The 573,164-nt window shown below is 42.2% G+C and overlaps 14 protein-coding genes, 8 long non-coding RNA genes, 1 other non-coding gene and 11 pseudogenes across 70 annotated transcripts in view, besides 32 other annotated features; 22 read left to right on the forward strand and 12 right to left on the reverse strand.

Moving 5' to 3' along the window:
* Window positions 56,293-56,493: a silencer, noted in NCBI's record as "peak6806 fragment used in MPRA reporter construct". NCBI's record gives its function as "represses an SCP1 promoter by STARR-seq MPRAs in K562 erythroleukemia cells {active_cell/tissue: K562}" and the evidence as "EXISTENCE:reporter gene assay evidence [ECO:0000049][PMID:32103011]".
* On the forward strand, window positions 62,268-69,930 carry PIP (prolactin induced protein). Its single transcript, NM_002652.3, has 4 exons — window positions 62,268-62,402; window positions 65,385-65,490; window positions 69,266-69,380; window positions 69,709-69,930. Exons 1-4 carry the CDS (start codon window positions 62,308-62,310, stop codon window positions 69,831-69,833), a joined length of 441 nt encoding a protein of 146 aa, NP_002643.1. The 5' UTR covers window positions 62,268-62,307; the 3' UTR covers window positions 69,834-69,930.
* A 43,679-nt stretch (window positions 69,931-113,609) lies between these two features.
* On the forward strand, window positions 113,610-114,626 carry TAS2R39 (taste 2 receptor member 39). Its single transcript, NM_176881.2, has one exon. It carries the CDS (start codon window positions 113,610-113,612, stop codon window positions 114,624-114,626), a length of 1,017 nt encoding a protein of 338 aa, NP_795362.2.
* Window positions 129,341-129,500: an enhancer, noted in NCBI's record as "active region_26790". NCBI's record gives its function as "activates an Ori minimal core promoter by ATAC-STARR-seq in GM12878 lymphoblastoid cells {active_cell/tissue: GM12878}" and the evidence as "EXISTENCE:reporter gene assay evidence [ECO:0000049][PMID:35858748]".
* LOC124901764 (uncharacterized) lies at window positions 132,247-136,905 on the reverse strand. Its single transcript, XR_007060567.1, has 2 exons — window positions 133,367-136,905; window positions 132,247-132,618 (listed from the first exon to the last, which is right to left on the reverse strand). It is a non-coding gene; the product is annotated as an uncharacterized LOC124901764 (long non-coding RNA).
* A 15,322-nt stretch (window positions 136,906-152,227) lies between these two features.
* TAS2R40 (taste 2 receptor member 40) lies at window positions 152,228-153,270 on the forward strand. The gene has a single exon (NM_176882.2). The coding sequence runs from the start codon at window positions 152,270-152,272 to the stop codon at window positions 153,239-153,241; it is 972 nt and encodes a 323-aa protein (NP_795363.1). The 5' UTR covers window positions 152,228-152,269; the 3' UTR covers window positions 153,242-153,270.
* A 14,495-nt stretch (window positions 153,271-167,765) lies between these two features.
* On the forward strand, window positions 167,766-193,398 carry LOC105375546 (uncharacterized). Of its 3 annotated transcripts, none has more exons than XR_007060569.1 (3): window positions 167,766-167,848; window positions 174,308-174,467; window positions 193,339-193,398. It is a non-coding gene; the product is annotated as an uncharacterized LOC105375546 (long non-coding RNA). The 3 variants fall into 3 exon arrangements; XR_928072.4 differs by lacking the exon at window positions 167,766-167,848 and adding an exon at window positions 173,446-173,494 and having other exon boundaries at window positions 174,287-174,467; XR_007060568.1 differs by lacking the exon at window positions 167,766-167,848 and adding an exon at window positions 173,446-173,494.
* Window positions 177,092-177,268: a silencer, noted in NCBI's record as "fragment chr7:142943994-142944170 (GRCh37/hg19 assembly coordinates)". NCBI's record gives its function as "represses an EF-1alpha promoter that drives an FKBP-Casp9 reporter gene in an ReSE screen in phorbol 12-myristate 13-acetate-treated (for megakaryocytic differentiation) K562 erythroleukemia cells {active_cell/tissue: K562(+PMA)}" and the evidence as "EXISTENCE:reporter gene assay evidence [ECO:0000049][PMID:32094911]".
* Window positions 185,490-216,525, reverse strand: TMEM139-AS1 (TMEM139 antisense RNA 1). The gene is made up of 3 exons (NR_133932.1): window positions 216,168-216,525; window positions 215,909-216,029; window positions 185,490-185,612 (listed from the first exon to the last, which is right to left on the reverse strand). It is a non-coding gene; the product is annotated as a TMEM139 antisense RNA 1 (long non-coding RNA).
* Window positions 193,450-193,519: a silencer, noted in NCBI's record as "silent region_18719". NCBI's record gives its function as "represses an Ori minimal core promoter by ATAC-STARR-seq in GM12878 lymphoblastoid cells {active_cell/tissue: GM12878}" and the evidence as "EXISTENCE:reporter gene assay evidence [ECO:0000049][PMID:35858748]".
* Window positions 193,547-193,841: an enhancer, noted in NCBI's record as "tiled region #7901; HepG2 Activating DNase unmatched - State 1:Tss, and K562 Activating DNase unmatched - State 1:Tss". NCBI's record gives its function as "activates a minimal TATA promoter and a strong SV40 promoter by Sharpr-MPRA in HepG2 and K562 cells {active_cell/tissue: HepG2 | K562}" and the evidence as "EXISTENCE:reporter gene assay evidence [ECO:0000049][PMID:27701403]".
* Window positions 193,547-193,879: a biological region, named in NCBI's record as "Sharpr-MPRA regulatory region 7901".
* Window positions 193,632-199,306, forward strand: GSTK1 (glutathione S-transferase kappa 1). 4 transcript variants are annotated; one of them, NM_015917.3, is made up of 8 exons: window positions 193,632-193,776; window positions 194,277-194,358; window positions 194,739-194,867; window positions 195,183-195,283; window positions 195,452-195,487; window positions 197,808-197,924; window positions 198,282-198,375; window positions 198,979-199,306. In NM_015917.3, exons 1-8 carry the CDS (start codon window positions 193,705-193,707, stop codon window positions 199,026-199,028), a joined length of 681 nt encoding a protein of 226 aa, NP_057001.1. In that variant the 5' UTR covers window positions 193,632-193,704; the 3' UTR covers window positions 199,029-199,306. The 4 variants fall into 4 exon arrangements, with proteins under 4 accessions (NP_057001.1, NP_001137151.1, NP_001137152.1 ...); NM_001143679.2 differs by having other exon boundaries at window positions 195,183-195,487; NM_001143680.2 differs by lacking the exon at window positions 195,452-195,487.
* Window positions 193,660-193,879: an enhancer, noted in NCBI's record as "active region_26791". NCBI's record gives its function as "activates an Ori minimal core promoter by ATAC-STARR-seq in GM12878 lymphoblastoid cells {active_cell/tissue: GM12878}" and the evidence as "EXISTENCE:reporter gene assay evidence [ECO:0000049][PMID:35858748]".
* Window positions 215,090-218,240, forward strand: TMEM139 (transmembrane protein 139). Of its 12 annotated transcripts, NM_001242774.3 has the most exons (5): window positions 215,149-215,189; window positions 215,539-215,636; window positions 215,745-215,831; window positions 216,132-216,393; window positions 216,615-218,239. In NM_001242774.3, exons 4-5 carry the CDS (start codon window positions 216,149-216,151, stop codon window positions 217,018-217,020), a joined length of 651 nt encoding a protein of 216 aa, NP_001229703.1. In that variant the 5' UTR covers window positions 215,149-215,189; window positions 215,539-215,636; window positions 215,745-215,831; window positions 216,132-216,148; the 3' UTR covers window positions 217,021-218,239. The 12 variants fall into 12 exon arrangements, 6 of the variants coding, with proteins under 6 accessions (NP_001269806.1, NP_001229702.1, NP_699176.1 ...); NM_001282877.1 differs by lacking the exon at window positions 215,745-215,831 and having other exon boundaries at window positions 215,090-215,165; window positions 215,536-215,636; window positions 216,615-218,240; NM_001242773.2 differs by lacking the exon at window positions 215,745-215,831 and having other exon boundaries at window positions 215,090-215,165; window positions 216,615-218,240.
* Window positions 215,175-216,374: an enhancer, noted in NCBI's record as "MED14-independent group 3 enhancer chr7:142982077-142983276 (GRCh37/hg19 assembly coordinates)". NCBI's record gives its function as "activates an origin of replication core promoter dependent on BRD2, BRD4, P300/CBP and CDK7 cofactors, and independent of MED14, by STARR-seq in HCT116 cells {active_cell/tissue: HCT116}" and the evidence as "EXISTENCE:reporter gene assay evidence [ECO:0000049][PMID:35650434]".
* Window positions 218,169-218,918: a silencer, noted in NCBI's record as "silent region_18720". NCBI's record gives its function as "represses an Ori minimal core promoter by ATAC-STARR-seq in GM12878 lymphoblastoid cells {active_cell/tissue: GM12878}" and the evidence as "EXISTENCE:reporter gene assay evidence [ECO:0000049][PMID:35858748]".
* On the forward strand, window positions 218,542-237,887 carry CASP2 (caspase 2). 3 transcript variants are annotated; one of them, NM_001224.5, is made up of 12 exons: window positions 219,779-219,847; window positions 221,731-221,881; window positions 222,491-222,658; window positions 222,808-222,889; window positions 224,421-224,515; window positions 224,788-224,964; window positions 230,114-230,242; window positions 230,395-230,485; window positions 230,571-230,631; window positions 233,975-234,124; window positions 234,865-234,974; window positions 235,131-237,887. In NM_001224.5, the coding sequence occupies exons 2-10, from the start codon at window positions 221,750-221,752 to the stop codon at window positions 233,976-233,978; spliced, it is 939 nt and encodes a 312-aa protein (NP_001215.1). In that variant the 5' UTR covers window positions 219,779-219,847; window positions 221,731-221,749; the 3' UTR covers window positions 233,979-234,124; window positions 234,865-234,974; window positions 235,131-237,887. The 3 variants fall into 3 exon arrangements, with proteins under 3 accessions (NP_116764.2, NP_116765.2, NP_001215.1); NM_032982.4 differs by lacking the exons at window positions 219,779-219,847; window positions 230,571-230,631 and adding an exon at window positions 218,542-218,720; NM_032983.4 differs by lacking the exons at window positions 219,779-219,847; window positions 222,808-222,889; window positions 230,571-230,631 and adding an exon at window positions 218,542-218,720 and having other exon boundaries at window positions 222,491-222,572; window positions 224,471-224,515.
* On the forward strand, window positions 220,812-221,095 carry RN7SL535P (RNA, 7SL, cytoplasmic 535, pseudogene; annotated as a pseudogene).
* On the forward strand, window positions 228,708-229,003 carry RN7SL481P (RNA, 7SL, cytoplasmic 481, pseudogene; annotated as a pseudogene).
* On the reverse strand, window positions 242,721-243,303 carry HINT1P1 (histidine triad nucleotide binding protein 1 pseudogene 1; annotated as a pseudogene).
* CLCN1 (chloride voltage-gated channel 1) lies at window positions 246,302-282,274 on the forward strand. 2 transcript variants are annotated; one of them, NM_000083.3, is made up of 23 exons: window positions 246,302-246,583; window positions 249,946-250,066; window positions 250,855-250,986; window positions 251,556-251,684; window positions 251,906-252,039; window positions 253,500-253,577; window positions 254,605-254,683; window positions 260,963-261,088; window positions 261,423-261,507; window positions 261,742-261,843; window positions 262,610-262,694; window positions 262,915-263,064; window positions 269,444-269,513; window positions 269,702-269,812; window positions 272,120-272,333; window positions 272,563-272,696; window positions 275,712-275,953; window positions 276,331-276,442; window positions 276,770-276,849; window positions 277,102-277,140; window positions 280,563-280,667; window positions 280,759-280,845; window positions 281,785-282,274. In NM_000083.3, exons 1-23 carry the CDS (start codon window positions 246,404-246,406, stop codon window positions 282,154-282,156), a joined length of 2,967 nt encoding a protein of 988 aa, NP_000074.3. In that variant the 5' UTR covers window positions 246,302-246,403; the 3' UTR covers window positions 282,157-282,274. The 2 variants fall into 2 exon arrangements, 1 of the variants encoding a protein (NP_000074.3); NR_046453.2 differs by lacking the exon at window positions 262,915-263,064 and having other exon boundaries at window positions 254,602-254,683.
* Window positions 258,264-258,333: a silencer, noted in NCBI's record as "silent region_18721". NCBI's record gives its function as "represses an Ori minimal core promoter by ATAC-STARR-seq in GM12878 lymphoblastoid cells {active_cell/tissue: GM12878}" and the evidence as "EXISTENCE:reporter gene assay evidence [ECO:0000049][PMID:35858748]".
* Window positions 275,607-275,901: a silencer, noted in NCBI's record as "tiled region #4117; K562 Repressive DNase matched - State 4:PromP". NCBI's record gives its function as "represses a minimal TATA promoter and a strong SV40 promoter by Sharpr-MPRA in K562 cells {active_cell/tissue: K562}" and the evidence as "EXISTENCE:reporter gene assay evidence [ECO:0000049][PMID:27701403]".
* Window positions 275,708-275,787: a silencer, noted in NCBI's record as "silent region_18722". NCBI's record gives its function as "represses an Ori minimal core promoter by ATAC-STARR-seq in GM12878 lymphoblastoid cells {active_cell/tissue: GM12878}" and the evidence as "EXISTENCE:reporter gene assay evidence [ECO:0000049][PMID:35858748]".
* Window positions 283,591-312,495, reverse strand: FAM131B (family with sequence similarity 131 member B). Of its 11 annotated transcripts, NM_001371252.1 has the most exons (8): window positions 292,767-292,904; window positions 290,231-290,340; window positions 289,923-289,958; window positions 289,741-289,820; window positions 289,517-289,610; window positions 289,018-289,215; window positions 287,471-287,614; window positions 283,591-287,213 (listed from the first exon to the last, which is right to left on the reverse strand). In NM_001371252.1, exons 5-8 carry the CDS (start codon window positions 289,602-289,604, stop codon window positions 286,741-286,743), a joined length of 903 nt encoding a protein of 300 aa, NP_001358181.1. In that variant the 5' UTR covers window positions 289,605-289,610; window positions 289,741-289,820; window positions 289,923-289,958; window positions 290,231-290,340; window positions 292,767-292,904; the 3' UTR covers window positions 283,591-286,740. The 11 variants fall into 11 exon arrangements, with proteins under 11 accessions (NP_001358181.1, NP_001358179.1, XP_047277031.1 ...); NM_001371250.1 differs by lacking the exons at window positions 289,741-289,820; window positions 292,767-292,904 and adding an exon at window positions 312,110-312,495; XM_047421075.1 differs by lacking the exons at window positions 289,741-289,820; window positions 292,767-292,904 and adding an exon at window positions 293,222-293,240.
* On the forward strand, window positions 291,897-294,456 carry FAM131B-AS1 (FAM131B antisense RNA 1). The gene is made up of 3 exons (NR_183342.1): window positions 291,897-292,248; window positions 293,381-293,448; window positions 294,092-294,456. It is a non-coding gene; the product is annotated as an FAM131B antisense RNA 1 (long non-coding RNA).
* On the reverse strand, window positions 309,346-311,216 carry FAM131B-AS2 (FAM131B antisense RNA 2). The gene is made up of 2 exons (NR_161353.1): window positions 310,457-311,216; window positions 309,346-310,300 (listed from the first exon to the last, which is right to left on the reverse strand). It is a non-coding gene; the product is annotated as an FAM131B antisense RNA 2 (long non-coding RNA).
* Window positions 310,096-310,175: an enhancer, noted in NCBI's record as "active region_26792". NCBI's record gives its function as "activates an Ori minimal core promoter by ATAC-STARR-seq in GM12878 lymphoblastoid cells {active_cell/tissue: GM12878}" and the evidence as "EXISTENCE:reporter gene assay evidence [ECO:0000049][PMID:35858748]".
* Window positions 310,332-311,232: an enhancer, noted in NCBI's record as "NANOG-H3K27ac-H3K4me1 hESC enhancer chr7:143077234-143078134 (GRCh37/hg19 assembly coordinates)". NCBI's record gives its function as "activates a minimal SCP1, AML or CMV promoter by ChIP-STARR-seq in primed H9 embryonic stem cells {active_cell/tissue: H9 hESC(primed)}" and the evidence as "EXISTENCE:reporter gene assay evidence [ECO:0000049][PMID:30033119]".
* Window positions 310,332-311,975: a biological region, named in NCBI's record as "NANOG-H3K27ac-H3K4me1 hESC enhancer GRCh37_chr7:143077234-143078134".
* Window positions 310,356-310,445: an enhancer, noted in NCBI's record as "active region_26793". NCBI's record gives its function as "activates an Ori minimal core promoter by ATAC-STARR-seq in GM12878 lymphoblastoid cells {active_cell/tissue: GM12878}" and the evidence as "EXISTENCE:reporter gene assay evidence [ECO:0000049][PMID:35858748]".
* Window positions 310,946-311,975: a silencer, noted in NCBI's record as "silent region_18723". NCBI's record gives its function as "represses an Ori minimal core promoter by ATAC-STARR-seq in GM12878 lymphoblastoid cells {active_cell/tissue: GM12878}" and the evidence as "EXISTENCE:reporter gene assay evidence [ECO:0000049][PMID:35858748]".
* ZYX (zyxin) lies at window positions 311,536-321,302 on the forward strand. Of its 5 annotated transcripts, none has more exons than NM_003461.5 (10): window positions 311,536-311,600; window positions 311,748-311,970; window positions 312,439-312,638; window positions 312,784-312,876; window positions 312,992-313,513; window positions 318,410-318,530; window positions 318,680-318,849; window positions 318,958-319,136; window positions 320,048-320,168; window positions 320,769-321,302. In NM_003461.5, exons 2-10 carry the CDS (start codon window positions 311,763-311,765, stop codon window positions 320,871-320,873), a joined length of 1,719 nt encoding a protein of 572 aa, NP_003452.1. In that variant the 5' UTR covers window positions 311,536-311,600; window positions 311,748-311,762; the 3' UTR covers window positions 320,874-321,302. The 5 variants fall into 5 exon arrangements, with proteins under 5 accessions (NP_003452.1, NP_001010972.1, NP_001349712.1 ...); NM_001010972.2 differs by having other exon boundaries at window positions 311,751-311,970; NM_001362783.2 differs by lacking the exon at window positions 312,784-312,876.
* Window positions 312,006-312,055: a silencer, noted in NCBI's record as "silent region_18724". NCBI's record gives its function as "represses an Ori minimal core promoter by ATAC-STARR-seq in GM12878 lymphoblastoid cells {active_cell/tissue: GM12878}" and the evidence as "EXISTENCE:reporter gene assay evidence [ECO:0000049][PMID:35858748]".
* Window positions 312,877-312,991, forward strand: MIR6892 (microRNA 6892). The gene has a single exon (NR_106952.1). It is a non-coding gene; the product is annotated as a microRNA 6892 (primary transcript).
* Window positions 321,303-321,319: 17 nt separating the features above from the next.
* Window positions 321,320-339,047, reverse strand: EPHA1 (EPH receptor A1). The gene is made up of 18 exons (NM_005232.5): window positions 338,915-339,047; window positions 337,802-337,869; window positions 331,515-331,796; window positions 329,842-330,244; window positions 329,449-329,604; window positions 328,792-329,136; window positions 328,512-328,639; window positions 328,111-328,261; window positions 327,752-327,848; window positions 327,495-327,553; window positions 326,576-326,701; window positions 325,510-325,695; window positions 325,312-325,373; window positions 324,999-325,205; window positions 324,385-324,534; window positions 323,862-324,055; window positions 321,811-321,966; window positions 321,320-321,726 (listed from the first exon to the last, which is right to left on the reverse strand). Exons 1-18 carry the CDS (start codon window positions 338,994-338,996, stop codon window positions 321,648-321,650), a joined length of 2,931 nt encoding a protein of 976 aa, NP_005223.4. The 5' UTR covers window positions 338,997-339,047; the 3' UTR covers window positions 321,320-321,647.
* Window positions 321,757-322,357: an enhancer, noted in NCBI's record as "H3K4me1 hESC enhancer chr7:143088659-143089259 (GRCh37/hg19 assembly coordinates)". NCBI's record gives its function as "activates a minimal SCP1, AML or CMV promoter by ChIP-STARR-seq in naive H9 embryonic stem cells {active_cell/tissue: H9 hESC(naive)}" and the evidence as "EXISTENCE:reporter gene assay evidence [ECO:0000049][PMID:30033119]".
* Window positions 323,667-323,961: an enhancer, noted in NCBI's record as "tiled region #10434; HepG2 Activating DNase matched - State 5:Enh". NCBI's record gives its function as "activates a minimal TATA promoter and a strong SV40 promoter by Sharpr-MPRA in HepG2 cells {active_cell/tissue: HepG2}" and the evidence as "EXISTENCE:reporter gene assay evidence [ECO:0000049][PMID:27701403]".
* Window positions 325,699-326,409: an enhancer, noted in NCBI's record as "H3K4me1 hESC enhancer chr7:143092601-143093311 (GRCh37/hg19 assembly coordinates)". NCBI's record gives its function as "activates a minimal SCP1, AML or CMV promoter by ChIP-STARR-seq in primed H9 embryonic stem cells {active_cell/tissue: H9 hESC(primed)}" and the evidence as "EXISTENCE:reporter gene assay evidence [ECO:0000049][PMID:30033119]".
* Window positions 325,699-326,641: a biological region, named in NCBI's record as "Sharpr-MPRA regulatory region 2529".
* Window positions 326,347-326,641: a silencer, noted in NCBI's record as "tiled region #2529; HepG2 Repressive DNase matched - State 5:Enh, and K562 Repressive non-DNase unmatched - State 20:ReprD". NCBI's record gives its function as "represses a minimal TATA promoter and a strong SV40 promoter by Sharpr-MPRA in HepG2 and K562 cells {active_cell/tissue: HepG2 | K562}" and the evidence as "EXISTENCE:reporter gene assay evidence [ECO:0000049][PMID:27701403]".
* Window positions 335,020-335,534: an enhancer, noted in NCBI's record as "H3K4me1 hESC enhancer chr7:143101922-143102436 (GRCh37/hg19 assembly coordinates)". NCBI's record gives its function as "activates a minimal SCP1, AML or CMV promoter by ChIP-STARR-seq in primed H9 embryonic stem cells {active_cell/tissue: H9 hESC(primed)}" and the evidence as "EXISTENCE:reporter gene assay evidence [ECO:0000049][PMID:30033119]".
* On the forward strand, window positions 338,004-453,640 carry EPHA1-AS1 (EPHA1 antisense RNA 1). The gene is made up of 5 exons (NR_033897.1): window positions 338,004-338,077; window positions 345,259-345,390; window positions 434,965-435,021; window positions 448,473-448,708; window positions 449,122-453,640. It is a non-coding gene; the product is annotated as an EPHA1 antisense RNA 1 (long non-coding RNA).
* Window positions 339,119-339,731: an enhancer, noted in NCBI's record as "H3K27ac-H3K4me1 hESC enhancer chr7:143106021-143106633 (GRCh37/hg19 assembly coordinates)". NCBI's record gives its function as "activates a minimal SCP1, AML or CMV promoter by ChIP-STARR-seq in primed H9 embryonic stem cells {active_cell/tissue: H9 hESC(primed)}" and the evidence as "EXISTENCE:reporter gene assay evidence [ECO:0000049][PMID:30033119]".
* Window positions 356,767-357,061: an enhancer, noted in NCBI's record as "tiled region #12322; K562 Activating DNase matched - State 5:Enh". NCBI's record gives its function as "activates a minimal TATA promoter and a strong SV40 promoter by Sharpr-MPRA in K562 cells {active_cell/tissue: K562}" and the evidence as "EXISTENCE:reporter gene assay evidence [ECO:0000049][PMID:27701403]".
* On the forward strand, window positions 367,226-368,164 carry TAS2R62P (taste 2 receptor member 62, pseudogene; annotated as a pseudogene).
* On the forward strand, window positions 373,644-374,600 carry TAS2R60 (taste 2 receptor member 60). The gene has a single exon (NM_177437.1). It carries the CDS (start codon window positions 373,644-373,646, stop codon window positions 374,598-374,600), a length of 957 nt encoding a protein of 318 aa, NP_803186.1.
* Window positions 402,284-403,483: an enhancer, noted in NCBI's record as "P300/CBP strongly-dependent group 1 enhancer chr7:143169186-143170385 (GRCh37/hg19 assembly coordinates)". NCBI's record gives its function as "activates an origin of replication core promoter dependent on BRD2, BRD4, P300/CBP, MED14 and CDK7 cofactors, with strong dependence on P300/CBP, by STARR-seq in HCT116 cells {active_cell/tissue: HCT116}" and the evidence as "EXISTENCE:reporter gene assay evidence [ECO:0000049][PMID:35650434]".
* On the forward strand, window positions 408,064-408,987 carry TAS2R41 (taste 2 receptor member 41). The gene has a single exon (NM_176883.2). It carries the CDS (start codon window positions 408,064-408,066, stop codon window positions 408,985-408,987), a length of 924 nt encoding a protein of 307 aa, NP_795364.2.
* OR2R1P (olfactory receptor family 2 subfamily R member 1, pseudogene) lies at window positions 418,653-419,600 on the reverse strand (annotated as a pseudogene).
* Window positions 422,167-422,461: a silencer, noted in NCBI's record as "tiled region #6558; HepG2 Repressive non-DNase unmatched - State 24:Quies". NCBI's record gives its function as "represses a minimal TATA promoter and a strong SV40 promoter by Sharpr-MPRA in HepG2 cells {active_cell/tissue: HepG2}" and the evidence as "EXISTENCE:reporter gene assay evidence [ECO:0000049][PMID:27701403]".
* Window positions 423,168-426,963, forward strand: LOC105375547 (uncharacterized). The gene is made up of 2 exons (XR_928075.3): window positions 423,168-425,587; window positions 426,157-426,963. It is a non-coding gene; the product is annotated as an uncharacterized LOC105375547 (long non-coding RNA).
* Window positions 434,645-435,105: a silencer, noted in NCBI's record as "fragment chr7:143201547-143202007 (GRCh37/hg19 assembly coordinates)". NCBI's record gives its function as "represses an EF-1alpha promoter that drives an FKBP-Casp9 reporter gene in an ReSE screen in K562 erythroleukemia cells {active_cell/tissue: K562}" and the evidence as "EXISTENCE:reporter gene assay evidence [ECO:0000049][PMID:32094911]".
* On the reverse strand, window positions 441,058-442,202 carry OR10AC1 (olfactory receptor family 10 subfamily AC member 1 (gene/pseudogene); annotated as a pseudogene). The gene has a single exon (NR_145518.1). The product of NR_145518.1 is annotated as an olfactory receptor family 10 subfamily AC member 1 (gene/pseudogene), transcript variant 1, non-coding (transcript).
* Window positions 451,867-452,161: a silencer, noted in NCBI's record as "tiled region #13206; HepG2 Repressive non-DNase unmatched - State 24:Quies, and K562 Repressive DNase matched - State 9:DNaseU". NCBI's record gives its function as "represses a minimal TATA promoter and a strong SV40 promoter by Sharpr-MPRA in HepG2 and K562 cells {active_cell/tissue: HepG2 | K562}" and the evidence as "EXISTENCE:reporter gene assay evidence [ECO:0000049][PMID:27701403]".
* Window positions 462,885-463,401, reverse strand: RPL26P22 (ribosomal protein L26 pseudogene 22; annotated as a pseudogene).
* On the reverse strand, window positions 475,232-476,524 carry PAICSP5 (phosphoribosylaminoimidazole carboxylase, phosphoribosylaminoimidazole succinocarboxamide synthetase pseudogene 5; annotated as a pseudogene).
* On the forward strand, window positions 501,992-504,578 carry CTAGE15 (CTAGE family member 15). Its single transcript, NM_001008747.2, has one exon. The coding sequence runs from the start codon at window positions 502,009-502,011 to the stop codon at window positions 504,340-504,342; it is 2,334 nt and encodes a 777-aa protein (NP_001008747.1). The 5' UTR covers window positions 501,992-502,008; the 3' UTR covers window positions 504,343-504,578.
* On the forward strand, window positions 504,937-505,039 carry RNU6-162P (RNA, U6 small nuclear 162, pseudogene; annotated as a pseudogene).
* Window positions 518,961-551,105, reverse strand: LOC101928466 (uncharacterized). Of its 5 annotated transcripts, none has more exons than XR_007060573.1 (4): window positions 547,360-548,900; window positions 544,599-544,758; window positions 543,353-543,493; window positions 518,961-519,371 (listed from the first exon to the last, which is right to left on the reverse strand). It is a non-coding gene; the product is annotated as an uncharacterized LOC101928466 (long non-coding RNA). The 5 variants fall into 5 exon arrangements; XR_928088.3 differs by lacking the exon at window positions 518,961-519,371 and having other exon boundaries at window positions 540,719-543,493; window positions 547,360-547,722; window positions 548,816-548,844; XR_242200.5 differs by lacking the exons at window positions 518,961-519,371; window positions 547,360-548,900 and adding an exon at window positions 550,743-551,105 and having other exon boundaries at window positions 540,719-543,493.
* TCAF1P1 (TRPM8 channel associated factor 1 pseudogene 1) lies at window positions 528,229-539,370 on the forward strand (annotated as a pseudogene).
* Window positions 533,137-533,636: an enhancer, noted in NCBI's record as "H3K4me1 hESC enhancer chr7:143300039-143300538 (GRCh37/hg19 assembly coordinates)". NCBI's record gives its function as "activates a minimal SCP1, AML or CMV promoter by ChIP-STARR-seq in naive H9 embryonic stem cells {active_cell/tissue: H9 hESC(naive)}" and the evidence as "EXISTENCE:reporter gene assay evidence [ECO:0000049][PMID:30033119]".
* Window positions 551,070-551,229: a silencer, noted in NCBI's record as "silent region_18725". NCBI's record gives its function as "represses an Ori minimal core promoter by ATAC-STARR-seq in GM12878 lymphoblastoid cells {active_cell/tissue: GM12878}" and the evidence as "EXISTENCE:reporter gene assay evidence [ECO:0000049][PMID:35858748]".
* TCAF2 (TRPM8 channel associated factor 2) overlaps window positions 551,165-573,164 on the forward strand; it is a 109,437-nt gene continuing 87,437 nt past the window's right edge. For 7 of the 10 annotated variants that reach the window (NM_001363538.2, NM_001438662.2, NM_001438665.1 and 4 more), the window contains exon 1: window positions 551,165-551,211. Coding sequence is in view for 1 of the 10 variants with exons in the window: in NM_001365427.2 (NP_001352356.1) it covers window positions 553,967-554,589 (623 nt within the window). In the remaining 9 variants the exon portion in view is untranslated. Of the gene's footprint in view, window positions 551,212-551,581; window positions 551,695-553,952; window positions 554,590-573,164 lie in introns of those variants that run through there. The other 3 variants (NM_001438663.2, NM_001365427.2, NM_173678.3) reach the window with 3 other exon arrangements.
* TCAF2C (TRPM8 channel associated factor 2C) overlaps window positions 572,445-573,164 on the reverse strand; it is a 5,394-nt pseudogene continuing 4,674 nt past the window's right edge.

Below are 573,164 nucleotides of genomic sequence, written 5' to 3' on the forward strand. Positions count from 1 at the left end.
GTGCCAGGTCACATCCTGCCACCCAGGTCCAAATGCAGGACCTGGAGCTCAGACCCTGTGGACAACAGGGCCAGTGCAACGGGTTGAATGGGGCAAAGAGGTTCCTCTCAGACTCCCTGCAGGCACAGTCCCAAATCTGGGTCCTCTGGGGCAGCCCACAGGAAAGAGCAACAACGCGACCCCAGAATGGAGATGCTCCACTCTGCCTGGTGTGCTCTCTTTACCTCTTTCCTCCCGCTATTCAGGAACTCCCAGTGGGAGACCTGGAACTGAAAGGGATTCAGAAAGATCGAAGTTTCCCACCCTCTTCAGTGCTGATGGTGTGCCCCAGCAGGGTCTGGAATAGGAACATGATGGTTGTTCCCAGTGAGCAGTTGCTTCTACTAGGGACTTGGCCACATCCCAGGACCATCCTCAGTTTGGGGAATGTGAGCTCCTGGGAGCAGGCAGCAACTGTGAGTCCACAGGGGCCTCCTAGGAACTGTGACTGCTCTGTCTCACACTCTCCTGTCTCCTGTGGGCACAAAGCTCAGTGCAGCCCTGGCAGCCCTGGGATTTGCAAGCTGGAGTGAGGAGAAGAGGGAGAAGAAACAGGGAGTTGGGCACCGACTGTTTTAGACGCAGGCAATTCAGGAACAAAGAAAATGAGCAAAGAATTGTTACCTCTGGCCACCCAGGAGGGAAAAAAAAATAGGTCCACTGTCTTGTTGTTTTCTCATAAATGAAAAATAAGAGGAATACCAAAGTAGAAAAACACATCTATTTTTAGAAAAACGAAATGGCCAGGGCCTCAGCATTAAGATACTGGGTGAACCAAAATGAGAAATCAGGGATCTGTTTACAATTATAAAATGGAAAATATACATATATATACACACACACACACACACACACATATATGTATATATATGCACATACATAAAGGGAATATGTGTGTGTATAAATGACAAAAATATTTGTTGTCAATTTGTAATTCTGTATATCAGCTATGAAAAATTTTTAATATGACATTGGGACACTTCAATAAACATAGAATTTTGTATCTCTCTCTCTCTCTCTTTTTTTTTTTTTTTTGAGACGGAGTCTCGCTCTGTCGCCCAGGCTGGAGCACAGTGGTGCGATCTCGGCTCACTGCAAGCTCTGCCTCCCGGGTTCATGCCATTCTCTTGCCTCAGCCTCCCGAGTAGCTGGGACTATAGGCGCCCACCACCACGCCTGGCTAATTTTTTGTATTTTTTAGTAGAGACGGGGTTTCACCGTGTTGGCCAGGATGGTCTCCATCTCCTGAACTCGTGATCTGCCCACCTCTGCCTCCCAAAGTGCTGGGATTACAGGTGTGAGCCACCGTGCCTGGCCCGGAATCTTGTATCTCTTTGTCACCAAGACCAGCTTCCCTGACTTCTCCACCCACCCAAGGATGTGCATCACCTCTAGTGCCAAGGACTCAAGAAATGACATAGTCCTTTTCCTTTGTCCCTTGCTGTACTTCATGGCAATAACAGCTATATCACGTGTTCCTGCAGACATTGTCTCATTTGATCTTCTCAACAACCCTGTGAAGCAGCCGTTATGGGTGTCTTCATTCCACCACTGACGGTACAAAGGAAGCCTTGCTCCAGGGCATGCACCTAGTAAGTGGTGTCTGGGTTTGAACTCCAAGGAGCAGAGTACAGGTGATCTTCAGCTTGGGCACTTTAGACTTTTACACATGACCTTGCATACCCCCTACACTGACATTTTCTCATTCGCCTTTCACATTTTCATATATTTGCTGATCAAGGAGCATTTCAAATATCACATATAGCATCTCCTGCCCTAATGGTTCAAGTTTGTCTGTTCAATTGTCTAACAATTTTAACTGAAAACACTAACAAGTGAAAATGAAAACTTGTCTTGTTGAACTTCTATTTGCATAATGCATTTTCATGGGGATGTTGTCAAAACAATAACAAACAAACAAGCAAACAAACACAGTACATCTGTCTCAAAGATTGAGCCCAGGCTAGAGTTTCATGATCGTGCACCTAAGCTTCAGAAGAAGGGGTCTGAGGCAGAATTGAAAGGAAATACAACAGTCGTGCTTCTGTGAGATATGTCTTTTTTTCTAGACTTCTCATCCTTTCCCCAAATATATGGGAAATATGTTTGCCCCGCTGGAGCTTCAAATCTCTGCTCGGGTTCACATTAAATTTGGTGGTGGGCACAACCATCACCACCTTAATGTTTAAATGGCCAAATATAGCAACAATGGAGAGGGGCTTTGAACCCCCAAATCATTTTAAGTAGTTTTGTAACATATTTTATATGTATCTAGAAGCTGTGAGTGACCCATCTGAGACAAAAAAAAAAAAAAGTGGAGATAGAGACTGAGGTAAGATGGAGGAAGCAGGGTCGTGGGGATTGTTTAAAGAAAGTGAGTTTAGGCAGGGCACACTGGCTCACGCCTATAATCCCAACACTTAGGGAGGCCAAGGTGGGTGGATCACAAGGTCAGGAGTTCGAGACCAGTCTGGCCAATATGATGAAACCCTGTCTGTACTAAAAATACCAAAAAATAAATAAATAATTAATTAAAATTAGCCTGGTGTGGTGGCAGGAACCTGTAGTTCCAGCTACTCAGGAGGCTGAGGCAGGAGAATTGCTTGAACTCGGAGGGTGGAGTTGCAGTGAACTGGCGATGCTGGCTCTTTTTTGGTTCCATATGAACTTTAAAGTAGTTTTTTCCAATTCTGTGAAGAAAGTCATTGGTAGCTGATGGGGATGGCATTGAATCTATAAATTACCTTGGGCAGTATGGCCAAGAAAAAAACAAACAACCCCATCAAAAAATGAGTGAAGGATATGAACAGACACTTCTCAAAAGAAGACATTTATGCAGCCAAAAGACACATGAGAAAATGCTCATCATCACTGGCCATCAGAAAAATGCAAATCAAAACCACAATGAGATACCATCTCACACCAGTTAGAATGGCGATCATTAAAAAGTCAGGAAACAACAGGTGCTGGATAGGATGTGGAGAAATAGGAACACTTTTACACTGTTGGTGGAACTGTAAACTAGTTCAACCATTGTGGAAGTCAGTGTGGCGATTCCTCAGGGATCTAGAACTAGAAATACCATTTGACCCAGCAATCCCATTACTGGGTATACACCCAAAGGATTATAAATCATGCTGCTATAAAGACACATGCACATGTATGTTTATTGCAGCACTATTCACAATAGCAAAGACTTGGAACAAATCCAAATGTCCAACAATGATAGACTGGATTAAGAAAATGTGGCACATATACACCATGGAATACTATGCAGCCATAAAAAATGATGAGTTCGTGTCCTTTGTAGGGACATGGATGAAGCTGGAAACCATCATTCTCAGAAAACTATCGCAAGGACAAAAAACCAAACACTGCATGTTCTCACTCATAGGTGGGAATTGAACAATGAGAACACATGGACACAGGAAGGGGAACATCACACACCGGGGACTGTTGTGGGGTGGGGGGAGTGGGGAGGGATAGCATTAGGAGACATACCTAATGTTAAATGACAAGTTACTGGGTGCAGCACACCAACATGGCACATGTATACATATGTAACTAACCTGCACGTTGTGCACATGTACCCTAAAACTTAAAGTATAATTAAAAAAAAAGAAATTGACAAAGAAGTAAACAGCCAATAAACAAGAAAAAATACAAACAGTTAGTAATCAATGAAATGCAAATGAAAACAGCAATGATATACTATTATTTATCTATTATATTAGTTTCTGTAAAAGGTATTTGTCAAAGTTCTGGAAAACAAGCAATTTTGTGATCTTCGTTGGAGCCCTATTATACAGTCATTCACTACATTTCAGTCAACAATAGACTGACTGTGATCCTATGAGATTACAATGGAGCTGAAAAATTCCTATTACCTAGTGATGTCACAGTGCAATGAATTACTCTCATGCTTGTGGTGATGCTGGTGTAAGCAAACCTACTGCACTGCCAGTTGTATAAAAATATAGCACAGACAAGTATGTACAGTACGCAATACTTGATAATGATAATAAACGACTGTTATTGGTTTAAAAAAAAACAGAAGAGGAGAATTTTGTGATAAGGGTTTTTAGTAAATATGTTAAATAAGAAATTACTGGGGAAAATTACTCACCACTTTCAGATCCAATTCTGGAAAGGTTGTATTATGTTCATTAACCCTTTTCTGGGTGTATGAGAAAACAGAAAGTTCAAAAACTCAGGTCCATTTGATCTTTAAGAATGTATTCAATTAAGAAATATCTATTCAGCAATTGCTATGGACTGGGAACTATACTAGGTACTAGTAAAAAAAAATATAAATGACATATAACCTCTGTCCTCAAGGAGCTCAAAATCTAGTAAAGAAGACAAGTAAACAGAAAATTACATTTAATGTGTAAAGAAATAAAGAAAGATATGGAGCAAAATCCTGTGAAAGTAAAGAATGTGCAAAGAGTGGGTTGTCCTTTGTTCTGGGGAAGCCAGGTGGGAGTGACATGCATACTGTTCTTTTAAAAGGAGTAGGTGTTTGAGTGACAGAGAGGAGAATAAAGTGCATTTGAGGCAGGCTTAATGATATGAGAGAAAACAGCATCTTCAAGGAGCTTTGACTTCCTCACTTATGGTTCTAAATCAGAGTTTCCATTAGAGTTCTGATTGAAATGTAATCTGGGAAAAGACTTCAGAAAGGTCAGGAATCAAGGTGTCTTGGGACTGGCCGTCTTCCTCTCTGTGCTCCCCTACTCCCACCCCCATCACTCTTTTGTTTCTCCGGCTACTCTTTTGTCCTCTTCCCTCTTTTGACCAATCTCCTCTGAGTCCCTATTACGTGATACATCTGCATAGCCATAGACTCATCACGACTACCTTGTCCCAACTCATTCTAAACTTTCAGGTCAAATATCCACCAATGCCTTTGAGTTTCCCTTCAAATTCCTGAGGGAGAAATCTAATTGGTCCACCTTATAGTTTTCAGACATGTCCACGGAACATCATAAAGTTTCACATGGTAACCCTAACATATCATATCAACAAAGGAGACATAATGACCATTGAAAAAGTCACTATTTCACTTTTAATATCTAGGTATCTAGTTGAGTATTCTAGATTCATATTTTCAGAATGAGATGATCCACAATTTCAGTGTTTTGCAACCCTGGATGCACATTACAACCACTCCTGGGAGTTTTTGAACACCCAGACAACATGCCCAGAAATTCTGATATAATTAATTGGTCTGGGGTGAGACTTCCCAGGTGACTGTAATGTGCAGACACATCAAGAACCATGAAGACTATCTCTTAGTGTGTAACCTAAGAAGCGATGATCAGCTTCCCTGACACCAGTGACTAATGAAGTCCTTCCAGCTTTGGTCAACAGCATTCGCCATATAGCCAGAGAGTCTCTGACATCATACTCAGCTGATCCCCCTATACCTTAGGTATATTTTGCCGGAAACAAATGGGAGCTTTTTTGAAGGAAAAATGTGTATTCCCTCCCTTCAGAAATGCAGGCATTCCAGTTTATAAAATAGGGGATGAACAAATGGAGAAGGTGGGATGCTGAATGATGGGCTAACTTCTCACTGGAATCTCTGAATTCTATTAACTGGTGGTGACAGTAGCTACATGGCTTATGGAGTGATTCTGGTGTAGCTGACCTTGACAGATAGTATTCTCCTTCCCAGTGACCCCTACTGGGATTTCTATCTCTTTGGTTCAGAGCCAGTTCATTCAATGCTCAGTGAGGGGCATCTTTTCACTTTATTTTGTTTTAGCTCCTAATGTGGTCAGAAGACTAGAGGGGCAGGTAGTCACCTCTTCATCTAGATCATCTGCCTGGCTGGAAAATTACTAGGAATGGGGGGTTATGTTTCACAGTGTGCCCCCTTCAAGAGTGAGGGTAGCCCAGTCCTGCCCAGGCTATTCCAGGACTAGCAATCACAAGGTTAACTTTCTGTCCCAAAGATCCATGTCCCTGAATCATCCAAAAACAACACTGTGAAACTAGCCCAATGTCATCAGTTATTTATCCCAAGATTTATTGGCATGGACCTGCAGCCGGATATTTATCCTCGGCTAGGACTTCTAAGGACAAGGTATGAGAATAAAGCAAAGCAGCAGACAAGCAGCTCTCAGAAGGCTCACATTCTGAGTACCCATATCTCAGAACTCCCAGATCCATGTGCAGAAAGACACTATCTTATATTAGAAACACCAATACACAGACATATACTCATGTATATCAGACTGTGGTCACCATTACCCAGCTTACATGTGAGTTCACACACACTTGTATACACACATAATTCCCCATCCCCTTCCCAATAGCTCATTATCAATACTAACACGTATTTGTGTCAGAGCGGAAATAAATTCCCACTGCCTGAATCTGTGTTCACTTTCATGATGAACAACTAGACCTTTCTACTTCTCCTCTTCTTTCATTACCTTAGACATCACTCTAGAGATGACACACCAGGGATAAGGCACTTTTGCCCATGGAGAAGGAACTGTGCTTCTTTTGGAGGATGAGCTGGCCCTATGGCTTTTCTGTCTGCCTAGTGGGAAGCGGGTGCTCCCCATCTGAAGTAGAAGAGCCCAGAGGTGAATCTGCACAGTGAAGGCAGGAAGCAGGGCACAGACATTTTGACAATGAAGAAGCTTTTTCTCAAATTCTCATCCCTGCTACTATAGAAACATTAGCTAGCCTGGAGGGCTGAGAATGGTTAGCCATTCCTTCTCACTCTTCTCTTTCATATTGCTCTACCTTCCAGAGGTCATCTCATCTCAGAGGTTGTGCCTCTGCCTCCAAGAACTGGTGGTCACCACAGTGATGGCATGCACACTCTCCTGTTCTCTCACCCCTCTCTAAGGCCATGTATCATCAGTCATATGCCAATGCCTGGAGGCTACAGCTGGACCATTTCCAGGTTAATTCCAATGTGAGGTTCTGTAGGACTTGAAAAATAACTTGAAATAACCTTCTGTTTTCCCCAGAGCCTACATAAGTTGTATAGTTTGGGTCAGGCCATGTCTCCTATTTTCTGTCTTCTACAACTGGTTACCTATAGTTTGTCCAGAGGTCTCAGCTAGAGGGAGAGAGAAAACATCCCATGCTCATAAATTGGGATAATTAATATCATTAAAATAACCATATTGCCCAAAGCAATTTAAGGACCTAATGTAATCCTTATCAAAATACCAACATCATTTTTCACAGAATTAGAAAAAAATCTTAAAATTCATGGAAAAAAATGAGCCCAAATCACCAAAGCAATCCTAAACATGAAGAACAAAGCTGGAGGTATGACATTTCCTGACCTCAAATTATATGACAAGGGAGTAAAAAATGTTGGGTAGGAGGAAGGACTAAATTGCAGCTCCCACTTGGATGGACAAAACAGCATGTGGAGACTCATACTGTGGACTTTTGCTCCAAGAACTACTGTAGGAATATATCAGGAAGGCCAAGAGAATACACAGACCCTTTGAAGGGAACAAATTGATCCTGCAGGACCCAGGAGACAGCCCAGATTCTGTGAGTGTCCAAACTGTGAAAGTGGGAAAGGGGGATTGTCCACCCCAAACACATAACCTCACTGGGGAACCTGAAGGTCCCAATCATGGGAGAAGGATTAGACCTTACCTGGATCTGAGACAATTTACAGAACTGAGTGAAATACAGGGATGGATGAAACAGCAGGAAAAGCCCTGTGGGCTCTCTGGGTCCCCAGGGAAGTCATTTCTGACTTGTTTCAAGTGGTCCTTGGGGAGGGCTGCCAGAGGAACTGGGAAAAGACCACAGGGAGAAAGAAACCTCCAGGTGAACTTTTTAACAATTCCAACTGAATGCAAAGTTTCCTGGCCAGACCTCGAGGAAGGGTGTGAATCTGGTATGCAGACTTAACAGGCAGGGAGGCATGAAAGCCCTACTTGCTTTCTCAGCCAGGAGGCTGGTAGCTTAGGGCAAGTTCTCAGCCCTACTCGCCCACTGACTGGAAACAAATTTGGCACTGTTGAGGGGGCATGGTGGGAGTGAGACTGGCCTTTTGGGTTGCATGAGAGCTGGGTGAGGCCTGTAACTGCCGCCTTTCCCCCACTTCCTGATAACCTGCATGACACAGCAGAGGCAGCCATAATCCTCCTGGAAACAACTCCATTGACCTGGGAAGCACATCCCATCCCCCACAGCAGCCAGAGCAAGCCCTGCCCAAGGTGAGTCTGAGCTCAGAAACGCCTAATGCTGCTCCCACCTGATGGTCCTTCCCTACCCATCTTATTGGCTGAAGACAAAGTTTATATTCTCTTGGGAGTTCTAGGGCCCTGCCCACCACCTGATCCTCCTCTATACTACCACAGCTGATGCTCTCTTGAAAGCATCACCTCCTGGCAGGAGGCACAAAACTAGTGCATTAAATAACTACAACTAAGGATCCTTACAGATCCTGTCCATTTCACTCTCCTGCCACCTCCATTGGAGCAGGTGCTGGTATCCATGGCTGAGAGACCTAAAGATGGTTCACACCAGAGAATTCTGTGCAGACACTCCCCACACCACCACCACCCAGTATTAGCCTGGAGACTGTCAGCCCTGCTGGGTGGCTAGATCTAGAAGAGAAATAACAATCACTGCAGTTTGGCTCTCCAGAAACCATATCCCTAGGAAAAGGGAGAGAGTACTACATCAAGAGATCACCCCGTTGAACAAAATAATCTGAACAGCAGCCTTGACCCCCAGATCTTCCCTCTGACATAGCCTACTCAAATGAGAAGAAACCAGAAAGACAATTCTGGTAATATGACAAAACAAGATTCTTTAACATGCCCAAAAAAAATCACACTAGCTCACCAGCAATGGATTCAACCCAAGAAGAAATCCCTGAATTGCCAGAAAAAGAATTTAGAAGGTCAATTATTAAGTTAATCAAGGAGGCACCAGAGAAAGGTGAAGTCCAACTTTAGGAAATTAAAAAAAATGATACTAGACATGAGGGAGAAATCTTCAGTGAAACAGATTGCATAAATTAAAAACAATCACAACTTCAGGAAATAAAGGACACACTTAGAGAAATGCAAAATGTACTGGAAAGTCTCAGCAATAGAATCAAACAAGCATAAGAAAGAACCTCAGAGCTCAGAGACAAGGTTTTTGAAATAACTCAATCCAACAAAGACAAAGAAAAAAGAATTTTAAAAAATACACAAAACCTCTAAGAAGTCTGGGATTATGTTAAATGACAAAATGACCAAACCTAAGGATAATTGGCATTCCTGAGGAATAAGAGAAGTCTAAAAGTTTGGAAAACATATTTGGGGGAATAATAAAGGAAAACTTCCCCAGCCTTGCAAGAGATCTAGACATCTAAATACAAGAAGCTCAAAGAACACCTGGAAAATTTATCACAAAAAGATCATCACCTAGGCACATAGTCATCAGGTTATATAAAGTCAAGACAAAGGAAATAATCTTAAAAGCTATGAGGCAAAAGCATCAGGTAACCTATAAAGGAAAACCTATCAAATTAACAGCAGATTTCTCAGAAGAAACCCTACAAGTTAAAAGGGATTAGGGCTCTATCTTCAGCCTCCTTAAACAAAACAATCATCAGTCAAGAATTTTGTATCCAGTGAAACTAAGCTTCATTAATGAAGGAAAGATACAGTCTTTTTGAGACAAACAAAAAGACTGAGAGAATTTGCCCCTACCATGCCAGCACCACAAGAACAGCTAAAGGAGCTCTAAATCTTGAAACAACTCCTGGAAACAAATCAAAACGGAACCCGTTTAAAGTATGAATCTCACATGACCTATAAAAAATAAGCAATTAAAAAAAAGGTATTCAGGAAACAAATAGCAAAATGAATGGAATAGTACCTCACATCTCAATACTAACATTGAATGTAAATGGCCTAAATGTTCCACTTAAAATATACAGAATTGCAAAATGGATAAGAATTCAACAACCATCTGCTGCCTTCAAGAGACTCACCTAACACGTAAGGTCTCACATAAACTTAAGGTAAAAGGATGGAAAAAGACATTTCATGCAAATAGACACCAAAAGTGAGCAGGAGTAGCTATTCTTATATCAGACAAAACAAATTTTAAAGCAACAGCAGTTAAAAAAGATAAGGAGGGACATTACACAATGATAAAAGGCCTTGTCCAACCAGAAAATATCACAATCCTAAATATGTATGTGCCTAACACTGGAGCTCCCATATTTATAAAACAATTACTACTAGACCTAAGAAATTAGAGAAAGCAACACAGTAATAGTGAGGAACTTCAATACTCCACTGACAGCACTAGACAAGCATCAAGACAGAGAGTAAACAAAAAAAAACAGTGGATTTAAACCATACCCTGGAACAAATGGACTTAACAGATATTTACAGAACATTCTACCCAACAACCACAGATTGTACATTCTACTCATCAGTGCATGGAACTTTCTCCAAGATACACCCTATGATAGGCCACAAAACAAGTCTCAATAAATTTAAGAAAACTGAAATTATATCAAGTCCTTTCTCAGACTACAGTGGAAAGAAATTGGAAATTAACTCCAAAAGGAACCTTCAAAACCATGCAAATACATGGAAATTAAATAACCTGCTCCTGGCTGGCCACAGTGGCTCATGCCTATAATCCCAGCACTTTGGGAGGCCTAGGTGGATGGATCACCTGAGGTCTGGAGTTCAAGACCAGTCTGGCCAACATGCCAAAACCCCATCTCTACTAAAAATACAAAAATCAGCCAGGCATGGTGGCACATGCCTGTAATCCCAGCTATTTGGGAGGCTGAGGCAGGAGAATTGCTTGAACCTGGGAGGCAGAGGTTGCAGTGAGCCGAGATCACACCACTGCACTCCAGCATGGGTGACAGAATGAGACTCAGCCTCCAAAATAAATATGTAAATAAATGAATAAATAAATAACCTGCTCCTGAATGACCATTGGATCAATAATCAAATCAAGATGGAAATTAAAACATTCTTTGAACTGAATGATAATAGTGACACAACCTATCAAAACCTCTGAGATACAGCAAAAGTAGTGCTAAGAGGAAAGTTCATAGCCTTAAATGCCTACATCAAAAATTCTGAAGGAGCACAAATAGACAATCTAAGGTCACACCTCAAGGAACTAGAGAAACAATGACAAACCAAACCCAAACCCAGCAGATGAAATGAAATAACAAAGATCAGAGCAGAACTAAATGAAATGGAAACAAACAAACAAACAAACAAAAGATAAATGAAACAAAAAGCTGGTTCTTTGAAAAGATAAATAAAATTAATAGATCATTAGCAAGATTAACCAAAAAAAGAAGAGAGAAAATCCAAATAATCTCATTAAGACATGAAATTACAAGTAGCACCACAGAAATACAAAAAAAAATAATTAAGGCTAATATGAACACATTTACACACATAAACTAGAAAACCTAGAGGAGATGGACAAATTCCTGGAAAGATACAACCCTCCTACCTTGAATCAGGAAGAATTGGAAACCCTGAAAAGACCAATAACAAGCAATGAGATTGAAATGGTAATAAAAAAAATTACCAACAAAAAAATGTCAAGGACCAGACAAATTCACAGCTGAATTCTATCACACATTCAAAGAAGAATTGGTACCAATCCTATTGACACTATTCCACAAGACAGAGAAAGAGGGAATTCCCCCTAAATCATTTGATGAAGCCAGTATCATCCTAATACCAGAACCAGGAAAGGACACAACAAATAAAGAGAACTACAGACCAATTTCCCTGATGAAGATAGATGCTAAAATCCTTAACAAAATACTAGCTAACTGAATCCAATAGCATATCAAAAAGATAATTCACCATGATCAAGTGGGTTTTATACCAGGAATGCAGGGAAGGTTTAACATATGCAAGTCAATAAATGTGATACACCACATAAACAGAATTAAAAACAAAAAATCATGTGATCATCTCAATAGATGCAGAAAAAGCATTTGACAAAATCTAGCATCTCGTTGTAATTAAAACCCTTAGCAAAATTGGCATACAAGTGACATACTGCAATATAATAAAAGCTATCTATGACAAACCCATAGCCAACATAATAATACTGAACGGGGAAAAGTTGAAAGCATTCTCTCTGAGAACTGGAACAAGAAAAGGATGCCCACTCTCACCACTTCTATTCAACATGGTACTAGAAGTCCTAGCCAGAGCAATCAGACAGGGGAAAGAAATAAAGAGCATCCAAATCAGTAAAGAGGAAGTCAAACTGTCACTGTTTGCTGATTATATGATTGTATACCTAGAAAACCCTAAACACTCTTCCAAAAAGCTCCTAGAATTCAGCAAGGTTTCAGGATACAAAATTAATGTACACAAATCAGTAGCTCTGCTATACACCAGCAGTGACCAAACTGAGAATCAAATCAAGAACTCAACCCCTTTTACAATACCTGAAAAAAAATAAAGTAAAATACTTAGGAATATACCTAACCAAGGAGGTGAAAGAACTCTACAATGAAAACTTCAAAACACTGCTGAAAGAAATCAGAGATGACACAAACAAAAGGAAACACATCCCATGCTCATGGATGGATAGAATCAGTATTGGGAAAATGACCATACTGCCAAAAGCGATCTACAAATTCATGCAATCCCCATCATAATACCACCGTCATTCTTCACAGAACTAGAAAAAACATTTTTAAAATTCATATGGAAACAAAAAAGAGCCCACATAGCCAAAGCAAGACTAAGCAAAACGAACAAATCTGGAGGCACCACATTACCTAACTTCAAACTATAAGGCCATAGTGACTGAAACAGCATGGTACTGGTACAAAAATGGGCATATAGACCAGTGGAACAGAATAGAGAACCCAGAAATAAACCCAAATACTTACAGCCAACTGATCTTTGACAAAGCAAACAAAAACATAAAGTGAGAAAGGACACCTTACTCAAAAAATGGTGCTGGGATAATTGGCTAGCCACATGTAGGAGAATGAAACTGGATCCTCTTCTCTCACCTTATACAAAAATCAACTCAAGGTGGATCAAGGACTTAAATCTAAGACTGAAACTATAAAAATTCTAGAAGATAACATTAGAAAAACCCTTGTAGACATTGGCTTAGGCAAGGGTTTCATGACCAAGAACCCAAAAGCAAATGCAACATAAACAGAGATAAATAGGTAGGACTTAATTAAACTAAAGAGTTTCATGTTTATAGCAGCACAATTCGCACAATTCGCAATTGCAAAAGTATGGAACCGGTCCAAATGCCTATCAATCAATGAGTGGATAAAGAAATTGTGGTGTATATATATATATATATATATATATATATATATATATATATGTGTGTGTGTGTGTGTATATATAATTGTGGTATATATATATAATATGTATATAATTGTGGTATATATATATATATATATATATATATATATATATATAAATACTATTCAGCCATAAAAGGAATGAATTAATGGCATTGCAGCAACCTGGATGGAAGTGAAGACTATTATTCTAAGTGAAGTAATTTAGGAATGGAAAACCAAACATCATATGTTCTCCTAAGTGGGAGCTAAGCTGAGGATGCAAAGGCTTAAGAATGATACAGTGAATAAAATTTTTATGATAATGATGATATAGTCGCTGACTACTCTTTTAATTAAAATAGTAATAATCTGGAGAGAGATGAAGAGGACAAGTGGAGCCCAAGAGAGTCAGATCCACAGCTATTATAACATAAAGTGAATAGAAAACATCTATAATTGATAAATCAATTAACAGAAGTATAAGCTCTTCATTAAGAGGTGTGGAAATAATTATGAGGGAAGACAAAAGTGGTGTTCTCTGTGAAATAGGAACTATATATGTGAGACAGAGAAGGATGTGGGCTACTGTTTTTTAGTACAGGCCTTTCAGTACTGTTTGCTCACGGCAACCTCCACTTCCCAGGTTCAAGAGATTCTCCTGCCTCAGCCTCCTGAGTAGCTGGGATTACAGGCGCATGCCACCTAGCCCAGCTAATTTTTGTATTTTTAGTAGAGATGGGGTTTCACCATGTTGGTCAGATTGGTCTCAAATTCCTGACCTCAGGTGATCCGCCTGCCTCGGACTCCCAAAGTGCTGGGATTAGAGGTGTAAGCCACTGCACCCGGCCTATCAAGGGCATTTTAATAAGCATCAGTAACTGAGCTACCCATATTGAACTTGGGCAACTTATCCAATCTTTAGTTTCTAAGCACAGAGCCCGAGGTCAAGGAAAGGCAAGTACAGTAATTATATTTGACTCCTACAAACAATAGAGCTTAAAACAATAGTCCACAGTCAAATAACCACATCCAAAGACTGCCTGTTACTCACTTAGTATATTGGTCTGAGAAACCTGGTTTTACCTCATTTCAAACAGGAAACTGTTACAGAGCTCAGATGGAATGTCCAGCAGCACATCATGGTATTGATTGTTGCACTGTAAGTGATCTGGGCTTGAGCCCAAATTAACTTCTTACAATATGGCTCCAATTTACCCTCCCAACATTTATCTCCCAACATTTTCATTCAGAAATCCTTTGTTCTAGCTACCCTATCTTTTCACTATATTCTATTTGCACTCTCATTTCTCTGTTTTCACAATGCTTGATCACATCTTTAGCCATTTTCCCACCTAGATCTTTTCTGTTCTCTCCATTTTTCTGACTGCTGCCCATCTTTCAATACTGAACAAATCAGCTTCTTAGTGCATATCTGTGATATGCAAAACACTGTTAGGTGCTTCAAGAGTTAGTCTTCTAAGAGCTTTATGTTTTATTAGAACATGACACAAGTAGGCAAATAACTATAATGCAAGATAAAGTGAAAAAGATTCTATAAGAAAGGTTTACTCAAAATACTGAGGGTTCAAAATGTGTATTATAACATTAATTAGGAAGAATTAGAAAATAGTGCATGTAGAGAGAATTATATGAAATGCACCTCAAGGAAAGCATTTGCCTTTGACAGCTGGAAACACGCACTGTAGAAAGGCATTATTTGGGGTTGAAAGTATGAACAAAGCTCTATCAGCAGAGCATCTTTAAGCCTCAATGAAAAGCCCACTGTGGCTAGGAGGTATAGTACATAAATAGGAAAGCAATAGGAGATGAGTCTGTAATTTCAAGTTGTCATGGTAGAAGGCCCTGAATCCCAGGTTGAGGAATTTTTACTCACTTCAATAGGCAGGAGAAGAACATAAAGATTTTTTTTGAGGGAAGTGGTCCAATCAGAGTAACACTTTAGAAAGATTAATTTAACAGAAGTTTTTAAGATTATTTGAACTGAATGAAAGAAAAGGTACAAACTGCAGTTAGGAAGCTATTCTAGTAGTGTCAGTGACAAGTTTTGCAGGTGGCCAAGAAGGAAGTGAAAGAAAACTGAATAGGGAAGGAAGGAAGACTGCAAGGGACTTGGTGCTGATTGATCCGTGTCTCCATCTCTCTTGCACTATGCAAAGAAAAGGACTCTAGTTTGCATACCTAGTAGACTGGGGAAATGCTGGTAGCAAAAGAGAAGAGATTGAGTAGAATATGTTTTGAATACACTGAGTTAAAGTGTTAAAGAATGGTGCTAAGAGTAAAGTTCATAGCCCTAAATGCCTACACCAAAAAGACTGAAAGAGCACAAATTGATATTCTAAGGTCACACCTTGGCCAGGCATGGTGGCTCATGCCTGTAATCCCAGCACTTTGGGATGCCGAGGTGGGAGGATCATGAGGTCAGGGGATTGAGACCATCCTGGCTAATATGGTGAAACCCCATCTCTACTAAAAATACAAAAAATTAGCCAGGCATGGTGGCACACGCCTGTAGTCCCAGCTACTCGGGAGGCTAAGGCAGGAGAATTGCTTGAGCCCAGGAGGCAGAGGTTGCAGTGAGCCAAGATTGATTGCACTCCAGCCTGGGCAACAGAGCGAGACTCAATCTCAAAAAAAAAAAAAAAAAAAAAAAAGATAAGGTCACATCTCAAGGAACTAGAGAAAGAAGAAAAAACCAAACCCAAACCCTGCAGAAGAAAGGAAATAACCAAGAACAGAGAAGAAGTAAATGAAATTGAAACAAAAATACAATACAAAAAGTAAATGAAACAAAAAGCTGGTTCTTTGAAAAGATAAATAAAATTGATAGACCATTAGCAAGATTAACCAAGAAAAGAAGAAAGAAAATCCAAATAACCTCATTCAGAAACAAAACAGGAGATACTACAACAGACACCATTGAAATACAAAAGACCAACCAAGGCTACTATGAACACCTTTATGCACATAAACTAGTAAACCTTGAAGAAATTGATACATTCCTGGAAAAATACAACCCTCTGAGCTTAAATAAGGAAGAATTAGATATGCTGAACAGACCAATAACAAGCAGTGAGATTGAAATGCTAATTTTAAAATTACCAACAAAAAGTCTAGGACCAGATGGATTCACAGCAGAATTCTACCAAACATTCAAAGAAGAATTGTTACCAATCTTTTTGAAGCTATTTCACAAGACAGAGAACGAAGAAACCATCCCTAATTCATTCTATGAAGTTAGCATCACCCTAATACCAAAACTCATGAAAGGACATAAGCAAAAAAGAAAACTACAGACTGATATCCTTGATGAACATAGATGCTAAAATCCTTAACAAAATACTAGCTAACTGAATCTAACAGCATATCAAAAAGATAATCCACCATGATCAAGTGGGTTTCATACCTGGGATGCAGGGACAGTTTAACATATGCAAGTCAATAAATGTGGTACACCACATAAACATAATTAAAAACAAAAATCACATGATCATCTCAATAGATGAAAAAAAAAGCATTTGATGAAATCCAGCATCACTTTATGATTAAAACTCTCAGCAAAATCAGCATACAAGGGACATACTTCAATGTAATAAAAGCCACCTATGACAAACCCACAGGCAACATAATACTGAATAGGGAGAAGTTGAAAGCATTCCCTCTGAGAACTGAGACAAGACAAGGATGCCCATTCTCACCACTCCTTTTCAAGATAGTACTGGAAGTCCTAGCCAGAGCAATTAGACAAGAGAAAAAAAGAAAGGGCATCCAAATCGGTAAAGAGGAAGTCAAACTGTCACTGTTTGCTGACAATATAATCGTTTACCCTGAAAACCTTAAAGACTCTTCCAGAAAGCTCCTAGAACTGATAAAAAGAATTGAGCGAAGTTTCCAGATACAAGACTAATGTGCACAAATCAGTAGCTCTTCTATACAAAAACAGTGACAAAGCAGAGAATCAAATCAAGAACTCAACCCCTTTTACAGTAGCTGCAAAAAATAAAATAGTTAGGAATATACATAACCAAGGAGTTGAAAGAACTCTACAAGGAAAACTACTAAACACTGCTGAAAGAAATCACAGACAACACAAACAAATGGAAACACATCTCATGCTCATGCATCGGTAGAATCAATATTGTGAAAATGACCATACTGCCAAAAGCAATCTACAAATTCAATGCAATCCCCATCAAAATACCACCACCATTCTTTACAGAATTAGAAAAAACAATTCTAAAATTCATATAGAACCAAAAAAGAGCCCACATAGCCAAGACAAGACTAAGCATAAAGAACAAATCTGGAGGCATCACACTACCTGATTTCAAACTATACTATAAGGCCATAGTCACCAAAACAGTGTGGTACTGGTATAAAAATAGGCAAATAGGGCAATGGAACAGAATAGACAACCCAGAAATAAACCCAAATACTTACGCCCAACTGATCTTTGACAAAACAAACAAAAATATAACATAGAGAAAGGACACCCTTTTCAACAAATGGTGCTGGGATAATTGGCTAGCCATTTGTAGGAGAATGAAAATGGATCTTCCTCTCTCACCTTATACAAAAATCAACTCAAGATGGATCAAGGACTTAAATCTAAGAGCTGAAACTATAAAAATTCTAGAAGATAACATTGGAGAGAACCCTTCTAGACGTTGGCTTAGGCAAAGATTTCATGACCAAGAACCCAAAAGCAAACACAATAAAAATAAAGATAAATAATTGGGACTTAATTAAACTAAAGAGCTTTTGCACTGCAAAAGGAACAGTCAGCAGAATAAACAGACAACCCACAGAATGGAAGAAAATATTCACAATCTATACATCTGATAAATGACTAATATCCAGAATCTACAACAAACTCAAACAAATCAGTAAGAAAAAACCGAACAGTCCCATCCAAATGTGGGCTAAAGACATCAATAGACTGGTCTCAAAAGAAGATATACAAATGGCCAGCAAACATATGGAAAAATGCTCAACAACATTAATGATCAGGGAAATGCAAATGAAAACCACAATGTAATATGACCTCACTCCCACAAGAATGGCCATAATCAAAAAATCAAAAACAGGGGGGAGAGAAGCCAAGACGGCCGAATAGGAACAGCTCTGGTCTACAGCTCCCAGCATGAGCGACGCAGAAGACAGGTGATTTCTGCATTTCCAACTGAGGTACTGGGTTCATCTCACTGGGGAGTGCCAGACAGTAGGTGCAGGACAGTGGGTGCAGTGCACCGTGCACGAGCTGAAGCAGGGTGAGGCAGGCATTGCCTCACCTGGGAAGCGCAAGGGGTCAGGGAATTCCCTTTCCTAGTCAAAGAAAGGGGTGATAGAACGGCATCTGGAAAATCGGGTCACTCCCACCCTAATACTGTGCTTTTCCAATGGGCTTAAAAAACGACACACCAGGAGATTATATCCCGCACATGGCTTGGAGGGTCCTATGCCGACGGAGTCTTGCTCATTGCTAACACAGCAGTCCGAGATCAAACTGCAAGGTGGCAGCGAGGCTGGGGGAGGGGTGCCCGCCATTGCCGAGTTAGTTATTTGATAAGGTAAACAAAGCTGCCAGGAAGTTTGAACTGGGTGGAGCCCACCACAGCTCAAGGAGGCCTGCCTGCCTCTGTAGGCTCCACCTCTGGGGGCAGGGCACAGACAAACAAAAAGACAGCAGTAACCTCTGCAGACTTAAATGTCCCTCTCTGACAGCTTTGAAGAGAGTAGTGGTTCTCCCAGCACTCAGCTGGAGATCTGAGATCTGGCAGACTGCCTCCTCAAGTGGGTCCCTGACCCCCGAGTAGCCTTTCTGGGAGGCACCCCCCAGTAGTGGCAGACTGACACCTCACACGTCTGGGTACTCCTCTGAGACAAAACCTCCAGAGGAACGATCAGACAGCAGCGTTTGCGGTTCACCAACATCCGCTCTTCTGCAGCCATCACGGCTGAAACCCAGGCAAACAGGGTCTGGAGTGGACCTCTAGCAAAATCCAACACATCTGCAGCTGAGGGTCCTGTCTGTTAGAAGGAAAACTAACAAACAGAAAGGACATCCACACCAAAAACCCATCTGTACATCATCATCATCAAAGACCAAAGGTAGATAAAACCACAAAGATGGGAAAAAACAGAGCAGAAAAACTGGAAACTCTAAAAATCAGAGAGCCTCTCCTCCTCCAAAGGAACGCAGCTCCTCACCAGCAATGGAACAAAACTGGACGGAGAATGACTTTGATGAGTCGAGAGAAGAAGGCTTCAGAAGATCAAACTACTCCGAGCTACAGGAGGAAATTCAAACCAATGGCAAAGAAGTTAAAAGCTTTGAAAAAAAATTAGACTAATGGATCACTAGAATAACCAACGCAGAGAAGTCCTTAAAGGACCTGATGGAGCTGAAAACAAAGGCACGAGAGCTACGTGATGAATGCAGAAGCCTCAGTAGCCGATGCGATCAACTGGAAGAAAGGGTATCAGTGAGGGAAGATCAAATGAATGAAATGAAGCGAGAAGAGAAGTTTAGAGAAAAAAGAATAAAAAGAAACGAACAAAGCCTTCAAGAAATATGGGACTATGTGAAAAGACCAAATCTATGTCTGATTGGTGTACCTGAAAGTGACGGGGAGAATGGAACTAAGTTGGAAAACACTCTGCAGGATATTATCCAGGAGAACTTCCCCAATCTAGGAAGGTAGGCCAACTTTCAAATTCAGGAAATACAGAGAACACCACAAAGATACTCCTCAAGAAGAGCAACTCCAAGACACATAATTGTCAGATTCACCAAAGTTGAAATGACGGAAAAAATGTTAAGGGCAGCCAGAGAGAAAGGTCGGGTTACCCACAAAGGGAAGCCCATCAGATTAACAGCTGATCTCTCGGCAGAAACTCTACAAGACAGAAGAGAGTGGGGACCAATATTCAACATTCTTAAAGAAAAGAACTTTCAACCCAGAATTTCATATCCAGCCAAACTGAGCTTTATAAGTGAAGGAGAAGTAAAATCCTTTACAGACAAGCAAATGCTGATTTTGTTACCACCAGGCCTGCCCTAAAAGAACTCCTGAAGGAAGCACTAAACATGCAAAGGAAAAACTGGTACCAGCCACTGCAAAAGCATGCCAAACTGTAAAGACCATCAAGGCTAGGAAGAAACTGCATCAACTAACAGGCAAAATAACCAGCTAACATCATAATGACAGGATCAAATTCACACATAACAATATTAACTTTAAATGTAAATGGGCTAAATGCTCCAATGAAAAGACACAGACTGGCAAATTGGATAAAGACTCAAGACCCATCAGTGTGCTGTATTCAGGAAACCCATCTCACGTGCAGAGACACACATAGGCTCAAAATAAAGAGATGGAGGAAGATCTACCAGCAAATGGAAAACAAAAAAGGGCAGGGGTTGCAATCCTAGTCTCTGATAAAACAGACTTTAAACCAACAAAGATCAAAAGAGACAAAGAAGGCCATTACATAATGGTAAAGGGATCAATTCAACAAGAGCTAACTATCCTAAATATGTATGCACCCAATACAGGAGCACCCAGATTCATAAAGCAAGTCCTTAGTGACCTACAAAGAGACTTAGACTCCCACACAATAATAATGGCAGACTGTAACACCCCACTGTCAACATTAGACAGATCAATCAGACAGAAAGTTAACAAGGATATCCAGGAACTGAACTCAGCTCTGCACCAAGCAAACCTAATAGACATCTACAGAACTCTCCACCCCAAATCAACAGAATATACTTTCTTTTCAGCACCACACCACACCTACTCCAAAATTGACCACATACTTGGAAGTAAAGCACTCCTCAGCAAATGTAAAAGAACAGAAATTATAACAAACTGTCTCTCAGACCACAGTGCAATCTAACTAGAACTCAGGATTAAGAAACTCACTCAAAACCGCTCAACTACATGGAAACTGAACAACCTGCTCCTGAATGACTACTGGGGACATAATGAAATGAAGGCAGAAATAAAGATGGTCTTCAAAACCAACAAGAACAAAGACACAAATACCAGAATCTCTGGGACACATTCAAAGCAGCGTGTAGAGGGAAATTTATAGGACTAAATGCCCACAAGAGAAAGCAGGAAAGATCTAAAATTGACACCCTAACATCACAATTAAAAGAACTAGAGAAGCAAGAGTAAACACATTCAAAAGCTAGCAGAAGGCAAGAAATAACTAAGATCAGAGCAGAACTGAAGGAGATAGAGACACAAAAAACCCTTCAAAAAATTAGTGAATCCAGGAGCTGGTTTTTAGAAAAGATTAACAAAATTGATAGACCACTAGCAAGACTAATAAAGAAGAAAAGAGAGAAGAATCAAATAGACACAATAAAAAATAATAAAGGGGATATCACCACCAATCCCACAGAAATACAAACTACCATCAGAGAATACTATAAACACCTCTACGCAAATAAACTAGAAAATCTAGAAGAAATGGATAAATTCCTTGACACATACATCCTCCCAAGACTAAACCAGGAAGAAGTTGAATCTCTGAATAGACCAATAAAAGGCTCTGAAATTGAGGCAATAATCAATAGCTTACCAACCAAAAAAAGTCCAGGACCAGATGGATTCACAGCCGAATTCTACCAGAGGTACAAAGAGGAGCTGGTACCAATCCTTATGAAACTATTCCAATCAATAGAAAAAGAGGGAATCCTCCCTCACTCATTTTATGAGGCCAGCATCATCCTAATACCAAAGCCTGGCAGAGACACAACCAAAACAGAGAATTTTAGACCAATATCCTTGATGAACATCAATGCAAAAATCCTCAATAAAATACTGGCAAACCAAATCCAGCAGCACATCAAAAAGTTTATCCACCATGATCAAGTGGGCTTCATCCCTGGGATGCAAGGCTGGTTCAACATATGCAAACCAATAAATGTAATCCAGCATATAAACAGAACCAAAGAGAAAAACCACATGATTATCTCAATAGATGCAGAAAAGGCCTTTGACAAAATTCAACAACCCTTCATGCTAAAAACTCTCAATAAATTAGGTATTGATGGGATGGATCTCAAAATAATAAGAGCTATTTATGACAAACCCACAGCCAATATCATACTGAATGGGCAAACACTGGAAGCATTCCCTTTGAAAACGGGCACAAGACAGGGATGCCCTCTCTCACCACTCCTATTCAACATAGTGTTGGAAGTTCTGGCCAGGGCAATCAGGCAGGAGAAGGAAATAAAGGGTATTCAATTAGGAAAAGAGGAAGTCAAATTGTCCCTGTTTGAAGATGACATGATTGTATATCTAGAAAACCCCATCGTCTCAGCCCAAAATCTCCTCAAGCTGATAAGCAACTTCAGCAAAGTCTCAGGATACAAAATGAATGTACAAAAATCACAAGCATTCTTATACACCAATAACAGACAAACAGAGAGCCAAATCATGAGTGAACGAGTGAACTCCCATTCACAATTGCTTCAAAGAGAATGAAATACCTAGGAATCCAACTTACAAGGGATGTGAAGGACCTCTTCAAGGAGAACTACAAACCACTGCTCAATGAAATAAAAGAGGATACAAACAAATGGAAGAACATTCCATGCTCATGGATAGGAAGAATCAATATCGTGAAAATGGCCATACTGCCCAAGGTAATTTATAGATTCAATGCCATCCCCATCAGCTACCAATGACTCTCTTCACAGAACTGGAAAAAACTACTTTAAAGTTCATATGGAACCAAAAAAGAGCCCGCATCGCCAAGTCAATCCTAAGCCAAAAGAACAAAGCTGGAGGCATCACACTACCTGACTTCAAACTATTCTACAAGGCTACAGTAACCAAAACAGCATGGTACTGGTACCAAAACAGAGATATAGACCAATGGAACAGAACAGAGCCCTCAGAAATAATGCCGCACATCTACAACTATCTGATCTTTGACAAACCTGAGAAAAACAAGAAATGGGGAAAGGATTCCCTACTTAATAAATGGTGCTGGGAAAATTGGCTAGCCATATGGAGAAAGCTTAAACTGGATTCCTTCCTTACACCTTATACAAAAATTAATTCAAGATGGATTAAAGACTTACATGTTAGACCTAAAATCATAAAAGCCCTAGAAGAAAACCTAGGCAATACCATTCAGGACATAGGCATGGGCAAGGACTTCATGTCTAAAACACCAAAAGCAATGGCAACAAAAGCCAAAAATGACAAATGGGATCTAATTAAACTAAAGAGCTTCTGCACAGCAAAAGAAACTACCATCAGAGTGAACAGGCAACCTACAGAATGGGAGGACATTTTTGAAACCTACTCATCTGACAAAGGACTAATATCCAGAATCTACAATGAACTCAAACAAATTTACAAGAAAAAAACAAACAACCCCATTAAAAAGTGGTTGAAGGATATGAATAGATACTTCTCAAAAGAGGACATTTATGCAGCAAAAAACACATGAAAAAATGCTCATCATCACTGGCCATCAGAGAAATGCAAATCAAAACCACAATGAGATACCATCTCACACCAGTTAGAATGGCGATCATTAAAAGGTCAGGAAACACAGGTGCTGGAGAGGATGTCAAGAAATAGGAACACCTTTACACTGTTGGTGGGACTGTACACTAGTTCAACCATTGTGGAAGTCAGTGTGGCGATTCCTCAGGGATCTAGAACTAGAAATACCATTTGACCCAGCCATCCCATTACTGGGTATACAACCAAAGGATTATAAATCATGCTGCTATAAAGACACATGCACATGTATGTTTATAGCGGCACTATTCACAATAGCAAAGACTTGGAACCAACCTAAATGTCCAACAATGATAGACTGGATTAAGAAAATATGGCACATATACACCATGGAATACTATGCAGCCATAAAAAATGATGAGTTCGTGTCCTTTGTAGGGACATGGATGAAACTGGAAACCATCATTCTCAGAAAACTATCGCAAGGACAAAACACCAAACACCGCATGTTCTCACTCATAGGTGGGAATTGAACAATGAGAACACATGGACACAGGAAGGGGAACATCACACACCGAGACCTGTTGTGGGGTGGGGGGAGGGGGGAGGGATAGCATTAGGAGATATACCTAATGCTAAATGATGAGTTAATGGGTGCAGCACACCAACATGGTACATGTATACATATGTAACAAACCTGCACGTTGTGCACATGTACCCTAAAACTTAAAAGTATAATAATAATAAAATAAAATAAAAAAGAACATTACAACATGCTCTGCAGGGGTAAATGCTTTATCATGTATTACTACATTTTAATCACATCTTTGTAAAGCCAGAAGCATTTTGAAAGTCACATTACAGACATTGTTTAAACATAGTTTGTATTTACCAAAGCATAGGACGTTGTATCATCTCATATTAATTAGTTAGTTGGCTCAAAATTAGTGGTAATGACTTAGTAATTCAATAATTTCTCTTAGCTTTAAAACCTTCTTTATTTCAGAACTATTTCACCTCTTGGTTTTTGTTTTTGCTGTGCATCACTGCCTGCCAGCTGCTAATCTCTTATCTCCCAGTGGATTACGTGTCCAGTGAAGGGACTGAATGAGATACTAGTGGCAAATTATATTGATGATTCATATTTTGAATAAATAGATTAAGCTTGTATAAACAAACAAACAAAAAAATCAAAAACAGGAGATGCTGGCATGGATGTGGTGATCAGGAAACACTTCTACACTGCTGGTGGGGATGTAAACTACTACAGCCACCAAGGAAAACAGTGTGGAGATTCTTTAAAGAACTAAAAGTAGATCCACCATTTGATCCAGCAATCTCACTACTGGGTATCTACTCAGAGGAAAAGAAGTCATTATACAAAAAAGATACTTGCACACACATGTCTATAGCAGCACAATTTACAGTTGCAAAATCATGAGACCAACCCAAATGCCTATCAATCAACAAGTGGATAAAGAAACCGTGATATAAACATATGATGGAATACTACTGAGCCATAAAAAGGAATGAATTAACAGCATTTGCACTGACCTGAATGAGATTGGAGACTATTATTCTAAGTGAAGTAACTCAGGAATGGAAAACCAAATGTCGTATGTTTTCACTGATATGTGGCAGCTAAGCTATGAGGACACAAAGGCATAAGAATTATACAATGGACTTTGGGGACTTATGGGGAAGAGTGGGAGGGAAGTGAGGGATAAAAGACAACATATATGGTGCAGTTGTATACTGTGTAGGTGATGAGTGCACCAAAATCTCACAAATCACCACTAAAGAACTTATTCATATAACCAAATACCATGTGTACCCCAATAACTTATGGAAAAATAAATAAATAAATAAAGTGTTAAAGAAATATCACAATGGAACAAGGCCCCTAGAAATTAACCTGAGTGCTGAAGCACTTTGTGAGCTAGAATCCGAGACAAAATAGTAATTGCAATGGTCTATTACCTTGATTTGTCCAGAGCTGAGGAGTCTCCCAGGATAGAAGACTTTCAGTGCCAAAACTCAGAAAGTTCTGGGCAAACCAGGATAAGGTAGTCATCCTCAAGACGGTGGAATGCAGAAAGTGGGCAGAAATGCCAAGGTGTGATATCAATTATTTATCTAAATTATCTCAAAATGTGTCCAGGGCTGGGAGGCAGACATTTACATGAAAAGCGTGGGTGAGATTTCTGTGTGTACAATCCAGACAGATGAAGTTCTTGGTTCACATGGGGCTTTCTATCAACGACCATTCACCAATGGAATTGGAGCCCTGAAAATTTACCCAGGGAATGTGTCTGGGGTCACTCCCTAGAGATACTACAAGACTGAATACAGGGTTGGAGTGCAAGGGCAGGGTACTTGGATCAGGGTAGTGCCAAACTGGCAAATGGAGATTCAGTGACAACTATTTCACAGTATTTAAGAGGTTGAAATGGCAAGCAAGTGAAGATAGGTGGATTAAATTGATCCCTGACACAAGCACATTATTTTGCCTATAAAACCAGGAAGAACAATCTGTCTCCTGTCCTGAGGGCACATTCATGACATTTGCCATTGTGCAGCTACTGTTGACTTTTCCTGCAGAAGAAAAATCTGTCTAAAAGGACATCTTGAAAGGCTAAGAGGGCGTGTTGGGACCTTCTGCCAGCTGGCCTGAAGAGGCTCACAAACCACCTCTTCCTCCTGGTTCCTTTGGAAATTCCACTGGGCAATGCAGACTGGTTCATCTTCTTGTACTTAACTGAGCTGCCAGGTTGGAAATAGTCCTAAACTTTTCGCACAGAGCTGTAATCTTAAACTGTAATTTTATTTTATTTTATTTTTAAAATTTTTAAAATTTTAAATTTTTTTTTAAATTATTATACTTTTAAGTTATAGGGTACATGTGCACTAGGTGCAAGTTTGTTACATATGTATACATGTGCCATGTTGGTGTGCTGCACCCATTAACTTGTCATTTACATTAGGTATATCTCCTAATGCTATCCCTCCCCGCTCCCCCCACCCCACGACAGGCCCCGGTGTGTGATGTTCCCCTTCCTGTGTCCAAGTGTTCTCATTGTTCAACTCCCACTGATGAGTGAGAACATGTGGTGGTTGGTTTTTTGTCCTTGCGATAGTTTTCTGAAAATGATGGTTTCCAGCTTCATCCATGTCCCTACAAAGAAATAGGAACACTTTTACACTGTTGGTGGGACTGTAAACTACTTCAACCATTGTGGAAGACAATGTGGCAATTCCTCAAGGATCTACAATTAAACTGTAATTTTAAATTGAGAGATGCAACATGGTGTAATGAGAAGTAGATGGCTTTTGTAACTACAGAAACCTAGTTTAACCTGGCCACTTACTTCCTGTATAACCTTAGGTACATTAATTAGTTTCTATGATCCTTAGTTCTCTCTCCATAACATTGGTTTAATAATATGTATCTCAGGGATTTTGTGATACATAGACATAACCATATGAACATGGAAAGCACAGTGTACATGAGGTATAGGAAGCCCCCCTTCCCCCCACCCCCCACAAAGTGGTCTAATTCTCTATCTGTGTGTGTGACTGTGTGTGCAAAACTGTACATGTGATTGTGTGTGTGTGCAGAGCTGTTCAGATAACCCCCTGCCCTACAGCCTTACCCAAGAACAGAAACTCTGTCTCATCCTTCCTCAACAGCTGTGTTGTAAACTGGGTGCATAGCTTTAATTTCACAGTCCACTAGGCTCTACTTCTCCATCTCCCCCATCGAACTCCATGCTCAAGATCACACTTGTGGCTTCTATCTCATTGTAAAAAAAGGAGGTGGAGCATATTTCTTTGCAATTCATGGAGGAACATAAAGCTATCTCTGCCTCTTGGATGGCCTGTCCCAAATGTCTTTCTCTATAGGGTTTGCTATTAACTTCCCTCTCAGAACTGCTTTGCTGCATCCCATAAGTTTTGGTATATTGTATTTCCATTTTTGTTTGTAAGATTATTAATCTCCCTCTTAATTTCTTCTGTGACCTCTTGATTATTTCAAGGCATTTTATTTAATTTCCACACTTTGTAGAATTTTCCAAGATCTCTCCTGTTATTGATTTCTAGTTTTATGCCATTGTAATTGGAGAAGATACTTGATATGATTTCAATTTTCTTAAATCTGTTAAGACTTGTTTTTTGTTTGTTGGTTTGTTTTTGGCCTAACATATGATCTATCTTAGAGAATGTCCCATGTCCACTTGAGACAACTGTGAATTCTGTTACACTTGGATACAATGTTCTGTTTGTCTGGTTTATTTGGTCAAATGTGTAATTCAAGTCCAATGTTTCCCTATTGATTTTCTGTTTAAATGATTTGTCTGTTCTTGAAAGTGGGGCATTGTGTTTCCCTAATATTATGGTATTAGTGTACATTTCTCCCTTTAGATTACTTAATAGTTTCATAATACATTACATGCTCCAATTTGGGGTTTATATGTATTTACAGTTGTTATGTCCTCTTTATGAATTTATCCCTTTATTATTATATATGACCTTCTTTGTCTCCTTTTTAAGGTTTTTGACTTAAGGACTATTTTCTTGATATGAGCATAGCTCTCCCTGGTCTTTTTTGGTTTCCGTTTGTGTAAAATATCTTCTTCCATCCCTTGAATTTTACTCTCTTTGTGTCCTTACTAATAAAGAGAGTCATTTATAAGTAGTCTATACTAAGATCTTTTTCTGTTTGTTTTAAGCCATTCAGCCACATTTATGTCTTTTAATTTGAGAATTTAATCTATTTACATTTAATATAGTAATTGATAGGTAAGAACTTTCTACTCCCATTTTGTAATTTGTTTTCTGGGTATTTTGTGGATATTTTGCCTTTTTCTCACTTGCTGTCTTTCACTATGGTTTGATGGTTTTCTGTAGTGATATGCTTTGAATTCTTTCTTTTTATATTTTGTGTAACTACTATAGAGTTTTGCTTTGTGGCTACCTTGAGGCTTATGTAAAACATTGTATACTTAATAACAAGCTATTTTAAGCTAATAACAACTTAACTTTAATCACATACAAAAACTCTACATTTACAGCCCCTCCCACCTTTTATGACATTGATGACAAAATTAACATCTTTTTGTAATTTTTATCCCCTAACAATTTATTGTACCTGCAGTTGTTTTTAATAATTTTGTTTTTTAACCATAATACTACAGATAAAATTTCTGAATTCACCACATTTATAGTATTAGAGTATTCTGAGTATCACTATATATTAATGTATCATCAAGTTTTGTACTTTTATACATCTTATGTCATTCCTTAGCAGCCTTTAGTTTCAGCTTAAAGAACTCCCTTTAGCAATTCCTGTAAGACAGGCCTAGTGGTAATAAAATCCCTTAGCTTTTATTTGTCAGGAAAAGTTTTTATTTCTCCCTCATGTCTGAAAGAAAGCTTTGCTAGGTAAAGTATTTTTGGTTGGCAGTCCTTTTTTTTTTGCTTTTACCATTTTGAATACATCATCCTACTCTCTCCTGGACTGTAAAACTTTTGCTGAGAAATTTTCTGACAGCAGTATAGGGACTCCTATACTAAGCCTAGTACTCAATAGTTATTTTTTCTAATCCTCTCCCTTCTCCCACCCTTCGCCCTTAAGTAGGCCTCAGTGTCTGTTGTTCCCCTCTTTGTGTCATGAGTTTCATTATTTAGCTCCCACTTATAAATGAGAATATGCCAGCATGGTGACTCACACCTGTAATCCCAACACTTTGGAAGGCTGAGGTGGGTGGATCACCTGAGGTCAGGAGTTCGAGACCAGCCTGGCCAACATGGTGAAACACCATCTCTACTAAAAATACAAAAATTAGCTGGGCATGGTGGTAGCTCCCAGCTACTCGGGAGGCTGAGGCAGGAGAATCACTTGAAACTGGGAGGCAGAGGTTGCAGTGAACCAAGATCATGCCATTGCACTCCAGCCTGGGCAACAAGAGCAAAACTCTGTCAAAAAAAAAAAAAAGGCTGAGAATATGGGATGTTTGGTTTTCTGTTCCTGTGTTGGTCTGCTAAGGACAATGGACTTCAACTTCATCTGTGTTCTCATAAGACATGATCTTGTTCTTTTTTATGGCTGCATAGTACTCCATGGTGTATAAGTACCACATTTTCTTTATCCAATCTGTCATTGATGGGCATTTAGCTTGATTCTATGTCTTTGCTATAGTGAACAGTGCCACAGTGAACATTCACCTGCATATGTGTTTATGGTAAAATGATTTCTATTCGTTTGGGTATATACCCAAAGGAATGAGATTGCTGGGTTGAATGGTAGTTCTGTTTTTAGCTCTTTGAGGAGTCACCACACTGCTTTCCACAATGGTGGAACTAATTTACACTCATATCAACAGTATACAAGCATTCCTTTTCACCACAGCATCACTAGCATCTGTTATTTTTTGACCTTTTAATAATAGCCATTCTGACTGGTGTGAGATGATTTGCATTCTCTAATGATCAGTGATACTGAGCTTTTCTTCATATGCTACTTGGTCACATGTCTATCTTCTTTTGAAAAGTATAATACTTTTTTGAAAAGTCAAATATTTTTCAGTGCAATCAATTTATTGAGAGAAAATTTGAGCATAATGAGAATTTCATATTTTCTTACAGGCAGTTTCAGCAGCAAGAAGCACAAAGTGAAATAGAAACTGTACCAAGTTAAACCAATTCACATAAGAATACACAAAACACACTCATATACCTCAAACATCTAAAAGCTATCTCGGTACACTGAGTGTATTGATCTCAAGGGTTTGTTTATTGTCTTGTTACATTTGAAAACTACTGTATATAAGCAAACACTCTTTCAATATCCCAAACATGTTTAAGTGTCCTGGTTCAAAACACCAGCAGGGAAAATGGAAAAAAAGGGCATACTATTTGTATGTGAAGACTTTAAACAGAAATTACCCAATCCTGTAGAAATGGCTCCCTTCAGTGTTATTAATGGCTAATTCAGTGGTTTCAAACATCACTACAATCTCCAAAGCCTTCGGCCATCAGATGACACCATAAGTTCAAATGAGAAAGCCACAAAAGAATTTTCAGCAGTGATATTAAAATTAATTGAAGAAGATAGCTACACATTGGTTCAAAAATGGCAATTTTGAAAAAACAGACACGCATTAAAAATCTCAAAGTACCTACAACCCAAAGGCAAGAAAAAAATGCCCAAGTATTTAAGAATTGCAAAAGATCAAGAGTCAACAAATCCAGCCAAAGACAATGAATCCTGCCCATCCACACCTGGTGTTATAGCCTTCTGTCTGATGTCTGATAACTCTCCTTCTACTACTTCACAGTATCCCACATGCTGCTACCTCCTGACACCTATTTCCACAAGGAAATTTCATGTATTCTTCAATATAAACTCTCATAATTATTGTAGTATTTATGTATGTTTTAACTATCAAATATGTGTAATAGTGTACTATTCCTTTTGTTTACCTCTTTATTTATCACTGACAATGTACTTGAGTGTTATACCATTAATCCCATTTTTCTCATAACTCAGTTTTTATTGTACAATTTTGCATATTGCAGTGATTTTTAGGAACATATATGGCACATTATAGGAGAACTGACTGTACAGACCCAAATTAAATTAGCGGATATTTGTACCAAAAGACATGTACAAAAAAATCTTAACAGGTTTATTCAAAATAGCAAAAACTATAATGCTAAAATAAAGAATGGTACATTTAGATAATATAGTACTAAACATCAGTGAAAAATATTTAGTTACTGCTAAGTGCAACAGCCTAGGTAAATCCCATAAAAATAATGTTCACAGAAAGAAGCTAGAAACCAGGAAGTAGGTATATTATGATTCTATTTATATGAAGTTCAATAAAAGAAAATAATAGTCTTTGATGAGAGAAATTAGAATCACCGCTTAACCTTATGGGGTATTGACACAAAGAGGTCATCTTAGTCTATTCTTCCTGCTCTTAGAAAATACCAGATACTTGGTAATTTATAAACAATAGAAATTTATTTCTCACAGCTCTGGAGCCTGGGAAGCCCAAGGCCAAGGCAGTAGCATATTCCGTGGCTGGTGAAGGCTTACTCTCTGCTTCCAAGATGGTATCTTGTTGCTGTGTTCTCACATGGCAGAAGAGTGAAAGGGTAAAAGGAGTGAATGCTACATGCTCACATGACAGAGAGAAAAGGAAAAATGTTAGGCAGTTTTCTGAAGCCTCTTTTATAAGGGCATTAATACTATTTATGAGGATTTCAACCTTATGATGTAATCACCTCCCAAAGGCCCTACCTCTTAATACTATCACTTTAGTGATTAAATTTCAAAATATGAATTTGGGAGACATATTAAGACCATAACAGAGCACAAGGAGAGCTTCTAGTGTACAATAAATTATCTATATTTTAATTTGCTTGGTAGTTTCAGAGGGTTACTCCTTTGTAAAAATGTATCAAGGTCAACTTAAAATCTGGGTATTTTATGTATGTTATACCTCAATAAAAATATTTACCAACAAATTATTTAAAAATATGTAGGGAGAATTAAAATACATAGCAGCAATAACATACAAAGTTGGAGACAAGGATAAAATAAAATTATCTAAGGCTTTGTATTGTTCAGAAAGAGTTGATATAATTAATATTAGACTTTCATGTTACATCTGTATGTAGGATAAAATTTCTAGGATAACCACAAAAAATATTTATAGATTGTATAACATCAAAGCTAATGTAGAAAAGAAACTGAATAATAAAAAAGTGTTATAAATTCTAAAGAAGGCAAAAAATAAAAGGAAAAAAATATGGAAGAGGGAGAAAAATATGTATACTATATAGTTTGATAGTAATTAAAACCCAAATATTGTATATCAAGTTTTATGTTAAATGTAAATATATGAAATGTTTAGATTAAAAGACTAATATGTTCAGATTGTAGAAAAATTCCAAAATCCACTTATATGCAGCTTATAAAAGTCACATCCATTAAGAGTATTAAAAGGTAGAAAATGAAAGCATGCAAGAGAATTCAGCAGGCAATAACTAACGAAATACAGCTGGTGTCACTACATTAATATTAGACAGAACAGACTTTATGGCCAAAAATATTCTATGTTTTCATTGCCAAAAGGTGAGTACAACAGGCAAATATAACAATCATGAATTTATATGCACCTAATAACACAGGCTCAAAATGCATAAACTTTTACAAAATAAGGAGAAATAGGAGAAATTACAACTCTTCCATTGTAAAAAATTTTAATATACCACTCTCTGTATATTATTTTACAAATTCAGTATGCATATACACTACCTAATGAAAACAATTTTAAACCTTAATCCAATAGGTATATATAAAACATGGTACTCAAAAATACACATTCTTTTCAAGCATACACATAAATAACTTCACAGAAACTGAAAAAAAATGTTTAAATATATCTCAAATGATGGAAATTATGCAGTATGTATTGGTTTCCTATTGTTGCTGTAACAATTTGCCATAAATGTAGTGTCCATAAACAACACAAATTTATTATCTTACAGTTCTGGTGATCAGAAGTCCTAAATCAAGGAGTTGGCAGGGCTGTGTTCCTTCTGGAGGCTCTAGGAGAGAATGGATTCCAATGCCTTTCCAGAGTCTAGAGGCCACCTGCATTCCTTGGCTTACAGCTCCTTTGCATCATTCTGAACTCTGCATCTGTCATCACATCTTCTCTCCCCTTGACACTCCTGCCTGCCTCTTTCCTTTATAGGAAGTTTTAGTATTGCATTAGGCCCACCCAGATAACCCTGGATAGTCTTCTTAACTTAATGACATCTGGAGAGCCCTTTTTGCCATGTAAGGTTACATACAGTCTCCAGAGATTAGGACATAGACAATTTTTTTTCAAGATATTTTCTATGTTATCTTCATTAGATTTTTAATTACTTAGGAAAATTATGCTTAAAGGGGGTTAAAGTTTTTACATTCATATAACCTTCTGTATTGACTTCAAAGTTTTTTTTATCACTTTGGTTAAATAAGGAACTATTATTTTACAATAATCTATGATTCTGTTTTAATCAAATGTTTTGAACCTTTTAGCATCTTCAAAAAACATTCTCAAAATCAAATAATCATTGCTAATTCTTCATGTTTTATTTTCCAGAGTCAAGAAAACCTTTTTCTTTAAAACTATTTATAGTTTACAAGCTTGAGTAAAACAATAAAGTTTATCTATGTCTCTACCTGATCCAGAATTTGAAAACTATTCAAAATTCCCCTAGGACTAGGGACAATTGCAGAAGAGGTGAGTGCCTGAGATTGTAAGAGCGAGTTTTCAGACAGAAAATTCTTTCAGACCTTCCAAACCAAAGATGGATACACAGGTGTCTAAATAGCTGATGGCTCAACACATAGAATTTATAGATAAGTCAATTTTTTAACACTGCTTTTTGGCTTTGGGTTTTTGGCTCTTATGTTACTTAGAGGGTTTCAAGGATTAATGAGTGCCTACCCACCTCTATTCCCATATAGCCTAAAATGTTTAGTTGTTTATAAGTCTTTTGGCTCAAATTTCCTTGGCCATAGGGTTCCTGCCAAGGGACATGAGGGACCCTGGACAAGTTGCCACGCCACCACAGCAACTGTATGGGACAAAATAAAATATTGGCCATCAATGCTGCTTCTGGTATATCTTGACCAAAAACGGGGAATGTAAACTAAAAAATAAAATCTTAAGCCACCCATCGTCTGAATGGACCCCACCCCCATTGGCCAAGGGAACCCCACAAAAATTTAAAAACTTAGTTCCCCTCCATGATGGGACAGGAAGGCAGACATGTCCCATTATACCCCCTCTCTTTTATGGTGTAGACACAACAACTGACCAGCATTGATATTAAAATAGAGATCATAAGACCGACAGAACAGACTCTGTGTGGCAATAAGATACCAAATTATAAAAGACCTATCTTAGGTCTTAAGATACCTAAGACCATGCCAGGTAAGAGTTAATTCACACACCCCTATGCTTAAAGGATAAATTATGTTCTAACTGCCACAAGGTTTTCTTTTTTCTAGCAGCTATTTTAAGCTGAAAAAGAAAAATAAGGAATCATAAAACAATTTTCAGCTCCACCAGATGCTGAAAAACTGAACTCCTGTTCCACCAGTCACAGCTGTAACTTTTACTGGATAAGATACTGATTTCAGTAACTTTCTTCTGATAAAAATACTACTAATCACAGACTAGTTCTGGCCAGTTTACAGAAATTGTGCAATTGTGTACCTTTTTGTCCTAAAAAGACCTTTGACATACAGGACCTAATTGTAATATATTTAAATGTTGTCTCCACCCCAAAGTAAACATGGGTCATATGTTACATGTTTGTTCAGTACAAATTTGTCAAGGCCACTTTCATAAATATTCATAGTGTCAGGCCTCTGAGCCCAAGCTAAGCCATCATATCCCCTGTGACCTGCATGTATACAGCCAGATGGCCTGAAGCAACTGAAGGTCCACAAAAGAAGGGAAAATAGCCTTAACTGATGACATTCCACCATTGTGATTTGTTCCTGCCCCACCCTAACTGATAAGATATAGTTTCCCCCCCGCCCTTAAGAAGGTACTTTGTAACATTCTCCCCCACCCTTAAGAATATACTTTGTACGCCTATCCCAAACCTATAAGAACTAATGATAATCCCACCACCCTTTGCTGACTCCTTTTTTGGACTCAGCCTGCCTGCACCCAGGTGAAATAAACAGCCTTGCTGCTCACACAAAGCCTGTTGGTGGTCTCTTCACACAGACGTGCGTGACATTTGGTGCCGAAACACGGCACAGGAGGACTCCTTCAGGAGGCCAGCCCCTGTCCTCGCCCTCACTCCATGAGGAGATCCACCTATGACCTCGGGTCCTCAGACCAAGCAGCCCAAGGAACATCTCACCAATTTCAAATCGTGTAAGCGGTCTTTTCACTCTTCTTCAGCTTCTCTCACTACTCTTCAATCTTCCTCTCTCGCTACCCTTCAATCTCCCTGTCCTCCCAATTCCAGTTCTTTTTCCTCTTTAGTAGAGACAAGGAGACACATATTATCTGTGGACCCAAAACTCCGGTGCCGGTCACAGACTTGGGAAGACAGTCTTCCCTTGGTGTTTAATCACTTTGGGGACACCTGCCTGATTATTTACCCACACTCCATTGGTGTTTGATCACTGTGGGGACACCTGCCTTGGTCATTCACCCACATTCCCTTGGTGGCAAGTCAATTGTGGGGACATCTGCTTTGGCTGCTCACCCATATTGCAGCCCAGGGCTGCTCACCACCCCCTTCTCCATCTCTCTACCTTTCTCTTTAAACTTACCTCCTTCACTATGGGCAAACTTCTGCCCTCCATTCCCCCTTCTTCTCCCTTAGCCTGTGTTCTCAAGAACTTAAAGCCTCTTCAACTCACACCTGACCTAAAACCTAAATGCCTTATTTTCTTCTGCAATACCACTTGACCCCAATAAGAACTCAATAATGGTTCTAAATAGCCAGAAAATGGCACTTTTGATTTCTCCATTTTACAATATCTAGATAATTTTTGTTGAAAAATGGGCAAATGGTCTGAGGTGCCTGGCGTACAGGCAGCCAGGCATTCTTTTACACATTGGTCCCTCCCTAGTCTCTGTTCCCAATGCGACTCGTCCCAAATCTTTCTTCTTTCTCTCCTGTCTGTTCCTTCAGTCTCCACCCCAAGCTCTGAGTCCTGTGAATCCTCCTTTTCTACAGACCCATCTGACCTTTCCCCTCCTCCCCAGGCTGCTCCTTGCCAGGCCAAGCCAGGTCCCAACTCTTTTTCAGCCTCCGCTCCCTCACCCTATAACCCTTCTATTACCTCCCCTCCTCACACCCAGTCTGGCTTACAGCTTCATTCCATGACTAGCCCTCCCCGACCTGCCCAACAATTTCCTCTTAGAGAGTGGCTGAAGCTGAAGGCATAGCCAAGGTTAATGCTCCTTTTTCTTTATCCGACCTCTCCCAAATCAGTTAGCATTTAGGCTCTTTTTCATCAAATATGAAAACCCAGCCCAGTCCATGGCCCATTTGGCAACAAGCCTTAGACACTTTACCACCCTAGACACAGAGGGGCCTGAAGTCTGTCTTATTCTCAATATGCATTTTACTACCCAACCCACTCCCGACATTAGAAAAAGCTCCAAAAATTAGATTCTGGCCCTCAACCCCACAACAGCACTTAATTGATCTCACCTTCAAGGGGTACAATAATAGAGAAGAGTTGCAATTACTTGCCTCCACTGTGAGAGAAACCCAGCCACATCTCCAGCACACAAGAACTTCAAAATGCCTAAACCGCAGGGGCAAGGCATTCCTCCAGGACCACCTCCCCCAGGATCTTGCTTCAAGTGCCGGAAATCTGGCCACTGGGCCAAGGAATGCCTGCAGCCCAGGACTCCTCCTAAGCTGTGTCCCATCTGTGCAGGACCCCACTGGAAATCAGACTGTCCAACTCACCCAGCAGCCATTCCCAGAGCCCCTAGAACTCTGGCCCAAGGATCTCTGATTGACTCCTTCCCAGATCTCGGCTTAGTGGCTGAAGACTGATGCTGCCCAATCACCTTGGAAGCCTACAGGACCATCACAGATGCTTTGGGTAACTCTTACAGTGGAGGGTAAGTCTGTCCCCTTCTTAATCAATATGGAGGCTACCCACTCCACATTACCTTCTTTTCAAGGGCATGTTTCCCTTGCCTCCATAACTGTTGTGAGTATTGACAAGAGGCTTTAAACCTTTTAAAACTCCCCAACTCTGGTGCCAACTTGGACAATGTTCTTTTATACAATCCTTTTTAGTTATCCCTACCTGCCCAGCTCCCTTATTAGGTCGAAACATTTTAACTAAATTATCTGCTTCCCTGACTATTCCTAGGCTACAGCCACACCTCATTGCCACCTTTTTCCTCAGTTCAAAGCCTCCTTCACATCCTCCCCTTGTATCTCCCCACCTTAATCCACAAGTATAGGACACCTCTACTCCCTCCTTCGTGACTGATCATGCACACCTTACCATCCCATTAAAACGTAATCACCCTTACCCTGCTCAATGCCAATATCCCATCCCACAGCACACTTTAAAAAGATTAAAGCCTGTTATCACTCTCCTGCTACAGCATGGGCTTCTAAAGCCTATAAACTCTCCTTACAATTCCCCCATTTTACCTATCCAAAAACCAGACAAGTCTTACAGGTTAGTTCAGGATCTGCGCCTTATCAACCAAACTGTCTTGCCTATCCACCCTGTGGTGCCAAATACATATACTCTCCTATCCTCAATACCTCCCTCTACAACCCATTATTCTGTTCTAGATAAACCTAGCTGACCCCATAAATCCTAAATCCTTTCCCCACTCCCCTTTCCATTCCTTAAAAAACAGCCCTAAAAGCTGCTCCCACACTAGCTCTCCTTAATTCATCCCAACCCTTTTCATTACACACAGCCAAAGTACAGGGCTGCGCAGTCAGAATTCTTACACAAGAGCTGGGACTGTGCCCTGTAGCCTTTCTGTCCAAACAACTTGACTTTACTGTTTTAGCCTAGCCCTCATGTCTGCGTGAAGTGGCTGCCGCTGCTTTAATACTTTTAAAGCCCCTCAAAATCACAAGCTATACTCCACTTACTCTCTACAGTTCCCATAACTTTCAAAATCTATTTTCCTCCTCACACTTGACACATATACTTTCTGCCCCCCAGCTCCTTCAGCTATACTCACTCTTGTTGAGTCTCCTACAATTACCATTGTTCCTGGCCCAGAGTTCAATCTGGCCTCCCACATTATCCCAGATGCCACACCTGATCCCCATGACTGTATCTCTCTGATCCACCTGACATTCACTCCATTTCCCCATATTTCCTTCTTTCCTGTTCCTCACACTGATCACACTTGGTTTATTGATGGCAATTCCACCAGGCCTAATCGCCACTCACCAGCAAAGGCAGGGTGTGCTATAGTGTCTTCCACATCTATCACTGAGGTTACTGCTCTGCCCCTCTCCACTACCTCTCAGCAAGTTGAACTCATTGCCTTAACTCAGGCCTTCACTCTTGCAAAGGGACTACGCATCAATGTTTATACTGACTCTAAATATGCCTTCCATATCCTGCACCACCATGCTGTTATATGGGCAGAAGGAAATTTCCTCACTACACAAGTGTCCTCCATCATTAATGCCTCCTTAATAAAAACTCTTCTTAAAGCTGCTTTACTTCCAAGGAAGCTGGAGTCATTCACTGCAAGGGCCATCAAAAAGGCATCAGATCCCATCACTCAGGGCAATGCTTATGCTGATAAGGTAGCTAAAGAAGCAGCTAGTGTTCCAACTTCTGTCCCTCATAGCCAGTTTTTCTCCATCTCATTGGTCATGCCTATTTACTCTCTTACTGAAGTTTCCACCTATCAATCCCTCTCCACTCAAGGCAGATGGTTCTTAGACCAAAAAAAAATCTCCTTCCAGCCTCACAGGCCCATTCTATTCTGTCGTCATTTCATAACCTCTTCCATGTAGGTTACAAGCTGTTAGCCCACCTCTTAAAACCTCTCGTTTCCTTTCCATCATGAAAATTTATCCCCAACCCGCCACTCTTGACTGCCTCTTGGAGTGCACAGACAATCTTTGCTGACAGGACACACTCCAATACTTTCACCCTGATGAAGTCCTATTCTTTACTTTTATACTCACTCTTATTCTCGTTCCTGTTCTTATGCCACCCTCTACCTCTCCCCAGCTATCTCCACCACACTATCAATCTCACTCACTCTCTCCTACCCGTTTCTAATCCTTCTTTAACAAACAATTGCTGGCTTTGCATTTCTCTTTCCTCAAAACTCGCCAAGGCCCTGACTTACTCACTGCTAAAAAAAAAGGGGGACTCTGTATATTTTTAAATGAAGAGTGTTGTTTTTACCTAAATCAGTCTGGCCTGGTAAACAGTATCAAAAAACTCAAGGATAGAGCCCAAAAACTTGCCAACCAAGCAAATAATTAACACTGAACCCCTCTGGACACTCTCTAATTGGATGTCCTGGGTACTCCCAATTCTTAATCCTTTAATACCTACTTTTCTCCTTCTTTTATTCGTGCCTTGTGTCTTCTGTTTAGTTTCTCAATTCATACAAAACTGCATCCAGGCCATCACCAATAATTCTATAGGACAAACGCTCCTTCTAACAACCCCACAATATCACCCCTTACCCCAAAGCCTTTCTTCAGTTTAATCTCTCCTACTGTAGGTTCCCATGCCACCCCTAATCCCGCTGGAAGCAGCCCTGAGAAACATCACCCATTATCTCTCCATACTACCCCCCAAAATTTTCACCACCCCAACACTTCACCACTATTTTGTTTTGTTTTGTTTTTTATTAATATAAGACAGGAATGTCAGGCCTCTGATCCCAAGCTAAGCCGTCATATCCCCTGTGACCTGCACGTATACATCCAGATGGCCTGAAGCAACTGAAGATCCACAAAAGAAGGGAAAATAGCCTTAACTGATGACATTCCACCACTGTGATTTGTTCCTGCCCCACCCTAACTGATAAGATATAGTCTCCCCAACCCTTAAAAAGGTACTTCGTAATATTCTCCCCCACCCTTAAGAATGTACTTTGTACGCCTATCCCAAACCTATAGAACTAATGATAATCCCACCACCCTTTGCTGACTCCTTTTTTGGACTCAGGCCACCTGCACCCAGGTGAAATAAACAGCCTTGTTGCTCACACAAAGCCTGTTGGTGGTCTCTTCACACACATGACACATAGCTTCTTCTGTAACCTCTTAAATATATATGTTTAGCCAACCTGTCATCAAATCCCCAGGAACTCCATGTACAATTGACAGAGAGGAACAAACTAGTTGATTTTTTTTATTAATATGGGGGGTTGTATATTCTGTAGTCAACATCTGCTTATCCGTTGATTCAAAAAAGACTGCAATGTTTACAGGGGTGCCAGGAAAAACCAATGACATGGATAATTTAGAGTACTATTATTTTGTCTACCACACAGAGTATGTCCTCCAAAATCAATGCAAATAATCTAAAATAAATGATAAAAATTTTATGTTTGGAGAATAAAGCATACTCCTAAATAAACATAGATCATTGTAGTCCCACTTGTTTATTTTTGCTTTTGTTGTCTGAGCTTTTATTGTGGTATCTAAAAAATCATTACCAAGGCCAGTATCAAAGAGCTTTTACCCTAAGTTTTCTTCTACTAACTTTGGAATGCCATTGGCTGAGAGGGGGTGTCCATTCAGATGGTTGGGCCATGCTTAGAATTTTATTTTTGGTTTACAATTCCTTCTGAGACTCAAAGAAAGAATCAATTTTCTTGCCATTTCCAGCTAGAACCTATTCTGATTCCTTGACTTTTGGCCCCTTTCTCTATCTCCGAAGCCAGCAACATTGCATTCTCTCTGACTCTTCTGTTTTCAAATCTTTCCAGTTAATCAAAATAGAGAAAGACTCCGGTTTTAAAGATTCATGTGATATGATTGGGCCCACTTGTAAAATCCAAGATAATCTTCTCATCTCAAGATTTCCAACACTAGACACATCTGCAAAGTACCTTTTGCCAGGTAAGGTAACAGATTCACAGGCTCTGGAGGACTTGGACTTCTTTGGAGGAGCCACTATTCAGCCTACCACAGCTAGTAAAAAAAATAAAAATTCTTTAGTCTTACAAAGAATATCTTCAACCATATACACCAAGTACTAAGTTTAATATCGAATTATCAACAGCTTTCCCTTTACAGCCAGGAATACCATAGGATTTTCACTATCATTTTGTGTATTAAACATTGTCCTGGAGGGTGTAAATGATAAGATTGAAACTGCCTTTGCAAAAATTACAACAATTAGAAGATTATGGCAGTGAAGGGGATGTAATCTGGCCAAATTCCTTCTTGCCTTTGGTCTTCAAGTTGACCTTAATTATTCCTGAGCTTAGGCTAAGCTAACTTCGGAAGACATTTAGTTTATAGCTTAAATGATAATAGCCCTTCCCTAAAACTCAACCACTGTTGTAAAGCTAATGAGAGACCACCAGGCTAGGAGGATGGAGAGGCCTGAATTTTGCTAGGTGTAGACATAAATGATTGCCAGCCATTATTCCAGAAGTCACAAGATATGCAACTTCCCCAGTTACTTCTGCAGATAACATCACTATTGTAGAACCTAAGATTGGCCTTTTGAGATATATTTTCAGGTTTTTCGCATGTCCGATACCAATGGCTTCAGCTGGACCTCCCAAGCTCCTGTGGTCCCACCCAGAGGCGACTTAGCTTGTAGAAGGACCATCTTCCACACCCCTGTGATTGCAACCCCAATGAATCAACAACAAGCACTCACTGCCTAGCCACCCCACCCGTTCCCTCAAATTACCTTGGAAAAATCCTAGCCCCCAAATTCTCTGGTAGGCTGATTTGAGCAATAATAAAACTTGGTCTTCCCTTTCACTGGCTCTACATGTATAAAACTTTCTCTATTGCAATTCCTCTGCCTCGATAAACCAGCTATATGTGGACACCAGGCAAGAAGAGTCCATTGTATGGTTACACAGTAAATTAAGAAAAAATACAAAGTATAAGGGTAAGAATTTTTAAAAACTGTTATATTTGCAAGTAATATATTTGTGCATAGAGAAGATTCAAGAGCACTGTAAAGGAAAATTTAAAAATCTCAATGCATGCCTATATCAAAGTATCTCATGTACCCCATAAATATATATACTTATGATGTACCCACAAAAATTGAAAATAAAAAAAATCTCAGGAACCCCAAACTCCTTACATCAAAAGGAAAATTAAGCCTGGTGACTGAGTGGCACAACACAAACACATCATCCTTTTCCCAAATGAATAGCTTTTACTTCATAATCTTGTGTCAAAGCATTATCCATTAGCCACAACCCCTGCAGAAAGGCAAAAAGCCTCAGGTATCCCTGATGACTGTCTTCACAAATTGTTCTTTGCTGGCCTTAAGCTTTCAGGAGGTATATCCTGCCATAAAAAAAAGGGCATGTCAATTATAACTTTAGGTCTGCAATATAAGTCTAGCTCCTATAACTAAAGTCTGTTAAAATTCAGACTGATAATGTCAATTACAAGATAATCTTCCCAAGTACAGAACAAAGACAAGCTGAGATTGATCAATCCTCCACCTACCCTGAGAAATCTGCATAACTGATTTTCCTTTACTCCCTCTTTTTTTGGTAAAACATTCACCTTATCTTATGTAAAATGTAGATTTACAAGGCACTAACTAAAGTCTCACAAGGATGTAACCATTCACCTCACACCACCTACATGCCTTCCCCATTTCAAGGAAATGTATAAATGCTAAACCTCCTGAAAACCTCTTTGGAGAACACAAGAATTGGCAATCTGGCACTGGTGGTTTCATTTCTTGGTGTAAATTACATAGCACGCTTATAAAACTACAGCTGCTTTTTGTTGTTTGTAATTTGGACTTCAGAAAAACATTGTGGGCCAGGTATGGTGGTCCACATCTGTAATCCCAGCATTTTGGGAAGCCAAGGCAGGCAGATCCCTCGAGGCCAGGAGTTCAAGACCAGTAAAACTTCATCTCTACTAAAAATACAAAAAATAGCCCATTGATGCTAGGAAGAAACTGCATCAACAAACGAGCAAAATAACCAGCTAACATCATAATGAAAAGATCAAATTCACACATAACAATATTAACCTTAAATGTAAATGGGCTAAATGCCCCAATTAAGAGACACAGACTGGCAAACTGGATAAAGAGTCCAGACCCGTTAGTGGGCTGTATACGGGCGACCCATCTCATGTCCAAATGCACATATAGGCTCAAAATAAAGGGATGGAGGAAGATCTACCAAGCAAATGGAAAGCAAAAAAAAGCAGGGGTTACAATCCTAGTCTCTGATAAAACAGACTTTAAACCAACAAAGATCAAAAGAGACAAAGAAGGGAATTACAAAATGGTAAAAGGATCAATTCAACAAGAAGAGCTAACTATCCTAAATATATATGCACCCAATACAGGAGCACCCAGATTCATAAAGCAAGTCCTTAGAGACCTACAAAGACTTAGACTCCCACACAATAATAATGGGAGACTGTAACACCCCACTGTCAATATTAGACAGATCAACAAGACAGAAAGTTAACAAGGATATCCCGGACTTGAACTCAGCTCTGCACCAAGTGGACCTAATAGACATCTACAGAACTCTCCACCCCAAATCAACAGAAGATACATTCTTCTCAGAACCACATCACACTTATTCGAAAATTGACCACATAGTTGGAAGTAAAGCACTCCTCAGCAAATGTAAAAGAGCAGAAATCACAACAAATTGTCTCTCAGACCACAGTGCAATCAAATTAGAACTCAGGATTAAGAAACTCACTCAAAACCGCACAACTGCATGAAAACTGAACAACCTGCTCCTAAATGACTATTGGGTAAATAACAAAATGAAGGCAGAAACAAAGATGTTCTTTGAAACCAATGAGAACAAAGACACAAAGTATCAGAATCTCTGGGACACATTTACAGCAGTGTGTAGAGGGAAATTTATAGCACTGAATGCCACAAAAGAAAGCAGGAAAGATCTAAAATTGACACCCTAACATCACAGTTAAAAGAACTAGAGAAGCAAGAGCAAACAAATTCAAAAGCTAGCAGAAGACAAGAAATAACCAAGATCAGAGCAGAACTGAAGGAGATAGAGACTAAAAAATCCTTCAAAAAATCAATAAATCCAGGAGCTGGTTTTTTGAAAAGATCAACAAAATAGATAGACCACTAGCAAGACTAATAAAGAACAAAAGAGAGAAGAATCAAAATAGATGTAATAAAAAATGATAAAGGGGATATCACCACGGATCCCACAGAAATACAAACTACCATTAGAGAATACTATAAACACCTCTACACAAATAAACTAGAAAATCTAGAAGAAATGGATACATTCCTGGACACATACACCATCCCAAGACTAAACCAGAAAGAAATTGAATCTCTGAATAGACCAATAACAGGCTCTGAAATTGAGGCAATAATTAATAGCCTGCCAAACAAAAAAAGTCCAGGACCAGATGGATTTACAGCAGAATTTTACCTGAGGTACAAAGAGGAGCTGGTACCATTCCTTCTGAAACTATTCCAATCAATAGAAAAAGAGGGAATCCTCCCTAACTCATTTTATGAGGCCAGCATCATCCTGATACCAAAGCCTGGCAAAAACACAACAAAGAAAGAGAATTTTAGACAAATATCCGTGATGAACATCGATGTGAAAATCCTCAATAAAATACTGGCAAACCGAATCCAGCAGCACATCAGAAAGCTTATCGACACGGTCAAGTCAGCTTCATTCCTGGAATGCAAGGCTGGTTCAACATACACAAATCAATAAATGTAATCCATCACAGAAACAGAACCATTGACAAAAAGCACATGATTATCTCAATAGAGGCAGAAAAGGCCTTCAACAAAATACAACAACCCTTCATGCTAAAAACTCTCAATACACTAAGTATTGATGGACTGCATCTCAAAATAATAAGAGGTATTTGTGACAAATCCACAGCCAATATCATACTAAATGGGCAAAAACTGGAAGCATTCCCTTTGAAAACTGGCACAAGACAGAGATGCCCTCTCTCACGACTCCTATTCAACATAGTGTTGGAAGTTCTGGCCAGGGCAGTCAGGCAAGAGAAAGAAATAAAGGTATTTAATTAGGAAAAGAGGAAGTCAAATTGTCCCTGTTTGCAAATGACATGATTCTATATTTAGAAAACCCCATTGTCTCAGCCCAAAATCTCCTTAAGCTGATAAGCAACTTCAGCAAAGTCTCAGGATACAAAATCAATGTGCAAAAATCTCAAGTGTTCCTATACACCAATGATTGACAAACAGAGAGCCAATTCATGAGTGAACTCCCATTCACAATTGCTTCAAAGAGAATAAAATACCTAGGAATCCAACTTACAAGGGATGTGAAGGACCTCTTCAAGGAGAACTACAAACCACTGCTCAATGAAATAAAAAGGACACAAACAAATGGAAGAACATTCCATGCTCATGCAAAGGAAGAATCAATATCATCAAAATGGCCATACTGCCCAAGGTAATTTATAGATTCAATGCCATCCCCATCAAGCTACCAATGACTTTCTTCACAGAACTGGAAAAAAACTACTTTAAAGTTCATATGGAACCAAAAAAGAGCCCACATTGCCAAGACAATCCTAAGCAAAAAGAACAAAGCTGGAGGCATCATGCTACCTGACTTCAAAGTATACTACAAGGCTACAGTAACCAAAACAGCATGGTACTGGTACCAAAACAGAGATATAGACCAATGGAACAGAACAGAGGCCTCAGAAATAACACCACACATCATCTATAACCATCTGATCTTTGCCAAACCTGACAAAAACAAGCAATGAGGAAAGGATTCCCTATTTAATAAATGGTGCTCGGAAAACAGGCTAGTCATATGTAGAAAGCTGAAACTGGATCCCTTCCTTACACCTTATGCAAAAATTAATTCAAGATGGATTAAAGACTTAAATGTTAGACCTAAAACCATAAAAACCCTAGAAGAAAACCTAGGCAATACCATTCAGGACATAGGCACAGGCAAGGACTGCATGACTAAAACACCAAAACCAATGGCAACAAAAGCCAAAATAGGCAGATGGAATCTAAACTAAAGAGCTTCTGCACAGCAAAAGAAACTACCATCAGAGTGAATAGGAAACCCACAGAATGTGAGAAAATTTTTGCAGTCTACCCATCTGACAAAGGGCTAATATCCAGAATCTACAAAGAACTTAAACAAATTTACAAGAAAAAAACAACCACATCAAAAAGTGGGCAAAGGATACGAACAGACACTTCTCAAAAGAAGACATTTATGCAGCCAACAGACACATGAAAAAATGCTCATCATCACTGGTCACCAGAGAAATGCAAATCAAAACCACAATGGGATACCATCTCATGCCAGTTAGAACGGTGATCATTAAAAAGTCAGGAAACAACAGATGCTGGAGAGGATATGGAGAAATACGAAAGCTTTTACACTGTTGGTGGGAGTGTAAACTAGTTCAACCATTCTGGAAGACAGTGTGGCGATTCCTCAGGGATTTAGAGCTAGAAATACCATTTGACCCAGTGATCCCCTTACTGGGTATATACCCAAAGGATTGTAAATCATGCTACTATAAAGACACATGCACACGTAAGTTTATTGAGGCACTATTCACAATAGCAAAGACTTGGAACCAACCCAAATGTCCATCAATGATAGACTGGATTAAGAAAATGTGGCACATATACACTATGGAATACTATGCAGCCATAAAAAGGATGACTTCATGTCCTTTGCAGGGACATGGATGAAGCTGGAAACAATCATTCTGAGCAAACTATCACAAGGACAGAAAACCAAACACCGCATGTTCTCACTCTTAGGTGGGAATTGAACAATGAGAACACTTGGTCACAGGGTGGGGAACATCACACACCGGGGCCTGTCATGGGGTGGGTGGGGGAGGGATAGCACTGGGAGAAATACCTGATGTAAATGATGAGTTGATGGGTGCAGCAGGCCAGCATGGCACATGTATACCTATGTAACGAGTCTGCATGTTGTGCACATGTACCCTAGAACTTAAAGCATATTAAAAAAAATTTAAAAAGTAGCAGGCAACATGGTGTTGGCCAGGTAGAGAACCCACCTGCATAATAAAAGATTAGGGTTGGTGGGGGCAGCTTCTTCACATGCTATGCAAACAGCACACCTAGTCCTAGCCAGTTCTTTCTGTGCTATGCAAATGGCACACCTGGCCTGACCAATCTTTCACGCCCTATGTAAATCAGATACCGCCTCCTCAAGCTCATCTAAAAAATTTCCTACACTTCACTGCAGACTGGAAAACTTGCTCCGGACCCCCTCTCTCTTCAGGAGAGAGCTTTTCTCTTTCTTTTGCCTGTTAAGCCTCTGTTCTTAACCTCACTGCTTGTGTATCCACATCCTTGATTTCCTTGGTGTGAGGCAACAAATCTCAGGTATTACCCCAGATGAACGATGCTGCTTCACTGGGACTCAAATCATTTCATCCAAAGCTCATAGGTTAGGAGTTTTTCAAAGGCAGTTTGGGGGAAGGGGTCGGGGTGGCTAGGTTTGCTGCTAATTGGTTGGGCTGGAGATGAAATCATAGGCGTTAAAGCTGTACTCCTGCAGGCTGGATAGCTTGTAGGTGGGGCCACAGCAGTGGGATTGGTGGGTCCAGGTGGAGCCATGGGTGTTAGACATGCAAAAAAACCTGAAAGGATGTCTCAAAGGGTCAGTCTACAAAAGTGGTGTCATCTGCAGGAATAATTGGAGAAGTTGCCTATCTTATAACCTCAAGAATAGTGGCAAACAATCATTCATGTCTGAGTCTTAGCCAGACTCAGCCTCCTCTCCTTCCCCAAGCCTCATGGCCTCCCATTAGCTTTACAAAGCCTGTTAAGTTTTAGGCCTGCTATCATTTAAACTATAGTCTAAATGTCTTCCAAAAGTATTAGATTGGTTCAAAGCTAACTGCAGTTTTGCCATTAAAAGTAATGGCAAAAACTGCAATTACTTTTGCACCAAACTATAGCTTAGGGCGAGGCACAGTGGTTCATGCCTGTAATCCTAGCACTTTGGGAGGCTGAGGTGGGTGGATCACTTGAGGCCGGGAGTTTGAGATCAGCCTGGCCAACATGGGAAAACACCTAATCTACTAAAAATAAAAAAATTAGCCAGGCATTGTGGCGCACTCCTGTAATCCCAGCTACTTGGGTGACTGAGGCACGAAAACAACTTGAACCCTGGAGACAGAGGTTGCAATGAGCTGAGATAGTGCCACTGCACTCCAACCTGTGTGATGGAGCAAGACATTGTCTCAAAAAAAAAAAAAAGAAAAAGAAAAAGTTAGCTTAGCCCTATCGCCCAGGAATAAAGGAAACAGCAAGATGGGGCAGTGGGGTAGTTAGCTCAACTTACTGTTATATTACTCATTGATACAATTTTTGCAAAGGTGGTTTTAGTATGACTCTACACCTTTTGGGTCACCCATTTGTAATCCATTCTACTGAAGGAAGCCAAAATATTACCCTCTAAAACACTTAGGATTGTTGAGCTAAACACAGCTAAAAGGCAGGGAGATTCTCTGCCCTTCTTTTGTTTGCCTAAAGCGAGGACATAAATCCTCCCTTACTGGAGACAGCTGCTTATTAGCCCACTAATGGGCCAGGGGAATCTGTGAGCAGACTTTACCTCTATAAATTTGCCTTCCTATATTTGCCCACCTTTTGGCACTACCCCTATGGGCAGATTTTGTCTTCCTGCTTCATTAAATATCTCTTTAAATTTTTCATCTGAACTCTCTGTGTAGCCAGTCAACTGAGAAGCTGAGACCCTAGAGAATATGGCCAGAGTGATATGGGTTGTACACCCATTTGTAGCTAGCAAAACTTTTCTCTCTTTGAACTTTCTTTGGCATGAATCTGGAATCTTGTGAGAACTGTCCTGCATCTCTTTGGAGAAGGCTCGTTGATCAATGTATTGATTACATCATAACATTGGTTAAAGCTTATTGGTTTTGGTGAGTCACTTGCAAAGATACCTTTGGTTTAAAAGAGGGGGGAAATGGTACAAAAGCAGGAATATTGACTGTTCTGGCTGAAATATGATAAGAGACTTGAAGTTTTTTTTTTAAGATCTCTATAGTCAAAAGTCGATTTAATTAAAAGCTGATATTTAAGATACATATGCATATATACTTTTTAATTGGGCCTCTGTTCTCTATAAAAACTTGTCAGTTGACTAAATTTCTTTCTTCTTAACCCTTTTGTCAAGAAAAACAGTAAAATATTTGAAGAGATTTATTCTGAGCCCAATAAGAATGACCAATGACCCATGACACAGCTCTCAGGAGATCCTGAGAACATGTGCCCAAAGTGGTTGAACTACAACTTGGTTTTATATATTTTAGGGAGACATAAGACGTCAATCAATTAATGTAAGATGTATATTGGTTTAATCCAGAAAAATGGGACAATAGGAAGTGGGGGCCCCAGATCATAGGCAGATTCTAAGATTTTCTGATTGGCAATTGGTTGAAAGAGTTATTGTCTAAAGACCTGAAATCAATACAAAGAAATTTCTGTGTTAAGATAAGGGATTTTAGAGACCAAGGTTTTATCACACTGATGAAGCCTCCAGGTAGCGGGCCTCAGAGAGAATAGATTGTAAACGTTTCCTATCAGACTTAAAGATTCTATTAGTATTTTTTTTGACAGAGTCTCACTCTGTTGTCCAGGCTAGAGTGCAGTGGCGCAATCTCAGCTCACTGGAACCTCCACCTCCTGAGTTCAAGTGATTCTCCTGCCTCAGCTTCCTAAGTAGCTGGGACTACAGGCATGGGCCACCATACCCAGCTAATTTTTGTATTTTTAGTAGAGACAGGGTTTCACCATGTTGGCCATGCTCCTGACTTCATGTGATCCACCTGCCTCTGCCTTCCAAAGTGCTGGGATTACAGGAGCGAGCCACCACATCCAGCCTGCTCTATTAGTCTTAAGGTCTTTGTGTTGATGTTAACACTGGTCAGCTGCGAGGCATGTCCAGTGGCACCCCACTTCCCATCATGGCCTGAACTAATTTTTCAGATTAACTTTGGAATGTCCTTGGCAGAGGGGAGGGCCCATCAGTCAGTTAGGGGGCTTAGAATTTTATTTCTTTTTTATACCTTACTAACTGTATGCACTCCCTTAGTTTGCTTCTGTTTTGTTGACATGATTTGTGCCAAGAATGATGTAAAACTTCACTGGCCTTTTGAAAGCTTAAACTCTTTCTCTGTACTATGAAACATAAATTTCCTACCTTGTTTTGTAAATCAGTAAGGGCTTCAGCCTGTGAGACAGATAAACTTTAACTCGTTCCATTTACAAAGCCACAGTTTGATTCCAACTGTCTTTTTAAACTACTGAGTTTTGCCTGACTCATGGGTAAAATATTAAAATCTGTGAACCCTAAATAACTGAGACAGGTCTCAGTCAAATTAGAAAGTTTGTTTTGCCAAAGCTAAGAAAGCACCCATGACACAGCCTCAGGACATCCTGACAACATGTGCCCAAGGTGGTCAGGGTACAGCTTGCTTTATTTTAGGGAGATATGAGGCATCAATCAAATGTGTAAAATGTACATTGGTTCGTTCCAGTAAGGCAGGACAACTCAAAGTGGGGGTTTCCATGTTAGAAGTAGATAAAAGACAAAAGGCTGCATTATTTTAAGTACTTGATCAGTCTTCCACTGAATACACAATTTAATCTGTCTCAGTGAATCTGCATTTTTACATAAACAATAGGTCAGAGGAAGTAATTAGATATGCATCTGTCTCAGGCAAGCCTCAGAGGGACAATTTTGAGTTCTGTCTGTTCTTTGTCCACAAAGAATTTCCTTGTGGGAAAATTGTGAGGGAGGTATGTGGCTTCTTATCTCTGTAGCTATCTTATTTAGGGATAATAAAATGGGAGGCAGGTTTGCCCTAAGCAGTCCCCGGCTTGCCTTTTCCCTTTGGCTTAGTGATTTTGTGGTGCCAAGATTTATTTTCCTTTCACAAATCAAAACTATAAAATCTTTGTCTGTATTTTTATACTTGTGTAAATGTTTGTGTTTGTATATAGTATACAAGTGACAAAACTGACTTTTAAAAAGGCCCAAATGAACCTTTAAGTTTCTTGCCTTTAGGATACTTGCCTAACATATAGTAATATAAAAATAGTTAATAGAAAATTTAACTTGAGATGATGGCCAAATGTGTCCTATGTCTTATAAACTTTTCCAAACATAATTGTTAAGAGTGAATAAATTAAATAGATGTAAATGGGATGAGTTCATAAATGAACTATTAATACCTATTAAGTTTTATAATATGCTTACTTAAAAAGGTTGTGATGGTTAATTCTGAGTGTCAACTTGATAGGACTGAAAAATGCAAATTATTGATCCTGGGTGTGTCTTTGAGGGTGTTGCCAAAGGAGACTAACATTTGAGTCAGTGGGCTGGGAAAGGCAGACCCACCCTTAATCTGGGTGAGCACCATCAAAATCAGCTGCTAGAATATAAAGCAGACAGGAAAACGTAAAATGACAAGACTGGGACCAGGTGCAGTGGTTCACGCCTGTAACCCCAGCACTTTGGGAGGTCAAGGCAGGTGGAACACCTGAGGTCAGGAGTTCGAGACCAGCCTAGCCAACATGGTGAAACCTTGTCTCTACTAAAAATACCAAAATTAGCCAGATGTGGTGGCAGGCACCTGTAATCCCAGCTACTCAGGAGGCTGAGGCAGGAGAATCACTTGAACCCGGGAGGTGGAGATTGCTGTGAGCCGAGATCGCACCACTGCACTCCAGCCTGGGTGACAAGAGTGAGACTCCACCTCAAAAAAAAAGAAAACAAAACAAAACACTGCACTGGCCTAGCCTCCCAGCCTACATGTTTCTCCCAAGCTGGACCCTTCCTGCCCTCAAACATCAGACTCCATATTCTTCAGTTTTGGGACTCAGGCTGGCTTTCCTTGCTCCTCAGCTTCCAGACGGCCTATTGTGGGACCTTGTGATCCTGTGAGTTAATACTTAATAAACTCATGTATCCTATTAGTTCTGTCCCTCTAGAGAACCCTGACTAATACAAACATTTTTAAAGGTTTTTAAAATCTTTTTGTTAACTATACCCTCAAAATTTGCTATGCTAAATTAAAGGATGGATATTCATTGAATATCTAAATTATCTCTAAATAAGATACAATTCTAAGACATTAATGACTATGAGTTGAAGCTTAAATACTTTTGACTTCTTATTTCAGAGAAACAAAAGATATTTATATTTCTTAGTAAAAATGTCCTGTTTTACATTTTTATCGGGGGAACCAGCCCCCAATATTTCAACATAGGTCCTTTCTATTTTCCCTAACTGTCGGCCAGTCTGAGAAATAAAGAGAAAGAGTACAAAGGAGGAATTTTACAGCTGGGCCTCTGGGGGTGACCTCACATATCGGTAGGTCCATGATGTCCCCTGAGCCACAAAACCAGCAGGTTTTTATTAAGGACTTTAAAAGGGGAGGGGGTGTATGAACAGGGAGTAGGTCACAAAGATCACATGCTTTAAAGGGCAATAAAGATCACAAGGCAAAGGTCAAAGCAAAGATCACAAGGCAAAGGGCAAAATTAGAATTACTGGGCCGGGTGTGGTGGCACACGCCTGTAATCCTACCACTTTGGGAGGCCAAGGCAGGTGTATCACGAGGTCAGGAGATCAAGACCATCCTGGTTAACACAGTGAAACCCCGTCTCTACTAAAAATACAAAAAAAATTAGCCAGGCATGGTGGTGGGCGCCTGTAGTCCCAGCTACTCGGGAGGCTGAGGCAGGAGAATGGCGTGAACCCGGGAGGCGGAGCTTGCAGTGAGCCAAGATCACACCACTGCACTCCAGCCTGGGTGACAGAGCGAGACCATGTCTCAAAAAAAAAAAAAAAAAAAGAATTACTGAGGAGGGTCTACGTTCGGCTGTGCACGTATTGTCTTGATAAACATCTTAAACAACAAAAAACAGGGATCAAGAGCAGAGAAACAGTCTGACCTCAAATTTACCAGGGCAGGATCTTTTCCCCACCCTAATAAGCCTGAGGGTACTGCAGGAGACCAGGGCGTATTTCAGCCCTTATCCCAACCACATAAGACAGACACTCCCAGAGCAGCCGTTTATAGACCTCCCCCAGGAATGCATTCCTTCCCCATTGTATTAATTATTAATATTCCTTGCTGGGAAAAGAATTCAGCGATATCTCTCCTACTCGCACGTCCATTTATAGGCTCTCTGCAAGAAGAAAAATATGGCTCTATTCTGCCCGACCCTGCAGGCAGTCAGATCTTTGGTTGTCTTCCCTTGTTCCCTAAAATCACTGTTATCTGTTCGTTTTCAAGGTGCACTGATTTCATATTGTTCAAACACACATGTTTTACAATCAATTTGTACAACAGCGGTCCTGAGGTGACATACATTCTCAGCTTATGAAGATAACAGGATTAAGAGATTAAAGTAAAGACAGGCATAAGAAATTTTAAGAGTATTAATTTTGGGAACTGATAAATGTCCATGAAATCTTCACAGTTTATGTTCCTCTGCCGTGGCTCCAGCCAGTCCCTCTGTTTGGAGTCCCTGACTTCCCACAACATTTTTTTTTTTTTGAGATGGAGTCTAGCTCTGTCGCCCAGGCTGGAGTACAGTGGTGCAATCTCGACTCACTGCAAGCTCTGCCTCCTGGGTTCATGCCATTCTCCTGCCTCAGCATCCCGAGTAGCTGGGACTACAGGTGTCCGCCACAATGCCCGGCTAATTTTTTGTATTTTTAGTAGAGACGGGGTTTCACCATGTTAGCCAGGAGGGTCTTGATTTCCTGAACTCATGATCATCCTGCCTCAGCCTCCCAAAGTGCTGGGATTACAGGCACGAGCCACCGCGCCTGGCCCTGTTCTACATTTTTAAAGAATGTTCCATTAGAAAGCCTATGTTTCTAAATATTATAAAAATTCATATTCATAAACCGTTGGTATGTGACTGACACTTAAAAATTGCTTACTTCTTAGGTTTTCACTATGAATTAAGGTTACTAGGAGTTAAAATTCTAATTAATACATGGTAACTAGAATTAGGGATAAGAAGGATAACAATTCTATACACAGAATGTACAAAAAACACATAAGATTTTTTTTTGGTGAGGATGGTTATAAGATGGATATGAGGATATGTTTTTTGTTAAAGGAAAAGCGATTTTGCCTAGGTTAGAGGTTATTTAAAAGTTGTACTAAATTGAAGAAATAAAAGAAGAACAATGAGATAAAGTGAATGGATATAGGAATTCAGGAAAAGAAAGAGAATGGAAAAAATTATAAGAGGTTTAAAATGTTTATGAAAGTCATCTTCTGTGGTCAAAAGTGATTGAGATTACAGGCATAAGCCATCGTGCCTGGCCCAAGTGCTCTTGAATACAGGTTTCTGATAACTTTGGAGATCATACCATTGGACTAGGTAAAAAATACTTCCAGAACTCTCATAAAAACAACTGATGTATTTATGAAGATTGCTAGGCCAATATCGAGCAGAAAAAGAATTAATTCCATGGAACTGAACTAAGGAAGGACTGAAATAATTTTTACTTCTTTTTGCTTAAAACATTGTAAAATCTTTTTGTTTTGTTTTCCAAAGTCCTAAAAACTTTTTTTTCTTTTGAGCTCTTCATGGCTTATAGCAATAGGTAAAGTAAACTTTCGTGAGCAAATTGAGACATTTACCTTTCTCTCTACCTGATTTCTCCAGAATTTAGAAGCTATTCAAGAACATTATTATTTCATGGCAATATTGTTATTTTCATGAGTTCAATAAGAATCTGTTTTTCTTTGTAGCAGGACACAATTGGAGACACTGCCTATTCAAGGCTTTCACTGGAATGGCATATTTTCAGATACAACAAGGAGAATTTCTGAAACTAACTTTGGGAGAAACTTAGTTTATAGTTTAAAACACAGACAGCCCTTTCCCAAAGCAGACCTTCTTGCTGGGGGACAAGATTGCCTTTGTAGGACTAACATTAGCCACAAGATAAGAAATTATCTTGTGAGACTGATTTGAGTAATAATAAAACTCCAGTCTCCCATACAGCCTGCTCTGCATGAATTACTCTTTCTCTATTGCAAGTCCTGTCTTGATGAATTGGCACTTTGTCTAGGCAGCAGGCAAGGTGAACCCCTTGGGTGTTTACAAGGACAGCTTCAACCCATATGATTTCACCTCCAACCCAACCAATCATCAGCAAGCATCCATTACCTGGCCACTGCCACCCTTTCCCTAAACTGGCTTTGAAAAAATCCTCTTAACTATGAGCTTGGAGGAGATTGATTTGAGTACTACTTCCATGTCCCACGTGGTGTGGCCAGTCTCAGGTCTATTAAACTTTCTTTACTGCAATGCCATGGTCTTTCTTTGTGCAGCAGGCAGAAAGAACCTCTCAGGCAGTTACAATTGAAAAACAAGCAAAGGCTTGAATAGGCACCTCACAAAAGAGAATATATAATATCCAGATGACATATAAAAAGGCTAAATACCACTAATAATCACAAACATTCAAAGTAAATCACAACAAGCTCCACTACATATCCACCAGAAAAGCCAAGATTAAAAGTATTGACAATATTAAATATTGGGAAACTGTTGTGCAGTGTATAAAATGGCACCACAACTTTGGAAAACATTTTGATATTTTTGTGAAAATGAATAAAATTTAAAATCTGTTAGAACACTGCAAACTCCTTAAACTTTGAGAGAGCTGCTACTGTGATCTGAGTCATGTAGCATGTTTTGCAATTCTGCTTCTTAGATTACAGCTTAACCGTCTTCCTCATTGTTCTGGTTCTGTAAATGACTAAGAAAGACCAGAGAACAGACTTCCTCCTTCCAATCACTGATATTTATTCTAGATTAACTGCTTCCTCTATTGTTCTGTACCTAACTCAGACCAGATTGCATCCTCAAAACAGACCCCCTGAGGGTTACATCTTCAGTGTGGAATGTTAGAGATATCTTTCCAGAAAGAAAAAAAACACCTCAACTAATCAGATCATTGTAACTATGCATTAAGCCTTCCATAGAAAGGTGTTGAAATTCTGCTAAACTTCCCTGAACTTTATCTGTATAAATGATCTGAAACTTTTATACTTTGGAACACTGACTTCCATTCTTTGGAATCTGTGCTTGCTGGTGGGTACATCCTCAAGCACTGTGCTTGAATAAACTCTCTTTCAACTACACTCTGATGTTTTTGATTATTTTAGGATGACATTCTCTATAAAAAACACAGATACACATACCACATATGTAAAGGAACACAGCAACTTACCAAATCTGTTTCCCTTTCCTCCTAAGCATACAGGTATGCTAAATTTCCCAATCTCTCCTGCAGTTTGATTTGGCTACAGGACTAAGCTGTGGCAACGGGGACAAAGAATGAATGACATTCTATGATTTGGAAGCCACTTCCAAATCTTGCCCATTAAAAAAAAAATAAAACACTCCATAATTCTCCATTCTCTCTTTCACCTCTTAAAAGCTGAATACTAATACCTGAAGAAAACAAAACTATTTCACCCAAAAATATACTCCTTTGACATACTTTGAGATGGCTGTTAGAGGATCTGCAAACAGAAGCAGTGCTGCAAAGCTGTCTTTTGTGGGGAGATTTGTGTCTCTAGAGAATCTGCATTGATGCAACAGGCTTTTCCTGAGGTCCTCCCTTGCAGATCTAGGAAAGATTAACTGAGAGTCTGATACCTTTAAAGGTCTGAAAGAAACATTTACCTATTCTCTCTGAGGGCTACTATCTGTGAGATTTCACCTGCATAGTGAGGACTAAGCTCTGTTTTTGTGTGTGTGTATTTGTTTGTTTTAATCTTGGCCAAATTCCTATCTAAGGGGTCTGGAGACCATAAATGCTCATCAGATGGGTTTTATTTTAACCCTGTATATGGTGACTTACTTTCCAATCTGACTCTGGCATAACAAGGAAGAAAATCAAAATGTTTTACCCCCAAATACATTTCCTTGCCATGCCTTGAAATTGCCCTGCAAAGTCTCTTGTGGGAAAAATCCACATTCTATAGAGAATCCCCTTACTCCTTTCTTTTCCTTCCTTCCTTTCCAGATCCAGGAGATAATCACCTATGAGCCAGGCACCCTTTTAAGTCCGATAAGAAACATTTTACCACCTGCTATCTCTGAAGTCTGCTATCTGAGAGCTTCTTCTGCACAGTAAAACTTGATCTCCACAATCCTTTATCTTAACCTGAACATTTTCTTTCTATTGACCCCAGGTCTTCAGATAAACTCAACTAATTGTCAAACAGAAAATGTTTAAATTTACCTATAGCCTAGACCCCTCCCCCCGCCCCTGCCCTTTGAGTTGTCCCACCTTTCTGAACCAAACCAATGTCTTTCTTAAATGTATTTGATGGATGTCTCATGCCTCACTTAAAATATATAAACCAAGCTGTACCCCCACCTCCTTGGGCACATGTTCTCAGGACCTCCTGAGGGCTGTGTCACAGGCCATGATCACTCATATATGGCTTAGAATAAATCTCCTAAAATATTTTACAGAGTTTAACTCTTTTGGTCGACAATAGCAAGACCACCTTTGCTAGCCAGGCTTCCTCTTTTCCCCTCCCATAACCTGTAGCACCACTGTAACCTGATTTACTACCATAACCTGGTTTTGGCCATGCTCCAAGACCTCATTCTTTTGTAACCTCAAGATGGTACATGAGCTTCTGTACTCCCACTGAGGAGTTGGAGGTCATCATTCTCTCCCATGCACGTTAATAAACTTGTATGCCATTTCTCCTATTAATCTACTTTTTGTCAGTTTATTTCTCAGTGAAACTTCAGAAGGCAGAAAAAAAGTTTTCCCTTGGCCCCTACATCACCAGGGTGACCTTAGAAATGACACTAAAGGCCAGGCATTGTGGCTCACGCCTGTAATCCCAGCCCTTTGGGAGGCCAAGGGGGGGTGGATCACCTGAGGTCAGGAGTTTGAGACCAGCCTGGACAACATGGTGAAACCCCGTCTCTACTAAAAATAAAAATAATTAGCTGGGTGTGGTGGCAGGCACCTGTAATCCCAGTTACTCAGGAGGCTGAGACAGGAGAATCACTTGAACTTAAGAGGTGGAGGTTGCGGTGAGCCGAGATTGCGCCACTGCACTCCAGCCTGAGTGACAAGAGTGCAACTCCACCAAAAAAAAAAAAAAAAAAAAAGGAAGAAAGAAAGAAATGACACTAAAGATGACAGAGTTTCTAAGAAAAGAGTCACACTCCAGCTTCTCTCACCTCTGAGAGATTTTGCTTGGATATAACCTCCTCTAAGAAACAACTCATTACATCTTACATCTTCAGTATGCATTAGATGCCCTTCTACAAGTCTTGTGCCAATTATGCTTTTATTAAGTAAGAGGAAATATAGAGTAGTCACTCTAAGTGCCAACTCCGGATTCACTTCTATCTGGGTTCCAATGGTTTGGCTTAGTCATATGGCCAAGCCAAACTTCAATACCTTTGTTATTTGTTGGCTCTGTGACTTGAACAACTTATTAAAACCTCTGTGAGTTTCCTTTTCTCAACTTTAAACTGTTGCTACATCAATAAATAGACTAGACAAGTGTTTAAGGACATAAACTCTGGTATCAGACTACTTGATTTTGAACCCCTAACTCTGCCAGTTACTAACTTTGCAACTTGTTCTCGCCAGTAGGCAGTGCAGTGGTTAAAGGGTCATGTTCCAGGGCCAGACTGCCAGCGTGGAAATTCTGGCCCCACCCAAAGGTGTATTCGCCATTAAGTTAATGGCATGAAGCCTCAGGGCTTCCTACTTATGGGTGCCTCCTCCAAGATCCTGTACCTGTAGTTTACATTTGTAAGTTTGGATTCTATTTCAAAAAGAGGTTCTCAGATACTGTAAATCAAAACTCAGATTCCACAAAACCTGCTTGCAAAGTTGACTCTGCCATATACTGGCTATATGGTCTGGGTTAGATATTTATCTCCTGGGTCTCTGTTTCTCCTCTTGTAAAATGGAATAAAAATGGCAACCACCTTCACAGGGTTGTAATAAAGATTGAGCTAATATATGTTAAAATGTTTAGAGCAGTGTAATGCACACAGCATATGCTTCATGTGTGTTGGTGTCTATAACTCCCTCTCTGTCCACTCCTTATCTTCTTCTCATGAGCCCTGTCAGGACTAAGATTATCTTTCTCTTTGTAAACTTAGCCTGTGGCAAGCCTCACCTATATTCTAACTCTTTCCCTATGGGACTATACACATTCTCTTCTGTAAGCTTCCTGAGTTGTTTACAATCTGATTTTATCAACCTTTATCTGATTTCTTAAACCTAGACTTGTTCATTCTTTATGGCATAATAATTATGGTTTCTTTTTCTCCCTAATCTTCTTCCTCAAGGGACCTCAAGCTTTTCTCTTAAGACTTTCAACTGATCCAATGAGTCTGACCCATATTATGGAGGTAATCTGTTTTACTCAAATTTTACTGATTTAAATGTTAATCACATTTAAAACAAACAAACAAACAACAACTTCACAGCAACTTCTAAACTGTTGTTTTTCCAAAAAGTGGGCACCATGCCTAGCTAAGCTAACAAATAAAAGTAACCATCACAGCAGTCATGGCCTGAATAAGACTTGTCCTAGGCCAGGCACAGTGGCTCACACCTGTAATCCCAGCAATTTGGGAGGCCGAGGCAGGTGGATCACTTGAGGTCAGGAATGTAAGATCAGCTTGGCCAACATGGTGAAACCCCATCTCTACCAAAAATACAAAAATTAGCCGGGTATGGTGGCACCTGCCTATAATCCCCACTACTCGGGTGGCTGAGGCATGAGAATTTCCTGAACCCGGGAGGTGGAGGCTGCAGTGAGCTGAGATCATGCCACTGCACTCCAGCCTGGATGAGTGAGATTCTGTCTCAAAAAAAAAAGATTGTCCTGTACATTGTAGGTATTGCAGTTTCCTGCTAGCTCACAGAAGAACAGCCTCATTACCTTCAATAGATGCTCTTAACCCATCGTCATCTGCCTTCCTCTGGACACTGCCTTTTGGGAGTGCTGGAGTTGCATCCTCAAGGACAGGGCTATGCCTTCAAAGAGCCAAGCAAAGAACTTTTCCTGCATTTTCCCACACAGACACTTCCTAGATTCTTCTGCCTTATGCCTGCCTTGGTCAGTGTAGCTAGGATGTGCTTCAAATGGAAATTATGCAAGTGAGAAGGACCAGGTGTAAAGACAATTTAATTGTGGGAAAAGGCTTACAAAGGAAGGTCATTGTGACCCTCACAAGCAGTGTTCTTGAGTGGATAGGACATAAACAGGGAAGAAAGCATGTGATCATGAGAACAGCTGAAGTTCTGAGTGAGCAATGACATGAATGGTGTCCAATTCAAAGAAAAGAGAAGGTAGATCCAGGAGCTGAATAAACAGACAGAGCAATTTTGAGAGATACATCCAGAAAGCAGAAGCACACACTTACACTTTAGCTCTGAATCCTGGCTAAAGCAACATACAGAGGCGGTAACTCCTAGAACTCTGATTTTCACTCTGTTGCCAGAGAGGCTCTTCCTGGGCAGCTGTGTGCCATGCAAATGATAGAAACAAATCCCATAGTATTGTAAGTCATAGGTTAAGGAGCAGATTTAATTTCATAAGGAGAAATAACACAATGCCAGTGTCAGCAAGAGCAAGTCTCCCCATCATCCCAAGGAGAGGAATTCTACAACCTGGGTATCTACTGGACATAATGTGGGCTCCATTCTCACAGAAGGAATCCTTTCCACTGTGGTTCTTCCTGTGTGGCTTACGCATGAGACAAGTGTAAGAAAGTGGCCATGTCAATAAGAAAATAAGCCAGCTCTTTGGTGCCAAGAAGTCTGATTTGGGGGTGCCAGCTATTTATAGGAATTGTCTAGAATTAAAATATCACCCTGCCTTGGGGATTGTGGGGCAGCTGGGGATCTTGGACATCTGCAGTATATTGCAACCACACCTGAAATTAAGAAGGACTCAATGACAATAAACATCTTTACATCACCCAGTGTCTTGAACTCACTTCCCCATCATGTAGAGCAGCTCAGGTCTTCTCTAGCTCTTCCACCTCATGATGGGTAGTGACTGCTAGGGAAGTCCTGATCATCCTAGCCCTCCAAGAAATGTTTTGAATAGCATTGCATCTTGAACTCACTATAATTTGATCAAGCAAAGATGTTCTATGTCTCTGGTCTGAAACCTGCCACCACAGCTGTGTTCTCTGCTTTCAGAGACCAGGGGAGCAGTGACTGAAGCTAAGACTACACATAGCACTTCAGACAGGCAAATTAGGAGGGAAAAGAAAACTGAATCTGTAAACTCGGGAAAAACTGGTGTATCTTTTGAGGTCCCAGCCATTTTGAGAAACTCTGATGCTGAAAAAATAAGGAAGAACAATCTGACTCCTCTCTCAAACGCTGACATTCTAGCTGAGTGTTGATTTTTTCTTAGAAAAACAAACTTTGGGTCAACAAGGAAAGATCACGAGTGGGGAGGGTGAATGGGTGATTCACCTCATGGATCTCCCTGGCAGCTCTTGCACTTCCTTGATCAATCTGTATATAAGAAATGTGCTGGGCACCTGGGACACCACTTCTCTGGGACACATTGCCTTCTGTTTTCTCCAGCATGCGCTTGCTCCAGCTCCTGTTCAGGGCCAGCCCTGCCACCCTGCTCCTGGTTCTCTGCCTGCAGTTGGGGGCCAACAAAGCTCAGGACAACACGTGAGCCATGCCCTTCTCCTCCCCACAAAAAAAATTGCAGGGAGGGCTCCTCTCCCAGTCTGGAAATTACATATCTCTTTCTGAGAATTTCTTTCAACTTCCCAGAACTCTAGTCCCAGGAGCTCCCATGGATCTCCTGCCAGGTTCCACTTCTTGTCCTCTTAGGAAGCCCCACCAACTCCTCTCACATTTTTGCTGGGTGTTTCTGCATTGCCAGTGGAAATAAAGCTCCAAATGTACCTACAGGCTGTAATTAGTAGTTAGTCTTCATCTAACATGCTGATCCACATCTTGTTCATAATTTATACCTTTGTTCAGATTTCTGCTCAGTAAACTTTACCTTCTCACACCTTGCCTCCTAGAAGAGAAGCATAACAGGTCTGTGAATTCCAATGGCAGCTTAGGGCAGCTTTGGCAGGACTGGCTAAAGGACCAGAGGCCCTGGCCACTGCCCTGTGGTCTGAGATTGAGCTAGACTGGCAGCTTAGACATTCTTCCTAACCTGAAGTCTGAAGATGAATATGATGACCTCTTGCTCTCACGTATACTGGGACCTGAGAGCACAGGTTCAGAAGTCAACTTATTGAGAACACATGTGTGAAGGAAGCAGAAAAATTGGAGCAAGTAAAATAAAGTAGAAAATGGAGCCAAGGGTCTGGGAGAAAGCAGCGATACCCAATCTAGGGAGTTTTCTCTATAGCAGTAGGGTTTATAATGCTGGGTTTCTGGGTTGTGATCTTGGAGGTACTCTCTATGGCATGGTCAGATATCCTGTCCTGGAGGAAACTGTTCAGGGTTTTGACAAGCTAATGTAATGGAGGCAAGTGTCCCAAGAAACCCTGCATGGGGACAGGTTCAGATCCCACCCCATTCCCGCCAGATGACAGTCCACTTAGCCCTGAAGGGCAGCAAGGTATTCAAATAAGCTATGCTAATTAGGTTATCAACCATCCATCCTGATTTGCCCAGAACTTTCCTGGTTGTAGCACTGCAACTCTGCCCTCCCCCGCCACCTCCACAACCCATTCTGGAAAAGACCTCAGTCCTGGGTAAACTGAGATGGTTAGTCACTCGAACTAAGCTGGTCATCCTATCAATCTGAAACTCATATACAAATGGGAGAGATTTTGAAGTTGCTTAGGTATTTATACCCTTTTCCTGTGCACTGGGCACTACAGCAGTTGGCACCAAAAAATAGAATCTCTCTAAGATGCTTTGCCCCAAGAAAATGGGGCTGTGAGACACTGTGGGCTAAGAATCTCAATTCCCTTCTGTCCCACACAATAACAAAGGTCCGTAGCCGGGAGTTTCTAGGGACGAGAAAATAACTCTCCTGGCCCCGAACCCAGTCCTCATTGACTGAAGAAGAACATTTGACCATTTTATTTGTCTCCATTTCCTTTCCTTTTCAGATTGCAGTGTATGGTCTAAATGTAGAGTAGTATCTAAAGTTCCCAAACATGGCCATATGTCCAAATTTCCTAAGGAGCTAAATAAATACAAATTCCTAAACCCTACCTGGGGACCACAGAAGGAGGATCTTCAAAGATGCTCCTACAAATACCTCCAGTGCATTGAGATGTTTGCTGGGTTTTTAAAATTTTTTATTATTTTATTTTATTTTTCCATAAGTTACTGGGGTACAAGTGGTATTTGGTTACATGAGTAAGTTCTTTAGTGGTGATGAGATTTTGGTGCACCCATCACCCGAGCAGTATACACTGCACCATATTTGTAGTCTTTTAGCCCTCACCCCTCTCCCACTCTTCCCCGCAAGTCCCCAAAGTCCATTGTATCATTCTTATGCTTTTGAGTCCTCAAAGCTTAGCTCCCACATATCAGTGAGAACATACGATGTTTGGTTTTCCATTACTGAGTTACTTCACTTAGAATAATAGTCTCCAATCTCATACAGGTCACTGCAAATGCTGTTAATTCATTCCTTATTATGGCTGAGTAGTAGTATTCCATCATATATATATATATATATATATATATATATATATATATATATATATATATACCACAGTTTCTTTATCCACTCGTTGATTGATGGGCATTTGGGTTGGTTCCACAGTTTTATAATTGTGAATTGTGCTGCTATAAACATGTGTGTGCAAGTATCTTTTTTGAATAATGACTTCTTTTCCTCTGGGTAGATACCCAGTAGTGGGATTGCTGGATCAAATGGTGGTTCTATTTTTAGTTCTTTAAGGAATCTCCACACTGTTTTACATAGTGGTTGTAGCAGTTTACATTCCCGTCAGCAGTATAGAAGTGTCCCCTGATCACTGCATCCACGCCAACATCTACTGTTTTATGATTTTTTGATTACGGCCATTCTTGCAGGAGTAAGGTGGTATCGCATTGTGGTTTTGATTTGCATTTCCCTGATCAAGAGGTTTGCTGGTTTAATGTGATTCTGTTGCTAGAAAATTTTCTCCTAATAATGACTTGAGCCCTCCTACTCAGTAGACAACCACCAGAGCCTGTAGGATGTTATCAGGAAGTGGCATGTGGTATTGTACATTTTTTCTTTTTAAAAACTTGTTTTTGGTCAATGGAAGGGAAGAAGATGCTCGTTCATTGATGGGCATTTGGGTTGGTTCCATGATTTTGCAATTGTGAATTGTGCTACTATAAACATGCATGTGCAAGTATCTTTTCTAAATAATGACTTCTTTTCCTCTGGGTAGATACCCAGTAGTGGGATTGCTGGATCAAATGGTAGTTCTACTTTTAGTTCTTTAAGGAATCTTAAAGTGTCCTAGTTGTTTTATTAAACAAAATTAAATCTGTGTGAAGTTACCAATCCAATCAACACATGAAAATTCCAGGGGATTCCAATGCTGAACAATTGATCCAAGCCCCATAATTTCCCTCCCTTGCCCATCCTGTGCCCCTTGCCCTGTTCATGGCTCCCCCCTCACTCAAAGATTGGTCTCTGATCCTGGTGTTCTGATTCTCTCTTCCCACAATCAGTCGGAAGATCATAATAAAGAATTTTGACATTCCCAAGTCAGTACGTCCAAATGACGAAGTCACTGCAGTGCTTGCAGTTCAAACAGAATTGAAAGAATGCATGGTGGTAAGTAGAGGACTGGGGGCGTGACTTCAAAAGATAATTCAACTCCTTGATTATAAACATAATTTAATCTCTCACTTTAATAATGTACAGTGTACTTAATGAAACATTCTCACTTATGTTATGCTACTTGAGACTCAGAACAACTGTGGGAGCTTGGGACAGATGACTTCTCATTTTCCAGATGAAGAAGTTCGAATCCAGAGAAGTCTAGGATAAATAAGAAGGAAAGGAAGAAGGAATAGGAAGTGAGAAAGAGGGAAAAAGAAAAAAGTGTAAGAGCTAGTAGAGAAGCAGTTAGAGTCCTTCCAAGGTCCTGAGCATGTTTAGTTTAGGATGGAGGGAGGGGAGTTCTCAGAAGAGAAAGCAGCAACTCCACACCATAGGTTGAGGTGGGTGGGCAGAAGAGGACATGCAGGATATGACTCCTCCTCTCCAGTAAGCACTGAGCGACTCTACTGTCCTCTTGCCTTCTTCTGCTCCTTTGCTCTGGGTCACCAGAAGTGGACTCTTGTTCCAGCCTCCCCACCCTGACAAGGAGCTCGTAATCATCTCCTCCTTTTCCCCACGTTCAGAAGTCCAATCTCTGAACAAGGTCAGAGGTTTTCAAATGGTAATGTGTCTAAAACTCACTCGGGGATCTTGTTAAAATTCAGAGTTTCATTCAGCAGGTCTGGGGAGAGATTAGAACTTCTGGATTTTAACAGACGCCCAAGGTACACCAAGGCTGTGCCCAAAGGATCACATTTTTGAGCAGCTTGGGATTAGAGCATTATCCCTCCTGTCTAGCTGCCAAGGGCCAGAAGTCAAATAGACTTATGCAGTTATTAATCCACAGTGACTCTTCCCTGGGACACTGGTTGTGTGTCCTTTTCCTAGTCATTGATCTCAGATGTCACAAGCATGCAAACTGCCCCCACTACCTTTGTTCTAGGGCCAAGACCCATGCATCTCCCATCTCCCCTACTCCCTCCCCAGACCCTTCATGAAGGACACCTTCTATCAGGCAGCACAAGTATTTCCTTACAACATAAGTTTCCTAATTCAAATGAGACTTAAGGACAATGATTACATGTAAAACAACATTGAGAACATGAAGATTGCTATTCAGTCAACTGCATTCTAGAAATATCCCCACACCTGTAAAGAAAAATTCCTGGTCAATGAGCAAAGAATATCACAGCTGCTTTGTCAAATTTTTCTATTTTCAGTCCAAGAATCTGAGACATGTACACTAATTTGGGGTAGGAGCAAGGCTGAATCATAATTTTTCAACTCTGTATTTTGTTTATCACAAACACAGGTGAGAATGAGAATAAGAACATGTACATAATGTGTACATAAAATTTTTGTGAAAATGGTGGTTTCTGGTGGTAATAGTTAATGGTAGTGGTAGGTATAATAAGATATGTTTGAATCAATAAAATTACATGTGACATAATTTTGTGCTTTTGTGATTAATAAAAGTATGCTTTTAAGAATCATGCTAGTACTCTAAAATAAAGCAATCTTTTCAAAACCCACCTAAGCACAACTAAAAGAATAAGAAATCTTTAGACTAACTGACTTTGCAAACTAGAAATAATTTACAGGAAAGGAAATTTTGTTAATTCTAGTCAACAAATTTTTATTTGTGGCTTCATTTTTCAAAGTATAACTATTTTTAAATTTTTATTAAAATATATTTATATAACTATAAAATTCTTACCATCTAATCCTCATTTTTTATCATTTATAATGTTTTCTGTAACTGAATTTTTGAAAAAGTGAGGTTTAGACTCATATTTATTTATTTTAGAATTAGAATAGAATATACCTACAATCGTATATTTGAATATAAAGATTGCATAATCCTTTAAAGCTGAAGGAAACTTGTGGCAAAAACAATGCTTAAACATTTTTGTGCTACAGGCCATTTCGTTGGTTTCATGAAGTTTATGAAACATTTATCAGAAAATTGCTTCTAAATGTATAAAGTGCATTGGATTACAGAGAGAAACTACCACATTGAGTAACAGTGACTAACTTGTAAAAAATAAATTTGTGATGCAGTAAGGTATGTGTTTCTTTATGCACACATTAGCTGGGAAAGCAATACATTTAAAATATAGAAGAGTTGAATTTTATTCTATGAACACATTATCTGTGTGATGGATGTTGTTACTTAGCTTGAAGAAGTACATTAAACTGCACTGGTCTTTGGCAACACGTCCCACGTGCCATGCTAGGCATGCAACGGATTCTGATCTTTTATTGTACAAGTGGTGTAAATTCTGATTCATGACGATATGTTGTTGCTAATGTAACAGAAAGGTAAACAAGGCCGGGCACAGTGGCTTGTGCCTGTAATCCCAGCACTTTGGGAGGCCAAAGTGGGCAGATCACCTGAGGTCAGGAGTTCGAGACCAGCTTGGCCAACATGGTGAAACCCTGTCTCTACTAAAAATACAAAAATTAGCCAGGGCTGGTAGCACGCACCTGTAATCCCAGCTACTCAGGAGGCTGAGGCAGAAGAATCACTTGAACCTGGGAGGCGGAGGTTGCAGTGAGCCACGTTCGCACCATTGCACTCCAGCCTGGGCAACAGAGTGAGACTCTGTCTCTTAGAAAAAAAAAAAAAAGGGAAACAAGGCACAGGTAGTCTTCTCCAAAGAAACGCCAGGATTCTCCAAGGCATTCTGAGTAAAACTCCAAGGGTGAGAACACCTGAATTTACTGTTTAGGTCTGAACGGCTACTTGATGCTGAGTTGCCAGGTAGCTGAGCAAGCTGCAGGAGGTGGGCAGAATGGCACTGGGCCTCAGTCGTGACCATGAGCCAGTCTGATAACTGCCATACATTCAAGGTAGTACATTCAGGCTGTATTTCGGACCTCTGGATCCGTGCAATGATATGTACATATCTACTTTTCTCCTTGTGATAAAATCACACATACTGCTAATGGCACTGTGGTTCCTTGATGACATTCATAACAGAAGGAATGCTGAATTTCAATTAGAGGTTAGTAATAAAGATGCATATTTTTCCCCTGCCTGAGTCCACAGACTCACTGAATGCTATCCACAGATCCCTCTGGGTCTATGGACCCCAGGATAAAACTGCTGTGTTAAACGTTAACTGGACAAAATCCTCTGACTCCACTGAAATTTATATATACAATAATCTGGGATCTTGAATTGCAAAGCACTCAAGTTAAAAAGAAATTTACATTCAAGATGTTATTTGCTTATCTAACAGCCAGGTTTGGTAGTTAATTGTTTCCACCTCATACCTGAGGAAAGTGAGAGTGAGAGGCCTCTCATCACCAAAGGTCACCAAGTCAGAGAGGAGCACAGATGGGGCTTGGTCACAGCTCTGACAACAAGGCCTGACATTGGCTCCTACACGCAAGTGGCCAGGCTGCTGTCTCACCAGGTCTCAGAGTAAACGTGATTGCAGGTCGATTCCTGAAACCTCTGGCTGGTGACTAAGGCAAGCCTGCTCCTCAGCTGGACAGCTGCCCTGGATGAGCTCTCCTTGCCCTGTGGATTCACTTGCATCCCTATCTCCTCCTGAGCTTCTCCACACTGCTAAGGCAGGAGTTTGAGGGCATTGGAAGGGAAAACCTTCTGACCTAGACTTTGGCTCCTGAAATGATACTACAACAGTAGACTCCCCCTTGCCCTAGGCCCACCTCCACCCCCACTCTTCTCCTCCGGCTTTTCCCTCTCCTATTTTTCCCTCCCTTACCCATTCCCCAAAATAACAATGAATTCCCCCTCCCACCTTCTCCTCACCAGGTTAAAACTTACCTCATTAGCAGCATCCCTCTACAAGGTGCATTTAACTATAAGTATACTGCCTGCCTATGTGACGACAATCCAAAAACCTTCTACTGGGACTTTTACACCAACAGTAAGTACAGAAGTTGTCCAAGGAGGGAACTACCCACCAGCCACCAGGGAGGAGAAACTATAAACAGAAACATGGCTGCGAACCGAGCAGGACCAGGACCTCAGGGCAGAAGGACAGAAGGGAGGGAGGGAAGAGCATGGGGAGAGCAGATGGGGAAAGCACCCAGGTTCTAAGACAGAGGCATTGAGTGCAAAAAGTTGATACAGGAGACAAATTTGCAAAGGATTTGGGGAAACTGAACCCCAGGGGGCAGATGCCTGATATGAGTAGAAAAGACAGGACATGGCCGGGGTGTCTGAGAGATGATCTCCGTCCCTGTCTTTTTCAGGAACTGTGCAAATTGCAGCCGTCGTTGATGTTATTCGGGAATTAGGCATCTGCCCTGATGATGCTGCTGTAATCCCCATCAAAAACAACCGGTTTTATACTATTGAAATCCTAAAGGTAGAATAATGGAAGCCCTGTCTGTTTGCCACACCCAGGTGATTTCCTCTAAAGAAACTTGGCTGGAATTTCTGCTGTGGTCTATAAAATAAACTTCTTAACATGCTTCTCCATGTTCTGTTGTATCTCCAAAATCTGCTCCTGAAGAACCCCAGATTACCTGAAATTTCTAGAACATTTGTCTTTCAAAGAACCTTTACTGAGGAGATTGTACGGGTTCTCACTGCCCATTGGTATGAAGAGGGAGAGAAGAAGAAACTGGGAAGAGGAGCTATGCTCACAGAGAGGAAAAGCAGTGGCCCTAAAGTTCACGGCACAGGAGTGGCAGAGCCAGGGCAGGCACCAAGCCTCCCTGTTGCTTGACCTCTCTCCATCCCACTGCCCTCCAGCAACAGCTCAGATCCCAGAAGACAGGAGTCCTGTTGCATGCAGCAGAGTCAGGGATGGAGTCCATGGCCCCCTAAATGAGCAGTAGCATTCTATGCTATTCTGTTGCTTGTTTTCAATGGATTGTGACACTCAGGGATATCAGGGTCCTGTGCAGCTCTGCCTGAGGAGCTCAGGCATAATAGAGGAGTAAAGGGGCAGAGGGAGCCCTGAGGGGCTTCATCCCAGAGGGCCAGCCCATAGAAGTGGAATATGAGCAAGGATCAGGTGCACGAAGTGGGCAGAGGGCATTCTAGTAGATAGGACGCAGGCACCAAGAGCCCAAAGCATGAAATAGTGGCTTGCTCAGGGCAGGTAAACACTTTCATATTGGGCAGGATTAAGTATACATGGAAGAGTTAGAAGCAGATCTGGCAAGAGGACAGGAGCAAAATCAGGAGAGGCCGAGTGAATCTGGGCAAGAAAGTGGGACCATATCCCCTAGGCCAGTGATCCTAAATGAGAATCAAAATCCAGGGCGGAAAATACAGTCATTGGAAAAGATCATTTTTTATATTAATTAGGATTGTAACATTGTGAAACAGGAGAGTTACCTGACCTCCCTCGCAGAACATGCAACAGGGGTGTCACTCATCTGTTCAGCTGCTCAAACCCCTTAGAGGAGGAGGAGCACGCAGACGGACAGGTGCAGGAGGGCAAGTGGGAGTGTGTTAAAATGCGCTCTTTTAGCCTTGCTGTCTACGGACAGTTTAAGTGTTAACCAGCTCAGTGGACCCTCTGCCTTTTTGCAAAGGCAGAGGGCTACTGTGACAGCTTTCTGCATCCCAAGTTCTTGTCCAGCATCCCGGAAGAATTGGGTCACACATGAACTGGAAGGATGGTGAATGCAGGGTTTTATTGGGTGGTGGAGGTGGCTCTCAGTGGGATGGATGGGGAGCCGGCCAGGGAATGGAGTAGGAAGATGATCTTCCCCTGGAGTTTGGCTGTCCAGTGGCTGATTCTCCGTCCATCCCCAGCCGAACTCCTCCTTACATTCAGACACTCCTTCCCTTCTCTCCTTCTCTGCTGCGCTATTCTGCCATTTGTCTCCTCATCTGCTCATCTCCTTCTGGAGCCTGGGGTTCAGGGTTTATATGGATACCAGATGGGGGCATGGCGGGCCAAAAGGCAATTTTTTAGGCGCAAAAACAGGAATGCCTGTTCTCATTTAGGGCCGCAGGTTTCCAGGTTTGAGGGTGGGGCCTTTGCCAGGGAACAGCCCTCTTCTACCCAGTATTTCTCTGTCTCCTGTCCATATCAATTGATTATATGCTTAACAGGTACCAAAAATGTGAATAATTTTATTTACATGCTTTATCACATGCCCTATTTAAAACAATAACAGACATTAAATATTTATTCACTCAATAAATATTTATCAAGTACCTACATGTGCCATTACCTGCTTTCAGCACTTGGTTTTACATAAGTAAATCAGGAATTTTTTATCCTGTTCTTAAAATGCTTATATTGTTCCCAGGCAATAGAAAATAAACATGTACATGTTATTCTTACCTTTATTTATGGGAAAACTGAGATAAGAGAAGGTAATTAATTTGCACATAGCCAGCAAGTGACAGAGCCAAGATTCGAACCACACAGGTAGCCTGGAGAGACATGCTCCTAACTTCTTTTTATTTTTGTTTTTTTTTTTTTTTTTGAGACGGAGTCTTGCACTGTCACCCAGACTGGAGTGCAGTGGCGCGATCTCGGCTCACTGCAAGCTCCGCCTCCCAGGTTCACGCCATTCTCCTGCCTCAGCCTCCCGAGTAGCTGGGACTACAGGCGCCTGCCACTACACCTGGCTAATTTTTTGTATTTTTAGTAGAGACGGGGTTTCACCGTGTTAGCCAGGTTGGTCTCGATCTCCTGACCTCGTGATCCATCCACCTCGGCCTCCCAAAGAGCTGGGATTACAGGCGTGAGCCACCACACCCAGCCCATGCTCCTAACTTCTATACTACTTGCACATACTTCCCAACAGTCTCCTTTAGGCCCCTGCAAAGTGTCTACCAAAAAGCATTTCAAAATTGCAAATTTTATTTCCTCTATGAATTATGTGAACACCTATATCCACCTAGATTTTGTTTTGTTTTGTTTTGTTTTTTGAGACAGTGTCTCACTCTTTGACCCAGGCTGCAGTGCAGTGGTGTGATAACTGCTCACTGCAGCCACAACCTCCTGGGCTCAAGTGATCCTCACACCTCAGCCTCCAGAGTAGCTGAGACTACAGGCAAGCACCACCTCACCTGGCTAATTTTTTTAAAAACTTTTTGTAGAGATTGGGCAGGGGGAGCCTCACTATGTTGCCTAGGGTGGTCTCAAACTCCTGTCCTCAAGTGATCCTCCTGCTTCTACCTCCCAAAGTGCTGGGATTACAAGCGTGAGCCACCCATGCCCAGCCTAGAATTTTTGATTACCTAGAGTAGACTGTTCAGTAGAAATATTCATTGAAGGCCGGGCCCGGTGGCTCACGCCTGTAATCCCAGCACTTTGGGAGGCCGAGGCGGGCGGATCACGAGGTCAGGAGATCGAGACCATCCTAGCTAACACGGTGAAACCCCGTCTCTACTAGAAATACAAAAAATTAGCCGGGCGTGGTGGCGGGCGCCTGTAGTCCCAGCTACTCGGGAGGCTGAGGCAGGAGAATGGCGTGAACCCGGGAGGCGGAGCTTGCAGTGAGCCGAGATCGCGCCACTGCACTCCAGCCTGGGCGACAGAGCAAGACTCCGTCTCAAAAAAAAAAAAAAAAAAAAGAAATATTCATTGAAATATATTTTAAGCTACATGTGTAATTTTGATAGCCACATTTAAATAAAAAGAAAAGGGAAACAGGTGAAATTAAGTTAATAACATATTTTATTTAGCTGAATATATCCTAAATTCATTTATAAGATCTAATTAATATTTTTTAAATTGTTAATGAAATAGTTTACATTCGTTTATTCTTAGTAAGTCTTTGAAATCTGTTGGGTGCTTTATACTTACAAAACACCTAAGTCAGGCTAGCCTCATTTCTGAAACTCAATGGCTACATGTAGCCAGTGGCTACCATATTAGATGGGGAACTTATGGGATGGGTCAATAGGTTCAGTGAGGGGAGAGAACTTAGAGGACACGTCAATAGGTGCAGCAAAGCACCATGGCACACGCATACCTATGTAGCAAACCTGCACGTTCTGCACATGCATTCTGGGTTTTTTTTTTTAGAAGAAATAAAGAAAAATAAAAATTAAAGAAAAAACTAGTAAAAAAATAACAAATTCAGCCAGGTATAGTGGCACACACTTGAAGTTCTAGCTACTCAGGAGGTTGTGGAAAAACAACAACAACAACTTTGGGCACTTTGACTCTTCCTTGTTCCAAATAAGAGACTATGCCTGCCATGATTGCCTGGTCGATATGTTTTCATCCTTTTAGAATAACATGTAAAGCCTTCAAATGCTCCGCAAATATAACAGTTGCCCAATAAATGCTTTGTTTAATTATGTGAATTAATTAAGGCTGAGAAATACATCATAATGAGTTAAATTTTATAAGGTTGATAGTCCTGCTACAGAATTGGTAACAGCTAGTTTCACCCTGTATTATCATTTGCTTCCTATAGCTCTCAGCCAGACATTTTCCATTTCAGGGGAAAGTTTACTGAGTGCGTGTGACAGGGAATATTTATGAAAGAAATCAAGTTTTTCCAAAGTAACTCCTATAATAAAATGTGTTTACATTTGTTGGGAGCAACATTAAATAGCATCTGTATGTGGAGAGGCCTGGAAAGAAGAAGACTGAGGAGTTTCGGATAAACAAAAAACAATGTCAGTGCCGGGCACGGTGGCTCACACCTGTAGTCCCAGCTACTTGGGAGGCTGAGGCAGGAGAATCGCTTGAACCCAGGAGGCGGAGGTTGCAGGGAGCCAAGCTCATGCCACTGCACTCCAGCCTGGGCTACAGAGTGATCCTCTGTCAAAAAAAAAACAAAAACAAACAAACAAAAAAAACCCACCAAAATACAGGAAAAAGGAAAACAAATAAAAAACCTCAAATATAAAACAGTTACTAGGAGAGAGAAAACCTTAATTTTTATTCATCCAAGACATAAAAGTGATAGAGATGAAGCAAAGAATATTGAATGAATCAATGACTACTGTAGAATCATAAGGAGAGATAACTAGTGATGACTTGCATTTCTGGGTGAATGGTCAATGACTCGAGAAATAGATATATGGGAAACTTCTGGAAGGATTTGTAAGAAATTAATTACTGTGATCATCTGATAGAATTAAGACATAGATGGCTTCTATTTTTCAAGTAGTAGTCCTCTATACATTATTTCATTATTTTATTTTATAAAAAATAAAGTTAACCCAAAAATTAATGAGAAATGCTAAAACTGAAAAACACAATAACTGCAATTAAGAACCCAATAAACGGTTTTTAATAGCAACTCAGACAAAGCCAAGGAGTGAACTACACAGTTAATTACAAAGAAAAGAAAGATGAATAACACAGAAAATAGAGTTAGAGACATACGGGATAATTGGAAGGGAGATAAAAGACTTGCAATAAGCTTCTCAAAAGGAGAGGCGACAATGATTGGAAAAGAAGTAATATTGGAAGATATAATGACTTAGAATTTTCCTAAACTGACAAAAGACATCAAACCACAAATATAGAAAGAACTTGAACTTGAACCAGGATAAATGCAAAGAAAATTACGTTTAACACATCATATCACGTGCACCATTTTATTTTCAAATGGTAGCAATACGAGTGATAGCTGACCTGAAAAACAGAAACAATGTGAGCCAGGAAAAAATACGATGATATCCTCAAAGGGCTGAAAAAAAACCCTGCTGATCTGGAGTTTATGTCAGTGAAAATACAGATAAAAATGTCTTTAAATATTAAGAACCTTCAAGAAAATTCTGTACTTAAATTATTTACTTTAACTCATACAATATGTGAACTCAGTAGTTTTCACATTTTTTTCTTCATTCCTTGCATAATTTATAAGAATGTAATTTATGAGTATTTAAGACTCTTAAATCTTACAGATGTTGTGAACATATTAAAACAGGCCAAATAATTAATAATCTTATTTGAAACAATTAAAATTGATCACTTCCATATTAGTAAGCTTTATTTAAAGAATATTGAAATATTGCTTTGAATCAGTTATTTCTGTCTTGGAACAAATTTCTAAAACCAACTTGAGAGGACACAGCCAAAAGTCTAACTGAAAGAAAAAAAAAATCACCTGAGCAAATGAGAAGATACTTGACTTCGCTCTTAATCAGAACTGTGAAAATCTAAACTATACTGAAATGTTTTTCACCTAATTGAAAAAAGACACATAAAAATAATAATGCTTTCTGTTGCTGAGACTGTGGGAAAATAGGTCTTTCAAACATTTCTCATAGGTGTGAAAAACTAGTATAACACTGCAAAGACCAATCTGGTAAAACCCATCAAATTTGCAAGTATATTTCTCCTTAGTCCAGCAATTCTAATTCTGGGAATTTATCCTACAGATAAACCTACGAGCATGCAAAATTATGTATGAAAAATGTTATTCATTACAGCTTATTTGCAATTGTAAACGTTTAGAAAGAGTCAGTGTCTACCAATAAAAAAAACTGCTTAAATTAATTCTGGTTCATATACACAACCGAATAAATACACATGGCTTTAAAAAGATTGAAGGCACTCTGATGTACTAAATTGAAATTTCTTCAATCACAGTGTCAAATGAAACTAGTGAGTCATAGAACATTATATGATAAATTTTGTGATGGAAATTAAAGAACATAATAGTATTTATTGTATAACTGTACACTGATGTAAAGAAATACTAGGTCAGGCGTGGTGGCTCACGCCTGTAATCCCAGCACTTTGGGAGGCTGGGGCGAGTGGATCACCAGGTCCAGAGTTTGAGACCAGCCTGGCCAAGATGGTGAAACCCCGTCTCTACTAAAAAAACAAATATTAGCCAGGCATGGTGGCAGGCACAGCAGTGCACTCTAGCCCAGGTGACAGAGCATGACTTTGTCTCAAAAATAATAATAATAATATTTTTGAATAAGTAATAAATGAATGGAAGGAAGGGAGGGAGGAAAGGAGAAGAGAAATTAGTTTAATGAGTTTGAAAAACATAGGGATAAATAGCAGAGTAATCCAAGTAAGAGAAGACCTGCTGCATAGCACCTGGTATTTGGGAGCTGGCCCTCTCAATGCATGGTGAATCTTGTAGAAAATTCAAAATGAATGGATGGAAGCAGCCCTCCCTGGTCTTGCTGTCACCTTAAGGCATCTCAAGGACCTTGTTAGTTTCAGCACTCTAGTTCTCTGGAAAGACTCTACAGGGGTAAGAGCACAGCTGTCCCAACTCATCCACCCTTGGACTTCACCTCGCCATCTGATATGGTTCTCCCACTTGGATGTTAGGTGGGCAATTCCATGGGTTCTCTAGTCGTCTTAGCTTTCTAAGACGTTCTTAAGACCACATGTTCTCCTGCAGATGACTAGAGATGATCACAGGGTCCTTCAAAGATGGATTCTGACAACTGCCCCAACATCTGAATTTCCAGCAAGAGGAAGCAGGCTGAGCAGTAACCAAAGCTAGAAAAATGGAGACCTGGGACAACAGGACCTTTCCTAAGAAGCTTCAGGATTGCAGCTCCCACACATATAATTTAAACCCAAGCCCCCTTAGAGGGGCCAATACACAGAAAGGTCTTGCTTACTGACAGTATCTTAAGAAATAGATACCAAAAATATCTGGTCTACCCTCTTCTCATCTGATTTTTTCCTATTTCTGAGGCTTGAATTCTCATGAAACATACTCTATACTCTATAGAGGGCTATCATTTCTTACAGAAGACTCATTGTACCTGAAGATGCAAACCAGGAGGGCTGAGTAGGAACATTAGTGTCAAGTCATTCACTCAACTAGAGTAAAATTTAGAGTTGAAGTAACTGGCATTGGTAGAAAGATAAGACACCATGTCATCTAGAGGACAAAAAGATAAGAATATACATTTCATAGATCCTACAGACCCAGAGCAAGTATTGGGAAATAGAAGTGAAAAAGATGCTGTTTAGAAAAGTTAAGGCAGAATCCATCCTGCTGTTCCAGGAACATTCTAATCTGATATTGGCAAACAAGGGAAAACAACTGAACTAATTCTTTCCTCATTCCATTCCAATGTAAAATTCCAGCTGAATGTTGACATTTCTCCAAGAAAAAAATTCATGGTGGTAATTAGGGAAGTTTCAAGGTCTGATGATTTTGGTTGAGTGGCCTGCCCAAATGTCACAATGTTCTCTTGCTGTAGTTATGAAGAATAATTTGGGTGCCTGGGTGCACAGTTCTCTGGGCATCAAATTTCTCCAGCATGCATGCTCTTCAGATTCTGTTCAAGCCCTGTCTTGTTGCCCTGCTCCTGGTTCTCTGCCTGAGGCTGGGGACCAGCATAGCTCAGGAAGAATTGTAAGCCACCACTTTCTCCTTGTTGCAGAAAATCTTCCAACGGGGACACATCTCCCAACCCAGAAATCAATATGGTGCCCCTAGGGATTATTTTACCACTCCAAAGGGGACACATTCTGGGTATTCTCACTAAAGATGTCTCTTAGTCTCACTCTTTTCCTATTCAGATCCTATTGTGGGGGTTACTGCATTCATGTCTTATTACTACTTGTATTTTAATTCATTTTTCTATCCTAAGTTTATCATTGGCATCATTTTCTCCTAAATGAAAAGCATGGGCAGAGATGTGGGCTTAATCAATACCTGTGGGATGAGCTTTGGATAAGATGCCTGAGCTGCAAGAGAGGGGCCATGGCCCTGGTCTTTACTGGGGTTACAAGGTTGTGCTGACCACTAACTCATACAATTGGTCTCATTGGAAACAGTGCTCTCTATCTCATTAAGATCTGTGTCATACACTGGGGCTGGGACCTACAAGACCTGAGCAGGTTTCTCTAAGTAAGGAAAAAGTAGAAACATGCTCCTGGACTCCACCTTTTCCTGGATTTGTTCCTAAATGCAACATGTCCTTGCATAAATGCGACACAGCTGGTCTCCAGGTCTATACTGATTTGCCAAAACGGAGGAAAAGAAATGACAGATTCCAGTTCCTTAAGTGGAAAGGAGAACATTGAAACGGGACTCTGTCCCTTGGCAAGAGCAAAGTACTAAGATCCAGAATGAAGCCAGCAGGTCCTTAGGAGACATGGACGTGTAGCAGACAGAATGTGGAGAAAGGAGTATCTAGCAGATGGAAATGGAGCCATGGAGATTTTGGTGAAGAAGGGGTTCTTGCCAAGCCTGGATGTTTCTCTAAGGAGAAGAGAAGCAAAGAGGATGTGGGGGTGGATATATGGAGTAACACAAAATGTGTGTGTGCTGGGTTTTGGTTGACTAAACTTCTACTTAGTTTCCCCTCTACTTAGTGAGTTGGACAAAGTTGAACTATGTTGATCATTATGTTAAACTTTAATTCATTGGTGTGATATGTTTATCAGACTCATAGAATTTCTTATCCTTCTACTAGTTATACCAGTATAAGAAAATGAACTTTCATGGATTTGGGGATGATTCCATAAGAAAAATCAAAAGGAGAATCTCAGGCTAAAGTAGACCATGCAACCAAATCACTTCCTGCTTCAAACAACATGGTGGAGATTCAACTGAGTATCCATGATGAAGGAAAAGCAGTCCCTCAGTCTGGCTCCCTGCCCTCATCAGTCCACCAGGAATATGACCTCTTTTCCTCTGGCCTCCATTTCCCCTTCCTATCAGATAGGGGCATCTTGGCTGGACACACAGAGCCCACAGGCACAAGTCATGCACAGAGGATCCTTATGAGTGACAGCATTGACTTATGTGCTTCCTCACTCCCTGCACCCCTCTGTTCACTCTGTCCTCCTGCTTCCATTCTCCCTCCTGGGACACCCCTGTCCTACACTTTCCCTGACTTTGGGTTTCTCCTTCTTTTGGCATATACAGACAGAACATAATTTTTCTGAGCATGACAATCCCTGAATCTGTAAAGCCAGAGGAAATATTTTTGCTAACACTCATGGTTACAAATAACAATAGGTATAAATATGTGGAGGTAACTGAAGAATTGGAGGGAAGGTTGGTGGGAAAGAGAAGAGAAATATCACAATAAAGAACATTGGTCGTCATTACTGATTGTATGTGAAACAGTTTAACATCTTGCCAAATGCTTCACCTACACATGATTTTGTGTACATTAGCCTTGAACCTCAGAACAACTCTGTTAGGAATGTACATGTTATCAATTCCATTTTGAAGTTGAAGAAATTGTGTTATGAAAAAGATGAATGAGTGGAGGCTTTTAACCATAGGGTCAGGACTCTAATTCATGAGGGGAGGGTAGCAGTGGGGAGATTAGGAAGAGGAAAAAAAAGAAATGAGAGGAAAGCAATCCAAATGCAGATGAAAAGAAAGATGGACAGAGAAACACAAATCAAAACCACAATGAGATACCATCTTACACCAGTAAGAATGGCTACTACTAAAAAGTCAAAAAATAACAGAAGCTAGTGAAGCTGCAGAGAAAAGGGAATGTTTACACACTTTTCATGGGAATGTAAATTGGTTCAGCCACTTTGAAAAGCAGTTTGAAGATTTCTCAAAGAACTTAAAATTGAGCCACCATTCAACCCAGCAATCCCATTACTGGGTACATACCGAAAGGAAAATAGACCATTACACCAAATGGCCACTTGATATGTTCACCACCATGCTATTCACAATATTAAAGACATGGAATCAACTAAGCGCCCATTGATGGTGGATTGGATAAAGAAAATGTGGCACATAGACACCATGGAATACTATGCAGCCATAAAAAATAAAATCATTTTCTTTGCTGCAGTGTGGATGGAACTGGAGACCATAATTCTAAGCAAATTAATGAAAGAACAGAAAACCAAATATTGCCTGTTCTCACTTATAAGTAGTAGCTAAACATTGAGCACCCATGGACATAAACAAGAAAACAGACAATGCAGACTGCTAGAGGGAGGGAGGGCAAAAGGGAGGAATGGGTCAAAAAACTACCTATTGGGTACTATGCTCACTACCTGGATGCAAAATACCCATGTAACAAATCTGCTCATATACCCCTGTATCTAAAATGAAAGCTAAAAAAAAAAAAAAAAAAAAAAAAAAAAAAAAAAAGATGGATTAGACTGAGTGACAATGCTCAGAGACTTCTATTGGAACCATGTTCCCACCCACCCCTACTCGCCCCAACCAGCCCATGCAGCGATGAGGATGAACCTAGGAGACCCAGCTCAACAGGCTGTGGCAGATGTAACAGAAGCTTCAGGGATGTGGTCATTGTGATCTCTCTCAAAATTGAGAGACTTACCATCACACAAGAACTGGCTATATATATACATACACATACACACACACACACACACACACACATACACATATATATATATATACTTTATGTTCTGGGGTACATATGCAGAATGTGCAGTTTTGTTACATAGTTACACACATGCCATGGTGGTTTGCTGCACCCATCAACCTGTCACCTACATTAGGTATTTCTCCTCATGCTATCTGTCCCTTAGCCCCCCTCCCCCTGACAGGGCCTGGTGTGTGATGTTCCCCTCCCTGTGTCCATGTGTTCTCATTGTTGAACTCCCACTTATGAGTGAGAACATGCGGTGTTTGGTTTTCTGTTCTTCTGTTAGTTTGCTGAGAATGATGGTTTCCAGCTTCATCGATGTTCCTGCAAAGGACATGAACTCATCCTTTTTTATGGCTGCATAGTATTCCATGGTGTATGTGTGCCACATTTTCTTTAACCAGTCTATCATTGATTTGCGTTGGCTCCAAGTCTATTGTGAATATCATTCATTTGCATTGGCTCCAAGTCTATTGTGAATAGACATACGTGTACATGTGTCTTTATAGTAGAACGATTTATACTTCTTTGGGCATATACCGAGTAATGGGATTGCTGGGCCAAATGGTATTTCTAGTTTTAGATCCTTGAGGAATTACCACACTGCCTTCCACAATGGTTGAACTAATTTACACTCCCACCAACACTGTACAACCATTCCTATTTTTCCACATCCCCTCCAGCATCTGTTGTTTCCTGACCTTTTAATGATCACCATTCTAACTGGTGAGAGATGGTATCTCATTGCGGTTTTGATTTGCATTTCCTTAATGACCAGTGATGATGAGCTTTTTTTCATGTTTGTTGGCTGCATAATTGTCTTCTTTTGAGAAGTGTCTGTTCATCTCCTTTGCCCACTTTTTTATGGGGTTTCTTGTTTTTTTCTTGTAAAGTTGTTTAAGTTCTTTGTAGATTCTGGATATCAGTCCTTTGTCAGACGGATAGATGGCAAAACTTTTCTCCCATTCTGTAGGTTGCCTAAGAACTGGCTTTTTTGAAGTCATGTCCTCCATTTCCTTTCCCTGCTCTCTTCACTGAGCATTCAGAACCCCTAAACCCTTCTGCTTTGCCATCTTTGATACCAGTCCCCAGTTCCTTCAAGGTTTCTTTAGGCTTTTTGGAAAGCAGATGCAAACAGATGGGAAAATTGCAGAGTTACTAAGAACCCTAAGAGAAATACAAATAGTACTTAACACTTATGACATTTATCGAAATATGGTGACAGTAGAAATGCCTCTGAGAAGCCCCTTCTCCAGAGGTCTTCTTTGGTACTGTCTCAGGAAGACATCGGATATTTTTTCTTCCCTAGTCTGGCCTCAGCAGATTTCTTCTTCCGTCTTCAGAAACTCAGTCAGTGTTTAACTAAAAGTTTTATAATTTGATTGGCAGAAGAAAAATAAGTGCTAAATACTACTCAGTCAAATGCTTTCAGAATCCAAGTGTGTTTATTTGCACAATAAACATGGTACTTTACATTCTGAAAGCTCTAACATTCGCAAAGCACTCATGAGCTCATACGAAGGAGACAGGTGAGTATCCATGCTTCCATCTCGCAAATGTCATGTTACAAAGCAGGAAAGCAGGACAGGTGAGATGATAAACTCTGTTTTTGTTTGTTTGGTGGGTTGTTTTTGTTTCTGTTTATTCACCACACCAGAGTAGACAAACTAATGTCTCCAATCTCCATATAACTTCCTCTTGGTTCAGTGAGCAGTTAATTAAAATAATTTCCTACTAACTCCAATTTGGAGAACCTCAGCTCTAGGCTGGATGAAAGGCAACTGATGCCTAAATGCAGTCCAACACTGGTGCCCTTTTACTCCTTCAAGTACTGAAATAAAGAGTCCATTTCACTAATAAGCTGATGAGTTAAATGCTAGCTGGACCCAGACAGGTGTGTTTACCCCTGCTTCTTGAAACAGAAACAAATGTGACATGTGACTTCCCTAAACCAAACGTTTAAATTTGAGTTGTTTGCCATGCCAAAGAAAACATTGTTGGCTGGGTGTGGTGGCTCACACCTATAATCCCAGCACTTTGGAAGGCCGAGGCAGGAGGATTGCTTGAGCCCAGGAATTCAAGACCAGCCTGGGCAACATGACAAAACTCTATCTCTACAAAAGAAAATTTAAAAATGGCTGGGTGTAATGGCGTGCGCCTATAGTCCCAACTACAGTGGGGGCCGAGGTGGGAGGATTGCTTGAGCCCTGGAGGTCAAGGCTGCAGTAAGGAGTAATCATGCCACTGTACTCTAGCCTAGGTGACAGAGGGAGACCCAGGCTCAAAAAAAAAAAAAAAGGAAAAGATTGTTTTTAACAATGCAGTTAGGCCAGGCGTGGTATCTTATGCCTGTAATCCCAGCACTTTGGGAGGCCAAGGCAGGAGGACCCGCCTGGCCAACTTGGAGAAACCCTATCTTTACTAAAAAAAAAATACAAAAATTAACTGGACGTGGTGGTGGGCACCTGTAATCCCAGCTACTTGGGAGGCTGAGGCAGGAGAATCGCTTGAACCAGGAAGTGGAGCTTGCAGTGAGCCGAGATCGTGACATTGCACTCCAGCCTGGGCAACAAGAGTGAAACCCATCTCAAAAAAAAGGAAAAACAAACAAACAAACAAAATAAAAAAACAACAATGCAGATAAAGTTGAGCGTGGTATATAATGACAATTTTTTTTAAGTTGCCTATGATCAAGTGTAGCAGTGAATGTATAAAGAGTATAACAGCTGGAGAATAGTCCCTGAGTGTCCCCTTCACCTGGGCCTAATGCTTAACCCAGGGCTGCCTCAGCCAGATCTACACTCTCTCTAACCCTTCTCCCCATTCCTCTCCTCAGATTAAAACCAGTATTGAGGCCAATCCAAGCATTAGCTGCTCTTACAGTCGTTTTATTTACACTGTGTGTGTGGTAGACAAAAGTTCTACTGGGAACTAACAACTCCGTCCAGTAAGTGAGGACACTTCCTGCCTGAACATAAGTATCCAGATTAGGGGGAGTGCTAGGAGAGGTCACAGTAAAAAGGGAAAAGCAGGAGGTGGCAGAAAGCAAAGGAGCAGAGTATTGCAATAAGAGCGAGACACAAGACAGGCAGGCAGTGTGGGCAGGGGCTCAACGTGAGAGCAGGGAGATTGGGCAACAACTGCTGTGCCTTGTGTATAAGACTAAGCAGTGGGAGCTGAGTTCCAGAGGCAGTGAAAGGGGGGATAAGGTGTGCGGTGGGTGGAGCTTAAGTGAGAAGACCAGAAGTGAAGTGGTGTGGAGCCCAGTGGTCTATCACTCTTCTGATTCCTCTCCCCGGAAGATATAAACAATAGAAGAGATGCTGAAGTTATGTCAGATGAAGATATGGGCCATCCTAATGAGGAACTGGACAAGACAACCGGTTACTACACATTCGTGGAGAGCACTGTCATCCTAACCCTGCACTGGAAAGTCGGCTCTGACTTCCCACCCCTAGAAGGTCTCCTTTTTAGGAGAACCATCCCTGAGTTTGAGGGTATCTGGGTGGATGGTAACATAAACTTCCTGCAACTTCTCAGCATCCCCTCTATGTCTTTTCCCCAAAAACTTACTTCCGTAACTGCCCAGATATCCCAAGAATTCTTAAAGCACTGGTCTTACAAGAAACTTTCACAGATATGATATAAGACACATGTATTCCATAGTGAACAGGAGAGAGAGAAGGCAGCAATTATTCTTACCATTTGACATAGAAGGGAAAATGGCCAGAGAAAGTATAATCAACTGTCTCCAGGGGTACACAGAAAATTAAGGGTGGAAGTGAGAAAGATTCCAAGTTTCCCTATCCTGTTAGTCCAACTATATCCAGCTGCCCCTTCCAGTGACCTGAAAGGTCAACTACTCAGAAGTCCTAAAATGATTATACCTGCTTCTTTTTAACTGGTGGCAAAAAAAATAGACTCACTGAACTTCAGTTGTACTGGGTTCCTAATCATGACACACTCCTCCCTGTGTTCACGTCCTTGTCTTTCCTCATAGTAAAGCAAAACTCAGAAAGGTAGATAATGCCAAGTGTCAGCAGAGAATGAGGAGATAGGGGAACCATTAAGCACTGCTACTGGGAACATATAAATAGGTGTAGCCATTTGGAGAACAATCTGGCATTTCTTAGTCAAATTAATTATATACAGACCCTTTGACCCAGCACCTCCACAATTGAAAATGATGGTAAGAGAGACCATTTCCATCCATGGATTTCTAGGCCAGTACAGTTTAGCTATCAAGAACACAGAAACATTTAATAACCATTATTTCAAAATATGTGTCACATCTTGAAAGACATCACCATAACCCTAAAGGGTGTGACCCCCAAGTGGTCTCCTCAGCCGCTTATTTATGAGATTTTTCCAGCATGCTATAAGGCCAGTGGTTTCCTGGTGATAGAGTTATAAAAAAAGAAAAACAGTAGATTCCTTGATTATGTGTCCATTATGGCAACTGTATCATTTAAGAAAAAGGTTCTCTTGGTCCATAAAGATGTTACATGGGATCCCATGTCTAGAAACCAGATATTCTGTGGGCCTTCAGATAGCAGAGCTGTCCAAAATACTGTAGGCAGGAAAGATACATCTATAGCTAGAATATATATCATTCTCAGTAAAGATAAACTGCTGCCCCTTCTAAGGTCAAAGAGATTCAATATAATCATTGTTTTGTAAAATGGTTGGTTCATCTCCTTGAGACATAGTACCCTATTGAAGTCCCAGCCTTAATCTCTGTTGCTGAAGGGTCGGCAGCAGTAATACCTAAATCACTTTTGGTGAGAGGGAATCCTTACTATTGGGTATATGCATAATATCAATCACTGCCTCATTAGCCATTAAACAAGCATTGGAGAAGCTAAGGACATCCATTGAACCAGTCCTCCTGTGTTCCTAATTGTTTGCTCTCTCCTCTGTGTCAGATACTTTCTTATGAGCACCAACATGAGACACAAAGATCCACTTTGTGTTCACATCCAGAGGTTCATTCAGATGGCCTTCTTAACTGGTGGCAAAAAAATAGACTTAAAAAAAATAGAATTTCAGGCAGACATCCCTGTGCAAAATATTAATATTCTTGTTCCTACCAGATTCCTGACCGGGCAGAGCCAAGAGATCTCCCACCGCTCAAGCATCCAGGTATCCTGTTTATGACCAGTTGTGCTGCTTGTAGCACTGCCTACCAAGAGTATTTTCACCAAGCCATGCTCCTCTAGGACACTCCTGAGTAAAATTTTAGTGTGGTAATAGTCCACCATTGGCTCATAACAACAAATTGAGCCTATCTGTGAATCACATTTTTGTTTTGCCCCTCTAAAACCTGGTCATAGGAACACCCCATGAGGCTGTAAGTACAGTCTAAAGGAGCAGTGTTAGTTCTGCAGATGTAGTTCATATGGAGTTTGAACCACTGTCTTCTGTTACTGAGGGCCTCTGGATCAGGTTGAGTCCAACCTCAACTGCACCATTTCCATTGTGTGATGGATTTGTGCTGTACCCACTAAATTTATAATTTGTGGGTCTGCCAGTACAGGTCATGATGAGCAGTTCTGGCCCCATAGCCACTTGATGTTTCATGGTCAGCTATTGGGTCTCTACAGAATCCATGGCCATGCCATGTGCTCCTTTTCTAAAAAATAGTTCTCTCACTTTTACACTGCTGGTGGGAATGTAAACTAGTACAACCACTGTAGAAAACAGTGTGGAGATTCCTTAAGGAACTAAAAGTAGATCTACCATTTGATCCAGCAATCCCACTACCAGGTATCTACCCAGAGGAAAAGAAGTCATTATACGAAAAAGATACTTGCACACGCATGTTTACAGCAGCACAATTCATAATTGCAAAATCATGGAACCAACCCAAATGCCCATCAGTCAACTAGTGGATAAAGAAAATGTGGTATATATACATATATATATGTGTGTGTGTGTGTGTGTATATATATGTATATATATGTGTGTATATATGTATATATATGTGTGTGTGTGTATATATATACACCATGGAATACTACTCAGCCATAACAAGGAATGAAATAACAGCATTTTCAGCAACCTGGATGGAATTGGAGACCATTATTCTAAGTGAAGTAACTCAGGAATGGAAAACCAAACAATATGTGTTCTCACTCATAAGCAGGAGCTAAGCTATGAGGACGCAAAGGCGTAAGAATGATACAATGGACTTTGGGGACTCGAGAGAAAGTGTGGGAAATGGGGTGAGGGATAAAAGACTATGCATTGGGTACGGGTACACTGCTCGGGTGATGGAAGCATTAAAATCTCAGAAATCACCAATAAATAACTTATTAACATCACCAAACACCACCTGTTCCCCAAAAACCTGTTGAATAAAAATGTAATCACAATTCTATGATCACATCTTTAATAATCATTCCTAAGGCTGTCAAATATCCAGTCAATGTTCAGATTTCTCAGATTGTTTTGTAGGGGTGTGTGTGTGTGTGTGTTTGTGTGTGTGTGTGTGTGTGTGTGTTTGACATATGATTCAAATAAAGTTGATGGTCTTCTAGATCTTTAAAGAGCCATAAATAAATAAATAAATAATAAAGTTCTCTGCTATAGAGGGCATGGCTTTGTTTCAGAAGCCTACTGGTCTACCCAGCATCTCTCTCCCTGGGACTTACTAGAGACGATGCTCAGCATAATTAACCTACCATGACCTCTGTAATTCCATAGGACCTGCCAGGTGATATGGCCAAAATAAAGGACAGCTTAAATCAAAGTTTAAACTTGCTGCAGAGCATATTTATTTATTATTTATTTTTGCTCTAGATACCACTCTAAACTGGTATCTGTGAGTCAGCCTATAAAGCAACTGAATATATCGTTGTCAAGTGAAGTAAATGCTGCCTCCAAAATTTAAGCTTCTGGGGTCATGAATTTTGGGCACAGTTTTGCACCTCTTTTTTAATGATAGGTTGTTCAAGGTACAACACTGAGCCTTAAAATCTTCACTGATGTGGTAGGCCCTTAAATATTTTCACTGTGCGTGTGTCTTGCTAGGATATCTAGAGTACTTGCCACTTTCTGCTCATCGGATCCAACTAACACAATATCATCAATGTATGAACCAGTATTCTATCCTGTGGATGTCAGGAGGATCAAGGGAGCCATATTATAATAAAGTTAATATAGTCTCAAGGTAGAACTGTGAATGTATGTGACTGTCCATCTAGGTGAGTGTAAACTACTCTTATTTTTTTTCTGATGGGAATTGAAAAAAACAGCATTCCTCAGATTAATAGCTGCATGCCAAACACCAGAGACTGTGTTGACTGTTTTTGTAAAGATATCACATCGGACACAGCAGCTGTCAGTGGAGCTTTTTTAATAGTTTACAGTAGCCCCCCATGGTCTGTTTTCATCTATTTAATTTTGTGTGAGACAGACTGCTGAAATAATGGAGCTATAAAGCAGACCACCGCATGTGCATCCTTTAATTGTTTAAGAGTAGCACTTATCTCTATCATTCCAGTAGGAGGAATTGTGACTTACTCTCTTGGCTGCAGGATGCAATTTCACAGGGTTCCATTTGGCCTTTTGAATCATAATAGTGATTGCTCCATAAGTCAGGGAATAGATATGAAAGTTCTGCATCTGTAGATTATATTCTTCTCAGTTATGCATTCAGGTGTCAGAGAAATGACCACAGGATGAGAAAAAAAAATGTACTCGCTGTGAAATGGACTTAGACTGCTACCCTATTTATTTATCAACTGGCTTCCATTAACTCTACCCTACCATTGAGGCCATAATGGAATTTTGGTGTCAGTCTCAGCTGAGAGCCATATCTAATATCACGAAAAAAGATTTGGGCATTTCTCATTCCCAGATACTGTTATTCTAGTAAATGGCCATAAGTCTCTTTGGAGAAAGATCAAAGGGATCTTTTCATACACTAGAAACATGCTGTGTTATTGCATGGTCCTTCTTCAAGGGGACCTAGTCTCCCCTTTAATAAATAGGTCATGTGGCAGGGCACGGTGGCTCACGCCTGTAATCCCAGCACTTTGGGAGGCTGAAGTGGGTGCATCACCTAAGGTCAGGAGTTCGAGACCAGGCTGGCCAACATGGTGAAACCCCATCTCTACTAAAAAGACAAAAGTTAGACGGGTGTGGTGGCACATGTCTGTAATCCCAGCTACTTGGAAGGCTGAGGCAGGAGAATCGCTTGAACCCGGGAGGTGGGGGTTACAGTGAGCCAAGATCATGCCACTGTACTCTAGTCTGGGCAACAGAGTGAGACTCTGTCAAATAAATAAATAAATAAATAAATAAATAAATAAATAAATAAAATAGGTCATGCTTCTGAAAACTAACTCTGGTCTGCAAAGTAGGTGAAAAATTGTGACTTTCCTTTATATTTACCAGTATTAGCTTTCTGCTTATTCAATATTGAACTTTTTGTATATTTAAGTCATACAATTCAATATTACCTCTCCATTTATATTTCTCCTAAGAACATCATGGTCTATTAGCCATTACCAAATATCCCTGTGGGCCAAAACCTCCAGGTTGTAATTTTTGCTTGTTTTTGCTGCTTTGTAGTTTTTGTCTATTTTGCGATTGCAGCCTATTTTTGCTCTTTCGGAATTGTGGTCACGGTAACTATGTCCCCTTTTGCCTCCAACACTGTAGTGGCAATAGTAGGCCTCTACTGGCCCAGTATCCTATAATCCCCCTTTGCTGCATAGGAACCCTACTTCATAGAGGCATTGCCTACCCAACTCCAACCTAGAGAGGACAGTTACCACCAAAACTGTCAGCAATTCCAGGGGCTCTCTCACCAGTACATTCCTTACTTAACTACTGAAGTGTACATATTCTGAGATTTCTCAGGTAATAAAGCCACCTGATTGGTTTTCTGGCCTTATATAGTACAGCCATTCTGACTTGCACATCTAATTATCTTGAATCTTTCCTTAGTACTATGCCAGAATAGTTTGAGCCTCTCCACATAATTTTCCTTAGCACACAATATTCCCAAACTTCATAAAGCCAATCCAGAGGAAGGAGCTCCAGGCATCCTTTGTCAAGAACTTAAATCCTGGGCAAAGGGAGAGTGCCTCTGTGGTAGGCAGCTTCTAAGATTCCCAATGATCCCTGCCTCCTGGTGTTCATGCCACTCTGTAATCTCCTTCTTGAGATTAGGCTGAAACTATTAATACGACTTGCTTCCAACTGATAGAATTCAGCAAAGATGATGAAATGTGCTTATGTATAAGATTACATAAGGTGGCGACTTTCACCTTCTAATAGACTCTCTCCCTTGCTAGGTTGGATGAAGCAAACTACCATTCTGGAAAGACCCAGATGGCAAGAAATTGAAGGTGGCCTCTAACCAACAGCTAGCAAGGAACTGAGGCCCTCAGTCCAAAACCCACAGGGAACTGAATGCTGCCAACAACCATGTGGGCTTGGAAACATGCCCTTCCATCATTAAGCCTTCAGAAAGAACGTATCCCTGGCAAACACCTGGATTGTAGCCTGTGAAAAATGCTGAAGCAGAGGACCCAGTTAATCTGTGCCCAAAATTCTTGACCCCAGAAACTGAAAGATAATAAATGTGTGTGCATGTTTTTTAAGGCACTGCATTTGTGGTAATTCATTATGCACCAATAGATAACTAATACAGCCTCTGTGTCAATAAATTCTAATTCATCTTTTTTTAATGTATTTTTTAATTATACTTTAAGTTCTAGGGTACATGTGCACAACGTGCAGGCTTGTTACATATGTATACATGTGCCATGTTGGTGTGCTGCACCCATTAACTGGTCATTTAGCATTAGGTATATCTCCTAATGCTATCCCTCCCCCTTCTCCCCACCCCACAACAGGCCCCAGTGTGTGATGTTCCCCTTCCTGTGTCCAAGTGTTCTCATTGTTTAATTCCCACCTATAAGTGAGAACATGTGGTGTTTGATTTTTTGTCCTTGCGATAGTTTGCTGAGAATGATGGTTTCCAGCTTCATCCATGTCCCTACAAAGGACATGAACTCATCATTTTTTATAGCTGCATAGTATTCCATGGTGTATATGTGCCACATTTTCTTAATCCAGTCTATGATTGTTGGACACTTGGGTTGGTTCCAAGTCTTTGCTATTGTGAGTAGTGCCACAATAAACATACGTATGCACATGTCTTTATAGCAGAATGATTTATATTCCTTTGGGTATATACCCAGTAATGGGATGGCTGGGTCAAATGGTATTTCTAGTTCTAGATCCCTGAGGAATCGCCACACTGTCTTCCACAATGGTTGAACTAGTTTACAGTCCCACCAACAGTGTAAAAATGTTCCTATATCTCCACATCCTCTCCAGCACCTGTTGTTTCTGGACTTTTTAATGATCACCATTCTAACTCGTGTGAGATGGTATCTCATTGTGGTTTTGATTTGCATTTCTCTGATGGTCAGTGATGATGAGCATTTTTTCATGTGTCTGTTGGCTGCATAAATGTCTTCTTTTGAGAAATGTCTGTTCATATCCTTTGCCCACTTTTTGATGGGGTTGTTTGTTTTTTTCTTGTAAATTTGTTTGAGTTCTTTGTAGATTCTGGATATTAGCCCTTTGTCAGATGAGTAGATTGCAAAAATTTCCTCCCATTCTGTAGGTTGCCTGTTCACTCTGATGGTAGTTTCTTTTGCTGTGCAGAAGCTCTTCAGTTTAATTAGATCCCATTTGTCAGTTTTGGCTTTTGTTTCCATTGCTTTTGGTGTTTTAGGCATGAAGTCCTTGCCCATGCCTATGTCCTGAATGGTATTGCCTAGGTTTTCTTCTAGGGATTTTATGGTTTTAGGTCTAACATTTAAGTCTTTAATCCATCTTGAATTAATTTTTGTATAAGGTGTAAGGAAGGGATCCAGTTTCAGCTTTCTCCATATGGCTAGCCAGTTTTCCCAGCACCATTTGTTAAATAGGGAATCCTTTCCCCATTTCTTGTTTTTGTCAAGTTTGTCAAAGATCAGATAGTTGTAGATGTGTGGTATTATCTCTGAGGGCTCTGTTCTGTTCCATTGGTCTGTATCTCTGTTTTGATACCAGTACCATGCTGTTTTGGTTACTGTAGCCTTGTAGTATAGTTTGAAGTCAGGTAGTGTGATGCCTCCAGCTTTGTTCTTTTGGCTTAGGATTGACTTGGCGATGCGGGCTCTTTTTTGGTTCCATATGAACTTTAAAGTAGTTTTTTCCAATTCTGTGAAGAAAGTCATTGGTAGCTTGATGGGGATGGCATTGAATCTATAAATTACCTTGGGCAGTATGGCCATTTTCACGATATTGATTCTTCCTATCCATGAGCATGGAATGTTCTTCCATTTGTTTGTGTCCTCTTTTATTTCAGTGAGCAGTGGTTTGTAGTTCTCCTTGAAGAGGTCCTTCACATCCCTTGTAAGTTGGATTCCTGGGTATTTTATTCTCTTTGAAGCAACTGTGAATGGCAGTTCACTCATGATTTTGTTCTCTCTTTTTCTGTTATTGGTGTATAAGAATGCTTGTGATTTTTGTACATTCATTTTGTATCCTGAGACTTTTGCTGAAGTTGCTTATCAGCTTAAGGAGATTTTGGGCTGAGACGATGGGGTTTTCTAGATATACAATCATGTCATCTGCAAACAGGGACAATTTGACTTCCTCTCTTCCTAAATGAATACCATTTATTTCTTTCTCCTGACTGATTGCCCTGGCCAGAACTTCCAACAGTATGTTGAATAGGAGTGGCGAGAGAGGGCATCCCTGTCTTGTGCCAGTTTTCAAAGGGAATGCTTCCAGTTTTTGCCCATTCAGTATGATATTGGCTGTGGGTTTGTCATAAATAGCTCTTATTATTTTGAGATATGTCCCATCAATACCTAATTTGTTGAGAGTTTTTAGCATGAAGGGCTATTGAATTTTGTCAAAGGCCTTTTCCGCATATATTGAGATAATCATGTGGTTTTTGTCTTGGGTTCTGTTTATATGCTGGATTATGTTTATTGATTTGCATATGTTGAACCAGCCTTGCATCCCAGGGATGAAGCCCACTTGATCATGGTGGATAAGCTTTTTGACGTGCTGCTGGATTCGGTTTGCCAGTATTTTATTGAGGATTTTTGCATCGATGTTCATCAGGGAGATTGGTCTAAAATTCTTTTTTTGTTTGTCTCTGCCAGGCTTTGGTATCAGGATGATGCTGGCCTCATAAAATGAGTTAGGGAGGATTCCCTCGTTTTCTATTGATTGGAATAGTTTCAAAAGGAATGGTACCAGCTCCTCCTTGTACCTCTGGTAGAATTCGGCTGTAAATCCATCTGGTCCTGGACTATTTTTGGTTGGTAAGCTCTTAATTACTGCCTCAATTTCAGAGCCTGTTATTGATCTATTCATAGATTCAACTTCTTCCTGGTTTAGTCTTGGGAGGGTGTATGTGTCCAGGAATTTATCCATTTCTTCTAGATTTTCTAGTTTATTTGTGTAGAGGTGTTTATAGTATTCTCTGATGGTAGTTTGTATTTCTGTGGGATCAGTGGTTATATCCCATTTATCATTTTTTATTGTGTCTACTTGATTCTTCTCTCTTTTCTTCTTTATTAGTCCTGCTAGCGGTCTATCAATTTTGTTGATCTTCTCAAAAAACCAGCTCCTGGATTCATTGATTTTTTGAAGGGTTTTTTGTGTCTCTATCTCCTTCAGTTCTGCTCTGATCTTAGTTATTTCTTGCCTTCTGCTAGCTTTTGAATGTGTTTGCTCTTGCTTCTCTAGTTCTTTTAATTGTGATGTTAGGGTGTCAATTTTAGATCTTTCCTGCTTTCTCTTGTGGGTATTTAGTGCTATAAATTTCCCTCTACACACTGCTTTAAATGTGTCCCAGAGATTCTGGTATGTTGTGTCTTTGTTCTCGTTGGTTTCAAAGAACATCTTTATTTCTGCCATCATTTCGTTATGTACCCAGTAGTCATTCAGGAGCAGGTTGTTCAGTTTCCATGTAGTTGAGCGGTTTTGAGTGAGTTTCTTAATCCTGAGTTCTAGTTTGATTGCACTGTGGTCTGAGAGACAGTTTGTTATAATTTCTGTTCTTTTACATTTGCTGAGGAGTGCTTTACTTCCAACTATGTGGTCAATTTTGGAATAGGTGCAGTGTGGTGCTGAGAAGAATGTATATTCTGTTGATTTGGGGTGGAGAGTTCTGTAGATGTCTACTAGGTCCGCTTGGTGCAGAGGTGAATTCAATTCCTGGATATCCTTGTTAACTTTCTGTCTCGTTGATCTGTCTAATGTTGACAGTGGGGTTTTAAAGTCTCCCATTATTATTGTGTGGGAGTCTAAGTCTCTTTGTAGGTCTCTAAGGACTTGCTTTATGAATCTGGGTGCTCCTGTATTGGGTGCATATATATTTAGAATAGTTAGCTCTTCTTCTTGAACTGATCCCTTTACCATTATGTAATGGCCTTCTTTGTCTCTTTTGATCTTTGTTGGTTTAAAGTCTGTTTTGTCAGAGACTAGGATTGCAACCCTGCCTTTTTTTGTTTTCCATTTGCTTGGTAGATTTTCCTCCATCCCTTTATTTTGAGCCCATGTGTGTCTCTGCACATGAGACGGGTTTCCTGAATACAGCACACTGATGGGTCTTGAGTCTTTATCCAATTTGCCAGTCTGTGTCTTTTAATTGGGGCATTTAGCCCATTTACATTTAAGGTTAATATTGTTATGTGTGAATTTGATCCTGTCATTATGATGTTAGCTGGTTATTTTGCCTGTTAGTTGATGCAGTTTCTTCCTAGCCTTGATGGTCTTTACAATTTGGCATGTTTTTGCAGTGGCTGGTACCAGTTGTTCCTTTCCATGTTTAGTGCTTCCTTCAGGAGCTCTTTTAGGGCAGGCCTGGTGGTGACAGAATCTCTCAGCATTTGCTTGTCTGTAAAGGATTTTATTTCTACTTCACTTATGAAGCTTAGTTTGGCTGGATATGAAATTCTGGGTTGAAAATTCTTTTCTTTAAGAACGTTGAATACTGGCCCCCGCTGTCTTCTGGCTTGTAGAGTTTCTGCCAAGAGATCAGCTGTTAGTCTGATGGGCTTCCCTTTGTGGGTAACCTGACCTTTCTCTCTGGCTGCTCTTAACATTCTTCCTTCATTTCAACTTTGATGAATCTGACAATTATGTGTCTCGGAGTTGCTCTTCTCAGGGAGTATCTTTGTAGTGTTCTCTGTATTTCCTGAATTTGAATGTTGGCCTGCCTTGCTAGGAAGTTCTCCTGGATAATATCCTGCACAGTGTTTTCCAACTTGGTTCCATTCTCCCCATCACTTTCAGGTACACCAATCAGACATAGATTTGGTCTTTTCACATAGTCCCATATTTCTTGGAGGCTTTGTTCATTTCTTTTTATTCTTTTTTTCTCTAAACTTCTCTTCTTGCTTCATTTCCTTAATTTGATCTTCAATCAGTGATACCTTTTTTCCAGTTGATCGAATCAGGACTGAAGGTTGTGCATTTGTCAGGTAGTTCTCGTGCCATGGTTTTCAGCTCCATCAGGTCCTTTAAGGACTTCTCTGCATTGGTTATTCTAGTTAGCCATTCATCTAATCTTTTTTCAAAGTTTTTAACTCCTTTGCAATGGTTTTGAACTTCTTCCTTTAGCTCAGAGAAGTTTGATCATCTGATGCCTTCTTCTCTCCACTCGTCAAAGTCATTCTCCATCCAGCTTTGTTCCATTGCTAGTGATGAGCTGTGTTCCTTTGGAGGAGGAGAGGTGCTCTGATTTTTAGAATTTTCAATTTTTCTGTTCTGTGTCTTCCCCATCTTTGTGGTTTTATCTACCTTTGGTCTTTGATGATGGTGACGTACAGATGGGGTTTTGGTGTGGATGTCCTTTCTGTTTGTTAGTTTTCCTTCTAACAGTCAGGACCCTCAGCTGCAGGTCTGTTGGAGTTTGCTGGAGGTCCACTCCAGACCCTGTTTGCCTGGGTATCAGCAGGGGAGGCTGCAGAACAGTGAATATTGCTGAACAGCAAATGTTGCTGTCTGATCGTTCCTCTGGAGTTTTCGTCTCAGAGGAGTACTTGGCCATGTGAGGTGTCGGTCTGCCCCTACTGGGGGGTGCCTCCCAGAAAGGCTACTCAGGGGTCAGGGACCCACTTGAGGAGGCAGTCTGTCCGTTCTCAGATCTCAAACTCCATGCTGGGAGAACCACTACTCTCTTCAAAGCTGTCAGACAGGGACATTTAAGTATGCAGAGGTTTCTGCTGCCTTTTGTTCGGTTGTGCCCTGCACCCAGAGGTGGAGTCTATAGAGGCAGGCAGGCCTCCTTGAGCTGCGGTGGGCTCCACCCAGTTCGAGCTTCCCAGCTGCTTTGTTTACCTACTCAAGACTCAGCAATGGCGGGCACCCCTCCCCCAGCCTTGCTGCCACCTTGCAGCTCAATCTCAGACTGCTGTGCTAGCAATGAGCGAGGTTCTGTGGGCGTGGGACCCTCCAAGCCAGGTGCGGGATATAATCTCCTGGTGTGCCATTTGCTAAGACCATAGGAAAAGTGTAGTATTAGGGTGAGAGTGACCCGATTTTCCAGGTGCCATCTGTCACAGCTTTGCTAGGCTATGAAAGGGAATTCCCTGACCCCTTGCACTTCCCAGGTGAGGCAATGCCTCGCCCTGCTTCACCTCACACTCAGTGTGCTGCACCCACTGTCCTGCACCCACTGTCTGAAAAGCCCCAGTGAGATGAACTCGGTACCTCAGTTGGAAATGCAGAAATCACCTGTCTTCTGCGTTGCTCATGCTGGGAGCTGTAGACTGGAGCTGTTCCTATTCAGTCATCTTGGAACCGCCCCCCTCTAATTAATCTTTTATTGTGTTTTCTATGATTCAAAATAGTCAAAATCCATTCCCAGGCATCTTCACCTCATTCCTGTTAATAAAATTTAGCCAGCACTTTGGTGAGTCATCTTTTCCTTTCCATTACAGGGATAGTCCTTCCTTTCTTTGGTCACACTGATACTTGGCCCTAGCGATTGTCTAAAATCAATGGGTTGAAAGACATGGGCAAATTTCAAGAACAAGGTAAAACATTATCTCAGATGAGGTCTATGCATGTTCTCCATGCAAAGAAAGTTTGCTCTTTTCTAGCAAACTTTAAAGATTCAGGGAACCTGGAGATTCAACGTTCTTATGTGCGTCTATCCAAATCTCCTAATCCCAATCCCTAGAATACATTTAGTTCTCACAAAGGTCCTAACTTTATCACAGGAATCTTTGCTAAGGCTGTGAATTCAATCCTTTTTAAATATGCCACCATTACTATGAAATCTTAGGCCTTAGTATCACTGATTTTCTGTAGGTGTACTGAAAATTGCAAGAGGTGAGAATTTTTTAAACTGCCTTGAAGACCTTCTGACTTTGAAACTATATTTTGAGTTGATCATTGACATATCTGACTCTGTCATTTCTTCTGGGTTTCTTTTTTTCTTTCTTTCATTTTTTTTTTTTTTTTTGAGACAGAGTCTCACTCTGTTGCCAGGCTGGAGTGCAGTGGCATGATCTTGGCTCACCGTAACCTCCGCCTCCCAGGTTTAAGCGATTCTCCTGCCTCAGCCTCCTGAGTAGCTGGGACTACAGGCATGTGCCACCACACCCCGCTGATTTTTGTATTTTTAGTAGAGATGGGGTTTTGCCATGTTGGCCAGGATGGTCTCAATCTCTTGATCTTGTGATCCGCCTGCCTCAGCCTCCCAAACTGCTGGGATTGCAGGTGTGAGCCACCGCACCTGGCCTTCTTCTGGGTTTCTATAACCAATCACAGCAGTCATCCAGTGCCCCAACCCTTATAATTATTCTTACTTATAATTATCCATGTTTTAATAAAACACTACAGATACCTCATTCCAACCTATCCAAAGTTAAGGTTTTTTTAGTTCAATATATCCCTGCTTGTCTATTTTTGTTTTTGTTGCTGTGCTTTTCTTGTCTTATCTAAGAAATTGTTGTTAATGCCTATATCAAGAAGTTTCTTCTCTGTGTTTTCTTCTAGGAGTTCTATAGTTTCATGTCTTATGTTTAAATCTTTAATGTATTTTAACCTACTTTGAGTTGATTTTTGTGTATGGTGTAAAATAATATTTCAGTTTTATTCTTTTGCCTATGAACATTCAATTTTCTCAACACAATGTGTTGAAGAGACTATCCTTTATCCATTATGTATTCTTGGTGCCCATGTCACAGATCAGTTGACCATACCTGAGTAGGTTTATGTCTGGGTTCTCTATCCTGTTACATTGGTCTATGTGTATATCTTTATGCCAATATCATGTAGTTTTAATTACTGAAGCTTTGTAATATATTTTGAAATCACGAAGTATGATACCTTCAGCTTTGTTCTTTCTCAAGATCACTTTGGCTGTTTGGGATCTTTTGTGTTTCCATATAAATTTTTAGATCATTTTCTCTATTTTTATTAAAAATGCCATTGGGGTTGAATGGGGATAGCTTGAATCCATATATTGCTTTGGATAGTATGGATATTTTAACAACACTAAGTCTTCCAATCCATGAACACAGGATGTTTTTCCATTTATTTGTGTCTTCTTTAGTTTTATTCATCAATGTTTTGGTGTGTGTGTATGTCCTTTACCTTCTTGGTTTGGTTTATTTCTATTTTATTGTCTTTGATGCTTTTGTAAACGGAATTGTTTTCTTAATTTCCTTTTCAGGTGGTTCATTGTTAGTATATAGAAACTCAACAAATTTTCATAGGTGAATTTTGTATCCTGTAACTTTAATGAATTTGTTTATTCATTCTAAGTTTTTTGGAAGTGTCTTTGGGATTTTCTACACACAGTATCATGTCATCTATGAGCAAAGATACTTTTACTTCTTCTTTTCTGATTTCATTTGAATGCCTTGTGATTTGATTTACATGCTTTGTATTTCTTTTTCTTGCCTAATTGACCTTGTTAGAACTTCCAGTACTGTATTAATCCATTTTCACATTGCTATAAAGACCTATCTGAGACTGGGTAATTTATGAAGAAAATAGGTTTAATTGACTCACTGTTCTGCAGACTTTACAGGAAGCATGACTTGGGGGATCTCAGGAAACTTACAATCATGGCAGAAGGTGAAGGGGAAGCAAGGACCTTCTTCACATGGTGGCAGGAGAGAGCTAGGAGAGAGCTACACACTTTTAAGCCATCAGATCTCGTGAGAACTCACTCACTATCAGGAGAACAGCAAGGGGGAAATCCCTACCCATGGTCCATTCACCTCGCACCAGGTCCCTCCTCTAATTCAACATTAGATTCAGGTGGGGACACAAATCCAAACCATATCAAGCACTATGTTGAATGGAAGTGATGAGAGGGGGCATCTTTATCTTGTTCCCGATCTTAGAGGAAAAGCTTTCTGTTTTTCACTGCTGCGTATAATACTAGCTGCAGGTTTGTCATACATGACCTTTATTATGTTGAGAAAAAATCCTCCTATACCCAGTTTGTTGAGAGTTTTTATCAAACTATAAATTTCTCGATAGCAAAGGAAATAGTCAACAGAACTGAAAGGCGACCTGTGGGATAGGAGAAAATAGTTGCAAATCATATGTCTGATAAGGGTTTAATATCCGAAAAATATAAGAAACCCCTACAACTCAATAGCAATAAGTAAGTAAATAAATAAATAAAAATTACAAAATGGGCCAGGTGCGGTGGCTCACTCCTGTAATCCCAGCACTTTGGGAGGCCGAGGAGGGTGGATCATGAGGTCAAGAGATTGAGACCATCCTGGCCAATATGGTGAAACCCTGTCTCTACTGAAGAAAAAAAAAAAGCAAAAAATTAGCTGGGAGTGGTGGCGGGCGCCTGTAGTACCACCTACTCAGGAGGCTGAGGCAGAAGAATCACTTGAACCCGGGAGGCAGAGGTTGCAGTGAGCCGAGATTGCGCCACTTCACTCCAGCCTGGCAACAGAGCAAGACTCCATCTAAAAATAAATAAATAAATAAATAAAAAATAGAGAAAAGAGTTGAATTGCTATTTCTCCAGAGAAGACATACAAATGCCTAACAGGCATATGAAAAGGTGTTTAACATAACTAATCATCAGGGAAATGCAAATCAAAACCACAATGAAATGTCATTTCACACCTGTTATAGTGGTTATGATTTTAAAAAAGGAAGATAAGTGCTGGGGAGGAGGAGGTGATATTGGAATGCTGTACACTGTTGTTGAGAAGGTAAAATGGTAAAGCTGCTATGAAAAACAGCACGATGCTTCCTTAAAATAAAAATAGAACCACTATATGATCCAGCAATCTCATTTCTGCATATGTATCCAAAAAAGTGAAATCAAAATCTTGAAGAGATACCAGCACTGCACTTCCATGTTCACTGCAGCATTATTCACAATAATTAGTTAGGATATAGAAACAACCAATGGACAAATGGGTAAAGAAATTATAATAAAACTCTCAACAATTTCTTTATATGTCATAAAGAAATTTATATATATATATATGGAATATTATGGAATGTTCATATATATTCGTATATATGTAATATCATAATGGGATATTATTCAGCCTTGAAAAAAAAAAAGGAAATACTGGCCAGGCATGTTGTTCATGCCTGTAATCCCAGCATTTTGGAAAGCCAAGACAGGCGGATCAACTGAGGTTGGGAATTCAAGTCCAGGCTGGCCAATATGGTGAGACCTTGTCTCTACTAAAAATACAAAAAATTAGCCAGGCGTGGTAGTGCACACCTGTAATCCCAGCTACTCGGGAGGCTGAAGCAGGAGAATTACTTGAGCTGGGAGGCGGAGGTTGCAGTGAGCCACGATTGCACCACTGCACTCCAGCCTGGGCGACAAAGTGAGACTCCATCTCCAGAAAAAAGGAAAAAAAAAAAAAACCCACGAGTGAACCTGTAACCAGGAGAATATTTTGCTAAATGAAATAAGCCAGGCATAGAAGTACAAATACTGCAAGATTCCACTTACAGGAGGTAACTAAAATAGTCAATCTCACAGAAACAAAGAGTAGAAGTATGGTCTTGCACTCCAAGAGATTCCCCAAGGTTGGAGTTGCAGGTGTGTACAGTAAGAAGCCTTGGAGCAATCATTAGTGCCTTGTCCATCCCTCGAACCCTAACCTACCATCCCTGTGCCCTCTGAGCAATTTCAACCTGCCATATCTGCCTCTCTGTGCTAGTGGACTCCTACCAGAGATAGGAAAGGTCATTTTGCCCACACACTGCAGACTAAAGGGGTAGGTGGGGATAAGGCCACTAAAAACCCTGAGGAGCAAGCCTCAACCAGTGACGGGAAAATTGGCATGGAGAACCCATGCTTTTCTGCCTGAGAGGTGTGGGAACTCTGAGTCACATGTTTCACAGCACTTGCCAGAGATTCCTCTCAGGATGAAGCCTCAGTGTTCCACTGTGGTAACTGGCCTAATAATGTACCTTTATTTTTTAAAAAATTATATTGCCCTGAGCATTAAAAAAATTAAAAACTAAAAAATATTTCTATTCAAATCTTGGTCTTAAAGTCTGTCCCTGGAGGAACACAAGCTAAAATAAGTTTCACCATGTTCAAGAATGATAGTTACTAAGGAAAGACAGTGGAGCCCCAACAGCAACTCCTACAGGAAGGAAAGAAAGAAAAAAGAAAACTATTGCATCAAATCAGATATCAGTGGCAATAAATGGTTACACGACATTTGATATGTTTCTTTTGGTTGTAGGCATTTCAGCTAAGTATACATTTTTATGGTCCTTAGCAAGAAAATCAAAATTCTGTAAAACTCATTAAAATTTTAGTCTTGTGTTAGGGTCAGAAATGTAGTGAGAGGTGGGCCGGGCGCGGTGGCTCACACCCGTAATCCCAGCACTTTGGGAAGCCGAGGTGGGCTGCTCAAGAGGTCAGGAGATCGAGACCATCCTGGCTAACATTGTGAAACCCCGTCTCTGCTAAAAATACAAAAAAATTAGCCAGGTGTGGTGGCGGGCACCTGTAGTCCAAGCTACTCAGGAGGCTGAGGCAGGAGAATGGTGTGAACCCAGGAGGTGGAGCTTGCAGTGAGCCGTGATCATGCCACCGCACCCCAGCCTGGGCGACAGAGCGAGACTCCGTCTCAAAAAAAAAAAAGAAATGTAGTGAGAGGTAAGAGGAAAAGACATCATTTTGAAGGAAAACTACATATAACCAGGAGTCAAATATTTACCAAAAATGTACACACCTGTCTGAAAGAGCTGTAACTCATAGAAACAAAGTATCTGCAATAACAACAATATCAGCTCCAGGCAAGAATCTTGGCTCTTCACTGGGAAACCACAGCACCAGGAAGAAGGGACTGAAACACAGTGAAACTGCCAGACAGGGAGGGTGACTATGGAGAAAGGAGAGACTCCCTGGTTCAAGATGAAACACCAGACCCAAACTGTAAGACACAACATAGAAACCTAATGTCAGGCTAATGTTTAACTAATGGTATAATCTTAAAAGGGCAGAAATTTTTTTAAAGGGGCAGAAATAAAAGAAAAAGAAGTAAACAGGAAAAGTAAGCAATTAGAAATTTTGCAAAGGAAAAATATATTCACTGAAGTTTTTAAAGACACAAATAAAAGGAATAAACTGTGAAATGAACCCAATAATGAAAATAGTTGTAAATTAGAATATGATGTTAAAGAATTTTGCTAGAGCTACAGAAATTTCCCACAAGCATATTAGTCTATGCCTTTTGCTCCAGCGCCCTCTCTAGATTTAGCATTTGTCCCCTATTTTTAATTTTTAGTCTTCTATGTTAAAATATGACAGGATGAACTTGGCACTTTCATTTTGTACTCCAATTTCTACGAAGGTCTTCTCTAGTAATATATTAGCTACTCCCCTAAAAACCCTATAGTTTCTGTAAATAGAAGGACGCTAATACCTCTTTTTCAAAGGTGCTATCCAGGGAACTTGCTGCAAAAATAAAGTGCACTCCTAAGCAAGTGGCTCAGGACAGCCCTCTCTCTCTCCAGCCATAGATGGTAATGCGAAAGTAAACAATGTTGCTGCCAGGGCCGGCCCCACTCACCAGCTGTGCCAAGGCTCTTGCTGTAACCTGAGAATTTTATGAAACCTTCAGATCACTAGTTGATGAGAACAGTGGAAAAAGGTGAGAAATTATAGCTTAACTGTACAGGAAAAGTGAGTAGGAAATAGAGGCTGAGCAGTCCTGTCATAGAACATATAAAGAGAGGTCTGAATGTTCCTGCGATGATAATTTGTCATTTTTTGTAAGGCGTAAATCTACAACTACTTATTTTATTATTTGACATTTTTTTTTCAACCAAGCTTTTGGCATAGTGAGCTCAAGAAAACAAAATGTATGATAATGAAAATTAATTACTGAATTTTCATTTTTCAAGGAAGTTGATGATGAACATGTAACTTGCACAATATGTTTGTTGCCATTTACCATCTACCGTAATGGCTATAATAACATCACTGACTACTTGAAAGCCCTAGACCAAATTTGCTGTGGGAGCCTCAGCATTGACTTGAAATATTAGTTGCTACTTTAAAAAGAGTATGCCTAAAATGACATCAATGTATATCTGCAGAAGATGCATTTGATTTATATCTTTCAGTAGAGTGTGACCTTTCATTTTGGTCCAATACTGCTATCTAAACTAAGTAAGAAATAAAGAGGGAAGAATCAAATAAATAAAACTGGAAATGAAAGATGAAACATTACAACTGATGCTACAGAAATGAAAAGGACATTTAGGAGATTCTTATGAACATTAAACACCAACAAATTAGATAAATGAGGAGAAATAAATTCCTAGAGACATGCAACCTATCAAGAATGAATCATAAAAAACAGAAAATCTGAACAGACCAATAATAAGTAAGGAGATTGAATTAGTAATCAGAAACCTCCCAACCTGGCCAGGCGTGGTGGCTCATACCTGTAATCCCAGCACTTTGGGAGGCCAAGATGTGAGAATGGCTCAAGGTCAGGAGTTCCAAACCAGCCTAGACAACATGGTGAGATCCTGTCTCTAAAAAATCAAAGTTAAAAGATTAGCTCACTGTAACCTTGAACTCCTGGGCTCAAGGGATCCTCCTGCCTCAGCTTCCCAAGTAGCAGAAACTACAGATGTGTGCCACAACTCCAAACAAAGAAATCTCCAAACAAAAAAAATTCCAGGACCAGATGGCTTCACTAGTAAATTCTGCCAAACACTTAAAGAATTAATGCCAATCTTTTACAAACTCTTCCAAAACAATGGAAAAAGGAAAACTTCCAAATTATTTTATGAGCCCAGCATCACCTTTATATCAAAGCCAGACAAAGACACTACAAGGAAAGAAAATGACAGGCCAATATCCCTGTGAAAATAAATTTAAAATTCTGAACAAAATATTATAAACAGAATTAAACAGCACATTAGAATAACCAAGTCAGGTTTATCCCTGAGATGCAAGGATGATTTTGCATATGCAAATCAGTAAATATGATATACCACTTAACAGGATAAAGGACAAAAATCACATGAGCCTCGCAATAGATGCAGTAAAAAACATTCGACAAATTTCAACACCTTTTCATGAAAAAAGGCTCAACAAACTAGATATAGAAGGAATGTCCCACAACATAATAAAGTCCATATATGGCAAGCCCAAAGCTAACATCATCCTCAAGATGAAAAACTAAAAGCTTTCTCTCTAAGATCAGGAACAAGACAAAGATGAACGCTTTCACCACTTCTATTAAGCATAGTATTGAAAGTCCTAGCCAGAGCAATTAGGCAAGAAATAAAAGACTTCTAAATGGGAAAGAAAGAAGTATAATTCCCAAGTATACATTTTCAATTCCAAAGTTTTTCTGTGCGTGTACAAAAAAGGAATTGGAAGCTATTAATATGTTGAATCCATCTATAGAAGAAAAAATTCCCAATTACATGACATCAGTTTTATATCAATTTTACCAGAGTCTTTCAAATAGAAAAATCAGTTAATTCAAATAATGGTTAGATTGTGTTCATCCAATTCATGAAATGAGAGTAAAGCTTTTAAAAGTTATTTCTGACTGGGAGGTGGCTCACGCCTGTAATCCCAGCACTTTGGGAGGCCAAGGTTGGTGGATCACCTGAGGTCAAGAGTTCAAGACCAGCCTCACCAACATGGTGAAATCCCACCTTTACTAAAAATACAAAAATTAGCTGGGCATGGTGGTGCATGCCTGTAATCCCAGCTACTCAGGAGGCTGAGGCAGGAGAATTGCTTGAACCTGGGAGGCGGAGGTTGCATTGAGCAAAGATTGTGCCACTGCACTCCAGCCTGGGTGACAGAGTGAGACTCTGTCTCAAAAAAAAAAAAAGTTATTTCTGTTGAAGATGAAATATCTGACCTTTTAATATGTGCTATTGAAACTCATTTAGAAAGGTAAAATTTTATTTGTTTTGCAGTTAATAACATAAACAAAAATTTTAGTGGAGCACAGCGTCACAGTAAAAGCTTAGGGTCTTACTAAATTAAAACATCTGTGAAATATGAAGACAACTGAAATTTTCTGTGGTACAAACATAATTAAAAATATTCAAGCAATCAGAGATACTTTATCAATCAAAACAGAAGCTACGATTGATAAACTTTGCAAAATTTTTTATGTGGGCAGAATAACTGACCTACTAAACTTGTATGATGAATCTCATCTTGAACACTAAAAATACTTCAGCATAGTTCTCTCTTTTTGTTCCCTCTCATCAATCATTCTTTACATACGTTTGAGTCTTTGAAGAAGTACTTTGTATATGAACCAAAATTTCTTACAATTATATTGAATGTTTTGGTAAACAATTTCTCTAAATTTTGATTGCTTTTGTGGAAAATTAGAGGGAAATATATAATCAAAGTATTAAACAAATGGAGCAAAAAAATGCTTCAGCTTCTAAAGCTTTGAGAAATCACAGTGATTGAAACACAACTTACAAATAGGAAGGCACTGAGTATCGACATTTATCCCTGCAAAAGTAAGAAAGAAACTAAACAAATTAAGCCATGCATGCTTAATGATGGAGAAGATATAATTTCAAAATTTAAAAATTATGCTAGAATATCTCATTTTCTAGAAAGGAATATTTTGGTGTAGTTATTATTTTTTGATTAGATAAATAGATATCCTGTATTATAATAAAGTAAAACTGAAGACTAGAATTTTGCATGATTTAGATTTAGTAAAACCTTTAAAAGAATCATAAATAGAGAAAATTTACTTGATTATTTTTGTCATAAAATATTTTAAAGAAAGGTTTTCCAAATGGAAGCTAAAATATTTACATAATTCAGTTTAAAAAAGTTACAGTTGAGAATAGACTCCATGTAGCAGAACTTACTTAGCACACATTAGTTATCTCAACTTATAAAGAACTATTTTCTCAATCGTCAGAGAAGAGTCCATTAAAGTGTCAATAATTTCAAATGTGTTAACCATAAAATGCAACTTAAAAGAATACTGTAGGCAATTTCATAAAAATAAGAGCAATCAAAACAGGTATTTTTAAAAAATATACATTATTCAGAAAAAATATCAATGACATGGTATCAGAAATAAATATAACTAAAAAGCTCATTAAAGTACATTAATAAAGGCCAGGCATAGTGGCTTATTCCTGTAATCCCAGCACTTTGGGAGGCCAAGGCAGGAAGATCGCTCGAGCCCAGGAGTTTGAGACCAGCCTGGGTAACATAGTGAGACCTCATTCCTACAAAAAATACAAAAATTAGCCCGGCATGATGGTGCATGCCTGTAGTGCCAGCTACTGGGCTGAGGTGGGAGGGCCGCTTGAGCCCAAGAGGTGGTGGTTGTAGTGAGCCGAGATCACACCACTGCACTCCAGCTTGGGCACAGAGCAAAACCCTGTCTAAAAAATAAAATTAAATTTAAATTTAAATTTAAAAATACATTAATATATAACAAAAAATTATCTGCTTATATTATTTTTAATGTTCAGTTAATACAAAGAAGTACTTTTTATTTTGCTTTAGAGAGCAGGATATGTGGTTTTTAGAACGATTTCATAGAATACTTTTAGAATAGATCTATTTTATCAGACTACCAACAAATAATAAAAGTAATTTTAGCCAATAAATTTGTATTGTAAGTAATTATATACTTTTAATTATTGTTGTACCCTTTCCACACATGGTAAATTACATAGTTGTCTTCAGAATATAAAATACAGAAACAAAAATATTAAAAACTTGCAAAAACAGTTAAGAAAAACTGAGTCTAATTGTAATTCCAGGTAAAGAGAATGGAAGAAAAGTCTGAGAAGCAGTTTGTAAAGATACAATTGCTGGGCCAGACACTGTGGCTCGTGCCTGTAATCCCAACACTTTGGGAGGCCAAGGCGGGTGGATGGCCTGAGGTCCGGAGTTTGAGACCAGCCTGGCCAACATGGTGAAACCCCATCTCTACTAAAAAAATACAAAAATTAGCCAGGCATGGTGGCACGCACCTGTAATCCCAGCCACTCAGGAGGCTGAGGCAGGAGAATCATTTGAACCCGGAAGGCAGAGGTTGCAGTGAGTCAAGATCCTGCCACTGCACTCCAGCCTGGGTGATAGAGCAAGACTCTGTCTCAAAAAAAAAAAAAAAAAAAAGATATAGTTGTTGAAAGTTTTTCAATTAAAAAAATATATAAAAATATATAAAATGTTACATCTAGAGCCCCTTCTGAATACCAAGCAAGACATATTAAGTAATAGTAATAATAAAGTCCAAACTGCATTCATGGTAGAAAAACTGCAGAAAATTAAAGAAAAACAATCTTAAAATTAACCAAAGTTACTGCTGAAAAGAATTTGCTCAAACATTTTTCCAGAGACTCCACTCACAGCAAAACAACTCTGAAAAGCATGAATAAAGTTGGAGGATTCACACTGTCCGATTCCAAGTCTTGTTATACAGTTACAATAATTAAACAATGTGTTTTTTACAAAAGAGTAGATAGAAGATAGATAGATAGATAGATAGATAGATAGATAGATAGATAGATGATAGATAGATAGATAGATAGATAGATAGATAGATAGATGACAGATAGATAAAATAGAAGAGACAGGGAAGAAATAGACCCACACAAATATAGTCCACTGATTTTTGATAAGAGTTGCAAGTAATTTCAATGGAGAAAGGATGCTTTTGACAACAAATGGTGTGGAACAATTGGATATTCATATACCAAAAACTAAAAACACCCAATCTGGACACACTCCTCATACCTTACACAAAAATTAATTCTAAGTATGTTATAAGTAAAATGTTTATTTAGAAACAGAACACTTATTCCTCGGTACTATAAGGAAAAATTAGTATTCAGATAAAACTTTTTCTCAGCAAGGCAATTTTACTTTCTGCAGAAGAGGTGCTCCTTGCAGATGAAACAATGGCAAGAGCACACCTGAACAAAGGAGGGAAGCAATTATTATCCCTTATGCAGCTTGTCCCTGCTACTGTGTCCTGTCTCCATTAGCTGGAGCCAGACCTCACAATCTAAACTGAACCCAACTGGCTAATAATTTAAAACTTTCCTAAATAGGTAAAGGCAATAGAGAACAAAGGAAAAGAGGAAGTTGCTTATGAAAAGACTTAGAAAACTAATAACATTCCCAAATAAAAAAGGGGCATAAGTTGCAAGCTGGGACATGCCTGTGAGCACGTCTAGCACAGACATCTTGGTTAAAGTACAAGGACATAGAATGTACTACATGCCTGTAAGCATGTCTAACAGCTACAGAGAATAGGGCTTAACAAAGAGGTATTAGCACAAAGTAAGGAGGGCTGAAGGAAGTTAGTCTTTAAAAGAAACTATTAACACTTATGATTTATTCTTTAACAAGAAGGGAAACTTTGAAGAGGAAACTTTTTACTTTCTACAAAGTACATCATCAGCATAAATATGAAAGCTAAAATTATAAAACTTCTCAAAGAAAACACAAGAGAAAATATGTATAGCTTTGGGTCTGGCGCAGTTTTATGACCAAACACCAAAAGTGTAATCCACAAAAGAAAAATTGATCAATTGAATTTTACCAAAATTTAAAACTTGTATTCTGTAAAAACCATTAAGAGATTGAAAGGATAAGTCATGCACTGGGGGAAAATATTTGCAAAGCACATAGCTGATAAGGGACTTATAATTAGACTATATAAGGAATATAACAACTCATTTTTTAATAGGCAAAATTCTGAATAAACAAAGACATATTGATGGTCAGTAAGTGTATTAGTCAGGGTTCTCTAGAGGGACAGAACTGACGGAATATATATATAAAGGGGAGTTTATTAAGTATTAGCTTACACCATCACAAGGTCCCACAATAGGCCATCTGCAGGCTGACAAGCAAGGACAGCCAGTCCGAATTCCAAAACTGAAGAACTTGGAGTCCGATGTTTGAGGGCAGGAAGCATCCAGCACAGGAGAAAGTTGGAGGCTAGGCCAGTCTCTGCTTTTCACATTTTTCTGCCTGCTTTATATTTGCTGGCAGCTGATTAGATGGTGCCCACCAGATTAAGGGTGGGTCTGCCTTACCCAGCCCACTGACTCAAATATTAATCTCCTTTGGCAACACCCTCACAGACACACCCAGAATCAGTATTTCGTATCCTTCAATCCAAGCAAATTGACACTCAGTACTAACCATCACGATAAGAATATGAACAGATCCTCAACATCACTCGTTATTAGGGAAATGCAACTTAAAATCACAAAGAAATAGTGCCACATATTTTTAAATGACTAAAATTTTTTAAAAACACTTGACAATACCAAGTGCTGGCAAAGATATGAAGCAACTGGAAAACTCTCATACATTGCTGGTAATAGTATAACTACTCTAGAAAATAGTTTGGCAGTTTCTTACAAAGTTAAATACCTAGATATTGGTGTGTAAATGCCATTCTCCAATAAAAGAATTAAGACTCTTTGAATAAATGATTTATTTCAGTGTTGGGGTGGGAAAAATATGAGTTTGGAACATCCCATGATGCCACAAAGTTAGGAAGTTCTTAAGAAAAAAAAAATGGAGCCATATTTAAAAGACATAAGAACCAATCTGAAAGAGTTCCCAATTGCCAAAGCTTGAGCAGGTTGAGCAAAAAATAACAATAGTATTGAAGTGTGACCGAAATGCAAAATATAAAATAAAAATCCATGAGTGCATAAGAATACAAATAAATGTTTGATTAAGTAACTAAATGGGAGAGGAGGAATAATTTTTTCTTAGAGAAGAATTCTAATTAATAAAGGTGAAAGGAAAGAGGAAAACAAAAAATTATAACACCACAGTAATGTTAATTGCTGCAGGCAGCATGCCGTCATGAATACTCAAATCAGTGGACAAGAGTTTTAGGAAAAACAAGATATTTGCATAGCTTCAAAATATCTCCTACAGAATATTTCTGTGTTGGTTTTTAAAATAATGTCCACAAATTCTTTAAGAGTTCTCCTCTGGGAGGTAAAGTCTAATTCATCTCCCTTGAGTGCGGGCCAGACTTAGTGACTTACTTCTAATTGATAGAGCACAAAAGGAAAAAAAAGAGTAACTTTATGGCCGAGAGACCAGTCAGATACCACCTTAACTAAGTGATCAAGTTAACATCGCCAGTAAAAGTCATTGACATCATGGGTCCCTGCAGTCAGAGGGGCACATCATCTCTGTGGTACTCTTCCCAAAAATCCATTAACCCAGGCTAATAATGAGAAAACTAAGACAAACCCAAATCAAAGAATACACTGCAAAATACCTGACCAGGACTCTTCAAAACTGTCAAGGTCATAAAAGAAAAGGAAAGACCAAGAATTTGTTTTGAATTGGAAGAGATGAAGGAAACAATGATGAATTACAATGTGGTATTCTGGACTGGGTCTCGAAACAGAAAAAGAGGACGTTAGTGGAAAAACTGGAAAAGTCCAAATGAAGCCAAAAATTGAGCTGATAGTATTGTAACAACGCCAATTTCCTTCGTTAGATCATTGTAGCATGATTATGTAAGATGTAAGCATTAGTGGAAGCTGGGTGAAGGGTGTATGAGAATTGTCTGTACTATCTTTATAACTCATCTCTATGTCAAAAGTTATTTCACAATAATAAGTTAAAAATATAACCAAATAAACTGGACTTTTAAAACCTATTCCCTATGTCCTTAATGGGTCAGAGTTTTCTTCATGAGCGTTCCTTAATTATTAGGTTGATGTAAAAGCAATTGTGGTTTTTGCCTTTTTTTAAAAGTAATGGCAAAAACCACAATTACTTTTGCACCAACCTAATATTAGAAATACCCACTCAAATACATCCAAGATGTATTTAGGAAACTGAAGGTGCCATTTAGGAACTGGTCCAACAGTGTTACTTTAAGAAGATCAAGAAAATGTGGCACATATACACCATGGAATACTATGCAGCCATAAAAAAGGATGAGTTCATGTCCTTTGTAGGGACATGGATGAAGTTGGAAACCATCATTCTCAGCAAACTATCGCAAGAACAAAAAACCAAACACCGCATTTTCTCACTCATAGGCGGGAATTCAACAATGAGAAGACTTAGACACAGGAAGGGGAACATCACACACCGGGGCCTGTTGTGGGGTGTGGGGAGGGGGCAGGGAAAGCATTAGGAGATACACCTAATGTAAATGACGAGTTAATGGGTCCAGCAAACCACATGGCACATGTATACATATGTAACAAACCTGCACGTTGTGCACATGTACCCTAGAACTTAAAGTATAATAAATAAAAAAAAGAAAAAGAAAAGATCATCTTTTCACCCAGAAAGGTTATTTCATCCCCCCTCAGATCGCCCCTGGAAATTTCCATGAACAAAACTCTTTCCATTGCAGGAAGCACCTCTTTCATAAGCTGTGGCAAGCAGAGCATCTTCTGAAATGCCTTTGGTGATGTCTGTGGTCCCAGCTCCTGCCCACAGCCTCTGCAGCACCCTACACTGTGAAGCCAGACCCTGTCTGAGCTCTTTCTCATCTGGCTGCTCTGTCTCTGCTTCCCCTTCCTTTGTTCCCCTCTGTCACCCACCAGTGTTTCTTACACAGATGTTCTCTACAGTCTGCTGTGTTCTCACTGAACCTCACTGTTTATGCTCTGACACTTGATTTAGGCATAGGACCTGCAGATTTTCAAATTTGAGGAGACGTGGAACTGCCATTCCTCCTCATGTCTCTCATAAAGAGCTTCTCTGAGCTGAAGGTCTTCACTAAGGCCATATATCAACCCAGCAAGTATCTATGTACTGCCTCCTGGGTGTCTGGCATGGGCTAGGGGCTCAGAGTGGGATACATGGATAAACAAATCAAATGAGGAAAGACGCAACAGCCTCTGAAGGGACCATGTCCTGTTTCTCCTCCCACTCTTGGAAGCCTGGATCAGCAGAAGTAGGGGAAAGCCAGTGGCAAGAAAAATCCTCTTTAAAACCAAACTGGAGGTCCTGAGATACTCCAGGCCTACTTGTGCAAATGGGTAGAAACAAGCAGAGAGGAGCAGTTGTCTATTACGCTGTATTCAAGGGAAATATTTGTTCAGGAATAGTGATTTTCAAATGAGATGGTAAAATTCGTAACAACTCATCTAAAATCATTAATCAAGCCAGAAAACGTTTATGAGTTCTTGCCTTGTTTTTAAAAGGCTTTAAGTAAAAACCAAATGTTATAAAGATTTTCTGAGACTTCTCACCCACCAACTTTCTCTTTATTAGAATTATTACTTCATCATTATTTTAAAGTTACATACATTCATAAAAATTAATTTACCCTGAAATGAAAAGTCCATTTTATCATTATGTGTCCTATGCTTGCGTTTTAAAATCAGAAAAAAATTCCTTAAGATAAAAGTGATTCTTTTTTCCTTTCTTTTTGTTTTAATATTCCAAAATTGGATGAATTGGGACATTGCTTTTATTCTCAGGTTCGCTAGCTTACCTTGCTAGGAACTAGGGAGTTTTACCTTCAACTCTTATTTTCCTAGTTTTGCTTAAAATGAAAGGTGAATATGTGTGTGTGTGTGTGTGTGTGTATGATCTTTTATGTATAATTAAATTTATTACCTCTCAAGTAATCTACTTTGAAAAGAGAGTCCTATCTCTTAAAAATCAGTGTCTTCTTGCTTTATTGATTTTTCTTTAGAGGGTGGGGACATAAAAGGCTACCAGGAAAAAAATGTCATAGTGGAATCAACCCTGCATTTAGTCTTGGGCACACAAAAGAATCCACAGGTCTAGGTAGCATAACATGGTGGATAAGAGGAGGAACTCTGCGACCAGGTGACTTGGGTTTGAATCCCAGTTCTATCACGCTCTAGTTGTGTGATGTTGGCCAAGTTATTTAACCTCTGTATGCCTTAGTTTCTTCATCTGCAAAATGGAGGTAATAGAAGCACATGCTCATAAGGTTGTTGTGAGGTTTAAATGTAGTAATTATAAATAAATCATTTGAAAATTTCTTAGCACAAAATGAGAAGTGCGTGTGTGTGTGTGTATGTGTGTAGCAGTTTTTATTTTCAATCATTTTCTGCAGTCACAAGTGAAAGTAAGTTAAATGATGACTCAGTTAACCAATGTTCAAATTAACTGATGCTACCAAAGAACACGGACCTCAGTACCATGTTAGCTGCTTTTAAAGAGTCTACTCAAGCGCTTCCCTGGGCCTCATTATTGAACCACTACCAACATGTTCAAAAATAGAGAGAGGATTAGAAACCAAATCCTTCCAACATTTGCATCTCTAGATGTAGAGCTAAGAATTCTGAAATAAACAAATGCAGTGAATTTGGAAATGATACATCAATTGCTTCCTCCTATGACATCAATACTGGGAGTTATCAAGAGTCTGCCCATCAAATGCTAGGGAGATGTTTTCCTCCAGACACCAAAGAGAAGCAACAGCTCAGAATGACTAAACTCTGCGATCCTGCAGAAAGTGAATTGTCGCCATTTCTCATCACCTTAATTTTAGCAGTTTTACTTGCTGAATACCTCATTGGTATCATTGCAAATGGTTTCATCATGGCTATACATGCAGCTGAATGGGTTCAAAATAAGGCAGTTTCCACAAGTGGCAGGATCCTGGTTTTCCTGAGTGTATCCAGAATAGCTCTCCAAAGCCTCATGATGTTAGAAATTACCATCAGCTCAACCTCCCTAAGTTTTTATTCTGAAGACGCTGTATATTATGCATTCAAAATAAGTTTTATATTCTTAAATTTTTGTAGCCTGTGGTTTGCTGCCTGGCTCAGTTTCTTCTACTTTGTGAAGATTGCCAATTTCTCCTACCCCCTTTTCCTCAAACTGAGGTGGAGAATTACTGGATTGATACCCTGGCTTCTGTGGCTGTCCGTGTTTATTTCCTTCAGTCACAGCATGTTCTGCATCAACATCTGCACTGTGTATTGTAACAATTCTTTCCCTATCCACTCCTCCAACTCCACTAAGAAAACATACTTGTCTGAGATCAATGTGGTCGGTCTGGCTTTTTTCTTTAACCTGGGGATTGTGACTCCTCTGATCATGTTCATCCTGACAGCCACCCTGCTGATCCTCTCTCTCAAGAGACACACCCTACACATGGGAAGCAATGCCACAGGGTCCAACGACCCCAGCATGGAGGCTCACATGGGGGCCATCAAAGCTATCAGCTACTTTCTCATTCTCTACATTTTCAATGCAGTTGCTCTGTTTATCTACCTGTCCAACATGTTTGACATCAACAGTCTGTGGAATAATTTGTGCCAGATCATCATGGCTGCCTACCCTGCCAGCCACTCAATTCTACTGATTCAAGATAACCCTGGGCTGAGAAGAGCCTGGAAGCGGCTTCAGCTTCGACTTCATCTTTACCCAAAAGAGTGGACTCTGTGACCAGCACCCAAGAAGACCACAGGACCTGGCCTTACCAGCTCTGCCATTCCCTCACCTAGACCTCTCTTTTCTCTCTTCTTTTCTTCTCCAACCCTCATCTGACCCTTTTCGCCTGATGTGGCTTTTTATATAGGAAATTGATCATTTCTTTTTTGCTTCATGGGTACAATCTTAGTGGTACTGTCATATTCTTTACCTGAGCCCTCTACCTCCCCTTGCTCTGTTTAAAGCAGTGATTCTAAGCACTGGCTACCCATTAGAATCTCTAGGTTGATTTTTGAAAATACCAATGTTCAAACCCAATCTCAGATCTATTAAGTCAGAATTTCTAGTGTTAGAACTCACACAATTTTCTAAGATCTCCAGGTGATTCTGCTGTGCAGCAGGGTTGTATAGCCACCAAAATAGAAGAATGTTCTGAAACTAGTTCCTGACAACTCTCTTTCTCCCTCCACATGCCTTTTAAACACATTTAGATAACTTGGGAAGTTTTCTGAGCAGAAGTTTGAAATGCATTTTGTCTCCATCTTTCAAAGATATAACCAAAATAATGTGGAACTATTTATCAAAATTAATAATGCATAAAACACCTTTCATCCTAAAAATTACTAAGAATTTTTTCTAAGCATGGTTTTGTATAAATAAGCAAAAATATGTGCAAGAGGCTCTTCACAGCTGCACTGTTCATGAATGACGGGAATTGAATGTCTGAAATGAATATTATGTTAACCTTTTTTAAATGAGATAGATGCATGCTTCCTGAGATGAAAAGATTTCCAATACACAGTGCAAAAAGCAAGGAGATATTTTATGATTCCATCTGTATTTCTTTTTTTCATAATACTTATATATTTGTATGTATATATATGTACATGCAAAGTTTCTGGACAAATATACCAAAAATAATTCACAGAGGGCTTCTGAGTGGTGTCACTGGGTATCTGGGGAATAAATGAAATATTTACCGTTTATTTTATGCCTTTATGCATTGTTTGAATTACTTAGAACATGTATTCACTAATTTTAAAATTTTAAAAGATTTATATTGATTTTTATTAGAAAGAGAATTGGTAAGTAAAAAAGATTTGAGAGAAAGGATAGTGCACATTATTTTGTTGATTGGCTCTCTCACTATTGGGTTTTATTAAAAATGCAAACAAATCACAAATTAAACATCACAGGCTTTCAATCCATTGACACCTCTATATTCTCTGTCCCTCTATCAGGCCTGTCCTCTCTTCCTTTCATATTCAATTTGGATTACTGGTCAATCATTATACTCACCCTTCAAAAATAGCTTCAATATTTACAGATGAAATGAGCTGTATCTGTGATTTGCTTTGAATTAATCCAACATAGGACAAAGGAGTAGAGAACGGGGTGGTTTGGGTTATTCTTATGCTAATGTTTTTTTAAACAAGGCTTCAGGCATGTGGAGTTCTTTCTACTATTCTATTTCAGAATATGTTTGAGAATTTCCCTAATATAGCTTTTATATAAATAAATCATACAATATTCTAAATTCCTGACCCTTCTAAATGTGAAATAATCCCACATTTAAATGACTATTTAACATTCTGTGTTTGCTTCTAAGCAGCTGAGTGTTACTTGAGAGTATTTCAGAACTGGATGAGTTCATGTTCCTACAAATTCATGCTATTCAGCCTCAAACGAGTAACTTCATTGAGCATTTCCATCCCATATTTCCCTAGAGAAGTCACTCATTAAAGTCCCCACAATGACTATCTCACATCTTTTTCTCAGTCTCCAAACCTTCAGCCTCTCTTCTCCCTGACCCATTTCAGCCCTTAAAGTCTTTGTCAGGCAACATTTGAAGGACAATCCTCTTTTTCCCATTAGTGAATCTACTAATCCACCAATTTCTGCCTATATCCCCAATATTCAATAGAAAGGGTGCCAGTCAATGAAAAAAAATCATTAGACATGTTTTAACTATGTTCTACTCCCTCTATATTTTTTCCTCCTCCAAGTTTCATTTTTCTATGTGTTTCAGTTTGTTTTCTCTCGTGATCGAGTCTTTCCTTAAACATCCGATGATCCTTGAATGTCAGCGCTAAAAAGTCGACTGCCAAATTTTAAAAATTCATTTTAAAATATCTTTTAGAATATAAAAACTATGTTGAAACATCTATGTGAGTGGTCGCTCAAAAGTAGAACATGCAAACTTGGATTCTTAATTTTCCCCTTGAAACACATTTCCTTTTCAGTTTTCTCCAACTCATTAAATAGTGCCACATTATTTCCACTGGTGAAGTCAGAATGCTAGGAACCACCATGGATGTGTCTTCTGTCTTACTCACTTCATGCAACTCATCAGTAAGTCCCATGTTTCTGTCCTGTGACGTGTATAAGTAGAGGATCATTCAGTTATTAGTTGAACAAGTATTGGCTGAACACCAACTATATGGCATATTCTATTCCAGTTGCTATGTATACAATGAACAGGGCTCTTGTCATCATGGATCTTCTAGTCTAGTGGGAAAGCATTGGTAATAAAACCTAGAATGAATAGCACATCATGGTGGTGGTGTTAGATCAGCCCAGTCAGGAAAGGCCTAAATGAGTAAATAAGATATAAAGAGGTAATTGTTAAAAATATAAATCTAGGCCAGGCGCCGTGGCTCACGCCTGTAATCCCAGCACTTTGGGAGGCTGAGGCGGGTGGATCACGAGGTCAGGGGTTCGAGACCAGCCTGGCCAACATGGTGAAACCCTGTCTCTACTAAAAATACAAAAATTAGCCAGGCGTGGTGGTGGGTGCCTGTAATCCCAGCTACTCAGGAGGCTGAGGCAGGAGAATCGCTTGAAACCAGAAGGCAGAGGTTGCAGTGAGCGAAGATCACACCACTACACTCCAGCCTAGGCAAAAGAGCAAAACTCCATCTCAGAAAAAAAAAAAAAAAAATATATATATATATATATATATATATATATATATATATATATATATATATATAAATCTAGATAGAGGAATAAGTTCTAGAGTAGCACTGTAGGGTGACTTATAGTTAACAATAATTTACTGTGTATTTTCAAATTGCTAGAAGAGAGGATTTTGAATGTTTCCAACACAAAGAAATGTTTGAAGTGATAGATATGCAGATTACTCAGATTTGATCATCCCACATGGTATACATGTACCCAAATATCACTGGGTCCTATTAATATGTACAATTACTACATGTTAACTAAAAATAAAACAAAATTATAAAAATAAAAAATTATAAATATAAACCAAACATTTAGGATAATTACGAAATAAATCTAAGGAAATCAGAACATATTAAATATTGATTTGATAAATAAAATATAAAAAAGTTAAAACGGATACAAAACTGGTTCATTGAAAAGAGGCAGTAAAATTGGCATCATTAGCTTACATAATCAAGAAAGAAAAAAGGCATAAATACACAAAATAAGACATGAAAGAAAAATAACTACAAATCAGAGAAATTGCAGTACTTTTAAGAAACTATTTTGTTTAACTCTATGCTAGAGTTTGAAAACGTAGATAAGATAGATGTTCCTAGAAAAATATAATTTACTAAAATTGACTTCAAGAAAATCTAAGCAGAATAATCATCACAGTTGAGCTAGAGAAAGTTGTGAAGAGCCACTCCTCAAATAATGCTGGCACCAGATGTTCACAAGGGAATTCTATCAACTTTTTAAAAGCAAATAATATGAAGTCTATGTAAATTGTTTCACAGCACAAAAGTTAAAGGAAGCTTCCAAATTTGTTTTGTGAAATAAATATAATTTAGATATCAAAACCTAACAAAAATTGTCTCCCAGAAAACTACAAATAAACCTCACCTCACTTATCAGTGTTTATACAAAAATACTAAATAAGATTTAGTATTAAATTTAAATCTAGAATACAGGTTTATTTCATAAAAGTAAAGATGGTTTAATATTAGAAAACATATCAATATAATTAACCATATTAATAATACTAAAGAGACAAATCATATAATAATGTTAAGTGCTGAAAAATAAAATTCAAGAACCATTCCTAATTATTAAAAAATCTTACAATAAAAATAGATGATTTCCTAACATGATAAAATATATCTATCTCTTAATAGCTAGCAAGCATCATTCTTTTTTTTTTTTTTAGACGGAGTCTCACTCTGTTGTCCAGGCTGGAGTGCAGTGCGATGGCACAGTCTTGGCTCACTGCAAACCTCTGTCTCCCAGGTTCAAGCAATTCTCCTGCCTCAGCCTCCCAAGTGGCTGGGATTACAGACATGAACCACCGTGCCTGGCTAATTTAACAGCTAGCATCATTCTTAATGAGAAAACATTATTATTTCCATTAAATTCAGGTAAAAAGACAAAGATGTTTACCCTCACCCTATTAACTGATGTTAACCCTAGATAAGTATCCAGTACAACTAGAAGAAGTGAAATTAATTTAAAGGATTTTAAAAAATTGGAAGTTTCCTGGTGGAGTATCTTATCTGCAGATGGTTATATAAATAAAAAACCCAAGAGAAGCAACTAAAATATTATTCTAAATAACAAAAGCATGAAATATGGAAGGAAAAAAATAAACAGCAACAAAAAATAAGATACTAGAGCAATAAAGTTAACAAAAAATGAGCACGACTGAAACAGGAAATTTTCCCTGACCCCTTCATAGGCCTCACAAAGGGAGTTGCTCGTTTATTCAGCCTGCAGCTCTCAAATCCTTTGTAGGAGGGGAGGCATGCAGGTGAGTGGGTGCAGGGACCAGGAGGAGTTCTGGATGCCGGCAGGAGCAGAACTCCTTGCGGCCCCACAGCAGCATCCAGCGGGGTACCCATGACCCCTGGAGCCCCAGAGGGCATGTGTTACTGTGCTCTTATAGCTTTGCTATCCATGTACGGCTTTAGTGTTTAACAGCTCAGTGTGATAGCCCTCTGTATCTCAAGCTCTTGTTGGGCATCCAGGAAGAATCAGGTCGCAGGAACAAACTGAACATGGTAAATGCAGGGGATTTTATTGCTGATAAAAGTGGTTCTCAGTGGGATGAAGGGCTTGGAAGTGGATAGAGCAGGAAGGGGGTCTTCCTCTGGAGTTAGGCCATCTCTTCTCCAAGGTCCAGCTATCAAGCCGACCCTCTGAAGTCAAGCTGCTTCTTGCCAATGTTAAGCTGCTTTTTCTCTTCTCTCCTCTGATGCTCTGCTGCTAGTGGAGCCTGGGGTTTTTATGGGCACAGGATGTGGGGGGCGGGGGTGGAGCAGGCCAGGGTAATTTGGAAGAGGCAACATTTAAGCGGGAAAACAGAAATGCATGTTCTCACTTTGGGCTGTGAGTCCAGGCTTGAGGGTGGGGCTTCAAGAAGGACCCGCCCTTTTCTACCTAATATTTCGCTGCCTCCTGTCCATATCACAATCTATATGAAGACTACTTTTAAATGCTTCAGATATACACACAGAAGACTTGAACAGGAGAAAGGCTACCATGCTATTGAGTGGAAAATGTCAATGTCATCAGATACAACATTTCCCTAAATGAATCTACATTTACTGTAATTTGACACAAATGCCAAAAATTTTTTAGACAGATAATAAACATAATCTGGAAAAAATGAAGCAAGAATGGCCAGAAACATTCTGAAAATGAAAAAGTAATGAGGGAGGACTAACCCCATGAAATAACACACATGTTATGAAGCTGAAAAACACAAAATAGTGTGACAGTGGAAATCAATACTCAATAAAACAGAGTAGACATCCAGAAAAATGAGAATTTAGTATATGGTAAAAGTGGTATTAGTAAAGGAATAATGGATTATTCAATAAATTATGTTAGAACAACTAGCTAGCAAAGTGGAAAAAAATTTTGGATGTCTCTCTCACATCTTATACTAGGCCAAATAAATCAAATAATTCATGTTTTTATTTAAAAAAGGAACTATTAAATATTAGAAGAAATTTTGGAGATTTCAAAGTTAATTTTAGAGTTGAGAAGACCCTTCTAACCATGATAAGTGAAAAAACAAGCATAAAATGATTTATTTAATCTGGTTACATAAAGTAAAAAGATACTACATGGCAAAAACTACCTAAGCAAAGTCAAAGACAAACAAGAAACTGGGAAATAATATTTGCCACTCACATTCCAGATAAAGATTAATTTTCTGAATATATTAAGAGCTCATACAAATCAATAAGAACAATTACTGAAGTTAAAAATTGGCAAAGGATATGAACTGATAGTTAGAGAAAATGAAATAAAGGTGGCTTTTAAGAAATTAAAAGCTTATAAAATGTGAAAAGGTATTTAAAAATTAAAATTAAAAATCATCCATTATCCTTCAACCCAGAGACAACTTTTAAAGCGTGTGTGTCTGTGTGTGTGTGTGTGTGTGTGTGTGTGTGTGTGTAGTTTAACAAAACTGGGTTCATACTAAAGTTTTTGTAATCTTTTGTTTTCATATAACATTTAGATGATTTTTCCAATTCATTAAGTTGCTTTCAGAAGTTTGTTTAAAAAATTTAAAGGATGCTCAGCCTGATTTACTACAAGAGAAATAGAAATAAGAACTACTCTGAGATGTACTTTTTCACCTATCAGATTAACAAAGATCAAAAAGTTTGAAAACACACTGTGCTGATGATCATAGGGACCAGGTGAGCTCATAAATGATGGAAGTGTTAATTGCTACTGCCTCAAGTACAGTTTAGTAATAGCTATGAAAATCATGGTGGTACATACATTCACTCAAGAATTTTACATGAGCGAAACAAGAATACATATACTTGAACACATAAAAGATAACATATGTACACAGGTTACATGTTACAGCATTGTTTATAATAGAAAAAATAGGAAAATCATAGGATATCATCAATACAAATTGATATCAATACAAAGGTTCAGTGTAAGAAGCTATAGAAAGAAAATATTAAAAGAGGCACAAGAAAGAGAAAGATAGAAAGAGAAAGGAACCAAATGTATTTATGTGTTTGGAATGGCTTCCAAATGTATTATTAGGCGCAAAAAAAAAGCAATGCATTTAATATACTATCATTTGCATTCAATACTGTTGTTAAAAATAATTAAATACATGTGTGCTTGCATATACACTAATTTTCTCTGGAAGAATACAATAAGAAATTAATAATATTGTTTTCTTAAAATAGAGTTAGAAAATGGGAATTTTTTTTTCTGAGACAGTCTTGCTCTGTTGCCCAGGCTGGAGTGCAGTGGCATGATCTCAGCTCACTGTAACCTCCTCCACCTCCTGGGTTCAAGCAATTCTCCTGCCTCAGCCTCCCAAGTAGCTGGGACTACAGGCACCTGCTACCACGCCTGGCTAATTTTTGTATTTTCAGTAGAGATGGTGTTTCACCATGTTGGCCAGGCTGGTCTCAAACTCCTGACCTCGTGATCTGCCCGCCTTGGCCTCCCAAAGTGCTGGGATTACAGGCGTGAACCACCGCGCCTGGCCCGGAAATATTTATTTATGTTTTCTTCCACAGATGTAAATTATGGACTGGGAGACAAGAAGCAGGAAGAAGACTTTTTACTGTATACATTTTGTATCTTCTGAATTTTCAATGATATTACCATATAATCTATTCAAGAAATGAATACATAGAAAATCTGAGCTGTTTTGTCATAAAGACATACCCAAGACTGGGTAACTTGTAAAGGAAAGAGGTTTAATTGACTCACAGTTCCATATGGCTGTGAGGCCTCACAATCATGGTGGAAGAGCAAGGGACATCTTACATGGCGACAGGCAAGAGAGAGCCTGTGCAGGGGATCTCACCTTTATAAAACCATCAGATCTCGTGAGACTTATTCACTATCACGAGAACAGCACGGGAAAGACCTATCTCCATGATTCAATTACCTCCCACTGGGTCCCTCCCATGACACAAGGGAATTGTGGGAGCTACAATTCAAGATGAGATTTGGGTGGCGATACAGCCAAACCATATCAGTGCTACTAAATCTTGAGAATTTAGTCACACCTATTATAATGCTAACAACACCCACTGCCATCCTGTGTGTTTCTAGAACTTTGTTTTGTTTCAGCCACAAACATTTTTTTCGTATCTGGTCAAGAATTGTATACACTATGCAATGGTGAGTCTCAGGCAGCCAGGAGTACTCTCAATGTGTGCTAACTTGAATTAAGGGAGGACATATTTCTGCGGCCCAATAAATTTAAGAAATGCTCTCTTGAGCCCCAGTAAACAGGTTTCTATATAATAAACAAAATGTTGCTAATTCACCATCAGCATTGGAATGATAAACCCTAGCAAGCTGACCCTTTCATTTCTATTATACGTGTGATAACATAAAATCTCCCATATCACCAGCCATTTAGCAGAAAGAATTTCTCCTACTTGGCACTAGACCAAGAGTAACAACCTACAGTTGGGTTGAAAAGGCCAGATAGAGGTACCTGTAAAAAAAAAGACTAAAGACAAACTGAAAACAAAATGCTGAGGAAACAGTAATTAAGAAAGTGCTCTGAGAAGAAAATTAGGTTGAATCTTAGAGAAAATTGAATTAACAACAAAAGTAGCAGCAACAACAACCAAATAACCACAGAGCAGAAAGTGTCTACAAGCAAGGAATGGTAACAGTAGTTAAATTCAAGTTAAAGTTCTAAGTCTCTGCCATCTACTCTGTTTATTCTTGAGCAAAAAACTAACCTATGCAAATCTTAATTCTCTCATCTATAAAATGAGGAGGATAATAATGCTGATCTCACAGGAGGGTCCTGAACAATAATTAAAATAATATATATATAGCAAATGGCTGATACAAGCTGGCCGTACCTGTTATTGAAAGCAGCTGTATCGGGGTAACAACTAATGTTGAATCACCAGTCTCCAGAACTTGACCTATGATAAATTTTCCAAACAAAACTTATTTTACCCTCTATTCCCCTCTGCAAAGTACTAGGTGGAACTCTTCTGAAATAGAGGCACTATTTCTTTTTTCTCTTCAGGAAATTGCAGTGATTCTTCTTAAGGGTCTCATTTTCTGAACTTTAATGTCCATGGACTTCTAAGAGGAGATAAATAAAAGCAAAAGAGCAAAAGGCAAGAACAATCCTGAAACTCTCAAGTCAAGAAACAGATGCTACAGATCGTTTTAATCAATTCTGGGTAGGTTCTGGGCATCAGGCTTCTGACTTGGAGTGGAAAGGGCCCCAGAAGGTAGACCTTCCTAAAAGGAAAAAGGTGAATGGAACTGCCCCCATTTCTAAACTAATCTCTAAGACAGTCTGTAAACATGGACACCTGTTGGGGGTCCTCACTGGACCAGTGACTTATCTGTGTTAGCCATTGTTCCTCAGATCCACCATCCTTAAAAGCTAACAACAAGTAATAAGACATTTTGTTGACACCCTTTCACAGCCTTCCAGGAAGAAACATGTCTGTTCCAGGTGTGTTAGACAAACAACATTATTATCTTTCATTTGATCCCTAGTGAGGATTTTGTTGTTGTTTAAAAAAATAAAGTATTTGGTATTCAAATAATGGCATGCTTCCTTGTACATTAACAAAATGGATTTTGAATAATATACTGGATGCAGAGGAAACAGGTAAGTGTACTTTGTAAATGCTTTTTCCTGTCTCATCATTCTCAGGGGCTGAAAACATTAAGTCAACAACTGTCAAAACATTGCCACAGACAGCTGGAAGTAGAGCATTAAAGCCATCGAAAACCACCTGGGAGAAAATATTTATGGGAAATGATGAGATTTCTTAGCAAGCAGCTCCCAATCATTTTAGTAACAGGTAATTTGGTGAAAACATGTCACATGTCACAATTGTTTGCTACTACTTTCTCGTAATGTTGAGAGGTTTTATTTTCTTGTGAAATAGCCTGATGAGTAGAAAGTTAAAATTGTCATAACTCAAATTCTCATGTAAGGCCTTTTTAAAAAATGGATTGGGAAGACTTACAAAAACATAATAATATTACTCATTTTTAAATCTTCTCCCTAAAAAAATACAGAAGCAAAATTGGTTGTTTCAAAATGATGAAACTTTCAAAATTATTATTATCAAAGTAATACTGGTTTCTGGGGGAAAAAATTAAACGCTAAAAAAGGTGTTTTGTGAAAAGCAGCAGTCTCCTGTCTCACCCCAATTAACATTTCCAAAAGCAACATTTCTATCAATTTCTGGCATTAGTTTTTGTGGTGGTTACTCTCACAATTCCAAATACATACACATATACATGTATGTGTATTTTTTGTCCATTTGTAAATAATATTCATTGACATATCACTATAAAAAGTGGGAATTTCTTTTTCTGGCTGGGTGCTGTGGCTCACACCTGTAATCTCAACATTTTGGGAGGCCGAGGCGGGAGGATTCTTTGAGGCCAGGAGTTTGATACTAGCCTGGGCAACATAGCGAGATCCCACCTCTATATTTTCTTTTTAAGTGAGAATCTGAATGTCACTTACATTACTCTCAAACTATTGACCCTGTCCTCTTCTAAAATTTTGAGTTGTATTACTATTTTCAGCTCTTGTTTTCATTGCCTTTAAATTGTTAAGTGATAATTTTAAGTTTTCATTTCTATTCAAGTATTTATACTCAATGCCCATAAAATGCACTTTATAAAAAGAGTATATTAGCTCTCTACCCTTCCTTCAAACACCTTCCCTTTTCCACCTTATAACTTCTGAAAGCAATATGTTCCTTCTGAATTGTCATATGCTTTTCTATAACTATAGTTCAGTCTTCTATGCTTTATTTATAAGTTGATTTAAATATGGAAAACCAATAAATAGCATTTCTAATATTGTGGCTAAATATTGTTCAACTCAAATAGAAAACTGTTTCCCATTAAGGTCAATGACACAATCCATAGACCCAAATCAAAGGAGAATATTTCCACAATAAAAGTCAAATGTGTTTTATAGTTTTCTGTGTACAAGTCCTTCAACTTCTTTTATAAGTTTATTCCTAAGTATTTCATTATTTTTGATGTGATAATTTTTGACAGTTTTTTAAAATTTCATTATCAGATAGGTCATTTTTGGTGCAAATAAACAGTACTGATTTTGTATATTGGCTTTGTATCTTGCAACTGTACTGAATTTGCTTGTTCGTTCTAACAGATTTTTGTAGTCTTTAGACTTTTCTACATATAGGATTATATCATCTGCACACAGAGATAGTTTTATTTCTTCCTTTCCAAATTGGATGCCCTTTATTTCTTTCTCTTGCCTAATTGCTCTAGGAAAGACTTCTAATACTATGTTGAATAGCAGAGGCAAGAGTGGGCAACCTTGCCTTGATCTTGACAGGAATAGCTGTCAGCTTTGAGCTATGAGCTTATCATGTGATATATGGCCTTTATTATGTTGGGGCAAATTCTTTTTATACATAATTTGTTGAAAGTTTTCATCATGAAAGAGTGTTGAATTTTGTCAAATGTTTTTCTGCATTGGCTATGATGATGATATAACTTTTATTCTACATTCTGTTAATGTAATGTATACATTTATTGATTTGCATAGGTTGAGCTATCCTCGCATCCCAACAATAAATCCCAGTTGATCATGGTGTTTTCAATGTGCTACTGACTTCATTTTGCAGTATTTTGTTCTGGATTTTTGCATGTATGTTCATCAGGGATATTGGCCTGTAGTTTTCTTTTCTTATGGTGTCTTTGGTTTTAATATCAGGATAATGCTGACCTCATAAAATTAGTTTAGTACTGTTTCTTCTTCTATTTTTTAGAAGAGTTTTTAAAGGATTTTGTTTATCTTATCATTTTTATCTTTTCAAAAAACAAACTCTTAATTTCATTAAGTTGTTTTAAAATATTTTCTATTTTATTTATTCCATCTCTAATCTTATTATTTCTTTCCTTTTATTAACTCTAGTAAAAACTTAGTTTAGGGCTTAGTTTGTTCTTCTTTTTCTAGTTCCCTGAAGGGTAAATTTAGGTTTTTAATCTGAGATTTTTTTTTTAATGTAGATGTTTATCACTGTAAACTTCTCTCCTGCTGCTTTTACTGCATCCCATAAGTTTTAGTATGCTGTCTTTCCATTTTATTTGTCTCAAAGTAGTTTTTTTAATTTTCCTTTCGATTTATTCTTTGAAACATTGATGAAAGAAATTGAAAAAGTCACAAATAAATGAAAAGACATTTCTTCATGTTCATGGACTGGAATAATTAATGTTGTCAAAATGTCCACAATATCCAAAGTGATCTACAGATTCAATGTAATCCCATCAAAATTGCAATGGCATTTTTATAGAAATAGAAAAAAATCTAAAATTTACGTGGAACCATAAGATGCCCCTAGTAGCCAAAGCAGTCTTGAGCAAGAAGGAAAAAAACAGAAGGAATCACACTTTCTGATTTCAAAATATATTAAAAAGCTATAGAAATCAAAACAATATGGCAGTGGCATAAAAACATACATATCAACCAGTGGAACAGAATGAAGTTCCCAGAAATGAATCCACGCATTTACAGTAAACTTATTTTTGACAAGAAGGGCAAGAATATACAATCAGGAAAGGATAGTATCTTCTTCAGTAAATGGTGTCAGAAAACTAGATACCCACATACAGTAAATAAAATTTGACCTTTATCATACACCATACCAAAAAAATCAACTTAAAATAGGTTAAAGATCTAAATGTAAGACCTGAAACAATAAAATTCAAAAAAAAAAAAAAGAAAGGCAAACCTTCTTGACGTTAGCCTTGACAATGATTTTTTGGATATGACACCAAAAGAATAGGCAACAAAAGAAAAATAGACAAATGACATTATATCAAATTAAAAACTGCACAAAAAAGAAAACAATCAGCAAAAGGGACAAGGCAACCTATTGAATAGAAGAAAATATTTGCAAAAGATATAGTTGATAAAAGACTAATATCCAAAACATAAGGAAGTCCTACAACTCAATAGCAAAATAGTAGCCTGATTCAAAAATGGGCAAAAGATTTGAATATACATTTCTTAAAACATCCAAATGGCCAAAAGGCATATGAAAAGGCGCTCAACATCACTAATCATCAGGAAAATGTAAATAACAATGATATATCACGTTAGAATGGCTGTTATCAAAAAAGAAAAAGTAGCAAATGTTGGTAGGATGTGGAGAAAATGAAACTCTTGTAGACTGTTGGTGGGAATGTAAATTTCTACAGTCACTATATGGAAAAAAAGTATAGTTGGTGGAAATGTAAATTGGTACAGACACTATGGAATAAGATCCCAAAAAATTAAAAATAGAACTACCGTATGATCCAGCAATCCTACTTCTTGATATATATCCAAAAGAAATGAAATCACTATCTCTATGAAGTATCTGCACTCTCATGTTCATTGCAGCATTATCCATAACAGCCAATACTGAAAACAACCTAAGTGTCAATTGACGGATAAATGGATAAAGAAAATGCAGTATTTATCCGTGTGTGTATATATAATATATATATGTATGTATGTATATATGCATACCACACACATACACTCACACTCAGTGGAATATTATTCAGCCTTATAATGAAGGAAATCCTATGACAGGCAACAAAATGGATGAAACTTGAGGATATTATGCTAAGTGATGTAAGCCAGACACAGAAGAACAAATACTACATGATCCCACTTATATTAGAAATCTAAAACAGTCAAACCCATGGAAGCAGAGAGTAGAGTAGTGGTTACTAAGGACTGAAGGAAGGAAGAATTGAGAAAATTTGCGTCAAAAAGTACAAAGTCTCAGTTATACAAGATGAGTAAGTCTTAGAGATCTGCTGTGTAGCACAGTGCATATAGTTAACAATCCTGTATTGTATACTACTTTCAAACTTGTTAAAAGGGAAAGTCTTATGTTAAATATCCTTATCACAAAAAAGGAGGGAAAAAACTTTTAGAGGTGACAGTTATGTTTATGGCATTGTTTATGGTGATGGTTTACATAGGTATATACTTGTCTTCAAACTCATCAATATATATACATTAAATATATACACCTTTTAGTATGTCAGTCACACCTCCAATTTTTAAAATCGAATGCATTTTATTTTCTTATTATCCATCATTGACTCAGTAGCATTCAAGAGGTTGGGTTTGTAATAATTCTACTCAGTTGCTTTATTTTACGTTGTTTGGATCCCTCCTCCAAAAAATATACACATATGTTTTACTGTCTCCTCATAGTAACTCAGCTTTGTAATCACACTACTACCAAGTAGATGTAATCCACTTTTTTTGCTCCAGGAGCACCGTTTTCAAAGCCCTTTATCCTCTTATTTCAGTCTCAACAATTGTGCCCTAATCCTGATTCACATTTGGAAATTCCTTCGCTGAATGTCTGAATTATATCCATTAACTATTTTCTAGATCTCATATCTTACCCTTCATTTATTTTCTCACTTTCTTACTGGAACACATCCTTAAGTAATTCCCTCAGAAAAGTGACCTGAGAACGTAAACTCTCTCAGTCCTTGAAAGTTTATAATATTTTTATTTTGCCCTCATTCTTGATTGGTAGTTTTGTTGAGTATATAATTTAGGTCTAAAATAATCTCCCTTAAGAACTTAAAATACATTTCATTATCTTCTAAGATTCCTTGTGTATTAGTCCATTCTCATGCTGCTATGAAGAAATACCTGAGACTGAGTAATTTATAAAGAAAAGAAGTTTAGTTAACTCACAGTTCCACATGGCTGGGGAGACCTCTGGAAACTTATAATCACGGTGGAAAGCACCCCTTCATAGGTCAGCAGGAGAGAGAATGAGTGCAAGCAGGGAAAATGCTAGACGCTTACAAAATCATCAGAGCTCATGAGACTCACTCACTGTCACGGGAACAGCATGAGGGAAACTACCCCCATGATCTAATCATTTCCCACCAGGTCCCTCCCATGACACATGGGGATTATGTGAACTACAATTCAAGATGAGATTTCGGTGGGGACACAGAGCCAAACCATATCACCTTGTTACAAATTGTTAATCTGAAAGCAATGTGTCTTTTTCATTTGTACATTTTCACATTCTTTTTCTCTAGAAGTTTTTAGGGTCTTCTCTTTATTTTTGGTGATTCACTAGTATTGTACAACTTCATATAACAGAAATCTAGCTACAGTGACCATATAATGACTAATATTTTTAATGTAACATGAAGTCTAGAGGCTGGACAAAATGCTCCACGCAGTCATGAAGGACCTAGGATCCCTCCTGTCCTACCACTCTTTTCTTGTCGCTTACTCTCTCGTTCATTGTCACAGATGGCTTCTCCACAATGAGGCATCACATTTTTTTTTCCACACAGGCTCACCCTCTGCCACCCAAGTTGGAGTGCAGTGGCATGATCTTGGCTCACTGCAGCCTCCACCTCCTGGCTCAAGCAATTCTCCTGCCTCAGCCTCCCAAGTAGCTGGGACTACAGGGATATGCCACCACGCCCGGCTAATTTTTGTATTTTTAGTAGAGACAGGGTTTTGCCATGTTGCCCAGGTTGGTCTTAAACTCCTGGGCTCAAGAGATCTGCCCACCTCGGCCTCTCAAATGCTGGGATTACAGACATAAGCCACTGCACCCAGCCAAGGCATCGCATCTACATTTAGAAGTGATGGTTATGTTTATGGCATTGTTTATGGTGATGGTTTACATAGGTATATGCTTGTCTTCAAACTCATCAAGATATATACATTAAATATATACACCTTTTAGTATGTCAGTCATACCTCCAATTTTTAAAATCGAATGCATTTTATGCAGACAGGCAGAGCTGGGTCACATGGACACCCCTGCAAGGAACTCTGTGTGATAAATGATTTTTCATTGTGCACACTTCCACACTAAACAAAATTGATGTTTTTTTCAGGAGAAAGGGGAGAATGAACATGTCTTAGTAAATTTGTAGTGAATGTTCCACTTGATGAAAATTATGTAAGACCAACTCTGGGCTTACCAATTAAAATAACATGTTTTTTGTCGGCACTGAAATTTTTTCTTCTATTTAAAAAAAAAAATAATGTTTTTCCCTCCATTGTCTCTAACTTCACTACCTAAAACTTCTTTCAGTCAGATCTTAGACCTCCTGGGTTAAACAACTGTGTCTCTCATCTTTTCCTTTATCTTTTTCATGATTGAGTTTTGCTCTGAATTCTGAGAGATTACCTTGACTTCATCTTGTTTTTACTATAATCATATATTGCCTGGATGTAATTTTAAATCATACTTTAAATATCTGAAAGCCTGTTGTGTCTTTTTTACTTTGTTTTTAATTGGCATTTAACAATTATTCATATTTATGAGGTATAATGTGATATTTTAATACATGTATAAATTGTGTAATCATCAAATCAGGATATTTAATATATCTATCTCCTCATATAATTATCATTTCTTTACAGTGAGAACATTCAAAATTTTCCTATTTTGATGTTTGTTTTGTTTGTTTGTCTGTTTGTTGGTTTGTCTATTGCACAGGCTGTAGTGCAATGGTGAAATCTTGGCTCACTGCAACCTCTGCCTCCCGGGTTCAAGTAATTCTCTTGCCTCAGCCTCCCAGGTAGCTGGGATTACAGGCATGCATCACCACGCCTGGCTAACTTTTGTATTTTTTTAGTAGAGATGGGGTTTCACCACGTTGGTCAGACTGGTCTTGAACTGACCTCAGGTGATCCACCCTCCTTGGCCTCCCAAAGTGCTGGGATTACAGGCTTGAGCCACTGTGCCCCACCTTTCTAACTATTTTGAAATACACAACATTGTTAACTAACATAGTCACCCTACTGTGCAATAGAACACCAGAACTAATTCCTCCTATCTAACTGTAACTTTGTAGTCATTGACAAATCTCTCCCCATTTGCCCCCTAATCTCACTATCTTCCCCAGCCTCTGATAACCACTATCCTACTCTCTACTTCTATGAGATCAACTTTTTAAGATTCCACATATTGGTAAGATCATGCAGTATTTGTCTTTTTGTGCCTGGATTATTTCACTTAAAATAATGTTCTCTAGGTTTACCCATGTTGCCACAAATGATAGTACTACAATTTTTTTTTTTTTTGAGATAGAGTCTCACACTGTTGCCCAGGCTGGAGTGCAGTGGCACAATCTCGGCTCACTGTAACCTCTACCTCCTGGGTTCAAGCAATTCTCCTACCTCAGCCTCCCAAGTAGCTGGGATCACAGGCATGCACCACTACGCCGGGCTAATTTTTGTATTTTTAGTAGAGACAGGGTTTCACCATGTTGGCCAGGCTGGTCTCGAACTCCTGACCTCAGGCAATCTGCCCGCCTTGGCCGCCCAAAGTGCTGGGATTACAGGTGTGAGCCACTGTGCAGGCCGTATTCCAGTTATTTTTTATGTCTAAATAGTATTCCACTGTGTATATATAAAACACATTTTCTTTCTCTATTCACCCATTGGTGAACACATAGGTTGATCCCATATCTTGACTCTTGTAAACAGTGCTGCAATAAACATTGAGAGTTCAGATACCTCTCAGTGATTTCCTTTGGACATATACTCAGTAGTGGGGTTGCTGGATCATATGGCTAGTTCTATTTTTAACTGTTGAGGAATTTCCATACTGTTTTCCATAATGACTTACTAATTTACATTTTCACCTTCTCATTTCTTAATTGTTTATTTTTAATAGCATCCTTCTCTTATTTTATGGAGGCAATATCTTCTGTGCCTCCTCTAAGGACACAAGCTTAAATTTTTTGTCTTCTTTGATCTTTATTTCTTCAGGGGTAATTCACTCTTGGTGTTTAGCTTGGTCTTTCTCTTTCAGGCTGTGGATTTTGTTCCTATTTCTGATCATCCTTGATTAGTAATTCATGAAGGAAAAGGAAAGGCTGTTTTGGGTAAGCAGGTATCATTCTCCAGTAGAACGGTCTCCTGAATGGAAAGGCTGATTGGAAGCTCTCTTTTGTAACTGGGCCACCTTGACAGGCTGGCTCCTCTTTTAGGTATGTGGGTGTGGAATCTGACATTAGCCTGGAAATTCAAAATGCCATAATAAAAAAAGGGTTTAATCTATGTGCAAATATCTGCACTTGAAGCCCTAGTTCTTCCTTGGAAATGTATTCAATTTTTCTAGAAAAGAATTCTCAATATGAAGGTTTTCGATGGTTCTGTATGCAGTGGCAAGGAAGGCACTGGAAAGCATCAATGATGCAGCTATATGGCAGACAGAATTTTAATGATGCCTCTGGTTTTTGCACAATGTCTCGCTCCTGCTATCCAAAGCTAGGAATCCGATAGCCAAGGCCCTCCAGGCTTCTAGCAGCCTGATCAGCCACCACATTCCCAGAGGCCCATGACATGCATATTCTGAGCATCCTTTACTCCACTTCATCTACAATATGCTTTTTCTGATTGTCCACAACCAAGAAATAGGATGAAATCTCCAGTCTGCTCTTGGCCATCCTCATTCCCTTCTCTTTAGTGTTATGATATTTTTTTCTCTATGGAGTCTCAGAAGAAAGGGAAGTAGTGAACACATTATTTAAAAAATCAAATCAAAACCTTATACATACTTTTTTTTTATCATACAAGAACCTCTGGGTCTATTTCAGAAGCTTAATATTTGGTGCCCAAAATATTTTATCCTGGACAATCTTATATTGCACAAATCTTAATTCAGAGTCATAAAAGTCCCCCAAACTGGCTTTTTAAGCTGGTGCATAAACCCCATTGATGATAGTCTTATCCTATTTTTGTTTATGCTCATGTGCTTTCTCACCTGTTAAGAAACTTGCTAATTCTATTATGCGACTCTCTGGCAAAGCTTATCAAAGCTTCAAATTAATTAAGCAGTGGCAGCTCCCAATTTCCTTTTCTTACTGGCAAAAATTTGTTTCACAGAAAATGTTTAGAAAGCTTAAGTTGGTAACAGCTGATTGTTGACCTGGAAATAAGAGGTCTTCATCAATATGTTAAGCGGTCAGGATACTTAAAGAAAAACATCTATGGAGACTTCTTAGCATGCACTCTAGGCAAATACTTGCTGTCCTTCACCATTATTTCAGGATTTTTTTTTCCTAAAAGCATAAGAACAAACACATAAATGATAAAAGCAGAATTTAGGCCAACTCTAGCTTGCCTGCCAAGTAGGTAAGATGCGGTGGCAGAATACTGGCTACACTTGTGCCTGTATCACCATGGAGACCCTACTCTGACCATCAAATAATGGGATTCTAATGAGGAATGCTGCTGAACAACAAGCATGGCTGAGCACAAAGACAGAGCTGCTGGCATTGGAACATGGGAGTGAGCAAGAAAGGGGCAGCCCAAGGGAGAAGAAAAGGTGACACTGAACGTAGGTGTCGTGATGAGAAGAAAATAGGTTGCAGGTGGTGACTGCCTGGAGACCAGCCCAAATCACCTTCCACCTTTACGTGGAATCCAGGCTCAAAGCAGGAGGGACAAACTTGAGTGGGATAAATGTGACATGAAATGAGTCAGTTTGCCCAGAATATGTTTTTACCTATGAGGTGGATTGCATGGGATGGGGGAGGGGGGCTTGTAGGCAGGAGGGGCTGGGTCATGGAAATTAAATGAATTACTTTCCTAATGTGCATTGTTGTTTTTTTTTTTTTTTACACAATTGGTTCACAAAATAAAAAATTAATCCTTACTTTATGTATGAGCTCATCTGGGATTTTGAAATAGCCTCCTGATGCACATCTGTACTTAGACCAATTCTAAATCCTGGACTAGAATTTTGAGTAAAATCATCTCCAGGCAAGAGCCAGGACCAGTGAGAGCTGAGAGGCTCAAGAAGTGATGAGAATAGATTAGATGAACCCTCACTGCTGATATCAGAATTAGAAATGAATTATAACAAGGCTGAGTTTCAAAGAGAAATGCCCAGGATGGGGTCAGGATGCACCTTTCTCTCTCTCCATACAAGCTCTCCCTGAGGGGTCTCCTCTATTCTAAGTGCTCAGGTCCCCTCACAAGCCAATGGCTTCCAAACTTGTGTTTATCTCATCTCTTGCTCTTGATCTCCAGGCCTCTCTACCCACCAACAATCCCTTCTCCTATATATATATTTTTGGGCCCAAATTTTTGCTAAGTGAATTGTTCTGGCTCTAACTATCCTCTCCTTTGCAAATGAGAGGTCTTTCATTCTAAGAATTATCATGGGCCGGCATTTGTAGCTGACATTGAAAATAAACCTCCCCCCTCCCCAGAACTGCCTATAAGATGTGATTTTCTGAAAACCTGCAGGCCTTGGGAATGCAAATCAGAGAAAGATCCAATTGTCACCAACACTTACCAGGGAACACTGCCATTTGCATCTGCACTCCAGATCCCCGGTGGCTGCAAATATATCAGTGGCTCATTCAAACCAGAGCCCAGGCACAGATTGAAAGCTTGAGTGGAGGTGGATTTGGAAAGAGGAATGAAAAGGACACAGCTCTGGAAACTGGGGGGAATGAGCCCGTGTCACTGCCAAGATGGAAGGGTAGGCAGTGCATTCCCACATGTCTGACCCTAAGATTTCAAATTTCATTAGTAGCATCTCCTTTAGCTCAACCTAACTACAAGGAGAACGAGAAATACAAGGAAGTCCCTGCCATGTTTGGGGAGCATTTTTATCTCTGCCCCAGCATCTCCCATTTTCTGCTGAACTAAAAACCTTTCTCTTTCTCAAGATATGTGGAAAAGGAAAAGGAGAAATAAGGAATATCTCTTACTTTAGTCCTTCATTTTTCTAGCTTCCCAACTCTCCAACTCAGACTCTCGCTCTGACCCCCAAGTCAAATATGGCAGGTAGCACTGCCTTCTTTAGGGGTCTTCCAGATTATGCTACCACCACCACCACCACCACCACTCCACTTTTCAGAAACATGTGGGTTTCCACTTGTCAAAAATAAAACAACCCTCTTGATCATTATAGACTTGGGGTCTTGGCTAGAGAACAAATGAAAACAGAATTAAGAACAAAGAGGCGGGGCATGGTGGCTCAAGCCTGTAATCCCAGCACTTTTGGAGGCTGAAGCAGGTGGATCACGAGGTCAGGAGTTCGAGACCAGCCTGGCCAACATGGTGAAACCCCATCTCTACTGAAAATACAAAAATTAGCCAGGCGTGGTAATACTACTACTAATAATAATACTAATAATAACAAAGAAAAGCAAATAGTTAAGTATTTAAACATTTTGAATTCCATAAATATTGATCAAGGCCCAGTATATACCTAGACTCTTTACATTTAATATTCACTATACCCATCCAAGTTCCGGGCACCTTATAATGCACACATTTGCAAGCCACAGCCCAGCACAAAGGGCACTCCCTAAATGAGAGCAACCACAATCCCTCCTGAGAATCGCACGATGTAGAGATCCACCCTCTCTCCCTTTGAAAAAATACGACCATGGAACATAAGGCTGATCGCATCAAATATAGGAACAGAGGAGGGAGGACTCGCTGCTGGAGGGAGATAAAGCAAGTAGTCCCAATGCAGACAGTAAATGAAGGTGGCACAGGGTTCTCTGGCGTTTGTTGTATTGATGCGCCCAGCGAAAGGAAATTTGGCAGCTCTTTAGAGGTAATCTGCCTTACAAGGGACCGTGAGCTGACTGGCAAGCAACAGAGTTGCTATGCCATCATCATGGTCACATTTGTTACCCTCACTTGCGGAGGAAGAACAGTCACATTCCTCCCCACCGCAAACGTCCAAAGAGATCTGGCACCAAAGAAGACTTCCTGCTTTCCTGCCACAGCCCAAAGCCTCAGAGTCCCCCACAGATTTCACTTCCTCCATAACCTCAGATGCCATTGCTTGTAGTAAATCCATGTGATAGTGCACAGAAGCACACACACATACAGGGAGGTCTTCATTTCTTTCCTCCCTCTTTCCTTCCCTCATTCCTTCTCTTCCTTACCTCCTTCCTTTCTTTCCACTTTTCTCTCTTCCAACTTCCTTCCCTCAACCAATTTATTTATTGGTAGCCTAACACATGGACAGGCATATCTCTTTAATTTAGAAGATAAGACTTTACTACATGCAATTTAAAAGTAAAATGCACCTGTCCCCAAATAAACAGGGACAAATACATGGAGAGAGACAGAATTCAGCTTCAGTTGCATACTTCTGCCCACCACCTGAGCAAAACATACAGCTACACAGGTTCTTTCCTTTGTCAGATAATTCTAGCAACTTTTTGGCATGAAGATAGCATGCACCCACAGAGCTAAGTATATAAATGCTGTCTTACTTCCAATATCTGCAGTGAACCTGGAGTAGAGCTTTCACAATTCAATCCTATTTAGGACCTAGAGACAGGTTAATTCTGTTTAACTCTTATCACTCTTCCCTCCCTCCCACCCACCATGTCAGTCTCTTATGTGGCTCTTCTCTCTGGACCTGAAGCTCTGTTGAGGATTGAGCCCAGTTCTCCAGCTTTGCATTTCCCTCAGGCCCTATACTAATGTGGGAGGCACAAAATACCTATGTCTTATTGCATTATCTTCATGACCTGCTGCACTTTATCCTGAATATTCCATTCCATTCAAACAGATATTCCAACATCTTGTTCCCTTCATGTAACACACAACCATTTTTGGTGCTCCATAATCTTCTATCTCCCCAATGCCGTCCCCCCCGCAAAGAAAGAAAAAACAAAAACAAGCAAAAGACCCAAATCACTGTATCTCTTTTTATGGAAAAATTACAACCAGAATATATTTGCCACTTTTTAATTGATGACCTAAACAGGTAAACTCTGTAAAATATTTGCAGAGATTTATTCCGAGCCAAGTATGAGTGACCGTGGCCCATGACACAGCCCTCAGGAGATCCTGAGAACATATGCCCAAAGTGGACAGGCTACAACTTTGTTTTATACAGTTAGGGAGGCAAAAGACATCAATCACTAAAACTTAAAGTGTAATAAAAAAAAAAAAAGAAAAAAAAAAGACATCAATCAATATAAGATGTATATTGGCTCAGTCCAGAAAGGTGGGACAACTGGAAGGGGGTGCTTTCAGGTCATAGGCAAATTCAAAAATTTTCTGATGGACAATAGGTTGAGTTATTATCTACAGGCCTGGAATCAATAGAAAGAAATGTCTAGGTTACAATATGGGGTTGTGGAGACCAAGGTTTTATCATGCAGGTAAGCCTCCAGGTAGCAGGCTTCAGAGAGAATAGATTGTAAATGTTTCCTATCAGATGGAGAGTCTATTAGTCTTAAGGTCTGTGTTGATGTTAATACTGGTCAGTTGGGCCTGAATTCCAAAAGGAAGGAGGATGTAATGAGGCATGTCCGACTCCCCCTTTCTATCATGGCCTGAATGCGTTTTTCAGGTTAACTTCACAATGCTCTTGGCCAAGAGAAGGGGTCCATTCAGATGTTGGGGGGCCTGGAATTTTATTTTTGGTTTACAGAATTCTTAAAATGGTCTTCAAAATTATATATAAATAGGGCCGGGCACGGTGGCTCATGCCTGAAATCCCAGCACTTGGGGAGGCTGAGAAAGGCAGATCACTTGAGCTTAGGAGTTTGAGACTAGCCTGGACAACATGGCAAAACCTTGTCTCTACAAAAATTAGCCGGGCATGGTGGTGCCTGTGGTCCCAGCTACTCGGGAGGCTGAGGTGGGAGGATCACTTGAGCCCAGGAGGCGGAGGTTGCAGCGAGCTGTGATCACGCCACTGCACTCCAGCCTGGGTGAGAGAGCTAGAACCTGTCTCAAAAAAAAAAAGTATATATATATATATATATATATATATATACACACATATATATTTAAAAAACCAAAATTATATATAAATATATTTTTTAACCATATCACATGTAATAAAAAGCCATAAGTAATTCTGGTTTTAGATTAACAATTTCCACTCAAAGTTTTAGTGTTTGAGTAACCTGTCCTACTATGTTCCTGGATCCCAGAAAAGTGAAGGACTCAGGATGAAGGCTCACCCAGCGACGAGGGGAGAAACTTGGGTTTAGACGTTTGATTGGTGTCCTCAAGAAACCCAGGAAAGTTCCCTGGTTACAGCTTTAGCGTTTAAGCAAGCCATCCATTTACAAATTGGAAGCATTTTTAAGTTTGATTGCAGAGAGGCAAGCTGTACCTCTCTCCCTTTGGTGGCCGCATGCCCCAGCATTTTCTGCCAGCACAGATTTAAAATATTATCTATGTATTCTTCTCTCACAAGAAGGCTGGTGGCTCTCAGTCCAGGTCTTTCCACTTTTCTCTCACACTTCTCTCTTATCTCCTTCCTCTGCTGCCTTCCCCAAACATCTAGGTAACAGAAAAACATCCGGTGGTCCTAGGAAAAGAAAAAAAAACCGTGGGCTTCCCAAGGCACCACCTCTCAGTCTCCTGGTACCGACTGGCACAACTCCCAGCAATCTCACCCTCTCTAGGAAGACCTTCACAGTCCATGAGGTGGCTTCATAGAATTTTGAAATCCCCTCCCCTAAAATCATCTGGTTCCAGGTTTATTCAAAGAACCAGATTCTACAAAGCACCACGAAGGATAACTTTTTCTCTTTCCATCACTGCCTTTGGTTTTACTGTTTAACAGCTTTCTTCTGCGTTTAAGAGCAACCTTTCAGGTCTAGACATGTCAGAAATCAAAACAACATTATTTTTAGGTAAAAGATTAAAAAAAGGTTCAGTCCTATTACAATCAAAACTGTTATCTCCCATCTCATTTTAAGGTGCTCTCCCTCTCTCCAGCAAGGCCTGGGCCACAGAGCTTTACCCCAGTTCCAGCAATGAGAATGGATCCGATAAAATCTCTTTTCCTCACCTTCCTTTCCCTGCTTGCTCAACTGCTGCCAGTTTCTGGAGGCAGGAAGGGAGGGAAGAGGAAAAAGTTTAGGTAATTACTTAACTAGTTCCGGTGCAATGTGGCTACTCAATGCCCTCTGGTTGACATATGCCCAAATACTAATGAAGCGGGAAAAATTCCCTTATTCCCTTTGCAGATTATGCCACAGGGGTGTGGCTCGATTCTTTGGTGCCCCGCTGCTCAAACCCCTAGCCGGAACATGCAGATAAGCAGGTCTTGGGGAGCTTTTTTGGGCTCCAACCCCACAGCAGCATCTAGGGCTGAGTGTTTACAGTTCCCAAAGAAGCCCCAGTGGGCGTGTGCTACAGTTTACTCTTTGAGCTTTGCCGTCTGCAGGCAGCTGGTGTCAAGCGGCTCAATTAGATCCCTTGACTTATTGCAAGGACAGAGGGCTGTCTGTATCCTGAGTTCTTGTCCCAGGGTACTGGGAAAATCGAATCACGTGGGCTTGGAGGATGGGTGCAAGGTTTTATTGAGTGGTGGAGGTTGTTCTCAGTGAGGTGGATGAGGAACCAGAAGGGGATGGAGTGGGAAGGTAGTCTTCCTTGGAGTCGGGCTGCCCAGCGGACAGACTCTCCTCCGACTGCCCCCAACCGAATGCCACGTCGTCCTGCCCTAGATGGCGTGCCGGTGTCTGCTGGTGTCTGTCAGTGTGCTCTTGTGCCCCTCTGCTCCTCTCAACGTCCAGCCACTTGTGTCTGTGTCCGCTTAAGGTCTTGGGCTTACACGGGTACAGGATGGGGGGCGTGGTGGGCCAAAAGGCAACTTTTGGGGCGCAAAAACAGAAATGCTTGTTCTCATTTGCGTCCGTGGGCACAAGCCCGAGGGTGGAGCCCTTGTCAGGGACCCTGCCCTTCTCTACTCAGCACTTCCCTGCCCCCACTCCCCTGTCACTGATGGGCAGAATAATGCTCCCCAAAATGTCCATCTTCTAATCTGTGGCACGTGTGAATGTTACCTTACGTGGCCAAAGGGACTTAGCAGGTGTGATTAAGTTCAGAACCTTGCAATGGAGAGAGGATCCTGGATTATCCATATGGGCCCTATTTATTTATTTTATTGAGACAGAGTGTCACTCTGTCACCCAGGCTAGAGTGCACTGCCTTGATCTTGGCTTATTGCAACCTATGCCTCTGGAGCTCAGGTGATCCTCCCACCTCAAGTAGTTGGGACCATGGGGACCAGCCACCACGTGTGGCTAATTTTTTTTTTTTTTTTTATAGACAGGGTTTCACCACATTGCCCAGGCGGGTCTCGAACTCCTGGCCTCAAGTGATCCACCCACCTTGACCTCCCAAAGTGCTGAGATTACAGGCATGGGTCACCACACCTGGCCAGATAGGCCCAGTTTAATCCAAAGGGTCCTTAGGCAGGAGGGTGAGAGTCAGAGAAGTGAGTGACAATGGAATCAGAGATCAAAGTGATGCCATTGCTGGCTGGGAACTGTCAGCCAAGGAATGAGGGCCGTCTGGAAAAGCTGGAAAGGGCAAGGAAAGGGATTATCTGGAGCACTTCCAGAAGGAACACAGCCCTGCCAGCACTTTGACGGTAGCACAGTGGAATCTTTGCTGGACCTCTGACCTCCCTCCAGAACTGTAAGGCAATATACCCGTGTTGTTTCATGCTGCTAAATGTGTGGTACCTTATGACAGCAACCCCAGGAAACGAATACACTGACTTCCTTATGGGACACATTGTAGGTTTTCCAGACCTCCGTAGCAGGATTCTTGACAATGCATCTTTTTCTAAAGCAGTGTTTCTCAACCAAGGACAATGTTTGCCCCCACGGCATCATTGGTTAATGTCTTGAGATATCTAAGATCATCATGACTGAGAATATGCCACCAGTATCCAGTGAGTAGAGCCCAGAGATGCTGCTAAACATGTTACAATGCACAGAAAGCCTCCACAACAACAACAAAAAACTATCTGGTCTAAAATGTTAATACTGTCAAGGTTGGAATACCCTGATCGCAAGCAAGCAACTCTTTGACTTCCAATTAAAGTGCTTTCCTGGCCGAGCACGATGGCTCATGCCTGTAATCCCAACATTTTGGGAGGCTGAGGTGGGTGGATCACCTGAGGTCAGGAGTTCCAGACCAGCCTGGCCAACATGGTGAAGCCCCATCTCTACTAAAATTACAAAAATTAGCTGGGCGTGGTGGCATGTGCCTATAGTCCTAGCTACTCAGGAGGCTGAGGCAGGAGGATCGCTTGAACCCAGGAGGCAGAGGTTGCAGTGAGCTGAGGTAGTGCCACTGCACTCTAGTCTGGGCGACAGAGCGAGATTCCATCTCAAAAAAAAAAAAAAAAGATAAAGATATGTACGGAATTATTGGGACTTAGACAGCTGCTTATTAACTAATTCTGCCAGGAAGCACTGTAGGCCAACATTGTCATCAAAGAATGATGACTTTTATTTCCTGAGAGTGACTTTTACAAAAATTTGTAGAACTGGAGTAGGGAAGGATACAATCTAATGTTTATGTATCAAAGAAAGGCTATTTACAAACAAAAGAAGAGAAAACTGGGAGCAGAGCAAAGTTTATGTGCTTTCTCCAGTCATTATTTCAACAAATACTCCACTCAGATGTTACCTTCTTACTGAAACCTTCTCTTAAAATAATCCCATCACTACCCTATGCCCACTTTCTCTCTATTCCCTCTCCCTACTTTCTCATTAACTTTTTGAGGAACTGTTTTCCAAAGTGACTGAACCATTTTGTGTTCCCACCAGTGGTGTATGAGGGTTCCAGTTTCTCCATAGCCTTGTCAACACTTGTCATCATCTTCCTTATTTTTGCCATCCTAGTGGGTAAGAAATGGTATCTCCTTGTGTTTTTGATTTGTGTTTCCCTAATGACTAATGATGCTGAGCATTTTTTTCATGTGCTTATTGGCCATTTGAATATCTTCTTTGAAAAGATATCTATTCAAATCCTTTGCCCATTTTTTTTTTTTGAGACAGGGTCTCACTGTCACCCGGGTTGGAGTGCAGTAGTGCAATCACGGCTCACTGCAGCCTTGACTTCCCAGACTCAAGTGTGACTCTCCCACCTCAGCCTCTTGAGTAGCTGGGACTACAGGCATGTGCCACTGCACCCGGCTATTTTTCTTTTTTTTTCATTTCTAGTAGAGATGGGGTTTTGTTATGTTGGCTGGTCTCGCACTCTTGGGCTCAAGCAATCTTCCCGCCTCAGCCTCCCACAATACTAGGAATTACAGGCGTCAGCCACCATGCCTGGCCCTTTGCCCATTCTGCGGGGGAGGGGAACATTATGGTAGAAGTTTATTCAGAGGCAGAAGAAGGGAACAGTCACTTTTTTAAATTATAAATTCAGAGGGGTCCATATGCAGGTTTGGTACATAGGTATATTGCATAATGTTAGGGTTTAGGCTTCTAGTGAACTCATCACCCAAATAGTGAACACACAATAGATAGTTTTTCAACCCTTGCCTCCCTTCCCCCTCCCTGCTTTTGGAGTCTCAGTGTCCATTGCTTCCATTATTTTTCAAATAGAAGAGCATAACAAAGTTATTTTATCACAGCTCATGTGACACAGCCGTCTTCAGAATGAAGACTCAGAGATCCAGGGGAAACTGCCCATGTTTATAAACATTAACATGGTTCAGCAAAGTATGGAAACATGATTGGACAAAAAGAGTAAGATCAAATGCTCATAGACTGAAAGGAAGAACCCAGCCAGGCCTGTCAGTTCAGATTCTTCTTGGCATCTCTTAGCAGCATTCCCTTTGCCCATTTTTTTAATTGAGTTTTCTTTTACTGTTTGCTTGTAAGAGTTCTTTATATATTCTGAATACTAGGCCCTTATCAGATATATGATTTTGCAAATATTTTCTCCCAGAATGTGGGTTGTCTTTCAGTTTCTTGATAGGGCCCTTTGAAGCACAAAACTTTTGAATTTTTATGAAGCCCAATTTATTATATTTACTTTTCTTTCATTGCTTGTACTTTAGGTCTCATATCTGAGAAACCATGGCCTAATCCAAGGTCACAAAGATTTACACTTATGTTCTCTTATATTTACATCTTTGATCCATTTTGAGTTACTTTTTGTATATGGTGTAAGATGGAGGTCTAACTTCATTCTTTTGCATGTGGATATTCAGTTGTTTCACTACCATTTTTTAAGAGTTTTCCTTCCTCCAGATAGTTTTGGCACCCTTGTGAAAATCAATACCTTATTGTCTTTATGACACTTATCACCATCTGAAATTATATTATTTATTTGTTTATTGTCTACCCTTCCCAAACTCCCTTACTCCCTGTATTAGTCTGTTTTCATGTTGCTGATAAAGACATACCCAAGACTGGGAAGAAAAAGAGGTTTAATGGACTTAAAGTTCCACATGGCTGGGGAGGCCTCACAATCATGGAGGAAGGCAAGGCGGAGCAAGTCACGTCTTACATGGATGGTGGCAGGCAAAGAGAGAGCGCTCATGCAGGGGAACTCCTCTTTATAAAATGATCAGATCTTGTGAGACTTATTCACTAACAGGAGAACAGCACAGGGAAGACCTCCCCCCATGATTCGATTATCTCCCACCAGGTCCCTTCCACAACTCATGGGAATTCAAGATGAGATTTGGGTGAGGACACAGCCAAACCATATATCTCCCCTTCCTCCTACCCCCTGCAAACACACATACAAATTCAAATGTACATCTTCTTAAGACAGGAACCTGTCTTATCTACTATTTATCCCCAGGGACATCGTGGGCACTTAATAAATATTTGTTGAATGAATAAAAAGGGCTCCAGTTTTGTTGAAAATTAATGGCCACTGTATGTGTCTATACCCAAGCGCAGGTAATTACTTCATTTAGGGCAAAAAGATTGTTGAACATTGCCTAAATGAGATTTTATAGCCATTTCCTGGGTTGGATGAGAAGAACCTAATTAGGCAAGAAATTACCTCATTGGCAGAAAAAAAAATCCAGCAGAGAATTTTAATGAAAATCCAAATGCAAGTGTGAAGGGACTTTCTGAGACCCTCTGCTTGATAGTCCAATAATACCTCAGTAGGTGTATGGCTTTGGTCAATTCCCCTCACTTCTGAAGGACTTCGTTTACTCACCCCTATATGGGGAGCTCCTGTGCTAAGCCATCTTGCAGGTCACTGGCAGCAGTAGCATTATATCATTCTAATGTTTTGGATTGTTTTTGTTTTTGTTTTTGAGACAGGGTTTCCCTCTGTTGCCCAGGCTGGAGTGCAGTGGCGTGATCACAGCTCACTGTAGCCTCAACCTCCCACCTCAAGCAATCCTCCCACCTCAGTCTCACAAGTAGCTGGGACTATAGATATTCACCATCATATCTGGCTAATGTTTTTTTTTAACAGATGAGGTCTCACTATGATGCCCAGCTGGTCTCAAACTCCTGGCCTCAAGGAATCCTCCTGTCTTGGCCTCCTCTCCTGCCTTGAAATTACTCTGGGGTTCCAAGAGTAAGCCACTTCGCCCAGCATGTTTTGGATTCTTTAGAAATAGCATCTGTAATCAATTAAAGTTAGTCTACTTAAGGACTATAGTTTTCATTTGCAATTTATCTTGCAAAAATATACTGACCAATCTGTTAATTAAAAGTATATGTGGTTGGGGAGAGTGGCACATGCCTATAATCTCAGCTCCTCAGGAAACTGAGGCCAGAGGATCACTTGAGGCCAAGAGTTCGATGCTGTAGTGATGCACCGTGAATGCATCTGTGAATAGCCACTGCACTCCAGCTTGGGCCACATAGCAAGACCCTTTCACTAAAATATATTTTTTTTTAAAGAGGCTTGATTAAGAGACAATATAAATTTTCTCTTGAAAACTGTCTGAAATAACTGATCATAAGTACAAAGAATCAGAGACCTCCTTAGAAGAGAGGAGGTAAAACTCTCAGTCAATTGTCTCAAATAGGTTTTGAAAGGTTTCCCCAGAAGTTTCCTATTTAGAAAGAGCATGCCTGCCCACTAGTGGGCGAATTAAGGAATTGCTCCCTTTTCCGAGAGGCATTCATAAGGCTCCATCTTGTGGTGAAAACTGTTAATAAGCTTTACTGCTAACACATAATCCATTCCTAAGTAAGACCTAGGCCTGGAAGAGCTCATTCAAAACTCCAGGGTCTGCAGAAGCCAGAGACGTCAAGGTGTACGGGCGAACATGGCAGCCGTATGACAAAACAAACCAACTGTCAGGAAAATAATCACTGTGTTTATTTTTCTAAACTAAGACTGCAACCATACCAGATAATGTGTATGTGTATGAATATATATGTGATATTGAAGATTGTATCTTAAATTCAGAATTGAAAAAAAGATAAAATATAAATATTTCATTTCTAGTATTTTATTTTACAATTTGCTCACTTTTTCTTCAGTACCAATATGTCCTTGTTAAACCTGTGTTAAGTTGTATAATGAAAACAGAATTCAGCCTTGACTGGGACCCATTAACTAGAAGTGATAATTAGTCCTAATTAGTTTAATACTGGGAGAGAGCTGTTCAAAAACGTAGATATTTTAAAATATGAGTCTTTGCACAACTGTGAAGATATTTGTAGAAGCCTGGCATTCCAGTGTCACTGTACAAAATGTCCAATCCTATATCACACCATGAGTCATTTTTCACACTATAAGTAGGAATTGACAAGGTGCATTGAACAATGGGAGGTTATCTTCACAAAGTCTGAAATCAATAAGCCATTTTGAGGAATCAGTTTTCAGTGTATCACAATTTTTATCACAGGTTTCAGGCCATCAGTTGTATTTCTAGAAACTAATTCCAACCACAGAAAAGAGGACTTAGTAACGATGCCAGATATGCCTTCCTAAAACATTTTTTTTTCTTTTTTTAACACCCTTGGCAGCAGACTCTATTCTACATTTTATAACTGCTTTGTGGATGCCTTTGCGGGGAAATATTCAAAGTGTTTGTCTACCCCAAAGGTCAATTATATGATAACAATCTTCGCTGCTTAACATAAGCAAAGCTTTTTTCCCTCCAATGATGTGAATAAGTTCATTTCTCTTAACTGTTCAACAATGCTGCTTTGCTTTCAGCCATGACTAAGCCACCCACCCTCTGTGTCATGAGCAGACTGCCATGCTACGTGTCCAATTCATCACACAGTGCATCCAACACTCTGTGCCTGAAGCCCTACAAGGAGATCCAGCTCACAGTATGAACGCTGTGTTCGGGACATCTTCAATTTTTAGCTTCTCGCAGAAAGCAATTCCTGCTAAATAATGCAAGCAAGTAGATGTAAAGCCTGTGTCTTTATATAACTTGCCACCTAGAGTTTAAGTTTTATTGCAAGTCTGATATAAACACTGCTCATCCCAGGAATATCATCCTATAGGCACACAAGTCTTCTGCATTAAATTGTTTGAAAGTTTCCTCTATACACACAAAAAAATTATTTTCTTAATCATTTCCTAAGGTTGTGTCTGTCATGAGCACACTGTCCAAAATATTTTTCAGTCATATAAAAATTCTTAACCCCCATGGTGGTTAATAGAGCTCATTACTACATCTAAATATTACTAAATATGTATCTTCACCAACTGCAATAGCAAATGCCACCATTTAAAAATTTTTTCACATGATTTTTCTTTTCATTTCTTAGTCACATTTCCATTGCATTGAGCAACAGTATTTCTAGTTACATTTACATTTGCACGTGCTTGTATCTTTTCAGGACACACAATTTCCGCTACATTCAGTAGATTCTCTTTTACAACTTGCTATCTGTGAAGAATTTGATGTCCCAGGCAGATTTTTTATTTATGACTTCTTATTTCTTAAACAACCAAGACAAACCTTGTTGACATTACAATTCTCTCTTCAGCTCCTTAGGTTTTGATCACATGTCTCTTCCATGGCCCTCTTCTTTCTTCTTCCAGTGGTTTGTTTCATAATGGCACCTACACTGTTTTCTTAAATTACATCTTTTGCCAAATATGCACACAGGAGGGTTCTATGAGGAACACAGGAGGAACATATGACCCCCTCAGTCTATCTTCCTTTTCCTACTTTTAATAAAGATATGACTACAAGAAATATGCTACTTTTCTAATACTATTGGGTAGATGTGACTTCACACCACCAAAAACCCAGTTCTGCAAAATGTTATAATTATTTTCCTAATTCAATCTCTGAATTTGGTCTCCTACCACCTGATAAACGATATGTCCTCTTAGTCTTCTTCAGGAAGTCATTCGGTCACTTCTACAAAGATATTGAGGGCCACTTTTCCTGTTGCCCCAAGTAACCCTGGAGCTCATACTAAAAACCATAAGGGTAAGTCCCCCCAAAGGGCAGTGATTCTCAACCCTGTCCTGCTTCATATAAGAATCACAGTGGGGAGTTTTGAAAATGCCAATGCTTAGCTGTTCTCCAGAACAATTATTCATAATCTTCGAGGGTGGGACATATGTATAGGTGCTTTGCAAAAGCCCTTCCAGTCATAAGGGTAATTCTAGAATGTGGACAGGGTTGAGAAAAACAGATCTAAAGAAAGCAGCCAACAATTGAGGCCAAATATCTACCTGCAAAGCTTAATAAGAGGCAGCAGTACCTGCAAATGGCCAGGATCCCAGCAGCAGCCCTCCACCTGAGTCTGCACATATAGAAAGATTAGGGAGGAAGAAGGGGGGCCTATGGGAGTTATGGGCAGCAGAGTGAAGAGTTGCTGCAGAGCCTCCTCAAGACTCACATGAGATCCTCACAAGACAGCCAACATATGGATATCTGGCACCCGGAAGTCATGGAGGGCCAGATGGTGTTGGCCAGGGGAGCAGCAGCAGCACAAAAGAGTGCATTTACAACAGCAGCCAGGGAAATAAAGAGACTCTTCTGCCTGTCCTCTCTCTCATACACTAGCCAAAAACTGAAGAGGGAGAGACGGGTGTCTCAGGGTCCACCTTGTCTCCTCCCAGTCCTAGCAGATGGGGTGTCAGCTGAAACTGTGCTTGGGGAAAGGCAGAAGATAATACTTAAACCAAATATGAAATTAAACTGGACTGAGTATTAATAACCAAAAGAAGACGAACATTTGGAACCTGCCCAAGACATTACAATTGGATGGGAAGCACAGAATGGGGCACTGAAACTGGAGGGGGAGAAACATGTTGTGTTTATCCCTTCTCCTTTCTCCTTCTTGTCTTCCATGAAGGACACCTATGCTCCTTGGGAGTCACTCAAAGATTTGGCATGAAGGTGGGATGTAGAGTCTATACTGTGGTCATTCCTGTCCTTACGTTGATGTCAATTCACGTGTCCACACTTTGATCTCATGCTTGTAAAGTCTCCTTGATATGGCCACTAGACCCCATGGAATCCGATAACTCCCTTAGCAGATTTCCAAACTCCTTCTGTGAACACAAGGAAGGTTGAACAGCTCTCCCAAGTGTGGACAGGCTGCAGGGGACTCAGGGGCCCTCTTGCAGCCTGTCTGCCTTTGACACCCCCATGCAGCCATGAGCAGTGGGCCAAGATGTGGGACCCCTTCAAAAGAGATCCTTACCTTCTCTAGCTCTTTCCTGCCTCCTCTTCTTTCATTCCTCTCCAACTGGGAAAGCATTTTCTAGTCTACATGGTAGTGATGGAGAGAGATGTGAAAGAAAAATGTTTCCCTGGAAACATTGGAAGAATAGGTGTATTCTTCCAATCTGTTCTATCCTATGCCTGGACCAAAGCTTTTAAACTTCGTAGCCAAGAATTTGAAACTTTTGTTCCTTGAAGACCCCCATGAGAACTTCTCTAAAGCAGGCCGGGTGCAGTAGCTCACGCCTGTAATCCCAGCACTACGGGAGGGCAAGACAGGTGGATCACATGAGGCCAGGAGTTCAAGGCCAGCCTGACCAACACGGTGAAACCCCGTCTCTACTAAAAATACAAAAATAAGCCAGGCATGGTGGCACACACCTGTAATCCCAGCTACTTGGGAGGCTGAGACATGAGAATCGCTTGAACCTGGGAGGGGGAAGTTTCAGTGAGCTGAGATCGTGCCACTGCACTGCAGCCTGGGTGACAGAGCAAGACCCTGTCTCCAAAAATAAAAATAAAAAAAGAACTTCTCTAAAGTAGAGATGATGCCTCCATTCTAGCTCTCCAAATGATAAAATATGGAATAAAAATGAATTGGCCCCACATAGCTATAAATGTGGCACTGTGAGTGCCTTGGAGTTGTCAGCCCAGACTGCCAGCTTGCATTGAGCCTCAGCAATAGTCCCACACCCCAATGGCTGATCCCCTCCCTGCTCCTCTTGCCTGAGCCTCTGGGGCTGCAGGCAGACCCTGCCCAAGATCTCCTTCTGTTCCCACCTCTTAAAATCAGAGAAAAACATGAATGAAGACCAATAGAAAACAGTACCAGAACAATGGAAGTCAACGATTGTGTGCCAGAAATTTGGGGAGATATCATTTATTACAAACTTGCATATGTTGGGACAAAATAAACCAAAAAGTGAGTTTGATGCTTTGGAATACGTGAAAGCTGCTGACAAATACTACTGTCCTCAATTAAGAGAACTAACCAAAGTTAATGAGTCTCTTACAGGAGATGCAGAACCTGCCAACAAATCTCGTTTCCAGTTCTGACTATTATGAATAAAGCTGCTGTGAGCATTTTTGTACAAATCTCCGTGTTGACATAAGTTTTAATTTCCCTAAATAATGCTTTCTTAATTTTGAAATATATTGCTTTGCCTGGTGCTTATTTCTATACAAATAATAAATCTCTACTTCCTTATTTAATTAATTTATTTATTTTTGAGACACGGTCTGGCTCTGTCACCCAGGCTGGAGTGCAGTAGCTCCATCTCAGCTCACTGAGACCTCCGCCTCCCAGGCTCAAGGATCCTCCCACCTCAGCCTCTCGAGTAGTTGAGACCACAGGTGCATGCCACCATGCCCAGATAATTTTTTGTATTTTTGGTAGAGAAGGGGTTTCACTATGTTGCCCAGCCTGACCTCAAACCCCTGAGCTCAAGCAATCCTCCTCCTCAGCCTCCCAAAGTGCTAGGATTGCGGGCATGAGCCACTGCGCCCAGCCAACTTCCTTATTTTAAATAAAATTAATTTGGGGTGGGGAAACCCATTTTTATCATTCATCAATTTATATTATTAAAAAATATAATGGACCAAGGCCCAAAATATAATGGACCAAGGTGTGAAGGATGGTAGCTCACACCTATAGTCCCAGTATTTTCGGAGGCTGAGATGGGAGGATTGCTTGAGCCCAAGAATTCAAGATCAGCCTAGCCAACATGGCGAAACTCTGTCTCTACAAAAAATACAAAACTTAGCCAGGTGTGTTGGCATGCATCTGTAGTCCCAGCTACTCAGGTGGCTGAAGTGTGGGGATCACCTGAGCTATGGAGGTCAAGGCTGCAGTGAGCCATGATTACACCACTGCACTCCAGCCTGGGTGATAGAGTGAGACCCAGTCTCAAAAAGAAAAATAATCAAATAAAAATAACAGGGTAAGCACACTGGAAAATGATAACTGGCACTCAGCTTCTGTGTCAAGAAGACACTAGGAATTAGTATTGTCAACAAACTGAAAAGTATATACCTTGTTTAAAATGGGCAGCCATTACTCAGCTTCAGCCAGTTCACTATGAAGACCCAATACTGCCAAATCTTCTAATTTTTCAAGAGAAGATAGATTTTTTGTGCATGCATATAAGTAATCTCCTAAGTTTAAATGTTTGCCAATAGAACCCCTCAAAAAGAAAAGTTACACACTGGTGGATTAATGCTGTACAGCATTAACCAATGCAAGGTAAAATGACTACAGGCCAAATCTGACCCAAGGCTCATTGGTTTCCAGCTAAGATTTTGGATCTCAATCCTGACTATGAGCAACAAGACCTTTCGGCTTTTTTAAAAGATAGCATGCCTGAGCCCTAGTCCAGTTCTGATTTCCTAGATTTGGACGAGTCCTGGGCATCTACATATTCTTGTAAAGTGCCAGAGTTCATTCTGGTTCACAGCCAGGGTTAAAAAGTAGGAAATTAAATTTCAAGTCATAGTACCTTATCACATTTCCAAACTTCAACACCATGTCCAGAACACTGAATTCTCCCCAGGCTCATTCTACCTGATTCTGAGCTCAAATAGTCATGTGGGATCTCAGTAAGCTGAAATTGATGACACATACACAAACAATAAAAACTGGGACTATGGAGACTTCCTTCTCTCCAACTCGAATAGCATCCAATTTTGGCTTTTCTATATACTATTCGAGGACATTATAATAGCAGGCCTTTTTGGAAGAAACTCAATTCTAAGTAAAAGATGTTCATATATGAGCTTATGGGAATTTCTTATTCACAAACATGGTAACTATCAAAATAAAACTCTCTCCCAAAATAAGAGAGACAAGAAAAGAAGTGGGGAAAACAGATTTTAAAAGCTGTATGAGCTTTTACAAATAATTTAGCAGGTAACAGAGATCTTGTGAGACAAGTAAAAAGGCCTTGTATTCATTGCTTATCAGGTAAATGTGGACTTAAAGTAAATAAGGTAAGAAGGTGTTGAGCTAGAAACATGTCTCAAATTATTTCCAGTGAGCTTCTGAAAGCCCAAGACAAATGTATCTTTATGAAAAATTGAGACAGACCCAGTAACCAGATCCTCTCATTATTTGCATGTGAAGCCTCTAACTTGTAGTCATGTGATAAACAAATGGAGAAAAATTGGAAATAACCATTAATGAGGGCGGCAGAAATTATAACATTGAGCAAGGGTCAGAAGATTGCAGAGCAGTTACCCATTCTTGGCGCAGAAACCTGAAAGTCAGGATCAAAGAGAATGGCAACGGTGAACACAGATGCCACAGATAAAGACATATCCAAGTTCAAGGTCACCTTCACTTTGGTGGTCTCCGGAATAGAGTGCATCACTGGCATCCTTGGGAGTGGCTTCATCACGGCCATCTATGGGGCTGAGTGGGCCAGGGGCAAAACACTCCCCACTGGTGACCGCATTATGTTGATGCTGAGCTTTTCCAGGCTCTTGCTACAGATTTGGATGATGCTGGAGAACATTTTCAGTCTGCTATTCCGAATTGTTTATAACCAAAACTCAGTGTATATCCTCTTCAAAGTCATCACTGTCTTTCTGAACCATTCCAATCTCTGGTTTGCTGCCTGGCTCAAAGTCTTCTATTGTCTTAGAATTGCAAACTTCAATCATCCTTTGTTCTTCCTGATGAAGAGGAAAATCATAGTGCTGATGCCTTGGCTTCTCAGGCTGTCAGTGTTGGTTTCCTTAAGCTTCAGCTTTCCTCTCTCGAGAGATGTCTTCAATGTGTATGTGAATAGCTCCATTCCTATCCCCTCCTCCAACTCCACGGAGAAGAAGTACTTCTCTGAGACCAATATGGTCAACCTGGTATTTTTCTATAACATGGGGATCTTCGTTCCTCTGATCATGTTCATCCTGGCAGCCACCCTGCTGATCCTCTCTCTCAAGAGACACACCCTACACATGGGAAGCAATGCCACAGGGTCCAGGGACCCCAGCATGAAGGCTCACATAGGGGCCATCAAAGCCACCAGCTACTTTCTCATCCTCTACATTTTCAATGCAATTGCTCTATTTCTTTCCACGTCCAACATCTTTGACACTTACAGTTCCTGGAATATTTTGTGCAAGATCATCATGGCTGCCTACCCTGCCGGCCACTCAGTACAACTGATCTTGGGCAACCCTGGGCTGAGAAGAGCCTGGAAGCGGTTTCAGCACCAAGTTCCTCTTTACCTAAAAGGGCAGACTCTGTGACTGGAACTCACGGAGTTCTGCGGGACCTGGTCCAACCACTTCTGCCTTTGCCTCAGGTAGAACTCTCTCCTCACCCGTCTCTTCTCTCCCAAACCTGCTCTGACACTTCTCAGATAACGTGATCCTTTTATAAATATGAAGCTGAATTTTTAACTTGAGATTCTAAACAGAAGTAACTAAGAAACCTGAAGATGGACTTTGAAAGCTCCTTGAACTATGTTCATTCATATCCTGCCCTGAGATCTCTCCACTTTCTTCTCCTCCTGAGCCTTAAGGAGAGGGTGGCCAGACATATCGGTTTGCCAGGGACAATCTCTGTTTATTGTCTGTTGTCAATTGAGCATCCTTTAATTCTCAAGAATATCATGGTCTGGATGAAGAATTACATGATCATCCTACTTAAGACACCCAACTAACACACAGTTAGGGCTGGTGAAGCAGAGCACAGCACTCAGTCCACGGGGTAGAAGGGAAACCAGAGTGGCTACAGAAAAAGAAGATTCAGGAAAGAAAGGCTGCTGGAAATTATCAAGTGCTGCAGAGTTCCGAGGAAAGTAAAGGGTGAAGAAAAAGGCTCTGGATTTGACTAAAAGGATGCCATGTGTGCCATTAGTGGAGTGATAGGGTGACATCCTGATCCCAGGAGTTCCAGAAGATAATGCCAAAAGGGAGGGGATGGGTAAAAACCAATAGTCTAGAGAGGATGTTTGCAGATAAAGATGAGTTATAGAACGGCAGATGGATATGTGAAGGGTCAGTTCAATGCTTTATTTCTCCAAATGGGAGGGGACAAAGTGAGCAGAGAGGAAAGAAAGAATGCAGGGAAAAGAGTGAAGTGGGCAGGAAGCAGAAAGAGAAAAGGAAGAGGCCAGAGTAAGTAAGCGTCTGTTTTGCTCAGCTCCTGACTCTGTGGCAATGCTAGCGGCACCTGTGCCTCTGGTTTTACCAGTTCTGGGTTACCTTGAAGTAAATAGTGGGGCAAGAGCGGGTTACTTGGGGCAGGCTGCTGGAGAAGAGGAAAAACATTATTCTCCATTGTCATTGTTCAGGATGGTTCCAGCAGCATTGTCTCAAAGAGCTGTTCACAAAACATTGGACACCCTCTCCCCAGATATCTTAGAGCTTGAACGTTAGGAATCTGAAGTTGTCTTTTATTAGGTAAGTTTTAAATCATGATTATTGAGGAAAATGAAAAAAGAATGCTGTGGATCATACCAAGCTTAGGTAGCCCCCAAATGAAAATATGAGGTCAGTAGCAAAGTCTAGTTCTGAGCTCCAGCGCTCTCAAGCACACATTTCAGAGAGAGTTCCTTACATCCATAAACTGCAAAAACCACACACACACACGGCATACACACAGACACATGGCATACACACACACACACACACACACACACACACAGATTCCTTTATAGCTCAGACAGCTTGGGACTTATTTACCTGAAAAGTAAAATATTAATAAAACACACATTTTTGATAGTTTTCTTAAGCTATAGTTATTTATATGACTATTTCAGGCGGTATTTGTTATAGTAAGACAAATTAGATATTGAAGTTTTATTCCAGTCCCTAGAATAGAGAAATATACATTTTCTTCCAAGTTATATATATTGATAAAAGGGTCATGTACCCACTAAGGGTTCTCTGATGCATTACAGAGTTAGAGAGAAAATTGATTTAAAGTTGCCATTATATTAACATGAACCATGTCAAGACCACAAAGTGGATAACTCCATACTTACTATGAAGAAATATCATCTCATTGCTAGCAAGAGCCTAAGGCAGCACATAGCTAACAAAAGCTCCAAGGATGATAACATCCTTATCGATGCACATGTTGGCCTGCCTTCAACGAGATAAAATTCTCTCCAATTCTCTTTCTTCTGTATGTAAAACCCAAGTAAGCACTCAGAAAGACCCAGAATACCTAGTCTTCAAGTTGTCTGGCTTTAGACAGCAATCAGAAGTCCTAAATGAAGACAATAATCGACTCTGCTGGACAAAAGTCTGTAACCAAATGCAAAGCCCGGCTTGCTGTGGTCTCAATATTATTACAGGTTTTCACCTTGCAAACTCTACATCATCTCCCTCGCCCCACAGCCCTGCGGGATGTTGAAAGTGATAGAGTGAAGGATTCCTTTACCCACAAAGTCACTCTGAATATTCATCTAGCATGTGGAGCAGGTAAGGGGACTTTGGTTAGCAATGGATTCCAGTCTGGCAGGCCCAGCCCAGAGGCAGGGTATCTGGCTTCTTTCCTCATACCTGGTCGAGTCCTTGCAAATAAAGGCTAGACTGGCAGCCATGGCCAGTCTAAGGGCTATGACTTTATGGGCACCAGATTGTCCCACAATCCAGTATCATCTTCCCCTTCCAACTACTTCGGTGTCTGCTAAAATTCCACTGTGGTTCTGGCTTTTCTTTGCTTTTATTCTACAGGAAATCTGTTATTCTCTCAGGCATTCTTTACTTGGGGCAGCAGGGAAGAAACATCTATGTAATAAAAAGAAAAGAAACTATAAGTCCAACCAGTCTAAAATGTCTTGTGCTGGGGGAGGGGAGCAGAAACCAAGGGCTAACTAATTATGTCTTGTTGGAGACAGGGCAACTTGTGCATTAGGAAAGATCATGGAAGGAAAGAAAAAAAAGACACCGAGAGAGGAAGCCTTCCCATCTGTCTTACGTTTTCTCCCTCTCCTCTGGAGACAAGGAATATATATATAGTTTTCTTTTTTTTTTTTTTTTGAGACGGAGTCTCGCTCTGTCGCCCAGGCTGGAGTGCAGTGGTGCCATCTTGGCTCACTGCAACCTCCGACTCCCTGGTTTAAGCGATTCTCCTGCCTCAGCCTCCTGAGTAGCTGGGATTACAGGCATGTGCCACCACACCCAGCTAATTTTTTTATTTTTAGTAGAGATGGGGTTTCACCATGTTGGCCAAGATGGTCTTGATCTCCTGACCTTGTGATCTGCCCGCCTCAGCCTCCCAAAGTGCTGGGATTACAGGCATAAGCCACCGCACCCAGCCAAGAAAAATCTTTAGAAGAGAGGTAAGAGGAGGAAATTTCTTATGTACTCAGAAAGATTTGTTTGGGGGAGAAAGAGGAGGACAGAACGGCTAAAAAGCCAGTCTGTAATGTTTGAAGGCTGGGGGAACTCTCTGTACCCTTTTCTAAATGGGGGAAGCGTTGCCTAAAATAGGAGAGGCAAAACTTTCAGGGAAATGCTCAAATCAAGTGTATGCTGGGAAGAGGTAACATGTTACACTGCTACAAGTTTCTGTTGACAGGAGGAAGATGGAAGCATTTTGGAGCCTGTGACATGGCCCAGGAAGGGCAGGCCTGGGCGGAAAATGGGAGCAGACAGCAGAAAATGGGTGGTGTGAAGGGCTGGGGCAGTGGGAACCTAAAGGGGAAGATGTGGAGGTGTTGAGTGCTGAGTTAATCTTGGCCACTCTCAGTTGGGAGAAGCTCTTAACTGACAATTCTGCCTAGGCCTGTGGGGATTACCCTGTAAGCAGCAAAACAAAGTTTTCCAAGAGCTTTGAAGAGGAGCATTTCTGGGTTGGACTCTTCCCTCCCAGTGTGGTATTGCAAAGGTGCTCTGTGTCTGTGGCGCTAGCCCATCAAACAACGTCAGTAGGAAGAATACAGATTTGTAAAAAATTTTCCTGGTTTGTCTCTCATTTGGTTTTTCTTATTTTTTTTAGCAAAGTGTCTTATGAATGTTCTACCCTCTTTCAGTTGCATCAAGAAGAAAATAAGAGAAAAGTGGTTTTGAAGATAGCCCAAGAAAGAAAAGTACCAGCCACCCCCTAGGTTTAGTATGGCAGCAGTAGCAGGAGGGGATCCAAGGCAGGGTGGAGCATTAACAGAAAAACCTGCATCCCCTCAACTTCCACACCCCCGCCCGTGCAGTTCCCAGAGTCGTGAGACTGGGTTTGGGTCCTGGCTCTGCCACTTACTGGTGTGCAAATGGGCATGTTATTGCATCTCTCTGAACCTCAGTGTCCACATCTGTAAAATGGGAACAATAATGGGAAATACCAGCCTCCTAGGGTTATCTCATCCTAAGAGAAGAATGGGGTAAAGTGTTTAGCACACAGCATCTGACCCAGAGTAAGCCATCAATAGATGTTAGCTGTTAGTATTCCAAAGGGAAGTGGAGTGACACTGAGAGGCATCTAGAATGAGGATATTTAAAGCAGGCCAGATATGAAAAGGACAGACCAGACTGGGCCAGATGCACACAGAAGGCTTAGCCTTTATAGTCCCACAGGCTTGGTGGCAGAACATGGCCATGGATCCAGTAGTTCAGTCATCCAAGTGGCAGGTGAAAAGTGTAGGGTGGCCTTAAGAATTGGATTCCTGTTCACTTCCTGACAATGTCAGAAATGAAAGACATCTAGTATTCCACAGTTTAGCTGCCCGACAGTTATCTGAGTGTAGATTTGAACCTAACAGGCACTAGGTTAGGGGTCAGCAAACTTTTTCTGTAAAGGACCAGAGAGTAAATATTTTAGGATTTGTGGGCCACATGCAGTCCCTTCCAGAAGAATTCAACTCTTCTGTTGCAGCACAAAAGCCACCATGGTGATTCAAAAAATAAATAAATGGACATGGGTGTGCTCCAGCAAAATTTTGTTTATGGACACTGACATTTGAATATCATATAATTTTCACGTGTCATGAAATATTATTCTTCTTTTAATGTTTTCAACCATTAAAAATGCATTTTTAATAAATGCCTCTTGCATTTTTAAATGGTTAAAAAATTAATATTTCATGATGTGACATTTTGTTGGAGCACAGCCATGTCCATTCTTTCCCAGCTGTGCACTCTTGGAGGGTGAAATTTTTGCTTAGTTGATCTCGTGGGCCATACAAAACAAAAAGAATCAGTGGGTCAGATTTGCCCCCAGGCTGCAGTTGCAGACCCTTCACTCAGGCATGTTCTCCTACCCCTGAAGGCACAGCATTCCCCAGGACCCAGTCACACTTCATTGCAAAACCAGGGATACTTATTGTGGCAACTTTTGCCATGTTATTTTTTCTTTCTTTTTTTTTTTTTATTATACCTTAAGTTCTGGAATACATGTGCAGAATGTGCAGGTTTGTTACATGGGTATACATGTGCCATGGTGGTTTGCTGCACCCATCAACACATCGTCTACATTAGGTATTTCTCCTTATGCTATCCCTCCACCAGCCCCCCACCCCGCAACAGGCCCCAGTGTGTGATGTTCTCCTCCCTGTGTCCATGTGTTCTCACTGTTCAACTTCCACTTATGAGTGAGAACATGCGGTGTTTGGTTTTCCGTTCCTGTGTTAGTTTGCTGAGAATGATGGTTTCCAGCTTCATCCATGTCCCTGCAAAGGACATGAACTCATCCTTTTTTATGAATTTTTGCCATGTTTTGAACGTGGCAACTTCCCCAATATTTTTGCCACTTTCAATTTCTCCAGCTTTTCTCTGTCCCTGTGCAATCTTTAAAATAGAGTCCACTAGCTCTTTGTAAAAAAATAAAATAAAAAAATAAACAGAAAGCTAATGTTCTAGTCCCCTGTCTCCCACCTGCTAAGGATAGACACGGAGCCCAAATTTTGTTTCTCCTTAAGGCTTTGAAAGCTATTGCCCTGAAGCTACTCACTTGATAACAATGAGTTTGAAATAGTCATGCCTCTACAAACCATCTCTGTTGAGGTTGAACACTAGGCTTTCTGAGTGCTTTCTCCTTGTGAATTTGATCCAGCAGGGCAATGTTTGTATTTTTGTGTTCTTTTAGATGACTAAGCAACAGGCTGGTTTATTGAATAATGATGGGAAATGTGGTGTATAGAAAGAATCTACATTCGGTGTCAAAGATCTAGACTTCAGTCTCCATTCTGTGTGATCTTGGGAAAGTCACTAAACCTTTCTGAGCCTCAGTCTCCCCATCTGGAAAGCAGAAATAATCATAACATCCGCTACACATGGTTGCTATGAGACTCAAATAAAATATGTCTATAATAAATTGTAAACCACGATATGAAGATAAGTGCATTCATTCATTCAACAAAAATGTATTTCTTAATGCATTTTTAGTAAATAAAGATCAACTCAACAAAAATTTTACCCTCCAAGAGTACACAGGCTAGAAAAGAATACTGGATTAAATTATAATGTGAAAAATTCCTGAGTAGTCATCTATGTACTGTGGAGTCAGGAATGTACCCTAAACCTCAAATGTGCACAATTAAAACGCCTATCCTCTAAAAACAATTTTTTAATCCTGATCTTCTTTCCCTAGTTCCTTCACCGTGGGGAGCAGATAACTCAGGACAAAATCCTTTTCTCTCGGTCTTACTGAGCCATTTAGGAGAAATCAGGGCTGAGAGAAAAAGAAATTTTCCACTGAGCTTCCTCAGAGATTCCCATCAGAGCCTGAGGATGGAAAACAGAGAAGGGTCCCATTACATCTAGCCCTCCCGAGGGAAAGCTGCTGTTTGCATTTCCTGCCTACAGCTCTCGGGACTGCAAATAAATCAGTGGTTTATTCAAACCAGTAGCTGGAGAGTAGATTATGGCTGGCGGCCCTGAGTGCAGCTGAGACCATGAGTGATGGAAATGCTTGGCAGGGAGGGAGTGGCAATGTGACCTGCGGAAAACACCAAGACCCCATAGGCCCGTTCTTCCCTCATCTCACTGCTCAGTGGAATAGCACCTGACACTCACACTCTACTCATAAGAGTTAACTAAGATTTGTTAAGATTTATGTGAGATTTATCTTAACATAATAAAAATTAAATATCTCCAAATACTACAAGAAATGGTCTTAACCTCTTTGTTATCTAATCAAATTGTTAAGTGATTCAAACACCTTTGCCTAATATTTTATCTTTCATGAGTTATTTCACTAAGTTTTGTGTCTATATTCTAATTTACGTTTTTGGCACTGATGGCATTAATTGTACCCAATGGCAGAATTTTTTTTTGAAGGCTAAATAACTAAAAAACATGCCTAGTAAGTCCTGATCTGAATAAGTTAATAATATTTTAAAAAGTCAAACCTGTGGCCTGAGTCTCCATTGCCTCTGATCCCCTTAAGGGTGGGGCACTGTTGGCCACTCTCTCTGTTTTAAAGATCTTCACCCTTGACTTCCATATCTATTCAGCTGCCTGAGTTTTCTTCTATTTCCTTATCCACCAAGTACCCTTCAAACATACAACTACTCACAATTTGTACCCTTTATCTATTGCCACCACTAAGGTGACCAACCACTCAGATTTTATAAACTGAAAGTTCCACAACCCAGAAAACCTCTCTGTCCTGGATAACCTGGGACAGTTGGTCACCCTAAGCTCCACCCAAATGACTGAGGCTAAATTCAGGTAACAAGTATTACCTTTCAACTCAGCTATGATATTCACACCAATTCCATAACTTTGTGAACAAGAAACCTATACACATTCACTTGAACCGCACATACACACACACACACTCTTATACTCTTTCACACACACCTCATGCACACACTCACATATACTCCCATTCACACACACCACATACATTCTCACACACCACATACATTCACACACACACCCCACACACTCACATTCACACACACCAACACACACATTCACACACACCAACACACTCACATTCACACACACACCAACACACACATTCACACACATCACACACTCACATTCACACACACCAACACACACATTCACACACACCACACTCACATTCACACACAACACACACATTCACACCCACCAACACACACATTCATTCACACACACCAACACACACTCACATTCACACACACCAACACACACATTCACATACACACACCAACACACACTCACATTCACACACACACCAACACACATTCACATACACACACCAACACACTCACATTCACACACACCATACACACGCACCAACACACATTCACACACACCACCACACACATTCACACACACACCAACATACACTCACATTCACACACACCAACACACACATTCATACACACCACACTCACATTCACACACACCACCCCACACTCACATTCACACAAACACCACCACACACCATCTCACACGCACACCACCACACACATTCACACACACCACACATTGACAAACACAACACATATTCACACACACACCACCACACACATTCACATTCACACACACACACCAACACACACTCACATTCACACACACCACACACATTCACACACCACACATTCACACACCACACATTCACACACACCAACACACTCACACACACACCACACACATTCACACACACACACACACCACCACACACATTCACACACACACCCCACCTGCTTAAAATCCTCCAAAGGCTTCTCATTATGCAAAAACCTTCTGACTGGCCTGCAAAGCCCTTCACACTGCATCTCAGGACTACCTTTTCTGGCAGCTCTTGATGCTTCATTCTATTCACTTCACTACGTACAATCACTGAAAGGGCCTGATGGTTAGGTTCTACTTACAATTTTAATTTTGGAAAATTTAAAACATATACAAAAGCAGGTAATGGTACATCCCCTATGTAACCACTACTCAACCATTAACATAGTGCCAGTACACACTGTTGAAGGCTTTTGATGAGGTTTATTATATAATTCAAATATTTCTAGTACCTTTAGCCTAAAAGATTTTGTGGGTTCTTTTCATTCCAGTTAAATTTTTAGTACCTATTAAAATTAATTGGGTTTCAAGATTCATCTTTGAAATCCACACTATCTGAAATATACCAAAATATACATCATTCTTCTGGTATGTGTTTCCTCTAATTCAACTTTTTTCCCTTCTATTTTTAATTGACATGTAATAATAGAACATATCTAAGAGTGGTATTTCTATACATGTATACAATGTGTAATTATCAAATTAGGGTAATTAGCATATCCATCAACTCAAAAGTGTATCATTTCTTTATGTTGGAAACATTAAAAGGCTCTCTTCTAGCTTTCGAAAATATGCAGTTACTGTTAACTATATTCACCCAATGCTATAAAGCACTAGAACTTATTCCTATCTAGCTGTGATTCATCTGTTAGCCAACCTCTCCTAATCCTCTCCCCTAACCCTTCCTAGCCTCTAATAAACACAATTCTACTCTACTTTTATTAACTCAACATTTTTAGCTCCTACATATGAGTGAAAATATGCAGTATTTCTTTTCATTCCTGACTTATTTCACTTAACATAATGATCTCCAAGCTCATTCGTATTGCTCCAAATGACAGGATTTCATTCTTTTTTGTGGATTCATAGTATTCCATTGTGTATATATACCAAATTTTGTTTATCCACTTACCTGTCGATGAACATTTAGGTTGATTCCATATCTTGACTATTGTGAATAGTGCCGCAATAAACAATGAGGATGCAGATATGTCTTCAATATATTACTTTTCCTTGGATAAATACTCAGTAGTGGGATTGCTGCATCATATAATAGCTTTATTTTTGGCTTTTTGAGAAACCTCCATACTGTTTTCCATAATGGCTGTACTAATTCAAATTCCCACAGTGTATTAGAGCTCCTGCTTCTCCATGTTCTCACAAGCATTTATTACTTTTTGTCTTTTTGAAAATAGCTTGTTCTAATTGGGATGAGATGATATCTCATTGTGGTTTTAATTGGCACTACCCTGATGATTAGTGATGTTGAGCATTTCTTCATATACTTGCTGGTCATTTGTATGTCTTTTCTGAGAACTGTCTATTCAGATTCTTTGCCCACTTTTTGATGAGATTGTTAAGGTCTTTTGCTATTGAGTTGTTTGGGTTCCTTGTAGACTCTGGATATTAGTACACTACCAAATGTATAGCTTGCAGATATCTTCTCTCATTCTATAGGTTGTCTGCTCTCTTGATTGCTTCCTTTATCATGTAGAAGCTTTTTAGTTTAGTATGGTCCTATTTGTCTATTTTTGGTTTTGTTGTCTGTATTTTAGAGCCGCAGGCATAAAATTTTTGCCTAGACCAATGTCCTGGAGTGTTTCCCCTATGTTTTTCTCTAGTAGTTTTATAATTCCAGGTCTTACATTTAAGTCTTTAATCCATTTGGAGTTGATTTTTGTATATGGAGAGAGATAGGGGTCTAATTTCATTCCTTTTCATATGAATGTCCAGTTTTCCCAGCATCATTTATCAAACAGGGTGTTATTTCCCCAGTGTTTGTGCTTGACACCTTTGCCAAAAATCAGTTGACTCTAAATATTTAACACATGGATTTGTTTCTGGGTTCTTTATTCTGTTCCATTGGTCTCTGTGTTCGTTTTTATACCAATACCATGCTGATTTGATTATTATAACTTTGTAGAATAATTTAAAGTCAGATAGTGTGATGCTTTCAGTTATGTTCTTTTTGCTCAGGATTGCTTTGGTTATTCAGGGTCTTTTGTGGTTCCATACAAATTTTAGCATTCCTTTTTCTATTTCTGTGAGGATTGTCATTGGTATTTTAGTAGGGATTAAAATGAACCTGTAGATCACTTTGGGTAGGATGGTCATTTTAACAATATTAATTCTTCTAATCCATGAGCATGGAATATCTTTCTATTGGTTTGTGGCCCTTTTCAATTTCTTTCATTAGTGTTTTGTGGTTCTTATTGTATAGATATTTCACCTCCTTGGAAAAATTTATTCCTATGTACTTTTTTTGTAGTTATTGTAAATGAGAATGTTTTCCACATTTCTTTTTTAATGAGCTGGTGATTGGCGTATAGAAACACTACTGATTTTTATATGTTGATTTTGTGTCCTGAAACTTTACTGAATTTGTTTATCAGTATTTCTTCTAACAGTTTTTTTGGTGAAGTCTTTAGGGTTTTCTGTGTATAAGATCATGTCATCTTTAAAAAAAGAAAAAAAAAGGGAGGGGACAATTTTACATCCTCTTTTCCAGTTTGGACACCTTCCATATTTCTTTCTCTTGCCCAATTCTAGTACTATGTTGAAGAAGAGTGGTGAGAGTGGGCATCCTTCTCTTGTTCTGGTTCTTTGAGGAAAAGTTTTCAGCATTTCCTCATTCAGTAGGATGTTAGCTTTGGGTTTGTCATATATGGCCTTTATTGTGTTGAGGTATGTTCCTTCTATATATAATTCAGGTATGTTCCTTCAATTCCTAAGCTCTCAAGTCCCTATGTTGAGAGTTTTCATTATGAATGGAGGTTTAATTTTATCAAATGCTTTTTCTGCATCTGTTGAGATGATCATATTGCATTTGTCTCTCATTCTTTTGATGTGATGTATCACATTTATTAACTTGCCTCTGTTGACACATTCTTGCATCCCTGGGAAAGCCCACTTCATCATGGTATACTATCTTTTTGATGTGCTGTTGGATTCAGTTCCCTAATATTTTGTTGAGAACTTTTGCATCTATGTTCATCAAGGATATTGCCTGTTGTTTTCTCCTTTTTTGTTGTGCCTTTGTCCGGCTTTGGTATCGGGATAATGCTGGCCTATTAGAATGAGTTAGGAAAAATTCCCTCTTCTTCAATTTTTCAAAATAGATTGAGAAAAGTTGATGTCAGTTCTTCTTTAAAATTTTAGGAAAATTCACCAGTAAAGCCATTCTGCCCTGGGCTTTTCTTTGTTGGGGGACTTTTTATTACACAATATGTGACTGTATTAGTCCATTTTCATACTGCTATGAAGAAATACCCAAGACTCGATAATTTATAAAGAAAAAGAGGTTTGAGCCGGGCATGGTGGCTCACGCCTGTAATTCCAGCACTTTGGGAGGCTGAGGCAGGAGGATCACCTGAGGTCAGGAGTTCAAGACCAGCCTGGCCAACGTGGTGAAATCCCATCTCTTCTAAAAATACAAAAATTAGCCAGGGGTGGTGGCGGGTGCCTGTAATCCCAGCTACTCAAGAGGCTGAGGCAGGAGAATCGCTTGAACCCAGGAGGCAGAGGTTGCAGGGAGCTCAGGTCACACCCAGCCTGAGTGACAAAGCAAGACTCCATCTCAAAAAAAAAGAGGTTTGATTAAGTCTTCTTACATATTATCAAACAATACATGACTGCATTAGTCCATTTTCATATTGCTATGAAGAAATACCTGAGACTGGGTAATTTATAAAGAAAAAGAGGTTTGATTAAATCTCATTACTCATTATTAGTCTGTCCAGGTGTTCTATTTCTTCCTGGTTCAATCTTTGTAGGTTATATGTGTCCTGGAATTTATCTATTTTCTTATTTCCTCTAGGTTTCTCAGTCTGTTGATGTATTGTTGTTTATAATAATTTCTAATGATCTTTTTTCATTTCTGTGGTATCAGTTGTAATGTCTCCTTTTTTGTTTCTGATTTTATTTCTTCCCTCTTTTTTCTTAGTCCAGCTAGTGATTCGTTGACTTTATCTTTTCAAAAAGACAAGCTTCATTTTGTTAATCTTTTGTATTTTTGTCTCTATTTTATTTAGTTTTATTCTGACCTGTATTATTTCTTTCCTTCTACTAATTTTAAGTTTGGGTCATTCTTGCTTCTCTACTTCCATGAGATACATTTTGAGGTTGTTTATTCAAACTCTTTCTACTTTTTTGATGTTGGCATTTACTGCTATAAAGTTCTCTCTTAGTAATATTTTTGCTGTATCCCATAGGTTTTGGTATGTTTTGTTTCTATTCTCATTGTTTCAAAAAAAATTTACTTCCTTCTTATTGCTTCATAGATCCACGTTTGTTTGAGTGGACATTGCTTACTTTCCATGTATTTATACAGTTTCTGAAGTTCCTCTTGTTGTTTTAGAGTTTTGTTTCATTGTAGCCTTAGAAGATACTCAATACTATTTTGATTTGTTAAAATTTCTTGAGATTTGTTTTGTGGCATAACATACAGTATATCCCAGAGAATGTTTCATGTGCTGATGAAAATTATTTTCTGCTGCTGTTGGATGAAACATTCTGTCAATGTCTATTAGGTCTATTTGGTCTACAGAACAGTTTAAGTCCAATGTTTCTTGTTGATTTTGTCTAGAGAATCTGTCCAAAGCTGAAAGTGGTCTGCTGAAGTTCTTACCTATTATTGTATTGATACCTATCTCTCTTTCTTTAGCTCTAACAACATTTGCTTTATATATCTGGGTGCTCCAGTGTGCAGTGCATATATATTTACAATTGTATGTCCTCTTGCTGAATTGGTTCCTTTATCATTTTATAATGACTTTCTTTGTCTCTTTTATGTTTTTGACTTTGGTGATTTTCTGTACTGATAATGTCTGATTCCTTTCTTTCTCTCATTCATGTATCTGATCTACCAGTGAGTTTTATACTTTTGTGTATTTTCAAGATGGTAGTTATTGTCCTTTCACTCCCAGATGTAGGACTCCTTTAAGGCAAGTCTAGTGGTGATAAATTCTCTTGGTTTTTGCTTGTCAGAGAAAGACTTTACTTCTCCTTCATTAGTGAAGGATAGCTTTGCTGGGCATAGTATTTCTGGGTAGCCATTTGGTTTTTTGTTTTGTTTTGTTTTCTTTCAGCACTTTGAATATGTCATCCCATTCTCTCCTGGCCTGTAAAGCTTCTGCTGAAAAAATCTGCTGTTAGTCTGATGGCGATTCCCTTATATGTGACTTGACACTTTTCTCTTGCTGTTTTTAGAATTCTCTCTTTGTCTCTGCCTTTTGACAGTTTAACCAAAATGTGCCTTGGAGAGGACCTTTTTGGGTTGAATCTATTTGGGAATGTTTGACCTTCCTTTATCTGGATGTCTGTATCTCTCACATGACTTAGGAAGTTTTCAACTATTCTTTTATTAAATACATTTTCTGTGCCTTTTCCCATGTCTTCTGAAACTCTCAAAATGCAAATATTTGTTCACTTAATGGTGTCCCATATGTCACGTAGGTTTTCTTCATTCCTTTTATTCTTTTTTTGTACTTTATATCTTTTTGTCTGACCGGGCTATTTCAAAATATTTGTCTTCAAGTTCAGAAATTCTTCTGCTTGATCTAGTCTATTGCTGAAGCTCTCAACAGTACTTTTATTTTATTCATTGAATTCTTCAGTTTTGAAATTTCTATTTGGCTTTTTTATTATAGCTATTCCTTTTCAAATTTCTCATTCAGGTCATTAATTGTTTCCTTATTTCTTTGTATTCCCTATTTGTGTTCTCTTGTATCTTGCTGAGTTTCCTAAAGATCATTATTTTGAATTCGTTTTTGGACATTTCATAGATTTCCTTTTCTGTGGGGTCTGTTATTGGAGAATTATTGTGTTCCTTTGGAGGCATCATGTTTCTTTGCTTTTTCATGTTTCTTGTGTCCTTATGTTGATATCTGTGCATCTGGCACAACAGTCACTTCTTCTAATTTAATTAAATAGCTTTAATAAGGAAATATTTTTTCCTGTGGATTTATCTGTAGTCTCAGTTGGGTAGATTGCTTTGGCTTTATTTCTGAGTGAGTGCAATAGTGCAGTTTCCATATGATTTATTTGGCTGTAGTCAACATCACTGGTGTCTACCAGTTCCTCATTTACTTAGACTGTAGTTGTTTGTGGAGGCTGTGGAAAAATTTTGCTGGAAATGAGGACATTGGGCAGGCCAGTCTTTGGTTCCCTGGTAGGCACATGCAGGTATGTGGCAGCCCCACTACTTGAAGGGGCAGGTTTTCTGGCAGTGGTAGTGGTGGGCACTGGGTGGGTTGATCCTCAGGCTCTTGGGCACCATGCATAGGCACTAGTGGTAGCAGCAGTGGGTCCAGGCATTCTGATTTTGGGGCCCCTGAGTGGTGCATGTGGGTACACAGCACCTCTACTGCTGGAGGGGTTGGGGACCACCAGTGACAGTGGCAGCCCCAGGTAGGTAGGCCTCAGTTTCTAGAGAGCATATGCTTTGGCTCCCTGTGTTTTGAGACGGCCTTCCTGGTGTGCTAGACTGCTTGATATGCCTGTTCCTAAGAGTGTAAGGTGCTGCATGGGCTGGGGTGGCAGGGATGCAGTTGCACTGCTGGGTCCAGGTGGTGTTGTGACATTGCAGCCTTCTGAGTGTATGTTGGGGGATATTGGTGGAGCCCAAGGGCTATGGAGACGCAAGACCTATTGGGTCCCAGGCCAGGATGCAGTCTGACGGTAACTCTGCTTCCAAGATGGTGCTGTACTGTGGTAGTTTGGGTCTCATGCATAAAACCCAGTGTAAATGCCCTCTCTGGATGCAGTCTACTGGTAACTCTGCTTCCAAAATGGTGCTCTGCTGTGGCAGTTTCAGTCTCATGGGTAAAACCCAGTGTAAATGCCCTCTCTGGAACAATGTAGATAGATGGACCCCAGGAAGCTCCCTACACTAGGCCTGGCTCTCCTGTAGTCAAAACTGCAAGTGTCTGTGATGAGAATATAAACTACTATGCATCTCTTGCTTAGCTTTTCCTCAAAATGGTGAGTCCTTCTTGGCTCTAAGCCAATCGCAGCCAGCTGCTTCACTTGCCTCTCTATGCTGCCATGTTGAGTTTCTATGCTTGAGAGAGTCTTTGTCACTTCCTTGCTGAATTTCAGTGTTCTCACTTAGATGCTCTATTCAACATGTGATTATCATCTATTTATTGTTTTGGTCCTTCTTTGTGGAAGAGGCAAGTGCCAGGACTTCTGAGCAACCATTTGATGACATCTCTTTGCATTGGCTTTATTACCAAGAAGAAAGAAACTAATGTTATTTTAAATATATATATGTTTTCCTGAAATGTACATTCCAGGAATGTTCTGACTCAGAGGACAACAGCAGCTGCTGGGTGTTTGCTGATTCCTGTGCTTATCTACTCTGATTTGCTTTGATGATGTCTTAATCATGTATCATTTGGATGCAAGAAATAAAAATCAACTCAAAGAAGCAAAAGTAAAAGAGAGAATTATTAAAATGATTTAAGGGCTCTCATGGAACCCCATTCAGGCATTTGCAAGAAATATGACTGAGCATCATGAAAACTAAAAAACCATGAGGGAGTCTCCCTCTCTCTTCTCCTCTTTCATTTCTCTTCTCTCCTTCCTTCTCTCTTCTTTCCATCAATTTTCTCACTAAATAGCTCTGACCTCTGCATCTCTCTGTACATCTGTTCTGGACTCCTCTCTTCAAACCGCCTTCCACTGGAGGGACGCTCATTAGTCTATGGCCCCTTATAATTCCAGTTTGCCATAGCCCCAACACTGAACAATCTTGCAGCTCCAGTATACAATACTACGTTTCCTGTGTCTTTAAATTCTCAGAGTATAATATAGCACTGCTTGAGTTAGGGATTCATCCATAAATTATATCCAGGAGACCACATTATAATTTGTTGCACCTATTCCTTCAGGAGGGGCTATAGAGGCATGTCCAAAAAAAAAGTGGGGTGGGGGTGAAGAGGACCACAAGCTGGAATTCCTAACATGTCTTTTTTACCACAGATTATGTGAAGAAAAAAACCTCAGATGTGTTCTTCTTACACATCGTAACATAATGTAGGTTGTTAGTGACCATACTTACATATTGTAATATCTCTTCAAGCTGTTGTTTAATGAATGTAGTCCACAAGAATAAAGGTCTCCTCCCAACTGAGAGAGAGAGAGAGAATATGTGTGTGTGTGTGTGTGTGTGTGTGTGTGTGTATCACTCCAAGCATTTAGATAAGGGGAAGAAGTGAAGTTGTAGCAATTTTGTGTCATTTCCCCTAAATTTCATGGCCATTCTCAGTGTCTGATTTGATCCCCTGCAAATTGGCATAGATGTATTTGTTCTCTGAATTTTAGAGATCAAATACAGAATAAATAAAACAGGACCTACTTAAAATTTCTTGAAATAGGCAATGCAATTTTGCCCATCTCAAGAAATTTTAAGTAGGTCCTGTTTTATTTAGCTTCAGTTCCTCTAAAAAAATAGTTCTGCTTGTTTTTTCTGACTCATCTGTTTCTTTGCCATTTTTAATATGCACTTTGCAACTGAGCCTCTGTAACCATTTTGTTTTCTTTCCTCATAAAGCAGTTGAGCAACTGCATACTCTTTGGTAAGTCTCTCTTCATTTTGGGAAGTTCTACATTAGTCATAAAATACCTATTTCTGATCTAGTACAAAATATCAGAAGAAAAGTCTTAAGGTCTCTTTATTTTATTTTTTACAAAAACCAGGTTTTCAGTACTTTCCAAATCTCTTTTCCAGCTTTCCAAAAAAAAAAAAAAAAAAAAGCTTATGAGTATGTCTCTTATTTCTTAGTCCTTCTCACCCTGCAAACCAGCTCTCTCTAGGAGGTGGAGCGGGGAGAAAAACAAAGCCCAGATGTGTAGAATTTTCTGGTTTTCATAGTGTAAATACTCCCACCATGACAGAATTGAAACTACCAGTGTGATGTCACTGAATGTGGCTTTGGAAAGAATGCACACCATCCACTCTCTCTAGCTGGTAGGAGACAATCCTAGCATACCGCCCTCTTTTTCTTGCAGTCATAATAGCAAATAGTTTGAGTATATTGATTCTCGAGTCACACAGTCCAGATTTCAAAACAGTATTAGCTCTATGACTTTGGCAAACTGCTTAACTCCTCTAAGTTTCAATTTCATCATCTTTAAAATGGGGGGGTAATAATAAGCTATGTTTCACGGTGTTACTGTTGTAATGTGTAAAATTCTTAGAATAGTGGGTAGCCTATAGTAAGTACCCTAAGGGTGTCCTATTACTCAGGACTAGAGCTCCAGTGGTGCTATGTAGACTTAGAGCCACTAGATGGCGGGCTCCTCATTTCTGCAGCACAAACCTTTTCCGCTGCGCTATTTGCAACTTAACATTCAACAAACTGCTAATTCGATTATATGAATTCACTGACAGCATTTTTTCTACTGCCATCTCCTAGTTTAAGCTACATATTTGACCTTGAAATTCCACTGGGAATCCAGCTACTGGCCCTCACGTGCAGCCACTTCTAAAGCTCTATGCAGGAGTTATTCTCAATCAGGACTTGCTAATCTTAGTGAGTTATTGTAAGAATTAAAACCAAAGCCACAGTTGTCCCTGTTACAGAAGGGAGTCAATTCCCTGGCCTTTCTCTCCACCTCTGTCTTTTCTCACTCAAAAGAAGACAAGATGGCCTCAAATCTGACTTCCATCATTACATAATTTATTCTCCTTCCCAGTCACTAAAGAGATCATAAATTCAACAATAGTTCAGTTCTATAAATATTTATTGAGCATGTGAGATACTATGCTACGAAGTAAAGATATAAAGGTAAATAAAAGTCATAAAGAAGCAAGGAATTTATCTACCAACAAATCTACTAGATCTTTCCAGAAATAATATATTAATTTTTTGATGAACCAAGCAAGTTACTGTAAAACTTAGAGGAATAAGGGTTCTTGAATAACGAATATCTCTATGAGATCTAAAGACATACTAAGTTATAGGTAGACTAATACAACAAAAAAATGAGCACAAAAACAGACTTATTTGTCCAGGGGAACTTGAGATATGATAAAAGTGAACCACAAATAAGTGGGTAAAGGATAGATTATTTATTAGATGGTATTAGATATGAGGCTTACTATTTGGAGAAAAGTAAAGCCGAATACCTTCCTTTTACTTCCTACACAGGTAAACCCAAGTGGATAAGAAATCTAAATGCAGAAGGTTAAGGTATAAATCTAATGGAAGAAAACATAGAATAACTTTGTGAGCAAAGGGTAAAGAATGGCTAATTAAACAAGGTCCTAAAAGCTCAAATCATAAGGCAAAAATTGATTGGACTTCCATTCAACGAAAGGCACAGGTGAGAGACAGATTGACAACATCTAAAATCTACAAGAAACCCCTAGCTGGACTATGCAAGGATAATTGGTGCACATACAAACACACAAACATGAATGGGCAGAGGAAACCCAAATAGTCAGCACATAGAAGAGGTGCTCATGCTTACTTGTAACCAGAAATATGTAAATTAAAAGCAACAACAGGGTACCATTTTGCAGGCATTAGAATAGCCACAAATTACCAAGTGTTGGAGAGGATGTGAAGAAAGGAAAACCCTGGTGCTACTGGCAGGAGTGTCAAATTGTACGTTTGAACGTGGAGAGCAATCCTTCAACACTTGGTGAAATAAAATATTCACATATCCTTTGACTCAGAGAACCACTCTTGAGTACACTCCCAAGAGAAATTCTAGCACAGGTTCATGAAAGGCTATAAATAAAGATGTTTCTTGCATCATTTTTGTGGAGGTAGCAAGTTGAAGGTGCCCTCATTAAGGAGAATGGACCAGTAAAGTGTGATGGGTGGCCAGGATAGAATATTATGCCGCAGTCAGAAGCAGTGAACTCGATGTGCCAACAGCGACATAGAGGGCGTGTCTAGAGTGAAAACTATGAGAAGCAGAGCTGTGTGGCCCAATGCCATTTATGTTTATGAAAAACATCTCACACACAAAATGACACTATACGTTGTAGGAAGTGATATTCACGTCCAAGGACCTCATCAACCGGAACAGCGCATGTGTCTGAAAGAGCCGTATGGTTTATGGAGCCTGACCAGTTGGGTTCAAATCCTGGCTCTCCCACACACTTACTCTGTCCGTTTGAGCAAGTCTCTTAACTTCTCTGTAACGTTTCTTTGTCTGAAAAAAATGGGAAATAGAAATAGTAAGACTCTATGGGGGTTACTGTGAGGAATAACTGAGTTAATATAAAGTGCTTAAACAATGCCTGGCAGTAAATGTTCACTGTTATTCCTATTATTATTGTCAATAATAATGTGAATGGGGAATCAAGAGTGAAGAGAAAAATTAGATTTTTTTAAAAAAAATGAAGGTGGGGGCCGGGCCTGGTGGCTCATGCCTGTAATCCCAGCACTTTGGGAGGCTCAGGCGGGCGGATCACCTGAGGTCAGGAGTTCGAGACCAGCCTGGCCAACATGGTGAAACCCTGTCTCTACTAAAAATACAAAAATTAGCTGGACATGGTGGCAGATGCCTGTAATCCCAGCTACTCAGGAGAGTAGAAGGCAGGAGAATTGCTTAAACCCGGGAGACAGAGGTTGCAGTGAGCTGCGATCACGCCATTGTACTCCAGCCTGGACGACAGAGTGAGACTCCATCCAAAAGCAAAAAAAAAAAAAAAAAACGAAGGAGGGACTTCGTGTACAATAGTGAGCTATAAATTAAAGTTGATGATTAACTCAAGTCTCTCCGAATCCGAGGTTAAAAACACACACATGCGTTTTCCTCCCTGCAGAAACAGAGCATGGTGGAGGATACTGATGACTTCAACGTAATATGGTAAGGTCCATGATAAGAGAAAACACAGATGGCATGAGAATATAAAAGTGGAACACTTAGCCTGGAAGCTCACAAAGGAATTAGGGAGAATAGGAGTCTTGGCAGGCAGTATGGTTTAGGGCTTAAGATTTGGAAGCTGGGTTAAGATCGCAGTTCTGCCTTTTACTAGTTTACATGATTTTTGGCAAGTTACATTCCCAGAATAATAGCACCTAGATAGAAAATATCCAGGCCCTAAGAATGTATTACCAGAACTCAAAGACCCCAGAGGAATCTTGCTGTCGCCTTAAGTATGCTTGAGTCTTTGCTCTAGGTAGTTCCTATCTCTTCAAGAACAATCCTTCCTGCATATCATCAATCATGTGTATGTTAACCTAAAAGCCCCACAGTGCCTCTCCTTACTAGTTTGCTCCGAACATGTTAGACAGTGGGCTGCCTCATTCTTTTGTAATCCTTGGCAAAGTGAAGATGCAGAGAGTGTTGTGATCACATCAAATCTTGAGAGCAGTAGTAGGTGATTGCTGTGGTGACCTTTAACATCAGAAAGAAGCAATTGCCAGCCAGAGGTGAAGGGTCCTCTGAGCAATTGGCTCGGGAGCTCCTGACAGGCAGCCCATGCATTGTCACTGACACGTGCTTTGTAGCCTACCAGCTGCTGTATTAAAAAGAAATCCACCAGCCACACAGACTAAGTCAGTAGCTAGAATGTTATTTTGAAGGTAGTTATTGGTCCAGGAAAGAGGACTTTGTCACTGGAGAGTTTAAAAATCTCATTTTCAAAACACTCCCTAGGTTTGTTCATGTTTCTCACAGAAAGGACGTGAAAATGAAAATACTTGAGTGGCCTGAGATTTGCCTAGGGAATCATCTTAGAAGCAAAGAAGGAAAAGAACATCACGGAAATTCCCGCAGGCATAATTCCATGGACAGAACTAGACAACGTATTCTCTAGCAGTTTTGAAACCAAGATCAGGTAAGGGAAAGAAGGCAAGCTTTATTTATTTATTATCTTTTTTTGAAACTGATGACAGTTTAAACAAAGGAAGTAGCCATCAAAGTTTAGTGTTAAGGTCACAGAGGTTCGTGGTGAATGGCATAAGTTCAATTCCTACTGCCACCATTCACAGGCTTTATGACACTGTAGAAGTTTCACCTTCAATAAAAGGGAAATGATGATGATAGTATCTACCTAAATAGCCACTTTGAAGAACAGTTTGTCCATTTCTTAAAAAGTTAAACATAGACTTACCATTAGACCTAGTAATTCCACTCCTAGGTATCTATCCAAAAGAACACACATGTCTATGCCAAGACTTGAATGCAAATATTTACAGCAGCACTATTCATAATGGACAACAACCTGAAACAATCCAAATGACCATCAACAATGTGTTACATCCATACAATGGAATACTATTCAGCAATAAAATGTTTAAAACTATAAATACATGCTACAGCATAGATGAACTTCAAGAACATTATGCTAAGTAGAAAAAAGTCAGATGCAAAAAAAAAAACTACGTATTGCATGATTCCATTTATATGAAATTTCCAGAAAGGACAAATCTATAAAGACAAAAAGAAGATCCGTGGTTTCTTAGGGGGTGGGAGTGGGATTGAGTGCAGGTTCTCAACCAGGATTGACTACAAAGTAGCAAGCACCAAAGAAAAAAAGAAAAGACTTTGAGATGATGAAAACATTCTAAGGCTGAATTGTAGTGATGGTTGCACAACTGTATAAATATACTAAAAACTATTGAATGGTACACTTACAATGGGTGATCTTTATGGCAAATATATCAAGTTGCTAAAAAATGGTACTTACCTTGTAGGGTTGTTAAAAGGATTAAATTAGTTAATATTTATAAAGTACTTAGAAGAGTGACTGATGTAGTAAGCTACATGTGTGTTTGCCAAACAATAAAAATAAATGTGGCTGTGTGATTCATCGCAAGAGTAAATTACTAACAGTTCCTGTATGTTTTTCTACACCAACAGGAAGCAATTCTGAGTACTTAGGCAATGAAATTACTTCTTTTCTATAAAATACGTTTTTAAGATCACACTAAGCTTGAGGTTATTCCAGGAGAGATTGTAAATCTTGTCACATGACTTTGCCTTGCCTCTACCTGCCGTAGCTCCAGCCTCATCTCTCACCATTGCCCTCCTTCAAATCCTTCAGCTAAAGAGAATTTCTCTCAGTTCCTCAAGACTCCAGACAATGGGCTTTTCCATAATGTTGCTGGCTCTGTATGGAATATCTATCTGCTCTTCCTCTCTGCTATTGGCTGAATGTGTGTGTCCCCACAAAACTCATAGGTTAGAATCCTAACCCCCAAGGTGATGGTATTAGGAAGTGGGGGCTTTGGAAAATGATTAGGTCATGAGGGTGGAGCCCTCATAAATCGGGTGGGTGGCCTTATGAAAGGGACCCAGAGAGTTCCCTGTCCTTTCTACCACATGAGGACACAGGGAGGAGATGGCCATTTGTGAGCCAGAAAGTGAGCCCTCATCAGACACCATATCTGCCAGCTCCTTGATCTTGGACTTCCCAGCCTCCAGACCTACCAGAAATAAATGTCTGCTGTTTATAAGCTATGCAGTCTATTGTATTCTATAATTGCAACCCTGACTACAGTGCTATCCACGGTCTACTTACTTCCTACCTACAGTTCAAGTCTTCATTTAGGGTTACTTCCTCTGAGAAGCATTCCCTGATTCTTTCTCAACATCCTTAACACTCCTTCCCTCAACACACACACACACACGCACACACAAAACACACTTTGTATTGAATTTGCCAATTGATGTTTTGCCTTTTGACTCCCACATCAGATGGAGTGCTTATAACCCCAAGCACTCAGAACAGTGCATGAGGCAGAGGAGACACTCAATAGACACCAGTGCAGGTTTGCAACCAGGGTGATTTTGATGCCACCAGGAAACACTTGGCAATTTTGTCACCTTAAAAGTTCCCTCATGCCAATGTTCAGTCAATCCCCACTCTCACTGCCAGCCTTAGGAGAAACCACTGATTTGCTTCCTGTCTATTCTGAAAATGTTATGCAAATGAAATTGTATAACACATAGTACTTTGCATCCATCTTCTTTCATTTAGCATAATATTTGGTGGTCACACCTGGGCACCTAGTGGCATCCAGTGGGTAGAGGCCAGAAATGTTACAAAAACATTTTTACAATAAACACAACAGCCCCCACAACCAATAATTATCCATTCCAATGTGTCAATATGCTGAGGTTAAGAAATCCTGCACTAGTGAAATGAATAAACGTGTGAATTAATGAACAAATGAATCCTCTTTTCTGACATGAATTTAAGGATTGTTCTCACTATCCTTTCAAATTCTTTTAAAAAAAGAAGAGTCTCTGAAAATATTTCCATATCCCTTCCCTTCCCACATTTCAACTTTGTTTCTCTAACAACTGTGTTTTCAAAGAACGGCTCAGAATGGGAGAAATACCAGGATTATTGCACTGGGGACACCGATGTTCTGCACAGGCTCCCTTAGACATAAACCCAAGCAGGTGAGGTGCTGCCAGCAGCCTTCAGCTGTCAGCCCTGAGCTGAAGAGTCACCTCAGCCAAGGTCAGGGCCCCTTCCCAGGGCAGCGCATAACCTGAGACTAGCTCATAAGGGGATGTAAAGTCCCAGCCAACTCACCGGAACTCAGTACAATCTCAGAATTCCTTGTAGAACTGACAGGGTCCTTTGCTGAGACAGCATCACAGCACCACAGCCAACCTTTCCCTCTGCCTGACTCTCTCATTTTCTTCCCTTCTCTTCCCATCCCATCACTTCCTCTCCACAGGTGTTGATCATAAAATCAATCCCTGATAAAGCTCCTCCACTGTAATCTTCAGGAGGCTGCCTCCCAAATGTGACAATGTGAAACAATGACTCTGGCTTCTCAAGTTTATATTGGAGCACAAAAACTTTTAATGTACAAAAATATATATTTATAAGATAATCTATCATGACAGACACCAGATCAGTGGGGATGGAGGGCAGGGAGAAATGGAGGAAGGGATTGCAAAGGGTCGTAAGAAAATTTGGAAGGAGGGTGACATAAATGTTCATTATCTTGATTGTGATGGCAAGTTAACAGGGATATACACATGTCAAAACTTACCAAGGCATATACTTTAAATATGTGCAGTTTATTATGTGTCAGTTAAACTTCAATAAAGCTGAAGAAAGAAAGAAGGAAGGAAAGAAGGAAGGAAAGAAAGAAAAAGAAAGAAAGAAAGAAAAAGAAAGAAAGAAAGAAAGAAAGAAAAAGAAAGAGAGAGAAAAGAAGAAGGAGGAAGGAGGGAGGGAGAGGGAGGGAGGAAGAGGGAGGGAGGAAGGAAGGAAGGAAGGAAGGAAAAGACATTAGAGTCTGAGAAATTAGGAGAAATTACACGATATGTAATGCAGCTATTTTTATTTTTTCATTTTCTTTTGTTTTTGTCCATCTGAATACATATTTTATAAGGATATAATTACAGTATATATTAGTTGTTCTCAGCTTCAATATTGTCACACTGATATGTCCCGATGAATCATGAGATGTTCTACCTAAACTTATTAATCATATTTAAAGTACCCCAGTTTGCTAAGGTTTATCTCTTTTAATATAGCATAGCACACCCAAGATTAGAATTATAATAATGTCAATTTCACTCTCTTACATTTGGTATGTTTTCCTAAGTGAGAAAGCTAGCACACAGAGTTTCATATAACCATTGATAAATCCTTAGGAAAATGTCAAGTGCTGAGAACCAGTAATATAAATACTCAGTACTCAGTGGTATCTTGGCAAATATTGTATCTTAACACTCTGTCACAGATGTTGCCATATGGCCTTCATAATTGACATTTTCCTTAAATCCAGGTAAAATATACAAATGGTAAAAGAAAATCACATAAATAATAACAGCCTCCTTCTAATTCCCTCCCACTTCTGCCAGTATAATTTCCTAAGGGCAACTTTCTTCCTTTCTTCATTGCTTTTTTTCCCTCCTTCCTCCCTTCATCTTTCCCTACACCCATTCCTCCCTCCTTCTTTCCTTCGTATCTGTGCTTCTTTCTGGGTAGATAATTTACTTACATGGGTCAAAAATTTAATGAGTTTTAAATGTCATATACAACAAAAACTCTCCCTCATACCCTGGTACTCACTTACCTATGTTTCCTCCTCAAAAGCAACAATTTTGTCAGTTCTTTGTCACTCCATTAAGCAATATCAGGAAGTATATACATGCATGTGTATTTCACACATTTACAGAATATTTCCAACTTTTAAGATAATAATATGCATCATTTTACATCTTGCTTTTTTCACTTATTAATATATGGAATATCATTAAATAGTAATAGAAAAGAGCTTCCAAATTCTTTTTAAAGATGCAAGATATTCTAAATATTGATGTATTGAATTACTCCCATAACAATGAACATTAGGTGCTTTCCAATCTGTTGCTATTACAAAAAGTGTTGTAATTTATAACTTCATAGGAAGGGAAGTTCATGCCCCCACATATTTGCAGAGCAGAGCATTTGGCTGCACCCAACTCTTGTGGTCAAGCAATGACCCTTCCCTGCTTCACAGCCCAACCTGAGGTTCTTCCAGGCCTGGGGAGGGAGGAAAGCTTGAAACTGTGCATATCTGTAGAGCATAGCCTCTGGCTTTGCCCATCCCAAGTGGGCAAGCAGTGACCTCAGAGACTCATCCAGCCCTAAGGCTAAGGCCCAGCCTGTAGCCCTGTCCAGCCAGATTCCAAACAGCATACCACTAACCTATGAAAAAGAGCCTGCAAATCTGCTCAATCAGACATGATTGCAGAGCCTAGCCACAAGTTCTACCTAAACACAAAGCCCAGCCAGTGCTCTTACTAGAGTACAGAGTACAGCCAGCAGCTCCAGCTGACCTTTGAGCTTAGGCAGCAGCTCAGCCCAACTAAAGAACCCAAGAGCAAGGTCTGCCTGCATAGGGTCACTACCAGCTGACCCGTTCAGAAACACAGGCCAGGCTAAATAGCGAAGCTCCATCCCCAGTGCAGAACACCAGCAAAAACCAGACAAGGTAGGTGATTCCTCAAATGTGCAGACACTGACACAAAGACACAGAATTACAAAAAAACAGAGAAATATGACACCACCAAAGAAATTAATAATGCTCCAATAATGGACCCTAAAAAAATGAAGAACTATAAAATTTCAAATAGCAGTACCACTCATTTAGGAAACAGACCCTAGATGACTGATAAAAACTTCAGAAAAAAATCCTCTTCAAGAAGCTCAGGGAACTACAAGAAAACATGAATAGAAAATTAAATAAAATTTAAAATACAATGCACAAACAAAACAAAAAGTTTGGCAAAGAAATAAAAACAATAAAAATAGAAATTTTAGAGAAAAAGAATATAATAAATGAGCTGAAAAATTCAATAAAACTCTTCAATGGCAGACTCAATCAAGCAGAAGAAGGAATCAGTGAGGTTGAAGATGGTACATTTGAAATTACTCAGGGAAGAAAGAAAAGAGAATAAAATGAAGACAGAAAGCCTATGGGAATTATAGGATATCATCAAGATAACTAAATTTACATAATAAAAGTGGCACTGGGAGGATCGCTTGAGGCAAGGAGTTCAAAACCAGCCTGGGCAACACAGCAAGATCTCCATCTCTACAAAAATAAAATTAGCCAGGCATGGTGGCACACATCTGTAGTCCCAGCTATTCCAGAAGCTGAGCTTGAGCCAAGGTGTTCGAGGTTATGGTGAGCTACGATCATGTCACTGCACTCCAGCCTGGATAACAGAGAGAGATCTTGCCTCAAATAAATAAATAAGTAAAAATAGAAGTGGCAGAAAGTGGAGAAAGAGAGAAAGTGCCAGAAAGCACTTTTTAAAAAATGGTTGAAAACTTCCCAAATCTAGGGAAAGATGTCAATACCCAGGTACAGGGAGCTCAGAGGTCTCCAACAAAATTCAACTCAAAGAGGTGTTCAACAAGACATATCATAATCAAACTGTCAAAATTAAAGACAGAAAGAACTCTGAAAGCAGAAAGAGATAAGGAAATATCACATCTTAAGGAATCTCAATGTGACTAGCAGTGGATGTCTCAGCAAAAACCCTGCAGATAAGGACAGAGTGGGATAATATACTCAAAGTGCTGAAGGAAAACAGTGCCAAACAAGAATATATCCAGAAGAAGTCCCTCTGAAATAAGGAAGAATAAAAACTTCACCAGACAAACAAAATTTAAGGGTGTTCATCATTACTAGTCCTGCCTAGTAATCATGCAGGAATTGCTAAAAAAGAGTTCTTTAAGCTGAAATAAAAGGTATTTAATTAATAACAAAGCATATGAAAATATAAAACTCAATGGGCATATTCAGGATAATCTACTACTCTAATGGTGGTGTATAAAGCAATTTTATCTCTACTATGAGGGTTAAAAGATAAAAGTATTAAAAACAACTATAGCTGCAATAAATCGTTAAGGGATACAAATTACAGAAAGACGTAAAATTTTATATCAATATTATAAGAGGTGGTTGGGGTAAAAGTGTAGAATTTTTGTATGTGAATAGAGTTAAGTTGTTATCTGTTTAAAATAGCCTATTATAAGTATAAGATGTTTCATGTAAGCCTCATGGTAACTACAAAGCAAAAACAAAAACCTATAGTAGTTGCACAAAACATAAAAAGAAATAATTTGAAGCATATCACTACAGGAAACCACCAAACCACAAAAAAAAATAGCAAGGCATGAAAAAAGAAAAATGACAAAAGAAAACAAGTTACAACATAGCAGTAGGAAGTCCACACCTATTAAATAATTACCTTAAATAAAAATGAATTAAATTATCCAATCAAAAGAAAGTAACTGAGTGGATTTAAAAAAAAATGTAGCCTACAAGAGGCTCACATTATTAGTAAAAACACACAAAGACTGAAAGCAAAGGGATGAAAAAAGATATTCCATGCAAATGGAAGCCAAAAGAGAGCAGTAGTAGCTATACTGATAGCAGACCTAATAGACTAAGTCAAAAACTGTAAAAAAAAAAAAAAAAAAAAAAAGACAAAGAAGGTCATTATACAATAATAGGGGGTTCAATTCATGAAGAGGACAAAACAAGTGTAAATACATATGCTCCCAACATTAGAACATCTAAATATAAAAAGCAACTATTAAATGATCTGAATGCAGGCTGGGTGTGGTGGCTCACGTCTATAATTCCAACACTTTGGGAGGCTGAGGCAGGAGGATTCCTTGAGCCCAGGAGTTTGAAACTAGCCTGGACAACATAGTGAGACCTCATCTCTACAAAACATAAACAAAATTAGCCAGGCATGGCAGTGCACATCTGTAGGCCCAGCTACTCAGGAGGTGGGAAGATCATTTGAGCCCAGAAGGTCGAGGCTGCAGTGAGCCAAGATCACACCATTGCACTCCAGCCTGGGTGACAAAACAAGACGCTATCTCAAATAAATAAATAAATAATCTGAAGGGAAAGATAGACTGCAATATAATAATAGTAGGAAACTTCAACACTCCATTTTGAACAATGGACAGATCATCTAGACAGAAAATCAGTAAGATAACATTGGCTTTGAATTACAAGTTAGGCTAAATGGAACTAATGCACATATACAAAACATTTCATCCAACAGCAACAAAATATACATTCTTCTCAAGTGCACACAGAACATTATCTAAGATGGCTCTAAATGTTAGGCCACTGATATGGTTTGGGTCTGTGTCCCTGCCCAAATCTCATGTCAAATTGTAATAATCCCCAGTGTCGGAGGTGGGGTCTGGTGGGAGGTGATTGGATCACGGTGGTGGATTTCCCCCTGGAGCTGTTCTTGTGGTAGTGAGTTATCATGAGATCTGGTTGTTTAGAAGTGTTTAGTACCTCCCCCTTCTCTCTTCCTCCTGCTCTAGCCACATAAGATGTGCCTGCTTCCCCTTCACCTTCTGCCATGATTTTAAGTTTCCTGCCATGCTTCCTATACAGCCTGTGGAACTGGGAGCCAATTAAACCTCTTTTCTTTATAAATTACCCAGTCTTAGGTATTTCTTTATAGCAGTGTGAGAACTGACTTATATAGCCACAAAATGAGGCTTAACAAATTCAAGAGGATTAAAATCATAACAAGTATATTTTATGATTACAGTAGTATGATACTAGAAATCAGTAACAGGAGAAATCTTCAAAAATTCACACATATATGAAAACTAAAGAGCACACTCTGAACAATCATTAGATCAAAGAAGAAATCAAAAGGAAATTGAAAAATATTCTGAGACAAATAAAATTGAAGCACAACATATCAAAACTCATGGGATGTGGCAAAAGCAGTTCTAAGAGGAAACTTTATAGCAATAAACACCTATATCAAAAAGGAAGAAAGAGCTCAAATGAGCGATCTAATATTATACCTAACAAACTAGAAAAGGAACAAACTAAGCCCAAAGTAAGCAGAAAAAAGGAAATAACAAACAGCAGAGTGGAAATAAATAAAATAGTAATTAGAAAAACAATAGATAAAATCAACAAAATTGGCCAGGCATGGTGGCTCACACCTGTAACCCCAGCACTTTGGGAGGCCGAGGCAGGAAGATTGCCTGAGTGCAGGAGTCTGAGACCAACCTGGGCAACATGGCAAAACTCCAACTCTACCAAAAAAAAAAAAAAAAAAATACAAAAATTAGCCAGGCATGGCCATAAGTGCCTACAGCCCTAACAACTTGGGAGGCTGAGGCGGGAGGATCACTTGGGCCCAGGAGGTCGAGACTGCAGTTATCTAAGATTGTACCATTGCACTCCAGCCTGAGTGACAGAGCAAGACCCTGTCTCTAAAAAATAAAATAAGTTAAGATAAAATAAAATAAACAAAACAGTTGGGTCTTTTTGAAAATATAAACAAAAGTGAAAAAAACCTTAGCCAGACTAGGGAAAAAAGAGACTACTCAAATAAAATCAGAAATGAAAGAGGAAACATAACAAATAGTACAGAATACAAAGGATCATAAGAAACTACTAAGAACAATTATATTCTAACAAATAGGATAACAGAAAAAAATGGATTAATTCTAGACATATGCAACCTACTAAGACTGAATCATGAATAAATAGAAAATCTCAGTATACTAAGAACGAGTAAGATGTTTGAGTTGGTAATAGAAAGTCTTTCATCAAAAAAAGCCCAGGACCAGATGGCTTCACAGCTGAATTCTAGCAAACATATAAAAAACTAATACTGTATTAGTCCATTCATGTTGCTATTAAGGAATACCTAAGACTGGGTAATTTATGAAGAAAAGTGGTTTATTTGGCTCACAGTTCTACAGTCTGTACAGAAAGCACAATGTCAGCATCTGTTTCTGGTAGGGTCTCAGGAAGCTTACAATCATGGTAGAAGGCAAAGGGGAGTCAGCACGTCACATGGCGAGAGAGGGAGCAAGCAAGATGCCAGGTCCTTTTAAACAATCTGCTCTTGTGTGGACTCACACAGCAAGAATTCACTCATCACCAAGGAGATAGCACTAAGCCACCCTATTCATGAGACATCTGCCTTCATGAACCAACATCTCCCACTGGGCACCACCTCCAACACCAGGGATCACATTTTAAGGTGAGATTTTGGAGGAGACAAACATCCAAACCATATCAAATAACAATTCTTTTTAAACTCTTCCAAAAAAAATTGAAGTAAAGGGAACACTTCCATACCCATTTTACAAGCCAGCATTACCCTCATACTAAAGCCAGACAAGGACAGTACAAGAAAAGAAAATTGTAGGCCAATATCCCTGATAAACATAGGTGTAAAAACCCTCAACAAAAAACTATAAACTTAATTCAACAGCACACTAAAAAGATCATTTACCGTAAGCAAGTGTGATTTATCCCAGGGATGCAAGGATGGTTCAACATATGCAAATCAGTAAACATAATACACCACATTAACAAAATGAAGGACAAAAACCATATGATCATCTCAATAGAAGTAGAAATCATTTGACAAAATTCAATATTCTTCACGATAAAAACTCTCAACAGGTATGGAAGGAATATACCACAACACAATAAAGGCCATATATGACAAGCTCACAGCTAACATCATACTCAAGGTGAAAAGTTGAAAGCTTTTCCTCTGACATCAGGAATAAGACCATAATGCCCACTCTCACCACTTTTTTTCAACATAGTACTGGAAGTCCTAGCCAGAGCAATTAGCCAAGAGACAGAAATAAAGGGGATCCTAACATGAAAGGGAGAAGTAAAATTGTCTCTGTGGATGATATAATCTTATATATAGAAAACTCTATAGAGATTCCACCAAAAAAATTGTTAGAACTGATAAGCAATATCAATAAAGTTGCAGGATACAAAATTAATATACGAAAATCACTAGCATTCTTGTACACCAACAGTGAACCATCTGAAAAAGAAATTAAGAAAACAATCCCATTTATAGTAGCAACAACAAAAACAAACAAAAAAAACTTAGGTGTAAATTTTTAAAAATTGGTTAAATGAGGTAAAACATCTGTGTACTGAAAACTGTAAAACACTAATAAAAGAAATTGAAAATGACACAAATAAATGGAAAGTTGTCCCATGAAAGAATTAATGTCGTTAAAATGTCCATACTACCTAAAGCGATTTACAAATTCAATGCAATCTCTATCAAAATTCCAGTGTCATTTTTCACAGAAATAGAAAAAAAAATCCCTAAATTTGTATGGAACCATTAAAACATACCCAGATAGTAAAACAATCTTGAGCAAAAAGAACAAAACTGGAGGTATCACACTTCTTGACATCAAAATATACTAGAAAGCTATAGTAATCAAAAGAGCATAATATAAAAACAGACACATGGACCAACACAGCAAGATTCAGAGCTCAGAAATAAACACACACATTTATAGACAATTGCTTTTTAAAAAAATTTAAGAACAGGGTCTTACTACATTGCCTAGGCTGGCCTCGAACTCCTGGGCTCAAGAGATCCTCTCGCCTTGCCTCCCATGTAGCTGAGACTACAGTCATGAGCCACCATGTGTGGCTAACTTCCTTTTTGCTTAAGGTGCCTAGAACAAACAAGGGAGAAAAGATAAGCTCTTCAAAAGATGGTGTTGGAACACTGGATATTCACAAGCAGAAAAATAAAATTGGATTATTATCTTACACCATATACAAAAATCAATACAAAATATATTAAAGACTTAAATATAGGGCCTGAAACTGTAAAACTACTAGAAGAAAACATAGAGAAAAAACCTCCACAACATCAGTCTGGGCAATGATTTTTTGGATATGACCCCAAAAGCACAGGCAACACAAGCAAAAATAGATAAATGGGATTGCATCAAACTAAATAGCTTTCGAACAGCAAAGAAAACAATTAACAGAGAGAAGAGACAACTCACAGCGTGGGAGGAAATACTTGCAAACCACACATCTGATAAGGGGTTAATATTCAGGCTATATAAGGAACTCACACAACTCAAAAGCAGGAAAACAAATAACATGATTTAAAACTGGGCAAAGAACCTGAGTAGATATTTCTCAAAAGAAGACACACAAATGGCCAACAGATATGTATAAAATAAATATGGTCGGGTGTGGTGGCTCACACCTGTAATCCCAGCACTTTGGGAGGCCGAGGCGGGCGGATCACGGGATCAAGAGATAGAGGCCATCCTGGCCAGGATGGTGAAACCCCATCTCTACTAAAAATATGAAAATTAGCTGGGCATGGTGGCATGTGCCTGCAGTCCCAGCTACTCAGGAGGCTGAGGCAGGAGAATTGCTTGAATCCAGGAGGCGGAGGTTGCAGTGAGCTGAGATCGCACCACTGCACTCCAGCCTGGCGAAAGAGCAAGACTCTGTCTCAAAGAAATAAAAATAACAATAAAAATAAATAAATAAATGCTCAACATCATTGATTATTAGAGAAATGCAAATTAAAACCACAATGAGACAGTACCTCACATTGTTAGAATAGCTATTATCAAAAAGATGAAAAACAAGTGTTGGCGCGGATGTGGAGAAGAGGGGACCCTTGTACACTATTGGTGGGAATGTCAATTAGTACAGCTGTTATAGAAAACAGCATGGAGGTGTTTTGAGAGCCCCAGCCAAACTGGGGTTCCAATACCAGAGTGGCTAGCAACACTGCCCCTAACAGGAAATAAAGGGGAACTGGATAGGGATGTTTACCATGTCCTTTCACAGGATACTTTTTTTAACCAGGGGGTGGACTAATGCCTAGTTTTCAGCCTGGATTCAGGGGATCCGTCACACAGAACACTCTTTTATACTGACAGACACTCTTGTGACCCTTGTCTGACCCATGCCCAGTTTATGCCTGCCTGGCTATCACTCTGGTGCTGGGTGCCTGACCTTGTGTTCTCCTCAGCATCTCAGGGAAAACCCAGCTTGGGGCATCTCCTAGTCCTTCAGAGGGGAGGCACAAATTCAATGCACCACCAAAATAGGAGACAAGTTCAGCAATTTTTGCTTACAGATATTGGGCAAGGAGATGTAATGAATGAAGAGGGCAATCCTCCATCCCTGGGTCATGACAGGCAGGAAGGAAGAGTTAGGCAGAGAGAGAGAAGCCCATGGCAACTAGCTGTATATATGAGGACTAGGATTGGGGGTACTTTAAATTCTCTGGAAAATACCTGAATGGCCCATTTAAAAGGAAGCAGTGGGAAAGGAGAGAGCCCAGTCTTCTAGGCCGGAGAGATGTCTCTGAATTCTTATCTCTGGCCACCGGCTTGAGCCATTTGGATGTGACGTAGAACTAGAAACCCTGTCAAGGGTGACTGAGTTCTGCTTCTGTTGTGAGAAAGTTAAACTTGTATTCAAAATCGATGCCAAGGCAACATAAAATAGAACTCACTGCAGGAGGGGAAATGAGAAGATACTGTAGAAAGAGTACAAGGTTTCTATTAGAAAAAAAAAAGGGATATGTTTTTGATATCTATTGCTCAGCATGGTGACTATAGTTAATAATAATGTATATTTCAAAATTGCTCAGAGTAATTTTCAAATGTCTCATCACAAAAAATAATAAGTGAGGTGGTGGATATGTTAATTAGCTTGACTTATACATTTATACCTACATCAAAACATCACCTTGTACCCCATAAATTTACATAATTATAATTTGTCAATTAAAAATAATAATTCATAACTTCACAGTATATCATGTCGCAGGTGGCAACCATGTTTATATCTAAATTCTTAAAACTGCTGGATCAAAGGGTACATCTGTAAAACAGAAGACATCATTAAACTGCCCTCTGCAGACGCTGTACCAATTTACACTCCCACCGGTTAAATAAAAGAATGGTTTTCCATGACTCCGTACCAACACTGAGTCATCAAACTTTATGAGTTTTGTCAACTCGATAGACAAAAGCATATCACAGGGTAGTTTTAACTGACAATTATCATAAGTATACAAAGTGTCTTCAAATGTTTAGTATTTGCAAGCCATCTATATGTCCATTTTCATGTATGTTCTCTTCATCTTCCCATTTTTTCCACTGGGCTTCTGTTTTTTTTAATGTATTGATTTTTAGCTCTTTCTACAGTAGAATAATTAAAATTAGCTTTTTGACTATGAAATAAGCACAGATATTTTTCCCAGTTATGTTTTTGACTCATTGGATTTTGCCAAGCAGATTTTTAAAAATTTGATATAATTAAATGCATCGATCTTTTAAGGTTTCTGCATTGGTATTACAGTTAGCAAGGCTATTTCTATTCTCAGCTGTTTTAAAAGTTTCTCCATAAGTTCTTGAGGCACTTTATTGGCTTCCTCTTTATAACATTTAGATATTTGATCCATTTAGAGGTGTTCCATGTGTAAGTTGTGAGGTATGGATCTAAATACATTTTTGGGCCAGGCGCAGTGGCTCACACCTGTAATCCCAGCATTTTGGGGGTCCAAGGCAGGCGGAGCAAGAGGTCAGGAGTTCGAGACCAACCTGACTACCATGGTGAAACCCTGTCTTTACTAAAAAATACAAAAATTAGCTGGGCATGGTGGCACACGCCTGTAATCCCAGCTACTCAGGAGGCTAAGGCAGGAGCATCGCTTGAACCCAGGAGGTGGAGGTTGCAGTGAGCCGAGATCGTGCCACTGCACTCCAGACTGGGTGACAGAGCGAGACTCCTCACAAAAAAACAAAAACAAACAAACAAACAAAAACAAAAAAAAAAACCTCTCAGTTGTCCCAATATCATTTATTGAATAGTCAATTTTTTATTTATTTGAAAAGGCAACTTAAAGCATTTCCAGTATCAATTATTTAATTCCAAATGACATGATTAAAGCGCTATTTACTGAGCTTTCAAATGTAGATAATACCATTGGCTCATCTACGAAAGATGAGAATTTGGATCGCATACACCACCTCTCCTCTGCCTCCTCCAATGTTTGATAATTATATCATGTTTTGTTCCTCTACTTAGTGCTTTTCCCACTTCAAATAACTTACTTATACCACTATTTCTTGTTTCAATAGCTCTAATCAGTATCTAGAGTAAAATTAAGTAAGCAGGAGGCTATTGACCTGAGACAGTCTCCATGCTTTGAATTCCTATGAAACAAAATGCAACCTAACTTAGTATGTAAACAAACTGAAACTTAACTTAGGAGTTTCATTTTTATAACAGATAACCAGGTCTTTGCCAATCACAAGCAGCCAAGCTTCAGCTAAGTGCAAGCAGCCAACGGACTGGCTCATGTCTAAATCAAGCAAAACACTTAGCTGCAACAAATCAAACTATTTATGTACTTTACCTTCCTGTTCTGCTTATAAATACTCATTGCTTACAGTTGCAGAGCTCTCGGAACCTCTTCTGGTTCTGAGTACTGCCTGATTCAAGAATCATTCTTTACTCAAATAAACTCCATTAAATTTAAATTGTCTGAGGTTTTTCTTTTAACACTAAATACCCCTCTCAGCAATAGGAAGATGATAGCCCATAGAAGTGAATATATTTTTCTTTTTGTTGTCTCTACTCCATTTTATCCACAACAGGGCCCAACCTAAAAATAATAATAATAACAACAGTAATAGTATGTGGAGATAGACTGTAAGGACTCAGATCAATGTTTTATTATTCTGTGATTCTTAAAGTAAATATACATGAGTCCATACTGATATAAATAACTGACTGAATAAATAAATAAATAGAAAGAAGGGACAACTCTCCTGTCAAAAGAATTCCAATTAATAAATGAAAAAAACTAAGGAAATAGAGAATCACCATTAGAACACCACAGTAACAACTGCTGCAGGCAAGATCCACTGATGAATAATAAAACTGATGGGTGACAGTTTAGGGAGCAACTGGATATTTGCATAGCCTCAAAGTATCTCCCCCAAATATTTATTAGTTACCATGGTAGTGTTAACGTATATCCACAACTTCTTTAATATTCTTCCCTCCAGTGGATGGACTTAATCTACTCAACCCTCACTCCCAGGATGGGCTGCACTTACTGACTCCCTTCCAAAAACTAGGGTTTGGATAGGGAAAAATGGTGACTTTACAGTGCAGAAATTTTCCAGTTGCTCCGCCTTAACCAGGTGACCAAGGTAAACACCACCAGTGATGAGTCATGTTGATATCCCTGTACCTCATGACATGATTCAAGAAGGGCACCTTACCTCTGTGGTAATCTTCCCAAAAGTCCACAACCTTAGTCTTACTCTGAGGAAATATCAGACAAACCCAAATGAAGGGACATGCCACAAAATAGCTGATCAATACTCTTCACAAGTGTCAAAGTCATGAAACACTAGAAAAGGCCAAGAAACTCTCATAGATATGGGAAGAATAAAGAGACATGACAACAAAATTCTGTATGTATGCTGGACTGGATCCTGGAACAGAAAAAGAACACTAATGAAAAAACTGGTGAAATCTGAGCAAAACCTGCAGTTCAGTTAATAGTAACGTACCAGGCTGGGCACAGTGGCTCATGCCAGCACTTTGGGAGGCTGAGGCAGGGGGATCACGAGATCAGGAGTTGGAAACCAGCCTGTCCAATATGGTGAAACCCCGTCTCTACTAAAAAATACAAAAAATTAGCTGAGCGTGGTGGCACACGCCTGTAGTCCCAGCTACTTGGGAGACTGAGGCAGAAGAATCGCTTGAACCTGGGAGCCGGAGGTCGCAGTGAGCCAAGATTGCGCCACTGCACTCCGGCCTGGGTAACAGAGTGAGACTCCAGCTCAAAAAAAAAAAAAAAAGTAATGTACCAATGTTAATGTATTGGTTTTTATCATTATCATACTTATGTAAGATTTTCACATTAGGTAAAGCTGGATGAGGGGTATTCAGAAACCTTGTACTATCTTTACAAGTCTTCTATAAATCTAAAACATTTCCAAATATAAAAAGCTTTTTAAAATAAGTGATTGATCTACCTTTGAAATGAAACCTTAAATTACCACGCTGAATTAGCTCTTGGACACTTTAAAATTATGATTACTGGAGAAAAACAAAAATGTAGCTGGGCATGGTGGCTCATGCCTGTAATCCCAGCAGTTTGGGAGGCCGAGGTGGGAGGATCACTTGAGCCCAGGAATTCAAGACCAGACTGGGAAGCATGGTGAAACCCCACCTCGACAAAAAACAAAAATTAGCTGGGTGTGGTGACATACACCTGTAGTCCCTGCTACTCAGGAGGCCAAGGTGGGAGAATTGCTTGAGCTTGGGGGGCAGAGGTTGCAGTGAGCCAAAATTGAACCACTGCACTTCAGTCTGAGCGAGAGTGAGATCATGTCTCAAAAAAAACAAGGTGGGCTGTGGTGGCTCACATTTGTAATCCCAGCACTTTGGAAGGCCAAAATGGGTGGATCACCTGAGGTCAGGAGTTCAAGACCAGGCTGGCCAACATAGTGAAAGCCCATCTCTACCAAAAACACACAAAAAATTAGCTGGGCGTGGTGGTGGGCACCTGTAATCCCAGCTACTTGGGAGGCTGAGGCAGAGAGAATTGCTTGAACCCAGGAGGCAGAGGTTGCAGTGAGCTGCAATTGTGCTACTGCACTCCAGCCTGGGCAACAGAACAAGACTCCATCTCAAAAAAAAAAAAAGTTTAGTTTCAGTGGTTGTTGAACAATTAGTTTACTCTGCAAGTAGGTAATGATAACATCATTTTTCATTCCATTTTGCATGCTCTTCTCCATGTAGGGGTTTACCTCGTATCTCTGTATTCTGATAGCCTGGAGTTGTTTTCCTTATTGATACAAATGAAAAGTGGAATCTTTATATGTTTTCCAATTTATTAAATTAGTAATGTTAAAAATAATTTTAACAAAGTTAAATGGAATTATTTTAAAATTCTGTTTCTTTGCAGTAAATGTAATCCCAATATAAGACAATATGACTCACATATTTGTGAAAACGAATAGGGCCAATCGTTTCCATTATCACCAAAATTATCTATAGTGAGGCCTCTCCATCTTCTACCAGTCCCTCTTTTTTTTCACTCACTCAAAATATATGTATCGATGGTCAAATGTGTCCCAGACATTGTGCAAATCTCTGACAAAGGTAACACAAGAAAATGTGTACTCTGAGAACTTCTTATTCTGCCCCAGTTTAGGAGATTCATGCAACTGCCAAGCAACAATAATAAGAGCTAGCAGTTATTGGAGTACCTCATTCCTCACAACTCGTCATAAGGCAGGTGTTATCATTAGATATTCCCCATGTGTATGCAGGATGAGGAAATAGGTTCAGAGAGGTCAAGTGGCTCACCCAAGGGGCACAGCTAAGTGAAAGGCACTGCAGGCATCTCAAACTACCCCCTTCCCACAAGACTCCACTGCAGAGCAGGACAGTCACCCTGACACCAGCCCAATGGGTTCATCTTGCCCATTACCCAGATGGGGCTAATTTATCAAGACAAGGGAATTGCAATAGAGAAAGAGTTTAATACACATAGAGCCAGCTAAACAGGAGACCAGAGTTTTATTATTACTCAAATTAGCCTCCCAAAATTCGGAGGCAGAGGCTAGGGGACTTTGTGGGTTTTTTTGTTTTTGTTTTTGTTTTTCTTTTGAGAGGGAGTCTTGCTATGTCACCCAGGCTGGAGTGCAGTGGCATGATCTCGGCTCACTGCAACCTCTGCCTCCCGGATTCAAGCAATTCTCCTGACTCAGCCCCCCGAGTAACTGGGATTACAGGCACATGCCACCATGCCCGGCTAATTTTTGCATTTTTAGTAGAGACAGGGTTTCACCATGTGGGCCAGAGTGGTCTTGAACTCCTGACCTCAAGTGATCCACCCACCTCAGCCTCCCAAAGTGCTGGGATTACAGGCGTGAGCCACCATGCCCGCCGGCTAGAGTTTTTTAATGATAGTTTGATGGGCAAGGGGCTAGAGAATGGGTGCTGCTAATTGGTTGGGGATGCAATCACAGGGGTGTGGAAAACCGTCCTCAGTGCACCGAGTTGCATTTGGATGCGGGCCACAGAGGAGTCACTGGTCCAGGTGGAGTCATCCTGTCATTAGAAATGGAAAAGTCTGAGAAGGTATCTTCAAAGGCCAGTCTTAGGTTCTACAAAAGTGGTTATTTACAGGAATAATTGGGGAAGTTGCAGAGCTTGTGACCTCTGGAACAATGTCTGGTAATTGTTAATGCCTACATCTTAGCAGAATTCAGGCCCCTCTCATAATCCTAAACTTGTGGACTTTTATTAGTTTTATAAAACTGGTTTAGTTTGGGGAAGGGCTATTATCATTTAAACTATAAACTAAATTTCTCCCTATATTAGCTCGTCCCATGCTCAGGAATGACCAAGGGCAGTTTGGAGGTTAAAGGCACGATGGAGTTGGTGAGTTCAGATCTGTTTCACCTTCGTAATTTTCTCACTGTTAAAATTTTTGCAAAGGCGATTGCAGCGCCCCTTGTCCACACCTGCGCGCTCCCCAAGGGGTCCCTACCCACCCCGCCCCTGGCTGGGGGCCGTAGGCTGGCCCTGCCCCGCTGCGCCGGAGGTGGACCTCTACCAGGGCAGTTTCTCTCTGAGGCTGCGCGCTAAGGCGGTGGGCGGTCCCAGGCAGGCCCAGAAGCTGGGCAGCCTCTGCCGGGTTCCGGGAAAAGGAGCTCCTGCTGCCACTGCTCTTCCGGAGCCTGCAGCATGGGGCCCCTGCCGCGCACCGTGGAGCTCTTCTATGACGTGCTGTCCCCCTACTCCTGGCTGGGCTTCGAGGTGACGCTGGGAGGGGTCGCCTCGGCAGTGTCTGGGGAGTGAGGGCGGAGGGAAGAGTGAGCGCAGGGCTCCGGGACAGAGGTCTCGTGTAACTCCTGGCGCCGCCCAAGGGGTTAAGGCAAGCAGGGAGAGCTCCGGGGCTGAAGGTCACTTTGTGCTTTTAAACGGAATAGAGTCGCTGGCTCCAACCCGAGCCTTTATATCCCGACTGCAGTTTCCCACGGTGGTGGAAAGAGGGGCGGCTCCAAACATTCAGGGAGAAATGCAGAACACGGCCACCTCTTAGCCCAACGATGGCAGTTTTGGGGAAAACTGGCCACAGGAGCGAAGATCCTGGAATAGATTTCTAGTAGTGAGGAGAGTTTTGCCAATTTCAAACCAAACAATGTAGGGTGTCCGCATAACCCCTGCTCTGCACTTAGCGCCTCCCTTCCCTTTCCCTCGGCTCTTTCACTTTTCCATCTTGCACACTGGCAATCGTTCTTGACCTCTGCCCGCAGATCCTGTGCCGGTATCAGAATATCTGGAACATCAACCTGCAGTTGCGGCCCAGCCTCATAACAGGGATCATGAAAGACAGTGGTAGGAAGGGAGGGTCGGGGCAGGGGTGATCTCAGTGGCCCAAGAGAGCCGACCCCAGCGGGTCCTTATATTGGCACTGGCAGCCAGAAAGCTGCCCTCTGCCCCGTCTCTACTAAAAATACAAAATTAGCCGGGCGTGGTAGTGCATGCCTGTATACCACAGCTACTCGGGAGGCTGAGGCGGGAGAATCGCTTGAACCCAGGAGGCGGAGGTTGCGGTGAGCTGAGATCGCACCATTGCACTCCAGCCTGGGCAACAAGAGCGAAACAACAAGAGAAAAAAAAGGAAGCTGCCCTCTGCCCAAAACCCACGTCGAGGTCCCCAAACCTGGGACCCTTAGGTCTTTTCTCACTTAGCGTGCCCAACCTTCTCCTGGCAGGAAACAAGCCTCCAGGTCTGCTTCCCCGCAAAGGACTATACATGGCAAATGACTTAAAGCTCCTGAGACACCATCTCCAGATTCCCATCCACTTCCCCAAGGATTTCTTGTCTGTGATGCTTGAAAAAGGTGAAGAGAGTGGGATGTAGACAGGGTATCCAGTGAAAAACACAGAAGTCGGAGATTGAGGGATTGATAGGATGGAGGGGCTGCGGGAGACTAAAGCAAGTGAAGCCTGCCTTGGGAAACCTCAGGATCAGCCTTGAGCGAGCTGAAGGTTGCCGGGCATGAAAGGGAAGAAGAGCAGGCAAATAGGTCATGGGAACCTTGGGTGAGAGGCTGAGGGCGGAGGAGCTCTGGGGGATGTCAGAAGCAAGGAAGAGCTAGTCCTCCACCAGGAAAGCAGCAAGAGGAGCCCTGCCTCTGGGTGCCTCTGCCCCACAGGAAGTTTGTCTGCCATGCGTTTCCTCACCGCCGTGAACTTGGAGCATCCAGAGATGCTGGAGAAAGCGTCCCGGGAGCTGTGGATGCGCGTCTGGTCAAGGGTGAGTGTGGGGCTCTGGGAATCCTCTGGGAGGACCTTGGATGACTTTCTGACCTTCCCCAGGCACGTTTTCAGGGTCATGATCCTGCCCCCGCCCGGGGGATCTACTGTCCTCCCAGTCACACCCCTCTCCCCGCACCGCCTTCCTGCTGTCTTCTCTTCTTCCCAGAATGAAGACATCACCGAGCCGCAGAGCATCCTGGCGGTGAGTGTCCTGGCTCCACCCCAACTGCACTCATAGAGAATCTGAGAACAGTTGGCGTTTGGGGGTAAAGAAGACAATAGGTCTCTTATTGCATGGAAAAGGTTATAATTACTGGGGAAGAAAGGATGTCTGTGATTCAGGGCACAAACTACTGAAAAGTTGGAACTAAGGATCCTCAAAAGGATATCTCAAGGTTGAAAGGGGAAGTGCAAAAGGGACAATATATGGGAAGAATTTATTTGCTGAAAGATGTCAGTGAGAGAAAGATGCTCAGTGTTGGAACCCCTGGATGGGGAGGGATATAGTATTCACAAGTCTCCACAAACTCCAACACAAACCTCACCAACACATCCAGAGTGGAAGGCAGGAGACTTGTTCCAAGAGGCTTTAAAAAGACGAAAAGAGATAACTAATGCCAGGGTTATATAGGAGCCTGAGTGAGAACAAATGGAAATAGCTCAAAACATTGACCAGTGAGCCATGGATGGGGGTATAAAAGTAAGTTTGTCTTCAGGATTAAATTAGGAAATTCAAAACAGTATTATTCCTCTGGTTTACAAAAAAAAATAGTTGAGACCTATTCAAATTTAATATATAAAGTGGCAAATCACACAAAAGTTAAACGTATAAGGAATGGCAAATATATCTTCTACAGTCTATACTCCTGCAAAGTACATGTGTAATTTTTAGCTTGCTTTTTTACTTCATATTTAATCATTTTCCATGCTTTTTTTTTTTTTTTTTTTTTTTTTGAGACACGGTCTGGCTCTGTCGCCCAGGCTGGAGTGCAGTGGTGTGACCTCGACCCACTGTACCCTTTGCCTCCTGGACTCAAGCAATCTTCCCACCTCAGTCTCCTGAGTAGCTGGGACTACAGGCACACACTACCATGTCTGGCTAACTTTTTTATTTTTTGTAGAGAAGGGGTTTCACTGTGTTGCCCAGGCTGGTCTCAAACTCCTGTGCTCAAGAGATCTGTCTGCCTCCACCTCCCAAAGTGCTGTGTTTACAGGAATGAGCCACTGTGCCCAGCCTCCATGGAATTCTTAACTCTGAAAGTATAGTTCTTTGTTTCTATAGAGGTTCCACTGAGTGGACTTATTTTTGTTTTGCTTAACCATTTTTCTGTGGTTAAACATTTTGTGTAGGACATAATTCTCTAATTTAACCAAGTCAAAGATAGTGTCTCATTAGGACAGGCTACATGAATTCCTGGGTCCCACTTCTGATCTAGGAAGTCAAGTTGCAGTGGTTGTCAATCTTGGCTGTGAATTAAAATCACCTGGAGCACCTTGGCGCTAACCCTTTCCCCTGGAATTGTGATGTAATTGTTCTTGTTCTTTTTTTTCTTTCTTTCTTTTTTTTTTTTTTTTTTTTTTTTTTGAGACAGTGTCTTGCTTTGTCACCCAGGCTGGGGTGCAGTGGCATGATCATGGCTCACTGCAGACTCAACCTCTTGGGCTCAAGTGATCTCGCATCTCAGCCTTACGAGTAGCTGGGACTTCAAGCATGTGCCACCATGCCTAATTTTTTAAAAATTTTTTGTAGAGATGGGGGTTTCACTTTGCTGCCCAGGCTGGTCTCGAACTCCTGGGCTGAAGCAATCTCCTGCCTCAGTCTCCCAAAGTGCTAGAATTACAGGCATGAGCCACAGTGCTTGGATCTAGTTCTAAGGGATGACCTCACGTGGAGATTTTTTAAAGCTCCTCAGGAGTTTCAGATGGGCAGCCAAAGTTAAGAACCATCTATCCCAAACTATACCAACAAACCACAAACTGAAGCCTTTATCTTTGTCTTGAAGCCAGGTAGGTGGCTGCAGCCATGTGCCTTGTTACAAAGTTCTCAGGAAGTTCCACTGGAATTACAGCCTAGCTCTTGATTCAAAAAAAGCATGAGATACTTAGGAACTGTGAGAGGTAGGAAGGAAAGAGCCCTGGACTTGAATTCTAGAGACCTGGATTCTAGTGTTGGCTCTGCTACCAACATGCTCTGTAACTCTGAGCAAGTAATGTATCACCTCTGGATTCAGGCTCTTCATTTGTGAAATAAAGAGGTCTATCTAGCTGCTCTCTAAGATGTCCGCTGGTGTTAATTTCTGTGATTGACTCTGTGCCATCTACCTTTTCTCCTTTTCCACCCATCTCAAGATTTGGGATAAAGGAAATAGTTCCTCTTGGCAAGGACAGATCTCCACTTGTGGGTGGGTAAGGGCATTGCCAGCAAAACTTGGGGGCAGAAAATAAAAAGACCAGAGTTTTCCTCTGAGATCCCCATCCAATATCATGCAGACACAGTTGTATTCCCTACTATATTCCCTTAGGCTGCAGAGAAGGCTGGTATGTCTGCAGAACAAGCCCAGGGACTTCTGGAAAAGATCGCAACGCCAAAGGTGAAGAACCAGCTCAAGGAGACCACTGAGGCAGCCTGCAGATACGGAGTGAGCAGCTCTTTATGTGTGTTCCCAGCACCCATCCTGAAGATGGAGACTTGAGAATCTCTAAGTTTGAGTCCTTATGCTCCTGTACAAAAGCCCCCTTTCCAAGTGTTCTCCTCAGTGCTCTTAAACAACCCTCATCTTCTTCCTTCTTTTCCTTGGGCTCAGGGAAAGGAAGGGAAGGAGATGCACAGTGAGAGAAAAGAGAGCATCTTAGAAACAGGAAGGCACCTGGGGCCACAGAGCCTCTTAGACCTCTTTGCTTCTGTGAACTCAGAAAAGTACTGACTCAAAGGTTTCAACCCCTGCCTAATACCTGCTCCTTTGCCTTCCTCCTTGCATTGTAACTGCTTTCTCCAGGCCTTTGGGCTGCCCATCACCGTGGCCCATGTGGATGGCCAAACCCACATGTTATTTGGCTCTGACCGGATGGAGCTGCTGGCGCACCTGCTGGGTAAGTAAGTTAAAGAATCAACCCTGAGCCAGGTGCAGTGGCTCACGCCTGTAATCCCAGCACTTTGGTAGGCTGAGGCGAGCAGAGCACGAGTTCAGGAGATTAAGACCATCCTGGCCAACATGGTGAAACCCCGTCTCTACTAAAAATATAAAAATTAGCTGGGACTACAGCTGCCTCAGTGGGAGGCTGAGGCAGGAGAATCACTTGAACCTGGGAGGCGGAGGTTGCAGTGAGCCGAGATCGCGCCACTGCACTCCAGCCTGGGTGACAAAGCAAGACTCCGTCTCAAAAAATAAAAAGATTCAACCCTGAGCTGCCTTTGACCCCAGCTCCACACCCACTATATCAGTTGACCAGAAGGAGGGGCTCAGAGCAAAAAAATATTCTTGGCACTTCCAGTAACAAAGCGTTATGCAGTCAGTGCTGTTCAAGGTTGAGTGGGCAGGGGCTGTCTTCAACCCCATAAAAGAAAAGGAAGCCTTCTATACCTTGAAGCCAAGCAAAAGTCTTTCTAGAAAACCCCTGGGACCTTGTGGGACCAACTCCTGCTGCCAGAACACCTGAGAACAGTGTGCAGAGTCTGTTGTTTTCTTCATCCAGGAGAGAAGTGGATGGGCCCTATACCTCCAGCCGTGAATGCCAGACTTTAAGATTGCCCGGAGGAAGCAAACTCTTCGTATAAAAAAAGCAGGCCATCTGCTTAACCCTTGGCTCCACCATAAGGCACTGGGACTCGGATTTCTCTATCTGATAGAGGTATTTTCTGTGGCCCTGGGAGCTGTCTGTCTTTCCCCTACCCCCAAGGATGCCAGGAAGACGTCCACCATTAGCCATGTGGCAACCTTTACTTCTATGCCTCACAAGTGCCTTTCAGAGAGCCCCAATTCTGCTTTCCCACAAAATAAACCTAATGCCATCAGGCAAAACATTTCTGTGTCTGTATCTGCCCTGGTATATTCTCATTCCTGGGGTCACATCCTGCCTACTCTAGGGGTAGGTGAAGGAGAGCTGTTTCAGTATTTCCAGCCAGACCAGCCATGCAGCCCACCTTGAGCAGCTTGTGCGGTGGAAGAAGTGAGAATAGTCCCCCGTTCTCTCACACAGAAACTCCCCTGGTCTCTCTATCAGCAACAGAAAACCAAGCCAGATGGACTTTGCAACTAATCAAGTTTGGGATTTACTGTCTTCTGACCAACCACAGTGACTGAGATGGGGCTGGGACCAGAAGCCCAGTGGGAGTGAACAGCCGAGGGAACCAGAGTCTGGCTGAGCTTGTGGCCAGATATTTAAACTGGGTCCAGCCACACCTGCAAAACCAGGGCAAGGCAGTACCGGGAAACTGGCTGGAGTTGCTGCGGTTTGGGGAAGTTGCACACCCTTTCATAGATACCTCCCTTAACCCTCAGTGCAGATTCTGAGAAAACTCCAAGGCTTCTCTGCCTAACCTAGTATAACCCCTGTTCCCTACTACATACATATAACTTTTCCATTCCCCCAGTAATTGACCCAAAGTCCCTGCCTCTAGCTGTGCCCATTGTGCAATGATCAGAATCCCTTGTTTCAATAGTATTTTGACTTCTTTAAGAATACTCTGTATTTGGAAGCTGAAACCTCACTTGGATCCATTGTTGGGAACCAAGTACGGAGCCTTACATAGCCCGGAGGAGTTTCAGGAGCAATGCCACTTTCCCTTCCATCCCTCCCTCTGGGTCTGGCTCTTCCCATAGTCCATTTTCCCCTTTTATCTCCCATTAATTTCTGTCTTCCTCTCTCACCTTTTCCATGTCTCTAGCATCCTCCAGGATTTAAAATCATCTTTACCCAACTTATCTGTGAAGTAATGGCAAAAGAACATCTCCAAATTAAGTACTCCTTTTCTTCAAAGGAGTTTCATGGGATGTACAGCTAGTATAAAATAAAAATATGGGAAGATGTCCAATCTTAAAAACCATAAGGGCAAATTAAGACAAAACTAAGCTGCCCAGAGCAGGGTGAGTGGAACCAGTTTTATGAATAAAGATGCTTGTCTCAGCACTATATGTGGATATCAAAAATTGTGAACAACTTGAACACCTATCAGGAGGAGAATACTTTAATCAATTATGGCACATTCAGGAGATAATGTTTTACAGTCATCAAAAATTGTATATGAGGGCCAGCACGGTGGCTCACACCTGTAATCCCAGCACTTTGGGAGGCCAAGGCAGGCGGATCACCTGAGGTCAGGAGTTCGAGACCAGACTGGCTAACATGGTAAAACCCTGTTTCTACTAAAAATACAAAAAAGTAACCGGGTGTGGTGGCACGTGCCTGTAATCCCAGCTACTCGGGAGGCTGAGGCAGGAGAATCGCTTGAACCCGGGAGGCAGAGGTTGTGGTGAGCTGAGATTGCACTATTGCACTCCAGCTTGGGCAACAAGAGCGAAACTCTGTCTCAAAAAAAAATTGTATTTCTGAAGAATTGTTAAGAACATTGGAAATTCTTGAGATATAATATTGATTGGAAAAAGATGAAACTATATGGTATGATCTCAATATGTCCTGATGAATAAAAACATAATACAGAGGACATTATTCTGAGATAAAATACATCAAAATCTTTCCATTTTATTTGTATACTTTTACAATTTTTGATTTTTTAAAATGTATTCTGATACACAAAATAATAAAAATGAAAAATAAAAAATTTGGCCGGGCGCAGTGGCTCATGCCTGTAATCCCAGCACTTTGGGAGACTGAGGCAGGTGGATCACTTGAGGTCAGCAGTTTGAGACCAGCCTGACCATCATGGTGAAACCCCATCTCTACTAAAAATACAAAAATTAAGCTGTGTGTGATGGTGCACACCTGCAATCCCAGGTACTCAGGAGGCTTATGCGGGAGAATCGCTTGAACCTGGGAGGCGGAGGTTGCAGTGAGCCGAGATCGGGTCACTGCACTCCAGCCTGGGCGACAGAGTGAGATTCCATCTCAAAAAAAAAAAATTGTAGATTCACATTGCAGTACAACTGTGCATCTTGCCCATTGATTTCTAAATGTATTAACTACTTAAATTAATCCTGAATCTTTTCCCAGGCTTAAGTGGGATAATGTTTTATTGTAGATGCATATTTCCTGGCTCTACCCAGTCTTTCTTTGAAGACTTTATCATCCTATTTTCTGAATCCAGTGGCTGACTTTAATCTTCTCTGGAGGAACTAGATAATTTCTAGACTAATGCTTACACTCATGATCCAGATTGTAATTTCTGAACTCCTTCTTCCAAATAGAATCAAAACAAGAAAGGGGAAAGCCTCTCAAAGCAACTGTGCGTTAATAATGAAACACTCTTTTTTTCTAATCCAAGGAGGGTTTCATACTTTTTCTTAGTTTCTTGCCCTCTTCCCTTCTGATCAATAATTGTAATAGGAAATTTGCAATTGTGCCAATACTCAGATTCAATACTGAACTACTTTCTTGCATTGTAATTCAAATTCCAAGGTTAACAACTAGCTGTATGTTTCCAAAACAATCTTATTGTATATGTATTTTCTTAGGTGAAGTTTCCAGAAATGATTTTTTTTTTTTGCAGAGCCAAACACACATGGTAATTTAAAAAAATAATGCACGTATGTGGTAAAAACAGTAAAAGCAAGGTATCAAGTAAAAAGTGAAGAGTCCTCCCTTTCTCATTCCCATTCCTACTCTCTAATTTTTTATATATCCATTTTGTAAGCTATAATACAGAGATTCCATATACTCTTCACATACTTTCCCCAGTGGTAACCTCTTGCATAACTATAGGACAATAACACACTATAGGACAAAAATCAAGAAATTGACATTGATACAATCCATCAACCTTATTCAGAGTTCACCAGTTTAACACATGCTTATTGTGTGTCTGTATTTAGTTCTATATAATTTTATCACATGTATGCTGATGACCACCACCACAGCCAAGATACAAAACATTTTCAGTGTAAAGATTTCTCATGCTACCCTTTTATAGCCACAGCTACCTCCCTCCCTCCCTGTACTTCCCTAACCCTTGGCAGTCACTAATCTGATCTTTATGTCTTGTCATTTCAAAAATGCTACATAAATGGAATCAGATTTGATTGTTTTCATTCAGCACAATCCCTTTGAGATCTATCCAAGGTTTTGACATGTATCGAGAGTTTATTCCTTTTTATTGCTGAATAGTATTAATATTCTATAGTATGGATGTAACATAGTGTGTTTAAACATTCGCCTGTTGAAGGACACTTGGGTTGTTTCCAGTTTCAGGTTCTTACAAATAAAGCTACTCTGTGTGTTCATGTACAGGTTTTTATTTTCATTTCTCTGGGTAAATGCTTAGGAACACAACCACTGGGTCCCATGGTAAGTCCATGCTTAGTTTTAGAAGAAACTGTCAAGGCTGGGTGCATGATGGCTCCCATCTGTAATCCCAGCACTTTGGGAGAACAAGGCAGAAGGATGACTTGAGCCCAGGAATTCAAGACCAGCCAGGGCAACATGGCGAAACCCCATCTCCAAAAAAAGAAAAAAGAAAAAGCCAGACATGGTGATGTGTGCCTGCAGTCCCAGCTAATTGGGAGGCTACAGTGGGAGGATCCCTTGAGCCTGTGAGGCGGAGGTTGAAGTCAGCTATGATCACGCCACTGCACTCCAGCTTGGGCAACAGAGCCAGACCCTGTCTCAAAAAAACAAAAACAAACAAAAAAAAGGAAAGAAGAAGGAAGGAAGGGAAAGGAAAGAGAGAGGGAGGGAAGGAAGGAAGGGAGGGAGGGAGGGAGGAAGGGAAAAGAAAAGAAAAAAAGAGAAGAAAAGAAACTGCCATACTGTTTTCCAGAGTAGCTGGTTTCACTTTTCCACCAGCAACGCATGAGTGATCCAGTTTGTCCACAGCCTCACCAGCATTTAGTGTTACTACTGTTTCTTACTTTAATCATTCTGATAGGTGGGTAGTGATAGCTCACTGTGATTTTTAATTTGCATCTCCCCAATGACTAATGAACATCTTTTCATGTGCTACTTGCCATCTGTACATGGTCGTCAGTAAAATGTCTGTTCATGTCTTTTGCCTACTTTCTAACTAGACTCCTTTGAAAATTTCTCATATTGTTTTTAACAATAGATTTTAAAAGAATTTACAGAGTAAGAATACATTTTTGAGACAATGGGGAAAATGATACGGAGTGAAAGGTGATATTAAAGAATTAATGTTAATTTCATTATGTGATAATAGCTGAGTGGCTGTGCACAAAAAAAAAAAAAACTTTTCATTGGTTGTAATTCATTTTGAAATATTTAGGATAGGGCCAGGCACGCTAGCTCACACCTGTAATCCCAGCACTCTGGGAGGCCGACGTAGACAGATCACGAGGTCAAGAGATTGAGACCATCCTGGCCAACATGGTGAAACCTCATTTCTACTAAAAATACAAAAGTTAGCTGGGCATGGTGGCACGCACCTGTAGTCCCAGCTACTTGGGAGGCTGAGGCAGGAGAATCGCTTGAACCCGGGAGGCGGAGGTTGCAGTGAGCCAAGATCGCAGCATTGCATGCACTCCAGCCTGGCAACAGAGCAAGACTCCGTCTCAAAAAAAAAAAAAAAAAAAAAAATTAGGATAGAAATCACATGATGCTTTTTAAAATGTGGCAGGTCAGAAGGAATAGATGAAACAAGAGTGACAAGATGTTAATTATCGTTAAAGCCGAGTGATGGATACATGGGGAGTTATTTATACTATATTATGTGTATTGAGATATTTCCATAATAAAAATGTTTTTAACAAAGAATGTAAACCCACGGATTGGGAGAAAATATTTTTAAACCATACATCTGATAAGAGGTTAATATCCAAAATATAAAAGAAACTCAATAGCAAGAAAACAAATCACCCAACTGAAAAATGATTACAGGACGTGAACAGACATTTCTCAAATGAAGACATACAAGTGGCCAACAGGTTTATGAGAAATGTTCAACAACTAATCATCAGGGAAATGCAAATCAAAATTACAATGAGATAGCACCTCACATCTTGTTATAATGACTATTATTAAAAAGCTGAACGATAACTGTTAGTGACGACGTGGAGAAAAGGGTTGGCAGGAATAGGAATTAGTACAGCCATTGTGGGCAATAGTATGGAGGTTCCTCTAAAAGCTAAAAAGGGATCTACCATATGATCCAGCAATCCCACTTCTGAGTATATATCCAAAAGAAATGAAATCAGCGTATCAAAGAGATATCTTGCTCTTATTCACGATAGCCAAAATATGAAGTCAACCTAAGTGTCCATCAACAAATGAATGGTTAGGCTGGGCATGGTGGCTCAGGCCTGTAACCCCAACACTTTGGGAAGCCTAGGTGGGTGGATTGCTTGAGCCCAGGAGTTCGAGACCAACCTGGGCAACATGTCAAAACCCCATCTCTATTTTATTTTAATTAAATTTTAAATAAATAACCCAAAATGAATGGTTAAAAAATGTGATATGTATAATACACAGTCATGCATTGCTTAATGATGGGGATATGTTCTGAGAGATGCATTATTAGTTAATTTTGTAATTGTGTGAACATCATGGAGTATACAGAACATACACAAACCTAGAAGGTATAGCCTACCACACAAATAGGCTATGTGGTATTGCCTATTGCTCCTGGGCTATAAACCTGTACAGCCTGTTACTGCACTGAGTACTGCAGGCAATTGTAACACAAATCACTAGGCAATGCGAATTTTTCAGCTCCATTATAATCTTAAGGGACCACCATCCTATATGTAGTCTGGTGGAAATATTGTTATGTGGCGCATGACTGTATACACAGAAACACACACACACACACACACACACACACACACACACAATGGAATATTATTTAGTCTTTAAAAAGGAAGAAATTCTGTCATTTGCTACTACATAGAGGAATCTGAAATAAAATAAGCCAGGCATGGAAAGACAAATACCGCATGATCTCACTTACATGTGAAATCTAAAAAAGTTGAACTTAACAGAAGTAGAGAGTAGAACAGTGATTACCAGAGGCTGGGGGTGCGGGGTGGGCAATGGGGAGATGTTGACCAAAGAGTACAAAGTTTCTATTAGGAGGAATCAATTCTTAATATATATTGTACAGTATGGTGACCATGATTAATAATCATGTATCGTATATTTCAAAATTGCTACAAGAATAGATGTTAAATGTTCTCACTATATAAAAATGACCAGTAAATGAGGAGATATGTTAATTAGCTTGATGTAATATTCCACAATGTGTGTATATATATATATAAAACATCACACCATATCCTATACACATATACAATTATTGTCAATTTAAAATAAAATTTTAAATTTAAAAAAGTATTACATCAATGCTGTAAAACAAGAGAGACAGAGAATGTATTGAGATAATAATTCTGTGATATTCCATGTTTCATCCTATCCCCACAGTTCTAAGGACACAAAGCTGGTTTCATGGTCTTGAAACCTATGCATTCACACAGGGCCTCAAAATGGTTTAATGTTCTGCTGTCATTGTCTTGAAATTCTTAATAATTTCTGAATACACAGCCCTGCATATTGGTTTTTCATAAATTATGTGGCTATAGCTGACCCTGTAAGCATACAATATATGCTGATTAAATGCCTCTAAAATAAAGGAGCAACTCAGAGATATTGTGGGTTTGGTTCCAGACCATTACAATAAGGTGAATATCGCTATAAAGTGAGTCACACAACTTTTTGGTGCATATAAAAGTTATATTTACACAATACTAATGTTTATTAAGTGTGCAACAGTATGTCTAAAAAAAGTACATTTCTTAGTTTAAAAATATTTAGTTGCTAAAAAATGCTGATGATCATCTGAGCCTTCAGTGAATCATAATCTCTTTGCTAGTGGAGGGTCTTGCCTCAGTGTGGATGGCTGCTGACTGATCAGTGTGGTGGATGCTGAAGGATGAAATAGCTGTGGCAATTTGTTCACAGGGTCTCACTCTGTCACCCAGGTGGGAGTGCAGTGGCCTGAACACAGCTCACTGTGGCCTCGACCTCTTGGGCTCAAGCAATTTTCCCACTTCAGCCTCCCAAGTAGCTGGGACTACAGGTGCTTACCACCATGCCCAGCTGATTTTTGTATTTCTTGTAGAGACAGAGCTTTACGATGTTGCCCATGCTGGTCTCCAACTCTTGGGCTCAAGTGATCCTCCCACCTTGGCCTCCGAAAGTGCTGGGACTACAGGCATGAGCCACCATGCCTGGCACAAATGTCTTAATGGCATCTAGAAAAGTGAATCCTTTTGGGAAGGTTTTCAATTTACTGTGCCCAGATCCATCAGAGGAATCACCATCTATGGCAGCTATAGCTTTACAATATACTTTAGGCCAGGTGCAGTGGCTCACGCATGTAATCCCAGCAGTTTGGGAGGTTGAGGCAGGTAGATCACTTGAGGTCAGGAGTTTGAGACCAGCCTGGCCATCATGATGAAACCCCGTCTCTACTAAAACTACAAAAATTAGCCAGGTGTTGTGGCACGTGCCTGTAATCCCAGCTACTTAGGAGGCTGAGGCAGAAGAATCACTTGAACCCAGGAGGCAGAGGTTGCATGAGCCGAGATCGCACCACTGCACTCCAGCCTGGGCGATAGAGTGAGACTCTGTCTCAAAATATATATATATATATATTTATATTATATATATATATATATATATATATATAGATCATACATATTATAGATACATAAATATATATATACTTTAAAAAATATAGGCCAGTTGCAGCGGCTCACACCTGTAATCCTAGCACTTTGGGAGGTTAAGGCAGGCAGATAGATGAAGTCAGGAGTTTGAGACCAGCCTGGCCAACGCGGCAAAAGCTCATCTCTACTAAAAATACAAAAATTAGAAAATTAGCTGGGTGTGGTGGCAAGCACCTGTAATCCCAGCTACTTGGGAGGCCGAGGCATGAGAATCGCTTGAACCCAGGAGGTGGAGGTTGCAGTGGGCCAAGGTTGCACCACTGCACTCCAGCCTGGGAGACACAGTGAGACTCCATCTCAAAAAATATATATAATAGATGGGAAAAAAATATTCTTGCCTATAGGATTGACTGGGAAGATATATGAGGGAACTTTCTGGGTGATAGTAATGTTTTGTATCCTGATAGGAGTTTGAATTACACAAATGTATGTATATACCAAAACTCACGGAATGACCTACCTAAAAATCTGTGTTTTTCACTGTAGGCAAATTTTACTTCAAGGGAAAAAAATTAACTATAAGCAAATATTGAACTCATTACTTCTAAAATAAGTTGCAAAATAAAATCAGAAGAGTATTGACGTCTGCAACTTACTTTAAAATGAATCAAAAAATAAGATGCATTGATGGATGGATAAAGGGATGAGTAGATAGAAAACTAGTATAATGTTAATGCTAAAATCTAGGTGGTGAGTACACAGGTGTTCACTGTAAAATTCTTATATATATGTGTATATATGTGCGTATAGTTATATGTATATACATATATACACATATATATACACACATATATACATATATATATATATATTTTTTTTTTTTTTTGAGACAGGGTCTTACTCTGTCACTCAGGCTGGTGTGCAGTGGCCCAGTCTTGGCTCACTGCAACCTCTGCTACCTGAGCTCAAGCGATTCTCCAGCCTTGGCCTCCCATGTAGCTGGGACTATAGGCGTGAGCCACCAACACCTGGCTAATTTTTGTATTTTTTCTAGAGACGGGGTTCCACCATGTTGCCCAGGCTGGTCTCGAACTCCTGAGCTCAAAGCGATCTGCCCACCTTAGTCTCCCAAAGTGCTGGGATTACAGGCATGAGCCACCATGCCTGGCCCCTTTTCTGTATGCTTTTAGTAATTCATAACAAAACGGTCTACACATATTGATCTACATATGTTGATAAGGCACAATCTCCAACATATATTGTTAGGTGGAAAAAGCAAAATATAAAGCATTATCTATGGTATGCTCCCAAATGTATAAAGAAAGAGAGCCTGTATATATTATGTTTGCATATTTATGGTCTCTCTCTGGGGAGGGGGTACCCAGAAATAGTTGGGAAAGAGATTGCCTCATGGGAACGGGACTGAGAGACTGAGGTTTGGGGATATAAAAAAGACTTACTCTTTATTATAATTTTTTCCCTGTTGAATTTTATACTAAAAGTGTAGATCATTTTTTAATTAACTAAAATAACTATATTTTAGTAATCCATATATTTAATTTTTATGTTTGTTTGTTTGTTTTTTGACGAAGTCTCGCTCTGTTGCCCAGGCTGGAGTACAGTGGCACGATCTCAGCTCAATGCAACCTCTGCCTCCCGGGTTCAAGTGATTCTCCTGCCTCAGCCTCCCAAGTAGCTGGGACTACAGGTGCGTGCCACCATGCCCAGCTAATTTTTGTATTTTTAGTAGAGACAGGGTTTCACTATGTTGGCCAGGCTGGTCTCGAACTCCTGACCTCATGATCCACCTGCCTTGGCCTCCCAAAATGCTGGGATTACAGGCGTGAGCCACCATGCCCGGCACATACATTAATACTTTTTCAGATACTGTCTTCTTCTTCTTTTTTTTAAAGACAGGATCTTGCCTTGTCACCCAGGCTGGGGTGTAGTGGCACAGTCGTAGTTTTCTGCAACCTCGAACTCTTGGGCTCAGACAATCCTCCCCCATCAGCCTCCCAAAGAGCTAGGATTACAGGCAGGCAACACTGCACCTGGCTAATTTTTTAATGTTTTTTTGTGTGTAGAGACAGGGTCTCACTATGTTGCCCAGGCTGTCAGATACTGTCTTTAATTGTTATTTAATTATTTCATATGCATCTCTTATCTCTCTACCCATATCAGAAAATCCTGGAGACCACAGTCAAATATGTTACCTCTCCTGGATAGATGCCCTTAGAAGTTAGCACAGGGCTATGTACAATGTAGTTACAAACAAATGCTCCATGGTGAAATCAGGTCCCAGTGACAGGATGGTACCCCTCGCTGGTCCCACACACAGTTGTGCACATTACAGTCAGACCCAGACTCACTTTGGCTGTAGTTCCCCAAGCTGGAGGAGCAGTGTGGGAAAGGGGTGATATACGTGGGTTTATTTTCACCAATTTACAGATTAGTAACCGAAGCTCAGAAAGGTTAAGTAACTTGCCCAAGGTCACACTGCTAGTAAGTGGTAGAAATGAGATTTGAAAACCAGGGTTGGCCAAAACACATGTGCTTAAACTGCACGGCCTCCTGTTTGCTAGTATTTACAGGCATATCCATGTGGGACTCTGCTGTCACTATCTGTAGACATTTCTAACAAACACAATGCTCTTTTTGTTGTTGTTGCTTAGCAACAACTACACTCAATTTCTCAAATTCCAGAAGGTTTTTGTGGCTTAATGCCGAGTATCTGAGCTAGACTGACTGCCTCAACCCCATTGTTCACTCAGTTCTTGTTTAGCGAGCTTTGTACAATATTAAAACTAGTTGATGGGGTAAGTGCATGTATTTATCCTTACATACTGGAGGATTTATTATTTTTTGAAAGCATTTCCATCTAGAAAATATCAATGTTGCTCACCTATGTCATGATAAACCATTTATCCACCTTCCTTACACATTTTGGAGAAGCTGTGACTAAGGCAATTTCTGAAGGGGAAAACACACCCAGCTGAATTAAAAGGTCAAGGTTCTGAGTTTCCTTCTAACTAAAGAAATCGTGTACTTTCTCTGAGCTTGTTTCCTCTGTAAAATGAAAGTGATAATCAGGCAGCCCAAATGATTGTTAATAAGGATCAAATGAGATCGTGTATGTGGGTCCAATCAATTGATTCTACACAAAGGTATGTATCTATTGTCACTGATATCTTTTTAGAAGTCACCAGCAGTGTGTTGTATGCTTATTCAGTTTAAACTGATCTATTTTTTAGTTGTCTTAATCAGATGATAAAAGGTAAGCCTTCCAATACAGAGCTTGCAATCTTCATTTCCTTATCCTGCCTTATATGTCAATAACCTTAATTTACCTTCTGATCATCTCCTTGGCTGCCCGTGCTGTCTGAAAATCAGCCTTTTCTTAAAATGGCAAATAGTGGGGAAAAGTAGCATCTAACCACTCCTCCAGAGAAGGGCAGAATAATGATTCAGAATGCCTCTAGTGTTTTGTTAAATTATCATTTGAGAGCAGCCCAAGAGAGCATTTAGAGTGGGATGGTGTAGTGCTTAAGAGCCAGGATTCTGGGTTCAGACCATGGGTTCAAATCCTGACCCCACCCTTAATTAGCTACCCACATACCTCAAGTTTCTTACCTCATCTATAAAATGGACATAATCACAGTAACTACCTCTTAGTATAGCATACGTATTTTAAATCACTTAATTTGTGTAAAGTATTTAACACAGTGAGGAGTATGCACAAAACATTCTACACATGTTGATACTATAAAGCACTCCCAGATTCAGAAACACAAAAATCACAGAAATACAAAGCCACAGAGACAAGCACACAGTGGGAGGCAATAAGCTTGACTTCTCCCTTGTTCTCCTTGCCCTTCCACTTCCCTTCACCGTCAACCACCCAAATGAGCTGGGAAGAGTGGGCAAGGAGAAGTCATTCCATCTCCAGTAGGGTTTGTCAAAGGCAGGCAAGTAGAAAGTGGATGACAATTGAATTAAGTGATGCATTCCTGTTTTGCTAAGGATATTAAGTTGACGAAGAAATAAAGGAAAGCAAAACCTTTGGGAAGCAATTTGGCCATATGCATTCGGGACAATAAAAACTTTCCTATTGCTTGTCTCTTGATAATGACATTTCTTAAAATTCATCCTGAGGAAATAATCCAAAACAAAAGGAAAACTATACATAAGATGTTTATTGCATTAGTTTTTAAACAGTTTTCTTAAGGTGTGAAAGGAAAATAAATCTTGGGATCCCAAACTTACTAAGCCAGAGGGAAAAGTCAAGCTGGGAACTGGGTCATGCAAACCTGCCTCCCATTTTGGTTTCTTTGGTTTTTTGTTGTGTTTTGTTTTTGTTTTTGTTTTTGTGTTTTGAGACCAAGTCTCACTCTGTCACCCAGGCTGGAGTGCAGTGGCACAATCTCGGCTCACTGCAACCTCTGTCTCCCGGGTTCAAGCAATTCTCCTGCCTCAGCCTCCCGAGTAGCTGGGATTACAGGCACGCGCCACTACACCGGCTAATTTTTATAATTTTAGTAGAGATGGGGTTTCATCACATTAGCCAGGCTGGTCTCAAACTCCTGACCTCGTGATCCTGATCTGCCCACCTCGGCCTCCCAAAGTGCTGGGATTACAGGCATGAGCCACTGCACCCAGCCCCATTTTGGTTTCCGAATAAGATGGCTACAAAGATGAAAAGCTACACACCTCCCTCACACTTTGCCTACAAGGAAATTCTTTATGGTAACCAAGATCTTTACCCTAAAGCATTTCAGCTAAGGTTCACCATGGCAATGTAAATTGATAGCTTATCTTCACAGGTGGGGGAACACAGGACAGAAATGAAAGTCATCCCTCTGCCCACTGAGACAAATGCATATCTGATTGTTTCCTCTGCCCTATTATCTACATTATCTTATGTAAAAATGCAGATTCACTGAGCCAGACAAAGGCATTAAATATTGAAGCCACCAAAATCATCTTTAAAAAAAGGCATAGACTTGTCTCCCGGGTGCCCTTCCTTAACTTTGGCAAATCTCCTAAAATAATTGAGACTTGCCTCAGTCATTTTCCTTGATTGACAAAGGTATAATTCATCCTTTTAAAGTGTACAATGCAGTGGGGTTTTTTAAAGAATTATTCAGAGTTGTGCAAGCATCACCATTATATAATTTTAGAAATTTTCACCACCCCAATATGAAACTCATTTGCAGTTACTCTCCATTTCTTCCTCTGCCTCCCCACCCCTAGCAAATTCTAATCTACTTTCTGTCTCTTGTATTATTATTATTATTATTATTATTATTATTATATTAATTTTTGAGACAGGGTCTGGAATGCAGACAGGCTGGAATGCAATGGCATGATCACGGCTCACTGAAGCCTCGACCTCCATGACTCAAGCAATCCACCCACCTCAGCCTCCTGTGTACCTGGAACTATAGGCGTGTGCCGCCACCTCCAGCTAATTTTTGTATTTTTTTGTGGCATGATCACAGCTCACTGCAGCCTCAACCTCCAGGGCTCAAGCGGTCCTCCCACTTCAGCCTCCTGAGTAGCTGGAACTATAGGCGTGCGCCACCATACCCAGCTAATTTTTGTATTTTTTTTTTTTTGGAGAGACATGGTTTCGTCATGTTGCCCAGGCTGGTCTCAAACTCCTGTGCTCAAGCAATCCGCCCACCTCAGCCTCCCAAAGTGTTGGGATTACAGGCATGAGCCACTGCGCCCAGCCTGCATTATTATTATTATTATTTTTTAATTATTTTATTTTTTGAGACAGAGTTTCACTCTTGTTGCCCAGGCTGGAGTGCAATGGCGCAACCTCGGTTCACCACAACCTTCGCCTCCCGGGTCCCAGTTCAAGCAATTCTCCTGCCTCAGCCGCCCGAGTAGCTGGGATTACAGGCACACACCTCCATGCCCAGCTCCTTTTTGTATTTTTAGTAGAGATGGGGTTTCATCATGTTGGCCAGGCTGGTCTCGAACTCCTGACCTCGCGATAGTCCGCCTCGGCCTCCCAAAGTACTGGGATTACAGGCGTGAGCCACCGCGCCCGGCAACCTGCATTATTTTAATGGCCAAAAATATTGAGTGAAATAGGCTCAGTGTTATTGAGCAACGTATCATGAGGGTATATTAATCAAATTATGGCATATCGATTCAATGAAATATTACATGGCTGTTTGAAATTACTACAATAAGGTCTTTATCAGGGTGAAATATATACAATATAAAGTATAAAACTTTTTAAAGATACAAAGTGGTTAGTATATTCTGGTTTGCATGTGGACAGTCTGGAAGAAATATATAAACGTTTTAAATGGCCGTGTTAGGATAATGAGAAGATAGACAATTTTTTTTTCTTTAGCTTTTAAATATTGTCATGTTTTTTCTTTTAACAAATGCAATTTTTAAAAATTGATTTTACATTACTGGAATTGAGAATGTATGAACGGGCACAGCCAGCCACCAGTCTAGCCTCTCCAGTTGGGATCCAGTTCTTGTCTATCGTACTCTCCTTCCGGCAACCAAGAGACTTAAGCTACAAAGGTCCGCCTCTCCCAGACTCTCCCCTTACACCTCAGGCCCATACCTTTTGGCCCCGTGCCTCTTAGCCTACACCTTCCCATTCCCACAACTCACTCCTTAACAAACCCCCTTTCCTATCACACACACCAATGACCCTTGGCCAATTTCCTTCTATTCATATGTTAACTGTAGACTGCAGTCCTGATTCCAGCTGTACTTTCCCCTTATGAGCAGAACAGTGAGGAAATTGGCTGAAACAGAACAACAATCAGCCCCCCTCACTCCTGTGCCTACTTTGCATAGAGACACACCTCATTTAGACTCCCACAGCCTTCCTGTTAATGTCTCCTTCCTCTCTCTGCTATCGATCTGGGGCTCTGGGACAGAGAATCTTCAATATCCCACCAGTGCCCACACTTATTACCACTACAGACACAGTTATTCTCATTCCCATACTCTCTCTCTCTCTCTCTCACACACACACACACACACACACCCTCTCCTATGCTTCCCCACCCCAGCTGTCCCTGGGGAGCCTGGATTGGATTTGTGCCCACGGTCTGCAGCTTCCCTCGGTCTGTCTGCTGGTCACCCTCTGAAGGAACGGGGCCCAGTTTTGTTCACCCTCTGGCTCAAGGACCAAGTATGCTTCTACTCACTCTCTACCTCCAAGCACCTACCCTACTCCGACTTAACTGCCTGACCCACAACTAAAAAGAACAGCTCTTTGATCTTCACAGGTGTGGTGAGGCCTGGTGAGAGGGGAGCCTTCTAGTTAGTGACCTACCACGTTTCAGGAACCATGTTAGTTTCCAGGATTCAGAGATGATTAAAACTAATCACGCACCTTGAGAAACTCACAGTGGAAGGAAAATCAGTAAGCAGAAAAATGCTACATAACCAGGTAAATGCTGGGACAAATTTAGGAAGGAACGATGTGGATACACTGGAGCAGGCTCCAAAGCAGCATCACCTCGGAGGAGGATCTTGAAGACTCAAGAGTTAACTGGGTCAAGAAATATACACACTAACACTTCTGACAGGTCTGCAGAATACAGGGAGTCCATAAAAATAGCACTTGGGTAATGGAAGCAGGACACACCATTCCATGCCCACAGCATTACTTTCTGTGTGCAGTGCACTGTGTGATGATCTACAGAGATTAAATAAGCCGAGGTCTCCGCTTCCAGTCACTTGGGAGAGACGCACAAGGTAAATTACCCAAATAGAAGGCAAACTGCCCAGGGCTGTAATTAACATACAATATGCGCCGAGAGGGAAAGGTTAATGCTAACTCCGGTCCTAAGTACAAAGATCATTGGGAGTCAGGGGTGCACTCTCATTAGGGTACAGCATGGGTGGGTGGAGAGAGTAAAAACCAGAACAAATCAAGGTTCAGCAGTTGGAAGTCAGCCTTAGGGAGAAAAGGGGCGGAGACTGACTGGGCCAGAACAGGGATTGGGACAGAAAAAGAGGGTGGGGCCAGTGGGCTCCACCTACCCGCTCCGGCCCTTCCCACCACCCCCCACCCCATCTACTTTCTACAGTCTGTGGAGACAGGTGAGCGACGAACTTCTGAGACAGGTGTGGGTGCGAGGGTCGGGAGGGTCATGGGATTGGGACCGAGGTGTGAGGAGGGAATCTGCAATTCCTTGCTACACAGAGCGCTGGCAACTTCTGACAGGCTGTTTCTGGGGTATGGGCTGCCTCGGGTTGTTGCTGTTACAAGGAAAGAAAAGAGTTCCCCTGCCCACCGCCTCCCAGCCACTGGGCTACCTCCTGGCAGGAAATTTGCAAACTGAGTTTAACAAGTTAGGATCAGCAGAGGGTAGAGGAGGGCCCTGGCAGATGTGGGGTCTAGAAGAGGACAGGAGTTATCAGGGCCTCCGGCCATTGTGCTGGGCCTTTGCCTGTACAATTGTTTCTCAAGCAGTTGTGTCCCTGTGGCTTTGGTGCGCCTGTGTGCACTTTCTCCCTCCACCTGGAGCATGGGCTAACACCGGAGGAAAGGAAAAGACAGAGTCAGACAGGGTAAGTGGGGCTCCCTCCCCTCTTCTCTCTAACGGGGCTGGATTGAGGGCCTCTGGCTGGGGAGGTGGGGGTGGAGATCCAGTAGGAGCAATAACAGAGGAAGGGCAGGGCCTGCCCCATCACCTGAATTCCAGAGATGCCAGTGTGCACTGAAGCCCCAGGCAGGGCGTGCCCAGGACCGGATCCTGGATGGTGGTAAGGGACAAAGCTGGAAGGGAGACTACAGGGAAGGAGAAAGGAAAGAAGGCAGAGCCATGACACAGTCAACTTACAGAATGGCTGGGAGTCAAAGCTCCTGGGCTGGTTTCCTGGCTATTCCACACACTCCAAGACATAGAGAGAATTTCGGAACTGGAGGGGACTCTACAGATGATTTATTTGAGATTGAAGAACCTAGAAACCAAACAAAGAAATATCATATGGTTACTTTGGTATCTGACACAGCCATGACACCAATTGCTAGTGTAGACACAATAGCTGTGTGTCTTTTTGCAGGAGCCTGGGGAGGGGCCATGGTGCCAATGCACTTACTGGGGAGACTGGAGAAGCCGCTTCTCCTCCTGTGCTGCGCCTCCTTCCTACTGGGGCTGGCTTTGCTGGGCATAAAGACGGACATCACCCCCGTTGCTTATTTCTTTCTCACATTGGGTGGCTTCTTCTTGTTTGCCTATCTCCTGGTCCGGTTTCTGGAATGGGGGCTTCGGTCCCAGCTCCAATCAATGCAGACTGAGAGCCCAGGGCCCTCAGGCAATGCACGGTGAGTTAAGGGTGGGCATCGTAAGAGGAATACACCTTGGGCCCATCCTCCCTCTCTCCCTGTAGTCTCTGAGGCAGAGAGTCTCTGGTTTCCTGTCATTGGCATCAGCGGGAGGAGGGGTCAGAGGCCAACAGAGGATCTTTTGCCCACAGCAGACAAAAAAAAGGGAAAAAGGGCTTCTTTCATGGAAGCCACCAATGGCCTTATTTCTCTTCCCTCAGGGACAATGAAGCCTTTGAAGTGCCAGTCTATGAAGAGGCCGTGGTGGGACTAGAATCCCAGTGCCGCCCCCAAGAGTTGGACCAACCACCCCCCTACAGCACTGTTGTGATACCCCCAGCACCTGAGGAGGAACAACCTAGCCATCCAGAGGGGTCCAGGAGAGCCAAACTGGAACAGAGGCGAATGGCCTCAGAGGGGTCCATGGCCCAGGAAGGAAGCCCTGGAAGAGCTCCAATCAACCTTCGGCTTCGGGGACCACGGGCTGTGTCCACTGCTCCTGATCTGCAGAGCTTGGCGGCAGTCCCCACATTAGAGCCTCTGACTCCACCCCCTGCCTATGATGTCTGCTTTGGTCACCCTGATGATGATAGTGTTTTTTATGAGGACAACTGGGCACCCCCTTAAATGACTCTCCCAAGATTTCTCTTCTCTCCACACCAGACCTCGTTCATTTGACTAACATTTTCCAGCGCCTACTATGTGTCAGAAACAAGTGTTTCTGCCTGGACATCATAAATGGGGACTTGGACCCTGAGGAGAGTCAGGCCACGGTAAGCCCTTCCCAGCTGAGATATGGGTGGCATAATTTGAGTCTTCTGGCAACATTTGGTGACCTACCCCATATCCAATATTTCCAGCGTTAGATTGAGGATGAGGTAGGGAGGTGATCCAGAGAAGGCGGAGAAGGAAGAAGTAACCTCTGAGTGGCGGCTATTGCTTCTGTTCCAGGTGCTGTTCGAGCTGTTAGAACCCTTAGGCTTGACAGCTTTGTGAGTTATTATTGAAAAATGAGGATTCCAAGAGTCAGAGGAGTTTGATAATGTGCACGAGGGCACACTGCTAGTAAATAACATTAAAATAACTGGAATGAACTCCTGATCCCAAAGCCTATTGTGTTTTCAACACAAGGTAATAGGAAGCCAAGCAACTTGCATGTCTCCCAATCCCTGTCTAGGGACAGCTGCTGGTGCAGGATGGAAGACTTCCTATAAACAGAATGGGCGACCAATTGTGTCTACAGAGGGGGTGGGCTGAGCATGGGCACGCATGTCCCCAGCCTCCTGGACGAGCAAAGTCAGTCAAAGCGCTGGTGATCCCTGCTCCGCGTGCGTAGCAGTGTCTGTGCCTCTCCTGCCCAGGGGCTAGAGAGCAGTCTCCAGTGCAGGGTCCCCATCCTATCTGAAAACAGTGGAGTCAGTGACCCCAGGTGGAGGGACTTCCAGTTTTAACAATGGGTTGGTATGAAGGCCAGAAGGAGTGAAACATGTGAACTTTCTGGCGAGGAGACTCCCTCTTGAATCATCCATATGTAGCCCCGGGGTCACTTGCGAAGAGTCTCTAACAGCTTCTGCCTCACTCCTAAGCTCTGACCGCTAGGCTTTCACCCCAGCCGCCGGTCCTGATTCCTGAGATCCCAATATTGAGCACCAGGTTTCCTGGAATTGTGTGCTGCGGCTGTGATGTAGGTTTCGGTCGCTGGAAGCTGCTAAACCATAGCTGACGCCCCCTCCTAAGCCAGCCTTCCTTCCCCGCGCGGGCATCTGTCCAGGGCCTTGTCGCGCTCTCAGTCTCCTTCGCAGCCTGGCCCCAACCGTTCAACTTCAATAAAGCAAAACTCCAGCCACGCCCGTCTCCGTGAAGTTATCGCCATAGGCCGGCCAGGGGGCGCGAGAGGCACCGGGGTGATTTCCGCGGGAATCGATAACCAATCGGATTCCCAGGCCGAACGGAGCACACCCGCCCGCCCTCGCTCTTTCCCCGCCCTTTGCCCCGCCCCGCTCCTTCCCCTCCTTTTGTCTGTCCGCCGAGCACCCCACTTCACCCCATTGGACCGCGCGGCCGCCGCTAGAGCTCTGCGCCTGCGCACGCACCGGGCCGGGGACTGGGTGGCCTGGTGTGTGGGCGCGGCAGGGCGCAGGCGCAGGCGCAGTGTGCGTCCGCGTCTGAGGGGAGGGATGTGGGGGAAGCGACGGCCCCCGGTTTGTTTGGGCTGTGGGCGGTGCGCAGCGGAGAGCCCGGGAAAAGCGGGAAATGGCGGCGCCGAGCGCGGGGTCTTGGTCCACCTTCCAGCACAAGGAGCTGATGGCCGCTGACAGGGGACGCAGGTAAGTAGGGAACGGTCTTAGGGCTCCTTAGGGGAGCCCAGGGAAGGGGAGCGTGGCCCCCAGGCGTGCGGCCCTGCAGCCCCCTCCCCTCGGAGCCCCGGAAAGCAGCCGTGTCCGCGCTTCCTGCCAAGGGTGGGACGCCCGCCCGAGCCGCTCCGAGCCTGACTCCGCGCAAGGGCCCGCGGGCGGACCTCTTGGCCTTGTCTCTCGTGGGAAAAGACTGCCCCAGCCTCCCTTTGTTCAACCCACGAGGGTTCTAAAGGGGAGGTCTTTGCAGTCCTGCCCGCTCTTGGGTTCTCTTGAAGATTCTTCATCCTTTCCTCTGGCTCCCTTATGAGGGAAACTATAAAAAGACCATACTCTGTCTCCTTAAAAATCGACGAGACCTTCTGCAGACCTCGGTGCTCTGCCTGATGTGCATTTGATTTGTATCGATTGTATCATGATCTGCATGGCTTTGCATAGAATGACCAGATTTTCAAAGAAGTCAATACAGGGTTTGGAAATTGAGTACTTTTGGCAGAACAAGGGGGTTCCTGTGGCTCCGAGTGTCCATGCCTCTGCCCCGGTCATTCCATTTCATGGCAGTCATCACCCAGGAGAACATTGTAATGCCTCCTGCTCGAGACTGAAGATTAAGGTCTTCGCAAAGGGAACCTGCAGAAGGACACAGAATTAAGACGTAGGAACTCCGTGGTGCCCTTCGCCCCTCCTCCCCTTCCAGTTGTGTCCTGAAATTCTAAATGATTGGAAACTTTTATAATGTTCACGTTTAAGACTCTCATACTACAGAGTAGAGGAAGGAGCGGGTGTGCAGAGGGGGTGATGCTTCAGATTAAAACTAAAGAGTTGATTGAAAATTCAAGTCTGGAACTCGAGAGAGTTAAGAACTATAAGTCAGTAAGTTGCAAGTATGGGTGAGATTGTCTAGGGAAAGGCTCTTTGAAGGGGCGTCCCTAATGGAATATCAATATTAAGGGCAGGCCAAAGGCCCTCTAAAGAAAACAGGAACTGGGTAGGCAGAGAGAAGACTCCCAAAGAATGCTGTCATGGAAACCAGAGGAAGAGAACGATTTAAGGAGCGAATACTACTGGTAAACTAATGGAAGAAATCTGCTGCACCACTGGTTAGTATCCCAGCTGCAGTGTTATATGTGATCGTTATTACTGCTTTGACGTATTCGAAAGTGATTCATTCTTAAATAGGTTTTTTTATTTGTATAGCTCTTTTTCTTGTAGCCAGTTTTTCCTGAAAGTCTTGGGTAATGGAAATATTACAGTAAAAAGAAGAAAAAATGGAGTTTCAGACTCATTTTTCCAAACCTCAGATTCATTGGCTGCTTCCAACCCACTTCATCTGTTTTAGGATCCCACCTGCTATCTTAGTTCTCCCAGTTCTTCCAGGACCCAGCTCTTCCCTCTTCTAACTATAAATCTCTCACCCAATAGCATCTGCAAGCCAAGTGCATCCATTCCATAGATGTGTGGTATTTCACTGACTCTAAGATACACATTTTTTCCCTCCCTTTTTTTTTTTTTTTTTTTTTTTGGACGGAGTCTTTGCTGTGTCACCCAGGCTGGAGTGCAGTGGAATGATCTCAGCTCACTGCAACCTCCATCTCCAAGGTTCAAGCGATTCTCCTGTCTCAGCCTCCCGAGTAGCTAGGACTACAGGCATGCAGCACCACACTCGGCTAATTTTTTGTATTTTTAGTAGAGACAGGGTTTCACCATGTTGGCCAGGCTGGTCTTGAACTCCTGACCTCAGGTGATCTGCCCACCTTAGCCTCCCAAAGTGCAGGGATTACAGGCATGAGCCACCGTGCCCGGCCTCCCCTCATGTTTTAACACCTTAGAAATCAGAATGCATTTTAGAGTAGGTTTTTAAGTTATAAATGGAAGTTATTGTATTTTCACTGCTATCAGGTGCCACCCTTCCTGCTGTTACATATGTGGAAAATGTGACGGGGCAGGCTAGAGAACTCTGGATTTATGTAAACTAGGCATGTAGATGACATATTGGCAATAGGATTATTTTAGTTTATAAGCAGAAGCTGATCTCTTTGCAAGCCTGTAGCAAAATTAGCTGGAGGTGACAGCACATGCCTGTAGTCCCAACTACTTGGGAGGCTGAGGCAGGTGGATCGCTTGAGTCCAGGAGTTCTGGGCTATAGTGTGCTATGCCAGTCACGTGTCCACATTAAGTTCAGCATCAGTGTGGTGATGTCCTGGGAGTCAGGGTCCACCAGGTTGCCTAAGGAAGGGTGAACCCGCCCAGGTCAAAAATGGAGCAAGTCAAAACTCCTGTGCTGCTCTGTAATGGGATCATACCTGTGAATAGCCACTGCACTCCAGCCTGGGTGGCACAGTGAGACTCTTTTAAAGTAAATAGATAAATACCTATCCACTGTGACTTTCTGTCATACTTTCTGCTTATCCACATCTTAACAGGATTCGCCATTTTGTCACTGGAACTTAAAAGTTTTAAAAAACATGTAATTATATGTTTATATCACTAGTGAAAGAGAGTTAGTGTCTGCCTCATTTATTTTCTGTTAAAGCCATTGGCTTGAGTTTTTACCATAGTGTTTTAACCCTCATCTAAGATCATTATAAACTTACATCACTTTCACCAGCTTAGATAATGTGAGATGTTTTCTGAAATAATTCTCTTTATTAAAATTGGTCTATCAGAGAAGTATTCCTTCTCATAAATATGTGTACTTGGGGGTATTGTTTTGCTTAAGACAGATATTTCCCTCCTCTAGTCAGACCATTCATCTCAGATGATCTCAGCTGAACATAAACCATAAGGAATTAGACATTATTTTCTTATGATCAATGTGTTCCTGCTTAGTACATCTTTGCTTTAACCAGATTTAAGAAATATGCATAATCTTGGTTATTGTAAGTCTTATTCTTTTTGTTCTTCCTATTCATGCCTCTTCCACTCCACTCTTCTGTGTCAAATTGTGACTTGACAGCCTTTCCTTCTACCGTTTATCTGTAGGATATTGGGAGTGTGTGGCATGCATCCTCATCATCAGGAAACTCTAAAAAAGAACCGAGTGGTGCTAGCCAAACAGCTGTTGTTGAGCGAATTGTTAGAACATCTTCTGGAGAAGGACATCATCACCTTGGAAATGAGGGAGCTCATCCAGGTATCTGGAGGCAAAAGAGAGAAGATAAATTGATCATGGGGTGGGAATAGAGCATGACAAAATATGGAAAGGGTGTCGTATCTTTCTTCCTTTTTTTTTTTTTTTTTTTTGAGACAGAGTCTCTGTCTCCCAGGCTGGAGTACAATGGCGCGATCTTGGCTCACTGCAGCCTCTGCCTCCCAGGTTCAAGTGATTCTCCTGCCTCAGCCTCCCAAGTAGCTGGGACTACAGGCAGGTGCCACCATGCCTGGCTAATTTTTTGGATTTTTAGTAGAGACAGGGTTTCACTGTGTTAGCCAGGAGGGTGTCGATCTCCTGACCTCATGATCCACCTGCCTCGGCCTCCCAAAGTGCTGGGATTACAGGTGTGAGCCACCACACCCAGCTGGATGTTGTACCTTTCTAAAGAAATGGAAATGCCCTTCTACCGTAGAGCATTTGAGAGAAATGATATATAACTCAAGAATAACAGAAAGGACTTCACCCATACATACACTTTTCCTGTAAAAAGAATTCTTGGATGAGGACACTACTAGGAAGCTCATGTGGAGAAATAGAATTATAGCTAGAGAAGTAAATATGATTTCATGTTTTATTCTTGTGTCTTAGGCCAAAGTGGGCAGTTTCAGCCAGAATGTGGAACTCCTCAACTTGCTGCCTAAGAGGGGTCCCCAAGCTTTTGATGCCTTCTGTGAAGCACTGAGGGAGACCAAGCAAGGCCACCTGGAGGATATGTTGCTCACCACCCTTTCTGGGCTTCAGCATGTACTCCCACCGGTATGAAGCTTTAGTAATATGGGGTGTTGGGAAGGGTTAGTTTGACTGGAAAGGAATTTGTAAGTCAGAGTGAGGGAGACTAGATTTTGTTGTATTTGGACCGGACCACTTCCCTAAGGTCTGTCATCATGAGTTTTGATTTCTTACAGTTGAGCTGTGACTACGACTTGAGTCTCCCTTTTCCGGTGTGTGAGTCCTGTCCCCTTTACAAGAAGCTCCGCCTGTCGACAGGTGAGAATTGATGGACTAAAAGGGGTCCCAGGCCAGGTGCCACGGCTTACGCCTATAATCCCAGCACTTTGCGGGGCCAAGGCGGGTGGATCACCTGAGGTCAGGAGTTCGAGACCAGCCTGGCCAACATGGTGAAACCCCGTCTCTACTAAAAATATAAAAACTAGCTGGGCATGGTGGTGGGTGCCTGTAATCCCAGCTACTCGGGAAGCTGGGGCAGGAGAATTGCTAGAACCCAGGAGACGGAGGTTGCAGTGAGCCAACACGGTGCCACCGCACTCCAGCCTTGCCAACAGAGTGAGACTCAGTCTCAAAAAATAAAATAAAATAAAATAAAAAGGAGGGGGGTGTCCCAGATTGACTTCCCCTTTCTTGTCTGGTATCTGGCTTTGTCCTAACATGAGCCCTTTTTTTTGTTTTTTTTTTTTTTTGTTGTGTTTTTTTTCAGAAATAGGGTCTTGTTCTGTCACCCAGGCTGGAATGCAGTGACACCACCATAGCTCACTGCAGCGTTGAACTCCTGGGTTGAAGGGCTCCTCCTGCCTCAGCCTCCCAAGTACCTGGGATTACAGGTGCATGCCACCACACCTAGCTCATTTTTAAATTTTTTGTAGAGAAGGAGTCTCACTTTGTTACCCAGGCTGGTGTCAAACTTCTGGCCTCAAATGATCCTTCCGCCTTGGCCTCCCAAAGTGCTGGGATTATAGGCGTAAGCCACCATGCCCAGCTGAGACATAGTTTATATTGGGAACAGTTGTCAGTAAATTTGTTAAGGGCTAGTAGGACAGTTTATGCAGGAGTTTGTGGTTTTTTGTTTTTTTTTTTTCTTGTGATGGAGTCTTGCTCTGTCGTCCAGGCTGTAGTGCAATGGTGCAGTCTCGGCTCACTGCAAACTCTGCCTCCTGGGTTCAAGTGATTCTCCTGCCTCAGCCTCCTGAGTAGCTAGGATTACAGGTGCGTGCCACCATACCCAGCTAATTTTTTGTGTTTTTAGTAAGAGATGGGGTTTCACCATCTCCTGACCTCGTGATCTGCCTGCCTCGGCCTCCCAAAGTGTTGGGATTACAGGCATGAGTCACTGCGCCCGGCCCAGGCAAGGTGTTATTAATAGTTGGTCCATTTCCCTTCCACCCCAGATAACAGTTTTTGTGATAATTGGGCCTTTGAGTAGCATGTATGGGCAGGAAGTTCATGCTCAATTGGCCTCTAAAAAGCTGAATAAGAAAAGACTACATTTGGGGCCACCAGCCTGCTGATGGAGCATCCTAGTGATTGGAACGAGGCTTTTATCAGCTAGCCCATTCGGTCATTCAGCCAGTTGAGCATATGCTTCATGCAGGCTATGTGCAGAGAATCCTTTAGTGAGCTAAAACTAAGAGTCTCTGCCCTCATGAAGCTTACAGGTTTGGGTAGTGAGTGAGACCAATATTTATCACAACCCAGTTGCAAGAGATGTCTGAAGTTACAATGACATATTAAGATTGATGGTTAAGTTATATACTAGTTTTTTGGTTTTCTGTCTATACCACAGATACTGTGGAACACTCCCTAGACAATAAAGATGGTCCTGTCTGCCTTCAGGTGAAGCCTTGCACTCCTGAATTTTATCAAACACACTTCCAGCTGGTGAGTTTTTGCATAATGACAAGAGGAAGAGAGTTGGGAAATTAGACACCCTTCCTGGGAACCTGAACTTAGTTTGCATGTACATTTCCTTTCTGCCTTATTAGTCAGAAAGTTGTTACTGGTTAAATGCCTTCTGTGAGCATTTGTCTATTTTTACCTGCTGGAGGTTAAGAAGAAAAATACGATGTCTTTGTTTTCTTGAAATGTCTAATCTAGCCGAGGAATCATCTGTTATCAAGACGCTCATGGTCTAACTGGCCTCTCCTCCACAGGCATATAGGTTGCAGTCTCGGCCTCGTGGCCTAGCACTGGTGTTGAGCAATGTGCACTTCACTGGAGAGAAAGAACTGGAATTTCGCTCTGGAGGGGATGTGGACCACAGTACTCTAGTCACCCTCTTCAAGCTTTTGGGCTATGACGTCCATGTTCTATGTGACCAGACTGCACAGGTACCTGAGGTGGGAAAAATTGACATGTAAATTAGAGGACTGAACAACACTTTGGGACCAGAGACATCGTTTGTTCCTGTGCCTGCTGGGATATGTCTTAAAAGTTGGTTTATTCTACTTACATTTTTACTCACTCTGTTCTGCCTCTCACCTTGCATTCTAGTAAGAAAGAATTAGGGCCGGCCAGCCATTTTAGTGTTGACATCTCAGGTTGTGGTTTCATAAAGTAATAATAGTCCACAGTTGGTGTCTCACTTTTTTTTTTTTTTTTAAAGACAGAGTTTAGCTCTGTCACCCAGGCTGGAGTGCAATGGCACGATCTCGGCTCACTGCAACCTCTGCCTACCAGGTTCAAGCGATTCTCCTGCCTCAGCTTCCTGAGTAGCTGGAACTGCAGGCGCATGCAACCATACCTGGCTTATTGTTGTATTTTTAGTAGAGACGGGGTTTTGCCATGTTGGCCAGGCTGGTCTCAAACTCCTGACCTCAGGTGATCCGTCCCCCTCGGCCTCCCAAAGTGCTGGGATTATAGGCATGAGCTACGGCACCTGGCTGGGAAAGTATTCTTAACATTTGTGTAATCACAAGTCATAGGGTAGATTGTTTGTGGACCAGATTTCTAGAAATTGTAAACATTTTCATTATGGGCTGTTCGTCATTAACCTCAGTTACTGTACTGCACAACTGACTTTGTGACCTTTAGGGTTTCTATTTTGCAATCAATAATGGCCTATTTGTAGATTCATATTCACTCTTTATTTTGATTCCAGAATAGTAGAACTTTCTTCAACTTGCTTTGAGGTTGTCAGTGGTGAAATTAAAATTGCTAGGAGATTCACTTTGATCTGTTGGGATAGAGGATCTTTGTTTTCCATTCAGCATTGTCTGTAGTCTTCATTTCTCTTTCTTAGCTGCCCTCCTTCTGTGAGAGTAATTATGTATTTACTATATTTTTGGCAAGGCCAGTTTCATCCACAGGTACCTGGGTGTTGTCCTTTACATGCTATTTTTGCCAGCTTCCCCCTTGTAGCATATGCAATGTAGTTAAATCCACCCTTGCTTCAAAGCCATGGCAGCAACAGCTGCTTCAGTCATCAAGTATTCAGGTAGTTTATATGCTTTCCTGAGAAGTCTGCTGGGCATAAAGGGGCAAAGGGCAGGGTACCAGCCATAATTCCTACAGAAGGTCACTTAACAAAATGTGCAGTGTGTGTGTTTTCTTAGAGGTTTTGGTCTAGCCATGTCTTTTACTAGAAATCTATTATGTCATGGTTTTTCAAGTTGTATGCAGCTGATAAAGGATCTTACATGTCTAATAGTTAAAGATAAAATACTGAGTCACTAAGTCAACTATATATACTGCTGTTTTCTCAGAGACTGTCAGATTTGGTGAGTTTATGAGCTCACTTCATAAATAGCATTTCCATTTATGGTAAGCCTGATGCATATTCAGTGACCTATTGGATTCTAATTCTTTGGTTGAATTGCTCTGTAACTGGAATTGCAGTAGAGTTGAACTTCAAGCACCTTATAATGGGGGACTATGTGAGCTGCCACAGATTTTAAAGATCAGATGAGGGAGTTTTGACATCAGCATAAAAGGAAGTGTGTCCTCTTATATTCCTAACGACCAAACAAGATTAGAGAAAAAATCTTCTGTCATAGCTAAGAAGAAGAAGCGCCTAGGTAGATATGATCAGAAGGATAAGTGGAGGAGGCAGAACTTAAGCTGGCCTTGAAGGATAGAAGTTACTGAAGCAGAGAGGAGTGGTGAAGCCACCCTAGGCAGGGAGAACAGTATGTGGACAAGAAATGTGTGTGTTATAAACCAGGTAGTTGCAATGGGTGTCATAATTTGGTACACTGGGCATCTGCACAGAATGCTCTCTTCCTGGTGGGATCTCCCTAGAGAGTCAACTCGTTTATCATATAGCTATTTGGCAAGCAAAGAAACAGAACCAAAAAAAAAAAAAAGATCCTTTTTTCTTTCCCTATCAAATCTTTCTTACTTAAGAGAGGAATTCCATTTAAAAACAGGAAATAGTATAATTAGTCTTAGAGACTCCTCTTCCCCTGATAGTGCTGCAGTGAACATGGGTATTCTCACTGCCCAGATGTTTTCACTTTTCTCTTTGTTATTAAGTTTTTATTGCATCTACTTCATGAGGTTACTAGTTCTAGAATTATGATTTACCCTATGTTAGGAAACGTACTCTTCAAAGTGGAAATTTCCTTTTACCATGTGGTATTGTTTTTTTAGCTTGCATTTGGGTCACAAACTGCTTTGAAAATGTAAGGACAAGCTATGGGTTATCCCTGGAAAATGCAGCTGCCCATATAATTTAGCATATAATTTCAGAGGGTTCACAAGTTACTCTCTTCACATGTCCCCCAACCCCTAGCCAAAAATACACTTAGGAGTTAAGAACCCTGCTATTTATAGAAGTACTGTAATTTTATCAAAAACAAATCTGCAGATCCTATTTTAAGCTATGCTACTTGTAGAAAAATTCCTCCAAATGTCTAATCCCCATTTATTGAATGGTTTAGTCTTACTAAGTTTGGTTACAAAGTGCGTGTATTCTTTTTTTGGACATTGTTTTCTATTTACTGACCTAATCTCACTAAATTCAAAATGCTCGTGATTCGGTGCCCAGGTATATAATTTTTGTTTTCTTTTTTTTTATTTTGAGATGGAGTTTCACTTTTGTTGCCCAGGCTAGAGTGCAATGGCGCGATCTGGGCTCATTGCAACCTCTGCCTCCCAGGTTCAAGCAATTCTCCTGTCTCAGCCTCCTGAGTAGCTGGGATTACAGGCGCATGCCACCACGCCCGGCTAATTTTTGTATTTTTAGTAGAGACAGGGTTTCATCACATTGGTCAGGCTGGTCTCAAACTCCTGACCTCAGGTGATCCACCCGCCTCGGCCTCCCGAAGTGCTGGGATTACAGGCGTGAGCCACCGCGCCCGGCCTTTGTTTTCTTCTTTGAGCAAAATTAACTTCTTTAACTATTAAATGTTAAATTCTATTAGCATCAGCTCCAGAGGAACATTCACAGTTATGTATTCTCTTGAAATTATATATTCTTGAAAGAATTTTTTGATTATCTGTCATTACCTTAAGATTTCTATTATTATGGTTTGCTTCTACTTAGAAAATACAGATACTTTTCAACAACACCAGTCTCTTTATTTCTAGTTATATTGCAGACTTTCAAATATTTTATGTAATTGCATCTCAATTATCTACAAACAGAAGTATTCCGAACAGATCAATTAGTAGCTCTCAAACTTTAACATATCACAGTGTCCTGGAGGGCTTGTTAAAACACATTTTGCTGGAGCCCAAGATTTCACGTTTCTTCCAAGTTCCTGGGTGATGCTGCTGTTGCTGCTTTAGGGGCCACTCTGAGAACTACTGCAATATGTTATATTATAGAAGTGTGCTTTTTATTTTGGCAGTGTGTGTGATTAAATATATGTGTGTTTTAACTCTTCCACCCAGATAACTTACTTATTTTCATTACATTTTATTCAAGTTTATAATAAAATGAACTTGTTTTCTTTCTGCCCATCTCAGAAGACCCAGACATCGTGAATTATAGAGGGAGGCATAGGTTTAAACATGTGTGCCCAATTATTATGCTCTTTAGGTACACAGTATAACCTTCTGATGGATGGACCAAATGCTTAAGGTAGTGCTCTTCATGTATCGCAACTTAGTGCAAGATAAACAAGATTCTCCAGGCATGGTGGCACATGCCTATGGTCCCAGCTACTCTAGAGGCTGAGGCAAGAAGATTCCTTGAGCCCAGGAGTTCTAGGCTGTAGTGTGCTATGCTGATCAGGTGTCCAAACTAAGTTCATCATCAATATGGTAACCTCCTGGGAGTGGCGGACCACCAGGTTGCCTAAGGAGGGGTGTACCAGCCCAGGTCAGAAATGGAGCAGGTGAAAACTCCTGTGCTGATCAGTAGTGATCTTACACCTGTAAATAGTCACTGCACTCAAGCCTGGGCAATATAGCAAGATCCTGTCTAAAAAAAAAAAAGATAAACAGGAAAACAGTTCTTAAGTTGGACTACAACATTGACCAGTAATAGATTTCTTTGAGAAAAATACTCTTTATTCGACATGCACATTGTAATGGCACATTTTTTGCAATGTGTCCCAGACACAGTGATCGGTTTTTGGTTTTTTTTTTGAGACAGGGTCTCTCTCTGTCACCCAGGCTACAGTGCAGTGGTGCAGTCACAGCTCACTGCAGCCTCAACTTCCTAGGCTCCAGTGATCCCTCCACCGTAGCCTTTAGAGTAGCTGGGACTATAAGCATGCACCACCATGCCTGGCTAATTTTTTTTTTTAAAGATGGAGTCTTGCTAGGTTGTCCAGGCCAAGTCCTTTGTCATAATATCTCATTTTTATCTTCACAAACTTAGAGAAAATATCCTCATAATTTTTTTTTATAAAGTGAAAAGTGAGGTCTCAAGGGTCTGAGTAAGCTGTTCCAACTCATGAAGCCAAGGTTCAAACCTAGATTAATCTGAACCCAGGACCTGTGTATGTAATTACTGCCCTGTACAGAATCCTCCTTCATAGCGTGCTCTTTCTGAAACAAAGCATTTTATACAGTCATCATCATTATCTCTTGGACACTTAGAATCTTAGAAGACAACATACAAGTATTGCTATTCTCTACTATCATGATGCTGTCACAGAACAGTTTATTTTCGTGTAGCTGAATGTGCATGTTACTTATTCATAGCTACACTTTGAGTCACCCTTGTGCCATTTATATACAAGGGCAGTTGCTCTAATGAAGGATCTGGTTATGAACAGGGAATTAATCAGAGTTGACCAGCTCATGATTAGCTTCTTTAGTAACTTGCTTTAATCCAGGAGCTGTTTGCCTATCTCAGTGAGTCTGAATCTGTATTCAGAATATTGTGTCTGAACTCATATGCATTTTTCTGGTGAGTCCATAGCTTTCTTTAGTCTCTCAAAAGGTCTCTTCTTTTATCATTGACCACAGGAATATACATAAAGCGTTTTATCTTCTAATAGCTTAGGGTTTCAAAAAGAAACCAAACTTTGATGCTTATGTTGGTGCTGACCTTAGTGCACAACACTAAACATTCCTTTCTTTTAGGAAATGCAAGAGAAACTGCAGAATTTTGCACAGTTACCTGCACACCGAGTCACGGACTCCTGCATCGTGGCACTCCTCTCGCATGGTGTGGAGGGCGCCATCTATGGTGTGGATGGGAAACTGCTCCAGGTGCGGATACCCTGGTGGAAGCCAACTGTTGAAACCAGGCTGCTTTACCTCCTGCCTGCTGTCTGTCAAGTGATGGCTACTGTTGCATGTGTAGGACTTAGGAGGCCCCGCTGAATGCTTAACCTCTCTTCTTCCTTCTTTCTTTCTGGCAGCTCCAAGAGGTTTTTCAGCTCTTTGACAACGCCAACTGCCCAAGCCTACAGAACAAACCAAAAATGTTCTTCATCCAGGCCTGCCGTGGAGGTGAGTGCCCTAGCAGACCAGCACCTGGGTGGTGGCTCCTGGGCAGCCTCCCACCAGCTCTCACTTTCCTGTTTGCTCCTCTCAGGTGCTATTGGATCCCTTGGGCACCTCCTTCTGTTCACTGCTGCCACCGCCTCTCTTGCTCTGTAAGTGTCTCCCAATGCATGGGGTGTGCTGGGACTTGGGCAGCCCATGGCTCTCAGGCTGGTCAGCTCTCCGTGCACCACCATATCCTGTTTTCAGGTCTCTTATCCCGTGTCTTTGCCTTCCTTTCTGAGAACTCTTACTCTTTTCTGTGCTTCATTAACTCTGGTGCCCTTTTTTTGGTTACTCATTCCAGTTACGGATTTTTGATCTGTCTTTTTCCTGTCCTTCTTATTTTATCTCCTTTCTTTCACTCTTTGTTCTTTTCACTTGTTCCATATACTTCCCTGTTTACCTACACTTCCATGCTTGCCTCCTTTCTTCTTTCTTCTTACCATTCTTGGGTCATGCAGGATAGCAGAACAGAATCCGTGTTGGCCTTTGACTCTTCCTTTTCCGTGAGCTGCTGCTGCCCCTCTTTCTCTCATGCAGTCTGTTTTACTCCTTTAAGAGCCAGGACTGCAGGACGAGGATTAAAAGACACATAGGTGTGCTTCTCATCCTGGAGGAAAATAATAGTAATTAAGAGCCCTAACTTTGGAGTCAAATTCTGACTTCACCATTTACTAGTAACGTGAAGTTAAAGAAGTTAAATGGCATCCCTCCATCTCAGTTTCCTCAATATAAAATGAAAATAGTCCTTGTACCTACTTCATAAGGTGCTTGTGATGGTTAAATGAGATTATGCATTTAAGGGCTTACATAGCTCAGTACCTGGCTCACAGCACATCCACAAAATATGCCAGCTGTAACTCTTAAAACACGATCAGTGCCGTAAAGGGCTTATAGTTTGCTTTAAAGGTCACTTTGTCCAAACATTCAAATAATTACTTTTTTAATCTCTCATGTGGCCAAATGTAAATAGCTAATATTATTGTCATCCTGATCTAGTATTACCGCAGAATATAGTCTGCTGAGGCCCTGCAACATGACTCAGACTACGGCAGTTACTACCGCAAAAGCAGAAGGAAATGTGGCCTCTCTAAGGAGCAGACCAGTTACTCAGGAAAATAAAGTAAATATACATGAAGTAGCTTAAGACTAGTTCACAGGCCTCATGTAAGCAAAGGTGAAATTAGCAAGGTACAAACTGTACTTAGGAAGGAGTATGCAGTAAGAGTAGATCATTTTAAGTGAGGGTAGTTTAAAGAGATTTTTTAGATAAGATAAGGCTTAATTTGTACCTGGAGTAATTTGATTTACATAGTTATAGAGTAGTATCTAGAGTCTGTCGTAGGAAAGAAACAATACAATATGATAAGTACACTGAGAGGCAGAGGGCATGTTGTGTCTCCCCTCCTCCCAAACAGATGCTCGGATCTGATTTTAAAATAGCATCTGTGTGAGTATGTGAGATGTGGCTGGTCACAATGAAGTGGGTTCACCTCCTTACAAACCTTTAGTCATAACTGAGGTTTTGGACATCAGCAGGTAAAAGTAAGGAACAGTTGGGAGCTTAAGTAAGAAATAATGTGATGAATTGTTTTTCCAGCAAGGTTGCCATGGAGGGGGCTGCACTAAGGAAAGAGGTTATGGGTCAGCAACTTTACTTTTCATTCCCTGCTCTATCCCCAGGCCCAGGGCACTGCCTGATGCATGGTAGCACTTATAAATGTTCAATGAATGGATGAAAATTAATCTGCCTGAAAAACTGTAGGTATTATGTAAAAAACAAATATGAGGATATTGTGACAAAAGAACCAGTGACATTTATTGATTGATGGATCTGTGATATAAAGGTGAGAGAGGAATTCTCCTTTCTCTTTAGCTTGGCCTGTTTCCTTTAGGCGTCTTTACTAACAAAACGACGTTAAATTGTGATTTTCTCATCCTATATCCAGGGATTTAATACACTATTGGATCTGGATAAGGAGTAATTGCTCTTTTCTGGAGTAATCTGGATCTTTTGCTCTGTCTCTCTAACTTTTCTGAAATTAAATCCTTCAAGGAATGACCAGTAGCCAATTGTTCCATTGAAAATTTGAGTTCACCTGTCTTCCTGCTGTATTTGGTTAATATAATTAATGTCTAGAAAAAGCTCCACCCCCCTGCCCCAGTCAGCTTCTAAACTGGAGTGTAAGCTCCATGACGGCAGGAATTTTCTCTTCACTCTATCCCTAGGCCTTAAAGTAAGACAGTGCCCAACACATGGCAGTTGCTTGACACATTTTTATTAAACCTGTGCTTTGGTCCTTTTCCCCCAATTCTTGAAGCTTCCCTTCTTTCCTAGGCTCCCTCGACATTGCATGGATCAGGAAGTACTGTAAAAGAGCATACTCTTACTTTTGATGTGTTGACCTGAGAGTCCTCCCCATCTGTCTTGCCTACTGACAGCACCCCTGCCCACACCCAAAATAAAACAACATCATCAAAAATAAGAGTCTGTCTTGGGATACATAAGGCTTGTATCAAGAGCAAGGATCTGCTCAGGGTATGTTGAGAAATTACTGCTAAAATTGAATAAGGATGATCTTTTTAAATTTTCTGGGAGAAAACAGTCAAGTTCTCCCCACTTTAAGTTTTTCCTCTTAAAATTTTCATAAGGCCAGGTGCAGTGACTCATGCCTATAATCCCAACACTTTGGGAGGCCGAGGCAGAAGGATCACTTGAAGCCAGGAGTTCAAGACAAGCCTGGTCAACGTAGCAAGACCCCATCTCTATTAAAAAAAGAAAAAAAAAGATTTAAAAAGTTATTTTAAAAAATAAATTAAAAATTTTTTTTCTTAAATCTTGGATGCTTGCTATAATTTATCTTATGAAATTAATAAACATAGTGCTTCGAAGATATCAAAACCACCTTGGAAACAACTGATCATACTTAGTTTTATTATTTTTTGATACATAGTTCGAGGTTGTGATTTTTATATAGCATACATATGGTAACCGTATTTGTTATTTATTACCTTGTTTTTTCTTGTTTATGTAATTAAATATATCAATATTTTATTATGTATTGCAATAAAAAGCACTGTGACTCCCAGGCATATTGTTAATTGAACAAGTGAGTTGTGGACTTAGATGATTTTCAGTTCCATTTACAAGGAGTATTTGATTTGGCATTTTCCCTGTCTTACACAGAATGGGAACTGCTCCAACCGCATAGATGTGCATGTGCTTGAGCGTGGTGCCCGGTGTGTATGAGGCATCCCCTGAGTAACAGATGCATGCTGAGAGAGTAATAATTTTTTTTTTTTTTTTTTAGTTTATCAGCCATAGGTTGGAGGCAACAGCTGGAAATGGCTCTTCCCCTTCAAGGTTGTAGGGAACGTGGGCTTGCCTGTGACAGGCCCAAGAGAGATAGGAAGAAGTAACATCATTGTCCATTCTGTCTGCCTTTGTTACAGATGAGACTGATCGTGGGGTTGACCAACAAGATGGAAAGAACCACGCAGGATCCCCTGGGTGCGAGGAGAGTGATGCCGGTAAAGAAAAGTTGCCGAAGATGAGACTGCCCACGCGCTCAGACATGATATGCGGCTATGCCTGCCTCAAAGGTACTTTGAGTTCCAAAAGAGTTGAGTCATACCTCATTTTGTTGCACTTTGCTTTATTGTGCTTTGCAGGTACAGGTTGAGTATCCCTTATCTGAAGTGTTGGAACCAGAAGTGTTTCAGATTTTGGATTTTTTTGTTTTTTTGGATTTTGGAATATTTGCGTTATACTTACTAGTTGAGTATCCCGTATCCAAATATTCTAAATTTAAAACACTCCCATGAGCACCTTCTTTGAGCATCATATTGGCACTTGGAAAGTTTCAGATTTTGAAGCATTTCAGATTTTTTGGATTTGGGATGCTCAGCTGCTTTTTACAAATTGAAGGTTTGTGGCAATCCTTTGAGCATCTGTCAGCACCATTTTTCTATTGGCATGCCTCTGTTAGCATTTTTCAGCAATAAAGTATGTTTTAATTACAGCATATGCATGTTTTAGACATAATGTTGTTGCACACTTAATAGACTGTAGGATAGTAACCATAACTTCCGTATACACTGGGAGACCTGAAAATTTGTATGACTTGCTTTATTGCCATATTCACTTTCTTAAGCTGGTCTGGAAACAGACCTACGGTATCTCCAAAGTATGCCAATAATCCAAAAGAGTACCCTCCTAGACTTAGATTCTTCATGCTGGGTTCTCTGACTAGGGAGGGTGCAGGTGTCATGGCCGAGTCTAGTTTGGGAAGTGCAGCTGTGTGATGGCATTCACACTGTGATTAATGCCCTTTTGGTTGCAGGGACTGCCGCCATGCGGAACACCAAACGAGGTTCCTGGTACATCGAGGCTCTTGCTCAAGTGTTTTCTGAGCGGGCTTGTGATATGCACGTGGCCGACATGCTGGTTAAGGTGAGCCAGCGGGCTCCGTGACCCCTGTGTGTCTCCACAGTGCTCTACTTTCCTCCTCTCTTGAATGCTCTTTCATAGTCCGTCTCCCCTTCCCGTTTGCTGCTCTCCTGAAGCCCGAGATTCTCAGACTTGGGCCTATTGGTTCTGCCCCTCCAGGTGAACGCACTTATCAAGGATCGGGAAGGTTATGCTCCTGGCACAGAATTCCACCGGTGCAAGGAGATGTCTGAATACTGCAGCACTCTGTGCCGCCACCTCTACCTGTTCCCAGGACACCCTCCCACATGATGTCACCTCCCCATCATCCACGCCAAGTGGAAGCCACTGGACCACAGGAGGTGTGATAGAGCCTTTGATCTTCAGGATGCACGGTTTCTGTTCTGCCCCCTCAGGGATGTGGGAATCTCCCAGACTTGTTTCCTGTGCCCATCATCTCTGCCTTTGAGTGTGGGACTCCAGGCCAGCTCCTTTTCTGTGAAGCCCTTTGCCTGTAGAGCCAGCCTTGGTTGGACCTATTGCCAGGAATGTTTCAGCTGCAGTTGAAGAGCCTGACAAGTGAAGTTGTAAACACAGTGTGGTTATGGGGAGAGGGCATATAAATTCCCCATATTTGTGTTCAGTTCCAGCTTTTGTAGATGGCACTTTAGTGATTGCTTTTATTACATTAGTTAAGATGTCTGAGAGACCATCTCCTATCTTTTATTTCATTCATATCCTCCGCCCTTTTTGTCCTAGAGTGAGAGTTTGGAAGGTGTCCAAATTTAATGTAGACATTATCTTTTGGCTCTGAAGAAGCAAACATGACTAGAGACGCACCTTGCTGCAGTGTCCAGAAGCGGCCTGTGCGTTCCCTTCAGTACTGCAGCGCCACCCAGTGGAAGGACACTCTTGGCTCGTTTGGGCTCAAGGCACCGCAGCCTGTCAGCCAACATTGCCTTGCATTTGTACCTTATTGATCTTTGCCCATGGAAGTCTCAAAGATCTTTCGTTGGTTGTTTCTCTGAGCTTTGTTACTGAAATGAGCCTCGTGGGGAGCATCAGAGAAGGCCAGGAAGAATGGTGTGTTTCCCTAGACTCTGTAACCACCTCTCTGTCTTTTTCCTTCCTGAGAAACGTCCATCTCTCTCCCTTACTATTCCCACTTTCATTCAATCAACCTGCACTTCATATCTAGATTTCTAGAAAAGCTTCCTAGCTTATCTCCCTGCTTCATATCTCTCCCTTCTTTACCTTCATTTCATCCTGTTGGCTGCTGCCACCAAATCTGTCTAGAATCCTGCTTTACAGGATCATGTAAATGCTCAAAGATGTAATGTAGTTCTTTGTTCCTGCTTTCTCTTTCAGTATTAAACTCTCCTTTGATATTATGTGGCTTTTATTTCAGTGCCATACATGTTATTGTTTTCAACCTAGAAACCTTTATCCCTGCTTATCTGAAACTTCCCAACTTCCCTGTTCTTTAAGACTTTTTTTTTTTTTTTTTTTTTTTTTGAGACAGAGTCTCGCTCTGTCGCCCAGGCTGGAGGGCAGTGGCACGATCTCAGCTCACTGCAAGCTCCAACTCCCGGGTTCACGCCATTCTCCTGCCTCAGCCTTCCAAGTAGCTGGGACTACAGGTGCCCGCCACCGTGCCCGGCTAATTTTTTTGTATTTTTAGTAGAGACAGGGTTTCACCATGTTAGCCGGGATGGTCTTGATCTCCTGACCTCATGATCCACCCACCTCAGCCTCCCAAAGTGTTGGGATTACAGGCGTGAGCCACTGCGCCCGGGCAAGACCTTTTTTTAAAAAAAAAAAAAAAAAAACTTCCATTCTTTCTTCCTCCAGTCTGTTCTCACATAACAGAGTAGTTTTGGTTTTTAATTTTTTTTGGTTGTTTGCTGTTTTTTGTTTTTTAAGGTGAGTTCTCACTATGTTTCTCAGACTGGTCTCGAACTCCTGGCCTCAAGCCATCTTCCCGCCTCAGCCTCTCAAATAGCTGGGCTTACAGGCATGAGCCACCACACCTGGCCAGGATTTGGTTGTTTAAATATAAATCTGATCACCCCCCTGCTTAGAACCCTTCTGCTTTCTATTACCCCTCATTTAAAATGTAAACTCTTCACCTTGGTTTATGAGAACTGGTTCTTGCCTTCCCCTTGAACCTCATTAAATGGTGATTTCTTGCTAAGCTCCAGCCCGAGTGGTCTCCTCTCAGCTTCTAATTTTGTGCTCTTTCCTGCCCTTTTCCTGGGCCTTCTCAGCTCTCCACCCCCACCACTCTTGACTCAGGTGGTGTCCTTCTTCCTCAAGTCTTGACAATTCCCGGGCCCTTCAGTCCCTGAGCAGTCTACTTCTGTGTCTGTCACCACATCTTGTCTTTTCCCCTCATTGCATTTATTGCAGTTTATATATATGCTACTTTTACTTGTTCATTTCTGTCTCCCCTACCAGGCTGTAAATGAGGGCAGAAACCTTGTTTGTTTTATTCACCATCATGTACCAAGTGCTTGGCACATAGTGGGCCTTCATTAAATGTTTGTTGAATAAAAGAGGGAAGAAGGCAAGCCAACCTTAGCTACAATCCTACCTTTTGATAAAATGTTCCTTTTGACAATATACACGGATTATTATTTGTACTTTGTTTTTCCATGTGTTTTGCTTTTATCCACTGGCATTTTTAGCTCCTTGAAGACATATCATGTGTGAGATAACTTCCTTCACATCTCCCATGGTCCCTAGCAAAATGCTAGGCCTGTAGTAGTCAAGGTGCTCAATAAATATTTGTTTGGGTGGTTTGTGAGCCTTGCTGCCAAGTCCTGCCTTTGGGTCGACATAGTATGGAAGTATTTGAGAGAGAGAACCTTTCCACTCCCACTGCCAGGATTTTGTATTGCCATCGGGTGCCAAATAAATGCTCATATTTATTACTGATGTGTGCTCAATATCTGTTTCTGTAGATACTCAGTCCTCTGAAGCCCACAGATTTCGTTTCCTTAGCCCCTTACACTGCAGCATTCCTTACCACCTCACAAGGCATACCCAGACCTGAAAACCCTTCTTATTTTGCTGCTGTGATCCTGTAAATATATGCAGGTGTGGGCCCATCTCAGTTTGCGTAGTCCTGGGATTTCTCACAGATGAAATGGAAGTTATTAGCAAACAGTGCTGGTTCTTGATTATTTAGACTATGAGATGTAGGCTGCCATAACAGATTGGGCTGGAATAGAAGGATGGGAGAGTGAAGATAGTAAAATTCCATTTCTTACCTGGTTGCATTTAAGGTCTTCTAGAGTGGGCATAGATTGTAAGAGAATTCTAGTGCAGCATAGAAGAGATCAAAGCAATGAATTTGTGTAAGTTGGGATATTTTGGGGGTGCATTGTATCTAAAGGATATGCCTGAGAGGTAAGTGCAGGTGCAGATGGGCCATGGAATTTGGCAAGAGATGGAATGTTCTGTAGGAACTTTGTACAGAAGTTTTGGTAGGAAACAAAACTTTTTTTTTTAAATACGGGATTTCACCATGTTGGCCAGGCTGGTCTCTAACTCCTGGCCTCAAGTGATCAGCCCGCTTCGGCCTCCCAAAGTGCTAGGATTATAGGTATGAGCCACCTATAACAAACCAGAAACAAAACTTTTTTGTTTGGTAGGAAACAGCTGTGGGAGCTGGAAATATTGTTGAGTCATACAGAGAAGGGTATGGCAGTCTAGGAAGAGCAGAAGGGGATTGAGGTGAGCTGAAGCACCTCGGCAGATAGAGCAGAATTTGGTACAGAACACTGGAGACAAAAGGGCATGAAAAATGGACTGAAACTGGTTGGTTGTACTGCAAGAAAAACAACCATGGGATAGCCTCAAGGGAAGGATACAAAATCTAGGACAGGCGAAGAAATTATGGAAATAGTGGAAGTAAGATAAATACCCATTTTCAGGATAGGAAGCATTTTCAGTGGTGTGATATGTTTGAGAATTACAGAGCAGTATCTCTGAACTGGATTCCATGTCCTCCCCGCCCCCCAACCCCCTTGCCCTTGAATAAGGGTATGAGGTTGAATTTCACAGCTCTGCTCCCTTCTGCTTACCTCTGCCAGAGGATTCTCTTCTAAAATTATTCCCCTCCCAGAGCTGGGGGCTGCCCTCTGCTGCCCTCCTCCATCCTGTTTCCTCTAATAGGGAAAAGGAAAACAGGAAGAAGGAAAAACTGTAATATCAGACCAAAGCTGATTTTTTTTTAATTTTTAAAATTTTATTCTATAAAATAGAGATGAGGTCTCACTATGTTGTTCACACTGGTTTCAAACATCTGGGTTCAAGTGATCCTCCTACCTCGGCCTCCCAGAGTACTGGGATCACAGACATGAGCCACCACACCCAACCAAAGCTGTGATATTAAGAATGGTGCCAGACTGGCCGGGCGCAGTGGCTCATGCCTGTAATCCCAGCACTTTGGGAAGCTGAGGCAGGTGGATCACCTGGGCTCAAGAGTTTGGGACCAGCCTGGGCAAAATGGCAAAACCCCGTCTCTAAAAAATAAAGAATGAGGCCAGGCACAGTAACACATACGTATAGTACCAGCTACTCAAGAGGCTAAGGAGAGAGGATTGCTTGAGCCCAGGAGTTGAAAACCAGCCTAGGCAACATAGTGAGACCCCCATCTTTAAAAAAAAAAAAAAAAAAACACACACACAACACAAGAGGAAAGACGTCTAATCTGAGAAGGAGGAAGACATTAATAATAGCTACAACTGTTTGAGTCCTTGGTATGTTGTAGGCATTGAGAGGAGCTTTCCATTTCATCTTCCCCATGCTTCTGTGAAGGAGTCATTTTCCCTTTTGTTTTTGAAACAATTTTGCTGTTGTTGCCCAGGCTGGAGTACAATGGCGTGATCTCAGCTCACTGCAACGTCTGCCTCCCAGGTTCAAGCGATTCTCCTGTCTCAGCCTCCCGAGTAGCTGTGATTACAGGCACACGCCACCACACCCAGCTAATTTTTGTATTTTTAGTAGAGATGGGATTTCACCATGTTGCCCAGGCTGGTCTTGAACTCCTGAGCTCAGGTGATTCACCCACCTCAGCCTCCCAAAGTGCTGGGATTATAGGCGTGAGTGAGCCACCGCGCCTGGCCACAAATGTAGCTTTAACGGTATGGACTCTAGAATTCAGTAGATCTGATTTTGAATGCCGGCTCTGCCTTTGAAGATATTGGAGACCTTGATCAAGGTAGCTAACACAGCCCCAATTTCCCTTATTTGAAAATGAGGAAAATTGTGTCTACCTTCCAATGTCCCTATGAGGATTAAATGTGATGATGCATGTAAATCACATGGTGTTAATGCATAAAAAATGCTTGATAAATGTTAACTCACAGAATGAGCTTCAGTTTAATATGAGTGAACAGTTCTTACTATGAATCAAACACTATAGCACATTTTTGTTTTGTTTTGAGATGGGGTCTCACTCTGTCGTGAGGCTGGAGTGCAGTGGTGTGATCTCGGCTCACTGCAATCTCCGTCTCCCGGGTTCAAGTGATTCTCCTACCTCAGCCTCCCGAGTAGCTGGGATTACAGGCGCACGCCACCACGCCCAGCTAATTTTTGTATTTTAAGCACAGACGGGATTTCACCATGTTGGCCAGGATGGTCTCAATCTCTTGACCTCGTTATCCACCCACCTTGGCCTCCCAAAGTGCTGAGATTACAGGTGTGAGCCACCGCACCCAGCCTATAGCATGTTTTTTTGCATGTGTTATTTTATCTTCTTAACCCTCTAGTTACTTCCTTTCTGAGGAAACTGAGGTCAGGATGTGAAACCAAAGCTGTCAGTTTGAGCGTATGCTAACAGCCTTGCTTCTGTGACTTATTCTGGCATGAAGGATTTTTTTCTTCCTTTTTTTGGGCTGTAAGATTCCTCCCATTGGGCTGTGGGAATGAAACTGAGACCCAAACCTTATTCCATCTTAAGTCCTAATTAGGTAGGAGTTTGGGGGAAAATGTATCATGTTTGAAAAGCCAGAAGGGGGAGAAGGAGACCTGTCGAATACTACAGGGAAAGCCTGACGTGCAGGGGATGGGAAAGGACTAAGGATGCTTAAAGAATAAGGAGGCTGGCTGGGCGTGGTGGCTCACGCCTGTAATCCCAGCACTTTGGGAGTCCGAGGCGGGCGGATCATGAGGTCAGGAGATCTAGACCATCCTGACTAACACGGTGAAACCCCATCTCTACTAAAACATACAAAAAATTAGCTGGGCGTGGTGGCGGGCGCCTGTAGTCCCAGCTACTCCGGAGGCTGAGGCAGGAGAATGGCGTGAACCCGGGAGGCGGAGCTTGCAGTGAGCCGAGATCGCGCCACTGCACTCCAGCCTGGGCGACAGAGCGAGACTCCGTCTCAAAAAAAAAAAATAAAAAAGAATAAGGAGGCAAGCCACAATAAAGAGGAGAGGAGACATGACCGCCAGTGGCATACAATACAAAGTGTCTTCAGAGGAAGTTGTAGCTTAGCTGAAATTTCAGAAAGTAGGTGGCCACGGGTTCCATGGCTGCCTGGATATGCAGAGGGAAAGTGATGACTGAAAACACCTTTAAAGAACATAAGGGTTTTACTGCCCACTATGCTGGGGAGGCCAGACTGGAAGACGTGAGAGTCTGAAAACAAGGGTGTAACCCAGAAAGAAAATTCTTTCACCTATACCCAACACAAAACTTCTCCTCCATGTATCTTGCATGGCAACTTTTTACGATTTTCCTTCAAATAGCAATTCTATAAGCCTATGGGCTTTTAAACTTTTTGTATAATGGACCCTAGGATGATCTATTTAAAACCCCAAAAGAGGCCGGGTGCAGTGGCTTACACCTGTAATCCCAACACTTTGGGAGGCCAAAGCGGGCAGATTACCTGAGGTCAGGAGTTCAAGACCAGCCTGGCCAACATGGTGAGAAACCCATCTCTACAAAAATACAAAAATTAGCCGGGCATGACCGTAAGTGCCTGTAATCCCAGCTACTCGGGAGGCTGAGGTGACAGAATCGCTCAAACCCGGGAGACGGAGGTTGCAGTGAGCAGAGATCGCGCCATTGCACTCCAGCCTGGGTGACAGTGAGACACCATCTCAAAAAATAAATAAATAAAATAAATAAAACCCGAAAGAATATATATCATTTATGCATGCTTATGAATTTGCTTCCACATTCAGGAGCCTTACAGGAATCCCTAGAAGCCCATCTTTGTGCCTCCAAATAAGAACCTAAGCTACTAAGCCCAGCGGGATGATGGAGTGAGGAGTGGGCATGGTTTACATTTTCTTTTCTTGTTCTCTTGCAGGGATTTAAACCCATGGGATTTAAACTATTCCTAATTTCAAACACAGGATATTTACTCTCAAACCCTTGCCCACCAGCACTGGCAGTCTGTACATGTCTTTGACCCTCCTAATTTCAGAATCTGGTTTTAAGAATCGCAGTTGGTGCTTTCCTTCTAGACCACACGCTTCCACTCAGCTTGGCTGGATGTGAGCACTTCCCTACTCCACTGGTCTCTGCCTTCAAATCTCAGAGTCCATGACTAGGCTGCTCTGTTTTAGGGCCCTGTCTTTCTCAGAAATAGTAAGAAAGTCATAATTGTATCTCATATCTTGCTGCTTATATTTATCAAGTTTCTACAGCAACTGATCACTTTCAGGAAAGCTATACTCCTCAAATGGGAGAATCTTGTTTCTGAAGTCCTCCAAGGAATGCAGTGTTACCTTGGCACTCTATTTTTTTGTGTGTGCAACAATGTCTTTTATTATGTATGCGGTTTTAAAATTATTTCTTGAATCTCTCCATACACAGGCAAAAAATAAGTGTGCTACTTAACATACTGGAACTTGCCTAACTTAATCATTGCCCAGAGAAGGGAAAATTATCACCAAAATGTGCTTAACCAGGAGGCCAATGCATCTGCCAACCTCCAAGAACATGGAGATGAACTTGACAGACAGACTGTCCACCATCTGAACCTTTATTCACCACCATTTGATAACCCTTATTCAGGCCCAAATCAGCAGCACATTTCTTGCCAACAATCATTAAGTGTCCAAGAAGACTTTCGTCATTATCTTCTGCTGCAGAAATCTGGGATATATGTTTTTTCGATATCAACAGAAAACGTGTTGGTGCTTGAGGGGAAGTGTCATGGAAAGCAAGGCACTGGTCATCCTCAAAAATGATTTTGGCTGGGATTTCCTTGCAGATGATCTTCCCGAAGACAGTGTTGCCACCAGGCCGAGCGACCTGAGCCTTGGCGATCTCACCTGCCATCTCTGCCTGTCTCCCACACAGCAGGCAGGGTAGAGGCTCAGAAGGAGGGAGGAACCCACAGATTCTATTTTCTTTGTTAAGAAAGTAATCCTTTCTGCTCATACCAATCCCATAGATGTCTATCCTTATTTTCTGCCTGCAGAAAAGGTGGGTATCATCACAGAATGTTTAGTCTCTCAATTCATCACACATTTGTAATTTTTTGGAGAGATTATAGGCCTTGAGGTTTGTAGGATTGTTGTTAGAGCAGGTGTTTTGTTTTTTTTTTTTTTTAGCTACATTGGTGTATAATTGACAACTAGAAATTATACATATTTAATTACTACTTGAGACCGTGATTACAGCAGTTACTACTGTTACCACTTGAAACCATCATTATGACCGAACAAAGGGACGAATGTAGAAATGAAAACTTAAGACAAAAGAAACTGTTTTAAGGAAAGGCAACATGAAGAAGAAGAGAGCTCCCTGCTTCTAGTGAGCAAAGGCAGCTCCCCTGCCGAGCTTCTCAGCCCTTCATATTTACTGGGTAACAAGAACAAGAAGGAGGTAACGATTGGTCAGCTGCTGAATTGATCACAGGTTCATATTGTTACTGACAAGCTTCAATTGTACCTAATCATAAGAAACATTTGTGCGGCCTCCAACAATGTACAACTTGATGTGTTGATATATGTGTACATTGTGAATGATCATCACAATCAAGCCGGTTAACATATCCATCACCTCACATAGTTGCTTTGGGGGTGCAGGGAGGTGAGAACATTCAAGATCTACCCTCTTAGCAAATTTCAAGTATGTGGTATTACTACCTATAGTTACCATGCACATTAGATCTCCAGGACTTTCTCATCTTGTATAAGTGAACCTTGTATCCTTTGACCAAATTTCCCCATTCTCCCACCCCCTACTCCAGCCCAGCCCCTGGCAACTACCCTCTACTTTCTGCTTCTATGAGTTTGACTATTTTAGATTCCACATACAAGTGCAATCATGCAGTATTTTTCTTTCTGTGTCTGCAATGTTTGACTTAGCGTAATGTCCTCCAAGTTCATCCATGTTGTCACAAGTGGCAGGATTTTCTTCTTTGTCAGGGTTGAATAGTATTCCATTATATATATTTATATACACATGACATTATTCATCTGTTAGTGGACACTTAGGTTGTTTCCATTTCTAGGCTATTGTGAATAATGCTGTAATGAACATGGGAGTGCAGATACCTCTTTGAGATACTGATTTCCTTTCCCTTGGATGTATGGGAGTTGCTGAGTCATATGGCAGTTCTGTTTTTACCTTTTGAGGAACTTTTATACTGTTTTTCATAATGACTATACCAGTTTACATTCCCACCAACAGTGCACAAGGGTTCCCTTTTCTCTGCATTCTCACTAACATTTATCTCATCTTTTTATTTAATTTTTTTTTGAGACATAATCTCACTCTGTAGACCAGGATGGATTGCAGTGGTGCCTTCCCAGCTCACTGCAGCCTCCACCTCCCGGGCTTCAGTGATCCTCCTGTCTCAGCCTCCCAAGTAGCTGGGACTACAGGCGTGCACCACCACACATGGCTGATTTTTATAATTTTTATAGAGACAGGGTCTCCCCATGTTGCCAGGTTGGTCTCGAACTGCTGGGCTTAAGCATTCCACCCGCCTTGGTCACCCACATTGCTGGGATTATAAGCATGAACCATAATATCCATAGCCATAATAATGGCTATCTCTTGCTTTTTTGATAATAGCCATCCTAACAGGTATGAGGCGATATTGCATTATGATTTTGGTTTCCTGATGATTAATGATGTTGAGGCCCTAGAAAAAGTACTTTTAATGATATTGGCTTCCCTCCTGCTTTGGGTGGTTCCATTTAGCCTAGGTCAAAATCACATTGTAGACCAGATGTTTGGTGTCCCTACCCTGCAGTCCCTGAACTTGGACTGTCCTGGGACAGACCCCACTTGGTAATGCATCCTAAACTTTACTTTGGCTCAGTTCATATCTTTTCTCCTACAGTGAAGAGTTCATAGGGAAGACATGTCATAGGAAAATTGGTTTTATAACGTGATGCCAGGAAGAAAAGTTTGTCCTTGGCCAAAAAAGTATTTATTGACCTGAAAAGGGAAGAATAGCAGAGAGCACTTCCCCATCATCTTTCATGTTTGTCGGGCTTGTCATGAGAAGCCCTCACCCCTTTCCCACCTCTCCCTTCCCTGTGCCTCTTTCTACTTTCGATTCTCCCCTGTTATCTCCCTTGTTATCTATCTGATGGAGCCAGTGTGGGCACTCCACAGTCCAAATGGAAGCTCAGTCCCTCCGGGTTGGCAGTGTGGCTGACACCTAACAGTCTGGGAAGTGGGAGAAATTCTAGAACCCAAGGCTATTACCGACCCTCGACTTCCCACTTCCCATAAGTGTTCCACACCCAGTGAGTGATAAGGATGGGATCAGGGGATGCCCCCAAGCTGTTATTAGCAGCCTCTGGCAGACAGAAGGGCAAAGAGCTAGAGAAGAACGCTGGACATGGGATGGGCTGGCAGAGCTGGCCAGACAGAACCCTGGGTGGACACAGAGTTGGGAACAAGCTGGCCAGGAGATGTGGCAGAGAGGCACCAGTTACTTTCCCAGGTGAGTTAATGTGCCAGTGTTTCCAGAACTTCGAGTCGCTTCATCTTTATCCAGCACCCACCCCTCACCTTCCGCATCCTGAAGAAGAGAGATGGGCAACTGGAGGGCTTCCATGCAGATCCGGCTCTACACATAGGTTTGAGAGCATACTCAGCAGTTTCTCATCCTGGTCCAGGCGATATTTATAGAGGGACCAGTGACATGGAGCTGGAAGCCTACTACTGGTGACTAAGAAGGGGGACAATGCCACTGGCTCAGCAGAGGGAATTCCCTGTGGGGCTGTCCCTCAGGTTCTCATCCCAACCCCCACCCCCACACTGCACTCACACCTGCTTCGACCCCAAGCAGATCAGATGTGGCAGTGGGGGGTCATGTGACGGAGAGGGGTCTATAAATAGCTGGAGGTGGGCATGCTGCCCCAGACGCCTTGGGGACAGCAAGAGCAGAGGCTTAAGGAGCTACACTGGGGGAAGGACAGGGGCAAGCAGGCCAAGGCCTGGCCGGGGCTCGGGGGGAGGGAATATGGAGCAATCCCGGTCACAGCAGCGTGGGGGTGAACAAAGCTGGTGGGGTAGTGACCCCCAGTACCAGTATATGCCCTTTGAACACTGCACCAGCTACGGACTGCCCTCTGAGAATGGGGGCCTCCAGCACAGGCTCCGGAAGGATGCAGGCCCCCGCCACAACGTCCACCCCACACAGGTAAAGTGCTCTAAGGGGAGAGGGGAGCCATGGATGAGGGGAGACAGTGGTGCCAGAGACTGGTGAAAATGAGGAATTGGGTGAAAAGAGGGAGCAGTGTTACATTTTTTTAACTTAAAAAACAAGTACGTGGTGATGTGTTCAAAATATGAAAATCTTTGAAAGTCTGGGCTCACTTAAGTATGCACTTAGAGAGATATGCATGCACTTTCATACAACCTTTACCAACAGAGTACCCAAATCATATGGGGAAACAGCAGAGCCTCACATGCATGAATAGCTCGTGCTTACATAACCTACGTGGAGTGGATTGCGTAGGAGCCCACACTGCAGTGTGCTGGGAGCTGTCTCCCACACCCTCACCCACAGGTAGACACTGCCAGATTTCTGCCTCTGGGACCCTCTGCAGAATACACACAAACATGAATCTTTCTGCAGAAGGCAGAAGAAAGGAATTGGGCAAGTGTAGAAAACAGACTGAATTGCTTATCAGTGATCAAAGATCTACCAACGTCAAAATGAGCAGAGATGTACAAGCTTTTAGGTCGCAAGATGATCAAGTAAGAACCTATTAAGTGTTAGGCACCTGGAAAAGGGCAGAGATGTGATCCCAGCAACAGAAGCATGCAGGCTAATTAGGAGTGTCTATGGATGAGCAGCCTCCCGCTGTGGGATTGGTGGGATATGAACACCTAGGAAAGGGGGAATGGGGATGGGCACAACTAAAGGAAAGGTTGTGAAATTGTCATGGAAAAAGATAGGTCATGGTTAATAAGTAAGTGTGCCTCTCCCTCCAAAGAATGCAGAGAATAACAGAGGATAGAATTTGTCTAGAGGGCAGTTGGCCAGAACTTTTTTTTTTTTTTTTTTTTTTGAGATGGAGTCTCGCTCTGTCTCCCAGGCTGGAGTGCAGTGGTGCTATCTTGGCTCACTGCGACCTCCGCCTCCCGGGTTCAAGCAATTCTCTTTCCTCAGCCTCCTGAGTAGCTGGGATTACAAGCACCTGCCACCATACCTGGCAAATTTTTGTACTTTCAGTAGAGACGGGGTTTTGCCATGTTGGCCAGGCTGTCTCGAACTCCTGACCTCAGGTAATTCACCCGCCTTGGCCTCCCAAAGTGCTGGAATTACAGGTGTTAACCACTGTGCCCAGTCTGGTCAGAACTTAAAAGGCTTTTTTTTCTTTCTTTTTTTTTTTTTTAACAGGGAGCCTTCAGTTCCTTTAGGTTTAAGGCTGGGAAGCTGAGGCATGAGCTATGCAGGGGATCTCAGCACTGGGGGTCAAAAGGATCTGCTCTCAGTCCCTGACCAACCCCCAGGAGTATTTGCAAAGGCAGCGCTAGGGACCCAGTAGGGAAGAGGGACATACAGGTCAGTGTAGGCTGGAATCGAGCATTGGGAAGGTTTCTTGGAGACAGCGGGGTCTGACTAGGCCTTTGAACACTGTGTGGGATCAGCAGGAGGGAAGACCCCTCCCCCTGGCCCTGTGTTCTCACTCGTGTACATGGTTGTATCTGGGTGGGATGGCAACTTGAGTAACAGTGCCATTATGGCACTTCCTGATGACAGTTCTCGTGTTGGGAAGCTATGGTTAGTTTGGGGAGTAGAATTGGCCTGTTTTCTACAGGTCTCAAAAGTAAACAAGAGTTTGGATTAGTTTTTCTTTGTTTAATTTTTATTATGGAAGACTTACACAAAAATGGAATGGTATAGTGAAGCCCCAAGTACCCACCAGTTGTCAATATTTTGTCACTATTGTTCCATCTATTCTTCCCTTCCCCACCCTCACCACTCTACACACCATGGAATACTTTTTTTTTGTTTTTTGTTTTTTGTTTTTTGTTTTTGAGATGGAGTTTCGCTCTTGTTGCCCAGGCTGGAATGCAATGGCGCGATCTCAGCTCACCGCAATCTCCGCCTCCCTGGTTCAAGCAATTCTCCTGCCTCCGCCTCCCAGGTAGCTGAGATTACAGGCATGCGCCACCATGCCTGGCTAATTTTTGTATTTTTAGTAGAGACGAGGTTTCTCCATGTTGGTCAGGCTGGTCTTGATCTCCTGACCTCAGGTAACCTGCCCATCTCAGGCTCCTAAAGTGCTGGGGTTACAGGGGTGAGCCACTGAGCCTTGCTTCCACCTTGGAATACTTTTTAACAAATCCCAGACATTGTATCACTTGTAGACTTGAGTTTTGACTTCTCCCTTGCCCTCCCCTCACCCTGCCCTGCATGGGACCAGCCAGAACAGATCTGGCCCTTTAAGTGTTTTCCCAGCCCAGGTATGATGATATGAAGCAACCCCCTTCCTTGTCTCCACTGGCCTGGGGCCTTGAGGAGCTGAGACAGCCTCAGCTGTCTGACTTCCACTGGGAAGTATGTTCTCTCTCTGGGTCCCACGCAGGGTTTGGAAGGAAACACTGCCTCCCTCGGTCACTGACCCAGAAGACAAACAGCCATGAGCAGGGCAATTCATGTGCGTGCTTGTTCAGGACTGCGGTGTAAAATGCTGCTCATATTGTGAAATCAGATCTCTTCTACTCAGGCTCTCCCAGAATCCAGCAACATGGCCTGGCCTGACCCTGGCCCCAGAGGACAGTTAGTGTAGTGGGAGTGGGGCAGGCTAAAAGTGGTTGGAGCTCTTGTATACCCCACACAGACACACGTGCTCTGCCTCAGGATGGAAGCGGAGGGCCACCAGACCTGGGGGAGCTGCTCTGTCCTCTTCACATGTGGGGCAGGTAGGGGTCTAATTATCTAGCTGTGGGAAGAAGTAGATGGACCTGCCTTTTCGGGCTAGTTCTTGTGTGTGCATACAAGCACTGGGAGATGAAGTGGATGGTCTTGAAGCTTGATAGAGGACCTGAGGTGCCTCAGGTAAGGCTAGACACACCAAGGCAAAGTGCAACCAAGACTGCCCTGCTAGTTAGCCCAGTCTGTCCTCACCCTGTTCATGTTAGGAGAAAAGTCAATGCAAGTGGTCTGGGGAAATTGTGGGACATACAGAAAGCGCAGTGACACAAAACACCTGATTGATATGGCCACCTGGGTTCAGCACAGTTCTGTACCTCTGCTTCAAAGCAAAAACTGGCCTCCTTGATAAAGGCTACCCTGGATCAAGGTGAGTACAGGTTGGAGAATGGGTGTAGAGAAGGTAGGATGAATGAACAAGGGAAAGGGTGGGAAGTGTGGGAATGGAGGGTGGAGAGTAGAGGGCAGGGATGACCACAAAGTCACCCTGCATGCAGTCAACACCCAGAATTCAAAAAGCTGTTGTTCTTTTCTTCTGTGAGTCTGTCTGCTGGCCTCTGTCTATTATTTTTTTAGTCTTCCACAAGGCAGACACTGATCATTCTCTCTCTGTCCAGATTTATGGCCATCACAAAGAACAATTCTCAGACAGGGAGCAGGACATAGGGATGCCCAAGAAGACAGGCTCCAGTTCTACCGTGGACAGCAAGGATGAGGATCACTATTCTAAATGTCAAGGTGATGGGGACTGAGGAATAAAGAAATCTGGAGTAGAAACAGGTACAGGGATTAGGAGAATAACTTGGGCATCCCATTGCACGTACGTACTCCCTGCCCTGCTACAAAAACTCTCCTCTAATTGTTTTTAAGAGACAGGGTCTCACTCTGTCATTCAGACTGAAGTGCAGTGGAGTGATCATAGCTCACTGCAGCCTAGAACTCCTGGGCTCAAGTGATCCTCCTGCCTCAGCCTCTCCAGTAGCTGAGACTATAGGCACATGCCACCATGCCCAGCTAATTTTAAAACTTTTTTTGTAAGGATGCTGAGGCTGGTCTTGAACTCCTGGCATCAAGCAATCCTCCCGCCTTAGCCTCCCAAATTCCTGGGATTAGAGGCGTGAGCCACCATGCTTGGCCCCTCTAAGTATTAAGGAAAAGGCACCTCTCTTCACCTCCTTCGCACTTTGCCTATTCCCTGTTATTCCTCCCACAACTCCAAGAAATGAGTTTTAGGAAGGAATTCAAGTATTCATGGGGAACTGGGCTTTGGTGCCTTTTGCAGGGGCCGGAGCAGCAATCAGCAGAGGGGTAATGAGAAACTCAGTGCATAAGACATACGGACCCTGGGGGCCCAAGGCTTCCCCTCCCATCTTGGGTATAGCACCCAAAGTAAAGTAGTGACTCGTTAGCTGCTTTTCTCTCTCTCTCTCTCTCTCTCTCTCTCTCTCTGTCTCTACATATATATATTTTTGTTTGTTTGTTTGTTTGTTGTTTGTTTGTTTGTTTTTTCCCTCATCTCTTCCTAGATTGTATCCACCGCCTGGGACAGGTGGTGAGAAGAAAATTAGGGGAAGACGGGATCTTTCTGGTGCTTCTGGGACTGCTGATGGCTCTGGTCAGCTGGAGCATGGACTACGTCAGTGCCAAAAGCCTTCAGGGTAGGTTTAACCTGGACCTTTGCCCACAGCCGTTTCTGGAGTTTCTACCTAGGGTAAGCAGGGTGTGTTATCGGAAGCGAATGTTAAGCAGGGTGTGTTATGGGAAGCGAATATTGCGCAGAGAGGGATCAGGTGGGACTCCAGGCCCAGAAAAGACCAGACCCAGGCCTGCTCCACTTCTCACGCCCCTCCACTCACTGCCACCCAAGCAGTGGATGCCCCTCTAATAGGGTGGCCAACTTGCCCCAGTTCCCCAGGGACTTTCCCAGTTTCAGCACTGAACATCCCGAATCCCAGGAAGCCCCTTGGTTCTGGGCACACCGGGTGGTTGGTCACACCCAGGCCTCCAGACCCTGTACTCCAGTGGGATTCGTGACACAGCCACCAACTGGAACAGGCCATGTCGCCTCCATAACTCAGGCTTCCCATGTGTCAAATGAGAGCAGCACCATCTCAGAAGGGGCACACAGAAGGAGCACGGCCTGAGAACATGCCGGGTACACGTCCTGGTGCCGTGGACACGGCTGCTCAGCCATGTTCTGCCTAACCCCAGGCATGTGTCTCCGCAGCCTACAAGTGGTCCTACGCGCAGATGCAGCCCAGCCTTCCTCTGCAGTTCCTGGTCTGGGTCACCTTCCCACTAGTCCTCATCCTCTTCAGCGCCCTCTTCTGCCACCTCATCTCTCCCCAGGCTGTTGGTGAGAACTTGCCACCAGACTCGGCCTGAGCTGGGTGGCCTGAGAGGGGCCCTGTCTGTCTCCCCCATCATCCAGCCCCACCCACAGCCCTGTGCTGCCTTGCCCCATCCTCCCCACCACTGCCTCTTCAGCCCTCTCCAATTCCCATTCCCATATTCTGGACATTCATCTCCCTTTTCACCTTCACCTTGACCCTGCACATAATCTTTCAACGCTTTTAGGCTCTGGAATCCCCGAAATGAAGACAATACTTCGTGGGGTTGTCCTGAAGGAATACCTCACAATGAAAGCCTTTGTGGCCAAGGTTGTCGCCCTGACTGCGGGCCTGGGCAGTGGCATCCCCGTGGGGAAAGAGGTAGGCCTGGCATGACTGAAGCCAGAGCTGGGAGGGGCCCTCAGGAGCCAGGGTGGCACCAACTCTAGAGGGAGCTCTGGGAGTGGAAGTGGATCAGGGGACAGGACCAAGGCCAGGGCCAGGGGACACTAGGAAGGGGAAATGCTTTGGAAGTTCCTCCAACTGAGGTCCAATGACAAAAACCACACAGCTTGGGGAGCTTGGAGCAGGCTCTTAGCCTGGACACCCCTGACATTTGGGGCTGGAAAACTCTGTGCTGTGGGGAGGCTGTTCTGTGCAGTGGAGGGGACTTAGCAGCATTGCTGGCCTCTGACCCTTCCTAGATGCCCAGCTGCATCGCCCAGTTGTGACACCAGCATGTCCTCAGACATTGCCATATGGACCCTGGAGGACAAAATCTCCCCTGGTTGAGAACACTGTCTTAGAGATCATCCAGACCAATTCTCTTGCTTGAATCTGAGAAAACTAGGACTGAGAAAGAGGCTGTGCTATTTTCAAGGTTGCTCGGTGGGTTGCAGCCTCCTTCCGTTCTCTGCTGGTGTTCATCTTTGCCCCCTACTGCCATATTCCACCCAGCAGCCAGAGGCATCTTTTAAAAATGGGATCAGTCTCATCTGACCCCTGGTCAAAAACTTCTTAAGGCTTTCCATGCCTCTTAAAACAAAATTGAAAGTTTTGTTGTTGTTGTTGTTGAGACAGTGTCTAGCTCGCTTGCCCAAGCTGGAGTGCAGTGGTGCGATCTTGGCTCACTGCAACCTCCACCTCCCAGGTTCAAGCGATTCTCCCACCTCAGCTTCCCGAGTAGCTGGGACTGCAGGCACACGCCACCACATCTGGTAATTTTTGTATTTTTAGTGGAGATAGGGTTTCACCATATTGGTCAGGCTGGTCTCAAACTCCTGACCTCGGGTGATCACCTGCCTTGGCCTTGCAAAGTGCTGGGATTACAGGCGTGCGCCACCGCGCCCGGCCTTATCAGAACTTCTTGCGTGGCCTTCGAGACCGTGGACTCTGGTTCCTCCTCTCTGCAGGCCTGTGCCCCTGCTTTCCTGTGTTTGGCTCACAAGTTTCCTTTCTGTCCCTCAGTCACTCTGCCCTGGGCCCCTCAGGGCGCCTGTGTGCTGTTTTCTCAGCCTGGAACATTCTTCCTCCTGACATCTGCGCGGCTCCCTCCCTCCCATCATTCAAAGCTCTACTTTAGGCAGGCTCCTCAGGCCCTTTCCTCTAAACACGTGCCCTCCCACCCTCCTCCACCCTGGCTCTCTGGAGAGGAGAAACACACTGGTTTCTCCTCTTCTTCCTCTCTGGGATGAGGCCTCGTGAGGGCAGGACCTCTGTGTAACTCCCGTATTTCCAGCCCCTGGCACAGTGCCTGGAGTAAGGAATATTATTAGTCCAGTGAGTGCTGCAGAGCCTCCATCTGGCCTCTGACCCCCGCCCCCTCGCTCCCCCTCTCCCAGGGCCCCTTCGTCCACATTGCCAGCATCTGTGCTGCTGTCCTCAGCAAATTCATGTCTGTGTTCTGCGGGGTATATGAGGTAAGGTTGAGACAGTGAAATGAGCTGGGGCCAGGTGGTAGAAGGAGTCCGGCTGTGTGTCCAGGGTGTTGGGAGGGCTGCCTCTGCTCTGGGCTGGCTGTGGTGCTGAAGCAGCATCGCACTAATCCACGCTCCCTTCCTCGTCTCCCTGTCTGCCTACCCTGGCCACGTGATGCCTCTGTTTAGCCTGTGCCTGTCCTCCAAATGTCCACCCCTCTTTCACCTGTGGCCCCACATGGAGGTCTGGTCTGTCGTCTGCTCCCATGCTCTCCCTGCTAGTCCATACCACCCCCTCTGTGTTAGTTTCCCTCCACGTTTCCCTCGTGTGCTCCCCCATCCCTTTGTAGCTCCCAATCCCTCACCCTACCTCTTACATACGTCCCGCCTGCCCCACCCCTCCACCCCCTTGTCCCGCGTGCTTCTCTGTTGCAGACCGTGCCTGGGCAGCTTGACCTCCTGGTGTCGGCCTGTGCAGTGGGCGTGGGATGCTGCTTTGCAGCCCCTGTCGGAGGCAAGTTGCACTTCCTCCCTATCCCGGTTGCCTAAGCAAGACTTAGAAGGGGGTTTTGGGTGGCTGCCACAAGCTTTGGAGTGGGCATCCAGGGAATGACTGTGGATCACAGCCCCTGCGGTCCAGATACCTATATTTTTTCAGCAAAGGGCTGTGTATTATTTTGAGACTGCTTGCTGTTTGGTGCAGGATTTATTAGTACTGCTTTCTGGAGTTCTTGCTGTCTCTTTTCTGCTTATCATTTATTGATTTACGTGCCTGGCATATATTTGCCTAACTTTTATTTCATTTTCTACCTTCTATTTCATTTTGACACTGTGCTATGAGGTTAATTCCTTTTTGCCAAACTCACTGAGTTTCTCTTGGCCTGGGAATCACAGGGGACATGGGACCACAAGGACTCCTTTTGACTTAGGCCTCTCATTCTGCCTTATTCCCCATCCCTGCTTGTTCTGTCCTCTGCCTGCCCACCTCCCTCTCTTCCACCTGTTTCTCTGTCTGTCTCTCCCCTAGTAGCAGCCATACTACTACTCTGATATCCTGACGGTGGGCTGTGCTGTGGGAGTCGGCTGTTGTTTTGGGACACCACTTGGAGGCAAGTGATTGACCCCCTCCCCCATCAATCGGCTTGCCTGGCCTGGCTCCCAAAACAGTTTTAATCAGTATCCACAAGTGCTGGTATTACCAGGTTACTTACGAGAATAGCTGACTTTTAGTAAGCCTTTGCTATGTGCCAGGCAATGTTTAAAGCACTTACTTTTATTCCTGGCCAAAGCCATATGAGACAGATATTACAGAGGAGGAAGAGGAGAGAACTGAGTTACAGAGAGGGACAGTGACTTGAGCAAGTTCATTCTGTTAGTAAGGTACAAGCCAGGAATTAAAACCAAGGCAGTCTCCGTGGCTCCCCTACTTATTTTCAAACCTGTTTGTATTGTTGGATGTTTTTGCCCTACACCGATGACATCTCTAACAGGGGACTCTATGAACTTCCTCCTTCAAGGGAAAAATCCACATTTTGTTGTGCTTTATTAATTGCATGGGAATTCAGGTAGACCTTATTTAGATTAATGGTAAGCTTTTAGTGTGGAATAGTTAGGAGAGTTTCAAAGGATAAATGTCCCTTGATAGCAATTTAAAGTTAAGTTTAGCTCTTTCTCCAAGTATAAGGCAAATAGCGATCTCTCAGATTATTTTCCTTATCATGGATGATTAACAAATGGATGTAGTCGGAGAAAGCAGTCGTATCTGTTTATTGACTCATCAAAATCAATTATAGCTAGATTAGCAGGGCAGGATTATATAGATCATTCACTGGATTCATTGATGATAAAAAGGACACCAAGTTGATATGTGAAGAAACAAAATTGCAGGAAGGGCATATGCTTCTTAAATGACCCACTGTTAGAGGTTTCTTTTCAGTTATGGAAATGTTAAGCAATCTTTTCATAGAATCTTCCAGGGAACTAAAATGACTTGGTGCAGGAATGATAAGTGGAGAAGAGTTTAAAGTTAATGCAAATGCATGATCTAACTTATGCAAACACTGTGGCAAAGCACACAGACTAAGGAACCCAAGTTAGCAAGCACATCAGCTAGCATCCTGTTTACATTTCTGTCCTCAGCTCTACTCATTAAAATCACTAATCCTTGTCAGTGGAGGATAGTGTATTTGGATTTTTGCACATGTTAAACGTTCACACTTACATTTATACCCACTTTTGCCTTTATTTACTCGTTAGCCTTTCAAATCCAGGAGGTTTAAATAATATTTTTAGACTGGGAGACTTCTGTTGTTTTGTTTTAATCAGCCAGATTCTCTTAACATGAAGAGAATTTGCATTTTCCTCGTAAAATTGGAATTTCTGAGAAGAATCAGAAAAGTTCTTCTTGGTCCTGTGTCAAGTATGGGAGAGGTAAAGATCACAGAGAAGTTACAGGCAACAGTTCTGAAACCACTGTGGTAGAAAAAGGAAGAAAAAATTCACAGATAAAACATTGCTGTTGACACAAGAAATTGTTAAGTACTTAAAAATTAAGGTGCCATGTTTACGCTGTTTGTATTATGTGGTAAATGACAAAGGTATTTGCAGGTGGCATTACTTGTTTTTTTTGTTTGTTTGTTTGTTTGTTTGTTTAGATGGAGTCTTGCTCTGTCACCCAGGCTGGAGTGCAGTGGCACCATCTTGGCTCACTGCAACCTCTGTCTCCTGGGTTCAAGCAATTCTCATGCCTCAGTCTCCCAAGTAGCTGGGATTACAGGCCTGCGCCATCACGCCTGGCTAATTTTTTGTATTTTTAGTAGAGACAGGGTTTAACCATGTTGGCCAGGCTGCTCTCAACCTCCTGACCTCAAGTGATCCGCCCACCTTGGCCTATTACTTGATTTTTAAAAAAGAATACCGAATAATTCTGAAAGGAAAATTAGTATCAAAATGAGGTATTCATTATGGAGTCAGCTCTTAATTTCTTACACTAATGAAATAAATGGAATTCAGCATTCTACTGAAATGACAAGCATCTTGCTCCCATTCTGTACCAGGCCCTGTGTTGGATCTTGCACACTCAGGGTGCTCCTAGTTGAGAGGCTGGACAGGCAGGCAAACCTATTGTCATAGCTCACTCGAAAAAGTGGCCCAATGGCAGCTGGGGTAAAGTGCAGTGGGGACCTTATGCTAACCTGCCTACAAGAGCCCATGAAGCTTCACAAAAGAGGTGGTGTTTGACATGAGGCTTGAATAATAAGTAGGACTGGCAAGGAGGATGGTGGGCAAGGTATTCTGGACAGAGGAAACAGCATTGCAAAGTCAAGATGGGGGCAGTAGCTGAGTATTACCAGGGGATACAGAGGAAGGAATAATAGCAAATGAGGCTGGACAAGTAAAGGGGGGCTGAATTATGAAGACTCTCATGGCTATGTATAAGAATATGGAATTTATTCTCTAGACTAGGATTTGCACGAATGTGTTTCATGGTTTACTAGATCTAATGTGTAAAAATGGTTCTATAAACCAGTTGGAAAATGCTTGGTTAAAGAGAGTTTTTTTTAAACTAAAAAAGTTATCAGTGGCCAGGCACAGTGGCTCATGCCCATAATCCCAGCACTTTGGGAGGCCAAGGCAGGCGGATCATGAGGTCAGGAGTTCAAGAACAGCCTGGCCAATATGGTGAAACCCCATCTCTATTAAGAATACAAAAATTAGCTGGGTGTGGTGGCAGGCACTTGTAGTCCCAGCTACTTGGGAGGCTAAGGTGGAAGAATCACTTGAACCTGGGAGGTGGAGGTTGTAGCAAGCTGAGATCGCGCGTCACTGCACTCCAGTCCGGGCAACAGAGTGAGACTCCATCTTAAAAAAAAAAAAAAAGAAAAGTTACCAGAACATTTGATATGCTGACACACATTGGGAATATCCAAAATGTGTCTCTAATGCAGCATTTCCCACAGAACCCTGTCTCGTGGGCATGGGATTTGTAGTATCTCACAGACCTGACTTCGGGAAATACTGTCGGGGTGAATTAAAGTCATGAAATACTTGTGCACAAGGAAGTGATATGGCCAGCTTTGAGTGTCCACCCAATCCCTTTGTCAGATGTGTGCAGGACAAAATTGGTCTGGGGATTAACAGGATTAATCCAAGATTAACAAGAAGACGATTGTCATAGTCCTGATGCTAGGTAGTAAGAGACTGCACTGGACAGAGGCAGAAGAGAAAGAGAAGAATGGTAGAAAGTAAAATTGATATAACCTGGTGATTAATTTTATTTTTTTCTTTTTGAGAGAGGGCCTTGCTCTGTGGCCCAGGCTGGAGTGCAGTGGCGCAATTTTGGCTCACTGCAACCTCTGTCTCCTGGGTTCAAGCAATTCTCCCACCTCAGCCTCCCAGCAGCTGGGACTACATGCGCACGCCACTATGCCTGGCTAATTTTTGTATTTTTTAGTAGAAGTGAGGTTTTTCCATGTTGGCCAGGCTGGTCTCAAACTCCCGGCCTCAAGTGATCTACCCACCTCGGCCTCCCAAAGTGCTGGGGTTACAGGCATGGGCCACCTGCCTAGCATCCCGGTGATTAATTTTGTGTGGGGTAAAAGAGAGGAGGGATCTAGGCTAACACCCAGATTTCCTACAAGGGCAATTGGGTCGATAGTGGTGTTAGTAACCAAGACTGGGTATATGGGAAGTGAAACAGATCTGGTGGGGGGAGCTAGCTGATACATTTCACTTTGAGTGTATTGAATTTGATGTTCCTGTGACATATCTAGGTGAGACCATTTTTGCAGCGGGGTTGACGAGTCTGAAGCTCAGGAACATGGCTTTGCTAATCAGCAGCATATAGGTGTAGTTGTGGCATGAGCATACATGAAATTGAGAGAGAAAGTGTGTCTATGAGTAGGAGGAGCAGGAGACCAAGGACAAAGGCTGGGGTTGGGCAGAGGGACAGGAGCAGCAGAGAAGGTAGAGAGGGAATCCAGGGTGGGAGAAGAGAGCAATGTTCCAGAACCTGAGCAGAGAGCTTCCGAAAGCTGTTTTTGTTTTTAATGCTTTGTTTCCTCTTAGCTGCACATTTTATGTCTGGCTCAGGCTAATATTAAAATTAGCTCTCATTCCGGAGCATACAGTGACAGACTGCTAGGGAAAGTGTCCCAGAACCACGTCGTAGGAAAGAAAACCTAGCCCAGGATTTCAAAAAATTGTTGTAAAATATTCATCAGTTGGATAGTTTACACCCAGGCAAATCAAAGCTGACTGCTTTTGTTACTGGTATAGAAAAGGAGAGAGACTCACTCTACCTGGTTCCTGCTGTGTCAAATCCTCCTTTTAGGCCCCAGAGGCAGCTGCTTACCTGATGTGATGTGAAGAGCAGGGCAGAAGGGGTGATTGGCCAAGCAAGCTCTGTCTGCCCCACATTGCCCATTGCCTTTCTCTGTTTCCTGAAATTCTGTTCTCTTCTGTTCTCTTCTTTCCTCATCCTGTCCTTTCCTCTCCTCCCCTGCTCATCCAGAGAATAGACATTCAGCCCTGATTATTCACCAGGCACTGTACTAGGTGCTGGTTTTCAAGGAATTTTCTTTCTTTCTTTTTTTTTTTTTTCAAGATGGAGTCTTGCTCTGTCACCCAGGCTGGAGTATAGAGGTGCGATCTCGGCTCACTGCAACCTGCGTCTCCCGGGTTCAAGCAATTCTCCTGCCTTAGCCTCCCAAGTAGCTGGGATTACAGGCGCCTGCCACAGCGCCTGACTAATTTTTGTATTTTTAGTAGAGTTAGGGTTTCACCATGTTGGCCAGGCTGGCCTCGAACTCCTGACTTCATGATCCCCCTGCCTCGGCCTCCCAAAGTGCTGGGATTACAAGCGTGAGCCACCACGCCTGGCCTCCCAGGAATTTTCAATCCTAGGGGATCTCTGAAATGTAAAGAAATATCTGGATCTGAAAGTGGTAGTGCTATAATAACCCAAAATTCTGAGAGCGCAGGCTGAAGGACGGATGGTTTCGACCTGAAGAGGAGGATTGGGGATGGCTTCCCAGGGAAGGGGACTTGGGACTGACCACTGGAAATCCTCTGCCAAACTGTAGCAGCTGCTGCATTTGGGAGTAACCATTAGGCCACCCTCCCCCTGGTGCAAATGACCTGATGTAACTAGTCGACTGTCACCTGTAGAAGAGAAGGTGGTGGTCCTGGGGGATTCAAGAGATGTGGCCTTTGAATATAGCACAGGGAGAAGAAAATTACTAGGATGCGAGGTGCTGCCTGAAGAGGGCGTTCACCCTGTTCACATGGAGAGAAAGGGGACAAACCTGCCTAGTTCAAGGTTTCCTGAGGCCAGGCCTCATCTCCATTCATCCAATTATGTGCGTGGTTGCATTTCCCTGGTTCCTTTTCCTCGTTTTTGATAAAGATGAGGCTTAGCCAGGTTTTAGGTAATTTTGTCATCAATTTTTACTTTGCATCAGATTAAAGTCCACCCCCCCTTATTCTTAATATGTTGAAATATTTTTTTCTTTGCCTCTCTTGAGTGTTGCTTTTTACGCCCTCACTCGCATTCCTTACTTTGTCCCTACCAACCCTTGCTCTTTTTCTGTAGATCTACCCCCTCAATTTCTGCTCCAGCACCTACGCTCAGAAACAGTACTACTTAGAACTACTACTTAGCTTTCCTTTTGCCTCACCCACCTTTCTTAAGCATGATTGTTTTTCTCTTCTTCTAGCCTCTTGGTTTTTCCCCTTGCGTTGGTCCTTTTAAGTCGGGTTTTTAGTATTAGTTTATTATTATTATTATTTGTATGACTCCTCTACCTTCTTTTCTTGAACTATCGAGGATGGTCAGCTCCTGCAAAGCCCCCTCCTATTTTTGTTCTGTCTTCCTTATAAGGTTGCCCCAGGGTACATGGTATATGTAGAACGGTAGGAAAGTCCAGAGGAGGGTGTTAAGGAGAGTCCCTGTAAATCCTGAGCTCTGCTTGGCAACTCTACTGAGGAACTGCTCTGGAACTTTCTCTCTCTTAACTTCTCTGCAGATTTTTTTCAACTACCTTTTAGTCCCTGTGGGTATCTGACAGTTGTGAACCCCATTCAACCCTACATTCTAAGGGATGCAGAGGGCACGGACACTTGGTCCTCATGTTTTGGAGGTTGAAGGCCCATTCGTTTTCAATCTTCTCTGTGTTGGACCCATCCCTTGTCTGAAATAAAAATAAAAAACTCCTAGCCTGAGCAGTTGTGTGGTTTTGAGCATGGGAATCCAAGAGATCATTACTTTCCACTACTGCTTCCACCCAGATTCATGTTTCAGCAAAAGCTCCTTAGGTCCAAGCAGTGGGGAGTGTGGGGGAGCACTTTCACTGCTGGCTGCCCCCAACCACACTTCTGTGCCCCTGCAGGAGTGCTATTTAGCATCGAGGTCACCTCCACCTACTTTGCTGTTCGGAACTACTGGAGAGGATTCTTTGCAGCCACGTTCAGCGCCTTTGTGTTTCGAGTGCTGGCAGTGTGGAACAAGGATGCTGGTAACCAAGGAGGCCTTGGGTGGAGGCCATGTGAAATAGAAAAGCTGGGAATGGGGTGCAGAGGAAAACTCTGTGGGGCAGTTCAGAAAAGGAATAATGGGCGGCATCATTTGTGGGGTGGGACCAAGGCCCAAGGGTGTATGACAAAGATATAGGTCATGGAGTGGGAGAGTATATCCATGGAGGAGTGTGCGTAGAAAAAAGGAAAATACATTCAAGAGGAGAAACTGGGATTGGAGGAAGGAAGGAATTAATCCTGAAAACTGCCCACCTCTGTTTCCCTGTTGGGTTTCTACGAAGCTCCCATCGTAATACTGGCCTTTCCATCCTACAGTCACCATCACTGCTCTGTTCAGAACCAATTTCCGAATGGATTTCCCCTTTGACCTGAAGGAACTACCAGCTTTTGCTGCCATCGGGTCAGTGGGGTTACCTGCTCTGTGTGTGGTGAGCAGGGTGTGGAGTGAGGCTGTAGATTGGAAGGGACCCAAGCTAGAAAGAAGGTGCGGTTGGCACAGATAGAGTACATTGCTGGGGGGATGTGGGCAGATAGGAAAGGCAGAAGCCTGGTATTTGTTTCCCTGCAGTAGTTATGTCCAAGAGATGAGGATTTCATGTCTGTAAGATTCCAACTCTATAAATTACACCCTCAGGATTTGCTGTGGGCTCCTGGGAGCTGTATTTGTGTATCTGCATCGCCAAGTCATGCTCGGTGTCCGAAAGCACAAGGCCCTCAGCCAGTTTCTTGCTAAGCAGTGAGTCACTGCCCTTCTTTTGCCCTACCCATTTACTTTCTGGTTTCTCCAAGAGTTCCTCCCTTTTTGTCTTTGGGGAAGGCATTAAATGCCTCTGGGTGGCTTGCATTAAAATATAAGGAAGCTCTGATATTGTGGTTAGGGGGTGAATTGTGTGGTCTCCCATTTAAAGATTATTTTTGTTTTTGTTTTTTGAGACAGAGTCTCACTCCATCACCCAGGCTGGAGTGCAGTGGTGCGATCTCAGCTCACTGTAACCTCTGCCTCCTGGGTTCAAGCGATTCTCATGCCTCAGCCTCCTGAGTAGTTGGGATTACAGACATGCACCAACACGACCAGCTAATTTTTGTATTTTTAGTAGAGATGGAGTTTCACCATGTTGCCCAGGCTGGTCTCGAACTTGTGACCTCAGGGGATCTACCCTCCTTGGCCTCCCAAAGTGCTGGGATTACAGGCATGCACCACCGTGCCTGGCTAATTTTTGTATTTTTAGTAGAGATGGGGTTTCACCATGTTGGCCAGGCTGGTCTTGAACTTGTGACCTAAGGTGATCTGCCCACCTTGGCCTCCCAAAGTGCCCCATGGGATTAGAGGCATGAGCCACCGCACTCGGCCTCAAATATTGGTTTTTTGTGTGAAGAGAATCTTTTTCATTTAAAGAAATGAGACTACGGTGGACTAAAGGAAACTTCAGCTTGCCATCGTTCAGTATGGTATTTACTGTGAGTTGGCTGAATTGTGGCGGTTAACTCTGTTTCTTTTTCAGCCGCCTGCTGTATCCTGGAATTGTTACCTTTGTCATTGCCTCATTCACCTTCCCACCAGGAATGGGTCAATTCATGGCTGGAGAGGTCAGCTGTTGGTGGGGCCACATGGTAAAGAGGAAACAGCACAGATATACCTCAGGCTTCAGAGCATAAGTAGTTTTGTCCAAGGATAGACTTTCTAGATTCTCCCTGAGAAAAGGGCAAAAGAGACCCTTGAATAATGAGGCTGGGGAATAAGTTCTCTAAAAAAGGAAGCACAGGAGTTCCCTGGAGAACCCACCCTTTCTGCTTCTTCCTCTCCCAGTTGATGCCCCGCGAAGCCATCAGTACTTTGTTTGACAACAATACATGGGTGAAACACGCGGGTGATCCTGAGAGCCTGGGCCAGTCAGCTGTGTGGATTCACCCCCGGGTCAACGTTGTCATCATCATCTTTCTCTTCTTCGTCATGAAGGTACTGCTCCTGACACTAGCAACACCCTAAACCTCCATCTGTTTTCAATCTATGAACCCAGGGTTTGCATAGGGTAGGAAGGGGTAGAACTTCATTTGGTCTTCATCCAACCTAAAAATAAGTCATTTGAAAACCATAGAGTTGGCCAGGCATGGTGGCTCACACCTGTAATCCCACCACTTTGGCAGGCTGAGGCAGGTGGATCACTTGATGCCAGGAGTTGGAGACCAACATAGCCAACATAGCGAAACCCCATCTCTACCAAAAATTCAAAAAACTTAGCCAGGCATGGTGGCGCATGCCTGTAATCCCAGCTACTGGGGAGGCTGACGCAGGAGAATCACTTGAACCTGGGAAGTGGAGGTTGTAGTGAGCCAAGATCGTGCCATTGCACTCCAGCCTGGGTGACAGAGTGTGATTCTGTCTCAAAAAAAAAAAAAAAAATTATAGAGTTGTAAGTTGCTATAGAAGTAAACTAGTATCTGAGTTAATTGCTGTATTCACGTCAACTTAGTGTTGTCTGGCATAGTTATCTAACCCTTCTAATTGTTCTTCTTGTTAAATTACTAAGCTGTCACAGTAGCCAAGTAAAAAAGTACAAGATAGAGTTAAGCATTATAAATAACTGTAAAAGCCTTGGATTAATTAACCAAATTCCCCCACTTAGTAGATAATTAAGTATTTCATTCTCCATGTATCTGATGATCCATTTTTTAGGTGATTTGAGCATCTTTTTTCCCCCGGTTTTGTAGATAATCTCTTTTTTAGATCTTCAAAAGGGATAAAATATTTAAATTAATTGTATTAGTGACTACACATAATTTTTATACATGTTATTATTCTCTATTTAGGTGATGAAGCTGTGAGGATTTTGCCATTCCCAAACCATATTCTTCTAGCTTCAACTAGGCAATAAAAGATGATCTCTTTCACATCACTTCTTTTTCATATCTGCCCATCAAGGATTATGTATTTATAGACTTCTCAATTACTGCCTTGTAATAAGATATTTTTATTTCTACCCCTGGTTGTGACATCTATTACAATTGCTGATTGCTGGCCAGGTGCAGTGGCTGATGCCTATATTCCCAGCACTTTGGGAAGCCGAGAGAGGTGGGTCATCTGAGGTCAGGAGTTGGAGACTAGCCTGACCAACATGGTGAAACCCTGTCTCTACTAAAAACACAAAATTAACCAGGTGTGGTGGCACATGCCTGTAATCCCAGTTACTTGGGAGGCTGAGGCAGGAGAATTGCTTGAACCTAGGAGGCGGAGGTTGCAGTGAGCCAAGATTGTGCCATTGCACTCCAGCCTGGGCGACAAGGGCAACACTCCTCAAGAAAAAAAAAAAAATTATTGATTGCCCTTTTTTTTCTTTTGTGATGATTATCTTTTTTACTAATAGTATGTCTTGCCTAAATAACACAACACTTTCCTCTGTATATTAGAGTTCTCATTTATAAGTCTGTTCATACTGAACTTTCAAGCTTTTGAATACCTTGCTATTAACTTATTTATGATACCTTTTATAAATCTATGTTTTCCCAGGATATGAGTCACCAAGTTATATTTATATTGCAATAGCTACAGTGGGTTCATGAGTTCATTTGTTCAATAAATGTTATTAAGCATTTACTATGTGCCAAGTACATAATATTTCATCATTAACCTTTAGCTATATCTTATGCTTGCAACAGAAAAAAAATTTTTAAATATTTTAAAACGTTCTATTTTTTGCTGTTTATTTAATTTAATTTTTTAGTGATGTTAAGACTAGAGACAGCAGATACGTGAAACACCAGATTTCAACTCTGTAACATATTCCCAGGGTGTCTAGAAACTGTATTTGCAAATGATCTTCCCCATTCCACTTTAGGTGGTTTAGTTGAATCTACAGCATTCATATTTTGCACATTCACTTTATTAATTTAATCCCTTTAAAATGTCTTTCTTCAAAAGATTTTACATTTTTATCATGAAAGAAGTTTTCAGTGTCTTGTTAGGGATTTGATTTTTAGACTTTCATTATAGAGTTCATCTTCTCTAATTTATAAATCCCAACCTCCTATAATTAGTTGTTGAGTACACAAACCCATCTACAGTAACCAAGTACAAATTTTGGTGGATCTCAGAATTGGACGGTAGTCCAATGATGATAACTGTATTTTTCTGAGATTCCTCTAGACTGAGCTATACGGCAACATTGGCATCGTATGTACCTTTAAAATATCAAGATTTTGAAAAGTCCTGTAGAAACGAAATACTGTATATTTTTCAACATTTCTGCCAAACCTCATCCCAGCTCTCCAGATTCCCAAGTATATGTCTGGATTCCACTTCGCAAATTCAAGCTTATTTTGAGAAACCTACTTAGATGATATAGAGGACTCACCTGTATGCCACAATTATTAATTTCTCACTAGATTATATCCTTGATAATGTTACATCATACTGTATCAGGAAAAGAAACATATACTTCCTGGGCTATATTTCAAGCCTAACAGTTTGCAGCAGGCCTATAATATCCTATAATATTTACGAACATAAAACCATTCACTGCTACAAATCTATGATATTCCCTGGTTATCACCACTTCCCAGCATTTTCACTGTCTAATCATTGGACACAATAACCATACTCTTATTTTTTAGCTAGGTAGGATACATAGCTAAACTAAAATATAAACATGACTGAAACAATTTTTCCAGTGCCTAATTTGAAATGTAGTCTATGTGGTCTTCTAGCAGCATCTGTACAGGCAGGTAAGATTCTCAATTCAGCTGTTTTGTTTTTTTTTTTTTTTTGATTCGGAATCTCACTCTGTAGCCCAGGCTGGAGTGCAGTGGCACAATCTCGGCTCACTGCAAGCTCCGGCTCCCAGGTTCACGCCATTCTCCTGCCTCAGCCTTACCTGTAGCTGGGACTACAGGTGCCCGCCACCACGCCCAGCTAATTTTTTTGTATTTTTAGTAGAGACGGTGTTTCACCTTGTTAGCCAGGATGGTCTCGATCTCCTTGCCTCATGATCTGCCCGCCTCAGCCTCCCAAAGTGCTGGGATTACAGGCGTGAGCCACCGCACCTGGCCAATTCAGCTGTTTTATAATATTAATGAAGAGAACTTCCATCTTCCTTAATCTCATGACGTGGAAAGTGTCATTACATTATACATCAAGAGAAGAGCTTTTACAATGAGTATGAATACCATTCCAAATTCTCAGTTTGCTTTTAATAAGTCTAACATTGTTACCTAGTATCACTAAGTTCTCTGCACAGCCTGAGGCTCTGTTGAATTTTTTTTCACTCCTTTCACTTCATTCTCCCGAAGTGAATTCTTCATTTTACTCCTTCTAATGAAGGGTCTAAATATGGTGGAAACCCATAATGGGTTTCCAGTTTTCCAGTTCCCTGAAATTGAGTGTTTAAAATCGTGGTAGTTCTGTAGGTCTAGATCTGAAGAAAAAAAAAAAAAAGCTGGGTGTAATCCCAGCACTTTGGGAGGCCAAAGCAGGCGGATCACCTGAGGTCAAGAGTTTGAGACCAGCCTGGCCAACATGGCAAAACCCTGTCTCAACTAAAAATACAAAAATTACCTGGGCGTGGTGGCAGGCGCCTGTAATCCCAGCTCCTCGGGAGGCTGAGGCAGGAGAATTGCTTGAACGCGGGAGCCAGAGGTGGCAGTGAGCTGACACACCATTGCACTCCAGCCTGGGTGACAGAACAAGACTCTGTCAAAAAAAAAAAAAAAAAAAAAGAAGAAGAAGAAAAAAAAAGGAAGGAAGGAAGGGAAAGAAAGAAAGAAAGAGAAAGAAGAAAGTCTTGGGAGTTATTTGTGTTTCACATTACTTCTGGATCTTTTCTTTCACGTGCCAATAGCTAAAAAAGTTTGTTAATCTCATGTGTCAACCTTTGTGCTATAGGAGTTGATAACTTCAATGTCTTCTGATTGTAATACTGTTCTTACACATATCTTGGAGGATAATCTAAAATACATCTTCTGAAATCAGACCTATTGGTTACCTGTTATATGAATTGCTAGAGCTTTCAGATTAACCTGAGCCTACAAAATCTCTTATGGCTTTTATGTACTTATTTCAAAGAGATGGTACAGGATAGTTCAGTCCAACTGTTAAATGTCAGAATCACTTAAGAAGCTTAAATTACAAGTGCCTATAGCCCTATCTGCAGACAATCTGATGTGGTAGCTTCCAGTGGGGTCTGGTCATCTGCATTTTAAAGCAAGTTCCCCTGGATGAGCATTACTCTTTAGTGTTTTAGCAAATATTAGCTCTGAGAAGCTTTTCCTCCTTTGCATGAATACTATTTGTTCAGCCCATCTTCGTTCTTTCCTTCCTTCCTTTCTACCTACTCACCTAGCTACACCCTTCCTACATTTACTGAGCACTGTGCCAGTGCAGAGAGAAGGCAGAAAGGACAAGATGCACTCTCTGTCCTCAGGGGATTCTCAGTCTCTATTCTCTTCATTTTGCCCATTCATTTTTATAGTTCTCAACTGTTTTTGAATAGTCATATTCTGACATGAAGGAGTGTGTGTTTTGCCTCATCTCAGATCTTCTGGGATGAGACTTTCTTAGAGTCTTTGTCACTGTCTCCTGAGGTCAGCCCTGGATGAGGGGAGTTCTTTCTTTCTACGGTTCTGAAAATTAAGAAATATATTTCTCGTTAGCTTACAGTGCAATTGCGCACAGCTCTAAAATTGTGAATACTTTCATCTTGGCAGTTTGTCCTGAGCTTTAGCTGCTACCTTCTTACACCTAATAAGTTTGAGATCCATTTCTGAAATTGGTTTACTTATTTTGGAAGGGATATATAAACCTGTTGCTTTGCTTACATATGACATCTCATACTTCTATTTCTTTTACAGATATTTAAAAAGTTCCACAACTAGCCTTTTTTCCATTCTATTTCTCAATTCTTTTTTTTTTTTTTTTTTTTTTTTTTTTTTTTTTTTTGCGACAGAGTCTCGCTCTGTCGCCCAGGCTGGAGGGCAGTGGCATGATCTCAGCTCACTGCAAGCTCCAACTCCCGGGTTCACGCCATTCTCCTGCCTCAGCCTCCCAAGTAGCTGGGACTACAGGTGCCCACCACCATGCCTGGCTAATTTATTTTTTATTTTTTATTTTTTTATTTTTTAGTGGAGACAGGGTTTCACCATGTTAGCCAGAATGGTCTTGATCTCCTGACCTCGTGATCTGCCCACCTCTGCCTTCCAAAGTGCTGGGATTACAGGCGTGAGCCTCTGCACCCGGACAATTCTTTTGTACTCTTTGCCTCAAAATGCACATATTGCTTTTTGTAAAATGGTCTCAATTTCTATTGGAGTTCTAGCTTACAAAATTGGCCTTAGAGATTTTTTTTCTATCACATTGGCTGACTTATCAGGCTTTCTCAATTTACCCTTCCAGTAGCTAGCCAGGACAGATCTAAATTTTGATCCTTGTTTAAGGTGATCTGATCATTAAAGCAAGTGGCTCAGGCAGGTAAGTCTTCTCTCCAGGTTCTACTGTGAGTTTCACCATATAGATGGTTCTATGACCCCATTGAAGCTCAATTAATCACACAATAAGTCACTCAGACTTTAAATGTCTGACACTTAGAACTGGAGCTCCTTGGCCGGGCGCATCGGCTCACACCTGTAATCCCGGCACTTTGGGAGGTAGAGGCAGGCAGATTGCCTGAGGTCAGGAGTTCAAGACCAGCCGGGGCAACATGGCAAAACCCCGTCTCTACTAAAAATACAAAAAATTAGCTGGGCATGGTGGCGTGCGCCTATAGTCCCAGCTACTCAGGAGGCTGAGACAGGAAAATAGCTTGGACTTCAGAGGCGGAGGTTGCAGTGAGCCAAGATCATGGTACTGCACTCCAGCTTGGGTGCTGGGTGGCAGAGAGAGACCCTGTCTCAAAAAAAAAAAAAAAGAAAAAAAAAAAACCGGAGCGCCTTTTCAGAAATATAACCTGAGTAGGAAAAGTCTTCAAGAGTTTCAGGCTACTTTGCTGAGGCAAACTTTCTGGACTAAATGGGTACAATGGGCTGGGGCTCTTTTGGGGCAGAGAAAGATAAGTACTCCGGGGCTCCATTCCTTGTTCTAGATTGCTGAAAGGCAAATACAGGCACTCAAAGTAGAAGGGATTTGGTCTAGCCATCTAGAGGAACCTTCTGATAGTATTGTCTTTGGTGATCTCTTAGCCTGAGAGCTCTATGGCTTTTGTTTCTGGAAGAAGGGTGACAGACAAAGTGACTTTCAGAAGGATCAGCTATCCCAGGATTTCTGCAGAAAGGAGGATAGTGGGAAGGGAATTGTGTGTGCATGTCTATTGGGCAGAGTTGAAAGGGTATTCCAACGCTTCTTTCTACTCCAGTTCTGGATGTCCATCGTGGCCACCACTATGCCCATACCCTGCGGAGGCTTCATGCCTGTGTTTGTGCTAGGTAAGTTCTGATGGGAAGCCTGGGGTCTGACTGAGAGTTGCAATCTAGGATACAGGAAACATAAGGAAAGGCCCGGGATGCTGGGAGTTTATATTTGTTCTTAATGCCCAAGGAGAGATTGGTTCTGAAAACTGAGAGCAAGGAACTTGGATCTCGTAACACCTTCCTTCCTTTTATCTTCCCTCTAGGAGCTGCATTTGGAAGGCTGGTAGGAGAAATCATGGCCATGCTCTTTCCTGATGGTATTTTGTTTGATGACATCATCTACAAGATCCTACCTGGGGGCTATGCAGTAATTGGTGAGAAACATTCCCACTTCCCTGTAATCAAACATTGAGTACTTCAGATCCCCACACTTAAACTCTCCCATTGGATCTTCATTCTAGGCTACACAATACGGTTTTAATTTAGTGCTACTTAACTCAACTTTTACTCAGATAACATACCCATGGCTCTGACTCTCATTATTTCTTACTGAACTTCCGTGAGCCTTAGTTTCCTCATGTAGAAAAGGATCATAGGGATCAAATGAGATCATAAGATTCTAGGATTGTGTCTGGATGTTTGATAAGGGTTCTGTCTTTCCTTCCCAAGAATCATGGAACCAACAATGCAGGTGATTGGCTCAGGTTGCAGGTGATTGACTCAACCTGAGACGTGTTGATATTGATGGGTAGTTAAGAGCACAGGACTAAGAGCTAAGAAACATGGCTCTAGACTTCTCCTGCCACTTGTTACCAGTCACCATGAAGCAAGATAGCTGCTTCTGAGCCCTAGTTTCTTTATTCTAAAATGACTTCTGAGATAGAGCTATGCCTAACACCAATAGAATCCTGGGATTATTATGCTTCCTCCCTTCCTCAGCAAAATCCCATAGCATCTAAGGCCATGCCTTCCCTACATAGAGAAGTGCTGACCAGCTTTCTAGCTCACTTGGTACGCTGCTCCCCTGACATAGTTTCTTTCTAAAAGCCTCTTTCATCAATGAGGGTCATAGACTCTTGTTCTCCATCTTCATGACTCCCTGGTACACATGCCTCCCTTGTGAACATTTCCTTGTATGCACGTCCTGTGATTGTTTATGTTCTGAAGTATGTTATATGCAATATCCAATAGTGTCATTCCTCCCTATATTTCCCTTCTGTGATGCTTTCTTGGTTGCTCTCTCCCTTTCTTTCTCCCTTCCTTCCTTCTTTTCTCTCTTCTCCTTCTCCTTCTCTTCTCTTCTTTTATTTCCAGAGTCTTGCTCTGTTGCCCAGGAGTGCAGTGGCGCAATCTGGGTTCACTGCAACCTCTGCCTCCTGGGCTCAAGTGATTCTCCTGCCTCAGCCTCCCAAGTAGCTGGGATTACAGGCACATGCCATCATGTCTGGCTAATTTTTGTAATTTTAGTAGAGATGGGGTTTCACCATATTGGCCAGGCTGGTCTCAAACTCCTGGCCTCAAGTCATCCACCTGTCTCGGCCTCCCAGAGTGCTAGGATTACAGGCATAAGCCACCATGCCCGGCTGACTTTTTCTTGTTACATTTTCATATGTGCCTTCCTCTACATTTTCCCCATAGGATACCTCTTCCATATTTAAATAAGAAATATAATTAAAGCACAAAGGACTATTTTGGTTAGTGGAGAAACAACCAAAAATTAACAAGATAGATTCTATCTTCAGGGAGCTTATAGAATTATAAAGTTTCAGATCTACAAGCGCCTTAGAAATCATCTAAATGACCCCTTTCGCTTTATAATTGAGAGCATGGGATTCCAGAGGAATTAAGCTCTACTCATTCCATTGAGAAATAGTAAGAGCAGGATCTGACACAGGTCTCATTGCTGCATGTCCACAGTATGATTCTCGGGTTTTCATTCTATTTACTCACTAATTGTTGGCATTAATACCTAAAGCCCAAGGTAAAAAAAAAAAATGTTATAACTGAGTTGTAAAATGCTCAGTGAAGAGGCCTGATACAGTGGCTCATGCCTGTGATCTCAGCACTTTGGGAGGCCGAGGCAGGCAGATCACTTGAGGCCAGGAATTCGAGACCAGCCTGGCCAACATGACAAAACCCTGTTTCTACTAAAAATACAAAAATTAGACATGTGTGTTGGTGCATGCCTGTAGTCCTGGCTACTCGGAAGACTGAGGCAGGAGAATCACTTGAACCTGGGAGGTGGAGGTTCCCATGAACCGAGATTGTACCACTGCACTCCAGCCTAGGTGACAGAGTGAGACTCTGCCTCAAATAATAATAATTAATAATAATAATAATAATAATAATTTTAAAAAATAATAAAATAAAATGCTCAGTGAATAATCATCCAAACTTTTAAAAGCAAGGAATGGATAGGACATCACTATCTTCATATTATAAATGAAAATTTTGGCACACACAAAGATTTTGTAACTTGGTGAAGTTTATAGAATGAGATCAAAATGATGATTTTTCTAAGAGTTCAGTATTCTATTCCCTACTCTTGACAAGTCATTATGAGTATTGGCACTGACCAGGGTCATGTCTCTCATTCCGTGTTATTCCCATCCCATCCCCATATGTCCTTCATGCTAAGAACGGTAGCCCTAACCTACAGGCGTATTCCTGTGTCATTCTAGGAGCAGCAGCGCTGACTGGTGCCGTTTCCCACACAGTCTCCACAGCTGTGATTTGCTTCGAATTAACGGGTCAGATTGCTCACATCCTGCCCATGATGGTGGCTGTTATCTTGGCCAACATGGTGGCCCAGAGCCTGCAGCCCTCTCTCTATGACAGCATCATCCAGGTCAAGAAGCTACCCTACTTGCCTGACCTTGGCTGGAACCAGCTCAGGTCAGGGGCACTAGACGGAATTAGTTCAGATCTGATGGGGAGAGTGGGAGGTTCTGAGGCTGAGACTGAGCTTAGAGTTAAAGTTTGGAAACACTGTTTTAAATTATTATTATATTCTCATGCACCTAGTAGATATTGTGAGTGACTGAAAGTATGGCAAATCTTATGGGAGGAATGGAAGGGATAGGTATACGGTGGGGCTAACCCACCATGCTTTCTCCCTCCATAGCAAATATACCATCTTTGTTGAGGACATCATGGTACGTGATGTGAAGTTTGTTTCAGCTTCTTACACATATGGGGAGTTGCGAACCCTGCTCCAGACCACCACAGTCAAGACTTTACCACTGGTTGACTCAAAAGGTCAGTGGGGAGGAAGAAGTCGACTCCAGAGCTAGTGACCTGAATAAGGGTCACATAGAGGTAGAGGAGGCCCCATGGTGGGGGCTTTGTCTTTAGGGGCCATCCAATGTGCTATGTACAAGGAAGGAAAAATTAAGCCATAACACAAGCACACAAAGACAGTTAAAAATGCAATTAAAAGGTCCTGGCATGGTGGCTCATGCCTGTAATCCCAGCACTTTGGGAGGCCGAGGTGGGCAGATCACCTGAGGTCAGGAGTTCGAGACCAGCCTGACCAACATGGAGAAACCCTGTCTCTACTAAAAATACAAAATTAGCTAGGTGTGGTGGTGCATGCCTGTAATTAGAACCCGGGAGACGGAGGTTGCGATGAGCCGAGAACGTGTCATTGCACTGCAGCCTGGGCAACAAGAATGAAACTCTGTTAAAAAAAAAAAAATTTCCCACTAAATACAGTCAATTCTCATAATTCATGGTAGTTATGTTCAATTAAGTATGAAGTTCAAATACTATACTGAATAATTGCTCCTAGGAAAAATACAGGGCTGTGTTCCTGTGAGTCTCTGGTCACATTTCCATCAACCAATCAATATATGACCTTGTTGTATGTGTGTTTCTGGTAAAGACACCTTATTTCACAGATATTGTGGATTAATTAATATTGAACTTGTGCCAACAGCACTATAACCCTTGCCTGAATTAAGCTTACTTAACACACATATTTTCTCAATAAGGCTCATCACAGCCTTCTTGCACTAGGAACAGTAAACAGCACTTTGACATTATATTTGGTGGTCATTTTTAGCAGCAAAATCACCAACACAAAGCACAAAAATGCAAAAAGGATGGCACTAAATAGACTACAAAATGAACACCTGTTTACAATGTGAAAGCTGAAACAAGAAGGTACAGCACTGCTTTGTTCAACTTCAGCTGGGAACAGGGACATGGGACAACTAAAAATCTTTGTTGCTCTTTGCATGTTTGTGAATTACAGTGAAAGCACCTCTAGTATTGGTTTTGTGTTACAAATATATTTTAGTGACTAGCTGAATTCACAAATAGGGAATCCATGAATAATGACAATTAATGTAAATCCCATAGCTTCTTACGTTGTTCCATTTTGATGCTTACATAAGTCATGCTTGTTCTTTAATGCCCAACTTATGGAAGAGTTGGAACTGTTTTCTTTCTTCCTTCCTTTCTTTCTCTTTCTTTCTTTCCTTCTTTTTCTTTCTTTCTCTTTCTCTCTCTCTCCCTCCCTCTTTCCCTCTCTCTCTCTTTCTCTCTCCCTCCCTCTTTCCCTCTCTCTTTCTCTCTCTCTCTTTTCTTTTCTTTTCTCTTCTTTCTTTTCGACAGAGCCTCACTCTGTTGCCCAGGCAGGAGTGCAATGGCGCCATCTTGGCTCACTGCAACCTCTGTCTCCTGGGTTCTAAGTGATTCTCCTGCCTTAGGCTCCTGAGTAGCTGGGATTACAGGAATGCACCACCATGCCCAGCTAATTTTGTATTTTTAGTAGAGACGGGGTTTCACCATGTTGGCCAGGCTGGTCTCGAACTCCTGACCTCAGGCGATCCACCAGCCTTGGCCTCCCAAAGTGCTGGGATTACAGGCATGAGCCACTGTGCCCGGCTGGAACTGTTTCACATGGAGGAGTGAATGGTTGTTAGTAAACGATAATTTCACATTTCTCTGCCTTCACCATCATTTGACACTTCATCCTGCTTTGTATGATTTCTTATTGTGGTTTATATATCTATATCTTGTCTTCCTAACTAGGTGGGCATTCCTTGAGAATAGAGGCTATGAATTCTATATACCCAGAGTGCCTTGTTATAGGTATCTACTAGATATTAAATGAATAATTTCCTAGTGTTTGAATTAGTGTAATAAAGAAAAATCATGTAGGGCCATTTGGAGTCATTAAGATTGTTAGTTCTGATTTCCAATAATCAGAATATCCAAATTTCTCAAATTAAATTAATTCAAATATTTTCCCAAATCTCATATACATTCCACGTTCTACAGCAGAGGCTCTTTATTAGAGGAGGGGTACAGCCAACAAATGAGGGGCAAGGTTTTCATAATAATGACTGAGACCTAACAGTAAAATTCATCTCCAGAGCACTGCTGCAATGTCTTGGCCTTAAAACTTAATAAAAATGTTAACTATAGTAGCAAAATTTCTATAATCATATAAAAGACCTTCTCAGGAAAAGTAGGCATTTTGATTTATCCTAGCAGGGTTTTTTTTTTTTTTTTTTAATGAAATCTCGCTCTTGTCGCCCAGGTTGGAGTGCAGTGGTGCGATCTCAGCTCACTGCAACCTCTGCCTCCCGGGTTCAAGCGATTCTCCTGCCTCAGCCTCCCAAGTAGCTGGGATTACAGGCGCCTGCCACCACGCCCAGCTAATTTTTTTATTTTTGGTAGAGACGGGGTTTCACCATGTTGGCCAAGGCTGGTCTCGAACTCCTGACCTCAGGCGACCCGCCTGCCTCGGCCTTCCAAAGTAGTGGGATTACAGGCGTGAGCCACCGCCTGGCCCAGGTTTTTTAAATGATGAAATGTCAGATACAAAAGAAAGAGTTCCCTTGTTTCCCTTTTTCCAGGGAGAGATATAATGTTTGTATTGCTTATAGACTTCTTTCAAAGCGTGTTCACGTCTCAGCTTATTTGAATGGCTTCTCATGTTTCTTTTTATTTGGACAGCATTGATTAGCCTCCTTAATTATCAGCTCACCTATCTGAAGTCTATATAAGGCCTCATCAAAATAAGTACAAATTAGCCCAATTAGTGCTCTACCAATTGGCCCCGTACCTGCTAAATGGATGAAATAAAAGGGATTGAGTGAGGTTAATCTTGGAGGATTCTTAAAATGAGTTTCCAGGAAGCTGAGAAAGATGTGGGGACGCCGGGCAGGGTGGCGCCTCTCCTGTTCCTTCTCAGGAGTGCGGAGCGCGGTGGTGCGAGAGGGCTTGGAGGGGGCGCTCAGGCAGGGCGTGGGTTTCCCTCAGATTCAATGATCCTGCTGGGCTCGGTGGAGCGGTCGGAACTGCAGGCCCTCCTGCAGCGCCACCTGTGTCCTGAGCGCAGGCTGCGCGCAGCCCAAGAGATGGCGCGGAAGTTGTCGGAGCTGCCTTACGACGGGAAGGCGCGGCTGGCTGGGGAGGGGCTCCCCGGCGCGCCTCCAGGCCGGCCCGAGTCCTTCGCCTTTGTGGATGAGGATGAGGACGAAGACCTCTCTGGCAAGAGCGAGGTGACCGCGCCGGGAAGGGCTAGGGAGTGGGATAGATCAGGAGCAAAGGGAAAAGCGTCGTCTGGGCTGGGCTGGGCTGGGCTGGGACAGGCGTAGTTTCCCTGAAAGTAGTGGGAAGAGGGAGGGGAGAGTCTGGTAACTGAGAAAGCCAGAAATTCTGGATCAGGTACCATAGAGACCAGTGCCTCTGGGTCCAGGGACTAAAGAAGATAAGGTTGCAGATGATGGTATCCTCGACAATTCAAAGGGATATAGGAATTTCTGAACTGGGGGGAAGAATAGAGTTCGCTTTCCCAGAACATCCACCAACTGGTAAAGGCAGTGAAGGCCCAGGCAGTCTCTGCTCCCAGGCTGAGACTTCTTACTCTTCCTTACAGCTTCCTCCTTCCCTTGCTCTCCACCCCTCTACTACTGCCCCTCTGTCCCCAGAAGAGCCCAATGGGCCTCTGCCTGGCCACAAACAGCAGCCGGAAGCACCAGAGCCTGCAGGTGACGCTCTTCCCTCATGCACCCCAACTCACCCCTTGTGGGTTCTCTCTGGTCACTAGGACCTGACCTTGACCTGCATGCAATTCCTATGCGGGGTGGGGTGGGGGGTGAGGCTGGGGGATTGAGGGAGGACAGGGTTCTTATTCATCAATTCTCCTTGTTACTGTCCCAGGGAGTGGGAGCAGAGGGTGATTTAGGAGGGTAGAAGAGAGGGTGAGGTACCTGGGAAGTGCAGCTCTTTGGAGGCAAATGTTAGGCACTGGGTGGGGCCCCTGGCCGTTTCCTGTTGCTTTGTGTCCATTTCCATCCACTCACCTGTCCTCTCAGGTCAAAGACCCTCCATCTTCCAGTCCCTGCTTCACTGCTTGCTGGGCAGAGCTCGCCCCACAAAGAAGAAAACAACCCAGGTGAGAGGAGATGTGTTTGGGGATACAGGGGAAAGGGAGCCTGCCCTTGAAGAGTGAGAAACCCACGGTTCTTAAATCAGGAAGGCAGAGACCCCACCAAGGAGGAGGAGTTTAATCATATGGAAGGGATGATGAATGAAAAGGAGGCATCGGTGGTCCTGGCCAGGGAGGGATGGCTATTGTTTCATTGGGAGCCATAGCTACCATGGGAAGAAAAGGGAAAGAACTTGGACCTATGTCTTTCTTCTCTAGGATTCCACAGATTTAGTGGATAACATGTCACCTGAAGAGGTGAGTAAGGGAAATGGAAACCTGGGGTGGATTGTTCTATCAAATGAAGATATTGCTAATTTGTTTCTACCTTCTTTATTGTGTTGTCATGAAATAGAATGTGGTCTGGATGGGAAGTGTTTTGAGAGGATGGAAATAAGGATGATTATGGAGAGAGTAATGAGTGTGTGATGGGACATGGAGGTGTTCTCAGAAGGACACGTCATTTCAGAAGAGAAAAACTTTGAGCCTCCATGAGTAAATGGGGCCATGGTGCTAAGATGAGCCCCAGATCTTTTAGAGATTATGGGCTTTCTGGATCAGGCAAAGCTTTAATGGAGGTAAAATGGCACCAGGAGGCTGGCACTAAAACAGCAACATAGAAGAAGAACATCAAAACTAAAATGGGAGGCCGGGCATGGTGGCTCATGCCTGTAATTCCAGCACTTTGGGAGGCCAAGGCAGGCAGATCACCTGAGGTCAGGAGTTTGAGACCAGCCTGGCCAACGTGGTGAAACTCCATTTCTACTAAAAATACAAAAATAAGCCGGGCATGGTGGCACGCACCTGTAATCCCAGATATTTGGGAGGCTGAGGCACGAAAATCACTTGAACCCGGGAGGTGGGGGTTGCAGTGAGCAGAGACTGCACCACTGCACTCCAGCCTGGGTGACAGATCCAGACTTTGCCTCAAAAAAAAAAAAAAAAAAAAAAACTAAAATGGAGAAATCTGCTCCTGGTGGAGATTACTGTGCTGGATTGATCAGGGCCCTGAGACAGTGAACAACTGGAAAATGCTAGGCATTGCTACTGGGAAGAACTGAAAAAGGAAGAAAATAATGACCACGGTGCCTCCTGGGGACAAACAAATGCCTATTTTCCTAAACGAGGTGGTTATCAAATCTTCAAGAGAGAAAAATCAAGCATTCTGAATGTGCTTGGTTGTCAGGAGGGAACAGAATGTGGACTAGTGATTGGAAGCAGGCGGTATCAGAACATACCGAGGGGTTGTGGAGGAACATCAACAGAAAAATCCATTGGCAACTATTCCATATGGTAAAAGAATGCAGAGTTTGCTGCAAACGCCGAAAACGTAAAGCTTGTAAAGTATGAAGCTGACAAAAAAAACACGGCAGATATTATTTTTAAATGAACATCTTATTGGATATCCAGAATAAATATGTGCTGACAATGAAAAGCATTACAGGATTGGAGGAGGATGTTGTGAGTGACAAGACAGAAGAGAAACCTTCCCCACCCCCTCAAAACACACACACTTCTGATAAATGACTTGTGAAAAAGTCAAATCGATGATCACAGAGGGAAAGGAAGAACTATTCCTTCTGCCCACAAGCAGGAATCAGAAAGGCCATAATTGCAGTTAAGGAGTACTTTGTTAGGTTGCTAAAACCAATAACAATAAGTTTTGCTTTTTTTCTTTTTTTTAATTTAATGCACCAAAGAGAGAAAACCAGCTAGTTGATCAGTGTGGCTATTGAATGACCACTGGAAATAAAGTGAAGCCAGGGATTAAAAATAAGATAGACTATCATTTCTAGCTTATGTCTTTCCCAGGGAAGACTTTAAGGAGCTACCAACTCCCATGTGACCCACTGAGACATTTTAGAGGGATAAGATCTAACAGGAGTTGAAATTCAGGATGTTTTGAACACAATTTTCAGACCAGATGATACCCTTGACAATATCAAGATGTTGATATTGACCAAAAAAACAGTATGGGGGCAGTATGGGAATATTGAAAGATTCAATTATATGTTGCCAGAAGTCCCTACTAGGATTTGTTTAATTCTGCATACTCTGGAGTACACACAGAGCTCTGTTTCTAACCGGTACCGAGCTTATTCAAGTAGTGGAACACACCAGCCTCAACAGCAACGTCCTGCATCCCTTGCGCAAAAGCTGGAGATGTACCTGGAATACAAACAGCAGTCAAGGTTAGAAGCCCAGCTCCACCAATTACTGACTGTGTAATCCTGGGCAAATGACTTCAACATGCTGTGCCTCTGTTTCCTCATCTATAAAGTGAAGATAATGATAGAGTTATTAGAGAAGATTAAATGAGCTAAGACGGGTAAGTCAATTAGAATAATGCTTGGCAAAGAGGATGTACTTGATAATCATTCACTGAAAATGTTGCCGCGTTATTGTTAAGGAAAGGCAAAAACGGAACATAAGGCCACAGATGATCATAGAAAAGACCAAGAGGACGGGATGGACCAAACCATGGTTGGCAAGGTCTAGCCCCCGTCCTATACCTAAATCTTCTCTACAACACACCTGCTAAGTGGTCATCCATCCTATGCTATGTAACCTCTGTAATCCATTAGTCCGGAAGATGAGAGTATAGAGGAGTCATGATTGTAATCCAGAAATATCAGGACAGGACAGGTGGAGTGAGCATCACTACGGGCTACACACCAGATCCTAAACCTATATAATGCCCTTTGGTGATATTCTCTGAAGTTTGAGAGGTGTAGATTTGGACAAATAGGAAAATAGAGTTCTAGATCATTCAGAGGATACTGACTGAAAAGAGATTTTAGAAATTTTAGAAAAATGTAAGAGAGCCAGAGATGTAATGGATTATTTGGACTCTTGGGAATTTTGGTGTGCGTATCTAAAGTCAAGAGGATGGTTGGCCTTTGTGCCTTAATGCTTCTGTCATAGACAAAAACAAACAAACAAAAACTGGCTTTGCTCAAGTCAGCTAAGTGCCATGAGGTCCAGTATAGCTCTTCAATTTCAACAAGTACCCACTACAGTTCCCTGCATGAGAGGTGATGTGCTAGTTTCTTCACAATATACAGCAGCCGATACCACATAACACTCAAGACAAATGCAGAGGTAAGACAGATGCCAATACAGCAGGAAGTATGGCCAATGTCATTTCTGAAAAGGTGAGACCAGCTAATACTATGGGAATAAAAAAGGGGAGAAGCACATCTGATTGGGAGAGTCAGGAAATACGTACACTGCAGGGAGAGGGTAGGGCAGGTAAAGGAACTCCAGATGGTCAGAATAGCAAAGACAAAGGGGAAGGCATGTTTGAAGAGCAGAAAGCAGTCTGGTTTGATTGGAGCCCCACGTCTTATAGTAGTAGTGGAAAATAGATGGGAAAGATAGGTTGGGAATAACAAATGTTTGGGACGCCAGGGGATAGGAGAGTTGGAGCCTAGAAGAGGGAGGGGTGTTCTGGGTACCTGGGGGTTGCAGGGTAGGTTGGGGGCCTGATGAGGAAGGGCAGAGAGGCTCTGTCCCCTGGGAAGAAGGAGGAGGTCCTCTGATCTGGGGGATCTATGATCAGTTCTTGCATGTTCCCAGATTCTGGGCAGCGGCTAGGAGGGCCGTTTGGGGTCAAAATCAGGTATCTGGGGTGAAAGGAGGCTCTGTGATTTTCGTGACTTTCCTCCTCTGGCTGACAGATTGAGGCCTGGGAGCAGGAGCAGCTGAGCCAGCCTGTCTGTTTTGATTCCTGCTGTATTGACCAGTCTCCCTTCCAGCTGGTGGAGCAGACAACCCTGCACAAGGTGAGTCTTTTGCTGACTGCTCAGGGCTGTGGGGAAGGCAGGAGAGCTGTGGGGCAAGGAACATGCACTGACCTGTGCTCTTCATCCTCAGACTCATACCCTGTTTTCACTCCTTGGCCTCCACCTCGCTTACGTGACCAGCATGGGGAAGCTCAGGGGCGTCCTGGCCCTGGAGGAGGTAATCACGATGTGTCCCATTTGAGCAGCAGGAGGGAGGCTGGGCATAGGATAAGGGGATGCAGTGGGGACAGAAGGAATATTAGCATCTCAGAAGTCCCCTCAGATTCCCTTCTCTATTTCTTTCTTTTTTTTTTTTTTGAGACAGAGTTTCACTCTTGTCGCCCAGGCTGGAGTGCAGTGGCGTGATCTCAGCTCACTGCAACCTCCGCCTCCCGGGTTCAAGTGATTCTCCTGCCTCAGCCTCCCAAGTAGCTGGGATTACAGGCGCCCGCTACCACACCCGCTAATTTTTTGTATTTTTAGTAGAGACGGGGTTTTGCCATGTTGGGCAGGCTAGTCTCAAACTCCTGACCTCAGGTGATCCGCCCGCCTCGGCTTCCCAAAATGCTGCGATTCTAGGCATGAGCCACCATGCCTGGCACCCCTCTGTATTTCTTATGCAGAGATTGGAGGGGGTAGAGCAAGCAGCCAGCTGAGGTAGAGGAGACTACGAAGCCTGTTATGGCCACAGCCCTGAAGGGAATGGAATTCTCCACCCCAGATGGGGCCCACGTGATCTTCTGTAGATAGTGTGGGTTTGAGATGGGGGTTCCAGGCATGAGTCACAGTTTCTCGGGGATGCGCTTTGAGGAAAGCTGCGGAAAAAAGGCAGTGGGGGGATGTGGCTGCAGGTGGTCACTAGGAAGGAAGAGGTCACCCAAGGGTCTGAGTCTGGGCAGGTGGATCTTTTGTCATGCCCCTTTTCTTGTCCTTTTTCTGTTTTCTTTCTCTGATTGTTCCTTGTTTTCTGTTTCTCTTTCTCCCCGTTTTGCCACTCTATATCTTTCCTGTTCTTTTTTCCTTTCATTGTACCTGTTCTTTTCTGTGTCTCTCACTGCCCCCGTCTTTTTTCTTTTTCCAACTTTTTACCCTCTTTTCCTTTCCCACTGCTCTTCAGCTACAGAAGGCCATTGAGGGGCACACCAAGTCTGGGGTGCAGCTCCGCCCTCCCCTTGCCAGCTTCCGGAACACGACTTCAACTCGAAAGAGTACCGGGGCACCTCCATCTTCTGCAGAGAACTGGAACCTGCCTGAGGACAGGCCTGGGGCCACTGGAACAGGGGATGTGATTGCTGCCTCCCCAGAGACCCCTGTGCCATCTCCTTCCCCAGAGCCCCCTCTCTCCCTGGCCCCAGGCAAGGTAGAGGGCGAGTTGGAGGAGCTGGAGCTGGTGGAGAGTCCAGGGCTGGAAGAGGAGCTGGCCGACATCTTGCAGGGCCCCAGCCTGCGATCCACAGACGAGGAGGATGAGGATGAACTGATCCTTTGACCCCCTCCCACGACCTCCTCATAAAGACCGTGGAGAGGCCCAGCCTGAGGGTGAACTTGTGTGGGGCAGGGTGCGTCCTGAATGTGGCGAGGTCATGCCAATGTCGTGGCCTCTTCCAGGAATTTTTTAATGTGATAGTCTTAAAGGAGGAATCAGCATTTAGGCAGGGAGGAGCCTTGGTCAATTATTTTGACTGTTCTCCCCATTCCCAGCCAGGCAGGTGGCCCTAACCCTAGCGAAGGGCCCCTGATATTCCGTGGGGCTTCCCGAGTGTTCCTGGTGTGCAGGAAGGGAATCCCCTGCCTCTCTCTGCCTCCCCCTCCCCACCCAACAATTCCCCAGTACTCTTGTCCCAGCACTGTGCTATCTGTGCCTCAGTGTCTACAAGAGGTGGGGTGAGGGGAGGCCCAGAATGACTGTGGCCCTGCAAGTGCCATGTCGGAGGAGGGGATGGGACCATCCTATGGCCTCGGGCACTGACTACCCCAGAATGTGCCTCCAGACCAGCCACAGCCGCTTCTCTTGGAGCCCTGCGCTGGCCCACGTCTGCTCCTGCAGTCTGCCTCTGAGCCCACTGCCTGTGTCGAGGCCAGCCACAGCCACTTCTCTTGGAGCCCCGCACTGGCCCATGTGCACTCCTGCAATCTGCCTCTGACCCCACTGCCTGTCTCCAGGCCAGGCCGTGACTAGCGCAGTGAGAGGCCGCCCACATTCCCCCTCCGTTGTCCCCTGCTTCAAGCAGTGAGATGCAGAGAAAAAGACTGTCAGGGGCAGCGGCCTGGAAGAAAAGGTCGCCAAAGGCTCTGTGCAAAAGACACAAGTGCCCTGTTGCTCAACAATCACGCCCCCATGGTGTCCGCCGACTCCCTCTGGCAGAAAACTTTCTATTCCACAGCACAGCTTCCTTGTCCTCCAGTGTCCAGGTTACTCCCTAGGAAACACATCCTCCCTCTTGTTATTGACTTGTCCTGCCAAAGGTCAGCTCTACCCTGGAGCTGCTCTAGCCAGGGCCTCTCCTGCCAAGAATCAGGGCTCAGAGCAGCTAGGTCACTGGGTCACTCAGACACCAGCCCCCTCTTAGACTGGTTCTTCAGATGCCTCTCCTAGGGGTGGAGAGTTAGGAGCTGAGCGTCAAGATGGCAGGGCTCTTGAGTGCTGCCCCGCACTTGGGAGAGTCACATCTTCACCCTCCCCAAATCAGCAGCAGGAAGCCTGGCTATGCACTCCATTAGCGTGCTTTCTCTACAAAGAGAGGCCAGGTGCTGTGAGCATCCCCAAACCCTTGCTCCGTACCCAAGGTTTTTCTCCCCAGCCTGCCATCCCGTATGCCGTTCTTAATTCTACCATTGTGCCCCCGCTCCGACATTCTCCTCCTTTGCCTCCCCTGTTCCCAGTCTCCTCCATCCCCCAAATAAGACACTCACAGTCAGAGGATGCCACCACATTCTGTTTAGTGTCATTGAACACAGCCTGTAGCCTTCTCCAGCATCACATCCCTCCCACTTCCCCAGGCCAAGAGAGATGCTGAAGCCTGGGTGGGGGACTGGCAGTGGGCATTTGAGCCCATGCCCTTGTGTACATAATCTCTAATATTTATATATATTGATATAGAATTCTCTCTATAATATATGTCATAGAATCTCTCTTGGGCCTGGCGTGGGAATGTGACATTAAGAAAACATGCTAAGACTGGCCAGAAAAATGGATATTTCCCAGACCTGGAGGATGGTGTGTGGGATGTATAGGTGAGGTCGTGGAGAAGATAATAAACTCATTCCCCAAGATACCCTCTTCAACACAAGGACAAGAAGGAAGGTGTGTGGTGGGGGAGGGGACAATGGAGGGGGAGGAGTGGAAGATTTGGATTTTCATTTAATAAAGTCAATTGAAAATGAAAGTGCACCCCCCCTCCAAAAAAAGAAAATCATTTAGCAAGAGCAGTTTCATTCACAAGAATATAAAAACAGCCCTGTTCCAGGACTGCTGTAAAACGTGCTGCACAGCCTTAACCCCAAAGGAAAAGCAACCCTTTCCCACCCCGAAACAGCCTCTTCCTGCACATGCCCCTCCCCACCCCCTGAAATAGACGATAAGCAACCCCCATGCACCCTGCCCCCAGCACCAGAAGAGTCCTAAGATGGTCCCAGGCCAGCTCCTCAGTCTCCCTCTTCAGAGCGAGTAGGAGCTCCTTGCAGAAGACAGACCCCCACCTGACTTCCATCTGCAGCAATATGCCAGCACCCTGGGGAAAGCAGGTTCATGTATGAACCCTGCTAGAGTCCTTCAGATCTTTAGTCATCTTTTGTCAGGGACCATTTGGCTTCCTTGGGAAAGGGAAGGAGGAACGAAAGCTGCTGTGGTCTACCTTTCCTAACTCCCCCGGGCCTGAGCAAAAACGAACTGTAATGAATGAACGCACTCACTAGGTGAGCTGTCCACCGTGGTCTGGGGGTATGATATGGGCACTGAGAGGATGAGACGACAGGAAGAGGTGATGTGGGAATAGCACACATTGGAGAAGGTGAGGAACCAGGGACCCCATGGAAGGAAGGTCACATGAACATGCAAAACCCCAGAGCCTGCAGCAGGAGACGGGTGGGGAATAGCTGCCAGGGCGGGCATGCTAGACCACCTCTCAGAGCTCCTGGAAATGAGGTCCTGGGACATGGAGTCAGCACACGTTAGCAAGCACAAGAGGACTCTTCCCCTGTACAGGCAGCATTCGGTTAGGTGACTGCACCTGCCTTGGTTCACCTTGCCTACGCCCATGTTTCCTCCAAAAACCAACCTCAGGATAACCATTGTCCCCCTTCCATGGAAGACACAGAACCCCCTGCCCTGCTTGCATCCCAGAAGTGTGAGTAAGAGAGTATGAACTTGATGGCGGGACAGGACCATAGATGGACAGAAACACCCCAACTCTCAACCTTCTCACTCCAAAATAATAAGTTCTGGGGCCTGGGGGTGAGGGCAAAGTTTGTGCCCAGGGCCAGGAGAGGACAACAGTGCTCCCTTCCAGCAGAGGATGCAAGTGGTAGGACTCCTGACAGAGTGTGGGTAGGACACAGGCCTGGGAGCCGGAGCCTTGGAAGGGCGTGAGGAAAGAAGGAGATAGGGCAGTGAGCCTCTTAGGCCTCTCTCTCCTACCCGAACTCTGCCTGTGCCAAGGGCTGGGGAGGGGCTACCTGGGCAGTGGCAGGGCCAAGTGCTCTCCAACCCCACAGCACCGCTGCTTTGCTCCGCCCATCCTCTGCCTGTGCTCTCACGGTAGTGCTGGGGCGCATATGCTGCTCAGTCCCCACCAGCATGGATGCCAAGTGTGGGAGGGCAAGCTTGTGCCTCACCATACACCATCCTGGAAGGAAGAATCCGCTGATTTTCCTCTCTTCCTCTGGTAGGAGGCCTGGGGAGGCAGGGAGGACAGCTGTGAGGCTGTTTGGGAGTCCTGGGAGGAGCTGAAGAAGGGGCAGAAAGTGCCGAGTGCCCACCCTGGCCCTCAGCTGCAACCCTGCCTGGCTGAGGGAGTGACAGCACCGGACTCCTCCCTCCACTCCACTCAACCCTGAGTGCCCAAGAAGTTATAAAAATGTAGAAAAGGCAAAGAGAAAAGTGTAAACAGCTTCAGAGGACAGGGGTGAATAAGGGGAGACAGCCCTCATGCTCCCCCTGCTGTTGGCGACACCTGCATCCTGCGTTGGTGTATCCAAGATGGGTGTCCCCACACCCTCCTCAGGCTCCCGGAGCAGGGATGGAAGAAAGCTGAAAGGGAAGCAAGAGCTGGAGCAGCCAGCCCTGGCTGGGTCTTTTCCCAGATCCTTAGGATCTTCCTTTTAGCCATGGGATATTAAAGATCCCAGAGCAAGGGGCTGTGTTTGTTCTTAGTCTCCTCAGTGACTCTCTTGTCTCCGGGCAGGCCTTGATAGAAAGAACCACATCCGTGCCCCCTGTAGATCTCAGCTGCCACATCCACCTCCTCCTCGACTCCTGATCTCAGAAGCCAAATGACCTGCTGAGGCAGCCTCTCCACCCTCCCCATGGACGTGCCCTTCAGGCAGCCTCCCCTGCGCCTGTCCAGCCATGTCCAACAGCCCCTGAGGTCTGTTCTCTCAGTAGGGATGAGCTGGGGCCACAGCCAGAGAAAACAGAGTTGGGAAAAGCAAGAGTGAAATGGAGAAAGGAGGCATTCAGACAGCAGAGTTACAGCTCCTGGAAGACGAAATCGGGGCGTGAAGAACTGAGATCCAGTCTTGAGCACAGCTGCGCTGCCCCCGTCCTCAGGGTGCACACACTGGAGGCTTTGTCGGCACAGACCCAGAAGCCCACAGCCCAGGTCCTTCTCCACAGCCACACCAAGCTCACGGCCATCTAGTTGCCCAGGTCTCAGTTCCCAGGCCTGTGGGTTTCTAGAGTGTAAGCCTGGATAAAATCCCATCCTGGTCCTCCATTTCCAGGAGAGGACTGGAAGCTCCTGGGTTCCCCAATGTTGTCTGCCCAGTTTCAGCTGTACTGCTGGGGGGAGGGAGGGTATGGGTCACAGCCATGGCCCTCAGGTGGGAGTGGAAGGCAGGGCATTGGGGGAGGAAACTAGTTGTTGGCCTCGCCTTCCTCCTCATCAAAGGACTGCACACCTGAGGATGTGACGTCAGACACCTTCCGGCTGAGAGCGGTAGACATCTCAGGGTCTTCTCGTGGGGAAAGTGACTCCAGGTCCCGGCATCCCGCATCCTCTTCCTCCTCAGGTGCCAATGGCCTCTTCTCCTCCTCAGCAGGGCCCCTTGCCAGGTCCACTGCGCCTACCCCCGGAGCCCAGTCAGTGTCTCCCCCCAGCAAAGGTGGAGGCTCCAGAGCAGAGTATCCTGAAGCTGGTTGGGAAGGTCCCATTTCATGCAAGCTGGGTTGTGAGTCATCAAATGCAGGCCCAAGATAGGATCCTGTGGCCGGAGAGGCAATGAGGGACTGATCGCTGGCTTCCCAGGCATCTGACGACCCCAGACAGTACATACCCTGGGACACGTAAGAGTGAGGCCATCCATCCATGGGTGCTTGAGCCAGGGCATCTGGAAAAAGAATCATGGAGGTCAGTGGGGCCACAGAATGTCAAGGGCAGGAATGACAGCACAGACAGCACAAGAGACAGCTAAGAGACAGCACAGAGAACTGGCAGTAAGACACAGAGTGCACAGTGAGTAGGGAGGACAATGGGAAAGCTGAGATGGACAAGGAAGTCTTAAAAGAACGGAGCTGAGTGGAGGCAGCTGAGATAGTTGGGGAGGCCTCATAGGCTCCAGAGTTTGGATTCTGGAACATCTCTCACCCTGACTGTCCATCAGTTCCTGGTAGTTGTCACTGTAGTTGCAGCCCAATGGCTCCTGGGTGGAGTTCACACTCATGTCCTCACCATCCATGGAAGACCAGGCCATGAGTGTGGCCTCAGAGATAGCAAACTGCTCCATGACGCCTGGGGGAAGAAATGCAACAACCACAAAATACCTCAGGGAATCCTTAGACATGTGCGTGGGGTAGGAAAACATCTTAGTGCAGCACTGTTCAGTAGAAATATAATGCAAGCCACTTATATCATTTTAAATTTTCCAGTAGCCACATTTAAAATTAAAAAGAAACAGGTTAAATCAATTGAAATAATAGATCTTATTTAATTCGATATATAAAAAGATTTTCATCTCAACATATAATCAAAATAAAAGTTATTAATGAGATATTTTACATTCTTTTATTTATATGAAGCCTTTGAGATCCAGCTGGTATTTTATACTTATAAGCACATCTCCATTCAGAAGAGCCACATTTCAAGTTCTCAATAACCACATGAGGCCAGTGGCTAATGTATTGGACAGCACAGCCTTTGTGTATGTCCCCAGAGAAGGGAGAATTGTAGGGGACTTCCTAAAAAATCAGATTTAGGATTCCTAGGGGAAAGAGTTAGGGGTCTTCTGATGAGATATCCTAAGAGATTCAAATTCGAGATTTCCAGATATTTATCTTTGGAGGTTTTTAGGAATTGCAGTCTAGAGAGTAGATTTCAAGATCAACAGAGAACCCCCAAGAGAGCATCGTGGGCTTGTGGGTCCACCATAATATAAAACTGAAATTCAAGGGATTGGAAGGAAAAGGGGATGGGTAGACCTGGGGATCCCTATTCTAGTCAAATCCATGAGCGTGTTGAAGCTGGTACTGCTCCTGCCCCCCACCCTACATGTTTGTCACCCTGTTCACTGATATTTCTCCTCCCACCCATACCACCAACTCAATACTTCCTTTCTCTTCCAGACCTATCCCTTTCTAGGCATCTTATTTAGACCTGCACTACAGCTTGGCCACTCTTGTAGGCACACTGCATGCCTGTTATCAGACCTACACTACTTTCCTGGAACTAAACCTCTTCTGTAGGCCTCCCGTCTCTCACACAGTTCCCTTAATCTTCTAGTGGTTGTCACAAGTAATGAGTCTAGTAGGCAAATTCATGACTCGAAATGCTAAAGGGCAAAGGCTAAAAGAGATCCCCAAGGCCTTTCTTTCTTTCAAAGACCAAGGTCTCCCCATTTTTTTCCCTGCACTTGAGGGAGTTCAGGTTTGGATAGTCCCGTGATGAGGAGAGAAGGCATCTGGGATGGGTGGACCCACAAATCCCATCTAATTACACGCATTTTCTGAGATGATTATAAAAATATGTTTGAGGGCACTTATTTGAATTACCACATCAAAATACTTAGAGCTGTTTGGGAAATGTGAATCTACGGTCAAAGTATGGATGGAGCTAATCCTGCCACAGGGGATCAGGTTGGAGGGTCGGTCCCTGGCCATCCTGCAAATGTGTCTCTTGAGGCTTTAGGGTACCTGTACCTGCTAGAAAACGTGCCTCCTTCTCGCCATCGCTGAGGTCGGAGTAGGCATCCGTATCCCTGCGCACGGACTCATGGCTGTGTTGTGGCTGAACAGCTGGTGTCTTCCCCCAGCCCTGCCACTCAATCATGTGGGCCACCCGGCCTTGCCCCATGGCTGTGGGCTTTGTCACATGGTCCTTCATGCTCCGTGAGATCCCTATGGGGCCAGACATTTCCCACATCCTCCAGAATATCACACAATACCCATAACCAGACCCTCCCAGTTCCTCCCACCCCAGCCCCATGAGGCTCCATCCCACTGGGCCAGGCTCCCCTAAGGACTCCATAGATGGGGTAGTGGAGGGAATGGCCTGGAGGATGGGAGGCTTGACAGAAGGGTGAATAGGTCAGGGGGTGGGGATGAGGGTCTTCATCAACCTCGAAGGAGCAGGGAGACTGAGCCAAGGAGTCTGTCAGCATTATTTTGTCTGAAGGCATTCTTACATCAGGAGTCTCACCTGAGAATGATGACTTGGCCAGGGCCCCAATGCCATAGGCGTTAGAGTTTCGCTTAAGCTTCGGAAGAATGGAAGTGGTGTCCTCCATGGAGAGCTGGGATGGGAATGTGGGAGGAAGGGCAGAGGAATAAGAAGGTACGGGCGTGCTTTATACATGGAGGAGGTTCATGGTTTCCAGGAAAAAGCATTCGAGCTAGGGCAGATGATAAGAAAAGCTACTATACCCAAGAGTCCCAAGGAGGGATATATCCCCAGTGCTCTGGAAAACTGGGGCACAGGTTGAGAACGTGAGTGCTCACAGTGCCTATTGGAGCCAGGGAATACCGTGCTGGTTGGAAGGTGCAAGGGAGAAGATGAGGAGGAGGAGTTCGGGAGGATGGGGAGGTCTGGGGGCAGCTGCACTCACGTTGATGCCGTCCCAGGAGAAATCAGTTCGAGTTTGCTGTGAGGAGAGAGGAAAGGGAATGGGCATCCCAGTCACTCGCAGGAATGCAAGGAAGCCCCCTTCCTCAGAGGGCCTTCCAGGAGTGCGGGATGTGGGGAGGGCTTTCCTGAGGTTGATGCCGCTAACTGGGTTCTCCATGTGGACTGCTTGGCATGTGTTGTGAGAAATGTTCTGTAGAAGTGTCAGTCTGAAGGAGTGTTTGGGTTGTTGCCTTGGAATTGAGGAAGTGCAGGCAGCCAGAGACTTGGGGTGGCTGAGTGAGGTCTCACCTCAGTCGATGGCCGATGGAGGCTGCTCCCGTGCAGTGAGCTGGTGCTGTCCATGTTGATTTGATCGACATCCTTCAGGCCCTTCCAATCCACTGCAATCACCTCATTCCCTGAGGGGGCCAGAAGGTTAGCCGCCGGCCCTCACCTCCCTGTGCAGCCGAGGCGACACCCTGGGGCCAGCCCTTCACACCCCTTCCTTACCCCAGCTGCCCATTTCCTCTTATATCCCTGCACTCTCCAAATTCTAGGGGAGACAAGTAGTAATGCTGAGCCCAAATATTCAGTTTTAGCTCAACCCAGAATAGTGCACTCAGAAAAAGTGATGTATGGCCTTATTTGTTGTTGTTTATGTGGAGGGGTCAGAGGTTGGGTTTTATCAGAAAACCAATTATTCCGTCCTGAGGACTCTTGGAGGGTTTCTGTATGGGAGCTGGGCTTTTTCTCTATTACAAGTCTACAGATAAGGGCAGAGCTGCTCTATGAGGAACTTTTCTCTATGCTTAGGGTGGAAGGGATGTGTCTCCCCCGGTGGGCCCTTCCTAAGAGTCCATGAGTCTGACTGACTGGAAGAGGACTTCCTGGGAATCGAGGCAGGAGTTGGATAGCAAGGAGTTGGGTGTGTCCTCCCAAAAACAGTGAGCAGAGAAACCAAGGGTGAGCTGGAGGCATTTCACCTGACTGTGGGGAGAGAAGTGATGGATTAAAGTGGAGGGAAGCTGGTGAGCAGGAGGAGAAAAGAGAACTTTTTAAAATAGGAATTAAGAAAATAGGAATTCAAGTCAGAGAGAAGACAGAAGATGGTGGGAGGGGTGGACAGGGTCTGAGGGCTGAGTGGGAAACTGCAGGACTCAGGGGAAGGAGGGTCCTTGTTACAGCCGGGCCAGAGCTCCTGGTGGAGGGAGACTCCTGGACTGAGGGCAGGATGGTGCCGCGGAGAGTCTTGCGGAAGAACTGCTTGGGTCTTCATAAAGGGACTATTCAAGCAGCAGATGGCTGCCTGAACCATCTGACCGTACAGGCCCTTTATACTCATGAGGTTTTACAATTGTGAGTTTAGGGGTCGGCTCCATTTTTGGGAAGGGGAGCATTGAATGGGGCTGGGCACGAGGAGGCATTCAGCACATCAGCAGGGCTGGGGGAAAGGAAGGGGCTTGTGGTGAACCGGACTGAGGAGGGAGGACCCTCCAAAGTTGGCCTGCTGTCCCCTGGGGCTCCGCGGGGTGGTGACTGGGGGAAAAGAGGAAAGATGGCCCTCCGGACACAGCAGGAATGGGGCAGGTGGAGAAGAGCCTGAGGAGAAGGGAGACAGGGGAGGGCGGGGTGCGGGGGGAGAGGGGAGCGGGAGGTGGCCTTTGTGAGAGACGGAGAGCTGAGTCAGAGCTGTGGGGGGCAGCGGGGAGGGAGAGAGCCGCGGAGAAGGGGTGAAAGCAGAGGAGGAGGGGGTATCCATGGAAATAAACCGGGTCTCAGGGAAATCAGGCTTCTGGAGAGTGAGTTTGTTTGTAATAATAATACGAATTATTCTCTCAGCCTGAGGTCACCGGGAGGTGTAGGCGGGAGAAATTGGGAGTTGGAAAGGGGAAGAATGGGGGAGGGGGTGGGAGAGGGCCGGATGAATTCGCTGAGCGGCGAGAGTGGAGTGGGTGCCTGGGTGGGGGTCAGGGGCGGTAGCCAGGCAGAAGCTGGAGGGAGAAGATGGATTAGGAGGCGCCTCTCTTCCCTCCCCGCGTCAAAGGTAAATAAAGAGCCGGCCCCGCCCCGCCGGCCCCCGCTGACAGGTGCAGGCGGGTCCCCGGCCGCCGAGGCAGGGCCGGCCCCACCCTCCCGGGCCGCGGGCTCCCGACCCCTCCCAGCGCCTCGAAGCCCCCATCTCCTCCCCGCGTCCCCCAGCCCCTTCCCTCCACCCGGCCCTGGCCCTGTCCCTCCGGGCGTGGAACCCGGGCTCATCCCGCCCCCGCCCCAGAGGGAAAACGCACGTGAACAAAGCGAATCGGAGGAGGCAGGAACGACAGTAAAAGGCAACGGAGAGGGAGAGAGAGATGGGGCAAAGCACCCGAGCCAGATGGAGGCGGCGGCGGGGGGTGGCGTGGGGGGCGTGCGAAAGAAACTCGGGGCTGGCGCGGAGGCCGAGGGTCCTTCGCGGGGGGCTGCTCCGGAGTGGGGGATGCGAGGAGGCGCTGGGGACGGCGGAGCAGAGGCGGATGGCCTGGAGGGGCAGGGATGAGGGGACCGAGCGTCGGGCCGAGAGGCAGAGGAGAGGAGGGCGATGGAGAGGATGGAGAGGACCGCGCCTGCGGGAGGGCGACGGGGAGAAGGAAGCGAGCCGAGCGGGATGGCAGCCCCGGAGGCGCAAGACGAGAGCGGGCAGGAAGGAGGGACAGAGGGACCGCGGGCGGACGGAAGGAAAGTGAAGGAGCTAGCAGGGCAAGGCGGGTGCGGAGCGGGGCGCCCGGAGGCGCGAGGAGAGGGATGGGGGAGGGGGTCGGAGGGCGGCCCGGGGGGCCCAGCCCTGCCCCCGCCCGGCCGCGGTACCCACCCACAGTCCGGGAGCCGATGCAGCCCATGGCTCCGGGGGCCGCAGAGCCGGGCCCTCACCGACTCGGGGCGCGCGCCGGGGGGAGCACCGGGAGCCGCGCCGCCGCCCCAGCCGCTCTGCAGCGCCGCGGCTGTCTCCGCTCGGCTCCGCTCCCCCCTCCCCTCTCCATCCCTCCCCACGGCAGCTCCGTCGCCGCCGCCGCCGCCGCCGCCGCCGCCGCCTGGCTCCCCCGCCCCGGCTCGGCTCGCCGCGGCCGGGGAGGGGGCGGCCCGGGGATTGGCTGCGCCCCGCGCCTCCCCGCCCCTGCTCCGGCCGTGCCGGGGCGCTCCCTCGGGGATCTGGGGCCGCCGTCGCCGCCCCCCTCCTCCCGCCCGTGCCAAGCCCCGCTCCCGGGGCTCTCTCCTGGAGAACCCCGGCTTGGGTTTCAGGAGCCGAGGCACGAACCCAGGGCCTACCCCGAGGTTCTGGTTGATGGATTTTGCGGGCCGGGGTCAGGGGATGCCCTGAGAGAAAGTGGGGTGGTGGTGAGAATAAAGCCAGGCCCAAGGGCCTTTGGCCACCAAATTCCGCAAACACTTGTTTTCCTCCTGGGGCCGCATCTGGGACACACACAGGAACGTGATTGGACACAGCTTTGGGCTCTGTTGTTTCGAGTGCGCTATTTTGTCCATCCAAACAGAAGGTGAAGTCTTTGCAAGTGAATCGTGTAGTCCACTTCTCTGTGCTCGCTGGACATTCAGGGGTGGGTGTGGGGATGTGCAGATAGTTGACCTCCAGGCCTGGTTGGGGATTGGAGAATATGAGGAGGACAGTTCATTCGCAGTAGACTAACAACAATGTCAGGACCCGAGGCTGGCTAGGAGACATCGTCTTGAATCCAGTTTAACTTTTCTGAGACGTGATCTTCTCGGACAAATGAAAGCAAGGCGGTCCCGAAGCAGCAAAGAGAGAGAAAGATTGGCCTCTGGCTAGTGGGACTGGGCCAGGTAGATACCTCAAGCCCCATGGGGAGGAGATGAAGGTCTAAGTTGCAAGGGTTAAATGAGCACTGTGGTTACAGCAGGTAAGAAGTGGAGTCCAGAAAAGATGCATGAGAAAGGGCAAGGAGACCCTTTTGTCTAAGGTGTACCCAGAAAGCCCAAAGTGTGAGAGAGTGGGCAGGTGGGCATTCACAGAAGCAAGTGCCCATCCAGGCTCTGACTGCACCTCGCCCACTTTTAGGTCTCTCCGAGGTTGCAGAGAGAGAAGGCAATGGGCCAGGGGTCCCTGGTGTGGGCTCCTAACAGGGAGGCTAAGTCTTATGGATGCAACTTTCTAACCTTTAGATTATGAATGGAGAGCTACATCCCATGGGGTGGCAGATGAAGATGTGCAAGAAGAAGACACTAACAACTGAATTGCAGATTGAGGAGATGAGATTATGGTGACAGAATCCATCTTCGGTGTATGTGCATGAAGAAATAAGCCAAATCTACATCTATAAAACCGCGGGAAGGAATGAGATAATAATCAGTTGCAGGTCTGCTTAGATTTTAATCGTTTAGTGTAGTTCGTGGCAGGGTCTGATACCCTATTTCAATAGTGGAGAGAATTAGAAAGCATTTTCTTTTTTCATATCTACTATTATTGGTTATATAAAAGAAGTATCAAATAGTTTCTGCTTTCATGGAATATACTGTCCAGTCGCAAAGGAAAGAAGATGGAGAGATGATTAAAAAAAAAAAAAAGAACAAACAGCTTCCATTATTCTAGCAATGCCCACACACCCCTATTGTTTGAGCAGAGAAAACGCTGACAGGGGACTGGCCAGGTAAGGAGGAACAGACCACGTGGCCATTATGCTCTTGCCTTCCCACCTGAAACTTCTGTCTCCTTATGGCTCTCCCTGAGTAATACATATATTTATATATGACTACGTATCTCTTACTGTGGTTCCAACTTGGATGCAAACCTCTCCCCTTGGTCTCCTTAACACAACTATATAAGGCTGCATTTATCCAAATGATTTAACATGAGGGATTCCAGGTCTTGGAGACTCAGTCCCATCTTGCATTCTGTCTTGAAGGTATTTCCAGTCCCTCCCCACTACCCACACAAAAAAAGTAAAATATTCTAGGCATATTCCTGGCCAGCTTCCTTCCTGCTCCCTATAGGTCTTCTTATACAAGGATTCTGCTACTTCTCACTAGTTAAGGCCATTGTCCCAGTCTCCTTGCCAAAGAGGTCCAGGGCACAAAAAAAGTTTAAGAACTTCTGGACTTTAAATACATACTTGGCGGGGGGGTTCTCTAATTCTGCAGGGGCTTAACCCCCAAATAAAATGATCAGGCAAGACACTTATCCCATTTTGAAGCTGGGGTCCCCAGGAATAATTGTAGGTACTTCGGTGGTACCTGCAGGATTGAAAGAAGGTACCAAAGCTTCACACTGATCCCCACAAATGGAGAGATGGCTCCAAAACACAACTTAATCAAGTGTTCCTTTTATTTTATTGGGATATATTAGATCAAAGTTAAAGGTCTATGAAAAGATTCAATTGAGAAAGGGAAGCTCAAAGTACAAGAGAGGGGAAGATTAATTAATATTGAATGTAAATTCCTAAAACCACCTGGAGGGATGGGAGCAGAGCTCAGGGAGGGGGATGAGACTGTACAGGAGGAGCCCAGCTCTTCTTCCAGCAGCAGGGAAGACGGGGCAGATGCCAGTGGGCTGCATGTTTGGTGTCAGGAGAATGAGGGATTCCCATCTGACGGCATCTACTTTCTCTGACAAGAAGGAGGCAAGATCATTTATTGAGAGTCAGAATGAGAGAGATAGAGAAAAAAATAAAACTCACTTTAAAGTGCAAATATCAATATACAATTGATTTAAAGAATAGAGTTTTCAGTCTATTCTTCCAAACCTCTAAGAAAGATATTCTTCTTGCATTGCAGTTGAGAGAACTGGGGCTGATAATTCAATTAACTTCCTTTTCCCTAAGATTTCCCAGTTGGAAAGAGAAAAAGCTAGCACTTTTTTGTTTGGCATTTTGTTTTGTTTTGTTTTTGAGACAGGGTCTCACGCTTACCCAGCCGGAGAGCAATGGCATGATCAAAGCTCACTGCAGCCTCGAGCTCCTGGGCTCAAGTGATCCTCCTGCCTCTGCCTCCCAAGCAGATGGAACTACAGACATGTGCCCCAACCCTCGGCTAATTTTTTGTATGTGCCTATTTTAGTAGAGGTGGGATTTCACCATGTTGTCCAGGCTGGTCTAGAACTCCTGGCCTCAAGAGATCCACCCGCCTTGGTCTCCCAAAAGGTTAGGATTACAGGCGTGAGCCACCACGCCTGGCTTACTAATTTTTTAATTTTTATTTTTGTAGATGGGGGTCTCACTATATTGCCCAGGCTGATCTTGAACTCCTGGCCTCAAGCAATCTTCCTGCCACAGGATCCCAAAGTCCTTGAATTACAGGTGTGAGCCATCGCACCTGGCCAAAAAAGCCAGCATTTAAACTCAGCTCCTCAGAGGGAAAATCTATTCTGGATGTTGTAGAAAGTGCTTTATTTGTTCACTTAAAAAAACTAAAGTTACTCAACTCAGGACATTTGAATGGATACACGTTCTTTCACGCTTGTCTTTTTTTAATTAAGGTGGGACCATAAACTGAAGAGAGGAATACATCTATCTACATTTCTAAATTTTGAAATGGGAAAGCAATGATCTTTCTTCAGAGTGATTTGTAGCAATAAGTCTTTGGTGCTTTCATAAAATACTGATGATAAGTGTCTTAGTCCCTACTTATCAATGTCCTTGTATGGTGTTAGAGTATCTATCTTCAGGCAGCCCTGAAGATCAGTCAGCTTTGGGGCACTCCTAGTGGTTCTCAAATACCCTATTTGCTAAAGGCCAGAAGTGAGAGTGCTGATGCTGGAAAACATTGGTAAGAATAGTCTTGGGGACTAGGTGGAAATCACGAGGGTCAGTAACAAAGGTCTGTATTCTTTTTTTTTTTTTTTTGAGACAGAGTCTCACTCTATCACCCAGGCTGGAGTGCAGTGGTGAGATCTCGGCTCACTACAACCTCCACCTCCCAAGTTCAAGCAATTCTACTGCCTTAGTCTCTAGAGTAGCTGGGACTACAGGCACCCGCCACCATGACTGGCTAATTTTTGTATTTTTAGTACAGATGGGGTTTCACCATGTTGACCAGGCTGGTGTCGAACTCCTGACCTCAGGCGATCTGCCCGCCTTGGCCTCCCAAAGTACTGGGATTACAGGTGTGAGCCAATGCACCTAGCCTGAGGTCTGTTTTCTTTAAAATGAGAATGATTTCCTAAATATTCAGTCAACAGGAGGACCAAGAGTGGGGTTTAGGGGCATTAGGTTGCTGACAAGGGACCCCATTCATACACAGGGGCAGACTCAGAGGCAAGTCATGGATGAGTGCAGATGTTTGTAGTGTGTAAGTTGTATTCCCACATAGTAGGAAGTGGCCATAGAATCTGTCCTAGTGGTCGATATAGTTCTCCCCCGACCCCTACCTGCCATCCCCAGCTGGTTTCCCAGAGTAATCAACAGATGAGGGTCCTGGCCATTGTGCTGGGGCACAGCAAGTTTGCTGAGGAAGGATGGCTCAGCCAGTTAGTTATAGAGGATGAGAGGGTCCATGGCAGAAGTTCTGTGGTTTCAGCGTTGGTGGTGGGGACAAAAAGCCCTCACATTACCAATCTCTGATCTGTTGGACACTATGAAAGAGACCAGCACAGGACATGCTCATTTGACTTTTAGACAAGGTTTGAAATCTTGTAAAATATTGGGGATCTAAGGTGAGCTCACTCCCACTTTTAGTTAGAAAAGAAAGCTTATCTCTGGGCACGGTGGCCCACACCTGTAATTTCAGTACTCTGGGAGACCAAGGCGGGCAGATCATGAGGTCAGGAGTTTGAGACCAGCCTGACCAATATGGTGAAACTCCGTCTCTACTAAAAATACAAAAATTATCCGAGCATGGTGGTGTACACCTGTAATCCCAGCTACTCAGGAGGCTGAGGCAGGAGAATCGCTTGAACCCGGGAGGTGGAGGTTGCAGTGAGCCAATATCACGCCACTATACTCTAGCCTGGGTAACAGAGCAAGACTCCATCTCAAAAAGAAAGAAAGAAAGAAAGCTTATCGGCATGGGCAAACGTGGCAGGCACATTCTCCTTAGTGTAGTCCCCAGGCGCACACCTCCATGAGCCAAAGCCCTCCTGCATGGGCAGGTCAACGTCCCCAAATCACGTTCTGTAGGATTCAGCAGAAGAGAATGCCCAGACAACTGCTTCTTTGGTGACTGTCATAGAGCCTATGCTTCAGATGACCAAGGGGATGCATTTGCCCTGTGTTTTCTTTGGGAAGCACATTTGTGGGAAAGCCTGCAACCCCTACTGCAGATTTAGGGGTTCCATCCAAACATTCTGATAAGAAAGGCCAAGCCAGCAGATCGCGCCTGCATATCTGCCAGAGAGCCTGGAAGAATGTCAGCGCTTTCCTGCTGCTTCCTGGTCAGGTCCCAAGCACACACAGCACCTCAGGGTGTCCTCACCATGACCAGGCCACAAGCAGCAGCGACCAGGCAGGATGCCAGGACCAAGGAGGCAGGGCATAGAGTCTGGGCAACCATGAGTCAGAGGCCAGGTGGGTAGTAAAAAATGGAGTTCATAAATCCCAGAGAGAAGAACCAGATGGGATTTTTAAAGGTCAAGCCAATCCCAGAGCACTGACAAAGAGAGGGAAAGATCAAATAAAGAATACAAGGCAGTTGTTTGTTCCAGCCTCAGTAGGCCTATCTGCCAGTTTTATATTCCTTCCTCCATGGAGAACCAATGAGAACCAGGAACTGGAAGGCTTGTCCTGATTGTCTCCGATGCCTGCCTGTCTAGTATTTATGAACTCAGGGGAGAGGGGCAACAGATGTCATATCACACCTCTGAAGCCTCCCTGTCTCCCCTGCTGGGACCCTTTAGCCCTCACCTGTATGCACATTCCTCTAGGAGAGAGCTCCTGCCTTGTGCTTACAAGCCATCCTCCCCAGCTTCTGCCTCTGAACCACAGCCTGATGGTTGAGGCTCTATTACTACCTGTCAGACTTCTCTATCACCAGGCACAGCTGACAGCCTACCTCTCAGATTCCTGGATATATTTTCCTTCTGAGTTCCCCAGTTCTTTTCCTTTGCTAGCTTTTGGGATATCCTGCAACTTCAGCTTGGATTCCTCTTACAAACACTTGTTTGGACGGAGATCTGTTTCACCTACAAAGTCTAACTACCTGAAACCTTTTATCCTTTCCTGCAACTGATCCTGTTCCTAAATAATGTGTTTAATACATAGTGGGTAGATGTAGCTCCAGTTGGCTATGTCTTTATTTAAGTGAGCCAATCAAGTCCAGAGAAAAAACAGTGAAGGCATTTTCCCGACAGTGAAAGAGTGGTGGATATATAGGGCATTAGTTACAGATGACTGAGTGTTAAAACTGGTTGAATACTTAGAAATCAAGTTCCTTGCTGTACTTCCACAGACAAGGAAAATTCACCTCTCAGATTTTTACAGTCACACACTTAGTAAGTGGCTGAGTTAGTAAGTGGCTGAACTGTAACCAAAATTCAGGTCCTCTAATTCTTAGTCTAACATTCTTTTCCCTATCCTAAGATGCACCCCTAAAGCTATGTTACATTATTTTTCTATGACTTTTATTATAACATTAAGCCCTGTTGAAATAAGCTCAGGCCTCATAATCTTTTTGCTTATGGAGACTGTTCAACTTCTTGCAGATAAAACAGGTTAAAAAAATGTTTTGGCCGGGCGCGGTGGCTCACGCCTGTAATCCCAGCACTTTGGGAGGCCGAGGAGGGTGAATCACCTGAGGTCAGGAGTTCGAGACCTGCCTGGCCAACACGGTGAAACCCCGTCTCTACTAAAAATACAAAAATTACCCGGACATGGTGGTGGGCACCTGTAGTCCTAGCTACTCGGGAGGCTGAGGCAGGAGAATTGCTTGAACCCAGGAGGTGGAGGTTGCAGTGAGCTGAGATCGCACCACTGCACTACAGCCTGGGCGACAGAGCGAGAATCCGTCTCAAAAAAAAAAAAAAAGTTTTAAGCGAGTAGATCTCCTCATAAGCATTCTTACCAACCACAATAAAATTAAAAGAAAAAAAAAGACCATTGTTCTTTCTAACTTAGGAGTTCAGAGCTCATTTAAGAATGGGTACTTAATCCTAGTGTATAGGTTCAGACCACCGTTTGGTTAAGGTTTTGTGATGGTGATAAGCTAATAGGGACAAGGCATTGCTCTCCTGGGTGGGGGTCCACTTGAAAGCTGTTCACTCACTGAATCAATCAATCACAATTATCCTGCCAGGGCACCCACACAGGCAGGAAGGTCCAAAGGACACTGGAAATTTTGAACGCCAGGTGCTGGGTGTTTCTCTCTTTAACTTAAAGAAGAATTTCCTTTCCAACCTCTTTGTTCATGTATATGCATGAGGTGGCTAGTGGTAGTCAAGCCTGAATTTTATTACTGATGGTGGAAAACTGTGTTGGGGGCAGGGCCAAGGAATGCAAGCAATGTCTTCCTTCTAAGGTGGGAGCTGGAATTTGCCCCTTGATCTTTCTCTTCCTGGAGCTCTAGTTTCTCTCACAGCCAAAATTTTTGAAAGAGCTGCCGGCACTCATCTTCTCCATTTCCTTACTTCTCTGCACTCCTCAACTTACCCAATCTGGCATCTTCACTCTACTGAAGCAGCTCACACGGGGGGCTCCCCTGTCAGAGGCAATTGAACCAGAGCAACTCCATCTTGAATAGGAGCTGGGTAAAACAAGGCTAAGACCTGCTGGGCTGTGTTCCCAGACGGTTATGGCATTCTAAGTCACAGGATGAGATAAAAAGTTAGCACAAGACATAGGTCATAAAGATCTTGCTGATAAAACAGGTTGCAGTAAAGAAGCTGACTAAAACCCGCCAAAACCGAAATGGCGACGAGAGTAACCTCTGGTCTTCACTGCTACCCTCCCACCAGCGCCAACAAATGCCATGGCGACCTCAGGAAGTTACCTTATGGTCTAAAATGGGGAGGTATGAATAACCTACCCCTTGTTTAGCATATAATTTAAAAAAATACACACACATGAAAATGGGCAACCAGCAGCCCTCAGGGCTGCTCTGTGTGTGTAGTAGCCATTCTTTATTCCTTTATTTTCCTAATAAACTTGCTTTTACTTTCCTCTATGGACTCGCCCTGAGTTCCTTCTTGTGCGAGATCCAAGAACCCTCTCTTGGGGTCTGGATTGGGACTTCTTTCCAGTAACACCCTTAGCCTCCATGTTAACAGATTTTGTTCATTTCTAACCTTAAGTGGCACATCAGGGGCATTTCATACCCTCGTGAGGGACTCATGGTTACTCCCTCATTCCCAAACACTCTTTCTTGGTTCTCCTCTTGACTTTCCGGCTGCTCCTTCTTTGTCTTTTTTTGTTAGTTTTTTCCATTATTCATTCATTCATTCCATATTACAGGTATTTAAGGAGCACCTACCTACTCTATGTCAGTACCTCTCTAGGTTCTACGATCCAAAACTCCTGCTGTCACGGAGCTTATAGTCTAGTGAGAAGTGGTGGGGCAGAAACAGCAATACAACAATTAAGAGACTGAATTGTTTGGTGGGGGAGTGCCAAAACCCAGGATGGAATGATATATTTAAGGTGATAATTACTATGAAGAAAAATTAAGGAAGGGCCAGGCGTGGTGGCTCATGCCTGTAATCCCAGCACTTTGGGAGGCTGATGTGAGAGGATTGCTTGAGCTCAGGTGTTCAAGACCAGCCTGGGCAACATATGGAGACCTTGTCTTTACAAAAAGAAAAAGAAAATTAGCCAGGCCTGGTGGCACATGCCTGTGGTCCCAGCTACTTGAGAAGCTGAGATGAGAGGATTGCTTGGGCCTGGGAGGTAGAGGCTGCAGTGGGCCATGATTATGCCATTGCACTCCAGCCTGGGCAACACCGCAAGACCCTGTCTCAAAAAAAAAAAAAAAAAAAAAAAGAAAAGAAAAAAAGAAAGGAGAGGTGGATAATAATGAAAGGGCTGGTATATGTCATTCTAAACTGGATGGTCATGGGAGGCCTCACTGAGAGGTCAGCATGTGAGGAAGGCTATGATGGAGATAATGGGGTGATCCATACAGATGTCTGTGGAAGAACCTTCCCAGCAGAGAAACTAGCAAATGCAAGGCCCTGAGATGGGAATGTGCCTTACACATTGGAGGAACAGTAACAAGGCCATTGTGGCTGAGGCAAAATGATTGCTGGGAGATGAGGCCAGAGAGCATGTGGGATTAGTTTGATTTGATGTAGGTAGAGCCTAGGAAAGGTTTTTTTTCAATTTGTTTAATTTTCTCCTTGCAACAGGAAGCAAGGCATCAGCTATGCATGAGGATGTGGAAGGAGATGTGGAGAGAGAGGAGAAGGTCTAGAAGCCTTCTGAGAGAGTCAGAGTGGGAGAGTGGATGGAAAAACGAGACTGGTATGTTTATCAGGACGTAGAAAGGTCAGATGGCATCTGCAGCTCACAGCCATGGAGTTTACAATGAGATCTGTCAGAAGGGCTGTATGTTTTTCTGTAGTGCCACCCAGCTGTGTGGGTGCAGGCATGGAGTTGGTAGAATTGGACTCAGCCCAGGCTGGGGTTTTGCCAAGTGAGCACCACAGGGTGAGAAAGAGGCACAGGAAGTTGAGACAGATGTAAGGGAGTGACTGTAATGATTGTCCAGGAAATGTGAGCTGGTATGGACGTGAATGGCAAGTTCCAGTGGGCCAAGGGATTGTCGAAGCACAAAAAGAGAATGACTAGAAAAATAGAAGGAGCTGGTTGGAGAAAGTGTGGCTTAAAATTAGGATTGTACAGAGATGGCTCAGGGTCTATTTAGAACTTGCTATGCAATGTGGGAGCCACCAGCAATGTGTAACCTTTGAGCACCTGCAATGGGACTAGCGTGAATTGAGACATGCTGTAAGTGTAAAATACACACCAAATTCCCATGACTTAGTGCCAAAAAAGTAAAATACCTCATTAATAATTTTTAAGGCCTGGCACAGTGGCTCATGCCTGTAATCCCAGCACTTTGGGAGGCTGAGACAGGCGGATCATCTGAGATCAGTAGTTCGAGACCAGCCTCGCCGACATGGTGAAACCTCGTCTCTACTAAAAATACAAAAATTAACCAGGTGTCGTGGTGGGCACCTGTAATCCCACCTACTTGGGAGGCTGAGGCAGGAGAATCGCTTGAACCCGGGAGGCGGAGGTTGCAGTTGAGCCGACATTGTGCCACTGCACTCCAGCCTGGGCAACAAGAGTAAAACTCCATGTCAAAAACATTAAAAAATAATAATAATAAATAAATAAATAAATAATTTTAAAAATAGTGGTTACACCATTAGTGGTTACATGTTTGGGTATATAGGCTTACTCATTTATTTTTTTTCTTTTTATTCATTTATTTTTACTCTTGGCCAGGCACCGTGGCTCACGTCTGTAATGTCAGCACTTTGGGAAGCTGAGGCAGGTGGATCACTTGAGGTCAGGAGTGCCAGACCAGCCTGACCAACATGGTGAAACCCCATCTCTACTAAAAATACAAAAATTAGTCAGGTGTGGTGGTGCGCACCTGTAATCCCAGCTACTCAGGAGGCTGAGGCAGGAGAATCGCTTGAACTGGAAGGCAGAGGTTGTAGTGAGCTGAGATCACACCACTGCACTCCAGCCTGGGTGACAGAGCAAGAGAAAGAAATGAGGGTGTGTGACCCAGGGCAACAGATGACTATATAGGATGTGCAGTAGTTGTGTAGTTTAATCACGTGACATTCAAAACTGGGGGATTTTAGGAAGGAGGGAGGGAGAATTGTCTGGATATAGCAATGAGAGTTCAAAGAGATATCTGTTCCACATTCAGGGCTATGGGGAAAACATTGTCTGCCACCTGGTGGGGGGCGCTGAGGCGGTGTGTCCTCAGGGATGATCCAGGTTAGAATAAGAAGGAGAGAGGATGCTCAAAAAAGAGGAATGCTTGCTGAAAAGGGCCTACATGCTCTGAAGGCACCCTGGACTGGTTTTCAGGAGTTGAGCCAGGGACCAAGGTGTAGCAGGAGCTAGGAATTTAGGGCTTCTTTCCATAAGTGACATTCTGGGGTTAATAAAAGGGACTTAATACAGGACTTAATAAAATTAGCTCTGGTGGTCTCCAGGCGAGCAACTGTGGGCAAGGCACTCCTGCGCTCACAGTGTAGGCAAAGTGGGAGGAGTAAGCATCCTTTCTTTACTGCTGGCAGAGACACAGAGGCCTGGGGAAGAGCAGATGTGCCTTGCATCTGAGTGAGGGTGACTTTTACTCAGAAAGTGCATACCTCCCTCTTCCACCTAACCATAAAATGCTAGAATCCAGCAAAGCCCATATCCTAGCCCTCTCGACTGTTCATGCAATATTTGATAGGTGATTTTTTTTTTCAGCCAATAATGGCTTCAAATTGCTATTTGGAGGTAGATGACTTATAAATGTGGATCTTCAGTATAATTTTCTTTTCTCTGCCTTGGACCTGGATATCCTACTGCCCACTGTGCGCCTACTCATTCTCAGTACGTCCAGAATGAAACACACAATCTCACTCCCAGACCTGTACTTTTCAGTGGAGAGTGCCACGCTCCACATAGGTACCAACCAGAAGCTGGGATGGGCCTGTGATGTCTCTTTCTCCCTTTGTCCCATTCTTTCTGTGGACGAGTTCATGTCCTAAAAAGCTCTCTACTCTATCCACTTTTGTCCATTTCCACAAATCTCCTCCCTTTCACCTCGAGCTCTACCAGAACCTTTTAATTGTCCTTCACACATCTGCATTGGCCTCTCCTGTGACTCTCCACACTGCCCCTAAGGCGACACTTTCAAAATTCCCAAGTCTCTTCACGCCCCTCTTTTCAATCGAAAACTCTGCGGTAGTTCCCCATTGCTCTCAGGATCAAGTTGAAACCCTTTCACATGCTCTGCAACCTCTCTGCACCCACCTGTCCAGCCTTTCCTCACCCTGTACCTCCAGTGAGGAATCTCTGTCTTGACACTCCAGCCACACCTACCTGCCTTGGGGTCTCTAGTGCGCCCACAGCTGTCACAGGGCTTTGCAAACACTTCTCCTTTTGCATGGAATATTCCTCTCCTTCCACTTTGCATACTTAACTTCTGCTTACCGTTCAGATCTCTGCTTGGGCTTCCCTCTCCTGAGCTCCCCAACCAGGTCACATCTCCCATGTACAGGCTCTACCGGATGCATCCTATTCCTTTCTCTTGAGGTTCCTGTAACAGTTGCAGTTTTGCATTTGTCTGTCATTATTTAATTAGTGTTTATCTCCCATAGGAGACCCTCCAAAGGCCTGAACTCACCAAGGGCTGAGATCATGCCTGTCTTTGCTCATTATTATGTCCCCAGCACCTAACAAACTGTCCTGCACATAGTAGGTGCCCAGTAAATGTTTGCTGAATAAATGAATGAATAATTCGTGATGCAATGAAAGTCCTTAAGCTTTACCAAATACAGGGCCTGCCTTGATCTAGAGTGAGCTTTCAATGGTTCTGGAACTCAGTTTCAGTCAGCAAATGTACACAGCAAATGCACTGTGCTGGGCCTGCCCTACTCCACTATTCTTAGGCACACTGGAACAACTTTGCTGGAACCAGGGAGCTAGCTGAATGGCACGACTGTCTTCTGGTAGCATCTCACGCTTGGGTACAAAGGCCTGTCTACTGGCTTGCTCAGGCATGTTGAGAGTCTGAGTCTGCTGTTGGTAGACCTGAATAGGTCCACCTGTTCCCTTTTTCTGAGACAGTGTCCATTGGCTACATGGGTCACATCTCTGGGGGTGGCATAAATAACTACAGACAGGGTGGCAGGAAGGGCAGCCTAAGGAAGCTTGAGCAAGCTCTGAGGGTGACTCAGAAGCACCCACTTCCTGTGTCAGTTCAGCCTAGTGGGTTTCTTTATATGAAGCCCACCTTATTAAAGGAAGTGGAGGTGGGGGAGCAACTAGAGACAACTAGTACTTGTCACCTCAAGCAAGATGGGTTATCTACCTACATTCAACCTCCACTCTCTGCAATGTTTACTCCTGCCAGTGACTTAGTCGGCTATTTTCAGTGACAAACACTCCAGCTTCTAGGCCAGGCTCTCTGATTTTGGCTTCCTCTGGGTGCACAGAGAATGAAGGCAGCTGATGCTCCACTAGCGGCTGCCTCGGTGCCAGCAACCTGGCTGTGCTGCTGTTGGTGCCTTGGGTCTCTTTTCCTGTCTGCCCTTCTCAGCTCCCTTGGTTGCTGACTCCTCGCCATCTGACCATCTGCCTCGCTCTGCCCCTTCCACCCACCACACATTTCTGGCTGCTGATGCTTGCAGTGCCTTTGGGTGCCCATCTGGCCCAGCCCTTGGGATGAGGGGACTCCTGCCTTCTCCTGCTTCTCTGACCTCTGCTCCCTGGATGCCTTATGTAGATTCTGGTTCCCTGGTCCTGGAATCCTCACTGCTGCTTCTGATCCGGTGGGATAATAATGAGGTTACATGGTGAGAAGGCCACCCAGGTATTGTAATTAGTAGCCACACCAAGCCAGCTCTATTGGGTGGGTGATTAGAAAATTTTTTTTTCTAATCTTAACACTTATTATACTAAAACTATCTACTTAAGTATTTTCCCCCCAGATGGAGAGTTTCTTGAGGGCAAGAACTGAGTTTATTTTTCTTTATATCCAGAGTGCCTAGAATATAGAAATTAACTGGTAAATGTTGGCTGAACTGAGGTTGGGAATGGGAGGGAAAGTGTATAGGGGATGATGCTCTGATGTCAGCTTCCTGGGCTGACCCTGAAGAAAGAAGGAAACGTGGGCATTTGTGGTTGTCAGTCCCACCCCTCTCTTGGGGGAGTGGCCCTTGGACAGGGCAGGAGGCTGCTCAACCTTGGCCTTGACTGCAAAGGTCTCTGGGTCTTGCTGTGTGCTTCACCCAGACCTCATCCTGATGCGCGCCCAACCCATCCATGGTTCATCATCCACCGTGTCTGCAGTTCCCTCAGGGAGAGATTCTTTTGTACTGGCATGCAGGCCAGTGGGATGAGAGGGGCAGTAAATCTGGGAGCAAGTGGGAAGCTGCAGGCCGAGTGCACACAGTACTCAGCGCAAGGGAGGTGCTCCAATATCAGGAAAAAGATACAACGGCTCTTTCATTTCTCTCCTTTCTTTTTTCAGATTATAAAGTAATACATGTTCACAGGGACAAAATACAAAAGTATAAAAGCCTTCTGTCCTCCTCAATCTACTCCCTAACATTAACTACTGTTAACAATTCTTTTTTATTTGTTTATTTTTTTGACACACAGTCGCATTCCTCGCCCAGGATGGAGTGCAGTGGCACGATCTCGATCTCGGCTCACTGCAACCTCCACCTCCTGGTTCAAGCAATTCTCGTAGCTGGGATTACAGGCGCACACCACCAACCCGGCTTATGTTTGTATTTTTTCTAGAGACGGGGTTTCTCCATGTTGGCCATGCCTAGTCTTGAACTCCCGGCCTCAAGTGATCCTCCCACCTCAGCCTCCCAAGGTGGTGAGATTACAGGCATGAGCCACTGCGCCTGGCTGTGCTGTTAACAATTCTTGACATCTTCTGGAAATGTGCTATTTTACAAAAGCACGTATACATATAGCTTGCATATACAAAATGTGTGTATGTGTTCACATGCAGATAGATATATAAACAGACAGAATTTGATGGTGTCATGAGACAGAAAGAGAAAATGGTAGCCCACAGGTATAAAGTAGGGGTGTTGGGGTGAAGGCAGACTTGAAAGGGGCTGTTGATGGACCAGGTAGGAGGGCCTGAGGAGAAGTGATGGAATACAAGGATGGAAGCAAGGATGGGGCAGGAGAGTCTTAATATTTGTGTTGCAAAAAAATTTTGCAGTTTAGGAGGTGAGAAATCCAACATCCAGTTAGCCTCAGTTTCCTTAACTAAAAAATGGGATAATGATGTATATTCCTCACAGGTTTATAGTGATGATTAGAAGGGGCGAATATATATATAAACAAACATACATATATGTTTGTTTGTTTTTTGGACAGAGTCTCGATCTGTCACCCAGGCTGGTATGCAGTGGTGCGATTTTGGCTCACTGCAACCTCCGCCTCCCAGGTTCAAGTGATTCTCCCATCTTAGCCTCCTGAGTAGCTGAGACTACAGGCACGTGCCACCACGCCCAGCTAATTTTTGTATTTTTAGTAGAGATGGGGTTTCACTATATCTTGGCCAGGTTGGTCTTGAACTCCTGACCTCAGGTGATCCACCCACCTTGGCCTCCCAAAGTGCTGGGATTACAGGCGTGAGCCACTGTGCCTGGCCAGGGCTAATATATTTAAAGTGCTTAGCATTGCACCTCAAACAATATTCTAAGCATTCTCTCAGCGTGTGCTGCTATTATAGTTGTTGATGTTATTAGGGTGCTGCTATTGTTGCTGTTTTCAGAATGCTTCACGTGGTCCCTGGCCCGTGAGTGAACCTCTATCCATCTGCAGTTGGCATATGGAAAGAACCTCCTGGTCACATTTCTCTTTCCATTTTAGAAATCATTCTTTTGTTGTGACACTGTCTTTTCATTTTCCTTCCCTGACTGCTCTTAACTTCCTACTTTATGCTGTGCACTCTTGAAGAAAACTTTCTGGTACCTGATGGTTATAAATCCTTGGAGGCGCGTGAAGATGTTTTAGGTAGTAAAGGGCAGTGGCCATTTTCTCACTTTGTCTCCCTGGCCTGGTCTTAAGCTGTTGGGCATTCTTTAGTCAGGAACATCTTCTTATTTGCTGTACTTCACACATACTGCCTAAGGATATCAATTAGAATTGCTTACTTAAGAAAAATGCCCAGCAATCGTTAAGGCCACTCTTGTTCATTTCCTGCATTTTTTTTTTTTTTTTTTTTGAGATGGAGTCTCACTCTGTTGCCCAGGCTGGAGTGCAGTGGCGTGATCTTGGCTCACTGCAACTTCCGCCTCCTGGGTTCAAGCGATTCTTCTCCTGCTTCAGCCTCCCCAGTAGCTGGGACTACACGCTCCCGCCACCTCACCAGGCTAATTTTTGTATTTTTAGTAGAGACTGGGTTTCACCACGTTGGTCAGGCTTGTCTCAAACTTCCGACCTCAAGTGATCTGCCTGCCTTGGCCTCCAAAGTGCTGGGATTACAGGCGTGAGCCACTGCGCCCAGCCCATTGTCTTCATTTTAAGAGCACTGACTCTGCTGCTCCTCTTGAGACATCTTGGGCAGTGATTCTGTTCTTCTGGGATACTCTGGGTGTTTCTACTTGTATTTAGAATGGCTGGCTTAAAAGTCTTTGTTTGAATATTCCGCATTCTGAATGCTCTTAGTTGTCAGTAAAACTATGCCTGCCTACGCACTCTTCTATTTCTGATTTAAAAATAGGTTCAGCTGCCTAACAATTACACATACTCTATTTTGCACGCGCACATTACTTAAGGAGACATTTAGAGGGTAGATAGCTTTTATTCCTATGAGTTATCTTGAAATCATCTTCTTAACTATCTTTTTTTCCCCAAAGGGGCCATATTTTGAAGGATTTGTGATGAGACTTTTGGTCTGTGAAGCCCAAGACACAATCTCCAACATGCACAGGAAATCCAGTATCAAATTTCTAACATGTCTTCAGAGACAGGCCCAGGGCTGGCTTGAGCGTGTCAGAGAGGTGTGCACTGCGTACTACCCATCATACATGGCCACACATGCCTGTGGCTGTGAGAAATACTGGTGGTGACAAAGACAATGAGATGCCAGAGAAAAAGATCAGTGGGGTTTGCAAAAGTGATTAAGATGTCGTCCTAGGTATAATTAAAGACTTAATAAGGTTGAAGGAAAGAGAGGACATTGCACATACCGAGGCCCCTGAGAGATCTGCCTGGCAACCCAGAAAGGGACATATGGGGGAAAACGCCTTAGTGTAACCAGGTCAGAATTTTCATTCTGGGCAGAACTGGAATTTGAATAATAATACTGAGTCATATAGCGCATACAGCTATGACATTTCATTTATTTCTCTATATAATGCAATAAAGTAGATGGATTAACCGTGACGTTTACAGATGGAGCAGGGGAGAATGAAGAGGCGTCAGTTTGGGCATCAGGCTGGATCTTCACACTCTGACCTCACTCTGCTCTATCCTGCCCAGTGTTGCTTCACCTGATATCAGGGGTGCAAGGCAACCAGATCTGACACCAGTTTCAGTTTAGATCCTGCCTTTACCTGGGTGTGACCCGGGTCCATCTCTTCAGCTCGGCCTCTGCTTTCTCTTCATAAACTTTTGGGGTTAGTCCTCGGATGATCTCTAAAACATGGCCCAGGTGCTCCTTGCCAGTAGAGTGTAGCCGGATTTGGAGGGACTGGACACTCAGTGTGAACAAGACGAAGGCCTCAGGAGGCAGTAAAAGCTGACAAGAGGAGAGAAAATGAAGCGCCTACGGGTGCATACTGGACTAGCGGGCGAAAGGCCATGACTCCTTAGTTTGGAGAAAGAACTGGGGCCGAGATTGGGGAAGTTTCCCAGTGCAATTAAAAAAAAAAAAAAAAAGAACTAGAAGAATTACCCAGGTCTGGCTTCTTTCGTGTAGCCTGGGGCTGAGTCGCAGGCTGAGAAATCCAGTCTGGCCAGTAGGGGGCTCCACCAAGCGCAGTCTCAGAATGCCCAAGAGCTCCACCGTCGCCCGGGGTCTCCACCAAGCGCAGTCTCAGAATGCCCAAGAGCCCCACCGTCGCCCGGGGTCTCCAAGAGGAGTGGGTCGTGGTGGGCGTTGAAGGGCCGTAAAAGACGAGCAGCCCGCGTCCGCGTCCGTCCTCCCGGGTCTCCAGTCCGCAGGCGGCCGCCGCCTCGGCCCCGCCCTCCCACCTCCATTCCCGGCCCCGCGGACCCGAACGGTCCCTCTCGCAACCGATCTGCTGGCTGGGGCGCTGGGGATGCGAATTCCTAGAAGCCTTAAGAGGCTGCCCAGCGTTGGAAGTTCGTATCCCCAAGAATGCTGGAGGTTCCGGCTCACACACCCCCTCCGGGCACAGAGTCAGCTGGGGGGTGCTGGGAGGGAGAACGCCCCGCTCCTCACCCCCCATCCCCGTGCACCCTGGAGCCCAGCTCCATACGTTCGGCCACCCCAGGCGGACTCGGGGTGGCCGGGTAGCGGGTGGTGGCAGGAGGGGACCGGGTAACGGCAGGCCCGAGAGGAGGTCGCTGGGCCGGGCCGGAGGCGCACAGGGGCTGCGTGGCTACCTCGGCGGCACCCGCCCCACCTCCGCCGGCTAAGCCCGGAGGGGGACGGTGAGTCAGATCTCGGGCACCCGCGGGTCGGGCGGGGAGGGGGAGGCAGGTCAGGAAATGACATCAGAGGCCTGTGCTCAGGGAGTGGGGGTCTGAGCCGGGCTGGGGCGGCGGGGGCGGCAGTGAGTGGGGTGGGGGCGAGCGGACCTCGGCGGAGCCTCCGGCCTGAGGCAGGATCAGGGCCCCTTCCTGGGGGAGTTTCCTGCCTGGTCCGCCCTTCCCCGCTCTCCCCGCCCCCTCTCCGGGCCGCTCCTTGTATGGTCTGGGCGCCGCTCTCTCCCCGCCCCCTCTCTTCTCCCTCCCTCCTCCTTCCGTGTGTCCCTCCCCGCCCGGCTGGAGGCTGCTCCGGACCGGGACGCAGAGTCTGCGGACCCGGCGCCGAGGCGGCCACCCGAGACGCGGCGCGCACGCTCCGGCCTGCGGTGAGGCGCGGGGAGCGGCAGGGCGGCCCCACGGGGAGGGGGCGCGGGGCGCCGGGAGGGGGCGAGTGGGGGTCACCAAGGGGAGCTGGGACCGCCTGGGGCTCCTGAGCCCGGCTCCGCGCTGCGTAACCCGGCGACCCACCCCAGCAGCCCGGCCCGGCCATGGCGGCCCCCCGCCCGTCTCCCGCGATCTCCGTTTCGGTCTCGGCTCCGGCTTTTTACGCCCCGCAGAAGAAGTTCGGCCCTGTGGTGGCCCCAAAGCCCAAAGTGAATCCCTTCCGGCCCGGGGACAGCGAGCCTCCCCCGGCACCCGGGGCCCAGCGCGCACAGATGGGCCGGGTGGGCGAGATTCCCCCGCCGCCCCCGGAAGGTATGCGGCGGGGCTTGGGGAATGTACCCCGGCAGGAGCCGGGGTGGGGGGCAGTCGTTTCGGGAATTTGGGGATGTCTGGAAAGGTTGTTGCCGAGGGGGCTGGGCGCAGCCACCCTGTCCCGAGCAGATGTTCTTACCTCATCGTGGAGCTCGTGGCTGGGAGCCAGGGCTCCTGGGACCGTTCCAAGTCCCCCGCCTGGGAGTGGGAGTCGGGAATGTGGGGCACGAATCTTCCCCTCCGGGTCCGTTTTCCGAAGTGTAACGGGAGCTGCACCACTCCTCGGCAGTGCGCCCGGCCTTTCCTGACCTGGTACTCCCAGGGCGCCCTGCGCCCCTCCTTTGCTTCCCCACACGCTCTGGGACCCCTGAGAGAGTTCTTGGGTTAGGGGTTAGAGCGGTTAACTGAGGGGAGCTTGGGTGAGGGGTAGAGGGACCCCGGCCGACGTCTTTCTCCTTCCTACCCCAGACTTTCCCCTGCCTCCACCTCCCCTTGCTGGGGATGGCGACGATGCAGAGGGTGCTCTGGGAGGTGCCTTCCCGCCGCCCCCTCCCCCGATCGAGGAATCATTTCCCCCTGCGCCTCTGGAGGAGGAGATCTTCCCTTCCCCGCCGCCTCCTCCGGAGGAGGAGGGAGGGCCTGAGGCCCCCATACCGCCCCCACCACAGGTACGGAGGCCTGGGAGGGGCGGCTGCACTGGACACCCCCAAGGAGAGGAGAAGAGGGCCCTTTCTTCTTACCTCCCCTGCACCTCTGCCTTGGGGGTGGGGGGATAGAGGCATGGAATAGGTGCTCTGACCTCTGACCCTCTAGCCCAGGGAGAAGGTGAGCAGTATTGATTTGGAGATCGACTCTCTGTCCTCACTGCTGGATGACATGACCAAGAATGATCCTTTCAAAGCCCGGGTAAGGGACCGGAGAGTAGGAAAAGCAGGGCTCAGGGCCAGAGAGACTGGGCATAGAACTAAGGAGGATGGTGTCCTCCTGACTGCATCTCTCTTCCCTCTCCCACCCCTTGCAGGTGTCATCTGGATATGTGCCCCCACCAGTGGCCACTCCATTCAGTTCCAAGTCCAGTACCAAGCCTGCAGCCGGGGGCACAGCACCCCTGCCTCCTTGGAAGTCCCCTTCCAGCTCCCAGCCTCTGCCCCAGGTTCCGGCTCCGGCTCAGAGCCAGACACAGTTCCATGTTCAGCCCCAGCCCCAGCCCAAGCCTCAGGTCCAACTCCATGTCCAGTCCCAGACCCAGCCTGTGTCTTTGGCTAACACCCAGCCCCGAGGGCCCCCAGCCTCATCTCCGGCTCCAGCCCCTAAGTTTTCTCCAGTGACTCCTAAGTTTACTCCTGTGGCTTCCAAGTTCAGTCCTGGAGCCCCAGGTGGATCTGGGTCACAACCAAATCAAAAATTGGGGCACCCCGAAGCTCTTTCTGCTGGCACAGGCTCCCCTCAACCTCCCAGCTTCACCTATGCCCAGCAGAGGGAGAAGCCCCGAGTGCAGGAGAAGCAGCACCCCGTGCCCCCACCGGCTCAGAACCAAAACCAGGTGAGGGATGGTGATAGGACAAGGCTTGGTACCAGGGCACTGGGGCGGGGCTGGGTCAGGAGCCAGAGCATAAGCATAAGGTGATTGGAGAGTCAGGGTGGACACGGGGGTTGCGGGGTGGCGGGATAGGAATTTTCATCCTCTGGGGTTAGCCTGGTGGAACAATGGTAGGAAAATGCTCCTCTGGAGGAGAGGCCTGGCTGGGTGTGGGGCTGGGTGGGGCCTGGCTGGGACGGCGCAGAGAGCATGGGCTCTGAATTAGGAGGATCTGGTGGACCTTTCCTTGTGCCTTTACCCCAGAAAGTTAAAGGGAGGGATGAGATCACCAGTTCCACCTTGGTTTTTCCCATTCTTGGGTCTTGAGTTAATCTCCCTGCTCCTCTGAGCACTCTTTCTGCCTGAGGGCTTGGAGGTAAGAGACAGCCCCAGTAAACACTGGTTGAGCCAGCATCCACCACGTGCCAGGCACTGTGCTCTGTGCCCAGGAGGGTAGGACATGGGAGGGAAGAGATCTCTGCAAGAAGCTCAGCCTTCAGGTGTCAGATGGACCTGGAATGGAATTCTTGGCTCAGCTTCTCCCAAGTCCTTAGACTGGGCAAGTTAGGTGAACCCTGAGCCTCAGTTTCTCAATCTTTAACATTCTCTACTCCATACAGTGGTTGTGAAGATTGGGTGAGCTAATACCTAGAGAGTGTTGGGTTCTGTATCTAGTACAGGAATGCTCAAAATAGAAAAGCTGTAATTACAAAATGGTTCTTGCCTTCTAGTTCAGGAAATAAGATCGTCCAATTTCTGGTGACGAAGATGACCCTGATGGTCATCTAGTCCAAGCATCCAGAGTCCACTGATAGTGTTGATGTCTACCTACACTCGGACACAGCATAGGAAGAAATGCCAAGGGCCAGTGAGCTTTGCAGAATCCTGTGAGTCACAGGCACTCAGACCAGGGAGTCAACTCGGGGAGTCAAATTAGGAAAGGCTTCGAAGGATGGGCAGGACGTAAGAATCCAGAGAGGAGAGGGATGTTTGGAGAACAGAAAGTGGAAGGTTCCTGTAGGAAAATGATAGAGCTATACTTGGAGAGGCAAGCGGGGCTGGAGGGTGTAGGAGGTGAAGTGGCTCACCCAAGGAGCTCTTGAGCACTGGAGAGGCATTCATGATTTTTGAGTAGGTGTGGGGTGGGTCAGGAGGGCTGGTGAAAGCAGTGTTTTTGGAAGCTTTCTGGAAAGTTTCACCAGCAGAGATGTGTATTCGAGGGAGGTCAGTGATGGGTGTGAATTCACTCTTGGGCAATAGTAATGTTAGCTGCAATGAAAATTAAACCGTGCATGTGAGAGCTGTGTGCTAGAGCTGTTGGGAAGGCACAGCCTCCAGGACTTAGCAAGGGATGAGCAATTGGAAGACAAGGGTGAGGGGAAGAGGGAAAAAAAAGTCTCCAGCACGATTTGGAGATGGGGTGTGGGCGGATGGCAGGATTGCTGACAAAATAGAGAAGTCCAGAAGGGGAAATGGTTTGGACGGGAAGAGGAGGGGTCCAGCTGTCAACGTTTTGAGCAACAGGTCCCAGGAGGACTTTCAGCTGGGGCCGTCATTCAGCTAGAAATCCAGGGCTAGGTTTCAGGAGAGGGCCAGAGATGTCTAGCATGGTAGTGGGGCACAGTGACACTGTGACGCTGGAGGGTCAGGGTCGGAGCGGAGGAGCTTCCCAGGGAGTGCAGACAGCGGGGACCAGGAGGTGCGGGAAGAAGAGTCAGGAGGAGAGTCAGGGTGCACTTGGAGAAGAGAGCTGAGCTCCTCAGTGGGGTATTTGAGGGAGTGAGGACTCAAGGCTAGAGATTAGACTGTTGGGAAATCATCAGCGGTCTTGGGATGGCCTGTTTGTGCCCTGTGGTGGGAACACAATGTGAGGAGTTGAGGAGAGAGTGGGTGGTGAGAAGTGGGGCTGCTGGTGTAGCCTGGTCTTAAAGGACTAAGGGAAGGACTGTGTGTCAGTGGTGTGTGTGTGTGTATATATACACATATGTGAATATATGAGTGGCGTGTGTGTGTGTGTTAGTGTGTGGGTGTGGGTATGGTGTATGTGAGTGTATGTGCATGTGTGAGCATGAATGTATGAGTGGCGTGTGATGTGTGTAGTGTGATTGTGTGAAAGTATGTGTATATGAGTACATGTGTGCATGTGTGAGTGAAGGTGTGTGCATGTGTGAGTGTGGCTGTGATGTGTATGGTGTGTGATTGCACAAGTGAAGGTGCACATACATACTTTCTTACAAATACACACAAGTGGCGTATGTGTATATATGTGAGTGGTGTGTGTGAGCGTGTGGTGTGGTATATCTTTTTTTTTTTTTTTTTTTTTTTTTTGGAGACGGAGTGCAGGCTGTCGCCCATGCTTACTACAACCTCCGCCCCCCTGGCTCAAACGATTCTCCTGTCTCAGCCTCCCAAGTAGCTGGGATTACAGGCACGTTCCACCACACCTGGCTAATTTTTGTATTTTTTAGTAGAGATGGGGTTTCACCATGTTGGCTAGGCTGGTCTCGAACTCCTGACCTCAAGTGATCTGCCTGCCTCAGCCTCCCAAAGTGTTGGGATTACAGGTGTGAGCCACCGCGCCTGGCCTGGTGTGGTATTATCTGAATGTGAGTGGTGTGTGTGTGTGTGGTATGGTATATGTGTGAGTGTGTGTGTGTGGTGTGGTATATGTGTGAGTGTATGTGAGTGGTGTATGTGTGTGGTCTGGTATGTGTGTGTGCATGTGAGTGGTATGTGGGTATGTGTGAGGGTGTGTGTGTTTGAGTCTGTGGTGTAGCATATGTGGTTTTTGCAAGTTAGGGGAGAAGGGCTCAGGTACGTGTGTAACCCGGGGAAGCAGGTGATGGAGGGTGAGTGTTGTGGGAGAGCAGGGGCAGGCTGCTTCGGTCCCTGGAGGAGATCTTGGTGATGTCTCCTCCCCCAGAGGCATACCAGACAGCAAGGACAGAGTGGTTGCAGCGTGGATAGGAAGGACGATGAGGGAGCTTAAGCTGGCTGGCTTCCATGTCCTCAACCATGTGGGAGGTGAGGTCACGGTGCGAGCAAAGGGACGAAGCAGGTGGGGGCTCAGGAGATGGAGAGGTCTGGAACGGCTGCTGTGGGGAAGGCTGGGCTGGAGGTCGCGCGGGTGCTGCAGTGTTGTGAGCTCACGCTGCAGTGTTCAGTGATCTCTCCACTGCTTTCTGCAGCTTGGAAGCAGAAACAGGAAGAGGGTGGTGGTGTGACTTGGGGTTGGAGACTGGGCCGGATAGCTGCGGGTGGCTGCAGGTGCCCGGAGGGACAGTGAACCCTGTAGGAGTTAGATGGTCATGGGACCAGGCTGGGGCATGGTGGACAAAGTCCAGGGGTGGGTTGCGGGTGGGGGCAACTAAGGCTTTTCTGGGTTCATGTAGTAGGTGTGGATGGGGAAGAGGAGAGGCAGATAATGGCTGGCAAGAGACTTGGAGGTAAATCTGAGGTCAAGGATGTCCCATGATGGATGATGACTGAGATGGACGGAAGTTTGGTTTGAAGCGGTGGCATTGGTGCAGGCTGGCAGAGGGGGCAGTTCTGGATAGAGTGTCCTGATGAATGGGGATACCCATGGGAGGTGATGCAGATGAGGATTCTGTGCTTCTGAAGGAGGAGCCAGGCATTTAGAATGGCACTGGAGAGCAAGGACTGACTGAGCCCCTTCACTGTGTCCCCAAGAGGCCAGGAAGGGAAGATTGGAGGAGACAAAGTTGAAGTGAGTGTTCCAGGGAACGAGTCAGTTAAGAGATGGTAGGATCTTAAGGGAAGATGGCTAAGATCTTAAGGGAAAATGGCTAAGATCTGGAGAGTTGGACTTATATGGACGCATGCTTCACTGGGCAGAAAGGACGCAACTCTGGGTACAGATGGGGGTCGGGGTGAGGGGCAGTGAAGCCAGGGCTGAGGGGAGAGGGGCTATGGGAGGAGGTAGCAGGGGGGCTTTGGAGGTTCCAGGTGTTATGGGAATGAAGGCATCTGCAGGTAGCACACTCAGTGATGGGGCCACAGTCCTGGGTAGGCTTTTCCAGACATAGAAAAGACCCACCCAGTGCACTTGCTCCTGTGGGCGTGTCTCCCGGCAGTGCTGATGCAGGTCAGACAGCCCTTCCCGGAGTTCTCAGGGTTACCTCTCAGGGTTACTGGCAGCGCTGTCCTTAACATCCACCCCCCACTCCAGTCCCCGGGATCCCCTAAATGGGAAGGTTGGGCTGGCCTAGGGGGTGGCCTTTGGACCTTCTCTGAGGCTGCTGGGGAGGGACCTGAGTGAGGTAGTTCAGAGGCCCCTCACTCGAGGGACAGGGTCTCTGTGTGGGGGTGGGGCTGGGTTCTTGCAGACAGCTCAGTGGGTTTAACCTGCAATTCCTGCCTGTGTTGTATCCTCACGCTGACAGGGGCTGCTCAGCAGCAGGCAGGCCGGGTAGGTGTGTGTGCGCGTGTGTGCACGCCATTGCGTGCCCCTGTCCCATGGGGGCGATGTCCGAGCATGCTCTGTGGAGTTGATGCGTGGCCCTGGAGTGTCCGGTGCTTCAGTGACCCGAGCTGCTGTGTGCGTGGCCTCCGTCCGCCCAGTCATTCTGGCCTGTCTGTGACTGCTCAGGGGGTTTGGGCAGAGTGGGTGGAAATGTCTTGCTGTACGAGATCCAGGCTTAGGTCCCTTCCCCTGTTATTTGTGTGGTGCTGGGGATGGCGGGGGTAGGGGGACGAGGGAGAAGCTTTAAGGGTCAAGCCTGAGCATCTGGGACACGAGCTGGGAGCTAAGCCTCATCGGAAGAAGCCGGGTAGGCTGGCCTGGGAAGGTTCTTGGAGGCAGCAGCCCTCTAGAGTGTGAGGAAAATGTTGGGATTGCAGGTGCGCTCCCCTGGGGCCCCAGGGCCCCTGACTCTGAAGGAGGTGGAGGAGCTGGAGCAGCTGACCCAGCAGCTAATGCAGGACATGGAGCATCCTCAGAGGCAGAATGTGGCTGTCAACGGTGAGCCCACCCCACCGGGACACCCCCACCCTGCCCCCACATCACGGTGGGGGCCAGGGCTGTGGCTCCACTCCCTATCTGAGCTGGCTGATCCCTCGCAGCTCTACATACTTCCTTCTATTTACTGCTGTCTTCTCTGGCCTTCCCAGAACTCTGCGGCCGATGCCATCAACCCCTGGCCCGGGCGCAGCCAGCCGTCCGCGCTCTAGGGCAGCTGTTCCACATCGCCTGCTTCACCTGCCACCAGTGTGCGCAGCAGCTCCAGGGCCAGCAGTTCTACAGTCTGGAGGGGGCGCCGTACTGCGAGGGCTGTTACACTGTGAGTCGGGCTGTGCTGGGCTGTGCTGGGCTGTGCTGGGCAGTCGGGCCCTGGAAGCTTGCTGTGGGGTGCCGGTTCCCTGCCAACCTCCTCCTGCTGCCTCCTCAGGACACCCTGGAGAAGTGTAACACCTGCGGGGAGCCCATCACTGACCGCATGCTGAGGGCCACGGGCAAGGCCTATCACCCGCACTGCTTCACCTGTGTGGTCTGCGCCCGCCCCCTGGAGGGCACCTCCTTCATCGTGGACCAGGCCAACCGGCCCCACTGTGTCCCCGACTACCACAAGTGAGGACCTGCCACCTGCCTTCTGGGTTCCCGGCGTGCTTGGTCTGGTAGCCCGGCTGCTTGCTACCCTAGCCTCAGGACAGCCCCAAACCCCTGGTGGTGTTTTCTGGTCCCATGTCCTGTCTGTAAACAGCAGGGACCAAGTCATCGGGATGTAGCTGTCCAGGGGCCTTAGGCCTGGGCATCGAGTCCTGCTGCTGTCTGGTCCCTCCCTCGCCCTTGATCACTGAAGCTTATTGTGGGTGTATGTCAGCATTTCGTGAAGTGTGCTGGAGTGACTTCATCTCACACACAGGCTGGGTTCTAAAAGTTCTTTTGGAGATCAGCTGTTTGGATTTCTGGTTTCTCCCCAGAAATAGTGTTTAGAAGGTGGCTACTTTTTCAGGCTGACCCGCAGAACCTCAGTGCAGCTGTGGGAACAGTGCAGAATCTGACCCCCACCTCTGACAGAGTGTTTGGGTAAACACTTTCAGGATTCCATCTGGGGTGGCCACAACTTCACATCCCTCCACAGTGCCAGACAGTCAGGGCAGAGGCAACGTGCATGGGGGTGGGAGGATTGGGGGAAGGTGAGGGTCAGGGACCCAGGATGGGATGGGAGGGGTACCTCAGGGCTGGCTTTCTGCAGGAGCTGCAGTGTGAATGGGACAGTAAGGGTCGAGTGGGAGAGAACACCGTGGCAGGTGTGTGGGAGGCTCCCTTGCTTTGGGAGAGTGACTGGTGAGGCAGGAAATTCCCTTTGATGAGGGCCAGTCATGGTGTCTCACTCTTAGGCCCTTCTGGTGAGCTTCCTTCACCTGGAGATGCAGGGCAGAGAAGTCTGCTTCCTTGCTGCCCAACCTGGCTTATGCGTGCGCACACCGGGGATGAAAGCCCTGGCTAACTCGGCTGGCCCTTTCTGCCCCTTCCAGGCAGTACGCCCCGAGGTGCTCCGTCTGCTCTGAGCCCATCATGCCTGAGCCTGGCCGAGATGAGACTGTGCGAGTGGTCGCCCTGGACAAGAACTTCCACATGAAGTGTTACAAGTGTGAGGTCAGCCATCCCTCTGGACTCCTTGGGCAGGTTCTGACCAGGAGGTGGCGGGAGATGCTGCTTACTAACTGGGAGGTGGAAAGCACCAGCATTCAGGAAACAGGGCTGTGATTTTGAGGGTGGCTCATGGTGGCACCCCATCTGTCCTGCCAGAATGCTTCCTGCCACTGCAGGAAATGGGGCTGTGGGGCTTCTGAGGTCACTTTGAGTCATGGATAAGCCAAGAAATGGGACAAGCCAATAGGAGAGAAGAAGGGCATGGTGTTTTACCGTGGTAGGGGATGGGGAAACAGGAGCTGAGAGAAGAGGTCTTCGAATGGAGGTGAGCCAACCTCTATTTTATTAGGGTGGTGGTGGGCAGGGGAGCAAGCACCTTGGGAGCAGCTCTACCCACTGCTTGCCCTCTTGCAGGAAGGTCCTAGTGGGTGACTGGAAGTAGGATAGGGATGGGGAGTTGGGTGTGGCTGGAAAAAGCGATGACACCAGCTCTGAGCCATGAAGCATCTTTCTAATTCCAAGATGGAGCTGGATGGGGTGGGGTAGGGTGGAGCAGAGCAGGGGCCTTCCGGTCCAGTGCCCCTCACCCTTCCTTCTTCCCAGGACTGCGGGAAGCCCCTGTCGATTGAGGCAGATGACAATGGCTGCTTCCCCCTGGACGGTCACGTGCTCTGTCGGAAGTGCCACACTGCTAGAGCCCAGACCTGAGTGAGGACAGGCCCTCTTCAGACCGCAGTCCATGCCCCATTGTGGACCACCCACACTGAGACCACCTGCCCCCACCTCAGTTATTGTTTTGATGTCTAGCCCCTCCCATTTCCAACCCCTCCCTAGCATCCCAGGTGCCCTGACCCAGGACCCAACATGGTCTAGGGATGCAGGATCCCCGCCCTGGGGTCTGGTCCTCGCCCATCCTGCAGGGATTGCCCACCGTCTTCCAGACACCCCACCTGAGGGGGGCACCAGGTTTAGTGCTGCTGCTTTCACTGCTGCACCCGCGCCCTCGGCCGGCCCCCCGAGCAGCCTTTGTACTCTGCTTGCGGAGGGCTGGGAGACCCTCCAGGACATTCCCACCCTCCCCCATGCTGCCAAGTTGTAGCTATAGCTACAAATAAAAAAAAACCTTGTTTTCCAGAATTCTCAGTAGTCAGCTCTTTTGTAGTGCCTGCAGCCCTCATGGGTGGGATGGAGGCAGAAAATCAGTTCCTGTTTATTTACAAAAATATATATATGTGTATGTATGTATATATATTAACCCCTCAGCTCCCTCCCATGATCATCCTTTTACTTCTACCCCCACCTCCCTTTTAAAACAAAGAGGTTTTCTGGGGTGCAGAGCAGGGTTCTCCTGAAAGTGGGCAGAAGCAGCACCGATAGCCTAGTCTGGCAGGTTGTGGGAAGGGGCGCAGGGAGTGACCATGAGCGACCTTGGCCCCGTCCTTGCTCCTTGCACCCTGATTGGGCATGGGGTGAGAGGAGGGATCAGTCCTTGAATCCCTGAATACTGCAAAGAATGCGCTTCTGGTGCCCGGGCAGTGTGATTCCCATCTGCGTCAGGTCCCTGTGGGCAAGGAAGGGTGGGGGCATGAGTCCGGAGGCTCCACCCCCGCAGCCCTCCCCTGCCCAGACAGCTCCAGCTCCTTACTCAGCGGTCAGCTCCAGCACACACTCCATGGTGTCCAGCCCAGCCGAGTGGAAGTGCAGGATGTAGCGTTTCATGCGTATGGACTCGAGCCACTCAGAGACGGTTCGATATGGGATCCCATCTGAGCCACTCAGGCTGGGCAGGCGAAGAGTCATCCTGTGGGACATGGGCATGTCAGTCACAGCGGGTACATGGGCTGATCTGGTTGGCCTTGGCCTCTGAGCATCAGCAGCCAGCACTGAAGTTCGGTGTCTGGGCACAGAGATCATCTAGACTGTGGATTGACCCCACCATTATCTCTGAGCCCACTTCCTGGCCTGTTTCCTGGTGTGCTCACAACAGTGGACTGGCTGACAGTCCTGCTATGTCGACAGGCCTATAGGAAGGGACTGTCCTGGGAAGCCCCAACAGAAGGGGATCACCAGCCGGTCTCCTGCTGGAGTGGCCGGTTCTGGGCACCTGACTGAGGGCTGGTTAAGACATGGAAGTCTCCTGTCTGAGAGGAAGCTGAAAGTAGGAGAACAGAGGCCTGGCACCTGGGCGTGGTCCTGCCTTTTTCCATAGTGGCTGCTTGAGTTCCGGGAGCAGTCCTTCCTCACCACCTTCAGCTTCGGCTGTTATTCTTGCACTCTGACACCCACAATACAATGAGTGTTCCTGTACTAAAGCTCGCCAGAGCCAAAAACCATTAGCAAAGTAAATCTGCTGGGGGAAAAAATATCCAGCATTCCAGAAAGATTAGCACACGCAGTCTCCAGTGTATGAGGGAGTTGCGCTCCAAAAGATAGTTTCAAAAGTTGGAACTTAGAGCATGTTTTCTCCCAGAAACAAGGTTATATATGGTGGTTGGATACAGAGGCCAGTTGGCCAGGCTGGCTACCCAATAAAGCACTTGAAGAACAGCCTTGCCTGCTTCCCCAACCTGAGCGCTCCCCCACCCCCCCATCAGTTCATTCTCTACACTCAGGCCATATTTTTGGTAAAATGCAGCTCTGACCATGTCCCCCCATCCTGTGGACAGCTTTTAAGAATTGGTTCTCCAGGCCAGGCGAGGTGGCCCACGCCTGTAATCCCAGCACTTTGGGAGGCCGAGGTGGGCGGATCATGAGGTCAGGAGTTCGAGACCAGCTTGGCCAACATGGTGAAACCCCGTTTCTACTAAAAATACAAAAATTAGCCGGGCATGGTGGTATGTGCCTGTAATCCCAGCTACTCAGGAGGCCGAGACAGGAGAATCACTTGAACCCTGGAGGTGGAGGCTGCAGTGAGCTGAGATTGCGCTGCGTTACTCCAGCCTGGGCGACAGAGCAAGACTCCGTCTCGGGGTGGAAAAAAAAACAACAACTCTGCACTCATGGTAAAATCCAAACTTCTCAACAGGGCTGGTCCTCTTTGTGTTGACTGGTTGTCTCTCCAGCCTCATGGCTGCTATTCCTAAACACAATGCCGCAGCCATCCTGCACTATCTGCAACCTACCAGCCCTCAGCTCCCCACAGACTAGCCATGTGATCCAGAAGCCTTCCCAAACCCTGCAAGGCTGCTGCTACCTACCCCACCCCAGCCTGGCTGCCCAAGCTCCCTGGAGCTTGGGTAATAAGTGCAGCTGTATCTCCAATGTCCAGCAAACAGCTTGCACCAGTAGGTCCTCCAAAACTTCATGAATGGATGACCCTTTCCTTCACATGCAGAAATATTTCTATGGGGAAGGGGATGCATCCCAAGAATGGGCCACAGTACAACACAGTGGGATTGGCAAGGATGGCTCCGGGAGTGTCTTAGGTGAGGCTGCCTGAGAAGAGAAAAGATGGGCCCCCCACCCCCAAGCCCAGGTGAAGTGAGGGAACTGGGGCCCAGCCATAACTGATTTTCTGCAAATATGCATAATCTAAAGCTGACCTCTTGGACTCTCCCCAAGGGCACGTCTTGCCTCATACACTGGACTTGGTCCAGAGCTCCCCAGGCCCAGCGCTCAAAGAAGATTGGCTGAATGCCCATTTCCACTCTCCTAGCGCTGCCTCTGGGTTCCCTAGTCCTTCCCCTGCATGGTTACCTGGGGTCAAAGTTGGCAATGGTCCGCAGGGAGTGGGGGTTGGCAAGCAGTTGCTCCAGATGTGCCTGAAGCTTCTGGAAGTGTGGCCGGCGGGCACGGTCATATGCCCAGCAGTTCTTCATGAGCTCATACAGAGGGGCAGGGCAGTCCACAGGAGGGGGCAACCGGTACCCATCCTCAATGCTCTTCATAACCTGCACGGCGGGACAGGAGGATGCTCTAGAGTAGCAAGCTAACCTGGAGGCCCATGAGAAACCGACGGTCACACAAGATAATTGCAGTGGAGATCCTAGGATGGGAGGAGGTGGGAGGACCAGGGTGGGACGATCACAGTGGGAGGATCAGGGTGGGAGGAGTAAAGAGAGCAGGGCATGAGGTGAAGAACCAGAGGAGCCAGGAGTACAGAAAAACTGAAGGTCATGAATAAATAAAGATATTTGCAGGAAAAGGCCATGGGAGGACCTTGGGAGGAAATAAGAGGTGTGAATTGGAGACAAGATGAGGAAGAATATTCTGGGCTCACCTCCTGATTGCTCATCTCCCCATAAGGCTTGTCCCCAAAGCTCAGCACCTCCCACATCACAATCCCAAAGCTCCACACATCGCTGGCTGTGGTGAAGATCCGATGGGCAATGGCTTCAGGGGCTGTCCAACGGATAGGGATCTTTCCTCCCTAAGAAGGCACATGGGTCAGGGACGGAAAGTTATGGTGTCCACCTGAGCACGAGTCTTTCTGCTTCTTTTATTGTATTTTTATTTTATTTTTTTTGAGACAAAGTCTCGCTCTGTTGCTAGGCTGCAGTGCAGTGGCGCAATCTCGGCTCACTGCAACCTCCACCTCCCAGGTTCAAGCGATTCTCCTGCCTCAGCCTCCTGAGTAGCTGGGACTACAGGCGCCTGCCACCATGCCCAGCTAATTTTTTGTATTTTTAGTAGAGACGGGGTTTCACCATGTTCGCCAGGCTGGTCTCGATCTCCTGACCTTGTGATCCACCTGCCTCGGCCTCCCAAAGTGCTGGGATTACAGGTGTGAGCCACCGTGCCTGGCCAAGTCTTTGTGCCTATATACATGTGACTGTATGAATGGCATGTTACGGGGCAATGTGAATGTGCACTGGGTTTGTACCGGCCTCTAACCTGGGTTTCGTATGTGCCATCAAAGTCATCCAGGAGGCGAGTCAGGCCAAAGTCAGACACCTTGCAGCACAGGTTTTGATTCACCAAGATGTTTCTGGCAGCCAGGTCCCGGTGGACATAATTGTGATTACTGAGGTAGTTCATGCCAGATGCTATGCCCTGCAGCATGGCCACTAGCTGCCCAGGGACCAGCTGGTCCTCCCGCTCCTGCAGCAGGGTGAGTGGGTGAGTCAGGGGATGGGCCAGGTCTCCTCCCAGTGCCCAGGGTACCATGGTGCATCCCCCTCCCCAGCTAGTCCTCTGCCCTCCTCACCCTCAGGAAGGCATCCAGGGCTCCATTCTCCATAAATTCTGTGATGATCATGATCGGCTTTCCTGAGACACAGACACACATATCACACTCAGAACCGGGCTTCCTGCCCTTGGCCACACATCCTCCCTCCACTTCCAGTGGTTTCACCCCTCTTTCCTGCATTTCCCGCCCCCAGCTGAGGGAGACCACTCATCGTACGCTTTGTGACGACGCCTTCCAGATGCAGAATATGCGGGTGGCTAAACTGGCCCATGATAGTTGCCTCTCGAAGGAAGTTCCACCACTGGCCACCTGGGGATGTGTCTTTTAAGGTCTTAATGGCCACAGTCTTGCAGTCCTGGCTGGGGAGCCTCAGGGTCCCTCGATACACTTCCCCAAACTCTCCTGGGTAGAAAGAAAACAGGCTGTGGCCCGATGCACTGCAGGGCTCCTCCAGGGGACAGGCAGCAACCCCTCCAGTCCTCCGGCCCTTTTCTTTTCTGGAGAATCAGAAGCGTGGAGTGCCCTTCCTGGGACAGGGCGTGGGCTGTCCTTCCTGGGGAAGGTCAGAGTCTGGAGCTGGAGTGCAATGCCGTGACCTATTCACCACTGTCTCCCAGTGTTTGCACAGTTCTTGGCTCACAATAGGCGCTCGGCAACTGCAGGGTGAATGAACCCTGTGGAGCGGGACTGGGCCGTGCTCATGAAGAGCAAGCTAGTGCGGCACTAGTACCCAAGTGGCAGGGACGCTGGCTATGGCCGCCTCTCTTCTGTGAGCTCCTCTGGTCCCAGCTTGCCTGGCTCAGCTGCACAATTGGCAAGGACACCACCAAGCTTTGTTCTCCACTGAGATCCATTTCCTCTGGTGACCCAAGGGAACAGGGCAGCCCAAGGACACTGGGCCTCTGATGGGGTGGAATGCCAGGCTAGGGAGGGAATGAGTCCTACATTTGGGCATCATCACAGAACATCTGGACCCTCAGCACAGCAGCACCTCTGTGGATGAAAACAGTGTATTTAATGCCCTTTATCAGAAACTCCAAAACCACAGAAGCAAGTGTGTAGGAGACAGGGGTTGCTCCAGGGCACCTGATGAGGGGTTTTTAACAAGAACGCAATGGTTCAAAGAGGATACAGAGCAGAGCAGAGTGAGTACCTCTGGAAACTCTTGGACCAGAGAAGCCAGCTGGGCTGCCCAGGGAAGCGCTGGAAGGAAGGGGCCTGCTGGTGGCTCTGTGCTGCCCCACATGGCGGGGGGCCTGCTGCGGTGCACAGCAGGACTCACCTTCTCCTATGACAGTGTCCACCATCAGCCACGCTGGATCAAGCTCCCGGGTAAAGTCCAGGGCTCCCTGTGCAGGGTCCTCGTATGCCTGGAGGTCCACATAAGGCTTCAGCCACAGCTTGTCCTCTATGGGCAGAACATGAGGTTGGGGAGTACCAACATCAGGGCTCAGGAGTATGGGGGTCAGGAGAAGGGCCAGCAGCGGACCACACACTTCTCCACACCTCCCTGTTTCCCAAGGTGACTCCTGTTTGGGCTGAGGTGGGAGAAAGTCTCCATTTAGCAACTAGGCCTTTCTTCTCCCTGTCTATGCTCCAAGCTCCGCTGTCCTCACTCCACAAGGTCCGGGGCGGTGGCCAGGATCCACACCCGCAGAGCATATTTGCTGCCTGAGTTGCCCAATCTTCTCAGCGGCCAGTCCCCACACTGCTCTGGTCAGTCACACCTCGTTCACATTCCCAGACAGAGCCGCGCATGGCTCCCACCCCAGCTGCCCGGATGGACCCCTCACTCTCCCCTTTGTGGGTCACCTAATGAGGTGACAAGCAAGAAGCTCATAAGCCTCGGAGGACGTCAATCCTCCTCCCGCCTGGCCTCGGCCCACAGCCCTGGCCTCCAGGATGGGGAGGGCTGTCCAGAGCCCAGGGTGACAAGACAGCGGCACCAGCAGTGAACGGACACTAACAGATAATTGCATCAGAGCCACTGGGGGGCTACCAGTACATAGTTAATTAACCAAAGTTAATTAGGTAGCAAAACACAAGAGCCCTGGGGACAACAAACCCCACATGTGCCCCCAGAGTTGGCCTAGCAAATGTGTCCCTTGATCCCTTCCCAGTGGCATCTCCCAACACACACACACACGCACACACAGGTGTGCACACGCATGTGGGGACACACGCAGGTGCACCCGACTCACCTCGATCCACATCGGTGGCGCGGTCACGCTGCCTCTGCTGCCTCTGCCGCTGGGCTCTCCTGTGGGGGTTGGGGACCAGCTCCTTCAGGGCCCCAGGACCACCTCAGGGGTCCGAGGGACTCTGGCTGAATCTTCCCCAGAAACGGGCTGGGAGTGCAGGATGGGTTTTGATACTAGGGGATGGGAGGGTCGTTGGGGCTGCAGTCAGGGGCTTCTGACCCAGGGCTGGTGGTTGGGGAGGGGGCAGGAGCTGGCACCTGGACCGGAAAACGAGAATCCCAAGCAGCAAGGCTGCACCAAGCAGCAGCCCAAAGATGACGGCTACAATCTCTCCTCCAGTCAGGCCCCTGGACACTGTAGGCACAAAGGGATGAGGAAGTGTTGGGACTCACAGTCCGTAGGAATGAGGGGGGTTAAAGGGCAGGGCCCTGGGTACACCTAGGGTCAGACCTTTCAGTGTGCATCAGGTCGGTGTCTGTCCCCTACCCCCGGAAGAAGGGAGTGTGTGTGCATGTGTGTAGAGGAAGAGGAAAAGTCACTACGTGGAACAGGAGCTGAGTTGCCTCAGTGAGGCAACAGGTGTATGTGTGTTGGGGCAGAGCACAAGATACCCCACCTGGTGGGCTGGTCCGAAACTCATGATCAGGGGAGAAAGGGCCAGGACCCAGTGGGGTCAGCATTCGGACTCTGACGATGTATGTGGTGTCAGGCTGCAGCTCTGTCAGCAAGACCCTGGGTTCTAGAACCATCTGGTACCGTTCTTCATCCTGTGGGTTGGAGTTGCATTAAGTGGGCAGTGCTGAGCCAGACCCGGGTGGATGTGATGGACAGCATCAGAGCACATGGGGAGGGGCTGGAGAGCAGAATGGTTAGGACAGGGTTCTTCATAGACTTTTGTCCTGAGAAAGCCACACAGTGGACTTCGGGTGGATTCCTCCCAACCCACACCCCAGGCTAGGAATGTTGGGGTGTGCCCGGGCATGGACACTGAAGACCATCTCTCAGTAGCATCCTGACCTGGTTCAGCACGTGCAGCTCATAGGTCAGGTTCGCCCCAGGGCTTCGGGGCCGGGACCCCGCCCAGGTCAGCTCTAGTTGCCTCGGTTCTTTCTTCACCAGTCTCAGAGACAGGCCTGACAGTGACTCTGGGGGTCCAGAGGGATAAGGTTGGATATGTAAGGAAAAAGGAAATAACCTTAGTAACTTTTCTATGGCTTCCTGCCCATCAGTTTGTTCTGTGGTCTTAAGCCCTTCTGTCTCCACCAGGTCCCTGTCCCAGCCCCTCTCAGCCTCTCACCTGCATGCCCCATGCTGATGCTGACTGAGGTGCTGGCATGGCCAGAGCTGCCCAGCCCTGACACTCCATTTTGGGCTTCCACATTAAAGGTGTAGTTGGCATAAGGTTCAAGGCCATTGACATGCACTGCAGGTGTGGTGAGCCCCCGGGCCCCCGGCGAGAAGTGCACGCCCACCCCACAGGGCTGGCAGGGCCCCCCGTCCTGTGCTGTGCCCTGACACTGGGAACACCTCACACTGTATCTGACATCCTGGCGTCCCCCCGTATCTGCTGGGGGTTCCCAACGCAGGGAGAGCTGAGTCCCTGAGGCAGAGAAGCTCAGGTTTCGGGGGGCCGAGGGGGGACCTGTGGGAGAAGAGGAGCCATCAGTAGAAGCCGACCTCGCTGTCACCCGAGCTGCTGATCCCCGGCCTCCACCACCACCCAATTCTCGATGTCCTCTGAAGTCCTCTTGGGGAGATTTGATTTCTACTGGGTTTGACTACATCTCTGCATTCTTCTAGGGAGAGCAGGGTGCCAGGGCAGGGGCTAAAAGTGCCTGACACCCTGGACCATCTCCAATATCTGACAAGCTCTGGAAAAATCCAACCCTGACAAAGTCTCAGCAAAGATCCAGCCCCTCCCTCCAGATGGCCACGCCCCACCCCCTGGACTCACCTGTGCATGCCACCTGGGGGCCCTCCCCGGGAGCTCTGTAATGGCCGCTCTCACAGGTACAGATGGTGGCCCCCTCAGACTCAGCAGTGCTCTGCTGGGGGCACGTGAGACAATGGGGTGTGTCCATGTCCATCCGGTAGGAGCCGCTAGGGCAGGCTGGAGAGAGAACGCAGCAGAGCAGTGGTTCTGTAAATGTTTTTACAGGCAGAACCACCACCACCCCTTCCTGCCCCAATCCCTTCTACTGGAAACATCTCTGCATGTGTGTGTCCGCTGCTCTGGGACACTCAGGTTAAAAACCCACTGAGGCGGAGCACTGGCCTCCTTCTCTGCCGGGGTACTCCTGCAATCCTCCCGAGTGGTTCCTCAGGTTCTCACCGCCTCCGTTCTTACCAACACATGCTTCGCCACTGCCACCTTCCTCATAGCCAGGCTCACAGTGGCACCGTCCTACAGGCACCAGCCACTCGCCATCAGGGCTGCAGTGCATGCGGGGTGCACCTGAGGGCCTGGGGCTGGCCCGCGCGTGGGGCAAGCAGGTCCCCGCCACTTCCACCAACCCAGCGGGGCCAGGCAGAGTGTCTGGGAATTGGGCCAAGCCATTCAGGGTCTCAGGACAGCGCTGGTAGAAGACCCGGACAGACACCAGGGCCACACAGGCACCCGGGTTGTGGAAAGCGAGGTAGAGGCCACGGCGGGTCAGGCGGCCCAGAGAGCAGCGCTCCACATTCAGCTTCACGGAGCCAGACACAAGGTCTCGAATGGTGAAGCTCTGGTCTGCAGCCACCGTGGTTACCTGGGTAGAAGGTGGGGAAGAAAGGGGAGCAATGGCAAAGTCCTGCTTCTTTCCCACATAACAGAAACAATCGTTTGCTTAATACTTTCCACAACCATGAACACTGAGCCTTGTATGTGTGAGGTGCCAGGCTAAGCATTTTATGTGCATTATGCTATTTAGCTCATGCAATCCTCTTATGAGGTAGGATGGCTTATTGTCTCTATTTAATAGATGAGGAAACCAAGGCTAATAGAAGATAAAGACCTTGTATAAGATCACACAGCTACCACATCATGGGGCTAGGACTGGAATCCAGGCATTGGGACTCTACAGTCCATACAATTTCTGCTATTCAGAGGCATTCCCAAACTCAGTGCCAATAACATGATGAGTTATAGAGCATATCGTTATCAATTTATTACTAGTAACAAATTTTACAACATTTTCTCTTTGGAAAGAAACAAGAGCATATCCTATCATAAAATGCTCCTTACTCTTCTGCATCCCAGGATGTTTTTTTGAGTAGGAAAGAAAGGGATGTGCTGGAGAGTACTAGCCTGCAGGGAATTGTCTTGCTACATGACTCCAGTGATACTATGGGAGTGGGTTGCTTATGAACATCGTGGGTATCAATAGGAAAAGTCTAAATAACTCTGTGCTACACTTCCCTCCTCCCCATGGTATCCTGTGATCTCAGTGGATGCTTATAAAAGCCTATAAAATAGATATAGCTGGCCCTATTGTTGTCACTATTTTATGACTAGGCAACAAAAGCTGGAGAGGTTAAATGACACCCCCAAAGTCACGGCACAGCAGAAAAGATACTCAAATCCAGCCCTTCTGATTTCCAATGCCACACTGTTCTTTTTTTCTTTAGAGACAGGATCTTGCTCTGTTGCCCAGGCTGGTGTACAGTGGCACAATCATAGATCACTGCAGCCTCAAACTCCTGGGCTCAAGTGATCCTCCTGCCTCAGCCTCCTGAGTCGCTGGGACTACAGGTATGGGCCACCATGCCCAGGTGATTTTTAATTTTTTGCAGAGATGAAGTTTTGCTATGTTGCCCAGGCTGGTCTCAAGCTCCTGGCCTCAAGTGATCTTCCCACATCGGTTTCCCAAAGCACTGGAATTACAGGCACAAGCCACCATGCCCAGCCTTCAAGCGCCAAATTCTTTTCAAGATTCTACCTCTGCACCCTCTTCCTGTCTCTGCAACCTTCTCTGGCACCCAATAAGGAGCCACCAGGGATCTGCACCAGGACCCAGATGGCATGGAGGGAAGCAGCACCTTCTGGAACAAGGGCCGTCGGAGCTGAATGCCCACATCCTGGTCACTCTCCATGTACAGAAGGTTGAAGGTCTCCTTGCAGCCCAGAGGCCCGGCTCCCCCAGGGAAACTCTTGCAGTCCCGCACGGTGAACTGCAGCTCCACGTGGACGCGGGAAGCCTCCTCCCCGCGGTAGATCCAATTGGAGCGAAGCCAGTGGTCAGTGTCTCTGCGTCCTTGCATTGGGCAGTCCTGGTACATGTACAGGGGTGTCCCATTCAGTATCTGTTGCTGTTCACTCCACTGCAAGGAGGAAATCAGAGTCAGGGACCAGATCATCCCCTGCTCCCCAAACCCTTGGTTTTTAGAGCTGATGGAGAAGCAGCTGTGTCAGAGCCCCTCAGGTTTATGCTACTTGTTCTGCCTCTCCCCACCCCTCAGCTCCAGGACAGTAGACTGAGTGTTTAGGGTTGGGGATTTGTTTGGATATAAGATGGGCAAGACAATAGTCCCTTAACATCCCTAGTTGATCCTGGTCCCTTCAGTTAGTCTAGTCCACTTATTTCATCAGCAGAACAGCCAGGTACCCCCAAGGCAAAGCTCATTTACAAAACCCTTCTGTTTCTTCAAGAGGATATTGGTGAATTTTTTGTTTTTCAGAGACAGGGTCTCGTTCTGTCTGCAGCGCAGTGGTATAATCAAAGCTCACTATAGCCTCAAACTCCTGGGCTCAGTCTCCCAAGTAGCTGGGACTACAGGTGCCTGCCAACACACTGGGCTATTTTTTCTTTCTTTTTTTTTTTTTTGGTAGAGATGAGTTCTTGCTATGCTGTCCAGGCTGATCTCAAACACCTGGACTCAGATGATCCTCTTGCTTGGCCTCCCAAAGCCTGTGAGCCACCACACCCAGCCCAAGATTTATTTTTAATTATTAAAACCCTTTAGATTTGGAGGGTAAGAACAAGCACAGAACTGTACAGAGGATTCTCATCCTCTCCAATATTTCAATTATAGCCATCATCGAAATCAACAATTGACAGATTTGGCTGGACTTCTTGATACTATCTAGTCTACTCCCCTTAACTTTTTGTTTGTTTGTTTGAGGCAAAGGTCTCACTCTGTCACCCAGGCTGGAGCTGGAGTGCAGTGGCACAATCTTGGCTCACTATAACCTCCGCCACCTAGGTTCAAGCGATTCTCCCACTTCAGCCTCCTGAGTAGTTGGGATTACAGGCATGCACCACCATGCCTGGCTAATTTTTTGTATTTTTAGTAGAGACAAGGTTTTGCCACGTTGGCCAGGCTGTTAGCTTCTTTTATCTGAAAAGAACTTTTAAACTTAGTAATATTAATGGCTAGCACTAACATAGTGCTTACTGTGGCCCAGTCACCGGTTTAAGCACTTTCCACGAGGAAACTGAGGCACAGGGAGGTCGAGTGACTTGCCAAGGTACTCAGCTATGAGAGGCAGAGCTGGGAAATGAGCCAGACACTCCAGGTTCCAGAATTCATGCCTTTAATCATTATACCTCTGTGTGCTTATTGTGAAAAGTCAAAAAGTAAAGACTTACACAGAATAAAGTTTAATTCCCTCACCCTCATCCTTCCACTCTCATTCTCAGAGGCAGCCACTCTCAGCAATTGTTAGCAAAACTTTCCAGACCATTTTTCAATGCCTCCAGAGAACTGCTTGAATGTTTCTGAGTTTTGCTTTCAACACGGGATCATACAAGTGTTATTTTGTAAGCTACTTTCTGTTTTCACAAATAATAAGTATTTGAGGGCCGGGAGTGGTGGCTCACGCCTGTAATCCTAGCACTTTGGGAGGCCCAGGAAGGCAGATTCCCTGAGGTCAGGAGTTCGAGACCAGCTTGGCCAACAAGGCAAAACCTCCCATCTCTACTAAAAATACAAAAAAATTAGCTGGGTGTGGTGGCACATGCCTGTAATCCCGGCTACTTGGGAGGCTGAGGCAGGAGAATGGCTTGAACCCAGGAGGCGGAGGTTGCAGTGAGCCAAGATCTCGCCACTGCACTCCAGCATGGGCGACAAAGCAAGATTCCCTCTCAAAAAAGTCTTTGAAAGATAGCCACAAAAGTGTATATAGAGCTTTCTTACTTTTTTTTTTTAAAGCAATCCATAAGTAATACTCCATTGTAGAGAAGGCCATAATTTATTTAGTCCCATTCACCTATTGTTGGACATTTAGACAGCTTCTAGTTTTTTTTTCTTTTTAAAGAAATCATGTACAGATTGATGTAAGATTTCCATGGAACTGCCATATCAAAGGGTAGACATACTACAGGTTTTATAAGATACTGTCAAATTGTCTTCCAAAAAAGGTTTATCAATTTACACTTCCACCAGCAACACAAGAGGGCTCATTTTCTCAAAACTTCATCAACACAGAATACTAATAACCTTTTTGCCTTTTGCCAATCCTAGGGTCAAAACACAGCTTCTTAGCATTTTAATTTGCATTTCTTAGAGGAGGAAGTTGTATATTTCTCTTTTGTTCATTGACTATTTGTATGTTTATGCAATTATCTGTCTATAACCTTTGCATGACATTCTATTATCTTTTGATTACTCAGTTGGATGAGTTTCTTTTTTAAACTTATTATAGACACGAATCATTTCCTTCAAATGTATGTTTCAAATATTTTCTCCCTGTCTGCCATACCACTTAGCTTTGCTAATGATGTTTTGATGTGGACTTACATTGTAAATTTCTTACATAATAACATCTACAGTATTTCCCTTCATGATTTCTGGGTTGTATATTTGACTTGGGAAGTTTTCCTATCTCAAGATTATAATGATCTATATTTTCTCCTAAAATTTGTGTAGGTTGGCTTTTAGGTTGAGATTTTAGTTTTCTTAGAATGAATTTTGTGTATAATGGAGAGATATATCTTTTTTTTTTTTTTATGAGACAGAGTCTTGCTCTATTGCCCAGGCTAGAGTGCAGTGGTGCGATCTTGGCTCACTGCAAGCTCTGCCTCCAGGGTTCACGCCATTCTCCTGCTTCAGCCTCCCAAGTAGCTGGGACTACAGGCGCTCGCCACCATGCCTGGCTAATTTTTTTGTATTTTTAGCAGAGATGGGGTTTCACTGTGTTAGCCAGGATGGTCTCGATCTCCTGACCTCAGGATCCGCCCGCCTCGGCCTCCCAAAGTACTGGGATTACAGGTGTGAGCCACCGCGCGTGGCTATGGAGAGATATATCTTTATATATTTATTTAAAAATTATGAATATCTAACCGTCAGTTTATTAACTAGGTATTACTTTCCATATTGATTTGCAATTCCGATGCTATCACATACTACAACCTCATATGTGTAGGCTCGTTTTTGGACTTTCTATCCTGTCCCATTAACCTGAGTGATCTTGTGCAAGACATATGTTTTAGTTATAGCTGATGGTTCTGATATCTGCTTGTCAGACAAGTCTCCCATTTCATTCTTCAAAAACTCTTCTCAACCATTCTTATTTCCTCTGTCAGATGAATTTTCAAAAGCTCTCAAATTCTATAAAGTATTCTATTGATATTTTTGTTGCAACCCCATAATTTAATGCAGAATAGACTGAGGCCCTTAGAAAGTTCACTTTCCTGAGGTTTCTACTCCATTATAATGCAGGGGCCCTCATCCCTACCCTCAGCTCTGGGAAAAGGCAAAAAAAAAAATCATTAATCAAAAATTTGGGGTGAGGTGGGGCAGAAATAGAAGCTGCTATGAGGCACATATTTCTGCATTATGTTAGGGAGTTCAAAGATTGGGCAAGGGGTGTCTAAAAGGCAAGGAAGCTGGAATGAAAAAGGCACCAGGAGGCTTCTCCTAAGGAAGGCTGTGCTGGGGAAGCCCAAGTGGAAGGCACTGGCGGGGGTCAGGTGGGCAGGGTGGTGAGTGGTTAACGTGCAGCTCATTAGCCAGATTGCCGTGGCTGAAGCTGGAGCCAGGAGAAGCAGATGTTCCCAGCTGTGCCTTGCCTCTCCCAGTTCCAGCAGTGACAGATGGGCGAGAGCCAGCTGTCCAGGATCAGCAGTAAGGATCCTTTTGCTTATCACTCAGGCGCTGCTGGCTGCCACATGGGTGCATTCTGGACCTGAATGCCTGCGTGTGCATGTGTGCGTGTGTGTGTGTGTGTGTGTGTGTGTTTTGAAAAGATGGGGAGAAGGAGGGGGACAAGGTAGATAGTGGGAGTGTATGACTGCTGGCTGTCTCCTTGCCCTCCTAGCATGCAGGACTGTTTTGCCTGTGCTGAGAAAGTGGCCTTGCTGCCATTCCAGTCAAATTAGGGAAGAGTTATTTGGGTGGAGGTGTCAAGGGCCCAAGGAAGGCCCATGGGAGCCAGAAGTCTGACCTGCAGCTATCACTGTGGGTGATTAGCTGATTTATGAGATAAGTCAACTATTAGGGCTGGATCTTCCAAACGGCCCCTCCTGGAGGATCCACTATGGTTTAGTCTATTAGCTCTAATTACAGGCTACTCTGTAGGAGAACAGAGAACGGAGCCAGGACTGTAGGACCCAGAGGGAAAGAAAGCAAGTAACCCTGACCCCAGAAACAGGGGCTGGATTGAAGTCTCAAGTACTGGGGTAAGGAAGGAAACCCTGAGAGAAGGGGTTCCAGAGCCAGAGTTGTAGATGCTCCAGTAACTTAGGCAGCCCCCTAAGTGGTTCTGTGACCAGCTGTGCTGCTGGCAGAAAGGGTGCTGTGAATTGTAAAATATATATTTGGTCTTTGTCCACATTTCCTGGCAAACAACCCCTAAAGCCCTCAAAATCCCTGAAGTGACAAATGTCTTTTTATATGCTAGTGAGCTGACTGCCGGGGATGGGAACTAGACTGGGGTGGGGGAGGCCTGGGTGGCAGAAGGCAACCTTGTGATTGGAGTTGGGACTTTCGGCCCCACCCCCAACTTCCAGGGAAGGTAGAGAGGTTGAAGGTTGAGCTGATAACCAGTGGGCAATGATCTAATTAATCACGCCTATGTAATGAAGTCTCCATAAAAGCCCAGAAGGATGGGGTTGGGAGGGCTTCTGGATGGCCATACATGATTAGGTCCCTGCAGGGTGGCTCGCCTCCTTCACATATACCTTGCCCCATGCAGCTATTCCATCTGGTGTTCATGGTACCATTTGTAATAACCGTTATAGTAAGCCAGTAAATCCAAGTCAATGTTTCCCTGAGTTCTGTGAGCCATCCTAGCAAACTAATTGAACCCGAGGAGGAGGGTCAGGTAAACCTGATTACAGCCGATGGAACAGAAGTATAGGTGACAACATGTTACTTGTGATTGTTGTCTAGAGGAGGGCAGTCTTGTGGGGCTGAGCCCTCAACCTGAGGCTATCTCCAGGTAGATAGTGTAAGAACTGAATAAGATTAGAGGACACTCAGCTACTGTCCACTGAAGAATCTGCCAGAGAGAACTGACTGCAGGCGGGAGGAATCCCTACACGCATTTTGGTGACCACAGGTCACCGAAGTGATTTGTGTTGAGAGTGCAGTAGGAAAAAACTGAGTTTGGTTTTTTGTACATCATAAGAGCTGCTCTCTGCATTTGAGTCTGAATATGCTCTCTCAGACCCACCTCACAACCTGTTCACTGAGTCTTAGGAACATCCAAGGAAGGAAGGGAACTGGAACAAGCTCTGACACTTTCAAACAGCTGGAATGCATGGTGTGCACGCAGTCAGCCTGAGGAGGTGTGGAGGATGAGCTAAGGGCTCAGAAACCTTTAGGGGAGCAGCTTTTAACTTCGGAGGAGTCAAAGACCCTTTGAAGAATTTGATGAAAGCTTTGGCTGGTCTCTCCAGAAAAAAAAATGCCCGCTTACATATACAGAATTTAGAGTACACTTTCATGGGGTTTCCCCACCCCCTGAAACCTATCAATGCAACTTCATTGGGATGAATGGATCTCAGATTGAGGATGCTTTTCTGCCTTTTCTATCCCTCCCCAAGCAAAGCACTGGTCTCAGCCTTCAACCATCCCCAGCATGGTGCATTCTCTCCCCGGGTATGTGAGCTCCTCTCCCCCTCACAAGTATCAGCTTGTATTCACAATATTCCCAAGTATTCACTGGAGGAGCCAGGCCATTCAAGCGTTCATCTTGAGGTGAAGTCTGACCCCCCCACCCCTTGTCCCATTGAGGAGGCTCTGACTCAGCCTCCTCTCCCCCTCCCTGAGGAGACACTTCCAGTTTTTCCTGCTCTTTTCTCTGTTCCTCCACCCACCTCTCCACCCCATTTCCCACTGGCCTTCAGGAGTTTTCCAAGATCCTTCCCTCTTCCGACACTTACCCCATCTTTTGGGGGATCCAGCAGCCAGCCCAGCTCTCCCTGTGCCTTGCTTGTGTCCATCAGAGTAACTGAAAGTGGGGAGAAAAGAAGTCTGTCACCTCTGGGGGAGGAGGTGCCCCTGCAGCCCACATTAATCATTCTGGGGCCTCAGCCCCAGGCTGCAACATCCTGTTCCTAAAAGCTGTGACTTCCTGAGGCTTAGGGGAGAAAAAGGGCTCAGGACTGAGGAGTGAAGAGCTCCAGGGATTTCACTCTTCTTTGTGTGTGTGAAGGAAGGCAGGTAGAGTGGGACAAGGGTTGGGGCGCTGGGTCTTTGACCAAAGTCAATGCAAGAAGAGCAGCCCCACGAGACGCTCAGTTACCCAGGCTGCTGCGTCCTGGGACACCCATCAGCTGCAGGATTGGAACGCGTGGAGGGCAGGAGGAGCTCACCTCTGCTAGCCAGGAGTGGGCAGGGTGGACCGGGGACCTCAGAAGGGGTTTCCTGGGTAGGGAGGCTCACCTCCACTGTCCGAAGCCTGCTTTGGCCTGACCTGGCCAGTGATCAGAGCCGTGAAGTGGGGATAAGAGGCACAGCTACCTGCCTGGGAAGTGGGGGGGAGTAAGGCCGGAGAGGGTGTTCCAACTTTCACATGGAATATTCGACTCGGACAACTGGGAACCCCTGTGGCGTCAGTCCTAACCCTTCTCCCGGAGGCAGCTCCCTCTGTCCCTGGCCTAGGTTGGCAGGAGGCGACTTCCCACCTTCAACTTCCAAGGGCTCAGATCTCTGGGGTGGGCACCTGAAGCTGGGACTGTCTGGGAATGCAGGCAGGGGTGCGGGTGCAGGTGCTACTTCCTGGCAAGGGTCCGGAATTCCCTCCCCACTCCCAGGAGCAGATTGCTGGCCTGCGGGAGTGGGGGTGACTGACCCGGGAGAGCAGCCGCTTGGGGTTAAAGACCAAAGATGGGCCTGGCCAGTCGATAGCCTGGCGGTCGGGCACAGCGAGAGAGCTGGCGAGGGTCTCGGGGAACATGGCCCCTAGGAATGCCGGCTTCTGCAGGGGGGTGCTGGCCGGGCCCCGGGAAGGGGCGGGGCGCGGGGGTTGGGGGCGCGGGGGCGGGGGTCGGTACCTTCCTTGGCGCGCGCCCCCGGGGGCAGCGGGGCGCAGAGCAGCAGCACCAGCCCTAGCCCCAGGGGCCAGCGCCGCTCCATAGCTCCGGGCCGGGACCTGGGACAGTGGCCCGGATGGCAGCGCCAGGTTGCAAGGGACTAGGAGAGCCGGGCGGGCCGGGCGGGGGCGGGGGGCGGGGCCAGCGCCGGGGGCGGAGTCCCGGCCTCACCTGGTTCACCTCCTTAAAGGGACAGTAGGGCAGGAAAGAAACTTGCTAGACTGGTAATCAAATTCAAGAACCGGAGGCGTCTTGACCCGAATGAGACTGCGGGCGCCGCCTAGTAGGTGGGATTAAGAATTGACGAACCTTTTCCCAATTCTAATCCTAAACTCAACCCAATCTTGATCCAGCTTTTAACCTAATTCTACCTCTGACTTGAATTACACTCCTATATTCCTCTTTCTGTCTTTGTGCAGGCCCCAGAGCTGGGTAATAGGGCCGGGGAAGGCAAGGGGTAAGAGTCATATCTTCACCCTCTAGCAGGGGAGGCTTAGATGACCACAATGCAAGGTGGGGTACAACCTGCAGTGAAGCATCTGGAGATTAGAAGAGGAAGCAAGCCCAGTCATCGGGGCACATTAGTTGAGTCTTCAGGGAGAGCTGGTGTGACCTGGGTTTTCAGTGGCAGAGATTGGGAAAGGCACCAGCAAGGGCCTGAAGGCAGGGAGCCTCAAGGTGCGCCCAGGGAGTGGTGAATGGACCAGTTTGACTGCTGGGGCGCAGGATTTGTCTTGGGAATCAGGGCAGAAAGGCAGGTGTGGGCCAGGGCTGGGTAAACAAGAAAAGGAGTTTGAACCTTGACATGCACTTACACAGCAGACATGAATATCTGGTTAAGGTTCCAGCCACAGGTGGCAGGGAAGGATATTTTAACCCATCTTAGTGGTGTCAAACCACGTGCCCTCTCACTTTCTTGCGGACTTCCTTATATTCTTTTTCTTTTTTGAGATGGAGTCTCGCTCTGTGGCCCAGGCTGCAGTGCAGTGGTGCAATCTTGGCTCACTGCAACCTCCGCCTCCCTGGTTCAAACGATCCTCCTGCCTCAGCCTCCCGAGTAACTGGGATCACAAGCGTCAAGCGTGCACCACCACACCCAGCTAATTTTTCTATTTTTAGTAGAGACGGGGTTTCACCATGTTGGCCAGCCTGGTGTCGAACTCCTGACCTTAGGTGATCCCTCCTGATCTCAAGTGATCTCCCTGCCTCTGCCTCCCAAAGTCCTGGAATTACAGGCCTGAGTTACTGCGCTCTGCCGAGACTTTCTTATATTCTATTTAGTAAATGTTTGTTCAGTTTCTGCTATGCATGCAGGAAGCTCTAGAAGCACCTAAGAACAGAAGGACAATGTCTTGCCCTATATAAGCTATTAATTTGGGGATGCTGGGGGTTGAGACATAAATAATTGCACAAATGATTGAAATGGCGGGCAGGAGTGGACCCCAGGCAAGGTACACACAGGGATCACAGTAGCTCAAAGGGGAGTGATGCATTTACTAAAGAGGCTGGGGGTCCACTCCTGGCCCCTCCTTCTTTCGCTCCATCCCATCTGGGTAAATTGTTCATAATTTTTCTATCATTTACATTGTTGCACATTTCGGTACTGTGAATGAAGGGAGGTGGTGGATTATAGGTGCTTTTTCTCATTTTCAAAATGTAATGCTTCTCAGGTTTTTTGTTTTTTTTTTTTGCTTTCTTATGCAGATACGTATATGACAAACACGGCCCATCAGTTCTTGGCTCAGACTATCCTTATTTGCATAAATAAATGTAATTCATGTACATTGGTTAGGAAATTCATGTTGAACATACAGAAACAAAATGGGAAGTAGAACCCTCTGCCCTCCAACACTCTAATTTCTGTTCCCCAAGTTAACCACCATCAACTGTTTCTTGTAAGTCCTCCCAGGATTGCTTCCTCGCTGTGTACACACCATCGTGTATTTTTCCCTCCCTCTCTCCCTCTACTCCCACACTTACATGCTTTTAAAATGTGTATACAGAGGGGCCATCTGACACACATTGCTCTGCACCAGAGGCCTCTTTTCTAATGTTAAAGACTCCAGGAAGGAGGAGGAGGCTCACGCTGGCTGGCGGGGGTCAGAGCTTTGTGATTTCAGCAGGGAGGAATGGGCGAAGGGTACAAAGCCAACAGAAGGGGGGAAATGGAGCAAGCGTTGGACAATTGCTGCTAGGACATAAGCCAGACTGTGGTGAGGTAATGCATGTGCTTGCTGCTGCAGTTTGTTAAAGTTACAAGACCCTTGGGACTCCAGAGGGTGGGGGGTGGGGGGTGGGTGTGTGGAGTGGGGGAGACTGCTCCATGCAGTGAGACATGGAGTCTAGAACCCTGGAAAAAAAAGTCTTGCTTTTTGTTTTAGGATAGGCTCTTTATCCTGGTCTGAAAGTCTCTGCATATGGGGAATGAATGTCCACTTTCTGTCTCCTTTCAGGATTATCTTGATTTGACATTTTCTGGTTAGTTTGTCATGAGAGGAGGCACATCTTCAAGTTTAGTCTCTGTTCTTAACTAGCAGTACAACTTTTGTCAAATTATTTATGTTCTCTGGACCATGGTTTCAGTTTCCCTAGACCTAGATGATTTCTGAGGCTATATTCAGGGATGGTCTCAGAAAATAAAAAGCTAGCAGGATTTTGAGTCAGGAGACTTTGGCCAGTTCCCTTAGCCATAATGTGCCTCAGTTTCCTTAGCTATAAAATGAGATTAATCACGTCCACCCCACAGAGTCAGTGTAATGATCAAAAGAGGAGAAAGTGCTTTATGAACTGTAAGGTACTGAGCAAATGTTAATTGGCTAGGAGAATGGTGGAGGCTAGGAATTGCTGGAGTTCTCCTGCAGGCCTCCCAGCTTGCTCCCAGAGCAGAACAACCTCAATTACTAAGACATCATTATTTTTCCATTCCAAAATCAACTTTACTGAGGGACAACTTGCATAAAATAAGTTGCAGCCATTCCAAGTGTACGGTTCAATGGGCTCTCACAAATGTATATGCACCACCACCTCAGTCAAGATGCAGAGCAGTTTCAGCATCTAAAAACATTCACTGGTGCTCCTGTGAATCAATCCCACCTCCAGCCTTAGGGTTTCTGTCCATTTGGGTGAGTTTTATCCTTTCCAGAATTTTATGCCGTCTCTGGACTCTGGGTCTTTCTCTTTAGTATGATGCTCCCAAGATCCATCCTTCTAAGACTCATCCTTCTAAGATCCATCTTTCTTGTTGCCTCCATCAACAGTTTCTCTTTTTCGATGCTGGGCAGTATTCCCTATAGAGATGCCCTAAGACATCATTTAAAATTACAAAATCAAACCCCAAAACTCCTCCTTTTTTTTGGTCCCCTAGGAACCACAGGCCTCGTAGCAGACAGGGCCTCCCAGAGGGACACCTCTTTCCCCTTCTGGCGTCTGGCCCTGTTCTCATTCTGCAGTCAGAAAGGAAAGCCTGCAGAGTCCCTGCAGCCCAGGCTGTGGCTTGTTCTTACAAACTTGACGTTAACACTACCCTGTTCATATTATTCCCCTTCTACTCCCTACCCAGCTCCTTTCTGACTGAGGATAAGGTGAAATTACACCCAGCCTAGGTCATGGTCTTGTATATCCATAGGCTCTGGTCAAAATGCAACCAACATCACCAGCAGGGTAACCCAGGATGTTGCTAGCAACTACTATGAGAGAATTAGTACAAACTAATTTTTTGGACTAGTATTGTCAGAGGCATGTGAACCAGAGCAACTCCATCTTGAGTAGGGGCTGGGTGAAATGAGGCTGAGATCTACTGGGCTGCATTCCCAGACAGTTAAGGCATTCTAAGTCACAGGATGAGATAAGAGGTAGGCACAAGTTACAGGTCATAAAAACCTTGCTGATAAAACAGTTTGCGGTAAAGAAGCTGGCCAAAACCCACCAAAACCAAGATGGCCACTAGAGGGTCCTGGGGTCGTCTTCACTGCTACACTCCCCCCAGCACCGATGACAATTTACAAATGCCATGGCAACGTGAGGAAGTTACCCTATATGGTCTAAAAAGGAGAGACGTGAATAATCTACCCCTTGTTTGGCATATAATCAATAAATAACCATAAAAATGGGCAACCAGCAACCCTGAGGGCTGCTCTGTTTATGGAGCAGCCATTCTTTATTCCTTTATTTTCCTAATCAACTGGCTTTTACTTTACTCTATGGACTCACCCTGAATTCTTTCTTGCATGAGATCCAAGAACCCTCTCTTGGGATCTTGATCCAGACCCCTTTCCTGTAACAGTATCAAGTCCCCTAGCAAGGGCCCTCATGGATGGGACCCAAACGACTTTGGTTGGCTGTTGTGGGCCAGCCCAAACTTGCAGGCAGCAAAATCCAGGAGACCGTGTGGGCTGTGGGAGGGAGGAAATGGCACTTACCAGTACAGCCTTCTGGTGGATTCTGCACGTCTTTAATCATAAGCCTAGTTAGGTCCTTCCCTTTCCTTCTTGTCTGTGTTCTTACCTATCTGTTCTCTGATCCCCATTTACCACCAGGCAACAGGGGCGGGGATAATAATAGTTACCACTTATTACAGCACCTACGCAGGCTGCCGCACTTCACATACATCGTTTCATTGACTTCTCACACCAACCCTCGGAGGAAGGTATCATTAGTCTCATTTTATAGGTGGAAAAATCTGAGACACCGGGAATTAAAGTAGTTCAAAGTCACTCAACTGCAGAACCAGGATTTAAACCTAGTTCTGTCTGACTCCCAGTCCTGTGGCCTAACCTCTATTCAGGGTTTCAAGAAGCAGAGATGTTAGCAAACACCTCACTTTTGTTTTACTACCCCGCCCCCCACCTGAGAGTAATATCCTGACTTAAAACACCACGGAGTGGATTTGCCTGTTTTTAAACTTTATGAAACGGAATCATCTGATATGCATTCTTTGGTGTCCGAGTTCTTTCATTTACCGTTACGTTTGGAAGATGTATTCCTTGGTTGTGTGTGGATTCAGTCTCATTGCTGTATGGTATCCCACTGTATAAAGAACACCTTATTTTTAAAAACTTCTTGACCTGTGGTTAAACAGGTTTAGGTTCTACCTTTGAATTGCTACATTGAGCGACTTTCATGGTTTATCCGGCTTATCTGTGTCTCTGAGAGGTTTAATCTTTCCAAACAAAACGTACTTCCTTTTTTTTTTTTTTTTTTTTTTTTTTTTTTTTTTTTTCAGGTGGAGTCTCGCTCTGTCGCCCAGGCTGGAGTGCACTGGCGCAATCTCGGCTCACTGCAAGCTCCGCCTCCCGGGTTACGTCATTCTCCTGCCTCAGCCTCCCGAATAGCTGGGACTACAGGCGCCCACCACCACGCCCGGCTAATTTTTTGTATTTTTAGTAGAGACGGGGTTTCACCGTGTTAGCCAGGATGGTCTCCATCTCCTGACCTCGTGATCTGCCCGCCTCGGCCTCCCAAAGTGCTGGGATTACAGGCATGAGCCACTGCGCCCGGCCGTACTTCCTTTTTTAAACTAGACTTTTGCTAACCCAAATGATTCTTTTTTTTTCTTTTTTGAGATGGAGTCTCACTCTGTTGCCCAGGCTGAAGTGCAGTGGAATGATCTCGGCTCACTGCAACCTCTGCCTCCCAGGTTCAAGCGATTCTCCTGCTTCAGCCTCCTGAGTAGCTGGGATTACAGGTACCTGCCACCATGCCCGGCTAATTTTTGTATTTTTAGTAGAGACGGGGTTTCACCATGTTGGCCAGGCTGGTCTCAAACTCCTGATCTCAAGTAATCTGCCCGTCTTGGCCTCCCAAAGTGCTGAAATTACAGGAGTGAGCCATGACACCCAGCCTCCTAACAACTTTTTAATTGATTAAAAGTATGCAGAGGCGGTCTGTAAGCAGTGCCACAGGTCCCAATTATACACCCTCCCCCTTAAACCCTGCATGTCCTCCCTTCTTCCAGTCAGTTTGCTAAGAGGAAGACACCCGATACTGTTTAGGAATCTGTCTTCTTGCTAGAAATAGAACTGTTTTGAGATAGAGGCGGTTGGAAGTTTTCTCTGAAGTGTCAAAAGCAAAGTTATATTTTAGAAGATTTTAATATTGTCACTTCATAGCCAAGTGATCTTGGGCAAATCACCTAGCTGTTTTGAGACTCCGCTTCCTCATCTGCAAAATGGGGGAAATGATGATAATGTTGTTGGTCATAGTATATGAGAAAAGTACAAATATGAGAAAGTGTACAAGCAAAAGCTTCTGGTGGCACCATGCAATTTAAGGATACATGTTTTTTATTTTTGTGTCCTCCTGTACAGGTTTATTTGCAAGATGGGTTTGAGGGAATTAAGGATAAAGTCTGCTGAAAGTAGCACCAGCCTCTGGATTAAAAGGGATGTTTGGATGAAGCTTCAATCTCAAGAAGAGGCAAGAGAAAACTAAAGAAAAAGGTAAGAGAGCCGGGTGTGGTGGCGGGCGCCTATAATCCCAGCTACTCAGGAGGCTGAGGCAGGAGAATTGCTTGAACCCAGGAGGCGGAGGTTGCAGTGAGCTGAGATTGTGCCACTGCACTCCAGCCTGGGCAACGAGCAAAACTCCATCTCAAAAAAAAAAAAAAAAGATGCTAAGAGAGATCACTTTCGACCCATTTACATTATGATGCAATATGAAAATAAAATAAATACCACTCTAACATTTTCAGGACATATGGCAATTCTCCCTGTGCTGATTTTTTTTAAATGTATCTCTGCAGTATTAACATCCTCTAAATCATTCTCTTTGTTTTAGAGACAAGAAGGTAGTTGACAAGCTGTGAACCTGCATTGCATTCTAGTGATGGGACACGTGGAAGGGGAAGCTGAAGTTGAAGGGTGGATGGTAGCAGCCACAGGGAGTGAGATGGGCTCGTTTCTGGAGCTGTTGGGAGAGAAAAAGGGAGTCAAACGGGAATTCACACAGGGTTGTGCATTATATCCAAGTGTGTATTCAGATACAAGCCTTTATCTCAATACCTTCCTTACCCCCATTCCGCACATATCTCATACCAAAGTACAAATAAAACCATTCCCAATTGTTCTAATATTTCATTTGATTTCTTGAGTCATGAAATGAAAATGTGGAGGGGTTAGTCATGTGAAGTGGCTGTGACTCAAATATCTTACGATGATATTTGTGCGCGTCTCATGAGAAATCATTGTGTTTCCACCTGAACTTGTTTGCTTGACTGCCTGAGAAGATAGTGTTGCTAACCTGAGAAGTTAATACGCTGCCTTAATGCTTGGGCTGGTAGAAGTGAGGGAGGGAAAGGAAGAGAACAAATGTGTCTCAGTGAACTGGGGCATGACAGAAATTTAATAAGAACAGGTTGAGACAAGTGTTAAATACTGGAATCCCCCGGGAGCACAGCGATAGCTTGGTCCTTGTCAAAAAGTGTACTGGTTGGAGCTCAGGAGGGAAAGAGAAAGTGATAAATCAGCCATGTCTTGAAGTCCATTTTAATTTAGCTAGCCTGCGAGAAGAGAGGGCTGAAATAAACTATCAGCTCTGTCTTCTGCATTAAGCAAGCATAATTTATTTGAAAAACATTCAGTTTTATTTCTAGCTAGGCTAGGAGTTCTTGTAACTTCTACAGAGGGTTGGGAAGAAGATCGGCATAACCCATGCTTACTATTTGAAGTTACTGGTTCTGTTGTCAGGAGGTAATATTATATTGTTGTCTTGTAAAAGAAGTATTTGATAAGTATGGGACCTCTTAATTGGGCACAGATTGGATTTCTTTTACATTTTGCTTTGAAGAAGTTATTTATAAAGGGATCGTAATAGGGTAATTTATATCTTTTTCTAACAAGTTCTAGTTTGAAAGTATTATAAATCTACTTACCCAGACACAGACACATTTGAACATATAGATAACAACCACCTCTGTTAAGAAATTAATGTACACATTTCCAAATCTATCCCTGAGTTTAGGCGATCCAGGCCATGGGTCATAAACTATGAGAGCCACCTAGTGGGAAAATTTGGTAATTGCACCTATATCTTCAAATTCTGGGTGTGAGAGCCACAGATAATTTCTGTTTATAAAATCTTAGAATACCATGGGAATATTTATCAACATGATATGAAAGTGACAGCGATTTTTATATATTCCTACTATTATAAAGATGGTAGGCCCTTAGGCTAGGAAGTAGCTTTCTTAACTTGACCTAGTCATCACAGTAATGATAGACTTTTGACCAGGTGAGGAAGGGAGGGTGGGGTGTGCCACCATGTTGCCTCACTTTTGGGCTTTCTGCTTTGGATACATATGAAAAAACCAGAAACCAAGTCACCTAGGAGGCGCTGGCTGGGAAAAAAATGGTGCCCACTGTTTGTAGTGTGTCTGTTAGGTTGTAAGCTAGAGAGAGATGCTTACACTCTAACTTTTTTTTTTCTGAAGAGATGAGCTCTCACTATGTTGGCAGACTGGTCTTGAACTCCTGGCTTTAAGCAATCCTTTTTTTTTTTTTTTTTTGAGACGGAGTTTCACTCTTGTTGCCCAGGCTGAAGTGCAATGGCACCGTCTCGGCTCACCGAAACCTCCGCCTCCCAGGTTCAAGCAATTCTCCTGCCTCAGCCTCCCAAGTAGCTGGGATTACAGGCATGTGCCACCATGCCTGGCTACCTTTTTGTATTTTTAGTAGAGACAGGGTTTCTCTATGTTGGTCAGGCTGGTCTGGTCAGGCTGGTCTATGAACTGCCGACCTCAGGTGATCCGCCCGCCTCGGCCTCCCAAAGTGCTGGGATTACAGGTGTGAGCCACCGCACCTGGCTCTGATTAAGTCTTCTTACACTGAAGCTGCTGTGTTGTCTGAACAGAGCCTCAATTAAGAAGTGACTGAAGCTTTTCCCCTCCCTCCCTCTCTTCCTTTCTTCCTTCCTTTCTTCTTTGTTTCAACAGTTCTGGGGAAGTACTAAATATTAGACCAAAATTAAAACCTGATACCCACCGTACTGAGTGTTTGCTTAGAAAGTTCTTGTTTGTTTTTGAGAAGCACTAGGAGTTAATGGAATGGGTATTTAGTGGCCTTTGGATTCTGTAGACTCCTAGCTCTCTGCCTCCTATGTGTAAGGCCTTGGACATTTCTCTTAACCTCTCTGAGACTGAGCTTCTTCACATGCAAATGGACTCATTTACCTTCCAGGAGCACCTCTGTGGGAGGGGGATGCACCATGTGAAAGAGGTAAGCCCTAAGGTGGAGGCAGAAGCAAGTGGCCAAGGGAATACAGGAGGCTAATTTTGACAGGAACTGTATGGGAAAAGGTGGCCTTTGTGTTGAGCCTAGTAGAATGACTTCAATAGGCAGTTTTTATTCATTCATTCAACAAAAATTTATTGAGATCTTATTATGAGTCAGGCACTGTTCTAAGTGCTGGGGATATACCAGCAAACAACAAAATAGAAAAAAAAAAAAAAAACCCAAACCCCACCCTCCCTGAGTGTACATTCTAGGGGGAGGAGCCAGACAGTACATAAAAAAATAACAAAATGCATTCTTCAGATGGTGAGACACACTGGGAGAAAAATTAAAACAGGGTTAGGGGAATAGGAATCACATAAGGAGGGCTCTATTATACAGATATGGTAACTTTTGAGCAAAGAATTGAAGGAGGAAAAGAATGCGCTACAAAAGTCATCAGAGGGAAGAGCAATCCAGACCAAGGAAACAGCCCTAAAGTCCAGGGCAGGCATGCATGGGGTTCATGGAAGGACAGGGAGGCCAGAGCTTTAGGAGGGAGATGGTCATAGGGGTTGGATGGGGAGCAGCACACCTAAGGCCTCCCAGGCTATTTCACAGATTTTTGCTTTGACTTTGAGTGAGATGGAAGCCATTAGAGGGAGTCCAGTGAAAGGAGATGCATATTCTCTGACTTACCTTTGAAGAGATCAACCTGCCCAGCGTGCAGAACACAGATGGGGCAAGGCAGGGGAGGGCTGAGGGCAGAAGCATGGGTAGGTTAGGAGGCTGTTGTCTTGGTCTAAATAAGAGATGAGAGGGCTTGAAGCGGGGTTTCCAGGACTGTGCAGGGGCTGGGGAGAGTCAGCTGTGTGACAAATGTTTCAGGCCCACACAAGCATCAGCAGCTCGATGCCTGTACGAAATGGGAAAATGGCTTTTGTCCAAGGAATGGCGTGCAGGGTGGTGTGACTGGCTGAGTTGGGCTAAAGAGGGGGAACTGGGAGATGGGCTAAGGCTGGAGTCAGCCTCGGTGACCAACTACACTGAACTTTCTTTCTTTCTTTTTTTTTTTTTTTGAACTTTCTTCCCTATCTAACCTGGAACCAGTAAAATTTTGAATATGGGAGACACGTGCTCAGAGGAGCATTTTGGGCTCTGGTGGCTGAATGGGGGAAGAGCTGGAAGAGGCAGCGACTGGAATCAGAGAGATAATGATCCAGGGAAGAAACAGTAAGAGCTCAAACTTGGGCAATGAGTGGATAGAGGGAGGCGATGAGTGACATTTCACTTGTAGTATGACAGGGTATGTTGGCTGCTTAGATATAGAGGTGAGGGAAATTAACCAATAACCATATTCAGATTGGTAGTTATATTTTTGGTTCAAAAAAACCTTACCTCAGTGTGAAAGTAGGGGTGCTGGAAATAAATTTCTGACCTCTGGGAAAATGCTTTAGAGACAATGGTGACGAATTAGGATTTTGTTTGGCCGATGGGAGACTTTGAGTGATGGGGTTGGCAATGGAGACTGACAGGCAGGGAACCAGAAAAGCCTGGATGAGGATTGTTGAGAAAAGGTCAGGAAGCAGGCAGAGTCATTCAGATGCTCGGGAGGACAGCATTGGTTAAAAACGGCCAAGATACGGAAGGGGCATTTATGAAGATTTGCAGTGGGCTGTGGGATGGAATGCATCCTCCATCTCTGTCCCCCAGCAATGCCTTCTGTAAAAACGATATCATCATGTGGTGCTTTTGGATTTAGAGTCTTGATTTTCTTGGAAGGATGGGATACCAAAGACTAAGGACAGTTACCCATGACTAAGGCAGTCTTTTTGTTTTCCTCTGCTGCTTGTCACCTGGTAGAACAAAATGAATGAAAATTTTAGTTAAGTCCTGATATTTTTCTTTCCTTTCCTCTGTTTGATATGTTCTCTTCCTGCTGTCTGCTCTTCTAAATCCTCCTATTTTGCTCTATGTTTCTGCTCTGTGACATGAATTTCACTTTGTATCTCCTAATAGTCTAGCGGGATTAAAAATAAAAGTCACTTTCTGATGGTGCCTTTGCTCTCCAGTTCTCTCCAGCAGCACCGACACCTTCCGCCGTCCTCCCTGAAGGTCTGGCCTTCTGCCAAAAGGTTGTATTTGTTCAGAAGGTGCTCTGAAGTTCACTCAGTTCTTTACTCAGTTATTTACTGGTCTTTTATTTCCTCATGAGGATTTGTTCTGTTTTTCTTCATCACTCTTCTTTCAGCTTGAAATGCATCCCTCACTGCCTTTTTGCAACTTTCAGAACTAAAATACATAAATAAAACAAACAATAGGATAATAGAAAGATAGCCCCTTATTATCGTAATGTTACCTTTATCACCAAGTCTTTATGAAGCACCTAATTGTAAGTGGCTGGTGAGGACAGCAATGGACAAACATAACTACTTTAAGAAACTCTCATGGCACTTAAGGAGTTAAGAGTCTGTCACCAAGAACCATGGACACTCACATGCAATGGAAATGACAAAATGTCCCGATTTTCTTGGGTAAATCAAAGCCTTTTGGCTTTGATCCCTCAGCTTTTACTAGCCATGCAATCTTAGGCAATTCTGTTGATTTCGTTTGGCTTTGAGTGGGGATAATAAGATCTTATCTAAAGTCAAGGGCAGGACTACATAATCTCCCAAGTGCCCTTTAGCATTAAGATCTAAAATTTTGTGAATGCTATTGTATTAGTCTCTTTTCACGCTGCTGATAAAGACATACCCAAGACTGGGTAATTTACAAAAGAAAGAGGTTTATTGGACTTACAATTCCACGTGGCTGGGGAGGCCTCACAATCATGGCAGAAGGTGAAAGGCAAGAAGGAGCAGGTCACATCTTACATGGATGGCAGCAGGCACAGAGAGCTTGTGCAGGGAAACTCCCCCTTATAATACCATCAGATCTTGTGAGACTTATTTGCTATCATGAGAACACTATGGGAAAGACCTGCCCCCATGATTCAATTACCTCCCACTGGGTGTCTCCCACAACACGTGGAAATTCAAGATGAGATTTGGGTGGGGACACAGCCAAACCATATCAGCTATTTACTTGAAGTTCTCAGAAACAAAGTCACAATTGATCCAATATAATTTTTTTTTCTTTCTTTTTTTTTTGAGATGGAGTTTCACTCTTGTTGCCCAGGCTGGAGTGCAATGGCACAATCTTGGCTCACCACAACTTCTGCCTCCTGGGTTCAAGTGATTCTCCTGCCTCAGCCTCCTGAGTAGCTGGGATTACAGGCATGCACCACCACACCTGGCTAATTTTATATTTTTAGTAGAGACAGGGTTTCTCCATGTTGGTCAGGCTGGTCTCGAACTCCCGACCTCAGGTGATCCACCCGCTTTGGCCTCCCAAAGTGGTGGGATTACAGGCATGAGCCACTGAGCCTGGCCAGATCCAATATAATTTTAGAATTCTTACTCTGAAGAAGAGTTCAGAGATAAGAAGGCAATACTAAAATGAAGCCATATATAAGGCATAATACAGCCTTTAAGATGCACATTGCTGTGTGGAAAAGTTAGAACAGGGCCTTTATCTGCATGCCTCTCTAGGCGCCTCTGGGACAGAACATTGATAGCTGTTTTGCAGTTCTTATATGAACCAGCACCGTGTCAAGCCCTTCACATACATTGCCATTCAGTCTTATAAGAACTCATGTGGTTTGCTCATTTTGCTGATAAATAAACTGAAATCAAGGTTATTCAGCTAGGAATAGTCAAGGTGACCTTCAAACCCAGAAGTTCTGACACCAGAACTCACATTCAGTTGCTGCATTTAACTCTCATCACTCTGTGTAGACACAAGGAATCTTATTTATGCAAAGGCTTTGGTAGCAATGGCTAGGTTCTGAAGACTCTGGGGTTTAGATGGTGCACAAAGTAAAGAAGCATTAAAGAATGTTGCCTCATTGGATGCCTGGAAGGCAGGGAACTTGCATCCAGAGTTGGAGAGAATGCAGATGTGTGAACTAAAAATGGGACACAGGTCTTGCCATCCAGGAAGTTTTCTCAGGGTGTCTGCTTTCTGAGATACCCATTGAAAGTGTGTCATCTATGGGGAAAAAAAGATCTGTGTGATCCCTTAAAGACTTGACTACCTAAAGCTGATGGAAAGAGCACAGTTCTTAGAGGTAAGACCTCTCCTCTATGGCTGGGAGCTGCAGGAGGCTGGTGGCAGGTCATGGGCAGGCTGAGCAGCGGTGGAGATGGACAGCAACAGCAGGCAGCAGAGCTGCTGTGGGAGCAGAGTCCGGGACAGCTGTGCAGGGGCTGGATGCCCATGAGAGGGCTAGGTCTGGAGACCCACAGACCAAGCTGGCAGGGCGCACAGGGCCTAGTGCCATTGCAATGTGTCATTTGTCCCCCAGGCTGGGGGGACCTGGGGAAATGACTGTACAAATTCATCTTTTATGTATAAAACCTCTTCCTCCAAACTGGGCTTGAGAAATGTGCTGGTCTGTTGCTGTAGCTGCCTTACCAAAAGGTGAGTTCTAATTTTTCTGTTATACTTGATATTGACAATGAGCCCCATGAGCTTCTGTAAGGGGGTGTTTTTTGCTGACCATACCCGAGATGGCTATGATGTAGTCACATAGGATGAGGTGCCTCCTTCTTCCTCAGAGTGCATCAAGCCCTCCACCTTACAGTGATGACAGGAGACCCAGGAGTTCACTCTAACCCTCATCTGGTACTCCCACCCCCATCCTGTTATGTCTCTGGGTCTCCTAATGCTTATTAGAGTCTAGGTCTGGAAGAGGGTGGGAGCCCAGTTTGACGGCTGCAAAGTAATTGCCTTAAAACCCAAAAGCTGGGTGAAGCTTCATGCCTCCTTTACGGCTAATGATGACAATGCATGCTGCTCACTGGCCTGGCTAACCTCAGCACTGGACTACTCTCTTTCCCCAAGGTCATACTCAGTGGAGGGCGCCACGTGGACTAGGCTGGGTTTTAAGTCAAAGTGCAGTGTGCAGAAGGATGCAGGGGTCTGATATGGCTGCCCAGGGTTGTGGGGCATCAGGGTGCTGTGGGCTGGGCTCAGCTCAGAGAGGCTCAAGAATGCCAAACTCCGTGAGCTCCCTCCAGTAACCAGGAGATGCTGAGACCAGCATCTCCTGGTGGACACTATGCCAAGAGCCTGTTTCTATAGAAAGCTACTCTGCAGTGGAAGTGTTTCCGTCACCCAGGAATACTGGGTGACAACCACGAAAGCTTGTGTGTCCAGAATTGTTGGGTTCTTGGTCTCCCTGACTTCAAGAATGAAGCTGCGGACCCTCACGGTGAGTGTTACAGCTCTTAAGGTAGCGCGTCTGGAGTTTGTTCCTTCTGATGTTCGGATGTGTTGAGAGTTTCTTCTTTCTGGTGGGTTCGTGGTCTCGCGGGTTTCAGGAGTGAAGCTGCAGACGTTCGCGGTGCGTGTTATAGCTCTTAAGGCAGCACGTCTGGAGTTGTTCGTTCTTCCCAGTGGGCTCGTGGTCTCGTTGGCTTCAGGAATGAAGCTGCAGACTTTCGCGGTGAGTGTTACAGCTCATAAAAGCAGTGTGGACCCAAAGAGTGAGCAGCAGCAAGATTTATTGCAAGAAGCGAAAGAACAAAGCTCCCACATTGTGAAAGGGGACCCCAGCGGGTTGCCACTGCTGGCTCCGGCAGCCTGCTTTTATTCTCTTATCTGGCCCCACCCACATTCTGCTGATTGGTAGAGCCAAGTGGTCTGTTTTGACAGGGTGCTGATTGGTGCGTTTACAATCCCTGAGCTAGATATAAAGGTTCTCCACGTCCCCATCAGATTAGTTAGATACAGAGTATCCACACAAAGGTTTTCCAAGGCCCCACCAAAGCGGCTAGATACAGAGTGTCGATTGGTGCATTCACAAACCTTGAGCTAAACACAGGGTGCTGATTGGTGTGTTTACAAACCTTGAGCTAGATACAGAGTGCTGATTGGTGTGTTTACAATCCTTGAGCTAGACACAAAGTTCTCCAAGGCCCCACCAGAGCAGCTAGATACAGAGTGTTGATTGGTGTATTTACAATCCCTGAGCTAGACATAAAGGTTCTCCAAGGCCCCACCAGAGCAGCTAGATACAGAGTGTTGATTGGTGCACTCACAAACCCTGAGCTAGACACAGGGTGCTGATTGGTGTGTTTGCAATCCCTAAGCTAGACATAAACGTTCTCCAAGGCCCCACCAGAGCAGCTAGATACAGAGTGTCCATTGGTGCACTCACAAACCCTGAGCTAGACACAGGGTGCTGATTGGTGTGTTTACAATCCCTGAGCTAGACATAAAGACTCTCCACGTCCCCACCAGACTCAGGAGCCCAGCTGGCTTCACCCAGTGGATCCCGCACCAGGGCTGTAGGTGGAGCTGCCTGCCAGTTCCGCGCCATGCGCTCGCACTCCTCAGCCCTTGGGCGGTCGATGGGACTGGGCACCCTGGAGCAGGGGGCGGCATTCGTCGGGGAGGCTTGGGCTGCACAGGAACCCACGGAGGCGGGGGAAGGCTCAGGCATGGTGGGCTGCAGTCCCGAGGCCTGCCCCGCGGGAAGGCAGCTAAGGCCCGGCGAGAAATCGAGCACAGCGCCGGTGGGCTGGCACTGCTGGGGGACCCCGTACACGCTCTGCAGCCGCTGGCGCGGGTGCTAAGCCCCTCACTGCCTGGGGCCGGCAGGGCCGGCCGGCCGCTCCGAGTGCGGGGCCCGCCAAGCCCACGCCCACCCGGAACTCCAGCTGGCCCGCAAGCGCTGCGCACAGCCCCGGTTCCCACTCGCGCCTCTCCCTCCACACCTCCCTGCAAGCTAAGGGAGCCGGCTCTGGCCTTGGCCAGCCCAGAAGGGGGCTCCCACAGTGCAGCGGCGGGCCGAAGGGCTCAAGTGCCACCAAAGTGGGAACCCAGGCAGAGGAGGCGCCGAAAGCAAGCGAGGGCTCTGAGGACTGCCAGCATGCTGTCACCTGTCACTTGGGCACAGCTTTTTTTCCTGGCAATTCTTTTCAACATTTCTGTTTTACCAGTATTTTTTTCAATTATGTAATGAATACCTGCATATGTTCTCTTTGTACACATTCCAGCATTACATATAAAGCAGAAATGCACCTTGACTACCATTCCTGATTCAGTCCCCTGGGTATCAGTTTATTTTTAAACTTTCAGACTTTCCCCCATGCTTTTTCTTTCTCTCTCTCTCTCTATAATTACACGTAGCATGTTTTTATATGTATAGATTTTTATATAGTTGATATCAGCTGTACACGCTATATACATTTTTCTGAAACAACTTTCTTCACTCAGCTGTCTTGGAGCTTTCTCCATATCTAGATTTAGCTAATCCTTGTAACTGTGGCGGGGTATTCCACAGTATAATATATCATATTTTATGTAATTAAACATAATGTGTCTGGGCTGGGTGTGGTGGCTCACACCTGTAATCCTAGCACTTTGGGAGGCGGAGGTGGGTGGATGGTTTGAGGTCAGGAGTTCGAGACCAGCCTGGCCAACATGGCGAAACCCGATCTCTACTAAAAATACAAAAAATAGCCGGGCATGGTGGTGGGCACCTGTAGTCCCAGCTACTCAGGAGGTGGAGGCTTGAGAATTGCTTGAACCTGGGAGGCAGAGGTTGCAGTGAGCCGAGACGGTGCCACTGCACTCTAGCCTGGGTGACAAAGCAAGACTCCATCTCAAAAAAAAAAAAAGATACTGTGTCTGGACCAATGCCTCCTTTTACAAAAATATTGGGGGAATGACCCCCATAATATGGTGAACTGAAATTCATAAACTATATTAATTTACCTAAAATGATTAAAAATCAATATGATGTCCTAATTGAATATAAGAATATAAAGGAAAGCAATTTATAATAAAAATAATTTGCATTTTGATATATAAATCATTCACATTTGATAGGTATGTGGTACACTGTAGTAGATAACATAATGACATAGACAGGTGCTTGCCCCTATATGGAGACACAAGGGAATGTGACAGATCCAAATCCAGACAGATTTAGGTGTGTTTTGTTACTGATTTAAATAATGTGTGTGATGTTGCCATCAACTTCATGATTTTTCTGAGATGATAAATAACTCATGGTAAAGATTCAAATTAAACAAAATTCCAGAGTCTTTCAATTTATTTGATGGTTTCATTTTTAGAAAAGTCACTGTATATTAAAAGTGTGCAAAAATTACTTTATATATAGTGTAGTTAAATTCTTGGCTCAGATGTTTTTCGCCCACATGAATGCCTGGCAGGACACCCAAAGTCCTTGCTGGATGGGGGAAAATTCTTCATTTTTTGGGGTCCATCCTGGCTGAAACCAATAAATGTCAATAGTAATCCCGAAGACGGTGACCACCAAAAACACTCACATAAATTTCCTAAGTACCTTTTAGAGGGGGGCACTATTCACATTAAGAACCAATGATTTAATGATAATGCTTATGCTTTCTCCCCCCTCTAGATGTTTTCACAAGGAGCACTTTTCTCTAAGCCTTTTTGTGCGCATGTTGCAACAATTCCTCAGGGAAGAATATTGTTTCAACTTAGGTGCTCTCACTAGGTGGGGGCATGAAGTGTGACTTCTCCAGAGGATGGCTGTTTCATTTTCTGTTTCTCTTCTCTATGTGACCTCCAGACCTGGGTTGGAGCAAATTCCAGTTCACTCAGAAAACCCAGAGCTATGACCTTTCTTTTATCTATGGGAATCCAGCCTTCCTTAGGGGAGGTAACCCTTACTGGGCCTTCTCAGAACAGTGTTTCACTCATGATTTCAAAGAGCTCACCCTACTCTTCCAAGAAGGCCCTCCTCAGCTAGTCTGACTTGTTTGTAAACTAAACACATTGTGAGGTTTAATCTCTGGTAAGACAGCCCTTTGGTGGGGATGCCACCACTTAGACAAAGATCAGATTCAGAATAAGAACAAAATAAGCAGAAGCTATTATTATTAGATTCATTGATTAGCAAGGTATCTTAATTTAAAATTGTCAGTAGCTTGAAGGCATTTCTTGAAGAGATGGTAAAGTTGGACTTCGTCCCAGAGAGACTGATGAAAAGGAAAGAGGTAAGTACTGAGAAAGAGAGAGAAAGTCAGAATCCTGGAATCTTAGGCTGGCAGGAACTTTGAAGATATCTAGTTTAAGGTCTTTGATGCCCATTGCAGGATTCAAAATATTAAGACGATGCTGTTATGAGATTTGAGATATGTTTGTTAGTAAGAAATAAAAATACCTCCTTCTTTATTTATTATTTTTATTTTTATTTGAGATGGAATCTTGCTCTGTCACTTAGGCTGGAGTGCAGTGGCGCGATCTCAGCTCATGCAACCTCTTCTTAAAGGGTTCAAGCGATTCTTCTCAGTCTCCCGAGTAGTTGGGACTCGAGGCATACACCGCCATGCCTGGCTAATTTTTTATTTTTATTTTTTTATTTTTAGTAAGGTCAGCGTTTTGCCACGTTGGCCAGGCTGGCCTCGAACTCCTCCTGACTTCAAGTTATCCCCCAGCCTTGGCCTCCCAAAGTGCTGGGATTACAGGCGTGAGCCACCGCGCCCGGGCCCTCTTTTTTTTTTTTATTATTTTTATTATTTATTTATTTATTTATTTATTTATTTATTTATTTATTTATTTATTTTTTGAGGCGGATTCTCACTCTGTTATCCAGGCTGGAGTGCAGTGGCGCAATCTCGGCTCGCTGGAACCTTCGCCTCCTGGGTTCAAGTGATTCTCCAGCCTCAGCCTCCCGAGTAGCTGGGATTACAAGCACATGCCACCACGCCTGGCTACCTTTTTCTTTTTTTTTTGAGACGAAGTCTCGCTCTCTCGCCCAGGCTGGAGTGCAGTGGCGCGACCTTGGCTCACTGCAAGCTCCGCCTGCCGGGTTCACGCCATTCTCCTACCTCAGCCTCCCGAGTAGCTGGGACTACAAGCGCCCGCCACCGCGCCCGGCTAATTTTTTGTATTTTTATTAGAGACGGGGTTTCACCGTGGTCTCGATCTCCTGACCTCGTGATCCGCCCGCCTCAGCCTCCCAAAGTGCTGGGATTACAGGCATGAGCCACCGCGCCCGGTTCCTGGCTACTTTTTGTATTTTTAGTAGAGATAGGGTTTCACCACGTTGGCCAGGTCTTGAACTCCTGACCTCAGGTGATCCACCCGCCTCGGCCTCCCAAAGGGCTGGGATTGCAGACATGAGCCACCGTGCCTGGCTACACACATATCTTTATATACCTTGCCTTATCAAATGTTCCTGACGTTGCCAAGTACTTCATATTACATTTGTACACATCAAATTTGAAAAAGAGGGAGCGATTTATCCTAGGTTACATATTGAGAAAGTGACAAAAGTATAACTGAAGCCCAATTCTTCTGAATCTAAATTATATGCACTTTGTAACAGACCAATGCTAAATTAATTTAAAATGGTAGAATGTCATGATAAATATTTTATTTTTATAACTTTCCTTGGAATGTCACCCTATTTTCTGATTCTTTTTACTTATTTATTTTATTTTATTTTTTATTTTTATTTTTTTTGAGACGGAATCTCACTCTGTCGCCCAGGGTGGAGTGCAGTGGCGCCATCTCAGCTCACTGCAAACTCTGCCTCCTGGGTTTGCGCCATTCTCCTGCCTCAGCCTCCCAAGTAGCTGGGACTACAGGCGCCCGCCACCGCACCCGGCTAATTTTTTGTATTTTCAGTAGAGACAAGGTTTCACCGTGGTAGCCAGGATGGTTTCAATCTCCTGACATCGTGATCCGCCCGCCTCGGCCTCCCAAAGTGCTGGGATTACAGGCGTGAGCCACCGCGCCCGGCCTCTGATTCTTTTTAATATTTGCCTGCATGGGCGTATTTACTCATTGTCACCTGGTGATATAAATATGAAATATTATGGGAAAAAGGAGAAACAGGGAAGGTGAGAAAACACTTGTTAGTTATTCAAAACAGCAATCTTGGTTTTGAAGTTTGAAGTTTAATCACTGAGAAATGGCACAGAAATAAAGCTGGTTTCTTTGGGTTCCATCAGGCAATGTGAAATATCGTGAAGCGAGGTGGTATCACGGAGTTCCATCCGGGGCAAATGTAGAATGGCAGCAGCTTCACTACATTTTTCTGAGAAAAACAGAGGCATAGACAGTGCATCTCATAAAAAAGAGCAAAACCTGGAGTGCTTACGACATCCTTAAACAGGATTACAGGAAAAAATGATGGATGTGAATGTGTTTAGCACAATGTCAGCTTCATATTAGATTTTTAATTAATGTTGGTTTAATTTGAGGTTGTATCTCTCTTCTGGAACTACTTAATATCTTGTGGTTTTTTTTTTTTTTTTTTTTTTCCTTCCTTCCTTCCTTCCTTCCTTCCTTCCTTCCTTCCTTCCTTCCTTCCTTCCTTCCCTCCCTCCCTCCCTCCCTCCCTCCCTCTTTCTTTTCTTTTCTTTTCCTTTTTTTTGGAGACAGAGCCTTGCTCTGTTGTTCAGGCTGGAGTGCAATGGTGCAATCTCTGCTCACTGCAACCTCCACCTCCTGAGTTCCAGCAATTCTCCTGCCTTAGCCTCCCAAGTAGCTGGGATTACAGGCGCCTGCCACCACACCCGGCTAATTTTTTTTGTATTTTTAGTAGAGACGGGGTTTCACCATGTTGGCCAGGGTGGTCTCGAACTCCTGACCTCAGGTGATCCACCCGCCTCACCTCCCAAACTTCTGGGATTACAGGCTTGAGTCACCGTGCTTGGCCTTGTGATTTTTTAAAATACATTTTTTTCTTACTTTTGTTCCCATTATCTGATGGAGGAAAAAAATGAACAAATCTATCAACCAACTTACCTGGGAGCCTGGTGCTCATTTCCTATTGGTTCCACATTCACTCCCTAGTCCTCCTGCAACCACTCTGAAATCCCTTCCTAGTTTTACCCAGCTGGAAATGCCACCACTTTAGCCATACTGAAGTTCTTCTACATTCTTCATTTCTGCATGTGCAGGCAAGTAAAATGATAGGGATTTCTGTGGGCGTTGTCAGGAGCTGAAAGATTGGGAATGCTTTTGAAAACTCCTTCTCCATTGAGTTTAAGAGGAAACGGGTGAGTTTTCCCATTATTTCGGTAGGATAGCAGATGCCTCTTCATTTACCCCTTTATTTTACCCTCCCATGCCCAGTTCTGTCCTACCACTAAGAGTGAGTACGTCGGTTGCCGCATTCTGGCCTTGTCCTAAGAAGTGTTTCACAATCTAACACCACCAATACTCCCCTCACCCCCGGTGCCTTAAGTAAGGAAGGACTGGGCTGCTGAGTGGCAGGTGGGGGCTGTCTGAGGATGGGAGGGGGAAATAAGATGGAACGGGGTGGACAGAAAAAAAATCAGGAGAAAAATTATTATTTGAGAAATGGAAATCTTGGATTAGGATTTTTTTTGCAAGATGATTAAGCCATTTTAGAAACATGACTCATATTGTCTTCTGCCCTTTCTTCCTCTAAGTAATTATGAAGAACACATACTTGGAAGATTTTAATAAAATTATGAGTAATATTAGATCACTTTAATTCCTGTTTACGGAGGACAGCAGTCAAGTACCTAACTGTGAGAGGAAAATGAATCTTTGCTTCTAGGAGGCACCATGATTTACGAAAACCAAAGAGGGCCAATTTGACTGTTTTTACTTGTACCCCTCTCCTTCTTGACTTTTCTCATTTTTTCTTAAGATTTTGTCAAAGTGATATATGCATCTAGACCAAAGAGCCAGGTATTTCTGCTTAAAGGGACATTTCTTTGTTTGTTTTTTTAAAAATAGAGGCTTTCGTTTCCATCCTCTTCCAATTCCTGTTTCCCAAGGCAACTACTTTCAACTCTTTTACCTGGTGTGTGTGTGTGTGTGTGTGTGTGTGTGTGTATGTGTGTGTGCATGTGCACGTGTATGTGCATGTGTGTGTGTGTGTGTGTGCTTTCCGCTATGGAATATGAACCTTTAGTTCTTCCTCACCCTCATTCCCCTGGCAAACACCTTCTGTCTCCCACTTTTCAATATAGTTTTATTGTAATGGTAAAATCAATATTTAGTGTTTAAAATATTATGCCAATGCAAATGCTATTCATGGTGAAACCATGTATTAAACTGCAATTAATTTTTCTTTCCTGTACACATTTTTGTTTCCATTGATTTAACAATTACCTTGTTTTGTTTGCTTTTTGTTCTCAATTCCATCATCAAGTATCCTCAAATTTTATTTGCCTGAGAAAATTTCTCCTGGGGCTTCATATCCTGCTCCAGTCTGGACTTATGCTCAGGCCTGATGTACCTCCCTCCATCCTGGGTCTGCCTTTACAGTCCTCCTGGTGGCCTCCTCCGCCTGTCTCTCACCTTTCACCTCATGTTGCCTGGACTCATGTCTTCCTTTATCATGCCTACTCTCCCGCTTTGGAGGGACACATTTTCCAGTATCCTCCAGAAAAAGAGAACATAAAAAATTAACTTTATTTGGAGACTTTGCTTGCCTGAAAAGCCTTTATTTTGTCCTTGTACTTGAGTATCCAGATAGAGAATTCCAAGGTAGAGATAATTTTCCTTCTGTATATTGAAGACATTGCTCTGTTGCCTTCTAGCTTCCAAAATTACTATGGAAAAGTCTAAAATAAAATTCCTAATATTATATTTTGAATTTAGTATTTTTCCTCTCCTTTTCCTCTCTAAAAGCTTGTAGGAACTTCTCTTTGTGCTCAGTTTTCTAAAAGTGTATGAAATGAGACAGATACTTGGTGAGTCTTTCTAATATGAAGAGTCGCGTCCTTTAGCTTTGGGAACTTTGCATCTATTTTGTTGATTTTTTTCCCACCATTTATGACATCTCTCTGTTTAGAACTCCTATTTCTTGGTTATTAGACATCCCAGATTGGCATTCTGTTTTGTTTTTAACCTATGGGTTTATTTGCTCTCTTTTCTGAGATATTTAATAAATTTTAGCTTTCAGCTCTTCTATTGACATTTAATCTCAGATATTGTCATTTTAATTCCAAGAACTTTCTTTTAAAAAATTTTGAGTATTTCTTTTAAACAGTAACCTGTTGTTTTGTATGTTATTATTATATTCTCATAACTCTGAGAATACTGATATCATTTTGGCAAAGCTTTCTTCTCCTTGCATTGTTTTCTTCCTCCAAATACCTGTTTTGTTTTGGTCTTATTTTCCATGCTAGGTGCCATTCTCAGATGTCCCAAGCTCCTCGTTGTCTGCTCCTGTGCAAAAGAGATGGAAAGGCTGATTGGAAACTCTGAACTCATGAATGGGACTTGTTAATTATGGGCTTCACTGTAAAGTGATTGGCTGGACTAATTATTTGAGGAATATCTGATATTGTCTTTATGTCTTCCTTTTAGAATGTTTGAGTTCTTGGAAAAGACGATACTCATCTGCCTGTAGGGTAAAAGCCTGGGTTCCGGAGTTCTAAAAACCATGTGAGAGGAGAGCATTTGCTCACCTAATGTCCCTGTCTCAGTATAGTACCCTTGTCTCAACTGTGCTATAGATACATCCAGCTCAGTGATCCCATTTTATCCTTTCCAGACAATACTAGGGTGAGAGAGTGGTGGTTGCCCAGGTATACAAAGTGATTTGGGAATCTGAATCTTAAACTGACTTTTAACTAGTTTTTCTCTAGAGGAACCTGGTATGGCAAATCTTGGGTAAAAGTCGGTTCATTCTTGACTTTTCCTTCTGCTTGGATAGAATTCTGTTTTCTTAGGGCTGTTGTATCTTTGATCACTCTTCTATCTATTTTATTTGGATTTATGCCTTAATTTCAATTTTTTTTTTTTTTTTTTTTTTTTTTTTTTTTTTTGAGATGGAGTCTCTCTGTAGGCCAGGCTGGAATGCAGTGGCGTGATCTCGGCTCACTGCAACCTCCACCTCCCGGGTTCCGGTTCAAGCAATTCTCCTGCCTCAGCCTCCCGAGTAGCTAGGATTACAGGCACATGCCATCATGCCCAGCTGATTTTTTTTTGTATTTTTAGTAGAGACGGGATTTCACTATGTTGGCCAGGCTGGTCTTGAACACCTGACCTTGTGATCTGCCCGCCTTGCCCTCCCAAAGTGTTGGGATTACAGGGGTGAGCCACTGCACTTGGCCTCAAAAATCTTTCACAGTTAATTTAGAAGAGTTTTGGGGAGCAAAGGAAAGAAGGTGGGTTGATGCAATCTGTCCTTACCCCTCTTGTTGACTTTGGATCTATCTATGGTAGCGGTTTAAAATTTGTTTCTTGCAATGGAGTTCTTTCTTTGAAATAGTATGTAGAAGCTCAGTATATAAAATACATATAAGCAGGACTGCTGTGTTTGAAAAGGAAATGAGGGTTTATGGTTCTACTTTCTCAGTTCTCCTCTTACCCTTTCCCTACCATGAGAACTCCCTGGAAAGCATAATTTGTAAACCACTGATTTAGAAATTATCGAACATAACTTATCCCTCCAGTAGATGTTAGACATTGAGTGAAGTTCATGGCATTATGGGAAGAACGTTTGATTTATTCCTTTAGAGATTAATTTTATTGCTTCTAAATGCTCGAATGGAGCAAGGCAAAGAGAAAGATTCATTCTAAAGATCTTTTAGTTGAAATAGAATTGGACTCAACTTCCTTGCAGGCTAACTTTATAATTACAAAAATAACTATCAAATGCTATTTTTTATTTGAGAGGAAAGTCTGTAGATTTACCTGAATATTAAACGATATTCAACTGTACATTCACATTTTGATAATGGAAGATGTTAGAAATTCCCAAATTTACTTTCAGAAAGCTAAAATTCTCTATTATGCCGGATTGCTATTACAGCCAATGTTTATTCTAAATTACTTACTTAAATATAAGAGTCAGAGGAAGTCTTCAGGGTGAGAAAAAATATTTAGGGCTTATCTTGCAGGGAAATCATTATTAAATTTGTGCATAGTTTAGCTTAACATTTATGTGCAGTCTAGCCATTAAAAACATTGTTATTTCCTTTTTCCTCCACCTTTCCCTGGAGTGGGCCATCAGTTACCCGATAAAGCCATGGAAATACGTGGAAGTATTTATGCAATGCACGTCACTCAAAGGTTCAGTTGGGAATGGGCACCAAGATTGAGAAACCTGTCAAATGAAATGTATTTTTGTATGTCTCTAAGATGAACCAAGAATTCATTCTCTAAGAATTCAAGAATGTATTCTTGAATGTGATAAGAAAAAGAAAATAAAAACAAAAAACAAACGAATCAACAGAAACCAAAAAGCACTTTACTGGTGTAGAGGACTAACGTGAGGGAAGTGCCAGTAGCTCTTTGCAGAATCTTCCATTTTAATCCAGTCTTCTGCTGTTACCTGTTTACCATTACTACCATTTCACAGAAGACTCAGACTTCATCCTAAAAAACTATCTCCAGTCATGCTGCAGAAAATAATTCGTTAGCTTCAGCTGCAGGAATGAGACACCTTTAAAAAAGAGAAATGTGACCCAAACTTTTGTGAGAAACACCTTGTATTTTGATTGCTATTTCACATTCGAAGGACTCTTGAAAAACAGAAAAAACCTAAAACATCATCTTGCTTATGGTATCTTTTGGTGGCAGACTATGAATGGGACATGGGACCCCCATAAGATATATCTAGTGAAGCACTGAGAGATGGATAAACAGGTGCCTGCGGGAAAGGTACTCTTTCAGCCTTCTTATAGAAGAGTATTGAAACAGGAGAAAATGTTTACTTTCTAGAGCTATCAACTGTAGAAAGGAAAAGTCCTGGGGAAGACTTGTTCTGGCAAAGTGCACGCTTTGGCACCTCTGCAGAGAACATGAAGTTTGCCCGCAAACATTAGATGTCTACTTGGTTACACGTGACCGCAACAGGGCGTGTGTACCATGGCCTCAGCTCGCTTCTTGATGACATCATGAATCTGGGCTCCGGCCAAAGGATTTTGAGACGAGCCAAAATGCTGTGGAGCATGCAGAAGCCACTCATTGCTGTTGTCTTCAAGAAGCCAGAGGAAGACATGCAAAGAATTAAAGAAAGACGCTGAAGCTGTGTTACAAAACAGTTGATCAGGTTGAATTATCCGCTCTCTAACAATCTTTTGAGAGTTCAATAAAAACTAGCAGCTCTTCAATTAGCCGGGCGTGGTGGCGGGCGCCTGTAGTCCCAGCTACTCCGGAGGCTGAGGCAGGAGAATGGCGTGAACCCGGGAGGTGGAGCTTGCAGTGAGCCAAGATCAAACCACTGCACTCCAGCCTGGGCGACAGAGCGAGACTCCGTCTCAAAACAAACAAACAAACAAACAAACAAGCAGCTCTTCAAGCAATTGCTATATTCGAGAGCTGAACCTCTTTTTCTTGAAGTCGCCACCACAAGTGTTTGTCCTTGTTTTTATTTCTCTTTAATCTTTCACACACAGGCCTCTCTCACCTGTAGAATCTTGAGTGAGACCATGGGAAGTAGGCAAGGCTATTTTCTGTGACTCATCTTGGTGGAGAGCCCTGACTCCAAGATCTGAGACATTTGCCAGGGGATTCCCTTCCCTGTTTTTCTATCCACACCTCTGCTTTCTTCTACCCTCCTTCTCTCTCTTCCCTCTTAACCCTTTTGTTTTTACTTTTTCCACATTCATAGGCATTCTTTCCTCAGTTGAACCTGTCCTCATGGCTCCCTGAGCCTGGGTTGGCTGATCTGAACCAGTGTCATTTTGTGTGGTTGGCGGTAAAGGCCAAATGTAAGATGTGTGAAATCACTTTAAAAATGACAAGGTGGGGCCCTATGCAGTGGCTCACACCTGTAATCCAAGCACTTTGGGAGGCCAAGGCGGGCAGATCACAAGGTCAAGAGATCAAGATCATCCTGGCCAACATGATGAAACCCCTTCTCTACTAAAAATCCAAAAATTAGCGGGGCATGGTGGCACATGCCTGTAGTCCCAGCTACTTGGGAGGCTGAGGCAGGAGAGTTGCTTGAACCCGGGAGGCAGAGGTTGCAGTGAGCCGAGATCACATCACCGCACTCCAGCCTGGCGACAGAGTGAGACTGTCAAAAAAAAAAAAAAAAAAAAAGACAAGGTGTTTCAGCAGGGTGGTTTTTACTATTATATATTCAGTATTGTTATAGGACAGGGCTCACTCCACATAAAGCAAAACTTCCCTGTGGCCCAGCTTTGCCCTGAGCTCCTCTTGTCATTCCACCAACTCTTGCTTCCCCCAGCTCCTATGGTGATGTCCCCTCTGGGTCAGTTTCCCTTCTCTGTCTTTCTCGTCTTCTCATTATGATTTATCTACTCTCTCTCATTTCCTCAGAGGCTTCTTAGGAACTGATTACTTTTGGTTGATCAAGCACTCTGGAGCCAAGGGGATAACAGTTAACAGATGATGGTAACATATCAGAGAAATCCACATTTTAACTGGAGATTCCATGAACTCCAATATGGAGCTTGACAGTGAAATTTTAGGCAGCATGAGAGGCCAGTGGTTAGGGGGCCTTTTCTTGGTAATGTGAAGCCTTGTGCATGCGAATGATTTTTCTGTTCCACCCATTCGGGAAGTGAGCTAAGGCAGTGTATAGAGGCTACTGAATAAAATATTAAGGCAGGACGTGAAGGGAAGGTTTTTGGTTTGGGGAGGGCAATAAGAGTAACAATGTCTTTTAAAGAAGAGTTAGGAAAGAAATAGTACAGTTAAGACATCATGTACAAAATGTGGGTATTTTCAGTCACCCCAGCAGCCTCTATTCTGTTAATGTTTCTCTGCATCTGGCTCTGAGAAAGGACAGGCAAATACAGGTTATGCAAATAGAGATGGTGTCATTGAGCTGGGAGTGATTTGCATGCCAAAGGAGATTGCAGAAATTATCTTTTCAAATTCTGGGGACTGGGGGTGTTTGCTGGTGGCTGGGATTTTCTATGAATCCAGGGACAAGGGCTTCTGAGTCTCTGGTGTCAACAAGGTGGCTTGACTCAGCCAGAGAGGCTGTTTTTCCCTGAAGATGTGTCCCAGCCCTCTGCAGTAGGAGCTGAGACTTAGCAGAACCTCCCTGGAGAAGATGCCCTCCTTGCCCACGTTGATCTTCATAGCCATCTTTTGCCTGGAGTCATTGGCTGCAATGCTGCAGAATGGATTCTTGGTCACAATGCTGGGCAGGGAGTGGGTAAGGTGCCGGATGCTGTCCACAAGTGACATGATTGTGGCCTGTCTCGCTGCCTCCCGTTTCTGCCTGCATGGGGTAGCCATGGTGAACAACCTCCTGGCCTCCTTAGATTTTTCGCGTGCAGTTCCCTATATGAACATCTTCTGGGACCTTTTCAATGCCCTCACTTTGTGGTTTACTGCCTTGCTTGCTGCTTTCTACTGTGTGAAGATCTCATCTTTCTCCCACCCCACCTTCGCCTGGCTGAAGTGGAGGAACTCTCGGTTAGTGCCCAAGCTGATCAAGGGCTCCCTGATCATCTGTGGCCTGGAAGTCATCTCATCAGCCACTGGGAACATCCTGTTTGGTCAGAGGAAGGTCTCCCTGAGTTCCTACAGAAACGAAACTCTAGTTTATAGAGTGCAGGCTTCATTTCAGCTCTACTTTTTCCTTTATGAAGGGTTTGTGTGGTCGATTCTGTTCCTCCTGTTCCTAGTGTCCACTGTCTTGCTCATAGTCTCACTGTGCTGGCAGTTGGGGTAGATGAGGGACCTCAGGCCCGGCCCCTGTGATCCCAGCACCCAGGCTTACACTATGGCTTTAAAGTCACTCACCTTTTCCCTCATCTTCTGTACATTGTACTTCCTGTCCTTGTTTGCTTCTGCTTTGAAAATCATAAACTTTCAGAATCACTGGCACTGGGCCTGGTAAGTGCTAATCTATGCCAACATCTGTCTGCACTCTACCGTCCTGGTGCTGAGGAGCCCCAAACTGAAAAAGGGCCTGAAGACATGGCCTCAGCTCCAGTGCCCACGTGCTGCTGGCTCACAGGGCTTTGGAAGGTGCTGGCCATAGGGTGGTTCTGCTCCTGAGTTATCTGTGTCAGTAACCAGTCCTGGGATGAATGATCCTGGTAGGAATGTATAAGGTTTGGGTACTGTCTTTCTCTTTCCAGTTTCTTCTTTCTCTCCCCCTCTGTCCATGCCTCAGAATCCCTTTTCCATCTTGCTGTCTGTGTTCTTACCATCCCCTCCACTGCTGTGAGTCTCTAGTCCTAGCCGTCAATCACCTTGACTTTTGCTGGTGGCCTCATTTCCTCATGGGGCCCCAAGAATCTATAGGTAAGCAACCCTAATATTTGCCAAGCATCATTTTGGTCTGTATGCCCTTTATAGAGAACTGTAGCTGTCGTCAGTTGTCTCTGTGGGCAAACTGAAGCTTATTTTTTATATATTTTATTTTAATTTTAAGATGGAGTCTTGCTCTGTTGCCCAGGCTGGAGTGCAGTGGCGTGATCTCGGTTCACTGCAGCCTCCACCTCCCGTGTTCAAGCAATTCTCCTGCCTCAGCCTCCCGAGTAGCTGGGACTACAGGCGTGTGCCACCATGCCTGGCTAATTTTTGTATTTTTAGTAGAGATGGGGTTTCACCGTGTTGGCCAGGCTGGTCTCAAATCTCCTCACCTCAAGTGATCCACCCACCTGTGGGATTACAGGTGTGAGCCACCGCACCCCACCTTGAAGCTTATTTTTTTATAGTGACATAGGTTGTCCAGCACCATCCACTTGACATCGCCTGCCCTTCTGCTCCACACCTGTTCTCTTGGCCTCGTCTCTCCACTTCAGCCCAATAAATCTTCTTCCCCTCTTCCCCCAAGTCCTTTTCTTCTTCATGTGCTTCTTGGGCCCACCCAATACTTCCTTCTTTCCTTTCTCTGCCAATCTCCGTCATTTTCTTCCTTTGTGCTCTGCTTAAGACTGATTCCACTCAGGGAGTTTTTCCAGCCTGATCTCACAGAAGGCTAAAGACACATAGGAGTTTGGTGCCACTGTATGTCACATCCATAACTTCATGTGCTCATGTCGAATGAATAGGAATTGTCTGATGTGAAAATGCTTTTAGGTTTTGGCCAACAGAAGATAGATGGAAAACAAAGGAAATGTCCTACACTTCTTAATTTTGATGATCCTACTCTTCCTGTCTGCTCACCCAGGAGGTGGATCCCAGATGCTGCTGCTGAGGATGGGAATCTCCAGATTGGGATGTCTGCATCCCAGAGCTTGTGCAAGATGATCCACTAGGCCTGTAGCAATTTCAGTTTCCATTTATTTTTATCTTTTTCTTTTAATCCCCTTTTTTTGGGTATTTTATGATGCATATGACGTATTAGTAAAATGTACATGCATATAATTAAAAATAAATATGCATATGGTAATATCTTAGTCAGCCTAGGCTGCTGTGACAGAATACCATAAACTGGGTGTTTATGCAGCAGATATTTATTTCTCACAGTTCTGGAGCCTGAAACTGAGGGTGCCAGCATGGTTGGGTTCTGGTGAGGGCCCTCTTCTGAGTTGCAGACAGATACCTTCTTCTTGTGTCCTCACGTGGCAGAGAGATTTATCTTTCTTGTGTTTCTTCTTATAAGGACACTAATCCCATTCATGAGGGCTTCACCCTTATGAACTAATTACCTCCTGAAAGCGTTATCTCTAAATGTTATCACATTGAGGGTTAAGGTTTCAGTGTATGAATTTTGGGAGGACACAAATATTCAATTCATAGCTGGTGGGTTGCATGTTCATATATATATATTTTACTGATGGAATTCATGATAAAGTATGGAGACCGATAGACTAAAAGAGATTGGGAAAAACACTGCACACAGTTAAGAGAGATTCATATGTTTGAACTAGTCAAAATAGAAGCAGTAAATAACAGGACAGAACAGAGGTTACAAAGAATTTTCAAATAGATAAATGCGTGTAAGGTCAAATGTCCAATAATACCAGGAAGCTGAGGCCCCAAAACATTATGCTACAATGCTAGCTGGAGGCCAGGATATGGCAAGAGAAGAGAGAGGGATGACTAGAGGCAAGATAACAAGATCAGGAATTTTCTCTTGCAAGAGGATGATTAAAGGTTTAAAAGAGGAGATTCTCAAGTTGCTGTTGAGGAACCCAGGGGGATTTCCCCAGGGGGTAGAGCAAGGGTGAGGCAGGATGGAGGAACCTGTGGGGAGCTGGCACTGTGGCCAGGCTTTAAATTAAATAGACACCTAAAGTCTGTGAATTATCCCACCTAGAGAACATGTATTATCCTCATCATCAATCACGAAGAATTTTTCTTTTTCTTTGTAGCAACATGAGTGAGCTAATGACTTCCTACAGGTAGATTAATAATAAATTATGAGACTGAGCCTTGCGGCTCAAGCCACAAGTTGGTTGGAGGCAGGAAAGACAGGAGCATGGCGGGAGCGGGGAGATCTTTCTCCTCTATCCCTTCTACTCAACTGTGAGCACCTGGAAGACTCTTCCCTTGGGCGGAGCTCCAGAAGTTTACTGAAGGTGTTTGGGTGGGGAGTGGGTGGTGATTCAACTCTCATGTTCTGCTCCATCTTCACAGCCCTTCGAGTGATACCAGGTTAAGTGGACTTGTCTCAGGAGTTCCTAATTGATGTTCTCAATCTCCTTTTTAAAACTCTAGCTCATAAAAGCCCCAAAACACTTGGTGGCTCTGTCTTGACTAAAGATACAATCTAATATCTCATCAAGGCTTCCAAAATTTTCTGTGATCTCTCTCCAGCCTACCTTTTTGGCTTGATATGCCATCTTCTCTATGTAAGTCCTCTGTTGTAGCTAAATGTATCTAATTGTTCTGGATATAATCATGTATCCCCCTCCTTTACTGATGCCTCATCTTTTTCCTTCCAACATGCAAGACAGCATCTTTATTGTCTCACAATTATGGGGCTGTTACTTCTCAACTCTTCTGAGAGATCTTGGGATGGGAATAGCAAGATCCCTAACACATAGAGCCACAGACTGGGAGTCACTTGTTGAGAGTACTGAGTTGAAGGTTTTCCATATAGAGAGCTAACTCAGGATCCCTATCCTACTACCCTCATGATTACATTTATAAAGACTGGTTATGAAAAGTTAAAAACTCTCAGACTTGACTTTTACCTAAGAAGATAAATCTAGACATGAGAAAGCCAAATGCAACAAACAAACAAACAAACAACAAACAACAAAAGAATCACCACGAAACACATTGCATATTTAAATTCAAATGATTATTCCCTCTTTTGGATTAACTTACTCTGCACATAGTATATGTCCAGTAAATGTTTGTGGTTTATGTTTAGCCCATAAAAGTGCTTTGAAGGCAGATATCTAATTCACTGTTGTAGCCCAATGTCTTTCAAAGGGTTATCATGGCATATAGGATATGCTTAATAAATTATTATTAAATGAATTGAAGGTTAAATGCACATCTTTATCATTGAAGGTGTGGGAGGTGGATGAAAAAGATTCAAGTTTTCCATATTGGGCGGTTTGTAGGTGGCCATACTCCAGAGCTATAAGCCCGAAGTTTGCCCCATTTCTCCAAGTTCCAGTAGAAAACAGCCAAATGTCAGCCAGAAGAACAAGGGCAAGGAAGAGAGCAGTTGGGAACTCTATCTCCTGGAAATTTGCATCTTCACAGAAAGGCAGAGTGAATTACCTTAGTTCATCTTATTTCCTTTACTCCGAAGACCTATGTCCACTATGGTTGGCGTATGTGTTAAAGAAACAATTCCACCTGGAAGTGGACTACTGGGAAGTAGACTGGGAACTGGGAAGAGATGCTGACATGCGTTCTATTCCCTTTTTGTGGGGGTCCTATATATGGAACTGGTAGGTTGTGGTGTCAGCAGATGTGTATTCATTACAAATCCCCTTACTGTCATGTTACTTGATCCTGAGCCTTCAATATTGCTGTATTTGACCCAGAACAATTCCTGCTTTCCTATCTCCCTGTGACACGTTAACCTACTTACACTCACCTGGGTGTTGATTGCTGATTTTTTTGACTCTTTGAAGCTGATTTCTATAAAGAATGTGGTCTTTTTTTTACTCTGTCCTTCTCTGGTTGATATCAGTGGTCTGACATTTGGTGCCCTGAACTTCTGTTGCATCCCTGATGCTCTCCTGAATTCTCCTTATGCTACTTATTATGCCACAGGATGGATGGAATAGAAGATAGCCATTCTAATAAAGTAATTGTCATCATCATCATTGCTCCTTGTCCATATGCAGAGGTTTATAATTTCCAATATATTTACCATATTTATGGTCATATTTATTTGTGACCCATATTTTTTATAGGTGAAGAAAGGGGGGTGTTCAGAGAGGTTAACTGCTTGAGGATCCGTAGTGATTGTGACAAGACTCAAAACTTGGGCTTCTGAGTTCAGCTAGGGATGAAGAAGATGGAGGTGTAACATGTATTGCTAACCATGGCAGAGATTCCTGGTCCTGGAATCAGTTTGGATCTTGGTCTTTCCTCTGTGTAACTGTGACTTTAGGTGGGAGTTGTAATATATAATTTGGGGTCTTATTTCTTTTATCTGTAAGATTATCTTTCATGTCTTCTTTCATTCTAAGCCGAGATTCTAAGACATCTTTGTGAATTAGAACATAGGATACTTTTCATATTTTACAGATGGACAAAATGAGGCGCAGAGGGGCTGACATATCCAGCAACTCACAGTAAGGGGTAAAGTTTGGACTAAAGGCTGTCTCGACTCCTAGCACAGGGCTCATTCTGCCATATCCCATTGGCTTATCGCTACTGGGGGTTCCTCTGTGAAGTGCTATTTTAGAGGCCACCAGTTATCAAATATATATTTTTAAATTTTGAAAAAAGTTGCCTGCCTCATTATGTATAATTGTCTCCAGTGTTCTTTTTTTATGATGATGGTCACTGTGAGTAATAAGACTTGAATTAATCCTTCTCTGTAAAGGTTTGCTCAGTTTTCTCTCTGTCTCAGTTAAAGGGGTCTTGCCATACTACTCCCCGCATAGAGTTGTTGTGAGAACTAAGGAGAGCACTCAGAACAATGCCTGCAACATAACAATCACCCCCCCCCCGTGGATGTGAGCGCTGTCTCAGTAGCGGGTGTGCCCCACGGATGATACTACTGAGCTGGCAGGTGCATGGTCCTGTCATAGGTGTCCGCTTAGAGAAGTATAACCTCCTGTGTAAGGACACTAAATGCCAGGGCCTGATATATTATCCACTTTGATGTTGACATGGGCAGAGAATAGGCAGAAGAGCAGGCAAATTTTTGGGCAGGTATGGGGACTTTGAAAATTGAGCCTTGACAATATTTGCATCTACTCTGAGAAGAAAAAACCTCTCACCCTCCTCTGATAGCCTGCGTCCTCTACTCTGGCCTAGCTTCTGCGCTTGGGGCAGCTGGAGGGACAAACATATCCTACAGGACCTTCCAGAGCAACCCAACAGAGATAGCCCTTGAAGTTTTGGGACCCATCTTGTCCACCAGAGAGATGAATGGAGACCACATGGTTCTAGGATCTTCGGTGACTGACAAGAAGGCCATCATCTTGGTTACCATTTTACTCCTTTTACGCCTGGTAGCAATAGCAGGCAATGGCTTCATCACTGCTGCTCTGGGCGTGGAGTGGGTGCTACGGAGAATGTTGTTGCCTTGTGATAAGTTATTGGTTAGCCTAGGGGCCTCTCGCTTCTGTCTGCAGTCAGTGGTAATGGGTAAGACCATTTATGTTTTCTTGCATCCGATGGCCTTCCCATACAACCCTGTACTGCAGTTTCTAGCTTTCCAGTGGGACTTCCTGAATGCTGCCACCTTATGGTCCTCTACCTGGCTCAGTGTCTTCTATTGTGTGAAAATTGCTACCTTCACCCACCCTGTCTTCTTCTGGCTAAAGCACAAGTTGTCTGGGTGGCTACCATGGATGCTCTTCAGCTCTGTAGGGCTCTCCAGCTTCACCACCATTCTATTTTTCATAGGCAACCACAGAATGTATCAGAACTATTTAAGGAACCATCTACAACCTTGGAATGTCACTGGCGATAGCATACGGAGCTACTGTGAGAAATTCTATCTCTTCCCTCTAAAAATGATTACTTGGACAATGCCCACTGCTGTCTTTTTCATTTGCATGATTTTGCTCATCACATCTCTGGGAAGACACAGGAAGAAGGCTCTCCTTACAACCTCAGGATTCCGAGAGCCCAGTGTGCAGGCACACATAAAGGCTCTGCTGGCTCTCCTCTCTTTTGCCATGCTCTTCATCTCATATTTCCTGTCACTGGTGTTCAGTGCTGCAGGTATTTTTCCACCTCTGGACTTTAAATTCTGGGTGTGGGAGTCAGTGATTTATCTGTGTGCAGCAGTTCACCCCATCATTCTGCTCTTCAGCAACTGCAGGCTGAGAGCTGTGCTGAAGAGTCGTCGTTCCTCAAGGTGTGGGACACCTTGAGCCACAGCTGATGAAAAACTTCAAGGAGATTCTTGTGGAGAAGGCATGGACTCAAAGGGACATAGCTTCTCTCTTTGCCACATTGAATGTTTTCTCTCTGTTGCTACAGTTAATGATTAGAAAAATAACTTCAATGAAATAGGATACAAGGTGAGAGTAAAGGTCCTGAAATATGGGCTAGTGTCATGTTATGTACTCACCAAGTGCATAGTTCATGTGGCCATGGTTCCTGTGGGACCTGATGTGGTCAAAGAATCCAGAAGCCTTTATTTTTCCTGTGATCGATCTCTTCGTATTTAAAATAATCATTCTGGGAACTGGATGCAAAGATCCTCAAACTTCATGCAATATTTTATCTGTTCAATCGAACTGGGGCATGTTTTTGGAACTGCAGTTTTCTCAGGCTTTGTCCTGTGAACCACCTTTCCCTTCTCATCAATTCAAAGTTTTCTGGCCATCTAATGTGGTGCCTCTCTCCTTCTTTCCATGGAAGAGTTTCTGGTGTCTAAACCTTCTACACAGAGCATAGTGTAATTGGTGCATGTGTGTGGCAGTGTGTGTTGCCAGGGATGTGTGTATTCTCCGATGACCTTTGGAGATCCCTCTGAGTGCCAGGGGTCTATGATTTGTATGTGGTTCATGTTCTCTATAATAGCCCAGCCTGTTAGTCTCCTCTGTATTTGTTAAGGTCTGTGGGTTCAGATGTAACTTCTTTTGATTGATATTGGGACCTATTGTAATTCCCCTACTGACATGGGGAAGTTTATCTGTATCTGTCTAAGACCTAAGATTTAAGAAGAAAAAGCCTTTGTGTTTGGTGAACCATGTTCAGACTGCCTTTCTGCTTTTCCCAGCTCCTCTCAAACGTTCTTTAAGTTCAGTTACTCCCTGAATCATTCAAACGAGACAACCCTCAAGTTTCCTCCATTCACTTTAAAATCTCTCCGCCTCCTTTCCTGGTTTTTACCTCCACCACACTCTACATTAGAGGACTGGTCTCTGTTTTTGGCTTTTCAAGGCTGACATCTGTGATCCTAGCCCTGCTCCTGCCTGTTTTCTCTCTGCTGCTAGGTCAAGGATTTCTACTTCTACACAAATCTTCCAACTTTCCCTCTTTATTGTCCTTCCCTTCTTCAACAAATGTGCCTCTAAACTTTTTTCCTGAAAACAATCCCCTTATCTGTCTCGCTCCTCCCCCTCCCTGTACCCCTGTGCTGCCAATGAGTCACTTGCAGGGTCTTCCCGTGTGCCTTCCAATCCTCTCCTGCTTCCCTGTTCTGCTGAAACATGTTTGTTTCTACAGGGACACACACGATCTCTTTGTCACTAAATGTGATATTGTCCCCAGCCCTTATCCTCCCATGTCTCTGTTGTATTTGCCTCTGTTGATAACAAATGATTTCCTTAAAATAAACTGATGAAAAATATTTTTACAAAAGTACTGCTGATCTTGGTGAAAGATTTTTTTAAAAGGGAAACTAAACCTCACCCATAATTGCCCATCTGCGCATCTTTCTAAAAGTTGTTCTCTTGGCGACGGATGCTAGGATCTTCTTCCAGTTCCCATCGCTTCTTTTTGTGTCCCCTTCACTAACCACTCATCCTCCTGCCTCTTGGTTCTGTCCTTAGCCAGCCCTCTTCTTCCTTTGAGATGATATCTGATCTCTTTCCTTTGTGTTTAAATCTACTCACATAGCTTCAATTATGCCCTTCATGTTGATAATTACCAAAGCCTTGACCTTTCTCTAAACTCCAATCCTATATTTTCTTCCACTAATTGGACATTACCACCTGATAGTACCATGAGCAAATTTAGCAAGTTCAAAGTATTTCCTTCTTCTTTATTTCCTCCTCCTCCTCCTCTACTTTTCCCTCCCTCCTCTTCCCACCAGCCCGTCCCCTGCTCAGATGAATCCATTCATCTATTACAGCTATTCAATAAATCAGGCTATCAACTTCTGAGTTAATTTTCACCCCCTTCTCTCTACTGAGCCCTTGTACCTAATAGGTAACCATTTTCAAATTTTACCCCTGTGATGTCCCCATCATCTGTCTCCTTCTTCCCATTCCTGATCCTTGTTGAGATTAGACTATCTTCCTCTCCCACCTGCACTGCTGAGATTTCTTCTTCACTACTTGCTTCATTTCATGGTTCACTACCACCGCAGTCAGAACTATCATTTCCAGATTAATCTCCTGAAGGTATATCACCCGAATCATCTCTCAGTGCCTTTTTTTTTTTTTTTTTAAGACAGAGTCTTGCTCTGTCACCCAAGCTGGAGTGCAGTGGCGTGATCTTGGCTCACTGCAACCTGATTTTGGTTCACTGCAAGCTCCACCTCCCGGGTTCAAGTGATTCTCTTGCCTCAGCCTCCTGAATAGCTGGAATTACGGTGCATACCACCATGTCCAACTAATTTTTGTATTTTTAGTAGAGACAGGGTTTTGCCATGTTGGTCAGGCTGGGCTTGAACTCCTGACCTCAAGTGACCTGCCTGCCTCAGCCTCTCAAAGTGCTGGGATTACGGGCATGAGCCACCACACCCAGCCTCTCAGTGCCTATTAAATGAAGCACAGGCCCCCTAAATGTGGCATTCAAGAACCTCCACAGTCTGGCAACAACTTTATCTTTCACTGCCATTCTAGTAGATCCTATTTTGCAGCAAATTTGGATTATTGTTCTGGGCATGCCTAAAACTTCCTCCCTGATATCCTGAGAAGCACTCCCTATTCCCCCATGTACCTGTCAAAAACCCTACTTAACATTTTTTTTCTGTTTAACTTTTATTAATTCAAATGGTGTCTCTTCAGTGAAGCTTTTCTGGATGCCCCCCAAGTCTTAAATCTCTTCCTCAGTTGTGACATTAGTCCTGCCTTTGACGCTGTTGTTTGCATAGTTGTCTCTTCCACCCTAGAAGATCTTAAACTTCTTAACGGCATGGGCTGCCTCATACTCTTCCATGCATCCTCTGAAGCACTTAACAAGTACTTGCGCTGAGCAGAATGGTTCTATAAGCTGGAATCCAGCTAGAATCACATGTACTTTTATCTGTACATTTATCTCTGGGGTACCTACTACATTTTTATGCCTATGTTTGAGCTTTCCCTTTACTGTCTGGCTGGCTTATCTTTTGGAAGTCACACTTTGACTTATGCACAATGTAGAAATAATAAATGGGTGAGTGAGAGAGTAAAATTTGCCTGATTTTATGATGTCTTTGACTTCTTTCTTGTACATTTGCCTGTTGCTAAGCAACTGAACAGCAGGCTTTCAGTCCTTCCTATGGGAAACTTAGTGGAGTGCCAGCTCTCCTCTTTGTTACTGACCCGATCTCCCTTTCCATAGCGTCCTACATAAGCTACTCTTTGTTCCTTCCACCGTTCACACCATTAGCCTAGGAGAACAGAGCATATTCCAGAATCTGAATGATCTCCCCACAGGGACAAGTTCCCTTGGAGCTTGAACACACAGGGAGAAGTAAAAGAGAAGCAAGGGTAGTTGTATTTTTAAAATATTTGGTAACTTATTATCATAAATTTTTGTCCATAGTCTAATCTCATCGTCAATTATGAGTTGTAATAAAAATTATGAATTATAATATAACTCATTATTACCTTCATTATATAATTATGAATTATAACATAATTCATTACTACCTTCATTATATAATTGTGAATTATAATAACAATTACTTATTGAACGTCTATTTTGTGTGAGGAACAGGACTAGAGCACTAATTTACTTAGTCTTTTATGTATTGTTTCTTAAAACAACAATGTAAAAAAAATGAGACTTAGAGAGGTTTACTGAGGTCTCATGGTCAGTGAGTGGTAGAATTTGGGATACTTTAGTGCTGTAGTATTTAAAACCGTGTGGTACTGATGTAGACAATAAGGTAATAGAATATAATAAAAGAAATGAATAGACAAACACATCAACAGACAGCCCAGACAATAGTTACATGAAAAATTACATATATGATAACTAAAGCATTTTAAATCAGTGAGGAAAAGATGGCCATTTAGTGTTGTGGTATACTGGTACTCCAATTGGAAAACCATAAATTTAGAGCTAACATTTAATCATAAATTCCAGATAGACATTCTTTTTTAAAAATTTTATTTACTTATTTTTAAATGTTTTTGAGACAGGGTCTTGCTCTGTCTCCCAGCTGGAGGAGGTGAGAAAATAAACGTTCATTCTCATATATTGCTGACATCAGCATAAACTGGACCAACATCTTTTCAGAGGACAATTTGGTAGTACCCCCAAAAGTTAACATGTACACCTTCCTACACCCAGCAATAAAAAAAAAAAAAAAAAAAAGGCCGGGAGCAGCTCACGCCTGTAATCCCCGCAGTTTGGGAGGCCAAGGTGGGCGGATCTCTTGAGCCCAGGAGTTTGAGCAACATGGTGAAACCCTGTCACCTGGGCAACATGGTGAAACCCCTTCTCTACAGAAAACTCAAAAATTAGCCAGGCGTGGTGGCACCCACCTGTAGTCCCAGCTACTCCAGAGGCTGAGGCAGGAGAATCACTTGCACCGGAGCACCCAGAGAACACCCGCGCAGACATTAGGAGAACTTGCAAACCCTACAACTGGTGGCCCCGCCGGGGATCAATATTTTTTTTTTATCATCAATGTTATAACAAAACGACATTATTCAAGGACCTGCTGTATAGACAAATAAGTTAGCTCTTATTGATAGTTATTAAACTCTGCACATGCCCAGAAAATACAACTTCTTTGCAAATATCAATGAAATAGTCATGAAAACTGAGAAAAAGAAAATTGCATAAAAGGGAAAACTACAACCGAATCTCACTTATGCATAGAAAATCCTAAATAAAATATTAGAAAACACAGTCCAACAGTGCATTACATATTATATCATTTCCAAGTAGAATTTAATCTAGGAATTTAATGATGATTCAATATTAGAAAAGTCATTAACATAACACATTGATACTTGTAAAAGAAATGTAATATAATCACCTCCAAATATGCTAAAAGGCAATTAAAAAATTTAATACTGTTTTGATAAAGTGCTCAATAATATAAATATTTAATAACATGAAAAAATATATCCACCTTACCCAAAAACTTGCAGCCTATATAATGTATCCAGAGACATTCTTATACAACTCAAAAATATGAAAGGAATGAGCATTATCATCACAATTTGTATCTTAATGGTGAAAACATTTGATTTAATTAAGAGAAACAAATTATAGTTATTGACATTGGAAAGGGGAGCTATATATATTCTTGTATAGTCGGAAAATCCAAACAATTAACATCAACATAAAAGCTACTACAGACCGATATGAACTTAGCAAGGTGGTGGGATGCAAAACAAAGATACAGAAATGAATATTTTCTAATATGCAAAAGAAACCACCAGTTAGAATAGAATGAAAGAAAAGATTTTATTGCAATAAGAACAAAAAAGATAAAATACTGGAATTAAATTTTACAAGAAGTGTATAAGACCGACCTGAAGGAAACTTAAAAATACTCAGAAAGACATGAAAGTCGACATGAACTAATGGAATCCTACATTGTCTTCTTAGATAAGAAGATTTGCTACCATAAAGATGTTAAGTATTCTTTCCTCTCTTCCTTTCTTCCTTTTTTTCTCTCTTTCTCTCTTTCCTTCCTTCCTTCCTTTCTCTCCCTTTCCTTTCCTCCTTTCCCTTCCCTTCCCTTCCCTTCCCTTCCCTCCCCTCCCCTCCCCTCCCCTCCCCTCCCCTCCCTTCCTTTCCTTCGTCTTTCCCTGTTGCCTAGGCTGGAGTGCAGTGGCGTGATCTTGGCTCACTGCAACTTCTGCCTCCCAGGTTCAAGTGATTCTTATGTCTCAGCGTCCCAAGTAGCTGGGACTACAGGCATGGACCACCATGCCCGGCTAATTTTTGTATTTTTAGTAGAGACAAGGTTTCACCATGTTGGCCAGGCTGGTCTTGAACACCTGGCCTCAAGTGACCCCTCTGCCTCGGCCTCCCAAAGTGCTGGGATTACAGATGTGAGCCATGGTGCCCGGCAAGATGTTAATTATTCTTAAGTTAATTTGTTAATTTAGTATAAGACCTACAAAGTACTCTTTTCCTCTTTTTAAACCTATAAAAATAAGACTAACATAGTTTAAGCTTATAGAAATTGAAAGAAGTCAAAAAAGGTAGGCAGGCTCTATTATGTCTTAAAATATAGCATGAGCCTCAAAATTTAAATATGTTTGTGAATATATACTGTAGAATAGATAGTCCAGAAAATGAATTCATATACATATGGTAATTTAATATAAATTCACTATAGATAAAAGTAATATTTCATATCAGAGAAAAATTCAGTAACTGATGTTGAGATAACAATAGTCATCTAAAAAAATGTTGCCATATCTCAAATCCTATGCCAGGATAAAGTCCAAATATATCAACGTTAAATGTTAAAATGAAACAACACAATTGCTAGGAATAAATGGGAGGAGAGGGATTCTTTTAATATCTTGGGATGTGGAAAGTCTTTTAAACTCATAAAGAAAAAGATTAATTTTAATTTTAAAAATTCTGCATGGCAAGAATTTATAAGAAAATTACAAAAAACAAACAAACTGGGAAAATAAATACTTGCAACCCATATTATAATAAAAATGTAATTTCCAATATATAAAGAGCTCTTAGAAATGATAGGTAAAGGATCAACAATTCAAAAGAAAAAGAGAAAAGGCAATAAATATGAATATGAACTTCACAGAAAAGGAAATACAAATGGCTCCTTAAACACAGAAAAGATACTCAACTTGATTTATAATAAGAGAAATACAAATTAAAACTATATTGGTCTACAATGTTTAAACTATCCACTTGGCAAAACTTTGAAAACATGCTCTTTTGCCAAGTTATTGGAGACACATGCTCTTTTCCACATTGCTGATGGAAGCATAAATTAGTATACTCTCTTTGGAGGGAAATTTAGCAATATACATCAAATTTACTAATGCATGCACCCTTGGATCCAGCCACCCTCCTTGGGATTTTGGTGCATTGAACACCCTCCATATGGGTCACAGTTTGGCCTCACTCTCTTGGACCAGCTGGGACATGAGACTGGTCATAGGTCTAGAAACAATGTGGGGTGGGAGTGTGATCATTTCAGGATCCGCAGTGCCTTGCAAAGAAACTACTTGAAGTAAGTCCCTTACAGGCCTTCTGGAGGAAAGAAGTCATCTATCTCCTCAGATAAAGTAGGAAGGGCTGCTTCTATTGGTAAAGAAGATTTGGCAGAACTTAGGAGTTCATGTTTCTAGTTTTACTGGAATCTGGCCATTTCTCTCCATCCCAGTTTTCTGGGCCAGACCCCTAGCTGATGAATATCCTAACTTTTTCAAGAGACCCAGCAAGGTTGGAAGTTCATGTGACATTGTAATTCATCCACCCACAGAACAGATTTTAGGTTTGTTTTTCAGAAATCTCAACTCCACAATAAGAAGTGAAAAGGGATTTTTTGTCACAGTCATAGAAATTTTCTGGTTGTTTGCTGGATCTTGAGCTGGGAATTCCAAGCCCTGCACCACCATTTTCTCTCTGTCACATTCTCTAGCATACTTGCAGGCACCAGCCATACCAGCTGGAAACTGCCTGTTCTGAAAGAGCTGGAATGACCTTTGGAATGTGCAGCTGAGGTACCAACTTCGAGATGACATTTTTTGTGGAGGTGAGTTGTTGTCCTTAAAATGTGGAATATACTGTAAACGAATGACCATTATTTTGTGCTGTGTCTCCAACACACAGACCACATGGGTCTAGGACTCAAGGAGTGGAAGTAGAAGTGGCCTTGCTCACCATATCTTCTGGAGACCCTCTTGGAGGATTCCTGCTTCCCGTGCTTTTAGCTTTATGCTTTGTATGCATAGAGGTTGGTTCCCAGAGTAGGGAGCATTTCCAAAAGGGGACACAAGAAAAGTCCTAATAAAATTATAGCTGCCACCTGGTCATTTTGAGCTCCTGATCCCAGAAGACCAGGAGGCTAGGAAAAGAGTTACCAACTCGCAGGAATAATTGACTGTGATCATAATGTGGAAATAGGGGCTGGAAAGAGTATGTGAAGAACTCATGTGACCATTGGGTCATCTCTTAGCACTTCTGTGGCCAATTCTACTACAAATAGGCGGGTACAGCAAGCACTGCTGATAAGGACATGGCAGTCAGGACTTAGATCTCTCAGGGATGAGGGTTTGGGACTTCTCATCAGGACAGCCACCTACACTGCATTACGTGCTAGCCAAGAGTAAAAGATATTTGGAGTGGGTAGTAGATGAAGACAGTGATGTGTATTAGTCATGGCCTCATGATCAGCTGCAGCAGTTGGGGCTGTATATAGTTTGCATCACTAAATCTCTCTCTGTCAGTTTCTCCAGAAATTTCAACTGGCCAGAATCCTGGAGAAGCTTTGACCAGGTGGAGTGAACCTAATGTGAGAGCAGGTTAGGTTAGTTAACATTACGTTAACTGGTGTATGCTAAAACTGAGTGGTACAAGGGGTAGATTACAACAGCTGCTCTTGGTGCACCCTCCCTCTAACCGAATCCACCGAATTTACAGGGTTGATATACCCATTGTCGCCTGCCAGATGTTGGCTGCTAATGACTGCTAATGGTTCCCAAGGATTGCCTTTGATTGATGGAAGCCACTCCACCCAAAGAAGTCTGATTGTCCATTCCCCTCTTTCTGCAGTTCTTGGCTAATGACTGTGTAATGCAGGCTTATAACAGTTCCACTTCCTTGCCTTCAAATGGGGCAAACTTTGGGGTCAAACTACACTCCAAATCTCCCCATGGGATCAAAGTGACTGTATATTGATCTAGAAACTACTTAAAAAATTTAGTTTCTTCTCTTCTTCTATCCTGTGTATCTTATTTTCCTATAGTTTTTTTTTTTTTTTCCTGAAAGGAACAACTCAAAATGTAACTTGCACAAGAATCTCCATCTCAGACTCTGCTTTTGAAAAGTGTGATCTCAGACATAAAGATGAGAACAATAGACACTAGGGACTTCAAAAGGAGGGAAGGAGTGGGGGCAAGGGCTGAAAAACTTCCTGTTGGGTACTATGTTCACTCTCTGGGTGACAGGATCAACAGGAGCCCAAACCTCAGCATCATACATTATACCCTCATAACAAACCTGCACATTTACTCCCTGAATCTAAAATAAAAATTGAAATTAAAATAAGAGACACATACAGAGCTTTACATAGTCTCACTTGAACCCCTGCTGGAGGCTAACAGGCGTGCAAAGCAAAAGACCACTCACACACACAAAAATTAAAATTAAAAATTAAATTAAAAAATAAATAAAAAGTGTAATCTAAGTGGTCTGATTTTCAGGCTATATCTCTGTGATTCACCCTTGTAGATCCCTTCTTTACATGTGTACATACATGTCTGATTTAAAACTTATATCTAAAACTGAACTCCTGATATTCTCTGACCTCCCACTCCAACATGCTTCTCTCACTATTTTTTCTGTTTCTGCCACTCCGTTCTTCTAGTTTCTCTGGGCAAAACCTTTTGCATTCCATGAAGAATCATTCAGCAACCCTGATGCTAGACCATTTAACCTAGAGCTAAAGCATTGGTAGATGACCTGCTTCTGGGTTGTGGTTTCATATGGAGAAAGCTGTCCTTTCACTCCAGTCTTTTGAAAGCCAGACCTTGACACAAGGGTTTGAAAAAGTCAGGGTTAGAGTTGAGGTTGTTAACTCAACCTTCAAAATGAATCTGTAACTCTACTGCTTATCACCACCTCCATTGCTACTGCTCTGGTGCAAGCCACTATAACTCTAGCTTGGATTATTGCAATGGCTTCCTAACTGGTTTTGCAGCTTCTGCTCTTGTTTGCCTTTGGTCTATTTCCAATACAACAAGCCAGCAGGATCCCTGAAAAATATAAATCATATCATGTCACATCTCTTTCATAATTCTGGATTTGCTTTTCATCCTAGAGTAAAAGCTTAAGTCTTCATAATGAACTAAAATGCCCTCTATAATCCATGTGCCCTATCTCATGTTTCTGAAGTCATCTGTTGCTGTTTTACCCTCCTCTCACACTGAGCTCATCCCTTTGGCTTTCTCGATGTTCCTTGAATTTGTCCAAAGTCTTTGCATTCTCTGTGCTTGGAATGCTATTCCCAGATATTAGCATGGCTCACTCCCTCACTTATTTCAGGAATTGTCATTGCTACTCTATCTAAATTGCAATACCCTGTACTACTATTCCCTGTCCTGTTTTTTTCTCCTTAGTATTACCACTATCTCTTTTACTTATTTATATTTTTTATGGTTTATTTCCCCCACTCTAATGTAAGCTTCTCGAAGACAGGGATTTGTGTCTGTTTTGTTTTTACTGGCAAATTGTAGGCACTCAATAAATATTTGCTGAACACATGCATACATTATTTTATTATAATTAACTAGACTACTATTATTATGCAACAGGTCATCATTTCTATGCTTGTAGAAATGGGCGTGGCTGCTAGAAGCTGGATCATCAATTGATATTCTCTTACACATTCAGAAACTGGTGATTTTGCTGGTTCACTGATACAACACTGAGCCTCCACATTTTTCACAGTTGTTGTTAGAGACGAGTAATTGCTTCCATGTTCATATACATCTTAACAAGCATTTATTGATCACTTTGATATGGAGGTCTAGGTGTACATCCCTGCTAAGTGCAATGGGGTTATAAAAGTAGGATCTTAACATTCAAGAAATTTACCATGCAACATATATACACCAGTTAAAGGAGTACGAAGCAGTGAAGAGCTGAAGTGACCACTAATGAAGTATAATATAATAGTTCATATTTGACCCTAGTACTGAGAGAATTATAAAATGGAAACTAATCGGATACAGTCCATTATTTAGTATTACTTATTTGTAATATTTTGCTGCAAATTTTGTACTTTTCAAATACTTGATATTGGGGTTTCTGTTTATCTTTGATAGTAATCTATTAGGTTCGACATTTCTTAAAGTCATGCATGGCCTCCTTTTCTGAACTCTTGTATACTTAGGCCCATATCGCTGGCCACTCTATTGTGATTCACTCAAGTGAATGGGGGTAATCTTGAGATTAAAAAAGTCACAAGAACAAGACCTCAGATAGGAGGAGGGTTGTGAGGGAAACTGGATCTTTGAAGTGAAATCAGAATTGTGAGGCAGAGAGGGAGCTTCTGCTCATGGGGTTGGCCTCTGTCACAGGCTTGTAATGATTCTGAGTTTCAATGGTGTGGATGGCTGGCCTTGGTGACAGATAAAAGCTTTCGAAACTGGGCTTCAGCAGTAGGCAGCTGAATGCATTTGGAACTTTAGTTAGCTGAGCTGACTGATGCATCTTTTAACTATAAATAATACTTGTTCTGGACTATAGTGATGGAAATCGAAGGCTAGTTGGGGGTAGGGGACTGTGTGTGGGGACAGTTCTTTTTGAAAACTTTTATTTTTCTTTCAGTAAGCCAAACAATTTTTAAAAAGAGGTTGAATAAACTATTTAAAATACACTATTTACATGATACTTTCATTATCTATTTTGCTCAAGGTGATTTTTTTAAAATATGAAACTGCTCCTATGTACTCAGATTGTTATACCTTTTACATCAAAACTAAATTGCAATAGTTTGTTTGTTTGGTTTTGAGATAAGTTCTCACTCTGTTCCCCAGGCTGAGCATAGTGGTGCAATCGTGGCTTACTGCAGCTTCAAACTCCTGGGCTCAAAGGATCCTCCCACCTCAGCCTCCTTGAATAGCTGAGACTATAAGCGCATACCACCATGCCCTACTAATTATTTTTCATTTTTTGTAGAGATGTAGTTTTGCCCTGTTGCGCAGGCTGTCTCAAACTCCTGGTCTGAAGTGATGCGCCTGCCTCAATCTCTCAAAGTACTGAGATTATAGGCATGAACCACCGTGCCCAACCAAGTGCAATGTTTTTGAGGACAAGATAGATTTCTGCCTCCAGTGGCAGTATAATTTTCATAAAATAAGGGATTAGGACTTTACTTTTAAAAGTTGGTGGCTTCCAAATCTGCTGACAAACTCCTTGAGGGGCTATGATTTGGGTCCACACCAAAAGCAGCATCTGTTTAATTCTGTAGGGATCAAGTACAAGAAGACTGTTGTCTTTATTGTTGGAAAGTTTCAAATGGAGAAGAAAAGTAGCTGATCCAAATTGGTCCACATTGGACCAGCTACTTTAGAGTTGGGAAGCATTTAAATTTTAACTCCTCTGTACTATAATTGAGGAATCTGTAAGAAAGTTGGGGGAAAAGCTGTATTTCTCAAGTTAAAGCCAATGGCTTATATTTATCCGAGTCAATAACATTACATTTTCCATTATCTGTGTTTGGGAATTTTTATTACAGGTATTCTTATGGTGAAGTTTTACTGATCCATTATTTTTTAATTTTAGTTTTGAAAAATGTCACCACCAACCTGTGGTGATGGGACCAGATATATTCAGGGGTTCCAACAAGTAAGAGTGAAAATGTCTTTGTATGTACAACATACTCTGCAGACATTCCAGTAGCCCACGGCTTTAGGTGAGGAGGATCATGAAGATGAAAATGTATACATGTTTCTTCTCAACATTTCCAAGCTAAATGCAAGCTTTACTGCTTCTATCATAGCATCTATTTAAAGTTTTGCCAACTCAGTCTCCTTGAATAACCAAATATTGAAAGCATCTGTACCAAAATATGTAGTGACACATCAAGATTATTTTAAAAAGGAAAAGCAACTAACCTCATTCATTCAACAAATATTTCCTTTGTGCCACTATGTGGGGGATGCAGGGGTTGAAGAAGATCCTTGTCCATTGAGAGAACAACGTGTGTCTCCCTATAAAACAAAGAGAAGTGTCTGAAATTAAAGCATGTATTTAAGTGATTAAGACCTTATACTGTGTTCAGCAAACATTCTTTGAGCAAATCCTTTTGAGAATCAGAAGATGAATGATCATGAACACTTTGTGAGGAAGAATCAATGAGTCACAGGTGCTGATGAATGAAAGAATCATAAACTTTAGAAATTCTTAAACATTTTTACTAGAGCAGTGAAAGAGAGAAATATTGCATAGTCTTGGCTATAAAGAATGTATAGTCCTTCAGATACAATGAGCAGCTCAGTAGTTGCTTGTGGAACATTTTACAACTACAGAATGACCCAGAGGCAGAGCCACGTGCCTTGCTGCAGTTGCAGGTACATGCACTCAACAGCATGTCCATGAACCCTGTTCTCTTCTGGAGGGTCTACGTGGCAGAAGCTCTGGCTCTTTCACATCAAGAAGGATCTTAAATTCTGGAGCAATGGCTCATACCTATAATCCCAGCACTTTGAGAGGCTGATGCAGGCAGATCGCTTGAGTCCAGGAGTTCCAGGCTAGTCTGGGCAACATAGCAAAATCCCATCTCTACAAAAAGTACAATTAGCCAGGTGTGGTCGCATGCGCCTGTGGTCCCAGCTACTCAGGAGGCTGAGAAGGGAGGATTGCTTGAGCCCGGGGAGGTCAAGGCTGCAGTGAGCTGTGATCACACCACTGCACTCCAGTCTGGGTGACAGAGTGCAGTCCCTGTCCTAAAATCAACAGCATTCTCATTCGAGTAAAAAATAATTAAACCTTGAGATATTTTCCTCTGCTTTCCTATGCTCTCCATTCACATTTCTTTGCTGAGTTTAAACCTTGGATTCTAAATTCTGCTTAAGTTCTACTGTCTTATAGATAATCGGAAAAGTTAAGTGGTTTCCCAAGGAGGACTCTGCTCCTGGCCTGTTTGCTCCAGCTTGGTCTAGCCCTATGATTGTTGTCTTTGACTCCCTCCTTGACTTGCAGTATTGATCTACATTGGTCTGTGCTTGTTTCTGACATCATCATACTTTATGAACTAGCATGGTTTCGATTCCAGTTTCCCTGGACCAGCCCAGTCCTGCAGCAACCGGTAGTAACCCAGCTCTGAGAAGTAAAATTGCAAAAGCCTCAAAGAAACTTCCTTTCTTTTGCCGTGACTTGAAATTTGTAAATGGCTTTCCTGAACTTAGAGAATCCTGAGTCAGAACCCAGAAATTTGGAATAAGTTAGTCAAGTGCCCTAATCACAGCCAGATGCCCTTCTAATCACTAATTCCCAAGACCAAATGAGGGTCAAACACTTTCTTGCACCACCCCTGGCATTCTACTGTAGGCATCCTCCTCCTTGTCTTACACTAGCAGAGATTTGGGAAGGGGAGGCTATCAGGGTTCTAATTTTGGCCTTTATCTTCGAAATTAAAAGGCTTCCAAGGCATGAAATTGGTGATGAAAAGAGCTAAACCAGATGACACAACGACTCTTAAAGAATGTGTTAGTGTCTTGGAGTCAAGACCTAAGTTTAAGTGTTCATTCTCTTCTGCCTCTTATTTTGTGGCTTTGAGAAGTCATTACCCTTACAGGCCCTCATTTTTTATGTCTGTAGGATGGGAATGGGGGCTGAATTCCTCAGGTTATGATGGTGGTGGCAAGATGGTCCTGCTGGTACTAGTAGTGGCAACATGTGTTTGCAGGAAAAGGCAGGGCAGACATGCTGAAAGGTTTAATTGGATCAATTAGTCCAACACTCAATATTTATATAGACGATTTTCCAGAAGACAGCAGTAATTACGTCTTTAGAAGATTAATATACAACTCTGTGTAATGGTGAGACTTTAAATACTGTGACCGGTTCTGTCTTGCTCTGCCCTTCCTCCATCCAGATATCCTCCAAGCCAGATAAATCAGTTCTTAATAGCCTCAAATCTAGTCTTGCAGGTTAAGGCTAATGTGGAGATAGAGTTATTTAGAGTTCCTTAACAACATCTGTCTTAGTCTGTTCTTGCTGTTATGACAAAATACCTGAGACTGAGTTACTTATAAACAATAGTAATTTATATTTTCATAGTTCTGAGGCTGGGAAGTCTAGGATCAAGGCACTGGCAGATTCAGTGTCTGGTGAGGAACTGCTCTATCGATGGCATCCTCTCTTGGTGCCATTCTCACCTGGCAAAAGTGATGGAAGAGCAAAAAGGCAAAAGGCAAAAGGGCAAAAGGCATGTGGGCACTCCCTTCAATTTCTTTTGTAAGTGCACTGATCTGTTCATGAGGCTCCACCCTCAAGAATGGATTAGTGCTCTTATAAAATAGACTTAATCACTTCCCCAAAGGCCCAGTCTCTTAATGTGGTTGCATTGGCAATTAGGTTTCAACATGTGAATTTTGAGGGACACATTTAAACCACAGCAATATCACAAAGAATTCATTAGTTTTAAAACTTAAATATTATTTTTGATAATACATGATTATTGCAGAAAATATGGAAAACAGACTATTATTAAAAAGTTAAAAATCCCTCATGTTCACTATACGGAGATAATCATAGTTGGCACTCATGACTCCTTCCAGATGTATCTTCTCACCCTGAATTATGCTCATTGTACAAAAACATACAATGCCAATATATCAACCATAAAAACATACTTTTACAAAATTAGAATACTAAATTTATATTGTTTTTTTCATATATTGTGACTATTTCCTTTATCTATAATGACAGACACAAGGCCTTTCCAAAGTATAAAAGGATACTTTGAAATATAAAAATAGATGAAAAAGCATGAACAATATAAAATGATGAATAAGCAAAGGAATTCTTACCATTTCACATGAGGAATCATTAGTTTTCACCGATTGCAAACTTCTAGAATACCCAAATATAGAAAAGTATGAAACAGAACAAAAAATAAACCTTAGGAGTAAAATATGTGATTAAATTAGTTACTAAGCAGAATTTTATTCTAGGTCCTTCACAGCAATTTTAAATGGACCAGGATAAAATAGATTTGGTAATGTTGTTTCAGAATTATTCTACCTTAGTGATGTTTCCCTCTCCTAGGTCCAGCAGGATAGTCTGGACAGGGATAGAATCTGAATATTTTATTTCTGGCAAAATCTTTATGTCTTTGCTCGTTGTTTTCCTATCTATGTCATGACAACTCTTGTAAACATTCCATTTTTTTCTGTTCAAGGCAGAAATCATAGGCCAGTCCTATCAAAGGTTCTCAGTCAATACTATTCTGCATTATAGCATTATCTTCCAAGGAGCATGCTTTCAATATATTGACTTTTTACATTTACTATTTTTAACTACTATGGACAAATTTTATATTATGTAAGACTGTCTCAGGCATGATATTCGTTGATTCTTAGTCACTTTGGGGAAATTTATTATAACCATTTTATTTTGCATAGTTTTGCATAGTTTCAGTGGTTTCTCTCTCACACACACACACACACACACACACTCACTGTGGTGGCAGATTACATTGAGATTGAAATGGCATCATTCATCTGGGGTAATATCTGAGGTTTGTTGTCTCACAGCCACGGAAAACTAGGACGTGGACACACAAAGAGTAAGGTTCAGAGTGGAAATTTAATAGGCCAAAGAAAGAGAAGTGCTCTCTGCTGCAGAGATGGGTCCCAAAAAATGGGTTGTCAGTCCCACAGTGAAATGTAGGGGGTTTTATAGATGAGCTTGAGGAGGTGGTGTCTGATTTATATAGGGCACAAAAGATTGGTCAGACCTGGTGTGCCATTTTCACAGGGCACAAAAAACTGGTTGAGGCTGCCTGGCTGGTGTCATGTCGCCTGTTTCTTTATTGTACACGTGGTAACAAAGAAAAGGGAAGATAGAGCCTCCATGTTGGACAGGCCTGGCCCCCAGGTAGCCCTTTTCTCTGGGCATAGCTGTTGGCATTCCCCCATGCAAGCTTCCAGCTTGCTTGTCTATATTTGTAGTTTGATTTTTCAGGTTGCCCTTTGTTGGAAAAAAATAATTTCTTGGGCTGCTTTTTGTTAAAGGGGAAGCTCTGCTGAGGACTCTTTTACCCTCACTATCTGCTTAAATAATTTCTTTCTACCTCCTGTATCAATATTGATGTGTAGAGGACAGAACACAGGACTCAGAATAACATCTTATTCCGAAAATCTTCCTCAAGCAATCTTGAATAAGTCACTTAAACTCTGAGCATACATTTTCTATTATATAATTATGATAATTCTTATTTTGCTCTTGGTTGTGAGAATAAAATGTGCTGATGGAGATGAGATGCTTAGCATAGTGCTTGATTGATATGATAAGCACTTTATGAATTATTAGAATCTAGAGGATGAGATTTCCAAATTAAGGTATACCTGTGTCAATACCCTACCAAAGCATCTAAATAAAAATATTTGCAAAATTTACTTAAATTTTAATCTAAATATTGGGGGCAACAGACAGGCAACCAATATACTCTATTTTTTTTTTGTACATTCTTAGAACCAATCAGGGATAAAATTGAGGACTGTAGTGTAATTCTGCAATGGGTTAATCTTGCCCACTTCCCAGAAAAGCCAGTGCATTGAGAACAGCAGATTTTTTTCAGTAGAGGAAGTTTAATTAACATAGAGCTAGCCAAATGAAAGGACAGGAGTTTGTTACTCAAATCAGCCTCCCTGAGAACTCAGAGGCTGGGGATTTATGAATAATCTGGTGGGCAGGGGGCTAGGGAATGGGTGCTGCTGATTGGTTAGAGATGAAATCATAGAGGTGTGGAAAACAGTCCTCATGTCTTGAGCCCCTCTGGATAGGGGCCACAGGACCAGTTGAGTCATGAGTCATTCCTAGAGGTGTCAGTCAGTTGCCAGAATGCAAAAGTCTGAAAAAATAAAACATCTCAAAAGGCCAATTTTAGGCTTTACAGTAGCGATGCTATCTACAGCAGCAATTGGGCAAGTCACAAATCTTGTGACCTCTGGCCACGTGACTCCCGAGCTGTGAGGGATTATAAAAACTATGCCTATATCTTAACAGAACTCAGGTCCCCTCCTGTAGTTCTAATCTCATGGCCTTTAATTAGTTTTACAAATGTTGTTTTGGTCCCTGAGCAAGAAGGGGACCACTTTTTAGGGAGGGACAATTATCATCCTTACTTCAAAGTTAAACAGTAAACAAAATTCCTGCCATGGTTAGCTTGGCCCACACTCAGGAATGAGCCAGGACAGCCAGCTTGTGAGGCTAGAAGCAAGATGGAGTCAGCCATGCTAGATTTCTGTCTCTGTCATAATCTTTGCAAGAGTGGTTTCAACTGGCTTCAGAGAACCTGGTGAGGAGACTGTATTAGTCTTTTACTGCTGTATAAAAAATTTCTACAAATTTAATGGCTTAAATAGCACTCATATTATTAGCTCATATTTCTGTCGGTCAGAAATTCAGGTCCTGCTTTACTGGAAGCCCTGCTGTAGGGTCTCTCTGGGTTGAAATTAAAGTGTTGGCTGGAATTATGTTTTTGGTTTTTTTTTCCAAGGAATTTTATTTTATTTTTCATCTTTTATTTTAGTTTCCGGGGGCACATGTGTAAGTTTGCTACATGGATAAATTGTGTGTTGCTGAGGTTTGGTGTACAATTGATTTTGTCGCTCAGGTAATGAGCATAGTACCCAATAGGTAGTTTTTCAATCCTTACCCACCTTCCACCCTCAAGTAAGCCCCAGGATCTATTGTTCCCCTCTTTGTGTCTACTCAATATTTACCTCCCACTTATAAGTGAGAACATGTAGTATTTGGTTTTCTGTTCCTGTGTTAATTTGCTTAGGATAATGGCCTCCAGCTGCATCCATGTTGCAGCAAAGAACATAATTGCATTCTGTTTTTATGGCTGCATAGTATCCCATGGTGTATATGTACCATATTTTCTTTATCCAGTCCACCGTTGGTGGGCATCTAGGTTGATCTCATATATTTGCTATTGTGAAAAGTGCTGTGATGAACATATGTGTGCATGTGTCTTTATGGTAGAACGATTTTTATTCCTTTGGTTATATACCTAGCAACGGGATTTCTAAGCTGAATGGTAGTCTGTCGTAAGTTCTTTGAGAAATCTCTAAACTGCTCCCATGGCAGCTGAACTAATTTATATTCCCACTAGCAGTGCATGAGTGTTCCCTTTGCTTCACAACCTTGCCAATATCTGCTATTTTTTTTTTCACTTATTAGTAATATTGGCTGGGAATTTGATTCTTATTTGGGACTTGTGGTCCTCTTCCAATCTCACTGATTATTGGAAGAATTTATTTCCTGAGTTGTGAGACCAAGGTCCCCATTTTTTGATAGCTGTTGGACAGAAATTGCTCTGAGCTTTTAGAAGCCACCCTCAATTCCCTGTAACTTGGCTCTCATGGGCAAGTTACAGCATAAATACTTGCTTTATTCCAGGCCAGACTGAGTGTTTCTTTCTTACTTCCTCTTCTGCCACCAGCTGGAGAAGTTTCTCTGCTTTTAAAAGGCAAGTGTGATTAAGCCATGCCACATTGATAATCCTATTTTAAGGTCAATTGATTTGGACATTTGACTACATCTGCAAAATTCCTTCACAGCAGTACCTAGATTTGTGCTTGACTGAATAACTGAGAGAAGGTGTCTGCAAACCAGGAGCCAGAAATCTTGGGGTCATCTTAGAATTCTGTTTACTGTAGAAGCATAATCTTAGTCTTTTTTTTTTTCATGTGTTCTACTGTTTATCTCTGGGTAAATTTAGAGAAATTATTTTTTTCCTTGGGTATTAGTCAGGGCTCTTTTAGATACAAGTGGCAAAAGAATTTTACCTCAAGAAAGCAAGGGAATTTTTGGACATTCATAGATTGGAAATCTAGACATGTCATTCTGTTATGAACATGACAGTATCCAGTGGTTCACACAGTGTCTTCAGGGCTTTGCTCTTGCCTTTTCTTTGCATTTGGCTTTTGTCAAACGCATCTTGCAGATGCATTCTTCCATGGGGCTAGGGAAGATGGTAGCTGGCAGCTAGAATTCACATTCCCAAAGGGAGAGAAACCTTCTCTCTCAGCAGGACTAATATAGCAAATTATAGGGAAGCTCTAGATTGGCCCAGTATGGAATAGATGCCCATTCCTGATCCAGTATCTCTGCCCTGGGGCTAAAATACTCTGATTGGCCAGCCTGGGTCATTGCATAGCCAGAGTTATGATTGGAGAGTGGGGCATAGTGGTAGAATTCTCAAAACCAGATGGAGGGGTGGTGAGTTTCCCAAAGGCAAAGCAGAATGCTGTAATCTTGGAACTCAAATTGGGTACTTGTTGTGAGGAGATTATCAGGGTGAGAACCATCAATATGATAGTGGCCTTTCTGAAGTAGAAATTATTACCATTCCTACAAATGATGGATCCATCGTGGTTGGAATAGTCTTGGAAATTATAAACATAACTGGTAGGTCTAGAGTTGGCAAATGTATGACTATAAAATAAACTGTCATTAACTATTAATGCCCAAATTATAATGGCTAATGCAGCCATCCTTAATTTCTGCTCCTCAGTGCTCCTGCCCTCTCTCCTCTGTAAACTATTTCCCCAGTTACTTTTGTAATGGTGGTGGGTAGAAGTGGTTCCAATCATCTATATTTCATGTTTTCATGCAAAGGGTACCTTATGGCATATTCTTCCTCTCCACGTCTGTCTCTCTGGTTGATATCCATGTCCATGAGCTCCCTAAAGGGGAGCTGTCCCTATGGGACATCCGCTTGTGAGACCACCAGCATCCATATCACAGGGGCTGTGTCGCAATGTACCTGTATCACCAGTTCCCAGGATACTAGAGCAATGCTGGCTCTGTGCAGCTGTAGCAAAATGACCCTGTTCAACTGGACCCCAAACCACCCTTCCCTTGACTGTGCTGAGAGAGTTACAAGTGCAAAGAGTTGGCTTCAAATCAAAATTTTCTTCCTTTGATTGATCATGTTTCCAAAAATGATTTTCTGTAAACTTCAAATATGTGATAACAGCATGCCAGGAGTTTTGCGATCTGGCCCCTGTCTACCTCTCTGGCATCACCCCTTGACATCTGCTCCCTTCTTCTCCGTTTTCATATAATTCACCTCCTGTCATTCTGAACTACCTTGATATCTCTCCCTCTCTGCGCTTTTTCCTATCGTGATCCTTTTCCCTTAGCTTACCTCCTCTCCTTTCCATCCTCAGTTGCCTTGCTAAATATGCGAAATTCAAGATTCACGTCAAGCATTATACGTTCCTGCAAGACCTCACCAACATCCACCTTCTCTTACCCTTTCCCCTCCACATCCTACCAGATTTTGTGCATTTTTTAAAATGCTTTCAGAGGTAAGACAGGATATTGCAATGGTGGAAAAATACAGGCTTTGTAGCTAGACTGCCTGAATTGAAATCCTAGTTCTGCCATTTATTATAGGTATGACTATGAAAAGTTACTTCTTACTTACCTGTGTTTCCTTATTTGTAAAATGAGGACAGGAACAGTACCTACCCCACTTGATTTCTTTTATATGCATTATTTTACATTTTGTTGCTCAATTTTCCCCAAATTTGAGCAGTAGGCAGGCTCCCTGTGTCTTTGAAATATGCCCATCAGCTTTTTAAAACAGTTTTATTGAGATATAACTTACATGTAATGCAATGTATCCATCAGCATTTCATTTCTTTTTATTGCCAAATAATATTCTATTACATGAATGTACCACCTTTTGTTTGTCTGTTCATCAGTTGATGAACATGTACATTGTTTCCACTTTGGGGATATTGTGAATAATGCTTCTGTGAACATCAATGCACAAGTTTCTTTTTTTCTTTTTTTTTTTTTTGAGACGGAGTCTCGCTCTGTCTCCCAGGCTGGAGTGCAGTGGCACAATCTCGGCTCACTGCAAGCTCTGCCTCCCGGGTTCACGCCATTCTCCTGCCTCAGCTTCCTGAGTAGCTGGGACTGCAGGCACCCGCCACCATGCCCGGCTAATTTTTTTTTTGTATGTTTTAGTAGAGATGGGATTTCACCGTGTTAGCCAGTAGGGTCTCCATCTCTTGACCTCATGATCCGCCCGCCTTGGCCTCCCAAAGTGCTGGGATTACAGGTGTGAGCCACCGCGCCAGGCCCAATGTACAAGTTTCTATGTGGGCATATGTTTTCATTTTTCTTATGTGTATATCTACAAATGGAATTTTTGAATCATGTGGTAACCGTTTGACATTTGAAGGAGCTGCACCCAAACAGCTTTCCAGAGCAGCAGCACCATTCCGTAATCCCACCAACAGTCTGTTAGGGATCTGATTTCTCCCATCCTTGCCAACTCTTGTAAGTATCTGTCTTTTTGGTTTTAACTATGATAGTGGGTGTGAAATGGTATCTTGTGGTTTTTATTTGCATTTTCCTAATGATAAATAATGTGGAACATTTTTTCAGGTGCTTATTGGGTGTTTTCTATAGCATCTTTGGAGAAATGTCTATTCAAATCCTTTGCCTATTTCTTAATTGGGTTACTGTCCTTTTTGTTTTGAATTGTAAGTGTTCTTTATATTTTTGGATGCAAATTCCTTATCAGATATGTAATTTGTAAATATTTTCTCTCACGATGTGGTTTTCACTTTATTAATAGTGCCCTTGGATGCACATTTTTAATTTTTATGAAGTCCAATTTGTCTATTTTTTTCCTTTAGTAACTTGTACTTTTGGTATCATATCTAGGAAGGCTTTGTCTAATCCAAGATTATGAAGATTTATTACTAAGATTTATTCTAAGAGTTTTAGAATTTTAGCTCTTACATTTAGATTTATGATCCACTGTAATTTTTATGTATGTTGTGAGGAAACAACTTCATTATTTTGTATGTGGATATCTAATTGTCCCAGAATCACCTTTGAAATTCATTTTTTTTGTGAGAATAACAATATTAACACATTTAAAGCACTTAGAATAACACATGAGGATGCATAGCAACACTGCGTATATATTAGTTATTATTTTATCATTTATTACACTAAGTTGTCATTATATGTCTACTTGTCTTTCTTCCTCAAGAACTATTTTAATCTTTGTACCTATGTGCTTGGTCTAATGTCTGTCAGATAGTGTTATATATGGTAAGTGGGTTTTGTTGAATGAATGGGTGATGAATAGGCCTTCTTTGCTGAGGCAAGGAGAAGTAAGCATAGGAAAGATGCCAATCTTAATGCTGATATGCTACTGTGCTAAATTTGGGTTGCAACCCAAGGATCTCTCAAACATTAGAACATGTTAATGGTGTCTAATTTCCCCAGTGAGCATAGCACACAACTCCTGGGTGCAGATCATCCTGGAGATATAGAATTTTTTCAGTGTGTTTTTCATTCCAGTGTTTCCATGCTTACCTTTTTATTTCCTCTTCCCCTTGTCCCTGAGTATGAGCTCAGGGAATGGAATTACTCTCTAATATCAGTCTCAGCCAAATCTCCTTTGCAGGGAGGGTCTCTTGGCTTTCAACCCCCCCAAAAGTTGAAGGTGCAAGACTTGCTCTCAGCCTTTTTGCAGTCTCCATCTATATTCTTTCCCTAGATGATCTCATCTAGTTTAATGGCTTTAAATACCATGTAAGTATAGATGACTCCCAAACCTGTTCCTCCAGCTTTAACTCTTCACCGGAATCCAGATTTACATTTCAGTTGTCTACTTCATGTCTCAACTTAGAAATCTGATAGACATCTCAAACTTAATATGACCAAAACAGATTTCCCCCTATCAATATATTCCTCTCTCAGTCTTCCTCACCTCAGTAAATGGCTCCATAAAATTCTTCAGTTTACTGAAATTAAAAAGGTAGAATCTGTCCTTGATTCCTCTTTCTCTCACCTCTCTTTATCATGCAAATTCTATTGAATTCACTTTCAAAATATGTCAGCATCTTATCACTTTTTACAACCTCTAGTGTTTCCACCTGAGGACAAGCTACCATCTACTTGTACATGGTCTAATGCAGGAGACTCTACTGTTCTCTTTCACCTTTACCTCTCCCCGGTTCTATTCTCTATATAGACAATAGAAGATCTGTTTAAAACCATAAATTAGATCCTGTTACTCCCTTGTAGTGGCTCATGCGTGTAATCCCAGCACTTTGGGAGACTGAGGTGAGCGGATCATGAAGTCAGGAGTTCGAGACCAGTCTGGCCAACATAGTGAAACCCCATCTCTACTAAAAATACAAAAAAATTAGCCGGGTGTGGTGGTGTGTACCTGTAATCCCAGCTACTTGGGAGGCTGAGGCAGGAGAATTGCGTGAACCTGGGAGGTGGAGGTTGCAGTGAGCCGAGATCATGCCATTACACTCCAGCCCGGGTGACAGTGTGAAACTCTGTTTCAAACAAAATAAAACTAAACAAAACACCCCAAAAACAACAACAAAAAACCCTCCAGTACTTTCCATTACACTAGAATAATATCCAAGTTTCTTTCTTTTTTTTTTCTTTTTTTTGAGACAGAGTGTTACTCTGTCACCCATGCCAGAGTGCAGCAGTGCGATCTCGGCTCACTGCAACCTCCACCTCCCAGGTTCAAGCAATTAATTCTCTGCTTCAGCCTCCCGAGTAGCTGGGCCCGCCACCACGCCCGGCTAATTTTTTTTTTATTTTTTTTTAATTTTTTTTATTTTTAGTAGAGATGGGGTTTCACCATCTTGGCCAGGCTAGTTTTGAACTCCTGACCTCGTGATCCACCTGCCTTGGCCTCCCAAAGTGCTGGGATTACAGGCGTGAGCCACCATGCCCAGCTCAGAATATCCAAATTTCTTACCATGACCAACATGACTTTGTTGATCTTTCCCTTTAAGTAACAGGTGGTAAAAGTTGAGATTTTTTTTAACTAGGTACAGCTATTTAATGATACGAGATTTCCAAGTGAGCTGCCAGTTCACTATATTCAGATTTTCAAAGGAAATGGACATAAACCTGTTATATAACTTTTGAAACTCTTTGATAAAATGAAAGAGTTTAGACAGTTGAGGAAAGAGAATTTTATGAGAGTAAATATTTAGAAAAATTCATGCTGTGAGTCCCATCTGATATTCCATTGAGAAGGATGAGAAATTTCTTTACCCTCACCTCAGGAGCTTCCATGAGGCCACTCACAAAGCTCACCATGCTATTTCTTTAGTTGAGAGGCATAGTAAACTGGGGTCTTGCTTCTTCCTGGCAGATGTAGAGGATGAAAGGCAGACTGACTAGCTAACTTTTGGGAAGAGGCAAAAGAATGTGGCTACATCAGGACTGTTGGAGCAAGGCTAGGAGACCAGCTGTGGGCCATCAGAGGGTGCTATGATCTGAGTATCCACCCAAATTCATGTACTGAAACTTAATCATCAATGTGATAGTACTAAGAGATGGGGCATTTAGGAGTTGATTAGGTCACAAGGGCTCCACCTTGTTAGGTGACATTAATCATGTATAAAAGGGCTGGAGAAAACTAGATAGAACCCTTTTTGCCCTTCTGCCTTCTACAATGTAAGTCTGCAGCAAAGAGCATCATCTTTGAAGCAGAGAGTAGCCCTCAACAGAAGCCAAATCTGTTGGCACCATAATCTTGGATTCCCCAGCCTCCAGAACTGTGAGAAAAATACATTTCTGTTCCTTATAAATTACCCAGTCTCAGATATTTTGTCATAGAAGCACAAATAGACAAAGGCAGGGAGACAGCATGTGTGTGAGGCTGTCTTGAGACTTGACTGATAGAAACGCCCAGTGAACTGTGAAAGCTCCAGCAGCCAAAATTTTGTGGCATATGCCTAGGGGCTGAGAAAGGAGTCACAAAGGATCACCCCAAATAGAGATGCTTTCTCTCTAATGAATAGAACTGCAGGAGAGAGTGCCCAGTAGGAAACATCCAGAGCTGTGAAAATTTCACATGAGGGAGAAAGTCAGCACTAAATAATTACCAGGCCCAGAAAGCACAAAGCCAGATTCTTTTTGTACTAGTCCAAGTGAGACCTTTCCTGCCCCTTTTCCAATCTCCTTATGCATCAGCCAATCTCAGAGTGGTTGAAGCTACTGTTATCTTGTTATTTTGTATTCATAAACTGGACCGGAATCTCTAATTTCTGATTTGAGGCTGTTTTGTTACTTGAAGTGATCTTGTGGCTTGAAGTAATCTTGTAACAATCTACTTGATAAGAGTGAAAAAAGGTCACCCATCCTGCTGGAATTCTTATTCTTTAGCCTGAGCAGTTTCCCCTGTGAATAAAGTTTGAAGGAATGGTGGAAGAGAATGAATAAAATTATGATTTGATAATATTTTCAGGGAAATACATACAAGGCAAAGGATCTAATTGCTTGGGCTCCTCAACCCACATGTCACCTCCTGAGAAAGCTGCTTTCAGCCCTCAGGTGTATGGGGGCAACATTTTCTTCTCCAGCCAGTCTCCAGAAATCTAACCCTTCTATTGTCTTCATAGAATTGATTATTATCTGAAAGTATCTTGCTTTTGTTGTTGCTTATTGTCACTTACCTTCTATCGGACTGCAAGTTCCATGAAAGCTGGGATCCTGTCTGCCTAGTAACTAGAATAGAGTCCAGCAAATATAAATGCTCAATAAATATTTTATGAATGAATGAATGAGTGAATGAATGAAAACAGTAAAAGAAACATACACCTGAAGTGAGAAAAATGCATATACACTCAACGTCAATGAGATCTCTCTTTTTTATTTTTACTATGTATTATTAATTTTAATACGACTATACGTTTCTGCTGTGGTAGTAACAACTTTCACATTATTTGTATGACTAGTTTTCTCAGTTGACTCTTATAACAAAGGCACAGTTCAAAAGGATACACTAACCTTAAAATAGTTTTAAACAAATATGGAGAAAGAATATATTTGAAGTATTAAATAGAAAACATTTAAATATGGATCAACTTGAATGTATTTTTATTCAAGAAAATATTTTTAGAGCAAGATGGTCAACCGGGAGTCCCAACTTTTGTCTCCCCATGAAACGACAATTTAACAACTATCCACTGATGAAAATAGGAGGGCTCTGGAATACTATGAAGAAAATGCAGCAACCCAATGGAGCATAAAAGACTAGGATGGCTACATAGAAAAGCACAGGAATCATTTTACCTTGTCAGTCCTTCCCACTGTTTGGCACGGCTCAGTGCCAAAAGGGATACATTTAGCTGCAATCTTTCCCCATTGGGGTAAAGGAGGGAAGGAGGATCTCAACAACCTTCAACACTGAGGACTCCAGCAGCCTTTGTTGTAACCACAGACACCTGCAGCTTTTCCCACTAAGGACCGTTGCAGTTTTTGCCAATGATGATTCCAGCTGATGGAGCTATCCGGAGTCCATACCATGTGATACTCCTCTCTCACACTGGGCCCAAATTTACCATACTACCTTGAAGTTGGAGCTACCATTTCTTCTACCCCAATGTGGGAGCCGCTGCATGCCACCCTGCCAGCACCCTCAAACCCACCCATATATAAAGTTCTTTCTCCACCAAAGCCAGTTTTTAGAGTTTAGAAAAGGTTACTGCTCCTTCAAGTGTGCAGTCATCAACCTGAGGCTAAAAGGAACATAAAAAACCAAGGAAACATGACATCACAAAAGAAACACAATAAATTTCCAGTAACCAACCTCAAATAATTGGATATATACAACCTACCTGACAGAGAATTCAAAATAATTATTTGAAAGAAGCTCAGTGAGCCACAAGATAACACAGACAATGCAACAATATCAGGAAAATAACACATAAACAAGTTCAAAAAAGATCCAGGAATCATAAAAAAGAACCATACAAGAATTCTAGAGCTGAAGAATATAATTAATGAAATGAAAAATGCAATGGACAGCCTCAACAGCAGACGTAATTGTGGGAAAGAGAGTTTCTGGGGTGCCAGTTGAATTGGTCTCCCCTGTGTGAGACACCCATGGGCTGCCCGAGAAAAGTCTCCTTATTGCCTTCATGTCTTTATGCCCCGAGAGCATAACGCTCAGCGGCATTCCACAGGTTGCTCAGGGAGATAACACTCCCTTGAAGCAGTGGAGTATAATCAAACAGCTTGGCTCCTCCTGAAACCTGCTCCCACCAGTTTCAGTCCTGATAAGTTAAAGATCTTAAGTAGTTTAGACACACACCTTTGCTCAAGGAAATTCACAGAAGCCGCCACTGCTATACATCTTATCGAATGACTCACAAGTTCTCCTTCACTGATTCATCCTTTTCCTCATCCCTTCCTCCCCCTCCCATCTACCCTAAGAACAAAGAGCTTGTAAACCAATAAATTGGGTGGAGCCCGAGAGCTCTGGGCCGTGAGCAAGCCTCCAACGCTCCAGTCCCCTGGACCCACCTTTAAAACGCTTATTCTGTCTCTTTCTAACTCCTTTGTCTCTGCCGGACTCGGAGTACCCGCTGGGTAGTGTGGGGCTGGTTTCCCCAACACTTAATCAAGCAGAAATCTGCAAACTGGAAGACAGATCATTTGAAATTATCCAATCATAGAAGAAAATAGAAAAAAGGAATGAAAAAGAGTAAAGAAAACCTATGAGATTTATGGAACACCATCAGGTAAACAAATATATACACAATGGTAGTCTTGGTAGGAAAATAGAGAGAAAGAGAGAGGTGACAGAAAACATATTTAAGTAAATAATGGCTGAAAACACCCCAAATCTTGGGAGGGAAATAGACATCTGGATTCACAAAACTTGAAGAACACTAAAAAATTTCCACCCAGAGAAGACTACATGAAGACAAATTATAATCAAATTGTTAAAAGTCAAGGACAAAGAGAATTTTGAAAGAAGCAAGAGAAAAGCTATCATACTTAACAGTACACCCATAAAACTATCAACAATTTTCTTAGCAAAGGTCTTGCAAGCCAGAAGAGAGTTGGATGATATGTTCCATATATTGGAGAAAAATTCCAACTAAGAGTACTACATCCCACAAGACTATTTTGTTTTTTTTAAATGCAGAAGAGGTAAAGTCTTTCTCAGACAAATACAAACTGCGAAGGTTCATCACCACCAGATCTGCCTTACAATAAATGCTTAAAGGAGTTCTTCAAATTGAAATAAAAACCTGCTACACAGCAATGAAAAAATATATGAAAGCATAGATACCACCACTAAGGGCAAATATGTAGACAAATACAGAATAATGTAACACTGTAATAATGGTATAGAAATTACTTTTAATTCTAATATAATAGTTAAAAGATAAAAATTTGATAATGGATACACAATATAAAAAGAAGCAAACTGACTACAAAAGCACAAAGTGTGGGTGGGGGAAAGTAAAAATGTAGAATTTTAATATGCAATTGAAGTTAAGTTGTTAACATAAAATAGACAATTATATCTACAAGGTATTTTATGTAAACCTCGAGTTACCCACAAAGAAAAAAACCTATAAAAGATACACAAATATAAAGGGAACATAAAAATTGAAGAGTTAAAGGAAATCACTACAAAAATCATCAAATGACAAAGCAAGACAGCAAAAGAGGAAGAGAGGAACAAAACAACTGCAAAACAAATAACAATTATTGCTATATTTGATATTATTGCAAAAGGGTCCTCAGCTACCAATAATTACTTTAAATAAAAATGGATTAAACTACCCAATCGAAAGGCAAAGAGTGGCAAATAAATTAAAAACAACAAGATCCAGAGATATGCTGTCTGTAAGAGATCACTTTAAGACACACGTAAGATGAAACTGAAGGGATAGAAAAGATTTTCATGCAAATAGTAAACAAAAGAAATCAGGAGTAGTTATACCCAACAAAATAGAATTTAACTAAAAAACTGTCTCTAGAGACAAATAAGTCATTACATAATAATAAAAGGGCCAACTCAACAGGAAGATAAGACAATGATAAAAATATATGTGCCCAACTTGAGAATATATAAATATACAAAACAAATATTGACAGTTCAGACAATATTGACAGCAATATAATAATAGTAGGAGACTTCAATAACTGACTTAACATAATGAATAGAACATTCAGACAAAAATGAATAAGCAGTTTACCCGAACAACACTGCAGACTAAGTGGACCTTTTCACCCAATAGCAGCAGAACACCCATTCTTCTCAAGGGCACATGCAACATTCTCCAGGATAGATCCCGTCCTAGGTCACAAAATAAGCCTTAACACATTTAAGGAGATTGAAATTATTCCAACTATCTGGTCTGACCACAAAAATTAAACTAGAAGTCATTAACAGTAAGACAACAAAAACATTCAGAAATACATGGAAACTAAACACATTTTGAATAATCATTGAATCAAAGAATCAAAAGGTAATTTGAGAAGGATTTCAAGACAAATGAAAACAAAAACACTACATACCAGCACTTATAGGAATGCAGTACTAGAGGGAAATTTGTAGTGATAAATACATTAAAAGAAGAAAGATCTCAAATAAACAACCTAATTTTACACCTCAAGGAAGTAGGAAAAGAGCATAAAACATAAAACACTGATGAAAGAAATTGAAGAGGACACAAATAAATGGAAAGATATCTTATGTTCATGGAATGGAAAAATAAATATTGTCAAAATATCCAAATTATCCAAATCTACAGATTTCATGTAACTTCTATAAAAATTCCAATGTCACTCTTCACAGAAATAGAAAGAAAATCCTAAAATTCATGTGGAATCACAAAGGACCCTGAATAACTAAAGCCATCTTGACCAAAAAGAACACAGCTGTATGTATCACACTACTGTATTTCAAAATATATTACAAAATGATAGCAATCAAAACAGCATGGTTCTGGCAAAAAAACAGACACATTGACCAATGGAGTAGGATTGAAAGCCCGTGTATAAAACTACACTTCTGTGGTCAATTGATTTTTGACAAAGTGCCAAGAATACACAATGGGGAAAAGATAGTCTCCTCAATAAATGAGGTTGGGAAAACTGGGTATCCACATGCAGAAGAATGAAATTTCATCCTCTTCTTACACTACATGCAAAGTTAAATCAAAATAGATTAAATATTTAAATGCAAGACCTGAAATCATAAAACTCTTAGAAGGACACATAGGAAAAGAGCTTCTTGACACTGGTTTGGGTAATGACTTATAGAAAACTACACCTAAAGCACAGGCAAAAATTCAGCTAAATAAACATAGACAAATGGGATTGCATCAAAATAAAAAGCTGCAAAGCCAAGAAAACAACCAGCAGAATGGAAATTGGGAGAAAATATTTGTAAACAACATATCTAATAGGTGTTAATTTCCAAAATATATAAGGAACTTTGGCTGGGTGCCCTGGCTCACGCCTGTAATCTTGACATTTTGGGAGGCCAAGGCAGAAAGATTGCATGAGCCCAGTAGTTTGAGACTAGCCTGAGCAACATAGTGAGACTCTGTCTGTACAAAAAATAAAAAAAATTAACCGGGTGTGGCAGTGCATGCCTTTAGTCCCAGATACCTGGAAGGCTGAGGTGGGGAAGATTGGATCATCCTTCCTACCTTGAGGCTCCAGTGAGCTGTAATGGTGCCACTGCGCTCCAGCCTGGGTGGCAGAGTGAGACCCCGTCTGAAATAAATAAATACAAATAATAAAAATACAAGGAACTTATTCAACTGTAGTGCAGAAATAAACAAAAAACATAAATAACCTGATTTTAAAATGGGCAAAGGACCTGAATAACATCTCTCAAAAGAAGACAAAAATCGTTCATGAAAATATGTTTAATATCACAAATCACCTGAGAAATGCAAATCAAAACCACAATGAGGTATCATCTTACATGTGTTAGAATGGCTGTTACCAAAAAGATGAAGGATAACAAGTGTTGGCAAAAATACAGAGAAAAGCAGCTCTTTCAGTCTGTTGACAGGAATATAAATTATGGAAAACACTATAAAGATTTCTCAGAAAATTAAAAACAGACCTACCTTATCCAGTAATTCCACTTTTAGGTGTATATGCAAAGGAAATGAAACTAGTATTTTGAAGAGATATCTGCACTCCCATGTTCATTGAAAATTATTCACAATAGCCAAGACATGGAAACAATCTAAAAGCCCATTAACAGATGAATGAACAAAGAAAATGTGGTGTGCATACACAATGGAATATGATTCAGTCTTAGAAAAGGCGATTCTGCCATTTGCAACAACGTAGATGGAACTGGAGGACATTATGCTATGTGAAATGCTCCAGAGACAGAAATACATATATTGTACGATCTCACTTACATGTGGAATCTGAAAAAACAAACCCACAGAAGTAGAGAGTAGATTGGTGGTTGCCAGGGTTCTGGAAGGGGAAATGGGGAGATATTGGTCAAGGGGTATGAAGTTTCAGTTATGCTAAGTGAACATGCTTTGGAAACCTAAGGTATGGTAGTATGAGTATAGTAAACAATACTGCACTGTATACTTGAACTTTCATGAGAGGGTAGATCTTAAGTGTTCTCACTACACATGAAGAAATTGAAAACAGGAATTATGTGAGGTGATAGATATATTTTAAAAGAAAATATTTTTACTTTCAACATGGTCTCATAGGGACTTCTTTTTGATGTTGGTGTTAGACAGGACTCACATATGCCTCGGGTATCTCAGGGTGGCAGACAGACTGTAAAGTGGCCCTGCCTGTCCCTCAACCCTGGTGTTGGGCCTTTGTGTAACCTCCTTCTTTTGAGTGTTGTTGGTGACAGTGACTTGCTTCTAGCCAATAGACTATGGCAAAGGTGATAGGCTGTCACTCCAATGATTGTGTTATGTTATTTAAGACCCCATCTTGTTAGCAGACTCCCTTTAGAGACTGCTGACTTGACGTGAGTGGCCATGCTGAAACAGCTTACCTGGCAGAGACTGTGAGAGGCCTCTAGGACCAGAGAGCAGTCTCCCACCAACACCCAGGAAGAAACAGGGGCTCTCAGTCCTGCTTCGGAAGGCCCCTCAACCACATGATAATGAATTCTCTCACTGGAAATACAAAACCCGTTTACACCATTATCATTTACATCTCAGGATTCATGGAGGATCTAAGTAGAGATCTGGATGGAGAGGTAGACGAAGTGTTTGATTTTGAAGCGATTTGTGGGCAAAGGCAGTAAGGTAAGCATGGATGTGTAACAGGGAAGTACTGAGACAGAATTCTTTGATGTCACTATTTTTCCTGTGTATCTCCTATACTTGTCTCTATATTTAAAGTCTTAAGAATGTTCTGATGGGAAGAGGAGTGTTCATACGGCCTGAGGATGGAACTCAGTCACAGAGACCCAGAAAAATCATAGACATTGATACTAACCATGGCAGCATGCAGGAAAACTGGACAAGGCAAATTAGGGTAATTTGCAGGCCTAGTGGTAACTGACACTAGGATAAATTTGCATCCTGTCTGAGCCAAGAGCACACCTCTCCTCTTTAGCCTGAGCATCCTCCTCTCTAAGTGAGCTCTGGTTCAGATGCAGAGCCTGACCACTCTTTAGCACTCCTAGGAAAGATTAAAAACAGGACTGTGGCTAGGGGCAGGGAGGAGGCCAGGGACCAAGGCACTCAAGTGGGGACTGCAGGAGGGGTCAGAATGCAAGCAGCACTGACGGCCTTCTTCGTGTTGCTCTTTAGCCTGCTGAGTCTTCTGGGGATTGCAGCGAATGGCTTCATTGTGCTGGTGCTGGGCAGGGAGTGGCTGCGATATGGCAGGTTGCTGCCCTTGGATATGATCCTCATTAGCTTGGGTGCCTCCCGCTTCTGCCTGCAGTTGGTTGGGACGGTGCACAACTTCTACTACTCTGCCCAGAAGGTCGAGTACTCTGGGGGTCTCGGCCGACAGTTCTTCCATCTACACTGGCACTTCCTGAACTCAGCCACCTTCTGGTTTTGCAGCTGGCTCAGTGTCCTGTTCTGTGTGAAGATTGCTAACATCACACACTCCACCTTCCTGTGGCTGAAGTGGAGGTTCCCAGGGTGGGTGCCCTGGCTCCTGTTGGGCTCTGTCCTGATCTCCTTCATCATAACCCTGCTGTTTTTTTGGGTGAACTACCCTGTATATCAAGAATTTTTAATTAGAAAATTTTCTGGGAACATGACCTACAAGTGGAATACAAGGATAGAAACATACTATTTCCCATCCCTGAAACTGGTCATCTGGTCAATTCCTTTTTCTGTTTTTCTGGTCTCAATTATGCTGTTAATTAATTCTCTGAGGAGGCATACTCAGAGAATGCAGCACAACGGGCACAGCCTGCAGGACCCCAGCACCCAGGCTCACACCAGAGCTCTGAAGTCCCTCATCTCCTTCCTCATTCTTTATGCTCTGTCCTTTCTGTCCCTGATCATTGATGCCGCAAAATTTATCTCCATGCAGAACGACTTTTACTGGCCATGGCAAATTGCAGTCTACCTGTGCATATCTGTCCATCCCTTCATCCTCATCTTCAGCAACCTCAAGCTTCGAAGCGTGTTCTCGCAGCTCCTGTTGTTGGCAAGGGGCTTCTGGGTGGCCTAGATGGCATGGTTTCCTTATCTAGACCCCCGGAAAAGAAAGGTGAGGATGGCAGAGCTGTGGCCCACTGACATGGAGGTGTTTTCATAGGTAGATGAATACTGGGTACTGTTATGGGGCTCCTCCTCTGGGAAGCGGAGGAGACAAGGAAATCTGGGAACTCTCTGAGCATGCTTCCCTTCTTTGGAATGTTATAAAGATGCAGTCCCATGGATCCCAGAGAGCCAGTATTGCCCAGAAGTTCAGAATATGTTAATATGATGTCGTGCTACTCCTTACGTTTGTACCCCTTTGTTATCTGGAAGGCTTCGATTAAAAGTGTTGATTAACTGTGCCATCGCATCTCCACTGCCTTTCAGAAAGTTAAGAGCAAATATTTGCCTCTATGGCTGAACTGAGATGTGGATAGTGAAGCGACAGCCTTCTTGAGGACAAATGTCATGGTTACTACGAGAGCCCCAAGGGACAGGCAGTTGTGGCAGGCAGTGGCCTGGGCTGTGAGTTCTGATTGCCCTTTACTGCATGAAGATACTTTGTCTCCACACAAACTTGGATAATCTGGTTTTAATTTTATTAAGTTTACTGGAAGGTTTCTTTACACCACCCAGTTTCTTTTCTCATTAACATTTCTGACTTCAATTTTCTCTTCTCTGAAGTCTGAGTAGTAGCCAGACTTTTTTCTTGTTTATCATTCCTTTAGAAAAAGACACATTGTGACTTTCTTGTCTTCCTCAAGCATATGTCACAGAGTCACATCTGCATTGAATAAACATGTACTTTTCAATCTGAAAAACAGACTCAGGAATTTCACTGGACTGGGAGTGGTGACGTCCGTAATCCCAACACTTTGGGAAGCTGAGTCAGGCAGACTGCTCGAGCTCAGGAGTTCAAGAGCAGCCTGGGCAAGATAGCGAGACCTCCTCTCCACTAAAAATTCAAAAAAATCAGCCAGGTGTGGTGGTGTGCACCTGTGGTCCCAGCTACTCGTGAGTCTGAGGTGGGAGGATCACTTGAGCTCAGGAGATAGAGGCTGCGGTGAGCTGTGATCACTGTACTCCAGCCTGGGCAACAGAGTGAGACCGTCTTAAAAAAAATTCATTAGTTTGTATCTAAAAACTACTTAAATATTGTTTTAAAAAGAACCACCCTGTTCAAAATTTTACGTTTAAATACTGTTTTAAAAATAACTTGCTCCAATTACTATGCAAATGATTTTAGAAATACTTTTGGAAAACATTTTATTTAGAGATGAGTGCCTCTAAGATAGCTTAAACGTTTTTGCTAAAGGGCATCAATGTGCAAATTTCAGAGACAAGCTTGCAGCTGAATCCCTGATAGGGAGAAATTGTAATTTCCTCTAAGAGTGAAGACTTTGATTAGGGGATGTACTGATGAGTGGATGAACACTCATGAACAATAATCTTTGGGCACCTGGCTCTACATTTTTAATTTAAGCATTTATTTTTAAAAATACCTAATATATTTTCATGGCTGAAAATTCAAAACCTATTGAAGAGTATGTATAGAAAATCTCCCTCTTATCTGTTCCGTCCTGAGGCATTCTTACCAGTTTTATGTCTATCCTTGTAGAGATATTTTATTCTATCAGAAAGCCACTAATACCTAATGAACCAGTCAACTAACTTATGCACTGGTATATTCTATACTAGTACCTAACTAGCTACCAATCAAATAACTTATAATGTCTCCATCTTTCCATACAATGGTTGCAGAATACACACATTGTCCTGCCCCTTGCTCTTTTCACCTTATAACATATCTTGGAGAGCTATGTAAGTGGATATGCATAGTATTTCCTCACTTGTAAAATTTTTTGCACTGATGTGCCACAATTTCTTTAACTAGCCATGTGTTTGTGGTCATTTAGGTTACTTCCTGTTTTTTGTTGTTATAATAATGCTATAATGAATAATCTTCTGCATATGTAATTTTCCACATGTGCAAACTAACTATGGGAAAAGTCTCATGAAATGGAATTACTGAGTTGAATGGAATGTGCATTTCTAATTCTGACAGATATCACCCTTTATTGGTTTGCATCAATTTACTTTCCCACCAGCAATTTATTAGAGAACTTTTTTCACACTTTCTGTTTTTGCCAACCTGTTAGGTTAAAAAACATTAGCTGTCATTTGCATGACTCTTACTATGAGTGAGTGTTTATAATTATTTTATATGTTTAGAGCCATTTATGTTTATTTACTGTGGACAGTCTATCTTTTTTGGGTTTGGCTTTTGGCCTTTTTCTTATTGGTTTTGAGGAACTCTTTATATCTTAGAGGAATTAGCTCTTTATTTGTGATATAAGCAGCAAAGCAATTCCCTACTCCCAGTGTTTTTTATTTTATTTTTTCTGAATTCTAATGTTAGTTTTAAAAACTCTTTTATTTTGAAATAACGATAGACTCACATGAAGTTGTAAAAATAGCATAAATCTTCATCCAGCTTCCCCCAGTGGTGACATTTTATATAGCTGTAGTATGATAACAAAACTAGAAAACTGACATTGCTACATTACTGTTAGTCTACAGAACTTATTCAATTTTTACTATTTTAAAAACTTACATTTGTGTGTTTGTGTGTGTAGTTCTATTCAATTTTATCCTAGTTAGAGATTTGTGTAATTATAATCAAGATACAGAACTATTCCATCAACATAAAAGAACTCTTTCATGCTACCTCTTTACATTTGTACCTACTTCCTTTACCATATGATGTGGTTTGGCTCTGTGTCTTCACCCAAATTTCGTCTCAAATTGTAATCCCCATGCATTAAGAGAGGGACCTTATGGAAGGTCCTCAAGAAATGAGGAAACTGAGGCTCAGAGAGCAAGGGTGATTGACTCAGGGTTATTGGCTAGTTAGGGGCAGGACTGGAACTGATCTGGAATCTGAGGATCACAAGACCCATTTTCTTCCTGCGACATCCCACTGGGTGATCACTCATGGGCATGGGGAATGTGTCACAGTGGCTAGTGAGGGTAGCACAGGACAGGTTTAACTTATGGGTGGGGAGGAGGATGTCAACAAAGGCTTAGTGTTTGGGACGTCATTCCAGGGGGTCCAGTGGGAGGCCTTGGACTGACACCAGACTTTGTGGGAAACCAGGTTGAAGAGTGCTTGGCAATGTCCAGTGGCCTGGAGGTCCAGTTCACCAAATCAGTTTTCCTCTTTTAGTTTTATCTGCAAAAGGGAAACACCCACCCCATAGTTTTAGTAAGGGTATGAATCTCACACACCTGGACTTTCTACTTTTTCTGCAGCCAGGAGCTAGAGCTGGAAAAAAATCTCTACCAAGTCAGACTCCTTTGCTTCTCTTTTCTCACTTCTAACTAACTGAAAGGTAGAGAGGGCGTTTTCTCTTTTTATTGTATGTTTTTCTAGTTTCTAAACTGAGCCTGATATCTAGAGTTGGGGGACTAACTGACTGACTGAACATCACACTGAGTAGTGGCTTCTTAAAATTCATCCTCTCATCTAGGTGGTGGAGGAAGCCAAAGAACTATAATTTGTGAGGGAAACAGGGGTGGGAATCCTCAGAAAATCATTTCCCTTATTGGCCCCCACCTTATCTGTTCCCAGGGCTTGTATTCCTTTGTGCTGAGATCTCATTCTGAAAGAAGTGTCAGCCAGCACATTCTATAGAACATATATTTTAAAAGTTTATTCTTATTTTTATGAAAGTAGTAGAATCTTATTTTAAAAAATTATAAACAGTACACAAAAATTTAAGGAAAATAAAATGCCTCCATCCTTCTTCATTCTTCTCTCCATTATATATTTTACCAGAAGTAATCAATGTTAATATTAGGTCGGTAATATATAGTACAATCATCCATATATTGAAATATACTTTATGGGATTGTATACAATTTTTTTCATTTATGGTTCATGATTTTATGTGTACCTCAAGAAATCTTTGCCATCCTAAGATCACAAAGATTTTCTTGTTTTTCTAGAAGCTTTATGGTTTTACCTCTTACATTTAGGTTTCTTATCCATTTCATGTTAATTTTGTATATGAAGTGAGGTAAGGATTGAGGTTCATTTTCCCCCTTTATGAATATACAAATGTTTTAGCACTGTTTGTTGAAAAGACATACCACAAATTTTGACAGACAGTATTGTGTTTTAATTTTTATTTAGTTCAAAAGATTTTCCAATTTCCCTTTTCATTTTTGCTTTGGCCAATGGGTTAACCAAACAAGTAGTGTTTAATATCTAAATATTTGTGAGATCTTCCAGTTATCTTTCTGGCATTAATTTCAAATTTAATTCTATTGTGATTAGAGGACATAGTCTGCATGATTTCAGTCTTTTAAAATTTCTTGAGATTTGCTTCATGGCCCACTGGATTATCAGTCCTGATGAATGCTCCATGTGCACTTGAAATGGATGTGTATTCTGCTGACGTTGGATGGAGTGTTCTATAAATGTCAGCTAGGTCCTGTTGGTTGATAGCATTGTTCAAGTCTTCTATATCCTCTGTATCCTTACGGATTTTCTGTCTACTTGTTCATTTACTGAGAGGCAAGTGTTGAATTATTCTACTCGAATTGTGTATTTTTTTATTTTTAATTTTAGACAGAATCTGGCTCTGACATGTAGGCTATGGTGCGTGGCACAATCACAGCTCACTGCAACCTCTGCCCCCCAGGCTCAAGCAATCCTCCCACCTCAGCCTTTGGAGTAGCTGGGACCACAGGCACGCACCACCATGCTGGGCTAATTTTTTAATATTTTGTAGAGGCAGTGTCTCACTATGTTGCCCAGGCTGGTTTCGAACTCTTAAGCTCAAGAGATACACCTGCTTTGGCCTCCGAAAGTGCTGGGATCACAGGCATGAGCCATGGGGCCTGGCCTGATACCTTTTTAAATTTTTGTCCTTTTTTTGCTGCATATATTTTGAAGCTCTGCTGTTAGATGCTTATACATTCAGGAGGTCAAGCTTACTATTATTTTATTTTACAGTGCCTAAACTATTGTTAATTCCATCTAGTGAAATTTAAATTTTACGTATTTTATTTTTCATCTTTACAAGTCTTGTTTAGTTTCTTCTGTTTCTAGGCCTGTGTTTGTTGACCAATCTGTTCCAGGTTATGAATCTTATTTTCCTGATTTTTTAAGGTCTAGTAATTTTTTACTGAATGTTGTAAATTAGAAATCTTAAGTTATTTAATACTTGGTTTTGTTGTTTTCTATTGAAGCATTTTAGACTTTTTCTGACAGTTACTTGTAAATTAGTTTGATGCTTTTGATTTTTTTAAAAGCAAATTTAGGGTAGGTCTATGGTAGTCTTTTTCTAGGGCTACTAATTTTGCTCAACTTCTAAGACATAGCATCTTTGCAACTCATATGGAGTGCTTTGTATATTCAGTAATGTTTCTTCACTCTGGCCAAAGAGTGCTAAAATGAATCCTGGCCCCGTAGGAGTTCTGGGAATTGTTTGTTTTATAGCACTCCAGCATTTTTTCTTTCTTTGGAGATTGTTTTTTTCTCAGTCTTACAGGGTTTCACACTACTCACATACGGATTGGTGTTTAGCCAAGGACTCAAAGACTGATTTCTGGAACCATTTTCCTGTGTAGCTTATTTTTCCCTCTAATCTCCGCATCCTTCACTGAGCAAGATTTCCAGGTCTGTTTAAATTCTCTCTTTGTGCTACAATCTGGATATTGCCTCCTGGCAGAAAATCTGGGTGATTGTAAGAATCACCTCATTATTTTTCCTTCTCACAGTAATCACAGTTTTGTGCTGTTTTTTTCATATCTGAAAACAATGTTTTTAAACTGTTTTCCAGTCTTCTAGTTGCTTGTGGTAGCTGGGTAATTCTGTCCTGTTACTTCTTCACGTCTGGGAGTAGAAGGCCTGTATTATTTTTCAAAATCGATTATTCTATATTCTTAGAGAGTTCTTTTACTTTATCTTTCAACCATCTTACTGATTTTTTAAAAAAGATTTCAGCAATAAGAACGTCCTGTTTAGCCGGGCGCGGTAGCTCATGCCTGTAATCCCAGCGCTTTGGGAGGCTGAGGTGGGTGGATCACGAGGTCAGGAGATCGAGACCATCCTGGCCAACACGGTGAAACCCTGTCTCTACTAAAAATACAAAAAATTAGCCGGGTGCAGTGGCGGGCGCCTGTAGTCCCAGCTACTCAGGAGGCTGAGGCAGGAGAATGGCGTGAACTCGGGAGGCGGAGCTTGCAGTGAGCTGAGATCTAGCCACTGCACTCTAGCCTGGGTGACAGAGTGAGAGTCTGTCTCAAAAAAAAAAAAAAAAAAAAGTAAAAGAAATACCCAAGACCAACTCTTGCCTCTTCTACCTTCTGGTAGTATGGTCTTTCTCAGAATAATTAAAAGCACCATGTTATAGTATCACCCCTCTTCTCTTATTCTTGACTGCTCTTTTAGTCTCTTGAGAATTGCTTTCTCCAGTTGTTTATGGGATACAGTCTGCAGAGCAATGTCTCAGCTGCCTCAAAAAGCAGAAGTCCAAAGCAGAAGGACAAGTGTTATGTTCTTTGATTAGTAATATCCTTGGGTTTCTGTGAATTATTTGGATATTAGGAAAAAGTCCTCTCAGGATATAGTAATTCACTGGATGATTATATTTTAAACATTTTTACAAGTGTTTATCTTTCTTGGTGTTATCACATAGGTTGTATTAGAGTTAAGATCTTTCTGGGGGATCAGATGCCATTTTAACTAAAAGTCAGAGCATGAATTTTTTTTAAGATTATTTTTGAGTCAGGGTCTAGCTATGCAGCCCTGGCTCAAGCTCAGTGGCATGACCGCAGCTGACTGTAGTTTGAACTCCCGAGTCAGGCAGTCCCCCTTCTCAGTCTCCTGAGTAGCTGGGACTGCAAGTGCACTACCACACCCGGCTAATTTTTTTTTTTTAACTAAGTCTCGCTCTGTCGTCAGGCTGGAGTGCAATGGCGCAATCTCAGGTCACTGCAATCTCTGCCTCCTGGGTTCAAGTCATTCTCATGCCTCAGCCTCTTGAGGAGCTGGGACCACAGGCATGTGCCACCACACCCAGCTAATTTTTGTATTTTTAGTAAAGACAGGGTTTCACCATGTTGGCCAGGATGGTCTCGATCTCTTGACCTCATAATCCATCCACCATAGCCACCCAGCAGGCTAATTTTAAAAATTTTTATTTTTAGAGACAGGGTCTTGCTATGGCGCTATGGTGTTCAAGCTAGTCTAAGGCTTTTGATAAGTATAATTAAAGTATCCACTGTCAATATTTTCTTTGTGAATTAAATAGCTTAATATAGTTTATTATTTTAGTTTGTATTTCTTTGTTGCTGAGACTAAATATTTTTTCATATGCTAAATGTTATAGAACAAGTTCTACCTTTGTATTTATTTTACTTCTCCATTTTTCTGTTTGCATGTTCTCCATTTTCCTATTGATTGGTAAGTGCCCTTTAAATTAACGTATAGTGAAATTGACTTTTTGGGGTGTATTAGTTCATTTTCATGCTGCTGATAAAGACATACCCGAGACTGGGAAGAAAAAGAGGTTTAATTGGACCTACAGTTCCACATGGCTGGGGAAGCCTCAGAATCATGGCAGGAGGCGAAAGGCACTTCTTACATGGCAGCAGCAAAAAATGAGGAAGAAGTAAAAGCAGAAACCCCTGATAAACCCATCAGATCTTGTGAGACTTATTAACTACCATGAGAATAGCATGAGAAAGACCAGCCACAATCAACAGAACTGAAATAGTAAGTATTGGTGAGGCTGTGAAGAAATTGGAATCCTTGTTCATTGCTGGTTCTTCGCTGGTGGGAATGTAAAATGGTTCAGCTGTGGTGGAGAACAGTTTGGCAGTTTCTTAAAAAAGTTGAACTTACAATTATCATATGACCCAGTGCTTCCACTCCTGGGTAAATATTCAAAAGAATTGAAAACAGGTATTCAAACAAAAATTTGTACATGAATGTTCATAGTAGCACTATTCACAATAGCAAAAAGGTAGAAACAATTCAAATGTCCGCTATCTGATGATCGAATAAACAAATGTGTTATATCCACACAATGGAATATTATTCAACTATAAAAAGAAGCGAAGCACTACTACATACTACAATATGGAAAGACCTTAAAAACATTATGCTAAGTGAGAAGTTAGACACAAAAGGCCACATACTGCATGATTCCCTTTATATGAAATGTCCCAAACTGGCAAATCCATAGAGACAGAAACCAGGTTAGTGGTGGTCAGGACTGCTTACTGAGTGTGGGGTATCCTTTTGGGGTGTTGAACGTGTTTTGGGGCAGATAGAGATGAGGTTGCACAACACTGTGGATTCATTGACTAGATGTCAATGAATTATCTGCTTTAAAATGGCAAAAACTGTGAATCATGTGATATGTGAGCCTTACCTCAATTAAAAAGTTTTAATAGCAGTTTTAAAGGGTGCTCTTCATTTCCTGTTTTTCAGCCCTTTAGCTTTGTTGCAACAGATTGAGTAAAAGTTTGAACTGTTTTCAGTTTATGTTTTTTCGTTGTTGTTGTTTCTTTGCTTGTTTTGGTTTGTTTGTTTTCTTTTGTGGTCAAGACAAACCAGAGATTCATAATATTTAGTTAAGGAGATGTTTTAGTCTGATTTTTAAAAGATTATTTTAAACATTTTTCAGAATAAAATCATCATGGCTTTGCTTTATGATCTAGGATTTTAGAGCTCAAAAATTTGTGTATTAAAAGAGTGGAACAAAACTATCCCCAATGAGGAAGCCGGATTCTTTCTTTGCTGAATCCCATGGCTCACTCTAATCGTGCATAGCATGGTCTCCCAGTCAGGATGAGCTCTGAGCACAGCCCTCAATGTTCACAAGAGGATATTCTTAGACCTGATTGCATACAAGATGTTTGTTTGAGGTCCCGCATATCTGACTTTCTGGCCAGCAATTTGCCACCACTGCAAATTTGAAAGGGAAACAAGCAGAGGGACGCTCATGTGACTGGCACACAGCCCAGTCACACTCATCAGAGCTGAGAGATCATTACTGTGACTTTGGCTCCAAACCCATGGGTGAATCCCCCACCCTAGTGAGCTGGGCTGGACCATGTGTGAGTTACTAGGGTGGCCTTTGCACCTCTTACCTAAGGCCTGTTTGATCCTATGGGCACAGCGAATTTTGTAACTTAAAGCTTTTTTCCCTCCTTTTCTCACTTACTACAGAAACATATATTTAAATATTTTTACCAAGAAATAGACTTTCTTGGAATACATTTTGTGCACTGCCCTGACTTCTAATTTAATCTTTCTTCCTAATTCATATACACTGGTATATCTTTTCTCCTCCCTCCCCCTTTCTTTCATTTAAGAAAATGAATATATTTCATTTCACTTTCTGTAGGGTGCATGTATTTTTAAGTTGTTGTAATTCACATTGGGAATAAGGCATGGGCCAAAGATAAAGTCCGGATAAAATCCATTTTTCTATTACCTCAAAAGAGAGTAGTACAAATTGTGGTCCTCCCACCTGTTCCCTTACACACACACATACACATGCACACACACACAGATGCACACACATACACACACATGCGTACACACGTTATACTGGAGAGCACAGTCCAATGCCCACTGTTTTCAGAGTGAGGCCTTCTTGTTACTCAAACCACTCTCTAATGTTTTAATTCAGAGCTCCTCATCAGAGCTCGACTCAGAGCTGCCTTCACATCCTTGTTCCGCAGACTGTAGATGAAAGGATTCAACATGGGGGTCACCACAGCATAAGAGAGTACCATCACCTTTTCCTGCTCAGCTGAGGCCATGGAGCGAGGCTGCATGTAGGTAAAGAGGGCCATCCCATAGGATATGGAGACCACAGTGAGGTGGGAGGCACAGGTCCCAAAGGCCTTGCGGTGCCCCTGGGTGGAGTGGATCTGCAGGACGGCAACTACAATGAGGGTGTAGGACAGCGAGACCAGGCAGCAGGGCACCAGCAGCACCACCACACTGGAGGCCACTATGACCACCTGATTGAAGGTGATGTCCACGCAGGCCGACCTGACCAGTGCCAGTGTCTCACAGGCCACATGGTTCAGCACGTTGTGCCCACAGGTGGGCAGGTGCATGGTCAGTGCCGTCTCCATAGCAGAATTAGCCAGGCCCACTAGCCAAGAGACAGCTGCCAGTGCCATGCAGAGCCTTGGGCTCATCACTGCTATGTAACACAGGGGGTCGCAAACAGCCACGTAGCGGTCATAGGCCATTGCGGCCAGCAACAAAAACTCGGTCCCTCCGAGGGCCAGGGAGAAAAAGAGCTGGGTCCCACATCGGGCAAAGGAGATGGTCTTTCTTTGCTGGTGCAGTGCACCAGCATCTGAGGGACCCTGCTGGAGGTGTAGCAGATGTCCACAAGTGAGAGGTTGCAGAGGAAGAAATACATGGGCAGGTGGAGTCTCACGTCCAGCCAGATCAGGAGCAGGATGAGCCCATTGCCCAGCAGGGTCAGCAGGTAGGCAGCCCCAAATAAGATAAAGAGTCCAGCCTGGGTCTGCCTGTCACTGGAGAGACCCATTAGGATGAACTCACTCACCCAGGTTATGTTGTCCCTTCCCAGTTGGGACATTGAACCTCACTTCTTCAATCTAGGTGGTTAGGAGGGAATGCAAAGGTCTTGGAGAAAAGGACATTTGGTTTCTGACACTAAACCAAATTCTGAGAGGTTCTGAAGGACAAAGTCCCTGTTTTGGCCATCCTTTCACGTCGAGGACCGATCACAGTTACAGTTGTGTAGGAGGTAATCTATCAATGTAGAAGGAATGATAGAGAAGAAAGGATGAAAGAAGCAAAGAAAAACTAAGGAAAGACAATAGGAAAATGGAAAAGGAGGGAAGGAATGTGGAAGATATGAAAGAAAGGAAGGATTCTTCACTGTGGGGAAGCAGTGGGTAAAGTATTGTAATCAGACACTTGAGAACTGTAGGCATGTCCTAGGATTTCTCAGCTCATTTCTTAACTCTGGATTGAGCTGCTCTTCCTGCTTCTTCTAGGGTCCACTAAGTCCAGACAGGAATCCTCTCACATCCTTTTCATTTCTCCCACAAGTCCAGATAAAGCTGAAGTCCTTGAAACCAATATCTACTAATCCCCTGCTGGTGTGCCAGGGTCTGTGCCAGGCATTGGTTACCTGCTGGTAAGTAAGAAAGATAGAAACACGGGCCCTTGCTTTCTTGATTCTTATAATTTATCTAGGGACACAGAGATTACATCAATAATTACAAATAATTAATTAAGTATAATTGTGCTAAGTGCTATGAAGGAGAAGAACAAGGTTAGTATTTGGCTAATTAAATTTGGAGCTTTGTAATTAAATTATGACAGTAGTTATGCCTTACTCCTTAATAACATGCAATTTATATAGTGAGTTTCAGGCATTTATTTAGATGTTTAAACAAATGATTAACAAAGTAATGTTGTGATGCAAGCGTTCGAAAACCAATGATACTCATGTATTACTACTGAGTATGAGGTGATAGAAACCCACAGAATCTTTTCAAACAGAGTGAATTCTCCCTTGTCAGCCAAGGTTGTACCAGTTCATCTCCCTTCTACCATGCTGACTGGTCCTCTTGAAAAATAAAATTAAGTGCCATCACTTTTTCTTAATATAAATATAATCTCCAGATGTATTTCCTGCTCTTAAAAAATTTAATTAACAAACTGATTCATTTATTAAAACATTATTGAGTATATCAGGCACTATGCTTTCAACCAACCTCTAGGAAATTCCACCTTTCAATGTTAGGGATTTGTGTTTAGAAAATCAGCAGTGCCAGAGGATCAAATAATAAATTTTTAAAAATGGATTTTGGTCAAATCTGAGAATCTAATGAGAGCATGTTTGTGCAAGCCACTACAGCCAGAGGACAAATGCCATACATCTGCATTAAGAAAATGAGAGCAGAACCACAGAATAAAATGCAAGAAAGCTGAAATGCATAATTCAATTTATGTTTCTTCTGGCTGGAAACATTGGTGGAGGGAGAGAGCAGAGAGGACCTGGATGGAGCTGGCATCTTGTCTCCATTCAGCCCTGGTCCTGCAGTGGCCAGAAGGTGTCACTGTAGAAACTGCTAAGAATAGAAACTGGCCTTGGGTTCTCAAGGTTGGAGATCAGGTTCTAGGGTCAGAGCCAGGGGCTGGAATTTTGACTGCTGCCCTAGGGAGATGGTTCCCTTGTATCAGCAGAAGTAGATCAATGCTGATCTACTATGATCAGTATGCTGCTTGTTACTATAGACAGAATCTTCACCTTCAGAGTTGGCCTCAAGGATTGAGATACCCTCCAGAAGGTAACCACAACTGTTTAAAATGAAAAGAAATATAGGGGCTAAGTGTTTCATTCCTTTCATTTTATAAACAAGGAAACCAAGGAATAGGGCTACGGTGATTTGCCCAGGTCTCAGATCTACCTGGAGACTAAGCTGGAACAAGGGTCAGGGCTGCCCTGCACATCTAGCTCTACCCAAGCCCATGAGTGAAGGGTGGGAAGGAGTTCTGAAAAGCTGTAGTCTAGGAAGGGAGGCACCTGAGGAACCTCAGATGGGAAGCTCAGGACAGCCATCTATCCTTGAAGAGAAAGACATGTGGTGTGGGGGTAAAGCTTTAAATAAGTCAAGGGGTCTGAGTTTGAGTTTGCCTCTTCCATTAGTCTGCTATGTGCAACTTACTAGACCTCTATGAGCCTCAGTTTCTTCATTTGAAATGCATGAATAATAATAATGCTTATCTCACAACATTTTAAGTAAGATCAGATGAACAAATGAATATGAATGTGCTTTGTAAAGTATAAGTAAACGTAAGTGGCTGTTACTATGCTCAACAAGTCCAAATTACAGAGGTAAAGTCTACCCAGTGCCATGGGGACAAGAAACAATAGAATATGTGCTATAAACGTCAGAAAGTTTTCAGAATGTGGGTCATAAAGCCCCTTGAAATGCATTATATTGCTTAAACCACCTAATTACAGAGACCCTGTTAAATATAGTGAAGAATCAAAGTAGAGGGTTCACCTGTACTCAGTGAGTAGGTAGTACATGCTCTGCACACAGTGTGAACTTAGTACTATTTTATTCCAATACATTTTGGTGATGTTTTTAGATGATGAAAAACTATTTTTATTGATAGATGGCCTCGTTCTTAGCTTTTTGGGACAGAGAATTTTATTCCACTTTTCTCACCTTGGTAAACATGTACTGAGCACTGTTCAGCGCCTGGTCCAGTGGAAGGTATTGGGATAACAAATCAATCAGTCTGGTCTCCTGCTTAGGAACTCAGCCTGCAGGGAGAATAGAAAGAGTGAGTCATCATGACCTTATCAGGGGAGTTTTCAGAGGAAGCTTGATGAAGACATCTGGTAAGAGGAGACATAGAGTCTGGCTATGTAATCAGCTCAGCAGATCTGTAGAAATAATAAAGTAGAAACAAAAAACAAAACAAAACAAAAACAAGAAATAGTGCTCTTGCCTCTTAAAAAAGTAGATGAGGTTTAAGGTATGCTAAGATTCATATAAGGAGGCCTGGGCTTCAAGCTGTATCAGGAAACCATCTACGTATCCATTGGGTACATTGCTACATTTTAAAGCCACAGTTTCTTCATCTACAGAATGAGCAAGTTAGATTAGGTACATTAAGATTTCTTCCAGCTCTAAAGATTTGTGATAAGTGAATATACATAATCTGTGGTTTAAAGTAGTATAGAAGGGAAAAATAGATCCTTTGGTGTTTGATTGCTCTAAGCATGCATAGCTAGTGGGACTGTAGGCAATGAGATATGAATTAGTGGGTTTTGGGTTCAAAGGATTCAGATCTCACACATAGCTGATTGGGGAGGTGTCAATGAACGGGACTAATTGACTCAAAACCAGAGACTAAGGAAACGGGGAAGAGGACTACACCAGTAGAAATGGCAAAACTACTTGGGCCAAGGCTGAAAGGCTGGTAGCCTTCTGATACGTAAGCCTCCTTCCTAAGCACTGCAAAAGAAACTACCATCAGAGTGAACAGGCAACGTACAGAATGGGAGAAAGTTTTTGCAATCTACTCATCTGACAAAGGGCTAATATCCAGAATCTATAATGAACTCAAACAAATTTACAAGAAAAAAACAAACAACCCCATCAAAAAGTGGGCGAAGGATATGAACAGACACTTCTCACCATCTTCTTTATCAAGAAAAGATGAAGGTCTATGTCTATCTTTGGTTCTTATACCAATCCAAGCCCTTCTCCATTCCTTCTTATCTCCAACAGAATAGAAATGCCTCAAGGCCAAGAAAAGAGTCATCTCCCTTTTGACTTCCATTCTTTAGTTTTTAAAATGTATATCTACATATACTGAGCACTTCAGTTTATGCTGTTGATTTGGTGACTGACAAGAACTAGGACTCTATCAAGTGGCTTGAAAACACTGATTTATATCATCTAGGTCACGGGAGGAATTCAAAGAGCCTCCAACTACAACCAGTGAGAAAAACAGTGGAGGATCACAAAACAGTCCCGGGTGCTCCCAGGAATTTGGGCTTTATCCTCCTACCACCTCCTCTTAGCCTTCCTTGTGGGTGACTCACCAAGGCTGAGTGCTCACTTCATGCACAGGACATTTTGAATGTGGAGATGTACATCTCTTAGAAAGTCCTTGATACAGTTGTTCATCCTCTTCTTCGTGATGCAGGCTTTACTTTGTCAGTATTAGCTGATAACTTTTCAGAATTTAGGCATCCCCAGAGGGAAATTACTTGCTCTTGGTGTGTTTCTTACTCATTCTTCCCCACAGCTACTTCTCTGCAACCACAGCTCCCTCCTCTACTAAGTTCCCTGTGGAATACATATTCTAAAAACATTTTATTTCAACTTTTAATTGTCCTTCTAGTTCCTAGCATAATGAGCCCTTCTGTAACTCTTTTATATCTTTTACTGCCCTTCAATGCTGTGGCATCACTGAGGACTTTTAGTAGAAGTTGGGATTCAGAAACATTTACTTTTCTGACCTGGTGAGAAGGGACTGAAAGTAATTGAGATAGGAAAGAGAAACTAAAATTTTAGAACCTGGTCTCCTTCCTAAAGGAAGAAAATGAAAGCACCTTCACCCCTCCTCCCACACACCTAGTTTTAGTGACAGTGACATCTAGTTTTAGAGTGGTGAGGACACATCGCACATTAGAATCATCACATCCATGGCCTGGGAGCCATTGAGAAGTCTCAAGTTCACAGTCATTAAAATAGTTCTGCAGGTTCTTTGATGGTCTCCCACATCACATTCCTGTTGTGTTTCCTTTGCATATTTTCATATTACTAGAAGTTTTTTCTTTATCAGCTTTCCTAATACTGATCTCCCGGTTCTTGGCCATCTTCCACAAAGTTTTAATTTCTTCACTGGAATTACTAGAAGGAGCAGAGGAAACAATGGGTCAGGATGAGGTTTTATTCCCAATATTTAACTATTTATTTCTATAGTAATAGAACATGAGTCTTTGGTAAAATGGGGAGAAAAAAGAGAGACATCAGTGTGTAACCCACTAAATTTTTTTTATAACAATTGGCCAATATTGCAAGATAAAGGTTTACTTACCTGGAAGATTTGTCATTGTAATGACAATGGACTAGGGAACTGTTGTTTAACTTCATGCTCTTCCCCTTTGGGCAAGACCTGAAGAATCTTGGGTTTATCTTTGCTGCTTCCACTGCCCAGGTAAGCTCAGGACCTCACAGGGCCTGAAGCTTTCCCCACCTCAAGGTCTGTGGATGGAGAAAACTGCTAGAACTTCTGACTGAGAGTTGTAGCCAAAGGTTAAGGAGGAGAGCAGCAGTAAAAAGAAAACCAAGGGCACCATGAGGGGGAAGAAGAAGAAAATGACATCTGAGAGGTGGGACCCCTGATGCACTTCAAAGGCAGACTCGGTATGAGCTGACACAGATGACTCCAGTGTAAAGGAAAAGAACTGTTGGGAACCATCCTCCACACTACCTCCTACTCTCATCTAATAAGAATGTTTCCCTGCTGGTAAAAAAGAAAAATGCATCCTTCTTACTTTTCCAAGCACTAAGGTTACAGAAAATATGTAACTAGATTTTTTTTTTTACAAAGTAGGTTAGAAAATAGTAGGAAATATAATATATATACAGTTGGATGTATATAAAGATTGAAAAGTAGAAAAAGAACAGGCAAGATGACCATAAAATGTCAGTGGGTTAATCTCTGGGTGATAGGATTATAGATATTTTTGTTTTCTTATTTTTAGCTTATCAATATTGATATGGCTTGAATTTGTGTCCCTGCCCAAATCTCATGTCAAACTGTAATCCCCAGTGTTGGAGGAGGGGCCTGGTGGGAGGTGATTGGATCATGGGAGCAGATTTCCCTCTTGTTGTTTTCCAATAGTGAGTTAAGTTCTCACAAGATCTGGTTATTTGAAAGTGTGTGGCACCTCCCCGCTGTCTCTCTTCCTCCTGCTCTGGCCGTGTAAGATGTGCCTGCTTCCACTTCGCCTTCCACCATGATTATAAGTTTCCTGAGGCCTCCTCTCCATGCTTCCTGAACAGTCTGTGGAACTGTGAGTCAATTAAACCTCTTTTCTTAATAAATTACCCAGTCTCAGGTAGTTCTTTATAACAATGAGAGAACAAACTGTTACAAATATTTTTAAATGTTTATAATAAACACATATTTTTTCTCTCATAGGAATCCAAATGAAATTTAAAAAATTCACATATCTGATATAGACGTATCGCATTGAGATAGTGATATTAGGAAATGAATTTGCTGTCTTAATGCCTGGCACTACTGAATAGCCTTTGGGCAACATAAGTGAGCATTCAAGGAAAGATACAATTAAAACTGTATCTCAGCAAAGTAGATATAACTATAGGTTTTCGACTATTTATACCATAAAAAATAAATCTGGAAATATTCTATGGTGGCAAACACCCTGGACTAGAGGCAGGACAATGGGTTTTACTCCGGCTTTGGTACAAATTGCTCTATGACTTTTGACAAGTCACCTAATCTCCCTGGGTCTTAGTTTCTTTGTTTGTGAAACCAAATGGTGGAATTGGACCTCAAGGTCCTGCAGAAGTCTGTGTTTTTCAGTGTGTGCATTACAACATTTTCCTTTCATTCTAGGTACTAGATTCTGAGGTCTGAGACTAAAGTCATTCCATCATGAGTTCCAAACTGGACTTGAGAGGGGAAGAATCATTTCCTTTGAGATTGACCAATACCAGGAGTTTCACTAAAGAAGGCAATGAAAGACCCACAGCCTTGGACATAATTGATTTCCTGTGATATCTGTGTGGGCCCAGGCATGCTGCTCACCTGGGTCTTTCCCCTCTTTCACTCCTTTGGAACTGCCCCACCACTAACCACTTTCCTACTCTCTCCTTCCCCACCCCAGTATCTCCTTGCCTCAAGAGTTTCCTGTTACTAGCAATAATTTAGTTCACTCCCAGGGAACTACTATTTCTGGTTCTCAGTTACTAACCTTTCCATTCAGTTCTTTCCATTCCATTTTTACCAGAATTAACGTTTCCTCATCTTTCCCAGTGAATGTAAAAGGTACCTTCTGGGAAGCATTTTACCGGAACTGATGACTGCTATGCTTGACAGCAGCTTCAACAGCCTCGGATACAACTCATCATGAATTAGCTCTGGCATGACTGAGTTAGAATACTGTTCTGTTTCCTATCTCTACATGTAGGAAAAATTTAAAGTGGCATTTCTATGCTTTGGTCTTTTCTCATAAATGACTTAGGGGAAAACACTTAATGAGGATGAGTAACTAAAATTCAATGAATACTAAAAGCTTTATAAGAATCATCTAATTGAAACTTTACATAATTTCCTTATTATGTATTAACATTGAACGGGCATTATGCATTCCATTTCTAGAAAAGAAGTCTTTCCTTAATAAATTACAAGTGCAAACATGAAGTCCAGGACAATTTTTACTTCAAGATCAACTTGTCTATATGCTAGGATAATGAATTTGAATACTCTTTACTGATGTTCCCTGAAGACGTAGCTATTTTGTTTTCTATAATGATATTATTTTCTTGAGTCTCCATTCTGTTGGGTACTGTAGAAAGAAGACAAAAAGCAAACAATATAATATACCAATTAAAGGTATCTTAGTTTTTTTACAGTATAAATGGTCTCTGTTAACTTAAAATGATCTTTCCAGGTAAATATTTAATTAATTTGAAGTTCTACCTTATATCAGAGTGGTATATTTCTTTTTCTTCCTTATCAACAGGGCTTCTGGGCATAAGACAAAACCTGATAGTACTGACTTGTGGGGCTTTGAATGGATATGTAGAATCACTCTTGTTTTGTGCTGGTCCTGGTGCTGGCTTCTGCAGCTGGACAACCACTCGAATCTTTGCTTATTCACGTGGCAGGTTTCTGTTGAGACATAGTTTATGTGGATCCAACCTGTGTCATCCACTGTTGGAGGCTGTGGCCAAGGAACCCATGGACTGTTTGTTGTCTTGGCTTTGTCAAGGCTTGGTGGCCATCTTCTTGTTGAAATGGTCCCACTTCTGGTTTTCCAATGCTGTGATTCCCCCAAACACACACACATCACCTCCCAGACATGACTGATTTCTTCTGGAGCCCTGAGTTGGGAAGTCCATTCTGTAGCTCTCAGTGATATGGCCACATTTTCTCCACCAAGCTGATCCCCTCTGGCATGTTCTTTGGTTGAGCTCCCAGCTGCTTCCTGTATCTGCACCTCCCATTCGAGACAAACAGGAACTTGAGGCATGAATTCCATATTCTAGGGAGCCAGGAGCATGCTCAGATTGGCTTGCCTGCCATCCTCTTTCACTGCTGCTTTTCTATCGTCCCTCAACATCTTTGGAGTTTCTAGGTCACCCTGAACAACAGTCTCTTGGTAGGGCTCTAAATGGGGATCAGGAAAGTATTTCCACCTTTGGCCTCTTCTTATCCTATCTCTTCATCCTCAGGGCCTCAGTCCCTTGGAGGGCTGTTTAGAACACATATATTTGAATGTCTGCTTCTTCTACCTTTCTCTTCCTTTATTTATTCCCAAGTCTGTGTCAGAAAGAGAAGGTTTTGCCCTCTCATGAAATGGAAGATTTCCCTTATGTCATATCCTGAGTTCCCTAGTTTATCAAAATCTCAGTGTTCAAATCCAAAGGTTGTGGGTTTTGATGTAGGTGCCTCAGGGCTTCAGAAATTTGGAATTAATAAAGAAAATATAGATTGATCTGTTTTTCTCTAAGTGTTATCCTTGTGCCTGCAATTCTCCATATGGTGTCCATCTTGGACAGAGAATTGGGCATCTCTTCTCTTCATTATTCAGCTCGTCCTGCTGAAACGCAGCCAGGACAGGGCACACCGCAGCACCAAGCAGCTACAAGGTAATCAGATTCTGAGCACTAAACCCAAGGCACATGGAATATTTTCCTTTTCTTTTTCTTATTTTATTTTATTTTATTTTATTTTATTTTATTTTATTTTTTTGAGATAGAGTCTTACTCTGTCAACCAGGCTGGAATGCAGTGATACAATATTGGCTCACTGCAGCCTCCACCTCCTGGGTTCAAGTGATTTTCCTGCCTCAGCCTCCAAGTAGTTGGGACTACAGGCACCCGCCACCATGCCTGGATAATTTGTGTATATTTGGTAGAGATGGGGTTTCATCATGTTGGCCATGCTGGTCTTGAACTCCTGACCTCAGGTGATCGGCCCACCTTGGCCTCCCAAAGTGCTAGGATTACAGGCTTGAGCCACCGCACCTGGCCGATGTGGAATATTTTTCTAAAGCAGCCTATTTGATTCTTTTTGAAAGGCCCTTCTCAGTTTCCCCAGCCTGATACGGGCTCGGCTGTAAAGATGGGACAGAATCTGTGTCATGTCTCAGGAGTGAGGAAAAGAAAATGTTATTCTGTCACATTCAGAACAGTTCTACAAGGTGGACACAGACTGGGCCAGAGGTAGACAACTGGTAAAGAGCCAGCCAAGATGAAAATTGGGATATACCCGATGTCAAATTTCAAATATTGGGCATTTTTCACTAGACCATGCTGCCTCTCACATTCCTTTCTAAAAGAAACTGGTTGCAAACGGCCAGGTGCAGTGGCTCACGCCTGTAATCCCAGCACTTTGGGAGGCCAAGGTAGGCAGATCACGAGGTCAGGAGATGGAGACCATCCTGGCTAACATGGTGAAACCCCGTCTCTATTAAAAATACAAAAAATTAGCTGGGTATGGAGGTACGAACCTGCTGTAGTCCCAGCTACTTGGGAGGCTGAGGCAGGAGAATCACTTGAAGCCGGGAGGTGGAGGTTGCAGCGACCTGAGATCATGCCACTGCACTCCAGCCTGGGAGACAGAGTGAGACTCCATCTCAAAAAAAAAAAAAAAAAAAGTGGTTGCAATGGAAGAAGGCAAAGGTCTCTTTATGCTCTGGCATTGTGGAATTCCACACAGAGGTTTGCAAAAGCAGAAGCAGTGTCTTTCTGCTGTCAAGATCTTTTCCATGACTGAATTAAGCAAAATGACGTGTCTTAATACTCAAAAGGAGCAGAGAAAAGAGTTCTGGCTGGGTGTTTCCTGCTCTTTAGATAGAGTTTGCTTCCTGGCCTTGAGTTAAGGAAGCTGACTCGTTTTTATTTCTAGAGCCTTCTGGCTCCCCTCCAGGCCTAAGCATTTGCCTCAATTTTTCCCTAACAGTTTGGACCTGGTTATAGGCTGAATAATGGCCCTGCACATGTGTCCACCTTCTGTCCTAATCTCCCAAGTCTATGACTGTTATCTTCTATGGCAAAAGGGATTTTTGCAGGGGTGATTAAGTATTTTGAGATGAGGAGATTATCCTGGGTTAGCCAGGTTTGCCCAATATAATCACAAGGGTCTTTAGAGAGAGAGGCAGGAACACCAGCATCAGATCTTTCTGCCTCCGTCTTCTCTTTAGGGCCAAGCCCATATCAAGCTGGGGAAACCGTGAAGGGCCTTTTACAAAGAATCGAACAGGCTGCTTTAGAAAACTACTCCACATGCCTTCTGTTTAATGCTCACAATCTGATTATGTTGTAGCTGCTTGGTGCTGCGGTGTGCCCTATCCTGGCTGCATTTCTTCATTCCCTCCCCTGCCCACATACATCCACAGCCCCAGTCGGCTGTATCCATGAAGAGCTGAATGGAACAGGATGACTGGCAGCCCACGCCAAAGGCCAAGAGATGTGAAGGTAGAAGCAAGAAGTTAGAATGACCTGAGGAAGAGGTCACAAGCCCAGGAATGCCAGCAGCCACTAAAAGCTGAAAAAAGGCAAGGAAATGAGTTTTCCTCTGAAGCTGCCAGAAGGAACAAGCCCAGCCAATGCCTTGACCCTAGCCCAGTAAAATTGATTTTGAACTTCCGACTTCCAGAACTGTGAGAGAATACATTTACGTTGTTTTAAGCCACAAATATGTGGCAATTTGTTACAGCAGCAATGGGAAACTAACACAGATTCTAATCTCTTTTCTTACTCCCATCCCAGGTTGCCCTGGGGTTAATTCATGATTAAAGATCCTCCAGCTTTGTTCTCTATACTTTCTCTTGTCTTCTTGAGTCTGATCTCCTTCTTGCTCTCCAAGTGCTTCCCCCACTGCACATCAACAAGAACATTTCTGCTTCTTACCTGTCTCTGTCCCCTGCTCTAACCCATGAGGAGTCAGAAGCAGTCTAGTGGGGGCCAGGCAGGGGAGGGAGGTGAGGAAGCTAGGAAGGTTAGAGAAGAGAGAAGAAGCCAACATTCCCCACTTTAAGCTTTTGGGGTTGGGAGTCAGAAGAAGCTTTATCTTAAAACAAGGTTTAGAGGTTTGATTTTACCTTGGGCTGGATATTTTTAAGACTGCAGTGAGAATGTTTTGGGGACTTAAGGCGAATGAAAACGTTTTGATTTTTTGGGAGGAACTAGAACATTCATGCTACTTGTTATGGATTTAGTCCAAGGCACAGAGAAGGACTAGCCCCATAGTGCAGGTTTGAGTGTATGGAGATGAGAAAGAACACAGCACTTTTCTGATTACAGTTTGTGAATTCAGCTTGTTCAGTAAACCAGTTCCCCTTAGTTTCTACAATAGATTTGAGATCTTGTGGTCTGGGACCTGGGAATTCCATCGTGGCTGTGATATTTTCGCAAGATTTTCAAATCTTTTTCAGTATCACATGCACTCTGTGTAGCGGAGGTTGTTTCATCTACTTAGCCCACCAAGACCCCTCTGGAGGCTGCATAGCCTGGTGGCTAAAGGTGTAGGTTCTAGACCCTGAATGTGCAAGTCTGAATCTTTGTTCCTACCTTGTGCCTTTGCAGCAATGGGCAAGTTAAAGTCTCTACTGCCTCAGTTTCTTCTGATGTAAAATGGGGAGGATGGTAATACCTGACTCACGGGCTTTTGTGAAGATCAAATGAGACGATCCATGCAGAGCACTTAGCACAGTGTCCAGTCCATGATAAGCCCTCAGTGAATAGTAGATATTTTTATGTTGAAATGCTTTGAAGAGTTTAGAAGAAAGGTGCCAGTCAAGCCAATGCTAGAAACAGAGATTAATTTTTATTTCCTCACACATTTACTTCTATCCTGCTGTGCCTTGTAAACTGAACATTTTCATATTTTTCTCCTTCGCAAAATACAAACTGTTCCAACAGTTCTCTGCCTCAAACCTGAAGTGTTTTATGCCATCCTTGGTAGGTTGTGAGAGATATTTTGGAAGCACCTTTTTAGAAGCTCTGTTAATTGAAACTATTCCTCAAGCTTTGCAATAAATGCAGAAAGTTTCAGTGCTCCCTCACATCCTGGAAGCTGACTGTAGCCTGTAGAGGGCTACTGGGTTAAGCCCTCTACAAAGGTGACGATAGAGTCCAGTTCAGGAAGCCATCTTCTGGCCAGGTAGGGTGGACATGGGCACACTGGAGCCAGAGGGAGGTCAAAAGAGGGTAGTGAGTGTAGGGGCCAGAAATGATTATCCAAGAGTAAATTGAGGTCCAGAAGCTGTTCAGAGGCACAGGAGCCCTTTTTCATCTTGTCTTTGTTCCTGTTGATAGTGAATATACAGCAGCTGTCTTGAAGATGGAGAAGGAAAGTGAGGGGTGCTGACTGAGAAACTGCCTTACAGACCTCCTTCCTCTCTCCATCTACCTCTAAGTCAAATGAAAAGGAATCCAGTGAAATTCTCCCAGCTCCCTTAATAAAGATGACTCTCCAGCTCTCATCTTGCTAGGAGAATGTTCCACTTCTTTTTCCACAAATAAAAATAATTTATGTTTGTACAGTGCTTAATTTCAAGAAATTTCATAGATATTATTTCATTTGAGGAAGGAGAGAATTGGGGCTGGGTTAGGCCACACAAGCCTGGCTCAATGTCAAGTATTTCCTAAATGGAGACAGAGGTCTGACTCTAAGCTTTATATATGACACTGGTTAGATTTTAGAGTTTTTTAGTTTTTTGAGTTGTGGTGGGAGAAGCACTATAATCATTATTAATATAGCCACCATGAAACATAGATTTAAAATTCTGCTCTGCTAGTTTGAGGTAGCATTAAGATCAGTAGAATGATTTTGAAGGTTTCTGCTTATCAAAGAAATGTTTAAAGAAGAAGAAGTGTGGGTGTGGTGGCTCACACCTGTAATCCCAGCACTTTGGGAGGCTGAGGCGGGTGTATCACCTGAGGTCAGGAGTTTGAGACCAGCCTGGCCAACGTGGTGAAATCCCCTCTCTACTAAAAGTACAAACATTAGCCAGGTGTGGTGGCACACACCTGTAGTCCTAGCTGATTGGGAGCCTGAGGCAGGAGGATCACTTGAACCCAAGAGGCAGAGTTTGCAGTGAGCTGAGATCACACCACTGTACCCGAGCCTGGTTGACAGAGTGAGACTCCATCTAAAAAAAAAAAGAAAAGAAAATATCTATTTCAAACATCTTTAACAAACAATTTTAAGGTATCTAGGCTGTCTAAACATTTATTCTAAAGTTCTCTCTACGAAAAACAATCTAGACTTTATAAAAGATTAGTAAATCTAACCTATTATAAAAATAGTTAAGTTTATAATACCAAGTTAAATTTTTTAGGATCTATATGTGCTTTTTATGATTGGGACACTTGCATTAAGAATAGTACTGCTTATACAGATTTTATTAAAGAATTAGACTTATTTCACTACTTTATTTCAAAGATTGATAATACTTTTATTTTGGTGTATTTTTGGCCATATAGAGGATTAATTTAATGGTAAGTTTTAGTCAGAAAACCAACCTTCTATCATATTGTCCTTATAGGAAAATACAATGAACGATATCATGTTGTACTCTTTGATAACATAGTTTTCTAGGAATATTCTGGGTAAAATGGTTTAAATAATTTGGGAGTAAATTTCTTTTGCTGAAGCTTTTAATTTCAACTACTCATGCAGCAAAATATTTTGCCAAAGTCCAATGACTTTCAAGTTTAATAGTGGCATTAGGTAAAGCTGAAAATAGGCCTATATTTTGTGAACATAATCACATTATGACTGAACCTCCTTAGACTTCCTTCCCTAGCCTTGTGGCCAGGATATAATTGCATCCGTCATGGGCCATAAGTCCCAGTGCAATGACGGGTAATTGATTTTGATGTGGAGGTTGAGGGGTGAGAGAGGGAGGGCTCCTCCCACACCACATTGCAAGCCTTCCTAAAAATCACCCAGACATCTTTGATGTCCTGAAATCCCTTTCCCCATTACAGCTGACTCCTTCCCAGTAACTCAGGCTTCCTCACTTAGATGCCTATGCATGATTCTGCTCCTGGACAGGGTCATGTGTTGAGGCAGGCATCTTATGGAGAGAAGGATGTGATGGAGCACTGAGCTTCTCAGGGCTGAGGGTCTGGTATCTGACTCCCCAACATCATATATTGTTGGTCACTAGCAGCGGAACTGTGGCGTCTTCACTAGAGCAGTCCCTCTATATGCTGTGCCTTGGTTCCTGGCTTCATCTTTGCCCAACTCTATTGTCCTCCTACAGATTCTGTGGGTCTTTCCCTAATAAATGATTTTTTCTGTTTAAATAACTCTGAAGGGATGTAAGTTTTAAAAAAGCCACCAAAATTCTCATTGACCCTGTTAACTTCAACTTTACTTCTAAGCCAGTTCTTAGCCTTTCCAAGTACTTTACTAGTCTTCCCATCTCAGAATTTCCCAATGTACAGGAAAGAGAGCCAGAGGGCAGTTCAGCAAAACAAAATCACAGCCACCTCGGGATCCCCAATTTGTCCAGGGACAACAACAGTAGCAAAGATACGAGGTCTTGGAGAGAAACCCTCCCAGAACCCACACAAGCAGAGGTGGAAAAGGTAGACTGGAAACCTGGTTTCTTCTTTTCCTGCTGTTCCAACCAGCAAGCCCCTTGCCCAGGCCCTACCAAATATATACCCATTTTTCTTCCAAGGTGTGTCCTTTCAAGGTATGGGGCCTGCAGTATAAAGCTAGTGATTTTCTTTGCTTAGAACAGCTCTGGGACTTCTGCACTGATTCTGCCTACCGGAAAACATCTGCTATTAATAATGCCCTACTAATAGTAGCTAACAGTGCCAGGCACTGTTCTAAGCATATTTCCTATATTAGCTGTGATTATCACAACCCTGTGAGGCAGGTGCTAATGTCAACTCCAGCTTATCCACTGAAGACTCAGAGGCCCAGAGAGGTTAGAGGAACTTGTCCAAGGTCACAGTCAGGAACTTCAGGGGTCAGAATCCAGATCCAGGTAGCCTGGCTCAATGCCCCTGTGCTACGGCACTGCCACTTTTCTCTCCGAGGCCCAGCCCTGCCTCTACAGGTGCTGTGCTCCAGCAACGTTCAGGTGAGGCACTTTACTTTTCCCTTTGTGATGTGTGCTTTAATGATAATGAGACAAGATGGATTAAATTCACTTTCATGATTGTTTCCCAGAAGGCAGCAACTGCTTTCGGGAGCAGCTGAAGGCTGGAGATAACATGGACCTCCATGGTGAGTCAGTAAGACCCATCAATCAGGCACAGCCAGGGGAGGAGGCAGACACTGCAGGGAAGATGGCCACCAGGAGCAGCTGAGGGATCCAACTGCTGGATTAAGGGAGATTGTGTGGTTAGGAGGCCTCCCCTCCCATTGTAAGATGAAGGAGGTACATTTGTCCATTGTCAGGAGGATCATAGAAAATCTTAATCTCCACTATGTGGGACTGGTACTTCAGAAGCTCCAGGCAAAGACTTAAGTCATTAATAGGCTTAATATAAAGGCTTAGCTGTTACCTACAACTCAAATATCTTGGAGAAATGTTGCCCCCCAAAGGGCTACACAAATATTACTTCTCTAAGTGAGCCTCAGCTTAGATGTGGGAAATGGTCTTATATGCAGAGAAATTTCATTAAATTTTAATAAGTATTTTTCCACATTTACTTCACCTTTTCTTTTTTCCTTCTGGATAGTGGTGTTCTAGTTCCCTCCCTACAGCCCCCTTTTAACTGTCCACTTGTCCAGTTACCCACCTTCTGTAGGAAGTATTCATTGACTGGGAACTGCAAACTCGGTGATCTAGCCACTTCCCCTCAGTTGAAAGTTGCTATGTCAAGAAAAAGAACCTGTGCAATTAGAATAATTGGAACTTTCCTACCTTAAAGATGTTCATATACCTGGGTTCTAAGCATGGGAGATAGTAGTGGTAAATAATGTATGAGCTCTCTGAGGAGGTAGGTGAAGATGAGATCTGGAACTCAAGGAGGGTTAAATTTAAGCAGAAGCAGGGTAGCCTCTTCCACTGTGAAGGACTGGAGTAATGATTAGAGGGCGGTGACTGTCAACCTTGACTACACCTTAGAATCACCTAAAGGGAGTTGTTGAAAACCCCAATGCCTGACTTACACCAAGACCAAGTGATATAATTAGGCTTTGTGTCCCCACCCAAATCTCATCTTGAATTGTAATCCCCCAAATCCGCATAATCTCTCCAAGGGAGGGACCAGATGGAGATAATTGAACCATGGGGGTGGTTTCCCCCATGCTGTTCTCGTGATAGTGAGTGTGTTCTCCCAAGATCTGATGGTTTTATAAGGGGCTCTTTCCTCTTCTCTTGGCACTTCTTCCTGCCACCTTATGAAGAAGATGCCTGCTGCTTCCCCTTCACCTTCCACCATGATTGCACATTTCCTGAGGCCTCTCCACCCACGCTGGACTGTGAGTCAAATAAACCTCTTTTTTTTTTTTTTTTTTTTTGCAAATTACCCAGTCTTGGGCAGCTCTTTATAGCAGTATGAAAATGGAATAATACACTAAGCAAATCAGAATCTCTGGTGTCAGGCTCAGACTTCAGTAGTTTTAAAGGTCTTTGGGTGATTCCAGTATGCAGCCAAGGAAGGAGCCCACTGATATAGCAGTATAGCAGGGCAGCAGAGGATGAGGCCCGTCTGAGTTTGGATCCTACAGAATTATAGTGGCCCTGTTATAGAGTAATGAGATTTGTCTTCAGAAGTATTGAGCACTCACAGATTTGTATTAGAGATGTCAGAAAATCGGATTGAGGTTTGTAAATTGGGTGTGTAGAACACAGACAATGGAGTTGAGAGTGTTGGCTCAAATAATTAAACATTAGTCTGAGAGATCTTGATTTTGAAAGAAAGTGAAGGAGCTTCATTTAGGTGGCACACAGGTGGAGAGAACATCTGGGCCAAAGGATTGAAGCTGTTGATGAAGGTGACAAGGGATGGTCTCAGAGCAAATAAATGAGAGCTGGGAAGTAAGAGGCTGTGGTGAAGAGAGGATTTGGTGAGGCATTGTTTTCAGACCCATGATGGGATTTGTTATAGAAAGACAGCTCGAATTAATGATGGTCCAGTTGAAGGGTTACAGAAAAAATTTATTCCATGCACACTGTCTTACATATCATTTTGGGACTGTGTGTATTGATTATGTTTTTTATTTTCTATGTTTTATGATGCTTCAACATCTTGGAGGCCTTGTTGGCTGGGAGAGACTGCTCCTGTCAGTGCTAACTAGTTCCTAGGTATGCAAACATCTTTAAGAAGGGAAAGTTCCCATTGTTTTAACTGCATAGATTCTGTCCCTATGAAGTGGCAACTTTCAGCTGAAGGGAAGTGGCTAGATCACCAAGAGTTTGCAGTTCCTGGTAAATGAATACTTTCCCAGGCTTTGGGATAACTGGACAAGTGGGAATTTAGAAGAAGGGGCAAATGTGTCCCCTGTGAGAATGTCATTAAGATGCAAACCAACCAATCCAGAGCTCATATACTCAGTCACCTCCTTTATCTAACTCTCACATGCCAAGTCAACATTTTCCCCACCCTAATCACCCCAGGGTGAGGTCTTGGACTACTAGATACCACGCATGTCATCCAGAGCCTGCTGAAATTATTCAAACTATCCTATCTTAGACTTCCTTAAGTTTTCTACTCCACTCACTCATTTCTTCCCATAGAAACCACAATCAAGTCTCTCGGGCATGGTCTTCCCTTTCTTTTTCTGTCTCCTGACAGAAAGAGACAGTATGCCTCTCCACGTGGCCCTGCATGACACAGCTTGCCTCCCCCTCTTAGGAACTGTGAGTAATAAACTGTTCTTTCAAAGGCAGCTGTTTCTGTGTCTGTCACTTTACCCTACCTGATTAAAACAAATCTGGGTACAAATCTTGAAACAGTGTTAAATATTTCAGCATTTAAAATGAAAGACAATGTTATTTCCCATTCCAGCAGTTGATTACACAGATTTGAATGGCTTCTCTGTGTTCTTTTAACCCTGGATGGAGTGTGGCAGTCATTATATGATCTCTGGCTAGACAGCATTTCTGTATGTGTGTTTTGTTGTTTGGTCAGTAGACCTTTGCACATGCACCGCTGAGGTTTGTACAGGTGAATTCAGTACTTTCTGGGTTGGAGTAGGCATCTTAAAAGCCATCTTTGGCTCCAGTCATACTATTCTAGAAATCGCAGTATCATTTTGGCACTGTTGATTACTCCATCCTTGAAATTCCCTTTCTTGGTTTCCATGACACCACAATATGTTTGATTTTCTTCTACTTCTCTGATTGCTCTTTTAAAAAAAACTCCGTTGGGTATTCCCCTTCCTCTGCCTATCCTGTATTTTTATTTGAAAAGCATTTATTGAATAACTGACACATACATGTATGTAAGGAAGGTATTCGATGAAAAACGTAGGTTTATCCCACCTCTATTCCCCAGTCTCCAAACTTTTACTTTGGCAGAAATATGTGTGTCTTTATCTGCGTGTATACATGCACACGTAGAGAACACATAGGAAATATACAGACACATACATGCACATACAATTATATAAGTGTGTGTATATATATATATGTGTATATATGTGTGTGTATATATATGTGTATATATATGTGTGTGTATGTATGTGTGTATATATATATATATATATTTGTTTGAGATGGAGTTTCGCTCTTGTTGCCCAGGCTGGAGTGCAACGGTGCAATCTCTGCTCACCGCAACCTCCACCTCCTGGGTTCAAGCGATTATCGTGCCTCAGCCTCCCAAGTAGCTAGGATTACAGGCATGTGTCACCACACCTGACTAATTTTGTATTTTTAGTAGAGATGGGGTTTCTCCATGTTGGTGAGGCTGGTCTTGAACTCCCGACCTCAGGTGATTGGCCTGCCGTGGCCTCCCAAAGTGCTGGGATTACAGGCATGAGCCACTGCACCCAGCTACAATTAAATATTTTTGCTCATAAATGCTAGCATACCATAAACCTTGATTTATTTACTCATTCATTCAACAATTTTTTAAGACTCTATTCCATGCCAGACACTGATAGGAACTGGGAATACCATGGTGAGTGAAGCAGATGGCCTTTCACAGAGTTTATGTTGGAAGGAATGGGCAATTAGCAGTAGAAATGCAAGTAAGATGATTTCCAGTAATGACAGATGATTAGACATTAAAGCATGATAATGTGAGAGGGGGTGGAGAGGCAACATTACATGGGGTGTTCAACGAAGGCCTCTTTGAGGAGTCAATATTTGAGTTGAGACAGCATCTGAATGACAAAAAGCCAGATTGGGAAGATCTATGGGAAGAGCATTCCAGGAGTGGAAATAACAAGGGAAAATGTGAGATGTGCCAGAAGACAAGAGTAGAATGAGGGATGACTCCTTAATACACATAATCACATGCTTTGCTTTTTTCATTTAACAACTTTTATGAGACCTGGTTCCACACCTGCCATAGATAAAACTGTTTCATTCTTCTCAGCAGCTGCATAGAATTCCATCACAGGGATAAACCAAAATGCATTTAATTGGTCACATATTGATTGATATTTAAGAAATTACTAGATTTTTGATAATCCAAGTAACGCTGACATGAATATTTTTGAACATTCATATTTTCCCACAAAGCAAATAAATTTGTAGGGTCAAACCCTGGAAGTACATTGAAACAAATAATACATGCCATTTATTTTAATTAATATCATCCACTTTCCCTGTATAGAAATTGTATACATTTATACTCTCATTAATAACATACAAGAGAGCCTGTTTCACCTTCCTGCTCTGTGTTAGTCATCTTTCAGTGTTGTTAATTTGACAACTTTATAATTTTATTTTGCTTTCTCTTATGAATGAGATTGAAACCTTTCCGCTGTGTAAGGGCTATTTACATTTCCTTTTCTACAAACAGTCTATTCATAACTTTGCCCATTTTTTGGAGTTATCTTTTTCTTATTAATCGTTAAGAGCTCTATATGTATTAATGAAATGAGCCTCTTTCATTCATTACATGTGAATTTCCAAGTTTCTCTTTTCTCTTTTTGGTTTGCTTAAAGCGGCATCCCATGGAGAAAGCTTTGGGTTATTTTTTACATAATAAATTTCATGTTTTGTGTTATGCTTAGAAAGTCAGTTCATTTTTTTAATGTTAATGCTCCTTGTCTTATCTTGAAGCTGCTCTTCTAACTGCACTTGCTCATTCTGGGAGATCTCGGCCATGCAAATCTCAGATATGCTGGTGACTTCTACCAGCTATGCCAGTTTTTAACATGCTGGTGACTTCTACCAGCCATGCCAATCTCTAACATGCTGGTGAATTCTATCAGCCATGCCAGTCTCTAACATCGGCATTTCTCTACCCAGATTCTCCTGACGCACATCACATAGACTGCTGAGTGTGCTACCCCTTGTCAACATAATCAACAGTGAACTCATCAACTCCACCTTGTCCTTCCCTCACACTGGTTGCTTTCCTTGTGCTCTCCATCTCAGTGAGCCCAATATATCATCTTTTCCAGGACAGAAACCTATCTGTCATCCCTTACAAGGCTTGCAAGACCTGGTTTCTATTTGTTCCTCTAGCACAACCTCTTAATATTTGCAACACACACAGCATCTCTCCCACCCACCTCATCACTACCAATAATTTGCATAGGTGCTAGGAATACAGTGGCATCTTGATCACTGTTGAATTCTTAACTGTCTAGTTCTTGGCATGGAATTCAATCAACAAGTATTTATTGCAAATATGGATGAATAAATAAATTCTGGAATTTTCCTAGTATAACTTACATTTGTACTTAAGTTTTGTGCCAATTTGTGCTCTTTGACATACTCGCATATGTTAGTGTAACATTGTTTAGAAACAGTTATGTCAAGTGAATTTATTTGCTCATTAATTTTTACAAGACAGTGCGGATTATTATTCTTCCTCTTAATGTCTCTTTACTTTATCAATGACAGTAAGGTTTCCTTCAAGCTACTGGGGGATTAAAATGCTTTGTGTAATGCTACTCTCTTTTTTGGAGGGAGGGGAAGTTTCACTCTTGTTGCCCAGGCTGGAGTGTGCAGTGGCACAATCTCGGCTCACTGCAACCTCTGTCTCTTGGGTTCAAGGGATTCTCGTGCCTCAGCCTCCCGAATAGCTGTGATCCCAGCTATTCAAGGGAAGAGTGGAGGATGGGGCAACCTCTGGGAGGCTTTCTCTTTCCTGGATGCAGTCCTTGAGTCCCCTTGTTGGCTTTCCCCATGCAGACCCCTCATGATGGGGAAAACTCTACGGAGCGGAGCGGCCCCCTCTGCCTGGTACGGGCCTGCCATCAGAGCTCGCGCAGATCCCCGCCTGGAGCTTGGCCTGGCCGCCGGCGCCCCAGCACCCTGCTCAGGGCGGCGGTGATCTCGCGGTTGCGCAGGCTGTAGATGAGTGGGCACAGCAGCGGCGTGACGTTGGTGTAGACCAGCGCCAGGGTGCGGTCCAGGCGCGGGGAGTAGCTGGCCCTGGGCCGCACGTACATGAAGGTGGCGCAGCCGTAGTGCAGGAAGGTGACTGCCAGGTGCAAGGCGCAGGTGGAGGCGGCCTTGCCCCGGCCTTTGGGGCAGCGCAGGCGGCGCAGGGCGGCGGCGATGGCGCCATAGGAGGCCAGGATGAGCACCGAGGGCAGCAGCAGCAGCACCAGGCAGGCGCCCAGCAGAGGCAGCTCGTCGGCGTAGCTCCGCGTGCAGGCCAGGTGCAGCAGCGCCGTGATGTCGCAGAAGAAGTGCAGCAGCAGGCGGGAGCCGCAGAAAGGCAGGTGGAAGATGGCCACCGTGAGCCCCACGGACACCGCCAGTCCCCTGAGGCAGCAGGCCAGAGCCAGTCGCGCGCACAGCCCGGGGGTCACCACGGCCGCGTAGCGCAACGGGTGGCAGATGGCCACGTAGCGGTCATAGGCCATGGCGGCCAGCAGGAAGCACTCGGCCCCGCCCAGAGCCACAAACATCTGCATCTGAAAGGCGCAGCTCAGGAAGGAGATAGGGCTGCCCCTGCGGTGGCCCCGGCGTGCTCAGGTCGACCAGGGAGCGGGGCACCACCACCAGCGTGTAGCACAGCTCGATGGCTGACAGCTGGCACAGGAAGAGCAGCATGGGCTGCCGGCTTGGCATCGAGGCCACGGCCACCAGGATGAGCAGGTTCCCGCCCAGGGTGGCCAGGTGCACCCCCAGCAGCAAAAGGAAGAGCACGGGTCTCAGGTGCGGGAATTCGGAGAAGCCTTGAAGGAGAAAGCCACAGGGCACGGTGGCATTGCTGGGACTGTCCATGCACGAGCCCGCCCACAGGCACCTGTAGAAGAGAGGCACAGGAGGGCAGAGCTTGTCGGGTACGCATGCTCTGGCCCTGCGCGTGGAGGAGGAGTCGGGTGGAAGGTAGAGGCTGGACCAGGAATGGTGGCTGCAGAGAGGTCGCAACAGTTCATGGGTCCATTCCCAGCCCACCACCCCCAGTCCTCCTCACAAGGAAGTCTTACTGACTTGTTCAGAAAAAGAGTGCAGTTTTTGCTGCCTCCTGGACAAGAATTCCTATAGCTGCCCTCTCAACGTGCTCTTTCAAAAGAAGCCTGGGTTTTAGCTCATGTGCCTCTATAGTCCAGTTATTATTTTGTGGGTCCTATAGGGCTGTGAGTATAGTGTCTGCTGCAGTCTTGAGACCACCATGGCAGGAAATGTCTTTAGTTCCCGCTTCTGTCTTCTCCTGCCTGCCCTGTTCTGTCATTTCTAAGTTGCCTTCTGTGATGTATCACAGAATCACAAAAACACAATGCAGGTGAGGGCCTTAGGGATCATCTCATGTAACTTCCTAATTTTAAGGAGGAAAATAAAGTTCAGGTTGGAGGGAAAGGGGATTGTTGAAGGACGTATTGCTCACAGGAAGTTAGGAACGGAATCTGCATTCTGAGGCTGAATCCAAAACTTTCTATGACCCAGGTCCTGAAAAAAGGTCACTCAGGTCAAGATAATCCACATTTGTTTAGTTTTAAGTAGACACCCAGATCTGTGCCAGGCTCTGGGGCAGGCACTAAAGCAGCAGAACATGCTTTGTGGGAGGGCTTCCCTGGGTGCATCAGGAACAATATGTCCCTAACATTTTTATTAATGCTTTGTCAACGTGAGAAAAGGGACGTGTATTTGTTCTAACTTGACTTTTAGTTAGCAGTACATTCCAAATTTGCCATCAGAACACAGTTTCGTTCTAAGCATTATACGGTGACTCATTTGCAAGTAACATTTGGAAAACAGTGACAGTGTGCAGGTCAGCTGCATTTCTCATAATCCTTTGGGATGGAAGAACCAGGAGGTGGAAAGAGATTTGAGGTCATGCAAGCTGGAGGAGGAGGTTTAATTTTTCCAATCGATATTAATGAGCTCTCTCTTTTATTAATTTTTAATTTTAAATGTAAGCTCAACTATTTGCTCTTAAAATCACTGTTAATCAATGTTGGAAGTGGAATTTCTTCATAGTTGTTATATCCTAGAGTAAAAGAGCAATAAACCTGGGTCAAAGGGCAACAGGAAAATCAGATGAAAGAACTGGAAGGAATGCAAAGAGTTGGGCTTTTGCTAATACTTTTTTTTTTTTTTTTTTTTTTGAGACAAGGTCTCAGACTGCTGCCCAGTCTGGAGTGCAATGGCACCATGATGGCTCACTGCAGCTTCGAACCCCCCAGCTAAAGAAATCCTCCCACTCCAGTATCCTGAGTAGCTGGGACTACAGGCACACACCACCATGCCCAGCTAACATGATGGGGTTTCACCCTGTTGCCCAGGCTGATCTCAAACTACTGAGCTCAACAATCCATCTGCCTTGGACTCCTAAAGTGCTGGGATTACAGGTGTGAGCCACCATGCCCTGCAAAATACCTCTTTTTGAGAGGAGAATTCTAAGGGTTTTTATTTCTCCGTGTCACTCTGTGCTCTTCCTCATCCTATCTGAGGGCAGCACTTTCAAATGGATGTTTTCAGTCTTCTAATGGAAGAGTAGGGTTGGGTTTTGGGTAGGTCTGAGGGAGGTGGATTCATTTCCCATCTGTTTTAGATCATTCACTTTTCAGTTTTTGGCCACCCTTCATGCTGTTGAGCAAATGTAACAAACCTGTGTTGAGTGCCTCCTCTTCGCCAATTATTGTTTGCTATGAACATGAGAGAGATGCCTGGCTTTCTTGGAGGATTCCTGAAGTGCCAGGACAACTCTCTTCTCTCCGCCTCTGCTCTGTTCTCTACTTCTTCCTCTTCATCTCCTTAGAGAAGCGTGATGAGCACAAGGGAATGCAGAAGAAAAAAAAAAAAACAGAAATATTCCAGTTCTTCCTCCAGGTTCATACCACACAGAAATGTAAATGACAAGCAAATCCCATTGATGGCACCAATACCTAGCAGCTCAAGGTACATCGTGTTTTAAAAACATTTGTGTGGAAGTTAAAACAAGTTGAACTCAGAAGAAGTAAAAAGCAGAACAGAGGATAGTAGGGGTTGGGAGGTAGGGGGAAGGGGGCTAGGAACAGATCCTTTGTTAAAGGATACAAAATTACAGCTAAATAGAATTTCTTATGTTCTACAGCATTGGAGGATGACTGTGATTAACAATTTTATATAGTTTCAAATAGTTGGAAGGAGGATATTGAATGTTCGCAACACAAATAAATGATACATGCTTGAGATGATGGATATACAATATCACTATACATTATATGTATCAAAACATCACTAAGTTCCCCATAAAAATGTGTAATTATTTGTCAATTACACAATAAAATTTAAAAAAAGTGCTCTAAAGCAAGTCAAAGGGGCTAATTAAATGGAAAAGAGACTAAGGCGTGTTTCTGCTCTTAGAGTTTTTAGGAGGTATTGTCACAAATTCTAGGAATGTATGTTTCAGTCTTTTCTCTGGGAGAGGGAGGGAGAACAGATACTTTCAAAGCTTCAGTGATTCAAATCCAACTCTACCCTAGGAGGAGAAGTTACAGAGAGAGAAGAAAACACCACAAGGCCTGCCTAAGCCACCTTCCTCCCCCAGGGAGAAAGCAGATGTTCTTACTCTTCCGAGTGATGAATAACATCAGCTATAACAGCTAACATTTAAGAGACTGCCAGGCAATGCTCACGAGGACTTTGCAAATTTAATTTAACTTATTCTTAGTGACAGTGCAATAAGGTTAGTGGACTCTCTCCATACCCATGTTATAGATGAGGAAATTGAGGCCTAAGGAAATGAAACATCATCTAGCTAATTAACAGTATAGCCAGATTTATACCCAAGCAATCTAGCCCCCAATAGTCCATAGTCTTATCCACTATATAGTCGTCCTTATTTATACCTTTTCCAAAACATCCTTCCCTCATGAGACACATCTTACCCTTCTTTTCATATACCCCACCTTCTGCAGAAGAGAAATCACCCACGGTCTCTAGGCATTTCTGTCCTCAGATTTCCCTTTGTTGACATTTTTCTTGAGGACATGTGGATGTGAGCAGCAATGCAGATAATCTAAGATAGCAAATCTAAAAATAATTTCTCCTTAGCTTTGACATTCATTGCTGCTATTGTTATTGTTCCGGCAGATTCACTTTTTTAATTGGGTAAGACTCCATGGAGCACCCACAGAGTCATGGCTGGCTGGTGGCCCAGGACATCTGGATGTGGCTGAGAGCCTTGCTGGGCTGGAGATGCAGATCTGAGATTTGATTTTTTGCTGTATAGAATAATTAAAATTATCTGCAATCATGATGTTTTTAATCGGCCATTTCAAGAGTCAATGGAAGCACCCCTAAAGGGTGGATGTGGGATGGGAGATGTGAGAGCTAGACCAGTCAGCCCCTTTCAGGTTTTGAGGATTCCATAGAATGCTGAACTGGAATGGAGCTTAAAGGTCAAACATTCTAGGCCTTCATGTGAGGTCCAGAGATGTCACTAATCAGACTTGGATCTCACCATGGTCTTTTAGCAGGAGAACTGGACTAGAGCCTGGTTCTCACACCTCTGGCTGAATGGTTCCATTTCTGTAAGAATTGTCTTCCAGAGTAGACCTGAGCTTACTGATCTAGTATTATAGTTTACAAAATCACCAAATGAGAGGTCACAGCAGAATTTTATCATTGTCCTATAGTAGTTTAGGATAAAATTTTATCATTTCCCTGATCTGGTAAGAAGTTAAACTTAGAAGATTATGAATATGCCTGGATTTCTTAACCTCATTTAATAACTCTTCATAGGCTTCTGGTCTATGAATTTATATAAATTATTCTGGAACCCACTTTTATCCAGTGATTCCTTTTAGGAATAACACACTATACATTCATTTTTTTTTTTTAGCCTTAGTCCTTAGTGAAGTAAAAGGAGTCTCCATAGTTTATATTTCTGCTTTGTTGTTTATAGTTTATATTTCTGCTTTGTTGTTTTCTGAATGCTTGATGTGGGGAAGGGGCAAGGTAATAAACTCTTCCAAAGTCTCAGACTCCTCACTGATTCAACAGAGGGTAACAAAAGAGGCTTGATGATGGATGATTCCATAGAAATAACATGTACAAATTTCTGGTACAGACCTGATACATAGTAGGTGCAGAAAAACACTGAAAGCATTTTTACTTTTATCCTTTATTACTTGACAGGCTTAAGTCATATTTTCTCTGAGTATTCTCCCTCCCACCATGGAACTCTCCATAAGCGTGCTGTTTCAGGGGATTACCTAGTGCCTTTTCTCTTTCTGAGGTGCAAGAAGTAAAGTGAGTGTATATCTGGGTGTGGGAACCTTATGAGGAGATGAGTAGACATAGATGTAGGGAAGTCTGTCTATCTGTCTGTCTGTCTTCTATCTATCCACCTATTTCTATCTTTCCACTTATTTTCCCTCCTGCACTTCCTACTGTCTTTCTGAGACTGTACAAGCTATGGAAGAAGACATCACTAGATTAAAATCCTGGCTTAATCACTTATGTGCCATATTGACTTTGGTTGATGTACTCAATTTCCATGATCCTCAGTCTCTACATCTAAATGGAGATAATGATGCCTAATTCATAGGGTTGCTGTGAGAATCAGGCATATTATAAAGAAAGCCCATTACATAGTACCAGGCATGAAGAAGCTAACAAAAGGTGGTTTCTAATCATTTCATTTGACTACTCTGTCTTCTACAATGTCATGTCAGTCTTTGTGCTCCCTCTGCATAGCAGCCGACAACTGCAATTACTGTAATGCCTCCTTTCCCTACATCATACAGGCCTTTTTCTTGGTTTATGACAGATAACTTGAAAATAATTAATTTACATATATTTGCATTATATATGTTAAATTTAAATTTATTTTATAAAAGAAAACTCATTTACTATTCTTCTTGTTTTTTTTTTGCTGTCATGCAAACTTCCACATTTTTTAGTGTTTTTTTTTTTCCTCATCAATTTGGTAATTCCTTTACTGAAAGGAGGTAAATGTCATCTCTGGATTTATCAACTTCACTGTGTTGTCCCTCCCCAACCTTTTATGATCTCAGCCTCCATCGCTGGGATATGTGTTATTTGCCTGCATGGTGTTTCTGTCTTGTGAGCCAGTTCCTTTTACATGATAAAGCCGCCTACTGAATCTGTGATGACTAAATTTGGTATGAGATCTTGTCAAGGTCTTTTGAAAGTCTAAATAAAAGAAACCCTCTGTTAGTTTCTTGTTGGCTTCTTTCTCTCTCAAAAGCATTTAACTATTAACAGATTCAATAGGGAATGTTTTCCTTACACAAACATTCTTGCTTTTCCCCCTTTATGGTGTTTTCTGAAGTGTTTAGTGATCCTGCACGTTATACAAATGAGATATCCTGGGTAGCTGTGGCATCAGCCCTGGAGCCCTTCTTTAACATGATGGTTACATGGGCAGTCTTTTAGTCTGCTAGTTCTGGGTCAGTATGCGACCTTTGTTTTTGCCTTTTGACCAACACGTTCCCCTCAAGCTTCCTGACAAGTCATAATTACCAGTCTCGGCAACATGTGCACCTGTGTTTAGACCTCCTGAATAGTTGCCACTGCCAGTTCTCTTTTCTGCAGAAGTCAATGATGGGATCAGGGCTTTGAGGAAAGCATCATTTCAGGCTCCCTGGTCTCTTTTATTTTCATCTGGAGAGGAGCTTTGAACCAGGAAAATCTAGGAGTCCTGCTGATATTAGAGCTGACTTTGATGCTTAAAAAAAAAAAAAATTCCTTACTTCAATGAGGCAGTACCCGTTTTAACTAATGTCTGTAACTCAGGCTTCTGCCAGAGGACGAGGGATAAGCTTCAAAAATGAGCACTTGAATGTTCCACATCAAAATTATCTGGTGGAGGGACTGTCCCAGTTCTGGTGCTGTGAAGGTCAACTTCATCACACATAGATGCATGATATTGTACTTTCACATTTTGAAAACGACCCTAGGCCTGAGGATTAGTTACTTTATCTACTTGAGAAATATTAGCATTTAATAGGGAAGCTAGTTTGTTTTCAAAATTTGTTTCTAAAAATAACTATCATTTTCCATGAAGTTGATTTTAGTAGACTTGAACATACTTTAAACTTCTAAACATCATTTTGTGCTACAAAACAGCAAGTGATCTCCCTCGAAAACCCAGCAAGACCCTCCTTCTAAAAGATGTTTTTCTGTTTCTTGCTGGCCATAGATGAGAGCTGGAATGAAGTACCAGGGCAAGGGAGCTGCCTGGATGAGGAAACCAAGGCTATCTCAGTACTGCCAAGGTGTTTTCATCATTCATCAAAATGCAAAAGTAAACACTGGTGAGAAAAACGATGTTGATCTCCCAGGCAAGCCACTTTCCAGGAGTGTGGCTGATTATTTTCAAATGCTGCATCGGAAAGTTGCAGGCCCCTTGGAAAATCTGTCACCCCTGAGAGTGATGTGAGTGATTTTGGCTTCGGGGGCTCTTTCCAACGGGATCATTTCCCTGCCATCCAATTGCCTGCCTTAGTGTTTCCAGAATAGATCCCTGTGGTTGCTGAGAAAGAGCAATAAATGCCTAAATGATTCAGGAGGCCCGAGGCTGGGCTCTGAGGGGGGCCCAGTCTCATCAGTGGGGAGTCTCTTCAGTGGCGGATCCTGTTATTGATGTGGTCTGGGGCCTGGGGATTTTGTTCTTTGACCAAGACAAAGGAGTAATACATGGAGACTTTCCTTCCTAGGCTTTGTCTGAGGTCAAATATTTGTTCTCCCATGGAGCTGAAAAATAATCAAGGATATCATCTTCTTGAATATTCTCTATTCTGCTTCTAAGAGTTGAAGAAATAATATTTTCCTCAATTCTATTTTTACAGATTATTCTACAGAAACAACACATCACTGGATGCCTCTCACCATGCAATCCTCTGTGCACTTGAGAAGAAGACAAGACTCTCCTATTTTTAGATGGGAAAGCTGAGGCAAAACGGATGCACTTGGGCAAAATCATTTGATAAAAATGGAAGCTGAACCTCCAAGTCCTGGCATCGGTAGCTGCCTCATGTTCCTCCCGCCTCACTCCACCTCAGTGTACCCGCGACTGGAGGGTGCCACAGGCTGGAGCACACAAAACACTGTGTGCTTCGTGATTCTGATGTGGGGCGCCAGATCCGGTGGAAGGAGGGTGGCTGCGTGGGAACAGATGCTCGTGTCACAAGGAGTTGTCTCTTGTGGGCAAAGCAAGCTGGAAAGTGTTTCGATTTCTTTATTTTCATGCTCTACTCTTGGTGCTTCCTTCTCCTTTGCCCACCAATCCCCCCAATGCCAGGCTTCTCCTTACCTGGGTGCAGAGAGAGGAACAACTTGGAGGTGGGCAGAGAGGGACTCAGTTCATGGTGCTTGGAGGTGGGAGAGCTCCCAGGCAAAATAGAGAGGAGACTGTGGAGATGCCGTGGGCAGGTGTGGAGGAGAGGGAGAGCTTGAACGGTGAAAAACAAGAGATGGAGAGTCTGGGAGAAGGGTGAGCAGCCAGAATGGGGATTTCCACAGTAGCTTCTGATGAGCTATGTCTGGTCAGAACTATAACCTTAGCTTCCTTTATTTCCCTGGAGGGGTGGGGAGATAGGAAGGAGAGGAGTATACTAGTCTCTTCCAAAGGGAGGGCCAGAGCAAAAGCGTCCTGTGATTAATTACTCACCACAAAAACCCTCTTCAAGGCTGGAGACCTAGGAGGGGCTTGGCACACAGACAACTCCTCTGCAGCTGTTCAGAGAAAAACAGCTCTTCCCATCTCAAGCCGCCCACCTGCCCAGTGTGCTGTCTGTCCCACTGGTCACACACTTTCCCTAGAGTGCTTCTTGCTTCTCTCACAGCAATTCCCACCTCCGCATGCTGGACCAGGCGGCCCCCTCTAGATCCCATGGTGAAGCATCAGGTGCCCACAGGTCTAAGATGTCTTCATTTGTTCAATGGCTAGAGCAGGCAGCTGGCTGTCCAGATGCATGAATGAATTCCCTAACTCTCACATGTCTGCAGGAAACTGCTGTAGGAAGCCTGCACCAGTGGATTGCCATTCGGGCAGATCCTCTCAACTTTGAGAGCTTAAGGCTTGCTTTTGAGTATGTGATTATGATCCTGCCTGTGTGTATGTATGTCAGAATCATAGAACTCTAGAGGTCATGTTTTAATTAATTTATTCATTCATTGATTCATTAACAAATGCTTATTGAGTACCTACTATGTGTCAGGCTGTGATCTGGATACTGAGGCACAGATCAGTGAGCAAAACAGACCAAAAGCTCTGTCATCATGAAGCTTATATTCTAGAGAGAAGAGATATACTATCATCAAATTAAGTCAGTTATGTAGCATATTAGAAAGTGATAAGTCCAGTGGGGTAAAATAAAGGAGGATGATGGGGAATGTGAGGGGCGGCATGCAATTTTAAATAGAATGTTTGAGGAAGGCTTTCATGGGAAAGTGATATTTGGTGCAAAACGTGAAGGCGGTAAAGAGGTGAATTATGTGGCTATGTCGGGGATGGACATTACAGGCAGAAGAATTAGTTAGTCGGGGCTCTGAGCAGGGAGCAGGTCTGGCATGTTCCCATCCCAGCAAGTAGGCCAGTGTGGCTCTGGTGGAGTAAGCAAGGATGGAATTGCAGCAGGTGAGTCCAGAAGAGTGATAATGGACAGCCAGTTGGGGGTGCCTTCCAGGTGATTGTGGGAACTAGGCTTTATTCTGAGTGTGATGGGTAGCCACTTGGGGCTTTCAGGACAGGATGGTAAAAAAAGGATCATGCTGCCTGCTGTGTTGGGAACAGACTGTATGGGACCAGGTGAAAGCAAAGCAGTCAGCCTCAAATAATTCAGGTGAGGGAAAACGTGACTTGAATAAGATTCACTGTAGAAGTGGTGAGATATAAGTGGATTCTGGATATAATAAAAATATAGAGCCAGCAGGATTTTCTGATGGATTAGCTAAGGAGTGTAAAGAAATAGAGGAGTCAGAGTGACTTTTTTTTTCCTTGAGCAACAGGAAGTGGAGAGGTATCATTACCTGAAAGGAGGAAAGCCTCAGGTAGAGAAAGTTTTAGAGGAGGTAAGATCAGAGGTTTAGTGCAAGACATGCTAAGTTTGAGATGTCTATTAGATACCCAAGTGGATCTGTCTAATGGGTATTTAGACAGATCCACTTGGATATCTGTCTCAATGGACATGTGATCTACATGTAGTTCACAGGATAAGTCCAGTTTAGAGTACCAATTTGAAGTCATCAAATGTAGGTGGCATTTAAAGTGGTAAAACTGGACTGAGCACAGTGGCTTATGCCTGTAACCCCTGCATTTTGGGAGGCTGAGGTGGGTGGATAACTTGAGGTCAGGAGTTCGAGACCAGCTTGGCCAACATGGTGAAACCCTATCTCTACTAAAAATACAAAAAATTAGCCAGGCATGGTGGCACATGCCTATAATCTGAGCCTCTCGGGAGGCTGAGGCAGGAGAATTGCTTGAATCCAGGAGGCAGAGGTTGCAGTGAGCCAAGATCGTGCGACTGCACTCCAGCCTGGGTGACAGAGTGAGACTCCATCTCAAAAAAATAAATAAATAAATAAATAAATAAAACAAAAATAAAAAATAAAGTGATAAAACTGGAGATCACTATGAGAATGAGGATAGCTAGAGAAAAGAAGGGGTCCAGAAGGTTATCCTTGCTGTGCTCCAAGGTGCTTGAGTTTGGAAACATGAGACAAAACCAGAAACAGAGACCCTGGGAGAGTCTGTGGTCTCCATTTTTCCGCTGAGCAAACCACAGGCTTGTGTTCTGCCTATCTCCCACTTCGCACATGTACAGCATTGTAGAATATTTACATGGAAAAGGATTCTATGATATAGTAGAGTGACTTCCCCTATTGATAACAAACAATTATGTCAGTCCCTACACAACTCTTATGCTAAAGGTAATGGGGAGGGTTGAATGGTACTCATTTGGGCAGCTTTTTTTTGGCTATGTATACTTTCAGAAAGAATTTACCTCACCTAGATCACATGACTAAAATATAGGAATATTAATACCCACTGTGTCTAATTGGCAGATTGTTTTGAGATTTTAAATGAGATCTATTCATGAAAACATTTTGTTAATCTTAAAGCACCACACCAATATCACCTATTATATTGTACAGCCATGATCAACACAATTTCCAATCTAGAAGTCCCTCTCAACTTTTCCTGGGACTGAGCTTTCAGGACTTAGAGTTCCTTCTCCTTCTCATTCTTTTTCTGCGCATAGTCTCCCGGTAAAGTGAAAACCAGCTGAGAAAAGATTCGGGCTGGACAGGCCTCCGTGGCGATTAAGAGTCACGAATGTGATGATATTATTCGCAAACAGCAGTGTAGTCATGGTTCAGAATTTTGGAAACAGTGCCAGGAGGATCTTGGACATAATTTTCAGGGTGTATAAGCCCTGCACTAAAGTAAAGTTTACCAGTGCCAAGAGTTTGACGTTTTCTTCTTCATGTTTTCTTTGGCTGGAGCCTGGCTTTAGTTGAAGAGTTCTGTCAACAAATGGAATTCTCTATTTGGGACTGGGATTCTTGATTGGTGGTGCTTCTGTCTCCTCTTGCTGTGAGTTTCCTCAAACTTAGAGTCCTGTGGGATCTGTGTTTGAACAGAGACTGGAAATGCTTACCTCATCTCCACATTTCTTAGCCATTTGTCACCAGACTGTAGATTGACTGGTGGGATGCCTGTTTCTAGAGAGAAAAGATACTGCTTTTCTCTGACTCCAGCTGAGAAGAGGTTGGTTAAATTACGAATCTGATGACTATCTATGAACCTAAGGAGGAAAAGTTAATTTCTTTTGAGGGTTTGCATAATGTTTTAAAACAAATTTATAGAAATATAGATGATGGAAAAAAGCAATAGGGTAAACCTAAATTATTAAAAATAAATAATACATAGGAAATAAACAGCATAGAAAAGAAACAAAAAAGAGATTGTTACCAAAAACCATAAGTTTTTTTTTTTTTGAAAATTCTAAGAAGGTGGATAAATTTCTGGAATTTTCAATGAGCAAAAAAGTGAAAAGATACAAATGAATAAAAAATGAAAAGGTAGAAATTAAAATAGGTCTAGTAGAGATTAAAAATAATAAAAGAATATTATTAAAAAGTATTGGTGGATAAAATAGGCACATATCTGAAGATAAAAGCCGAATTGACCCCCTAAAAAGCAGAAAACTTACAATAACAATCATTAATGGCTTTGAATGGCTATGAAAAAATAATATCTCTGCCCTCTTCACTACTCCCATGTAAAATAATTTTACGGGTAGATTTTACCAACGTTTCAAGAGAGACATGATTCCCAAATATTATGTAAGTTTTTTCAGAAAATGAAAAAAAAGAAAACATTAACAACTCATTTTATAAAATTTGCATAATTTAGAAAATGCATACACTAATTTTATAGATAAAAGCATTTAAAAATATTATCCAAGTTCAACATTTTAAAAAGCAACACATTTTTACAATTTTCTCAGGAATAGAAAGATAGTTCAACTCCAGAAAATCTAAAACAGAGTCATCTCAATATACATGAAAAAAAGATGAAAATTATTAGAAAGCTAGAAATACACAGGAATTTTATAATCTAATAAACCCTATGTACAAATATTCCACAACAAATTTCATGTTTAATGGATAAATCTGAGGCACTTATTTTCAAGTCAGGAACTAGATATATATGCTTTGTATAAGTGATACCTGTCAGCACAGTGTGCTAACAATTTTAGTCAATACAGTGAAAAAGAAAATAATTGTTATAAATAATACATTGTAATTATTTGCTGATGATATGATCATTTACATTTAAAATGCAAGAGTATTAATGGCAAACTAGTCACACCAATAAGAAAGTTCAGCAAAATTTTCTAACATAAGATCAACATATAAAAGTAAATAAGTTTTCTCTATATCAACAATATTATATTAGAAACCATAATAAAAAGAAGCAACACACTCATAAAATATATAGAAATGAATTTTTTTAATGCATAGGATTTATAAAAAAATTATAAAGCCCTAGTAAAGCACAAGAAAGAAAGTTCAAATAAATGGAGAAATACACTATGTTCATGAATGGGGAGACTTTATCTTGTAAATACATCGGTTTTTCTAAGTTTGGAATATATTTAATGCATTTCCAATAATAATTACAAGAAGAATCATGGGAAAAATTCCATATTGATTTAAAATATATAGAGAGAAATAAAGGTCCTAAAATAGTTAACACAGATTTTAACTTTTGAATTAAGGTGGAGAGAAGAAAGGATGACTAATCCTTCTAGATATTAACAAATACTGCAGAGCAACAATTAGTAAAATACATTCATTTTTGTATAAGAATAAGTAGATATACAGTACAAGATCGACAGTCCAGAAACAGACTGATATCTCTACATGAACTTGGTAAATGATGGTGATGGCATCGTAAATCAGCGGAAAATGTTTTAAGTTTAAAATAAATGTTCTATGGAAAGTAGGCTAATTATATGAGAAATAATCAGTTAAATGCTCCAGATATACCAAGAAGATATAAAATACATAGGACTTTTCAAGAAAAATTGATGGATTTGACTATAAAAATAAATAGTTTGGCTAACACAGGACAGCATAAGTCAAAATAATAGTCCAGGAAGTGATATTTACATCATTAATGACAAAAATTCTAGAGCTATATAAGGAAAATCACTAATTAATTTAAAAATTAGACACAGGATGCAATTAAACTGTTTAACAAGAGGAATTTGAATGGACAAGTCTTTGAAGAGAGTCTTCTCAGCATTGCTTTTAGGTAGAGAGTAACATTTAAATTACCATGCAATCTCTTTCTTCTTCATTTTAACCACGTCTTACCATTAGACTTTCAGGATCAAGCTATCTGTTGCTAAGAAACAAAAGCAAAATTGCCTTTTTCTCAACAGATTTAAGTGAAAATCAGTAGTCAGTTCAGGTGTGACTCTAAGAAGACACATTGGAGAGTATGCTGGGCTTACATGAAGCTAGCCACGTGTGTTGGCTCACACATCTATCTTGCATTGGTTCCACGTTCCTTCTCATGATCCTCTGAGCAGAAATATTTTTCACAGTTATTAGTTACAATTTGCTGGAAATTGCAACCCATTGGAGTTTTTTTCCCTTGTTTTCTTAAATTCACTAATAAACATATGTGACACTTTTTGAACTATTTACCAAACGTGACTTTGAGGCTACATTACCAACTTCAGCCAGGTGGTTTAACACATTTGAGCATCACACTTGGTGCTTAAAAGGTGCTAAGTAAAATATTAAATGAATCCAGCAGGAACAAATGAGAAACCCATTTATAATCATTGCATTGGCAAAAATTAAAATGCTGGAAAGCATAAGTGTTGGTGAGGTTGTAGAGAAACAAGAACTCTTCTCTACTGAGAGTGGAGGGATAAATTAATGTTGTTATTCTGGAGAATAATTTAATAATACTAGTGAAATTACATATATTCATATTCTATGGCTTTGCAGTTTCATTACTGAGTATACACCCCTCAGTTACTCTTCTGGAGATATATTAAAGATAAGTTCTCAGAAGTTTACTTACTGCAGCACAGTTTGAACCAACAAAGAGTTGGAAATAACTCGAATGCCCATTAGTGAGAAATGGATAATCAAAATGTGAAATATGCAAGTAGTGGAGTACCATGCAGTAGTTAGAAGTAATAAACTACATTTAAGTACATCTACATTAATAAATCTCAAAAATATGATGATAAGTAAAACAAGTTAGAAGAAGAAATGTAGCAAAATGCCAAGTATGTTAAAAACACAAGAGTGAGTACCTGCATGTAATGTTAAATAATACTACCAAATATAAGGATATAAAAAGAGCAATCCTGCATCACTGATAATATTCTACTATAAGCTGATTGTTGTAAAGTTAGTTTTTTTGCCTCTAAAATAAAAATAAAATTTGCAGTAACCTTCAAAATTAGTAAATAAAATTAAAAAATAGAACTATTAGGAGCTACAAACGATTTGGGTCAGTGTGAGTCTCATGTATATAATTTCCATTCACATTTAGTGTGCTGCACATTTTCTTACATCAATTCATTCATTCTGTGAATTCATTCATTCTATGAATTCATTCTATCAATTCATTTATTGCTTATTGATAACTAATACCATTCATAATTCATAATTGCTTATTGATAACTAATACCATTCTAATGATTGTTCCTTCTCTTATTATCCATTTTTCTCATTTGAGGTCTATGGTATCACGAGTTGATATCAGAAAGTCTTGTTACCATTGTCTATAAATTTCTAAGATTACTTTTACCATCTTTGATGATTTCTGGTAATAAAGGCTGGGCAATATAGGGATGCAGACAATATTTTTGATCTACTTGCTGTCACATAATCAGTTTCCTAAATGAAGTAATACTTCATTTATGGAAACTTGTTGTCAATTTTCCTGTCCATCTGTCTTCTGGTACATTTTCAGTGACTTCAGCATTTATGTTATAATATGCTAACCATGCTTCCCATTCTTTACTATTTCTATTCCTCTGCTTAGCTAGTAGCAAGGAGATCCTTAAGCCCCATGACCAATTGTCACTAATCCTCTAAGATATCTCCTGAACCTTTTAACTATAAACCCTTGTTTATATAGTAAGACTGCCCATTTATTATAATTTCAGCCACTCCATTAGCTTTGCTTCTGATCAGACACTTAGCAACTTTTTTGATTACCAGTGCCTGGCCAAAGTTCACGTGGGTTCCTATACATGCTTAATAATTGTCTGCTCAGTTGCTGATGAAATCTCTATATCTCTGCCAATCAACCTTCTGCTTTTCTCAAGCCTAATCCTGCTCACTTTATTCTCAGACAGATGTTTTTTATTTATTATTACTGCTCCTGCTCCTTCTCCCTCTACCACTACCACTACAATAGCTTAGGAAAGCTCCTGGAACATAGTAAACACTCAGTAAATGTTCACTGCTGTTCTTATCAATGCTACTACACTACTGTTAAGTCTCCTAGGACCACCACATGGTGAACATTTATTATATATCAAGCCTTGTGCCAAGTATTTTACACGTATCATCTCATATAATTTAATATATTTTTACTGAGAACATTGAAACCATTCAAAAAGTAATCTTTAGCTTTTTTCAAAATTGATTTCCTTATAAAGTAACACCTTTTAATCTCACAAAAGAGGTCTGCTCACCCTGTCCAAGACCAACACCTTGATATGTATTTTCATCCTCTGTCTTTTCTGTCACTTCCAAGGCCCTGTTTTGTTGCCTTCTGACTTCTAGATTCTTCAGTCTCTTCCACTGGCTCCTTTTTTGGCCTTTCAATATGCCTACGTCTAATTTGTCTTGAAAACCCCCAGGTCTGAATGTTTTTCTGTAAAAGATTCTTTCATATTTTTCTCCTGCCTATCATTGTGCTTATCGTTAGGCATGTTATCTATGCCTTCTTCTTGACTGAATTACATGCACTTGGAATCCATTTCTATTCTTTCTGAACTAATCATTGGTAATAATTTCCTAGTTATCAAAGTCTTCTTCTAGCTACTTAATCTCTATAGGTTTTTCTAATGCATTTTGCCCCTTTGATCACTGTATCCTTGAATCTCTTTCTTCTTTGGCTTTTATGATAGGAGAAGTTCATTTCTATTACATGCTCCCCTGCCTCTTTAAGGCCAGACGTTGTGTATCATGAGGCACCATCTGAAGGATCTTGGAAGTAGACCATGCACAGAAGGTTCGGAATGGGGCAGCAGTGGAGTCAGGATTTACATTGTCAGAAAGAGTCAAAAGGACACAAGAAGGCAGAGAAAAGCAGAAGATTTGTTTTCCTGGCATCAATTAATAACAAAGATTTTAAGAGAAATATTATTAATATTAGTCAAAGAGTTGACAAAAACTGATGGATAGCTGAGATACCTGCACTAGTTTTAGGTGAAATATTATGAAGATCTGGGCAGAGTTGGCCAAAGAGTTTTGGCTAGTTCAAAAACTGATGGAGCTGGAGCAAGGAAGGGCAGCAGATGTGCAGGTGGGCAGTTGGGTGGGCTGACAGGGAGGGAGATAGGTTGGTGGACAGAAGAACAGATAGAAAACAGGAAAAAAAGGCCAGGCACGGTGGCTCATGCCTGTAATCCCAGCACTTTGGGATGCTGTGGTGGGTGGATCACATGAAGTCAGGAGTTTGAGACCAGCTTGGCCAACATGGTTAAACCCCGTTTTTACTAAAGATACAAAGATCAGCTGGGCATGGTGTTGTGTGCCTGTAGTCTCAGCTACTCAGGAGGCTGAGGCACGAGAATTGCTTGAATCTGGGAGGCAGACATTGCAGTGAGCCAAGATTGTACCACTGCACACCAGCGTGGGTGACAGAGCAAGACTCTGTCTCAAAACAAAAATAAAAAACAAACAAACAAAAACAGGAAAAAAGATAAAGCGAAAGAGACCTAGCTCCATTTACTTACCTTCTCTTGATGGAAGTTACTCCTTGGTTGTTTTTGCTCAGAGGCCTGGGGGTAGTGAAAGCAGGCTGGGTGACTGTGGGATTAAGTGAGGAGCTGGGTTGAGCTGACCACGGCAGTGAAATGAGTAGAACCTCATAGGGGTACAGAGCTGATGGGAAAAGCACTTGGGCCATCATCATCCTCCCGGTTTAATAAACATCGGTCACCTATACATTTTTAGAGCTTTTTATTATAGACATTTTCAAACATATACAAACATAGTATACTGAGCTGAGCCCTCATGTATTTATTATCCAATTCAATACCTATCAACATTTTTTCAGTTATGTTTAATCTGTGTTTGCTCCACTGCCCTTTGGTGTTTTTATTTTTGCTGCAATGTTTTAAGACAAATCCAAAGTATCCTATTATTTCACCCACAAATAATTTAGTACCCACACTTGTTTTATATTGAAGCACTGTATGTTTTTAAAAGAAGCAGTAGCTGAAAGCCCAGAGGGCTCTGGAAGTGGATAGAGTAGGGACTTTGGTACTAGTGCTTTTGGTTTCCTTTAAGTTTTGTGGCTTTGAGATGCCCAAGGACTAGACCTTATTCCTTAAATTAAAGCAGGGTTTTCATTTCTTAGGCAGTCAGCTTGCTCTTTAAAACTGAAATTTTTATTTTGGGTAAAAAGGACTTTGCCATTTGAATGTCTGTAATAGGTAGCCACAGAACCATTATTATAATCAATGTAAATTCTAACTCTGAGAGATAAATAAGTACTAGAGAAAAATAGACTAACCTACTAGGAGAGATATGAAAAGACATAAAACAGAATTAACAATGTAGTACTACATAGAGTGCCTCAAATTAGCAATACAAAAAATAGGTGTGCTCAATGACAGCAAGCCAACTATATAAATTGGAAATTGGGATATGTAATTCAGGAAAAGATTTGTTTTCTAATGTGCAACTTATTACAATCAGTGATGGATGCACCAAGCTTAATTGTGGTAATTACTTCACTTTATATGTACATAAAATTGTCACATTGTACAGCTTAAACTTATACATTTTTTTGTCAATTGTAACTCAATAAAAAATTTTTAAATAAAAATAAATCTCTCAAAATAAAAAGTTCATTTCATGCTATGTTTTAATCATCTTTATTAAGAAGGGCAAATTACATAAAACCAGGACCATGTAGAAAACCTGGGACATGTGGTCCACACTGCAGTGAGTTGAATTTGGGACACTTTATGCCTCGGGTGGTCAGAGAAGGGTGGTGTCAAACTTAAAGGTAGGACTTAGTTCAATTTACTTAGCAACCAATGTAAAGACAGGAATGATTTGTGTAAGGTAGTAGCAGAAGCTAAGTTTAGAAAGGGACAAGGAGGTGAAGAGGTGAATATCTTAAACCCTTTTGTGGAATGTTAATGCCAAGCGAATATTCCTAAGTTTTCACTGAAGAAAGTGTTCTGTGGTCCAACACATTTTGAAAACGTTGGCTTAAGAAAACTTCCAATGTCTTGATAATATATTCAGTTTCTTAGTGAATGTGCATGTACATGGAGAAGTGGTGATAGCAGGTAGCATTTCTTTCCTTTTCTTTTTTTTTAAATGAAGCTTCTATTAATATTCAGGGAGTCTAGTGTTTCTTAGCACATGGTTTAGGAAACAGCACGTTAAGAAATTGAGAGCTTATCCTAAAGGATGTGCAGAACCACAGAAAGCTTTTCAGTGAGAGATGAAGTGGCATGTTACCAAGATTAATTTGGTGTAGCTTTCAGATGAAATGAAAAGGGAGAAAATGAACACAAGGAGAAGACTATGGTAATAGTTCAAGGGTGAAGTGATGAGGACCTGAATTGGAGCAGTGGGTGCGTGACCGGAAAGAAGAAGAAACATATGGGAGGCAACACAAAGGAAGGATCTTCGGCTTCAATAGATAACTGAATGTGATGGGTGAGGGCGAGGCAGGAGTCAAATGTTATTCTGAGGTGTTGAGTCAAGGAAACACTTGAGACCATTGATGGAAATGGACCCATACACATAGACAGTGCTAGTGAGCTATAAAGGATGCTGAGCTTCATGTGGCTGTGGAGGTGATTATGTACAAGAGCTGCTAATGTAGGTACAAAAGTTGAGGTGAGAGTCAAGGCGGGGCATATCAGCTTGGGAATTTGTATAGCTGCGCTTTGGGTGGTGGAGGGCTGGTATGAAGAGTGTGCAAACCTTATGGGCAGATTGGAGTTACAAAAGAATACAGTGTGTGTAGTCAGAAGACTTGATTTCTAGTTTTATCTCTGTCAGTAATTCTTTGTAGTTGTGGTCAAATTATTTATCTTGCCTGAACCTCCTTCTATATTTAGGAACAATAAAAATGCCTGCCTCAAAGGATTGTTGTCAAGGTTGAATTTCGTAATGTCTGTGGAGTTGCTTTGTAAATTGTAAAGGGCTGTACCAGTTTTAGTTCTACTATGAGGGATAAATCAATAGAGGTGCAAACCTAAAATATAAATGTCAGATCCAGAGTTTAGTCCCAGAGTAAGGAGGCAGTGAGTAAAAAATCACTCTAGTTCATGCCAACAGACATGCCAGAATCCATGGAGCTGAACTACTATGGAGGAGGGAAGGAAGGGTCAAAGTGGCAAGTGGTTTGTAACAAGGACTTCTCAGAGCAATTATTAGGGATCTACTCATTGGGAATCTGAGGCATGAGGCCGTGGGCCACAGGTTGCTCAAAATGAGGTAAGAAATCCAAATCAGTAGGTCTGGGGCGGAAGACAAAGACATAAATTCCTGAGGCTTAGAATGCCAAGAGCAGAACAGAAACAAAAGCAAGCCTCCTGTCAAGGCTAAGCAGGTGAATACACAGCAAGAATTAGCCACAGAATTGGGAGCAGAGCATATTTCAGGAAGTCCTTAATTAATATAAAACACAATTATTTTATAATCAATGCTAGCACTTAGTGTGTGGGTCAGGAATTATTTAATACAAGCTGTTCTTACAGCAACTTACAATGACTAAATCACTTATTCCTCTAACAACCCCGTTATCGTTAGCATTTTTCAGATGAAGAAACTCAAACCCAGAAAAGCAAAGTAATTTGCCCAAGCTTACATAACTAGTAAGCAGCAGAGCCAGGACTTGCAGGCAGTGTCATTGGCCTTAGAGTCCAGCCCCTGTACTGCTATGCTGCAGTTGCCAGCGTTGAGAAGTGGCTAGAAAATGCAGGTCACCCATCCCATCATCCACACTCCCATGGTTTGGGGGTGGTTATTTGTTAACCTCTGTTCTCTCTATCTCTATACTCCTGATACCCTTTTATGCCACTGATCAGTGTATTCGTTATCACTGAGTATTACTCCTAACACAAAGGATGGCTTACTTTTCTTATTCTATTGGAATTAGACTTTTCCTCTATTATGGAGGCAGTATGATAGACAAATGTAGGGTGTACTTCAGGTTCAGAGAAGGTTGGATTTGAGTACTGGTTCTACTCCCTGGTGGCTGTGAACCCTTGGCTTTGTTACTTCAATCCTCTAAGCCCAAGTTCTGTCATCTGTTGCGATAAGCTAGTGTTGTACATGAGGAGTCTATGCACAGGCTTTGGAACTAGACACTTTGAGTCCTGGCTTGGCCATTTATTAGCTATGGGAGTTTGGGCAAATTTGAACTTTTCTGTTTTTCAGTATCCCCATCTATAAAATAGGATAATAGCAATTATACCTCCACCAGAGAGTTGTTGTGAAGATTTAATGGAATATTGGCATAATGCCTGAGACACGGTGAGTGCTCAACCAATCTTCTCTACAATTTATTTTTATAGGGTTATGAATTTATAACACAGCTTATATAGGGCTATAATTCTGTGCAGTGGTGAGTACAATGCAAGGCACAGAGCAGGTCTAAACACCATGTGTTATTATTATCTTCTTCTTCCTCTTCTTTTTTTTTTTTTGAGACACAGTCTCACTATGTCACCCAGGCTGTGCAGTGCAGTGGCATGATCACAGCTCACTGTAGCCTCAATGTCCCAGGCTCAAGCAGTCCTCCTGCCTCAGTCTCCCCAGTAGCTGGGCCCACAGGCATGTCACCGTGCCTGGCTATTTTTTTTTTTTTTCAAGTTTTGATGAAAGCTTGTATACAAGATTCCTTTATTCCTTTATCCAATTGTTTCTTCCTTGTATTTGCCCCTTTCCCTTCCTACTTGCTAAGATTTGGCTTTCCGTTCAAGAATCTTTTTGCAGTCTTTGTCCAGTTTTAGCCTAGTGCTAACCACCTTGCTGGGGTGAATGCCTATGTGGACAGTTGTGCCATTAGCCTTTTCCTGCTGCACCTGTGCAATGTAGGTGACATATTTCTTCCTGTAAACCTGGACTACTTTGCCAATTTGCTGACCTTTGTAGTGCCTGTGTACAACCTGAACTTCATCATCCTTTCGGATGGTCATGGATTGAACATTGTACTTCTGTCTCAGCTCTTTGCAAAGAGAGGAAGACCTAATATTTCTGAGAATGTGGGAAAGTGCATTGAAATGCCTTTTGTGGTACTTGCTTCGATCAGAAGTCACAAAGGGATTGAACTCCACTTTGGCCACTGCCGCTTTGGTGATGGCCACAAAAGGGAAGAGCTATTTTTTTATTTTTTATTTTTATGTAGAGACAAGGGTCTCCCTATGTTGCCCAGGCTGGTCTTGAACTCCTGGGCTCAAGTGATCCTCCCGCCTTGACCTCCCAGAGTGTTGAGACTACAGGCGTGAGCCACCGTGCCCGGCCTATTATCTTCTTATTTATCTTGACACACAGAACGACAGCAGTCTGCAGTCTGCATTCTTCCCCCTGATGGCCGATCCTCTGCATCCATCCTCAGGATCAATCTTCAGGGTTATGTCTCTTAAATTAAAAGACTGCTATGTATGCTTGAATCTAAAATTCAATCTTGTTACTGATTCCAAGATACTTAGAGAAAGTTTCCTAATAGAGCTATTGGCTGCAGGGCAGCATCTGCTCATTCCTTTCTGTTTTCTCATCTGAGGAATCTCTCTGCCCTTTGCACTCCATGAGGATTTCCACAGCTGGCCTCATTCCACAGGAAGAGCTTGAGGAGGCACAGTTCTGTTGGACACCTCTCCTTGCTGCTAGCTGGGTGATTCTTTGTAAGCCCCTCTCCTGAATATTACTACATACCCTACTTCATCCTCAAGCTCTGGGCAAGAAAATACACTTCTTTTTTAGTTGACTGTTAAATTTTTATCAAAATTAAAAAATAATTAGGTAAGATTGAAAAGAAGTCATCAGCCCTATCCTGCCATTCCCCACTTCTGACTTCTCAATTTAACTGTTTGAGCTGCATCTCTGCATTTTATTTAAAAACCAGTCAATCTAGCTAATTTTTTTCAGTTTTATACGTGTATTATTTCTTGTCATTTTACTGTGGAAGAGGAGCATTTGGTTTTTTTAGACCTCTTCTCTTCAACGCAAATACATACAAGACAAACACACATGTATTTCCTTTCTCCATATAATAATTATATCATAATTTTGGCATACAGCAATATTCACTATGTACATGATTATAACTATGTTAACATTAATCATAGCTGAGTCATAGATTATTCTGTTATCACCAATTATTATGTTTCCTTTCTTCTTTTTCTTTTTTTTTCTGGAAACAGCGTCTCACTCTGTTGCCCAGGCTGGAGTGCAGTGGTGTGATCTTGGCTCACTGGGTTCAAACGATTCTCCTGCCTCAGCCTCCCGAGTAGCTGGAATTACAGGTGCATGCCACCATGCCCAGCTGATTTTTGTACTTTTAGTAGAGACAGGGTTTCACCATGTTGGTCAGGCTGGTCTTGAACTCCTGACCTCCTGATCCGCCCGCCTCGGCCTCCCAAAATGCTGGGATTACAGGTGTGAGCCACAGCGCCCAGCCACTCCTCTATGTTTTTTTAAGTGTGTACTTTCTGTAATTTTTCTTCTCTTTTTGTGTTACTCATGGGAGGTATTCTCTATCTCTCAACATTTTCATTAAAATTTTCATTTCTACTCTCAAATTTCTTAAAGAACATTTTATTCTCTGATGTTCCTTTTTCTTGTATGATGTGATGTTCTATTTATTCTTATTTTATAGGTGCAATATCTTTTCTAATTTCTCTGAGGTAATGCATTATGTGTATTTTGCAATATCTTTCTTTCCCCTGAGATTGCTTTTTGTGTGTTTATTTTTCTAACATTAGAGGTTTTTAAAATGACTGGTGCTTCTTAGCTCTTTGTTCACTTTCATAAATGAATCAAGAAACATTATCTAGAAGCACAGCATTCCCAGATGAAGCTTTGATGGGTGGGCTTCAGCATTTGGGTGGGGCCTCAGCTACTTCACTGTGCCATCTCTAAATACCACGACCCGTAAGTCTCTTCTACTGATGTGTCAGTATACTCAGAAAGAGACCTCCTAGTCTTTAGCCTGTCAGGTGTAAGCTGGCTGCCAGCATCCTGGGAAACTCAGAGAGGACGGGGCCTGGAGTGGGGATACAGAAGGAGTCTTAGTCAATGCCCCTGTTTTCATAGGACTCTTGGTCTTGGATACATGTGTCATCCCTGAGTATAGAGTGCTCTAGGTCAACTTTTCCTGGTTCCCGCTAAAGATAGAGTAACGGTAGCTCATTGACTTCAGGGATCTAACGGCTTCTGTGCAGACATTTTAACCAGCCTTTATTCAGCCTTCTAATCTCGACTGTTTTTGAGTTCCTGAGGCTTCCTAATAATCTGTAGTATAAATTTGGGCATTAGGGCTACTGCACTTACAGTTTAGGTTTCTGTTTTCCTTGGTCTGCTAAGTTGGTTACCCATCCATCTGTTTTGCAAAACAGCATTTTGTTGCTGTCATCTCCAGTCTCTTTTTGATTATTGAGGGTTATGTCTTTTGCAGTTTCTTAGTTATCATTTTAGTGAGGCTTGGGAAGAAGCAGGTGTAAACTCATATGATAAAGCTCACGGGTAAATGGAAGTTCTTTGGGAGGTACTTCAGCACCATTCTCTGAGGGGCATGTGTAGGTTTACCAAGCAAAGAAGACAGTTCTTTTCTTCTTTACATACATTTTCCTTCCTGACAGCAGCCAGACTTTTTTTTCCAGGATTTAACTCTTTTTTTTTTTTTTTTTTTAGCTGGATGAAACTGTAACCAGGGGTCCTGCTCTCTCCTATTCAGGTCCTTTTCTCTCTTATGCCAAAGAATCAGTTTGATTCTTTCTTCTTGAGATTTGAATCCTCAGAAGAAGTAAAAACAGGTCTGAAAATATTTGGAATTTATCCATCTCCCATCCACAGCATTCTAACCAGATTCCTTCCTCTATTAGGCCATTCCTGGTTTTCTTGCCTTCTAGGTTCCAGAAACTGTCTTGGTTCCTATTGATTTCTAGTTTGGTTCTTCAGGCTTCCAGTCAATTCCATTAACTTCTGATAATGTTTCAATGAATGTCTCTTTTGTTTAAGTTAGCCGTAATTGTGTACAACCAAAGAACTACAATTGATGCAGAAACTCAGTAGTTTATTTGATTTTGAAACAATTTCTTATGTTTTGTAGTTTCAAGGCTGAGAAACAACAACAGAAAAAAAACAAATTTAGGTGTTTTCTTTTTCTGCCAAAGTAATGGATTCCTTCATGATATGATTTCATATTTTCATGAAATAACTTTTGTGAAAGAATTAGAGGACTAGGACCCCAATATTAGTAAACTATTGCTGCAAAAAGCTATTGTGACAAAAACAATATATCAGTGGCAAGTGATAAGCATTTATTTCTTGCTCATGTATCTGTGGGTGACTGAAGTGGCTCTTCTTCAAGCTGCAGATTTGCATTGGCTGGAGCTGTTCTGTTCAATGCATTTAATTATGGGGCCAAGCCAGATGGGCAGAAGCTATTCAGGTTATATCCTTATTAAAATAATGGCAAAAAAGTGATGTAGGGAAAGCCCAACTGCATATGTTAATTTCAAGCCTTTGCTCATGTCTCATCAAATATCGCATTGGCCAAAGCAAGTCACCTAGCCAAACTCACAGTGAGAAGACAGGGAACTCCACCTACCATGAGGCCATGTGATGTATGATGACAGATACCATTTCAGGGAAGTGAAGAATTTGGACAAATACTTCAATCTACCAGTCTTCCCTATTAATCATGATTATCCACATGCTTATATTCCCTCCAACTTCATCTAATCCTAATATCAGGCCAGAAAGTCCAGGATCTTGTGATATAAAGCAAATCTAGATGTGCTTTTCTTTGAGTCAGAGACCTATGAATAATAAAGACAATTTTACTGTTTACACTTAACATACAATTGTGGCGTGAGAGCACAATAACAGAAATAAACACTTTCATTAGAAAGAGAAAGAGTGGTAGGCATATAGCAGTTACTGCTCAATAGTTGTTCCCAAAGCCTGCTGTACAAATATTTCTGGGTCCTTCTATCCTGGGGCAAGGAATGTTTCATGATTAAGTTTTAGTTATTTTCTTTAGGAGTGGCATCTTAATCTATTATTCTTCAAGCTCTTGGTTCTGCACACTGGAAGTCCCTTACTTTTCCATCCTTACCCAGCTTCTTAATTCTGGAAGACTGAAGACTCAGAGGTAATTTTTTTTTTTTTTTTTTTTTTTTTTTGCGTGTGTGTGTGTGTGTGTGTGTGTGTGTGTGTGTGTGAGCAATAAAGCTTTTTATTTCACCTGGGTGCAGGTGGGCTGAGTCCAAAAAGAGAGTCAGTGAAGGGAGATAGGGGTGGGGCCGTTTTATAGGATTTGGGAAGTTAATGAAAATTACAGTCAAAGGGGGTTGTTCTCTGTTGGGCAGGGGCGGGTGTCACAAGGTGCTCAGTGGGGGAGCTTCTGAGCCAGAAGAAGGAAATTCACAGGGTTAATCACTCAGTTAAGGTGGGGCAGGAACAAATCACAATGGTGGAATGTCATCAGTTAAGGATGGGGCAGGGCCTTTTCACTTCTTTTGTGATTCTTCAGTTACTTCAGGCCATCTGGGCGTATACGTCCAAGTCACAGGGGATGCAATGGCTTGGCTTGGGCTCAGAGGCCTGACATTCCTGCCTTCTTATATTAATAAGAAAAATAAAAGAAAATAGTGTTGAAGTGCTGGGGCGGCGAAAATTTTTGGGGGTGGTATGGAGAGAGAATGGGCGATGTTTCTCAGGGCTGCTTCGAGCAGGATTAGGGGCAGCGTGGGAACCTAGAGTGGGAGAGATTAAGCTGGAGGAAGATCTTGTGGTAAGGGGTGATATTGTGGGGTTGTTAGAAGGAACATTTGTCATATAGAATGATTGGTGATGGCCTGGATATGGTTTTGCATGAATTGAAAAACTAAATGGAATAAGAGAAGGAGAAAAACAGGTATAAAAGGTCTAAGAATTGGGAGGACCTAGGACATCTGATTAGAGAGTGCCTAAGGAGATTCAGCATAGTCCTGTCAGCAAAGATTATTTATTTACTTCAAGAGTTTAGAGTGGCAGTTTGGGGATAGCACCAGGAGGTATCAGCTGTGATGGCTTGGAGAAACAGTAAACCGGCAGTGTAAACAAGAGCAGGGCATGCATGAGTACTTGAGAATAGTGAATAGGAGTATGACTAGAAAAAAGATAGTAGGGATGACAAGTTTTTTTGGGGCACAGTCTAAGTTGGTCTGGTGTCGAATGAGACTGGGGCCTAATAAAAATGAGTGTCTATACAGGAGCTTAAATGGGCTGTACTTTGTAACATTCTGAGGACAGGCCTGAATTCTGAGAAGAGAAAGTGGTAAAAGTATTGTTCAGTCCTTTTTAAGTTGGTGGCTGAGCTTGGTGAGGTGTGTTTTTAAAAGACCTTTAGTCCATTCTACTTTTCCTGAAGACGGAGGACCATAAAGGATATAAAGGTTTCACTGAATACTAAGAGCCTGAAAAACTGCTTGGCTGATTTGACTAATAAAGGCTGGTCTGTTATCAGACTGTATAGAGGTGGGAAGGCTAAACTGAGGAATTATGTCTGACAGAAGGGAAGAAATGACTGCGATGGCCTTCTCAGACCCTGTAGGAAAGGCCTCTATTTATTCAGTGAAAGAGTCTATTTAGACTAAGAGGTATTTTAGTTTCCTGACTCGGGCATGTTGAGTAAAGCTAATTTGCCAGTCCTGGGTGGGGGCAAATCCTCCAGCTTGATGTGTAGGGAAGGGAGGGGGCCTGAATAATCCCTGAGGAGTAGTAGAATAGCAGATGGAACACTGAGAAGTTATTTCCTTGAGGATAGATTTCCACGATGGAAAGGAAATGAGAGGTTCTGAGAGGCCGGCTAGTGGCTTGTACTATAGCATAGCCTACCTTTGCTGGTGTGTGGCGATTAGGCCTGGTGGAACTGCCATCAATAAATCAAGCATGATCAGGGTGAGGAACAGGAAAGAAGGAAATATGGGGAAATAGGGTGAATATCAGGTGGATCAGAGAGATACAGTCATGGGGGTCAGGTGTGGTATCAGGAATAATGTGAGAGGCCAGATTGAAGTCCGGGCCAGGAACAATGGTAATTGTGGGACTTAAAGAGTGAGTACAGCTGAAGGAGCCGGGGAGCAGAAAGTATATGTGTCAAGTATGAGGAAGAAAATGGATTTTGGAAGTTATGAGAAATGTAGAGAGTGAGTTGAGCATAGTTTGTGATTTTTAGGGCCTCTAACATATTAAAGCAGCGGCAGCCGCCGCACGCAGACATGAAGGCTAGGCTAAAACAGTAAGGTCGAGTTGTTTGGACAGAAAGGCTACAGGGTGCGGTCCTGGCTCTTGTGTAAGAATTCTGACCGCACTAACCATGCCTAGGAAGGAAAGGAGTTGTTGTTTTGTAGAAGGTGCTGGGGTTTGAGAGATCAGTCGGACACGATTGGCAGGGAGAGCACGTGTGTTTTTATGAGATTTATGCCGAGATAGGTAACAGATGAGGAAGAAATTTGGGCTTGATTGAAGTAATGGGGGCTGTCCGTGAAGCTTTGTGGCAGTACAGCCTAGGTAATTTGCTGAGCTTGATGGGTGTGAGGGTCAGTCCAAGTGAAAGCGAAGAGAGGCTGGGATTAAGGGTGCAAAGGAATAGTAAAGAAAGCATGTTTGAGATCTAGAACAGAATAATGGGTTGTAGAGGCAAGTATTGAGGATAGGAGAGTATATGGGTTCGGCACCACGGGGTGGATAGGCAAAACAATTTGGTTGATAAGGTGCAGATCCTGAACTAACTTGTAAGGCTTATCTGGTTTTAGGACAGGTAAAATGGGGGAATTGTAAGGAGAGTTTATAGGCTTTAAAAGGCCATGCTGCAGCAAGCGAGTGATAACAGGCTTTAATCTTTTTAAAGCGTGTTGCGGGATGGGATCTTGGCGTTGAGTGGGGTAAGGGTGATTAGGTTTTAATGAGATGGTAAGGGGTGCATGATCGGTTGCCAAGGAGGGAGTAGAGGTATCTTATACTTGTGGGTTAAGGTGGGGGGATACAAGAGGAGGACGAAAAGGAGGCTTTGGATTGGGAAGAAGGGCGGCAACGAGATATAGCTGTAGTCTAGGAATAGTCAGGGAAGCAGACAATTTAGTTAAAGTGTCTCAGCCTAATAAGGGAACTGGGCAGGTGGGGATAACTAAAAAGGAGTGCTTAAAAGAGTATTGTCTAAGTTGGCACCAGAGTTGGGGAGTTTTAAGAGGTTTAGAAGCCTGGCCGTCAATACCCACAACAGTTATGGAGGCAAGGGAAACAGGCCCTTGAAAAGAAGGTAATGTGGAGTGGGTAGCCTCAGTATTGATTAAGAAGGGGACGGGCTTACCTTCCACTGTGAGAGTTACCCGAAGCTCGGCGTCCGTGATGGTCTAGGGGGCTTCCGAGGCGATTGGGCAGTGTCAGTCTTCAGCCGCTAAGCCGAGAAGATCTGGGAAGGAGTCAGAGAGCCTTGGGCCAGAGTTCCAGGGGCTCTGGGAGTGGCTGCCAGGTGAGTTGAACAGTCCGATTTTCAGTGGGGTCCCACACAGACGGGACGTGGCTTAGGAGGAATCCCGGGCTGTGGGCATTCCTTGGCCCAGTGGCCAGATTTCCGGCACTTGTAGCAAGCTCCTGGGGGAGGAGGTTCTGGAGGAACGCCTGGCCGCTGCAGTTCAGGCATTTGGAAGTTCTTGTGTGCTGGAGATGTGGCTGGGGTTTGTCTCACAGTGGAGGCAAGGAATTGCAACTTTTTTCTGTTATTGTACACCTTGAAGGTGAGGTTAATTAAGTCCTGTTGTGGGGTTTGAGGGCCAGAATTTAATTTTTGGAGTTTTATTTGATGTCGGGAGCAGATTGGGTAATAAAATGTATTTTGAGAATAAGACGGCCTTTTGACCTTTTAGGGTCTAGGGCTGTAAAGCGTCTCAGGGTTGCTGCCAAACGAGCCATGAACTGGGCTGGATTTTTATATTCGATGAAAAAGAGCCTAAACGCTTCTGATTTGGGATAAAGAAAAAGGAGCATTAACCTTGACTATGCCTTTGGCTCCAGCCACCTTTTTACGAGTAAATTGCTGGGCAGGTGGGGGAGGGCTAGTCACGGAATGAAACTGTAAGCCGGACCAGGTGTGAGGAGGGGAGGTGATAAAAAGATTATAGGGTGGAGGAGCAGAGGCTGAGGAAGAATTGGGACCTAGCTCGGCCTGGAGAGGAGCAGCCTGGGGAGGAAGGGAGAGGTCAGATGGGTCTGTAGAAAAGGAAGATTAGAAAGACTCAGCGACGCTTGGGGTTGGTACTGAGGGGACAGGTGGGAGGGAAAGAAGGAAGATTTGGGACAAGTTGCACTGGGCACAGAGACTAGGAAGGGACTGATGTGTAAAAGAATGCCTGGACGTCAGGCACCTCAGACCATTTGCCTATTTTATGACAAGAATTATTTAGATCTTGCAGGATGGAAAAATTCAAAGTGCCATTTTCTGGCTATTTGGACAAATACTGTCGAGTTTGTATTGGGGTCAAGCGGCATTGCAGAAGAAAATAAGGCATTTAGGTTTTAGGTCAGGTGTGAGTTGAAGAGGTTTTAAGTTTTTGAGAACACAGGCTAAGGGAGAAGAAGGAGGAATGGAGGGTGGAAGGTTGCCCATAGTGAAGGAGGCAAACCCAGAGAAAAGAGAGCGTAGAGACATGGAGGGAAGGGGTTTGGGGGTTCTTACCCTCCTGAAAAGCAGGAAGGGGGGTCGGGGCATGGAAATAAGGGATTGGGGCACAGAGATAAGAGGTTGGGGCACAGAAATAAGGGATTGGGGCGCAGAGATATGAGGTTGGGGCATGGAAATAAGGGATTGGGGGATCTTGCCCCCTAGAAAAGCGGGACTTGCCGCTAAGGGTGAAGGAGAAGGGGTTGAGGGGTACTTGCCCCTCCCCCAGAAAAGCAGAAAAGGGGTAGAGACAAGGAGAGAAGGGGTTGGGGTACTTGCCCCTTCCCCAGAAAAGCGGGACTTGCCGCTAAGGGTGAAGGACCAAGGCAGGCATCCCTTCGTGGTCTGACACCTTTGAAACGTGGGTCAATAATCAGAGAGGCTTCCCTGCAATGATTAAACACCAAGGGAAGGCTGCCTTCCCAGTCTGTGACTGGCGCCGGAGTTTTGGGCCCACTGGTAAAATGTGTCTCCTTTGTCTCTCCCAGAAAATGAAAGGAATTGAAATTAAGAGAAGGGAGAGAATGAAGAGTGGAAAGGAGAAAGTGGTTGAGGGACAGTGAGAGAGGTTGGAGAAAGAGAGTAAGAAGAGGCCGCTTACCTGATTTAAAATTGGTGAGATGTTCCTTGGGCTGGTTGGTCTGAGGACCTGAGGTCGTAGGTGGATCTTTCTCACGGAGCAAAGAACAGGAGGACAGGGGATTGATCTCCCAAGGGAGGTCCCCCGATCCAAGTCACGGCACCAAATTTCATGCGCGTCCATGTGAAGAGACCACCAAACAGGCTTTGTGTGAGCAATAAAGCTGTTTATTTCACCTGGATGCAGGTGGGCTGAGTCCAAAAAGAGAGTCAGCCAGTAATTTTTTAAAATTATTATTATACTTTAAGTTTTAGGGTACATGTGCACAACGTGCAGGTTTGTTACATATGTATACATGTGCAGCCTCAGCTTTTTTAAGACCAGGCTGCTGACACTTTTGCCAATATAATTCTCTCAGAAATATTATGTGTTTTCTATGTATTTGATTCCATTTAACTCCATGTGCCAAAAACACACCACAATTCTGGGTCTTAAAAAAATGAAATAGGCTGGGTGCGGTGGCTCATGCCTGTAATACCAGCACTTTGGGAGGCCAGGGTGGGCAAATCACCTGAGATCAGGAGTTCAAGACCAGCCAGGCAAACATGGTGAAACCCCATCTCTACTAAAAATACAAAAATTAGCTGGGCATGGTGGCACATGCCTGTAGTCCCAACTACTCAGTAGGCTGAGGCAGGAGAATCGCTTGAACCTGGGAGGCAGAGGTTGCAGTGAGCTGAGATTGTGCCACTGCACTCCAGCCTGGGTGATAGAGTGAAACTCCATCTCAAAAAAAAAAAAAAAAATAGGCATACCATTACAGCCTTGCTATATTTTTAGAACACATACGAGTCCCAATGAACAGAGGTCTGTTGAGCCACAACGACAGAATTATGGTCCTTTACCTAATTCCCAGAAATGGTTCCATTAGACCCAGATCCCTCCAATGAAGGAGACTAGGTTACTTCAGGGATAAATACTGCTATAATAACCACAAATGAGGTACATGAACCTTCTTCCAAGCCTTCGCCAAAGGGTTCTAGTACTACTTACTTGGTTTAAATAGCTGTGAAAAAATGCCCCAGACTTTCAGGAACTACTGGATGCTGCCTCTGAGGAAATACTATTTCCCGAGGATGACCAATTACCACTGCTTCCCCCTATCAGAGAAAGGGCTCCTGAGACTCAAGAAACAAATTGGATCCTGTCCAGTTTGCCTCAAAATAGGTCAAACAGTTCCCTGAACCCATATGGTTGTCATTCTCCTGGTTCTTGAATGTATATTTGGCAACGATATTCTTAACAATTGATAGAAGTCCGTTTTCTGATAATTCAGAGAAGACATTCTCTTTCTTTTAAATGCCAGCCTCGAAAGTATTTAGAGAATATCTTCATATTTTTCCTCAGACTTTGATGCCTTAGAGTTTCTGATATCACATTCTTTCCTGAATATTCGCCTTGGGTCTTTTCCTCTGGGTGAGCTTGAACTGGTCAACATGCTTGTTGAAATGGTGCCCAGAATAGCATGGATTATTTCAGAGATGATATGAAAAGGGAATATGCTTGGGGATTATTAGTTCCTGGGAAAGAAGCATTACTAATGTAGCTAACATGGAAGTTTGTGTTTAAAGATATATCACGTTACTCATTTTCAACTTATGAACAACTAAAGGTACAGAGATTTTTCACTTCATTTATTAACAAGACAGAGTTTTCCTATCCCATGCTTGTAAAATTGATTTTAAAAAATTTTTTAGGATAAAAAGTGACATATGTTCACTAAATGAAAGTTGAAAATGTGAAAAAATGAAAAAAAAACCATCATCCATAAGAATAGGTGTCATTTTCTCAGCAATGTTTGCTCTTCATGATTTAAAAAAATACAAGCATGATTATAAAATTGAACATACTAATTCTAAAATTATTTTTTTCTGATAGAAGTAATATACAATATTACTAATAGTAGAAAAAAATTAAATATGGGAAAATATAAAGAAGACAGCTTTTCCCACAAATGATATTGAGTATTTCTGCCTGTGTTTATTTGCCATCTGCATATCTTCTTTGGTAGAATGTCTAATAAAATATTTTGAACATCTTAAAAATCAAATTGTTCATTTTATGATTGAGTGTTGTTGTTGTTGTTGTTGTTACATAGCCAAGTAAGATTCGCTAAATCTTCATTTGGCATGGCAAAGGTAACTCTACTGTTTCCATGGAAAATTGCTCTAAAAACCAACAGAGAAAGTCTCAGAAAAGTCCCCTTTCCGTGGGTCCAACAGTGTTCCTCTACCTTGTTTTCTACCCAATCTCAACTTTTCCTTAAAAGAAAATCAAAACGTATCTATAGATATACATGTAAATAGAAATCACTTTCTGAAATACTAATTGAAAATTTAGAACTATACCCTTAGAATTTTGTGAAGACCACAGAGTGAATGAGAATTATATTGCTCTTATCACCTAAAATATAGCCAGTTTTACTTTCTAAAACTTATGGATTGACATACAGAAGGTCAGGTAATAACTCTAGAGCTTTATAATAGAACATTATTAGCATTTATAAAAGATATTTCTTTAATTATATTATCACCTAACAATGACCATACAGTGGACAGGAGAGTAATTTGAAAATGTCCTTATAGTAACTTCTCTGCTCATAAGGAGATATTAATAAATATGAACAGATATTCTACATACCTATGGATCTGGAAAAGCATTTATTCACTAATACATTGTATTTGTGTTCTCTAATTTAGCATCATCTTTTCATCTTGCTTGATTTTCCTGCAGCTAAACATTTGTAGTTCCCCCCTAAAAAAAGCAATGACAATCTTTCTTATAAATTACGTTCTCTGATTTCCTTGTCAACCTGCTTCAAGAAAATCCATGTGTTCAAAACGCTTGCTCACAGTCTGCCCCACAGCAAATGATTGTTTAACCCAAATATCTGTGCAGCAAACTGAGCTGATCCTTCTGGAGAAAGGGTGGTTGAGCAGCTGAGACCACTGGGTAGTCGAGGAGAAGACCACACATCCTGAGCTCCCCAGTCTGCTTGAGCGGAGGACAGCTGATAACTGGATATGCAGTGTTCCCAGACGTCACTGGTCCCAAACCATTTCTTCTGCCTGCCACTGCCACAAACACAGTGGGAATGCCATCCCCTTCACACTCACCTTTAATCCGCAGAGTTTTATCTGGTCCTTTATGCACAGATGTTACTTGAAGTTCTCAGGAAATGCCAAGATTTCCACAGGCCTTCTTGATTTTTTCACAGTGGCCAAGATCAGAAGTAGAGCCTACCAATACTGCCATCCCGCACGGACTTTCTAATTTCAAAAGCAACTCTTCTCTCTCTGCAACCCACTCTAAGTTTTTCTATAACCATCTTGAGCCCTTCAGGAGTTACTTCTTTGAGGTCCTGATGAGGCTGTTTGTCTTTCTGTTGGCTTCCATCTACTGATGGCCAGAGTCTCCAGGAATCATTATCAATAACATCAGCAAGAACAATTTCTTTAGGGGTTACATCAACACCAAATTTGATCTTCATATCAACCAGCATACAGTTCTGGGGCAACCAAGATTTCTCCAGTATTTCAAAAAAGAGCCTATGTAGTATATGACATGATATCCACTTCAGTTTGGCCTATGAGAAGTTCACCAAAGCAAAATTTTGGAGCAATTAGCTGTTCCTCAGATGACTCTGGGTCATTACTGGCATCATCCTTGAAAAACATCTCCACTTTAGGTGGGTAAAACTTATATCCTTCCTTGTCATCAGGATTTCTTTTGAAAAAAGAATCAGTTGCTATTCTTCTGCAAACCCATTCAGTTGGAATCATTTCACACTCGGGAGCAGCAAAAGCTGTCTGTTTCCCCACATTTTCTGGTGAAAGCAGTTTTGACACTTGCTTCCTGTAACAACTGAAAAACACAACTGGTAATTTTATTTGAGATTGCAGCTTTTACCTTTTACTTCCGGGTGATTCTTTCTTTTTTTTTTTTTTTTTTTGAGGCAGGTCTCGCTCGGTCGCCCAGGCTGGAGTGCAGTGGCACGAGTGAAGTAGCACGATCTTGGCTCACTGCAAGCCCCGCCTCCCGGGTTAACGCCATTCTCCTGGCTCAGCCTCCCAAGTAGCTGGGACTACAGGCGCCCGCCACCATGCCCAGCTAATTTTTTGTATTTTTAGTAGAGACGGGGTTTCACTGTGTTAGCCAGGGTGGTCTCTCCTGACCGCATGATCCGCCCGCCTCGGCCTCCCAAAGTGCTGGGATTACAGGCCTGAGCCACCGCACCTGGCCCAGGTGATTCTTTCTAACTGCATTTCCTGCTGTTATCTGGTCCTTGAACTGCAGGAGGATTTTTTCTGGACTATCTAATAATTTATGGACTTTGTTTTACCCTCATTCAGTTTTTTACCAATACTTAGTACCTCAGCTGTTGCCAGTATCCTGAGTGGGCTGAAGGTTGTGACCCCACTGGGAAGAGAGGCAGAAATCTCGGATACCGGTTCTTCATCAGAAATGCCTTTTGCAAATATTTTCTCCTGGTGTACAGCTTGTCTTCTAAGGTTCTGAACAGTGTCTTACAAGAGCAGAAGTTCTTAACTTTGATGAATCACTATCAATTTTATCTTCATGATTGAGATTAGATTTCATATCTAATAAGTCTTTGTTTAATCCAAGGTATCAATTTGTGGTCTTATGATTTCTTCTGAATTTTTATTTTTTCTTACACTTCAGTTTATGATTCATTTTTATTTAATTTTTACATATGGTGTGAAGTATGGGTCAAGATTTAAAAAATTTTGCAAATGGATGTTCAATTTTTTCAGACCATCTGTTAAAAAAATTCTCTTTTCTGCACTGAGTTTTCTTTGTACCTTTATCAAATATTAATTGATAATTTATATGTGAGTCTTTATCTGGACTTTGTTTGGTTACAGTGATTTATGTGTCTGTCCTTTCACCAATATGACATTGTTTTGATTAATGTAGCTTTATACTTTAATCTTGATCTATACATCTTGATTAATGTGTCTTGAAATGAAATAATTAAGTCCTTGGGCTTTGTTCTTTTCAAAATTATATCAGCTCTTGTAATTCCTTTGATTTTTTTCCATAAAAATTTTAGAATTAACTTGTCAATTTCTCCAAAAAGAATATTGCTGGGATTTTTTGTAAGATTGCATGGAATCTATGGAAGGTTAATTTATGATTAACGTTAATAAATTAATATAACAATGTTGAGACTTGCAAATCTTGAATAACGAACATCTTGTATTTGTTTAGGCCTTTGATTTCTTTCACTGGCGTTTTGGAGTTTTCAATATGCAGATTGTACACTTGTATAAACATATTTTGTTAAATTTATACCAAAGTGTTTCTTATTTTTCTTATTATTATAATAGCACTGCTTGAAAATTTTCAGTTTCTACTGGTAGTATATAGAATGTAGACAGAAATGTGATTTTGTGTATTAAATATACATTGGCCTTCTAACTATTGACCTTGCTAAATTTACTAATTAGTTCTAATACCTTTCTTGTAGATTCTTACAATTTTCTAAACATACAATCATGTCATCTGCAAAGAGAAACATTTTTACTTCTTCTAATCTGTAGGTCTTTTTTTTTTTTTTTTGAATTTCTTCTCTTATTGCACTTAGAATTTTCAGTGTGTCTAAAAAGAGTGGTAAGAATGGACTTCTCGTCCTTATTCCTGATCTTAGGGGCAAAACATTTGGTCTTTTAGCATTAACTCTGATGTTAGCAGCCCATTTTGTAGATACTCTCCCTCAGTTTGAGGAAGTTCCTTTCTATTATTAATTGATGAGAATTTTTGTTATGGTTGGATTTCAAATTTTGTCCAGTGATTTTCTGCATCTTTTGAGATGAGCAATGTTTTTCTTCTTTTGTCTACTGATGTGGTGAACTAATTTAATTAACTTTTGAATGCTTAACTATCTTTTCACGATGAAATAAACCTCACTTGGTAATGATATATTATCTTTTTTTTACATATTGTTGGATTGTAAGTGCTAGCATTCGATTGAATATTTTCATATCTATGCTGTGAGGGATATTTCGTCTGTAGTTTTCTTATAATGTCTTTGTTTTTAATATCAGGTAATGCTGAGTTTATAAAATGAGCTGGGTGTCATTCCCTCCCCTTTTATCTTATGGAAAAAATTGTGTATAATTATATTACATTTTTCTGAAATGTTAGGAAAAACGTGTTAGTACAGCCAGCTGGACTTGAAGATTTTTCTTTGAGAATTGTAAGCCACAAATTCAATTTCTTTAATGTATAGTAGCTTATTCAAGATACCTATTTCTTCTTCAGTGAGTATTGCTGCTGTGCCATGTATGACACATGTATGATTTATTTTTATGTTTATAAATGACTAGGAAGGATCTGAAATAATTTTCTAACCTTCATTCCTAAAATTGATAATTTGTGTCTTCTCTCTTTTTATCTTGGCCGATATGGCTAGTCACTATTAATTTATGGACTTTTTTCAAAGGAACAACTCTTTGGTCATTGGTTCTCTCTTTGCTTCTCTTTCATTGTTTTTCCAGTTCATTGTTTTCTTCTGGTATTTTTATTTCCTGGAAATTTTGGGTGGATTCCTGAGAATCAATATTGTAGGCCATTGGTTTTTTTTAAAACACTGTGACCTATAATAACAAATACTTTTTATATCATATTTCATTATGTGCTCAAAAAGCCCATTTACATATAATTAAAACGAACTTTCACAAAACAACACTCAGCCATATTACATGTGAGAAAGTATTTTTTTCAATTCAATTCTATTTTGTTCCAGCCTGGATGAATTCTCTTTTGTTAACAAGAAGCTGATCACAACCTGCTAAACTACCTTCACAGACTACTGATTGTTAGTGACCTGCGGTTTGAAAAGCATTGCTGAACATGATTCTGCTAACAAATCATGTATACAATGCTTGTGAGACCCTCTACTATTTCTTTTTTCCTTTTATTGGTACATAGTGTTTTGCACATTTATGGGGGTACATGTGAGCATTTTTAATGTGCATCGAACATGTAACATCAAGTCAGGGTATTTGGGGTATCCATCATACTGAGTATTTGTCATTTCTGCATGTTGGTAACATTTCAAGTTCTTTCTTCTAGCTACTTTGAAATATACAATATGTTGTTGTTAACTATAGTCATCCTAGTCTGCTATTGAAAATTAGAACTTATTTCCTCTATCTAACTGTAAGTTTGTGCTTCTTCATGAACCTCTTTTCCTTTCTCCCTCCACCCACTCTCACACCCTCCCAAACTCTGGTGTCATATCTACCCGTCTATTGTCTACCTCCAGGAGATCAAGGTTTTTAGTTCCTACATATGAGTAAGAACATGTGGTATTTGTCTTTCTGTGCCTGGATTATTTCACCTGACATAATGACCTTTATTTCCATCCATGTTGCTGCAGATGACATGATTTCATTCTTTCTTATGAACAAATAGTATTTCATTGTGTATATATACCACATTTTCTTTATCCATTCACCCACTGATGAACAATTAGATTGAGTCCATACCTTTGCGATTGTTAAGTATTCCCTTTTCTATACATCCTTGCCAGCATCTGTTTTTATTTATTTATTTTTTGTCTTTTTAGGAATAACCATTCTCATTAGGATGAGATAATATCTCATCATGGTTTTGATTTGCATTTCTCTGATGATTAGAGATGTTGAGCATTTTTTAATATGCTTGTTGGCTTTTGTGTGTCTTCCTTTGAAAATTGTCTATTCATGTCATTTGCCCACTTTTTAATTGAATTATTTGTTTTTTTTTATTGTTGAGTTGTTTGTATTCCTTGCATATTCTGGATATTAGTCCCTGGTTGGATGAATAGTTTGCAACTACTTCCTCCCATTCAACAGTTTGTCTCTTCACTTTGTTAATTGTTTCTTTCACTGTGCAAAAACTTTTTTAGTTTACTATAGTGCTATTTGTCTATTTTTGTGTTAGTTTTCTCTGCTTTTGAGGTCTCAGCCATAAAATCTTTGCCTAAACAAATATCCTGGAGTATTTTCCCTTTGTTTTCTTCTAGTGGTTTTATAGTTTAAGGTCTTACTTTTAAGTTTTTGATCCATTTTGAATTGATTTTTATATAAGGTGGAAGATAAGGGTCCAGTTTCATTCTTCTGCATGTGAATATCCCATTTTTTTCAGCACTATTTATTAAAGAAGGTATCCTTTCCTCAGTGTATGTTCTGGGCAACTTTGTTGAAAGTCTGTTGGCTGTAAATATGTAGAGTTATTTTTGGGTTTTCTATTCTCTTCCATTAGTTTCTGTGTCTATTTCTATGTCAATACCATGCTTTTTGGTTACTATAACCTTGTACTATATTTTGAAGTCAAGTAGTGTGATGCCTTCTGCTTTGTACTTTTTGCTCAGGATTGTTTTGGTTATACTGGCTCTTTTTTTATTCCATATGAATTTTAGAATTTTGTTTTCTATTTCTGTAAAAAATGACATTGGTATTTTAATAAGGATTTTATTGAATCTGGATATTTCATTGGTCATTTTGACAATATTGATTCTTCTGATCCATGAGCATGGGATGTCTATTTGTTTATGTCTTCTTTAATTCATTTTAACAGTGTTTTACAGTTTTTCTTGTAGAGATCTTTTACCTGCTTGGTTAAATTTATTCCTAGGTATTTTTTTTTTTTGGTAGCAATTGTAAATGGGATTGTCTTCTTGATTTCTCTTTTGGCTGTTTTATTATTGGTTATAGAAATGCTACTGATTTTTATATGTTGATTTTATATTTTTCAACTTTATTGAATTTGCTTATCATTTTTAGGTGGAATCTTTTTTTTCTAAATATAAGATTATTTCATGTGCAAAGAGAGACAATTTGACTCCCTCTTTTCCAATTTGAATGCCTTTTATTTTTTACTCTTGTCTGATTTCTCTGTCTAGGGGAAATAGTATTTTTAGCATTATGTTGAATAGGAGTAGTGAAAGTGAGCATCCTTGTCTTGTTCTAGTTCTTAGAGAAAAGGTTTTCAACTTTTTGCCATTCAGTATGATGTTGGCTGTGGGTTTGTCATATATATGGCCTTTATTATTTTGAGGTATGTTCCCTCTATACCTAGTTTGTTGAGAGTTTTTATAATGAAATGATGTTGAATTTTATCAAATGCCTTTTCTGCATCTATTGAAATGATCATATAGTTTTTGCCCTTCATTCTGTTCATGTGATGTGTCACATTTATTCATTTGCATATGTTAAACCGTCCTTGTATCCCTGGGATGAAACCCACTTGCTCATGGGGTACTATCTTTTTGACATGCTGTTAAATTCATTTTACTAGTATTTTGTGGAGAATTTATGTGTCTATGTTCATCAGGGGTATTGGTCTGTAGTTTTCTTTTTGTGTGTGTGTACTTGTCTGGTTTTGGTATCAGGGCAATGCTCACCTCCTAGAGTAAGTTAGGGAGAATTCCACGTTGTTTGATTTTTTGGAATAGTCTGAGGAGGATTGATATTAGTTCTTTATAGAATTTGAAAGTGAGTCCATCTTGTCCTGTGCTTTTCTTTGTTGGGAGTCTTTTTATTGCTGATTTAATGTCACTACTCATTATTGGTTTGTTCAAGTTTTCTATCTTTTCCTGATTCAATCTTGGTAGTTTGTATGTTTCCAGGAATGTATCTATTTTATCTAGGCTTTCCAGTTTATTAGTGTATAGTTACTCATAATAATCTCTGATGATCTTTTATGTTTCTTTGGTATCAGCTGTAATGTCTCCTTTTTTATTTCTAATTTTGTTATTTAGTCCTTCTCTCTTATTTTCTTGGTTAGTCTAGCTACAGGTTTGTCAGTTGTGTTTATCTTTCTGAAGAACTTTTTGTTTTAATGATCCTTGTCTTTTAGTCTCTATTTTATTTAGTTCTCATCCTATCTTTATTGCTTCTTTTCTTCTGCTAATTTTGGGTTTGGTTTGTTCTTCCTTTTCTATAATAATTCTTTGAGGTGCATCATTACATTGTTTAATTGAAAACTTTCTACTTCTTTTGATGCAGATGTTTATTGGTATAAATTTCCCTCTTAGTACTGCTTTAGTTGTATTCCACAGATTTTGGCATCATGTGTTTCCATTTTTATTTGTTTCAATAAATGTTTTTATTTCCATTTTTATTTCTTCAGTCAGGACCATGTTGTTTTATTTTTAGGTATTTGTATAGCTTCCAAAGTTGTTCTTTGTATTAATTTTTGGTTTTATTCCACTGTTGTATGGGAAAATACTTAATATAATGTCAAGTTTTAAGAATTTGTTGAGACTTCTTCTTTTGTGGCTGAAAATATGATCTATCCTGAAAAATGTTCCACATGCTGAGTAGAAAAAAATGCGTATTCTGCAGTTGTTGAATAATATGTTCTGTAGGTGTGTCTGTTAGGTCCATTTGTTCTATAGTCCAGTTAAATTCAATATTTTTTAGTTGATTTTACATCTAGATGACCTGTCTAATGCTTAGAGTGGGGTGTTGAAGTCCCTCACTGTTGTTGTACTGGAATTTATCTCTCTCTTTAGTATTGGGGGAACCAACCCCTGATAATTCATCATAGGTTCTTTTCTATTTTCCCTAAGTGTCGGCTGGTCTGAGAAATAAAGGGAAAGAGTACAAAAGAGAGAAATTTTAAAGCTGGGTGTCAGAGGGAGACATCACATGTCGGCAGGTTCCGTGATGCCCCCTGAGCGGTAAAACCAGCAAGTTTTTATTAGCAATTTTCAAAGGGGAGGGAGTGTACAAATAGGGTGTGGGTCACAGAGATCACATGCTTTAAGGGCAACAAAAGATCACAAGGCAGATGAGCAGGGCAAGATCACAAGTTCAGGGCAAAACTAGAATCACTAATGAACTTCCATGTCCTGCTGTGCACCCACTGTCACTGATAAACATCTTAACAGGGTTCAAGAGCAGAGAACTTGTCTAACTAGAATTTGCCAGACTGGAATTTCCTAATCCTAGCAAGCCTGGGGGCGTTGCAGGAGACTAGGGCGTGTTTCATCCCTATCTACATCTGCATAAGGCAGACACCCCCAGAACGGCCATTTTAGAGGCCCCCCTGGAAATGCATTCTTTTCCCAGGGCTGTTAATTATTAATATTCCTTACTAGGGAAAGAATTCAGCGATATTTCTCTTACCCGTTTTTGGTAAGGAGAGAAATATGGCTCTGTCCTGCCCGGCCCACAGGCAGCCAGACTTTAAGGTTATCTCCCTATTTCCCTGAAAATCACTGTTATCCTGTTCTTAAGGTGCCCAGATTGCATATTGTTCAAACACACATGCTCTACAAACAATTTGTGCAGTTAAAGCAATCATCACAGGTCCTGAGGCGACATACATCCCCAGCTTACAAAGATGATGGGATTAAGAGATTAAAGACAAGACAGGCATAGGAAATCACAAGAGTTTTGATTGGGGAAGTGATAAATGTCCATGAAATCTTCACAATTTATGTTCAGAGATTGTAGTAAAGACAGGCTTAAGAAATTATAAAAGTATTAACTTGGGGAACTAATAAATGTCCATGAAGTCTTCACAATTTATGTTCTTCTGCCATGGCTTCAGCCAGTCCCTCCAGTCGGGGTCCCTGACTTCCCACAACACTTTAGATCTAGTAATATTTGCTTTATGAATCTGGGTACTGCAATGCTAGGTGCATGTATATTTAAAATTATTATATCTTCTTGCCGAATCGATCTGTTTATCATTATATAATGACCTTCTTTGCCTTTTCTTACTATTTTTGACTTAAAGTCTCTTTTATCTGATATAAGTAAATCAACTTCTGCTCACATTTGGTTTAGGTTTGCATGGTATATCTTTTTCAATCCTTTTTCTTTCAGTCTGTGTGTGTCTTTACAAGTAAAATGTGTTTCTTGTAGGCAGCACATAGTTGGATCATATATACTTCTTTTAATCAATTAAGCCAGTCTGTATCTTTTAAGTGGAGAATTTAATCAATTTACATTTAAGGTTATTATTGATATGCGAAGTTGTTTTTTTTTTTTTTTTTTTTTTTTTTTGACAAGAGTCTCACTCTGTTGCCCAGGCTGGAGTGAAGTAGCATGATATCGGCTCACTGCAACCTTCGCCTCCCAGGTTCAAGTGATTCTCCTGCCTCAGCCACCCAAGTAGCTGGGATTACAGGCACGTGCCACCACGCCTGGCTAATTTTTGTATTTTTTTTTAGTAGAGATAGGGTTTCACCATGTTGGCCAGACTGGTCTCAAACTCCTGACTTCAGGTGATCTGCCCGCCTCAGCCTCCCAAAGTGCTGGGATTACAGGCATGAGCCACCACACCTGGCCAGATGTGAAGTTTTGTTTCTGTCATATTGTTCATTGTTTTCTGGTTGTTTTGTATATTCTTCATTCCTTTCTTTTTCTTTTATTGTTTGTCATTGTGGTTTGGTAGTTTTGTATGGTGGTACTGTGTGAGTTCTTTCTCTTCCTCATTTGTGTGTTTGTTTTACCAGTGAGTTTTATACTTCGTTGTGTTGTTGTGATGGTAAATGCTGTCTTTTTCTTCCAGGTTTAGGACTGCCTTGAGCATTTCTTGGAGGACCAGTTAAGTGGTGATGAATTTTCTCAGCTTTTGCTTCTTTGGGAAAGACTTTTTTATTTCTCCTTCATTTATGAAGGATAATTTGCTGGAAATAGATCCTTTGTTGGCAATATATATATTTTTTTCTTAGCCCTTTGAATATATCATCTCATTCTTTCCTGGCAGAAAGGCTTCTACTGAGAAATTCACTGTTAGTCTGATGGGGGTTCCTTTAAAGGTGACTATATGTTTTTTCTTGCTGTTTTTAGAATTCTTTCTGTGTATTTTACTGTAGACATTTTGACTGTAATGTTTCATGAAAACTTTTTTGCATTGTATCTGTTTGGGGATCTCAGAGCCTGTTGTATCTAGATGCCTTAATCTCTTGCTAGATTTGGGAAGTTGTTATGTATTGTTATGTTGAATAAGTTTTCTAATCCTTTTGTTCTCTCTCTGCCTTCTGAGACCCCAGTAATTCAAAATTTGGCCACTTTATGGTGTTTCATATACTATGAAGAATTTGCCTATTCTTTTTTCTGTATTTTTGTTGGGCTGTGTTATTTCAATAGACTTGCTTTCAAGTTCTGAGATTCTTTCTTCTGCTTGATCTAGTCTATTTTTGTTGAAGCTTTTGAATATATTTTGTATTTCATTAAATGAATTCTTCAGTTTATGAATTTCTGGTTGGCTATTTTTTTATTATCTCTATCTTTGGCAAATTACTCATTCATATCCTGAATTGTTTTTCTGATTTCTTTGTAATTTTTCAGAAATTTCTTGTATTCCACTGAGCTTCTTTAATATTCAAATTTTGAATTCTTTTCCCATGATTTCATTCATTTGTTTTTTATTGTAATCTATCGCTGGAGAGTTATTCTGTTCCTTTGGAGGTGTATATTTCCTTGATTTTTCATGTTTCTTGTGTTCTTACATTGATATTGACATATCTGAAATAATATTAGTTTCTTCCAACTTGTTGAATTTGCTTTTATAAAGGAAAACTTTCTTGAAGATGTATCTATGGTGTTTGTTGGGTAGAATGTTTTGGGTTTGATTCTGGGTGCATGCAGTAGTGTAGCTTTCAACAGCATCAGTGGTATCTGTGATCTCCTTGGTGGCTTAGGGTACAGCTGGAAACTGTGGTGAAGTTCTGCTGGGGACTGGGAAGCCAAGTAGGCCAGTTTTCCAGCACCATTGGTACCAGTGTTGGGCTGAGCATGCCTGTTCTTGGGCACCGGGGGGCAGTGTAAACTGGCACTAGTATTAGTGGGTACAGTCAGGCTAACCCTTGGGCCTTCTGGAAGCTTACTCATATGCTGGTAGTGGCAACTTTGGGCAAGGTGGGTGGCAGGTTCTTGGACCTCTAGGCAACCAGTATGGCATGGGCAAAGGTAGAGTCAGTGGCAGAACAATCCTCTGGGTCTTGAGAAGTATGTGCTGGTGTTGGTGGTGGCTGCAATGGGCTGCATGGGCCAGTCTTTAGGCTTGCAGGTGGCACATGCAGATAAGTGCCAGTTGTGGTATTCTCATTTTGGTGAGTAGGCCCCTGGGAGGAGTGTTTAGGTTCCGATGGTGGTGAACCAAGTTGGGAAATCCCCTGGCCCCTAGACTATGTGCTCTTTTATGGAGAGGGGGTAAATCTGGGTCAGATGAGCTTGTCCTCAGGCCTCCAGTGGCGTGTGGAGGAGCCACCCAAGGTACAAAGGGGTTGGGTGATCCGCAGGCCACTGGTGGAATGCTTGCATTGGGGGAAGAAACAACTGTGCTGTTATCCTGCCACTGGGGAGGGTAGTTCTGCCTTCATTGGCAACAGCATAGGCCAATGGATGGGGAATGTGTGCACCACTTGCACCTCAGTCCCAGCAGCACTGCACCTTAGCCCCAGGTGTGATAGCCCAGGGTCACTCACGCCTAGATCTTGGGGACACAGCCTGCACTTCTCTTGAGCCCCAGCTCCAGCACTGCTGGACTCCAAGACAGCATATAGTTTGTTGGGCCTCTACTATTTCTTGATCCATGACATTGATAAAAATTAAAAACAACTTGGATAGGACACATGGTCTAGACTCACAGCATATTCCAAGAAATCTCTCACCAGGTTCAAACAAAGTCATTAATTTCTTCATTAATTTAACAAATATTGAGCCATTACCTATGTGCCAGGTATCAATTTAGATACTGGGGATATAGCAGTGAACAGCACAGATAAAGTATTTGATCTATGAAGTTTCTATTTTAGTGGGTAAAAACAGTCAATAAACAAAATATACAAATAAATATGTCAAGTGACGATAAGTGCCATGAAGAGAAAGAAAGTAGGATAAAGAGAGACATGGGAATGCCACACTATTTTATTTGGGATGGTTAATGACTATTTCTATGAAAAGGTAATATTTGAGCAAAGAACTGAAGGAGTGAGATATATATGGGGAAACCATATTCCAAACAGAGGGTACAGCAAGTGCAAAGTCACTGAGGAAGTGTCATGCTTGAAATTTGAAAGGATTGCAGCTGGGGAGGGGAATGGTAGAGATGAGTTTAGAGAAGCAGCAGTGTCCAGGCCGCAGATTCTTCTACAAGCCATGGAAATGACAGATTTTACACTGAGAGAGAAGGGAGCTATTGGAAGTGTTCTGCAGCTGAGTTATATGACTTGACTTACACTTTAAAAGAATCATTCTGACTGCTGTGGGGAGAACAGACTATGGGGGGTAATATGGTAGCAGGAAGATCAATTAAGAAACTCTTGCAAAAGTCCAAGCAAAGGATGATGGTGACCTGGATTAGGGAGATAACAATACAGAGGTAGAGAAGATATTAAGTTCTCTACGTACTTAGAAGGAAAAGCTGACCAATTTTCCTGATAAATTGTATGGACTGCAAAAGGACAGAAGCCAACCCCTATTCTCTATCGTTCCATTTTATATGTTTTTATAGCTTTTGTTACCATTTATAATTATATTATGTATTTTTTGCCCACTTATTGATTGTCTTCCTTAACCAGTAAAGTAGTATTCCACGATATCAGAAACTTCACCTATCTCGTTCACAACCAAATTTCAGCACCTAGAAGAGTACCTGGTACACAGCAGGTGCTCAATAAGTATTTGTTTGTATGGATGAGTGAAAAGAAAGGGATTTGGCATCTATGATGAGCCCTTAATATATTTCTACCCTTCCCACTCTAATCCTACTTCTGGGAATCTATTTTGAAGAAATTTCACAAAGGCAAAAACTTATCCCAATAGATACTCATCAAAGCAACCTATTCTTACAGTGGAAAATTAAGCACATTCTAACAGTTCAATAGGAGGAGAATTTGGGACACTTCCCAAAAGGTTCAAAGAAGACATTGCCCACTTTTGGGACAGGATGGTCAATGGTTAGAAACAGTCTGCTCTGCCAGGGCTTAAGCACCCAGAGATCAGTAGACTCATGGGCACTGGGTTATGCCAGCTAGATGGCAGGGTTATGTTAATTCATTTCAAACCATGCATTCTAATTACAAACTCTTAAAATCTCAAGGGTTTAATTTAAAAAGTTTTACAGCAGGCTTTGTACCAGTTCCTGGGGCCTCATTATTGTCAGCTCTCCTCACCACAGGCCTATGTGGCGGGAGTTTAGGGAAAAGAGAGAGAAGACTATGGGGAAAAGAGGGGAAAGAGAAGCGTATATGATTGAAAAGCCCAAAGGAAAGTGGGAGTAGAAGTTTAATTAAAACACAGCTGGGCAGTTTGCATCAGTGAGTTTAACCCTGAGAAGGAAAACAGGCTTAGGAAATGCCATATGAATGTGGGTATGCTTGCCCCCCAAAGAGCTAACATTTACAATAGACATTGCAGTACAGCCATGGCAGGTACTCAGCACCTTTCTGTGTGCAAGCATGAACATATTGAAATGTACAATTTTACTAATTAAAGACCCCCTTTAGTCTACTGACAGAGTATAAAAAATAAATAAAATATAACCCCATTTTTTTTCTCCCCAAAGATAGAATTATTTTTTAACTTGCACTGCAAAATTCTGAATTCTAGCACTCAATCTTAAGTATATTTACTCTCAAAGCAAAGAATTTCTGAACTGAAAGGTACTTAAGGCATTTTGACTCTTCATTTTTCAAATAAGGAAAACAATGCTCAGAGAGTATCTCAACATAGTAAAGAAAGGAAGAAGATGCTGTATCTTTCCTGATCTCTACTTAAGCTCTCTCTTCACTGTTCTGCACTATTTTCTAGTTATTTCTGGGATTATTTATTCAACAAACACTGAGCCTTCTAGTGCAATGCACTGGTTAACCATGGGGAAAAGTGCACACAAAGATGAAACAGGAATAAATTCTATCTTCTGGAGTTGTATACTCTGGATGTAAATGTTCTTATATTCATTCTTTCTCTCTTTTCCTCTGCCTGCTTCTAAAAAGAACTTGAGGTGATCAAGCTTTAGACCATTATATATTTAAGATGCTGAAAAGATTTCATTCAACAATGCTTTTTGCATCAATAATAATTTTATTCACTATTAGTCAGACATATTTTTTCTTCACTTTAAGTCCTCTCCTTGACTTTCTGTAAGTACCTTAGAAATTTCCAAGTAAGTGTCATTTGCTTTGCCTATTGAAGTCAAATTATGTTATGTGTTTGAATTACAACTTGAAGGGGGCTATGCTTTTAGTAGCTCATTTTTTGTGTTCAAATGCAAAAATTATTGAAATTATTCTATGCTTGTATTCTATGATTGCTTATTCTGAGTTCCATTTGCCTCTTCTTAAGAAATCATTGTTGTCTAGAGAATGAAAAAAGACAGGTCATATTAGTAAATCAATATTTATATTCAAGAAAAAGATCTAAAATATTTTTTAAAAGAACTATTCTCATATAAAAATAAATCATCTCTGATAATATGTTTTCTAAAAGAGTTTGGCTTTTATGTTTATGCAAGACTGACTTCCTGCCAAGCCTTCACTCCAAGATATGTCACAGTGGAGGGTCCCAGTGTTTCCCCTTGTCACTTTATAGGATTAGTTCGGTCCACTGTCATTCGGCTAAAATGCCTTGTATCTCTGGTTAGTGTGAAGCCCATAACTAAGCCCAAGTATTGGTTCTTTAAACTTTATAAAGTGGCTCTTCCATTCACTCTCAGGTTGTACCATTCATCATACCTTCAATGGCTGGGGAAAACGTACTGTCTCTTTATGGTCTTTTTAATGCTCTGCAAAGTGATTTGTTAAAGGAAGGGTTTTGAAAGAAGTATTGTCCTTTTGGCTTAAAGTTTATAGTTTTTCAGCACTTACTATAAAAGGAACACATCCACAACCACATTTTTTTTTCTACAGGTAAAGGAATGGAATGTTTAGTCTGAAAGCTTAGAAGGAAGATGAGGTGCAGCATGAAGACAAAAGCAAAATCGGAAAGCTAAAACAGTAAGAAAGGAGACAAAAATCCGAGATGAATTGTAGCAAAGTGATATATTTATCATTATCCCAGAATATATAAATTTCTTTTTTTACCAGATTAAGTCTTTTGAAATGTTCCAAAAACATGAGAATCTAAAACTGATTCTCACTCTTGATTTCAACAACTAATATTTCATGAGTTTCTGCCTCCTCTTGGTGAATTTTTTCAAACTAACAGTTCCACATGGCACTTTTTCATCGCATGCAGGGATCACAACACAGGCACCTTTATCTTCACAATAAATGGATACTGAACTTTGAAAAATAATTTAGACCGTTGTGAGCCAAGTAGGACCCAATACAAACGGGAAAATGTAGGTACTATTTGGGCTTCCAGAAATTTCAAGAATTGGGTGGCATTCTTGGAGAAAAAGGCTCTCAGGTTATCCTGAGGATACCGCAGGTGTGTTTTATCTGGTGTATCACTCAGGGATCTTGTTAGCAATCAACCAAAAGGAAAGCCTCGGTTAACTCTGCAAGGTAGGAATTTATTAGATGTGATTTGGATTGCTCTCATAATTGGTAGAGTATGTGGAGAAACAAACCTGACCACCAGGAACTAGGATCTGGATGTTCAGAAATACAGTCAAAATTACGCCACCAGAATTGGTTATAATGCTATTGCTATGGCCACTGGCCACTGAATGCCACTAACAGAGTTAATTCCATACACTCACACCTTCCTAGTGTCATCTGCAGAAGATTCAATGGCCTCGTGGACTTGAACTGACTACAGTCTAGCTACACGGGTTGAGGGGAAGGAATATATGTATTTGGCATTTTTAGCTAGTGCACTGGCTAAAAATAGGAAGGGCCTATCTTCCATTAAGAATCTGACTGTTTTAGGAGGCCCCCAGACAGAATTAGGATCCAAATGCTTGAGCAGCCAAAAAAGAAAAAGAAAACTAAAAATGCCCCCTTTTCTGGTTAAAATTAAACTAAATCAAGTGAGTTGAGAGCAGATAGGCAGTCTGTATTATTCTAGTCAAATCTGCACTTTTTCATCCATAGAAAGTTTTGAACTATGAATTATTAATAATAAGCCTTTTGTTAATATAGGTACATCCCAGATACCAAAGATATATTCGGAAGTAAGGTGCCATTACTGGGGGAAAATCCCAGATATTTTGCCATTTAAAAACAATCTCGGGCTGGGTGTGGTGATTCATGCCTGTAATCCCAGCACTTTGGGAGGCCAAGGCAGGTTCATTGCTTGAGTTCAGGAGTTTGAGACCAGCCTGGGCAACATGTGAAACCCTGTCTCTACCCAAAACAGGAAAATTAGCCAGGCGTGGTGGCACATGCCTGTGATCCCAGCTACTCAGGAGGCTGAGGTAGGAGGGTCACTGAAGCCTGGGAAGTCAAGACTGCAGTGATCTGTGGTCACATCACTGCACTCCAGCCTTGGTGACAGAGTAAGACCCTGTCTCAAAACAAAACAAAAACACCAAAATACTCTGAGCTAACCAAATTTCTTTAAAAGAAAAATATGCATTTTTTTACACATAAGTTTCTTAAAAGTCAAGCATAGAACAAACTTCAAATCCAAATGAGTTGATAGAAAATTAGTTTGTCAGGCTGACTTATGGATCACATTCTATCCAAATGGTTTCTCTTGTAAACTACTTTATAATTTTATGTAATATTAAATTTAGTTTACTTCCCCCCCTTTCCAACACATAAGTCATAATCTCTCTCCCCATACTGCATTATTTACATCAATGTAAAAATACTCTCTAGTATCTCATCACCTTAAAAAATAAGCTCTTCTCTGGGTCCTTTATCCCTCTAGTTATCCCTTGATTTCTCTGCTTCCTTATCAAGAACAATGATCAAAAGCATTTTGAACATGAGATTTCTCAAGTTCCTCACTTCCCTGATCTCCTCAACCCACCCTAAGTCGCTTTCCAACTCATCTGCCACGTTACCTTGTCAAGGTTACCAGTAGTCCCATGTGGATAGATTTCAAGGTTACTTTTTCATCTTTATTTATATGATTTTTCTATCAGCATTCAATAACATATGAATGTTGACATCTCGATCTCACTCCTTCCCACTCCCTCCCCCCAAAAAAACTTCTCTCCCACAGCTATGTGATGCTATAATAAGCTTGAGCTTTCCTCTTATCTCATGGAGCTAGTCTTCCAAATCTCTCTCTCTCTCTTTTTTTTTTTTTTTTTTTTTTTTTTGCCTCAAACTGTTGGTTTGCAGCATTCTCAATGTTCTTTTTCTGAGATTTCAATTTGGCCTAAAGCTTTGAATACCATCTATTTTCTGATGACTTCTAAATTTATATTTGCAGACCTGACCTCTGCTCTGAAGTCTAGATTCATCTATTAAACTGCCTATCTAATATCTTCTCTTCATTCTGTACCCCAAACCTCTAAAGTCTAGACTCATATCTCAAACTGTCTAGCTATTTTCTCTTCATCCCGTACCCTCATTTTCCATTATCTCAGTTAAAGTTCTGAAAAACACTGATGGCTCAAGCCAAAAGCCTAGGTATCATCCTTGATCTTTGTTTACCTGTCCCTATCACATCCAATTCATCAACTAAGTCTATTAGATCCACCCTCAAATTATAAAGGATCATATTTTCCAAATATTATGACTTTTATTTATTTCTGTCCAGTTTATTTTTCTTGTCTTAATGCACTGATAAGGACCTCTATGAGTATGTTGAAGGTAACACTGAGAGTGAACATTCTTTTGTTTGTGAATTTAATGTGAATGCATCTGACTTTTTACAGCTGAGTATAATGCTTGCCGAAGGTTTCTGGTAGATATACTACTTCTTATAGGAAGTTTATTTCTATTTTACTATGCTGCTAATGTTTAACCATCATCGGGACTTGGATTTTTTCAATTTATTTTTTGGCATGAGCATAAATTTTTTTTTCTTGTAATCTGTGAATTCAGAGAACGAATAGATGTATTAGGAATACATTATCCTTGCATTCCTGAGACTTATCTGTTTCCCCCATCTGCTCCCTCTGGACTTGCAAGACCTCTTGTGGTCATTCTTGTTCTTTGCAGCACTTTGTTCTGGGCGAGTTCTTGGTTTTCTTTTACCATGTGATACCATCTCTCTAGATCTTTTACGGGGAGCCTGCCTTCTGTTTTTTTAAAGCTGTGTTAGAGTTTTAGAAAAGATCTGTCTTTCTAGTAATGGACGGCGAAGTTGAAGAGGCTGGAGCCTGTGCTTTGGGTGCCATCTTGAGGAGAGTCAGGAAAAGACTCGAGTTATATAAAGACACTTGGGGATCTTCCAATTTAGAGGAATGCCCTTGATCCAGAGTGTAGTGACAAAGCAGGACAAGGTGAGGTGATAATTCAGAGAAAAGTGTCTCCAAAATTAATGTTGGCTGAGTTCAAGTGAGGAGAGAGAAGAAACAGGCATGGTAAGAGATGAAGACAAGGACCGTACAATGTCAAGGGCCAAGAAATTTAATTAAAAGCTAATTATTTCCTCTGAAAGTTTTCATCATCGTCCCCCACAAAAATATTGCTAAAAATATTCCCATAAGTTCTGATTCTTGCATGTATAAATGGGGAAAAGGGGACCATTGCAAAGTTTCCTCTTATTCAATCTGATGACCAATATCACCCAAAGTTTTATAGCTGGTTACAAGACAGAAAAAAATTGGGGAGATATTAAAGTCATATTGCAACTTCTTTCTAGAATAATAAAAGGATTTCTTTGATTTCAGTAAATATCATAGGCCTCTGTAGGAGTTTGGTCTGGTTTTCCTTTCTGCTCTAACAAGACAGCACTGAGTTCAATGCCTCACAATTGCTGTATTCTTCCTTCCCCAGCACCTAGAGACGCTCTCTGCACCACGCCATGATTGCTGAAGGGTGCAGGAGGGGTGGCATACTTGATTTAGGACTGTTTTTTTTCTATCTCTTCAGTGCTTGTTTCAGCCATATGAAGTTAAAACCAGGTACTATGAGGGCTCACCGGATTTTTGGTTCGTATGAAGGTATTTTTTCTGTGTAGATAGTTGTTAACCTGGTGTCCTTGTGGTGGCAGGGCAGACTATCAGTGGAGCCTTCTATTCCGCTATCTTGCTTTGCCTCCTCCCCTCTGGAAAACTAATTTTTAAAAAATCAATTCTCGGCCGTGCACAGTGGCTCATGCCTGTAATCCCAACACTTTGGGAGGCCGAGGTGGGTGGATCACAAGGTCAGGAGTTGAAGACCAGCCTGGCCAATATGGTGAAACCTTGTCTATACTAAAAATACAAAAATTAGCTGGGCATGGTGGTGGGTACCTGTAGTCCCAGCTACTCGGGAGGCTGAGGCAGGAGAATCACTTGAACCCAGGAGGTGGAGGTTGCAGTGAGCCAAGATCGTGCCACTGCACTCCAGCCTGGGCGACAGAGCGAGACTCCACCTCAAAAAAAAAAAAAAAAAAATTCAAGTCTCCACTAATTGATGTATATTCTTAAAAAATTACTTAGAATCAAAATCTCAACAGGGTTTTTCATTATTGTAGTTGTTTACTCACTTGTTTTAGTGGAATGCAACAAGCTGGTTTAAAAATTTAAATGGAAGCACAAACAACCAAGAATAATTGTGTGTTCTTGACAAAAACTAAGGTAGAATAATTAGCAAGATTTATTATGAAGATATTACAATAGTATAGCATTGGCATAGAGATGAAGAAAAAAAATAGAAAAGAATAGAGAGCCTGCAAAGAGATCCACACAGATCCAGACTTTTGGCCCCGTAGATGAGGCAGAAAGAGTGAACCTTTCAATGAACAGTGCTATAATTAGGAATCCATATTTTAAAAAAACTACAGTTGTATTCCTAGTTCACTATGCCCAAAACTCATTTAAACTTAAAAATTTATACAACTCTTTGAAGATAATATAGAAAAATCTCTTTGTGGAATTTGGGTAAACAATTTTTTTTACTCATGGTACAAATAGTATTAATCATAAAAAAGATTAATAACTTTGACTACTTTAAAATTAAGAAGTTGTGTTTATTAAAATACACCACAAGAAGAGTGAAAATTGGCCCAGAGTGGGAAAAGCTGTTGGCCACACATGTAACTGACCAAGTTCATATATCTAAAACATTGTGACATACAGAAAATCCGATAGAAAAATACACAAGAAAATGGAATGAGCACTTCAAAATAAAAGCAAAAATCAAATGTTTAGTTAATATATGCAAAGCTGCTTAACATCATTAGTAATGAGGAAAATGCAAATGAAAACCACAATAATATATTACTATGCACTCATCACTTTGGAAAAAAATGTATCTCATAATATCAAGTGTTCCTAAGGATCTAGAGCAATGGAAACTCATATACTCTAAGTGATATGATTTTGACTTGTCTTTATCTACAGCTTGGTTTTATCTAAGAAGGTTGAAGCTATGCATATTCTACGATACAGCAATTCCTTTCCTAGGGTATGCCAGAGAAACTCTCGCCCAGATATACATGTAAAGGATGTTTGTAGTATCAGATAGGCCCCAAATAAAAACAATCAAAAACCAATCAGCAGCAAAATAGATTAACTGATTGTATTATAGTTATATAATTGAGTATTAGGCAGAAAGAAAAATGAAGTAGAGCTACACAAATCAACACAGACGATGTCACAGTATTGCACTAAAGAAGCAAGCCATAAAAGATTACATAAAATATAACTTTCTTGTATTCTTATACAGTTTAAAACAAGTTAAAACTAAACTATGTAGTTTAAGTTTGTGCACATAGGTAGTAAAACTAAAGGAGCAAAAGGAATGATCACAGAAGTCAGATTAGTGTTCCATCTGGTGGTAGGAGAGGGACAATGAACTTGGAGGAACATATGGAGGACTTCAATTATTGGCAACATTCTATTTCTTAATCTGTTGCTGATCTGATTGTTCCCTTTATAATTATTATTTAAATTGTACATATGCTTTTAGATACATTTTTTGTGAGCAGGTAATAGAAACTAAACTGAAACAAGTAGAAGCAAAAAAAAAAAAAAAAAAAAAAAAAGCAGTTTATTGATTAAGGAAACAAAAATGTCTAGATGTTGACCTGGAGCTTTAATCAGTACTATATCTAGATTCTTTAACAATATCCCTAGGGGTATCGCTCTTTGCCTTTGATTTGTCATTTATGTGTGTGTGTATGGTAGGGGTGGGGGTGGGTGGTGATGGTGCTTATTGTCCATCAAGCTCTCTTTGTGTGAAGATAATATTACAAGGCAATTCCAGGCTTAAATGGTTTGTAGAAATCATTATCTCAGAAAGAAAGAAATTATTTCTCCATTAATGCCTTTATCACTCATCTGGACACTGACTGGCTATACTTAGGTCGTTTGAACATTCATAGTCAAGTCTTGAGGTCCAGGGCATGGAATGCTAAGACTGGCCATCTGTAGTCACACCTACTCTGATGATGAGAATGGTGGGGTCCCTTGGTTGTCAGCCCCATTTCAATCAGAGAGAAAGTAAAGGCAGCTCTCAGAATAAAGATTCATAGAACAGATGAAAAAGCAAAAAAGGCCACTAAAGGAAAGTGAATTTATATATATATTTTTTCACTTTAAGCATATCTTGGGCTCTTGCAATTAGGAAAAGAATAGCTATGATGCTGTGTTCTCTCAGTTAAGGACACTGGTTCTGGAATTCAATGATCTGTTTCACATTCTTGCTCTACCACTTATTCGTTTTTCATTTTGAAATTTAGTTTTCTTCACGTGTCGCTGAAGATTAATTATGAGTATGTGGCTTAGTAATGCGCATTCATCATGGACTTGCAGTGACACTGATCCTTCAGCACAGAATATCCTGGCACACGTTCCTGACCAAAAAGCAGCCATTTGTGGGGCACAAGCCAATATTTATTGCATATTCTTGCCTTGGTCTATCTTTCTGATACTAACACCAAATTTTCTAGGATAGAAGACTTCTTACTCTCAGGAAGTAGTTTGTTTCTCAAAGAGAAAACATGGGGTGTTCAGTTGGCTGTGTGGCTGCTCCCATCTGTAGAGGTGAGGTGGATGTACGTAGTCTTCTATGCTGACAGAATAATTCAAAAGAATGCTTTGAAGGTAAATATATAAATCAGTACACTCCCCCAACTCAATACCTTCATGAAATGTATCTTCATGAAGTCTGCCTATTACATTAAAGCTTTTTTTTTCTTTGACAGAGTTTCACTCTTGTTGCCCAGGCTGGAGTGCAATGGTGCGATCCTGGCTCACTGCAGCCTCTGCCTCCTGGGTTGAAGCGATTCTCCTGTCTCAGCCTCCTGAGTAGCTGGGATTACAGGTACCTGCCACCACATCTGGCTAATTTTGAATTTTTAGTAGAGACGGGGTTTCTCCAATTTGGTAAGGCTGATCTCGAACTCCAGACCTCAGGTAATCTGTCTGCCTTGCCCTCCCAAAGTGCTGGGATTACAGGTGTGAGTCACCATGCCCGGCCTACATTAAAGTTTTAATTTCCAGGAAGACACTCCGACTTGAAGCAGAGTGATATAGTTTGGATACGTCCCCACCAAATCTAATGTTAAATTATAATCCCCAATGTTGGAAGTAGGGCCTAATGGTAGGTGTTTGGGTCATGGAGGTGGATTGCTCATGGCTTGGTGCTATCCTCACCATAGTAAGTGAGTTCTCAGAGATCTGGTCATTTATAAATGTGTGTAGCACTTCCCCCTGACTCTCTCTTTCTTGCTTTTGCTCTGCCTTGTGAGATGTCTGTCTGCTCCCACTTTGACTTCTGCCATGAGTAAAACCTTCCTGAGGCCTCATCAGAGGCTGAGGAGATGCTCCCTGTACAGTTTGCAGAACCATAAGCCAATTCAACTTCTTTTCATTGTAAATTACCAGTATCAGGTATTTCCTTCTTCCTTTCTTTTCTTTGTTTTTGTGGGCGGAGTGGGGAGGTGGGACAAGGTGCTGATTTTAAAAGATAAACAGGAGTTTTCCTGTTATAGAAAGAAGGCAAAACCATTTCAGGAAACCCTGTTATAGAAAGAAGGCAAAACCATTTCAGGAAACCCTGTTATAGAAAGAGGGCAAAACCATTTCAGGAAGAAAGAGTAGTATTTGTAAATGCACAGAAATATGAACTGTGGTGAAATGTTCTGAAAACGATCATCAGTTTGGAATTGCGGGAGAAGGGGTGCAAAGATGGGAACCTGGAACTTGAGGCAGGAGGTGAAGGCAGACCCAGATGATGAGAAGGTTGGCAACAGGAATTTACTGAAGGATTCTACCTGAAGGCAACAGGAATTTACTGAAAGGTTTTAAGCTGAAATTTATGGTTAATTTGGCAGTATTCTGGGAGACAGCTCAGTTGGGATTGTGGCTAGAGGTAGGGAAACTAGTGAGGAGGCTTCTGGAACAGTCCAGGTGAGAGGTGCTGAGGACTTGAACTTTGACCGTGGGGATAAGAATGGAGGCTGAGGAGTTAGGGAGGTGTTTGCCTGGTGTGGACTCAAGTCTCAGACTGCAGAGCAATGGACGTCCACACAGAAGGCAGTGAAGAGAGTCTATTTCCAGGGGCTTTGAAATGAGCTTGAATGTCAGACTTCTGGCTGACACTATGACTGTCTCATGCAGACCTTCAGACAGATTACTTACTAATAAGGAAAATGGTATAGTCTGAAAGTAATCTCAGGCTCTTTGGAATTATGAAGACAGGGCAAAAGTCAAGAGATGGTATGTTTTTGTGCCAAAGACATGGAGGTCTAATGCTGAACCTGAGTTTCAGGTCTGCCCTTTCTAATCAATTATAAGGTGAACTTCAAACTGTTTATGTCTTTTAACCTCAAGGTTCTGCATCTGCCAAATGGGGGACCGGATAATACTTCCTCCAATCTATTTCACAGCTAGCAAGAAAATACTTGTAAGCCATACTTCACATTCCTGACCAAGTCTCTTCCCTCATGAAATAAAATCATTAAGAAATTTTTAGTAATATTTTAATTATCATATTTTAATTAAAAATTTAAGTATAGAAAGAAGACTGTATAGCTCTACATTAAAAACACATTAGTACATGACTTGGCTACTTGACACCAAAGTAGCTGGTGTCACATTCACCCTCCCACGATAAAAAACTATACAATCTGGACAAAATATAGAAAAAAAATTCTTGGCAGTTGTATTAGTCTGTTCTCATGCTGCTAATAAAGACATACCCAAGACTAGGGAATTTATAAAAGAAAGAGGTTTAGTGGACTCACAGTTCCACATGGCTGGGGAGAACTCACAATCATGATAGAAGGCAAAGGAAAAGCAAAGGCACATCTTACATGGCAGACAAGAGAGAGGGCATGTGCTGGGGAGCTCCCCTTTGTAAAACCATCAGATCTCGTGAGACTTATTCACTATCACAAGAACAGCATGGGAAAGACCCACCCCCCATGACTCAATTACCTCTCACCAGGTCCTCAGCATGGTTCAGGTGGGCAAGGCTACACGTGGGAATTATGGGAGCTACAATTCAAGATGGGATCTGAGTAAGGACACAGCCAAACCATATCAGCAGGCATTGAAGAACATTGTTGTACCAAGTCAGGTATGAGATCTTTAAGGAAGGTGAGACACATGAGGTTAGTACCACATTTGCCAGGGTTTTCCAGAAAGGCATCTTCCTGACCTTGGTACAGGAAAATGTGACCCAACCAGAGGTTAGTGGTCTTGGTAACCAAAAGAAGCAAAAAATAGAGTTCAAAGCTAATAAGCTGGTTGGGAATTGGGGGTTAATGTACCATATGGGAGAGAGAAAGAACCCTGGAAATGGGTGTGTAAATGCCATTTTGGTCCTTCCGTGACTCTTTAGCTGTGTGACAGTTGGCTAAGAAGAGGAGAGACCTAGTAGAAAGCAACTGCTGGGAAAGCAGAAGAGATCATCAGGGACTGAAAATTTCCTGGAAACCTACTGGGTTTCAGATCCAGCCAGATGGGGAAATGTTGGTAAACAACTGAGAAACCCAGTTGGGACCCTAAAGATTCTGTCTAAGGAGAGGTACAGTATCCTAGGAGTAAGGCATATGTCCTAAGAGGAAAATAAAATATCATTACCATAGCACAGCTTAAAACTAGGTCTTGAGAGCAGCAAGGTGATCTGCAGGTAATATAACATCTGTCCAGAAAAAAATTCAAAATTTTTGGGCATTTCTATATCATATTATCCAGAAACTCAGCATACTTTTAAAAAGTTACCACATACACAAAAAAGCAAGAAATACAGACTCATAAAAAATAAATCAATTATTAAAAACAAATTCACAGATAATCCAGATATTGGAGTTAATAGATAGGGCATCATAATATCTATGATCAATATAAAGGAAAGAAAGAAAAAATGAAAGACAAAGCAGGTCGTGTCCTATTTCCTTCTGGCAGCTCTAAAATGCTCACTTTATTTATTGGCATAGATTTCGATTTCCTAAATTATGTTTGATGTTTCAAGCAAAAATCATAGCATTGTCTGGTGTTAATCTAAATGGATGTAAGACAATGATACTATAAATTTGAGAGGGTAAAGAGACATAAAATGACATAGGGTTGCTATACTACACTCAAACTGGAATACAGATGACACCAATTGACTGTGATAATGTATGTATAAAGGAATATCTAGAACAACCACTAAGCTATAAAAAGCAACCAGAAAACTATAAAAAAGAAGATACATCATAAACACTATGAATAACAAAATGGAATTCTAAAATAAATGTTCAAATAACCCACAGAAAGTCATGAAAAACAAGCAGAGACACAAGAGTTGATAGAGAAAACAAAAACTGTCAGGCTTATGCACTAAAGTATCAATAATTCATTTAATTATGAATGGTCTACCAAGAGACAGATAATAGAAGAGTGTATGTAAAAGTATGACCCTTTCTTATATGTTTCTTGCATGCTGTGTACAAGAAACTCACTTGAAATTTACCAATACAGGGCAGACCAAATTAACAGGATGAAAAAAGATATATTACACAAACATTAATGAAAGGAAAGCAAGAGTGCCTGTATGTATATCAGATAAAGCAAAGAAAATTACCAGAAACAGAGAGATTATATAATGATCAAAGGTTTAATTCATGAAGAAGACAGCAATTTTAAAAGTGTATTCACCAAAAAATAAAGCTTCAAAATATGTGATGTGAAAACTGCCAGAACTAAGGCGGGCCGGGCTCAGACCAGCGCTGCCTCAGGATGTGAAGTGTAACAAGAGGGCCAGGGGAGGTGGTGGGGGACAACATGGGCCTGTGAGGCCTGTGGGTGCCCGCGTTCCCCAGCTCCCCCCGCAGCCCGCTCCACAGTGGTCCGCTCCGGTTGGTTGTCACGTGCGCATTCGGGTTCCAGACCCAAGGCTGCGTGTTCTCCACCGCTTGTTGTGGCCAGTGTTACTGCGGTGACCGCCAGAGCAGCCTCGACGCTATGGAGGAGCCCGGTGCTACCCCTCAGCCCTACCTGGGGCTGGTCCTGGAGGAGCTACGCAGAGTTGTGGCAGCACTACCTGAGAGTATGAGACCAGATGAGAATCCTTATGGTTTTCCATCGGAACTGGTGGTATGTGCAGCTGTTATTGGATTTTTTGTTGTTCTCCTTTTTTTGTGGAGAAGTTTTAGATCGGTTAGGAGTCGGCTTTACGTGGGAAGAGAGCAAAAACTTGGTGCAACGCTTTCTGGACTAATTGAAGAAAAATGTAAACTACTTGAAAAGTTTAGCCTTATTCAAAAAGAGTATGAAGGCTATGAAGTAGAGTCATCTTTAGAGGATGCCAGCTTTGAGAAGGCGGCAGCAGAAGAAGCACGAAGTTTGGAGGCAACCTGTGAAAAGCTGAACAGGTCCAATTCTGAACTTGAGGATGAAATCCTCTGTCTAGAAAAAGACTTAAAAGAAGAGAAATCTAAACATTCTCAACAAGATGAATTGATGGCGGATATTTCAAAAAGTATACAGTCTCTAGAAGATGAGTCAAAATCCCTCAAATCACAAATAGCTGAAGCCAAAATCATCTGCAAGACATTTAAAATGAGTGAAGAACGACGGGCTATAGCAATAAAAGATGCTTTGAATGAAAATTCTCAACTTCAGACAAGCCATAAACAGCTTTTTCAGCAAGAAGCTGAAGTATGGAAAGGACAAGTGAGTGAACTTAATAAACAGAAAATAACATTTGAAGACTCCAAAGTACACGCAGAACAAGTTCTGAATGATAAAGAAAATCACATCAAGACCCTGACTGGACACTTGCCAATGATGAAAGATCAGGCTGCTGTGCTTGAAGAAGACACAACGGATGATGATAACCTGGAATTAGAAGTGAACAGTCAATGGGAAAATGGTGCTAACTTAGATGATCCTCTGAAAGGAGCTTTGAAGAAACTGATTCATGCTGCTAAGTTAAATGTTTCTTTAAAAAGCTTAGAAGGAGAAAGAAACCACATTATTATTCAGTTATCTGAAGTGGACAAAACAAAGGAAGAGCTTACAGAGCATATTAAAAATCTTCAGACTCAACAAGCATCTTTGCAATCAGAAAACATATATTTTGAAAGTGAGAATCAGAAGCTTCAACAGAAACTTAAAATAATGACTGAATTCTATCAAGAAAATGAAATGAAACTCTACAGGAAATTAACAGTGGAGGAAAATTACCGAATAGAGGAAGAAGAGAAGCTTTCTAGAGTGGAAGAAAAGCTCAGCCGTGCCACTGAACAGCTGGAGACCTATAGAAAGCTAGCCAAAGATCTTGAAGAAGAATTGGAGAGAACTGTTCATTTTTATCAAAAGCAGGTTATTTCCTACGAGAAAAGAGGACATGATAATTGGTTGGCAGCTCGGACTGCTGAAAGAAACCTCAGTGATTTAAGGAAAGAAAATGCTCACAACAAACAAAAATTAACTGAAACAGAGTTGAAATTTGAACTTTTAGAAAAAGATCCTAATGCACTTGATGTTTCAAATACAGCATTTGGCAGAGAGCATGCCCCGAATGGTCCCGCACCATTGGGTCAGCGTTCATCTGAAACGAGAGCTTTTCTCTCTCCTCAAACTTTGTTGGAGGATCCACTGGGACTCTCACCTGTGCTTCCGGAGGGAGGAGGAAGAGGCCCAAGAGGCCCAGGGAATCCCCTGGACCATCAGATTACCAATGAAAGAGGAGAACCAAGCTGTGACAGGTTAACCGATCCTCACAGGGCTCCTTCTGACACTGGGTCCCTGTCATCTCCGGTGGAACAGGACTGTAAGATGATGTTTCCTCCACCAGGACAATCATATCCTGATTCAGCTCTTCCTCCTCAAAGGGAAGACAGATTTTATTCTAATTCTGAAAGACTGTCTGGATCAGCAGAACCCAGAAGTTTTAAAATGACTTCTTTGGATAAAATGGATGGGTCAATGCCTTCAGAAATGGAATCCAGTAGAAATGATGCCAAAGATGATCTTGGTAATTTAAATGTGCCTGATTCATCTCTCCCTGCTGAAAATGAAGCAACTGGCCCTGGCTTTATTCCTCCACCTCTTGCTCCAGTCAGAGGACCATTGTTTCCAGTGGATACAAGGGGCCCGTTCATGAGAAGAGGACCTCCTTTCCCCCCACCTCCTCCAGGAACCATGTTTGGAGCTTCTCGAGGTTATTTTCCACCAAGGGATTTCCCAGGTCCACCACATGCTCCATTTGCAATGAGAAACATCTACCCACCGAGGGGTTTACCTCCTTACTTTCACCCGAGACCTGGATTTTACCCCAACCCCGCATTCTGAAGGTAGAAGCGAGTTCCCTTCAGGATTGATTCCGCCTTTAATGCTACTGAACATCCAGGACCACAAAAGAAACCTGACAATATTGTTGCTTTCTTCAAAAGTAATTTTGACTGATCTCATTTTCAGTTTAAGTAACTGCTATTACTTAAGTGATTGCACTTTTGCTCAAATTGAAGTTTAATGGAATTATAATTCTCAGGATAGTATTTTGTAAATAAAGATGTTTTAAATAGGAATCTTATGAGTAAATCATTCCATTTTATTATTCTAGATCATATAACTATTTTAATTTGGTGAATTAATCCACTGTTATAGAAACAATAATGGGAGTTTTATATATGTAATCTTGCAGGTGGGGAGGCTTTAAATTCTAAAGGTTGTGGTGTCTTCATGCCAAGAACTGTATTCACTGTGGTTGTAGATAAATGTGAAAGTAACTTTATGCTTAATTTAATAAACTTTAGTTGATTTTTTTTTTAAAAAGAAAACTGCCAGAACTGAAAGTAGGTATAGATGAATCCACAATTATAGTTGGAAATTTTCTCTTGCGTTTTTCAATAATGGATAGAACTAGACAGAAAATCAGCAAGGAGTGTTGGCTTTGGCAGCACTTTCTAAAATTAGAATGACACAGACAAGATTAACACGTCTCCTGCATATAGATTACACAAAATTTTGTGAAGCGTTTCATACTTTAAAAGGGGGAAAAAAAAAAGAAAATCAACAAGAATATAAAACAACTCAAAATGCCATTAACCAAAAGAATCTATTTGGCATTTACAGAATATTCCACACAACAACAGCAGAATACACATTTTTTTTGAGTGCTGACGAAACACATGGCAAGATAGAGCTATCCTAGGCCCTAAAACTCACCAGAACAAATTTAAAAGAGATCGTAATCATCCAGAGCAGGTGAAAACCAGAAACCATTGTAGGGAATCCAATTGGAAATCAGCATAAGAAAGATATGAAAATTCCCAAACACTTGGAAATTAAAAAAACACACTTCTAACTAATCTATCGGTCAAAGAAGAAGTCTCAAGGAAAAATTTTAAAAATACATTGAACTGGATAAACATGAAACTGTGACATATCAATGTACTGAGAAGGAAACTTATAGCAGTAAATGCATGCATTAGTAAAGAGGAAAAGTCTCGAGTGAGCAATAGATTTCCACCTCAGGAACCTAGAAAAAGAAGAGCAGAATAAACTCAAAGCAAGTAGAGGGTGGAGATTAATGAAGATAAGAAAAGAAAACACTTATATTTAAAAGAGAAAAAATAGTTAAACCAATAAAACAAAGGGATAGTTCTGTTAAAAGATTAATAAAATTTAGCAAACTCAAACAGAAATTAAAAGGAAAAGAAAAGGCATAAATTTTAAATACCATAATGAAACAGGTGATATCACTACAGACACCACATATAACAAAGGACAATCAAGGAATATTACAAACCACTCCACACACATAAATTAGACAACTTAGACAAAATGGACAAAATGCAGTGTTCCTCCTGCAACACAAGCAAACTCAACTCACCATGCATGAATAGATCATTTGAATAACTCTATAACCATTAAGAAAATTGAATTCATAATTTTAAAACTACCAGAAAAGGAATCTCTAGGTTTAGATGGTTTCACTGGAGAATTCTACCATGTTTAAAAAAAAAAACACCAATTCTACACAATCTTTTCCAGAAAACAGAAAAGGAGAGAACACTCCCCAATTTATTTTTTGAAGCTATTATTACACTGATACCAAAACCAGGAGAGAGAGTGGGTGTGTGTGTGTATATGTAAAGATATGTATAACTTAATATTAACAAATAGAGTTCTACAGTATATTAAAAAAATGTACCCCATGTCCAAGGGGGGTTGTTTCCAGAAATACAAGCCTGATTAAGTCTCAAAAAGTCAATCAAAATAATCCACCATGTTAACAAACAAAAGAAAAGTTACGTTGCATCAGTTGATGCATAATAAACATTTAACAAATTTAACACATTTCAATATCCATTCATGATAAAATCTCTCTATAAAGCAGGAATAGAGGAAACTTTATCCACTTGATAAAAAGCATCTACAAAAAGCTAACATTATACAGTCATGTGTTGTTTAACGATGCGTTAAATGATATGTTCTGAGAAATGTGCTGTCAAGTGAATTTGTCATTGTGCAAATGTCGTAGAGTGTACTTACAGAAACCTAGGTGGTATATATAGTAGCCACTATACACCTTGGCTATATGGAAGAGCTCATAGCTCCTACGGGACAAACCTGTGCAGCATATTAGTGTAGTGAATACTATAGGTAATTGTAACACAGTAAGTGTTATGTTTATGGTAACAATTTGTAATAGTCACCAACTGTGGTATTTATGTAACTAAGTATATCTAAATACATGAAATGTACAGTAGAAAATATAAAAGATTTTTAAGATGGTACACCTGTATAGGGAACTTACAATAAATGGAGCTTGCAGGACTGGAAGTTGCCTGGGCGAGTTAGTGAGTGAGTGGTGAGTGAATATGAAGGCCTAGGACATTACTGGCTGTGGGTTTGTCACAGATAGCTCTTATTATTTTAAGATGTGTTCCATCAATACCTAGTTTATTGAGAGTTTTTAGCATGAAAGGCTGTTGAATTTTGTCAAAGGCCTTTTTTGCATCTATTGAGATAACTGTGTGGGTTTTGTCATTGGTTGTGCTTATGTTACGGATTACGTTTATTGATTTGCATATGTTGAACCTGCCTTGCATCCCAGGGATAAAGCCAACTTGATGGTGGTGGATAAGCTTTTTGATGTGCTGCTGGATTCTGTTTGCCAGTATTTTATTGAGGATTTTTGCATCGATGTTCATCAGGGATATTGGCCTGAAATTTTCTTTTTTTGTTGTGTCTCTGCCAGGTTTTGGTATCAGGATGATGCTGGCCTCATAAAATGAGTTAGGGAGGAGTCCTCTTTTTCTATTGATTGGAATAGTTTCTGAAGGAATGGTATCAGCTCCTCTTTGTACCTCTGGTAGAATTCAGCTGTGAATCCATCTGGTCCTGGGTTTTTTTTGGTTGCTAGGCTATTAATTACTGCCTCAATTTCAGAACTTGTTATTGGTCTATCCAGGGAATCGAGTTCTTCCTGGTTTAGTCTTGGCAGGGTGTATGTGTCCGATAATGTATCCATTTCTTCTAGATTTTCTAGTTTATTTGCGTAGAGGTGTTTATACTATTCTCTGATGGTAGTTTGCATTTGTGTGGCATCAGTAGTGATATCCCCTTTATCATTTTTATTGTGTCTATTTGATTCTTCTCTCTTTTCTTCTTTATTAGTCCAGCTAGCAGTCTATTTTGTTCATCTTTTCAAAAAACAAACAAGCAAAAAAACAGCTCCTGGATTCATTTTTTTAAAAGGGTTTTTTGTATCTCTATCTCCTTCAGTTCTGCTCTGATCTTAGTTATTTCTTGTCTTCTGCTAGCTTTTGAATTTGTTTGCTCCTGCTTCTCTAGTTCTTTGAATTGTGATGTTAGGGTGTCAGTTTTAGATCTTTCCCACTTTCTCCTGTGGGCTTTTATTGCTATAAATTTCCCTCGAAACACTGCTTTAGCTGTGTCCCAGAGATTCTGGTACGTTGTGTCTTTGTTCTCATTGGTTTCAAAGAACTTATTTATTTCTGTTTTAATTTTATTATTTACTCAGTAGTCATTCAGGAGGATGTTGTTCAGTTTCCATACAGTTGTGCAGTTTTGAGTCAGTTTCTTAATCCTGAGTTCTAATTTGATTGCACTGTGGTCTGAGAGACTGTTTGTTATGATTTCCCTACTTTTGCATTTGCTGAGGAGTGTTTTACTTCCAATTATATGGTCAATTTTAGAATAAGTGTGATGTGGTGCTGAGAAGAATGTATATTCTGCTGATTTGGCATGCAGAGTTCTGTAGATGTCTATTAGGTCCACTTGGTCCAGAGCTGAGTTCAAGTCCAGAATATCATTGTTAATTTTCTGTCTTGTTGATCTGTTTAGCATCAACAGTAGGGTGTTAAAGTCTCCCACTATTATTGTGTGGGAGTCTAAGTCTCTTTGTAGGTCTCTAAGAACTTGCTTTATGAATCTGGGTGCTCCTGTATTGGATGCATGTATATCTAGCATAGATAGCTCTTCTTGTTGCATTGATCCTTCTACCATTTTGTAATGCCTTATTTGTCTTTTTTGATCTTTGTTGGTTTACAGTCTGTTCTATCAGAGACTAGAATTGCAACCCCTGATTTTTTTTTTTTTTTTTTTTTGCTTTCTATTTTCTTGGTAAATCTTCTCCCATCCCTTCATTTTGAGCCTGTGTGTGTCTTTGCACATGAGATGGGTCTCCTGAATACAGCACACCGATGGGTCTGGACTCTTTATCCAATTTGCCAGTCTGTCTTTTAATTGGGACATTTAGCTTGTTTACATTTAAGGTTAATATTGTTATGTGTGAATTTGATCGTGTCATTATGATGTTAGTTGGTTACTTTGCCTATTAGTTGATGCAGTTTCTTCATAGTGTTGATGGTCTTTACAATTTGGTACATTTTTGCAGTGGCTGGTACCAGTTGTTCCTTTCCACATTTAGTGCTTCCTTCAGGAGCTTTTGTAACACCGGCCTGGTGGTGACAAAATCACTGAGCATTTGCTTGTCTGTGAAGGATTTTACTTCTCTTTCACTTATGAAGTTTAGTTTGGCTGGATATGAAATTTTGGGTTGAAAATTCTTTTCTTTAAGAATGTGAGGGCAGGGATGCAGCTGAAAAGCTGGCGGCCCAGACAGAAGTCTGCCCCAAGCAGCCTGAGCCCTCAGGCACCCCCCAGCTCCCTGGGAGCTCCCCTCCACCTGCCAACGTCAGTGCCACACTCGTGTCTGAAAGGAATAACAGGAACAGGACAGACTAACCTTTTAAATGACGTGAAAAAATCAGAGGTGAAAATTGTACATTTGGAATGTATTTATGTAAATTTTGTTGAAATTTAGTGTAAACAAAGATTTTCTCAGTGGTCTAGAAAATAAAAAAGAAAAAAAAAGAAAAGAATGTGGAATATTGGTCCCCACTCTCTTCTTGCTTGTAGGGTCCTGCCAAGTCTGCTGTTAGTCTGATGGGTTTCCCTTTGTGAATAACCTGACCTTTCTCTCTGGCTGTCCTGAACAGTTTTTCCTTCATTTCAGCCTTGGTGAATCTGATGATTATTTGTCTTGGGGTTTTTCTTCTCAAGGAGTATCTTTGTGGTGTTCTCTGTATTTCCTGAATTTGAATGTTGGTCTGTCTTGCTAGGTTGGGGAAGTTCTCCTGGATAATATCCTGAAGTGTGTTTTCCAACTTGGTTCCATTCTCCTGGTCACTTTCAGGTATACCAATCAAACGTAGGTTTGGTCTTTTCATGTAGTCCCATATTTCTTGGAGGCTTTGTTCATTCCTTTTCATTCTTTTTTCTCTAATCTTGTCTTCATGCTTTATTTCATTAAGTTGATCTTCAATCTCTGATATCCTTTCTTCCATTTGATTGATTCAGCTATTGATACTTGTGTATGCTTCACAAAGTCATCGTGTTGTGTTTTTCAGCTCCATCAGGTCATTTATGTTCTTCTCTAAACTGGTTATTCTAGTTGGCAATTCCTGTAATGTGTTTTCAAGGTTCTTAGCTTCCTTGCATTGGGTTATAACATGCACCTTTAGCTCAGAGAGGTTTGTTTTACCTACCTTCTGAAGCCTACTTCTGCCAATTCATCACTCATTCTCCATGCAGTTTTGTTCCCTTGCTGGCGAGGAGTTGTGATCCTTTGGAGGAGAAGAGGCTTTCCGGTTTTTGGCATTTTCGGCAATTTTGCACTGCTTTTTCCTCATTTTTGTGGATTTATCTACCTTTGGTCTTCGATGTTGGTGACCTACAACATCGAAGATGAAACCCCATGAAGATGGGGTTTCAGTGTGGATGTCCTTTTTGTTGAAATTGATGCTATTCCTTTCTGTTTGTTAGTTTTTCTTCTAACAGTCAGGCCCCTCTGCTGCAGGTCTGCTGGAGTTTGCTGGAGGTCCACTCCAGACCTTGTTTGTCTGGGTATCACCAGTGAGGGCTGAAGAACAACAAAGATTGCTGCCTGTTCCTTCCTCTAGAAGCTTCATCCTAGAGGGGCACCTATCAGATGTCAGCCTGAGCTCTCCTGTAGGAGGTGTCTGTCAACCCCTAATGGGAGGTGTCTCCTAGTCAGGATGCACTGGGTTCAGGGACCCACTTGAGGACACAGTCTGTCCCTTAGCAGAGCTTAAGCACTGTGCTGGGAGATCCACTACTCTATTCAGAGCTGGCAGGCAGGGACGTTTAAGTCTGCTGAAGCTGTGCCCACAGCCACCCTTTCCCCCAGCTGCTCTGTCCCAGGGAGGTGGGAGTTTTATTTATAATCCCCTGACTGGGCTGCTGCCTTTGTTTCAGAGATGCCCTGCCCGGGGAGGAGGAATCCAGGGAGGCAGTCTGGCTACAGTGGCTTTGCTGAGCTGCTAGCTGCAGTGGGCTCTACCCTGTTTGAACTTCCCAGCAGCTTTGTTTACCACCTATTCAAGCCTCAGTAATGGCAGATGCCCCTCCCCACACCAAGCTCCAGCGTCCCAAGTCAACTTCCAATTATGATGCTCATAATCAAATTATGATGGAAGCGTGAATCTGGCACCAGCTACTTTGGTGTCAAGTAGCCAAGTCACGTACTAATTTATTTTTAATGTAAAGCTATACAACCTTCTTTCTATACTTAAAATTTTAATTAAAATATTACTAAAAATTTCTTAATGATTTTATTTCATGGTGAAAGAGACTCAGTCTGGAATGTAAAGTATGTCTTACAAGTATTTCTCATTTTGCAGGACATTGTCTAGGTGTCCCTCTCCCATGGATGATCATTAGTGTGGTTTATCTTTATGCTTTGAGAAAATAAGTCTGTAGTATGTTATTATATTCTACTATATAAAGATACTCTTCAACTTATGATAAGATTATGTTTCAATAAACCCATCATAAGTTGATACTATTCTAAGTTGAAGATGCTGTTTTTTTTAAACAAAATGTAGACTCTTGCCATGTTGCCCAGGCTGGAGTGCAGTGGCTATTCTCACGTGTGCTCATAGTGCACTATAGTCTCAAGCTCCTTGAGCTCAAACAATCCTCCTGCCTCAGCTTCCTGAGCAGCTGGGACTATAGGCACAAACCACTATACCTGGCTTGAAGATATGTTTAATAAACCTAACCTACCCAACTTCATAGCTTAGCCTAGCCCACCTTAACCGTGCTTAGAACACTAACATTAGCCTACAGTTGGGCAAAATAATCTTACACAAAGCCTATATTATAGTAAACTGTTGAATATTTCATGTAATTTATTGAGTACTGTACTGAAAATGAAAAATATAATGGTAGCATGAGTACTTGAAATATGGTTCCTACTCAATACGTATCACTTTCCCACCATCATACAGTTGAAAATCTTAAGTGAAAGCATTGTAAGTTGGTGACTGTCTGTATTTGTTTATTTATTTTACTACTTTCCCTTTTTCTTGTAATAGTTGAAAGGCATGATAAGGTAAAATATTATTGCCTAAAAATACTCTGCCTCTCTGGAAAATAAAAAAGACAGAAGTTTCCAAGAAATCTTTCAAGAGATATAAAAATCGTATGAAAATGAGATAATTAAAGAATAAATCTGTAATTATGCATGTTGTAAAATACAAATGGGAGGCTGGAAGAGAGACTGTAGATGAGCCGTGAAAATGAAAGCAGAAATAAAGTAGGAATGGAAGCATTCATATAGGAATTGTGAGATATAGTATCTTATTTTTGTTCAACACTAAATAGTTTTCAAGTCTAGCAGAGGACTTGGAAATTTTAAGCTACTCAACAGTGAATCTCAGAGATTTCTTCATTCATCTCACAGTTGGTCTTATATAAATATACAGCTCTGTAATGATTATATGTATCAATTTTTTTTCCAGTCAAGGAGTTTCCCTCCTCATGTTCATTTCTCTGAAAAATACCACTTGGTACTAGATGATGTGAATGGCTGTGATTGAACTGGTTAATTAGGGTAATAGGCTGACATCTTGTTTCAGCAATTAAACAATAAAAAAGATGTTCTTTATTAAGATACGAATCCATTTCTTAAACGAATTGGTTCCATAGATTTCCATAGCATTAACCATGTTGATAATTCAAATGCTTCATCACTGAACAAAAATGCTCAACCTCAGAGACTATCCTTGCATATAAATTTTTTTATTTTCAGTTGAGTATTGGCCAACTCATATCAAACATTGTTCATAGATTTTTTTTTCAAGATGACAATTAGAAGCTTTTAGCATGCCACAGCCACTTGGAAATAGCAAGGCAGTGCATAAAGATAAATACTGTGAGCTTTAATTCAAGAAGGAAAATGGAGATCCACTGGAATTGTGAAGAACACTCCAGATCCTGAGAAGGAGAATGCTGGCAAACAGCCACCATAATGCTGTCCAGCTGAGAAAAGTGAATGAAGTCCCAGCACATGAGAGGTAGAAGCTTCCCTCTGTGACTCACGTTTCCACTGAGGATCAGAGCAATCCAGGCTGAGAGACAGCACTTTGTTTCTCCCAAATCCTGGAGCTAACTTCAGGAGAGGCTTGGAGATGCTGATAGGGACAGACACTGGATAAAGCTACAGGCATTTTCCCAGTCCCAGGACAGAGAACAGGATACCATTTTTAATTTGGGTGCATCTAAAGTCAGCCATTCTTTGGCAACCCAGCAGTGTGGCCATGCAGGCATTTTAGTATTGGGGTAGAGAATGGAGCACCTGCTCTGGATCAGGGTAGGGTCCTCCACAGCCAGAACCATGGAAAATACCTCAACAGTAGGCACGGGAATTGTGCTTTCCCCAGTCACAGGCCTTGGGCAAGAGGAGAGCTGCTATGGCTGTGGTTTCTCCTGGGCAGTGAGACTTTCAGCCAGGGCCAGCCTGATGAACTAGAACTGGTCTGTGTGTGTTATTGCTGGGTGTCCCAGCCTACTTTCCTGAGACTGTGGTGTAGCAGGGCCTTCTCCATTCTACATATAAGCAGATCTCCAAGCATTTAAAGCACCCGCTCTCATGGGCTAGCAGCCTGGGTTGCCCCTTCCTTCCTGTGCAGAGATCCTTGTGCAAGGGGGCCATCTCCACTTCTTGCCCAGGCAGATATCCAGGGATTCAGAGTGCCCATTAGCGTGAATCAGCAGTCTGAGCTGCTCCATTCTTCTGGTGCAGAGATTGCAGTGCAGTGGGACCCTCTCTGCTCCACAGATTTCCAGGTATTTGGAACACCTGCTTGCCTGGAGCAGTAAGTAGCTTGAGCCACCCCATCCTTCCTGCGCAGCGATAGTGGTGCAAGGAGACCCTCTCCACTCCACAACCAGGCAGATCTCCAGGCATCTGGAGCAGCCACTCTCCTGGATTAAGAGATCAGGCTGCCTCTGACACTCCTATGCAGAGAACTTGGGGCCAAGGAGGTTTCCTACCTCCATGCCGAGGCACGCCTCTGGACACTTGGTGGCTGCCCACTGGACTCTCCCTCAGAGCTGGTGCTTGTGCCTATCATTGGGGGACCTGTAGATGGACTTGCCAGGTCCAGCCCTACCCAGTGTTTTTCCAGTAAAGGAGGATCGAGTATATACCCAGCCCCATTGGCTGCAACCTGCTATTACCCATAAGCCCCCATCTACTGGCTTGTAGGTCAAAGTACCCAGCCCAACATAAAACCTGCGGACAGAAGTGCATAGGGTTATGGAAGCAAAGTCAAAAGACCCTACCCAGCATTATCCTCAGTCACATCCTCTAGGGAGAGGAGGAAAGGGAAGGGGAAAGAAACAGAAAAAAAATATATAGGGAAAGGAAGAAAAATAAAAAATCCGAGCTCCGGCTGGCAAGATGGCCAAATAGGAAGAGCTCCAGTCTGCAGCTCCCAGTGAGATCTATGCAGAAGATGGGCGATTTCTGCATTTCAAACAGAGGTACCCGGTTCATCTCATAGGGACTGGTTGGACAGTGGGTGCAGCCCACAGAAGGCGAGCCAAAGCAGGGTGGGGAGTCGCCTCACCCGGGAAGTGCAAGGTGTTGGGGAACTCCCTCTCCTAGCCAAAGGAAGCCATTAGGGACTGCACTGTGACAAATGGTGCACTCTGGCCCAGATACTGCACTTTTCCCACGGTCTTCACAACCCACAGATTGGGAGATTCCCTCCAGTTCCTATGCCACCAAGGCCCTGGGTTTCAAGCACAAAACTGGGCAGCCATTTGGGCAGACACCAAACTCGCTGCAGGAATTTTTTTTTTTTTCCCATAACTCAGTGGAACCTGGAACACCAGTGAGACAGAACTTTTCACTCCCCTGGAAAGGGAGCTGAAGCCAGGGTGTCAAGTGGTCTGGCTCAGTGGGTCTCACCCCCACAGAGCCCAGCAAGCTAAGATCCACTGGCTTGAAATTCTCGCTGCCAGCACAGCAGTCTGAGCTCCACCTGGGACGCTCAAGCTTGGTCGCGGGAGGTTCATCCGCCATTGCTGAGGCTTGAGTAGGCGGTTTTACGCTCACAGTGTAAACAAAGCCGCTCTGAAGATTGAACCGGGTGGAGCCCATCACAGCTCAGTAAGGCCACTGTGGACAGACTGCCTCCTTTCTGGGCAGGGCATCTCTGGGAAAAAAAAAAAAAAAGCAGCAGCCCCAGCCAGGGGCTTATAGATAAAAAACCCCGTCTCCCTGAGATAGAGCACCTGGAAGGAGGGGTGGCTGTGGGCGCAGCATCAGCAGACTTAAACATCCCTGCTTGATGGCTCTGAAGAGAGCAGCGGACCTCCCAGCACAGCCTTGAACTTCACGCTCTGCTAAGGATCAGACTGCCTTCTCAAGTGGGTCCCTGACCTCTATGTCTCCTGATTGGGAGACACCTCCCAGTAGGGGCCAACAGATACCTCATACAAAAGAGCTCTGGCTGGCATCTGGCAGGTGCCTTTCTGTGACAAAGCTTCCAGAGGAAGGAACAGGCAGCAATCTTTGCTGTTCTGCAGCCTCCGCTGGTGATACCCAGGCAAAGAGGGTCCTCCAGCAAACTCCAGCAGACCTGCAGCAGAGAGGCCTGATTGTTAGAAGGAAAACTAACAGACCGAAAAAAATAGAATCAACATCAACAAAAGGATGTCCACTCAGAGACCTCATCCGAAGGTCCCAACATCAAAGACCAAAGGTAAATAAATCCACGAAGATGGGGAGAAACTAGCACAAAAAGGCTGAAAATTCCAAAAACCAGAAGGCCTGTTCTCCTCCAAAGGATCACAACTCCTCACCAGCAAGGGAACAAAACTCAATGGAGAATGAGTTTGATGAATTGAGAGAAGTAGGCTTCAGAAGGTGGGTAGTAACAAACTCCTCTGAGATAAAGGATCATGTTCCAACACAATGCAAGGAAGCTAAGAACCTTGAAAAAAGGCTAGATGAATTGCTAACTAGAATAATCAGTTTGAGAAGAACATAAATGACCTGATGGAGCTGAAAAACACAGCACGAGAACTTCGTGAAGCATACACAAGTATCAGTAGCTGAATCGATCAAGTGGAAGAAAGGATATCAGAGATTGAAGATCAACTTAATGAGATAAAGGCAGAAGACAAGATTAGAGAAAAATGAATGAAAAGGAATGGACAAAGCATCCAAGAAATATGGGACTATGTGAAAAGACCAAATCTACGTTTGATTGGTTTACCTGAGAGTGACACAAAGAATGGAACCAAGTTGGAAAACACTCTTCAGGATATTATCCAGGAGAACTTCCCTAACGTAGCAAGACAGGCCAACATTCAAATTTAGGAAATACAGAGAACACCACAAAGATACTCTTTGAGAAGAGCAACCCCAAGACACAGAATTGTCAGATTCACCAAGGTTGAAATGAAGGAAAAAATGTTAAGGGCAGACAGAGAGAAACGTCAGGTTACCTACAAAGGGAAACCCATCAGACTAACAGTGGATCTCTTGGCAGAAACTCTACAAGCCAGAAGAGAGTGAGGGCCAATATTCAACATTCTTAAAGAAAAGAATTTTCAGCCCAGAATTTCATATGCAGCCAAACTAAGCTTCATACATCAAGGAGAAGTAAAATCCTTTACAGAGAAGCAAATGCTGAGAGATTTTGTCAGCACCAGGCCTGCCTTATAAGAGTTTCAGAAGGAAGCACTAAACATGGAAAGGAACAACCAGTACCAGCCACTGCAAAAACATACCAAATTGTAAAGACCACCAACACTATGAAGAAACTGCATCAACTAGCAGGCAAAATAACCAGCTAACATCATAATGACTTGATCAAATTCATACATAACAATATTAACCTTAAATGTAAATGAGCTAAATACCTCAATTAAAAGACACAGACTGACAAATTGGATAGAGTCAAGACCCAGTGGTATGCTGTATTCAGGAGACCCATCTCACTTGCAAAGACACACATAGGCTCAAAATAAAGGGATGGAGGAAGCTACCCAGAAAAAAGGAAAGCAAAAAAGAAGCAGGGATTGCAATCCTAGTCTCTGATAAAACAGACTGTAAACCAACAAAGGTCAAAAGAACCAAAGATGGGCATTACATAATGGTAAAAAGATCAATGCAACAAGAAGAGCCAACTATCCTAAATATACATACACCAATACAGGAGCACCCAGATTCATAAAGCAAGTTCTCAGACACCTACAAAGAGACTTAGACACCCACACAATAATAGTGGGAGACTTTAACACCCTACTGTGGATATTAAACAGATCAACAAGACAGAAAATTAACAAGGATATTCAGGACTTGAACTCAGCTCTGGACCAAATAGACATCTACAGAACTGTCTACCCCAAATCAACAGAATATATATTCTTCTCAGCACCACATTGCACTTATTCTAAAATTGACCACATAATTGGAAGTAAAACACTAGCATGTCCTTTCAATTCTCTTTTTCTCTCTAAAGGAAAGTGGTGGCATAGAAGCTCCTACTGTCCCTTGTAGGACATTTTTCAGTCTACAGTGATCTCTGTATGTTCACAAAGTCATCAGAGATGCATAGAAAAGAACGCCGTACAAATGGTCATACTCTAAATGCCCAAATGCTCCCATAAATTTGGTTTGAAAATACCCTCACGAAACCTGAATTGACCAGCCTTATAAATTGATGCTATCCATGCCCCCTTCAGTTTGAAAAATGGTGAAGGGATATTAGACACAAAAGAGACTTGGTTGTAAGTTTATTTATAATAAGGATCTTGCACATCCTTGGAGGTCGTTGCTGGTTATTGCTGGTTATATGTTAGGCATATATAGAATCCTAATTATAGGTTTTAGGTCAGAATCAATGCCCAGGCATGGTGGGGTGAATGTATTTACCTAACTCCTGCTTTGTACTTCTTACTATATGCTTAGCCATATATACTAAAATTGTTTTAACTGATTTTCACAAAATAGAACTTTTTAGAGAGTGAGTACAAGTGGCAAAATATGCTGTTTTATAAGAGAGATTGCCAAATCACAATTGTTTTCTTTTCCTTTTAATGAACATTTTTCCTTTTTAATTTTAAAATATGTGCTTCTTGGGAAAAAAGTAAAATAATTCAGAAGCATACAAAGTAAAAAGTGAAAGATCTTTGTCCTCCACCTCATCCTCTGCCTCTCGCTAATTCTTTTCTTCCCCCCTTCCAAAGAAATGATCACTGCTAATGGTTTGGATGGTATCTTGTCTGATGTTTTTCCTACATTTATGTATTGGGGTTAGAGTTGGGAGAGCTGGACTGGTAGAAAGAGACACAGAGAAAAAGAGAGAGATCTGCAACTTGCTCTTTCACTGACTATATCCTGAGCGTTTTTTTCATATCCCTGTAAAAAGATGGGCATCATCCTTTTGAAGAGCATCTTGCATTCAGTTGGATTGTCCTGAAATTCATTTAACCATTTGCCTATTAGCACATTAATGTTATTTCTATTTTTTCTTATAAATAATAATACAATGACTATCTTTTCGCTACCACCCCTAAGCTTGACATACACCTCTTCATTTTAAAGACTTGGTAATTTCCTTTTAGAAACATCTTATTTTGGAAATTTTCAAACACGTAACAGAAATAGAAATAGAACAATGAGCACATGTACTCATCACCCAGGTAATGGTATCAAATCACACCCCACCCACTCCTTAACCTTTCCCGTTTGTTTTGAAGCCAATCTCCAACAGTGTGTCATTTCACCCATAAAATAGTATATCTCCAAAAGATAAAGACAAAATTTTAAATGTAGTCACAATACTGTTATCCCATTTTTAAAATTATCACTATTTTTCTGTCCTAACAAAATGTCAAAAACCATATCATTTTCAAGAGGATTCCATAAGTGTCATCTGTTATGTACCTATATCTGTACTTACCCTTTAGATCAACTGATTATATAATCAGTTAAGTCATGGAAATATAAATAATATATTTATATTATATATTGGTCTAAAGGATAAGTATAGAGATGTATATCACAATTGTTTCATACTCTCAGTGTGATTTTAGAATTGAATTTGGCTTTTGCTTTATATATTTCAAAGCTATATTTTAGGTTTATAAAAACTCATGACTTTTTTATGGCTCATACATTTTTGTCATCTAAAATATTATTTCTTGCATTTAGTATTTTTCACCTTTATTTTGTCTAATATTAATTCTGACTCCTACTTTGTTTTACTTGTTGATCTTTTTATTCTTTCTTTTGCTTTTAAAGATACATCTCTTAGTACAAATCTGATTTTTTAACCCAATTGAGGGTTAAAAATTTATATAATTAAGGACATTGATGTTTTTATATAATTAAGGACATTGGTGTTTTTCTTCTAGTTCCATCATCTTATTTGATGTTCTTTGTTAAACAGTCTCGTTGCTTCTTTTCAAATTTTCCTTTGCTGCCTTTAGCTTGATTGATGGAGTTTCTTTTCCCCTTCTCTCTGTTTAGAAGTTATACACAATTTTTGTATCATTATTATAGCTACCTTTAATTTTTCCCAGCTCTTTCTTTCAAATTTTTCACACTTAAGGAAAAGTTGTCAGAATAACATAATAATCACCGCACCCTTTACCTAGATTCACCAGTGGTTACATTTTGCCACATATGCTGCATAAGTATACATACGAAGAGATTATTTGGCCTAGCCATTTGAGAGTAACCTACAGATCTCAAGAATGAAGGAGGCAGGTGATGGATATGACACTTCATACCTGAATACTTCAGCCTGTATCTCCTAACAAGGACATTTTCCCATATAACCACAATACAGTTATCTCACTCAAAACATGTAACATTGATAGAATGTTGTTATCTAATGTCCATGTTCAAACATCTCTAATTGTTCAAAAAAATCCCTTTTTTAGATTTTTTAAGATATAGGATCTAATCAAGTTTCCATATCATATTTCTTTAGTCTCCTTTAATCAAAATAGTTCCCTAGCTTTTTTTTAAATCTTTCAGGACATTAGTATTTTTGAAGTATGCAGTCCCGTTGTTTTATGGAATGCCCTTCAGTTTGGCTTTGTCTAATTGTTTTTTTTTTCATGATTACACTCAGTTCACACATTTTTGGCAAGAAAATAATTTATGTTGTTTTCATCACAGTGTCACAAATTAAAGGTGCATGAGGTCAGTTTGTCCAATTACTGGTGATGTTAAAATTGGTCATTTAATTAAACTGGAGTTTGCCAGATTTTCCTATTTTACTGATTTTATTTATTATATTTTATTTCTACTTATTTTATTCCTTTCCCCCTTTTTTAAAACTAATTTAGTGTGTGACAATTTGAGATCTGTATGAATATCCTGTTTGCCAACAACCTTTCACCCAGTGGTTTTAGCTTTCATTGGTGATCTGTGCCTGAGTAAATATTTATGAAAGTGGCTACTTCTACCACTTCAGCCACTTCTGAACCTTTCTTCAAAATTCATCTCAGGTATCACATCTTTAGAAAGCTGTCCCTTACTCCTCTCCTCTCATTCTGATATAGATGAGTCTTTTGTGCTCCCATACTAACCTAACATCTTAGCACTTACCTCAGGCTAAGTGTTGGTTTACTTGTAGATTTCTATAAGAACTGATTGACATCCTTTGGTAAATAAGACCTTCGCTTCCCCACCTTCACATTTACTGTTAGGGTTGTTCTTCTTTTTAAACGTTTGTTTTAGTATCACCCTATACTCATGGATCCTTTTCTTTTAAGATCGAATACATTACAATCCATTTATAGTCAGTATTTTTTGAAGGCTAAGTTGTCCCAAATTTGGCAAGTTAAAGCCTCGTTAAGCTGTCTCCTGAGCCCATCAGTTTTTTTTTTAGTATTTACTTAGTTTCTGACATAAAAAGATGTTGCAAGGTTACCTTGTACTTTTCTGGTTCAAAACCTGGATTCAGCCATTTCCTCAAGGAATGCTAGTTCCTTTTAGTGGTGAACGGTATTTAGAAACCAAGATCTAAAGCATGCTCAGTGCTATGGTGTCATCATTTCTGGGTTCTGAGAGAGCCATATCTTTTAATCATACATTCACACTGATACCCCCAATTTTACTTCAAAACCACAGGATTCTTCTTCTCTTTCACTCATTCCATATTAGTATTTTTCTTCTGCCATAGTGAGAATCCTGGTTTCAACAGCTTCAACATTTACCTATTTGCTCAGTCCAATAATACACACAAACGAGTTTCATGATTCCTATACCCATACTATTGCCAATAACAAACTTGATAAGTTATTTTTGCCTTCTGAATACACCACACTGAGCATATAGAGTCCAGCAAGTACTATATTCAAAAGTATTCAAATTGCTTTTTACATTTGGGCCTGTTTTTATTCCATGTGGGGTTTTCTCCATATTTGTTTATTTAATTTTATTTTATGAATGCTAACAGCATGGCTACAATAGCAGAATACACATTCTTTTATGTGCACATGAGATAGTCATGAAGATAGACCGTGAAGATAGACCATCTGCTGTGCTATAAAATCAGCCTTAGCAAGAGTAAAAGAATTGAAATCATACCATATATGTCCTCATCACAGTGGAATTAAATTAGAATTCAATAACATATCTGAAAAATTCCTAAATATTTGTAAATTTAAAAATGTTTCTAAATACTCCTTAAGTCAAAGCAGAAATTACAAAGGAAATTAGAATATATTTAGAACTGAATAAAAATGAAAGCATAACATGTCAAAAATTGTGCAATTCTATTAAAACAGTGCTAAGAAAGATATGCCTTTAAATACTTTTATTAGGAAAGAAGAAAATTTGAAACTCAGTGAACTATGTTTCCATATTAAGAATCTAAAAAAGGAAATTGAATTAAACCCAAAATCTGTAGAAGAAACGAGGAAATAATAGAGCAGAAATCTGTGAAACAACTTTAAAAAAAAAAGTAAACAGTAAAACCAAAAGCTGATTAGTTGAAAAAAAATCATTAAAAGTGATTAACCTCTAGATAAGCTATGAAAATAGGAGAGATAACACAAATTATGGATTTCAGGAATAGAAGAAGGAATATTAGTACAGATCCTACAGACATTAAAAGGATAGTAAGGGAATATTACAACTTTATGCCAATAAATTTGACAATTTAGATGAGATAGATAAATTTCCTGACAGCCAAAAATTACCAAAATGGATACAAAAAGAAACATGAAATATATGCTAAATAAATTGAATTGTAATTTTAAACATTCCAACACTAAATGCAATGTGGTATCCTGGATTGGATCCTAAAAGACATTGGTGTGAAGAGTGATGATATTTATATAAAATCTGGAGTTTAGTTAGTAGTGTTTGATCACTGTTGACTTCTTAGTTTTGACAAATGTATAATGGATGTTTTACTATATTGCAAGTTTTCGATTTTCTTACATTTTAAAATAGAAATTGTATTTAAAATCAACAACGCAAAGAAAATTCCAGGCCCAGACAGCTTCATTGATGAATTTTATCAAACATTCAAGGAACAAATAATACAAATCCTACATAAACTCTTTTTAAAAATAGAAAAGGAAGATTTTCCAACTTGATTTATTAAAACAGCATTTCTCTAATACTGAAACCAGAAAAGGACATCGTAAGAAAACTACAAAACAATATCCTTCATGAATATAGATGAAAAATTATTAATAAAATATTAATAGAATACGGAAATATATAAAAAGAAGAATACTTCATGACCAAGTAAGGCTATCCTAGGATGAATGACTGGTCTAACATTCAGTAATCAGATTAACTCACCATATTAATAGAATGAATGAGAAAAACCATGTAATTCAAGGCTGGGCATGGTGGCTCATGCCTGTGATCCCAGCACTTTGGGAGGCCAAGGTGAGTGGATCATTTGAGATCAGGAGTTTGATTTGAGACCAGCCTGACCACCATAGTGAAATGCTATCTCTATTAAAATACAAAAGTTAGCTGGGCATGGTGTTGTGTGCCTGTAGTCCGAGCTACTGGGGAGGCTGAGGCATGAGAATCATTTGAACCTGGGAGGCAGAGGTTGCAGTGAGCTGAGACCGTGCCTCTGTACTCAGCCTGGGCAACAGAGTGAGACTGTCTCAAAAAAAAAAAAAAAAAAACCAAAAGAAAAATAAAAACCATATAATTCAATAATACACATACAAAATATTGACCAAATTCAATACCAAATCATACCAAATTATGATAAAATTTCAGCAAATGAGAAATAAAAAGGAACTGCTTCAACCTGATAAAAATGTCTACGAAAAATATATAGTTAAAAATATTCTTAAAGGTGAATACTGAACATTTTCCCCTAAGACTGAGAACATGACAAGGAATAATACCTGCTCTCACCTCTTCTATTCAACATTGTGCTACAGGTCCTACCCAGTGTAATAAGGCAAGGAAAATAAGGCATAGAGATTGGAAATTTAAAAAAATATATATATATGTGTTTTGTTTTTCTAGAACACTGAGCCAAAAGACAGGAAATGTTTGAATCTTGGTGTTGGAAAACAAATTTAAAAGAAAAAAGTATTTTACACATTTAGAAGATTTTTAAATGACAAGATCCATTTAAACATAAAGTTAGAGCATTTCCTAGAATGGAATTATTTTATTTTTAGAAGTATTTGCAAAAAGCATGATCATCTATGTAAAAAAAAATCCTAAAATATCTACAGTAAAGCTATAATAATTAATTTTAACAAGGTTGTAAGATACAAAATTCAATTTACAAAAACCAATTACTTTTTTAATATATTAGCAACCAGCAATTGGTAATTACAATTTTAAAATACAACATTTAAAATAGAACCCAAATTATGAAGTAGTAAGTGTTAAATTTAACAAAATATGTCATGAGACCTGTATGGTGAAAACTACAAAACATCTCTGAGAGAAATTAAATAAAACCTAAAGAAATGGAGAAATATACCATGTTGATGGATCAGAACACTTGATATTTTAAGATGTCAGTTTCCCCATTAACCTACAGATTTAATGCAGTCCATAGTTCAAACCGATTCTAAAAATATACAAATGAAATGGAACTAACATAGGCTAGTTTTAAGACTTTTTACAGAAATGAAGTAGTCAAAACACTTTGATATTGGCATAAAGATAGACATGCAGATCAATGAAACAGACCAGATAGTTTAGAGATAGACCCACAAATTTATGGTAAATTGTTTTTTGACAGAGTTGCTCAGGTAATTCTATGAGGAAATTACAGTCTTTCCAACATATGGTTCTGGAACAACTGGATACCCTTATGGAAAAAAGGTGAATTGTGACCCTCACCCTACTCCATAAAAGCAAATATTTAAAAATAGATCTAGACCTAAATGCAAAAGCTAAATTTTAAAAACTTCTAAATGAAAGCATAGGAGAAAATATCTGTGACCTTGACCTTTGCAATTTTTGCCTACATAGGACACAAAAAGTACATGAACCATAAAAGGAAAAGATTAATAAATTGAGCTTTATTTTTAAAAAGTAAATAGCTCTGCAGTTCAATAGACAGTATTAAGGAAACAAAAAGGCAAGCCATAGACTGGAAAAAAAAATATTTGCAATACTTATATCTGACAATGGACTTGCATTCAGAATACATGGAGAACTCTTATATTCCAATAATAAGACCACCTATGTTTCTTTGTTTTTGTTTTGTTTTTTGAGACAGGGTCTCCCTTTCTGTCTCAGGCTGAAGTACAGTGGCACGAACATGGCACTCAAGCAATCCTTCCTCCTCAGCCTCCTGAGTAGCCAGGACTACAGGTGCACGCCACCACACCTGGCCATTTTTAAAATTTTTTGTAGAGATGGAGTCTTGCCATGTTGCCCAGGCTGTTCTCAGACTCCTGGGCTCAAGCAGTCCTGCCTTGGCCTCCCGAAGTGCTGGGATTATAGGCATGAGATACCACACCCTGCAAGTTTTTTTTTTTTAAGCCAAAATAGTTTAACACACTTCACAAAAGATAAAATATAAAAGGCCAAAAAGCCCAAATGATTCTCACTATCATTAGTCATCAGAGAAATGCAAAAAACTAAAATCACAATGAAATGCCCTATGGCCCCATAAAAATGGCTAAAATTAAAGACTCGCTATATGAATTGCTGACAAGAATGTGGTTTTATACATTGCCAGTGGGAATATAAAATGACACAACCACTTTGGAAGACGGTTTGGCAATTTCTTATAAAGTTAACTGACAATTAACATACAATTTTGCCATTTCATCACCCTTTATCCAAGAGAAAGGAAAACATGTCCACACAAAAACTTGTACATTAATGTTTAGGGCAGCAAGCCCAAACCAAAGACTACCCAAATGTCCATCAACAGATGACAGGATAAACAAAGTGTAGCCTATCTCCAGAATGGCATAATACACAGCTGTAGAAGACGATGCATTACGGATAGATGCCACAGTATGGATGGTTCTCACAAAGTTATTCTGAGTGAAAGAAGCCAAGCTCAAAGGAGTACATACTTTATGATTACATTATATGAAGCTTTAGAAAAGACAAATGTTTATGGATAGAAAGCACATCAGTAGTTGCCTGCGGTTGTGTGTGGGACAGTCTCAGCTCACTGCCAGCTCCACCTCCCAGGTTCATGCCATTCTGCTGCCTCAGCCTCCCGAGTAGCTGGGACTACAGGCGCCCACCACCACGCCTGGCTAATTTTTTGTATTTTTAGTAGATGGGGTTTCACAGTGTCAGCCAGGATGGTCTCGATCTCCTGACCTCGTGATCCGCCCACCTTGGCCTCCCAAAGTGCTGGGATTACAGGCGTGAGCCACCACGCCCAGCCTAATCAATAATCTTTTAGAGTAGCCTGTCCCATTTTTTCACGAGAGAGGTAATATATCTTCTTAGAACTTTCTGATGATATGCAATACCTACTTAGAACGTTCTTCTCCATTTGTTGCTATTGTTCCCTTGGGAGTTTAGTTGGGTGCTTCTCTTTCATGCTGTTAATTTTCGTCAGATATTTGGTGGTTCTTGTCTATTTAAATTTTAAATTACATTTAAATCCTAGGTTGATCATTATTGGTTACTGCAGAGCATTTTCTTGGGACAAATGATAATCTTTGGTCCTTTGTTCCCCTGATCTTCTCTTTCACATGTACGCAGTTAGATTCTTCTGTTCTCATGGCTTTCCAATCAATCAGATACCATTTGATTTATATTTTTTATAAATGTCCCCACTATCTCAGTTTGTTGATGGCACCCTTCTCAAAATCCAATGCTATTATGGATTTACTGAGTTTCACTCTGTCGCCCAGGCTAGAGTGCATTGGCATGATCTCAGCTCACTGCAACCTCTGCCTCCCAGGTTCAAGCAATTCTCCTGCCTCAGCCTCCTGAATAGCTGGGATTATAGGCACCCGCCATCATGCCCCGCTAATTTTTGTATTTTTGTAGAGACAGGGTTTCACCAGGATTTATTTTTTTAAGTAACTTTTGTTTCACTTCAGAAGAGGGTAAGGAAGAGAAGTAAAATCCAACTCATTTTTTCAACACATGAAAGAATTACTTAGCCCCTACTGTATATAAATCGTGGCTGTTGGAACTAATAGACAGATGCCTCCGAGGGTGCCCCCTGGCTAAGCACTGAGCAAGACCTCATGTAGTCTCATTGTTCAGATGAAGTTCTAATAACTCAGTGTCTGAATCTCAGCTTTGTAGGTTTAATTTCTCTCATCAGTAGGCTCATGTAGAAATCCTGAAGCTGATGTATTCACTTAGAGCACAGTAGCCCACCTCTTCACTGATTTTACTCTTAAAAAAAAATAATTGCATGAACTTCGTAAACAAGGCCAGGTGCCATGGCCTATAATCCCAGCACTTTGGGAGGCCGAGGCAGGAGGATTGCTTGAGCCCAGGAGTTCAAGACCAACCTGAGCAACATAGTGAGACCCCCCCCCTTCTCCATTAAATTAAAAAATCAAAAATAAAAGAGAAAAAAATTATAAACAGAACTCTAATTATAAGAACTAAAACACATTTTTCATTAAATTTTGTATACATGTTTAAAGGACTACAACTGAAAATGAATTTTAAAAAATTTTAAGAGTCACCAAATTAAATACAGACTATCCAAAATGTTGCTTGAATAAAATAAATAAATGTTACAAATCTAGAATATTCTGGTTGGCCTAGCCAGTGACTTCTTTCTCTCATTAGGCAGGTGATCATGGAAAGCAGTATTACAATCACAGAGTTGTTTGGTAAGCCTCGAATCAGAGCAAGAAGAGATAGTTGAATGATGTTAATGATAGTTCTTTACCGAGTTAGAGAGTCATCCACCAATTAGTATGGTGGTAGCTTTATCTTTAGTAAAGGTTCATACTTGCTAAGAGGACCATAGCTTTCCCATCAGTAGAGCTCTGCCAGCCATAGAGAGTACAGCACGAACACTGCAAATTTGTTGTCTACCTGACCCCCATTTTTTGGTGTTATCTTACAGCTGCATCCTACTATACTATAGTAGCTGCATCCTACTATACTTTACCTAACAAAAGTGACAGAACCAACTCTGGAATCTCAAGCTCAGAGAGGCCACTCTATTCCTTAACTCCACCTTATCCAGTGTTCCATCTCATTTTGGATTTATGGGCATCTTGAGGGCTTCTAGGGCTGGATTACCCACAGACAGTAAACAGATGGTGCTGAGCAAAACCTTACAGCATGGATGTGCATCACTCCTGTTGGGCAGGCAGTGAAAAAGTGGAGTTCTAGATGCAGACAGTAAAGTCCTCTTGGGCTCAGGTAACCAGAGGGTCTCACTAGAGTTGAGGCCAGTCAGTTCCCCTACCCCACCTTTTGAGATAATAATGATTCTTCACTAGCACTACTGACTTGTCCTTCCACAGACTTTATTTGTAGGAAATTAGCTGCAATTTCCTGCAATTTATAAATAAGACTCCTTATAAGGAAAAAAAAACATGATTTCCCATTTTTTTATATGTATTGTTTAGAGGGTTGAAATAACCATGAACTAAAATCTGGAGTATTTAAGACATGGTACTGGATAAACACAGCAGGGCTCCCTTTGCAATTTCCATTGGAGAATTTGTGCTCTAAGAATGAGCAGAGCAGAATTAATGCTGAGTCCCTCTGCCACCCCTCCAACAAGTCTCCATACCCAGTGAGGTCAGAGCTGTCCATTTTGTTCTCCCAACTTTCCCCTAAGAACTAAAAATAACAATATTAGCAAAGCTAACACATCTATAGCGCTCACTGTATGCCATCCACTGTTCTAACAGCTTTATATAGAACTGTACCTCTAATAAAGAATGCATGTGTCTTTTGCAGTTGTGAAGATGACCTCTCCGACGACAGAGAAGAGCTTCTGCATGGGATTTCAGAGCTGGACATCAGCAACTCGGATTGTTTCCCATCCCAGCTGCTAGTGCATGGGGCTTTAGCCTTTCCTCTAGGGTTAGATTCCTACCATGGCTGTGTTATAGCGGCTGCCCGCTATGGCCGGGGCCGGGTGGTTGTGACTGGCCATAAGGTATTATTCACTGTTGGTAAACTGGGCCCCTTTCTGCTCAATGCTGTCCGCTGGCTGGATGGGGGCCGCAGAGGCAAGATTGTGGTGCAGACAGAGCTGAGAACCCTGAGTGGCCTCCTCGCAGTGGGGGGCATAGACACCAGCATCGAGCCCAATCTGACCAGTGATGCAAGTGTCTACTGCTTTGAACCCGTGAGTGAAGTGGGGGTCAAGGAACTGCAGGAGTTTGTAGCAGAGGGTGGCGGGCTATTTGTTGGAGCCCAAGCCTGGTGGTGGGCCTTCAAGAACCCCGGAGTGTCCCCTTTGGCTCGATTCCCAGGAAACCTCCTCCTCAACCCCTTTGGCATCAGCATTACAAGCCAAAGCCTCAATCCAGGGCCCTTTCGTACTCCTAAAGCAGGGATAAGGACCTATCACTTCCGCTCCACCTTGGCCGAGTTCCAGGTTATAATGGGCAGGAAGAGAGGAAATGTGGAAAAGGGCTGGTTGGCAAAGCTGGGACCAGATGGTGCAGCTTTCCTGCAGATTCCCGCAGAAGAGATCCCTGCCTACATGTCTGTGCATCGACTCCTGAGGAAGCTGCTAAGTCGATATCGGCTTCCAGTAGCAACCCGAGAGAACCCTGTTATCAATGACTGCTGCAGAGGTGCTATGCTTTCCCTGGCCACAGGGCTGGCCCACTCTGGAAGCGACCTCTCTCTGTTAGTCCCAGAAATTGAAGATATGTACAGCAGCCCCTATCTGCGCCCCTCAGAATCTCCTATCACCGTCGAGGTCAACTGCACCAATCCAGGTAAGGAACAAGGGTTGGAAGCTCAGTATTATGGGAATGGGGGAATGGGGACAGGCTGACATCAGCAGTCCATTTCAGGGACCCGATCATGTCCAGAAGGTGGTCTCCATTTTTTACCATGAACTTTGAAGAAGATAAGGGTTGGGATTTTAAGTACTGTTTGGAAGAGTTGAGTCAAGGCAGCATGTAGGGGAAGATACGTGCTTACGAAGGGTCTCTGGTGATGCTGGGTGGAGGTGGCATCATGGAGGAGGGATAAAGTCTGCCTACCCCTCCTGCTTTTGGCAGGCACCAGATATTGCTGGATGAGTACTGGGCTCTACATACCTGGAAGGCAAATTATAGAAGTCTCACTGCCTGAAGCTGCTGCCTCTGCCGACCTGAAGGTAAGGCCATGCCCCACCTCACCATGTAACATGGAAGCCAAAGGCTCTTCCTAGCACAGTCAGTATCTTATTTGATTCTCACAAAGCCCTGTTGGTAATACAGAGCAGGTGATTTTACCCTTGTTTTAAGGATGAAGTAACTAAGGTGCAGAAAAGCTGATTGATTGATTGATCGATTGAAATGTATAGAGCTAATACAAATAAGTGCCCAGGACTCAAACCTAACTAATTTCTGGCTCTTAAGTTTTGTGCTTTTGACCTACATCCTAGAGTAGGGAATAAGAGGTATCAAATGGAAGGTAACCTAGCACAGAGTAGGCATTCAGTAAATCGGAGTTCACTGTTCATCTCCGTATCCATTCCCATGGTAGCACAAGGTCTTTCTGACTTCAGCTTCTTCCCCATGACATCCAAGACCATTCCTCAATTGCCCAGTTCACCTTCCCTCTGTCACTTTCACATAGAACCCATTTGCAAAGTTAGTTTGCTGTCCTTCCCTATCCCCCTTGGGGGTCACTGTGATGGTTAGCATCTATTCTGTGCCTGTACCTATCCTGGAACTTGATTAGCATAAACCCAGGGAAAAGAATCCTAGGACTCTACCAAGTACCTGCCCAGGAAGAGGGCTTGGAGAAACCCTCCACTATCTTAGCCAGATCACACCACCTCCCACTGGGCCCTCTCTCTGATCAGCAAAAGGCAGGGTTCCCTCTGCCCCATTCCAAATGCCAGAATCACCACCATGAGATAGGCGATCAAGTGTTCTATTTGTTAGCAACACCAGGAGACCGGGTGTGGGAGTCAGCCCTCCTCAGAATTGGCCTTACAGGTTACACCTGGCACTTCTCACATTAATGTCTATCTAACATGACCCATTATGGAGCTGTTTGAATGCTTTGGGAAAATATTTATATATACTTCAGTCCATATGCCCCAAGGAATGCTACAGTTTCTTGGGGTATCACACATGGTTCATCTGTGGTGGGAAGGCTGGGCTCGCTTGGGTTCATGGCTGAATGACCCATCCTGAGTCCCTTGCTGGGCTCTCTTCTTCCACCCACTCGTGCCCCATGGTGACTCCTTGAGGGGGGGATCTTTCTGCTCCAGATACAGATTGGCTGCCACACAGATGACCTGACCAGGGCCAGCAAGCTTTTCCGAGGCCCACTCGTAATTAACCGGTGCTGCTTGGACAAACCCACAAAATCGATCACGTGCCTCTGGGGTGGACTCCTCTATATAATTGTGCCTCAGAACAGCAAACTGGGTTCTGTGCCTGTCACCGTGAAGGGGGCTGTGCATGCTCCATACTACAAGCTGGGTGAGTGGGAGCTCTGGGTGCCCCTGAGGGAAGGGGAAGAACTGAGATGAGGATTCCAGAGAGCATGGGAGTCCAGGAGGTGACTAGAGTCTGTTTGGTGCAGAAGGAGAGAGACACGGGCTAACAGAGGAATAAGGGTCAGCTTCCTTAGATTCAGCTTTGGGGTTGTACAGATAAAGACCAAACCACATCCTTGGAGACTTCATAGAAGGATAGAGAAAAGGGATATAGCCTCAGCAAACTAACACAGGAACAGAAAACCAAACACCACGTGTTCTCACTTGTAAGTGGGAGCTGAACAATAAGAACACATGGACACAGGGAGGGGAACAACACACATTGGGGCCTGTCAGTGGGGTGGGTAGCGGGGGTGGATGGAGGGAGACCATCAGGATAAATAGCTAATGCATGCTGGGCTTAATATCTAGGTGATGGGTTGATGGGTGCAGCAAACCACCATCACACATGTTTACCTATGGAACAAACCTGCACGTCCTGCACATGTATCCCGGAACTTTACATTTTTTAAAAAAGAGGAGGGATATGGCAGTTCATGATTTTGTTGTTCTCTTCCTGGAGTCTAAGTTGTATGTTGTAATTTAAGGGATTTGGGAAAGGATTTCAAGCTCCATGGTCTCTCTTCCTAGGGGAGACCACCCTGGAGGAGTGGAAGAGGCGTATCCAGGAGAATCCAGGGCCCTGGGGAGAGCTGGCCACGGACAACATCATTCTGACCGTGCCGACCGCAAATCTTCGTACTCTGGAGAACCCTGAGCCGCTGCTCCGCCTCTGGGATGAGGTGATGCAGGCTGTGGCGCGACTGGGAGCTGAGCCCTTCCCTTTGCGCCTGCCTCAGAGGATTGTTGCCGACGTGCAGATCTCAGTGGGTGGGTGCTCCAAGCAAACCCTCTGTGCATGCTGCCTCTGAGCGCCTTCCTGTCTTTCATCAGCCATGCAGTGGGCAGCCAGTAGGGGAAACATATTTTGCTAGCAAGACATATAGATGTATCCTTGTTATTTAAATGGGAAGGAAATATATATAATATATATTATATATTATATATATAATATATATTATATATTATATATATAATATACTGTTTTATATACATACTGTTTTATATACATACATATATATACATATATATATATACTGTTTTATATATATACTGTTTTATATACACATATACATATATACATATATATAATATATAATATATATTATATATATAATATATATTATATATTATATATATAATATATAATATATATTATATAATATATATTATATAATATATATTACATTATATATATGTATATATGTATATGTGTATATAAAACAGTTTAGGTCAGCATGTCAAGGACATCAAGAAATGCCACCTGAGCTTTCACAGGTATTCATCAGGGACTTCAAGCCGGTAAAGATGGCAGAGGGCCGTGACCTAGGTCAGAGTTGTTGGGTTGGAAAAGGGAATTTTACAACTTTAAGAACACACTGAATAAAGCGATCTTTGCCTATGGTCAAGGAACATGAAAAGTGAGGGAAATATACAGACATTAAAGAACCATGGGAATTTCTCTGGACCCTCATTTTCTTTCTTATACGGATGTTCACTGTAAACTTGTGTTGATATGGCAACTCCATATCTGAACAATGAGAGAGGAGCTACCCTTAAAGAGCTCTGAATTTTGAGAAAAGGTTATAGTGACACAGATTCACATGGATAAGGCATCCTCATCAAAATAGAAAAATTGAATGGTAACATGAACAGCTCCTTATATATAAGCTGCATCTCCTTCCATAGCCACACTATTCTGGGTCAGAGTAGAGATGAAGGAATTCTTCCAGAATGAAAAGAGGAGAAGGAACACCTAGCAGGGTCTTGGTTTGGGTTGCTTTTCTGAGTATTATGGTGTGCTGGAATTTGGCTGGGGTTACTGAGTGTTTTGGAACACACACAAAACATAGAAGAATATTACGACTTAAATGGGGAGGACCCTAACTCTGTCTTCCCTCCTTCTGCATTTTCCAGGCTGGATGCATGCAGGGTACCCCATCATGTGCCATCTGGAGTCAGTGCAGGAGCTCATCAACGAGAAGCTCATCAGAACCAAGGGGCTGTGGGGCCCCGTCCATGAGCTGGGCCGCAACCAGCAGCGGCAGGAGTGGGAGTTCCCACCACACACCACCGAGGCCACCTGCAACCTGTGGTGTGTGTATGTGCATGAGACGGTCTTGGGCATTCCTCGAAGCCGTGCCAATATTGCTCTGTGGCCCCCAGTTCGGGAGAAGAGAGTCAGAATCTACCTGAGCAAGGGTCCCAATGTGAAAAACTGGAATGCATGGACCGCACTGGAAACGTATTTACAGGTACTGGGCAAGAATGGCGGGTGATGGGGGACCCCTACTGCGGGGACCATCAGGGCAACTATCGGATAATGTTCTAGTGGCCCAGAAGACCACCCATGGCCCCTGTCTCCCACACTGGGATATGGGAGGCCCTGACAAAGTCCAACTGTGACAGTCGTATTGATGATGTCTCTTAGTGCATCGCCTTGCATGACCCTCAGGTGGATTTCATTGCCTGAGCCTCACCTTCCACCCCATAGAGATATATGATAGTAAATAGAAAGCACTGAGAAAGGTTAAAAATGGTAGAGACAAATAAAGTACTATACATATATTCACTCTCTCTGGCTTTAAAGCCAGACATACCTGAGACTGAAGCCAAACTCTCCTACTTAATAGCTATCTAAAACCAGTTCCCCCCAACCATACACATAATCCATAGGATATGACTTATTTTTTTTTTCCTTAGATGAATGTACCATCTTCTCACTATGCCTTGGCCGTGCCTCAGAGCCCCCATTATGTAGGCAATCCAAGAGTCCTCACTGACCTGGACAAGGAGGTGGCCTTGCCTTTGACCAGTTGTTTAATGCCTAGTTCCCTCCCTGCAATGCCTGGATCAGTTCCTGGCATGAAACTGGAGAGTTTCATCACCTTGAATTTCAGAACTCAGTCTCAGGCCAAGCATGCTCTATTCTGGTTCTTCCACCTGCTGGAGGCTCTCTTATTCATTCCCACTGCCGTGAGAATTATGGGAAAACCAAGGAGGCTCCACTTTAACCTTGTTATGGCTGCTTTGCCCCAGGAACACCAAGTTTCTCATTGGTGAAATAAATGTGAAGTTGGTCTGGGGAACTGCTCAAGTGCCTCATAATTCAAGCTCTGTAACTCAACAGCCTCAAGATGGCTGCCTTTTTCAAAAATTACAACTTATTCTTAATTCTAGTTACCCAGACAATCTGCAGTCTTCTACTTCTATCCAACTCACTTTTTTTCCCCAAAAGCCATTTTAATACCCTTGCACATTGACAAAGATCTATGATTAATGAGGATTTCTTTGTGCCAGGATGAGGTGGAAGTTTCCCTATTGTTGAGGTTTCACTTTTCAACTCTTGAGAAGAGGATTTTTCCAATTCTGCCAATTTTAAATCCTTGTGTAATATCCTATCTCTATTTGCGTGATCTAGTGGGATACGTGGGTAATGATACTGGTAGAAAATATTGATATTAATCATTGCAGTTGTTACCATGGCCCTCACTGATTTAGTATCCACTTGGTGTTGAACACTGTGCTGGTCCCAAGGCCCTTCCTAAGATTAGAATGTGGAAGAGCAGGGCATGAGGCCAGGAGGCAAAATGGAGGAGAGCAGGTCGGTGATAGACGTGAAGCCGATGGGTAAGGGGTTACATATACTAAGTTCACTTATTATAGTGGTTGTTGTTGGACCCTTTTTTATTTCCAAATCTGATCTGTATTTTTCTTTCTCTTCCCAGCTCCAGGAAGCCTTTGGTTGGGAGCCATTCATCCGTCTCTTCACCGAGTACAGGAACCAGACCAACTTGCCCACAGAAAATGTTGACAAAATGAATCTGTGGGTCAAGATGTTCTCCCACCAAGTGCAGAAGAACCTGGCTCCGTTCTTTGAGGCCTGGGCCTGGCCCATCCAGAAGGAAGTGGCTACCAGCCTGGCCTATCTGCCTGAATGGAAGGAAAATATTATGAAATTGTACCTCCTCACACAGATGTAAGGAGTGCCCATCGAGGTGGCAGGTAGAGAGGTTTGGGGAGGTAGGCAGAGGTGGGGATTCACTCCTCTACCTCTGCCTCCCAGGGTCTGGCCTTGTCCTCTTAGTTCATTGCCCTATACCTTATTACCGACTTCTGTCTCTAGGAAGTGGGTTCAGAACACAGCCAAAAGTGGAATCAGAATTTCTCAGGTGCAAGGGCTTCTGTTTCTGCATCTTGTTCGTCTGCTTTCAGCTGTCACATTCCCTCCTGACCCTGCACTGGCCCAGTTCCAAGAGCTTTGGCACCTGCTTCTATATCAGCCCTGGATTCACCATCATAGGTCATAGCCCAGAGGGGGTAGTTCTCATGTTGGCATCCTGAAGACTCCCTTTGGGCTTTTGTTTTTGAACAGTTGTTCCAAAAACTTGACCATAAAACTCAACTGGAACACAAATTTACCGTGAGACCCAGATAGCTCTTGGATGGACTCATATATTTTGTGACTTGAGTAGTTTTCAAAGTAGACAAGCATTCTGGTATAGTGGGAAGAGCCCAGAACTAGGTAGGGTTAGCTCTCGGGAAAGTCATTTCAACTTGGTACTCTCATTTCCTGTGTGTAAAATGGGGATAAAAATTCCCAGTTCACAGGGTTGTCGTGGAGGTTCAGAGTGATAAATTCTGAAGAGGCTTGTGAGGTCTGCAGAGCATGTCATCTAAGGGGATTTTCTATTTTATGCTGGTCCACAGGATAATGAGCTTACTACTTTCCATCCTGTCTCCAGAATTTAGAGGTTAGGATAACTCTCTCTACAAGTAGCTTCCCTGTGTTCAAATCCTGGTTCTTTCACCTACGAGTTGTATAACCCTGGCAATTTCCTTAACTTCTCTGTGATTTAGTTTTCTCATCTATAAAATAGGATCTATCTCATAGGATCATTGTGAGGATTACATTTTATAATACCTTTAAAAAGCAATGAGAACCGTCCCTGGCAGGTAGTAGGTGTTGAGAAAATGTCTGCTGCCATTATTATTATCTAATTGACTCAATACTCTTTATGAGCTAGACTTTATTTTTAGATGACATTTACAGAGGCAGTTGTAGTTAATCCTAGCCCATCTTGCACTTTATACAGCAACTTCTGAAAGGATTCTGCTATGTTGCCTTATGAATCTAAAGGAAGAACTCTAAATTCACAATGGGTTTTTTTAAATAGCTAAAAAATTTTGTTTCTTTTTAACTTAGATTTGTAAAGCTATTTATAAGAACCTCATTGTGAATTTGGAGCTCTTCCTTGGATCTCCTTATCCAATTGTATTTTACAGATCCAATTCCTTCTTTGATTAAATCAAGAGTAGATGTCTTGAAGAAACCAGATCAATTCCATAATGACATTTGTCCTTAGCAAACAGAGGGTATCTGGTTTCATGACAGTGTTTTTATTTCTGTAACACAGATTCAAGACATAGTGCCTGTCAAGAGTTACTCAACAGTTTGGCAGACGAAGTCCACACACATAGAGGACTTTACTCTGAAACAAGATGATTGGATAGAGTTGACCCAAACTTATTTCTTTTTAATTTTATTCAGAATCCCCTATTTCTTTACAGTTTTAACTAAAGTTGGGTCCTTTTGGTTGATGTCATATACATCCAGCCAGTTTTTCTTTAGCTCACTTTTTATTTTAGTTATTTTAATATATCATTTTATTTGCTTAATTGGTAATTGGGTAGATATGTAGACTGTAAGATTTGACCTATAGAGTTTTTTCTTTGGATTTTTGTTTGTTTGTTTGAGATAGCGTATCAGTCTTGTCACCCAGGCTGGAGTGCAATGGCACCGTCTCGGCTCATTGCACCCTCTACCTCCCAGGTTCAAGCGATTCTCCTGCCTCAGCATCACAAGTAGCTGGGCTTACAGGTGCCCACCACCACACCCAGCTAATTTTTTGTATTTTTAGTAGAGATGGGGTTTTGCCATGTTGGCCAGGCTGGTCTCGAACTCCTGGCCTAGGTGATCCACCCACCTCGGCCTCCCAGTAGATTTCTTTGTCATGTTATTTGTCGGTCCTAGGATTATTTCTCCTGATTGCACAAATATCCATTGCCTAGGTGCTTTAAACATGAGACATTGGATATTTGTTCAACATTTAAAATAATTGTTATCAATTATTGGGTGTGTACCAGTTATTGTAGTGATTCCTTTCTATAGATTGTTTCATTTAATCTTCACAATAATCTCATGACATGGCAACCATTATCACTCCCATTTTATTTTATGAACGAGAGAACTGAAGTTAAGGAAGATAAGGTAAATTATCTAAGGCTATATTGCTAATAAGTGGTTGATCTGGGATTTGAATTCAGGCATTCTGATTACAGAATGGGCATTCATAACTACAGTGCTTTGAATGACCCCATCAATGGGTAAATAAAGAAGCCGACCAGCAAACCAAAGGATCATTATGTTCCTACTTGCCAGAGCTTTGGCTGCATATACTTACCTATCATCTACTTTTATCAGAACAAAAAATCATTTTGTTTATCCCAAATGACAATTCAAAGAATTTAAGGTAGGCTCCTGAAGTGCTTCCCAATAGATAGTGCTGGAGTGAGCCCTTTAGCATCAGCCAGATCTTTTAGGTTCTGCATTACTCAAATTTCAGTTATTCTTTCTAGGGTACCATGAAAGTGTTCTCTAGTTTGTTGGATTTTGAATGATGGACTATTTCAGTGAAGTGCCTGACTCCCAGAGATCCCAAACACTGCATGTTCTCAGAGAGGAAATTAGATCCTCCATCTTTGAGAATATGTGTATCCATCCTTGCCCTCTTTAATATATTTTTAGCAGTACATCCCGGGGATATATTTAAAATATAAAGTTATCCATGTTACTTCCGTGTCTAAAAGCCTCCACTGGAATTTCTAATTTGAGATAATGGAGTAAACATAAGTTTACCTTCCCTCCCTCCCCAGGCCCCACTGAAATTGAAGTCAAGAAATGCAAAAAGGAACTGACACATCTCAGCAAAGAAAACTGAAGGGATTTGGTTATAAGTGGAGAGGATCTCAGCATATTTCTGGAAGATAGAAAGTGGATGAAGCATGATAATGAAAGAGTGAAGAACCTTTCAGATAAAATGTAAGCTGATCTGAACAACATAACCCCAAAGAGACTTGCGCACCTGAAAAGCTTGTCTACTGAAGAATTACTCCAGTTGTAAGATTGAGCCCTCTCCTACTCTCCCCCAACTCTTATGCACAGAACACAGGCAGTCTCCACTATTGATACCAGTTAAAAATTTCTTGTTATTGTTGCTGTTGTTGTTTGTATAAAGGAATTGAACAGGCTGCTTGCAGAGAGATAAGAGTTGGTGCTCCAGAAAAAAATTTCTCTTCTAGTGGAAATAAGTGCCCCTACCCCCAGCCGGTCAGCTAATTCTCTACTGACAGCTGAGACCTCCTACTCAAGTGCCTGTTGCCTTCAGGTATAGAAGAGGTTTCCTGAAGAAACAGACCTAACTGTACAACAGCAGAGGAAACCCATGCCAACTGTTATACAAGTTAACAGTTATGTTGATTCTTAAATGGGAATGGTGAGTTAGAAATTCCCAGACATGGGCGATGGGGAGGGAAGAGGAATAAGAAAAGTCACGAGGTAGAATTAGGGGCCTTGAAAATATGACAAACTCTGAGGGAAACAAAGACAATGTGGAAAGAATAACTTAATTTTAATTCCATCTCCAGAGAGATTTGAGGTGTATTTAAGATGAAAAACAGGATACTACAAAGAAACGGAAAACTCAGGAGTTCGAGACCAGCCTAGGCAAGATGGCAACATCCCGTCTCTACAAAATAATTTTTAAAAATTAGCCAAGCATGGTGGCATGTGCCTGTGGTCCTAGCTACTTGGGAGGCTGAAGTGGGAAGATCACTTGAGCCCAGGAGTTCAAGGCTTCAGTGGGCCATGATGGTGCCACTGCACTCCAGCCTGGGGGACAGAGTGAGACCCTGTCTCTTAAAAAGCAAGAAAAGAAAGAGAAGACTGAGAATAAGAAGATCTCTTTGAAAATAAAATAAGACTGCTAAAAGTATTTGGTATACAGTCTGGAAAATAAAGTTGAGGGAATCTCTCCAGATAAAGAGCAAAAAGAAATAGATAGAAAAATATAAAGAAAGAAAAAAGACATAGACAATCAATATGTAATGTTAGGAGTTCCTGGAAGAGAGAACAGAGACAGTGTAGGTGAAGAAATAAAAAGAAAAAGAATTGAAGAACAGAGCAAGCTAAGTCTCCAGATTGAGAGGGCCCAATACAATCTACATCTAGACACAATATTGTAAAATTTTGGAATATTAAGGATAGAAGGAAGATATTAAAGTGGCCAGGGAGAAAACAAATGAGGTCATCACGATTAGCTCAACACAAAAATGGATGAGAAATAGACTGCTAACAGATTTGTCATCAGCAACACTGAATGCCAGAAGTCAATGGATCAACATCTTCAGAGCTTATGGAAAATTTTTGTACCTAGAATTTCATAGTAAGGCAGACTGTCAAGAAGAACATCAAAGTGAAGACATTTTCTGTCAGGCAAATTTTCAGAAAGTCTCCCTCCTTTGCACCCTTACTGAGGAAGTATCTTGAGGAAATTCTCCAGCAAAATGAGGATGAAAACCAGGAAAGAAGAAGAAATGGGATCCATAAAACAGTGGACCTTACTTAGGATGTCTCATTCTAGAGTGACAGCCAAAAGGGTATCTCACCCTAGAGTGACAGCTATCCAGCAGACTAATTTCAGATGAGAGCATACTGTCTCGGGCTTTCTGGGAAGAATGTGCATTCAGTGCCATAGATAGTATCATTGAAGAGCTGGGATGCTTGAGAAGATTATTTAGTCAAGAAAAAAGAAAGACAAATCAACAATATGTCAAAAAATTCAGGTCCAATTATAGAGCAAAATAAAATGAGGCATGATTTTGAGTTATTCATGAAGAATAAGAAGAGGCTTCATAGGTACATTTCCTTTTCTATGGCACAGGCATGATGATATTGGGTGTGTAGGGAAGAAAATATCCTAGCTTATACTAGGCTCCCAGTAAGAAGTATTTAAATAGCCAAAATAATGTGGATATCATTTATTAGTATTCAGTGTTCAGATCAGCCTATTAACAAAGTGTGAAAGGTTTCATTTTTTATTCAGAACTGAAGTTGAAAGTAATTAATGCTGACAAAGGGAAAGAAAGCAGAAAGAGATTGAGAATTAGAGGAAGAGAAGTGGAATCAAAGGTAGAGATACTTATATATTCAAAGTGGGGATGAAAAGATCTTCAGTTAATGGAACAAGAACTAGAGGATTAGTGTATTGTTCAAAGCTATAAAATCAAACCAATAGATGTATTAAAAAGTGATGTAACTATCAGACATTTGGAGAGAGATGGACAAAGGAAAGTGGCGATAGTGTAAGTTAAATCCTTATCTTTTGTAATGGGGAATTATTAAAGATGTTGTAAAGTCAGTAAGTCAAGAAATTATTGCTCAAACATATTATTTAAAGTTAGAAAGTTAGTTACCAGACGATCTAAAATAAATATTGTTAAAAGCATTACCTCTAGGGAATGGGATTTAGATTTAAAAAGGGTGGGATGGGAAACTGTGTTTTTCATTTTAAGTCCTTCTGTACTATTTAATTTTTTACCTTGTGCATGTATTACTTTGAAAAAATTTTTAATAAACCCAAATAAAAATCTTCCAGTGACTTCCCATTGATTAAGATGCAACCCAGCTAAAGCCTTTAAAATGGTTTTCAAGGTCCTCAAGTATCTAGGTCCACTTGATGTGTCCAGGCTCATGATATCTCCCCACAAGTCTCTATTTCCAGCCAGATTAAGTATCTTCCAGTTATTAAAACACACTTCACATTCTTTTGTTTGTATAGGTGTTCCACAAAAAACAAAGCCTACTGCTGATCTCACCATGTCTGCTGAGTAAGCTTACCATCTAGTGGGTTTTAATATTTGTTGAATGAAGGAATGTCCAATACAGCATTGAATGAAGTTTGCCAACTTCATTCTTTTCCAAGAAGGCCTTTGATGTTTGCCCCTGTTCTGGGAAACATTTCAAGAAGGACCATCCAGGGCCCTAAGCTTTCCTGCATTTTGTTCATTATTTTCTGGTTGTTTTGTTTATCCTTTGTTCCTTTCTTCCTCTCTCATGTTTATGTCTGTGGCTTGATTAGGGTATTTGTTGTGTTAAGCTTTGATTCCTTTCTCTTTCTCATTTGTATATCTGTTGTAATTTTTTCTTTGTGGTTAGTATTGGGGTTACATTAAAAATCTCTCATACTTATAATAGACTATTTTAAGCTGATAACAAGTTAACTTTCATTGCATACCAATACTCTAGACTTTCATTCTGCACCCAAATTTATAATTTTGTTGCTTTAATATACATCTTTATATATTGTTTATTCCTTAACAACTTATCATTGCTATAATCATTATTCCAATTTTCACTTTTTGGCATCCCACAGAGCTGCATTTTTTTAATTATTATTATTTTTTAAATGGGGTCTCATTATGTTGCCCAGGTTGGACTCAAACCCCTGGGCTCAAATGAGCCTTCCATTTCAGCCTCCTAAATAACTGGGACTACAAGCACATGCCACAGCACCCAGCTGTTTTGGCTTTTAACCTTCATACTAGAGGTTTGAAACATTACATATCACCATTGCAGTAATGAAGCATTATGAATTTGATAATGCATTTATCTCCAGCAGTGAGATTTATACTTCATGTTTTTTTATGGTAGCAATTATCATAAAAACTTTTTTTTCCAATAGAAATACTCAAGCATTTCTTGTAAGTCTGGTCCAGTGGTAATGAGTTCCCTCAACTTTTGCTGATCTGGGAAAGACTATTTCTCCTTCATTTCTGAAGCAAAGATTTGCTGGTATAGTATTCTAGGCTAGCAGCTTTTTTTCTTCTAGTATTTTAAATATATCATCCCATTCTCTCCTGGCCTGCAAGGTTGCTGCTGGGAAATCTGCTAATAGTCCAATGGCAATTCCCTTATATGTGACTTGATGCTTTTCTCATGCTGCTTTTAGTATTTTTTTCTTTGTCTTTGACTTTTGACAGTTTGGTTATATGCCTCAGAGAGGACCTCTTTGAGTTGAATCTTTGTGGGATCCTTTGAACTTCATGGATCTGGATGTCCATATCTCTCCAAGACTTGGGAAGTTTTCAACTATTACTGTGTTAAATAAGCTTTCTTTGCCTTTCTTCATCTCTTCTTCTTAAGTTGCCAAAATGCAAACATTTGTTCACTTATGGTGTCCCATAAATGCCATAGGCTTCTTCATTCCTTTTTTTTTTTCTTTACCTCTGACTGGACTATTTCAAAAGGCCTGTTTTCAAGTTCAAAAATTCTTCTGTTTGATCTATTTTGCTGTTGAAGCTCTCAATTGCGTTTTTTATTTCATTCATTGAATTTCTTGGCCCCAAGATTTCTATTTTGTTCTTTTTTATGATATCTCTCTCTTTGTTGAATTTCTCATTCAGATCATGAACTGTTTTTCCCGATTGTTGAATGATCCGTTTGTGTTCTTTCATGTCTCACCAAGTTTCCTTAGGCTCACTATCTTGAATTCCTTTTCTGGCAATTCATAAATTTTTATTTTTTTATTGGGGTCAGTTACTAGAGAATTATTGTGTTTCTTTGGTGGTGTCATGTTCCCTTGCTTTTTTATGTTTCTTGTATCCCTGCACTGGCATCTGTGCATCTGATGGAATAATCACCTTTTCTAACTTTGTAGCATAACTTTCAGCAGAAAAGACTTACACCTGCAGATGTGTCCTAGCATGTTGGTTGGGTAAGGTACATTTGTTTTTGTTCTGGGTGGATGCAGTAGTGTAGTCTCCATGCAGCTTCTTTAGCTGTAGTTAATGTCAGTGGTGCCTGCAAGTACCTCAGTGGCCTTGGCTGCAGAAGTTTGTGTGGCTGGTATGCCCACTCAGCTGCTTGTCCCCTGAAGGCTGGGCACTTAGCTGGTCTGTTTTCTGAGGATCCATGGCTGGTAGGTTCTCCTTCGGTGCTTATCTCTTGGTGGCTGCATAGTGAGCTGGTCTGTGCTCTAGGGAAGTGCAGGGCTGGTTGTCCAGTAGCTCTGCTCAGTTGCTGCTCCTCTGGAGGCAAGGCACCAGACTGGTTCATACTCACTACCAGGTTACCAGGTTTTTTGTGTCCTACTATCCCTAGTTTCTTGGTAACTGTTCCTTCTCCATCTTCATTAACATTTCTGTCTGAAGGTAAATATTTGTATAATACAAAGACCTTTTCTTACCTGAATTAGCATCTGTCCTATTTTCCATGTATCATAATAGAGATTTACCCTCACAAATGGGAGTAGTTTCCAGATTGCCCATGTTATCACAGAAATAACCCAAATTATTTTATCTTCTGCCACACCACTGAGTCTGAATTTCTGTAAAGAGAAATTGAAATATGTCATGAGTTTACTTTCCTCTGTTGTCTAACTCCCATAGTCAACTGGAGCTCTCTGATGAGTATTGGCCTTGCAGCCAATCTTCAAAGCAGTATTTATCAGAAACACTTCCTATCTCCTCTTCACGGGATTAATCTGATCTATTTAGTGCTTAAAGCAATGTCCTCACCCAAGGTCAAAACCTCACCTAATATATGTACCTAACAGGCCAACAGGTAACTAGGCCTTAGATGTTGACTCTTTTTTGCCAACAAAAGTAGCAGACTCTATCCCTTCTTTCAAGACTATTTCCCTCCTCTGTTCTCTACTCCTTACAAAGCCTTTGTACTCCTGCTTGGCTTCTACTCTTAAAATGATTTCTTTCTTTGACCCACATCATTGCAGTCAGTCTTCAATAGGGAGGGGGCAGAAGGTGATCTTCAACTTCTCAGAGATCTTTCTTCTAACTACACAAAAAAAACAACTTACCTCACAATCAAGACAACTAAGAAATGCTTCCTATGCATTTGGATTCTTGTGCATTTCAGTGCTATAAAGAAGCATTTCTTTGATAGGAAAGCTTGAGTAGCTTAAGTTATTGATGTTCTAGTCTGAGACTGGGTGCGTTTCATAGGTGCTCATTATATTAGAAATAAATAGAATAAAGGGATGAGTAAATAAAGATAAATAGAGGTTGGGAAGCAACTGCAACTTTAAAAAAAAATGTAGTGACCAATGATTACAGTTAGGAACCAAGGTTTATTTTAATACAAATATGTGTACCTGAAGGTCATTAAAAAGTTACTTCTATTCTTAGGAACTCAAATATACATAATTGGTTAAGAAATCTGTACATGTAGGTACTAAAAAAATATTTCCATGAATCGCTTAGTGACATAAAATTCATTTTTCACATACTGCCAAAATTATTTAGAATATTTAAAGTCTGAGATAGTGCCCAAAGGGGGTTAGGGGAGGACAAAATGATCAAACATACAATATAAAAACAATCTATAAAAGAGTCTAGAAGAGATCTCACAGGTTTAGAGAGAAGACCCCTCTTCTTCCTGAACAGACCCCGTAGGCCAGGGCCCAGCAGGCTTACCTATTGTCTGTGGTTTCTGTGCTGCAAACAGGAGCCTAAAACCTGCAAATAGGTTATAAACCTTTTCTTGACCCTCCACCAAGGTAGATAGGCAAGTGGAGCTTTAATAAAACAGAGTTTTTCCTTTTCTTCTTGCTGCTTGTGTAGCCTTGGAGCCGACCTATTCCAAAGGAGAAAATAATAAGCCTTAATTAAGGCTTTTGACATTTAACCACAAGACAACTGGCACTATGAGCTTGTTGCTCTCAACACCTAGAGCAGAGTTAAATCTCAGATCCTCATAGAAAACTCTGAGATAAACTATTTCAGCTGGCAAAAGCATTAAAAGACAAACAACTGACTTGTGTCCGTAATGTTAGAGTGACCTTTAGCAGAAAGCCTGGTGGATCTCTAGCACTGGTAAAAGTACTTTTGGCTATAGGGCATTATTAATGTTATTAACGCACTAATAGTACATAATATTATTAATGCCCTACAGCCAAAGACCAATGGAAACACATCTATAATTAAACAAGTTGAATCTGTTGTTCATTGCAGCTAGGGAAAATGCACACCATAGAGAACTGTGGGTATATCAGTAAAAAGGTGTCAGAAAGAACCTATTATAGGCTGTGGGCTTTGGTTGGATAGTTTTGGGAAGTGTCTGAAGAAGGGAGACTTTGTTTTGGATGACATACTGTCAAGAACCAGAAACAATTCTACAACTACGATCTCAATACATATACAAGGAGAGCTGACTAAAATAAGCATAAAGGCTGGGCGCGGTGGCTCACGCCTGTAATGCCAGCACTTTGGGAGGCCAAGGTGGGCAGATCACCTGAGGTCAGGAGTTTGAGACCAGCCTGACCAACATGGAGAAACCCCGTCTCTACTAAAAATACAAAATGAGCCGGGCATGGTGGCGCATGCCTGTAGTCCCAGCTACTCAGGAGGCTGAGGCAGGAGAATCGCTTGAACCCAGGAGGCTGAGGTTGTGGTGAGCTGAGATTGCACCATTGCACTCCAGCCTGGGCAACAAGAGTGAAACTCTGTCTCAAAAACAAACATAAATAAAATGAGAATAAAGCTGCGATTGGTTTCTAAAACGTGCAATTACTCATTTTAGATAACAGAAGGATGATCAGTATTTTGTGGGTTGCATGGTGATCGTGTATGTGCCTTACTTTATGACGGTCTCTGAGTGACCTTATCTGATGTTGATGTTTTCTGAAATTGTTTTTGTACAATGGGAGAACAATATGGCCTCGCTGTTAGCGCCAGACAAGTTTCTGGATGGCAGGAGCTGCTGCTTTTTTTTTTTTTTTCTCAGTTCAAAGGTTTAAAAAGGGAGAACCTTTGCTCTTCTTATAGAGATTGAAGTCTGCATTTCTCTTGATTGACCACAAGGGACAGACTGAAAAAAAAATAATAGCAGAAAGTATGCATGATGTACCTTGGGAAAGGATAGTTCCGTACAGATCCCCTAGACTTGGTGGAAGTCTTGGGGCAAACCAAAATGAAATTAAGACTACACGTCTCAATATATAGTGAAAAGCCTTGAGAAGGAATGATCTTGATGTCACAGGAACTTTGTAATTAGTCCACTGGGAAATAATTGTTTACATTTTCAAATAAGTAAATAAATAGACAATAATAGTCGCTGGTCCCATAGGAGTAGGGATTTAGACTCACTCTCTGTAGGAATTTTCTTATATAGTATTGACCTACTATGACCCTCAATTCCCATACACTATCCCCCGGCATATTGATATCTACAACCCTTGTGGGATTGTGAATGAAGACATTTATATTACACTGATGTAGGTGCAATTAAAGAAAATTGGATCTACTGAGCACCTGTCCAATGAACCTGATATTTCAAAGGCAGAAAGAGAAAAAGGACATCCACTCTCATTCTTGGGCTAACTCAGTTCCACTGGCTCCAAGACAACTGAAATCTTCAGGACAAAATCAAACTTTATGTCTGGTCTGGTGGTGGGAGAAACAGTTTATAAATGTAAGAATATCTCTTCTCACCCCCACCCCAGCCATGTTCCTTACTAGAGGAAGAAAGTTTCAGTACCTCTGGAGTGGCAGTGATGTGTTCCAAGACATCCTCTGTGATTGGAATATAACTGGCTCTTACCACGTATGTTTCACACACTTATGATCCAAACAGAAAAAAAAAATGTATGCCCAAGTATATTTTACAGATATGCCAAAAGCAGAATATGAAAACTTTTATAACTCTGAATTAGGGCTGGCCGCTTGTCAAGAGAAGCAACAAACTCCCCCATTGCTTCAAAGTTCCACTGTTTTCAATGAAGACGCAGGCAGGAACTTGCCCTTGGAGATAGGCCATGCTACAATTGGAATAAAAGTTATTATAAATGTACTAAAGAATGAAACTTAATGGGTGAGTGTTTCATAGATACTCTCAAGTTAGTAACCTTGCTTTTTACTTCCACTACAACACAATTTTAGTAATTACACTTGAGAGATTTAAAGTGAGGAGATATAATTATGACAGTACTTGTGTTATTCTGGGTCCTCCAAGAAGCAAAAGCCAAGACAGGATCAGATATGCGAGAGATTTATTAAAGGAAATGCCTGTGAGAGAAAATGTCGAGGGAGCCAGAGAAGGCCGGGAGAGCCACCATTAGACTGCAATGTAGGTTTAACCCTTGGGAAGGAGACAGCAAAGGAAAGACAGGCTTCCACTGAAGTACAGGTCTCAGAGAGTTTCTTTCAGGACCATGAGGAGTCCTTGAGCCAAACTCACCTATCGGGAGAGTCCCATGTCTTCCAGGAATGGGCCTGCCTGAGGATCCTCACTACATTTGATCACCAGCCTGGAGAAGCCCCTGGCAGCATGGCCTTGGCGCCAAGGATTCCAGAGCACACCAGCTGGGGCCATCTGGCAATTTCATACCCACCCCCTGCAGTTGGACATCTGAGAGGAACATTTTCATCACCACCATAGTACTCATTCTTAAGGCAGCTGTAGACACCTGTTCTGGATCATCTTAAATAGTGACTTAGTGAACTTCCCCAGTGACTCATACCAGTAAATGTCCATAGGTGGATTCATCCATCTCTGTTCCTAAATTAGAGTGTGGCTAATTCTTCCCAGATTCTTAAGGTCCTTAAAAGAAAGAATATATGGTACCACATTAAGTTAAGCTCATGACTGAAAATAATTTAAGAAGGAGGCCAGTGACTATTAATAGTAGCCCACAATTAGAAGGCATATGTATGAGTAACCCCTGCATCTGGCTTAGTGATAAACTGCAATTACTGCAGCAATTGCTCTCTATTTGACAAAAAATGGACTCATGTACCACTGGTAAAGATAATATTTCTGATTTGTGTTTGCCTCTTGTATATGCTGGACAATGAAGTATAATATTGTTTATGTATATTTATTACGTATAACCCAGAAAGAGTCTGTCATGGAAGCACAAGAAGTATGAGTTAGCCTGCCTGATTTAAGCTAATACAGATCTATCCTTGGAAATGGAGATGAATTCATTGTCCCCTGAATCTCATAAAGGAGAGGTGGATTATCTGATTTAAAAAAAAAATGGATTTGGTTAGAAAGGACAATAGGGGTAGTGTAGGGAATAGATGTTGAGGAGGCAACCACAGTGTTTACTAAATGGTGCTTTTAAAAAATCTTCCTCCACACTGTAGAATGGAATCCAAACTCCCTAGTATGGCAGCCAAAGTCCCTCTAAACCGAGCCCAAACTTCTCTTTAGAGCTAGCACTATGCAAGTTCTGCTAACAAGTTTCAGTCACTATGAACATTTTGTCTTTCTCAAATTAAGCCTTTCACATTCATATCTCTGTGCTTTGGAATCTTATACAGCCTCACATTGTAATACCTTCCCCTTTATCTCCCCGCAAATATACATTTTTCTAAGCTGAGTTTCTGTGTCACCTTCTGTGCACATTCTTCTCTAATCCTTTGATCAGAAATAATTGCTGCTTCTTTTATGTGCCCTTGCACCTGATTCGTAGCCAATTTTGGTATAGTTGTTTTCTTGTCTTTTTTCCTCTCTAGATTTACTGACCATAATAGCATTTCTATCTCCCAGAGTGCCTCACAGAATAAGTGTCCAGTAAGGATATGTTGACTTTCACTGAATGGCGTCTGTTTTCTCCCAAGTAAAAGGAAAGATCTGGGGCCTGCACCTTTGCATAAGCAGTAACCATTTCGAAGCTTATCCAACCCACCTTATTTTCGTTGTTGTTGTTGTTGTTCCGTTTTCTTTTATTTTAGGTTTCTAGCTGCCTGAACTCACGGTTTTTAGTTTCTGTCTCTAGTGAAAGGGGAAAAGAGGGATGAGGAAGGGGTTTTACTCGCCTAACCAAAAACAGAAACTAAGAACCCATGACTGTATTCTCTCTCGGACACCCTTTAGTCAGAACGTAAATGCTGGTTACCATCTTTAATCTTTTTTTTCTTCTTTTTTTTTTTTTTTTTTTTTTTTAGGAACCGTTATGCCGTTCCTATGTTGTTAGGTTCCATTCCTCAGGCAGCTCCTGCTCCCAAATGGCAGGTACTTTCTGCTCTCTGACCCTGGAAAAATCACCTTTGTTTAAAGCCCCTTTCTTCTATTAGAGCAACACCAAAATACTCTCAGGAGTTAATTTAGAACAATAGTAGTACTTTACCATGAGGAGTGAGGTTGATGTAGGTGGAGACTGGTTAAAACCTAAGAGTACAAACACACAAAAGATACCGAGCCAGCTTTTTGTTGTTGTTGTTGAGACGGAGTCTCGCTCTGTCGCCCAGGCTGGAGGGCAGTGGCATGATCTCTGCTCACTGCAACATCCGCCTCCCGGGTTCAAGCAATTCTCCTGCCTCAGCCTCCCGAGTAGCTGGGATTACAGGCCTGTGCCACCACGCCCGGCTAATTTTTGTATTTTTAGGAGAGACGGGGTTTCTCCATGTTGGCCAGGCTGGTCTTGAACTCCTGACCTCAGGTGATCCACCCACCTCGGCCTCCCAAAGTGCTGGGATTACAGGAGTGAGCCCCCGCACCCGGGCCTGAATCAGCTTTTAACGTGGAACTTTACTGACCCACTTTCTTTGATGTCCATCTCCCACTTCAGCTCCCAAAGGTCAGTTGTTCCCTGATATGAAGCCTAAGAACTCAACGTACTTCACCGCACGTTGGATTTCTAGCCGGAATTATTCCAAATTCTGGCAAGTCTTATCCACAATTTCTTTTCTGTGTAAGTTTCTCCTTGCTCTTTATTTCTGAAACCTGAATGTATTTGGTCCTCTGCCAATCAGATTTCCACTAGTCCTCCGAAGAGTCAGTTATTAACTCACTAATTCGACAGATATTTTTGGACGTTCACTATATCCTTATTTATTTAGCATATATTTAGTTATTTATTAAGAAACTAAAGCCTATTCTATGTCAGAAATGAAAATAGGCAATGAGGACTCAATGGTGGGCAAAATGCAGACAGACTACTTTTTTCCCCTCATTCTAGCACAGTCATCACTTTCCTAGGTAAGACGTTCCTAAACTCCAGACTACACCAAATCCTCCTCCTGACCACACCCTTCCACCTTGATTTTCACCTTCTGACCTCTCTTGCGTAGAAATTCGAGCACCAGCCACTCTATAGCTTTAGCTTAATTTCTCCAGCCATGCACGGACGAATCTGTGTTAGTGATGCCACAGGCACGTTTCCCTCCCAGCAAGAATATAACTTGCTGGGCAGCATTTCTGTGGATACTTTGAGAGAAAAATGCCCTAGTTGAGCACCCCGCACCATGGCCATAAGCATCCACCGGGCTCGAAGTGCATGGCCCGCAGCTGACCACTAGGGGGCAGCCCTCCACGCAGAGGCTCGAGCGACGGAGGCGACGCGGCGGCTACCGGCTCTGCTGAGCCCACCCCAAGATCGGAGGGAAGGGAGCCTGATTCCACGCGGGGCCTCCCCCGTGGCATACGTTGTTGTTAGGGAACTATTCGCCCCAAATATGGTTTATTGGAGACTTAGGGTTTGCTTTTCTTATCAAGTGCGACAGCAAACTGGCTGGGTCCCCTCTCGCATCCAAGAACCCGCAGAGACCCTGAGGGAGCCGGTTTGGGGCCCCATGCAGGCCAAAGCATCCCTCCGGGAAGGCGGGGTCGCTCACCTGGTAGGCGCCCCGAGAGCCCGCAGCACGGCCCGAGGTGGGGTCCACCGATGGAACGGGAGACCACGGGCGTGGCTCAGGGAGCGGTAGCCGCGCCCCGGGCCCGCCTCAGGGTCGGCTCCGCCTCACCCCAGCCTGTGCCCCGCCTCCGGGACAGCCCAGTTTCCGAGACCTCCTAGCCTCCAAGACAGCCCCGCCGCCAGAACAGCCTCTCCTCCAGGACCGGCCAGCCTACGAGAGAGCCCCGCCTACGGTACAACCCGCCTCCGGGACCGCAGGACTCCACCTCCGAGACAGCTCAGTCCCCAGGACAGTCCCGCCTCCGAGACGGCCCCGCCTCCAGGACGGCCCCTACCTCCGAGACCGCCCCGCCTCCGGGACCGCCCCGCCCCGCCTCGCCTCCGACCCGTCCCCCGCGCGCCACTGCAGAGCCTGTCCGTCAGTCCCTAGGTATCCGCACTGCTCAGGGGTGAGTTTTCCAATCCCAGCGGGTCCTGGGGTGGGGGCGGTAGCTGAGCACCTAGGGCACTGGGGGTCGCCGCAAAGTGCTGGAGGCCCCAGACCATACCCGGCGTCAGGGGGTGTCCCTCCCTTCTTAGGTCTAGGTCTTTGGTTTCATTTCGTTTTGTTAGTCTGGTGCTATTTGCAGTTTGTCTCAAAACACGTTTCTCCCTCCTATTTGAACTTGTAAATTACGAATTTGACAAAGATGTGCATGGTGTGTGCGTGCACGAGGGCACATTTCGTTGCGGAATGCTGGGTCAGCTTTCCGGGACATATTACTCATCTGAGGTTTTTTGTCTGTTTTTGTTTATCCTGTCAAACTGGTACTGCCCCAGAAGTGAAAGACGTCGCTTGTCTTCTGGGAGGTAGCTAGCACGATCTTGAGCTCAGGCTTCCGGATCTCTCTCGGCTGCTTTTTTCCACTGGTAACTTCTGAGGCTGAGATCAGGTACCCGCATTCTCAATGCTCTGCCGAGTATTGGCTCTCTTTTGTGAATTTCTTTCCCGCGAGCAGTATTAAGAAAAAGGTGGCGGATAGGAAGGGAAGAGGGGAAGAGATGGAATTCTACAGGAAATGCAGGGCATGCTCAGAATGCCAACCTTTCCGAGCTTGGAGAGATTTAGTGGAAGAAAGTAGCAGGAAAAACGTCCAGTAATCACTGGCATGCCAGACCCTGGAGAAGCCAGGCTGAGGCGCTCTGCAAGTTTCACCTTAGAGAGAGTGGACGAAATGTAACGGTTCTTGTTAGAGTTCTTGTAGAGGACGATTGTGGATGAGAATACATCCTGGGGACTAAAACCATATTGGTTTAGTCTGGAATGATTGCCAACTAAAGGGACTGATGTTTGAGAGAGATGGTGAGAGATTAACCAAATGAGGTGGTTGACTGCATATAGAAGCAGGAGGGAGAGAGGAAGGAGGCACTTGTGGCTCAAGGGCTTGGTGTGTGTTTTAGTTTAGATTCTGCCCTAAAGCAAAGCCTTATGCAAGGGCTTACCTGCAGGTAATTTTTTGGGGGTAAGTGAGACCAAAAAGCCCAAATGAGGAAGTGGAGAGAATGAGACAAGGAAAAAAGGGAAAGCCAGGAGGAGCATGTGGCTGAGGGTCTTCCACATGGCGCTCCTTTCCTCCGGGTGCCTTCCGAGGACCTCTGATGGGCACCTCGGGAAAGCCACGGGGCACTCTTCTGTGAATCCCCGCTCTACTGGGCGAAGCTCACCCTAGTGTCAACTCACCGCTACTTCAGGGCTGCCTTGTGCACCTGCAGAGGTGAGAAGCCATCAGAGCACAGAGGAAAGTCCCTTACAGTGGGCTCGTCAGAGACGCGCAAAGGGAGGCGGCACAGGCAGCCAGGGGACTACTGCACTACTGCAATCTGCAACGCTGCCCTCGGCAACCCGGGAAACTTAAAAGGACAGCAAAGGGACAGACACTCTCGTTTATTCCGTGCTCACTGTATGTGTACCAACCCCAGACAAGGCATTTTTAGACATATTCTTTGCTTTATTTTATTTTACTTTACTTTATTTTATTTTATTTTATTTTATTTTATTTTTTGAGGCAGAGTCTTGTTCTCTCGCACAGGCTAGAGTCCACTGGTGCGATATCGGCTCACTGCAACCTCCGCCCCCCACCGTCAGGGTTCAAGAAATTCTCATGACTCAGCCTCCCCAAGTGGCTGGGATTACAGGTGCACGCCACCATGCCCAGCTATTTTTTGTAGATTTAGTAGAGACAGGTTTCGCCATGTTGGCCAGGCTGGTCTCAAACTCCTGAGCTCAGGTGATCCACCGGCCTCGGCCTCCTAAAGTGCTGGGATTACAGACATAAGCCACTGCGCCTGGCCTATCCATATTCCTTTAATCTTCAAAAACAATCTTCCCATGGCTGTATTATTCTCTTTTTGTAGATGGGGAAACTGAGACTGAAGTCATTTATCCAAGAGGGGCTGCTTAAAGGGACAAATAGTCTCAGTGTTAGGCACAGCCAATTTTAAAAGACCTCCGGAAACTGCATAATGCTACCAAATAGAGGAGGGTCCTCTCCATTAGGGCAGATTTGATAAATTAGGGGGCACTTTCCAACTTAGCAAAGCTGTCAGAAGAAAGGCATGTTTTGACAGGTCTATGACCTTTCTGTTCAAAAAAATCAAGCACTGTGTCCACTCAGGCACACGAACTTAACTATCACCTTGATTTACTGGCCCTGCAGGATCTAGCCCGTCCCTCCCTCCTCCTGGGGTCCTGCTCCTCCCTGCTCCTGGCTCTCAGCCACCCCAAAGTGGTCTCGTTGCTGGAATGCCCTTTGCTCACTGCATTTCAGGTTTCAGCTTCAATGCCACTTTGTCAGAGTCCTTTCCTATCACCCAATCTAAAGTAGTCTTCCAGTTCCTCCATGTCACATCATTGTGTTTTATTTTCATCATAGTGATTGTTGCATTTTATTTATCTGTTTATCTACCTATTTATTCATTATCTTTCTCCTTCTAAAATATTCAAATCACGAAAAGGGAAACCTTATCTGTTTTGTTTCTTGCTGTACTCCCAGTGCTAGAACAGTGCTTGGCCCACAATGGGGAATCCAGTAAAATTTGGAGGTGAATGCATTTAGTTGTTTGCTTTTTTCACCTGTTCCTTCATCTGTTCTGACCAGCAGTGCTTATCAGTATCTCTTAAATACATGAAAGTCTTTGCTTCCCCCTGCAGCAGCTGATAGAACCATGGCGACCATTGCTGCTGCTGCGTTTGAGGCCCTCATGGATGGAGTGACATGCTGGGATGTCCCCAGAGGCCCCATCCCCAGTGAACTCCTTCTTATTGGAGAAGCCGCCTTCCCCGTGATGGTGAATGACAAGGGCCAGGTGCTCATTGCTGCCTCCTCCTACGGCCGAGGCCGCCTCGTGGTTGTGTCCCATGAGGGCTACCTGTCGCATGCTGGCTTGGCTTCATTTCTCCTCAATGCAGTGAGCTGGCTCTGTCCCTGTCCTGGGGCTCCCGTGGGAGTGCGTCCATCCCTGGCACCTCTAGTAAACATCCTACAGGATGCTGGGCTTGAGGCACAGGTCAAGCCAGAACCAGGAGAGCCCCTAGGGGTTTACTGTATCAATGCCTACAATGACACCTTGACTGCAACGCTGATCCAGTTTGTGAAACATGGAGGGGGCTTGTTAATCGGGGGCCAGGCCTGGTACTGGGCCAGCCAGCACGGCCCTGACAAGGTGCTCTCCAGGTTCCCTGGGAACAAGGTGACAAGTGTAGCCGGAGTGTACTTCACTGACACCTATGGGGACAGAGACCGGTTCAAGGTCTCTAAGAAGGTGCCCAAGATCCCACTCCATGTCAGGTGAGTGTTTGTTCCCCTCTTAGGGAGTCTGACTCAGGATAAACAATAGAGTTGGTTCCCCTCTTCAACAAGCTTCCATTGCAATACAGGTGATTTTCCACTCAGTTTGGAACCACCACAAATCAAAAGCAGGATGATTAAAATGCACCAAGACACAAGAGAGGCTGGGCCCTCACTGCCACTCCCTCCTGTGGCCAAAGCTGAATAGAAAAGCTTGTCTTACCACTTTATCTCCATGTCTAGTAAATAGAACCTAGAGAGTGCTCATCAATACCTCTTAAATGCATGAAAGAATATTTGTTTGTTTGTGTGAGCACCGATTGTTGATCATGCTGCATTCTGGACAATGGGGGTCTAGCAGAGATCGAGGCAGGCAAGTCATGCCATCATGAGGTTTGTATTCCAGGGGAGAGATAGGTATTAAGGAAACTAATATATATGTGCTCTATCAGGTATTGCTAAGATCCATGAAAGATGATAATATAAGTGGATAGCATGACAACAGGAAGGCTGATGGAGGCTATTTTATTTAAGATGTTCAGGGAAGTCCTATCAGTCAGACCAAGTTGGATTGGTCAGGATTTGTTGGCGTTGCTAGCAGAAGGGATTTAGTATGGGGAATTGACTATACCCATGATAGAGGAGCTGAAAATACACACAGGGGACAGCAAGTAACCCAGAGATCAGCAACAGCAGAACCAGCAGAGGGAGATGGTGGTATTACTGAAGTCCAGGTGCTGCGGCCACCTGGTAGAAGCTGGAGCCATGCTATGCCTTCCCAGCAGGAGCTGGAACCACAGATGAAAGGTCTGTCTGCTAGAAGCTGGAGTCTCAGAGAAGACACTGTGGTTACCAGAAATACAGCCTGAAGAGAGAAGCAAGCACTTAAACTCCTTCCTTCTTCCTTCCTGATTTCAGTCTTCTACCTCTCTCTCCCATGGGCTGAACCCACCAGGATCCAGGGAACAGGAGAACCAAAGAAATGCAGTTTTCTGCAACACGGAGGATGACCAAGATGAAAGGGGAATAGAGATGAGTGCAAACAAGCTCATGGCCGGCTTGGAAGGCTGGTCTGGTAGGTAGCACTTGAAAGGAGACCTCAAGGAAGTGAGGGAATGAGCCATGTGGGCATCTGTGAGAGGAAGATTCCAGGCAGAGTGAGGAGTGAGGGTGAGAAAACCTGGAAGGGAAGCCTGCTTAGTATGTTCCAAGGGAAAGGGAGTGGCCCTTCTATAAGGTCGGAAGGCTCTGCAAAGCTCCAGGGGAGAATAGCTGAAGGCAGCTGTTCTGTGACCCTGAGGCAGAGGGCAAGGAGTAGGTACAAGGGAGTGTAGGAGAATTTGTCTTGATCAAGCCTGTTTGTTTGAAGTTGTCCAGGAGCTGACATTTGAACATCCGCACACATGATGTTCTCTGAATGAGGAACAATAAATGTTAGTCATTTACAGATTGTGTAGGCTCCAGGCTTTCGGCATTATGCCTGCAGTAAATAAAAGCAAGCAGCTTCAGCTTCTCGGGGCTGCTCTCTGGCCACTACAGCCAGGCAGTCACCTAGCTGTTCTTACACTGCATACTTGTGTCTGAGTACTCATTTCATCCATTGGCCAGGGACACACCTGGCAATCAGGGAAGCCAGAATGATGGGAACTCAGTGAATGATAGCTCAGGTCATGTAAGAACTGACAGGCCAGGAGTAGAACTTTAGACCTTATTTGCAGTGAGATGGGAAGACATTTTGTATTCTCTACAGAAGATTGCTATGATGTGACTTAAATTTCAAAAGGAACCCTCTGATTGATGGTGGAGAACAGACTGTGGGAGGCAAAGATTGAAGCAGCAGACCAATCGGGAGGCCACTGAAGTAGACCACAGGAGAGATGGTGGTGGCCCAGACAAGACTGATAGAAGCTGTGGAGCTACTGAGAACAGGTTCCATTCTGGACACACCTCAAAGGGAGAACCCAACAGGCTTGGCTGATGGAGTGAGTAAGGAAAAAGAGGAGTTGAGATTTTTGGTCTGAAAAAGACCAAAAATTAAACACAGGTGCTGCTGTTTAGTGATCTGTGAAAGGACAATGAGAAGATGGATTAGAGGAGATCAGGAGTCTCATTTTGGATGTTTTAGGTTTCAGATATTAGTGACTACTTACTTATGTTTGGCCACATGTAGCAGAAGCCTTAGTATAGCAGATTAACCATGTAGCAGTTTATTTTTTCTATGAAACATGAAGTACAGGTAGGTAGTCCAGCTCTGGGGCAGTGACTCTATGATGTCCCATGGTCAGTCTCTGTCTCCCTGTCACTGCCTGACCCTGTCATGGTGTGTTATTTTATCCTTATGGCTACAAGTTTGCCACTACTACTCCAGGCACCATAATTACACCCATGCAATAATAAATTGGAATGGATACACCTACTTTTAGTTTATAAAACCATGTATTTCCTGGAAGCCCTAGACTTCTATTTATATTTTAACGGCCAGCCTAGTTAAATCAGTAGTCCCTAGCCTTTTGGTACCAGGACCTGTTTTGTAGAAGACAATTTTTCCATGGACCTGGCAGGAGTTTCAAGATAATTCAAGTGCATTACATTTATTATGCACTTTATTTCTATCATTAGTACATTTTAATATATAATGAAATAATTATACAACCCACCATAATGTAGAATCAGTGGGAGGCCTGACTTCCAGACCTAACTACCAGGAGATCTGAAGGGCTGGCTATTTTTAAATGGGCACTGGCGTCTCTGAAGAAATCAAGATGCTGTACAAAGAAGAAGGGGCATACAGATACTAGTGAGCAGCTGGCAGTGCCCTGAACCCTCAGCCCCAAGCTCTGGACCTCTTTGAATTCCTTCCCTTCTGAGAGATTTGGGGAGGGGATGGGTTTACTCAGAGACATTGGAGTGGATCTGATTCGCTTCAACTTTTTTATTCTAATGCGAAGGGACAAGCAGGTGAAATCTCATCACTATAATGCCTCTTAATTGCCCCAAGGGATTCTCCTCTCTAGCTAACTCAACCTGTTTTTCTTCATCTATATCTACATTTTTAATCCCTGCCACCGATTCTAAGGTATATTTTGTGTGTTTGTTATTTTAATTCTTAATTACTGAAAATATTAAACATATGCAAAAGTAGACAGAATAGTACAATGAACCCCCATGTAGCCATTCCCCAGTCCCCAAAATAGTCAACTCCAGGTCTGTCCTATTTCACCTGTAGCCCCACTCTTCCCCACCCAAGATTATTTTGAAGCAAACAGCAGACATCATGTCTTTTCATCTGTAAGTATTTAAATATATATCTCTAAAGGTATGAAGTCTTTTAAAAACATAACTGCAAGTCATCATTATCACACCTAAAAGAATAATTCCTTAGTGTCATCATTTATTTCCATGATTGTCTTATTTTTCAAAATGTGTTAACATTGGGCCAGGCATGGTGGGTCATGCCTGTAATCCCAGTCCTTTTTGGGAGGCCAAGGCAGGTGGATCACTTGAGGTCAGGAGTTTGAGACCAGACTGGCCAACGTGGCAACACTCTACTAAAAATAAAAAAATTGGCCGGGTGTGGTGGTACGCACCAGCAGTCCTAGCTTTTTGGGAGGCTGAGGTAGGAGAATCACATGAACCCGGGAGGTGGAGGTTGCAGTGAGCCGAGACCATGCCATTGCACACCAACCTGGGCAACAGACTGAGACTCTGTCTCAAAAAAAAAAAAAAAAAAGTGTTAACACTGAAATTTAAATAAAACCCAAATATTTTGATTTCTTGATACAAATTTTATATCTCTTTTAAGATACGCGTTTCCTTTCCAACTTTCTATTTCTTGCAGTTTTGTTGCTGTTGTTGAAGACACCAGCTACTCTTTGTTGAACAGTTTACTTCGGTCTGGACTTTGAAAGTAGACCTCAAGGAAGTCAGGGAATGAGCCATGTGTGCATCTGTGGGAGGAGGATTCCAGGCACAGTGAAGCGCAATGGTGAAAACCTGGAAAGGCAAATTGATTGCCTTCCTGTGGTATCATTTAATATGGGGGTACCAGTCCATGGCCTGTTAGGAACCAGAACACACAGCAGGATGTGAGCAGCGGGTGAGCAAATAAAGCTTCATCTGTATTTACAGCCACTCCCCATCACTTGTGTTACCACCTAAGCTCCGCCTCCTGTTAGATCAGTGGCAGCATTAGAGTCTCATAGGGGCACGAACCCTATTGCAAACTGCTCATGCAAAGGGTCTAGGTAGTGTGCTCCTTATGAGAATCTAATGCCTGATGATCTGTCACTGTCTCCCATCACCTTCAGGTGGGGCTATCTAGTTGCAGGAAAGCAAGCTCAGGGCTCCCACTGATTCTACATTATGGTGGGTTGTATAATTAGTTCATTATATGTTACAATGTACTAATAATAGAAATAAAGTGTGCCATAAATGTAATGCACTTGAATTATCCTGAAACCCCTGCCAGGTCCATGGAAAAATTGTCTTCTATAAACAGGTCCCTGGTACCAAAAGGTTAGGGACCACTGATTTAACATATTCATTTTTTGCTTGTATTTTCTGTATAATACAAATTAAAAGTTAGATCTCGATTTTAGGTCAGGATTGACAAACTGAGGCCAGCCCCTGTTTTTGTGAATGAAGTTTTGTTGGAGCACAGCCATGCCCATTCATTCACAAACTGTGGCTGCTTTCAAGCTACAGTGTCTGCCATTGTTGAATAGTTTCAGCAGAGACCATATGGCCCATATTTGTCTAAAATATTTGTCGGACCTTTTAAGGAAAACTTTCTCAGCTCCTGATCTAGAGGTTTGATCAGATTCATGTTTGAATTTTTGACCTATTTTATAGGTGGTAGTATGCACTTCTACTGGGTAGAGCACAATGGTCTGATTTTCTCTCTTACTGTGAGGTTGGCAGTCCTTAATAACCGTTGCTTAGCCCTAGACCCATTAATTTGTGTTTATAAAATGATGGCTTTAAAATTTTAATATTCCTTTTATTTGTTATTTGGAATAGTTTTATAAAACACACTTTCCTTCACCAATTACATACTCTATGGTATAATTTATATAGAAAAGGCAAAATAAATATTTAATTCTCTCTTTCTCATTTTAAAACCAGTTTCCAATATTGAGTTGTTTCCCTAGCATCTTCCAGAGGTCACCAATGTGTTTAAATTTTTCTTAGAATTATTATGAAATCATGATTGGAAACACAATGTGTTTCATTTATTATCCTTATTGATGTTGAAATTGTCCTGTTTGGCCATTGGGAGCCAATTCAAGATGATTCCTGAATCTTTTCCACCCAACCTTAATGGGCTTCCTGGTTTTTTAATATAACAGGAGGTTTCAATTTCATCTCATGTATTTCCTGCTCAGGCCCAGAACTGCCATTTCTCCAAAAAGCCCTATTTTTTTCTTCCTTCTTTTTTTAACGTACAGCCCATATTTCTGGGAGTCCTAATTTGCATTTAGAAACTCCAGTCCGGGTGTTAGAGTTGTGCATTGTTTGATCTTTGTTTCTAGGCCTTCTAAATAGGCACAGCTAAGAAATAGATATTTTTGGTTTATATTTTGATACTTCGGATCAGATTTGGGGCTACAGGGTTTTAATTTGATTTCAACAATCTTACCTCTGTATCTCCTATCTCTCATGATGAAAAATTCCGGTTCTATAAGACACCAATGTAACGACTCATTTGCTCTATCCCAAGATATACAAACAACAGTTGCAAAATATGAATAATAGCACTACTACCAGCAATATGATGATTATTGTAACAAAGATTACTTGCAGTTCTTTTTGTCCCAATGATATATTTTATTATATACATATATAAAGTCAAAATACTATCTTTAAAGTCACTTCCAATACTTCCGCTCTTTGTGGTTATACCGCTAAACAGATGTACATGTCAATTCATTGGTTATTTTATTTTTTAGTTTTGGAATTGCTTGTGTAATTTAATTTTGTTTAAAATTATGTAAAATAGTAATCTGGGTCCAAAGTAAGATCTTAAGAAACCTATATTCTGTCCCTGTTTCCTTCAAACAATTCCCTTCTTCCTTCTGTGCATTTTTTGTGGTTTAATTCTCCACAAACACACACATATTAGTAGTCTTCTCTTCACTGGATAAGGCAATAACATACTCTATACATTTTTTCCTCCTTACTTTTTTTCACTTAACATTATTTCCTGGATATGGCCTGATAGTAATATATAGAGATACACTGTATACTCTATTATACCATGGTGTATGGATATGATATTGTTTATTCAATAAGTCCCTTATTGACAGGCACTTGAGTTTCCAGTATGTGTTATTTTTCTGGTACTTCTACTGTTACACATGTGCTGCAATGAATACCTTTGTGCACGTATCCTTATATTTCGCGCTATCACTGGAAATGGGATTTCTGAGTCATGGGGGAAATTCATATGTAATTTCGCTAGGCACTGCTAAGTCCCCCTTGTTGCAGCTTGGGTTACTGGGAATCTGACTCAGAGATAGAGATACATGTGTGGGAGGTTTGTGAGGGCATGCTCCCAGGATCAGCATCTGTGGAAAGGTGAAGGAAGAAGCACTGGAGACAGGGAGAAGCCGGGCTATGAGGCAAATATTTTTTAGCAATATTTTCACTGTTAAGTGGAACACTGGAAGAAACGTGTCTGTAATAGAAGATTGCTTAAATAAGGTATAGCATATCCTAGAGTGATTGAGTGAGTAATTTTGCAATCATTAAAAATTCTATGTTCAAAGACTTCTTAAAGGAAATGAAAAATATTCATGATAAAATAGACAAAATTAAGATATAAAGCTCTGCATTAAAATGATGCTAAATTCATTAAAACAATATATGTATAGCCAGGAAAATAAAACATTAGAAGAAAATATAATAAAATATTAGTAATGTGTCTCTGGGGCTAAGTTGGTAATTGGTTTCATCTTCAAATATTTTTGTCCTTTCCGAATACTCTATAATTATAAATTGACAAAAAAGACATTTTTAATATTACCTCTTTGCCTTTTCAGAACCCTTAAAAAATAAAAAACCTCTCCCCAGATCACATTAAGATATCTTTCTTTGACCTGATATCATTTATAGTTTTCATTGATTCACCAACAAAAAGGAGAAAGGAACAAATTTTCTTAACATATCAGTTTTTTTCCCTCTTTCTAGTATCTTGTATCCATGTTTTAATTTATCTAAAATATGTGAGTGCCTGTTCTAGACACTATTCTAGGCACTGGAATTCCCACAGCGTTTAAGTCCATATTTTAGGACTAAGAGAAGCGTAGTGAAAGTTCAGCTAATACTGTATAAAAATAAATTCCCACATTGTTAGTTTTGATTAATTAAAACATTTATTGAGAAAACAATGACACTAAAGTATTTGAATATTTGTAATTTCTGTAATGTCCTCAACCAAAATGTTTATGCTTACATATCTTCTATCTTTGCATATCTTTACAAATCAATACATCATTTTTGCTAGCTATGATTACATGCTGCTATTTTGTATTCTCCTTAAAAATATTTTCCCATTTTTATATATGATATTTTTAATGATAATTTTTAATCATAAGTTCTGTAATTTGTTTTAACTATTTCCTCTTTGTTGCATACTCAGATATTTTCTAGTTGAGTATCGGGGGGTTGGCGATAACATATATTATCCATACACATCTTTAAAGTATTTTAGAACTGTCCCTCAATGTAAAGACCACAACATGTAACATTAGATTTCTTGTTTTATAAAATATCAAGATATTTGTTCCTATTCTGGACTTTCTTTCAGCTCTTGAAAATCCAATTTATTCTTCTTAATTAGTTTCAACTCAAACACCCTCCTCAGAGCAGTCTTCCCCAGTGGCCATACTGAAATTTGGACTGTCCATCCAGTTTCACTTCATCACATTTCTCCATTTATTCCTTAAACATTATCACTCTCTATAACTATCTCCGCTGTTTCTTGCTAGGGCCTGTCTAACCAACCAGAATATAGAGCTCCATGATCTTGCCTGTTGCGTTTACTGCTTTATTCTCAGTGCCTGGAGTACTTAACATTAGAGATCAACAAATATTTGTAAACTATATAAATTAATGAAAAAATATGAATGAATACACATCCAAAACCATAACAAGAGAAAAGACAGCCTCATATACTACTGTTAATCCTGCAGACAACTTCCTACTATGGAATATAGGGCTGGGGGTTGCGCCAGAGCCTTCCAGCCTCAGCCAACAATAGAGCCAGAGGGAACCAACTCCTTGAGAGTCTCAGAAGGTCAGAGTCTGAGTCTCTGGCTCAGATTCCTCCCGCCTTCAGAGCAAGTCCCATTAGAGGTTTTCAGTGAACATTCCTGCCACAAATATTGGTCAAAGGCGCTTGGACTGACCCAGCAGGTTCCTTAACTTTAAATCTCGGCTGGAAGGCCCTGGAGCTTCTTAAGAGAATTGATTGCTGGCCTGCCCCAACTCTGCCTGCCAAGGAGTGGGGCAGTCTCTAAACACCAACAAAAGCTCCTCTCACACCCTATCCCCAAGGGCACACCTATGTTTATATAACAGGAGTATACTGCAGTTGCTTTAATATTTAAAAGCAAATCCAAAGGCACTTGCTACCTTTATACCATGACAGAAGAGTCTGGAAGAAAAGTTAACCTCAGATACTAAGCAGCCACCCATTACACTTACACACGGTATAATCTACAAGCTCTAAAATATGTTAGCAGCTGCCCATATAAAAGTAAATATGTAACTGGGCATGCTGATGCACAGGTACTCACATACTCGAGAGGCTGAGGTAGGAGGCTCTCTTGAGGCTGGGAATCCAAGGCTGCAGTGTTCTGTAATTGCACCTGCAAATACGCATTGCACTCCAGCCTGAGCAACATAGTGAGAACCTGTCACTATTTGGTAAGTAAAAATTGTAAATATGTACTAGTGGCTTAGGTTTATGACTGTCTTGAGAATTATTTATTTTCTCTGTCCTCAACACAGTCCTGTAGAGTAGGAAAGTCTTTGTCCAAGGAGTTCCAAGTTACAAGCACCACATACCTTTGTGTATGTATCATTATATTTTGCCATATCACTGGAAATGGGATTTCTGAGTCACGGAGGAAATTCATACGTAATTTTGCTAGGCGCTGCTAAATTCCACTTGTTTCAGCTTGGGTTCCTGGGAATCTGACTCAGAGACAGAGATAATTGTGTGGAAGGTTTATGAGGTTTATATTCAAGATCCATGAATGTAGTTTCCAGGTAAAAACTGAAATGAGACTAGATCCCAGAATTGTTCTCTCCACCAAATCTGACAAAATGAATGAAAAATAATTAATAAATGGCTGGATGTGGAAGGTTTTTATGATGATGACATACATTGCTATGCACTGGCCAAGGAGAACAGGTGATTGATGGGTGGCCCAGGATGGAGTATCTCCTAACACCAGTCAACCTTCCATGTACAATGGAAAGAAAATATTCAAAATCACAAATTCAATAGTTATCATTAATGCTTTCTAATACATAGAAAAGTGAACAAATTGGGTGGATAGACAAGAAAAAAAGCTTTCAAGTGTAAACTCCCCATGTGAGTTCCATCTGTGGTTTGGTGGAAGTGGGCCTAGCTTACTAGGTCCCCTAAGACTGGAGAAACCAGGCCTAATCAAAAATCAAAAATCTGAAATTCTCCAAAATTCAAAACTTTTTGAGCACCACCAACATAATGCCAGAAGTGGAAAATCCCACTTTGGGGACACCTTTGCTTTCTGATGGTTCAATGTACACAAACTTTTTTCATGCACAAACTTATTTAAAATATTGTATAAATTACCTTTAGGCTCTGTGTAAAGGTGTATAGGAAACATAAATGAATTTTGTGTTTAGAGTTGGGTCCCAACACCAAGGTATCTCCTTATGTGTATGCAAATATTCCATAACCTGAAAAAAATCAAAATCTGAAACACTATTGGTTGGTCCCAAGCATTTTCCATAAGGGCTGCTCAACCTGTATTATCTCCTTCAATTCTAACAATAATCTTCCAATAATATCAGAAATATAGTTTATTAAGCCAGGAGAAAGAGTAAACATTATGACATTGTTAGGAATGTTTGTGTGTTTAAGCAGGATTTTGGTCTGACATAGAAATATGAATATATCTGTGCTCACAGGTGAGTAGCATCTGTATTCTGACTATTCCAAATGAGTAATTTTTGTACCTGCAATTTGTTACAAAAGTGAGTTTTCCAAATTATTTTCTTAAATCTGACAGGTTAAATAGTTTAAATAAAATTGTGTGTCTAATAGGCATGATTGAGATCTAAAGAGATTTTACCCTGTATTTACCAGCTTAAAATAAAAGAAAAAAAATAGATTTACAATTTCAAGGCACCTCTCTGATTATCAATGCCCATATTGTTCAGTGATGATGGAGACAGTTTTTAAAGTTTTCTTATTTACTATGATTTATCTGTATTTAAGAAATTAAAAATACAAAAAAAAAAGATACTCAAGTGTTGGGGGCTGCAGGTCTTCAAAATGTTTTTTACAGCATCTGATCAACATAGTTCTCTCTAGTCCTTTTTTTGATGTTATAGATCCTAAGAAAACATCGTTTCTAGATTCTAGTATTTCTGTCCTGTTTATATTTATCAGAGAGTGAAATAAATCCAGAAGAGTATTTTTACATTCTATACAATCTCAACAGAAAAACAAAACAAGCTAAGTGAAGATGTATTTGATTACTACCAGTAGACTTCATTACTTTTATTTTCAAGAAAAAATATATAAATTGTTAGATGTTTTACCTTCAATATGGTGAAAATGACAGCAGCGCACTTCACACTTACCTTTTTATTTAGTGCTGTACCTTCCTAATTTGGCAGTTTTTTAATTGGCATTCAGAAACCTATCGCCCATGTTACCTGTCTGCTCAGATGTGGTTTGCGAACATTTCCTAACCATACCATCCCATCCCTTTCCTTTAGTCCTCAGTGGCTTCCCCTGCACTTCCAGCTCTGAAGTAACACATGCTTTTCCTTTCTTAAACACAGTATTGTTCGCACCTTTGCATCCTGTAAAGCTTCCTTTGCACAAGATATACCTGTCGAAAACCATGTACCCAGATGTAGGTTCCGTCAAAGACTCAGTAATTGAGTGAGAGAGTTCTGGTGTGTAGACAACGGTGGCTTTGGAAGCAAGCCAGCCTGGGTTTAGTAAAAATTAAAGAAATAGGAAAGAAATACAAAAGGTGGCTTGACAGTCACAGACAGGTTTAATTTAGAGAAAATAAACATGGGAGGGGCATCTGGCCGAGTTAGGTCAGAGGCATACTCCCTTACAGACTAAGAGTTTTTAAGGATTCAAGGTGGGAGAGTTTATCAGAGGCCTCGACTGCTTCTGTGTCTCTTTGTTGTGCTTATCTGAGAGGGAGAGTTGTATCTCTGTTCCCATATATCTTTCTGCAGCTGCAGGCATACCCCACTTTTAGCTTCCTATCTTTTAACTTCCCTAACTTAGTGCACCCAAAGGGAAAGGAATGTTCTTATTAAGGCCCACTGTTTAACTGGGGCCCATTGTATGAGGATGAAGTTTGGCAGTTACCCAAGAGACTTTGCTCCCTCCTCCCTCTGTGCCCGAGCTGTCTCATCTGTGTTTTACCGTTCTGCTCTTTCCGGCTGCTTGTAGTTAGAAGAGAAGTGATTTCCTGGAAATGCATGGGGCTAGAAAGGGAGCTGAAACATAAATTAGCGGTGTTTATCCAAGATGACGATGCTCCTGCTTTGTCAGGTTTGCTTCCTGTCCCTGCCAGTTATTAGCTAGGAAACGTGGGGAAAATTGCTTAGCTTTTCCAAACTCCATCTTTAAAGTGAGAATAGTAACTTTCAGGTTTATTATAATGATTGAAAGAGATAATACATATGTTAAATACCTAACATATATTAAACCTTATTAAATAGCAGCTACTTTCATTGTTTTCCACACTTAAACATTGTAAACAGATATTATACAAGATTTAAATATTGGTAACTAGCTGTCTGAGATCATTAATATTGCCCTTAGGATATTGTCAAATCAGCTGTTGAAATTTACCTGATATACTAACTGCTATGCTTACTCACTTTTCCCTCCCTCCCTCCCTGCTTCCCCCTCCCTTCCCCCTCCCTCCCTCTGTCATCCCCTTCCTTCCTTCTTTCCTCCTTTCCTTTCTTTCTTTAGTTTTCTTTTAAGAAATGCCTTTTTATGAAAATATTTCAAAAGGAATTCAAGTTTATTTTGAAAAAAATGCACACCAATACAGAAATATAGAGAGGAAAATGGCAACTCATCCTCCTCACCACACCACCAGCTCCAGTCTCATGCCTCTGGACCAAGGTAGCCAATCCTAAAAGTTTGACATGGATCATCTCAGATGCTTATCTATGTGTGTGTGTGTGCTCTGCACATTGATTTTTTAGTTAATGTATCATGTTGGAGAATGTCTGCCTTTTTACTTCATATTTTTGCAACAAGTTAGCAGAACACAACCTTCTAGGGTCTCAATGTCTTGTCTTCAGGATGCAGGACAATTGTCTTCTGGCTGTAAGTAAGCTTGTAAGTCATTCTGATCAAATCATCTCCATCCTTTTTTTTTTTCCAATGGATGCTGTGAATACATTACCATCTCCAAATGTAATGTCAATTCATATTTTTATTTTCTTTGTAGCAGTTCTTGCTTTCAGTATTGTGTTTTTGCAGGGCATAAAAATTAATAAAAATTTTATTTTTGTTAGAGTGTAACTTTAATCCATAGAAAATGTTCATTTTTAATTTTTCCTCTTTGAAATCACTTGCATCCCTTATTAATGCTGATATGTCTGCTTTTGTGTTTTTGTATTTTTTAAAATAAAACTTTGTTGATTTTGTCATTTTCAATGCTTTTATGTTTAGTTTCAGGTGTGTCTTTTATAAGCAGCTTATATCCAGATGTTTTTAACCCAATCTGACAGCTTCTGTGAGATGGAAATTCAATGCATTCATATATACTGTGATGATTCAAATGTATTTCTTGCTCTTACCCCCTTTTAATTTTATTTTCTATTTTTATGCTTTATTTCTTTTTACATTTTTCCTTGGTTGCTACTAAGCTTTATCCATTTCTTAAATTTCCTCAACACATTTGTAGATTATACATTTTACTTCTATTTTTGGAGCAGTTATCTTAAATTTTAAATTTAATGTTTGATTACCTGAGAAATATAATTGTACATTCTCCTTATTTGAAGAAACAAATTATTGAGGCAAAAGCCCTTTTCATCATCTCCTTCAATGTCAGTCCTTTCTCTCTATCTCACAATCCAAAAGAAAACACTCTTATCAGTTTATTGTGGTTGTTCCCTGACATTTTGGACATATATTGACGTATGTTTACTTTGCTTTATATTGTGTCTTCCATAAGTTGCATCACCAAGTTCTGCTATTTTTGAAATTGTTTTACTCAACAAATATGTTTTGAACATCTTTCCTTGTTAATTAACATAGGTGGACCTATTCTTATTGACTGATAAATAGTAATCCATCATATGATTAAATGCCAATTTTTATTTGCATTCATATTAGTAAACATTTAACTTCTTCATATTTTTTCACTATTACCAACAATTTGCAATGAACTTCCTAGTACTGCCTCCATTTATACTACTATAGGCTGTTTCTCTTTTTAATGTTATTGGATACTGCCAAAATGATCTCCAGTTTTTATGAAAGATTAGTTTTCTCCACACTCTTGCCAACACTTAATATTGTCAGCTTTTGAAACATTTACTAATTTTCTGGGTAAAATATGTTATTATATATAATTTGCATTTGTGTGATTATATCTTTTCAAATGCTGAATATCTCACTTGGATTTCATCTTTCATGAACTGTTTGAGAATATACTTTAAAAATATTTTCTGTTTTTTGCTTTTCTGTTTATCCTTAGAAATTACTCATATATTCTGAATTCTAATTTTGTATCTGTTCAGTCTGTTACAAATATTTGTCTCTCAGTGACCTCACCTTCTTTAACTTTATTTATGCTGCCTTTATGCTAAGAAGTTGTTGGTTTTTTTCTTTAATTCTATGTGGTTCTTGCAGCTTTTGTCAACCATTCTAGTCACTTCCTAGATTCCCAATGCTACTGTAGTTTGTGTGTGTGGGCATGTGGATGAATATATGCAGTCATTTTAATTAGCTGTGGAGAGGATATCTGCAAGTAACTGCAGCTTTCCATATTGAAGTTTTACTACCATTAGCTGAGGCTTTGCCAGGTGCCTGTGAGAAGATGCTAAGAACACTTCGAGTGGAATTTTTCATTATTAAGTCTTGTAGCTCAATGTCATTAACTCCCCAAAATATCTTGAGTTCCAACAGGTAACAAAAAGCCACAGGCAGAACTGATACCTGAACTCTATGACATTTGCCATGTGAGTCTGAAAATGGGATGACAAAACTAAGACATGCCATCTCCTCATTTTCATGCTGAAAAGAAATTAAAGAGAATCTGCACAAGAGTTACATTTTTCAATAATGTGTTACTACTGGAATAAATAAACTATACTTTTTAAAAAATATAACATTTAATTTTTAATTATAAGAGAAATAGATGTTAATTTTAAAATTCGAGAGAATAAAGTTTTATAAAGATAATTAAAATGACCTAAAATCCCACCAGCCAAGACGACCACTGAAGACATTTTTTTTAAACAAAGATATTTTGATAAATATGCTTTAGGTTCTGCTTCTATGTCTGGTTTCATGGTTTTTTATTTTTTTTACCCCAAAATTTGGCTTATTTAGTGTTTGGGGCTCTCTCCACTATTCCAGCGTGTCTCGCTTGCTATTTGAAAACTTGTTAAAGCATAATAAATTAGAAGCCTTATTCAGGGATGGCAGGGATGAGAAAGGGATATCAGGTTGTTATGGGAACCCGTGGTCTTTAGAGCTATTGGTCAAAAATAGAAGCCTCAGGATGGCAGGATGAAAGATCCTCTCTGGAAGACTAAGAGGTGAAGTGAGTCTCTTGGGGAAAGCAATAGCGTAGGCAGAAAAACAATAAAAAGAAGCACAAGGCACCTTTTACAGAAAGGGGTTCCATTTTTTCTTATGACCGTGGCCACCATCTAGTGGTCAGGCTTGGAAGCGGGATTCAGGCTCCAGATACTGAGCACACGGCCAAAGCCCCATGGTGGAGTTGATGGCGTGACCCTGCCTTTTCTCTCCCGCCTTGTGGGGCATCCTTTACTTCCTGGCACGGAGGTACACTTGCATGGGGTTTTCCTGCCACTCTGGTAGGGAGGCCAGGCTGTCAGCCACCTCCTTCTGGATAGGCCAGCCCCAGGCCTCAAAGAAGGGAACCAGATTCTTCTTCACTTTTTCAGAGAACTTCTTCACCCATAGATTCATCCTGCCAGTGTTGTCTTTGGGGAGGTGAGAGAGGGTCTGGTACTCAGCAAAGAGCTGGGTGAATGGCTCCCACCCGAAGGCCTGTTGGAGCTGAAAAGGGAAAGAAGGAACAGAATGAGGTGTCAAGTTTGCAAAAGTGACGTGACATGTGCGTTCTTAAATATATTTCATTCACATGATCACCTCCCCTCAATCGTTACCTTCATCCTGGGTATGTGCCCCTATCTCCCCACTCTGCCCCTGCACAATAATGCAATCTTGTTGGCTCATTCCTCCTCTTGGCCACAAAACAACACCCCCTGAATCTAGTGGGGGTGCTCAGGGGAAACCTAATGTCTGAATAGAGGTAAATACTCAATAAATGTCCACTATTAGTATCTTTAAACAATTGTCTTCCCAGATCTCAAGTGTTTTCCTCAGCATCAGGACAGGTTTGGGCCTGACTGAGATGAGAAACCCTCACTTCCTACATATCTGGCCTATTGAGATTCTAAAAGCTGCGAACCTCCAATACTATACTTTCCAGACATCATAATAATCCTTATTTTTTAATAGCCATCTTGGACCTGTGGCTATCTGCAATGATACAAAATTGCTCTGTAGAACACTGCATTTAGGGCAGAAAAAGAAAAAAATCCAGCCTGTCTCGAGGGGCTAAAAATGAGAGTGGCTCATACTTCATAAGGGGCAGCTAATGAGAGTGGCTCATACTTCATAAGGGGCAGCTCTCCGGAAAGCCCTTGGCAGAAGGCCCTTGTTTACTAAGATTATACAAATTTCCAGTTAGCGGGGATCTGGGGTTTCACATCCCCACTCTCCCTTTAATAGATGAGCATTCTGTGACTGTAGCTCATAAAAGCCCAAAGACAGATAACACCACCGAAGCCAAGCCTACCTCAGAGTCTCACTGTTGTATCCTTATTATTGCTCATCTGTTCTCACTGGCTTGCTCTTTGACACTTATTAATCAATGCATCAATAAATTAAGCATTTATTAAACGTTTAACATGTATTAGACACCCACACACCGCCAGCTACTGTGCTAGGCAAACATCATTAAGAGCTCTTGTCCTTCTAGAGAACACTGGCCAAAGGGAGAAACACACGTAAATAAACACATTGCTAAAACTGTTGGTTTATCAAGGAGGCGATGTCCAGGAGAGAAAGGGCCAACAGAGCTGAATTTGGACAGGTGACTTGACAGCTAATGGACAAGATGTTCCAGCATGATTCAGCAGCAGGAAGCAAACAAGGGGAGGCACAGAAGCCAAAACAGCAAGCTGTGTCCGTAACCATAAGCAGGTTGGCATGCCGAAGGGTAAATGTGGAGGTGAGAGCAGTAGGAGATGTAGCTAGAGGTGCTGGTGAGGCTGGTCATGAAGGGCCTCCTATGCCCTGCTAATGAGCTTTGATTTTACCCTATATATGCTAGAGAACACTGTAAGCATTTGATAGACAGAGTATTAACATTATTTTGGAAGGAGTGTAAGGAAGATGGATCATAGAGGATTGAGGCAAGATGCTGGGACAACTTAGAAGGCTACTGGAATACACTGAGGGAAGACTAACGAGGCCTGAGCTAAGGCAGCAGTGGCACGGATGCTGGGGAGAAGCCCTCTAGCAGGAAGAGGAGTCAGAAGGTGCCTGTTTATCCTGAGGCCAAGTCTCAGACTTGGTCTCTCTAGAGCTATTGAGAACTGATATTCGGGGCTCCACAGTGAGTAGGTAGCAGACTAGGACAGAATTAGGGCTTAAACTTACAGTTTAGGGGCAACCTACCATTGTGGTCAGTGGTCCTGTATACCCCCAGACTGGCTATCTAAGGATATGGAAATGAATGCAATACAAAGTTACCTCATTGACTGGGACTGTCTCACATTCACTCTTCAGAAAATTAGTGAAAGGCACAAAAAACTAAGAGAGGGTATGGCAATGCGAAAGCCTGGGGCTTGTCATTACGTCCTGATTTTAAGTTCTAGGTCCTTCACTTAAATGGGGGCTACTGGAAAGATTGCTTAAATTCTTTAAAATAGTGTGTGCCTCTGTGAAAAGTGGGCCAGACAGCTCCTATCCATAGAGCTGTGGGAGACATTGCAGGAGATCTGAAAGGGGAACAACATTGACAACTTGAAAACATCGACATTCAATGCAGGGCTAGGGGAGGGGGCAGGGATTTGTGTTTATTTCACAGGAAGTAGACTTGCTTTATGAATTCAGTGTTCTACTATTGGGTTGACTGGCTCTTCATTTTAAATCATTTTGGCTTCAAGTGGGGTGATGGATGATGAGACCCTTGTTAGCAGATTTGTCTCCAACAATGCCTTCTTATTGTAATGCAGCTGCATTGCAGACACCCTCCGTTATTATAAAAAAGCATAACTCATTTGACTCATAAAACTCAGGTGAAATAAAACAAAACTAAACAAAGCAATGACCATTTATGGAACACTTATTAGGAGACCAAGAACAAAACCAATGAGGGCAAGAGCTGTGATTCAGCTGCAGGAATGTCTAACAGAGTTTCTGCCCTTGAATAATATGCTATATTTCTATTTTTTTCATAATATTTTTCATTTCCTCTTACATTGCAAAATCAGAAGGTGAGTGAGACAGGTGCCATTCTCTCTGCCTTAGAGGGGTGTAACCCAAGAAGCACCACCCTGCGGCCCAGTCTCTCTCATTTCCAGGGGAGGTGGAGGTCCAGGCTGGTGGAGTGGCGAAGGAGGTGGAGAGCTACTGGGATCCAGGTCGCTACATGACTGAGGGGTCTGGTCATCCCCTTCTCCCAGAATTTCTGCTCAGTACCTGTAGATATGTTTCCAGGGCTGTCCATACATTCCAGTCACACAGGGGGGCTCCCTTTCCCAGGTGGGCCTTGATTCTCCTCTCTCGCTCTGGAGGGCTCAGAGCCTCATGGGCCTGAGCCCTGGGGATCCCCAGGACTGTTTCATGCACGTAGACTGACCAAAGGTTACAGGTGGCCTCAGTAGTGTGTGGGGGGAACTCCCATCCATGCCACTGTTGGTTGTGGCCCAGCTCATGGATGGGGCCCCACACACCCCTGCTCCTCATGTCCATCTCATTGATGATCTCCTTCACAGACTCCAGGTGGCACATGATGGGGTATCCTGAATGCATC

This window comes from Homo sapiens, chromosome 7 (assembly GCF_000001405.40).
Source record: "Homo sapiens chromosome 7, GRCh38.p14 Primary Assembly".
NCBI lineage: Eukaryota > Metazoa > Chordata > Mammalia > Primates > Hominidae > Homo > Homo sapiens.

Bases quoted from the DNA above. Each gene is read 5' to 3' on its own strand.
- TAS2R41 (NM_176883.2), top strand. From the start codon at position 408,064: ATGCAAGCAGCACTGACGGCCTTCTTCGTGTTGCTCTTTAGCCTGCTG.
- ZYX (NM_003461.5), top strand. From the start codon at position 311,763: ATGGCGGCCCCCCGCCCGTCTCCCGCGATCTCCGTTTCGGTCTCGGCT. The intron at 318,850-318,957 runs GTGAGTCGGGCT...CTGCCTCCTCAG, and splicing joins ACTGCGAGGGCTGTTACACT to GACACCCTGGAGAAGTGTAA. The intron at 319,137-320,047 runs GTGAGGACCTGC...TGCCCCTTCCAG, and splicing joins TGTGTCCCCGACTACCACAA to GCAGTACGCCCCGAGGTGCT.
- TMEM139 (NM_001282877.1), top strand. From the start codon at position 216,149: ATGGTGCCAATGCACTTACTGGGGAGACTGGAGAAGCCGCTTCTCCTC. The intron at 216,394-216,614 runs GTGAGTTAAGGG...CTCTTCCCTCAG, and splicing joins GGGCCCTCAGGCAATGCACG to GGACAATGAAGCCTTTGAAG.
- TAS2R39 (NM_176881.2), top strand. From the start codon at position 113,610: ATGCTAGGGAGATGTTTTCCTCCAGACACCAAAGAGAAGCAACAGCTC.
- TAS2R60 (NM_177437.1), top strand. From the start codon at position 373,644: ATGAATGGAGACCACATGGTTCTAGGATCTTCGGTGACTGACAAGAAG.
- CTAGE15 (NM_001008747.2), top strand. From the start codon at position 502,009: ATGGAGGAGCCCGGTGCTACCCCTCAGCCCTACCTGGGGCTGGTCCTG.
- FAM131B (NM_001031690.3), bottom strand. From the start codon at position 292,794: ATGGGCTGCATCGGCTCCCGGACTGTGG. The intron at 290,341-292,766 runs GTGGGTACCGCG...TGGCCCCCTCAG, and splicing joins CATCGGCTCCCGGACTGTGG to GGAATGAGGTGATTGCAGTG. The intron at 289,959-290,230 runs GTGAGACCTCAC...CTCTCCTCACAG, and splicing joins TCCATCGGCCATCGACTGAG to CAAACTCGAACTGATTTCTC.
- TAS2R40 (NM_176882.2), top strand. From the start codon at position 152,270: ATGGCAACGGTGAACACAGATGCCACAGATAAAGACATATCCAAGTTC.
- CLCN1 (NM_000083.3), top strand. From the start codon at position 246,404: ATGGAGCAATCCCGGTCACAGCAGCGTGGGGGTGAACAAAGCTGGTGG. The intron at 254,684-260,962 runs GCAAGTGATTGA...GTGCCCCTGCAG, and splicing joins TTTTGGGACACCACTTGGAG to GAGTGCTATTTAGCATCGAG. The intron at 272,697-275,711 runs GTCAGTGGGGAG...GGTTTCCCTCAG, and splicing joins ACCACTGGTTGACTCAAAAG to ATTCAATGATCCTGCTGGGC.
- CASP2 (NM_032982.4), top strand. From the start codon at position 218,647: ATGGCGGCGCCGAGCGCGGGGTCTTGGTCCACCTTCCAGCACAAGGAG. The intron at 234,125-234,864 runs GTACTTTGAGTT...TTTTGGTTGCAG, and splicing joins CGGCTATGCCTGCCTCAAAG to GGACTGCCGCCATGCGGAAC. The intron at 234,975-235,130 runs GTGAGCCAGCGG...CTGCCCCTCCAG, and splicing joins TGGCCGACATGCTGGTTAAG to GTGAACGCACTTATCAAGGA.
- EPHA1 (NM_005232.5), bottom strand. From the start codon at position 338,996: ATGGAGCGGCGCTGGCCCCTGGGGCTAGGGCTGGTGCTGCTGCTCTGC. The intron at 329,605-329,841 runs GTAAGAACGGAG...TTCTCTCTCCAG, and splicing joins CAGTGGCGAAGCATGTGTTG to CCTGCCCTAGCGGCTCCTAC. The intron at 324,535-324,998 runs GTTAGAGGCCGG...GTGCCTTCTTAG, and splicing joins ATGGCACATACGAAACCCAG to GGAGGAAAGATCCCTATCCG.
- GSTK1 (NM_001143679.2), top strand. From the start codon at position 193,705: ATGGGGCCCCTGCCGCGCACCGTGGAGCTCTTCTATGACGTGCTGTCC. The intron at 194,359-194,738 runs GTAGGAAGGGAG...TTCTCCTGGCAG, and splicing joins AGGGATCATGAAAGACAGTG to GAAACAAGCCTCCAGGTCTG. The intron at 198,376-198,978 runs GTAAGTAAGTTA...TTCTTCATCCAG, and splicing joins GCTGCTGGCGCACCTGCTGG to GAGAGAAGTGGATGGGCCCT.
- PIP (NM_002652.3), top strand. From the start codon at position 62,308: ATGCGCTTGCTCCAGCTCCTGTTCAGGGCCAGCCCTGCCACCCTGCTC. The intron at 65,491-69,265 runs GTAAGTAGAGGA...TCTCCTCACCAG, and splicing joins AATTGAAAGAATGCATGGTG to GTTAAAACTTACCTCATTAG. The intron at 69,381-69,708 runs GTAAGTACAGAA...TGTCTTTTTCAG, and splicing joins CTGGGACTTTTACACCAACA to GAACTGTGCAAATTGCAGCC.